The sequence below is a fragment of the Rhinolophus ferrumequinum genome, chromosome 22, assembly GCF_004115265.2.
Source record: "Rhinolophus ferrumequinum isolate MPI-CBG mRhiFer1 chromosome 22, mRhiFer1_v1.p, whole genome shotgun sequence".
In the NCBI taxonomy this organism is placed as follows: Eukaryota; Metazoa; Chordata; class Mammalia; order Chiroptera; family Rhinolophidae; genus Rhinolophus; species Rhinolophus ferrumequinum.
Genome location: NC_046305.1, coordinates 15860589 through 16437304, shown reverse-complemented (window position 1 = coordinate 16437304; position 576716 = coordinate 15860589). Strand labels below are relative to the sequence as shown.

General features: G+C 38.3%; 6 protein-coding genes, 1 long non-coding RNA gene, 1 other non-coding gene and 1 pseudogene across 22 annotated transcripts; 4 read left to right on the top strand and 5 right to left on the bottom strand.

The window, feature by feature from the left end:
• Nucleotides 1-143238: 143238 nt before the first annotated feature.
• On the top strand, nucleotides 143239-162865 carry IVNS1ABP (influenza virus NS1A binding protein). The gene is made up of 15 exons (XM_033092607.1): nucleotides 143239-143620; nucleotides 149001-149214; nucleotides 150014-150141; nucleotides 150356-150525; nucleotides 150652-150727; nucleotides 151898-152071; nucleotides 152404-152529; nucleotides 153873-153980; nucleotides 157720-157849; nucleotides 158087-158311; nucleotides 158751-158872; nucleotides 158955-159081; nucleotides 159168-159299; nucleotides 159425-159598; nucleotides 160997-162865. Exons 3-15 carry the CDS (start codon nucleotides 150031-150033, stop codon nucleotides 161248-161250), a joined length of 1929 nt encoding a protein of 642 aa, XP_032948498.1. The 5' UTR covers nucleotides 143239-143620; nucleotides 149001-149214; nucleotides 150014-150030; the 3' UTR covers nucleotides 161251-162865.
• A 5810-nt stretch (nucleotides 162866-168675) lies between these two features.
• SWT1 (SWT1 RNA endoribonuclease homolog) lies at nucleotides 168676-248191 on the bottom strand. Of its 7 annotated transcripts, none has more exons than XM_033092952.1 (19): nucleotides 247974-248191; nucleotides 244755-244844; nucleotides 241841-241924; nucleotides 240278-240336; nucleotides 233696-234422; nucleotides 230091-230150; nucleotides 228760-228904; nucleotides 227755-227856; nucleotides 227197-227385; nucleotides 223623-223716; nucleotides 215733-215878; nucleotides 214271-214434; nucleotides 212605-212743; nucleotides 209384-209532; nucleotides 203287-203471; nucleotides 200724-200855; nucleotides 183309-183375; nucleotides 179583-179647; nucleotides 168676-170324 (listed from the first exon to the last, which is right to left on the bottom strand). In XM_033092952.1, the coding sequence occupies exons 2-19, from the start codon at nucleotides 244833-244835 to the stop codon at nucleotides 170189-170191; spliced, it is 2724 nt and encodes a 907-aa protein (XP_032948843.1). In that variant the 5' UTR covers nucleotides 244836-244844; nucleotides 247974-248191; the 3' UTR covers nucleotides 168676-170188. The 7 variants fall into 7 exon arrangements, 4 of the variants coding, with proteins under 4 accessions (XP_032948843.1, XP_032948844.1, XP_032948845.1 ...); XM_033092953.1 differs by having other exon boundaries at nucleotides 228775-228904; XM_033092954.1 differs by lacking the exon at nucleotides 230091-230150.
• Nucleotides 248192-248305: 114 nt separating this feature from the next.
• TRMT1L (tRNA methyltransferase 1 like) lies at nucleotides 248306-277973 on the top strand. Of its 4 annotated transcripts, XM_033092958.1 has the most exons (16): nucleotides 248313-248760; nucleotides 252359-252469; nucleotides 254420-254533; nucleotides 257295-257359; nucleotides 258958-259087; nucleotides 260591-260714; nucleotides 261217-261296; nucleotides 264507-264756; nucleotides 265185-265397; nucleotides 266730-266920; nucleotides 272427-272505; nucleotides 274373-274539; nucleotides 275186-275245; nucleotides 276633-276759; nucleotides 276864-276906; nucleotides 276985-277973. In XM_033092958.1, exons 1-16 carry the CDS (start codon nucleotides 248538-248540, stop codon nucleotides 277114-277116), a joined length of 2109 nt encoding a protein of 702 aa, XP_032948849.1. In that variant the 5' UTR covers nucleotides 248313-248537; the 3' UTR covers nucleotides 277117-277973. The 4 variants fall into 4 exon arrangements, with proteins under 4 accessions (XP_032948847.1, XP_032948849.1, XP_032948848.1 ...); XM_033092956.1 differs by having other exon boundaries at nucleotides 248306-248760; nucleotides 276864-277240; XM_033092959.1 differs by lacking the exon at nucleotides 248313-248760 and adding an exon at nucleotides 250161-250309 and having other exon boundaries at nucleotides 276864-277964.
• Nucleotides 277974-285556: 7583 nt separating this feature from the next.
• RNF2 (ring finger protein 2) lies at nucleotides 285557-318367 on the bottom strand. Of its 2 annotated transcripts, none has more exons than XM_033094017.1 (7): nucleotides 317901-317921; nucleotides 298536-298624; nucleotides 294927-295087; nucleotides 293877-294092; nucleotides 289094-289366; nucleotides 288112-288283; nucleotides 285557-287822 (listed from the first exon to the last, which is right to left on the bottom strand). In XM_033094017.1, exons 2-7 carry the CDS (start codon nucleotides 298620-298622, stop codon nucleotides 287721-287723), a joined length of 1011 nt encoding a protein of 336 aa, XP_032949908.1. In that variant the 5' UTR covers nucleotides 298623-298624; nucleotides 317901-317921; the 3' UTR covers nucleotides 285557-287720. The 2 variants fall into 2 exon arrangements, with proteins under 2 accessions (XP_032949908.1, XP_032949907.1); XM_033094016.1 differs by lacking the exon at nucleotides 317901-317921 and adding an exon at nucleotides 318128-318367 and having other exon boundaries at nucleotides 286991-287822.
• Nucleotides 318368-318487: 120 nt separating this feature from the next.
• NIBAN1 (niban apoptosis regulator 1) lies at nucleotides 318488-483032 on the top strand. 2 transcript variants are annotated; one of them, XM_033092820.1, is made up of 14 exons: nucleotides 318488-318820; nucleotides 412337-412467; nucleotides 415728-415859; nucleotides 419081-419195; nucleotides 423995-424162; nucleotides 456714-456829; nucleotides 462418-462522; nucleotides 462862-463024; nucleotides 467811-467998; nucleotides 470549-470710; nucleotides 472590-472700; nucleotides 474584-474691; nucleotides 478544-478655; nucleotides 481165-483032. In XM_033092820.1, exons 1-14 carry the CDS (start codon nucleotides 318784-318786, stop codon nucleotides 482310-482312), a joined length of 2796 nt encoding a protein of 931 aa, XP_032948711.1. In that variant the 5' UTR covers nucleotides 318488-318783; the 3' UTR covers nucleotides 482313-483032. The 2 variants fall into 2 exon arrangements, with proteins under 2 accessions (XP_032948711.1, XP_032948710.1); XM_033092819.1 differs by lacking the exon at nucleotides 318488-318820 and adding an exon at nucleotides 356908-357129.
• Nucleotides 331677-331779, bottom strand: LOC117015497 (U6 spliceosomal RNA). The gene has a single exon (XR_004421732.1). It is a non-coding gene; the product is annotated as a U6 spliceosomal RNA (small nuclear RNA).
• LOC117014700 (uncharacterized) lies at nucleotides 349871-358706 on the bottom strand. The gene is made up of 5 exons (XR_004421587.1): nucleotides 357445-358706; nucleotides 355354-355433; nucleotides 354545-354639; nucleotides 351805-351880; nucleotides 349871-350812 (listed from the first exon to the last, which is right to left on the bottom strand). It is a non-coding gene; the product is annotated as an uncharacterized LOC117014700 (long non-coding RNA).
• LOC117015476 (uncharacterized) lies at nucleotides 388272-388418 on the bottom strand (annotated as a pseudogene).
• Nucleotides 483033-494485: 11453 nt separating the features above from the next.
• On the top strand, nucleotides 494486-548954 carry EDEM3 (ER degradation enhancing alpha-mannosidase like protein 3). 4 transcript variants are annotated; one of them, XM_033092887.1, is made up of 21 exons: nucleotides 494486-494866; nucleotides 498211-498256; nucleotides 508253-508353; nucleotides 509313-509352; nucleotides 513622-513734; nucleotides 514681-514834; nucleotides 515926-516060; nucleotides 518369-518474; nucleotides 521746-521843; nucleotides 523448-523573; nucleotides 523799-523882; nucleotides 525178-525261; nucleotides 525794-525918; nucleotides 529190-529355; nucleotides 529608-529762; nucleotides 530720-530873; nucleotides 532891-533082; nucleotides 534461-534626; nucleotides 537508-537693; nucleotides 538970-539017; nucleotides 544881-548954. In XM_033092887.1, the coding sequence occupies exons 1-21, from the start codon at nucleotides 494706-494708 to the stop codon at nucleotides 545291-545293; spliced, it is 2853 nt and encodes a 950-aa protein (XP_032948778.1). In that variant the 5' UTR covers nucleotides 494486-494705; the 3' UTR covers nucleotides 545294-548954. The 4 variants fall into 4 exon arrangements, with proteins under 4 accessions (XP_032948778.1, XP_032948777.1, XP_032948780.1 ...); XM_033092886.1 differs by having other exon boundaries at nucleotides 530717-530873; nucleotides 544881-546979; XM_033092889.1 differs by lacking the exon at nucleotides 538970-539017 and having other exon boundaries at nucleotides 544881-548803.
• Nucleotides 548955-576716: the final 27762 nt, after the last annotated feature.

Sequence of the window (576716 nt, the reverse complement as noted above, 5' to 3'; positions counted from 1 at the left end):
TTATTCACCATTGTGCCCACAGATTTGAGGAATGATGGAATTTGGCATATAGCAGGACTCAGTAAATATGTATTGACTGAATAAATTAATGTTAAGATTGTTTCTCTTTATTTCTTCGTATAAAAAATGCTGACTGAACATTTTTGTCACTAATCTTTACCAGAGTCTTACAGTAATAACTATTTCTTTAGGATACATTTCTCTAAGTATAAATACTGGTTCAAAGAGAAGGTAGATTTTTAAGGCATTAATATTTATTTCCAAAATGACTAAATGAAATCAATTTACATCCTCACTGGCCAATAAGCTTTCCATGAATGCTTATTTCAGTCGCCGTCAAAACTGAGTATTTTAATTTTAAAAAATCTTTGCATTTGCATATGTTGAAAAGGTTTTCTAATTTTAGTAGTTATTTGATTTCAGATTAGGTTGATCCTTTTCATATTTTTGTTTCCATCTGTAATCCTTGATGAAATCCTTCAGTCTATAACTCAAAAGTTTTGTGATTTATTAATCAAATAGGTTGTGGGAATTTTAGTCCCTCCTGTAACATTCATTCTATATTCAGTGCAACATCCAAAGCTTAGGGAGGTATTTATTTTTAATCATTGTTTTTCTACCATCATGCTTAAGTCAGCTGGAAACCAGAGAGCTCATTTGCTACTCCAAACAATGAACAATATATTCAAAGGATCCAGCAGTCTAGTAGAATCAAACAGCAAAAAAGACAAATAAATGAACAGTAATTGAAAGTACTTCTCACAGGTCAAAAACATAAGCCATTAATGTTTTACTGAACAGATGGCATTAGTGAGTAACCAAAGATGCGTGTTCATTATTATCGTGCCCCGCCATTATTCCTTTCATATAAATGGCTCAGGAGATGTAAGACACTTATCCAGATGGTGGACTCAATAATTAACATGGTACCTAGTCTCTCTTGCAACAAAAACACTCAATGTGGTCAAAAAAGAAACACTTGAAACCTATATGTAATTTAACTAACCCATGTCACCCCAATAAATTTAATAAGAAAAAGAAAAAAAACAGTTAAAGAAATTGAGATGGTGGTAAAAGTTGCACAATATGAATATATTTAATACCACTGAACTATAAACTTAAAAATGGTTAAGATGGTAAATTTTATTTTATATGTATTTTATCAGAATAAAAAATTAATTAAAAAAAGAAAGGTGCATACTAAAGAGAAAAAGAAACATTAAGAGATATAAAAAAGATAATTTACCTTGGCATTATTTATAACTGCAAAAACGTTGGAAATTTCCATTATAGCATATAGTTAGGAAATTTTGGGACTACATCTAACTAAAGAAATATGCTGCTGTTAAAAATGTTTCCAAAAAATTGTTAGTAATATGAGAAAATGTCCATGACATAATGTTAAATTTTTTAAAGACAGACAACCATATATGCACTAAAATTACAATTATGTAATAAATATACACATGGATAAAAGACTAGTAGAAAATACACTAAAGTATGTATCTCTGTGTAGTGAGATGAGTGGTTGATTTTTTTTTCTTCTTTTTGCTTTTATAATAACAATGTATTACTTTTCTAAACAGATAGAAACAACACCAGAGGCCATTTTTTAAAACAGAGATGCATACTAAACTGACAAGAGCAATCACTTCTATTCACTTCTATGAAGGGCAGTGAGACTAGGATGAGTAAATGGGGAGACTTGCTTTGCCTACATTGCCAGAATTCTTTATTTTTAAAAACATTTATACACACACACACACACACACACACACACACACACACACACATTTTTTTTTTTTTTTAGGACGGCACAGCTCACAGTGGTCCATCCAGGGATTGAACCGGCAATCTTGGTGTTATCAGCACCACGCTCTAAGCAACCGAACTAACCAGCCACCCCCTCAGAATTCTTTAAAACAAGAAATATACTCAGACCCTGGCTGGTATGTTAAAAAGCACTGTAAAGGGAGAAGGATATTATCTTAAATTTTACAGATGAGGAAACAAAGGCTTAGAGAGGTTGAGTAGTTTGTTCACATAGCTCATAAAACATTAAAGGCTTCTCTTTTTTCCCTTAATGCTCTTCACCATTAGGTTACACTTCCTCAATATGCAGGATTTCTATACTTACCCCTTTGCCTAGGGCGGTCCAGGATCACACATGTGGAGTTAGCATGATTTAATTGTGCTCTCCTTTCACCTCAGATATGCCCTGGTCTGGATCACAAAGTATATGAGATAGATAGATAGATAGATAGATAGATAGATAGATAGATAGATAGATAGACAGACAGATAGATAAGATAATAGGTTGGTGCAAAAGTAATTATGGTTTAAAAGGTTAAAAATAAATGCAAAAGCCACAATTACTTTTGCACCAACCTAATGGATGACAGATATATGAGGTCTAACAATTAAGTTCGCGAACTTGTTGCAGCGATGTTGCTAACTGTTTTTGATACCACAGGGATTATTCATTATGAATTGGAACCAACTGGACAAACAGTTAACCAAGTTTACTATTTGGAAGTACTGAAACGGCTGCGGGAAAAAGTTAGACCACTTGAACTTTTGGCCAACAATTCATGGTTCTTGCATCAGGACAATGCACCAGCTCACAGGGCACTGTCTGTGAGGGAGTTTTTAGCCAATATACAAATAACTGTATTGGACACCCTCCCTACTCACCTGATCTGGCCCCCAGTGACTTCTTTCTTTACTCGATGATAAAGGAAATATCGAAAGGAAGACATTTTGATGACATTCAGGACATCAAGGGTAAGAAAACAACTGCTCTGATGGCCATTCCAGAAAAAGAGTTCCAAAATTTCTTTGAAGTGTGGACTAGGTGCTGGCATCGGTGCAGTTTCCCAAGGGGAGTACTTGGAAGGTGACCATAGTGATATTCAGCAATGAAGTATGTAGCAGGTTTTCTAGGATGAGTTCGCGAACTTAATTGCATGACCTCGTGTCTGTGTGTGTGTGTGTGTGTGTGTGTTACAAGCATATTTTATCCTATCAATAAACAGGAGTGGGACCAAGTAGGTACTAATATAGGTCATCCCATTCACTGTCATTAACATCAAGTATTGAAAGAGTATTGGCTCAATAACTGTCGGCTCTCTTCAGCTGCGAAAGAATTAACTAAAGCAATTCCCCTGTGGAAAGAGTCAGTGGCTCTTGCTCAGTGACTTCTCACACCCTCCCCTTTCACTGATCAGGGCTAACAACTCTATCATTACCTCACTCTTAGCCCCTAATACTTCACTCATACTGCCTGATGGACATTTTGAATCAGATTTGCTGCCAACATCTTGACATGCCTACAATCAAATAACACCTTGTCCCCAAACCAGCTCTCCCTTCAGACTTCCTCAGTCCTATAAATGAAGCCATCTGTCACCCAGACTCAGACTGCACAGTCATCTTCAACCCCTTCTTCTGTTCTAACCTACCCCGTTCACCTCATCCAGCTACCCTGTTTTGTGGGTCACCAGTGGACTTTAGATCTGTCACTGGGGAACTGTAATAACCTCTGGCCCTGGTTCCTGCAGAAGTTTTATCTGAAAAATCTTCCACAAGTACAGCTATAATTAACAGTGCCCTCTTTTTCAAAGTATGCAGCCTCTCAAGCCCAACCCAACTCATATCTCCTCCCAAGAATGCTTCCTGCAGAAAGGCACTTCTTCCTCCTGTGGATATCCATCAAGCCTCTTATCTGTACCACTTGCTCAACACTCTGACTGCATGGTACTGTTATCTTTTCTCTTTAATTAGAGTATGGCATCCCTGAGGACCAGGGTCCTATCTCAAACATTTTAAAAATCTCCCCCAGGTCTAATACAGTGCTTGACGCCAAATGTGTTTCCTGTTTGGTGGCAGGAAATGGAAGGACAGAAACTGAAACTGAGAGACAGCCAAGTTAGATAAAGCGTACACTGAGAGAGCTTCAAGACAAAACTAGGATTGGAGGAGGCCTGTACGAACATCTTTCCAGTCTTCCTCAGAAAAGCCACAAAAATATTCTTTAGTCATGTACTCTAATACCATTTCATCAAACCCCTCTGAGGAAAGATTGCCTTTAATTAATATAGCTGGACAAATAGTATCAAAGATAAAAAGATATGATTCATTTGCCCTAGACAACACTGCTGGACTTTCTGATCTCTTTCAGTGTATTTTTCATTTACACATATCTTCATTCTGGAAGTATTATCTGAATTTTGATTTCTTCAAGGACAAATTGGGATAACTTGATCGAAAAAAAATTGTATTTTTGACATTCAATAGACTCCCAAATTACTGTCATTTAAGTCCTCTATTTCTTTGGAACAGTCATGTTTTGGTAAAGCAGAAAAAACTAAAAATGCGAAGACCTGGCCACTTAGTATAACGTATCCCAGTCTCTCTTTCTAACACTTACCACCATCTACTTTGTTCTTCAAGTATTTGTGTTTTGCTTCTTCCACGTTCCTTTCCAACTAAAATGTGAGCTCCACGAGAGCAGAGACGTTGTCCATCTGCTTCTGCAACCGCTACTTGGGTGGTGAAATTAAGCAAATCTTTTAGCTTCACTTAGTTTCCACATAGGTAAATTTTAAACATTGAACTAGATAACCGATAGCTTCTCTCTGACTGAAAAAATTTATTATTTACACAATATAATGAGAAAAGTATAAGAAGGTTAATTGGGATTTGTGGTGGCCTTTAATATGAAGGCATTTGCTCTAGCTAATTGGATATATTCTATAAAATCTTTACTTTTTCTACTTCAGTCACAAAGAAATAAAACCAGTAACTCTAGCCCTATAACATAGGTTGGTTATTTCTGATATTGCTACTAGATTTCTCAAGGCTAGGTCACATTCTCTTAATGCCTAAGATACTTTAAAAGTTGACTATCTCTTTAAGCCCATTGAGATCCCATTGACTAAAGCAAGATAATTTCATCAAATGATCTACACTGGTTTGAAATTTTGAATTATGGGTGTTTTTTTTTTTTTTTATCTTTCCCCACTCCATTTTTTCTAACAGTCTGCCCATTTTAAAGAGTAAAACATTAATATACATGTGATTTGGAAAATCAGATGTTTAGAAATTCAAGTTTAGACATAAATTAGTGAAGAACTATTTACATTGTAAAAGACTTATTAATTCCTATCCTCCAAAAAAAATTGTACTTAGTATACAGTATTAAAACGTTTTAAGGAAGGATTTAACTTATAAAAAAGAAAAATCAATTTAAACAGAACAGTTGAATGAATCAACTGAATGAAACATATTTTTGTTTCAAGTAAGAAGTTGTAAATACTGTCCTACATTTATAAAGTGGAAGATATGTCATTAGGAAAACAAAAGGATGATTTGTGATATCAGAGAGAGAGAGAATAAATGATCAATGGGGGCCATTCTAGATTCACAAAGAATACCAACTTAAACTTACTTTATTTTTTGATAGGAGTGACAAGTAGACTGATAGATCGGAAGAACATGATAGGTGTGAGAGGATCTAAATTTCAGTATTTCTAGATAACTTTACTGACAGCGTGGTGAAATGTGGGCTGATAAGCATACAGTTAGGCTAACATCATAATTGGGTGAATGGCCTATCCAAGGATGCCAATCAAAACATTGATCCCAACTTAGAGGGACTTGATACCATAGTCTGTTCACATCCCTATATTATGGGGACCTGGAGCATAAATGATATAAATGAAATGAGTGGGCAGCAAGAATCCCAGTAGAAGAGCAAATTCATGGGATAACGAAGTAGCCATCCAAAATGAATTCAATAGAGCTACATCATGCAATAAATGTTATAGGATAATTATATGGATAATCAGTGATCAGGAAAATGTAAATCAAAACAATAACACCATACACCTCTCTAAAATGGCCAAACTTAAAAGGACTAATAATAACTAATGCTAGAGAAGAGATGGAGAACTGGAATGCTATACATCACTTGTCAGAATATACTCATAAATGGATATAACCACTGTGGAAAATTCTTTGACAGCATGTACTAAGCAAAACATGTATACACTTTATAACCCATCAACTCCACTCCCGAGTATACAACCAACATATATGAGTACTTACATCTTCCAAAAGGCATGTACTAGAATTGTCATGGTAGCTTTATTTAAAGAGCAAAGCAACTAAATACATGAAAAATTGTGATATAATGCATGCTATGGAATGCCACAGAGCAACAAAAAAGAATAAGCTTCTGCCCCACTCAACAATATAAATGCATCTCACAGATACCAATTCGAAAACTGGAATTGCATAATTCCATTTATATTAAGTTCAAAGAGGCAAAATTAACCTGTGGCAACAGGCATAAGAATAATGGTTACATTTGGGGACCTGTTGACTATGAGGGGGCGTGAGGGCACCTGCTGGGTGCTGGAAAAATTCTATATGCTGATCTGGGTGGTGGTTATAGATGGACATTTACATGTGCAAAAATTCAGATTACTGTTTGTTAGGGTAAATTATTTCTCTCTCTCTCTCCACACACACACATACACACATGCATAAATGAAAAACCGCAGTTAGATTCAAATAAGCAATTCTACAGGATAGAGAAGAACCAAACAGCCACACAAATGAAAATACTAATGGGTTTTAGTTGTATACACACACAATATGGGCAAATGGCACAGATAATCGTCCGTGCCATAGTCATAAAATGTGCTGTCAAGGATGAACTATCCTACTAGCTCTTCTGTTCAATGTTGACTATACCCAGAGTATTACGCTCATTTTCTCCTGCAACATCAACAAATTGGTATGCCTCCAGAGAAAAGTAACCATATGTTGAACATCCGAGGAAAATCTGAAAGACCTAAGGCTTTTTGGCCTTCAGAGGGGAAAAAAAAAACAAAAAAAAAAAATAACAAGACTTAGAGGGAAACCATATTTATTCTACATGTCCTCAGAAGGCTGAAATGAAATTAATAGGTAGAAGTTGCAGGTAGGTTGATTTTGTTTTAACACGAGGAAGAATTTTCTAAATAATGGAGCTCCAGCAAATTGCCCCAGGAGGTAACGGTTTAATCAAGCAATGACAAGACGGCTGCCCATATACTTAGAGGAGATTCCGTCTCTGCCAGTGAGTGAAGTGAACTGTCCTCTAGGATCCCTGTTAATTCTGTATTCCATTATCTTTCAAATCAATAGTAGTGTATAAATTGGGGAAATGTGGTAGGAATAAAGGAAATCCACAGCAGCTTGTTCTGTGCAGAAAGTCACTGCCTGTCTCCTTCCACTTACACACAAGAGGCCTCTCTCCTCCGTAGGCTCATCCAGGATTCAAAGACTTCATTACTTCGAAGAGCTCTCCCTACGTGGATCAAATGCATTTCTGAGAATGATGAAACAGAAGGGCAGTCTCTTGACAACGATTTTCCTGATTACCCATACTTTAAAGTGAATCTGTATATCAATTGCTTCTTTTTCTTTATTATTTCCTCGAGCTACGTCCCATAATGTGGGTGATAACTGAGTCAAAGGCACCGAATCCGTTTTATTGCTCTTGTAATTGGACAAAGTGCACTCCAGAATCATTGGACTGATTTAAATGTCACTAGCAACATATACATGCATCTCTTTCCCCCACACCTCCATTAGCACTGGATTTTGCCTTTGTAATTAATTTTTTGCTAATTTAATAACCAGTATTAGGTTGGTGCAAAAGTAATTGCCGTTTTTGCAATTATTTTTAACCTTTTGAAACCGCAATTACTTTTGCACCCACCTAATAGTAGAGCTCAGAGTTGTTTCAATTAGTGTTTTTTTTTAATTATACAAGAGGCCAGACACTTAAAACAATTTCACAGACTTGTTAAAGAAAAAAAGCATTATGCAATCCCACAGTAATCCCATACCATTCACTTTGCATACTATTCACGCTGCAGTTCAAGCCTGAGCCAAAATGTTTAGTGCTGTGACAGGGACCTCCTCTGTCCTCACAAAGCCAAGTGGTTCCACAGGATGGGAAACATCCACTGGGTGCCATCTTTCCTTGGCACTAAATGCTCATTACACTGCAGTGTTACTGCTTTGTCATTATCCTGCTATACTCAGTCTCAGGAACAGTTCGTCTCTCCACGGTTCTAGTAATAGTACATTTTATACGTAGATCTAAGGTAGACAGCACGCCTAAGAAGATTTCTTAGAAACTGGTGGGCCAAAGCACCCCAGTGAGAACATTGCTAAAACCCTAACTGGTCACCGCCACACGGTAGAATTTCAGGTAACCTTCTTTCTTCTTTTACTATTCTGTCTTTTCTCATTTTTCCACAGTAAACATGGAGTGCTTGTATAAAGAAAGAAAATGGTCCTGATGGAAACAGTGACAGGTGGGAGGAATATGAACAGAGAGAAGGAAAAAAGATTACATCTCTCAATTGTATTCCCTTTGTTCTAATGTTTAAAGAGATAAGACTCCCATAATAGACTCCCATAAGGCATAAATTGCTAAAAGTCATAGATCAAAGTGAAGCAAAGATTACAAACATGGAATCCCACAAACACTCAAAAATCACTCTAAAGGCATCTGCTTTGCTAAGTCAGGAGTAGGGAAGAGAAGGAGGGAGATGTCCAGTGCGTATTGGGTTTTATGCAAACACTTTCCTGTTTGAGCTCTAAAAGGATCTGAACACGTATTCATTGCCGGTTACCCAGGAATACTAATGTGTAACCTAACAAAAGACAGGTGGGGAATCAATCCCCAGGTACTTTGACCTTGTTACAGGCTGCTTAATGGCCCTTCTACGTCTATACTTTGATATGTAATTAAGCCTCAAAAGAATGTATAACTGGGGGGCGGGGGGGGGGCAGGCAAGACCCAAGAATGGTCACGGAATTGCCCTTGCTAAATTCTGAGGTCATTACAGCTCCCAGAACTTGACCCAAGCAACATCCAAGGCAAATGTTGTTTCCGCCTTCCTCCTGCATCAATAAAACACTCAAGGTACAGACTCTTCCCCACGCCCCAAATTCTTCTTCCTGCACTGGGAACCAAGCCAGCGTGCTGGGCCAAGGGGCAATTCTTATGAACCTTTGTTCTATAATAAGAGAAATATCCATTTTTACTAATGCATACCGGAGCATAATTATTAGGGTGCACCTCTTTTAAAAATTAAAGCTAAAATTACTTTCACTGTAATTACTGAAGTAAGAGATCTGACACATCTCAACTTAAAGTTCAAAATGTACATTTAAAAATATTCTGAGGGTGGGGGCCGGCCCGGTGGCTCAGGCAGTCGGAGCTCCGTGCTCCTAACTCCAGAGGCTGCCGGTTCGATTCCCACATGGGCCAGTGGGCTCTCAACCACAAGGTTGCCCGTTCAACTCCTCGAGTCCCGCAAGGGATGGTGGGCTCCGCCCCCTGCAACTAAGATTGAACAGGGCACCACCTTGGGCTGAGCTGCCGCTGAGCTCCCGGATGGCTCAGTTGGTTGGAGTGCGTCCTCTTAACCACAAGGTTGCCGGTTCGACTCCCACAAGGGATGGTGGGCTGCACCCCCTGCAACTAGCAAAGGCAACTGGACCTGGAGCTGAGCTGCGCCCTCCACAACTAAGATTGAAAGGACAACTTGACTTGGGGAAAAAAAAAAAAGTCCTGGAAGTACACACTGTTCCCCAATAAAGTCCTGTTCCCCTTCCCCAATAAAATCTTTAAAAAAAAATATTCTGAGGGCTTTTTATAAAAACCATTGAACCTTGAATAAGGACAGCATGATATTCTCTAAGAAACAGCAGATGTTTAGAGAGATACATTAATAAAATTGGGGGGTCCAGACACTTTGAAAATTGTAAATACCAGGTGAAAATTTTAAAATAAAAAGAATAACTTGTAGAAAGACTTTAAAAGAAATCCAGTAATACTCTAGAGATGACCTTTCAAATAACTGGGTTGAACTTTCACACTCTAACAGAGTCATGAAATTTACTGCAGAGTCCTCCAGCATACGACATGAAAACAAGTTTGTTTCACATGTATCAGATCACAGTGTTCAAGATATAGAAGATGACAGGAGGGGACAGGCTAACCTGTGTCTGGAAGCTTAGGTGCTACCGGGACAGAGCCAGGAGTGCAATTTCCAGCTCTCGCCCTCACGTGGAAAGGTGCTCACTCCAGTAGTAAATGGCCATCAACTGTTATTGGATGGCCATCAGCTGTAACCAGTGAGCTATTGGCCACCAATATAACAGCCATGGCTACGCTAGCAGCAAATGGGGGCTAGCAAGAAGACAGACGGTGGCTGAGCTAGCAAGAGTGGATTGTGGACTGCGGATTGCAGAGAGGAGGATTGCAGTTCACAGGGCAGATTGCAGCTAGCAAGTGAGGTGGGTTGGCAGAGAAGCGGACGGTGGGTTGCTGATCGTGTGGCTCCTGCTTCCTGTGTCTACAACCTAACCACCAGCGAGACTATAGTGGTATGACTCCCCTATCTATGGCTCCATGGGTGTTTCTTTTTGGCCTCACCATGTCCTGTGTTCTTATGTGGGGAGCGGGACCAGAGACCTTGCATGACGCCCTTGCAAGACAGGTGCTGAAGTCTTGTGAAAGCAAAATGGAGGTTCGGCAGAGAAAGGCAGACCAGAAAGCCAAGGCTTCGCTAAAGATGAGATTGTGCAGGTGGAGAGAAGCGTCTCAAATGAGTGGAGTGGGCAGGCAGCCCAGTCCCAGAAGCAAAGAAAAAGGGAGTCTGGCAAGATCCAGGCACAAAATCCAGAGATGGCTGGCTGCTTGGGGGGTTCATGTGGCTTCAAGAAAAACCACCTCAGCCTGCAGCTAAAGAGATAAGTCTATGGCCACACCTAACTGGACCTTGCTTCTCCAGAAACCCCAGAAGCAGAGAGAGAGAGAAACAGGTCAGCTGAACCAGTCCAGTCCCGCTCTGGAGGGTGCGAGTCAGGATGAAGCAGAAAGGAAGAGTTCCACACTGCAGACGGATGCAAAGGGGTTTCCAGAGTGCACCCGGCTTCTTTCAGCTGAGGCAGATGGATAAAAGGAGGGCCTTCTTCATCGTTGTCTGACTCCAAACAAAGGAGGATAAGAAGCATTGCATGCGATCTATACCCGGAAATTTCCTCTCGGTAATAAAAGAACGTTTGTCCTAAAATCAGCTTACAGAGCGAAGCTGTCTTCTCTCCTCTTCATGGCACCCTGCAGGAGGGCAGAGGCCTGGCTAAGGGAAAACAGATGGTGATCCACTGGACAGGGACAGTGGCCCAGAGGTAGAGAAAGTCTGTCTCAGTGAGTGAAAGGCGAGGGCTTCGAATCCCAGCTGCTCTCCCTGGAGGCAGATCCCCTTCGACTCCTCTTTAGGGCGCGAGCAACAGGACTGAGAAACGTGCAAGGGAACCGGCCTTCTGTTCGGGGCCTGCTCTGGGGAGTCTGCTCAGCACACCTGATGTGGGCCAGCCCCGCTACGCATGACAAGCCCGACATTTATCATCACGCTCTCAAGTTTTTCAAGCCTGTTCCTAAGCATGGCTTCTCTTTAAACAAAACTTCAAAGAAGTCTTTTATATTCTATATTTCCTTTGATTCTGGCTGCCTTTGCAAGCCAGTGAGAAATGTGGGCAGTGCAAACTTGCTACAGAGCTGTCCTACTCCTTTCATGCCTCTGCGTTGTTTCCCTGTGTTGCCCCCGTCACGTGGAGCCCAGGCCTTTCACCAGCTACATGACCAGAATTAGAATGGGGACTGCAAGCTCCCTTTAGATCTAATATGGCAGCCAGAGTGAGCTTCCAAAAACACAAACCAGATCTTGTGGACACTCCCTTGTGTAAAACACTTCCATAGCTTCTTATAACTCTTGGAATAAAATCCAAACGGCTTGTCAGGACCTCCAAGCCCTGACTGATCCAGTTTTATGCAGCTTCCAACCTCCTCTAGCCCCTCTCCTTCCTCCCTCTCTCCCCATCCACAAAAGTCCTGAATGTACCGTCATCTAAGCGGATGGCTTACAATCAAAGATCTAACAGTATTTTTTTCTTAATTTACTATTTTTTTAAGTGCATTATTCTGGAATGATTTAACACAGCTCTTAATCATTGTTTAATCAACACGATCACTAACGTAGACACAGACTTATTTTGATAAGCCGAGATTAAAATTACACTTCCAGTCCCGGCTGGTGATGACTCAGTCCCATATATTTTACTCCTTATTATTCATGTTCCTCCTATTATTCTTAACTATGGATGATTATGAGGGAAGAGTACTGCCAGAGCTAAGACCGAAGGAGCAGACATTAACATTTCCACAAATGTCACGGAGCAAAACATCTGTCCCTGAAACCCAGGCCTACCCGCGCTGCAGAATAGCATCACATTATTTTAACACAGCCCAGCTTTTTTTGTTCTCTTGCTAAAAGGCATTTGGTCTGGGGGATGATTTTGTTTCATTTCGTTTGTCATTGCAGCATTTGCAGTCAGTGCCCAGCTCATGGCTGAGTCTTCGAACCGGCTTATTGCCCATCTTGCCAACTGCTGCATTCTCTCCCTGCCGCCATGAAAATCCTTCGCTATTTCAGCATTCCAGGTAAGAGGGTAGAAAACACTAACTCCGGGAGCTCATGAGTCAGAATTCTTCATGTGAGCTCAGCGTGGACACGGTAAGCTTTAAGTGAATCATGATGGGGTTCAAGCTTTAAAATTAGTGCTTGTCGACCCGACAGACCTAGTGATCTAGGAATTCCCTGCCTTCTCCTGGTGATGGGGAGAAGAAAGACTTCACTATCTGAAACACAAATATCAATTTCCATCACCACCATCTCTTTAAGATTTGCTGAGAGCAGCAGAAACCTTGCTGGCCAGATTCAAAGAGCATGGGGGGTAACGGTTGGAGCATGCTTCCCACCGTGCCCCCAAAAGTAAGCTTTCTCTCCAGCCTTAAAGTGTATATGGCCCTTAGAAGAATCAGCCCATTTTCCACGGCTTCTCTTCAGTCTCTTCAGTTCTCTTCAGTGGGTCACCTCCTCTGAAACCACCAGTGTGTAGACATATCAATGACATGACTGTTGTTTAAAATGGCTATTGTACCCTTGACCTTTACTTTAAACCTGGGTTACCCACGCGCTAGCAGGCAACTATAGAAAGCAGCTGTTCACCAATCACTCTTGACCTGCTGACTTTGATCCCCACTTCTTATTTCTGACCCCCGGCCCTCCCACTTCATTCCACCTTTCCCAGGCTTTCACCCTTTTGACTGAATCTTCCATTCTTTTTAATGTGGGCCCCAGGACATCATTGCTGAGTTTAATCTCCCTTTCATGACCTCTGGCCCTCTCGACGACCCTCCCAATCCATTTCCCCACTTACCCCACTCCCTCATCATTGTCTTCTCCAGCTCACCTAACAAGTGGCCCCAGAAAAGATGTTCAGACATTAGGAATTCAACAGAATATGTATGTCACTTGGCAGATCCATCAGCTCTGGAGGCTAAATGCCCAGTCCTTCCTCGTTCCTGTTTTCCTCTCCCACATTTCTGTCTTTTGAACCTGAAAGTTAACAGCTTAAAATCAAATGTAGCTTTCCTCTAAAACTAAATTTCTTCTGGTCTGGATTTCTAAAACTCGATCTCTCTCTTTCTGTTCTTAGTACTATCATTTTCCCCCTCACTCACAAATTTCAGCATACTGGCCTCTTTTTCACTCCTTTTTCTGCTCAGAGTGGTCACACAGGCTGTTCCCTTGGTCTGGCGTACTCCTTCATGCCTGGCTAACTCCAACTCATTCCTCAAGTCACACCGTTAGCATTTCCAAAGTCTTCCCAAGTGCAGATGAAGCAGAGTTTCCTCCGTCAGCATTGCACTTGTTACCATTACGATTTAAATATTTACTTGTGTGATTCTGTACAGGGTGCAGATACACCTTTACTGCCACAGTCCAGAAGCCACTAGCCATGTGAGGCTGTTGAGCTTTTAGCATGTGGCTAGTCCAAATTGAGAAGTGCTGTTAGTATAAAATACATAGCACCTTTTGAAGCCTTAGTACACAAACAAGTAAAATATCTCATTAATAATGTTTACGTTGGTTATATGTTGACATGATGCTATTTTAGATATATTGAGTGAAGTAAACTCTATTACTAAAATCAATTTTACTCACTTTTTACTGTTTCCAATGTAGCTACTAGAAAATTTGAAGTCGCGGCATGTGTGCACTTCATATTTCTATTGGGCACTGCTGCTTTAGACCTTAAGCTCCGTGAGGTCAAAGGCATGTTGTTCATGAGTGTATATCAGCTATATTAGCACAGTGCCTGGAACACAGCAACTAGCTTAGTAAATATATATTGAAAGAATAAATTTTTCCAGACAGTAGGGATTTAAGTCTAGGATTCCTTTTTTTTAGAAAAAGAGGAACCAAAGCTAAATGGCTAGAAATAAGGGAGGTTAGCAGCTCACTTCTCCAGCATGCCATTCTCTGTTCCGGCCATGGGCTTCAAAGCTTCTCTCAGCCTTACACATTTAGTTATGAGATAGGTCTAAATCGTCAGATTGGGACACTTTGTCACTGGCTCAAAGTGATACATTTCTAACTAAAACCACTGAACAAATAAATATATTTATCTTTCAATTATGGATAGACTGCCAAAACAGAAAATAATAGAGAAAAGAATCTACATAGTAAGAAAGGAATACCGTCAAGGGCTATTCATTGGATCTAAGCTACTTCCACAAACATGACGTCATGGGGAATAACTCATTTACTTACATCAATCCTTAGTATCAAAAGACTTCTTCCTAACTTAAACTGAATTCGTTATATGGCAAAACATTTAACACAAAGGTGGGAAAGGCTAGAGCGTCTAAAAAGTCTAGGAATGGCCTTGAAGGCTGTTTTACTTCCATGCCGCTCACTCACATCCGTGGGCATGGCCACGACTGTGGCATGACTCAGCGATTCCGACCGGACTGCATTACACCAAGTTCCCTGGGGTTGGCATTAACCCTGCTTTGCTTGAGGAAGGAAGAAGCCAAGCTGTCCTGTGATTCCTGAAGACTAATCCAGCAAGAGTACTGCTGGTTAGTCACGGGCAAGAGAACAGGCATTAGAAGCTATTCAGCCAGACGTATCAGGTGACAATTTGGAAGGAAGCAGCTGAGAGCCGGGATGCCAAGAAGAAAATCCAACACCAAGATTCTTAACACAGACACCCATTATTATCTGCAGCATCAAACATTCATTACTTGGCAGTATCACTGCCTCCCCCAATAAAAATAGGAATAGAAATTATCACTTTAATAAAGTTTACACACGCTGAGAAGCTAACACCTTCTCCGTCTTTGTTCATGTTTCAAAATCCTCAGAGCTGACAGACAACCAGATGGTGTATCGTCGGAAGTGCCACAGTCCACCTTAAGCTTTCTCAAAAACACAGAAATCGTATTGGACAGGAAACGAGAAACTGGAATTCCTATCTCTTCTCTCAGCTATTCATTTCAGAATCATCACAATGACATGTGTTAGGCCTACTGTTATCCACAACTGGAATCAAGGCAACACTTGGGACCTTGCTCACAGCAAATGACTTAAATAGTCACAACCATATGACTCAGGGCATTCAGCTTTCCTGTCTCCAAGGTGCCCTCCACTCCAAGGAAGTCTTGGAAGACCACAAGACCCAACAGGACATCATCTCTCCACACCTACCCAAAAGAAACAGACACATTTTGGAGTAAAACTGTAGGAAGGAAAAAAAAAAAGCTCAATTTTTATTTTTATTTTTTAAGGGTGGAGTAGAAAGAAGCCAATGTTACTGAGCTAGGACAGTCTGAGCAACAAAACAAAAAAAATAGTGCTGGATTATAACCCATAGAATAAAATAAATATGCACAAGTTCACACTGAAATGAATCAATAACTACATTGAGGAGAAGAGACAGCCCTTCCTTATAGAAGAACATCAGTTAATGAAAGTAGAAGAAACAAGGGAAACAGAAAATCACCACTAGAACATCACAATAATAATTACTGCGGGCAAGGTCCACAGACGGAAGCTAAAGTTGTGGGGAGGCAGTTAGAGAAGAAACAGGATAGTTACAAGTCCTCAAAATATCTCTCAAGGTATTTATTAATTACAGAGGGGAAAACAGTAACCTTGCAGAAGAGAAACCCAGCAGACATCACCTTAACCAAGCGATTCCAGTGACCATCACCAGTAATAAGACATATGAGGTTGGATAATTAAGTTCACGAACTCATCCTAGAAAAAGTGCTACATACCTCATTGCTGAATGTCACTATGGTCACCTTCGAAGTACTCCCCTTGGAAAGTTATGCACCAACGCCAGCGCCTAGTCCACCCTTCAAAGAAATTTTGGAACTCTTTTTCTGGAATGGCCATCAGAGCTGTTGTCGTCTTACCCTTGATGTCCTGAATGTCATCAAAATGTCTTCCTTTCAATATTTCCTTTATTTTCAGGTAAAGAAAGAAGTCATCGGGGGCCAGAGCAGGTGAGTACGGAGGGTGTTCCAATACAGTTATTTGTTTACTGGCTAAAAACTCCCTCACAGACAGTGCCGTGTGAGCTGGTGCATTGTCGTGATGCAAGAGCCATGAATTGTTAGCGAAAAGCTCAGGTTCTCTAACTTTTTCATGCAGCATTTTCAGTACTTCCAAATAGTAAACTTGGCTAGCTGTTTGTCCAGTTGGTACAAATTCATAATGAATGATCCCTCTGATATCAAAAAAGGTTAGCAAGATCGTTGCAACAAGTTCGCGAACTTAATTGTCAGGCCTCATACTGATCCCATCATGAATCTCATGTTCTGATGCAGAGTCGGGCACGGACATTACTTCTGTTGTATTCTTGCTAGAAATATATAACCTCAGTCTACTCATGAGAAAACAGAAAAACAATAAAGCGGGACATTCTACAAAATAACTAACCAGTTTTCCTCCAAAGTGTCAAAGTCATAAAAGACGAGGAAAGACTGAGGAACTGTTACAGATCAGAGGGGACCAAGCAGATGTGAGAACTGAGATGTCGGATCCTGATTGGATCCTGGAACAGAAACAGAACACTAGTGGAAAACTGGTGAAATACAAATAGAATCAATAGCTCAGTTAATAGTATTTCACCAAAGTTAAATTTTTTTGTTTTGACAATTCAATGACGATAGGGCAAGATAACATGTGGAGAACCTGGGTGAAGAGTGTATAAGAATTCTCTATTGTATATTTGCAACTTCTGTGTAAATCAAAAATCTTTTCAATGTCAAAAGACAAAAAATGAAAATTAAAAGTCTAAAGGAGGGTTGAATTCTAAACCCCAAAGTGACAGAAGATAATAAAATGTAAATTTTTATTATCTTAAAATGTAAATAAATTTATTATCTTAAAAATGTAAATAAAATTTCAAAACTTTGAATATGTAAACCTTAAGGATAAAAAAAAATAAATATCTGGTAGAAAAATATGTGCAGCAAATACAGAAACCTAAGGCTGTTTAATATTTTTATATATGGAAATTTTTTCCATAAATTAATATAAATTGTTAAAATATTAAAATACCAATCATGAAGTAAAGGAAAAATGAATACTTACGGTCCACAAAACATAAAAGAGCAAAAATATAGAACTAATACTCATTCTTATTTATAGAACCATTTCACCTATCAATTAGCAAAAATGGCAGTAATAATAACACCAAACAATGATGAGCACCCAGAAAAAAAACTGGTCCTCATACATTTCAGTGTCGGTGCTGCCTGCCTGACCAAGCCTTTGATTTGTAGGAGTCTTTTAACTGCCTTCCTGAACATCCCAAGTCCCATCCTAGCCTGCCCTAACAGGCCACACCCATGGTTCAAACACCACTACTTCTGGGAAATTTTTTTAAAGCTTTAAAAATATGGTCCCATAAAATAAACATAAATGTACCTTCTATCAAACTATTTAATTATTTCAAATGCATTCATTTATTCTCTACACATTTTTCAAGTGTTGACTATTTCCCAGCATTTTTCTAGATGCCAGGGATGAAACAGAAAAGAAGATATACCTAAAGCCCCTCGTTTCATGGAGTAAAACTTCCAAGGCAGCAAGACTGATTTAAAAATAAATAAGTAAATTCTATTAGCATTTTGAAAGGTGATAAGCGCTACACAGAAAAATAAAGCAGGATGTCAGGATAGGGAATGTCAGGGTAATCAGGGGAAACCTCACTAAAGAAGTGACATTTGAGTAAAGACCTGATAGTGGTGAGAGAATAAGTCTTAAACATCTGGGAGGAAAGCATTCCAGGTAGAGCCCGTGCAGAGGCCGGAGCATGGCTGGCGTGTTTGGAGAACAAGGAAGCCAGCATGACTGAAAACAGACAGAGAGATTGGAGAATGTGGGATGGGGCCAGAGAAAGGGCAGGATAAGCAGTGAGGAGTATGCATCATACTATAGATAAATGCACTACTTCCCTCATTGAGAAAGACTTGTGTGAACAAAATGTCGGGCAAATTAAACAGTGCTTGTAGTAACACAGTTGAATTACATTCTGGGACAAGCTCCTAATCGCTTCATGGACGAGTGGCAGTTTGCAGAAGACATAGGTCCACGTGCCACACTTAAGTATCAATTCAACAACAACAAAAAACAAACAATCTAATTTAAAAAATGGGCAGATGACCTGAAGAGACATTTCTCCAAAGAGGACATACAAATGGCAAATAGACATATGAAAGGACACTCAACATCACTAATCATCAGAGAAATGCAAATAAAAACCACAATGAGATATCACCTCACCCCAGTCAGAATGGCTATCATCAACAAGACAAATAGTAACAAGTGTTGGAGAGGCTGTGGAGAAAAAGGAACCCTCATACACTGTTGGTGGCAATGCAGACTGGTGCAGCCATTATGGAAGGCAGTGTGGAGGTTCCTCAAAATATTAAAAATAGAATTACCATATGATCCAGCAATCCCTCTCCTGGGTATATACCCAAAAAAATCTGAAAACATTTGCCCATAAAGATATATGTGCTCCGACATTCATTGCAGCTTTATTTACAGTGGCCAAGACGTGGAAACAACCAATGTCCTTCAATGGATGAATGGATAAAGAAGTTGTGGTATATACACACAATGGAATACTACTCTGCCATAAGAAAATATGAAATAGTACCACTTGGGACAAAATGGATGGATCTTGAGATTTTCATGCTAAGTGAAATAAGTCAGAAAAAGTCGAGAACCATATGATTTTACTGATATGTGGGATATAAAACTGAAAGTAATAAAGGAACAAGACAAACAAATAAAGAAACAAAAACTCACAGACATAGGCAATAGTTTAGTGGTTACCAGAGGGTAAGGGGGCGGGGGGTGATAGATGAGGGTAAAGGGGATCAAATATATGGTGATGGAAGGAGAACTGACTCTGGGTGGTGAACACACGATGTGATGTATAGATGATGTATTACAGAATTGTACCCTTGAAACGTATGTAACTTTACTAACCATTGTCACCCTAATAAATTCTAATTTAAAGAAAAGTAACATTGCTATAGGCCATTATAAGGTTTCTGGCTTTTAGTTAGTGATATAGGGAGCAATTTGGTGACTTTTGAGCCAAAGGATGATCTAGTCTGACATGTTTTAGCAGAATCACTCTGACTCTTGCACTGAAAAATGCTGATGACTTAGAACAAAGTCTGGGACAGTGGAGAAAATGTGAAGTGGTTGGATTTTAGACATATGAGGTGTGATTAAAAGAAAAAACACGGTGAATGTTTAAATTTTTTAAAAAATTGTTACAGTAAAAGACACATTGCCATTAATTTGCCTCAAAATACTCCCCTTCACTTAGGACACACGTATCCCATCATTCTTGCCACTGTCTGAAGCAGTTCTGGAGGTCCTCTTTGTGAGTGTCTTTAGTTGTGCTGTCCTGGCCGCCTCGATGCCCTGAAACATTTTGACTTTGGGGAAGAGCCAGAAGTTGCACGGTGCCAGATCCAGTGAATAAGGTGGATGAGGATTGAATGTCCGCTGCCAAACTCCTGCTCTCGAGAGTAGCTTGCTGTTCACATGCTGGATGATTTCCCCTGAAGAAGTGGTCACAGACACTGCTCCCCACGTGGGCAGTTTGCTGGGTGACACCAAATGACTGTGAGATGCTTCCCAGTGTTACAACTCCAGGTTTCTATAAAAGTTATTTTGCTATTGAAATGGCTTTGAGAATTTTTCATGTCTTTCCTCTGAAAAACCTCAGCAGGAAAGAACTAGTTTCCCATTCAGGAAGGGGATTAGGTCTTCAAAATGATGGGCAATAAATAGGTTCCCCTTCCCACCCCAGGTCAAATCCAAGGACCTTTAAAATGAATGCTGAAAAAAAAAAATGCAATGATATTATCACCACGACCCGTAGCCAATATACACAAACACCCACCAACCTTATCATAAAGCAAAACCCCAGAAAATAAAGACAGCTCCTATTTGAACAAAAATCACAAAATCACTACAGGCTTGTTCATTAATCCCGCGATTCCTTTATTGTTTTCCTTCTCCTCCCCCTCTCCCTGACCCCTCCCACCAAGTCGCCCTAATGACAGTTTTACTGTTCTGCCCACCAAAACGGCTTGGGAGTGCAGGAAAGTATCAGGAGGTCCCTGCCGAGCTGCCAGCTGGGGACGTGTCACAGGCCACTGAACTCTAAAATGAGCTGTCTCTGTAACAAAAGGTCCCTTTCCCTTGGCACACCTTCAAGGGGACTGCACGCTGCAGCCCCACTGCTCCTTTTGTCTTCCAGTTTGATTAAACTGGGAATTGCTCTGTGCTCGGGGCTGTGGTGAACAGCAGGTGGTGGCTTCTAGAGATAGCAGATTATATAGATCTTGGGTTAGAAACAGACGTCCCTATTGTGTGACTTAATAGTTAAGCACAAATGCTAGGTGTTTCCCAGGTCTCCTGACGAGGCCGCATGGGAGACAAGCCACATCCTAGCGCAGACTCTCTCATGGCAACAGTTGCTGCTGGTGGCTAAACAGAGTGTAGCCACTGGCTAAAAAGAAAAGAAATTAAAAAAAATAAAATGAGTATTTAGGATAAAAGAAGTGAACCAAAGCAAGGAAGGAAAAAAAGAAATGTGCACAAGACGCAACAACGGTTGAACTTGACGGAGCCTGGATGTCAGAAAAACTGAAGTGGCATATCCTCTTTACACAAACCCCTCGAAGGACAGCACCTTGTCTCATTCAATCTCGTTTCCTCAGTGTCTTGTGCAGTACGTCATTCATTGAAGATGTTTCATAATAAAGGTGACAATGACAACTAACATTTCTTAAGCACTTTTATGTAACAGTATTCGTTTTCTATTGCTGTGTTAGCAATTACCACAAGCTGAGTGGCTGAAAACAACATCCAGGTATTATCTCACCGTCCTGTACTTCAGAGGCCCAGACAAGCTTGACTGGGTTCTTGGCACAGGTCTCAAAATGTTGAAGTCAACATACCAGCCAGCTGGGTTCTTATTGGGAGGTTCTGGGAAGAATCCATTTTGAAGTGGATTCTTGTTGCTGGCCACAGTTACTTCCCTGTAGCTGTCGGACTAAGGTGACTTTGCAGCCCGTGACTTTGCTGGCTGTCAGCCAGGGAAAGGGACCTTAGCTCCTTAAGGCTGCCCACATCCTTTCTCACTTGGGCTGCTGCAAGGTCAAAGCTACCAATGGCTCATCAAGACCCTTTCACGCTTACAATCTCTGTGACGTCCTCTTCTGCCATCATCTGGAGAAACTGCTTTTGAAGGGGCCTGGGTGATTAGATTAGGCCCACAGATGACCCTCCTATCTAAGGTTAACTGTGCCAACATAACATGATCGTGGGATGGGAGTGATATCTTCTCACTGACACAGGTTCTGGGGTTGGGGCAGGACACGCTTGAGGGCCATTTGAGAAATCCTTCCTATAACAGGCAAACATGGTTCCAAGTGTTTTACATCAGTAACTCATCAATCTTCTCAGCAAACCTAGGAGGTAGGTTCTACTATCCTCATTTCATAGACTACGCACAGAGAGATCACTTGCCAAAGTCACCCAGCTAGTAAGTAGCAGGGCATGGATTTCAACTCAGGCAGCCTGACTTCAGTAGTCACTCTAATCCACTATTCTACATCGCTGCTCAATCTACTATTTCTGGAATTAATGGATCCACGAATAATCAATTGCATTAGGTATGGGACTAAGTGACAATTCTAAGGATGAGTCAATTCCTTGATTTGTATAGAAAATTTCTTGCATAAGTTCTCATGCTAATTATTCTGTGAAGAGGATTCATGGAGTCTCAAAGATATAAATCTTAGAGCGCTCCATGTCCCTGAAAATCTCCTACCGTAAAATTCCCCCTTTTCCAGATTTTAATTATAATATGTGAACTGTAAATATTGGAGGCCCGTATGGAAATGGTACAACTCTTTTTGACATTGAGGCAACACTGGAGATAGTACTTTGTCCTCAGTCACTTTCTTCCAAGCCCAGCGTGGCCGTGCCCCAGGGTGGATATTGACAGCCCTGCAGGACGATGGCACTAGGCTGATTTGGATTCTGGGAAAACATCTCTTAGAATAAAAGTCAACAGGGCCAAAAGCTAGAAATGAAACAGCACAAGGAAAGAGAATGACCAAAACCTAAAGTCATTCCTCATATCTGGTTTTCTTTATACATGTGGCGGGTCTTTATATACTTTTGTGTCCTCTTATCCCTTAGCTGAGGGGACGTAGCAATAGCCCTGGATTTGAAGTCAGAAACTCGAGTGCCAGTCCTGGCTCTGTTTCTTATGTGAACTTGAATAAGTCATTGAATCTTACACATCCCATCTGTAAAACAGAAGTAATAATAATATCCACCTCACAGAATTTTGGAATGAATCAAATAAGATACTGTCTTAGTCCATTTGGTCAGCTATAACAGAATACCATAGCCTGAGAGGCTTATATACAACAGACATTTATTTCTTATAGTTCTGGAGGCTGGGAAGTCCCAAGATCATGTCTCAGGCAGATTCGGTGTCTGGTGAGATCCCATTTCCTCATTGGTAGACACCTTCTCACTGTAACCTCACGTGGCAGAAGGGGAAGGAATCTCTCTGGGGTCTTTTTTATAAGGACACTAATCTCTTTCATGAGGGCTCTGCCTCATGACCTACTCACCTCCCTCAGACCCCTCCTCCTATATCATCATCTTGGGGGTTAGGATTTTAACACACAAATTTTGGGGGGAGAGGTCATAAGCATTCAGTTGCAGATACTCAGTGGGGCATGTTTCCTTTATGAACTGGAAAGTGTAATACAAATGGTACATGTTACTTCACCAGATAATCAAGGGATGGATGGAAGGAAGAGATGAGGCATGTACAGCCATCTTGCAAAGAGATTACTTCTGCCAGCATGAAAGTCTGAGATGAACACTGGCTTCAGAAGAAAGAACGTGAAAATTAACGGGCTCTATACCACCTACTGGATCTCTGCTCAGCATGTCTTCTGCAAAATGAAATATACTTAAGGAGTAAAAAGTAGTATCGATATCATCTTTAAAGGGAGAACTGGAGACAAAGAAAAATCATTTGTTCAAGTGGCAGAACTAAAAGCCCAATTCCTATAAACTGACTCTTGTTATAGTGCTTTAGTCAGGGAAAAGATGGTCCTCTGGGTGGTTGAGGAGAAATTATGTTGCTAGGATAAATACTGAAACTCAGTTGTATCAAATTACGTGGGATATCAAAATGTTTGCCCTCTCAAATCTCCATAGCTCAATTGTCTGGAGTGAGCATCAAGTCATATGGTACTCTCCTCAAAAATGTCATATAAACTAAGGAAGAGGCAAAACTATTTCTCATGCACAATCTCACCTTGATTTCAGCCTTGTGGGACCCTGAGTGCAGAATCCAGTCAAGCCTGCTCAGACTTCTGAACAACTGAACTGGGAGACAATGAATGGATATTGTTTTAAGCCACAAAATTTGTGGTCATTTTTTACACAGCCGTCTGTCTTGTCATTTTTGCTTCCCACATAGTCATCAAAAAGTTTAAAGAGAGTCATCTTTAGGGCACATTAATTTAAAAGTAATGACTACAATCCCTCAGTCTCTGGAAGCTGAACATTGCCAACCAGCGAGTTCTATAAACCCAATGGGTGAGCATCTGTGGCTTACAGGTGGACAGTCCTTTGTTACTAGAATTCTCTAGCAACATCTCATCACCAATGATAGGAACATGAATCCAATTACTGCCTTGCAATTAAGCTGACAAGTAATACAAACAAATAAAAAAAATTCAAGCCTATAGACTTTCTTAATTGTCTGACACAAACCCTTGAAAGATATTCCCAAATGATCTGGGACAGCAGGCAAAACAGCTTGACAGGGTGACTGCTTTGACCTAGAGAGGGTTCTGATAGTCATATTCCATGGAGAACTTCATGAGGAATTCTCTCTCTCGCTCTCTTTCTCTCTCTCTCTCGCTCTCTCTCTGTCTTCTCCCACCCAAATTGACCATCTCAAGGGAAGAAACTTTTAACATCTTATAATACTACAACTGTTACTGAGATGAACAAAGTTTAATGATACTTACTGACATCACATGGATGGCCCCTTGGAATGATAAGGTTAAATATTTTAACAAGCAGCCTTAATCCATTTAGCTCCTCCCACCTAATGTTAACATTATAAATGCTCAAATATTTGTTCATATGCTTCAAAGCAGTTTAAAAGAAAAGCTAAATCAGAAAAGTTGAAAAAAGAGGGGAAGAGGACTACCAAAAAATAAGTCACTGGTTTGAACTAATTCATGGCACGGAGTGCGTGGAAGCATAAAGGCTCGGGTGGATTCTAAGGACAGGATGGCGTGGTGAAAAGAGCATACTCTGGAATACTCTGGGGCCAGACAGACCTGGGTTCAAATCTGCCATCACAGCTCATGAGCAGTGTAACCTGAGGGCAAGTCTTTATCTTTCTGAAACTCAGTGTCTTACCCTGTAAAATGACAATAGTACTCAGTGTGCTCCTGAGAATTCCACGAATATGTAGAGGGCCTCACTTTCCAGTCATTTCCTTTGGCTTATTATTACTTATTTAGAATCCCTCTCCCTCCTTTTGTGTCCCACCCCCTTAGCACTGATAAGGAATTTGACCTACACATTTGAAGAATAGCATAAGGATATCATCATTCAGGAGAAGAAAAAAGAAGATACTTCCATGTACACACAAGAGCCAGGAGAATAGTATGTAAACCAAGTTTGAAAACCTAGCTTCGCTCTCTATTAGCTAGGTAACTTTAGACAAGTTATTTAACCTATTTGTGCCTCAGTTTCTTCATACATAAAATGAGGAAAATTTCATATTTATCTCATAGAGTTGGTACGAGAATTAAATGAGCTAATAGGAACTACTAACAGTGCTGGCACAAGGTTAACGCTCAGTAAATGTTAGCTGTTAAATGTTTGATACGTGCAATGTCTTCCGGAGAATGAAGAAAGAAGGTTGGTGTCTGGCATGAAGCAAAACTGTGCAGAAGAAGGCATGGCAGCAACAGCAGGCCAGACTGTCGGGGGTAAGAGCCAGTGAGAGACGGAAAAATGAGCTCTGAAAAGAATAATGAACACCTATATAATGTTCACTTCTTGCCAGGCACTGTGCCAAGTATTTTATTTATATTGAACTACTCAGTCCTCCTAATAATCCTTTACGTGATTGACTTCATTTAATCTGGTAAGCAAGCCTAGGAGGGAGATACAATAATGATTCTATTTTTAAGAGGAGGAAATGAGGAACAGAGAAGTAGCTGGAACTACAGGTCACACAGGAAGGTCACACAGGAAGTGACGTCATCAGGATACACTCCCGGGCAATCTGGCTCCAGAGTCTGGAGCAGTCGACATTACATCGTTCACATAGACCATCGCTGTAAGGCTGACTCACTCACATCCCCACCTTCTGTCCCCTCAAAGCTACGGCCAGTTCTGGAGTTCTTCCAGTGTATGAGATGAGACCTCAAGCCATTTTTAAAAAAGGAGTGGTCAAAGAAAGCTTGACGACATTTCAGCTAGAGACATTGTGGGAAAGAAAAATAGGTTGATATGGCGAGGTTAATGGAAAGGTTTTCTGAGGTATGTCTCTATATTGAAATCAAAAGAGAAATCAAATAAATGAAATCAGCTGCAAAAATGAGTATAAAAAATTGTACTCATAAAATTGTGTAAATTATCCTATAAAATTGTGTGTCATTTTCCCCTAAATTAGTAATAGAGCACATTTGAAACATAGCCTTCTAGACTCCCTGCCCAATTTTCTTCCTACTTGATGCGCCAGTTAGGGAGGAAATCTGGTTTGAAATGTTATCTCTCCCCCACCTCATACTTACATTGAAATTGGACTTAATCCTAAAATAAGAGACAAATCCACCATAATACAGGCATGGTGAAGAATTCCATACACTAAGAATTCCATTTCTTTTTCATCCCAAGAAAAGAGCCGGCTGACCCCAGGGACGACAACACCCTGGTCATCAGGCCAAGCTCTCAAGGCCCTCCCCAGGGACCCTGTGAGGGCACCAGCAGCTCTGGGGGTGGGGGGTTCACCTGCTGGGGAAGTACAGTCATGTTCTTCAAATACACCCCCTTTAGTTACACTTCAGATGGAAAAGGAAGCTTCACAGAAGAGCTTCTTCAAGCCTATGTGAACAAGCAGATTCAGTTTGCTTAAAGAAACGGGTTATGAAAAAGGGCCAAGATATCTCCCAAAGTGAGATTTCCCAATTCTGTTGATTTTTTTTTTTTAATTTAAAAAAGCCCTAATCTTTGTAATGCTGGAAGATAACTAACTGATCCTGGTAAGAAACCAGAGAAAGGCAATACCAGTGAAAACTTTCTTCCTACAAACCGTGAGGGGAAATGGGACCAAGAGAGAAGATGATGATTTTAGCCTTATTTCTGTCAACGGTTGCAACTTCCATTTACTCCAAACTCTTTGCTAGAAGCAGAGACTTAAGCCACCCACATTCAAATGAAGCTGGGATGGGAGTGGAAAACAGTGGACTCCTGCAACAGCCTAACCAGTCTGATGCCCGTCCACCATCCTCCTCCCACTAACTCCACTCAGATTTCTAAAAGACGAATCTGAGTCTCATCCTCCTCAGCTAAAATCCTCCAAAGATTTGCCATCACCTATAGGAAATGAGCCAAAATCTTCAGCCTGGGCTACGTACCCTTCATAAGCTACCCACCTGTGGGAGCTCATCTCCCATCTACTGAGTGGAGAACCGGAAAAGGAAAGGGGCGCTCGCTGCACTGGCAGAGTCCTCTCTGCAGATAAGGATGTCTCAGAACCAGCTTCCTAGTCTTAATCTAGAGAGGACCTGATCCAGGAAGTCAAAAAACTCAAATGGGGAAACACTGGATGGTGGGGCGGGGGTGGGGGTAGGGGCGGTGCAAAGAGCATGTTTAAATGATAAAATGCACATTCGTGAGAGTTCTCCTCCAGCTCTTCCTAGTCAGTATCTACAAATTCCCTTGCAAACAGGTATTGTAGACTAAGGAACACATCCTTTAATTTGTAAACATTTTAACTAAATTCTTTTTAAGTTCAGGCATTTTAAAATTTAATTTTAAGTATGTGCCTTTCCTAATTCTGGTGAGATTGGGGTAATTCATGTTCCGTGTTTCTCCGAAAATAAGACCTAGCCGAACCATCATTTCTAATGTGTCTTTTGGAGCAAAAATTAATATAAAACCCAGTCTTACATTAGATTAGATTAGATAAGACTGGGCCTTATATTAAAATAAGGCTGGGTGTTATATTAATTTTTGCTCCAAAAGACGCATTAGAGATGATGGTCCGGCTAGGTCTTATTTTCGGGGAAACAAGGTAGAAAGTCTGTCTTTTCCCTGACTAAGGCAATCAAAAAGAAAAAATCTGGATTAAAAACAAACTCTCTCAGACATATCCACCTTGTTGATGAGGCAAAAGATATTATAACTGACCAGCTACTCAGCTTTCTCTTTGTTATCAATGAAAACCAAGGTTAAAACAAAACAAAACATTGTTTAGCATTATGTCCAGGAAGGCTTCAGGTAGAAGCTGAATAATCTCTTCGGGGAATAAACAAGGAGATTTAATATACAAGAATCCAAATACATAGAAATGATTCATTGAAACTAACGATTTGTATTATTTGATAAGATATCTTGCTGGGCAAAAGGAATCAGTGCTGGTTGTTCTAAGTCACAAACTCCCTGAAAGCTCAGAGGATGCTAATCTCATTCACGGAGTATTAACTGACACAAACTTCTCGCAACCATATTTAGCACAGTGGTGAGACGACAGGCACTTTGCAATAAAGCACGTGAATTTTCCCTTCGGCTTCTCAGCTTTGGCAAGCTCAGTGTTGCAGTGGTGGAAAAAGGCTTCTCACTCCCCCTGAGGAATCTATCAAGACATTTTACCACAAACCTCAGAAGTGACACTTTGCTCCTTCTCCACGTGGCACAGAGCCATTTCACACCTGTTAGTGAAAATAGTGTGCTGTAAATCACATGTTTCAAGGGAAAATTAGAAATCGACACCAAAGCTACTGTAAGTAACACCCAACTACCACAATTCCTGTACTACCAACTGACACGCAGGTCTCAGGCACATAAAGGTAACAAAAATCAAGTTGAAAAGGAAAAGAGAAAGCAAAATGGGTTGTTATAATGAAGTCTCTCTAGACACTATTCTTATCATTAATCCTGCTGGAAAGTTCAATTTTTAGTTAATATATTCAAAGATTTTTTTTTAAGACATAGAGACAAAATAAACACTTTATTAACTATCTAGTTCTAGATACGTATTTCACTTATTCATGCATGCATTCATTGTAAGGGAATTCTAGGAAAATAGGAATTTGTGTCTGTTTTGTTCACTGCTGTACCTCCAGCTCCTAGAACAGTGTGTGGCACAGGGTAAGAGCTCCATAAATATTTGTTGAATAAATGCATTCATCACACACGTGCTGAGTGCCTACCATGTACCGTGACAAGGCCCAGAGGTAGAAAGATTTGCTCACAGTCTATAAAGAAAACGCCTCTCGGCTCCAAATTCATGGATCTGAATGCTTCCTTGAAATATCTAATAGGCTTCTCAAACTTGACATAGCCAAAATAGATCATTTTTCTTTCTACAACTGCTTCCCCCTCCCCTTGCCCCAAAATTATTCCCACCCTTGCCCTCCTGTCTCAGCTCATGATACTGCCATCCACTTGATTGTTCAAACCACAAAAACATAGTCAGCTTCTCCACATTCAGTCCCTTCAGCTCTAACCCATCCCTTCGCCTTCACCATTACCACTCTAGTCCAAGCTGCCATCATCTCTCCCCAAGACATAGCTTCCTACTGGTCTCCCTGCTGCCACTCTTGCCACCACTACAATCCAGACAGAGTCATCTCTTTGAAACATGAGTCAGATCAGTTCACTGCCCAACTTAATCCTTCTTCCATTGCACTGAGGTCCGTCAACCCCCTACCATGCACCACAAGCCCTAGGAGCCCTGCCTCTGGTTTACCGCCCCCATCTCACATCATGCCTCATTTCCGTCCTGCCCACGTGCTCTAGCCTCACTGCCATCCTGTGGTTTCTCATCATCTCCAAGTGTGTCCTCACATTAGGGCCTTGGTACACCCTCTTCCCTCCCTGGAATGGTCTTCCCCCAAATGATGAGATCTTTCTCATAATTCAGGTTTCTCTCCAAATGTCACTTCCCAAGAGAAGTTTTCCATGACCACCTATCCCAATTTCTGATTCTAAATTACCACCGATGCTTACTTAGTCATGGGTAAACAACGCAAAGTTCTCCAAGCAGAGCCAAGCCTGAGTCTCTCCTTCCATCCCCCACCTCCCCGAGGGAGAAGGAGATTCCTTCATCAGCATCTAACTGACACCCTTCCTCACTTCTTGATCAGCTGCTTTTCTCAACAACCAAGTGAGCCAGACAACTGTGACCCACGCGCACACGGGCCAGCCTGACTCTCCTGCTCTGAGACGGACTCAGTTGGGGATGTGACTTTATGGGTCTTGCTGAACATGCTCCACCTGGTTCTGTCACATTACTGGAAACAACTTCTCTTTCCAAATAAAAAATCACTTAGCCCAACAATTCCAGTCCTACGGACAAATCCACAGAGACTCATGCACGTGCCCTTAGGAGACAGATGATGGTATTCATATCAGTTTTAATCACAACAGCCCCACATTGGAAACTACCCAAATGTTCATCCAAAGTAGAACAGATTAATAAGTGTTGGCATATTCGTGCAACAGAATGCAAACAGCAATGAATACCATACATAACAATATGGATGGATTTTATAAATATTGAACAAAAGAAACCAAACTCACAGAAACACATTTCTGTATGGTTCTATATAGAAAAGGGTCAGAAATGGGCAAAACTCAACAATAGTCAGTATTCTTACAAATAATACAGAGGTGGTAGAACCTTAAGGAAATGTAAGGAAGTAACTACCATAAATATTAGGCGGGTGTTGATCTTTGGGGTGGAGAAAAGGGGTAGGGATTGGAATGGCGTGTATGGGACGTCCTGGGGAATATTGACAATGTTTTATTTCTTGACTTGGGTGATGGTTACACAGATGATTTTATAATTTAACGACCTGTATAGTTATATTTTATGCACATTTCTCCACATCCATTATATTTGGAGTGGGGAGAGTTTAAAAAATTAAAGCATGTTCTTGTTAGGTGGAAAGAAACTGCCCCTGGACTTCTTGTCACTTGATGCAAGTACATTCCAACTTATTAAGCACTGTTGTAAGGTTTTCTTTATGTACTGCCGAACATAATCGTAGCTGATACAGCATTCAAAGGGTAGATAGAACAGGGACAATAAAGGGAGCAATGTACAGAAAAGTGTTATTACAGTTAACAAGAGAACTAAGAAAGCAGATTAGATAGGAAAGTCCACTTGACAACAGATTAGATAGGATAGTCAACAAGGGACTATCACCAAGTGGTCAAATGAGATGACAACATAAAAAAAGGCCATCTTACTTGGCTAATAGATTGTTATTTCCAAAAGTAGTGAAAAAAAGAAAACTAGATTAATGTGTATTCATATTATATTTAGCGCAATAGTATATCTATGCTTTATCAACTTATGAAATCTGCACATTCTCAAAAACCTTTTTGTATAATATTTGTTAAATGGCCAGAGAATCATGTATTAACATATTTCAGCTATCATAGCAAAGAAAACTAGTGGAACCTGCATTAACCTCTAGAAAGAGTAGGAAAAATTAATTGGCATGACTGTTCTCACCAGTACTCCTCTAACCAGAAGCAGGCTAATATATTCTTCTCAACTTGATGAGAGATTCTCTCAGAGGAGAAAAGAAGGAGGTAGAAGAAGAAAAAAAAAGGAAGGAGGGAAGGAGAGAAGGAAGGAAGGAAGGAAGGAAGGAAGGAAGGAAGGAAGGAAGGAAGGAAGGAAGGAAGGAAGGAAGGAAGGAAGGAAAGAAGTCAGTCTGGAGGGAGTGATTCAATGGAATTAGCATTACAATAGATGTAAGCATAAGAAGCAGTGGACATTTATAGGAGAGAGTCAGGGAAGACTTCTCAGCAGAAGTTGTTCATAAACTGAGATCTAATGGCAGCAGAATTAGCCAGAAGGGAATGAGAGGGAGAGCTCCAGGGCCAGCTCAGGAAGGACCATGGGAATTCTATAAAGCAGGTCTTAATTATTTTCTTATTAGTTTCAGGTGTACAAAACAACATAGTGATTGGACATTTATACACCTCACAAAGTGATAACCCCAGTAAGTCTGTTACCTGACACTCTACATGGTTAAAATATTATTGACTATATTCCCTATGCTGTACTTTTATATCACTGTGACTATATTTTTAAATCATAGTTGACATTCACTATTATTTTATATTAGTTTCAGGTGTACAGCACAGTGAACTAAGTGAGACAAAGACAAATACCATACGATCTCACTTACACGTGGAATCCAAAGAACAGAATAAGTGAGCAAACAAAACAGAAACAGACTCAGAGACACAGACAACAAACTGATGGTTACTAGATGGGAGGAAAGTCTTAATCATTTTAAACATCTCTTTCAAGGTTTCTTCCCATCTCTGTGCTCATACTTAATAGGTAAACCACCATTTTGAATTATGACAATTTGTTTTGTCTGATCATTTGAAACACTGACTATCCGCCACTAGTCACTAACTGGATTTTGCCAGTGGCTTCCAAAGTCCCAGATGGTACCACACCGTTCCTAGAACAAGGTCTGTTACTGTTATAACATTTAGTGTCATTTATCGAGGCATACGGGTGAACGCCGGAAATAGTAAACTCTGACTCATCCCCGTCATTTATTTGGGTATGGACATATAGCATGATACATAACACCAACTCAGACCACCATGGCGTTTTATGGCAGCACCCACGCACTCACTGTGTGTCACTTAATGCTAAGAGAAGCATCTGAAATGGCCTAGATTTAAGAGTAAAAATCTTTGCTTGTCTCTATCTAACATAGAACTGGACTGGAGAGTGAGGATAAGGAAACATTCCTTTGCTACCTTGCCTTTATTCTTCCTGTTTAAAAATTGTTAGCGATTAGTGCAATGTGAAAGCAATCTTTAGTCCTTTGAGTTCTCAGACACATACTCCCTGGTAACACCTAAAGGAGGTTGGGGGAGGGGAGAATTTCATCAGGATAAAAATAAAATAAAAAAATAAAAAAAATCACCCTGTAACCTAGTATAGAAAACTTTAAAGGGCTTTACTCAAATTAACGTTACTAAATATTCAGCCAGGACTTTCCATCTCAGTCCTTATGCCCTGCTAATGCAACCAAAAGGATGAAATCAATTGCCTAGATTTAAATTGCAAAGAGAAAATTAAACATGTAAAATTTGAATCACTGTGCTGCACAAGACATATCCAGTTACTGAAATCTTTATGAACTTTGCGTAGAATAGGTCCTCAAACGTTTGTGAACTAACTTAACCAGTGAATGAAAACCAGTGGATGAAAGGGAGAATGGGAAGGAAATTCAACTGTAACCATCAGCAAAGCATAAATATGCTTCGAGAATTAGACACTAAATAAAATGTAAGTCAAAATCAGTGTCCAAATAAGCGATGGTTGGGAGATGACTGATATAAAATGAGCTGTCATCTCAATTAAAATATTAAGAGTGAGGAGAAGCCTCCTTCCTTATCCTCACACTCTTATCCTCTTAATCATTTTTCTCCCCTGTTCTCCCACCCCATGCTCCCCTAATCGCTGGCCTCCCAAATTTTTGTTAAATTTCCCCGAGAGTGAAAGGCCCATCATTCCCTTTATACTAGGAATATTTACACCTTAAGTCGGCCGAGTCTGTTCAATGGTTCATTCCTGCCTTAATTTACTCGGTAGCAAGTTACTGCACTCCAAGGGGATGTCAGATTCTGTGCTTAGTCTAGGACCAAAAACAATGAAGAAGGCCACTTGGTCCCACCCTCAGGCTGCTTAGGGTCTTTGGGGGGCTAGAGATGAGCAAACAGCGAATTACAATACAAAGAGACATATATTCGGGGCTTTGGGGACACATCTCCTAACACTAGAATTTACATCCAGTTGAGTAAAAAAGGACATTTGAAATTTAAAGGAAGTTATAGTGTTGGTTAAGAGTTCAAGATAACAGTTCAATAGAACCCCTAAATATACGTGGTTAGAGGATTACTGGTGAGAGGATGGAATCTGAATAGGAGAAAGCTTAGCCAGACGGCAAGGTTAGGGAGAGGAGGGCCCAAAAGTAGAGGTAATCACATGTGTGAAGGGCCCGAGATGACGGATTCATGTCCCGAGGACATCTTCCTGGATAGGACCTTTGCTGCATATAAAACAGGCACACTGACCACCTTTCTAAGCAGAATCACACTGTGCTTTTCTGTCTCCTCAGCCAGAGGCCATGTGATAATATCCTTCCCATCTTGTCCCTTCTCCTACCCTTCCTTCAAGGCACAACTTGGCAATTCATCATGTCTAGCCTTAAAGTCGTACATTTATATAGCTCTTTTCACTTGTCAGTCGTCACACATATGCCTTGTCAATGCTTATGATATTTGTACTGTTTCAAAATGTCCCTTCTCCTCAACTAGATTGTAAGTAGTTCCTTAAGAACAACGTCTGTTTGCGTCTTTCTCCCTAGCCCAGCATTTTGCCAGAGCAAAGGCTTACTGTTTATTTACTGGTGACATGGTTTACATCAGCAAAAAGGAACACAATCGCCACCCGAAACTACCCACTCATCAAGGTGGGTCTGCGTAGGGTGCCACTCTGAAGATAAATTACCCAGGTGGTTTCTGCTGTATAGACACAATAAATTCCAACTCAGGGGTTCAACTAGTTGGGTCAGGATGACACTAAAGCCATTTTTACTTTGAGAATAATTCAACCTTTGGATCAAACATTTGTCTTCTTTGCTGAGATGCTGCTGACACCAAAAGCCCCAGTACCTCTGAAATTCCCACAGAGGAAAGGAGGATTCTCTTCAGTCACCACCTGAAAAAAGAGACAAACCTGAGGCATGTGGCAGTACATTTTCAGAAAAATGATGGCCGGAAGTTAGAAGCAAAATTTCTAGTCATAATAGAAGAGTATATGTAGTTAACTCCCTTAGATAAGATTTTTGAGACAAAAAAAAAAAAAATCCAATTTGAATTTGGAGAAAGGTTAGTTTCCTAGAGGCAACATCAGAAGACTTTGTGCGTTTATTGAGTTCACTGGTTTACAAAGCTATAGATACACAGAGTTCAAAACAGCTCTGTTCCCTCCCTGTGTGAGATGCCCAGTGGCAAAAACTCTATGCCAAGGCTGATGAGTAGTCTTTCAGTAAACGGAAAATTCCACTAAAAATAAAAATAATAGTACCATGCCAGCATACTAGTACCAATTAAGTGATAAGCCTTAAACGCATTTCCACATTTGGGAACTATCTAACAGGATCACGGTCCTGCAGGTGGTGATTAGCATCTGCCTGATAAAGTATGTGTTTTCCACATAGGACTTAAAGTGGATTTAGTTATAGTGAAAGATTAGGTTGTTCTGCACTACTCACTATTATCATTAAACTGTCTCTGAAAGGTTGGCGATTTTTTTTTTATTAACTCAGCAAACACTGATTAAGCATCTACTATGCTACAAGATCTAGTCTGGAGCAGAGGTAATTCAATTCCTTGTCACCCAGGAATTGACAATTGAGTGGTGGAGACAAACATGCAACACTGATCATTTGGCTAAACTGAGACAAATGCTATATTACAAAGTAGGCAGAGAGTACAGTGGGTTCAAACGAAGCAAACAAGAATATTAATCATTGTGGCAAATGTTAGACTGCTAGAAGGGACGTCAGCAGCGCTAAAAGCAAAGTTAGTGAGGTTACTGCAACCATTCTCCCACTGCTTTCTTGAAAAACGTTTTAAAACCACTTCTTTTTCTACCAGAAATTTTACTTAGTGACTGATTCATCAATTGGCCATGAGACCCAAAAAGATTTAAAAAAAAAAAAAAAACAGTAGTACAAACGTCACCATCTCCAGGTAACACACCTACCTGCTTTCAAAATGTGGATCAACCCCAGTTGAGCTCAGAGAGTTCAAGCTCACCCAAAATAACCCAGAGGAGCTCATGTGACTGACTCCTGCTTGCTTTTGATCATTACAGCGGAGAAGAGCAAGTCAATTCCAAAAGCAATCTAGGACACAGCGGGGGGGGGTCTCTGCACGCCCAAGTCCCAAAGTTTACCTTCTCACCTGCGTTTCCAGGCCGGTTACCTCAACAGTCTCCCATCCTCTCAGCGATTGCCCTCTCGCCATATCGTCAACATCCCCCAAATACTCTCTACCTCACTAATCACTTCACTTTTATGTAGTGTCTTGCACACAAGAGCTGCCTGAGATTTGTGAATGGGTATTTCTACTTCTCCTCATTTTATCAAGTTGTTCCCTCTGGGTCAAAGGGCTGTTTCCATGTCTCCCTTTTCTTCCGCTCCCGCCACAAATCTCTGCCCACCCCCTCTCATCATATCCACCTGTTAAGGTAATATTTAAAGGGAGACACTGTAGAAGGAAGAACAGGGCTTCTGGAATGAGACATCTCTGACTCGAGCCCCAATAATATCACCCGATTAAGTCACTTGCTGTCTATGACCTCTAGTTTCTCCTTCTGTAAAATGAGAATGATTCCCTCTAATATATAGTGTCATTGAGATATGTATGAGGTCTGACAATTAGGTTCGCAAACTGGTTGCAATGATGTTGCTAAACTTTTTTGATACCACCGGGATTATGCATTATGAGTTTGTACCAATTGGACAGACAGTTAACCAAGTTCACTTGAAAAGGCTGCATGAAAAAGTTAAGATGAAAACGACCTGAACTTTTCGCCAACAATTCATGGCTCTTGCATCATGACAATGCACCAGCTCACACGGCACTGTCTGTGAGGGAGTTTGTAGCCAGTAAACAAATAACTGTATTGGAACACCCCCTACTCACCTGACCTGGCCCCCGATGACTTCTTTCTTTACCAGAAGATAAAGGAAATATCAAAAGGAAGACATTTTGATGACATTCAGGACATCAAGTGTAATATGACGACAGCTCTGATGGCCATTCCAGGAAAAGAGTTCCAAAATTGCTTTGAAGAGTGGACGAGGCACTGACATCGGTGCATAGCTTCCCAAGGGGAGTACTTCGAAGGTGACCATAGTGATATTCAGCAATGATGAGGTTTGTAGCACTTTTTCTAACATGAGTTCACGAACTTAATTGGCAGACCTTGTATAAAGTTCCTGCTATACTTTGGTGTCAGGTACCCAGTCAGTATGCAATAAACACTCATTTCTTTCCTTTCTTACGCCCCAGTTTACATCCCTGCCTTTCTGAGAAGCCTCTCCACTTACACACTGAGGATCCAGCCCTTCTATAGCACAGCCGGACTTCCCCCATTTCTGAAGGCTTCTGTAGTAAGAAAATCTACAGGAACTTTAGAAGTGAGGGGGAGAATAGGACTGGGGAATGGAAGGGCATTATTCAACCAGAACTGACTTGAATTCAGTAAAATAAAACTATAACCCGACTTGCTAAATAAAAACAGTGCTGATGACATTTAGACCTTTTAAGTTAGCAATTAAGACTACTGTATTAGTTTCCATGCACTACTCCCTGATCATTAGAAAACTTCTAAAGTGTTTTCTGCCATGGGATTTATAAACCTGCTTTTAAATTCATTTGGTTGTGAGGCAAATGATTCGTATGCTGCCAGAAGGTGTGTTTTATCTGCACCTAAGTGTTCAATACATATCTCGTTTTATGGCTCAGTGCTGTGGACGCCCTGGTATAAAATCCCAATGTGGTCTCCCAGGCACATAGCTGCTTGAGAAGAAAAAAGCGTTAAATAAGTTCTAACAAAGCACTGCGTGTTCCCAAGGAGGCATCCTACCATCCCACGCCCCAGCACTCAGGTCCACGTGGCTTTCCGGGGTCAACGACAACCTTATGCCGAAAGACTTATTCTTAACCCCCAACGGCCCAAGGCTGCAGTTCCATGGTCTGAACATGGACCTTTATGCAGCCTCCTCTGTTAGCTTCCTCTAGCTTCATGAACAGTAACTCTAGTCCTGTTCTGTTTTCCTCTTAACTCTCTTTCCGAGTAAACTTTTCTGTGCCATTGAACCCTTCATTTCTCCACCTCCCGTTCCTATTTCTTGGCTACTTCCATTTAAAAAACAAACAAAGCAAAAACCAACATGTATGTGACAGGCTACATTCCAGTCTAAGCACTTAACTCTTTGAACATTCTCGACAAAATTAGAAGGTAGCTACTATTATTATCCCCATTTTATAGGTGAGGAAACCGAGGCTCAGACAGGTTATAAGAGGCAGAGGCAGGATCCAAACTTGGGCAGTGTGTGACTCTGGCAGCCAATACTTGCTAAATTCCCTCAATTCCTTGCTCAAATGGAGACCTCAGGCCACACAGAGTATCTATTGTTGGTTTTGTAAAAAGCATATTTTCCGATGAAATGCACCCTTGTGAAATCACTGCCTGTTTTCTTCTCCGCTCCTCCCCCTTCCTCCTCCTTCTCTTCCTCCTTCTTTACACTGTCTGATGTCAAATAAATGTTGTTTGATCAGAGCCCCAAGGTGTCATAATTGAGTAAATTCCCAAATCGAAGAGAAATGCCTCCATGTCATATCTTAAAGTCTCTCCCTACCTTATCCCAGCTCCAGCTGAGAGAAATTCCCTCTTTGAGGTCATCAATAAAGACATGATATAGAAAAACAAATTAAAAAAACACATCATTCTGGACTGGACCAAACAACTCTGTAGAGTATTTTGCTTTCTAACAGGACACAGCAAAAGTCATTTTGTAAAAGACATGCACAGCTGCACACCACAATCCTTACTACCTTGTAATGAACTTCAGCGGATCTATCACTCACTGCTATTTCGTGCTCTTGGGAATCAATTAATGCTGTCAAGGTAGAAATTTCTATAGATTTTCTATATCTTTAAAGTACATGAAAACTAACTTTTAATGTCAAGCGGTATCCTCTGCTTCTGACATGATTCTGTGACTCACTGAATAAGCCATGTTTGCTCCTTTCAGTCATTTGACAAACATTTATTGAGCTCCGGGACACCACAGTGAGCAAGACAGACAATATTCCTTCTCTCATGGTAGCATGGGACATGGACAATGAATAAATAAGCACTTAATTGCAGGTAATGGTGATTGCACTGAAGAAAATCAGACAGGATGATGTGTGACAGAGAGTGAAGCGGGTAGAGGAGAAATGAGTTTAGATTAGGTTATCAAGGAAGGCCACTCTGGTGAGGTGACATTTAGCTCAGACCATTTAGCTGACTCCTGAAAAGCAAGCATGAACATTCCAGGGAGGGGAGATAGTGAATGCCAAGTCTTCAGGTGGAAACAAGACCAAGGAAACCCTGCCTTGGAGAGCTCACCATCCTGTATGCTTCTTCATGACTTCATACCTAAATCCTGTCAATCTTAATCTGTGGTCTAAAGAATGAAAAATCACATGTGTGAGATAAGTTTATCCCTCCTATCACTGCAGCTGCCAAATTCCCAGGAGTCTTGTGTCTTGGTTCCCTCTGGAGCACTCCTACCGGGGCCAGTAATACCTGTTGATGATTAACACCCACAGACTGTGGAAAACAAATTTTGCAAGTTGGTCAGCCAGAAAATTCTTACTAAATAAGGTTGCAGGAGATTTAGTCCAGTCCTTGGGGCGCTGGGTCATTCATTCCTGCGTAAGCACCACCTTGCCCAGCCCCTCACCCCATCTCATGCTGCCCCCAGGAGCCTCATAGCTGTTGAATAATAACTTTTCTTAATCTGTGGCATGCCAGTTGTCAACAACTGAGCACTGTCTCTCTCATTGCTTTGTGCTGAACTACCGCTGAGACTCTCGGGCTTGTACCTAGTACCCGATAAGTCAGTTAGTGAACGTTCTAAAACTTATTTTGATAAAGAGATAATTTACAAAAAGATAAGCTTTACAAGACATGCCTGATGAGCCTATAGCCTAGGCTTAAAAAGCATCACAAAGTGTAAAAGAGACCATATTCCATGTTAGTGACAATTCCATCCTCACGTGGGGAATGGATATACTTTCGTTGCATTCAGCCCATCCATTTTTCACACACATGAATTTATTGGGCCTGAACTGTACCACTGTCTTAGACCATTCTCCCCTAACCCAGTCTCAGTCTCCATGTTCCCAAGGTTTTGGGGAACAGCCTCACTGCTGTTACATTTGCTAACATCCGATTGTGATACTCTTTCTCATTCACATCTTCACTCATTGGTCCACACACCTTTGAGAATGGTATCTTCTGCTTGTAGGTTTGCAGAAAGCTGTCTGTCACAATCTCTTAATGAAGAATTTTTTTAAATACCCTAAACTTTTGTGCTTCCCTAAATTGATCTAATTTGCTTCTTTCTATGCTGTAGCTTAGGCTAGTTTTCAATTCTAGAGACCTCCATGATGATATAATAAGGAGTGCCAAACATAGTCAGAAGACCTAACTAAATTCCAGTCTTATATTTATTTATTCTTTAAAAAATACTTTTTACGTACCTATTATGTACCAGACCCTGAATCACTAATAGGTTTTTTCACCTTGGACAAGTAGCTAAATTGCTCTGTGCCCTAGTTTTCTTATCTATATATGTCTATGAAGAGGGCATTGTATCAGATAATCTCCAGTCCTTTGCAGTTCTAAATGTCTTTGTTTCTAATTCCAATTCTAACCTCCATATTGTTCTCAATCACACTTGTCCCTAACTGACCTTGTCATATAGAAATTTCCCATTAAAATAAAGGCCAGTACTGGTTATATTTCCTAAAGCATTGATATAATTCCATTGATTGAGAGGGGAAACAATTACCATAATCAATATTTCTGGAGTTTAGATGATTACTTGCAAGGATAATAATAAAGAAATTATTTTATATGTGTGTGTGTGTGTGTGTGTGTGTGTGTGTGTGTATTCATAAACAAGAGTCTGTAAACAGTAATATGTTATAAATGGCTCAGAACCCATTTCCTGAAGAAGAAAATACAAGTATATAACCAAGCACTGAAAGTACAAATAGAATATGCAAAATTCTAAGCTGAATAGACAATGTAAAAACATGTATACATAAATATTGTTGGTAACATTGTATATTCTTTCTAGAGAATAATATGACATGTATCAAAGACCATAAAACTGGTTGTGCAGATTAGTTAGTAATAGCCCTAATCTTCATTTTTCCATCTCTTGATTCTGGGCTCACCCACATAATTTGCTTTGACCAATGAGCATGCTCTCTTTCCAGTCATGCTACTGTGCCATAGCCACGAGAACATGCCCAGCTTAGCCTGATGGGTGGAGGTAAAGAGACACATGGAGAAGATCCAAGCCTTTCTAGCTGGAACTGGCAGTTTACCTGAGTTAAGGAAATGGAGCTGGGATTTGGGAAGGCTAAAGCAGCTAGCATGTGCAGGAAAATTCCAGAGAAGGGAGAGCTCTGGATATCTGCAAAGGATTACCTTTCAGTCTTTAGCTAAGTAATGATCAGCCCATTTGTGAGGAAACTACCCAAGATCTGAGAAACAATCACCCAAAGGATTATAAAGAGTAATGCACAGAACTCACACAGAGCCAGAAATAGTTCCTGTCGCCACCAGCTAGAGTAGAAAAACTCGTAATTAATGAGGCATCAGACTAAGTGATCAGAAGGATTTGTCCCATGTCGTAGGGCCATATCTGCCCTAGACAAATAGTGCTCTGCTCCCACTTAGCAAAACTTAAATGCAAGACTGAAAAGATCAAACTATTTCCAAGTAAATGGGTCCCAGAACAAGTTTCAAGAATATTTATAGAAATATGAAAATATCCAGTTCCCAAGAAGATTATAGTCACCATATCTGCATCCAATGAAAACTTACCAAATATATCAGTTTGCTAGGGCAGCTATAATACAGTACCACAAACTGGGGGACTTAAACAACAGAAATGTATCATCTCGCAGTTCTGGAGGCTGGAAGTCTGAGATCAAGGTGTTGGTTCCTTCTATGGTACGTAGGGAAGTGAGGGAAGGATCTGTCCCAGGTCTTCTTCCCTGGGTTGCAGAGGCCACCTTCTCCCTGTGTCTTTCACCTGGCTAAGTCTGTATGCGTGTCTGTTTCTAAATCTCCCCTTCTTATAAGAACACAAATCGTTGGATTAGGGCTTATCCTAATGACCTCATTTTAACTTGGTCAACTCTGTATTAACCTTGTTTCCAAATAAGGTCTGGGATAGTAAAGATTCGGACTTAAACATATGAGTTTGGGGCAGGGGGCGGGGAGGGGAGGAAGCGTGCGACACAATTCAACCTATAATAACAAGCATGAATATAAACAGGAAAATACACCCTATATTGACAAAAATCAATCAATTGAAACACAAAAATGATATGGATGATAGAATTAGAATTTGACAAAGACATTAGAACAGTTATTAAAACTGTATGTCGCTTGTTCAAGAAGTTAGAGAAAAGTGGTATGACTAATGTTACATACAGACTTGGGAGATATAAAAGGACTTGAATGAAACTTCTAGAGATATAAAAATGTAATGTGTGAGATGGAAAATACATTGAAAGGGATTAATAGCATATTAAACACTGCAGAAGTAATAATTACTGAACTTGAAAACATAGCAATAAAAATTATCAAAAATGACACTCAGAGAAAAAAGACTGGGGAATAAATGAGCAGAACATCAGTGAGCTGTGAGACAATTTCAAGCACCTAATATGTACGTAAATAAAATGCCAAAGGAAGGGCAAAGGACTGAAAAATTATTTGAAAAGCTGAAATTTTCTACATTTGATAAAAACTAAAACTATAGAAGCTCAACAAATTCTAAGTACAAGAAACATGAATAAAACTACACTGTCATGTTATCAAATTGCTTCAAACCAATGATAAAGAGAAAATTCTAAAAAGAAGCCAGCAGAAAAAGACTCATTCAGTACAGAGGAACAAAGAGAAGAATGACAGCAGACTTCTCATAAACAACAAAACCAAGAGACAACAGAGCAACACCTTTAAAGAACTAAAGGGGGAAAAAAATCTGTCAATCTAAAATTCTATACTCAGTAAAAATAGCTTTCAAAAATGAAGGTGAAATAAAGACTTTTCCAGACATTTGGTTGTTTCAATTGTCTTCATAATTCATTCACACAACACAATGATTAAATTAATAAAAGACCTCTTGCTATTTTTCATTATGTCAAATTTGTATCAAGCTGTTGTAATTAGGGTAGGAAGAAAGGGGGAATAATAAAGAAGCCATAGGACTGAAATAAGGTTCTTTTTTCTTTCTTTTTTTTTTCACAATTCATATCTTTTATGAAAGGATGTGAAAGAGCTCACCATAGACATACACAATAATGTCAATATTCAATAATTAAAATGGAAAAACGAAAGCCATAAATATCTAGAGGAAGCAAATATTCTTCTTCAAGTGCTAATTTAGTTACTATAATTATTCATAAACATGGCTTGGAGCTTCCTGGCCACCATAGTGAAAAGGAAAACACAGTTTGCAAGAAATTGTGTTTTGTGTTAGAGAGAAAAACATTATTAATGCACAAATATTCACTGCCTTATCCTTTTCCAAGATGTCTTTAAATATTACCTCTCCCAGCCAGGCTTTGACGGATGCCAGAGCTGGTAGGGGGAAAGAGAAAAAACCAAGAAAACACTGTGAGGAAACTTGGGTATCCAATTCCACTGTTTGAAAGAGGAATCATATATTTGGAAAACCAACAAAATCATGTATTTCGGAAACCAGCAACTTTTATGAAAATCATCCTCATACAGGAAGTAGGTTACTTCTTTGACATCATATGTAAACCTTACCCCTTCATTTTACTGCTTAAATGCTTCTTAAAATGCTACTGCTTAAAATGATTATCTTTGCCAATTAGCAGACAAGCAAGTGTTCTTCTGTAATAAATTGGGAACCCAAATGATGAAGTGCTGAAATCATCATCTTCAATTTAACAGTGGCTATTTTTACGTCAGGTTTTGATCTGAGGAGAAAGGGGGAAAAATATTCTAATCCACTTCCTAGAAACAGTTGTAATCAGCAGATGCCTTCAATGACAAAACTCAAATAATTATACTTCTTCATTTAAAAATCTGTTCGACAACAACAACAAAAAAAGGCATCGGTGGATTTTTATTTGTCAAACCTCTGGGAAATGGCTTATTCCTAAATGGACTACCATTGATTTTTATAACATATACAATTAGGCAAACAAACAAACAAAAAGAAAAAGGGAGAAAGAAAGAAAGATCATTACCTTGAAAAAGAATGGTTTATAGCCTACTTGTTTCTTTTATGGTATCAATATATAGAAAGAGACGTTACTATGGAAATATCAGTCTAGCTCATCTGGATTTTCTGTGTTATTGTCAAATCCCACAGACTGCACGATAGCGTTGGAATGCTTTACTAGTTCCCTCCGTTCCATCCTGTTTTGTTAAGTGCCCTAACCCATTGTTAGAATCTCATTCAGCTTCTTCCTGCATTCTCTTGTTGTCCCTTTTGGCAAATAGGTAAGTAAGTTACTAAAAGGTCCTCACTGGTCATTCATGGTTTGACTATTTCATGTCCCTCCAACAGGCCAAACAGGATTCTAGGCAGTGAAGAAAACAGGCTAAAGTCCCTGGCTTCATGGAGTTTACATCCTAGTGGAAAAGGGAAGACAATAAAACAAGTAGAGACTAAGTCATATGGTGATACGAACAGAGAAAAACAAATCAGGGAAAGGGAAGAGGGAGTGCTGCTGGAGATGGGCTGCAGTGTTGAAGGGAGTAAAAAGTCACAGAGCGACATTTGAGCAAAAACCCAAAAGGCGGTACAGGAAGGAGTCATATAAACATCTGTAGAAAGAGCATTCAGACAGAGGGAACAGACTTGGCAGCACTGAGACAGCAAAGAGGCCAGAGAAACTGGAGTAGGGAGGTGGAGTGGGACCAGTCCAGCCAGTGATGGAAGGAACAGACAGTGGGCAGATCATGGAGGGACTTGGAGGCCACTGTTAGGATTTTAGCTTTGATGTGGAGACAGATCAGAAGTCATGTGGGGTTTGAACTGAGGAGAACCATGATATGACACATAGATTTTAAATGATCACACTGGCTGTTGTGTTAATAAGCAAAGATTAGATACATAGGATCAAGGGAAGAGGTAGATTTTATAGAAAGCTATTGCAGTGGTCCAGGCGAGAGACGATGGAGGCTAGTGGTTTCCCTTCCTCACCCCGATGGCTACCCACCCAGTAGTTCTGGCCTAGATGCCAGGGGTTGACAGTCATATTTTCTTGGAAAAGCCTTTTTAAATATTTATTGTCTTTAATAAAAGTATCAGAAAGTTGTGAAAGCCGACAAGTCAACATTTACATATGGGAGACCAGTATAAGAAGCTTTTGTTCTGCTCGCTTAGGTAGCACATATAATAAAAGGCTATTGTTAGTGAAACTAAAAACACAGACAATACCTCCATTTTTAAGGGCTGAGGTTTACTCACCGAAGTTTCTTCTTAGATGACAATTAAATAGGAATTCGTCTTTGTTTCTATCCTGGCTATGGAAAAATGCTTTCTTAATATAATCAGCTCACTTCCTAGCCTTAACAAATGCTATATAGTGAACAAAATTTGCTCGATTTTCAATGATTGAAGATTTGCATTTCTTCAGGATCCTAATTCTTGCCCATAACGCATATTAAACAGATGTTTCGATATAGTTGTACGTGATACATGAGATTGGCCTGAATTTATACTGAACCCTAGGATATCCTCTCGAAATTTTAGTATTTTTTTTACAGCCTTACATGTTTATTTTTTGTTGTCACACATCTTTCTCCTGAAAGATTGTAGATGAACTCTGGTTAATAAATTATGGATAATTAAGTGTTTTTTTTCCTGTGATCCCAGCCTTTGAGAGCTACTCTAATCATTTGCTAACTCTCATACACACCAAATAATGACTGAAATTCATCTTCTTGTTTCTGAAATAAACATATTACTAACCTCAGCCATGTTATTCAAAATATAGATCAAAATACCCCTTTCCGTGATAAGCCTGTACTTTTACAGCCTTCCCTGATATTCTCTCTCTAGTAACATTTTTCTGGGCTGACAGAACTGTTAACCAGATTTTCAAACCAAGGGTTATTTACATCCTCCAGTACATTTCAGTGGAATTAATTTGAGTTGTCCTCCTTTTTCACCAGCTTCTCAATAAATCTTGCTGGCAGTTTAAATAGAAATATCATCAAGTCAGGCTGGCTTGTGGCAAAAATTACCACTGTTAAATGTTCTGCCCAGAACTGGAACGGTAAAAGAAAGAAATACAAAAAAAAAAAAACCCAGAAAAGTGAGGAGAGGACGTTTCAATAAATATGAATAAAACAAACAAGAAAATATGTGAAACTTCACAATATATAGATAAGAACAAAACTCCCCCCAAAATGTTGCAAGTACACTATATCAGTTTTCTAGGGCTGCCATAACAAAGTACCATAGACGGGGTGGCTTAAACAACACACCTTCATTTCTGACAGTTCTGGAGGCTAAAATTCTGAGACCACAGTGTCAGCAGGTTTGGTTTCTTCTGAGGCCTCTCTCCTTAGCTTGCAAGGGCCGTCTTCAAGTTCACATGGCATTCTCCCTCTATGTGTCTGTGTCCTAATCTTCTCTTCTTGTAAGGACACCAGTCTTATGGGATAGGGCCCACCCTAATTGCGTCATTTTAATTTAATTACTTCTTTAAAGACCATATCTCCAAATACAGTTCAAGTCTGAGGTAGTGACTGAATTGTGGGGGGACACAATTCAACCCATAACCTCCCCTATTGAAGAAAAGTACATGGTACAAATCTATTGTCACCTACTGGCTGTTTCATGAGCTCAGATCTTTGATACTTGGAACACTGACAACATGCTAAACATTTGACATCCTCACTCCACATATGAAGAATGACCACTAAACCTATATGACCCACCAAACTGACAGCAGAGACAGAAAGTGCTCAGACACACTGGAGTCTAGCCCACTTTCTGTTCAGCACCCAGCTCTGCATTCTGGGGACAGTCATGGGTCCCCAGACTCAGTATGTGTCTTATGAAGAGTCTTCCTTTGCCAGGTGTCCCCACATTTTGCACAATACTTGAAGCCAGATAAAAAGAGCTGCTTTCTGTTTTCTGAAAGACACTTACCACAGAAAAATACATCCCTTTGCTTATTTTTTCCAGCCACATTTGTAATACTGCAACTTCCTGCTTGGGCCTGAGATTTGGAGTCCAAATCCAAATCAGGGCTAGTATCGGGTAGATGTCCAAGGCGGCCATCACTTCTTGACGACCATGAACCTGGACCTGACTGCAGAAACTTTCTCAACACAGCCACTAGCACGGCTGGGATTGAGGTTGGGAACTCGAAATAAAACTTCTTCAGCCCTCCTAGCCCAAACAAAGTGGGATGCCAGAAGCTACTTGCCTCTTTCCACTAGGCAGCCCCTTCAGCCAGGGGTATCGGTGACCAATTCAGTCTTAATTCTTGACTGGCCAAGCCCAGATAAGTCTCTGTGTTAAAAAGAACCATTGTAAAAGGGCAGGAGTGAACCCAGGTTTTGTGAAGCCTGAAGTTTATACAATTTGGAGAAGGGGAATCCTCTTTAAGACAAAGAGTGTAAAATTATAGATAAAAATGGGCCTTGGAAGAGTCCCATGCAAGTGAGAGGCCTGGAGTTAAGAGTCACTAGCTTCCACTTGTATATTTGTCACTGTCACAAGGAAAAGCTGCCTCAAGATCCAAACTTTTCTGTAATAAAAATTCCCCACCCCACCCCCCACCATCCTCTACTCTTGCCCTCACCCCCACCTTCAGTTCCTATATGTCTACATCTTGTTCCAAATGGGCTTTCCTGCTATTTCCTTTCTTTATCCTCCAGTCAGCTTCGGTTCATGGATGGCAACAGGATGCGCAAGTTAGGAGATGCAAGACTGGGGCTGAGCTGGAGAAGCACCCAGGACCCAGAGAGTGCTGTCATCTTGTTTAGGAAGGAGCACTTGCTTAAGTGTATTTGGTTACTCTGGTTCTGAGATTGAACAAAGGCCATCCTTTGAGCAAACTAGAGACCAGGCTCCAGGATTTAGCAGATGAGGGCAAGCCACCCCTCTCTTATACCACTGAGAAGTGAGTGTGGAGGTTTCTTCAAATGGGGAGCACAGTTTACATGAAGGGCCCAAAGCCTTCTTCAGGAAAGGAAATAAGAATACTGTGTATTTCCCCAGATATCTGAAGTTATAAAAGCTGAAGGGATAGACTGAGTTGGTTTTGTCCAAGGCTGAATGAAAAAAAAAAAAAAAAAGGCAATGAGACTCTTGAGAGGAAAAGATACCACAACAGTCAAATGAGACTGAACCAGATGGCTGCTCCTGCCTCTCACGGTCAGAGGGGACACTGGTTGTGGACTCACAAAGTGATCAAACCATCCAGACTCCACAGCGACAGCACCGGTGCTTTCCCCAAAGTGGCTGTGAACAAGCAGGCAGGCTGAGGGACCAATGTTACAGAGTTGTAACTTGGGGCACACAGACTTTCTTTAGTACAGTGTTCATAGCTGAATGGAAAGCTGATGATAGAGGAACATCATTTTCACATGTACCTTCTGCTTCTCCCTAGCCTCCCTCCCTATACACAGCACTCAGTTTCCATGGCATTTCCTGGAGCACCCAGGAACCCTTGGGTCTAGCTCAACCCCCAAGGGGCAGTGGCAGTGTTTTTAGTGGAAGTGGCGTGTCTGAGATTATGCTGGACTCCCAGAATCTGGGAGTCCTTTGCAAGCCCTACGTTAAGGAAGCTTTTCGTTATGCATATGGATTTGGGAGTGAGAGAGACCTACGCTGGAATCCCAGCTCCATCATATACCAGTTGCATGATCTTAAGCAAGTGGACTTATCTCTGTAAACCTCAGATTCTTCATCTGCCAGCTGAAGTGACTGTGAGCAACAACTGAGTGGATTTGTCTAAAATACACAGCACAGTATCCAGCACATCATGTCCTCAGGAAATATTGGTTCTGTTCCTTTGATTTCCCTGGCACTGTCTAGCCAACGGGAAATTTTAATTTGGAGTACGGAACTAAATTGTGGGAAGAACAAGCCCTTTTATTATCACCATCACTTGTACATCACTAGCGTAATGCCACTGGAAGCTATGGTCACACCAGCGTAAGGATATGTGGAGGATTAAACGGCCAGGTCCACCACAAATTGGCCTTCGGTTTGAACGTTATATAAGTATTAGGAAATGAAATAAGAAAACTAGGCATCAGTCAACTTGGATTGGATGAAAAAACAACCCCCCATATACGTAGCTATGCCCATGGTGTGGGCAGAGAACAAAGTGCATATGGAATTAAATGAATAAGACCTGAAGGAACTTGCTTTGGAGCAAGCAGGAAAGAACATAAGCAAACTGGCTTCAAGTAACCTTCCTGGCATTTGCATTTCAAATGGATCCCTCACTGTGAATTCTCTCCACCCTTAAGTATATAGGTTGGGTTCCCTTCCCCTATGCTTACCTACATTCACACACCGTTTTAGGTTTCAAATCCCTACATTTATTGCCAATTCCACATAGGAAGAAGTCATAGTTTCTATTTCTTTTGCATACTCCCCTTGGGTAGGAACGCAAGAAGTAAAAAAGGAAAAGAACAAAGAAAGGCAGGCAGGAAGGAAGGAAGGAAGGAAGGAAGGAAGGAAGGAAGGAAGGAAGGAAGGAAGGAAGGAGGGAAGGAAGGAGGGAAGGAGGAGGGAAGGAAGTCCTGCTTCAAAAGGAAGTCTGAACTCTGTGGTGAATAATCCTGCAGCAAAATATCCCCATGCTAAAAACCTAGCCATCTGCAAACCACTTGCTCCTGGCTGTTCTATTGAACTTGATGCGTCCATCTTCCTGTAATAAATGCTTGTTGGAGAATTCAGCATATGGAACCATCTGCCATGCTTGACTTGAATCATCAACAATAAGCAAAGAATTCATTTATAGCCGTATTGGTCATTAGTGACTAATTAAATGTGGGAAGCAAATGCAATACTTTCCAAAACAGCTGTGAGAGCTAGGGAGAGGCAGCAGAAATAATTGCACAACTGGTTCCATAGAGAGCTCTGTCTCTGAATCTAAATCCAGAGGTTTTCTGAGGATAACAGTATCCAAAGCAAGGAATAAGTAACATGGCAGAGGAGCTTGAGAATGAGCAGGACTCAGGTCCCCTTAAACCCAACACCAGGATGATGGCGGAAGGGATCATTACACCTACCCATACATGCCACTTTCTAGAAGTGATCCCTCCAACCCTCTGAATTCCCTTAGCACTTCACACCACTTGTGAGGCTCTTATTACACCTGCACTGGATTATTATCCTTTAGACTCATGTCTTTTTTATTTCCACAACTTGTATATTCTTTAAGGCAAGAATTTGAACTTTGCCACATTCAACTTTGAACCTTACATAAGACCAAATTTACTGCTTTTTATTGAGACTACATTTGTTGTTGCATAAGTTACTAATAAATTATCATTGTCTTTTAGTCTGAAATATATTCTCTTATCTATTTCTCCATTTGAGCTTGAGTAGCCAAATCTAATAAATATTTATGGATTTTGTTAAACAAAAACAAGACATGTGCTCTAATAGCAGACACATGGGTAGGAGGTCAGGAGATAATCTGCTCCTGGTGTTTTTTCTAAATGTAAAAGTGTACCTTGGTAAGTCACAGAACTTCCCCATACCTTGATTACTTCATCAATAAAGGGAGGTAAATGAATACCCATGCTGCAAATAAACAAGGGATAGGAAGAGAGGAGACATTTATTGGGTGTCTATTACATGCCAGACACTGCGTTAGGTGCACACACATGAATCACCTTACACAAGTCTCAGAACAACTCTGCATGAGTTTCCCAGCTTTACAGATAAAGGAACTGAGACTTAAGTAAAATAACTAGCAAGAGTCACTCAGCTAATAATTGGCGAGGTGAAAACACACACTAGGAGACTCTAACTCCAAAGCAGTTCAGGTCAAACCATTTGACACCTTAGTGAGAGCCATTGAGCTGGCACCGTGATGGTTGCCAAGGTTACAGAGGTGAACTAAACAGAAAGCTCCGTGTCTACAAGTGGATGAAAACACATAAAGAAATCATTGCACCACAGTGTGCATAAAGGATTCCTTCCACCCCACCCTGCTGCTTTTAATGAGGCTGTGAAAAATAAACTGTAAAAATCAAAAGGTGTATTTTAAGTACCTGTGCCTACTACTGTACTGCGTATATTAGAAAATATGCTTTAAATAAAGAACTCTTGGTCCCCGTCCTCAAGAAGATTGCAAGCTTCTCAAAGAAAGCATCAGTGCTTGAAGTGGTGAACTTCACTTAGCGGAAAAATTCACTCTCACATGGAACAATATAGTTGATTAAAATAACAGATAAAATTAATATTGCTAATTTTGGTTTAGAGACAGCTTGATGACTCTTGCAGTGAAGACTGATGTCTTTGCAATATAATGAACACAATGCTGTCACACATCAGGGGTTACAACTTTCTGAACAGTATGTCCTCTAACCACAATTCATTAGTAATCCCCAGGTTTTGTATTATTATGGGTCTTTTACAAACAGAATTTTCTTGAAGTTCTTATGTTTTTGTTGAAATAGTGTTTAAAGGATGTATACATAACCCACAGGCTTCCATTCAGGAATTCATTGTCAATGGGGAATATCCTACCGTCCATATTCTGGCTTTGACTGTATATTCCTCTGTAATTAAAGGTTCTTTTTGATTAAGCAACATTTTAAAAGTTTAATAACACTCCTTCTTACTTGAAACAGTAATATTAACTTTTATTCATCAAAACTTCCTCCTTGTGTATCCAAGAATTGTGACTATGACACATGAAATCAAAACATCAAAATATGTAAATTTCAAAAGGAAGTCAAGCCAAAAATTATGGGTCATTAACTAATAATTATAAAGTAAATGAGTTGTGGAAGGACGTTTTATGTCATTATTCCTTCAGTACCCCTAATTTTTACATTATTATGGGTCTTTTACAAGCAGAATTTTCTTGACTTTCTAACTTTATTGTTGAAATATTGTTTAAAGCATGTACATATAACCCATAGGCTTAAATTCAGTGATTCATTGTTAGTATATATTCATTGTAACAAAACTAATATGCAATTTCAGAATGCTTCTCCCTATCACAAAGGATTGAATATTTTATCTTATTTAGTTACTTGCTATTATTTATTTGTTCAAATAAGCATTTGGAGAATAAAGCCCCCAAAACAATAGGTGGAAACACACATACCACCACTTTTTAAAAAAATTATTGAGACATATACCTCGCTCTTCTGAACAGACGCAATTCCTATTACTAGCATACTGAGCTCATATTTAATATTTTACAATTGTCCTGTAAAACATATATTCTCTCTAGGACTGCCTTGAAATCTCTTCAGATAGCAATAAACCGTTAAATTAAGAAAAAATTATTGTAAGATCAATACCCTCACATTTTGGTGATTATTTGGGAAAGTTCACTACTTATGGAAGGAATCACAAAAGAAGAGGGCTAGGATTTTCAGGCACTAAGTTAGGAAAGGTCAAATGTTAGAGGACGTGCAGAGTCTAAGGCTCTCCATTTCTCCCCACCAGAGGTATTTGCAATTGGAGCTCAAATGTTTCTATTTTGCTCTAAATTATTTAGGAATGAGAAGTCTCATGGGCGTAACAAGACCAGGGCCCAGATTCCCTCCATCTTGAGTCACAGAGTTTACCCCCAGTGATGCTAGGATATCCGAGTGAAGACAGGACAACAAACATTCCAAGTGGAAATTCACCATGTGCTGAGGGTTCCATGGTCAATGGGAGAAACACTGGCATGGGTACAGTACGCAGTGGGTTCCAGAATGTGTCAAAAGTTGTCCTACACCTGAGTGCCTTGGAAAAAAGTGACTATGAGTATAAACTAAAAGAGCTGCTCTATTAAAGGGCCCACTACCATCCTTTGGGGATTCTTCTGACTGAGCATGATGTTGAGAAGGAATATGACTCTTTTTCTCACCACAGACAGCTGGGCACAGTCTACATACACTAGAGTTAGAGGGAACCTGGAAGCAAATGAAGTCTCAAGACCTTGACTAGTTCAGGAAGAAACATTTGCTAACTTCCTGTCCCACCCCCACCAGCCAAGGCAGTAGCAAAAAAGTATTAAAAAGTACAAATGTGGTAACAACTATGCATAGTGCCAGGTAGGTACTAGACTAAGTGAGGGATTACTGAATATATTCTACAAATGTCTGATGACTATGCTGTACATCTGAAACTAATATGATACTAAATGTCAACTGTAACTGAAAAAAAATCTTTTTTAAAAAGCGTTAATTCATGCTCACAGTGTTCCATCGGAGTGAACCTTAGAAATACTCAGCACAGATAATCTCCGAAAAACGATGAGACACTCCTGTGAGCAAAGTGGATTGAGGCCATTGTAATATGTACAATAAACAACAGCTAAGAGTTATTGAGCCCTTTTCATAAAGCTAGTGTTGTGTTCTGCATATATCATTTACTCCTCAAACCAAGCCTCCGAAGTAGGTACATAATAATCCCCATCCGAAAGATGAGGACAATTAGCCTTAGATCAATTAAGGGACTTACCCAAGATCACACAGTTGGCAAGAATCGGATTCCAGAAACCATGCTTTCAACTTGTACTAATACAGTAACCACTCACGGCACATGACCATTTACATTTTAATTAAAATTAAATGAAGTTAAAAATTCAGTTTCTCGGTTGCACTGGCAACATTTCAAGTGTGCAACATCCACATATGGCTGGTGATTACTGTATCAGACAGTGCCAATTATATAACGCCTCCATCACTGCAGAAAGTTCTATTTGGCAGTGCTATTTTAACCACTACACAAATGTGAGGAAGATTAAAGACAAAAACTAGTTTAAAAATACACACACACACACACACACACACACACACACTCCTCAGTCTCTCCAGTGAGGGGAGCATCATCACATCCATGGAGATGATACAGGAGAGAAACAGAACAACGGTCAACAGTACCACCACTGGAGGGTCATGAACTTGGAGCGGTGGGAAATCCCACAAGGCACCAAAGAGAATTCTGTGTGGATAACTCAAGAGATGTACAAAAGCCTCCAACTTACTTGCACATGTTAAAGGAGGGCCCCTCTGCTGAAGAAAGGGATAGAGACCCATGTTACAAATATACATGTGACCCATTGTGCTGACAATCTGGGAAGACTGGCATCCCATCAGATGTACAAGGTCTGACAATTAAGTTTGTGAACTCATCCTAGAAAAAGTGCTACATACCTCATTGCTGAATATCACTACCATCACCTTCGAAATACTCCCTTTGGGAAACAATGCACCCTTCAAAGCAATTTTGGAACTCTTTTTTCTGAAATGGCCATCAGAGCTGTCATCATATGACCCTTGATGTCCTTAAAGTATCAAAACATCTTCCTTTCAATATTTCCTTTATGTTCAGGTAAAGAAAGAAGTCATTGGGGGCCAGATCAGGTGAGTAGGGAGGGTGTTCCAATACAGTTATTTGTTTACTGGCTAAAAACTCCCTCACAGACAGTGCCGTGTGCTGGTGCATTGTCCTGATGCAAGAGCCATGAATTGTTGGTGAAAAGTTCAGGTCGTCTAACTTTTTCATGCAGCCTTTTCAGCACTTTCACATAGTAAACTTGGATAACTGTCCAGTTGATACAAATTCATAATGAATTATCCCTCTGATATAAAAAAAAGGTTAGTAACATCATTGCAACAAATTTGCGAACTTAATTGCCCCACCTTCGTGCAAGTAGCATAGACATATCATATTTGACAAGTGGAGCTCACGAAGAGTCAGAGCTTCCAAAATATTCTGAATGGTTCCAAAACTTCTCTTAGAGTAATGTTTATCATAAGAAATCATAGTTATGTATGACCTGGAATTTTTAAGGAAAATATTTTTTTTCTTAGTTGTGAAAAGAAATACAATGGTTTCAAATAAAATTCTGCTATTTTCCATTTAACATGACGGGATTCCTCAACTCCACAAGATTATTTGCTTGAAGCAATCAAGTCTCTAACAATAGCTTTATTATGTCTATAATTGCTTCATGTTTTTAGCAAGAGCCATACAAACAACTCTTAGACCTAATGAAATGACATTTTCCATTTGCCTAAGTGTCCCACACAAATTTGATACATAATACAAGGTTTTTCTCATCTTTTCTAATAGTTTCAATTACTTCATTATTACTTTGTCCTCCAGAAGTGTGCGTTTCTGGTTCCTTCAAAAGTCACTTACTAAACATCTATTTGAGCAAAGATAATGTATCATATTTCCTATTGCCATGGAATTTTTGACAAGGATGAGAGATAAACACAAATAACTGCATGATTTGGAAGGCTGATAATTGCCTTCAGGGGACTTCAAAGTGTTACAGTGATTCCGAAAACAGAAAGGTCACAGCTGGTGGGAATGGGTGATTAAACTGAGAAAAATCTATGGGTAGAGATGGCTCTGAGACGATCCTTAAAGAATGGCTAGGATTCCTACAGGTGGACAAGGAGAGAGGGACCCTTTCAGAGAATGAAAACAACACGTGAGTAGCAGAAGTGACTCACTTTATACACGAGGAAGGTGAAAACCAGACAAGAATTTCCCCCAAGGATACGCAGTGAGTTAGTGGCAAGAAGAACCCAAAGAGTCCAGAACCTAAGGAAGCCCATACAGCACCTTCTGTCTGCAGTTCCCCATTCCTTCTAGTTGTATTACGAGACTGAGATCCGAACCTCTAGGCCTTCTATGAAGAGTCCATCAAGACTAACCTCTCATGGCTTACATCCCTTTGTACTGAACCCCTCTCAGAGCTCTGAGACCCTCTCTTCACCCATCCACCTTCCTCCCGTCTGGGTTCCGTAGTCCTATGGCCGTCCTTTCAATCCTTCTCTACTATGTTCTTTGTTGGGCCATATGGAACTCCCAGTCTGTCTTCACCTTCTCTGAGTGGTTCCTTCACCTTCCTTCCCTCATTGAAATCTTGTTCTGTGTAAGGACACCAACGAACTTTGCTTTTTTCTTTATAGACCATGAACTTTAGAGTCGGCGGGTGTCCTCCTAGTTCTCCATGCTACTCTCCAAGCTTTCATTTGCCCTTCCTTCTTTAAAACATTCAGCTCACTTGAAGCCCATATCATCAGACTATAAACTACTCACCTCCCCCGCCTTGTAGATCACACGTCTCAATGTCCTGGTCCCGTCCCTACTTACTGGTGACTTTTTCCTCAGGCTATTACCCTTCATGTCCTCACTGTCCTCCTTTTCCAGAAAATCAGACATGCAAACTCTTTTGATTACTTTCCTCCTCTCTCCTTCTTTCCTACGTCCCTAGAAAAATCTCCAAACCTGATTAAACTCAACTCTAGCCCTATTCTAGTAACTGAATTTTGATAAAGAAAACCACTTAATGTCCCTAACTAGTTCCACAACACATGCATGACTCAGAGTCACAAATAGATCTCTAATACTTCCTAACAACTCTGCTCACCTTTCCCCAGTACATTTGCTTTCTAACTCTCAAGCACAAATATTTCATACTTTCTCTTCTCTCCTCAAACATCCCTGTGTCACCTCAGCCCTTGATCTTACCTCATTTTTTCCTGAGAATTAGAAGCAATTTAAATGACGTTCCCTTACCTTTCTATATATCTACTTCTTTCTGTACCTATTCTTTCTAGCCTCTTTCCAGTACTTACTAAGGTAGATGTGTCGCTCCTTCTAAAAAACTCCATCTGCTCCTCTGGGATCTCTTGATCCATATCCTCTCACCACCTTGCAGTGTTGTCTTCTCTCACCTACATCATCTCTTTCTCTCACTCTTCTGAATCGGTCTCATCCGATGTAGGTCATCTGATGTTAAAAATCACCTTTCCTGGACCCAAGGTGCACTCTAGTTTTCACCCCATTTCTTTCCTTCTCTTTGCAGCAAAAAAACTCAAGAGAGTAACAATAATTCCTGTCTCTACTTTCTTACTTCCCACCTCACCTCAACTACACCTCCACTGCTGGGTAGGAAGGGGCTAAGTATCTTCCAGAAAGAAAACTAATAATAATGATAACTGTCCACCTATGTAATATGCCATAAAATACTAGCAGGCAGTGCATTGTGCCACAGAGTAGTTTATGTTTTCCAAACAACTAAAACAAAAGGCTTGCCTTAAAAATAATAAACACATTATACTCACACATATAAACAACATAAAAAAAAAACCCATATTTCTATTGTTTTGTTTTCCTTTGCAACAATTTATTACTATGTCAAATTTCAAAACAAAAGCTAGTTTCCATTGGAAGGGAAAACAGATTAAGTTGAACAATGAAGAAAGAAGTAATGTTTGCAAGATTTAGATTTGAAATCTTACATAGCTTTTCCAAAGACACTGATGTTTGGTGGCATTTTACTACTTTTATTCCTGAACATGAAATCAAACTTCTGTGATGACAAAACTGTATACCTATCAACAAAACAAATACCACATCGGTCTCTTCCACGTGTGAACTTTGGATAAATTGCTTTTGCAACTCTCCAATTGTGAGTAATGTATCATTTTCTCTAACTATTTTAAAATAGGTTAGACTTTAAACTGTCAGGAAGGATTCATGTAACAACTAAACTAAAATAAGGTATAAAGAAAGGTCTCATTTCATGTTTCTGAAAACATGTTCCACTGACAATGCATTGGGTAGTAATGATATTTATAATAAAGTCTATACTTTTGTTTGGGTTATGAACCATTTATTTATGGCCTTTAATAAGAACCAGACATTGCCTCATTACTGTCTCGTCCAAGAAGTATGTCTCACAATGAATACGGGTGAGGTCTATTATTTCCCCCCTTCGGGTGGTATGTGGATAGTATTAGATGATTTGTTCAGGTCAGTGGTTCTAGAACTATAAATCTGTGGCTCCTAAGTATGAATTCATTTTTATCAGAAATTCTGAGACTATGTAAGAAAGAAATACTGGAGCAGTCAGATTCCTGAGTCTTACTGACCATCATCAAACTAGGTACATAGGAAGGGACACCAAAACAACCGTGTCACTTTGGGCCCCTCAGGAGCTTTAGGGTGCAGACATCCAATACCACATTCATCTGCTACTTGATCTTGGCAATTAAGGGATTTTCTTGAGCCAAGAGTTCAACTGATTATCCAACTATTATTAGCGCAGGAATGACCCTGAGTAGCCTAAAAGTTTTGGAACCAGGCAGACCCATATTCCAATCTCAACTCTATCTTGTACCAGCTATGTGACTTTAGGCAAAATTGATTAATCTCTTAGCTTCAATTTCTTCTGAAAATCAGAGTGCTGATATGGAACCTCAGCAAAACTACAGTTTGGATTTAATGATGTGAGTGTATGTACTGTACCTGGTTCCTAAATAAATGTCAGTTCCTTTCCTTTACCCAATTTTACATAGGGAATGAGTGGCAGAGTCCATTATATCACAATTGCTTACTGATTTGCTTAGGAATTCACAGAGTATTAGCCTATATATTGCCTCGTTAGAGACAAAGATTTCTAGGGCTTTGGAGCTCAATGATAAAGCTATCTCCATCTGATGACCCATTTCACGGCTAGAACTCACAGCTTACCAAAGCTGTTGAGCTAAAATAATAAAAATATTAAAGCCTTTATAAACAAAAATAATGCCTGTGGACCTGGCTAGGTTGTTTTAAAACGAAATTTAGTCAGTTTGTAACACCCACTGAGCTCACTAAAGTATAAGCAAAGGGAAGGAAGTGGTTATCTCAACTGAAAAAAACAATGATGATGAGAATGCAGAAGAAAATAAGGTGAGGTCAAAGCAAACACAAATTCTATCAAAATGTCCCTCTGGCTTCACTGATAAGTACGTGGTAAATGCTACACTAGTCAAAACAATAGGATTTCCAACTCAGGCCCCTGCCCGGAGCATGGGCTCTCACTGACATGAATGGGAAAAGGACAGGGATAGAAACCCATCAAGTGAGATCCTGGACTGTGCCCTACACAAAAATCACTTCTAGGAGGTTGAACTATTAGATTACACAAAATTACCGGAAGACAACACCAAAGACAACAGTCTTATTTTTTCAAGTCATAGCTAGATTTGGCTACACACAATTTTAAATTGCATGTATAGCAACGAAATCAAAATTAAAGACAAACGGCAAACTGAAAACAAGTTTTCGTAATATTTATGACAGACAATGAGTCACTGACACTGAAATAGAAAGCATTTTTTATATAAATTAATAAGAAACCATGATCACCGTAATAGAAAAGTTGACAAAGGAATTAAATAGCAAATACACAAAAGAGAAATTAAAAGAGCCAATATTTATTTTTTAGAAGTTAAACCTCACTACTCAAATAAATGCAAATTAAAGCAATTAGATAACACTGTATCAAATTTGCTAAAATTTTTAAAAATATTAATATCAAGAAGAGACAATGGTAAAATATAAACAGCAACAATATTTCAGGGAGGGGATGAATATTTTGTTAAAAGAAAAAAATGTTGCATCTCTTGACTCAACAAATCTACTTTTAATAATATAGTTAATAAAATAATCATGATTGTGCACAAAATTTTATCCACATAAATGTTCAAAATGGCAATATTTATAATACAAAAAATTGAAAACAATCTCCCTAAAATAGATGATTGCTAATTAAATTATGCCACGTCTACACAACAAAACTGTATGCAACCATCAAAAATAATGCTGTGGAAGAATACTGAATAACACAGAAATATATCAGTAATTAAATGTTAAGTGAAAAAAGCTATGAAACAGCGTGGATAGCATTCTTACATAAATGGAGGGAGGGAGGAAGGAAGCAAGGAAAGAGAAAACACCAAAATACATGACCAGTAAATTTCTCTGGATAGTAGAAATCTAGGTGATTGTTTGTCAGCTTCATTGACATGTAACTGACATATAACACTGTGTAAGTTTAAGGTATACAACGTGACGATTTGATATACGTGTACATTATGAAATGATTACCACAAAAACACTAGTTATTTTTGTTCACACAGTTACTTTACTTCACACAGTTACCTTTGTTGGTTTGCTCAGAACATTTAAGATCTGCTCTCTTAGCAACTTTCAAGTACACAATACGGTAGTAACCATAGTCACCATGCTGTACAGTAGAACCCCAGAATTTATTCATTATAAAATGCAAGTTTGTACCCTTTGAATAACATCTCATTTGCCCGTCCCCCCCACCCCCTGGCAATCACCAAGCTTCTCTGTTTCTGTGAATTCAACATTTTTAGAATCCACATATAAGTGAGAAAGTATAGTATTTGTCTTTCTCTAACTATTTCATTTAGAATAATGTCCTCAAGTTTCACCCCGGTTGTTACAAATGGCAAGATTTACTGATTTCCTTCTTTTTTTATGGCTGGATAATACTTATATATTTCATACATATATTTTATATATAGTGATTGTAAAGTTTTTGTTTTGCTTCTTATTTTATTACAATGTATGTGCAAAATATAGTAATTTCAAAGCTATTTTAATAGAAAAAAATATATTGTCCAAAAATTTCAATCAATTAAAACATCATGGGAAAAAAAAAATAACTGGAGGTCAAAGATTAGAGCCTATAAAATAAAGCCCACTCCTGACAAATGTCTAGAAAAAAATCAAATGTCTAGAGAAACATGTTTTATGAAAAATGGGACTGTAATATAATAATAATTAATGGCAATTATTTCACTATGAATAAAGTGATTTCAAACTAACTTTGCTATGTTTATTGATAGAACTGTTAAGTTGGTGATCTGAAAAATGCCATAGAGACCATGTAAATAGATTTCTGCAAAGCATTTGGAGTTTCTCATAATATCCTTGTGGGGAAGATGGTGAAAGTAAAGCTGAGTGGATTAACAATTTGCTAAACAATCCAAACACTCAAGATTAGTTATGACACAAGTGTGCCAACATGGAAGGAAGTCCCTCATGCAGTGCAACAGAGTTTGGTGGTGGTCTGTCTTTAAATGTTCTTGCTTAAAAATAAGGTGATAATATACTTTTCAAGTTTCTGGATGAATCAAGCCAAGAGATAATGGGAAAAACAAAAGAATCAAGACTCAACGGTATCTTGACAAGTTGGAATGCAGAGTCAGAATCAACCCAGGAGACAGGGTTGGAAAAACAGTTCGTTTTTTGGGCATCTGCTTGGAATGACTTGTAAACGCTGTGGGAATACTGTGTTGAGAGGAGATCTAAAGGCACACAGGGCACAGGGAGCAGACTACTGAAATCAATCAACTGTCTCTGGTAGTTACATCCACACAACGCAGCGTACTGCTGTGATATCTTTAAAGCTAGGGGTTTATTTATTTATTTATTCATTAATCTATTCAATAACAGTTTACACAGGTTTCCTGTGTGCTCAGGGAGAAAGAGTACTAACACCATTCAACAATGTCTGGAGTTATGGAGCTGTGATGGCCTGAGGGTGAAGGAAAAGATTTATTTATGTATTCACTCGTTTATTGAACAACTCATCTAGAGTTTCCTATGTGCCAAGCACTGTTCTAAGGACTTCAAAACATTAAATCATTTGATTCTCATAATAATCATATAATAGAAGATACTACAGTATTTCCCCGAAAATAAGACCTAACGGGAAAATAAGCCCTAGCATGATTTTTCAGGATGACGTCCCCTGAACATAAGCCCTAATGCATCTTTTGGAGCAAACCTTAATATAAGACCCGGTCTTAGTTTCGGGGAAACACAGTATTGTTATTCTGTCTTTACAAAGAACAGGATAGGTAACTTGCCCAAGTCAAAGAGCTACAGAGTGGCCCAGCTGGGATTCAAGCCTAGGCAGCCTATTTGCAGAGTAGGTGCCCCCAACCAGCACACTAGCACACACGTCTTGCACAATATATAGACCATTATTACACGCATAATAATATTTAATTTATTTAAAGATAAATTTTAAATCCTAAATTTAGGACTAGAAAAATATAACATGTTATATAAATATAGAATGGGAAAGACAGATTCATACAAAAAATGAAAATTCGTTTGGGATTTATTTCAAGTCGAAGAATAATAATGTAGCAGCTAAGAAAAGTAATAAACTTCCAGATTTCATTAATAGAAAAGAAGTAAGGGAGAGAAATGGAAAAGAATTTATTGATTGTCTACTGGATGGTAGGTACTTTATGTATAATATTTACTCTTGATTAAATCTCTTGGAGATAGGTATTTGTGGGGTAGATTGGTTGCATTTTTCAAATATTATAAGATGAGAGTGAAACAAAAAACTAATGTTTTTTTAACTAAGTTCCTGTGGGGTCCTTGATGCTTTACTACCTTTAACTCATCAAAATCTTACATCAACCTAGTGAGAGATAAGTATTATCATCACCATTTAGATAGATATAAGCAATCTCAGGCTAAGAACGTATAAAACCTTGTTAGAGCCAGGATTCAAATTCAGATGCATCAGGCTCTTGGGAGGCGAGATAATGACCCTCCAAGATGTCTGTGTTCTGTTCCCTGGAACCTGGGAATCTTACCTTACATGGCAAAAGTGACTTTGCAGATGTAATTAAGGGTCCTGAGGGGGGGAGATTATCCTGGATTATCTGGGTGGGTCCTACGTGTAATCACAGAGCCCTAAGAGGAAGGCAGAAATAATTTGACTACAGTAGAGGAGGAGGCAGTGTGACCTTGAATGCAAAGACTAGAGTGATGCATCCAACGGCTGTCGGGTAGGTCCTCTAGAAGTAGAAGACATAAGAACAGATTCTCCCCTGGAGCCTCCAGAAAGAACCAGGCCTGCTGATACCTAGATGTTCGCCTCTTAAGACTTCTTCTGGACTTCTGACCTCCCAAACGCAAGAAAATAAATTTGTCTTGTTTTATCTCTGTGGAATTGGATGCAGCAGCAACAGGAAACTACGACAGGCCCCCAACTTAGAGAACATCGGTATAAATAAATTCAGTGCAACAAAGAGTGTGTTCTTAAGATGGCGTACTTAAACACATCTCCATCAGGAAAAGCCAACAACTGGAGCCATGTCAGACCAGACAGGGAAGTGCCAAATACGAACACCCTCCAAGAACACTTGAGCCATCATCACGACTATTCCAAAGTAAAATGTGGAAATCTTTAGCCAAGGACTCCAGCAGCTCTTCCCAGCTGGGAGAAAGGAATAGTGTGAGGGCCAGTCCCTCAAGTAGCCAAGCTGTAAAATCTTATAGAACGAAAGCAAAAGGTTGAACTGAATCCACAAGCCTGAGGTGGCCAACACAAACCTCAGTAGAACTCGTTGTACTTCCAGTAGCACAACACTTTTAAACAAGGGCCATATTACATTTCCAACTCTTGGGCATAGGTCCGACGGTAGTCCAAGACTGGAATTTACCAGAGAATGAGTAACTCGGGATTAAAACTTGCAAACTGTGCTTGGCCCAGATGGAAAAACAAGCTACTGGCTTTGATGCAGTACAAACCCCAGACCTCATGCCAGCAACAGCCTCCTCCAGGGTTACATTTGGCCTAAGAATGGGAATTATAGTAGTTTGAATTACACATACTTTCCAATGCAAAATAAGCACTACTGTGAACTGAAAGTTTGTTTATATCTTCTGTTGTTCATTCAGACAATTCTCACTGGCTCAGGAGGGCTGCTCAGGGGAAGTAGGAAACAACCGCCAAGACAAAATAGAATCTTCTGAATGAAATTAGCTTTTGTTTGCCTATCCCCCTTTGATCTTGACGGATATGTCTGCATGAAATATTTCAGTATTAGTCTTCTGAAATATTCAAAAAGGTAAAGCTCAGAGGAACAAACAACGGGGTTGTCTGGTGTAGGTGGACTGTCATCCGAGGACAAAACTTAATGAGAATGCTGATGGAAATCTAAAGGGATTGTAACAGTGAAGACGTAAACTAGTGAAAATATTGTATAGAAATCCTTAATGAAAAAGCTACTCTCAAATTTTAAAATTCCATTTACACCCTCATCAATTTTCCCAAATCTCTGACATTGTGGATGTCTGAATTGTCAGAAGTCCCATGGACCACAATTTAATGCCTTCGAATGATCTCGACTATGACTTTTATTTCAGATGAACTATATCAGAAGATGTCTCCCTATCACTCATTCAAATCAAATCGATAGGTAGTAACTGAGTATCAGTGATTCATAATATGCTGTGAGAGATACAAGCAAGTCAGTGCCCTCTCAGGGCTTATAATCTACTAAAGAGGAAGGACATAAATACATACAATGAAGTTTGAAATATGGATTAAAAATAGAAACCTATCACAAAGTAGTACATGGTCAGTCAACAAATGAGTCTACAGGTAATGGCCACTGTGGGGGTTTAAGGGAGAAGGAGACCATATTAAAGGTGCAAGGCTAGAAGGAGACGAGGGAATTCAGCTGTTTCTGTCACATCCTGTGTAGCTAAAGCACGGTAGGTAACTGGTGTGATGGAGACAGCTGCACACTGGAGTCATACAGACCAAGTGGCAAACCCCAGCCTGGCTACTTGGCAGACAGCGGATTTTGGCAGTTACTGAAACACTCTGAGCCTGCCTATCTTCTTCTGGAAAATGTGGATCAAATCTACCTCCCAAGATTGCACTGAGGTTAAAGTGAGAAATGTATACGAAGTTCTTGGCAGATAGTAGATGCTCAGTAAAACCTTTCCTTTGGCAAGAGTTATTTAGTATTCGATTTTTTTTTTCTGAGATTGTCATGATACCCTGTTATTCTCCACAAACCTAAACATACATTTTACTTCAGAGGTCATCTGCATAGGCAGCGTCCTGGTGGCTCCTGAGACTGCCCAGTAAGGCAAGGATTTCCAGCTTGGACACCACACAGAAACTGAGTCCACCCTCAAAAACATTTTTTTTTAAATCTCCGCCATTACCACACGGCACAGAGAAGCTACGTGTTTCCTCAATTCTGTGACGTGCACTTTCTACCTATTAATATTTCTGAAAGAGAAATGTGGCTTATAACTGACATCCAAAGAAACTTGCCAGGAATATCCTTTTTTTTCTAACAAATAATGGTTTGTTTTACAATTCACGGCATCTTGGCATGGAGGAAATATGGTCATGGCATTGGAGAGAATGGAACTTCCAGAGCAAACGTGAGGTGGGCTCAAGTTCAGAAGCAAAAAGCCACAGACTTAGTGCCACAGAACTGTACACTTAGAAATTATTAAAATGGCAAATTTTATGTTATATATACTTTACTACAATAAAAAATTTGAAACTACAGAATATGTGACCATGCCCTGGATTAACAAGACAATTGTGCGAGGCAACCGGCAGTGTGTAGGGCACACTAGGGAAAAGCAAAGCCTTCCATAGAAACCACTGGTTCTCCCCTCCAAGCCCGTCTTTAAGGAAGAGCATAGGCCCAGCCCAAGACAGCTCTACCATTAGTCACCCACGTTCTGTAGCAAGACAGGGTCGTTCCCACACAGGTGGACCTGAAAAATAGTAAACAGAAACCCATGAGATGATGGTGAACACTCATCTCTGTCCCACCAGTCAAGGGTCAGCACCCGTTCACTTAGAGCAGAAGACCTAGAAGATAATGTTGGAAGCCACCATGGATCCTTCAAAACGCTCTAGTAGTTTGTGGATGCCTCTGTGGAGCAGAATCAAGCAGGGCAACAGATAACTTCTTCTAGAAGGCCAAGCTGCCCCATCACTGAGCCCTGCTGCTGTTTCCAAAAAGTAATACAGGTCCCGGTGGCTCAGTATTCCACAATTGGTGCTGCTGGGGACCAAACACGTAGCTAATCCCTCCACGCCCCACTTGGCAGACAGTGCTATGGGAGGTGTTCCGAGTGGGCATTGCTTAGAAACACTTGGCACTCAGAGGGGCCAGTGACCAAGTCAGCCTCTGTAAGGGGTAATTTTGTGGTTGAACACATGCACAGGCTCCAGCCCCAATTCCTACACTGTTCACAAAACACTGGGCAAGCACTGGCATCGCTGGGGATGAGGCTGAGTGAGACCCCAGAGCAGCTCCCCACGTCCAGCCTTTTATGGAGACTCACCTTGGGAACGGGTGCTCTTTGGTCAGCACTCATGGGGGACACACCCGGGAGCCCAATCAAGAGTATCACCCACTGGGCTCTGCTAAACTGCTTGTCGTCACTTCAGCTCTTCTCTCCTTCCAGGCAAAGTAAACCACAAGGTGGACTTTTCAAAGCGATGCCCACTGGGAGGGCTTCTCCGCTCTCCCATCCTCCAGGACAGATGGCTCTGTGGGTACCTCAGCAGCCCATGTCCAACTGATGTCGGCAGAGCCAAGCTTTTCCTCTTTTACCTGAATGAACCAGACACCCCATGAATCCACAGGTGTGGGTGCTACAAGAACAATGGCAGAAAAAAAAAAGAAAGCAACTGTTGCAAGTGGTAAGATTTCATTCTTTTTTATGGCCCAGTAATATTCCATTGTATATAGATACTACCTCTTCTTTACCTACGCGGTGTTATAAGTAAAATAAGTGAAATAAGTCAGACAGAGAAAGACAAACACCATAGAATTTTACTTATATGTGGAAGCTAAAGAACAATATAAATGAACAAAACAGAAACAGACTCAGATACAGAGAACAAACTGATGGTTGCCAAATGTAAGTGAGGTTGGGAGGCTGGGTGAAAAAGGTGAAGGGATTAAGAAATACAAATAGGGATGTAAAGTACAGTATAGGGAATATAGTCAATAATATTGCAGTAACTAGTGACAGGTGGGTACTAGACTTATTGGGGGGATCACTTTGTAAATTATGTGAATGTCTAAACACTCTGCTGTACACATAAAACTAATATAAAATAACATTAAATATCAACTATAATTGAAAAACAATTTTTTTTAAGTGAAAGCAACTCTAATGTTCAGAAATGGGAGTTTGTTAAATAAAGTATAGTTTATAGAATGAAATAATACACCTCTATTTTAAATGATGCCATGAACATTCAATGAGATTTTTTTTGTTTTTTGTTTTTGCTAATAGGTACAGGGTTTCTTTCTTACTTTTTTTTTTTAATGAAAAATTTGGTTGCTATAAAATTAAGTGTGAACATATACTTTAGGAAACTGATTATCTCTGAAATGTAAAATTATGAGATTTTACTTTTCTTTTTTCTGCTTATTTGCATATTTTAAATTCTAAACGATGAGTATGTATTAGTTTTGTAATATACCTTTAAAAATAAAACCTTTTGGTAGGTAAAATACTGTCAACCTTCTTGACAACAAGTGTGTTTTGAATATCACTGAAAGGTAATGCTAAGGCCAGTGGAATGATTTAAATACTTTCGCTTGCTATGGAGAGTATGAATAAGCAGGACTTGGGGGAGTCATTTTTGCAGGAAATTGATTGGAGGTATTTTTTAAGAGATCCAAAGCATCCAAAGGGACTTTCTAAATTTCTAGATAAATTCAGTTCTTAATAAAATGTTTCATTCTAGTTAGCAAATAAATTTGATACAGTAAAAGTATATCTTTATATCATATCCTTTTCTGCAATCAATATCTACATTATACTTACATCTATTTTATTAAGATTTAGAATATACATTTACTTATTTGAATACTATGTGTTTGCTTGTATAACATACTACTGACCACATCAATGACTTATGTGTTCCAAAGTTCAATTTTAACATTGTTTTTCTATAGAGAAAATGTCACCTACTCCATTATGATAGTGTCCAGGGTGTGTTACAGAGCAAACTATCTCAATACAAATATGCAATGGACTTTCTTTGGCTAGATCCCCTGAAAGATAAGATTTGCCTTGTACTCCTGTATAAGGGTATTGTTTGCAATTCTCTCATTATGTCCAATTAGTCAGCCTCATCAAGTAGCTGACTGTCAATAATAGGCCCATATAAATGCATTTACAAAGTTCATCTTTGTCGTTTAGGCCAGAGACTAACAGGAGTGTGGTACAGAGTCTAAAAAGCCTTTCTTCCAAAGTGTTGTTTATGTGTTTGACCCACAGTCTTAATTATCCTTCACAGATATATATTCAATCTCTTTTGGGAAATGTTGAGGTTATTTATTGAAAGAAAATTGCAACATCACAAGGAATGACATGAAATGTCAAGATATCAGTTTTCCCCCACATTGTTAATTACTATTTCTCCCCCACCTATAAGCACACACACTGTGAAGCTGAGATAGGTTTTCACACCCTTCGTGTCACCACTCCCCATCATCGAGGGGCCATACATTGACATAAATTCTACTTTCACTTCTAGAGAGAGAGAGAGAAAAAAGACTATCATTCAAATAAAATGAAACTTTTACAACAAAATGGTATAAAAATAATACCTCTTCCCTATAATATGTAACATTGCATTTGACCCAGGATAAAGTGTGATGCATACATATTTCTTACTTTCCTAGAAGGCTATCTCTACTTCCATTCACCAATATGCAATCATTTTGATTCTCCCTCTCAGCGTCCTCTATTTCATTCACACAAAAAACTCTTATTGATTCTAGAAACTAACCTACTGGAAACTTTGGGAAGGTCTCCTGCTTCACAAAATCTGTCCTACTTGTCAGAAATTATATCCTTAGAAATTCATTTTTGGGGGTCTTAAGGGCTTTTTTCCAGTCTTGGACAATCTCATGAAAATTAGAGAGTAGATCTTGTTCCCTAAAAACTGCTAACATAGTGAGAGCTTGGGGATGAGCTGCAGAGCTGGGGGGAGGATTCCAGGGAGGGAAGAAGGGGGGCGGGTAGAAACAGAAGTCTTACTGGAGGACAAATTTAATCTGACTTCAAATACAAAAGCATTGCTACAGACTGTTCCGTTGACTCTGCTGCTGTTGGAGTCTTCTTTGTGTTCATGTTTAAGGCAAAATGATGACAAATAAAAATAACAAAGCTCTACACTGCACCCCACTAGAGTGAGGTGTACAAAAAAAAGGGGGAAATGTTAAACATTTTGGTGGAGGGCGGGGGCAGGGATGTATTCTGCGTTACTGAACTGCACCCAGGGTGTTTTGTGTTGACTGTTCTCTACACTTCCTTCCCCAATTGCACCACGTCCCTGACATTTAAAGCAGGTATTTCCAAATGTTACAGCACCTAAAAGGTCAAAAGAAGAGAAGAGTTTGGACCATGCTCTGCGCCCCCAGTGCAGGGGGTCTCACAGTCCAGGAAGGAGGCACTGAGGAAGAAGCAGAACCCCCCCTTTCTTCATGTAAGCCCAGTCAAAGGCTCTTCCACGCTTGCCCGTGGGGCCCAGCTGGGCGAGCAAGGACCTGCTGATCAGTGCCTTTCCATCCTTTCCTTCACTGTCCTTTTCCTGGAATCCTCCAAACTCCACCTCCCACATCCAGAGCATCCCAGTGGTCTAGTACATTCTCCTTTTATCATGAGATCATTGAGCACTGAAAAAAGGCTTCAAGACTTCCGTGTGAGTTGCTAATGATATCATTTCAGACCTGTGAAGAAAGACATTTAAGTCAGAAGACCCTCTGGAGAGCAAAAACACCAGTGCTCTGGTCCGTCCCTCCGCTGACCCTCACAGCCCTGAGGCCCTGAGTGACCTGGTGGTGAGAGTCGTGCCTGTGTCTCAGGTCTCGCCAGACAGTGCCTTGAGTGCAATGTCTCCTGCTCCCAGACCGTCGGAGGACCACTGCACCTGTGTTAGTCTGCTAAAGCTGCCATGAGCAAACACCGCAGACTGGGGGGCTTACACAACAGAAATTAATGTTCTCCCAGTTCTGGAGGCTGCAAGTCCAAGATCAAGGTGTTGGCAGGTTTTTTATCAAGGCCTCTCTCTTTGGCTTACAGATGGCTGCCTTCTTGCTGTGTCCTCACATGGTGGTGCCTCTGCTCTAACCTCCTCTTCTTATAAGGACACCAGTCATAGTACATCACGGCTCCCTCAGATGACCCCACGTTACCTGAGCTACCTCTTTAAAGGTCCTGTCTCCAAATCCAGTCACATTCTGAGGGGCTGGGGTTTAGGACTTCAACATGGGGATTTGGAAACATACAATCTAGCCCCATCACACTATCTTCCCAACTTTGGAAAGGAATTTCAAAAGTCACAGAAGGGTACAGCTATCATTCTTTGATGGTAGCTAGGAACATTAAGTCAGGCTTTCTTTGAATAAAAAAGGTCCTAGCACCTAAAGTGTGGAAGAGATGTTTCAAAAATGAGAAGCCTGTGGGAGATTTCCACGCTGGGGAACGTTCCATGAGGAGGACATGAATAAAACCATCTTGACCATGAACTTGCCGTGACGCTACCCAAAGGACGCTGAGGGGTGTCCTCATTGCCACCAGAAGGTGCAGGATGGGGAGCATCATCCAGCAGGATGCATTAGGGCCGGGGCCAGCAGGCCATGAGTGAGACAGCCTGGGATCACTCACGCTTGACAACTGCAAAGAGTAAGTAATGTGCTGTTCTCCCAGACTCAGCGAGAACATATGGCACTGCTCCAGCGTGCCATGTAAGGCGGCTACTGCATTCTTCTTCCTTTTGTTTCCTTTCGGTAACAATAATTATAAATAGCAATAACAATAACTATGCCACGTACTGAACTCTCACTGCGTAACAGGCACTGGGTTACTTACGTTGTATACGTTACCCCCCTTAACCCTCACGTTACTGCCTCTATTTTATGTAGGAAGAAACTATCCAAAGCCACACACCTAGTGAGAGGAAGAGCTGGTATCTGAACCAAGAACCCTGACTCCAGAGCCCTTAGCTACTTCTCTTTATCAGGCTCCTTTGGGAGGCAACATAGTTTGGCTGGAATAGCATCGTGGGGAAACATAAGCTTTCTCTCACAATAGGCTCCAGTTCAAATGACCATGGGCAAGTAACTTAATCTCTATATTCATTTGCCTCCTATACCAGTGGGATAATTTATGAAAAAGTCCAATCAAAGTAAGTCACAAGTAGCATCTGTCATTTTTATTATGACTAATATTATTTTCTCCCAGCTCTATTCTGTGATTAAACATGTAACAACATAAACCAATAAAATGGCACTGATACGTAAAATAAAGTAATGCCTTGCATTGCAAATGTACATTAATTATTCCTACTAATTGGAAGTTTTCCTGTTAGCTCTTTCTTCAGCAAAGGCAGAATGTAGACGAACTCTTCTTTTTCACTTCCTTTTAAAAAAATCACTGCTGATTGCTTATTAACACTGCATTTTCATAATCTCTACAGCATCTCAATCCTTAGGAAGACTCAATGAATAATTTAAAATTCATGTTTAATTTATTATACATGCTGATAGCAGTGATTTTTACGGACTGCTCCTTGTGAAAGTTCCCAAGGCCTGCAGGCACAGGTGGCTGGCTCCATTAAAAATGTATTTCTCAGTCTTCTTGAGGGATTCTTTCTAAAAGTGCTGGGATGAGCACATTCATAGTTAATTGACGGTAGATTACATGCTACTCTATTCACCACATTTAAAGAAACATTGCTTTTTTTTGTCCGGTAGTTAGTTGCGTGCCAATACTTTCCATTTACTACATTTTGGAATTGTGGATTATAATTAAAGCAGATGACATAAGATAACATGACTGATTCAACTATTTCCTGGGGAATAGTTGAAGGGAGAGTTATGGGATGAATCGGGAGTGGGACAAAGAGATGGGGATGTGGGAAATGTACACTTCCAAGTAGGGCCTTAGCAAGTTAGTCAATCGTGCGATATAGTAGGGAGGCCAGAATCACTTTTGTGCCTTGTGGAGATACTCCGAATGGAATAACCAGGAAGACACAGGGCATGTTTCCCTGGTAGTGACCTCGGTTTGGGGTCAAGATGCATCCTCAGTTAGGTACCACCCACCTCCTGGAACAGAAAGGAAACCAGAACATGGTGTATTTTTTCTGCTGCACCTAGTTCCATGATCTATCAAATGATTCAAGTTTCATTTACACTTCGCCTGAGTTTGAAGTCTCCTAAGACCTAAATTGGGCACCGTTATCTGTGATTATGATTCTTCCTATTTTTTGAGTTGATAGGGTTATTCATTTGTGGAGATGTGAAAAGCATGAATATAGAACAAAGATAAGTCACTTCCAAATACATGGCCTGAGAGGCATTAATTCTACTTGGATTAGTACAGAGTAATCTAAGTTGAGAATGGACCTGCCTGCGGTCAAAGGTCTCCCTTACCTGATGTGATGCTACCTAATCTATAAGGGGTCCAACCAGCCTTAGTAAAGAAAAACCTGTCTTTCCCTGGGTGAAGAACTCAAGAAAGTCCTATACTATTAGCCAATGCTGTTTCCACTCTACTTGCCAGACAGATGGACTTACGGTTGGCTCAAGAGTTTTCTGCCAAAATAACTGGTTTTTTGAAAGCAGATTAAATGTCTTCTATTCAGTTAATATGAACAACAGCCCAGGATTGAGGACAAAAAATTAAGCCATCTATTTGTCAATATTCCCTGGAGGAAAAAAAAAAAATTATATATATAATTTAGGTTTTATTTAATGCCGAGTATAAAAAGCAGCTGTTGAAAGCAATGATGTTGGTTTCACTCATCATTATGTCTCCAATATCTAGCAGAGGGCCTAAAACGCAATAGAAGGTTTAAAATACTTGTTAAATAGAGAAAAGATACGTGGTTAAAAGTGAGCAGGCTCCAGCAGGCTGTTTCATCTTATATAATACATTCAAATAGAGAATAAATGCATGTATCCTTCAAAGCATCAACTCTGTGTAAGATATGCTTGCCATGAGGTCTGTTTTCTCTCAGGGAAGAGAATTAATTAGCTCTGAAACAGACCTTCTTTGGATGCAGAGCACATGAAAGAACACTATCTCTGGGAATGGGCCTAGTCCTTTATGTTCACAGATCTCTCCACGCTCCATTTCATTAGCTATTTTAAGAATAAGACCCTGGAATTTCAGCAGTAGTACCTCATCTCATGGATAAACAATGAAAATCCAAAGGCCGCAATTATAGCTGATGTTAATTGAGCACTTACTTATCTATTCAATGCTTCAGACCCTAAGGTAAATCTGTAAGTGCATTATTCCTCACAAGTATCCTGTGAGGTAGGGACTATTGTAGGCCCGTGTGATGTTGGAGGTTCAAAATGGTTAAGTGACTAATCAAATGTCACATGACTTTTAAGTGGTAAAGGCAGGGTTTGAACCGAGGTCTGTCTGGCTCCAGAGCTCAGGTGCTCTGCCACTGTCCTTTATCATCTTGCTCTCCCGTCTTCTCAAAGTCCGTAAAGGCTTTGGTAAGGTCCATTCCTGGACATGGCACTTTCATGACACAGGGGCTTCTAAGATCTCAAAGCAAAAAGTCAAAAAGTGAAAACAGTAATGAAGGTGAATTAGAAGGAATCCTTTGAGGCAGTGGACGAGGCACACGCACTGAGGTTTGACAACCTCTCATCGAAGTCCTATTTCTAAGCTTACAGCCCGTGGGCTTCTCAGGCTGCCTACCTGGTGTCATCGTAAATAGTTGGCCAATAGGCTTCCTCTGTTTTAATCAGGCTGCACCCCTTAAAATTCCTACTACACTCTTTACATGTTCTCATTTCTCTTCCATTACAGAAGGTGTTCTCCCCATCTGAAACACCCTACCATGAGTTCAATATGGCCACAACTTCTTTACAACTCCCGTCCAAAGGTGGAATCTGTTTCCCCACTGCCTTAAATCTTGGCTGACGTTGAAACTTGCTTTGACCAATAGGATGTAGTAGAAGTAACATCCTATGACTTCCAAGCCTTGCCTTCCAGAAGCCCTGAAGCTCCCCCTTTCACCCTCTTTGAACAGTGTCGCCATGTAAACACACCCATCTGTGAGGGTGGACCACGCAGAGCAAGAGGCCTGGCAGTCCAGCCATTACAGGATCCTTGACCGAGGCCCAGACAGTGAGCTATGAATGAGGCCGTCCACGGCCAGCTGACCTACTATCTACATATGTAAACAGACGCAGAGTTAAGATGAGCCATCCAGACTGCCAAGCCAAAGAATAGTGACGATAAATGGTATTTTAAGCCCTTAAGTTTGGGGGTGGTTTGTCACACAACAGGACAGCACTAACACATAGCTTTTCATCCTTTTCTTTCTAATATGTCCACTGCTTCCTCGTAGACTGAGCTCCAAAGTTACTGCAAGAAATTCCCCCATGGGAACTCTCCCTGCAAAGCCGGCCTCACTCGGGTTTAAGCTGAGGTCCTGCTGTGATTCTAAGGGCACAGAGACCCAGCTGCCTCCCTGAAGACCTTCCCCACCCACTCGCTGATGCCTGAGATTTCACCATTAAAGTTTAATTACTTACATAAAAGCCTATTAAATTTTAAGAGTCCCTGGAAGGGATAACAAGTTTGTGCTTTTGATTTTGCTCTTATTATAAAAGTATACAGGAAAGGAAAGTAACCCTAACAAAGAGAAAAAGAAAATCTTAATGGTTTTGACCAACTTGAATATAAGCCTTGACGCATAGAGATGAAATATTTATGTATATTCAATGTTTAGTTTATTAACTTGATTAAGCATATATATTTAAAATCACATTCTATAAACCAACATTCAATTTAGAAATGTTTCTTCTACTCTTCCTTCCATGAAGGTATTTGATTCAAAGTTGCTGTATGTGTCCAATTAGCAAATGTTCTCTGTATCACTAGAGACACTTTTGTGACCTAAAGGTTTTCCAGACATCATCTTCTCTTCCATCTAGTTTGTTATTGTTTTTTCTAACTATGAGGCCACCATTGGAATTTTTATCCCCAGCCACAAACACCCATTCACAAAACACGAAGACAACTACTTGTTCCATTCATCCCTCAAGAGTATATTCATGATCTTCACAGTGTAACCACTTATAGTATTGCTTTGCAAAGGGCCCTTCAGAAAGCTGTCTTACAATAACATATAAGGCTTGCAATTTGGGGATCTTATTCCAAAGAAAGAATTTATTAAATTATGTGAAATTTCCTCTCTCTCTCTCGCTCTTTTAACTAGAACGTCACCATAATCATCTAAAAGTTTATAACTTCTTGAGGTCATTTCAAGCTTATGTGTTTTCCGCAAATGGTATTTTGTGGTTCAAAAGAAATCAGAGAAAACATCCCACAATGCAAAGGACTCTAAAAGCACTAAAATGTGAGTTAACTCCCTCTTTTCAGAGAAAGATTTTTTTTTGAAACACCAAATTTCTTTATCTGACATATATGAATATACATAATACAGAAAATTAGAGAGGTAGCAATAAAAATCATCAATAATGCTACCGATTAGAGATTGAGATTTCAACAGTTTGGTCCATTTCCTTCCAGCCCTTCCTTCTATGCATTGTTAAACTCCATCAGTTAAACTCCATCAGTTCGATTATGACTTAATATTGTAATATAAGCATTTCGCTTATTAGAAATTCTTTGTAAGAAAGATATGCCATCATTCTCTCAACCTCTTTCCTGTTGCTGTACCCTGACATTGCCTGGGGAAGGGGTAATATCTCAGGCTGACACCAGCCTCTTACACCTTAGCACAAAGCCTTCTTTTTTTCCTCTTTTTCCTTTATTCAATATCTATTCAAGTAAAATGTACCAAAAGTGAATAAAAGCCAGTCACTGCCCTCAATAGAGAGAGGCCTGTAAACTATTAATTGCATAAAATGTAATAGGACTTGAATAAAGGCATATGCAAAATGCTATGGCAACAAAAGGGAGGGAAGGTGGACCACGCAGGGGAGTGGTCAGAAGAGGTTCCAGAAAGGAGGCAACACTGAGGCTTTGGGGGCTTCTTTTGTTTTCTTGTTGATTGCTTTTTTTTTTTGAGATTAAGACTTAATTCTGAAAAGAGTCAAGACTCTTTCCTCAATTAGATTCCAGGAACAGAGCACCTCTGCTGTATGGAAACCAGGTGGAACACACCTTTATCATGCACCAGCTAAAGCTTTCCTGGAGGCCTGGAGAATCCCTGCCCTCCCAGAGCAGGTTTGAATAGGGAGGGGAAAAAAAGCAAGAGGGCACCTGGGCCTGAAGGGATGGGACAAGAAAGAAGCCAGGACAAGTGTATGCATGAAAGGCCAGAACAAGCTCTGCCACTCCCACACTCATCAACACCTCGCTTGGCATATTTCTGTGGTGTCCTGCAATGACACCCACTGTTGTGCGCTCTGGCTCTCTAGGACAAGCATGTCTCATCTTTCAGTACGTTCCTGCAGTTTAACGCAGACAGCAATTACGTAATTGCATGGAGCCCACAGCCTGGGTTTGAGGCCCAACTCTACTACTTACTGTGAGCTCTGTGTGACCCTGGCCAATGTCCAGCCTCCTCTGTGCTCACAGTTCTGCCCAATGTGACTCTTCTCAGTCTGCAGACATGGCCACAGACAAGTGACAGATGTGCCTCGCTGGCCACAAGGACCCTACAGATGCTTTGCCTCAGATTTGTTTCTAGCGTTTTAAAAACATTTTTTAAATTGAGATATCATTGTCTTACAATATTATATCAATTTCAGTTTCCAGACACCGGACTAGGCAAGGTAGCATCAGACATGTAGACTTACAGTGCTCCTCGAGCACCCCAACTAAAGTAGCCACCACACCCCACCCCACATAATTTAGTCTGCGCTTGTTTTCTTCATAGCATGGATCATTTCTGAAATTATCTTCTTTGCTTGTTTTCTTGTGTATTGTCTGTCTTCCTACTAAAACACATCATGAGAGCAGGAATTGTGTCCCAAAGTCTAACACAGTGTATGAAACTAATGATGGAACAGTATGAAAGAAGCAATGAACAGAGTAAATGTGACCCTGAAAGAGGAATAAATATGACACAGTACGAGGTGCTAGAGAAAGAAAGAAGGTTACATTCCTGACCTCCAAAGCTCAGTCTAATGAGAAAAGAGAAGAGAAAAAAATAGTTGCAATACCGTGTGAAAAGCAAAATCACAGATGTATAAATAGGTACACAAGTAGCATAGAGGAAAGGGCCTAACTATTTCCTGAAGGAAGTGATTTCTGAACTTGGTTTTAAAGAATTCATGGAAATTTGCCAGGTAGGTAATGAGGGAAATACGTTCAACAGGACCCCTTGGATCTTTCCTCGACCTGAACACTGACCTCATTTCCCTTCCCCATGAAATTCAGGGTTAAAAATACCCTTTAAGATCATCTGGTCCAGCAGTTCTTAAAGGGAACTACTGTGGTTTTAAAGTATGTCCACAAATTGTCTGATACTCATCCCTTCTGAGAAGCTTAATTCCCCTCCCCTAAGTGTGCACTGTGCTTAGGGACTCATTTCAACAGAATGTGGCAAAACAATGAAGCGTGACATGGGAGGCTAGGTCATAAAAGAGTGTGGCTTCCATTTCATTCTCTTTCTCTCTCGCGCTCTCTCTGTCTCTCTCTCTCTCTCTCTGTCTCTCTCTCTCTGTCTCTCTCTCTGTCTCTCTCTCTGTCTCTCTCTCTCTCTCTCTCTCTCTCTCTCTCTCTCTCTCTCTCTCTCTCTCTCTCTCTCTCTCTCTCTCTCTCTCTCTCTCTCTCTCGCCATGTTGTGAGGACACACACGGCAGGGCACAGGGCCTCTTGCCCACAGCCAGTGAGAAGCAGATTCTCCAGCCCCAGGGAAGCCTTCAAAAGAGGACACCTATGGTCAAGATCTTGACTACAACCTCATGACACCCAGAATCTCACAGCTTAACTGCTCCTGAATTCCAGACCAACAGAAACTGTGAGAGAATAAACGTCTGTTGTTTTAAGCCACTAAGTTTGGGTGTAATTGGTCACCTAGCAACAGACAACAAATAGGAGCATGTCAAAGAGTTTTTGTTTATGTGAATGACAACTATTTATATTTACCCTGTTAGAAATTGATAGGGAAGAGGAGCCTCTGAGATCTTGCTTCCTGGCAATGTCATCAGTTTGCCTCAAATAAACTCATAAAAACTCAAAAAAAAAAAAAAAGGAAAAGAAAGGAAATGAACAGGGAAGTGTTAAAAATGTTTATGTATTAATTCATTAAAAATAACCGCAGTAAACACAGTAGTACATAGATGTCATTTGTATGAAAAATAACAATTTCCCAAAACAAAAGAAGAATGGCATCGTTTTCATTTTTTACAAGTCTTTTTAATCTCCAGTTTAATGGAAGATAGCTGGATTCTTATATCTACTTCAACATTTAATCACTTGTGAAATCACAGATTATGTAGCTCGGAAAAACTCCACTATTTAGTCGTCAAACATGAAGAGTGAGAAAGGTCACTGATCTCATCAGGGTTCACATAAGTCACACTTCATCATGCCCAGTGTCAGAAAACTCACTAGTTCCCAAGAAAGCTTACTGCTCCCCCTTAAACACCTTTGATGATTAGAAAGGTCCTCCTTCTGCCAGGATAGCTTTGCTCTCCCATTAGTTTTACGCACTCTCCTTAAGAGTGCCCTCAGAATAGGTTAAATCATTTCTTTAAGTCTAAGACTCTCATGCCACTTATTTAAGGGTTATTTATAACTTTAGAGTTTATGGAATACTGAATGAACATCTCAAAAGAATTCATCATGAGTTATGCCCCCCTGCCAATTAGTTTCACAGACCTCCTGATCTTTTACCAGACACAAATATCCCTATAGCAACTGTTTTTAGATATCAGATTGGCATAACGTATAGACTTCATGTACCTGGGATGGTAAAATTAAAGGGACATTGAAAACAATCTAAAGCAATTTAGAACAGAGATTTACATTTTCTGCTTAAGGCACAGCCTTCTGATTGCATTACACATCCAAGTCTTAATGTTTTTAAGTTCTTCTTACAGCATCCTGAAAACTTCACACATGTTTCCACATGCCTCTCATAAATAACTTGAGCTTAGCTGTGCATCAAAATTATCTACCAGGTCCCTGTTTAGAGGTGGCCTCTGCTGTCTGCTGGTTTGTGAGGGTAGAAAGACATTTGTGGCTTGTTCCGAAACACGGAAACAGGTCCTAGAAACATCTTCCAAACACTATCCAGAGAATAGAGAAAAAAAGTTTCTCCTCATGTTGCCCCTAATCTCTGGAGATAAAGAGCTGTGCTCAGCCCAACTTAAAAACTGAGTTTGAAATCCTCTTAGATCCACATCAAAACACTTGGCACATACACAAAAAAGTACACTGTACGAATATGTGGAGACTGTTAATTGGTATAGCCATTATGGAAAACAGTATGGAAGTTTCTCAAAAAATTAAAAAGAAAACTTCCATATAATCCAGCAATCCCACTTCTGGGTATTTATCAAAAGGAAATGAAATCAGTAACTTGAAGAGTTATCTGCATTTCCTTGTTCACTGCATCATTGTTCACAATAGCCAAGATATGGAAACAACCTAATTATTCATTTGTAGATGAATGGCTAAAGAAAATGTGACGTGTGTGTATGCGTTATGGATTATTTTCATCCATAAGTAGGAAATCCTGCTATTTATGACAACATGGATCAACCTAGAGAACATTAGCTAAATAAAATAAGCCGGACAGAAAAGACAGATATAGTATGATCTCACTTACATGTGGAATCTAAATGAATGAATGAATGAATGAATGAACAAATAAACAAAGTTGAACTCATAGAAACAGTGAGCAGAATGGTGGTCACCACAGACCATGAGTGGGATAAATGGTGAGATGTTGGTCAAAGGGTACAAGTCTTCAGTTATAAGATGAATAAATTCTGGGGATGTAATGTACAGCAGGGTGACTAGAGTTAATAATGCTAGAGGAAATTTGAAGCCGGCATTCTCACCACATACACAAAAAAGGTAACTATGGATAGATATGTGAATTAACCGTATAGTGATAATCATTTCACAATATTTACACATATCAAATCATCATGACATATACTTTAAATACAATTGTCAATTATACCTCAATAAAGCTGAAAAACACAAAAAGTGAATATACAGTCATGAAAAATCACATATTACACTTTAAACATATACAGTTTTGTCAATTATATGTCAATAAAACTGGGGAAAATAAATAAAAAAGAAATAAGAGGAAAAACAAAATGAATTGAATCTATCTGAAAGCCATTTGCTGATAATTTCAATCTCCTAAATCATAAGAATCTGTTCAGAATACTTACTTCCTATTACAGCACAGGTTTTATAGAATATAATGTTGCCCCTAAAAAAATCTAAATTAATATCACACAATTCAGAGAATTCATTCAGCCATTTCTTGCCTTCTCTCACTGTATAACAGAGAAAAGTACTAGATTAGTATTTTACTCTTAATTTTAACAGCTAAGATTTATTGAGCACTTAATATGTTAAGGATTGTACTAAGAGATTTTCAATTTTAGCTCATTTAATACTAATAAACCTATTAATAATAAGTACTATTGTTATACCCATTTTATAGATAGGGAAACTGATATTTAGAAAACACATAGCCAAGATCACAGCACTAAAAATGGCAGACAGGAAATTGGCAATAACGGCCTATGAAATGCCAAAGCTCAAACTCGGAGTAACCGCACTGTAAAAATCTGGTAGCAGGACAAACCTTGAATGCATTTGGATTGGAATGACGATTTTTACAGTTTGAACTTGGAAAAGATGAACTGGGAACTGCCTGGCAACACCCATGACTTTGTAGAGAGCCGCTGACTTTGTCACCATGTACTTATTGTGTGTGAAATAAGATATGACCCTTTCAGTATTTAAGGAAAGTGTTCACTCCAACAGTAATTGGAGACATTTGGAAACCAACAAAATGAGGAAAGAAACAGTAAAAACAAAAAAGCTTTATCTGCATAAGAATGATACTAACCAGACTCATTTGTGTGTGTTTCCATTTACATTTATTGTGTAACATGATATCAAATTGCACAGATTTTATATGTTTATTGCATGTATTTTATTTTATAGGAACAAGTTCTTCTTCCTACCTGACCTCCCAGACCATAGTTTGAGTTGCTACAGCAGAGAAACAACCGAGTATGGGTTTGGGTGTCATCTGACCTGGGTGTGAAACCTGATGCATCATTTATTGGCTGTGTGGCCTTGGGCAAGCTGCATAAACTCTCTATCCTCAGTTTTCTTACCTATAAAATGGAGGTATAAAAAAATGGAAGGACATGTCTTAAACATTCCATAGGATTTAATACACGTAAAGCATTTGGTATTTACTATTATTTGTATCATGATGATAATGAATAAGCATAGCCATATGGTCAGTTTTGAAAACTTGAAGCAGTTTTGGTTTGTTTTTAATTAGAGGAAAGCATTGTCCTCACTTTCCTCCATTTTGCTGCTGTGTTTCCAATTTATAGTCCCCCGCCCCCCAACCCCACACACACACCCATCGTGGGACTTTTATAGCCTTCAGTAAATACAATGACTTGCTAAGAGAAGAAAAGAGAATGAGAAAAGCAGAGGGCTGGAGTAACAGAAGAATGATAATAAAAGGAGGGGGCTATTTTTAACTTTATAAAACAACCTCCATCTACATGCGACAGAAATAGATCCCGCATTGTGAACAGAGAAAGGAAATTTCTTTGTGAAACTTCCTGGAATGAAAGGGCAGCAAATTTACTGCAGTGAACCATCCAGAGATGGTTGGAGAGAAGGCCTGGTCCACTCCTTAGGCAACACTCCCATCTTGTCACACATAAATACCCAGCATCCAAATATAACCACACTGATTTCACCATCCTAACAGCCAAGACATCTAAACTAGGAACACATTAACTGAAAGGCTTATTCTACGGAATTTTAAAAGGTGGAACAGGGAGAATCAAGAGTTCCAGGGCTTGACACTGGCCTTAAATATATGGTGTTAAACATGTGTAAGCTGGAGATAACAGAGACCTTCAGTGAAGTGTGCAGGAAACAATTAAGTGCTCAGTGACGTTTGGCAAAGTCGAACATCAATACTTGTTTTATTAAAGGGAAGGAAAATGTAGGTTATAGGATCTCAGCTAAGAAGGGCATTTGGGCTGGAAAGCAGTTGGACAGAGCATCTGAGCCAGTTGAGAAAGAGAGGGTGCTTCAGGGGGCTAGAGGGCAGAGAAACAGGGAAACTTCCCAAGAGCCTGTATTGGAATCTTCAAAAACTTGTCATTTGTGTTTAGAAGAGTATGTGTTATGTTTATTTGAGATTTATTGTAGAAGGAGAACATTGTCAATGGACCAACTGCTAATGTGTCGATAGTTGGCAAAACATTTATCAATGAGTCATTGTTTGTTCCTGGGAGAGACAGTTAACCTCTATCACTTCAATTTATCTGTCAATAAAATGTGGGAAAGACTACGGCCTCACCCTGCATTTTAGGAACATAAGGACCACATGAGATGGCTGCTGTCCATCAGGAGAGCCGCCACTCAAACACTGATGAATTCTTCAGAGTCCATAATGAAAAAGCTCTGCTCTGCTACCACGACTGCCTGTGGAGGAGGCAGCAGGAGTGGGTGGGGAAACCATGCAGTAACTCAAACCCTAAAAAGTAAGAAGGGTGGATAAGAAAACTGAATGGCCTGAGCTAACAAAGAAATTTGAGACAGGTTATGAAAAATGAGAGAAAACCTAAGACGTAGATAGAAGTGGAGGACAATATCCAAATAATGAAAAAGAAAACATCCCAGTTGAGTTTTACAATCCAAAGGCATAAATAAAAATAACAGTCAATTAAAATTAAGAAGGAAGGTTCAAAAAGGAGGAGTTAAAGTAAAAAAGACAATGTTAAGAAAATCTTAAAAGTTTACCTCAAAAAATTTAAAAAACATGCAGATTAAATGAGGAACAAAAAGTAAAACAGTCATGAATATGGAGGATGTCCTTTTGGGGTCTTCCTCATTCATTAAATGTTAATTCCTTTTCCTTAAATAATTGACATCAAGTTACTACCTATTTCTTCTGACTGTAAAAAATTGCCTTACAGAGGCTTGAAGCCAGCATTTGGTTGTTTGAATGGTAAATGTAAATTGGCTGACTGAAGACGGTGGTTTGTATGGAGCGGAAGAAAATGATAGCCTAAGAATAGGAAAGTATCTGTGTTTGCCCAATGCTGTCCAGGGAGAGGGATGCTGGCACTCGTTTCTATCTGGACTTTAAATCATGGCCTCAAGAGTTCACCTTAAGGTGAATCAATGAAATGGATTATTGACATGTGTGTAAAACTGAGTACAAGATACTGGACCCACTGTCAGGGAACAAAAATGAAGTAACCCTTGCATCTCTCAATGCCATGTTGTAACTGTCCCTGCACAATTCTGCAAGAGCACCTGCCAGGAGTCATTGGGAAGCCATTCCTTGCCAGGCCCTACTACAGACCCCAGATGGATGAGGGATTTCTTTTATTCTTGAGTGGTGTTCTTCAGTTATGACTGTAGGAGAAACAAATCGCACCCTAGGCAAACTAAAAAACCAAATTTATTACACAGTTAGCTAGAATCATCTCAACTAATTATGGATATGCCATACAGGTGTCATTGTAGTTCTGACCACCAATCTCTCGGGCCACAGGTAGCTGTGTCAGCATTTCAGATCTAATCTGTCTACAGGGTCTTTATGTCTTTATCTGTTGTCTGATTCTGGGCTCTTTTCACATGTATGTGTATACTCATATGTATGGATATAGTTACACACAACACACACACAACTTTCCATCACAGACACTTTCCAGATGACCGCTGAGTTTACTTAAGAGCCAGTCGCTAAATTATAAGGCTTTACTACTCTAACTGAAAAAGTTTTTTAACTGTACCTACTATCCTCTATTTCCCAATGCTGGTCTGTAGAATACATAGAAAAAAAACAGTAGGGAACGAGTTAAAAATACAAATTCCTGGGACCCACCTCCAAAGATTCGGATTCAGTAGCTTTGAAGTAAGGCCCAGAAATCTGTATTTTTTAACGTATTTCCTGTTCAGGATACAAGGATGGACAAGAGGACATGCAAATACAGTGTAATTGTTACCAGTGCAAACTGCCTGAGTTCCGATGTCAACTCCCACTTTTAGTCTCTGTGTTGGGCAAGCTGCTCTCTCTCTCTGTGCCCTCTGTGCCACTTTGGGGGGAAGGAGGAAGTGGCATCTGTGGCATTGTCATGAGGATAAAATGAGTTCACACCGGTTAAATCCTTGAAACAGAGCATTAGTGAGTCCTCAAAAATCTTAACTATATCTTGCTGTGTGTACATTTATTTATTGTTTTAAAGGTTTGGGTTTTGTTTTGCTTTTTTTCAAATAAGCATGTAACTATTTTTGCAATTTTTTAAAAAACTCACCCTCCTCTCCCCAAGGGCCGGGGTTGGGGTGGTGGGTGAACGTCCAGTAGGTGGCATGGATGGCAGCAGTCCCTCCTCCCTGGGCACTGAGGTAGTAGTTGTGTTATGCTGACCTTGGCTTTCCCAGGGCTCCTTCTGGGGAGCTTCTCCTCTCCAAGGCCCTGCCTGTTGGACTCCTGCTCCTTTAGAGCAGGGGGCTCAGACCTCCTGGAAAACTGGGCAATGCCACCATAACTGATGGGCCCCAAGGCCACTTCCTGGCTCCCTTTCTCTTTCCTCTTGTATCCCAGACTATTCCCTAGGCTCCCACCCCGCCACACTCATTCTGCTCCATTAGTCAGACTCCTGTGCCTCTCTTTTAGAGTATTTAGTACAAGTCCGAATTATATATTAGTTTACTAAAGTAATGGAGGCAGGATCCAAGTCTACTTTGTTCATTCTTGTATTTTAGCTCCTACCACTATTCTTGGCACATAGATGGCACTGCATAACACATTTTAAATGGAGGGATGGATGAGCGAATAGCTATTGCCAGCTACCAGGCCATTCCATGTTGTCTGACCCCACTGACTGTCCCTGGTGACCCACCCATGGTCAGGTGCGGCCTGCACAGCAGGAGGGTTTACTCATTGCCCCCATGGCTTGGCATAGAGGAGACATCCCTGTATGCATTGAGTGCCACTAGAAGGGCTATTTGCCCAGGAAATGAAGCAGCCATGTCTTGAAGCTGGTTCCTGTGCTGCCACTCTGCAAGTGTCCCTCCCAAAGCAGCAGGAACAAAATCACTACCCTTCAAAAGGGACCCCCACTCTTCAACTACCCCCACTTTATCAGAAACACCTTTGAGCATTTTAAACCCTCCAACTCCTTCCTGCCACCCCCAGCCCAGACAGACCCCACCTGCGAGGCAGTGGACCCACCACCTTTCCTACTCCTCCCTGATGGTAGGTTCTCTTCACCAGATAACATGAAATGGCAATATGTTCGAATGAAATCTAAAAGGTTTCTGTGATTTGTAGGTTAGCCACATCTAATAAATTATTGTTTATTAGAAAAAAAACAATGCATTTTTTTTCTGATCAAAAGAATCCACATATATTATTTGGAGCTTCTTGGGTGAGATGTGTTAAAGCAAATATTTCCATCCATGCTAATGCAGCAGTGAAAGTGAAATGCTCCAAATTTCAGTCTATCAAAATATAGGTATTTTATCCAGCTCCTGCTCTAGGTCTTCAGCTTATTTATTTTCATCCTCAAGAAACATATTGATTCACATTACCTAGCAGAAGATAGAGAAGGTTGGCAGGCATTTGTCCTGACTTACTTTGCCAACTATGACAGGCTGATTCCTCACCTGCTAAATGTTGTTTCAACATATTGAGTTGATTTTTGAGTTTCCTAATTTGGGCCTCTGATATTGGCTTAATTGCTCAGCATGGAGAAAAAAATAACAATTAAAATATGCGCTTGCTCTACGAGAGCAACTAGGAGAAATGTAGTTGTTTCTCTTTAATCCTCCCTCCTTAGGACACCTCAAAGAAGCGACTCCGTGCATCTTGCAACACTCCACACCCTTTAAAGTGGAGGGCTCCACGGGGCGGAGACTAAAACCGGATGCTGCTTTGCATAAGCCTACCAGAGCCCTTAGATTAGAAGACAGGCATCCGCTGGTGCCTCTTACTCTATCTGTTCCTAAAGTCACAAAGCATGACCTGTACGTCTTAGGCTCTATCTAAAAGCAGGCAAAATCACTGCCACGCGATTTTCTACATGTGTTTCATGTCATTTTCCACTGTTGTAAGCTTTGCTTCTCTACTTGCAAAGAGGCGCGGCCCCATAGAGGAAGATGCCCAGGGCCCTAGGGCTCCACCACCTTACGCTCCACTGTTGTTTCTACACCTGCAGAGCTCGTCTTAGCACAGACTCTTCTGTGCGAAGTCCCCTTGTTCCCTTCTCATTATCCCTTTTCTCCAATATCAATCAGTCCTTTTGAATCTGAGAGAATTTTGTCTAGTCACACTTCAAAGTTTTGTACTGCAAAAAAAGCTGGCAGAACAAAGAGCTTAACCTGGATTAAGAATGTAGTCAAGCAAATGCAAGTAAAGCAATTTTTAATTGTTTCAATCCAACTTTTAGCCCTGAAAAACAGAGTAGATAAATGGTATGGGGAAGGACAAACAAAAGAATAAAAATTATAGTGAGTTGTTTGCCAGGACCCCACGATTTTTTTGTTTTTCCCCCTTAACACTGACCATTCCTTCTCAAATATCCTTTACTAGTTCTTCTTTATCTCTTGAACTCCCTTTTTTAATGTATTTTTTTAGCAGCTAAGGCTGTTAAATTCAGACATAATATACATAGTGTAAACTTCCCATTTTAAGTGTACAGTTCAATGATATTAATAGTTAATAAATTTACAGCCATACAACCACACTAGAATCTAGTTTTAGAACATTTCCATCATCCCAGTCCCTCGCATACATTTCTTTGACTTCTTAGCAAAGAGCTGAGTCTTTGGATCACTTCTTTTTATATTCACTTCCTAGATGATCTCATTGGTCTCCACATTTTAAATACCAGGTGTATACTGCTGACTCCCAAATGTATAGCTCCACCCTGAACGTCTTTCCTAAACTCCAGACTCATCTCCTCTTAGATGTCTAATAGGCATCGCAAGCTTAGCAAACTCCAAACCGAGTTTTGATCTTCCCCTAAAATTGGTCCTCCCACGGTCTTTCCTAACCAGTTAATAGCAGTTCTTTATTCCAGTTGCTCATGCCAAAACCCTTGGAGTCATCCTGAGTCCTTCCTCTCTTTCTTCACACCCAACACCCAATTCCTCAAGAAATCCTATGACTCTACCTGTAAATTACATCCAGAATCCAGCTGCGTCTCATACTAGCAATGCTACTACCTGGGTCCCAGCCACTACATCTCTCACTGGGAGTAATTGCAATAGCCCCATTGCTGGTCTCCTGCTCCTATACTCACTGCCTACTTTCTATTCTCAACACAGGAGCAGCCAGAGTGACTCCTATAAAACTTGTCAGACCATGTTACAAGCCTACTCAAAATCCTGCAATGATTCCCCATCTCTCGCAGAACAAAAGCCAGTATCCTGACAGTGGCTCACTGGTCCTCATAAACACTCTAACCTCAGCTCTCCCTCTCGTACACTCTGTTTCCGTCTCACTGGCCTCCTTGTTCCACCGCAAATGCATCTGGCTCAGGACCTTGGTTGGCACTGACTTGTTTCTTCTGCCTACAAAATACTTCCCCAGAAAACTGTTAGGCTAATGTCCTTATCTCCGATGAGTCTTTCCTCAAATCTTACTTCTCAATGAAGCCTATTTTCATCACCCTATTGAATACCATAAATTTCCCCCTGCAGTCTCAATCTCCCTTACCTTGTTCTACTTTTTCTTGTCGCATGAAATTTTCCACCCTTTCACTTAAGAAGTTGCTCCCAAATTTAGTAAGAAAAAGCAAAGAGCAAAGAAGAGCCATGATAATTTTGAAGGCGAAAGAAGAAAAATGTTCCGCTTACCAGATATGAAACTTATTATAAAGCTTCAGTCATTATAAGGGTATAGCAATAGTACAGAAATGGAAAAATGGGACCAAACAAAGAGAATAAAGGGCCCAGAAATGAATGCATGTCTACATAGGAACTTAGGATATGACATGTTAGTATCAAAAATCTTTGAGACAGAAAAGATTATTTAATAACTTGTGCCAGGACAATTGGCTTCCTAGTTGGAAAAATATAAAATTAAAATCTTGTTTTACACTCTACACAAAGTAGATTTCAGAGGGATTAAGGAACTAAACAAAAAAAAAGAAAAATTTTCAAACCTTAGAAGAAAATACATGTATGATATCCAGGTAGGAAAAGGTTTCATAAATAAGAACAAAAAACGTACAACCATAAAGGAACATATTAGAATATTTGACTATATTAACATTAAAAGGGACCTGTGTAACAGAAGACACAATAAACCAAGTTAAAAGATATGGCACAGTCTAAAAGATGATACATATAACTGAAAAAGGACTGGTTTACAGTATTTATATATTTTTAAGTGCCATTAATAAAAAACAATAAATAATTCAAATGGAACTTTTAATGTTTAAATTAAAATTTGTATGTTGAAATATATGAATAGTCAATTAATTCACAAAAGAGGAAACTTATCTCACCAGTATACAGATGAAATATGTTCCACCTTACTAAATGAATATACAATGAAAATGATGACACTCTCCAATTGGCTCCATAAAATATAAAAATAAATATTTTAATACAAAGTGTAATTTATAAAGATGGAGGGCAAATGACGCCATTATATATCCTGATGGGTGTGTGCACTGGTCTAACTACTTTGGAGAACAATTTGGCAATATCCAATAAAGCTGAAAATATATATACTACTGTACAACCTAATAGGTCTATTTTTAGAAATGTACCTACAGGAACTCTAATATATGCAAACAAAATTGTGTACAAGTATGTTCATTTCAGCTTTGCTTGTGATTGCAAAAAATAATGGGAAATAATTTAAATGTCCATCAACAACAGAAAGTATAGTAAGTCATATTATTTGCATTAAATTCATCATAACAGTAAATTTCAAAAGCATAACTGTAAATTGTTAAAAAAAACAATGTGCAAAGCTGTATATTGAATAGGATATTAATTATGCTAATTATTATAATATAAAATATTATTTATAAATATAAGAACATCTACTAAACATGTAAGACACATACAAGTACATGGCAAAAATACATATGCTTTGCAGTAGACCACAGAAATGGCCACAATTTTCCTCCCCTCCTAGAAATCTACTCCCTCTTACAATATGACATCACCACTCTTTCTGCCAAGAAGCAAAGTCTCTGTTCCCATCCCTTGAATCTAGTGTCTTTGTGACACTCGTTCTCACCAACAGAATGCACTGGAAGCCCTGTTTTGCCAGAGGCCCTACACACTTCCGTTCTACTCTCCCTCTTAGAACCTCACAGCTACTATGTAAATAAGCCCGGGCTAGCCTGTTGAGTGATGAACCACCCATGGCCCGGTCAACCCGACTGCCCCGGCCCACAATCAGCTAATCACCAGACAAATGATTCATCTCATACTAAGAAGAGCCAGTACCCAGTTGCCCTGCCAGTTGACCATAGACACATGAGCAAGCCCAGTTAAGATCAGCCTAGCCTACTTCATATCAGTAGAACTGTCCCGTGGACCTGTACACTCATGAATAATAATAAGTCTTTGGGGTGATTTTGCTACACATCAATAGATAAGTGATGCATACACCAGCTTCAAAACAATGATCATTTAAGGGGAGAGGGAAGGAAGGAGTATCAAGATGGGGGTGGCAACTTCACCTTTTACATTTAATTTTTTAAGGATTTAAAAGTCTTCAAATCCTGTATTGAATCTGGATAGTAGTAATCTAGAAGTCGTTTATCTAATTTTCAGAATTATCCTCAATAATTGAAATATTGCCTAATGTGTTTAAAGAAGCATGCCACCATTCTTTCCATTCTTGTCCTATTGATACAAATATGGTAAAAGTAGACATGACTGAAAGATTTCCTTCATCATTTGGTTCTCAGGTAGACTGGCTACACAGAAACTTAGAAATACTAGGCCATTTATGTAACTGACCTCTTGAGCCACAGTGACTCACAGTGACCAAATATTGTGGTCATACCTCATTCCGTGGTGGCATATAAACAAGAGTAAGAGAAAAATATCAAACCCTTAATTAATCAAAACTCAAGAAACACATTTTCTTTCGTAAACTATCTATTTTTAGGAGAGAACAAAAACACACTGTTATCAAACATATGCTTTGACTTACAGGTTAAGTCCTAGGGTCAGTGCTGTGTCAAGCCAGTCTTCTCATGTTCAATGTCAAGGTAGGAGAATGGATGTACACTTTGGAGAAATGTTTGCATCAAAGACTGAGATAAAATGGGTTTCTGGGTGATCTTCATTTTCATCAAAAAATTAATTTAACTGCACCCCATCCCAGCCACGCTGCTTTTATTGAAATAGACTTGTGTATTTCAATTTTGCTGCAATCGCATAGAGCATAGAGCATAATGACGTTTGGGTTGATGGAGTGCATATAGAACAGTGGTCCCTTAAGATTATAATGGAGCTGAAACATTCCTATTGCTCAGTGACACTGAGCAACACTACTCTCTTTTTAATATAAATTTAGTGTAGCCCAAGTGGACAGTGTTTATAAAGTCTACAGTACTGGACCGTCATGTCCTAGACCGTCACAGCCACTCACCACTCACCCACTCGCTTACCCAGAGAGAACTTGCAGTCCCGCAAGCTCCATTCATCGTAAGTGTCCTATCCAGGTGTACCATTATATTTTAGACTGTAGTTTTACTGTACCTTTTCTATGATTAGATATATTTAGATACACAAATACCATGTTTCCCCGAAAATAAGACCTAACCGGAAGATAAGCCCTAGCATGATTTTTCAGGATGACATCCCCTGAACATAAGCCCTGATGCGTCTTTTGGAGCAAAAATTAATATAAGACCCGGTCTTATTTTCAGGGAAACACGGTACTTACCATTGTATTGCAACTGCCTACGGTATTCAGTACAATAAGCTGCTGTACAGGCTTGCAGCCTAAGAGCAATAGGCTTTGCCATACAGCCTAGGTGTGTCGCAGGCTGTACCACCTACGTTTCCGTGAGTGCGCCTTACGATGTTGGCACAGTGATGAAATCGCCTAACAACACATTTCTCAGAATGTATCCCGTCATGAAGTGACATATGACTGTACCAAAAAAAAAGAAAAAAAAGGTAAAGGTGCCATACAAATAAAGTTTAGGCAGTATCACCTCAGTAGACAATACTTCCCTATTGCATAATGATCCGCTTTTATAATTAACCTGAAAATGAGACAATGAGGAAGGAGAGAAAAAAAAATCAGACTCAACACTTTATTCTACTTCTATAAACATGTTTTGTTGAAAGTATCTTTGTGGTAAACATTTGAGAGATTTGCTTTATTAATTTTCAAAAAAACTATGAGGCTTCTAAGGCTGCTTATCCAAAGATTTATAATTTTTTCAAAAGGTTACAAAGTAGAGTGCAAAATTATATGTTACTACTTTAAGCTTAGCTAGGAATGAAAAGAAAGCACCATTTATTCTCGCTAGCCATTGGATTGGAATTTACAACTTTGAGAAAAAATATCCCACTGGATTAGCCTAGTACCAGTTCTTCCAACCCCTAATGCGTACAAGCTTCCACAGCTCCTTTGGGTGTTTTTTAAATTTTTTTTTCAATTACCGAACAGATCTTAAGTTTATTCATTTGAAAATAATTATACAATCTTGTATAGAAAGAATTTTTGTTAAGAAATAAAATTTCTCAAAATGTACACGCCTCACTGTAATACTGTCACTATTTTATATATTCTCTGTGATCACTACGTTTCAATTTTAATTGCATTCAAGCATCTAAGACATAACAGCACACATTTAGATATTGTTAGCTACTCAAGCACTTCAGCGTTTATCCTTCAAATATTTATCCAACCCAAACCAGGTTCTCCAGGAACTGTGTGAGGTGCTGAAGACACTGATGAAAAAAAACCCAGGATTTTTGGAATATAAAGTCATGACTACAGATAAGCTCTTCCAAGATGGACATGTAAAACAGCAGTGGAAAAATTTCTTCTCATGTGCAACTTTTATCATTCGGTAGATTGCCTGAAGCATTTTTGAGAATTCTAGGATAGCATCGGGGATACGAGAAAACTGCCCAAATCAATCAGCAATGTCTATTATGGGCATGTGTGATTTGGTTCATACCGTATGTTCACGATTTCTTGTAGAATTGAAAGAAAAAGGACCAAGTACGGAATACTGGATGTCAATCTTTAAGGTATTGGTGAAGGAAGGGGAGAGCTGCAGAAAACTATTCACTGGCAATATCATGGAAGCTAAAAAGAAGAGTTTCCAGGAGGAAGTAAACAATAGCGTCAACTGTCATATTTCTTAAAGAAGGAAGCTTGGCAAATTTTATTTCATCAATAACTTTCCTGAAAGCAGTTTCAGTAGAGTGATGGAGTAGAAACTTAAGTACTGAGACTAAGGAAATAAGGAAGTGGCTACAATCTACAGTTCTAGAAATCTGAGATTCCTCACACTTCACACTGCTCCTCAATATATAATAATGAATATCTGGTTCTGGGATTATTTCTTTTCACAGTTATATACTCTGAAATAGTAACTCCTAGGCTGTGCTCTGCTGCTATAGCCAAATCTCCATTGTACCGTTTTTCCATATAAACACAGATGATTCTAGGAGCCTGTCTTACTATGCTGATGCTACCCTCATCTACCTACTTTGCCTTTTTTGCTAAAGTTTTTACTTTTATTTTTGCTAAATAACATCTTCTGTTTCAATAATATGAAATATACTATTACTATACAATATTTACAACTTCCAGGATCTAGATTAGCATTCAGAATGTCTCCCCTCGCGTTCAGTAATGAGTTTTAGGTTTCTAATCCCAATGTATTAATCAATATTTTGAGTTTTTAAAACTCCTTTTAGAATATATAAAATCCTGTATTTGGTGTGGGAACTCCAGTGTAATTAACTCAGTAAGCAATACTTCATCTCAGGCCCCTTGCCGTAGAAAAGGAGAAATGAACATGATTTCTCAAGAGAACATTCAGTAAAATTGGAGATAATTTTATAATCAATTTATAAGCGTCACATATTAAAGATATAATGGGATGGCTACAGCCAGATCCCATCGCACATTCAAGGCCAATTTGCCACACCTCACTGGTAAGAACCTGGAAAGACCAGTGTTTCCACTCACACATCAAGGCTTGTTCCAGGGAGAGGATTGAACACAATGCTTCCGAGTAATCTGATTTTACCACATGTTTGTACATCAGAACCAAAAAACTAAATCAGGAATCAGAGAAATATGATAGAAAGAAGCTGAATTGGGGAGAAATGAACCATGAACAGAGAGAGAGCTGACAGTTGTGACCTAGACTCGATCATCTACTCTGAAGCTGAAGAAAATGATTGACTTGCCGAGGTCATAGTTTTCACATTGGAAAAATGAGGGAGTAGAGTTGGGAGGTCTCGAAGGTTCTTTCCTGCTCGATGCCCTGTGCCACCGCAAGCCTAGAGTGATGGGGAAGCAGAATATGATAGCAAGAGAAATTAGAACACAGATCAGCTCCAAACTCGACCTGTCTTCAAGATTAGGTTTGTACTTAGGACATTTAAGGGAAACTGGCAAATAAATTTGCTCAGAAGCAAATTCTAGTCAGTCCTTTGGGCATTTTTTAAACTGAAGACCTATTCTGAAGGAAATTCTGATCAGTTGAAATGTGCCTGTATAATCAAATCATCCGTGTATAAGTAAGGAAGCAGGAAATGCCAGCCATGAGTCATTCTAGTGAGTGATTTAAGCTATGTCAATACCTTGTGTAATGAGAAAAAAACCTATTGTTATTAAATATTAGGGTAAGATTTGTGTAACATAATGTGAAAGTCAGGATCAAACCTTTGTTGTGCAACATAGAGTCAGCTCATTATTTCATGGTCACATCTTATTACATTAGCAATATTTTTTTCCTTTTATGTTTATGTCTAGAAAATACTAAGTCTCCATTTTGGGGGCAGTTCTTAAATTTAGACCAGTCTAAAACACAGTAAAAATTTCTATTCTGATCCAGCAATCCTGGGTGTCCATCCAAAAAAATCCGAAAACATTTATCCATAAAGACATATGTGCTCCAATGTTCGCTGCAGCTTTATTTATGGTCGCCAAGACATGGAAACAACCAAAGTGTCCTTCAAGAGATGAATGGATAAAGAAGTTGTGGTATATATACACAGTGGAATACTATTCTGCCATAAGAAAAGGTAAACTAGTACCATTTGTGACAACATGGATTGATCTTGAGATTATAATGCTAAGCGAAATAGGTCAGACAGAAAAAGTAGAGAACCATATGATTTCACTGATATGTGGTATATAAAACTGAAAACAACAAAAGAACGAGACAAACAAGTAAAAAAACAAAAACTCACAGACATGGGCAATAGTTTAGGGGTTAACAAAGGGTAAGGGGGGAGAGGGGCTTTAGAAGATGGTAAACGGGGTCTAATATATGGTGATGTAGATGATGTGATACAGAATCGTACACCTGAAATCTATGTAATTTTACTAACAATTGTCACCCCAATAAACTTTAGTTAAAAAGAAAGTTCTATCAAGATAGTCATTATTCATTCTCTGACTAAACATTAGAAGATAACTATCTTTTAATTTCATTTTCAATGACCAATATAGGGTTAATTATATAAAAGATGTAAGGTCACATCACTTGGTTTTTTTAGAATCACCAAGTGAAATCCAATTCTGAACAGACGTATCAGGTTGCCGTTTGCATTTACCAAAATGTTGAAAGAGTACCTCACCATACTGGCAATTTAATTTGAGTAATAATCACTTACTCGATTTTTACTATGTTCCAATTGTAATAAGCATTTAACATAAATTATTTCATTTTATCCTCATCATAATGTAGGGGATAAACATCATTATTCTCATTTTACAGGTGAGGGAATGAAGGCTTAAGAAAATGGGATGTCAAAATGGCAAAACCAGGCTTTGAAGTCACTTCTCTTAATCCCTGTGAGAGTGAAAGTGTGACAGATGAAAGCTGAGCAGTTGCTGAATTCAGGAGAATAAGAACATGCAAGTTTTAGTAAAATCAGGAAAAGTGAAATTCTACTTACCTGGTGACGCTTTGGTATATATATCAGGCACCCAGTGAGTACACATTGATTGACAGCTGATTAATCAAGCCAGGAATTCCACAGGATCACTATCAAAGATAAGAAGAGTTTGGTTGTGATAGCAATTGCATTAGGTAGGCAAAAAAAGATATTATCCTTGTTATACAAAGGAGCAAACAAAAGCTCAACAAGAGTAAACAATTTACTGAAGGTCATACAGCCAGTAAGGAAAGAAGCACATACACAATATAGGTCTTCCAATACCAAGTCCAGTGTTCTTTCCACAATGCCACACAATCTTCCCAGAGATGCTGCTCTGTTTAATTCAGTGAAGGCCATTTCTCTGTGTTAACTTCGTTGTTTAGAGTCTTACTAAGATTATCTGGGCCTTTCCTCCAATCTTAAATATTCTGTTAAGTTATGTACCTGTGACCTTGAATAACACCTTGAACAAGACGTAGCACTGCTCTAATGCCTGGAGGAGATGAACTGAACCCTCCTACCTGTAGAACCCGGAAACAACAAAGTATTTACACATGATGAGGTGAGAGTGTTATTAGTGCTTCGATATGACAGAAGGAGGTGTTTACTCAGAGTGAGTACTTGGAGTCTGGAATAGGTCTGGCATTTGGAAGGAACTCTGGAAATATGTGCATAATAACTGATTCAGTAAACACAACCATAGTTCCACTTCTGGTTTAGCCAGTAGTCTCCAGGTTAGGGAGTATGAGTCCCAAGGGTGTATCATATGAGCCACTGGGATATGGGGAGAAAATATTAAAACTTTTACATAAAATTTTTCTCTCATCTTTTTAAAATTTCTATTTCATTTTATAATTTATATATTAGCATAGCAGTACATGTAAATAATTTATAAATAAATGTGCAAACATAAACATACAAACACTAGGATCACATTATACAAAAGGTTTTATTGATGGAGATGTAGAATACAAAAATTATTTTGAAATTTCTGGTTAAGATCAGTTCAGCTGCCTTGCCCTCAGTGAGCTACTTAGGGTTCCAAAACACCTATGCAATGTTTCTCAGACTTTAGTGGGCATAAGAATCATTTGGGTAGCTTGTTAAAAATGCAGATTACAAGGTCACATCCCAGATGTACTGACTTGGTAGACGTGTGGCAGGATCCGAGAATCTGGTTCTTGACAATCGGGTAATTCTGCTGCAAGTGATCTCAGAAGAAATACAACCTCACAAGGCTACAGTGGCCTGAAGAATTTCCCCCTCCTCCCACCATCACCTTTCAGATACCTCAATCTAGTTCTGAGAACCAAAGAGACAAATGTCCTCTTAGGTAGGAATAAACGCATATTGATTACGAACTTATTGCCTTAAAGAAAAATATAATCGTAACAATAATGATAAAGTCAGCTACTATTTGTTGAGCACCCTCTTAGTATAGATTGTTTCTAATCATCAAAAAAATCCTATAAGGTTGCTACCATCAGCCTCGTTTGACAGAAGAGGAATGGATCTTAGTAAGCAAGGTTAATAAGCATGTTACCCGAGATTTTCCATTATACTCTTTTGAAAATCTTTGAAGCACAAAAGAAGAAACTTTCTTTATAATTTCCCAACAACTTCTTGTCCTATGTGTGGGAGAATTAGGCTTATGATCTTGATCCAATTTCTGCATTCAGATTCACGCGACTCAAAAGTTGCTGAGAAACAGAATTCTGGTTTCATCCTCGCCAGCCTCTATTTTGTCCTTGTTCCCAATGAGTTTGGAAAGTCTAGAGATGACTTACCTATACTCTATGGTAATAACCTACCCACACAAAGTTTAATTAAAGATGATAACTCTTTTTAAATACAAATATTCTGAAATATTTATGCAGAATTTCACTTCTCGTGCATTCAACTGCCATCTTTAAAAATGAAGGCTGAGGCTAAACACTTGCTCAAATCCTTCTATCCCAAAAGTTAAAAAGGATAATTTACCACTGCTTTCAGCGATGCATAACAGTCATTTACTTAAAAGGCATCTCCTGGCTTCAGTGCCAGAGCCATCTCCCACCTTCCACATCTCTTTAGCTCCCTGGCCCATGCTGGTATTATGAGCCTTGCGCTCCCCACGGCTGAGGCAGTGGGGCACCGGTCATCAGTCGGCCACTCACAGCAGCTCATGGCAGTTCTCACCAGCTGCCGGCCACTCACGATGGCTGTCGGCCACTCACGCTGTCTGCCGGCCAATCACGCTGGCCACCAGCCACTCCTGGCAGCACACACGCGGTAGCCCACGGTAGCACACAGCAGCTCACAGCAGCTCATGCCAACCTCCTGCTGCTCACCGCAGCCCAGCTCCAGGGAGAGCCATTGTTCACAATCTTAACTGTAGAGGGCGCAGCTCACTGGCCCACGTGGGAATCGAACCAGTGACCTTGGCGCTCCTGCAGCGCTCCAATCAGCTGAGCCACCAGGTCAGCTCCAAAAATCCAATTCTGAAAGCCACATTAATTACAGTCCTACCTTCTCCCTTGGATTGCCCACTTTGAAGGAAGCTAGATGACTTGTCGTGAAGACACCCAAGCAGGCCCACAGACAGGTTGAAGAGAAGGTTGAGGCCTCCAGCCAAGAGCTATGTGAGTGAGCCATTTTAAGCCAAGGATGCCCCATATTGAAAATGGACCTTTGAGCCCCAGTCAAACCTTGGGATGACTGCTGTCCTGGCTGACACTCCAACTGCAACCGCATGAGAGACCCTAGGCCAGAACCATCCAGCCAAGCCACTCCCAGATTCCTGACCCTCAGAAATGTGAGATAATAAATGTTTGTTGTTTTAAGCTTAAACACACACATACACAAGTACCACAGCAGTAACACTCTTAGGACTTGCCTCTGAAATAGAGTGCGCAAACGACCCCCTCCGAGATTTGTCCTGGAAGGGAGTCTGACCTGAACACCAAAACATGGTTTTATATTGTGTTTTGTTAACTCCTGCTCCTATATCATAAACCTCCAAAGGGTTATCAAGGATTCACATACCCCTTCCTTCTCACTGCCTTTCTGGATCTAATCAGGAGGGGAATGGGAAGTGCTGGGGCAGCTATGGGTCTAGTCGCTAAGCATAGACTCTGTTAAGTGTTGGCCTGTCGTATCAGATCATTCTGACCCTGAACTATTCACCGAGCTTATGTTTAAGTGGCCTACAGCTACATGCAATCCACCCACAAAAAAGACAGGGTGGCCATTGATCTCCAGCCTCTGGAAGCTTCTTAGAGTCTTCAAGGAACCTAGGTCGGCCTCTGTGGTCTGTTGGTGTGACAATCATGCTACTGAGTTACTGTCCCTATCCTGTCCTGTGGAGAGTCCTAGGAATGTATACAAACGTGAGGAGATGAAGCGTGTATTTCATTTCGGCCCAAAAGGAAACAAGGAGGATTCTAATTATTCAAACAAAGAATTTGTGAGTCTTTGGACCTTAATGATGTCTCTTTGTGACTATGAATCTGATCAGTAAGTTCTTTGGCTAGTGCAGCCTGCCAATAGGATAAGATAAAAACCAGCCATGTTTTTACTTGCTCCATATGTCCTGGGAACATACTCTCACCACAAAGTTCATTCTCTGACTTCAAAGAGAATTCTGTTGTGAAGAAATGATGCATTTAGAATTAAAGAATACAACTAAATATATGCCAGTATTAATGATGGTTGGAAAGACTTTTTTAAAATGTCCTCGTCTATGTTTTGCAAATCATAGGTCTCTAGTTTGAAATGTGTGCTGCCTACATGAAATAGCCCAGATAAAATCTAGTAGCCTTTTTGACAGAGGATGATCCTTTTTTCAGTTTCCCTGTCCTTCATTTCATGCATTTGCATTGAGTTTCAACAATATGAGCATTCAGTGATTCATTATAATTTAATTTCACAAACAAAGGCAGAGTGTGAAACAACTTCTGTTTTTAGATTTTTAATGGTTATTTTTCTTCGTGCCATAAAACTTTCTTAATTGCTGGTTACGCAGCTTAGAGGAGCTGAGTTGCCTTCCCTTATCATGCTATTGGTCATCCAGACCATTCCAAACAGGTCCAAGTTGAACCATTCTGCCACTAACTCGCTATGGGACAGTGGGCCTCAATTTCCCCAAGTTTATATTGAAAAACTTGGAATTTAGACTACATGATGTTTAAATTCCCTTCCCATGGTAATATTCTATGAACCCAAAATCTTTTTGTTGTTGTTGTTAAGAAAAAGCTTGTGAAAAATTAACCCTTATAGTTACAGGTACAAAACTTAAGTAGAATAAAAATAGCCTGGCCCAAGACACTTGCAGGGAACCTTCCAACATTTCCTTCAATCGTTCACATCCTTTCAGAGAACTGAGCCTCTTCCTTTCGCCTTCTGGATCTCCCACTGTCCAAGGAAGGGCTCTTTCCCCAGTGTGTTCCTTGGATGAACAAATTTCAGGATGCACAGCTGAAAAAGAGAACCCTATAGCACTCAACCAGTTTATTACAGCAGTTTCTAACCTGGCTGCAACCATCTAACAAGGATGTGAGGAGAGCAGAAGTGACAGTTGGACCAAATGCTCTGGTCTGTGTATACATAGTCCTTCTCCATGCATCAAATACCTTCCTCCTCCTTTGGATATGTGACTTCTCTAGTATTTTTGAAAATATGAACCCTATTCTAGTTTAATGTCCTATTCATCAGAGGTCACACACTGACCACCTATAGACTTTCTTCAGCTTATAGTTTTCTTCGTCCTCCACATTCTAGAAGGACCCACCATCCCAGTTTGCCTGGGTCTGTCCCTGTTTTAGCACCAAAAGACCCCTGTCCCAGGCAACTACTCAGGCCCAGACAAACCAGGATGATTGGTTCCCTTTTTAAAAGTGTTGCCCAAGAGTTTGTTCTGTTTTGTTTTTTATTTTAAATTAGTTGCCCAGATTTTAAAATCAGGTGATTTCACAGAAGAGGCCCGATTTCGGGCTTCTATTTAAAAAATGAAACCTCTGGCACCACTGGATGCTCTTTCATGGCAACAGTCGGCAGGAGCTAAGTAACTGCTGCCCCATTAGACAAGTCATGCTATTTCCAGGGTCCCACAGGCCCCGCTGCTCCAAACCATTTCCGCAGCGTGAGGCTGAACACCAGCCAGTGATCACTGCCCAGGGACTATTGTTTTTCTGTGGCTAAGTGGAACATGACATGTTCCCTATATCTATGTCTGTATCAAAAGAAACAAAAATAGAAGATCCACCAATAGGAGCAAACACATTTTAGTCTGTGGAAGTGAAGACTATCCTTGCCCGTTAGTCGACTTGGCGATACACAGCCTGCTGGCCCATGGAGGCACTGAAGTCCTGACACACATAATTGGTTCTGTCACTTGTAGTTGATGGTGGTGAGGTGACTACCTTTACTCAGGAATTTGGCAGTGTTAGCCAAGGTGCTCAGGCTGCTCGCCCCCCGGAAATACTAGTAAACCATGTCTCATATACTTGATCCTTCCTGACAGGAACTCAACTTCCACCATTGTTTCTGCTTCGTGTAAAGAGAAGATAAACCTTATTTTTCTCACCAGGGATTTCTTGAGCTTTAGCCTCTCTAATTAATTTCTGTGCTTCATTCATCTTGAAGTCACCCAAGACTCTAAGCAAACATGCATAACCTAGGGCTGCTAATCAATTTTAATATTTTTTCTCATGGGAATATTTATAAAATGGTCATCTCCTACAGTAAAAAAAAAAAAAAGGCTATCTTTACATTCTTGTCTGTGTTTTGGGGAAGTTAATCCTCATCTAAATCCTGAGTAAGCAACTAACCTGGAAAGAGGAGAGATTCTCAGTTTCATACAGGCAGAGACGGTGCCCTTCTTTCTTGCTCATCATTTAATCCCAGCAAACAGCACATACCTGGCCCATAGTAATCACTCGAGGAGCATTAGTTGAATAAATGAATGAACTCATAGACACAGACAATAGTTTAGTGGTTACCAGAGGGTAAGGGGGGAGGGGTGTGGCAGATGAGGGTAAAAGGGATCGAATATATGCTGATGGAAAGAGAACTGACTCTGGGTGGTGAACACACAATGTGATATATGGATGATGTATTACAGAATTGTACACCTGAAACCTATGTGACTTTACTAACCATTGTCACCCAATAAACTTTAATTAAAAAAAAAAAGAATACATGAATGAATGCATGAGTGAATAAATAAACGTTGCAGAAGAAGGAGTAAGCTTTGAAGTTGGACGGATATTACATGAGGTCAAATCCTAGTTTCTAATCCTAGGTCTGCCTCTTCCTGTTCAAAGTATCTTTGAACAAGCAAATTCTCTGAGCCTTGGTGTCCACAATGACGTAACAAACATAATATCTATGCCCCATAGAGAAGCTATGAGGATTAAACGAGAGAATGTTCAAGGCCTAGCACACAGAACGTACTCAGTAAAGAGTCACTATTTAACAAGTCTTTCACAAGCGAAACTGGGGAGAAAGAACGAAAGACATCCTTACGTTATCTTTAAGCGTGAAATACTTAAGAGGAAGAATTTAAAAGTTGTAGAGCGTTATAAGACTCCTAAACGTAATAAAAATCACATTCTGAAAAGCACATTCTAAAATTTTGCTTATGTTTTCTTTTTTACAGCTCTATATTTTTAGTTGAGCAGGGGCACCCCAATTATCATTTCAGATTGATTTTACTTAAAGTTAGATTTGAATGTGTGAAACAGATTAACCAACAATATCTATAACTGCAATGAGCTTTTTAAATATTCAAAAGCATGCAGGTATAAGGTTAAGAATAAAAATAACTTGTGTATTTTATCCTTCCAATAAAATGAATTAAATACACACACACACACACACACACACACAGCATTATGTGATCTCATCAAATGTATACAATATATTTTATGAAAACAGATTCAAATAAATACATTTTTATAGGTTTCAAATAATAAAAATGAAATCAAGAAAAGGATTTCTTTCTTAGCCAATAAAAAAATTCCCAATCTGAGATTCTGTGCAATTGAAGCCTTTCCTAAGACTTGAGTTTAATAACCACTGTCCTAAGTTGGATCAATGTACAAGGCAAGCTATGAAAAACAGTGCTTAAGCTGACCAATCTCACATTTTTCTTGTGGATCCATAAGGTATAAATAGCTCCACTCCCCAGGGGATCTCACATCACGGCTTTACTGAGACTTGGTTGGTCTGAAAATGATGCTTTAAGAATGGTGATGCTATTTAGTCACGAACATGCTATTGCATCGCTGAGGAAAAGTAATTACCCAGAAATTGTGTGAATGCTACCCATCAGGACTACGTACAAGAGATTCTTGACTATTTGACTTGTTTTTAGTGTGACCGTATTGCCAGGCAGATATGAACTTAAAGCTTCATTTTATCACTTGTCTCTCCATGCTGTCTTTCCCACCACACTGATGTCTGGTGGACTGGCCCTCCACATCCATTCTAATCTCCTTCCAATGTCCCCTCCTGTGCGGCAGAGACTGGACAGTGAAAAGCCACATCTCCGAGACCGCCTAGCAGCAGGGTTTTCGTTTTCATTTGTTCCACTAATCAGAAGTACTGGCATGACAGCTGGAAGATCCAGGAAGCTGGAGGACATGCTTCTCTGTTCGGCTCTTTCTGCTGGCTGGGACTGGGGTGGCAGTGTTCAGTTTTTCGGGGGACGTTTCCTGAGCTTGACAGTTCCTGACAGTGCTGACCTCTTTCTCAGGCTAGCTTTCTGATCCTGGCAGTGGTGGTTTAGTCTCAGAGCCAGCAAATGGCACCTCGACTTCCCAAATAAGCTAGAGGTCTCCCATCAAAAAGCAATCTCTCCCTTGGAGGTTCAGTGTGTGGTTTTCAAGGTTGTTCTTGAAAGCTCGGCCTTATCAACAAAAGTTCACTGCCACCAATCTAATGTCAACAGGAGTCTCCAATCTGGGGTACAGAAAAAGGAGAAACTTCATTTAGGTGAACAGTGTGCAAAACAGGAAAATACAATCTTCATCAGAAACCAAAAGTGTGCTCCACTGAGGCAAAAGTGTGCTCCACTGAGGCTGCTGTTTCATAGATAAAGTTGCTGCCATGGTTCCTGGTTGGTCCATTTTTACGCAAACAAGGAACCCAAATTTGCACAGTCTGATTGCCCCACATAGCCCTGTCCTGATTGGTCAGTTTCGCAAATTCTGATTGGTGGTTATGAAGCCACTCTGACTGGTCAGTATTGATGCAAATGAGGATATAGCTGCGAAGTTCCAACTGGACTGGCCAGGTCTCAGCCCATTGTTCAAAAGACAATACCAGGGACTCGTTTATAGAGGCTGACACAGAAAGCAGAGATGCACGCAGAAGGCTGAAGGCTCAGTCTGTGGCTTTTCCCTGAAATGCAGTGTGAATGAGAGGCCTCTGGCTGCTAGACTCTGGTTATGAATTTGGACCCAGTTAACCATGAGAAGGCCTTCTTGGCAGATCTATTCCTTCTCAAGTTTGACAACCTGGAAGCTGTTTATTCGGCCTTCTCAATGATTCTGTGAGCCGTATGCTGTAATTAATCCCTTTTGGTTTAAACTAGCTAAAGTAGATTCTCTTCTTTGCAGCTGAACCCCGACAGACATAACCCTTGACTCCAAATTGCTGAGAATCTCTTCCAGGCAGACGTTGGTTAGGAGATAGGCTTATTCCTATAATCAGTGCACAGACTATGGGCCTAAACCTGTTCTAGACTGTGGCGGTGCCATGATACACAAAGAAGATAAGAGAACAGTCATTTAAGGGGGAAAGACAGAGATTCCCCATGTAAACAAACAAGGTAATTCCAGAGACAAATGAAATGAAAAAACTAAATCAGAGTAACATGATAGTGAGTAACTCTGGCAGGCAGGGGGGCATGCTGGGCGGGGTGATCAGGGAAGGCTTCACTGAGCAAGTGTCATTTGAGTACAGATCTGAGTAGCAAACTGGTGTCCACCAGATGATGTAGACAGAGCTTCCCAGGAGCCAGAACTGAAAGAAAAAGGCAGGACGGTGAGAATGAGCTCAGGATATACAGGAGGCAGAAGAAAGGCCAGTGTGACTAGAGCTTCGTGAGCACAGAGGAACAAGGTAGGAGCCCATTTCATTTCTTCACTCATTCATTAAGTGTTTGTTGAGCTCTCTACTAGGCACTGGCCTCTATTCTGGGTCCTGCCATGAATAATAGAGACAAAAATTCCTGTTCTCATGAAGGTTATAGTCTAGTGGTGGGAAAGAGAAGAACAATAAACAAATAAATAGGTAAGACACGTACGAGTATTGTATGAGATCAGTGGTTCTCAGTTGGGGTTGATTTTACCCCCCAAGAGACATCTGGGAACGTCTGAGATATTTCTGGTTGTCACACTGGGAAGGAGAGAAGGGGTTGTTAGTATTTAGTGGATAGAAGCTAGGGATTCTGTTAAACATCCTAACCATGCACAGGGAACCTCCTCCCAAACAAAGAATTATCCCAGGGGCGGCCGGATGGCTCAGTTGGTTAGAGCACAGCTCTGAACAACAGGGTTGCTGGTTCGATTCCCACATGGGCTAGTGAGCTACGCCCTCCACAATTAGATTGAAGACAATGAGCTGTGGCTGAGCCCCAGAGGGGCAGCCGAATGGCTCAATTGGTTAGAGCACCAGCTCTCAACAAGGTTGCCGGTTCAATTCCTGCATGGGATGGTGGGCTGCGCCCCCTGCAACTAAAGATTGAAAATGGCGACTGGACTTGGAGCTGAGCTGCGCCCTCCACAATTAGATTAAAGGACATGACTTGGAGCTGATGGGCCCTGGAGAAACACACTGTTCCCCAACATTCCCCAATAAAATAAAATTTTAAAAAATCCCAAATTGTCAATAGTTCCATGATGGAGAAAACCTGTATTAGATAGTGACAAGAGTTATGGAGAAAAAAGCAGAGAAAGGTGACAGGGACTCCCAGGGGCAGGGCAGAGGGAGGCGGGGGAGCAGTTCAGGGAAGAATACAGTGGGAATATGACATTTGAACAAAAACCCGAGGAAGGAAAGTTAGCGAGCTGTGCGTGTGCAGATATATCCAGGAAGAACATCGTAGGACAGGGAACAGGAACCGCAAACACAAAGACCTCACAGGTGAGTGTGCTTGACACGTTTACAGGAGAGCAACGACCACGTACGCTGATATGGCAAGGGCCAAGTGAGAGAACAGGGAGAAGCAGAGATGAAACCGAAAAGGTGACAGGGCCCTGAGGTTCAGCCTGTGCGGAGTGGTCAGCAATCGATTACTAAGCCATCCGTTAAGGAGGTTTGGGCAGAGTGGGGACAAGATTTCTGACTTTGTGTTTTAAAGGGACGGCTCTGGCTGCTGTTTGGGAAATGGTTCACAAGAGAATGAGGGCCTAAAGTGGGGAGAGCAATTAGGTGGGATTAAGTGGATGGCGAGAGAGGAAGAGAGGCGGTAAGGATGACAACCTCATTTCTGGTGTGAGCAAGTGGAAGGTCTGAGTTGCTGTGCCCCGAGATGAGGCGAGAACTGTGGGGGAAGCAGCGGGGGAGGGAGGCAGTGGTGCTCAGGCATTCCGGGTCAGACATGCTGAGTTTGAGATAATTACTAGAAATCCAAACGGAGGTGCTGGGGCTGAGGAGAGCAGTCCGGGCCAGGTATGTTACTCTATTGGAATCAACAAATGGATGGTATCTAAAACCACAGGTGTAAACATCACTAAGGAAGGAAGAGTAGAGAGAAGTCTGAGGCCTGGAGAGCTGAGCAGGACCCAAACTGGACAGAATATTCATCAAACTGAGAGAAATATATGGTCAAATATTTTGCTGGAAAAGACAAGTTATAATTATAAATCAGAATCCTGCTTGTAAAAGGTCTGACTGCTGTTCAACCTTCATGTTCATCTTTCAAATTAAGTCTCAAAAGTGGATAACTAGTACTATATATTCCTTAAGAAAAGGCTACAAGCAAGATATTTAAACGTACAGTATCACGGATGACTGGACTTGTTTAAAGACTTCCGTAACTGGACCATAAAAGTCATCTAATCAGAATCCCAAATATTAGAGATGACAAAACTGAGGCCCCACATGGACAGGTCACAGGCTAGTGGGACGTTAGAGTAAGACTGGCCCAGTCACATGGTTAATTAGGGGCACAACCAATATAGGAAGCTTCATCTCTTATTTCTTATTCGGATGCTCTTCTTAGTTTATCATGCTGAGCAGTCAACGCAAAACAGAGAAGAAACTCTTCTGAGACAGTAACCCAACTGGGGGAGAAATTTGATTTGTTTACAAATATTTGATATTTGCAAAACTCATCCTATAGACAGTCTATCATAAACAACTCTGTGTCTGTAGAAGAATAAGAATCCATCCTGTGCCCTGAACTCAAGGATGAAACACCAACACCGCTTGGGGAAGGGAAAAAAAGGCCTCTGGCAATTGGCTCTGTTGCTCTAGCAGCTAGAAGGAAGGTAAGGAAGTGAGTCAACATGGGGATGTAAATTGCTTAGCCCAAGATTTTGTTCTTACCCTGCAATAAACAAGCCAACTCTGAGAAAGCTGCTATTTATCCCTGATGGAATATCCCACGGGTGTCGTTGGTGCCATAGTAATGGAAGGGAACGTGATTGTGTGCTTTGCCCGGAGAGGACAAGAATTGGTCTTTCCATCCTTGTCTCACAGCACACTCACAAATAGGCACGTTTATTTCCATAAAATGAAGAAAAGTGGTGAGGATTGCGAGGGCTCCACTACACACACGGGAACAGAAATATCAGAAGGGGAAGTGAGCCGGCCAAGTCATCTTGTGAGTCAGTGGTAGAAGGGGCAGCATTCTATCCTGTGGCTTAGCTGTTGACCAAATCCCTCCTCTGTGTCCAGTAAGCAAACCCAGACAGACAGCAGATCCCGGTTGGGACTAGCCCAGGAACGGGGGAGTGAACAAGAGAGCTTACATTCAGGCGGTGAGTAACCCAGACAGACAGCACATCCAGGGAATGCAAATCAAATAACCTCAGGCTTCAAACCTCTACCATTCAAGCCTGCCAAGGTTCTCCCTCTTAGACGGTTCTCCCTCTTAGACGGCATTTGGATACTATAGGACACAATCTGACCTGCTTGCCTCTTTGGTCATTCCCTCTAAAAAAAAAAAAAAAAATTCTGAATAAAAGTACCTTTAAAAATGTCTCCTGTGGGTAATTTTTCAAAATGGGTATGGTTTAAAGTTGCTTTCTGGAACTCTCTTTACTTCCTTTCTTCTATTCAATTTAAGATTGCTCTGGAGACAGAAAATATGGTTTAGGAGGAACATTCTGTTGAAAATGAGACTACTAACATCATCTTTGAAAAAAACCAAAGGGTACAGCAATCTGCATTCCCAAAGCAAGTCTTTTAAGTAGAAAGCTCCCCATGGTTGCCTTCTGGGAAATGAGGCAACTAGCATGAATCCTATTTAACTATTTTCCCAGGTGACAACTTTGCTTGTTTCCTAGGCCATTATTGGGAAAGTCTTTCCAAATTCCACTCACCCTTTAAGGCTAAGCTCACATACTATCCCTTTTGTGAAACATCCCTGATTATTCCTCCCAAAGTCTGTGTGTGTGTGTGTGTCTTGTGTCTAAATTCCTCCACTAGAATGAAATGTCCTTAAAGCCAGGACTCTATTCTATGTTACTCAATCCTATACTCTCCCGATATAACTTTTGTATTAAAATAGAGAAATCTCATATAATAACAGCTAGAAGGAAAATGTTAATTGGCTACCCCACTAAAGGGGATGCTCCTGGAAGATTACAGATGTGTGTGGGGCATAAGCTAATACGCCTAAAAAGGCTACTGCCTAAATGGGTATTTAAACGCATTCCATGTCATTCAAGGTGTCCAAGCAGAACGTGGATAACTCTTGAGAGATGCGGTAGAGGAGTTTATCCAGCAGCTGGGGAGGTAGATCGGATGATTTTGAAAGCACTTTCCAACTCTAAATTTCAAAAAGGTTTTCCTTAGCTGCACAACCTCACTTCACTATTGCCTCCACGGACGTGGCCACCCTGTCAGGCGATTCTAGAAGCTTTTCCAAACAGCCTGATTAAAACATCCCAGCTTCCAGCTTCTGAGAAATGCATCACAGAAAACTTCTACCTTCTGACGTAATCTCATCCTCACTTTCCTTGGTCATCACAGAAGCCCATGGTTCAGGAATTACACCTGGACTCTACAACTCTCAATCCCAGATTCAGAAGTTCAAGTTTAGGGGCCAATTTTGCATTTACTTGTTCTGTGTGCTTGATCTCTCCAAGCATAAGCAAATTAGAGAGTCTGAGAATAATTATCACTGTTGTCCTTTCTCCTAAATCTTACCAGTGGGGAATATTGCATGGACTTTTGGCTAGTTCCATTCTTTCCCAATAATTTTAAGGGCCAGATTAATGGGACAGAGGAAAAAAAAGTCAGAAAAGTTGAAAATATGCCCCTTGAACCAACTACACTTCCTGGTTGCTGATGTCGCTTAAGGTAAGCATCATCACTCTCTGAAACACACGCACAGAACACTACTTATTGAAGGGTACTAGGCCAGCGCTGAGGAGTAAGGCATTACTGGGGGGATTTCAGGCTCCAGTGGGATTGGGGGGCTGAATTAGGAGGGGTGTTTCACTGTTGTCTGTCTGTCTGTCTGTCTGTCTATCTATCTATCTATCTATCTATCTATGTATCTATCTATCTATCTATCTATCTATCTATCTATCTATCTGTCTATCTATCTTTTTATTACAGCATATCACAACCATCCTAGTCCCTTTGTGTTGTATACCCAGATTTATAGAGAGCAAACAGTTGATGCCCATTAATCAGGACCCCAGCAGCAATATGCTATAATGTGGTAAGCGGTTTCTTTATTTTAATTGTTTTACTACTTTGAAAAATAAAGACTGACAAAGCAAAAAATAACATGACAGACTTGTCACGTTTCTTTTTCACCAGTCGACTTCACAATGCAAGTCTTTTTGTGAGATTAATATAATTTTCCCCAGCTCGACACGGTTCTTATCAATATAAGGACAAACACATATGTATTAAATTCTAAACTATAATACTCACAAATCACTTAAAGTAATTCCAGCTAATTGAAAAACAAGTTCTCCATTTAAACATTTTCCGTGGTATTTTCAAGAGCTTCTTTGCCAACGTTGGGAAAATCTGATCTGTCTAGTCGCTGTGGAAGCAGTTACAGTGCAAAACAATCAGACCACGTCCTGTGGTAAACAACCCAACGAATGAGAGCAAAACCATCATGGCTCTCTTCTTCCAAACCCCTCCTGATTTCCTTGGAAATACCAAATTTAGGCATCTGTAGCCTAGCACATGTTGGTTATTTATTAAATAGTTGTTAGTTTGAATTACATCAAATATCCATCAAATCTGGTTAGTCAAACACTGTGAAGTCACTTTTATGTTGACCAGAAAGGAAAGAATTGAGGCATTGCACCTCAGTTGCTATAAATCTGGTGTGATTATATTTGGACAACTGTTCAGAATCAGGTGAGTTATGGGACCCTCAATAATTCGTTGCAAGGCTATAAAGGAAAAATCATATCCCTTTATTTTCCTGCTGAAAAATCACCAGGGCATGGAAAAATCCCAAACTCAGCACCTCTGCTTTCGCGAACCAGCCCAGCTGGCGTCCTGGCAGACCAACTGGGAAACCAGGATCGGTCCCCCTGGTAAACAGAAAATAGGCTCTGGAGCCATGAGAAGCCAAACTTGAGTCAGTCTCTGGAGACTCAACCCTTGGCCAACCCAATGCTACCTCCTCCTCCTCCAGGAGCTGGCTCACTTGCCTGGTGATTTTCAGCCACCAGAAAGGCCTTTCCATAGTTACAGAGGCACCCAATGAGCAGAGACTGAAATGTCACTGCAAGTTGACAAGCTGGTGTAACCCAGATATAGGCCAGGGCCTCGTGTCCTATGGTTCAACTGAAATTGGCTGGATCCCCATCCTACCTGAAATGGAAACCTCAACATCCTTCCCAATTTCTCCAGGGATTGGGGGAAGGAGAACATGTACCTAGATTTCTCTGTGTCACCTGTGGCCCCAACTGTGATCGTCTTGCGATTGCATGCGAGTTACCACTGCCGCTGCCCCATACTAAACATGGCCCTGCTTCCTTCCCATACACCCCTCACTTTATGTACTTCCCCAAAACACCACTGACTCAAGGCTTTGGAGGCAACTAACTTTTACGGAAAATTCAAGGCCATGGAGAAAATTTACGTAGAAGCACCAAAAATAATTTAAAAGTAAAAATGAAATATCCTTCTACTTAAAAGTCCTTCAGCCACCCTGGCCCCAGAAATTTTCTTACCAGTTGTCCGTTTGCCTAAGGCTCTGGCCTCCTTCTCTACTTCCTCCCCTGCCCTCTCCCAAATTCCAGTCACTTCATTATGTAAATGTTACTTTGATTTCCCTGTATCCTTGCAGTCTGTGTCCTCACCTTGCACTCTTAAAACATTTTCCTAAACAAAGACACCTCTTTTCCTAAGAGGAACTTTATGGCCAGGTATTCAAATACATTTCCACACACTTACACATGGTGAGCACACACACACACAAACTCATGACCCTCAGAAAACAAAGGAGCAGAGATGTTAGTTCCCAGGAGCCAAGACCACAGACCTAAAATAGGACAAATAGACAGAATAACAGGATTTTAAACCTTGTGTTTTAATTTTTACATATCAGTACTGCTCTTCCATTACTTGTTTAGGGTGCAGTATTCACCAGAAATATTAAAGATTCGCGGCTGCTGTGTAACTCTGAGGACAGTTGGGAACCAAGAAGCCTAGCTCCTATTACTCGTCACACATACACTGCTTCTGGCAGCTCAGGTTATCTTTCTCCTGGTATCACTTTCTCCTGGCCGCACATGTTGTTTCAGACTCTACACTTTTGCTGTTTCAGTCTCTACACTTTTGTTCATTCTCTCTCTCTCTCTCTCCTGCAATGCTTTTCCACCTTTCACCTCTCTGAATCAGATCCATTCTTCGAGGTTTTTCTGTGTGAAGTCTCCCAGATTGTGACATTTGATTTTATTCTTTCTTATTCGTTTCATTTACGTAGGCATTTCCTCCCTAATAGTGACGTAAATTCTGTGAAAGCAAGGACTGTATCCAGCCCTTTGTCTCTGTTCCCAACATTAACTAGCACAGTCCTAGACATGCAATAGATATTCAGCAAATGCCTGTTGGATTGAAGTAAACAGATCACAGGACCTCAGAACCAGAGTGTAATTAACCACAAACCTGAATGCATCTCACTGAGAGCAGCTAAGGAGAACTGGAACCCTGGAAACAGCGTCGTACAACAGATTTTGGTAGTTTCTCATCTCAAATATATTCTCTACTTTTTTTTTGGTAAGCTTGGGCCATTTAACTTTTCTGAGCATCCCTTTTTTAAATCTATAGGAAAGATAAAAGCACTTGCCTGTTCAGCTCACATCGTAGCTGCAAGGATTAAATGGGATTATATACACATATAATCTGAGAAGCACTATACACAAGACAAATTATTACAAGTATTAAGATGTTCCAGGTATCTTAAAAATAGCTTGAATATTTTATCAAGTGGCATAGATCATAGATAGTAAGTTTTCTCATATTTATTATGAAGTATTTTCCCACAAATAAATGCCACTATTATTTTCTAAGAACATTTACTATCCATAAAGGAGGATGTGTTACAGCTCTCTTACTTATGAATAAAATGTCTCTTCTCTTTTCTCTTCTATCTAACAGAATTTGTTCCATTTCCTGCATGATTAGTTATTATAGGAAAATCAAGGTTTATAAAGACCATATTTGATGCTGACATATGAATCAAAAATCCAGTTATATAAAAAGAATGATGTGGCTTATTGGCCTTGTGGCTTGCCTCTATATTGTCTAAAAAGTTAGACTCAATGACCTTGGTTTAACGTTATTTTTTATTTAATTTCATTGTCAACTTAATTTGTGTGATTCTATAGATTTCTTCAATGTCCTTGATATTCAGGGATATTATAAAGATAAAGTTTCAAATCATAAAAATTACCTCGACTTAAATTGCATTTGAAAATATGCAAACACCCCTTTTATAAATTCTAACTGTACTTATGTATTTATTACCTCTCTAAAATGATCTGTATACCACCAACTAAACAATAACTTTTACAGTGTTTAGTAAATACATTAAGTTGATTTTTATATCCATTTTAGAGGTAAGGAACATGAGGGGAAAGAAGCACTTAGGTTACTAACAAATTGATTATAGACTATAAGTCTTGCACAAGATACAGCCACCATACATATTCATATACACGCACGCCCCACACAGAAGGTCAGACAATTAAGTTCGTGAATTTTCCACCATGTAAGTTCGAGAACTTAATTGTCTGCCCTCTGTGTGTGTGTGTGTGTGTGTGTGTGTAAATAAACATATGTATTTATATATTTATATCCATATATACATTTCCAGCATCCATTTCTTTCCTAATAGCACCCAGATTTACTCGGGGGGTGGGGGAGGGAGGGAAGAAATTTCCTGAGCAAGTTCAGTCCTGTAAATCTAGATTCATGCCCAGTTGAAAAGCCCAAATCCTTCCTGGCCCCCAGCTCAACCCAGCCAAGGAGCAGGCATATGAGCTAGGTAGGGGCTCTCCCTTGGGCTGTTGAAACTTGAGAGAGATACAAGGAAACAAGCAATGGTTCTGACCACATGAGGTTTTCTGGAGTGCCTACTGCGCCAGCGCATCCCTTGTTCTCCATTATCCTATCACTTCTGAACACACCACCAGCACCACCAAATCCTTTGCACCAATGAATATTCTTTAGCTTCAGCTGGCCAGACTTTTTGTTAGTTGCAGTAAGGGGACTATCACCACCATGTAATCTTTCACCGTTATATGACCTAACCTCTCTTCATCTAGTGAATAATCTGTGTTAAAAAACCTAAATGAATGAAGAAAATACATATAAAATCATGTTTAGAAGTTTTATAGGGTATACACATTTTTAGGTTGTTGTTAGCTACAACACAAAAATTCGGTACATATATTTTAGGTTTCTCCCTTTTTGTTTTAAGATGAAAATATTTTTTACCTGAAACTTTAAACATATGCTTCAAAATATGTTTACTTCATATACTTAGAGAATTTTTTATATCCCTGAGTTGTTACATATTTTATGTGCCAATTTACATCTTGCGAATCAAATCTGTGTTCTTTAAACATAATTAATGAATATCGTGATACAGATTCTGTCTCATCTTTGTCTTTTCCACACAAGGACCCATAAACTAAGTTGGGAGCCAACTAAGTTGTTAAAACCAGTAACTGAGCATTACTAATGGACAGAATTACTTGCCTTTTACACATCAGCCAAGCAGCAGCCACTGGTTGCTAAGCAACAGCTTTCCTCTTGAGGACCAGAAATAGAATATACAGAGGCCAATCTTTAAAATAAAATATACATATATATGAAGTTAAAGAAAGACCCAGCCCCATAGTTTGGCTGTTCGCCCAGAATGCTTGTCACAAATATTGAATTCAAAATGACAGTGTATGAATTCCGAATACGTTTGACCCATGAATTCTTCAGTAACTCTATCACTTATTATTTTCTTCTAGTATCTTCCTCACTACTGAAAAACCATGAAGTAATATAGAAACCAGGCTTTTGAAGCAAATTTCCTAGAAAAACTATTTGTAAACTGTACACTTAGGTTTTGTTGAAGGAAGTCATTGCCACATTAACAGTCCTGTAGCAATACTGCTCTCTTGGTTCAAACCACACATTGGATGCCCTGGGAGGATAGATTCCCAGGAGTCAGTAGCGACTGCCATAGAGAAATGGCCATTTGCTTTTTTCTCTACATACTCCTTACAAGGAAAATAAGTATTGCTCGGCGTTTATGAAGCGCTGCATACTGTTGTAAGCTCATTATATGTATTAATTTGTGTTAGTATCCTCCATTTCACAAATGGAGAAAGAAGCTTCAAGAAGCTATGCATACTGAAAGCAACAGAGAGCCGGGATTCGAACTCAGGCAGCGAGGTTCGAGTTCTCCACCACTTCACGATTCTTTTTTTTATAAGGTGGTTCATGTATTGCCCGAATACCTTTTTTTTTTTTTCAAAAATTACACTGTCTCAGGACACACGAAACTATAATTATATCCAGGTGTTCAATTCATCAGCAGCTTTTCACAATTGGCTTTACTCAGTTTTACATCAGTAGGAGTTAAGAACACAACAGAAATCTAACAAGTGTATAAGGATCAACGTTGTGAGCTGATTTTAGTCAACAGAGAACTGAAATTGTGCCAATTCAACTGAACCTGTGGCCACATGCTGTGTTTACTCAAAATAGACCATGCAGTTACAGAAGTTTCTAAGGAATCGCTGTAAATAAATACCACTTCTGGGAACTGATATCCTTCTCAACTGTATATTTAGTGATTTAAAAAAAAACTGACTTAGTCTGCCAAAAAAAAAAAGTAAGAATAAAAGACAAATTATTTTCATATAGAGTACTTGATAACAAAAATCCTTTCAAAGTAATTTTGCCCTCTTGTTCAGTCATTTAAATTTCGAAAATGGTATATATTGACAAAAAGCTATGTTGTGGTGTATAAGTTTCTCCTGTTCCTCACTTTTGAGCTCAGTGTAGAAAAGGTGAGTGTTTACCAGCAATACTGGCAGAAAACATTTTCTCCTCAATTATTCCTACCCCAAGGAGGTACAAGGTATTCAAAGTGAAGAAAAATATAAATCACACCAGAAAAGGACCACTGAAAACTTTACTGAATAAAGTCAGGTTAGGAAAGAAAGAACACCCCTAGGCACTGGTTGATCTCTTTGCTGAAACTTTCTCTTATTCGTTCATTCATTCATTCATTCATTCACTCATTCAGTGTGAGGAAACGACACTGGATGTTAGAGATTCAGAAAGAAATGAAATATACACATCTGATGTTATTCAAGGAGATGAAGCAGATGCATAAACCTGAATTTTTAGTTTAATGTGAAAGTGCTGGAATGGAGATAGGAAGAGGGCCGTGGGGACTGATGGGATTGACCACCTCAGAATCGGGGGCAGGAAGGCTTTTCCAAAAGGTACAAAATGAGAGTGGGGTATTGAAGCACGAGTAGGAATTTGACATTTGAAAGAAAAGAAGTTGCAGTTCTAGTTAGAGTTCATAAAATGAGTAAAGTCCCAGCAAGAGAAAAGTCCATGGTACATACATATGAGGACAGCGAGCTAGTATAGGGCCACATGGTTCAGATTTTGTTCACTACAGTAGAGAACTTGGACTGGGGCAACCAAGAGTTCACAGATAATGCTAGAAGACAAGGAAGCATGTTATAAATGTGAATGTTATAAACCACGGCAATATAAAAATAAAACCATAACTAAGGAAAACAGGGAGGAAAAGAGTGGAACAATAAGTATCTGTGCTAATTTCCTCAACTTTCAAAGGAAGGAATCAATAAGAACATTTAAAAATCAGGCAGAAAATAGAGGCCATCTATTTATCCAGGCGTCAAAGACAGCCACGACAACTGAATATACTACAAGAGCTAAAAAATATCAGGAGGTAAAAAGACATCAATTTATGTAGGAGTTCTGATGACAATTCTTCCCATCCTTTACAGCAAAGAGTCATCACATATTGCCCACAATTGATAAATCAAGAATTAGAAATTAGCAGAACTGAAAATAGTTGCCTCTGCAAAAGGAGACTTGCTTAAAAAATACTTTTTGGTTTTGATATGTGAAATTTCCTGTATTTAGCACAGAAGGAGCATAGATGCACTTTCTTTCTCTTTCATCACTTTCTCCAATAGGGTATTTATTTCTGCATTACCTTTATGATGCATCCTCTTACCTCCTCTCTTAGGAGAAAGTCTCCAAAGGGATGTTTATTGCTCTTCTCGTTCATTCAGGCTTCATATATAATAAGAAAAATAGTCTGTAGCCCATGCACTAATGATAAAATATAGACACCGAAAGACTTCAGTGAACTTAATATAGTTAGCACTAGTGTTACTTTCCTACTTTAGACAAAGCAAATCTAAGGAACAAGAAATTTAAAGCCTTTAATCATAAATTGAGAGAAGACCATGAGTCATAACATAAGTGCTAAATTAACAACTTAATTGTTTTCTATTTCCTGTTTTTCATGCATATTAGGGAAAGTTCAAACCTTACTAAAACTGTCTTAATGACTTAGAATGGAAAGATGTCACAACAGTTTTAACTTTCCCTTAGAAATAACATCTTTGTGACAAAATTCAAACTATTTTTTTAAATGACATTTGAAAACAATCAACAATAATCTGCTAGAAGATTTTGCTAAAAAGAAAAGAGCCAGTACTCCTAAAAAACAAAAGGTTCATGTCATCACTCCTTAGACAAAAAGAATGGAATCAATGACACTATATGTAAAAACTATTTTTAAGTATTTCTCATCTACACAAAACAGAAAGGCATAACAAATAAGCCTTCTCATACAATGTGTATGTGGCCATATTATATAATACTCAAGAGTATTAGGGAGAGAGATCCAAGATGGTGGCGTAGATAAACACTGTGCCTACTTCCTTCCATGAACACATTAAAATTACAACAAAATTATAGAACAATCAACCTGGAGAACCATCTCAAATCTAACTGAACAGAAGTTTTGTTACTAAGAATATAAAAAAGAAGCCACATCAAGACTGGTAAGAGGGGTGGAGACGCGAAACTGGGCTGGTCCCAAACCTCCCTGTGACGGAAGAAAATTGGGAGGGATAGTGTGGCCACAGAGGTTCCTCCTAGAGGATCGAGTCTCCCCAGTTCGGAGTAATGGTGCCGGGAAGAGGCACCCCCACAAAATCTGGCTGTGAAAAACAGTGGACAACATCCCAACTTTCAGGTGGGATGGAAGGCTGTGGGAAGCCCAAACGTCCTCTTAAACAGCCCGCACACAGACTCACTTGCTCCAACATACTCACCCTGGACTCCGGCGGAGGGACAGTGACTTGGGCGGTGATGGAGACATACGGGGCAGACTGAGGTGTGTGGCTCCGGCTGAAGGCTGGAGGACAGTAGGCATTTTTCCTCTGTGGGGCCTTCCTTCCGTGAAGTAGGCAGGCCGGCGCCATCTTTCCTGTGTTTGGCCCTCCCCCCACAGGCTAAATCTGAATCTGATTGGCCTGGTGAGCTCCGTTGCTCCACTCTGCTGACTCACTGAGACCCCGCCCTACCCAACTCCCCCAACACTAAAGGCACTTTCTCAAGAGCAGTCAGCCCCATCCACATCGCACTCTTTCTTGGAAACCTATCGGAGTCTGTGGGCCCCAGGTGGGTGGCAACTGAACTCAGTATGCTCTGAGACTTTTGCTGAGTCACTCCAGGCTCAGCACTGGCACCAAACCAGAATCTACATTAACCTGGTGACCACAACTCTTCCCCCTCTAGGGATTCCCCGAGACCCTGCCTCACCCAGCTTGCATACTGCACAAGGCTTTATCAGTGGCTGAACCGTATGGGAGCCAGCAAGTGGCAGCAGGCTTTGGGGTGTCCTGGCTTTTTGTGGAGCTACACCAGACCCAGTACTTGTGGCAGATGTCCTTGGTTCACATCATGGCCTCTCCCAGGTTTAGCACAGGCAGCAAACAACTATGGATCGCTGTGGGGACAGAGCCCCAAAAAGCAGTTTCCAGGCTCTCGGCCTCACATAGAAAGGTGCTGGCTCAGGTAGTAAATGGCCATCGACTGTGATCAAATGGCCATCAGCTGTGGCTAGTTGGCCGTCAGCTGTAACCAGTGAGCAATTGGCCACTAATATAACTGCCGTGGCTATGCTAGCAAAAAAATGGGGGCTAGCAAGACGATGGTGGCTGAGTCTGCAAGCAGCACAGTGAGGGTTGAGAATTGTGTGGCTCCTGTTTCCTGTTTCTCCAACCCAGCCGCCAGTGAGAATATAGTGGTATGACTCCCCTACCTATGGCTCCGTGCGTGTTCCTTTTTGGCCTCACCATGTCCTGCGTTCTTATGTGGGGAGCGGGACCAGAGACCCTGCAGGCCGTCCCACATGACAATCGCTTTATAGCTCTTACCAGTTAGTCCCTGGCTGGTCATAGGTGGTGGGTGATCTGGGCCTGCACCAGAGCCCCTTCCAAGAGGTTCCAGAACCAACATACTTGGAGGTTGGCTTCAGACCACAGCAGAGCACCATCCAATTAGCCCCACAAATGGCACACCCAAAGGGCAGTATCAATAGGCACCAGAGCCCACAGTGGTGAATCCTACTCAGTGGGGTAAGCCCCCAGCACAACAGCCCCTAAACTGTGGAGGTGGTCAAACCCCACAGCCAGTCAGCCTGGGTCAATCCTACCCACTGACATGTCAATAACAATCAAGGCTCAACTACCACAGAAAGGCATACACAATCCATACACGATCCTGGAACACACGGAACAGGTGACCAGGGAGACTGTGCCGTAAGGCACCTACTACATCAGCCACCCGGCCAAGACTGGGAGACATAGCAGATATACCTAATACATAGAAATAAACACAGAGGGGCAGCCAAAATGAGGAAACAAAGAAATACATCCCAAATGAAAGAACAGGAGAAAACTCCAGAAAAAGAACTAAACGAAATGGAGGCAAACCACATACCAGAGACAGAGTTCAAAGCATGGTTATAAGGATGCTCAAGGAATTTAGTGAGAACTTCAACAAAGAGATAGCAAGCATAAAAAAAAACTCACAGAAACCATAAAGAAGAACAAGTAGTTAGTGAAGAATACAATAACTAAAATGAAGAATGCACTAGAAGGAATTACCAGTAGACTAGATGAAGCAGAGGATCAAATCAGTGATTTAGAAGACAAGGTAGCAGAAAACACCCAATCGGAACAGCAAAAAGAAAAAAGAATACAAAAGAAAATAATGAAGCTAGTTTGAGAGACCTCTGAGACAACATCAAGCGTAACAGCTTTTGCATCATAGGGGTACCAGAAGGAGAAAAGAGAAAACAGTGATTGAGAACCTATTTGAAGAAATAATGACTGAAAACTTTCCTAACTTGGCAAAGGAAATAGACATACAAGTCCAGGAAGCACAGAGACTCCCAAACAAGATGAACCCAAACAGGTCCACTACAAGACATATTATAATTAAAATGGCAAAGGTTAAATAAAGGCAAAGAGAAAATCCTAAAAGCAGCAAGAGAAAGGCAACTAGTAACTAATAAGGGAGCTCCCATAAGACTGTCAGGTGATTTCTCAACAGAAACTTTGCAGACCAGAAGGGATTGGCACAAAATATTCAATGTGATGAAAAGAAGAGGCCTACAGTCAAGACTACTCTACCCAGCAAGGCTATGATTTAAAATTGAAGGACAGATAAAGAGCTTCCCAGACAAGAAAAAGCCAAAGGAGTTCATCACCACCAAATCAGTGTTACAAAGAATGTTAGAGGGACTTGTTTAAGATGGAAGAAAAAAAAAAAGATCAAAATTATGAATAATAAAATGATAACAGCTACATATCTATCAACAATTACTTTAAATGTAAATGGATTGAATGCTCCACTCAAAAGACATAGGAGGGCTGAATGGATAAGAAAACAAGACCCTTAAATATACTGCCTACAAGAGAATCACTTCAGATAGAAAGACACACACAGATGGAGAGTAAAGGGACAGAAAAAGATATTTCATGAAACTAGAAACAAACAAAAAAGCTGAGATGGCAATACTCATATCACACAAAAATAGACTTTAAAACAAAGGCTATAACAAGAGACAAAGAAGGACCCAGTAATCCCACTTCTGAGTATTTAACCAAAGAAACCCAAAACATTCCTCCAAGGGAACATGTGTATCCATATGTTCATCGCAGCATTGTTTACAATGGTCAGATGTGGAGGCAACCTGGGTGTCTGTCGATTGAAGAATGGATAAAGAGGAGGTGGTACATATATACAACGGAATACTGCTCAGCCATGGAAGGGAATGCATTCTTGCCACCTGTGGCGGCATTGATGGACCTGGAAAGTACTGTGCTGAGTGGAGTGTCAGACAGAGAAAGACAGATACAAAGTGATTTCGCTTGTATATGGAATCTAAAGAACAAAATAAACAAACAAAACAGAAACAAACTCACAGATACAGAAAACATTTTGATGGTTGCCAGATGGGAGGGGTTTGGGGGTGTGGGTGAAAAAGGGGAAGGGATTAAGGAGTACAAATTGGTTGTTACAAAGTAGTCATGGGGATGTAGGGTGTAGTATAAGGATTATAGTCAATAACATTATAATAACTACATATGATGCCAGGTGGGTACAAGGTTTGTTGGGGTGATAAATGGGAGGGGGTTGGGGAGCTGGGTGAAACAGGTGAAGGGATTAAGAAGTACAAATTGGTAGTTACAAAATAGTCATGGGGATGTAAAGTAAACAATAGGGAATATAGTCAATGATATCGTAATAACTATGTATAGTGCTAGGTGGATACTAGTCTAGTCAGGGGAACACTTCTTAAATTATACAAATGTCAAACCACTGTGCTGTACACCTGAAATGAATATAAAATAATATTGGATGTCAATTGTAATTGAAAAATTTTTAAAGGGTGGAGAAAGGTGAAGGGAATAAGAGGTCCAAATATCCAGGTATAAAATAAGTCATGAGGATGTAACATACAGCATAGGGAATATAGGCAATAATATTGTGATAACATGGTACAGTGTCAAATGGTTGCTGGACTTATCATGGTGATCATTTCTTTAGGTATATAAATGTTGAATAACTATGGTGTACCCCTGAAACTAATATAATATTGTATGTTAGCTATATTTTTAATAAAAATCTTAAAAAAGAAAAAGAGTATTAGGATCTGACTCTGCCAGACTTGGCTTAGAAGCTCAGCGCTGACACTAACTGGGTGACCTTGGATAAGTCATTTGACCCACGTCTGGGTTTCCTAACAATACCTACTTCACAGGGCTGTTGGTGGGGACTACCCAGAAGAATGAACATAAAGTGCTTAGCACAGTAGATGGCATAATGTTAGCTATTATTCTAAGTAACACTTTACTTACTTATTTTAACAGAAAACAAACAAACAAAAACAGATTTTCATACAAATACCCAGGCAGGCAGTTAACTTTTAATAAGTGAAAACTCAGAATTTTGTCCAGTTAGATGCTATGGATCCAACAAAGGACGATCCAACAAACATCTAGAATCCACAAAGCAGGTTATGACGTCACCCCGTGACTCGCTGGTGGCATGATCTTCACAGGGAACGTCCCCTTCTGGAGGTGAACCTCTCCCAAAGAATGCCTTTTCAGTGAGAAGCTGTTTTCTCACCAGCAAGAAATGATGTTGCTATCATCTGTTGGGGGGAGAAGAGTGGTTATGTGATAAAGTTAACTTCTACAAAACACGGTATAAATCCAAACACCAACAGGCCTTTCCTTTGATGGCTTTATACTACTATGCTGACAATTCCAGGATCAGGGAGTCTTCTCTGGGACGGGCATGGAGGTGGTGGGGTGGAGGAGTACTGAAAATACATATGTACACATACAAAGAAGATATGTGACCCGCAAAGTCGAAAATATTTACTATCTGCCGTTTACAGAAAAGTTCATTGACCCCTGCTGTAGAATTTAAATGCTAAAGTTAGAACCTCTGCCTGAAGGATTTCAAACTCTATAATCAATTCAAAACACTGGTTTCTGCAGACGAATGATGTGATCATGTTCTAGTCATGGTTCTGGGATACCGAATAGAAAAGGACATTTTTTTTCTTGCTTCTATTTGCTTGACTTAAGATAGATAAAGTCATTTAAAAATAAATAATTGGTTTATTGGATGAACTGAGAGCAGGGACAGACATTTCCCTGAAACCAACAGCCCTCTGGGTCATCCAACGCCTATATGCCCATGCCAGAAAAACAACTCAAAAGCTCTGAAAAACCAAAGTTGTCCATGCTCTTGGCATCAAAACTCATTTTTGTGGAGAAAAACTGAATGGAACTGAGGCGGGCTACTTGTTATCTTTATCACAGCCAGTGTGACTATTGATACGTTTCCCTGTAAAGTGTTGAGATGATTGATTATGGGACACGGCCCAGGGTCTGTGAGTCTGTAATAAATGAATGAACACATTCAACCTTCTGAAACCTGGGGGGTAATCCTGAACCCAGTTTGTCCTAAAGGTTTTCAATAAGAAACTGTGGACCTCTATCCCATTTGATTATAATTATAGCAAAAGGGGGCTGTGCAAGAGCCACTACTTTGAAACCAGCAAAATTCTTTTCCAAAACACCTCCCAAATAATGCACTGCTCCAATTTTTTTAGCAAACAGAATAAGCCTAATATTTCTTCAAGTAAACAAGTGAATACATTGTCCTAATAGGTTTTTCTTTTAAGGATTCTGTACAGAGTGGTAACGTCCGGGTTTCAAACACTATAAATTACAAGCCTAAGTAGTCTTAAAGCAACACACACTATTCTCTCTCTATTGTTACCGCTCCCAATTTAAATGAATTTAACTCAAAAAATCATTTCTGATACTCTACTATGTGCCAGGCACTAAGGGGGGTACAGTGGTGAACAAAACAGGCATCTTATTCTGTAAGAAAATTATGATTTCAAAGTGGATATACAAGATTTATCTATTGACTCATTCATTTATTCAAATAAATTATTGAGCACCTATCATAAACCAAGCACTATCGTAGGTACTGGGAGTTCGGCAGACAAAAAAATTCTATCATCATAAACTTATATCCTAGAGGAGACATATAATAAGCAAAACAAATAAGTAAAATAAATAAATATAAAGGACAGAAGAAAATAGGGGGATGCAGTTTTAAATAGGGTTGGCAGAAAAAGCCTCACTGACAAGGTGACATTTGAGAAAACTCGTAGGACTGAGCGAGTGCCATGCACATATCAGGGGCTGGGAGGTGCTACAGGTAGAGAGAATAGCAAGTGCAAAGGTCCTGAGGTAGAAGGGTTCCTGGCCAACCTAGAGGAATAACAAGGAGACCAGCGTGGGTGGCTGGAGCAGAGTAAATAAGGAGAAAGGGTCACGGGAGATGAGGTCAAAGAGGTGGGGAGAGGGGTCATGCAGGGTGATTGTAAGTCACTGTAAGGGCTTTGCATTGTAGTCTGAATGAAATGGAGAGCCTCTGAGGATTCTGAGAAGTTGAGGGACTGACCGGTCTAGTAAAAGGTTCTTTCTGCTATGAAGTATGGAAGACCATTCAGTACAGGGATTTGCCTAGGCTGAGAGGTAAGTGAAAGCCTCGCTGAAGAAATGGCATTAGGCCTGAAGAACTTGTTTACTGTGGGGATTTAGCCCTAGGGAAAAGGGAGGTGCTTTTTCCAGATGAGAGGACTTGTTGATGGAGGGCTTTTAATGCCATAATGAGTATCCCATACTTAATCCTAAGGCTAATGAGGGGGAAATTATTGATAGGTTTTAAGGAAGGGACCGACAGGATCTGCTCAAGGTTTTATAATGATTGTCTGATTGGTTTTTTGTAAAATGGAATAGGCCGTGCTTTTCTAAACTGCAGGTCACGACTCATCAATTGGTGGGGTGGGGGAAGAGAGTCACAAAATAGCTTTTTTTAAAAAAAAATAAATAAATAGAAAATATCAATCAGCATTCCCACAGGTTATAAGTATAGTTGCAGGCAACTTCTGGTTCTCTATACACATATACTCATGATACTATGTGTGTATCATTGTCCAGAGCTTTAAAAAGTCCCCTTGATTAGAAGGAAGGACACATACAACGGGGAGAGCAGTAGAGGGAATGTGATGTACTCTTCTTCAAGACATCACTGGTTGCTGAGGCGAGAATAGGGAGAGAAACAAAAAGGCTGATGGGAAGTCTCAGAGACCCACCTAATGACGGTAGGGGCAAAGGAAGTGATCCAGGGCAGGTCAGAAACTGGATGGATGGTGGCAACATCAAATTTAAAGTGAGAACATGGGAGGGGGCATAGTTCAGATTTCAAGGTGTTGCCTGCAAGACATCGCAATGGTAATGGGGTAATCAGTTTAAGTGAGTACAGGAGGCTGGTTACTGAGAGGTAGGCGGGGTCTATAGTGTCCGTGAGAAAAATTTTTTAAAGATTTCATGACAAGTCATTTCATCATATGTTACAGTCATCCTATGTAATATTTGGGGGCAAAACTTACTAAATATTTTGGGACAGCCTAATACAAAAAACAAACAAAACATTTCCTTTGTTTATCTGGAATTCACGCTTACCAGGGCATTCAGTATTTTATCTGGTGATTCTAATCAGTGGTCAAGAGAACAGTCCCCTGAGAACAGAGGCAGATACACCAGTTAGGAGACAATGACAACAATCCAGGCGAGAGGGAAGGGAGCCCTAAAATTAATTAGTGTTTCTTTCACAAGGGATTTGTTGATTGGCTAGTACAAACACAAATTTTTTAATGTAATATCGAATTATTTATCTTTGAATTCATTTTCGGCAGAATGATGGCTTATATAGGAACACCTCCCTCAGGGTCAAGGTGTTAACTTGTGTGGTTCAGATTCATCACGATGGGCCCCTCTGTCTGGTGTGGCCCAACTGTGGGCTGCAGTAGCTCACAGAACACACCTGCGGAGAGGGAGCTGAGCGCTAACACCCAGCTGGGCCATCTGTCCTAAAGGGACTTATCTGTGAGAGGAAAGTTCTGTTTGCCTTTTCACTTCAACAGAACCTGTTGACAGTATTGAACTTGACAGGGAAACAAAAACTAAACAGCCCTATAATTGATATGTCCCTCAGGGAAAAAAAAAGATTAAAACACACACATTTTCTATTTAGACCCGTGATTTGAGTAACGTGGCTTGAAAAAGAAGCCAATGGAAAACAACGTAAAAAAAAAAATCCACCATATCAAAACTTTCAAAATACATAATATATATGTTTTTTTTTTCTTTCAGGGCAGCTGTGTTCCTAGCGCCCTGAAGTTTCTTCCACTGTAAACCGAGTTCCTTGGCTTTGATCTATCAGCAAACTCTGAAGACTCCACTGTCCCTGGGCTCTGACACCAGAGGGCTCCCAGGAAAGGAAAGTGCAATTGCAGACACACATACACGTTCTCAGAATGGCCTCTCAGACCCACACTGACAGCTGCTTGGTTTTGGGCAGGCCCAAGTTCCATGATCGGATATATCTATCATGATAAAGGCATTTTTAAAAACCTGTAAGGAGATGTGTAATGGAAATATGACTAAAGTAGCACGAGTGACATCTGCCAGTCACATGATGCTTTCAACACCCAGATTTAAATGTAACTTCAGTAAGGCGGTAAGGCTAGTCTGTGCTGTTTGCCAGTGTGATCTAGAAAAAGGAGGCAAAATGAAGAGTTTGCAACCACCAAACATTACGTTCAAGGGGATGCTGAAGAACAGGAAAAGCTTTTTCATTTTTAAAATTGTCATGAAAACTCAGTATCTGAAGGCAGACATTTCAATGCTTTCATTCATTCAAGAAAGACCAGTTGAAGACCAATCAATTGCCAGGCACTGTGCTAGGCTCCTGCTTCAAGAAAGGCAAAGGGCATTCATACATAAGCTGGAAGAACCGCACTACAGAAATCTACCCTTTAAAAAGGTGACCCTAAATGCTATCTTAAAAGGAAGTCAGTATATTAAAACCACTGAATTTTACACTGTAAAAGGGTTAAGCCAATGTGAGTTATAGCTCATTTTTTGAAAAGTGGAAAAAACAGTTAAAAGTTAAAACAAAAAAGTGGAAAGTTAAAGTATAATTTATCCAAGTGGATAGAGGCAGTAAAACTCATCACTTTTAATTAATAAAAAACTAGAAATTGTCAAGTTAGCCTAAGATAGTACCACAAAAAAAAAAATACAGTTTTAAAAATGGAAAGACAAAAAAAAAAAAGAATGTCTTTAATTTCAAAGTAAAAACTGATTTCTGCCTGCCTAGGATAAACAAATAAAATGACTGACATAAGAAGAAAGTAAAGCAAAAGGGAGGGAGATTCTCTAAAATGAAAATTTTTTTCTGGATTCTTGGCCAACTGCTTTTAAAGGAAAATGATTTTCCAAATACTGAAGAGTAATTTGGAGACAATTTTTTTTTTCCAATAAAGGCTATTTAAGAGCTGTTGAATCTTCTATTCCATGACTTAGTAAATTTCAAAAAAGGCAGTAGGAAATTGTTCTATGAATTAACAAGTCACTGTTTTATTAATTACCATATCTAAGGAATACAATGTTACGCAGATCTCGCTATGTAAATCAAAGTGCTTCACAAGGTTATCTAAAGCCTTACCAGGGTGTTAAAGAAACAATTACTCATGACACTTGTAAAGGCCGGAAGGAAGACTTTATTCAAGGGGAGGCTACTACAATGGGGTTTTGTAGTACCAGAAAGACATTGGGCTCCAGACACAGGAAAAGTGGGAATATATATATAGCCTAGGAGCAGAGTGTGTAAGACCAGGGGCTTGGGGTGGGTGGATGTTAGTATATGGAAAAGCACTAAGGGGAAGGAAGCATGAAGGGTAATGAGGGATCCTGGTTAAACGGACCTACTCGGTGAAGGACAGGGTTATCAGATAGTACCTGTGGGGGCTGGCAGAGGACAGGACTTGGGTCAGCAAATGGTCTACAAAGGCTGAGGTTTCTTTCCAAATCCTCCCCTAACTCACATGCTTAGCCAACCATGAATGTACAACAAATGCCCTTGTGGCAGGGATCAAGGCACCTCCGTCTGGTTCCTGAGTCCTCTGCTACATGACTTTGAGCGACACACTTCATTAGCTGTAACAATGTTTTCAGGAGGACAAACTTACGTAGCTAAGCTGCCGCTGCCAGTACATTGTAAATGGTCAACAAACTTCCAGGCCTAAGTTAAGAATAGCAATCAGACCTACCAGGGCATGTCGCAGACTCAACTGGGGGGCAAAAGCGGGTGCAAGGTGGCAGTGGTCTTTAAACCGGGGTACCAGTAATGCTGGGTATAAATCTGAAGGCTTTCCAGAGGGTCACAGGCATGGATTGTTTTAACAAAATCAAGGTGCAAATCTTTAACTCCCCCATGTCCTCTCATAACATTGTGTTACTGAACAGATCTCTGCAGTGGCCGGAGGTTCCCTTTCTCACATCCCCTTTCCCAAACAAAGCCGGGGCAAACACTTTACAAAAGAAAAGTAAAAGCAAAGACTCCTGGGGCCCTAACTTTTGTGTGCTTGCTCCAGGGGTAAACACCTCCAGGCCACCCAGCAGTGGGACCATGCAGATTTCCTGAGGAGATTTCTGGAGAGGGATTCAAAGCAAGGAAAGCCATCTCAAGGCTCCATTCTTTCTCTCTGTTTCAAGTCATGCTCATTTTCTCTCTCAAATTTGGAAGAGAGGTTGCACAGACGTGCATTAAACCACATTGATTTGCAAATAAACAAATAAAACAAACAAACAAACAAATAAATAAATAAGAAGTCCGCCTTCTCCTGACAAAAAGTCAGTCAGACATTTGGCCAGATATTTTGTTCTCTCACTTTATGAACAATGGTTGACCCGAATGAGGAAAACCTGCAACTCTGAGATTTTTGAGGAAAAGGTATTTAAAGCGTAAAGATGATATAAAACAGATTCTTTGTCTGTTGACTCGATAAAGTGTTTGACAAGTCTTTTAAATTTTTTGAGAGCAAAAAGTTTGAAGACCACTGGTCTGAGACACTTAACCCCAGGGAAGATAGGTTTTGCTGGCTTATGCACACAACTTAATGACAAGCACAGTCCTTCTGAAGGAAAAAGTGATTTTGAAGGCAGCTGGTTGTTTCCAGTCTGATCCTCAGGAACTTCTGTCCATGCCTAGGGAAAGAGACCTATCATGGTGCTGGTGAGTAACGGGGAGCCACATTACCCAGACACCTGGGGGAGACAGCTCAAAACAACACTGTTTTAAGGCGGACTATGACACACGTAGGGGTGAGGTACTATTTTCCTGATGGTGCCCATCTCAAGAGCAACACAGCCCTGGACATCTGTGAAACTGCAGGTAGCAAGAGACACCACAGAAATTCCAAATCACTGCGTGACAGACTTTGGGGACTTCCGGCTGTACTTGGAAGGGGCCAGGGGGGCTCCCTCTATTTCGTCCAGTCTGCAGGATCAGCACCTCATAGCTGTTCTGGTGAGTCCACGGGGCATGGTGTGGGGAAATCAGGGGACACTTTGGATAAAACACCTAGAACTCATTAAATATTAAATCCCTTTCTTCACTGTCTCCACCTCCAGCCTCCCTTTCTTCCCAATTAAACATATGAGGAAGATGAGGCCCAGGGAAGTTGAACTGTTCCCGGTTCTGAGGCAGGGCCTGTTCAAGCTGGAAAAGGAACACAGATCTTTCCACTGCTGTCTCTGTCTAATCTGTACTCAGCTCTCCTAATTTCAAGTCCAGAATTTTAGCCACAGGCCAGACACCACTGGAAATAGGCTGTCTCAGAACAGCATAATTTCCTTTCTATTTTCCTCATGTTTTCTTATGCCATTTGGCAAAGAAACAAAACTGGCTCGGACTTGGGCAGGAAGCTGGGTGTGAAGTTGTAACTGTCCCTGACTCACCAGGTGCGTCACTCCCCTTGGGCAGCAGTTCATCCCCTGACAGGACTATTCCCCTGGGAGACGTGGGCAGGGATTTGTCTGGATGCTATGTGGTCAGCAAGGACACGACGTTACTCTTTTCCTCTTTCATTCCCAGTGAAGTATCCTTCCCTCTAACAATATCACCCATTGCAGGGGCTTTGAAATCCCTGTGGGTAACAGAAGCCGCATTTGCCAAAGCAAAGACAATTATTCACTCTTTCTATTGAAAATTTCCTAAGAATTTACAGCCTGGCTTGGCAAAACACAGATAATAATGAACATTCGTTCAATGCACTCACAGGCAAAATCAACTATATCACCTTCAACAGAAATCCTCCTATAGACACTATACTAAATTTGAAGACTTATACTTCATGTTCTAAAAGAGATTTGTAGACTTCTTGGTCAAAGACCCCTTTCTATGGGGCCCAGTGTTGTACCCCATTTCTGCAAAGCTCACATTTCTAACCTAACTCAATGCACTATGCTTCCCTTGCACACCAGTTTCTTCCAGACCTAAAAGGGCTGTACACCCTCTGGGTGATTTGACAAGATCTTCTGGAACATTTTGTGATAACCTACATTTCTCAAATAGTTGTTTCTGACCCAATCCAGTTCCCAGCACTTTTTATGACCTAACATACCTCCAACTCTGACTTTAAAATGGGGATGGCAGCTACAAAGATGAGGAGCACCACTCTCTCTTCCTCCACACAAGGCACAGATACTGTTCAGCAATCGCTCCATTTGTTCCACTGCATCAAGACCCAGTCTCAACTCTTCACAACCTAGTACTCCAAGCAACGCTATCAACTAATTGACATCTAAATTGAAATGGATTTGCAATCCTCGGATTAGATTAAATCACTAGAAAATCTAATTATTCTCGAGAATTGTTTTGTTTGTTTGTTTGTTTTTAAAACATCTGATGCCTGGCGACCTAATGTCACATTAGCAATGGTAACATTCTTGAGATGACTCCAAATTTCCGTCTCGCTTTGTTTGAACGACACACTAGAATTCTAACTTCCATTATGAATTTTGACTTGTATCAGGGAATAGCTTCAGGTGGGGGATAGGATCAACGTATCTACTCCCTACTTTCTTTTAATTCTTTGCAATGAGCAGACTTGTGGTTTCCCAACGTAGGTACTACAGTAATTGCCCATTAGGCTTTTAGTTTGATTTGAATTTAAAGCTGACATATCTCTTCATATTTTATCTGATTAGCCCTCCTTAAAATAAGGACTCTAAGAAGCAGTTACTGCCTAGTTATTATTAAATATTGGCAAACTTGCTTGGGAATTGTGAGATCACTCACTTGCAATGGATAAACACTATGAAAAAGTAATTCCAAAATTAAAATGCTTGTTAGGATTTCAGAACCAACGGGAAAAATCTTAGAGTTGGTTAACAGAACCAAATATATCTGAGTCAGTATCTTACCAAGTAAAATATTTGCTCCTTAGAATAGAAGAACAAAACGCTCAATTAAGTTTGGAAGCCCTGAACCCCATGTTCCACTCAAAGATTCACAGGCAGGTTAGCATGTTAAAGGTTGTGCAATGGCCGGCAGTAAATAAATAGGCCTATTCAGTTGTGCCAAAGCCTGACACTTCGTTTTCTGTTCATGAAACATCTATTAACAATTCTTCTAAAGAACACACTTTAGGAAATTCGAGCATATCTAACCTCTTGCCTCAACCAAAAGCATAAGTTACAATGTGAAAATGACTCTCCTTCATAAAACATGTTCAGTTCTTTGCAGTCTCTGTCTGATCACTCACTGGGTCAAGTTCTTTGTTTTATCAAACTCTCGCAGCGAATCAATCCCTGCCTGTAAGTTTTTTCCCCTCTTAGTCTCTCTCTCGTGGATATGGGGAACTCATTTGCTTTCTCCTTATGAAAACCCTCTACAAAGGATTTTTGAAGAATGCAAATATGACACTGTTCCTCCCTAGATTAATATCCTTCAGCCACTCCCACTGCCTTGAAGACAATTCCAGATTCTAAAGAATCACAAGAAAGACAACTGCTTCCCTGACCATCTTCATTTCTGTTTTTCTTAGGAACCTCTCTCGAGTCTCCACATCCCTTTGAGAAGGAGGAACCCAAAAGTAGACTCCACGCAATGTTTTATGGTATCTGGAGCTCAAGGTTCTTTCTTTTGGCTCCATTTATGACAAATTCAATTTCAAGTCTCTCAAATTTTGGTATTTCTTCCCACAAACATTTTGGTTTAGAATAAAAACAGGAAATTGAAAGGTAGAACTTTGGTGGGTGTGTAAAATCACACTATTAGCAATATTTTCTTATTTCTTCCAATAAATTAATTCTCCCAACAGGAATATTGCTAAAAATTCTCAAAGATCTAAATCACTTTGACTGGTTTATATATTACTTTTAAAAAGATCTCTGTATTAGAAGACTATGTTCTAGACATTAGGGAGAATATATTCTTTTGAATGTTAAAGGATTTTAGGTCCCTTAAAGGATTTTATAACCTTTGGAGTTAGTTGTATACTCCTATTTGAACATAAAGATTAATAACCTAAAGATATTTGTATACTTTCTGTAAAAACTAACCAATGAAAATGATGACTAAAGAGACTACAAGTCTACCATGTTGGATTACTATAGAAACCAAATAAGAAAAGAAAATGTCTTCTTCAGCCATATGTTCAACAGTAAAATTCAGAATCACAAATACAACTATGCCTCCAAACATAACATTACTGAATTTGTCAAAACAATTATTAATAATATTTCTACCATTGAGCCCTGTGGCCAGAAGAATCCCATAATGGGACATTAATAAGTCCTTGTCAATTATCAGCACTCTCTGGAAAAAGCCCATCTTGACAAAATATTCCCGGAACATAGCAGCTCCCATGACAATCCACAGACAACAGTTGAAGTCAAGAAATGGCATCGTGACAGCCAGGACTATTAGGTTGCAAGTGATAAAAAGACAAGTTACCTGGCTTAAGAAAAAAGAAAATTAATTGACTCATAAAAAGTCTAGCCACTGACTTCAGGCATGGCTAGATCTAGTGACATATCTCTGCACCTTGGCCTCTGTTATCTCTCACGTCCACTTTCCTCTTGACTGCCTTCTGTCTAAGGCCCCAGCAGCAGCAGGCATATATCTTCCAGATTCCTGTCCGGGCAATGTCCAAATATTTGCTCTAATTAGACCAAAATTGGTCTCATGCCCATCCATGTACATTTACTGTGACCAAAGGGTACGAATCCAAGAAAGAGGAAGAGTGACTGTTAGATGGCCAGAACCAGTAGATTTCCACCACAGTGACTGCACAACCAATTTTAGATCGCTTTTGAGCTGTGTCCATGCCTAGGTGCCTATTTCCTAAAAAGTAGACATCCGGAACTCATGGATCATAATGGATACCTCAAACTTCAAATGTTCTCTTTGTGACAATTAAAGCATGTTAGTTTATGGGAAGGTCTTATTTAATAGCACGTTGAATGAAGTTTTACCTGTCGTCTCTATATTTTTAGCTGAAGTCCCAAAGCTGAGAAAGGTATGAGACAATTACCCCCACATTCTAAAGAGAGTGCCTGATACATCGATGGCAGATTTAAAAGAAAATAGACCAGTATCTATGAAACCCTCACCTCCAGCTTCGATATGACAAGACCAAATTGGGAAAGGTGACTGAAGAAAAGTCAAGGAGAACAGGGTTTCAAAGGAGTAGAGGGTGTTTGGGCTTTTTTTACTCCTCTCCTCAGACAGAGAGAAAGGTGTGCTACTTTCCAACCTCCCTCATAAAGATGGGAGGTATCTGCAGAAGGGGAGGCAGGGACCTCGTTTCCCAGCGGAAGCGTAATTTCGTAATTTATCAGATGGGGAGAGAAGAAAAATAAAGCAGAGTGAGGAAGTGATAGGTGTGGGTGTGTCACTTGAGACAAGAGGGGTCAGGGAAGGTCTCATGGATAAGAGGACATTTGAGCAGAGGCCTAACAGTAAGGGAGCAAGCCATCAGATAGCTGGGGAAGAGTGTTTTAAGCAGAGAGAACAGGAAACCCAAAGGCCCTTGGGGGGAACGTGCTTTACATGGTCTGGGATGGAAAGCAGGCCAATGGGACTAGAGAGCAGTAAGCAAGAGAACCTGGCAGAACAAAAGAACTGAGATTAGAATGGAGTTGCATTTACCTCAATGAGTAGAGAGTAAAGAGAGAGAGAAAGCTCACACCCCCATGCCCATTGTGGGTGCCTGAGTCTTGGATCAGGCTTGGGCTGGAAGGTGGGGGAGGCCAGGGGAAACTTTGAATTAGATGAGACTAAATGTAATTGAATTAGACAATTAGATGAAACGTTTTGATTTAGGCTGAACTGTGTCTTTTAATACCTGAAAGTGAGCCTTAAATACCCCAAAATGACTAAAAAGCAATAGGACAGGCACAAAAGAGTATATGGTTGAAGGTGAGAGAGAAATAAAGCTATTATGAGTTTCCCCCATTCAATAAACTGATTACTTTCTAAAAGAATCAAACCCTTCCCGACCCATCTGTGAACTCATTGTATATAGTGCAATGTTTTACATATGATTATATGTAAACTCAGTAATCATTTGCTGTTAACCATCAAGTAGGATAATATGCCACCTGGAAGAATAAAAATGATTTGGCACTAGATCAGTGGTCTGAGGTAGGGCCTTACCTTTGAAATTGTGTAATTCAAAACTTGAGATTATTTGTCGACTTTTACATGTTGTCTCCTGACTTTAAATCAGAGTCACCTACACAAAACTTACTAGGAACTTGTTAGATAGGATCAATAACCAAACAGTCTATGGCAGAGAAATGATGTTTGCTGCTTGCCAGTTTCAAACGTGCAATGTAAGTTCCAGGAAATACAAACAGCTGTAGTATCAGAAGATGAAATAAATTGAACAGAAATAGAAGAACACACTGAAGAGACACTTTTACCTGATGGACATCACTAAATGGGCTATTTCCTCCTCCATTTTGGGTTTAAACGAGATGAAAGTTTGTTACCCTTTCACACAGAGGAAGTCTGTTGGAAGTCTAGAGCAGGGATGGCAGGTTAGTCACCAGAAGTCACGTCCTTCCCCCCTACCCCCCATGGCACTGCTCTGGACATCCTTGGCCTGTCACCTCATGAACCGAAATGGCTACTTGACTTCAACCCATTGTATCTGTATCCCAGCCAGTGGGAAAAAGAAAGGCAGAAGGGTACACCCTTCCCTCTGAAGAACACTTTTATGAAGTCCCCACACAATACTTCAGTTTACCAAAACTAGCTGCAAGGGAGGCTAGGAACGGTGGCATTGTGTTTCTAAGGAGGAAAAGGAGCATGGGTGGGTGGATGATGCAGGCAACTAGCCATTTCTGCCTCACCTTGTTTCTCTTAAGAGACCTGTTCAGGGAGTTAGACTGATGCTGTTTATCAAGAAGAGTTACTCCATTTCTTACGTCTGCATGCCAAGTTGGTGTGTTTATTTATAGCTCTGTTTACTGATCATGGTGAGCTTCTGATTATCCTTAACACCTAATAGCTCCAAAGATAATAGTTCAGTTACATAACCTAACAATATCCTCCCTGTCCACCTCCCCGCCCAGATGAATTAGCTGTGCCTGCTGTTCATTTGTCTTCTATGGGAATTATTAATAAATCGGTTCAGTAAACGTGCACTGAAAGGCAGTGTGCCGGTGGGACAGGGGTGGGTTTCAGATCAGACTCTCCTGAACTGAACTCCTCGCTCCAACATTCAAGTAACATGATTTTGGGAAAGCGTCCCAACATCTCTAAATCCCCATTTCCTTATCCAGAAGATAAGAATGATAATAAATACCCTTTGAGGCTATTGTGAGTGAATAAAATAACACGAGAAGTGACCATATGCCCCTGTAACACTCAGAATTGTTATTCTACAATTCCCTCATGGCTCCTGAAGCACCGGCTGTGTGCCAGGCACCAGGCTTGGCTCTGTGGTCATTAAAACATGAAGAAGACATGCAGGAAGCTTGTGCTGTAATGGAGGAGTTTAAGAAACCCAAGTACAGGCTCTGCAGAGCAGGAGAGGTTTTATGTATCTACAACATTCGAATAACGATACTGATGGCAAAATGTAGATATATCATCTCCAAGAAAATGAAATGACTCGATCTGCACGAAATTCACATGCTCGATTTGCTGTTTGGTGACTAATATTGACACGTGGGCCACCACTTGTAGGTAAATAGGAGAAAGGCTTGCAATGGCCCCACTGATACATTTTTCTGGAAAGTGACAGAGAAGTGCCCCCATGGTACTTTTTGTCTACTACGTGAGCATCACATAGAGTACGTCCTCCCTTTACATCATCCATGGGTTCTTGGAAACTATGACTTTAAGCAAAATGGATAACGAAACCAATTTTACCATAGCCTAATTAATACAAACAAGAGTTAAGTTTCTACGGAATACTTCTGATCACAAACACATCACCCAACTTCTGAATAAAGACCCAAACACTCTTAATATTAAAGAGTGAAACAAAGTGAGCTATCCACACATTTAAGAAAGGTTAATAAAAACAAGTAAGATAATGATGTTCTAACCCACTCATTCCAGTTGAGTCCTGGGTGGCCAGAGTCTCTCTCAGCAGCTCAGGGCACAAGGTAGGACCTGACTCTGGACAGGACGCCCTTCCATCCTAAAGCCGCTCACACACACCCACACTCCCTCAGATTGGGACAATGCGGACATGTCAAGTCACATCAGGAGCACATCTTTGGGGTATGGAAGGAAGCCGGAGCACCAGAGAAAACCTACCCAAGTGCAAACTCCACACAGCCCCGGCAGGGAATCAATTTTTTTTTCTTCTCATCAACGTGAGAACGAAACAACATTGAACTAAACAGCGTTATTGCAGGACCTGCTGTATTACGTTAGGTTAGAATTTGAAAACTCAAACAAATTGATCACCACACTACAAAAATTCAGGGAAAAGTCACTTTCTCTTGATCTGTGTGTCTTCAAAGCTCAAAGTAGTAGTAATAATAATAGACTATCTAGTCCCTCTTTCATTCCTTGTAGTGATCTACTTGAGGATCTCTGCGTGCCTGGCTTAGGGTAGGCACTGGGGATGCGAAGAACAGGATGGCTTCTGTCCTCCCAGAGTGAAGCATCCAGAGGGGGTGCAGACAAGTGAAACTTTCATTACTGACTGCTACAACCAGGGGAGATGTCCCAAGGCGCTATGGGAATTCATGGGAGGGAGAGCCTGCACAGCCTTGGCTGGTCAGGGAAGGCTGCCTGGAGGAAGTGGGTTCTTCACTGAGGCCTGAGGGTGAGTAAAAATTAACCAGGTGAAGGGTGGTACAGGCAGTGCCAACGGCAGGTCCAAAGGGCATGGTGTATTAAGGCAGGGAGGGGTTCAGTGTGGCTGGAGAGGAACAGGAGGGAATGAGATCTGCTGGGGCCAGATCTTACATCACAGCATAGACACACACAGGTAAAAGCCTTGATTCCCTTAGTAACTCAGGTCAGAGGTTTCTCCTAATTTTCTAGGAAACGCAAAGGGAAAAAACAGGATTCATTTTGTTATGGCAAAAAATAATTCTATGTAAAAATCTGAGAAATGGATACATAATGACACGTCCACACAGTAAGCAGTATATTGTTTGCACACACACACGTTTTAAAAAAGCTTTTTAAGACCATGGTTCTGTGGTGTCTTTGAGGATTTTTAAAATCCATGTTGAACTTGCTTCTGTGATGCAGACCCTCAAAGTAGTTCAGGCTAATTACAAGCTATATCTATATTACTATCCCCTTGGGTGAGCACTCATCACAATTCATAAACTTAATGAGACCAATAAGAATGGGTGCAGCATTAAGAGATTTCCCAGAAATTTCTATATAGTGACACTGTACTCATAGTCAATTAACAAAACTAATTTCTCAGTAGGCAATCTGGTACCTTTAAAAAATGCATATAACTAAAATATTTTTCTCTTTCATTTAGATTTAACATGCAAACTGGATATCCATAAATTCATTCCAGATAAAGTAGAAACAATAAAAGTTTTATGATTCAGCAGACCTTAAGACACAAAATAAGTTCTTAAAGAAAGAAGTTAAGAAACTGACAGGGCCTCCTTAATAGCAACGAAACTGTTAGTACTACTTTGTGGAGAGAAGACAATTCTTTCCAAATTTCTTATTCAACCAACTGACTTAAAAGAAAATCATTTCCAGAAGTTCAATTAATTTATTTTTCAGAAGACTAAAATCATGCGTGAAAACACTAGGCTAGGTGCTATGATGAGACACACAACGAACCATAGTCCTTTTTCCCATAAAGCTAAGCACAAAGCAACATAGTTTACCCTCTCCCTTCTCCTCCGTAATAGTGTAGGTTTTCAGGCTCCCACCACTAATGGACTAGAACATTCCTTGAATCTGGATCACCAGGAACATAGGAGGAGGGTGAAGGTGAGAATCCTACATCCCATTCAACGTATTTGAGATTTCTTTGAGGGGAAGGAAATCGACAAGATCTGATGTCCTTGTTCTAAATCATCTGAGGCAGCTTCACCTCCCCACACTCTACCAGTACGTGACATGCCTCCATAACCACTTCCTTCCTTATTTCCTAGTCCTCTATCACTCCAGCTTCCTCCACCACTTATCTTCACTGTTTGGAAGCGTCAGTTTGACAGAAAGAGCCACAAGAGGCACATGTGATTTTGATGTTCATTCATCCAACACTTCTACATGTCTGAGGTCAAAGGGACAACCCACTTAAAAGCCTGGGTTACTGATATGTATTCAAAGATTCGAGTCACTCATCTCTTTAGTCTGCAAGTGTAAAAGTACACCATGGTGGATTAAGTGACAAACGAGTGTTATAAGGATGTTCCAGTGTTTGGGGAGATGGGAGAGAAGTTATGTATATGAGACTAATTGGGGGAAGCCTTAAAATGAATAAATGCTTACTCATAGCCTATTAATACCATGTTCCAAGTATATAATTCTGTGAGGCAAGTATTATTGTTCCCATTTAAAGATTAGAAAATAGAGCCACGAAGACAACAAGAGATTTTCCTTAAAGAGTTAAGTAACCAAGCCAAGACTTGGATGTAGACCTTCAAGTCCAGCACTCTTTCCATTATATTAGTCTACTTCTTGAAAGTGGCAAGGTGCTAAATGGATCTTGAAGGATAAGTAGGAGCAAGGTATTGAGAAGAGAGAAACACTGAAAAAGGAGAAGGCTGTTGCAGGCATGGTGACCCAGAAGGGCGTTGGTAGAATACGTTGCCACCAGTTTTTCTTCCACATTTTTCTCTCTAGTAAGACATTAGAGAAGAGATGATTGGGAAAGAAAACATTTCACTTGATAATTCTGTTCCTAAGCGTACCCACTTTGGAGAAGCGCAGCTGGGAGGTCTCACTGTCAGGGGAGGAACTGTTAGATAACTTTAGGACTTGTGTCTTCAGTAGTTTGGAAAGCCCCGGTCACTAGAATCTTGGAAAATTGCATCATTTTCTCATTGCACTTCACTCTGGTCTCCTCCAGACAGTAGGAAACATCATAGAAGAAGGGAGAACTGATGTTACATCCCCACTGCTCCATCCTTTCTGGTTTTTTCTTTAGGCAGTCTCTTGACTTCCTATGTGAAGTGATCAGTTTACACCAGCAGCAGTTGGCTGGCTAGCTAGTCCAGTTGAACTATACTGTGTAACTTTAATCCATCAAGTATCAAGTTTTGGATATGAACACAACAAAAGATCTCTTTTCTGAAATGAACTGTATAGATTGTGCTATATGTTACCACACTTTTGTTTATACGTTTGCTGTTAATATTTGCATTAAAAATTCAGCTTACTATAAAGGCTGCTTATTCCATGCCTTGCTACTCTCAGCGATCAACTTGATTTTTATAGAGGTGTTTTTGGTGAAGACTTTTGGAAAGTTTAGGGCATTCGTTTGAATTAAGGAGCTGAATATACAGTTGGCCACATAGTGCAAAGAAGTAGCAAGCTTGAAGGTCATATAATTTCACAGGAAGAATGTTTAAATGACATGAGAAGTTTTAATTCTTAAGAAATTGTTGAAGGAGAAACTATTAGGGGATTTTGGTTGTTGGAAGAGGAGGCTAAAGTTGTTCTCAAATTTTAGCTGTGGTGACTTTAGAAAACTAGCAAAAGGTCATTAATAATATAGTCAGCTTGGGTAATGTAATAGCCAGGAAGGATAATGCAGGAGAAAAAGCATTCTGATTTTATAATCTCTGGATTAAGAAAAAAAAAAGTAGCATATGAACAGTTTGGCTGTTCTGATGCAAAGTCTATATTCACGTCTTACCTGGAAAATGGAAGAGTCTCTCTAAATGGGAAATCATTTTTTAGAGAGGCATCCTGTTCTCAAAACTGTTACACATTGCAATATCTAACAATTTCTAATGACCTATTTTAAATGGAAGTTTTATGATTTTTCCCCTGGGTTCTCCTGCCTTTTACGACACTACCATTTTCTTATCTCTGCTCTTAAGATACCACTAATGTAACCTAAAAACATTTTCAAATGCCAGAAGAAAAAAATTGAGAAAACAGCAGCATTGGCTGCAAGGGATGAGAGAAATATATGAAATAGACAAATCACTCTCTCAGAGCACAGGAGAAACTAGTGAACTAGAGGCCATAGACAGGCAACAGTTTTCATTAGGCAAAGGACATCCAGAAAGGATAGTTTATCAAAACTAACATAATGTAGTATAATAGTTTTAAAATGCAAACAAGTTTCCACTTTAAAATTAATATTAGAGTAAGACTTGTAAATTGTGAAAATTGCTAAGCAGTAATAAGTCATTAGATTAACTTGTTATAATTAGTACGGCTAATAAATAAGAGAGGGGACTAATATCTAGAATGAAATGGAGCACGTTCCTATGCCTAGAAGAGGCTTTTGTATCTATGGTAGTTTTCTAATTTATTTTATCAAAGATTAAAAAAATGTTTTCAATTACAGTTGACATTCAAGGTTATATTAGTTTCAGGTGTACAGCATAGTGCTTAGGTATTTATATAACTTACAAAGTGATCCCCGTGATAAGTCTAGTACCCACCTGGCACCACACATAGTTATCACAGTGTTATTGACTACATTCCCTGTGCTGTACTTTACATTCCTGTGACTGTCTTGTAACTGCCAATTGGTCCTTTTTAATCCCTTTACCTTTTTTACGCAGCCGCTTAACTCCCCTTCCATCTGGCAACCATCAGTTTGTTCTCTGTATCTGTTTGTTTCTGTTTTGTTCGTTTGTTTTTTAAGGTTCCACATATAAGTGAAATCATAAATTTGTCGTTCTCTGACTTATTGCACTCAGCGTAATACCCTTAGGTCCATCAAAATTGTTGCAAATGACCATATTTCGTTCTTTTGCCAAGTCATAGTCCATTATATATACATACCACCTCTTCTTTATCCAAACATCTATTGATGGACACTTAGGTTGCTTCAGTACCTTGGCTATTGTATATGAAATGTCCTTCATTTCTTATAGCCTTTGTTTTAAGGTCTATTTTGTCTGATAAAAGTATTGCTATCCTAGCTGTTTGTTCATTTCCGTTTTCGCATCCCTTCACTTTCAGCGTGTGTGTCTTTTGATCTGAAGTGAGTCTCTTGTAGGCAGCATATGTAAGGGTCTTGTTTTCTTAGCCATTCAGCCACCTTATCTTTTGATTGGAGCATTTAATCCATTTACACTTAAAGTAATTGTTGATAGATATGTAGTTATTGCCATTTTATTATTCATATTTTCGATCTATTTTCTTCTTCTCCTTAAAAAATCCCTCTAACATTTCTTCTAATACTGGTTTGGTGTTCATGAACTCCTTTAGCTTTTTCTTATCTGGAAATGTAGTGCTTTTCAAACTTTAGTGTGGGTACAAGATGTTGGGATGTTGGCAAAATGTAGATTTCCAGGCCTCTTTCTCAGAGATTCTGATTTAGCAGTTCTAGGGTAGGGTTTCCCAATCTTGGTACTACTGCCATCTGGGGTGGGATCATGTTTTGTTGTGGCACTGTCCTGTGTATTGTAGGATGTTTCGCAAGCACTGCATGTCTTCTACATACCAGCGGCACCTCTGCCCCAGTCCTGTTTCCAAAAGTTGTGAAATGTTCCCTGGGGGGCAAAAAGCACTCTCCTTCTTTGAGCATCACTTGTCTAGGATGAAGTCTGGGGACTTGAATTTCTAATAAGGACATCCAAGTGATGCTGACAAATGTGGTCAGTGGAGCTACCTTGTGAAAGAAGCACTGAACTAAAGTTGAATTATGAGTTGAATTATGTCCCCACCAAAATTCATGCTAAGTCCTAACGCTCAGTACCTCAAAATGTGACTTTGGAAATAGAGTCACTGCAATATTAGTTAAGATGTGGTCATCCTGGGTCAGGGTGGGCCCCTAATCCAATATGATTGGTGTTCTTACAAAAAAGGAAAATTTGGACACAGACAGGCACACAGGGAAAACGCCATGCAATGATAGCAGTGATGCTGCCATAAGCCTAGGACGGATAACAAGCCAGGAGAAAGGCCTGGAACAGGTCCTTCCCTAGAGCCTACAGAGGGAACATTACCTTGCAAACACCTTGATGTGATACTTTTAGCCTCCAGAACTCCGAGGCAATAAATTTCTGTTGTTCAAACCACTCAGTATGTGGTACCTTGACCCCTAACAAACCAATATATAAACAATAAAATAGAAGTCAGAGTTTAGGGCTGGGACAACATCTGAAGCAGGATTAGAGAGGAAAATGGAAAGACTGCAAAATGGGCAGCAATTTCTAATGTATCTTTCTCAGTGCCTGACATAAAACAGTTGACAGTTTTTATTTTTATTAAGGATGCCCCAATTATATTTTGTCCAATTTAAATATTAAGAGTAAAATCTTATGACATGATTTGTTGCTTGATAAGGTTGAAATTACCCACCATGTTCCATTTTCAAGTTTTCATCTGGATTATGTAGTAATTGGATAGTCTTAAGTCTGGAGTTGTCTAGAAGGTAAATGGAATGCATAAATTATGCATTATCCATAGAGAAGGTAATATGTACATATGATATTCCATACAAGGCAAAGATGCACTGACTGATCCTACTGTAGCTTTAAGAAAAATGTTGAGTGTTTCAGGTCACAAAGGCACTATTTAGAGTTCAGCAAGTGGGACCCTGTGTCCAGCAGGCAACAGTCATGTGCCAAAGTAGGCAATTCACACTATCTCACCAGAAGGATGAAACCCAAGGTATTAAAATAATTTAAAAGGTATGTACTCCAGCAGTTGCATTTGCATTAAAAAGACAACGCTGTCAGTTATCAGAAGACAAAAAACAAGAGCCCAGTGGCAAGTGTCAGTCTTTTTCCCTTTAAGATACAACAATCATTCTAATAGATATTAATTCCTGTTTCCTCCCACAATTGGGAGAAAAAGAAAAAAAAAGAAAGAAAAGGAAACAAGTCTCATTGCCTCAAGAGTTTAGAATAAAACGCTGTAAAACGCTGTAAAGCTTCTATTGCAGATAAACACCCCAAATATTTGTTTTTTTCTGCTCTCCTGTGCATAAACTAAATAGTTAGTGATAAAGAATGGTAGGAAGCGTTGGCAAAGAATGTCTACAGATTAAGCTGAGTGATCAAACACGAACAAGGTTAGGCCTAGACTGCTTAAGAGCCCTTCCCCAAACACGGTAAGCGAACAGGACGTTAACCTGGAAGCCTTCGCGAAACTCGAAACAAGTTTACCTCACTGTATCCTCTCACCTTCAAGCTAGGAAACTTTCCAGCGTGCCCTTCAGTCACATCAAGCTGCTGTCAAGAGCTCAGTATACGTCATGCTTCCCTGAACAGGTTTGCCTCCTGGGGCAAGGTGGTGGGGGTGAAGAGTTAAGTTTGGCACCTGGTCTAAAAGGCCGCAGAAGGTTAGGATAGGCCTATCCATTCTCAAGACCATTTTCCATTCCCAAAGAGGGCAAGACCAGCGAAGAACTGACACAATGTCTCCGAGAGGAGAGCCGCACTTAGACAAAACAGAAACGCAAGGGGACGAAAAGGAGATGCAAACAAGTTTTTATAGTAACATCGACATAGGAAGCCTTCTCCGACCTTGTTCCAATAGTTTTTTTCCAAGTTACTGAATCCTCTCACGCCTTCTCTCGACGTGCCTCCGCCCCGCACACCGCCACCCTCCAACAAAGGTAGGGGCCTGGCCCACTGCAAATTCTAAGGTCCACTGCGGCCATCTCCAGTCACGGGCAGTTCCCTAGATGTAAGTTTGGCGTCTAGCGCTACAATCTCCTTGGTTTGATCTCTCTGGCCAGTGTGCCTCTAGGGAGAAGCAGAACAGGTGAAGGCGGCTGGAGGGAACCAGTTCCCGGACGGTCCGAAAGGGAAAAAGGAGGGTGCGGGGCGAGGGAAGGAGGAACGACAACAAGATAAGTAAAAGGAGGCGCACCCAGAGAATGGCCTCCCTCCCAGGGATCACCTTGCGTTGACCTAGTTGAGACGTGCAGGAAGGAACCAGAGAGGGAGAAGGAGAAGGGCGGGGCGGGGCTAAGGGGTGGGCGGGGCAGCGAGCCGCATCTCTTTCTGCTGCTCGGCTGTGATTCGCGGACAGATTCGAGCCGGAAGCGTCCGGGAGGCGTTGGCGGCGGCGGCGACGGCGCACGTGGTGACGTGCGAGGGGGTGAGGCGCGAGCGGGCGGCGGCGGCGGCAGTGTCTCCCCGACGCGCGTGGAGGTCGGTGTCTCCGAACTGCTGGGCGCAGTTTCTCCGCCTGGTGTTTCGGCGAGACTGTGCCACCGAGTGAGCGGGTCCCCGCGAACCCTCGGTGGCGCTGCCCGCTCTTCAGAGCCTCCGTGGACTGACCGCTCGTTTCTCCCGCTCGATCGGGTCCCCCCTCCGCGGCCTCGAGGCGCTTTCCGTTGGGCCTATTCCCGCCCGCTTCCTGCTGCTCCCCGTCGAAGCTCCAGAGATGAGTTTTTCCATCTCTTCAGAGATGAACCAGGTAATACGTGCTGGTCCCACCGACGGTGGAGGAGGAGGAGGGCGCGGCCGGAATCCGATGTGAGAGATGGCGCGGGCGGCCGCGGAGAGGGTGGGTGGAGTAGACCCGTGTCCTGGTCCCGGGGGAAGGCACCCCGAAGCCGCCGCGGCCCTCTGAGAGCGAGGAGCCAGCGCCGCGCGGGCCCTGCGCTCCGGGCACTGCCATGGTAGCTGGGTCGCGTTGGCGGCCGCGGGCGTGTGCCGACAGTCTCGGAGAGCGCTGGGGCAGAGGAAGCAGGGCGGGAGAAACGAGACGCTGTTGCTCGGGGGCCTGGGTCTGAGCCGAGCGGGGCGGGGATGACCTGCCGGAAGGAGGACGCGGGAATCTCTGTTCCCGCTGTCAGAAACCGACGCCTAGTGTATGGGGTTGCCCAGGTCTGGACTCCTCTGTGAGACCTCCCGGGACCCGGCGCGTGTGGACGGGGAGCCGGCCCCGGGCCGCCTCGGTACTCGGGGCCTGGAGTGGAATGGCACCGCATCCCTGATCGCCGTGGGCCGCGGGGTCCTTTGTTCCCGCTCCACGTTGCCCGCTTTTCTTGCCAAGCGCGCGGAGAAGGGGGCGGGAGGAGGGAGGGAGCGAGCTGCTGGCCTGACGTGTCGGCGCTGAATGACTGCAGGGTCGGCCAATCGCGGGCGGGGGTGTGCTGGCGCAGGGCGCTGAGCCACCCAGCCTGCGTCGTGGGCGCCAGCCCCGCGGCGCGCGGAGGAACGCCTGGGGCTGCGGGGCTCTCCAGACAGTCCCTCGGCAGCGCTCGCCGGTTTCTTTTTTACGAAAGAGAAAGAGATCCGCGGAGAGGTTTGCTCTTTTTTTCATCTTGCATAGGGGCCCTGGTTATAAGTTCTTAGGACGGTATCGGGCAGTATCAGATTGAGGGTTGAACGCAGGGAAACTTGAACCACAAATACTTTAGAAACAGATTTACTTTCCCCCAGTCTGTAGTAGCCAGATCTTTGAGACCGCTGACATTTAAAAACTAAAGCAAGTAGAAACCAGGCGCGTTTTTGTATCTGTTAGTGCTGGGTTAGAACACACTGGATTCAGGCTGTTCTTTGAAGACGTGTGTGTGGGTCTTCTGTCTGGTAATGAAGAACAACTCTGGAAGCCTAGTCGTCGAGCAGGTACAGCATGAACTAGACTGTGTTTTCTTTTAATAATTCTAGTTGGGGCTGTTGATTTATGGGTAACAAAATACTGATGAATAGTCTGTAGGCATAATCTTGCTGAAACTTCTTTCTTAAAGACACCAAGGAGCGGTTGTATTTTTACTGGCCTATTTATACTGGCCCCATCGGGAGATGAGGCAAACACTGACTATTTAGAATGGGATTAAGAAGAGTGTCCTTTAATGCCAGCTGGCAGGCTGCTTATCAGATGTCTATAATTTGGTAGCTGGAGGTAAAACCAGACCAGAGCCACTGACCAAGAGATGGTTTTCCTCTGTATCTTCCTAATAGAGGAAATCTGTATGGGTAATAGATATTAATTTCTTAATTTGTAGTTCTGTTTTTCTGACTTTTCCCCCAAAACAAAGCATTCCGTCTTTTGATTTACCTTGAAATTAGCCGTTTTCTGGCTACTTATTTTGGGGTGGGGTTTTGTTTTTCTTGCTTGAAAGACATTTGAGGGGGCATTTGACTGGTTTTGCAAATAAGTGTGTTTTAATTAATGTAAACGTTTTCTTGTTAGAGAAATGTGTTAATCATTGTTACTAAGATACTACTCCTAGAAATCATGTCATAGATTTTTCAACAGTATGATTGTATAGTCAAATCTACAAGAAGGAATTCTTAAAGGTTGGGGATCCTCCCACCTTGTTGTGCTAGAGTGTAAATGGAGGAATTATGAATAAGGTAGTGATTTCTGGGTTTTTGTTAGAACTAGAGAAAATACATGCTTATCTTCATTTACCACCCTGTAAATGATTTCTATACTTATATCTAGGTCAGTATTCTTACACTTGCAGTATCAACCTGGATATCCAACAGGTACCTCCGCTTTATAATGTCCCAAAGCAAATGCCTCCCTCCCTTCTTTTCAGCATGCAACAAACTAAAAATGATTGTTTTGCTTTTTTGAATTCTATTTCGTATTGATTTCGGTAATGATGCCACATATCCAGCCTAAAATATCCTCACTGCCTTAGGATAAGCATGGAGCCAAGTGAGTCTGCTGGGTATATAATATCTGTACTTAATTTTCCTGCTTCCATGTTTTACCCATTCCTGCAGACCACCCCCCACATTTCTGCTAGAGTATCCTATGGTTCTTGCTAAAATCCTTTTCTGCTCTCCAGTACTGTTTAAACCTAGCATTGAGGTCTCTCTTACTTCCTTTCCCACTATTTTCCAAATTTGTCCTGCAAATTATAATCTATTGAAACAGAAATGGCTGCAGTTTCTGGAATATGTGTGCTGTCATACCTTTTTCCCTTTTTATTTGTGCTGTTTTCACTGCATGGTTTTTGTCTGTCTGGTTTGGTCTATGTAGTGTTCAAGGCTGGGGAATGGAGTTAACTATTGTGTCATGAGCATCCCATTCCAGAGTGTGCCTGCCATATGTTCGGTGCCATAATGTTTGTGGGATGAAAGAATTACAGAACAGTGAGGTTAAAAGCATGTAGCCAAGTGAGTCTGCTGAGTTTTGATACAGGTGGAGGGTGATAGTTTCAGAGGTGACATTGGGAGTCTCTTCTGGTTTTAAAAAGATTCATTGATTTACTTTGTATTATTATAGTCCTTTAAAAATGGAGTTGTTTATTTTGTGTGTGTTGACTGCCCTCAAAAGATTACCTTGAAGTGTTAAGGATGCTTAAAAGTTTGATGATAAGGTGTTATCTTGCTCTTCTTACTGAAAGCCTGCGAAAAATATGGGCGCAAGCGATATTGTGCCTACCTTTTTCTTTTTTTAACAGCTCTTTGATAAGACCTGTTGAATTGTATGTATTTCAGTTAAACTAATCTATTTGGGGCAGTGATAACATATGAACTTTTGGGTGTTACTAAAGAAGTTTAGTTACTTATTTACGGGTCTTCTCCCTTTTCTTGCACTAGTCATATTAAAGAATTGAAGGATGTTTACCAGAAGATATTGTACTTGACCCCAGTTTTAATTTTAAAAGTGGATTAGTCAAGTGTATATTTTAAATATCAAACAAAATTCTAAGTTTTATACTTTTATATAACTCTGGGATATTGGATCTTTTGGTTTGGCTTTTCAAAGAAAAAAGGTATTTATCCCTTATTTCACCAGTTACTGAACTTGAGTTCCATAGACCAAAACTAAGACCTTCTATGAATTTTTGGAAAAGTTTAAAATTCTCAATTTGCCTAAGCTTGCTTAGTAAAAGTGAATATGAACTTTCAAAGACATGGTTTTTTTGTAGGCAGGCAGTTGATGTGCCCTGCCTCCAATTTGGGGTTAAGTAAGAATGGGGGCTTAAATGAGGACAGTAAGTGAATAAAGTAAGTTTGCTACATTAATTTAAATGTCAAGTGGACTTGGGCTAGCTTTTAAAATCAAATAGGGTTGGACTGATGAGCAGCCATTAAAGAGATGAGGTTCATATTAAGACCTTGATGGTACTAGAAAATTATCAAATACTAGATATAGTAGGACTTATTCCATTACAAAACTAATAATATTGGACAAATTTATATGCCAAAAGTTGCTCCAAAAATTCTCCCAAAGGACTGAGGTGATTTTAACCATCTGTTTTTGTTTTTAAAAATATATTTAAGATAGAACTTCCAATTTATCAAATATAAATAGATGCCATTTTAATTCTTAGTTGAATCAAGACTAGTTTATAAGTAAATACTGAATAAACTGGTCAAAGTTTAAACACATGCATAAATCTCCATATCATGTTTTTGATTTTTCAAAGGGCACATTTTAGTCATATCCTGGGGGTCCCCCTTCACCCTTGTTTTAAGAGTGCCATATGAAATTGACGTGAGGAGTTACCAGCTATGCCTGTGGATTGGCCACCCTAGTATATATACCACGTAGACAAAGATTTCCTTAATTGCGCTGGGTATTGGCGAAAAATGTTTGAAGGTTTCTTTAGGATAGTATGTTCTCTGTGTATAGAGAATTGTGTATTATTTGGAAAACATTTGTTTTGTTAGGACTGGTTTCTTAAAAAAAGCTGAATTAACTAATCTAGATGAAAGTGTAGAACAGAGGAAATCAATATCACATAATGGTATGATATAATTTTGTTACAGGGGTAAGTAAGCATTGACAATAATCCCAACCTGAGTCAGAATACTCAGGTTTCCTTGCAATAAAATCTAAGTTACACAGGTAGGGTGTATGAGATCCCACTCTTGCGGATTGTGCATGTGTTGAATTGAACACAATAGGTTTGTTGAATTAGAAGGTGACCAGCCATCACTGGGTCCTGGGTTAAGTGATTATTCCCCTTAACATAAATGTTAGATTTAGAATTGCAGGTTTGAGTGATGGATAAGGAAAATCTGGATAATTTAAAGATGTCCATTTTAAAAAGCCATGTACATCTTTCAAATAATTTCTTATTTAGTTCTGGTTTCCTGAATTAGTGGAATCGCAGTTCGGGTGAATCTTTGTATTCGTTTCTAGGCTAGTTGTTTTGGTAGGGGGTAGGTAGGATGGATACAAAGATGAACAAGACAGGCACTGCCTTCAGGGGACATTGAATCACAAAGATAAACAGGTATACAGAAGCACAACACAGAACAGTCCAAGGCCAGCTGGAAGATCACACATCCTTTTCAGAAAGGGTTCAGTATGTGGAGGATGGGAAGAAAGTACTCCTTACCTGGGGGGATTTGACAGGGGCTCTACGGAGGTAAAACTTCATCTGGCAGAAGTTGGATTAAGGGTATTCCAAGAAGTGCCAACAGCTTGAACAAAGGTTACAGAGGCTGGAAGTGCAGAGCACATTTTGGGGAACAGTGTATCTGGTTTGACTGTAACATTGTGTCATGTCTGGGAATAATGCCCAAAGGTTGCTTGCTGGCTAGTGAAAACAGACCTTTCTGTATTAATTGGGAATCTAAGAAAAAGAATATTAGAGTTAACCAGTATTTATATTTGTTCTCTAATCTTGTGCTTGTATCTCTCACTTAAATGAAAAATATTAGCTCCTGCCTTTCAGGGAAGGATTTGGTGGTGGTGGGGGGAATCACCTGAGTGGTTGCAGGTTAAATGAAAAACGTTTATAATCACGTTTGTGTTATTTTCTCTATTTGTGTCATTTACCTCAAAATCTCTTCAAGAACAGGACTTTGTGTGATCTGATCTACCCAGATCAATGACAGTCTTTGATCATTCTGAATATCTAAAATTTTTGTTACAGATTATGATGCATGATTATCACAGAAGAAATTCATGTCTATAGCTTTTAAGGACTTGATTACATCATTTTCAAGCCTGATAGTTTTGGAATCACCATTAGAGTTTACTTCAACCACTTGTCTTCATACCTCAACGAAGTGCTGAGTTTTAACACTCCTTTGTCCTTGGATTATATTTAAGACATCCCAGAAAAACATTTCTCACCAGTATAGGAGGTAAGTGAATATTCATTGCCCAGTGCAGCATTGACACGTAATTTTTCTGAAGACGAACAGACTTTCAAAATTTTTTAAAGGTGAAGTCAGTAATTTATAAAAAATTTTTTCTTTTTTTCCCTTTCTATTTTGAATTTGAATAAATAAGTTACTTCAAACTGAAATCTTACTTTTTTTTTTGCTGCTCAAGAATTTTAATTTTAAACATACAAATATTTTGGGTTTTTTTTTTATCTCTATTACTGCTTTTTAATGATGCATTTTGTGTAGCCATTAGTCAGTTGTTCATAAGAAAAGGAGAAATGGAAACTTTTTAGAAGAACATAAGTTTCTATCATGTATTCTTGTATTTAGAATATATGAAACCTGCAAAGGAAACAGAATTGAAGTTTGTCTTATGTATCAGTTTTCCTCACACGTGGGTAAAGGAATGCAGCCCAAATCCAAGAACAACCTACACACGATTATCAAGATCACGTCACAGCCTTCCAGGCTTTTAGGTTGCTTGTGAAATGGGTTTGGGCAGCGCTGAGTTTACATTTCCTTCCCTTCACAAAGAACAGGCATGGAAATCTGGGCAAATTGCTGTATGGATCCTTAAAAATATTTATGACCAAAGCATAGGGGTACAAAGACTTGAACATTTCAGTGCCAGTGTTGTTTCAGCAATGTTTTTGAGTGATAAAATTTTTGTGGTGTTGATAGTATGGAATTTGAAAATAAAGATACTGTATTACTCTTTAAAATATAAAAATCACTGTGCACAAGTAAAATAACTCAGGTTCTTTTTGCCCTTTAGCCAAATTTATAAGAAAAATGATTCCCAATGGCTATTTAATGTTTGAAGATGAAAATTTCATTGAGTCTTCTGTTGCCAAATTAAACGCCCTGAGGAAAAGTGGCCAGTTCTGTGATGTTCGACTTCAGGTATTTAAAACTTAATTGGAAACTTACAAAATTGATCTTTTATTACTAAAAAGATCTTGAATTTGCTTATTTTCTTCATAGGAGGCATTTAATGAAATGACTTTAAAAAATGAATGATTTACCTAGAAATGTAAAGGACCTGATGTAGTAATTATAATAACTAGAGAAATGCATAGTCCACAATATTTCTAATTTTAATTCCCCATAATTTCAGGTCTGCGGCCATGAGATGTTAGCACACAGAGCTGTCCTGGCATGCTGCAGTCCCTATTTATTTGAAATCTTTAATAGTGATAGTGATCCTCATAGAGTTTCTCATGTTAAATTTGATGATCTCAATCCAGAAGCTGTGGAAGTCTTGTTGAATTATGCCTACACTGCACAGTAAGTTCTTTGAAGTAATTCATATAACTTGGAGATGTCATGAGGAAATTCCAAATATCTCTAAATTTATTTAAATTAAGTGTCTACGGTCTTGGTCTCTTAAGTGATAACTTTTTTTTTTAATAGGTTGAAAGCTGATAAGGAATTAGTAAAAGATGTTTATTCTGCAGCCAAAAAGCTAAAGATGGACCGAGTAAAGCAGGTAGAGTACCATAAGACATATATAAGGAGTACTATTACTCGCGAGTCTTATTTTATCTCATTTAGAATGCATAATTTGTCATAAGACATTCGTTAGTCTCAAGAACTTGAAAGTCTCGGTTTTCCCCTAGAGAACTGAATATGCTTTTTTAGTTGTGTAGCTGTAGTAATGTAGCAAGGTCAAACTTTGTCTTAGATTATCGATACAGGCTAAATTCTTGCTCTTCCTATAGTCTTCTCTCGTAGGGTGGTTGTATCGGTCGGTGTCTGATGGCATGAATTAAAATATTTGTTTTTCTCAAGAGTCAAGTCACATAATTTATATCCTCAGTTCTCTGTTCTACTCTTCTGCGTTCTTCTTTAAACATATTCCTTCTAGAATTTAACGCCATTGAGCAGTGTTTAATAATTCACAGGAAAGAAAGCATTTAATCCTCCAATGTGGGGGTCAGTCAGTCAGCTGCAAGCCTCAGGTCAGCTGCCTGTTTTCGTCAAGTTTTAATGGAACAAACCTTTCATTTACATATGGTCTATGGCTGCTTTCCCCCTCCAGATGAATAGTTGTAACAGGTACAGTGTGGCCCATAAGCATAAAGTATTGATTATCTGGCCCTTTAAGAAAAGTTTCCTGGCCCCTCCTCTAACAGCATCTCCTCTGCTTAAAAATCCTTCTGTGGTTTACGGCACACAGCGCTCAGGTTAGCACCATATTCTCCCTAGTGTAGTTGCTGTTTTTCCAAAATTATTTCCTAATCGTCTTATCTTTTGCTCCAGCCAAACTAAAGTTTGCAACATCTTTCCTATTTCCTATCTGCGTTCAACACCATCGTCTCTCCTGTAGAGCCCAGTTGAGATAATTGTGTTTATGAAGCCTTATCTAATTCTAGTTGGAAACTACTTTTCTTAACATTACATATGCATTATCATAGCATTTCAGTTTATTGCTTTTTTTCCTTAAACAACTTACCTATTTGCGTGGCATTCTTAGTTGTTTATTGTTTGTATACATTGTGTCTTCCCACTGTTAAACTTATTCTATTAAGGCAGTGATGTTTGATTCGGTTGTTTTTTTTTTTTTTTTTTTTTGGTATCTTCTCATAATGCTTACACATTGAGTTAAATGTTAAGTAAAATTACATTTAAATCTTGGCACGCATATTTGTTTTCCAAGGTTTGTGGCGATTATTTACTATCTAGAATGGATGTTACCAGCTGCATCTCTTACCGAAATTTTGCAAGTTGTATGGGAGACTCCCGTTTGTTGAATAAGGTTGATGCTTATATTCAGGAGCATTTGTTACAAATTTCAGAAGAAGAAGAGTTTCTTAAACTTCCACGGCTAAAGGTAAGGAGTAAAATCTATAAAGATACATATACTACTTAGTTTCAGGCATGGAATCTGTGTGTTTCAAGCAAGTGACTAATGGCTATGAAAAAGACAATACACTGAAATGATAGTTATTTTTAGCTGTGTAATTGTTTTCTGCCTACCAGTTTGTTTACTTTGTTTTGTTTTGTTTGTTTATTTTTGGCTACTGGTTTCTTCACACATTAGAGTAAATGTATGGAATGGAATGCAGTTGGGCACCTGTGACAGCTTTATTATGAAATTGAGAATTGAACTGAAAATTAGAGACTCACCACTGATCCGCTGTTACTGATTTTTTCCAATTCTAGCTGGAGGTAATGCTTGAAGATAATGTTTGCTTGCCCAGCAATGGCAAATTGTATACAAAGGTAATCAACTGGGTGCAGCGTAGCATCTGGGAGAATGGAGACAGTCTGGAAGAGCTGATGGAAGAGGTTAGTTTTAAAGTAAATGGGATTTAACAATTCTTAAGAATTATTTTGCTATAACATGAAGGATTCCCTTTCACTTTTATTTTATAACCATGACCCTAAAGAATTTAAATTTTGCTATAGGTACCCCTAAGCTGAGAAACAGGGGGGGTGTCCAGGTGAGCTGAATGAACTGTTCAGTTTGGTCTTCTGCTTTTCTTTTTATTTCTTTGCTTATTATGTGCTATTAACTTTCTTTAAAGTAGCATGTAATTTGCTTTAGAAATGGGAGGTGGTACTGAAATTTTCTGTAGATTCTTAATTTTTCTTCACAGGTTTTTACTTTAAAGTTGACAAGTAGGTAAAAGCTTCTAATGGTTGTTCCTCCCCATTGATTTATCTCCCCATAGGTTTATTAACAAAGCTAGGATACCCAAGACTGAAGAAACAAGAAGAAACCTCAAGTGTATTGACACGTAAAGAAGCAGCAGTCCTGCCCCAGTTCTCCTAAGAAAAATCCGCTGTGGGCAGAGAACGATGATGATTTAATGGTGTTTACTCCTTTACAGGATTCTCCTCTTTAAAGCTCTGTGTTTTTCATTGGTGGTGTTCATACATGTAGTCACTCAACTTTGGCTACTTTTAAAAAACACACAAGAAAAAAATAATGAAGAAATGCTGGAAATTAAATATATGCCGATGAGCAGTGGAGCGACCTTGCATTTATCACTCCACTTAAAAGCCTTTCAGATTCACTAAAGGCTTACCAGATCTGTTAGGCCTTTAAAAATACTGTTATCATTATGTTTGAAAAAGGCCTGACACGAGATCTTTAAGCTCTCTGGTTTCTCACTTGAAAATCAGATGCATACACCACGTATTTGCATCTGTTAAGGGAAGTAGCTCTACAGCTTATTTGAATTTTTGAATTTGTGTTTCATCTGTTCTTGACATTGCCTACAGGACAGAAATATGTTCATGCGAATTAGACCACTTATCATGAAAGGTGTAAACCATATTCAGTATTTTATTGTACATATGTATATTCTTTAAGACCCTATATATTGTACTAGTGCCTTTTTTCTTAATGCTGTATAATAGAAGTGATGAACAAAATGAAGATTTCTTTCACATCAATCAAGCCAAGGACTCTTCAGCCAGTGTTAGAAGATTCTGTATTTTATTTTTGTTTTTTAAATTTTTACAACCATGACATGTATTTTCTTTACTTCGGGATCCTGCCAGAGTAAGATGTCAAGAAGCTCAAGAAGCACACTGGAGGTTACCTTGAGGCGTGTGTGATCTGCATACTAGCGGAGTAGCCATGGAGACAGTAGCCACATGGGTGTTCTGTTGCTGTTTTGCAGGTTCAAACCTTGTACTACTCAGCTGATCACAAGCTGCTTGATGGGAACCTACTAGATGGACAGGCTGAGGTGTTTGGCAGTGATGATGACCACATTCAGTTTGTGCAGGTACACATTGCACATCTGAGGTAACCTCAGGTTCCAATTTGATTAGAGCATTTTATAGTAGACGGAAATTTTCCTTTAATGAAGGAAAGTGGAAGAATTTCATTGGTATGACTGGACAGGAACATTTTTGGGAGAAAAGCATACCTTCTGAAGAGTTACGACCATTTTTACCACATAAAAAGAAATTAACTCAGCAAATCAGAAAACCCCATTCAGATTTTTTTCTCAGTAGGATTTACAAGTAGTAAGAAAAAGGAAATATAAGATGGAGCAGTATAGAAATTATTTGGTTAGAAAAATAGTGTGCAACAGGAATGACTATTAAACCCAATTTTTAAAAATCTCAGTGTAAACTTTTTGAATTTATGGACAGATAACACAGAAAAGTGTCACACAGAGAGCCTTAGTTTAAACACTACCCAGATCAAGAAGAAAGGATTTGTAGTCCCCTGGAAGCCTTCTTCTTGCCCCCTCGCAGTCACTGCCTTACACTACCTCCAAAGGAAACCATCCTCCTAACTTCGGAAACAATAGATTCATTTGCCTGTGTTTGAAATTTATATAAATGGCCACACAGTATTCATTCTGTTTTGGCCTTTAGCTCAATGTTGTATTTGTGAGGGTAAAATATAAAGTAGGCTAGTTGACCCAGTTTAAGGAGTGTTTTCCTTTAATAATTAGAAGATAAATGAAAAACTCAGAAGTAACCCGTATGGTGGTATTATCAAGTGTTCTGTGTTAACAGTGGCTGAGTATCTTTATTTTGAGAAAAAAATTTTTGGGTCTGAGTTAGTTGAGAACTGTTCATGTTTGTGCATTTTGAACATTTAGGATATTTTCCCTCTTAACTCTAAACACCTTAAGTTAACATTTTTAAAAAGTACTCTTTCAATAAGCAAAGATTGAATGCCTGATTAAGTGTCAGGTAATGATGTTAGATATGGGGACATAAACGTGTAAATGACAGTTTCTACTGGCAGGACCTTCGAAGAGTAGGTAAAACAATACGGATTTACAAGGTATCTACGAAGGGCATAAAAGGGAGAGGCTAGTGGAGTCAAGAGAAACTAGGGCAATTGCACAAAAAGAGGCAACATTTGAGCAGTCTTAGGAGTTAGAAGTTTGCATAGCAGATGGACGGAAGTGTGTCAGATAGCAAACAGTGTCTTCAGGATGGTACTCTTCCAATCACAGTGGGTCATGAGACAGGGAAGTAGGTAAATGCCACCTGAGTGGGGCTTACACTTTATCCTGTAAGTAGTGGGGACTTGCAGTCTAGACAAAGGAGTAGAGTGATAGAAACAGATACATTTCACAACAATAGGGGGATTGGTTAAATTACGGCATTCCTATACAGCAAAGGTCTGTATATTAATCCTATGTTAGACATTGTGCACTAGCAAATGGCAGTCTCTAGGTCATGGGATTCAGCTGATTTGTTTTCATTTTAGAAAATGATTGCATTACACCCTTCTATTTTTATATCCAGGTACAGAAGGTAGATTAGAACTTGTGAGACCAATTTGTAGACCGTTACAAGCGGTAGGTAGTTCAGGTGAAAAAAGGATGACTTGATCTATTTATCTGCTCAGGAAAGAGAAAGGATGGATTCTAGACATTTATAGTTAACAAAAGTTGAGTTAGTGCTCCTTGATTGTTTAGATTAGGAAAATTAAGGAAAAGGAAGCATGAGTGAGCAGGATTCTGACATGAGTAACTCCTTAGAAGGTGCTGCCATGAATAGAGATGAAGTAGAAAGGATGAGGGACACATTAAGCTTCAAGAACAGGAAAAGAGGTTAAGAAGCCATTAGAAAGGTAGGAGGACAGTTAAAATCAAATTGTATTGTGAAAGCTAGCTAACATGGGAGGAGCAAGTTTGAATGAGGACTAAATTGTCAGCTGTGTCAAATCATTCTCAGGGAAGTCATGTAAAAGACAGTTAGGGCTGTCTCTCCTGTACTGGTGCTAGGAAGGCATCTAGGAGTAACCTTGAGTGGATACAACTGCCAGAGAGTATTAAGGTTAAATCCTTAGCTGGAGCAACTGAAAAACCACCACCATAGACCATCCCTGGGGGAGCCAGAGGCAGAGAAAGAGTGGGACAGTGGGTGGGCTGGGTGGTAAAAGTTGATGTGGGCAAGTTTGGAGATAAGGGAGATTAAAGGATTATGTTTGAAAATGTTCCAGAAGGAATATGAAGGCATGAACCAGTATTCCTGTATAAGGCTTCTCAGAACACTAGTCTTCACTGTCAACGTACTTTTCTCTTTCACATTGATTTTTCTCTAAATTTAGTCCATATATTAGAACAGTTTTCTTAATAAAAGCTCTTAATGTAAGCATCATCAATTTGTGATACTTTGGATCCCCTTCTTCCCACAAATTGGGGTGGGGTTTTCTGTACCTCATAATTCTAGTAGCAGAAGACATAGTCTGTCATAGTATAAAGAGTGGCTTTATACTCAGAACGCCTCATCTTTTAATTGTACTGTCTTAGGCAATGCATATTTTTATCTATAAAATGGATAGGTAATATTGTCCTCACTGTATTAAAAGATGATGTGAATAAAGTACCTAGTAATACCTAGGTGCATAATAAATATCTAAATGGGCTTTAGTAACCTTTAACATTGTACATTCTCTGTCTTTTCTCAAAGTAGCCTATATGTGCTATAACCACCCCTGCTGAATGACCCAGACCACACCTTGAATAGTTTTTTCACAGCCTCAAGTAACTACCAAAATCTTTTTCTTCATTGTTACATGGCTTTTTGTTTCCACTAGAAACAAATTTCCATTAAAAGTGTTACCCACCCATGTGGCTATGGCCCTGGGAACCAAAATAAGTGGATGGGCAGACATGCCAGGTACTGAAGGTGGTAGGTAGTACCTGCTCATTTGGCAGATCCCGGCAGGATAGTGTTGACTCTTCCAATTCCATATGATCGTATCTTTTGGAAGAAAACCATCAAAGGGAACTCACACATGAGGACATTTGCAGAATTTGCAGCTTTGCCCATTTCTCCCCCTTTTAGTGTTCCTGTGTATTCTACTTTTGTGAATGTTTGGTTCTTTTTGTATTACTGTTTCATTTCTGATTACTATTTCCTTTTTATTTTTCTGTTTTGATGTAGTTTTACTTGTTTGGAAAACCACTCTTAATTACCTACAGGGTAGTCCTAAAGAAATATACTTTTGTTTCTCATAATTACTACACTTTTTCCCTGTAAAATACCTTGAGAGACTGGATGGACATTATGTCTGCTCACTTTTTGCTGGCATTGTGTGGATATCAGTACATATGATGTAGTTAGGTTCGACAGTTTCGTGGAAACAGTGGGTTCTCGGTTAATTCTAGAAGATTCTGTACTTAATATAAAGAGTATGTGAGCTTATGTGGATTATGGGGTAGGGAAGTTTTTTGTTTGTTTTCTCTGCATTAAGGAATTGATACTTGACCCACAACGTATATTTTTTTAATTGTTTAAATTGAGCTTTTTCTAGCCAGGCAATTTGTATAAGTGTAGTTGTTTCATTATTAAGTGGAGATAGAAGTATGCCAGTAATTTGTGTCAATTGGAAAGTGGTGGTTTGTATTAAATTTAGGTGTGCTATAAATGTCCTACATAGGTTAAGGATACCAAGTGTTTTTTCAGTGTTGTGGAATAGCTCAGGAACAGAGGTGCACCAGGTATGGTCTCCGGCTAGGTTTCTGTAGCTACCTTTTGATTTTGCAGAAAAAGCCACCACGTGAGAATGGCCATAAGCAGATAAATAGCAGTTCCACTGGATGTCTCTCTTCTCCAAATGCTACAGTACAAAGCCCTAAGCACGAGTGGAAAATCGTTGCTTCAGAAAAGACTTCAAGTAAGTGTGTTACACTTATCAGATTGTCTTCAATTTATTTACTTCTTAAGAATGAGTGTTAGTGGAACCACTGAATACTTTTAAATTGACTAGTTGAGGAAAAAACTCAAGCAACTAAGTTTGGAAAACAATAGCAGATCATTCCAGTCTGGAATCTGGAGTCCCAATTCAGAATTACACAGCAACCAAAAGTAGTAATAATTGCATCTTAAACACAGAACTCTTGTGCTTTTACAGATAACACTTACTTGTGCCTGGCTGTGCTGGATGGTACATTCTGTGTCATTTTCCTTCACGGGCGAAGCAGCCCACAGAGCTCACCAACAAGTACTCCAAAACTGACTAAAAGTTTAAGCTTTGAGATGCAACCAGATGAGCGAATAGAAAAGCCTATGTCTCCCATGCATTATGCACGGTCCGGTCTGGGGACAGCAGAGATGAACGGCAAACTCATAGCCGCAGGTAAGAGCAACGATGAGTGAGTGCTTGTAGGAAACCTTCAACTGGCTAAGCCTCTAAATGGACTTTTACACTTGCTTGTGACATGCAAACTTTGGAGACGGTTTAATATGCCTTCTTTACTCAGCATTCCACTTTACCACATTCTAAGAAGACAGAACAAGTAAATACGATAGTATTGCCTCATCTTTGAGTCAATGTGTTTCTGATTCTTAAAATACTATAAAGTGGGTAAATTGTTCTAATTTTCAAGCCAAGACTAAACAATTTACTCATACTGATAATGTTACAAGCACTTAGTTAAAAAGATCAACTAACAGGGCCTTAAGTTTGTGGATAAAAATTCTTTTTCTCATTGTATAGGCTACTTAAACCATTCTAGACCAGAAACTGTGGTCCAGTTTAATATTTTAAATGTAAATCTTCATGGTTCTTTTACCAGGTGGTTATAACAGAGAGGAATGTCTTCGAACAGTTGAATGCTACGACCCACATACAGATCATTGGTCCTTTCTTGCTCCCATGAGAACACCAAGAGCCCGGTTTCAAATGGCGGTGCTTATGGTAAGTGCAGGAAGCAGCAGCAGCCATATGTAGCTTCTCTGCTTCAGAACAGTGGAAGTCCTAACCTCTCGCTGTGGTACAGGGCCAGCTGTATGTGGTTGGTGGATCGAATGGCCACTCAGATGACCTGAGCTGTGGAGAGATGTACGATCCAAACGTAGATGACTGGATTCCTGTTCCAGAATTGAGAACTAACCGTTGTAATGCAGGTAATAATGTTTTTCTTCTGAGGTAATCGGTACTGAAATATGAGAATTGACGTATCGGTGTATAACCTTATTTTATACTCACCTAGGAGTGTGCGCTCTGAATGGGAAGTTATACGTCCTTGGTGGCTCTGATCCATATGGTCAGAAGGGACTGAAAAACTGTGATGTGTTTGATCCGGTAACAAAGTCATGGACAAGCTGCGCTCCTCTTAACATTCGTAAGTTGATTTCTTTTTCCCTTAAGAGTTGTTTTTTTCGAAAGACCTGAATCAACAGGATGTGTAGCACACACTTATAGTTTGGGGAGGTAGAGTAATAATTTTGGTTGGACTTGATTTTATAGGTAGACACCAGTCTGCAGTCTGTGAGCTTGATGGGTATTTGTACATAATCGGAGGTGCAGAGTCGTGGAATTGCCTGAACACAGTGGAACGTTACAATCCTGTAAATAACACCTGGACTCTCATTGCGCCCATGAATGTGGCCAGGCGAGGAGCTGGAGTAGCTGTTCTTGACGGTGAGTGTTGGGACTTGGAGGGAGGGAGGATGAGTAGGTCCGGAAACTCCAAGAGCACGTCAGTGGTAATTACATGCTTGCATAACTAAGAATTCAGAAGCAGCCATGTTTTCTGATGCCGTGGGGATTGGTGGTTTGTCTTTTAGAAATGTCTTCTCTAATCAGACTCAGAACTTGATACAACATATTAATTCACCAGTCTTTTGATGGGTTCACTGAATTAAGTCCTAAGTCATTTTCTTCTATAAACCACTCATAATGCATCATCTTGGAGTTTGAGTTTCTTTAGAGCAAGAATTTAAAGAATTTGATTTGTAACACAAAAGAAGTGCAAATCATCTAAATCCTTTATTCTAAGTGTCTACTTTCTACCTACTTGGAAGCAAAACTTTCAGACTATTCTTAGTTTTATATAGACACAGCTTTTCACATCCAATTTATTGGTTTATATAATGCTTAATTATATAATTATGATAATGAATTTAATTTGGAACAAAAGCAGAATTTTAGTAAGCTTCTGGCTCAGAGCATGTGTGTGTAGACAAACCAGCAAGTAGCCCCCTGGCCCGCGATCTTGAGCCTGTTGTGAGCCTTTGTCAGTCCTTTCACAAGTATAGCAGGTCCTTGAATAGCGTCGTTTCATTTGAAGATGCTGTAGGAGCTCAACTCTTGTTTATATCAATTAGCCTATGGCAAAATTGGTTTCGTTGTATGTCATTTTGCTTAAAGTTACAGAACCTACTGATGACATTAAGTGAGGACTTATCTATGGACGCAGGTAGGTTAAGTGACAGTCAGATGAGAAAAGGATGAATTTGAGAATCCATAATAAAAATTATTCTAAGCTACAGCATATTTAATGCTAACATTTTATCTGTTTGAAAATAACTATTAACTGCTCTGCATATATATTTAAAAAGTCATAATGCTCACTCTGTTTCCAAGAAGAAATTTCTTTTCCAAAACCATTTTATATAGTTGGAAAGCTCTTATAAAATGGTTATCCAAAATCTGCTCTTCTATAACTTCTTTTGAACCTTAGTTTTTATGTACTGGACTAATACAAAACTTCCAGTGCACAGAACTGTTCTGTTTTGCCACTTACTAGCTGCGCCTTTTGGCGAGTCGTCCAGCTTGTTTGTGCCTTGTTTCATCTGTAAAATGGCAATAAAGCGGTAACACACAGGACTGTTGTGAGAATGGCACTTTAGCTAGATGCTGCCCGCCTCCCGTTCAGTTGCCAGAGTTCCATGTGCGAATATGGGTTTTTATCAGTTTTCTTCCATTTGTACCCCAGCCTCTGGGGAGTGCTTGTCACATTTAATAAACACACGTGACAGAATGAAGAGGCATTTCTATGACATTCTCTAGATTTAGCGCATCTCATTTCTCTTTTAGGAAAACTGTTTGTAGGTGGTGGCTTTGATGGTTCTCACGCCATCAGCTGTGTGGAGATGTATGATCCAACTAAAAATGAATGGAAGATGATGGGAAACATGACTTCACCAAGAAGCAACGCCGGGATTGCAGCTGTCGGGAGCACCATTTATGCAGTGGGAGGATTTGATGGCAATGAATTTCTGAACACGGTGGAAGTCTATAACCTTGAGACAAATGAGTGGAGCCCCTATACAAAGATTTTCCAGTTTTAGCAAATTTAAGATTCTTTCAAACTAACAGGCTTAGTGATGTAATTGTGATTTAAGTAGAGGTACATTTGTGAATAAGGAGGGTGGGTGGGGATAGAGTTGCTAACAGCAACACAGAGCTTTTGCATATTGCATATTATTAAACGTGCTGTACATACTTTTTGTGTTATTGGGAAGGGACTGCAAAGATGAAGGTCTGTTTTCTGTATTTTTAGGACTACTTTCATTATTTTACTTTTTGGAAATTGATATTGTAAAAGAATAAAAAAACAAAATTGATTGGGCACATCATTTCAAGAAGTCCCCTCTCCTCTGCATTTGTTTTGCCAGTTTGCACAGTTGACGACTCTTCCCTCAAATGTGTTTTATGGGGCAAGAGGGGGAGCATTTTAAGACATTGGGCAGTTGGGTTTTCTAAGGGCCCCTTTTCAATAACTGGAACACTACAACAAAAGAGACTTATTTAAATAGATGACAAGGACTATTTCTGTTTTTATTAAAAGAAGTGACATGCCTACCAAGATTTAATCTTTTAATGATTGCCTTTTATAACTATATTCTCAGCAGAGTGCTTGACCTATGTTAGTAAGATATAGCAGATTCAGCTTACTGAAGTAGAGTGGTAGTCTTACAGGACGCTGTGGGAGGGGTTTCCTTTTCATGCCCAGAGTTCAAACTTCTAAGCTTTGGCCTCAGCTACAATGTTTTTTGAGAATGCAGTACCAGTGTTTATTTGAATGGAGCTGCTGAACAGGAATGTAGTTGTCATTTTTATTTGAAACACTGATTTTAAATATTTTGACTTCTTGAGGGTATATTTTAATATAGCAAGACACCTAATATATAACAGTACAGTGACATATTTTATCTTCTAAGTCCTGTTTTTATTATTGACAAAACAATCCCAAATGGCAGCCCTCAATTGTGAAAACAATTACTTAAACTGTATTGGGTTTATGAATGCAGCCTTTATCAGAACTATGTTTTTGTTCAGTTTTTCTATTCATGTGGGTAAATACTGGTTGGGGTCACTTGGTCTCCCATGGGTAGTGCTCCACATATAACTTATGGTGCTAAAACCAGCACATCCTAATGCCTGCTGCTCATGCAAACATATTAAAGGTACTTTGCAGGAAATCCTTGCACCATGGGATTAATATCCAAAGGTCTGTGTACTCCTTCATTACCAAAAGTTTGGGGGAAACATTTTTTCCAGTACTCGTGAGCTTCAGGTATTTGTGAAAAAGTATTCACCTGGCATCTTACATCTGAAATAAGGACTGATGTTTGGTTTTAAGAACACAAAGGCTTCTCAGAACACAAAGAAGCACCCAAGTCTAATGAGCCAACTGGGACAGAATGACTATCCAGTGGCTAACTTGGGTTAGGAAGAAAACGAGGTATTCTCCAAACGTTCCACAGGCACTTTGACACTTTATTTCCACAAAACACCTCCAAGAAAGGAAATCAGTTCACCTGATGACTGGCTCCTGACTTTCTCTATTGCTGGCTGGTTGCTCTGGACTAACGCTAGATTTGAATTTGCCTCTTACAACATTTTCAAATGGCTCTGTATATGCTCCATACAGCACAGGGAAATTAAGTTCCAGTTGGGGATGCAGCAGTAAAATCCTTGCAAAGTACCACGCAGTTCCTAAGTAACAATGTAAATAATATGTGAAATTACTTTGGGTCAAAGTGTTTCTGTATTACCAGTGACGCCAAACAGGTAATTTGGTGGCTAAAATAATATATTTTTTTAAGTATGTTTTAAATATAAGAAACTTCCATAAAGGAATAAAAACTGCTCAGCGACGAGTTGTTACTGTTTGTCCACATCTAAAAGGTACATGTTTTCTTGAGGGAAGGAGAAAATGTGGCATAGCATCAGCATAATTAAAAACATTTTTTTTCACCAGTGTGGGTTTTGGAGTAATTGAGAAACAACCACTCTTGCGATTGGTTGTAGTAATGCATAAAACATACTAGATTCCTAAAACACCAAAAGTATAAAATACCTATTTGAATTAATAAAACAATTGGTTATACCTCAGGCATGAATTTTCTTGTGACTTTCAAGGTAGGGCTTTGATTTGGCTTCTAGTATGTCATACACACTTTACCATTACTTAACATGTTTGAGAATCCTTATGTAATCATATTTTAAGAAAATACCTGGATTTGGGACTGATACAGTGCTAGAATCCTTGCTTAACTCCCTAGGTGTGTACCCTCTAATCTCAGAATTCCTAAAATTGAAGGCGGCAAAGGAGAAAGTGTCTGTAGAGGATAGTTTTGTCATTTATTTGTAACCTACTTTATTCCAAAAAAGGATTTGAAGAGTCTTTCATTGAGAGACTTCCTAACTCACATCAGACACAAGATAAATTAAGTAGGTGTAAAAGTGGAAGAAAAACAAGGAAACACCACTATATGAATCTTAAATTGTAAGGCCACGCCACAGATTTGGTCCTGTGAACAGACCTGTTAAATACATTAAATCAGTAAGAAAAGGATATCCTCCCATTTGCTATAACATGAATAGACCCTGAGCACATGCTAAATAAGACGAGTCAGACAAAGACAAGTACTGCATATCACTTGTAAGTGGAATCTAAAAAAGTCAAACCTGTAAAAACCGGAGTAAAATGGATGGGGGTGATGGTGGTGGTAAGAGTCAGAACTTAATACAAGTAGTAAGCCAGAGATCGAATGCACAGTATGATGAATATAGGCACTATTGTACTATAATTATGTAATGTGATAAATACCACCCAGCAATCATTACAATACATGTGTATGAAAGTAACATGGTACACCTAAATTTACGCAATGTTACATGTCAGATTTACTCAATTTTTTAAAAATCAAGAAAAACCAATTGTAGGTTAAAAAGGAATTACTATGACGCACCCATTTCCTTATATAATAAAACCAGGAGTCTCTCAAGAGTCTTAAAATGATACCTTGAGCAACAAGTCATTTATAAAGAGAGGGACATACTTGTGCGCACACCATGGGTTCTTCAACTTACTGGTACAATGGTCAACGAAATATTTAAGCTTCATTATTAATAGCTCCACTTTTTGGAGTTGAGTAAGAGTGAGAAGCTAAATTAAATGGATATAAATTATTTTTTAAAAAAGCAAAAGTTGTTACAAAGCTAAGTATGTACAGGGTTGATAGACTGGAAATACAAGAAGTACAAAGGACATAGATGGCTACACATTTGCTCGGACTGAGCAAAGGGAATAATACAATTTTAGCCTGGACAAAAGTACACAGGATACCAAACTTGAATGAGAACGAAACTTAAGAGATGAAGTGAAATATACCACAAGTGAAGAATAAGGGGTTGCTTTATTAGAAGCTGGAGAGAATCTACCAAACAGCGCCAGCTATCTGCTCAGTCATAAGATCTACCTTATACATTAAGCACGTGTTTTGTCTATCTTAACCAAAAGTGGTACCAGGTCTTTAAAGATACAAACTTGAAAGAAAACATTTGATAAAGGGTTTACATCCAGAACTCTCAAAACTCAAAACACTCCAATTTTAAAATGGGCAAAAGATTTGAACAAGACACTTCTCCAAAGAAGATAAATGGGTTCCAATAACATGAGAAGATGCTATCATAAATCATTAGGAAAACATAAAAAGCAAAATGACACATCTATTAAAACAATAATACCAAATTCTGGTTAGGATGCAAAGCAACTGAAACTCAAATTGCTAGAGGAATTACAAAATTTTAAGGTCACTTTGGAAAACTGGCCATTTCTTATAAACACCCTATATGACACAGCAATCCCATTCCTAAGTATTTATCCAAGTGTAAGAAAACATTTTCACACAGCAACCTGTGTGTGAATACAGCAGCTTCATAATCTCCAAAAACCTGAAATCTAATATCCTTCCAACTGGTGAATGAGTAAATTTCATCCATCCGATGGACTACTACTCAGGAATAAAAAGAATGAAGTACTGACAACACGGTGGCTCTCGGAAGCATGCTAAATGAAAGGCCAGCTCAAAAGGCTCCATTTATACAGCCTTCCAGAAAAGAAAACTACAGGGGTAGCAGACACACAATGGCTTCCTCAGGTGGGGATGGCAGTTGACTACAAAGGGGCACAAGGAAATTTGGGGAAGCAATGGAAGTCATACCTTGATTGTGTTGGTGACAGATTGTGTTTTTTGACAAAACTCAAAAAAACTACACTTGAAAAGTTAAAAAGTCTTCTCTTTCTAGCTTAACTCAAAAAGTATGAAACCTTGAAAGGAAAAGGCTTAAAAGGCTTAGGACATGTCCACATTTTACCTCACTATAAATCACATCAGGGAACCATTTATTCCCACTGGCCGTGCAAGGGTTATGTACACAGCTAATGTAGGTTAGCCCATAACCATTAGTCTATAAGAGTTGCCAAAGCTCAGAAAAGATTAGAACTTATAAAGAACAGGACGTTGAAACCGGTTTGTAGTTAGGAACACTGAGCCAAGCTAGTAACAGACTTGGGTGTCTGCCACCTCACCGTCCAGGTTCATAACCTGCAATTCTGCTCAAGCTCTCGGAGCTGAGTGATTTTCAAGAGTGGGTTTTATTGGCAAAATAGCCAAAGAGTCACCAACAGGGAGCAGGACTGGCCCATCAGTCCAATCTGAATCAGAAAAGGACTATGGGTGGCACCATTTCCGAAGGTAGAAGATGCATTTGATTATTCAACAGTTAGCTATATTCCCTCTAAGAAGAAAGGTGAATTCATCCCAGCTGACAATAGGGAGCTGAAAAGAGTTCCAACAGATGGGTGGATTGGGAGAACTGTCAAAAGTAGTCTGAGACATACAGCCTAGGCTCTGGACGGAGACCGAGAAACCATCTAATCAACCTGGATCAACCCTGAAAGGGGGAAAGAAAGGTTCCCGTAAGATGGCCAAAAGATCAAAATAGACCATTAGGTTTGTCTTGTGTCCCCTTTCATGTGACAGGCAAAGAACATAATAGGAAAGTGTAATTAACCTACCTGTGAAGTTCTAATCTGTGCATCCCAAATGCCTGCTGCAGGTCCTAACGAGGACACAATGGGGTAAATACCTCAATTCTTTAGCCAGTTTTTCTTTGGCCCAGAATGCTGGGAGAGCTGGGGCTGCTCCAAACCAGGGGATCCTCCCTGGTCCTCTCTTGAGGGAAATGGACTATCTTTTGTAAAATAAGTTGGAAAAGACTAGTTAGTGTGAAATGGTGTCAGGAACTTTGCTGGAATAATCCTCATGGATGCCTCTCCTGAAGTTATTGCCAGCTCCTCACTAAGGCAAAGCCAAGGGCATTACGTTGAGAGCCCTTCCCGGTGGTGACCCCATCAGTCCTGCTTCAGGGTATGCTTATTGAAGAATGGAGATTTTAAAACCTGAAGTTGCTCTTCTAAGGATCTGATGACTCGTATGCTTTCATCAAAACAAATATATGAAAGCAGTCTGCAGATTCAATGCAACTCCTATTAAAATATTAATGGCATTCTCAGAACTCGAACAAATATTCCTAATATTTATATGTCATCTCAAAAGACCACAAATAGCCAAAGCAAACTTGAGAAAGAACAAAATTGGAAGTATCACGCTCCTTCTGATTTCAGACTATACTACAAAGCTACAGCAATCAAAACAGCATGGTACTGGTACAAAAACAGATGCTTAGGTCCATGGAACAGAATAGAGAGCCCAGAAATAAACCCTTATGTATAACTTCAGGAGAGGCATCCATGAGGATTATTCCAGCAAAGTTCCTGGCACCCTTTTTATACTAACTAGCCTTATCCAACTTACTTATAAAAGATAGTCCATTTCCCTTGTGAGAGGACAAGGATTGGAGCAGCCCCAGCTCTTCTAGCATCCTGGGCCAAAGAAAAGCTATGACAAAGGAGTCAAGAATATATGATGAAGAAATGAAAGCCTCTTCAACAAGTGATGCTGAGAAAACTGGACAGATACATGCAAAAAAAAAAAGAAGAGAGAGAGAGAGAGAGAGAGAGAGAGAGAGAGAGAGAGAGAGAGAGAGAGAGAGAAAGAAAGAAACTAGACCACTCTTACACCATACACAAAAATAAAATCAAAATGGATTAAAGATTTAAAACCACAAAACTACTAGAAGAAAATATAGATAGTAAACTATTTGACATCAGCCTTAGTAATATCCTCAGGGGTATGTCCCCTTAAGGGAAATAAAACAAATGGGACTTCATCAAATTAAAAAGCTTTTGCACAGTGAAGGAAACCATTGAAAACAAAAAGACAAGCTACTGAATGAAAGAATATATTCGCAAATGATATATCTGATATGAGGTTGACATCCAAAATACGTAAGGAACTCATATAACTCAATAACAAAAAATAAACAATTTGATCAAAAAATGAGCAGAGGACATGGAGACATTTCTCCAAAGAAGACATACAAATGGCCAACAGACATATGAAAAGATGCTCAACATCACTAATCATCGGGGAAATTGCAAATCAAAATCACAATGAGATAACACCTCACACCAGTCAGAAGAGCTACTATCAAAACGTCAAAAAATAACGTGTAGGTGAGGATGTGGAGAAAAGGGAACCCTCCCATTGACCGGTGGGGTTGCAAATTGGTGCAGCTACTATGGAAAACAGATTCCTCAAAAAACTAAAAATAGATCTACAATACGATTCAGCAATTCTACTTCAGGATATTTATCTGAAGACACCGAAAACGCTATGTTCACTGCAGCGTTATTTACAATAGCTAAGATATGGAAGCAACCGAGAAGTCCATGGATAAGAGAATGGATAAAGAAGATATGCACACACACACAGTAGAGTATTACTCAGAAATAAAAAAGAATGAAATCTTGTCATTTGCGACAACATGGATGGACCCAGAGGGTATTATGCTTGCTAAGTGAAATAAGACAGAAAAAGACAAACACCATATGGATTCACTTGTATGTGGAACGTAAAAAAACAACAAAAAACAGACTCATGGAAACAGAGATTACACTGATGGTTGCCAGGGGAAGCAGGACCGGGGGATGAGTGAAAAATGTGAAGGGGAATGCAGTCACTAGTACTGTGGTAAGTATACATGGTGGCAGAGGGTTATTAGACTTTCTGTGATTATCACATTGTAAGGGATATAAACGTCAAATCACTCACTATATTATATACCTGAAACGAAATATAATTTTGTATACCAACTATACTTAAAAAAATTAAAACAAACAAAAAAACCCGTATGTTTTACAAGGTGGGGCTTAATGATCCCTTTTTAACTGAGTTATTCCAATCCAGAGGGGGGACCCAGAAAAGAAAGTGTATGGGGTGGGAGGAAAGGGGACCCTCAACTCCTGCAATGTACAATTAGGGGGAAAAAAAGTATAAAATTTAAGATCAGAAAAGAAGGCAATGAAGACGGGAGAGAGAAAAAAACAAAACAAAACAAAAAAACCCTGACATTTCAAAGAAACAGAGACTAAAAAAATGTTCAAAGAATGTTTCTAAATCAAAATAATAAGACTATAAAGTTAGAAGAAAACATCTTCACATACCAATGAAAGGTAAGAAATGTTGAAATAATTGATGAATGCACAAAATAAAAGACATACAGACTAAGACAAAATCAAAATCCACATGAATAAAGGTGAACTATGTGGAAGTACACAGGTGACAGGAGTGAAAATAAATTTTCTACAAAGCATAACCTATATTAAAAAGCTAAGAAGGAAAAAGCAAGGGAGGGAGGTAACAAAGCAGAGCCCAAACCGAATAGTAATGACCCCAAGCAGTTAAGAGAGAAAGACCTGAACAAAGTTCTTCTGGTGCGAAGGGGATGTTTTGGCTCCTGGGGAAGACAAGAGGCAGAGAGCAGAGACGCGGGAGAAGGTTCTCCTTCCCTGGTTAATATATGGCTTCCTACGCCAACATCTCAAGCTCATGGGTCGTACCCAGAGCGCTGGTGAACATCTGAAGTACGTTCTCTTTTATCGGAGAGGGTCACTTACAATCATACCTTGTACACAGTTCAGAAATACAATTTAGAAGTAAAATGAAAAGCAATCTCTTACTAAAAATAATTTATTGTTTTTAAAAAATAAATGAACATTTATAATAGACTACCAAATTCGATTTAACCTAATCTATTAACAAAAGCATAATATATTCTGGTAAACAAGGATTTCCAACTTGCTGTATAACTAAAGTCAATTAACCACTTGGTTTAACTAGGGGCAAACATCGGTCACTGCCACCTACTCCCATAAACTCATGCCGCTTCACATTTCAGGGGAAACTCCGCACAGGGGTCCTCCCTGCTTTTCCCGTTAGAAATGCATTGGAAAGTGACGAGCCTCAGGAAGAAAGGAGGCTGTTGTGGCAAGTTGGAGCTGAAGTCAAAATTCCACTTTCAATACCTTGGCGCCAGTGGAAGGGATGTGAATTATAGTTACCGGGTCTCTGTGGAAAACATTCTGATAGTAAGACAGCCCAGGGAAAGATGTCATTTGTGGAATGTGATGAGAGGGTCGGTCACGCCCTAGTCCTTTCTTGGAGTTTGGAAGTGTCTCCGGTCAGGTAACCATATTGACGGCTGAGAGGGAAGCTAACGCAGTGCCTTCCTCAGATGCCCCCGTGGCTCCTGTCCTGAGACGACTAAAGAGACGCCTCTCCTTTCCTTACACATCCTGGCTCAGTATCAGCAGCAGAGGTAGCAGGTGTTGTCAGCTTCAGAGGAGCTGAGCCCACAGCTTATCCCACAATGCACTAGGCTTTTTAGAGAACCTCACTGAGATCGGCAGTAACAGGCAATCACCTTTTTATACCTCTGAGACATTTCTCATGAGTCTCCTGGGTTTGGCTCAAAAGGTTGAAGCTATTCTGTGGTTCCTGAAAACAAATGCAACTCCTTTGAAGTTACAAATCAGCACTTAGGCCTATCGTAGAGCATGTCGTCACACCATCCCCTGTTTCTGGCCTCCATGTAGACAGATGCATTGCACTGCTGCATGGTGTATTCCATCTCCACCAGCTGGCGGCATCCAATGGTTAACTTTTCCCTAGGAGATAAAGAGCTGTTAAATCCTGCAAGGCCGCTAGCTGGTCAGACACAGGAAAACAATCATAATTCGACAGGGTAACAATGGCATCTGAAGTACATTCTTCGATATTCGAGAGAGAAAACACCAAGAGTTGTGGTTCCTTAGTACAGACAAAACAACATGGGATGATAAGCACTTAGAATCGTTCTCAGACAAGCAACATACAGAATCCTGATTCAATTCCTAGGATTCAGGAATGCAGGTTCTCAGGGCAGACCTGCTGCCAACAAGCAAAGTCGGGTGCTTGAAAACAGTCCCGTGTATGGTCTCCCTCTCCCAGCAGGAGATGGGCCGATGTTAAAATGTTCTAAGCCAAGGGGTTAGCAACGCTGGGGAGTAGATTGTATACTTTTTCCTCTTATTTAGCTTGGGAGTTAAAGAACAGGTAGACTAGAGGCTACTAAGAGAATGCACCTCCCGACAGGCACAGACACTGGACAGAGGAGAGGACGTTGACAGACCTTCGACTCTTAAAAATAATTGCTGAAATACTTCACCTAGCAGTTAACAAAATAACACTAATTACTCTAAACCAGAGGTGGGGAAGCAGGGAGTAAGGCGTAGTATATCCCACGGCTACACACAATTTTACCTGACATGATGCCTACCTGGGCTCTCAAGAGTCTAGAGTCCAAATATCACGGAAGGAAATCTACTTAAATGTACTGGGAGATGGTTTACATACGTTTATGAAGAAAACCCGGCATCTAGTACAGCGCCTGGCACAGTAGGTGCTCTAGAAATGACAGTTACTTGTATTACGTAAATTACACTGTTATTACTTCCTTGGCTTTTACGTTATGGTCGCTCCGAGCCATGGCCAGGGTGTTGGGAGGATCTCTAGCGACTGCTGCCCACTGCGCAACCCCCTCCCCGTGGATCCCTTGATGTAGGGGGCAAAGGAAAACATCAGGGAATAGGGTGAGAGGCAGTAGTGGCGGTAAAACTAAATACACCATATTTTGAGCATCCTCCATTCCTGAAGCTGTGTGGTTTCTGTGAGGCTGATTAAAACCTGACTTGGGGCTTTGTGTTACTCTAGTCCTATTTTCTATATTTAGATTGCTTAAAACTACTGTTATGTTGCTGGCAATTCTTCACAACTACTCAAAAATGATTTTCGGAAGACTCTTAAGAGATCCAAAATAGGAGAGGTACAAATGTTTTCTTCAAACTTAAAAATGCAACAAAAAGGGCAGGTCCTTATCCCTGTTCTTGGTTATTTATTCCACGTATAAATAAAACTCCTTTAGTAACTAGACTTTGAATCTATTTTTGTGTCTTTTCTTTTTATCCTTTTTTTTTTTTTTCTCCTCTCATAGTTCAGAGGTGAGCTCTCGCTCCCCTTTTCGTCCTACTGGCATCTGGTTTCTTTATTTATATGAGTTACCATTCTGACAATGGATTATCACCTACAGATTCTGTTTCCTGCAGCAAGTTGTCATTGCTGATTGGGGAAAGTACTGAGTGCTTTTCATTGTGTATGTTTGGTCTATACTAGATTATAATCATAGGAATTCTTGAGTTCCTTTTCCCTATGGCTTATAAGTAGAATGGCAGAGTATTAAATGTGGGAGTACCTAAACACCTTTGCCTGCCATTCTATAACATCTCCCGTGAGTCACCTCACCAGACACAAGTGTGAGAGGCCGCCCATTACATATTTTGATATCTCTTAATTGCTCAAAAGTTTTTCCTTTACGTTGTTCCTAAAAACCCCAATATATCTGACCAAGTCTGCCTAAATTAAAACAAAAAGTCATTATCCCGTTTTCCTCCAATAATACAAATGTTTTATGTCTCTTACAGTTATCCTGTTTCTTTTTTTCCCAAACTAAACAATCCCAACTCCAAATCCTCCCTGGAACAGAGCTAAAGACTGGAGGTTGCTTCTAGTCCTGTAATTCTATGTTGCTCATGAGATCTCTGCAAAACTGCTGCTGTTTTTCTAAATTGTCCTATTACGGGTATCAAATTGCTTGACCAAATCTTAGGTCAAAGTAACTGGAAATTTTATCAAATCAATTAAAAAAATAATTCCAGCAACTGTTTGATTCATTTCTATGGCTATTTTTGTCAAAATGGCATAGCAGTAGTGAATTTGATCTAATTCTAATTTTTGATGCAGTTTTTCCAAAATTCTTTCTAGGTACAATGAAGAAAGCCTACAATGGAAGCCTACAATGGATATTTATCTTACAACTTTCTGAACTTTTCTATACATTTGTAATGTGTATCTCAAAGAAAAATGGAATACAATGTAATCCTAATGTAAAAACAATATTTAATGCAACATAACTCAGTGACGAAAGACTGAAAGCTTTCCCCAAAAATTAGGAACAAGATAAGAACGCCCACATGCACATCTTCTACTCAACATTTAACTGGAAGTTCTACACAGTAATTATATGTGTGCGCACACACACACACAAATAGGCATAGAAATTGTAAACAAAGACATAAGATCATCTCTATAGATCCTAAAGAATCCACAAAAAAACTGTTAGCACAAATGAACTAATTCAGCAAAGTTGCAAAATAAAAGATCAACCAAATAATCAGTTGCATTTCTATACACTAACAAAGTTTGAAAAGGAAATAAAACAATTCCATTTACAATAGCATGAAAAAGATTAAAATACTTAGGAATAAATTTAACCAAAGATTTGTATACTAAAAACTACAAAACATTGCCAAAAGAAATCAAAGATCTAAATTAGTGGCATCCCGTGTTCATGGATTGGAAGACTCAACACAATAATACTCCCCAAAGCAATCTACAAACTCAATGTAATTCCTATCAAAATCCCCAAAATCTTTTTTGCAGAAAGGGAAAAATTGATCCTAAAATTCACACAGAATTTCAAGGGACCCCAAACAGCTAAATTTTGAAGAAGAAAAATAATGTTAGAGGACTCACAATTCCTAATTTTGAAAACTTACTAAGTAGCAACTTCAATCAAAACAGTATGGTACTGGCATAAAGACAGACACACAGACAGATGAAACAGAATTAAAAGTCCAGAAATAAATCCTCACATATAAGGTCAATTGATTTTCGACAAGGGTGCCAAGATCATTCAATGGGAAAAGAATAATCTCTTCAACAAATGCTGCTAGGACAACGTGATATCCATGTACAAACGAATGAAGGTAGACTCCTACCTCACATCATATACAAAAATTAACTTAAAATGGACTGGTGACCTGTTAGAGCTAAAACTATAAAATTCTTAGAAAAAAAATTGGGGTAAATCTTCATGACCTTAGCTTTAGCAATGGATTCTTAGATATGATGCAAAAAGCCCAATCAACACAAGAAAAACACATCAATTGGACTTCATCAAAATTGAAAATTTTTGTGCATCAAAGAATACTATCACGAAAGTGAGAATACAATTTACAGAATGAGAGAAAATGTATGCAAATTATGTACCTGAGAAGGGCTTAATATCCAGGACATAATAATACATCAGCTGCCAGGTGTCAAGGTGGTTGGTAAGGACAAGCCAAAAGGAACAAGTAACAGTTTATTCATTTACTGTGACACTGCAAGCAAGAGGCCAAATGAGAAGCGCCATCTCCCTAGCGCTCTGTTTTCCCCACTGAATGCGCCAGGCCAGGGTCAGATGACATGTGGTACAGATACAGGGGGCAGCATCGTCTCACTAAGACTCCTGCCTCTCCATGGACACAGGGGGCCAAGGGATGGAAGAAGGGTGTCTTAGTCCATTCAGGCTGCCATAACAAAATACCACAGACTAGGGGGCTTACAAACAACAGAAATTTATTTCTCACAGTTCTGAAGGCTGGGAAGCCCCGGATCAGGCACCACCAGCAGGGCACACTGTGGTGAGAGCCCTCTGTCATCACAGCACGAACCCCATTTATGAGGGCTCCACTCTCATGACCTAATCTTACCTCCCAACGGCTCCACTTTCTAAGACCATCACATTGGGCAACAGGATTTCAACATATGAATTTTGGGGGGACACAAACATTCAGACCACAGCAAAAAAGAGCTAGAAGCAGAAAGGCATTGAGTTGAAGTGGAAAAAAATGCCTTAGCCAAGGCCCCCAAAATGAGGTCTCAGCAGAGATGTCTCAGCCAAAGCCCCCAATAAGGAGGACTTCAAATGGAGTCGCCTGGGCTAGGAATGCAGGTATCCCTGTAAGCATGGCTGCCCGGGGGCCAGGGGCCTCAGCACTGCCTGCAACTCCAGCCAGACGACTGCAGTGCACGGGCTGTGTACCACATCTGGTATGGGGGAGGCAGCTTCTCCCAATGGAGCCTGCTACATAAAGCCTTGTAACTGCCTGTGGTCAGGCCTGAAAGCTGACACATAGCATTTTGGCCTGGAGCTGGATTCCTTGTAAAGGAGTCTTATAAAGAATCCTTGTAACTCAACAAGCCAATTAAAAATGGGCAAAGGATTTGAATAGACATTTCTGCAAAGATAAACAAATGGCCAACAAACACATGCAAAGATGCTTAACATCATTAGTCATTAGGGAAATACAAAACAAAATCACAATGAGATAAAACTTCGCACTCATTAGGATAGCTATTAATTAAAAAAAACAAAAGGAAAACAAATGCTGTCAAGGATGTGGAGAAATTAGAATCCTCATCATTGCTGCTGAGAAGGTAAAATAGTATAGCTGCTGCGGAAAACAGTTCCTCAAAAAGTTAAACACAGGGTGGCTAGATGGCTCAGTTGGTTAGAGTGTGAGCTCTGAACAACAGGGTTGCCGGTTAGATTTCCACATGGGCCAGTGAACTGCACCCTCTACAACTAGACTGAAGACAACGAGCTGCCACTGAGCTTCCGGAGGGGCGGCCAGATGGCTCAGTTGGTTAGAGCACGAGCTCTCAACAACAAGGTTGCCAGTTCAATTCCCACATGGGATGGTGGGCTGTGCCCCCTGCAACTAAGATTGAAAACAGCGACTGTACTTGGAGCTGAGCTGCGCCCTCCACAACTAGATTGAAGGACGACGACTTGAAGATGATGGGCCCTGGAGAAACGTACTATTCCCCAATAAAATTTATTTAAAAAAAATTAAAAACCAAAGTTAAACACAGAATTACCGTCTGACCCAGGAATTCCACTCTTAGGTATATTCCCCACCTCCAAGTTGGAGAAGAATTCAAATCCTTGTACACAAATAGCAACACTATTCACAATAGCCAAAAAGTGGAAACAACTCAAATGGCCATCAACAGATGAACAAAATGTGGTGCATCCATACGATGGAATATTATTCAGCCATGAAAAGGAATGAAGTGCCGATAGATGCTGCAATGGAGATGAGCCTCAAAAACGTCATACTAAGTGAACAAAACCTGACATAAAAAGTCGTATGTTGTATGATTCTATTTACAACATCCAGGATGGATAAATCCGTAGAGAGAGAAAGCAGATTAGTAGTTGTGGCGTCTGGGGGAGGGGAAAACAGAGAATCACTGCTCAGTGGGTATGGAATTTCCTATGGGGGAGGGGGATGATGGAAGTGTCTTGGAACTAGACAGAGGTGATGGTTACACAACAGCGTGAATGCACTCAAGGTCACTGAATTGTACACTTTAAAATGATTGTTAATCTTACGTAATGTGAATTTTACTTCAATTAATAAAAAAAAGAAAAAAGTACATTTATTTTGTGATATCTTCTAACTATCACAAATAATAAAGTCAAATTTACTGCCAAGTACGACCGCCTCTATAGACACAAGAAAAATGCAATTCTTTTGTAATTAAAGCAGAAACATCCAGGGTCTAGATTATTTTGCTTTAAGGCTTTTTCCTGTCTAAGGCTTCTTGGACAGAGCAGGTCATTAATTTATCACAGAGGTTCTCAAACTTCAGCGTGCCCTGGAGACACTGTGAAACAGATTGCTGGGGTCCACCCCCAGAGTTCCTGATTCAGGTCTTGGATGGAGCCTTAGCGTTTGCCTTTCGTGCAAGTTCCCAGGTGATTCAGAAACGCAGGTCCTGTAACCACAGCTCTGAGGTAGTCTAGAAGATACTACCCATGGAGCTGCTTCCTGAAAGCACTTGTCACAAGGGAAAGAGAGCTTCTGATATGATGCCCTCTTAGGCGGCATGTCATTTGGGCATGCCAGGGACTTTATGAGGCTGATGTCACAAGCCAGTTTGCATTTCAAGAAGGAAACAACTTTAGAGACTTGCCTGGCAAATATACCAGAACACTCTGTCAAGAACCTACAGTGCAAACAAAGTGAATCAAATAACGCTCCTAACTACTTTCTCATATATATAAAAGGTACCACAGAAGATATATGTTTGGTACTCTCTTTGATAATCTCATTAATCTTCCATCCTGAATTTCCTGAGTGAACTCCTCATGTACTCAGAACAAACAGTGCACACACCCCACTGGCAAGGCAAAGGTCTGTCGAACAGTCTACAAACTACAGAAGACAGAAAACTCGGCTTTTAGATCTGAACACCAAGGTTCTCCAGTGTCATGGAATTCAATTGGGGATCAAAGCTACATTCAATCTGAAACCTTATTTCCTTGCTTGATCAGAACCTATAACACAGTTTTATGTTCCTCGGCTACTTAATTGCCTCCCGAGTGCAAAAAGTATGGTCTTGGGCACATCCTCCTTCACAGATAACACTTTATAAATCAAAACCAAAAATCAGCAAATTCAGACAATTTAAGGAATTGTTTCTGCCAAGTTAAAACCTTCTTCTGTTCTCACCTCTGAGCCACAGGAAAATTGCCACCTTTTATCTATTGCATTTGGCTCTCTGTCTAGTATGAAGCACTGCCACCAAAAGAACCTCTCTCTTTTGGCAGCTTATTTGAAAGCTGTGGGCTGCGGAGTACACCAAGGCCAATATGGGACATAACATGCTCACTGTAAATATGGCAAATAATTTTAAAACAAACAACAGAGAAACAAATCTAAAAGCTATTAACCAAAAACCTGCTGAACAGCAATTTCTATTTTTCAAATGCATTCAAGATATTAGATATATTTGATTTCAAAATCTTCCTTTTGGATATAAGAGGGAATTTATTAATATCATAGTTCAAATTCTTGGCATTGTAAGGGAAAGAAAACAAAGAGAAACACAAATACAACTGCTTTAACTGCCAACATTCAACTTTGGCCCAAGCACCCGCCCCCCCCCCCCCCCCCCCCCCGCCTCCCCGCCTCCCTGTAACCTCCCAATGATTCTAACAGTAAGCTGAAGTCAAAATAATTTTCGACATCTGATTGGAACCATCCTGCAAGGGACTCTGCCCTCCAAGTTATCCACAGTGAACTTTCTCCACCTTCAAAAATATGGCTAAGGTTGATGGTTGATACAGATGATGTATTTTTGACACAAATCTCATGTACACAACCTTTAAATGTAAATTGGCTGTAAAGATCTATAAATAAGAGTCTAACTGATTGATAGTCTGAAGATTATGGCAAAAAAAAAAATCTCTCTCATGCCCAGCTACAATAGATTATGCATGTGCACGGGTTTCAGATTTTCTTGGAAAAATACTTGAATCTAGTGAGTGAACTTTCAGAGCTGTGTTGCTTAATAACGTGTGTATGATGATCAATCCTAGTCTTCATCAAATACATTTATCAATCTAGAGTTTTAACAGAAGCACCCGGATAGTTAACTTAGTCACAGCTCCTGCTCATAAAATTTTGTAGCCACACAGGTGTATCTGCACATTATAAATAGCAAATAAATAGTGAGTTAGGAATACGGTGGCATATTACATATTAGTGAAAATACAGTCAATTCTGCTGCAGCATTGTTTTGAACACACGGATTTGCTCCAACACCACTATATTACAGAACAATTTGAGCATAATGCAAATGTCACATTTTCTTAGACACAATTTCAGCAGTGAGAAATGCTGGATGAACACACAAAACTATACCCAGTGTACCCAAGCTTCGTAGGAATACACAAAATACACTCATGTACACTTTAATCATGTACCAGCGACCTCAGCTTTCTGTGTGTTATGAACCACATCCATTGACATTTATGTGACTTTACACCCAATTTCAGATAACCCTCCTTCCAGCGCCTCACACTAGCCCACAACCTGCAGCCCTTCCAGTGACCACTTCCATAAGCAAACTTCAGCTCTTTTGGAAGGTAAAGGGTCAAATTTACTACAGCATCGATGTATTTCCTAACCATTTAATGTGTGTAAAGCTGCGATTCCACTTTGATATTTTAATGCGTCCCTTAAGTTTTTGAGTGATATGCCCCAGCCCCATTTTTCCCATGAGCCCTGTGTTTTTAATTGCATGATTTTGCATAGCGCAGCAGTGACATTTAGGAACGCGTATGTCATGTTATAACAGAACTGACTGTAAACCAACTACGGCTCCATGCCCCAGCATGGATGAATCTCAGTGTTGAGCTAGAAAAAAACAGCATGGGGGGGTGGGGGGCGGCAGAGGGAATGGGAACGGATGGCAGCACTGAAAGGGTTAAACAGGTATTTGCTCTTCAGGAATTTGTCTGGGCCCAGGATTGAAGGATTTCAGACCTATAACTGTGTATACAGGAATCAGATTTACACTACCACTTTTTTGTTACAAGGAATGCTATAAACCAAATTATTTTTTTAAGGACTATATATAGTGTGACACCATCAAGTTCAAAAACAGGTGATATTAATGAACACATTTTTAATGATACACAATACCTAGTAAAACCATAAAGATAAGAATGAGAATTACAAACACAAAATCACTAGGGAGAGGATGGAAGAGGGAATATAAATAAGGATGGGTAAAGGTCTATTCTGTCAACTGAATGGTAAGCATGGGTATTCTTTATACAACTGTACTTCAAAACATGGTAGGGGGACGGGAAGCCTCTTTCCAAGGGTATATGAGCTCAAACAGGTCAAAGCTGTTTCCATAATAAGACCCTCTGTGGGTCTTATTTAAAATATAAGGGAGTCTTGAGGCCAAAAAATTTTGGAACCACTTTAAACCTTATACTGCTACACCTACACACACACACACACACACACACACACACACACACACACACGGCTCTTTTGCATGTATGAAATATTTCATAGTAATAAAGGTAAAAATAAATCACAGTGTAGTGAACACATAAGAAAGAACCACAACCACCACGTAGCGCTGTTATGTGTGAAAAGCTTGTTATAATGGTACACCTACATAAAGATACGACTTACCGATACTCCGTCTGCGAAACACAATCATAAAGTTCCTGGGCAGTAAATCTGACATTTTTATTTACCTGCAAAGAACCAAGACACACTTATTAAAAATGCACACTGAATCAAATGAGTGGTAAAAGCACCATTAGAGTGGCCTATATTCTGAGGGAGCAGGATGCCAAGTTTCTAGTTTTCGCATAAAAAGGACAAAGCAGTAGCAATCAGAAGTTCAGTGACCACGTGCTAACACTGAACTATGTGTAAAAATGCTAATCCTGTTGTTACAACCTAATTGGTTCATAGAACAAGAAGTGAGAGGAACCTGGGGTTAGTGGGAATCTTAAAGCAGACAATTACTTTGCAGATCCAATGGACAGAAAAAAAAAAGGACTCCATGAAACACTAAATTGTACTACTACTGGCTTTTACCAACATATTCATGCCTCCATTAGCCTAGCCTTTTAGAAGATTTCTATATTTAACATTTATTTTCTAAGAAAAGTAAATGAATTGTAAAAAAACCTTTTAAATAACTATACTTAAAGGGCTAGAGTAGATTTGGGGTCTAGTAGGTAGAATACTGTAAGCTGAAACAGTTTATATCCTGAACATTAGAAATAATTCAAGCTGAAAGAAAAAGTCAAGTATTCAATTTTAACAATATTTGAATACTATGGCTGACCCTTCTGAAAGTTATTACTGAATAACCTTCATTTTCATTTAAATACAAAGATGATAAATTGTGTGGAAACATTTGTCTTTAGGAAAAAGTATGATGTATAGACATTTTCTAAAGAAATATATTTTTCAGGCTATCGAGACCTACATATTTTAACTAAGATGTTTAAGTTCATAAATATCTATGATAATTCAGAGACATAATTTATAATAGTATAAATATAAAAGTCCATCATACAAAAACTAGTTGTGGCACACACGTGAGGGACACAGTGAGTCTCTGTATTTCTTGGAGCTTACTACTACTGAGGTAGGCTATATTCTACTTCTGTGCAGGGGAGAATCTGGAAACTGGTAGAGAAAATTTTTATCAGATAACAACAAATAGCACAGTGCCCAAATTTTCAGAAACTCTGAATTAATGAAAGGAAACTGAATGAGTCTATCTTTTATTCAATTTACTTCTTTTTTTAAATATTTAAAATATTATTAGCTGGTATGAAGTTTTTGGTGGGGAAAAAAATGTCTCCAATTTGATTTAATCAACACTAAAGATTTATATCACTAAAGTTTTCTATAGCGTTTAGGGTATCGCTTATTACCAAAAGTTCCATGAGCTTCTTCAGTATTTTCACAAGAAATTCACCGTATTTCTGGAGAAACTGTTTCATTCACTGAAGGTTAAAAATACAGTTTTAAAATATAACATTTTAAATGTATATAATCCTAAATTTGTGTTTAAAATTAGGATTATATATATTTAATGTTACTTATATATAATAGTTAATAGATTTAATAAATGTTATGAAATTGATATGTAATTTATCATAATTTTTTAGGTACTTGATGATTTTTATTAACAGAATCTTCTAAAAATATCCTAACATAACGTATATGTTATACATTTAGAGTTAAACTATCAACCGTTCCAATTCCTACTTCTTTACATGTTCTGCCCTGGTCTACACGCCAGGACCTATAACACTGCAGAAGTCTGATCAGAGGATGAAGGGAATAATCTTTTCCCCATCAACTGCTGAGAAGTCAGCTAAAGAACTGATCCTGAACTTGATATAATATGAATATAAACCAGTTCCTTTAGTTAGCAAAATGAATATCTAGATGACTCTTTAGTTTCAAAAGCAATCATCCACATAATTTAAACGCTTATCCAGAATACATCTCATCTGGGGTATAAGGATGATATGGCTCCAGGTCGTAGATGACTTACAAAGTAGGCAGCTGATTTATTACTAAAAAAAAGGAACACTGAAATACAAATTCATGACTTATATCACAGGGTCTAGCCTGAAATATTTTGTTTCACCATAGTCATTGATTTCGATTCACGACATTTTTAATTACTTATATTGCGAGATTTTAAATTAGACTGTTAAATATTATTTCTATGCTCAAGTGCATAATTTGAATCCCCAGGGAACAAATAGCTAAAAGATGCCTTTGTCAGTATACATTAGCACTATGACTATAATGTATATGGTGGAATTGGTGTTATTAATTCTTTACAATGAATGCCAAATATTAGAAATGGCTATGTTATTTTTAATTCTTAAAAATTAAAGAACAAAAGGGAAAGGTTAAATATAAAAACAGCCAAACATCTTAAAAAATTTAGGTGGTCCTATCACTGCTGAAATGAGACAAATATTTCCAATGTAGTAACTGATATAGGGAAGGAAGTTCTGCTAAGAGAAATGATTTTAAAAATATGGGAATTAATTCCATATATTCTTTTAATGTTAGGTATTTTCTCCTGATATTCTCAGTGATAGGAAACACTAAAAAGACCTATGTCCCAGATTTTTCTAGGGCATGTGATTTAAAACTTGTCCTGTCACTTCCACAACTATATTTTTTATTGTCAGAATGACTCAATTTGACATTCGGAAAGTATGAAGAAGTAATTATATGAATCATCTCAAAAGAGGAAATTCTCATGTGGTTTACAGTATTCAGGCTGATTTGTTTAAAAAGCACGCAAACATTATTGTTTCCTTAAATAAACTAGGTAACACTTGCTGAAAACTTACTCTGTGCCAAGTACTGTTTGGAGCATTTTGTATATGTTATTTAGTCTTTAAAGAATACTACAATTTAGCTACTGATGTCATTCCCATTTCCCAGATGAAGAAACTAAAAGAGAATTAAATAACTCTTCTAAGAGCATATAGTTAATAGGTGGCAGAACCAACATTTGAACACAGGTCGTTTGGCCTCAGAGGCTGTGTTCTCCGTCACAAGGTTCTTAATGTCAGATATGACAAACAAAAAGTTAAATAAAGAGCTAACAAGAAATAAAAGTGAAGAAATATATTTAAAGGCGTTTGACTCCGTAAGAAATGTGAGACCCGAATATACATTCCTTGACAGCATCTTAAAAATTACACACACACACTCACACACTTGAGGAGAAAGAATATACGGGAATATGGGCAAAGAGCTTTGGGCAAACAGAAACTGAGGCTCAACAGAATACTTTCCTTGGATCAGCAAGTATGAGGACAGCACGCAGGTTAAAATACACTGGAGCTTCACCATGGCTCTAATTCTAGGGTTGGTGCTGCTGCTACAGAGGAAACTGAACTATAGTTTCCTTTTCAGTACTCAGTGGTTCTCGTGGAGAGGTTGTTCGTCTCCCCAGGGGCCATTGGGGTACGTGAGTTGGGTTGGCTGGTAGGATGTGTTTGATTGTCACAATGACTAGAGGAGCTACTGGCATGTTGTATCTGAGGAGCAGGGATGTTAAATAACCTGCACTGTTCCCCACAATGAAGAAATAACTTGTTGAAAATGCCAACAGCACCCCGATGACAAACAATTCTGTGTTGTTGAAAGTGTCATATCATAAGACTCTATGTTTTTGCTTAGAGAACGAAAAAAAAAATTAAGTATGTCACTGGCAAACTTTTGTGGCATTCAAGAATTTAAAGCAAATATCAATTAAATAGCATTCCATTACATTTTAGAACTTTACCATGTTTATTTATATTGAAATTTGTTTATGGTGGAAATACGGTAAACATGTAAAAATATTTTTCATACCTCATACTTGATTAGGAAGTTATAAAGGGTCTCAACATCTTGGTAATTACTGTTGGGGGCCAAAATCCTAAAAAATAAAATATAATAAAAACAAAGGAGGGGGAATGAATGATTTAAGAAAAGAACAATACCTGAACTTTTCCTCAAAAATGTATCCATACTGTGAGAAATAATTTACTGTATAATAAGCTTATTAAAATCTTCGTAATTTTTTTGGTTTTTAAATCAATTAAAAATTATAAAACCAAGAGTTTAATTTAAAAGAGATCAACTTATTAAAATATTTTTGCTTATTTATACTAACAGTTATCAACAACGATATGCATTCTGTGAAATCATAGTTCTCGTTTTGAGTTACAATGATACAGATTTCTCAAAAGGTACATAGAAATGTGAAGTGCCTTTACACTTCATATCTTTTAAGCTGCATAAAAGCTTGAAGATTTCCCACAGAAATGTTCATCCAAGCCAGGCAGCTGATTTAACTATCAGACACATTAAAGAAATCCTAATAAAATATTTTGTGACTACATTCAAATAACACTGTTTGAACTATTAGCCTAGCATTCTGCAAAAAGGCATTAGCAATCAGACTATTACTAACACTGATTCATAAAAATAACATAAATTATAAATATATAAATAACACAAAAACAAAAATAACAAATGGATACAAGGAAGAAATCAAAATAAAGAAAATGAAAGAACGTATTTCTCCTTCTAGCAGTAAAGTAGTAATTCTCCTTTCCTTCTACTATTTCTTAATCCTTTCAGGATGAAGAATTGTTTTCTTCTGAAAAAAGGAAAGCAGTCCCTTTGTTATGATACAGTGATTGTTAGCAATGTCTGCCTGGGTTTGTTGAGCTGTGTGACCTTGGGTGAGTTGTGTGTGACTTACTTTCCTTGTCTGTTAAATAAATGGTAATAGTCTTAACTTCACAGAGTTATTGTGAGAATTAAATTAGCTACTGTAAGAAAAGCCTGTTTACCAGTGTCTGATATTCAGTCAGCACTATATGCTTACAGTTATAATGGTAACAACTATATCATCATCTAATAGTTTCAAGCCACAGAGCAAATGCATCAAGTTCTAACGAATGAGAAATCAAGCACCGCCTCAATTAATCCTTAAATTCCAAATGCCTTTTTCATTACTACAATGTCTCTAGGTCCTCACATCCTTACCAATGCTCGATATTGTCAGACTTTAGAGTTAACCGATCTCAATAACCTTATTCGATCTTTAAACGATTTGGCCTTTATCAGACTTATGGGAGAGCTTTCATAAAGATTTTTTTTAGGATACAGTCAAATTTTTAAAGGGGCCATATTCCCTTAGAGGAGAAACACACAGAATATCTTTAAGAATATATAAAACTCTACATAAGAATACCATTTCATGGAAAACTTTTCCTCCCAACAAGTAATTTTAAAATAGCAATCATCTCCTAACCCAAACAAACACAGACAGAGGATAATATACTACATAGGGAGGGTCCATAATTTACTTTAAAAAAAAAGAAAACAAAACCACTGAGATAAGTTAAATAATCTCTTACAAAAGCAACGGGAAAAAGAGCATGTTCTAACTTTGTATGTAACCTAGTATAAACAAACTATCAGCAATGTGGAATAATTACACCTATTCATTTTTGTAGCTTTGGAAATATCCAAACTGTGCATAATAGAGGGTAAGGAAATTAGATAAAACAGGTGTTTCATATTAAGAGCCTTATAAATTCCAAGCTGATTATCACAAAAGAAAGTACTTCACTAGAGAATAAAAGTAACATTTGTCTGTCCTGAAACACTTTGCAGAGAAACTGGTTTTAGGTAAATTAGTCATTTATCTATATAGTAAAAAGTTATAGCCAAAGTAAGAAATAAAGAAAGTAATTACAATATCCTAGTTTTCCCAGCAAAAAAGAAAAGGAAAAAATTTAAACTCCCAATCTGGTTTTATTTTTTTAAACAGTTTCACTGAGGTACAGTTTACATACCATAAAATTCACTCATTTCAACAATTCAATGACTCGTAAGAAATCTACAGAGCTGTAGAGAAATTACCACAATCTAATTTTAGAAGGCTTCCTTCACCCAAAAAAGATCCCTCTTGCCAATTTGCAGTCATTCTGTGTTGTCACCTCCATCCCCAGCTCCAGGCAACCACTAATCTACTTATCTTCTCTTTAGAGTTGCTGTTTTGGACTACACTGTTTCTGTCTATAAGTTCTTTCCTTCTTACCATCACAAAAGCACAGCTGTAACTATAAATAATACCATCTACAATACAGAGTCCAGTAGATGAGGCAAACTCTAGTGGATAATAGCTAAACCTCACAATATACTTGGTAAGTAAAAAGGCAAGATGAATAACAAAGATGCCCATATCAACACAAGAGACCCTTTATTTTCTCATTCAAGAAATATTTGAGACCTACTATGAGTCAAGCACACTGTTCCAGGCCCTTGGATACAACAGTGAACAAAAAGACAAAGATTCAGAGTAGACAAAAGCATCATAGTGCTAAAGAGCCTAGGAAAGAAAAAAAATCCCGACCAAGCACAGAAGATAATGAAGAAAAAATATCTCCTTCTTGTCCATTTGACAATCTCTTCTTCACATTTTCCAATTGCTACTTGTAAACAAACTAGGTTACTAGTTATTCCTGCGATGAACACAGAAATTTTAAGTTCCTGAGAAAGAAGTTATTTGCTCCAAATGTAAACACTTGATTATTTGACAAAATAGCACAGAATTATATTCTAATAAAGGTTTATCTGTATGTCAGTATCATTCACAGATATATTACTGCTATTATCAGAATAAAACTACATGTTATTTCTTAAAACTAGAATATATTATGCACTATAGGATTAAAAATTGTTATCCTCAAAGAATGTTTTGAGGTAAACTGAGCTACAAATAGACTAGAAAATCTTTATTAAAATACACTCAGTTGAATTTAGATCTCATTAGGTCCTATGAACTTTGAGTTTATGAAAATGGAATTTGATCTGGTATAAAAAAAGTTGCCAACTTTTACTAAGCATAAGTACAGCTTGCGGAAATACACAAAAAATAAAATGGAGAAAAACAGTTTTTGGACTTTCATGCCTTAGTAATTCCCCACTCAAAAATTCTTGAGAGGTCAGCCTTCCCTATGGCTTTCTTTTTTTTTTTTCCTTAGACAAGTATGAAGACAAAAGACTCTTTGAATGAAAGTCATAAAGTTATCCTTCAATGGCAACTTTTAAAAAGAAGAAAACAATAAAAGAATTAACTCTTAGAGGAAATGAAATAGTTTTTAGTAAATGGCCATTTTTTGTTTAATTTATAAATATATCCACATTTGTCCTTTCAAGAAAAATTCATAACAATAAGTATCAAATGCACACTATTTTCTCAAATGTAAATTATTCGACACACTAAGGACTATAAAAGAAAATTAAAAAACATGGTTGCCTGTCTTCACGTTGTTTATTATCTTGAAAGTTCACTTTTAGAATTTTGGAATCAGAATTGGGGAATAGACATCTGAAGTAGGATTTAATCTGTAGCTCACAGATTATTTGCAAACCAAGTCTGATCTGAATGTGCTTTGGTTTCTTTTATAAAAGCATCAACAATACTGAATGCATTATTGAACACTTACTAAAAGTCTGATAATGCTTACATATATTATCTCTAACGCTTTTAACACCCCAAATTTAGTTATGTGACCTTAATCAAGTTATCTACTTTTCTGTACCTCAGCTCCTCACCTGTGAAATGAGAAAGTAATATTTACCATATAAGATTATATGAACTAAATAAAATAATGTATCTAAACTTAGATACTTAGCACAACAAAGCTTAGCACAATGCCTAGCACTATCAAGAAATACTAGCTATTATGAAAACCAGTTTTCAGATGCAGAAACCACGGGTTAGAGTTGTTAAAACCTTGCCCAAGATTACAGGGAGTGGTGGTAGATATGCAAATCTTTTTTGGTTTGACTCTGGAGACTATGCTTTTTACTAATAAAAAGGATAACCACCACCATCTTCTTGCTTTTAAATGATTTTATGACATAAAGTTCTTTTATAATAAAGAATTTTGTTTGTAAGCAAAAAATACGCTGCCTTTTCTCAAATGCTCTGGAGAACTATTTTTGTTATGTATGTTTGCACACCAAATCTTGGTAGTTGTTTTGTTTTCTTTCTCAAAGCCACAAAGGAAGTCAGTAGCAGAACCAACACTACAAGTCCTAACTCTTAACCACATAAGCACTTTGAGTTTTCTATTTATATGAGCCATTAGCATTCGGTAGGCAACAGATTCATCAGAATTAAACAAGTTGCGTTATGATCTCACCCGACACCAGGTAAATATCAATGTATCTCTTTAAGAAAAAAAGACTATGCCACTCATTTAAAAAAGAGACCAACTTAATAATCTGACTAAAATTGAAAAGCAAATGATGCCTTAAATCGACTAACATTTAAATTAGGATTTTAAAAAGTCAAATAAAACTTGTTTCCTATTTAGCAAAAACAAAACCAGAGTCAGAGATGGAGAAAGAAGTCTAGAATGTTCAAGTTTAGTATCTAATTCTATAAATTCAAAAGAAGAGAGAGCATGTTCTTGGCTATTTATAGATTGTAACTTACATCCCACAGAACTGAATAAATTATGCTCCCTACTGGCAAGACAGTTTTACATTAATATAATATTTGAAATAGTTTTTGAGAGTGTGAAAAAAAATTAAACTTTAAAAAGAAATTACATGGCTTATTTCACTCAGCATAATGTCCTCAGGGTTCATCCATGTAGCAAGTGTCAGAATTTCCTTCCTTTTTATGACTAAATAATATTCCATCGCATACATAGACCACATTTTGCTTACCCATCCATCGATGGACATTTGGGTTGTTTCCACATTTTACCTATTGTGAATAATGCTGTTAGGAACATTGGTATGCAAGTATCTCTTTCAGACCCTGTTTTCAATTTTTCTGTGTATATACTTGGAGTCGTCAAAATGGTAGAGATTGACAGTAGAATGGTGGCTGCCAGGGACTGGGGGAAGGAGGAAATGAGGAGTTACTATTTAATGGAAATAGAGTTTCAGTAATACAAGATGAAAAGAGTTATAGAGATGGATGGCGGTGATGGCTGTACATTATGAATGCGTTTACTACCACACTAATATTAGGTTGGTGCAAAAGGAACTGTGGTTTTTGCAATTATTTCTAACCTTTTAAACCACAATTACTTTTGCACCAACCTAATACATTTTTAGGTACACTTAGAAATGGTAAAGATGGTAAATTATGTTTGTTATGTGTATTTTATCCCAATAAAAATATTGGGAAAAAGGCAATTACATGAAGTAAAAATGTTTGTTTACAGCTTTATTTTAAAAACCCATTTTACATTCTCTAAAGCTAAGAACTGATTCAAGACTTAAATATCATTATGAACCACTATTACGTCATTCTGCAGGATACAATAGTTTATTCAGCATCTACCCTGGTGCCAGGGGCTGCTGAACAAACACTATCTCCTTTAATCTGTAACTATTACAAATTCCATTTTACAGATTAGGAAACAAATACAAAAAGGTTAATTAACCCACTTAGGGGGCAGAGCATGGAGATGTTCTGTCCTACTTAGGATAAAGGCATGGAGATGGCAATCAACTCCAGATCATTCTGACCCTCCAAGCTCTGTTGTTCTCATTTTAATGCAGTGACATGCTTGGATAATACTATCAAACTGGAGTTTGCTGATGGGATTTAAGTTGTATTACTGATAAACTGGGTGAAAATTTATCAAATCAACCATGAGGAAACACTGATCAGGAAAAAAACAACCATCCTGGATCTTAAGAGTACCTTTTTTTGGTCATTTATTACAAATAAAAGTAAAACCATCTTTCTATAGTTAATTTGTTGAAGTCAGCTATGCAAATGAGAGCTATCTATCAGCACTAGATTTCTAAAGAACACCATATATAATTTAAAACGGTAAAAAGAAAAAAATCAAATTAAATCATTCGAACAAATTTAAACAAAAATAAATTATTTTATGTTCTGCTCTCCCTTCAGAGACAAATAACTTTGCAAGTTGATTATACTAATTAAATATAAGTATTAAACATAGGAACTTTAGAGTAGTGTGGACACAATAATTAAAATTTGATCTAGCCAGAATACTAGAAATCTTTTTTAAAAGCTGTTGGTAGTGGGCCTGCCTGGTGGCTCGGGCGGTTGGAGGGCTGAGCTCCTAACACCAAACAACGGCTCTCCGTGGAGCTGGGCTGCCGTGAACAGCCGGAGGTCGGCGTGGCCTGCAGAGGGCTGCTGTGTGCTGCCAACCGACTGATGACCGGTGACCGACTGCCTCTGCTGGGGGGAGCGCAAGGCTCATAATACTAGCCTGCCTCAGGGAGCGGTGTCCTACACAACTAGACTGAGAAACAACGGCTAGAACCGGAGTAGCGGGGGAGGCGGAAAAAAGAGGGGGGAAAAAAGTTGGTGGTGGGAAAAAGAAGGGTTTATCAGCAAATTTAATGACTGCACTTGAAATCTAATTATAAAAGCAATTCTGCAGAACGAAAATATTTTGATAAAGGAAAAAAATTATAGGCCATACATAAACATACACACAATTAAAATGTACTTACAAATACTACAGCTTTCTCTTAATTTTGCAGAAAGGTGAAAACACAATAAATACCCATATACTTTCACTAACCCTGTCTCCTTTCTGGGTCACCAGCCCCTTCTTCAGTGAATCTTCTACATTGGCCTTTAAGGATAATAATGGTTATGATCACAGTCTCTCTGCAGTCGGTCTGCTTGAGTTCAAATCACAGTCCTACCACTTTCCAGTTGAATGGCATCAAACATGTTACTTTACCTCTCTGTGCCTCAACTTCTCATTTGTCATAAGGACAACAATAATACTTATCTCACATGGCTGTTGCGAGAATTATATAAGTTAATATATATAACATACTTAGCTCAACAAAACGTTAGCTATTATGATTATTCTATCCCTCTTCTTAAAAAACACCACCAATTATCACTGTATTTTGTCAACTGAGAACTAAATGAAATTCAGTTCATACTGTTTGGGGACTTATTCTCTTCTTGTAAGGCCTGCCCACCAGTGAAATTTTATGTGATCTTTATCAATAGTAATGGTCTTCTCTCCTTAGCCCTGGATATCCATGTAAACATCAACAGAAGTGAAGAAAAATGTAAAGCATAAGATCTCCAACATGTACCTAAAACATTTTCAATCCCTCCTAATTATTTTACATAAGGTAAAAGTGGAGCCAAATTCTAACAAAACCATGATTATTATCAATACAGAACCCAACCTGTAAAATATGCTCTGAACATGGGGGAACATGTCCTATCCACTGGCTGCTAGCTGCCAACTAGAAGAGAGCAGACTCTTTCACATTGCCAGGGTCCAGGAGCACCCGTGGAAATCAAAGGTGTCATTCTGGTAATGGCAGCCATATTACTGAATTTGCTTAGCTGTGTTGGCCAGCCCAGGACACAGCCCTCATATCCTTCGTCTGTTTCATCTTCACGTGACTTCCTGTCAATCTATGGGAACTGAGGTCAATGCTACAATTGATTCCCAGTAAAGTCATGGGAAGTGGACTTAAAATATCTCGCGTCTCTGACTGATGAAAAGACAACCTGTGTTGTTCCCAAAAACCCATCTCACTAATTAGGTTTAGTGTTCAAAACCATCTTCAGAAAAATCTTAACTGTGCCCGCAAAGCAGCATATTCTTATGTTGGCTAACAAGTTTATGAAGGTAAGGTTGTTCTAACGGCAAATCCAAGCCTCTGTCACATCGTCTGTGAAACAATAGTCAAGTATTGGATGGATGGATCTTCACTTGTAACGGCAGAGACATTTTGGCAAAGAGGTCTGGAACGGGCTGGTGTAGCTAGGTGAGAAGCCCCTGGGATCCTGTACCACTATTCAGGAAATTCTGAAAAACTGCCAGCCATCACGTGCCCCAAGACTCCTATCACAACACTCCACTCCGAGTTTCCTCAAAGCCAGCACTTATTTTTGTTACTGGGCCTTGGCTACTGTTCTGGGCTGAATTGTGTTCCCCTGTCAAATTCATCTGTCAAAGCCTCAACCCCCACTATCTCAGAATGTGACTGTCTTTGGAGATGCCTACAAAGAAGCGATGAAGTTAAAGGAAGGCCATTAGGGTGAGAGCCCTAACCCAACCTCACCTGTGTCCCTAGAAAAAAGGAGGAACTTGGGACACACAGACACATGAGGAATGCACACGCACAGAAGAACTGTATGAGAGGCAGCAAGACGGTGGCTATCTGCAAGCCAAGGAGAGAGGCCTCAAAGGAAACCACCCCAGCCAGCAGCTTGATCGTGGACCTCAGCCTCCAGAACTGTGAGGAAATCATTTTTTCTGTTGTTTCAACCACCCTCTCTGTGGTATTTCATTATCGCAGCCCTAGCAAATGAATACAGCTGCCATCCCTAAATACTGGTGGTCCAGCTTTTGGGGAGCCATGACCTCATGGTTAGAAGCAAGACGGAATATCTCCCACAATACGATATAAAATTCACTGAGTAGTTAGTTGCCACATAACTACTTCATTTGCTTTGCTTTGCAGCATTACGCTTCCCGCTGAATGATAAGCTCACTATTTGAGATGGTGCTGCTGGACGCCAGTTCTCTGCATAGCACTAACAATGCACTGGAAGGGGCCAGAGGAGTCTGGCAAATTGGCTCATCTCTCTGCTACTTAGCCCCTTGTGGGGCTCAGTGAGGTTTTCAGTGAGTCCTATGCTCACTATAAGATCAGATACTGACAGCTAAATCTGCAAAACAATCACAGGTTCTAATACTTTATGGATGTTATTTCCTAACTGATGAATCCTACCTCACTACTGGGCACCTATGATCTTTCCGTTGTAACGTGGCAAATAGGATCACAAGGAAGTAATCCAGCAAAGATAAGAGCTCAGAGTGAAAAAAACAAAAAATTGAATTATCTTGTGCTCCCACCAGTTACTGCTGTAAGATCTCGATATACCCAACCAGGGCTGAGACACAATTCTTTTACTGCCTCATTACAAGCATGCCTCACTATATATAGAAATTGTTGATAACGTATCAAAAACATTAGAGAAATGTTCTCATCAGGAGAACCCCGAGGAAACAAATTGAAGAGTAAAAAATCCTTTGGTGACATGAGTACGTTTACCTGTAATTGATCAACATTGAAAGTACACTTTTGAAAATACATTAAACTTTTTATAAAGAAGGCAAACCAAATCACAAGATACCTTCGCACAGCCATTAGGATGGCTACATTTAGGGAAAAAAAAAACACCGAAAAACAGAAAATAACAGGTCTTGATGAAGATGTGGAGAAACTGGAACACTGGTGAATATAAAATGATATAATCACTATGGAAAACAGTACAGTGGTTCCTCAAAAACTTAAAAATAGAATTATCACGTGATACAGCAATTCAACTTCTGGGCATATAACCCCAAAAACTGAAAGCAGAGACTCAAAGAGATATCTGCACACCCATCTTCATGGCAGCAACCTGTCTCTCAACAGATGAATGAATGAACAAAATGTGATATAGACGTACAATGGAATATTATTCAACTTTAAAAAGGAATTCTGACACATGCTATAACATGGATGAACCTTGAAAATATTATATTAAGTAAAATAAGCCTGTCACAGAAGGACAAATACTACATGATTCCACTTACAAGAGGGCAGACGCTGTCCAGCAGAAAGGCCTTTTCGAGGAACCAGAAGTTTTAGAATTACTGAAGGGAAAAGGTTAGCAATAACTTCATGTGTCATTTTTTTAAACTTTATTTTTTTCTATAACTCTGACTTTATTTTGAATAGCTTTATCTTTCCATATATTATCTAAGAAACAGTTATGCTGATTTGACCCTTTGTTTCCTCAAGGAAACCAAAAACAGTCTCTTCCCTGACCTTGCGATGTCCTTCTGCGTTTCTGTTCCTTACCTCCAAGTCCCGCCTTTGGCCTACTGATAACTGACATCTGCCCCAACATTCTCGTGAAACTGCCACTGGCAAACTCACCAGTGACTTCTAAGTTACTCCATCTAAAGGACCTTTTAATCTTAATCTTATTTGGACTCCAGTAATAGTAACACGACACTTAAAGATTCCTTTTCTTTTAGAACACCTTCCTTGACATGTGTGATACGAGTCTCCTGAACTTTACATTCTGTCTTTCTGGTAATTCATCTTCAGTTGGCCTGTGTCGCCCCTGCTGCCAATAAAACAGAGGCACCAGCACTCCATCACTGTTCAAAGGAAAATGTCTTGGATCCTCTCATCCAGTTTCTGCCCTTGCTCTTTGTTCCCCACTGCTTTCCAGTGTCTTCTACACTTCTTTGTGTGTTTTTACCTCAAATTTCCAGCATCACACTTGCCCTTGGGGGACAATATAAGACACCATGTGTACTCATCCTCTCAAATAAATAACCAGTGTTTTCCTTTCTTTTCTCAATTTTAGAAATATTGTGTTCCATTCAACTATGCTGGGTAAATTTTAAGGCATTTCTAAAATAGTCACCCAATCCATTGCAAAGTAAGTTCAAACAAATGACATATTTTTAAAATGTGCCAAAACAACCAGTTTGCCTATTTTGTTTTTCTATGAATGCTATTTTGGTACACAGGTGCTAACTTAGTCCTCACCTAGTCTGGCTATGCCATAGGATGGAAATTTTTATTCCAGCTTTAAGACAGGTTTTAACCATTCTTTCAAATTACATGCTGTTGACAATCAGCAGTATCATCTCAGATATAGTTTTTTTTTTTTTTCTGCTTTTATTATCCCACTTGTTTCATTTGTTAACATCTGTCTCTTGAGACAAGACTATTTACCAGCGGAAACCTTTTTGGGATATTCATCTCAGCCAAGATAAGCGCACTCGTTCTCCTCTCAGAAAAGACAAATTTCGAAAAACAAATGAAGAAGGTGAATATCCTTCTAAGGCAAAGATATTTTCTATTTTTCCGTCAGACATATAATCTTTTAAATTAAATTTAGAAATTTTCTAAAGTTCTATGAGTCCAACTAAAAATTACCTATTGAATAAAACTAACGTCATTTATTCAGTGCGAAAGTTTAGTGTATTTAAAAGTGAGTTCTCTAGAATCAGACCAGTTTCAATAAGCCATTCTGCCACACATAAACTATGCGACTTTAGGTACACTCTCAATCATACGTCATGTAAATAAATAAATAAATAAATAAATATCCATACGATTGAAGATAAAGAAAAAAACACAAACAAAACAGGAGAAAAAAGCTCATCTAGCAGTATTAATTAACGTGACAGCATAAACTTGAAGGCAAAAAGTATTATCAGCAGCTGAGAGGATCAAGTCACCAGGAAGATATACCATAAACTCAAAATACATAAAGCACACGTTGACAGAGTTACAGTAAGAAACTGAAACGCTCACAATTACAGTTGGAATTTTAACATAAATCTCAAACTGCTCAAAAATCAGCAAGCCTATAATTAGTATAAACAACACAGAATGAATAAATTTGATCTAATGGACACACAAGAGAATCCTTAAAAAAACAAAAGAAAACAGAAAGTAGTCAGGTGATATCATTTTAAATGATGAGCTTAGTTTTAAACATTTAGAGTATGAGCTAAAAATCCACAATTGAACTACGAGAGGTAATAAAAAAAATAATGTTCACGAAAAGGTTGGAAGTAAATGAGATCACAAAAAGACAGCGTGTATGGCGGGTGCTGAGGATAAGACACATCTAGTGATAAGCCCAGAAAACATACTGCAAAAGCATTCAGTATATAAAAAAATTCCTGAAGTAACAACTAACTTGTTCTTAGGTTAGAAATTTAAGTGCTGTTCAATATCCACCTTTAACAAGTATGGCAGGAAGACATGGGTTCAAGATGAAGACAACAACAGCATTACTGTAACACCTTTTGTTGAGACCTCAGAAAGATCTAAGAAGAGGCCCTGGAGAATTTTTCAGACAGACAAAAGGCCCTTTAAGAGGGTGCCTCACAAATCCTATTAAACAATAGGACTTCCACAAATCTTAAGGGCACTGACCATAGCAGTTTCACCAGGAACCCAAGGTAGAGAAGGGTTTATTTCAAAGCAATGTGAGGTTGCTCTTTTTGTCCAATGGAGCAAACCCCAAAAAGATTCATAGAAACCAGTTTTTTAGAGGACTGCTCTGGTAGTGGTATCACCACTTGGAGTAAACAGGATAGAGGCAATAGAAGACGAAAAGAGGTCTTGGGGCTCCCTACCTTTCATGTGCAGGAAGCAGGCTGACCCTCGGTTGCAGCTTACGTTTCTTAGGGGAAAAGTTTCGGGGCCAAAATCAAGAACCAGAGAGCAGAGTCAAGAGCAGCTGTAAGTAATTCCCAGGCAGCACTGAGCCCTAATCAAGGAAATGGCAGCCATGTGCGCAGCCGGATTTTTGCCTTGCTAGCGATCCTGTGTGCCTCTTATTTTCCCGTTTTTGAATGTGAAGGTGTATAGTTATCCTATGCCTGTCCTGATGCTATATGTTGGGAGGTGGGGGGAACTAATTTTTCTCTTTAGTTCACAGTAAAGATAGAGAGGAAGCATACTCAAGGAGCTGTCCCTAAGGAACCACAACCAAGGAACCTATAGAGGGCTACCTTTGTGTCAACTGAAGGCCGACATTCTCTAAATGACCTTTTTAAAACTTTGAGAGGTCAGCTATCAAAACATACAGTATTAAGTTAATAAAATATTCTCTCCAGTGCAAACTTCACACTCTGTGAAGCAGCTAAATCATTAGTGGATCTGAGAAGCCACTGTGATTGTAGGATCCCTTTTCCCAGACATCATGTATGTACTAGTATATATTGTGTTCTTATATTAAAATGGGGTCAGAGAGTATCATGTTAGCAAAATATACGTAAATGACAAACACATAATATTCCAACTTCGTGGACTATAATCATGTTTTAGAAAAAAGGCTCTATAAAGTATTTCAAACCAAAGCCGAAGGAATTTAAGAGTTTACTAAAGTTTTGAAGATTATTAAAGTCTTTGAAGATGATAAAAATTAATCATCCTCCTTTCCCAAGTGCAAGCAGAAGTCTCCTTTTCCAAAATCATATTCCACAGTCGGGCACGAATGCCCAGGCCGAATACGACCATGTCCACCAAACCAGTTACCTCTACTTCTGACCAGGCAGTTCATCATCTACTTCACAGACACAAAAACACACTTAAAACACTTTCCTTGTTGTGTTGAGTGTAAGCTTTCAAGTTAAAGGTGCACATATTCATCGTATGCCTCAGAGTTGGATTATAAGACCGGTTTAGTTAACTTTGTTGAGATGCCAGTTTAAGCACAAAACACACACAGTCATTTAATAGTGGTTTTTGAACACTATTCTTATTTTTAGAATTTGCCAGATGACTCTTCAATTAATTTTCATTCTAAATGAAACTTTGTAATTTTTATGTGCTAAGCAAAAGGTTTTTGTGAGCTGGAGAAGGTTTTTGTGATCCATCTAAGCATAAGTTTACTAAAGCACAAAGTAAGTCTAGATAGTACTGACCTAAAAAAAAAAAAATCTTAAAATACTTTTGTTTACATGGAAAGAGTATTGACTCAGGTTCTCTAATGTTTGTAAGGAAGCCATTAACAAAAGGGCTCAAATTATACACATAAAAGGAAAGATGAGAAAGAGAGAAGCAATAACTAACCCAAGAGCAAATAAGTTAATTAAATTCCCTCTCCCACCCAAGAAGAAAGTGTGCAGAAAGTACAGGCATGAGCCACACACCCACTCCTTTTTCAACTTTTACAAAATCAGGTATTCTCTACTCCCAGATGTCTAACTATGGAGCGCTTCACCAATATTTTCAATCTTAACTTACCACAATCATGTTTAGCGCCTTATTTAAAACTGAAATACACATTTTATATATCTCAAATTTAACATACCAACTTCAAGGAGAAAACAAAGACTGAGACTTCTAAATATATTACAGTTTAAAAAGTATTTTCACATACGTCATCTCATTTATTACTCTGAAGAAGGATTCACATTTAATACGGAAAGAAACTGCCTTAGGGTAGATGACATGTCCGAAATTAGCTACAAAGGGATAAATTTGGAACTAGAAGCCCAAGCTCTTAGTTAACAAATACATTTTCATTCACTTTTTTAATTGAAGGCCCTGGTTAACAAGTCATCTTATTATTGATTTCCAATGTAACACCACACATGATTTTCTATGATAAAAAGAAATAGAGTTGATATATATTCACTGAAAGCCAAATAAAACTATTCCATTTTAAAAAGCATTGAAAAATGCTAATGACTTTGCAGTCACTACAAAATTGAATGCATTTTTCAATGTTTAAACATTTAAACATTTAAACATTGAAAAATCCATCCATAATTAGCCAAAAAGAAGTTTTAACAGAACTTATTTTGATTTAATGTAATTTTTTCTTTAAAAATTTTAAGATCACATATGCACTTGACAAAATAATGTAATTATTAACTTCCATTACTCTTGATTGAAATGCATATTTGTCTGAAAGGGGGGAAAACAGGCAATTTTAGTCGTTTCCTGTTAATTAACGAATTCTGAAATGAGCAAACTTTTTATCCATAATGCCCTCTACTGGTAGCTAAAGAGGTTCTGATACACTTACTACAGGAGGTTGGATGGTTTCTTGAAGTGTAGTCCCCATCCCCGCACCTGCACACGAATCCCCTGGAAAGCTTGTTAAAAACACAACTTCTCTCCTTCACAAAATATCTACAGATATTGTGATTTCAATAATTCTGGGGTAGGTCTAGAACTCTGCATTTCTAACAAGTTCCCCAACAAGTAAGCGGAGAATCACTGGTTTGGGTAAGTATACTGACACCTGACTTCCAAAGGACAATAACTTTCTGAAAAGCTCTGGGAAGACATCACTGTGCATGTTTTGTAGAGAAAAACTGAGGCTTAAGACCATTTACCCCAGGTCACAGGATCAAAAGTAGCAGAGCCACTAATATTTTCTTATTCCTGGAAGTGCTTGTCCTTAGAGGAAATATTAACAAAATTGTATCAGCCTTAAAATCCAAGTGTCAACTTCTTTACAGACAACTGTGTGAGCGGTACATATGCAGTACCTTCTCAACCCTGGTTCACAAGAGAATCCCCCAGGGCGTTTGGAAAAATGCTTATGCCCAGGTCCCAGTCCCAGAGATTCAGATTGATTAGGTTTAGGGTGGGACCTGGACATTGTTCTGGTTTTCAAAGCTCCCAGATGATTCGAATCAGCCGGCACGGCTGAGCACCACTTAGCCAGTGGTGCGCGGCCTGAGTGCATAGAACCACCTGGAGGACACGGTCTGCTGGGTCCCACACCCAGAGTTTCTGATTCAGCAGGTCTGGGAGGGTTGGAGAATTATATTTTTACAAGTTCCAGGAGGTGATGATGACGCTGGTTCTGTGACCACAGTCTGAGAACCAGTGGTTAAACATAGTTGGCTAAGGGTTCTCAACTTGCCTACATATTAGAATCGTCTGGACAAATTTTTAGAATCCTATTAGCAGGCGCACCCGCCAACCCATTACATCAGCGTCTCTCGGGTATGGGACCCAGGCATCAATATGTGTACAGCTCCTAAAATTAAAAAAGACTTCTCTAAAACCTATGTCACTTTACTAACATTGCCACCCCAATAACCTTTAATTTAAAAAAAAGTTTTTTAAAAGGCTTCTCTACAGCAAAGATTTATAAAACCCATTAATATATTAATGGGTATATGTATAGTGATTTTCCAAGAGGATAGTATAATATGCAATATTTCCAAAGCTCTTTGGACCAGAAACACTTATATCAAGGCATAAAGTTAAAAGCTCTGTATGTGTGAACTATTAAGCTATGTGATAAGTGCTTTGAGTGACCTACAAGACATTCCCCTCCAACCTCCATCCAGCCTCATCTTTTGCCAAACCCTTCCTCTCTCCACCGCATAGGTCCCTTAACATATCAATAACCCTCTATTGCAATTACCTGTTTTAATGTGACTGTTTGGCACTCTTTCTACAAGCTCTCTGGAGTCAGAGGCAGCATCTTATTTATCTTTGATTCCCCGGAGACTAGTATGATGCCTACCATAGCTGGTGCTCCATACACATCTGTTGAGTAACTGAATACAGACTGATATCCCCACCGTCTGTAGAAAAGGCAGTGTCAGGCATGGCTTTCATGTAACCAGAGTATGCAACAACTTTTACACAGCTAAAAATCAGAATTAAGTGTTTCTCCCTCATAGAGCTACTCTTATTTACTACTGCTTTAAATAAAAAAAGGACCACTTGCACTAAGAGATGATATGGAACTTGTCCTGGGGTCTGCTACATATTCAACTTGTTAGTAACTTCAGGGTGGCAAAAAGATTTGGTAATTTTTTTATTCTAAGAATCATTTAGCTAACTGTGATCCAAAAAAAAGGTGCAAATGCTTTATACATTAAAAAGGAGATGAAGAAAGTTGCCAAAAACCCTTAAAGAGAAAAGGAAACAAACAAAACAAAACCCCTAACTACTGTTTCCAAAATCCAAGGTTTTCAATCTTGGGCATAATAAAATCAAATCCGTTTTGTTTTTGTTTTTTTCATTTATAAAGAACAGCAGTCTTCTGTGAGCAAGCTACACATCTAATTCAAGCCAAGCAATTTTGATATATATCCAAAAATTGCAAGGTTAAGTTTAGTATTCTTCGTTAGTGTCACAAAAGAAAACATTTGACTTCATGCTATAAAGGTGCTATGGTACATTCTATAGCTTTCTGGCACTATGTTTTCTACATGCTTCACAAGTATTTAAAATAATCCCACATGTATAAGTCTCAAAACATCGCAAGACTATGTTGCTTCTCAAACTTTTTCAGTTTACAGTACTGTGAGACTGTATTGGAGGGAATCAACCATCATGTTAGCAAATATTAACATATATTTGTTTTTAAAGGGCAGTGATAATTACCTCAACATATATTTATTCAACAAGTAATTATCGAGTGACCATTATGTGCCGGGCACTGCTCTAGGAGCTACAGTTAATAAAGAAAATAAAGTGTCTTATGAAGTTTACAGTATGATATATTTTTTCCAGAAAGGAAAAAGTGGAACACTCTTGTGGTCCAAGCTAGAAACAGGATTCTTTGCAAGAGAGAGGAAGAGTTAAATCTAAAAGCCATTAGTTTATAAAACTTGCTGGAAGATTCCCAGCAATTCTGAAAAAGCTGATAAGACTAGAAGAAAAAGAAAAGTAAGAAATAAAACTTTAAAATTAATTTATGATTACCTCTGAATTCCTTCAAGAATATCCTTCACAGCGGCCATCAACTTTTGAAGATATATAAACGCTTCTTCAAATGATGCTATTTTTGAAGAAGTCAGAGCTGAATTCGAGCCCAATCTTTGAAACACATCTGTGCTGAGATAGAGAAAAAGATACTCATAGGTACACAAGCGCATTTACTGTAATTACAGCATTTTCATTTCGAATGTATAAAATAACTCTTATTTATAACTTAGCTCTCATAATGCTGATGTATTTAAATTAAATTGTTTTCTTCTAAGAGTTTTATAGGTTTAGCTCTTGTATTTAGGTCATCTATCCATTTTGAGTTACTTTCTGTATGTAGTATAAGGTCAGGTCCAACTTTATTCTTTTGCGACAACTCTACTGAGTTGTCCCAGCACTGTCTGTTAAAGAGACTCTTCTTTCCCTACTGAATGGTCTTGGCATCCTTGTCAAAATTAACTGACCGTAGATGTATGTGTTTGTTTCTGTACTTTGAATTCTAGTCCATTGACTTATATGTCTATATTTATGCCAGTAGCACAGTTTTGAATACTGTAGCATTGTAGTAAGTTTTGAAATCGGGAAGTGTGAGTCCTCCAACTTTCTTAAGTCTTCCTATCAATGAACACTGGATTTTTTCCATCTATTTAGGTCTTCTTTAATGTCTTTCAAAAGTGTTTCATAGTTTTCAGTGTATAAATTTTGCACCTTCTTGAATTACATTAATTCTTAAGTATTTTATTCCTTTAATAACATAAGTAGAATTATTTTCTTTACTTGCTTTTCAGATTGTTCATTGCTAGTGTACAGAAGAAATACCACTGGTTTTGGGCATTTATTATTTTTAAAATAAAAACCATAAACTTATTTTATCTAAAAATATTATTTTAAAAAAATTTTACACATTTAAAGCATAGGTCATCGTATGCAATTTGAAAAATACAGGAATGTTTCTAGAAAGAAGAAACTATGTAATGCACATAGTCCACCAACTAGAGACAAGCATTATTAAAATCCATGGAGGTATTAATCATTGATAGTATCTAACACTCAAATTCCTCACAAATAGAAAAGACACAAAAACCTGGTCTCATGTGCTGTAAGTTTACAACTAATTATTAAACCACAAGAACAGCACAGGACAAGAAGATGCCATTTACAATCGTGCGGAAGTTCTCGAGTAGTTTCACATAAGTAATGGTGCATAGGGCCTACCAGACCCTTCAAATGAACATCTCTACATGAAAGGCTCAAGCACAAACATGTTGAAAAGTTCTACAGTAACTCAGGTACTCAAATAGGCATGCAGACAGTGAAGTAGGCTTTAACCAACTAAATACTGATAAAGCAATATAAGCATTTTTCCCTTACTGAAATACTATAATGCAAAGTCTATTATCCAGAAATTACCCCAAATTCTATAACATCCCACATACATGTATGTACTATAAGTCAGCTCTAAGGTTCATCAAGTACTCAAATGTTTTCTAAATGAAAGGAAGATTAAAACGTCTTAGCTATGGTTTTAATCGATTTTATTTTGCCTGTTATGTAGGGGAACTTACGCTAACGAGAATATCTGATTAGCCAAAATATTAAACATATATTAAACATTTATTAAGTCTAGACAAAACCAACCAACAAAACCTATTCTTTATGTGAAAATACAAATTTTTAAATATTATTTTCTTTAGCTTACATCAGGTATAGATACTTCTTTAGTATGATGGATGATACATTTTTTGAAGAAAAAAAAAATTAACTACACCCAAGGACTAAAAATGGGCCCCAAATCTACAGTGTTGTAATAGATGACTGATTGAGAATAGATGTTTAAATGGAGTGCTAATATTACTTTGCTGCTCTTCTGAACATCTCGCTAGAACAGGTAGGTGATCTTAATCCAAAACAATAATCATACTGAGCCCTTTAACAAAAAAATCATAATATGAAGTATGCTTTAAATTATTTTTTAAGTTACACCAGCAGCATCCTATTTAAAGGACTACTCACAAATAATCTCTCTTTTCATTTTACCAAGACTATAGTATTTTATGTGTATGAAAGTAATAAAAGTGTTTCTTCCTTTTAAAGTATCTTCCTTTTTAAAAAATCTCACATGAATTTTCCCTAATCCAGACTGACCTTTTCTTAAATTATTTTAAATTTTATTAATCTCTGTCTCTTCTTAATTTGTTTAGCCAATCTAGGTAACTATTCTTTGGTTTTGATATATGGAGGCAATGCTTCTCCACCAAGATTTCACATCTGAATCACCTGCAGAGATTTTTTTTTTAACGTACTCTCTCAGCTTCGCCTCAGTCCTAGAGAACCAGAATTTCTACAGATATAGTACAGGCATATATATTTTTAAGACTCTTGAGATAATTGTGATGCATACCCCTATTTAAGCATCACTGTTTCTAAGGTACCCATTTGGCAAAAGACCTTCAATAAGATAATCTAGTACATTAATCTCAGAACCCAAGCACTAACTGTCCAATGAATAACAGTAATGATAGAAAACCCTAAAATTCAAAAATTCTTAGCAATTTAGTACCTGTTTTGATATATTGTAATCCAAACATTCTCTAGGATAGACCAGATTTCTTGATGCCTGTTGGGTTGGGAAAGTTGAGAACCTGAGAAAATGATTTCTTGGTTATTAGAATTCATTGGAGAAGTATCTTCTTGCTTTTTACCCATGGTATTTTCAGAAGGATTTCGATTAAGTTTTGCCTTGACCTGGAGAAATAAGAATTACATAAAATGCAGCACTAGTAAGTGAGAGAAAAAAAATTGCCAATGTTCTAGCTTTCTGGGAAGTGTTCACTATTTTTTTGGCCTTGATTATGTACAGAATATCCCCAGAAAAGTATCAGAGCTAAAAAAAATTTTCCTTTTCCATTTATATCAAATAAGATTTCCAATCTATTTATTATAGTGACCTTTCTTCGCTAACATGCTAATATCAATTTAAGAATACTCTTGTAGCTCTTGCACACATATAGTATTGAACTGCAGAGGCACCTAGGATACAAGGATAAATAAGTATAGTCAAGCCTCCAACAACCTTATAATCCTCTAAAAAGAATGAGATTCAAAAGGCTGTTAAAAAAAAATCAGTATAGAATGTGAACTTTATTCTCTGAACAGTGAACCACTGAAGGTTTCTTACTTAAGAAATGATATACACAAAACTGCACTCTAAGACAAACTGGAACAGAAAAAAGTAGAGGCAAGAAAGTGGCTAGAAGGCTACTGAAATAATCCAGGAAAAGAGTACTGAGAACTAGAATTAGGTTTAAAAAAACCACAGCAGAATAAAAAGAAAAATGTATGCAAGAAATATTTTAGAAGACTTGGCCAAAGATTAGATTCAGGGGCCCTAAGATTTTTTTTTAACCGAGTTGCCTACAAGAATAATGGTACACCATATGATCTCACTTATTTGCGGATTCTAAAGAAAAGAATAAGTGAATGAACTAATCAGAAACAGTTTGGGAGACAATGAGGAAAAACTGAGGGTTGCTAGATGGGCGGGAGGGGTGGGGGGTGGGGGGGAGGGTGAGGGGATTGGAGGGCAATCGGTGACCACAGGATGGCCACAGGCTTGAAAATTAATCTGGGGAACGTAAGTATGGCCAATGAAAAGTATTAATTTGGTGGTTACCAGAAGGTAAAAGGGTTGGGGGTGGGGGATGAGGATGAGGGGGATCAAATGTATGGTGATGGAAGGGGAGCTGACTCTGGGTGGTGAACACACAGTGTGATTTATGGATGATGTGATACAGAATTGCACACCTGAAATCTATGTAATTTTACTAACAATTGTCACCCCAATAAATTAAAAATAAATTTAAAAAAAAAAGAATAATGGTACAAATAATAAAAATTTAGGGTGTCCATCAAGTCTAGAAATATGTTTAAACAGCTCGAACCTCCTTGATGAACTTATGCAAAGGAATATAAAGACAGTTTTACTCAGTAAAAGTCGAGCTCATAAATACTTAGAAGCAACACATCTCCGAAACATGCGCAAGAACTGATGGAAATGCTTACTTTCATGTGCTACATTCACTGCAGTTTTAAATAGCACATTATACTATGCATTGCTCATGAAGGATAAAACATTGAACATATCATGTATTATCATATGTAGCAATAAACCACTGAGTGTATGTTTATCTATATTTCTGTATTTTACGGCAACCAGTAAAGCCAAGAATAAAGGCTGGTTGTAGAGAAGGACAAAGGAGACGAGCATAGAAGTACCATATTTCCCCGAAAATAAGACCTAGTCGGACTATCAGCTCTAATGTGTCTTTTGGAGCAAAAATTAATATAAGACTCAGTCTTATTTTACTATAAGACCGGGTCTTTATAATATAATATAATATAATATAATATAATATAATATAATATAATATAATATAATATAATATAATATAATACAATACAGTACAATACAATATAATATAATATAATACCAGGTCTTATATTAATTTTTGCTCCAAAAGACGTATTAGAGCTGATGGTCTGGCTAGGTCTTATTTTTGGGGAAACACGGTAGATGAGATTGTTAGGAGAGAACACAGAAAAAAAGAAGGTAAAGGCTAGACAAACTGAAGGAGGAAAGGTGGCAACTAGCAAAAGAGAAAAGAGACCAACAAGATAAGGGAAGAAGAATCAGAAGTATTTAATAACAATAGAAGCCAAGAGAGGTTTCAGGAAAGAAAGGATGGGCAACATCAAGTGCTGAAGAAAGGCTGAGAAAAATAGAAGAGTGAGAAAGAGTGAGAAAAGGGTGGATTTGATAATTAGAAAGCAAATGATAACCTAATTCTTTTAACAGAGTGTGGAGGTAGAATTCTATTTGTAAAGGATTAAAGAATAAGTGAGTGAAGAAATGGAAATAATGGTTACAGATTGCTCTTTTAAGAAGTTTGGTAGTTGATGGAAGGAAATAGTACAGTAAGTATGGCCAATGAAAAGTATTTAAGAATAGGTCTGAGCATGTTTTAAAGCAGAGGAAAAGAGTTATACTATTGATTCAATAATTTTTTTTTTAATATCATTTTGGGAGAGGATATCAACTTAGATGAAAGAAAAACTCTGATAAAATAGAAAACAACTTGGGTTTTTTTTTTTTTTTGTCTTGGTTCTATGGTAACTTCTTTGTGAACTTACACAAAATCATCCTATTTCTCTAGGTTTCCTTGTTGATAAAAGTATGATTTTCAAAGTTAGCTTCATGGGTTGTTAGTTTCACGCTTATCAGATAGAAAAAAAAGATAGTTCCAATACTATAAATAACAGTTAATATTTACTGAGCAATTTTTATGCACTGGAACTTTCTAAGAACTTTTTTAGTTCATTTACTCTCACAACTACCTTATGAAACAGATACTATGATAATCCATATTTCATAACTGAGGTATTTTCTGGGTAAGTAACTCATGCAAAGTCTCACATGATAAAAGGCATTAACAGGATTTGACCTCCAGCAATCTGACTGTGATTGGAGTTATGATTTCTCTCCAACTGTAAAAGTATGTATTACCTTTTTCTATCTTTTGGGGCAGGAAGAAAAAAAGAAAGAAATTACTCTTCGTGTTTCTGCCTGTTTACTTAAGTTAATAAATATACATGGATGGAAAGATATTTTGCTCTGAGATAAAATTTTTTAATCACCACATAATGCTTCTTTTCCTCAGCTCTCAAACAGTAGTGTTATAAGTATACAAATGGATTTCTTTATCACACACTTATGTAGCACTTACTATGTGCTTTACAAATATTAATTTATTAATACTCATGACAGTTCTGAGGCAAAGATGCTTACTACACTCATTTTACATAAGAAGGAATGAAGGCACAGAGAGGTTAGACAACAGATGTAAGAAACCCCACTTGTCAGGATGCGGAACCTGAGGCACCAAAGTTTTAAATAGCACATTATACTATGCAAAATTGATTTTAATTGTTCTATCATATCGGTAGAGCAAGTCTTATTTTTCTGGTGGTTGGAAGGCTTATAAAAGAAAAATGTATGTATTCCTTTCCTGTTTCCACCCCATTTATATTAAAAAATCTGGAAAATGATAATGTTAATAAACTTTCCATTTTTGGTTTCTCAGAAGCCTTTTCAGAAGCAAATAATGAATTTTCCTCTTTTCCTGATCTCCTACACTTGGTAAATTAAGATTAGGGGCATTTTTGTTTTTCACAGTTACTATATTTAGACACTTTATCCCTGGAGGTAACCTATTTCTTTTTGTTGCTCAAGTTACTGAAACATGATTGAGTATTTAGGTCATACATCAAATTTGATGCATTCTACAAAACAACTCTTGTTAAAAGTATATTTTAAAAGTCCAAGTTAAATCACAGTTCCTGGCTGACTTAGATAATGAATTGCTTCTAACATGAAAATAAAGGAGCAACTCTTCAGAGCTGTAATTGCGTAAACAACTCAGATTGTTTCAAGCAATCACACTAGAGCCAAGTGTTGAGGGAAAAGCACTAATGAGGACGTCAGATTGTTCACTTGCCTTCATAAATCTCTTGCGAATGTAGCAACTGGAAGATCAAGATCCAGGAGTAAATAACTTACTAAATAACAATTCAGTATTTTTCAATACTCACTGTGCAACATAAAATAGGTATACCACTATCTGATAAACACCACTAAATTTTAACATCATATTTTTACAGTACCTCCTATCTCTAGGTTTCCAACCGATGAAAAGATCTTAAAACTTGACATCATTACTTTTATCTCAATCAATCCTTTTTTTTTTTTTTTTTATAAATCTCAGTAATCTTAAAGACTGCTAAGCCTGTGGGTATCCTGAACTTTCTGTCTTGTTCACTGTTTGTTTCACTAAAGATGTGGTTTAGGGCTCAGTTCTGTGATGAGAAGTAATGTATTTTTCCCTACACAATTCAAGCTGCAACTTACTAACTTCCCAGGTCCATTCTTTCCTACTAATAATTCTGAAAGTCATACTTGTAGTAAAAAATACAACTACCAATGTTTTGGTCTTCTTAAACTGAAAGATCATTTCAACCCTTAAATCGGATCTTTCTTCCAGGATTATTGATATTTCCTATTAGTTCATTAAAAAAGATTCTTCTTTTACGACATGAGATGCTCTTAAGCAAGTCAGTTCTTTCCTTACCAACTATTACTAAGTTTAGTATCACCTAATCCTTTCATTACTTCCTAGGTAGTGGGACCTATGTGACAGTGAAAAATCACTGAGAAAAACCAGGCCAATTCAATAGCTCAGATAAAAAAGAGAACATGATATATACATATATATATATATATATATATATATATATATATGTGTGTGTGTGTATATATATATATATATACACACATATATATATATACACACACACACACATATATATATATATATCATTAATATCTTATCTAGTAATTTTGATACTGAGTTTTTTTAGCTGTTTCTGGCATATAAAACTCCCAGAATTTTCTAGGTTTGAAATTAGAAGGCTGTAGAAAAAGAGTATTACCAGGGACAAAACTGACAGTTAATTTAAAAGGGATAAAAAAGCATGAGTGCTAGGTTAACCACATAAGAATTACGTGAAGAGATTTGTTAAAAAGTTGGTAGGTCAACTGGCAAAATCTTCGTAAGGAATACAGTTTAGCTAATCATATTATATCAATATTAATTTCCTGATTAATTATACTAGTTACATAAGATATCCTCATTCTTTAGGAAATATATATGGATGTATTTAGGGGTAAAGGAGCAGTATATCTATAACAGACTCTCAAAGAGTTCAGAAAAAAAGTGAACAGATAAGTACATAGACAGGTACTCAGATGTAGACAGGGCAAACAATAAAGCAAATGTGACAGAATGTTAACATTGGGGAAGCTGGATAAAGAATATATATATGGGAATTCTTTATACTACTCTTGCAACTTTTTTGTAAGTTTATGATTATTTATTTCAAAGTAAAAAGTGAAACAAGAACAATATCAGAGGGCACCACTACCAGAAATTTGAGTCAGTAAAGTCTGAAAGAGGCTTGGCACCTGCATGTTTAAAAAAATTTCCAGGGGTGGCCGGTTAGCTCAGATGGTTAGAGCGTGATGCTCAGATGCTCGTAACACCAGAGTTGCCTGTTCGATCCCAACAGGGGCCACTGTGAGTGAGCTGCGCCCTCCACAACTACCTTGAAACAACTACTTGACTTGGAGTTAATGGGTCCTAGAAAAGCACACTTAAAATAAATAAAAGTTTTAAAAAAATGCATAAGAAAAAAACTTTCCAAAGTATTTTGATGCATGTGGTGGTCCACTGGTCTTGGGCACTGGAAAATGAGTATTCAAACAACAGTGCATAGCTCTCTTCTCTCCATTAAATGAAATATTAATAATATAAAATCCCAACATCTGATGCGGCACCGCTTCCATAGGAGGAGGTACGTTTTATCATTTGTAGTAAGAATTGCTTATTCCATATTCATTTCACTTAATATATTGCTTAATGCCTTTAGTATGTTAGAATAAGTTAGAATTAAAATATCCTTTACCTACGGTTGTCTGCTAACTATGTTTTAGGACGCGGGGGGCGTGATTAGCTCCTCTTAATGGCATTCCAAAGGCATCTTACCTCTGTAAATGTTTGCAGTAGTTTGTTTACTTGAGCAAAGGCTTGGGGAAGGATACCATCATAATTTGATCTTGTACTGAAAGCATGTAACAGACTTTGAGAATCCTGAAGCAAGAATCTCACCGTTGTAAAATCCACTGTTTTGTTAGCTGGTAACAGAAAATTAAGAAGGAGAAACTATGTTAAGAATGAGCATACCACACAAAAATGTCTTTGGAAAATCAATCTAATACTAATTATGAAATTTAAAAAGAGTACACATTTACACCTACATGCCACTTCTAATTTATCTCTCTGGTGTAAAAAGCAACAATTGAACAGACTTAGTTATAGACAAAGTTCTTGGAGTTGATTGTGGTATTGTGTATTCAGATTCCAGGAGTTCCCTCAACATGATCGACTCCAAAGTAAAAGTAAAGTGAAAGAACATTGTACTCTTCAGAAAAGAGAGATAGTCACCAAACAAATTTCAAAACTGAGGCTTCACAAAGAGATTACTGTGGAGGCATCAGAAGAGTCACATTTTGGTGGTAAGCACATAAATTCTACATGGTACCACTCAATCAACTCAGTTATTATGTAATGATTTACCTTCATAGTCCATTACATGAAATGCAATACAAGATTTATTGAAAACAATGTGTTCTCTCTCTATGCTCAGCACAACTGTAGCAAGAAATAAATAATTTGGGTAACAGTATGCTGTGGACAAAAGAAGCTAGCAGAATATTTTCCCCTATAAATTAGCAAAGTGACTTAATCTACAAGTAATCATCTAAGGGTATACCGATTTTCTCTAGAGAAACGAAAATTACTTACATTAAAATCTCAAACCAATTAGGAGAGGTGGTGACAGTAATTTCAACTATTTTAAAAGTTACGAACAATGAAGTTAAGTAACTTTCTAATGTCACCAAAACTCAGAAAAAATTCCTTCCATTATTAAGATAAAATGCTACATAACAATTTTCAAAGGCATTTAAAATAGCCATACTACAACATGTTTTACTTTCTTTTAATGTTCAGTTTCTCCGAAACACCAGTATGTTTTTTTCACTGGCACTCTGAGTTAAAAAAAAAAAAAAAAAAAAAACAAAGAGTTCCCTGTATCACTTATGCAACAAGCATTTGCTTGTGAAATACTGAAAGGTCGAATGAAAATAAAATATTTTAATAATTGACCACACAATATTCAGAAATTCTAATCTAATGTGATGGTTACAGCCGAGTTTTTGGCTTCCCCTTTATCAAGCAAATAGTATATTTCCTTACAAAACACTTTTAGTTATTTTTAAAGTCAATGACTAGTTTAAATTCCGGTGGGAAAGAGGTGAGAGAGATTCTACACACAGAATAGAATGGAGATTTGATGAACCTAGTAAATCTCCCGAGGCGGAGAAACTGGGCACAACTTTTTTATAAGGTGCTTCTCCAATGTAAGTCTATGCTCCGTAGGGCTCATATCCTTGAATTAATCATTTTATTTCTGTCTTACAAAAACCCTTTATGAAGATTATGGGCAAAAGGGAAATAACAGTGATAAATTCAGTACGCAGACACAATATAAAGAGAAATCTACATAATTGAAATAATTTAATGCTTACATAAGAACAATAATTATTTAGACTACAGTTAATATGGATAACAAAGTTAGAAAAAGCAACTAGTCATTTTCCACCGAATTTTCTGTGACTTGATCTAAGGACACGGGTGTGGTACAGTGAAGTTAAACACATATGTATAACTCAACAGCTGAGGGCAGTATTCAAGATAGTAACCAAAATCACAAACTGTGATCCTTCTGATTCAAGATTATTTTAGAGCAGAAAGCACTTTTATCATTCTTTCAATACTGTTCAAAGTCAGTAAACATTAGGCGTCAGATTCTTCTAGACCAAGGATCAATAAATGATGCACACAATGATTCCAAAACTGATTTTTTAGCAGAAGGAATGGTCACTGTCTCTTCACGTCTTTCCCTATTGCCAATTAGAGCTGCCTCTGCTACCTCTAAGCTGTAGGAGCAAAACACGGCCTACCCCAGGAAGAAACAGCCAAATGGAAGATGGCAACTAGATACCCCACTTTTGAAACTAAATCTTGTTCAAGTTCATACGTGGTTTATGGACTTTCTCTTTTTATAGAACCAACTAAATCATGCCTCTAGTAAAAGATATGAAAAATGTTTCTATATAGCTTGTGAAACTGCTTTGAAAACATGTACAACATGTGGTTCTACGACCCTGATATAATAATACCTCTAATAAATAACTTCTACAGTTAAAGACAATGCCTGGAAAATACCTTTATTTTAAAAATGGTAACTTTGAAAAATAGGTATTCATGACACATCATAAGGCACTGACTAGGCACTTTAGATCCCCTGCGGTTTTACTGTGCTTTTTAAAAGGTATATCAAGACAACTCTAGCTATCTGACTTTGGACAAATCACTTAGTCTCCCCGGGGTAGTTTCCTTGACCACAAAACAGGGGCTTTAATAATATTAGGTCAGTGCTTTTCACATCTTGTTCTTCTTAGCAGAGAAACTTTTTTTTTCCCCCTCAAATCCGACATAGAATCTCCATATATAAACAGGTCAAAGAAAGCTACTAGGCTATAAAGTTGGGGTTGAAGGCCAAAGGCCCACCAGGGCCCCGGGCTCCCAGCAGCCTCTCCACCTCCAAGTGCTGGCAGCTCCAGAGAAACTTCAGGAAGCCTGAGGTTCTGCTCAGCACACCAACTAAGTGGTTGATTACAGTCTTTTCTGGTTTGAAAATTCTCTATGCACCAAAGCCTAAGTCTCCTTATCCATATATTTTAGACAGAAACCTTGATACAGTATCTCTAAAATCAGTCCATGAAATGGGGTCAAAATTTGTGTTAAACACAGTGAGAAATGAAAAAGAAAAAAATCTAAATAACTTGATTTGCATACCTGAATAAACTAACAAATACGGTTTTAAAAGTTTGCAAACATTATTAAAAATCATATATGCACAATACCCAGGAACACCAACAATAAGACCATTAATAGTCATGAGCTCTATGACCTGCATCCATTCATCCAGCTGCCACAAATTCCCTTTATTAGTGAGAAGCATAAATGATTAAGAATCAACTGACACACTTTTCATTAATTTATCTTCACATTCTGTGGACTATTATCTGCTAGACTGACTTTAATACAAAACTGCTAGAAACAACATAAAAGATTCATACCTTTACAGAGGTTTTCATACAAGCTCTCAACGGTTAAAAGCAAGCTCTTTTCCATAATTAATCCAAATACAGCCAACCAATGTTTCCTAAAGCACTGTAATAAATGCATTAGCGTCCATGGTGGTTTCAAGTACAGCATCTAAAACGTATTTAGAAAAAATGAGCATTTCCTGATTTATTATTCCTATTATTAAAAAGTACAGTTGGCACTTGAACAACATAGGTTTGAACTGTGCAGGTCCAGCTATATGTGAATTTTTTTCAATATACTTACACAGTACTGTAAATGTATTTTCCTTATGATTTTCTTAATAACATTTTCTTTTTTCTAGCTTACTTTATTGCGAGAATACAGTATATAATACATGACTGTTGATGTTATCAGAAAGGCTTCTGGTCAACAGTAGGCTGTTAGTAGTTTAAGTTTTGGGGGAGTTATAAAACTTATATGTGGATTTTCAACTGTGTGGGTGGCTGGCACCCCAAACCCCCACGTTGTTCAAGGGTCACTGTACTTATTTAGGAATTTCTACATATATTTCTAGACAAAATATAGCTAGTTGAATTCTTTTTAAACTAAAAGATGTTTTATTAAAAGCCAATCATAATCTTAAAATGCTAATTCCATTGCAAATTGCTTCTGTAAAATTCATGTTAGTATTAATCCTTATATAGTTTCAGAAAACGATCTGTGCAAAAAGAATGAGAAGCACCGTTTTAATTAACAAAGATCATCAATCTACTTTACAACATGGTCATTTCTATGAGGAAATCAATCTAATTATTTCACATAACTGATGAAAAAAATGTATATGGAAAAATGTGGTCAATAATTGACACTTTCTACACTCTTACAAAGATGTTTATAAAGACTGATCATTTAATACAAGATATCAGCACATTCTTTTTTGTTTCATTCATATAGAGTTATTGTCCTAGACTCTATTATGAAATATCCAATTTAAGTCAACCCTCCTAGAATCTTTCACCTGATCCTTCTTCATCATCTTGGTTCAACACTCGATAATATAATCAAGCAGCAAACACACTGGATTGGCAAAAATAGAATCTCACTGAGTATCTGGAATATATACAATCTATAATTGATGGCAACTAATGTTTCTCCTAGCTATAAATGTAAACAGCGAATAAACATTAAACTAAAAAGGCGCCTCCTGCCAAATGTGGTGTTTTACTTATTGCAGATAAGATGTGAATCTAAACAAAACTCAAAATATCCTGCTAATGTGATCGAATTTATACTGACTCTTGTATTTACATACCATAAGCCAAAATATTCCTTTCTTTTCCTGAATATATATTGCTGGGGAAATTCCTTATAACAGACATTTTGACTCAAATAAACTAAATATCAGAGTTTTTCTGAATTCAGCTTAAGCTCCATGAGGACAAAGTGTCTGACACACAGTAGATGCATAATACATATTTGTTCACTGAAAAAAATGACTAATATAGCCCTAATCTTTAGGAAATGTCCATTATTTAATTTTCAAAATGTTATTTCAAAAACGGCAAGAAAAAATACGTGATATAGATTATTACAATGAAGCTTACACATTTTACACAAGTAAAATTTCTTAAAATAAGGTAACCGATCTTTAGCGATAAAGAATAAATTTTCAACTAATAGGGTTGAAATAATCACCTCCATCCAAAGGTTTCCAAAAGCAATTTTCATTTCTGTTTCTAATATTGAAGATAAAGCTGTTCCAAGAGATTTTTCAAGATCAGATATTATGGTTTCAAGTAGAATGGGCAGTCCAGAATTTGTAGATTCTTCCTCAAAGCTCTCTTCCAAAGATGTTGCTTCTTTAAAACAGTTACAAGCTTTACTTAGGACAGCAACAGTAAATCTTTTATATATAATTAGTATTTGGTCACAAATAATAAACATTTTATGTATATAATTAGTATTTGAATTACCTAAAAAACAAATACTTTATTTTAAAAATAGTACTTAGAAACACCTATCTCTAGTATAATTGTTTTAGATGTAATATAAACATATTACATTAGCAAACACTTTATCTGTTTGACAATATATCAATAATGTTTTGAATCTATCTGTAACAGAAAAACCAGGAATTACAGGTCAAAATGTGTTTTCTTCCAAAAATAGCATATGCGTCCAACTCACATCCATAAATTTTTTTGAATGGACCGAAATCTGTGACTTAACTATTTTTATCCCTCCCCCTTTAAAACGAGTTTTTTATTATTTTAACTGATATTATTTAATCAACATTACTATTTTGATACCTGAAAACGACTATAATTTCTTTACGGCAAAATTCAAAATAGTAAATGGCTTATCGGTACAAAAACAAACTAAGGATTTAAAATGACAGTAATATAATGGTTAAACTGAAAGCATGTTACCCCTAAAAACCTATATTAGAATATCCTGTTATTCCTTCTAAATGCCATTTTGAATATTATGACTAAAGAAATTTTATTATCAAAATGTCAAATAAGTATCACGTGTATATATGAATTTTTTTAGTTATACATAAAAGTACATACAATACTACAGACTTCAATAATTATTTTCCCCACAAAGGGAAAAGGTGGTATGTGTTTTTAAATTATGTCAGATTTAATATACTATTTCATCAAATATCAAACTATAGAACAGATTACTCTGGTGAAAGAAAGAGATTATTCTGGTGCATAAAAGCCTTTACCTTTCTTAACTACTAGTTTAAAATTAAAAAAAAACTACTACTAGAGTCAAGTTTTCCTATTATTGGGCTTTTATAGAATTAATAGAAAGTTATGAATCTGAAAATAATTTTAAAACGAAATTAAAAATTTATCTCCATTTCAAATGAATATTTCCTGTAGCCACTATGTAAAAATGTGAGCGTACAAACAAAAATTCAAATTAATTTGTAAGAGTGTATGTAGAAGGCAATACTGTTAATTATGTTTTCTTTTGAATTACCATTATAATTTTCATTTATTTGTACCATTTACATGCGAGCAAATATTTCAAACAATGTTATTTTAAATGTTCAAGATGAAAATCTGCTATTAATTCCAATTGCTATCCATAATCTTAGTATATAAAATAAGATATTTCTAATTATTTGCAGTAAGAATACTACCTGCTTTCAATTGTTGCTTAGATATACAAGGCTGATGACATACATCTGTGTTCAGAGATAAGTTTAAGAACTCTGCACTCAATTCTTCTTTACTGAGTGACTTCACACCACTTATTAGGCCTTTGTTTCTTAAATTTTTATCATCCCTAAGGTTGGGTTAGGAGGAAAAAATATTTTATTTTTGATAAGATAAATCACATGACAACTAAAAACACATGGGCTCTAATCAGAGATTTGGGATTTTCAGCATTTATATGAACAAAAGAACATTTTTTTTTAAATAGAGAAGATAAAGGAATTAACACATAATAGAGTCACATTACATGAGCTTTTGAGAATAACATCCAAAGAGAAATAAATAGACACGTAGTCACTGTAAGAGAAATCATTTATACAGGGCAGGCAATTACAAACTTACTCAAAGCGAGCATACGACAAATGATGTGAGTTTGCTGTTTGCAGAAAGAAGTCGGTATGATTAGAGTACAGTGCATGAGACCAGTTTATGTGGCTACAGAAAAAGGCAAGGCCATTAATAAGTGGAAAAACAAGTAAGGGCTTCAGTGGGGAAGTCACATGATCAGATCAGTGTTTGTGAAATTGTTCCGGAGTCTGGCAGGCTTCCAGCTTTTGTTAATGGACGAGCAGCATGTTCAGATTAACCCTCCCACATATGAGAATTGAAAGATCTGGACAAGCTATTTGAAGGCACCAGAGAGCAATAAAATGTAGGCAGAAGCTCGAGGGGAGTCTACCCTTAAGACCAGAAACTGCACTGGGGAGAGCCATAGGTTTCTGTCTTTTTGCCTACAGGCATTCCCCACTTCATCAATGTCTTCAGACAGAAAGCCACAGCCTTAGTGGCTTGAAATGTCAGAAGACAATGTTCAGGGCTGGCCAGAACAGGCAGAAAGTTCAGAGGGAAACTGAAGAAGGGAGGAAACAACAGAGCAGGTGAGCCCTAAAATATGCATATAAATTCTGCCCAGAAAAAACAACGCACTGCCAAGAGACAAAGCAATTGACAGAACCAGACTCACCTATGACATAGAGCTTGAAGCTATCTGATAGGGAATTTAAAATAATCTTGATTAATATGTTTGAAGGCTCTAATGGAAAAGGTGAATAGTATGCAAAATCAGATGGGCAGTATCAGCACAAATAAAAAAAACATAAGCTGGAAGTGCTAGAAATAAAAAACAGTAATAAAAATCAAGAATGCCTTCAACAGGCTCCTCACTAGACTAGACATGATGGAGGGAAAAAAAAAACACAACAAAACACTTGAAGACAGGTCAAAAGAAATTACCCAGATTGAAACAAAAAAAGAAGGTTAAAGAAAAAGTCCAAGAACTGCGGGACAGTAAGAGTCAGGAATCTGGGAGCAGCTGGATGGGATGGATCTGGTTCAGGGTCTCTCACAAGGTTGGACCACGCTGTTGCCTATGGTTACGGCCAACTCAAGGTTTAATTGGCACTCATCCACGTGGTCATTAGCTGGCCTTAGCCCCTCACTGGCTTTTGGCTGGAGGCTTTAGTTTCTCACCATGTGGGCTTCTCCATAGGGCTGCTCATGGCATGGCAGTTTGCTTCCCCAAAACAAGCGATCCAAGAGAGAGGAGGAAGTGAGAGAGTGTCCAAGAAGGAAGTTCTAGTCTTTTATAACCTAATCTTAGACATGACATACCATCACTTCTGATGCATGCTATTTGTCACATTGACAACCAACCCTGGTACAGTGTAGGAAGGGACGACACGAGGGCACTAATGCTAGGGGCAGGGATCATTGGGGTCATCTCAGAGGCTGGCTACTACAATGTAATTCTATAATACCAGAAGGAGAAAACGGAACCAGGCAGAAGAAATATCTGAAAAAATAATGGCTAAGAATTTTCCAAAACTAAAGACAGACACCAAACCATAGCTCCAAGAAGCCCAGAGAACAACAAGCACGATAATTCACTCCCCGCAACACACACATAAACAATGGGGCATATCTGTCAAAAACTGCTAAAACAAACAGCTAAAGAAGCAAAAGACAAATCTGGAAAGCAATGAAGGGGGAAAAGGCACACTGCATACAGAGGAACAAAGATAACATTTACAGCAGACCTCTCATCAGAAACCATACAAGCTACAAGAAAATGAAGTGACATCTTTAAAATACCAGGGAATTCTACCAAAAAACTATTAGAAAATAAATGAAATTAGTAAAGGAGCAGGATACAAAATTAATATTCAGAAATCAGTTGCATTTTTATACACCAATAACGAGCTATCAGAAAGAGAAATTAAGAAAACAATCCCAGGGGCCAGCCCGGTGGCTCAGGCAGTTGGAGCTCCATGCCCCTAACTCCGAAGGCTGCCGGTTCGATTCCCATATGGGCCAGTGGGCTCTCAACCACAAAGTTGCCGGTTCGATTCCTCGAGTCCCGCAAGGAATGGTGGGCTCCGTCCCCTGCAACTAAGATTGAACACGGCACCTTGAGCTGAGCTGCTGCTGAGTTCCCGGATGGCTCAGTTGGTTGGAGTGCATCCTCTCAACCACAAGGTTGCTAGTTCGATTCCTCGACTCCCGTAAGGGATGGTGGACTGCGCCCCCTACAACTAGCAACAGCAACTGAACCTAGAGCTGAGCTGTGCCCTCCACAACTAAGACTGAAAGGACAACCTGAAGCTGAACGACACCCTCCACAACTAAGACTGAAAGGACAACAACTTGACTTGGAAAAAAGTCCTGGAAGTACACACTGTTCCCCAATGAAGTCCTGTTCCCCTTCCCCAATAAAATCTTTAAAAAAAAAAAAAAAAAGAAAACAATTGCATTTACAGTTGCATCAAAAAAATAAAATAGAATGCCTGGGAATAAATTTAACCAAAAGACCTATATTCAGAAAATTATAAGACATTGAAGGGAGAAATTAAAGAAGATACAAATAAGTGGAAACATATACTATGCTCATGAATAGGAAGAATTACTAGTTAAAATGCCTATACTACCCAAAGCAATCTACAGATTCAATGCAATCCCTATCAAAATACCAATGGCATTTTTCACAGAACTAGAACAAATAATCCTACAATTTACATGGAACCATGAAAGACCCCGAATAGCCACAGCAATCTTGAGAAAGAAGAACAAAGCTGGAGGTATCACACTACCTGATATCAAATTATACTACATGGCCAATAGTAATCAAAACAACATGGTATTCGCATTAAAACAGACATATAGATCAATGGAATAGAACAGAGAACCCAGAAATAAATCCACGTCTATATGGTCATTTAATCTAAGACAAAGGAAGCAAGAATATACACTGGGGTAAAGACAGTTTATTCAACACAAGGTGCTGGGAAAACTGGACAGACAGATGCAAAAAAAAAAAATGAAACTGGATCACCTTCTTATCCATATACAAGAATAAACTCAAAATGGATTAAAGACTTAAATGTAAGACTCGAAACCATGAAACTCCTAGAAGAAAACTAGGTAGGAAACTGTCAGACATTACCCTTAGTAATATTTTTACTGATATATTTCCTCAGGCAAGGGAAATAAAAGAAAAAATGGGACTACATTAAACTAAATAGTTTCTGCACAGCAAAGAAAACCATCAACAAAATGAAAAGATATCCTACTGAATGGTAAAAGATATTCACCAACAATACATCTGATAAGGGGTTAATATCCAAAATCTATAAAAAACTCATACAACTCAACACCAAACATTACTAAACAATCCAATTAAATAAATGGGCAGACGACCTGAAGAGACATTTCTCCAAAGAGGACACACAGGTGACTAACAGACCTATGAAAAGATGCTCAATGTCACTCATCATCAGAGAAATGCAAATAAAAACCACACTAAGATATCACCTCACACCTGTCAGAATGGTCAATATCAATAAATCAACAAACAACAAGTGTTGGCGAGGATGTGGAGAAAAGGGAACATTTATGCACTGCTGGTGGGATTGCAAATTGGTGCAACCCCTATGGAAAAGAGTATGGAGGTTCCTCAAAAAATTAAAAATAGAACTATCTTATGACCCAGCAATTCCACTCCTGGGTATTTATCCGAAGAAATCCAAACACTAATTTGAAAAGATACACTTGTATGCAACCCTATGTTCTCTGCAGCACTATTTACAATAGCCAAGATATGCAAACAACCTAAATGTCCATCAACAGATGACTGAATAATGAAGTTGTGGTATATTTATACAATGGACTATTATTCTGCCATAAAAAAGAATGAAATCTTACCATCTGCAAAAACATGGATGGACCTAGAGGGTATTATGCCCCGTGAAATAAGTCAGATTGAGAAAGACCAATACCATATGATCTCACTTATATGTAGACTCTAAAGAAGAAAATAAATTGACAAATAAAACAGAAACAGACTCATGGAAACAGAGAACAAACTGATGGTTACCAGATGGGAAGGAGGCTCGGGGGCTGGGTGAGAAAGGTGAAGGGATTAACAAGTACAAATTGGTAGTTACAAAAGAGTCCCGGGGATGTGTGGGGGATATAGTCAATAATATTGTTACCCACAACATACTTCCTTTAATATAAAGACACAGGTTAAAAGTAAATGGATAGAAAAAGATATACCATATAACTACTACCCAAAACAAAACTGGCAAAATAATATTAATACTTCACAAAAAGACTTCAGAACAGGAATATTATCAGGGACAAAGAGAGACATTATATAACGAGAGAGGGGCTAATTCTCCAATAAGACAATCCTAAACAATCCTAAATGTGTGTGCATCTTGCTGTAGAACTTCCAACTACCTAAAGAAAAACAAAAAGAACTGAAAGAAATAGACAAATCCATACTTGTAGTCAGAGATTTCAATACTCCTCTCTCAGTAACACAGAATAAGCAGACAGGTAATCAGTAAGGTTACAGAAGACCTGAACAACACGATCAACCAACTTAACCTAATTGAAATATATAGAATACTCCATTCACAAGAGCAGAACATACATTCTTTTTAAGTGCACATAAAACATTCACCAAATAGACCATATTCTTGTCCACAAAACAAACTAACAAATGTAAAAATAAAAATCATATAAACTATGTTCTTAAGTTGCAACAGAATTAAACTTCACGAATCAAGTAACAAAAAGATAACTGAAAAAATATGCAAATGTTTGGAATTAAGGAACAAACATCTAAATAACCTATGGATCAAAAAGGAGGTCACAGGGAAATTATAAAGAACATTGAACTGAATGAAAATAAAAATACAGCATATCAAAAATTGTGGGATGCAATTAAAGCAGTGCTTAAAGGGAAATTTATAGCAGTCTCAAATAAATTATCTAAGTTTCCACCTTAAGAAACTCTAAAGAAAGCACAAAGGAACACAAGAGTATTTGTGGCTTAATAGTGTTCTTTATATCAAGAGAGAAGTGAGTTACACCAGTGTATCCATTGTCAGCACTGTAGAGTTAAGATGTGCGCTTTTCAGTATATGTACATTTTCCCTCAAAACACAAAGAACTTTATAAAATATAGGAGGAAGGGAGTGGATGGAGGTACAGATAACAGAAAAATGGCAGAATTTTGCTAATTGTTGTAGCTGGGTACTAGCAGTTTATTAACTCTTCTTCACTTTGAGTATTGTTGAAATTCTCCATAATGAAACTTTTTTAAAATGAAAAATGAAAAATAAACATTACAACTTTCTGAAGAAAAAATGAAGGAGAACAAGAGTGGAAATAAAGAGCACAGTAGTCTTAGAGTAGGAAAGGATGGAAAATGGAGGAAAAAAACATGGCTTGACATAGAATGGTGGCAGGAATGATTAAAAAAAAAAAGAAGAAGAAGAAGAAGAAGACTATACAGTATCCGCTAATTGACTAAATATATATTGAGGGAAATGAATGAAAGGCAGGTTATCAAAAATGACTCTGACGTTTCTAGCCTTAGCAAATGAGTGGAAGGTTGCACTTTTTGTTCAGACGGAGAATAATTTAGAAGGAAAATTCAAGAGTTCAGTTTTGGAGATGGGCATTTCAGATGTCCGAGATGTCCAAGTATAAATATCAAATAAGTAGATGAACATACGAGAGTTTAGAAGAGAGATATGGACTGGAGATATTAACTGGGGGTTGCTGGCCCATACTTATGACTGTTAACGTAGGTAAAGCATTTAAAATGATGTAAAGTATACAGTGCTCTAGGTTTGCCTATTATTATAATTACCAGTTAATATCATCATCATCCATTTAGGTAATATCAATGTAGCCTCACAGTAATTAAGTGTGACTCACACAGTAGTCATGATTATCGCCCTTATTAGGGAAAAAAAACAAAAAATAAAAAACAGGCTCACCTAGAAAACGATAATGCCAGAATTAAAAATAAGGTGTGACTAAAAATTTTCATTTCACTAAAAAATTTTACATCTGTTAATTGCAAAACAGTTGACTGCAGAAATAATAAAGAATTGGTCGAGGCTTACCAATTTAATTTTTATTCTACATTGAACTAAAAAAATAACAATTACGTAACATTCATTCCTCAAATTTGGCTTATCTTAAATTCAAAATGATTACTAATTCTATTAGCATATTACTAATTCTATTTCATCCTTCAACAAACTCCAAGATATGTTATAGATCAAAACCCAATTTAAAACCTAGAGATAGAAATTGTCGATGTTTCCTTTAATATCAAAAAGAATAACAATATCTTTGAAAACTGCTAAAGTAATAATTGACCAAGCTCCTTTACAGGAAAAAATCTTACAGCCATTCATTTTTATAATCACTCCATCCCACAGAGAATTTAGGCAGGATCATGAAACTGTAAAAATTCCACCTTGCAGTGATTAAAATTCAGACTAAAATTGCAAATTAAAACTGCTCTTCTTGGTTCCTTCAGAGCCTTCTCTCACACATGATAAATATAACCTCGCTTAGCATTATGGTAGTTTCACCTTTAGATTTAAGTTATGAAAATATTAGCTGGGAATGGAGGAAAGGAAGGAAGAAGAGGAGGAAAAACATCGTATTTATATCATACTATGTACCGGACACTAAGTCCTTCATATATATTACCTGATTGAATACAATATCCTCATGAGGTTACACGTAAGGAAACTAAGTTTATTTTACACATGAGGAAACAAAGTTAAGCAACTGTCTAAAAGTCACAAAGCTCGTAAGTGGTGGATCCAGGACTCCACTCCAGGCAGTCGAGCTCTTTAACAGACACCCAGGACACGACTACAACATAAAGACCCATTTCCCTCAGATTAATTGATTAATTAACCTTCTTGCCTCATGACCACAAAATGTCAGATTTACATCTCTGAACTATTTTATTGGGGTATTAAATTGATTTTTCCCTGCTGTTTTGCAAGTTTTCTGAATGTTATATACATTGAAATGATCTTCTTCTACTTGAGACTCAAATCTCATTCTCCTGCAACTTACGCATTATGAGAATGTGAGATAGTACAGCATGGCAACTACAGTTAATAATACTGCAATGCATATTTGAAAATTGCCGAGAATAGATCTTAAAAGTCCTCATCACATCCAAAAAAATTTTTGCAACTATGCATGGTGATAGATGTGTGAACTAGACCTATTGTGATCATTTCATAATATAAACAAATATAACATTCATTAGGTTATTACACCTGAAACTAATATAATGTTATATGTTAATTATGCCTCAATAAAAAAGGAAAAGAATGTGAGATATAATTTAATATGTTTACTGGCAGATTTAGAAAAGTGTGCATGTTTTTGATGCTTGGTATGGTAGATACAGTATGATTTTTAAAAAATTCTTTGGTGTAATTTGCTATTGTTTTCAAGAAAAAGAAGAAAATGACGATGAAACTCACGTGCACAGAATAACAAGAGAACAAGGGAATAATTCCTGATACTGAAGACAGCATTTCAATACTCGATCATCATTGTTCTCATCACTCAATCCATCTGCAAATTTAGCAAAAACAACTGTCAATAAACACTAGAAATCTGGGTACCATAAGAATAATCTAGACTGTACTTACATATCAGAACATCGTAAACAAAGACAACTTTTTAAATGAAAAGAGGAAAATAAGACAGCAAAACAATACCTTGAAAATTCTGGATCTAGAACACACATAGCATACTTAATACTTGACATAGCATACGTCATACTTAAAATTATCTCAACTTAAAAGAGATCGGTAAAGTGATAAGCAACTGTTCTACCAGCAACAGAACCACTTTCACGTGTCTGCTTTTCCTTACTTTCTAAAGCAATAACATGTAGAGATGTACAGGACTGGTTAATAAAAATATATAGGTTTAAAGTGTACAATTCTATTATATATCATCTATATATTGCATTGTGTGTTCACCACCCAGTCAATTTTCCATCTGTTACGATGTATTTTGACCCCCTTTTCCCTCTTCTACCACCTCCCCACCTTACCTTCCGGTAACCTCTAAATTGTTCTTTGTCTATGAGTCTTTGTTTACTCAGTCTCATACAAACTTTTATACATAAGAAATTAACACTATTAAAAACAATAAACAGACCGGAAAATATTTGCAGTGCACAAATGGCTGACTAGCCGTGTTTCTTCCTTTTGTGAATTACCTATTAATAATAATCTTTGTCCATTTAGGGGAAAGGGATATTTAATTTTTCTAATAAATCTCTATAAGCTTTTCATACAATGAAGACACAAGAGAATTACTGTCTATTCCAGGCCATAAGTGATTAAGTACTTTAATATACTAATTCAACCAATCTTCACAACCAGTTTTTGAGCTGGAGGTTGTTTCTCCCCATTTTATTTACTCAGTTTCCTAACCTTTAACTTTCCCAGGTCAGGTTATAAACCAGGTAAATTTAGATTTCAAATCCTATTCTCTTTTCACCATCAAAAATATTACAGCAAACAAATACAATTTTGAAATGAGTTAAGGACAAGGCTAAAATTATAGCCAACTGAGGCTATTTAACATGGACTACGTGCATTTAATTTGAGGTATTTTTCTTTTCTAAATGAAGAAACGCTTGTGTAAAAAAATGCATTGTTGTAATACTCAATGATTATGTAAAGAAAATAATACATGCAAAATGAGCATTACAGTTGGCTGTAACTGTACTTGACAGATGTAAAGTACATCTGTCATTTTTTCTTCATTTTTTCTTGCCTTCCTCCAAACAAGTACTTTAATTTTATTCAATGATCCTGAATTGAGTTTTTTCGTAAGAATTTCAGTTTATCATTAGAATATAAAATGTAATTTTATTATGATAAAAATGACTAAAGATATTTCACAGAAATATCATAAAATCATTATCAGATACTGTTGATAAGACATTATCAAGAAAATGTTATCAAGAAAATAACATTATCAAGAGATAATGTCAATAAAACATTATCAATGAAATAAATTTATTAAGCACATTGGATTTTACATAAAGAATGTTTTCAATGATCAGTTTGACAAGAAAACAGTGACACAGAGAACCACCTAAAGGACTTATCTGATATAGACAGTTACAGAAACAATCTATTATTATACCTACAACTTTACAATTAACAAAACTAAAATCAAATAATACCATTCAAACATTAAAGTGAAACACAGATTTCAAGGAAGACACCTAGAAATTGAAACAACACAGTAAAACAACACAGAAATTTGAGACCATTACTATGATTTCTCCTCCTCAGCCATCAAAGAAGCATAGACTGAAGAAGTCAAAGTATCAAAAAGGCACATGTAAATGGAAAAACAAACATAACAAGCATCTATAAATAATCAACGTGGCCAAAATATCTATTCTAAAATGAGCTCTTTTAAAATAATTTTCAAAGCCAATCTACTGAAGGAATTTCTATCTAGGACAAGTGCTTAACCTCTGTGCCTCAATTTCCTCAACATTAAAATGGGGCTAATAAGGGTATCTTCCACAGTATTATAAGGTTTGAATAAGATATTAGCTGAAAGGCACTTGGAAAAGGGTCTGGAGAATAATGGCCATATAAGTGTTATCTATTATTATCAATATTATTATGTAATAAGATATAATTAGTATCAACAAACTAAAAAAAAAAAAAGATTAAGAGTAAGCAAAATTCCCACCTCTTATTAAGGGCTGGGGTTTTACTGAAATGATGGTTTAGATCAGGGTTTAACTTGTTAATTGTGTGGTTGTTTAAAAAAAAAAAGTCTTACTTGTTAGCAACAAATACCAAAGTATTTATGGGTACAAATGATATGATATTATACCTAGGCTTTGTTTCAAACTACTGCAGGCGTTCCAGTGAGTTCCAGGAATAAAATGCTGACAACTACTGAAAATGAGTGACCGGTACATAAGGATTCAACATCATTCTATGTCTGCATTTGAAATTTTGCATAATGAAAGTAAAAAAATAAAAGGCTATCTAAGGTGTTTAACATAATGTGTTCAAACATTTTAACATTTTCTTAACTCTAATAAGTGATATTTATTTTTGGTTTTATTTTAAAAGCTTTAAACAAATCACATGAAGTTCCTACTTAAAATACATAAATACATAAGTATTGCTGGAATATACTAAGAGCTAATAAATATTTGTCAATGGAATGACTAAATGAATGGTGGAGGCCCTTTTTCTTCAAAGATTTAAGACTAAATAGCTGTCCCAAAAGCCTTCTCAACATTAATACCATGTTTAGATTCATCTCAGGATGAATTCTTTCATATATTATGGTAAATATGAGTACAGTAGACTATATCCATGATATTTAAAATAATGTAAAGTCTACGTATATTAATAATTCTAAGTTGGGAAGAAACAAATTTTTAAAGAATGAAATAAATTCTCTAAATGGATGTATGAACTCTGTTTAATCAACAGTGTTGATTTACACACAGGTTTGTTTTTTTCCAAAAAAACTTATATAAAACATAAAGAGCACACTCCAGTTCTAAGACTAGAGTGATTTAAAAATGACTTAAAAGAAACTAACATGGAAAAAAAAAAATAAAATCAGAAGATCTATAGACCTTTATTATAGAAACACCCCTTTATTACAAATTCCGACAAACTAGAGGAAAATAATGGCTGCCTCTGCATTATGCTAACTGCATGTAGTGATAGATTAGAAAACTAGATGACTTACGGGCCTCGTCACTCAACAATGGTATTTAAAAAAAAAGAATCTAAAGTACTGTATTATAGATTACTATGCATACAGGACTTCATGGTCACTATGTGAAACATAAACGTAATGTAAGAAGGTCTAGGAGAAGCAGAAAAATAAAAATTAAAGATCCCCCACCCCCAAAACCACCACTATGTTCTGCCATTCACATTCCAATGGTTATAAATTTTTTGAAAGTTTTGTACCGTTTCCCTCCAATGAGTCAGCACCCAAACAAACCTTATGCAGGAAGCACCCTGAGAGAGTAATACTTACAAAGTTTTTGAGATGCAAGTTGTATTGACTGACCCCATAGCTTTCTATCTTGATTTCTGAGACTGTCATTGATGAAATGAACCGCAAGTATAGCTTTGCTCTGGGCATATCTGAGTAGCTTTCCTGCCTTCATACGATCTAGCTCTTGCACAACAACCCAGGGAATTATTAACACAAGTCCGTCAAAGCCTAAAAAATAAAAAAGATGTCTTAGAAGTCAACAAATATTTATGGAGCTACTAAATTGAACTGCCGTAAAAGAACCGAAAGTTATAAAGGAATTCACAAACTAAATGAAGAAATAATACATAAAAAATGGAAATTAAAACCAGATGTGTCAAAAGAATGTTGGAGATACTGTAAGAGATCGAAGAGTAAGTTTAGATTGCTTAGGTTAACCCATGAAGGCTTATTTTTATTAAATTTAAGCTTAATATATATGCTTACTAGCATATCCAAATGGAAACGTGTTTGTGGGGAAAAAACCCCACATCCCCACTAACATAAAGTATCAATCAAATAAGAAAATCAGAATCAGTAAGGATGTTTTATAAATACCTGGGATTTCTGTTGTCTTCAAAAGTCTAACAAACTTGAGATGATTCATCAGAATATTTGTGTCAATGACAATTAGAAGATTTTTGTCTGAAGCAGTAGTTGCTAGAGAAAAAGAGCAAAGTTAGATTTCATGACACTTCATAAGACTTCTTTAATAACTGAAATTTTGATATCATAGAACTTTGATATCATTCTTAAGAGAAGCCAATCCTTTAGACAACAAAAACAAAAATGCATTTACTCCAATTCTTAAGAGAAAGAACAGTAATAACAAAGTAGTAGTTAATTATCTACCAATAGAATATTTTGAATTATTTAAATCATAAACTACTGACTTGCCCCAGTAGTAACTATGTTGCCACACACTGTCCTGTATCACTGGTAGCTCTGCACTTAGAAATTATAACCTAATCTTAATATACTCTGAGTGAAATATAATTGAAAGAATAAAAAATATATAAAAGAAAGAAAATATAATGCTAGCATTATTTCCTAGGGCCATTGTGAGGATCACATAAGTTAATGCACACAGAAACAGTAAATTGAAAAGTTCTATACGAATGTAACGTGCTATTTTTATAAACATAATTTAAAATAGTGTACTAATAGATTTTGGATAATATCTATCATTATTTTCTCCCAATAGTAAGAATAATCAAAATTTTACTATAAATAAGAAATTCATGAATACTTTTGAGAAATTTACATAGTTGAGACTGTTAAAAGTTATAATTAATACCAGGAATAAAAAGGAACTCATAACTCTGGTTACTGACCCTTGGCAAAAAGAAGAAGAGAAAATATGTGTAACTGCCTGATAATGTGAGATATATACAAACAAATGATGATAAGAAAAATATTAGACCTGATTCCTGTAGCTAAAAGAAACACACCACAGTTTACTTCAAATGATCACATTTTAACATTTTTCATCGAAACATTATAAAAGTTGAATTGGCACATTCATTTTTAAGAAAGCACAGGAGGTCATAAACATGATCATACACATATAGGGTATACCAGCAGAGGAATGTACATCATCTTCCACCAAATCAATCTCCATACTCGTTAACTCTCCAGAAGGTAGAACAACAGGTAAATCCACACTTTTTCCCACACGTGCAGCATGAAGCTCTTCTACTATCTGCATCTAAATTGTAAAAGACCCTCAGTAAAATATCTCGATTTACTCTGCAGATTAATAAGAAAGCAATTAATTCACTTGCGATGGCTTGTGCAAAGAGAAATATTTACAAAAATATGGTGGCAGCATGGTAAAATAATACAGATTTATAAACATACGCAGGGTTTTTAAAAAAGCCCTTATTACCTCTGTACCCGTAGGCAAGCAAATTATTTAACTACCTTGGGTCTCAGTTTGTTCATCTAGAAAATAGGAATGTTACCTATTTCCTTTTAGTATTTTTGTGAGGGCTAAATGAAATAATCTGAAGCTCCTCACACAGAACCTAGTACATAGTGGACCTTCAAAATAACTTAATTCTCATGCCTATTCTCACTTCAAAGTACTTTAGGAGCCAAATATGTTTTTACCTGCATGATGACCAGCACACTCCTTGAGATTCTAAGACTGTTTATGAACCATCAGAAATTGAAATCTAGATCTTAAGATCCTTCTCACTTCAGGGAAGTAGTTCCCTAATGTATTGTGACGCAAAGAAATGGAAATATAATCTAGTTTCAGAGCAGAGGTGAGAAATCTTTCTCCTGTCAAGGGGTACTTACCCACAAGACAGAAAAATACAACTCACTCTCAGTAATCAAAAGCAATTAATAAAGTCTTCCCTAAATAGAAAAATATGAAGTGTTCTATGAATCTAATTTTAATTTAGAACCAGGGAACATAAAATTCTAAGCAATAATTCCATGAGGATCAATCAGGAGATTCTAGCTGGGAAATGATGCAACAACAAGTAAAAAAAAAAATTAAAAAAAAAAATATGTATGTACTCTTGTTTTCACTGAACAACATTTTCATCTTATTGCTGATTAGAAAAATTGGGCAAAAAAATATTAGTAACATACTGCATTTTGATAACATTAAATCAAAATTCGCATAACTTGTGGGCCACGGGCTCCATGCTCTTTATTCAAAACAGATTAGAGTTTCTTAGAAACAAAGGCAAAAAAGGTGACCAAGTAAATGTAAATACTTTTCCAAATAGTTTTTGGTGGCTTCATAAAAACTTCCATATTGATTTAAGTACAGACAGCAGTATTACCAAGGTTTTTACAGTCATTATTTTTTACTAAAATAGGAACTGTTTGACTTAATTTCATTAAAAATATTGAAAGTAAATAAGTATATCAGTAACCTCTTGATCTGTATCTTGAATACTTTCAAGGGACACTGAAGAACTTGGTGCTTCAAAACTCTGAAACGAAAAGTAATTTTATTAGTTAAGAATGAAGCGTATACCTACGGTGGAGCTCAACCTTGGCACTACTGGCTTTTGGGGTGAGATGATTCTTTGTTGGGGGCTGTCCTGTACATTGTAGGATGTTTAGCAGTATCCCTGGTCTCACCTACTAGATACCAATAACACTAACATCTCACAATCTTGACAAGCAAAAATGTCTCCATCAAGTCAACCACCAAATGCCCCCAAAGGGATGGAATTGCCCCCAGAAGAGAATTTGCCCCTAAAAAGAATAGCCTCATTCTATTAAGTCATGAAACATGATAGAAATTCTTTAGGGTTTACTCATTCACATATACATTCCAAAAAACACTCATATTCTAACTAGATGCCACCCTAAGAAATAGAAAGAACCATGGCAAAGGTAAACAAGCTGGTCTCTGGTGGTGGGAAATTTTCATCCAAGAGTCACTGAGCCATTTCTAAAAGTGACATAACACAACAACAAAGGGTACTTGAAGATCATAATATGACTGAGAGGAAAGGCTAAACAATGCAAAGTTGTATTTATTATACATGGGTAGAGCACCAGAGGTTTGTGTTATTTCTTTGTCTTCTGGCAGAGATTGAAAACCTCCCTAATTCCAATTTTTTACTGGCGCTTTTGCTGAGACAGAGAGACCTACCTGACCCAATGTACAGGTAACAGAACTCAGCAAAAGCCACTACTGAACAAAACCATCTAAGAATTCTCCAAGATAGCATGTATTCTACAGGAAGCTATATATGGTATAAATTAGAAACCCTCTTTAAAGAAGTGTTGCTTTATTGGGAATTCGGCTTCTACCCTAATTTCCTGTCACCACTCTTCACATAACACTATATCTATCACACACGTAGGCCCATTAGAGCTTCACTATTCTATGATCCTGGATTTCACAGTCCCTTCTCCACCTCACATTAAATCTTCCTAGATCTTTAAGGTTCTCTTCAACTAAGAAGTGCCACATAAACTAAAGATTATTATCAGAACTTCTTGCAAGTCTTGACATTCTACGTCTTCCTTCTTTCACTTAGGTCACTACTGCCCTTTACTCTCTTAGACCACAGGCCACTTCCAGCGACTTCAATATATTTTCTTATCATCTGAAAATCCAGAAAAGTTCATGTCAATTGTTTCTGAGAACTTCCTATCAAAACAGAAAGTCTTGGTGGGCATTTAACTGTTTGCCTTCCCCTACCACGCTTTATTAAATACATGGATTGGGATAAAGGCTTTCCTGAGGATGACAAAAGGGAATTATCAATAATGAGGGTAAAAATGGTGTTATCTACTGGAGTGATTCTAAACTGAAAACCTGATTATACCACTTCCTTGATTACATTTCAATGGTTCTGTACCATCTACAGGATACAAGATAAAATCTTTCTCATGGGATGCAAAATCATCCATTGTCTGGACCCTGGCTTCCTCTCCTACTTCTTCTATAGATTCTCTACACATCTCAACTGAAGTGCCCAGGTCTGTCTGCTCTTGCCATGCAATTTCGCAACTCTGTGCCATGACACACACTAGCAGGACATCATTTCTGCTCCTTCCTCTACACACCCTTCAATACTAAGCTGCAGAATCTCCACCTTAGTGAGCCCTTCCTTAACTCCCCCGCAAACTTACACTAACACCAACCCAACTCTTGGGACTCTAACATTTACTTGACTGTATTGCAACCGTGTTTGTTTACTAAAAAGATCATCTTATTTATCTCTAAATCCCTAATACCTAGAAATGTACCTCATACATAATAGGTACTTTTAATTAATGTTTAACAAACTGATGAATTTCTACTCACAAACTTGTAAGGATTCAGTGGGATGCTGTTTATAAAAGTGGCCTATAAACTATAACTTTCTAGAACACTAATTTGCAATGTTGGGGGAAGGTGCAATCTATAGCAAAGGACTATAAAACATAGGAAACAAAATAAGTTATTTTCTCTCAGGAAAGTATAACAGGATTACTAAATCCAGAAAATACAATTATTTTCTTGTAAAGTACACTTATTATTTTAGGAAAAGAATGATCTACTGAGGAATTTGTGAGAAAAACAAAACAACAAACATAATATTGAAATGATTCTCTACTGTCAGTAATATATGGAAGATAATATATTCAAGGCAGGAACAATATTTACTTGCTTGCTGCTCCTGTGTCTCAATGACTTTTAATCAGATACGGCTGTTATCAAAGGAACAGTTTATAAAGAGCTTTAATTGCAATAACTGTAAAGTAATCACACAAAAATTTCTTCCCCTACAACTTAATATTCATGCAATGTCCCTTTTGGTTTGTGTAGCAATTTGATACAGAGACCAAAAGTAATGATAAGATGCACTCCAGGAAGGGAACACCAAGCAACGATACAAAGATGTTCACTGAATGTAATGGCAAATTCAAGTTCCTTTCTTCCATTTTATTCTAGAGAACTGGTTATAATGCAGGAAGAAAACTGGAGGTTGTTTTCCTTTAAGAAAGCAATAAAAAGAACAAATTCAATTTCTTTCCCACTTTGGAACCTTTCAAGTTCATAGAAAGAAAAATACTCTCCCTCAAGCTTTTCCGGCCTCCCTAGTTATACAATCCCTCCATTTTTCACAGGAAGTATCTTACTACTGCAATCTATAGTCTTGATACGTAAAAGCAGTTAGACTCAGCCACTCCTGGTTATAAGCAGTCTCTAAATTTCAGAATTTCCGAAGCTCTAAAGTTCTGAAGTTCCAAAGTTCTAAAAATTCTCTTAAAGGTAAGTAATTTCGCCATAGAAACAAAGCTATAGAGAATAGGTTCTCAAATGAGTCCACAAATACCAATTTATTCCATAATTTAGAAGCAAAATAGATGTACCAAGCTTGCCAGCCAGGATCTCTGCACATGCAGTTAGTTCCCTTTGCCTGGAACACCCCTGCTTCTCCCATCCTACCTCACCTCACCTCTGCCTATATAACTCCTATTCACTTTTTAGTTCTGTTTAAATGTTAGTGCCCCTGGTAAACCTTTTTTCACGAATCCCTCCACAGTGTACGGAGGTCATGTGGATCCCCTGCTGAGAACTCCCATCACCAGACTTAGGTGATTGCTGTGTCTCACCTGAATATGTTTCTGAAAGCAGAGAATGTGTGTCCCTTACAGTTTATTTTATTGTGTTGCCTGGTACACAGCAGCACTCAAAAAATAATCTGCTAAAGGAATAAACTATTCAGAATACTAACCCCTGGGTGTTCCATAGAACCTGGAGTTAAAGGAAATGCCTAGGAGACTGTCACAGAGCTTTTCTTACCTGTAACTGCTTCTCTCTAAATTTTTACACATTCTCTTCTATTATGGATCCTTGATACTTGCCAGAATTATCTTCCTAAGGAAGTTGGAATTAAGGGGTAAAATACAGGAGCCAGCACATACCTTGCGGACTAAATTCAAATCAGCCCTCTACAGGATTAAAACATCATCAGTTGTTTTATTACTCTTTGCTAAAACCTATTTTCTTTATTTTGCACTACTTTACCTGAGTTAGGGTTTCACCAGAACTTGAATCATTACTTTCTTGATGCTCATGATATTTTCCTTTCCACTCAGGAACAGTCTGTTTATATGTGGAATCTGAAAATAAATGTTTACTTTTGTGCCTCGTCAAATTTAATGAAACCTGAGAGCTTTCCAGGCATTCTTTTTTCTTCTGCTTAGCCTTTGATTTGTTAGAGTTTAGACTGAAGACATTTTCTTCTACAAGCTTCTGATGAGTATCATGGCATTTTACTGGGATTTTGAAACTGATTTTCCTTCTAGATTCGAGGGGCTCGAGTATCTTGTTGGAATTATAATCCTGAAAAAATTGGATTCTCTTGCATTTTTCCAAAACACATTTTTCAGAACTGTCTCTAGACTTACTGTACCTTCCTTTCTTGAGTTCTTTCATCTTCTCCCTCTGAGCAAGTGAATGAGGACTTTTTTTTTCACTTGCCTGGCCTTCAGCTTTAGATTTCATATCTTTGGGAGTCTTAGGACTACTAAGGTTCTTAATTCCATGGTCAAGTGTACGCCCAACATTTGTCAATTTAATATCTTTAAAATCTATACATTTACTTATGTCTTTTTTAGTTCCACTTGAAGAAGGACTCTGTGGAATGATTTGATTATCATTAGAATATGATGCTTCTTGGAGATTAACAGGTCCTTGAGATGAAGAATTGATTTTTGGTCTCTTTCTTGGAGTCTCAGTGTCTGCATTCAGTCTGTAAAGCAACACAGAAACCTAGGTTACATTCCAATTACACATGATTATACATAATTTTCACTGTGTCATTTTAGTGGGAAATGAAAGAACTAGTTTGACACAAACTTCATAAAAAGTAGAAATGACTACATTATGAATGAAGTGGAAAGGATTATTAAATAAATGATGTTGAAAGAACTGGCTTGCTGCTTGGGGAAAAAAACAAATTTACAGCTTTATAAAATACCAGACAGCATAAATGCCAAATAGATTAAACACTGAAGTGCAAAATAATTATTATTATCATAATTGCTATAATTCATATCAAACCCTTGAAAACTACAGGAGGAAAAAAGGAAATATCTACCTGATTCCTTAAGAGAGCTTCCTAAACTTAACAGCAATGGGAAAAATCACAAGGGGAATAGTAAATGTAAATGACTATTTACTTTAAAACTTTAGCATATTAAAAATGACAAACAAAATTCAAAGAACTGGGAAATGGCATTTGCTATATATGTGCCAGCTTATTAGCCTTCGTGGGTAAAAAGCTCATGAAAAAGTACTAAGGCAAGGATGCCCACTTTTATTCAACATAGTACTGGAAGTTTTAGTCACAGCAATCAAACAAAAGAAAATAAAAGGCATCCAAAATGGAAAGGAGGAGGTAAAATTGTCATTATTTGCAGATGACATGATACTCTTAGGTTGGTGCAAAAGTAATTGTGGTTTAAAAGGTTAGAAATAATTGCAAAAACTGCAATTACTTTTGCACCAACCGAGATTCCACCAAAGATTCCACCAAAAAACTATTAGAATTGATAAATGAATTTAGTAAAGTAGCAGGATACAAAATTAATATTCAGAAATCGGTTGCATTTTACATACCAATAATGAACTATCAGAAAGCTGAATTAAGAAAACAATCCCATTTACAATTCAATAAAAAAAAACACTTAGGAATAAATTTAACCAAGGAAGTAAAAGACCTGTACTTCAGAAAATTGTAAGACACTGAAGAGAGTAATTAAAGAAGACACAGATAAATGGAAACATATACCATGCTCATGAATAGGAAGAATTACTAATTAAAATGTCCATACTACCCAAAGCAATATAAAGATTCAAGGCAATCCCTATCAAAACACCAATGGCATTTTTCACAGAACTAGAACAAATAATCCTAAAATTTATATGGAACCATAAAAGACCCCGAATAGCCACAGCAATCTTGAGAAAGAAGAACAAAGTTGGAGGTATCATGCTACCTGATATCAAGTTATCCTACAAGGCTATAGTAATCAAAATAGCATGGTGTTAGCATTAAAACTCATAGATCAATGGAACAGAATGGACAACCCAGAAACAAATCTATGTCGACATGGTCATTTAATCTAAGACAAGGAAGCAAGAACATACACTGGGGTAAAGACAGTCTATTCAATAAATGATGCTGGGAAAACTGAACAGATGCATGCAAAAAGATGAAATTGGACCACCTTTTTATGCCATATACAAGAATAAACTCAAAATGGATTTAAGGCGTAAACCATAAAACTCCTAGAAGAAAATACAGGAAGTAAACTCGAAAATACAGGAAGTAAACCCTTAGTAATATTTTTACTGATAGATCCCCTCGGCAATTGAAGCAAAAGAAAAACTAAACATATGGGACTATATCAAACTAAAAAGTTTTTTCACAGCAAAGGAAACCATCAAGAAAACAAAAAGACATCCTATTGAATAGGAGAAGATATCTGCCAAAGACACATCTGATAAGGGGTTAATATCCAAATTTTATTTAAAAAGAAACCCATACGATTCTACACCAAAAAAACAAACAATCCAATTAACAAATGGGCAGAGGACATGAAGAGACATTTCTCCAAAGAGGGCATACACAGATGGCCAGTAGACATATGAAAAGATGCTCAAAGTCACTAATCATTAAAGAAATGCAAATAAAACCACAATGAGATACCACCTCACTCCTGTCAGAATGGCTATCATCAATAAATCAAAAGACAAGTGTTGGCAAGGATGTGGAGAAAAGAGAACCCTCGTGCACTGCTGGTAGGACTGCAGATTGCTGCAGCCACTAAGGAAAACAGTATGTAGGTTCCTCAAAAAAATAAAAAATAAAATACTTTATGACCCAGCAATTCTACTCCTGGCTATTTATCCAAAGAAATCCAAGATATAAAAATACATGCACCCCTATGTTCACTGCAACACTATTCACAATAGCCAAGATATGGAAACAACCAAAATGCCCATTGATATACGACTGGACAAAGAAATTGTGGTACATTTATATAATGGAGTATTACTCTACCATAAAAAAGAATGGAATCTTACCATTTGCAACAACATGGACGGACCTAGGGGATATTATGCTAAGTGAAATAAGTCAGACAGAGAAAGACAAATACCATATGATCTCACTTCTGTGTGGAATCTAAAGAACAGAATAAACGAGCAAACAAAACAGAAATAGACTCATAGATACAGAAAAAAAACTGATGGTTGCTAGATGGGAGGGGGGTTTGGGCGACGGGTGAGAAGGTGAAGGGATTAGAAAATACAGGTAGGTAGTTGCAGAATAGTCACAGGGATGAGAAATACAGTATGGGGAATATAGCCAATAATGTTGTGAAGACTATGTAGGGTGTCAGATGGGTGCTGGACTTCTCGGGGGGAATCAGTTCATAGACTATATAAATGCCTAACCATTGTGCTGTACACCTGAAATGAATATAAAATAATATCAAATGTCAACTATAATTTTATATTATATATATGTGTGTGTATATACATATATATATATATATATATATATATATATATATATATATATAGTCACAGGATGTAAAGTACAGCATAGGGAATCTAGTCAATGGTATATTGTAATAGCTATGTACGATGTCAGAGGGGTAGTAGACTTGCTGGGGTTATCACTTTGTGAGGGATGTAAATATCTAATCATTATGTTGTTTTGTACACCTGAAACTAATAACAAAATTCAATTAAATTTAAAAAATACTAAGGCTCTAGAACAGCACATAAACAAAAAAAATGAATAAAAGAGGAAAAGGGAAAAGCTAATAAACATTTGGGAAAATTTCACTTCTCTAATAATCATAGACATGCTAATTAGAACAATATACCATTTCCATCTAAATTAGCAAAGATTTTAAAATAACATTAAATACTGGCAAGGGGTTGTAAAATGGACCTTCTCTCATCGGTTGCTGGTGGCAATTCAAAATGATAAGTTCCACAAAGAAATTTGAAATACAATTAAGAATTCTTAAAATGTTCATATTCTTTGACTTTTCAGTAATTCCCATTTTACAATTCTATACCAAGGGCGGGGGTGGGAAATCAGAAATGAACTAGAAAGAAAAAAGGGAGAAAAAAGAGATTCAATTCAGGACTGTTATAATAGGAAAAGATCAGATTAAAGGTAAATGCTAAAATTTTGGAAATGACTGAGAAACATGTCATTTTATCAAATACGAGAGAATATCACAGTTATTTCAAATGATCTTAATGAAAAGTTTTCAATAACAAAACATACAGATACAACATTAAGCAAAAAACAACCAGGACACAAATCTGTGTATATAAGGTGGCCCTGACAATTTAAATAAACATAGTGAAAAGGACAGAAAGAAAAGTGCCAAAATGTTAGAAGTAGCAATAGCTAGAGGTAATAATATTTTCCCACTTAATAAAAGTAGAAAAAACAGGAAACATTTCCATGTAACACAATCCATTAATTTAATAAATCCCGAGCGCCTTCTGAGCGCCTGTCACTCTGCTAGGCACTGGAGGACACATCAGATGGAGTCTTTACCTTAAATTAGCTCACAGTCAACGGTAAAGATGCAAGTTTATTGAAAAAATCCCACACACTGAAAGTGCATTGATTGAAGAAATGCTTTCTGAATCTTTTTAAAAGCAGACTTAAGATTGATTGTTGCCCTTGCTTATATTCTCACTGCTAACAGATCTGTATGTACTTAAATCATGGGGCTGGAATTGTGGTAATGGTACATGTAATTGGCTTTCAGGATGACAAAATTCTCTGCTTTTCCATCTGCATCTCAGCTTTTACTGTTTGTACACCAATTTTGGGACCTCTCCTGTAGTTAAATAGGGAGATTTTTTACAGAAGATGCCATATATTATAAAGAAATACTTACAGCCTTAAGGCAAATAAGTTTGTTTATTTCTCCAATAAGTAAACAGCAAATGAACCACTTTCTCTGCAGGCAAACAATGGTTGCTAGAAATCCTGCACTGTTGGTATTGATATCTGCGAAGCATGGTATGACAGCTTTCTTTTGTCCAAGCAACATTTTAAATATACAATAGCTCCTATACCATACTGTTTAAATATATGCCAAGGCAATTCTAAAATATCGTGTATGCCAAATTTTCTGAAAATTTCACTACAAGTTACATCTAGAGTGCTCGCTCATATTTGAAAGTGAATATTCAATATTAACAATAAATCCAAATGCCATGCCTGTTCATTTTACTAATGTTGGTAGCTTGATTACACATAAGAATCACACAATGGCAAGGTCATTGATCACACGTGGGCTCAGGGATGTAGAAATGTTGTTGAAGTAGGCATTCAACTATTCAGCCTTGCAAGGGCTGAAGCCAAATAGCAGATTTTGAGTAAATGCTGAAGCCAAGTTGAACTTCACTGCATTCATAGAATAATTTGGATCTTATTCTCAAAATAAGTCACTATTATTTCTTCCACCTCCCAAAGACTATGTAGACAAATCAGAAGTCTCTTTAATGTGCTTACACATGGATATAAAATCAAGGGCTAAAAAATGTACCCTTAAGCAAAAGACAACTAGTGAAAAATCACAGTGTTTTATTTATTTTTATTTTTTTATTTGTCAAGCAATGTCTTAGAACTTAAAATAAAAATTTAAAAAGTACAATATAAAAGGCATTAAAAACAGTTTGAAAATTTAGAAAGTGACAGTTAACATAACATGAAATTTGTGACAGAATATACTTCAACAGATAGTAATATAGAAGGCAAGTATCACAAAAAATAGAAGGAAATGATTCAAAAGGAAAACTGAAGAAGAGTCAGAGGCAAGTTAGATTTTTTTATTTTTGTTTTTTGCTTTTAGCAAATATTAACTGAGCTTGTGAGCTTGTTTGGGAAGCAGAACTTTTATTTATATATTTAATACTATTTAAATTGTTTTCCCATAATTCTTTATCTTCAGAGAAACTTTGATCTTATCACCTTTTATCATGCATTATATTTTTATACTTATTTACTCAAGTTGGTGGCAAGAAATTCCTTCACAACAAAATTCTCTGAAATTTTTATCCGTAAACACAGAAATTAGAGAATGATTTCCATTATTCCAATCATTATTTGCCAAGTTCTCTAGTTGCAGCCACATCCTGTTTAATGAACATGGTTTTAGAGCCATATCAATTCAATAAGCTACATATTCTCAAGTAAGATAATTTATCCAAAATTCCAAATCAGCCTCATAACTTCTTCCATGACTATATGTAATGAAGTTACATACCTTATAAGGGTGTGTCAAAATCAAATCACTTAAGATAAAAATCTACGTTTTATTTGAAAGTGTCTTTTACATAGTATAGAATTCTGATAAGACTTTTTATTTCACTCAACTTTTTCTTAAATGTATACGAATATGAAGAAAATTCAAAAATCATAATCTGTGATATAGCTAGAAATATTTGCATGCAAAACAGTACTAACCAAAGTAAGCAAAGGATTTGGCAAGTCTAAATATTTAAGTCTCGCAATTCTAGGACAAAAAGTAAAAAGATATCAAGAAAAAGGGATTTTACCTTTTCAGTTCTTGTGTTCTTTTTATATTACAGTACAGAATGTCTGTATCATCTGATTTCTGAAAGAAAATAACGTGTCATTTAAGAAACATAAGTTGTGCACTGGAATTATAATTACAGGGGAGGAAATTGGGAGATAACTGTTTACCATACCTATGTGTTGAACTGTTTATTCTCTACCACCCTACCTTTCTACATACTCTGGGGATACAGGGCTAGGTACAAGAAAAATAAGACAGAAATAGGATAGCATCCCTGTCTTAAAGAGCTTAGTGTAAAGTCAAAGAATAAAGTAAAGAGAAGTAGAAGGATATGTAAAAATAACCTAATGTAAGGACATAATTAAGTATCAAAACAGAAGAATTGATAAAAAGTTGTAAAAGAGTTCAAACATCAACCACCAAAAGTTGGAACATACTTAGGATAGAAGGTGGACAAAATATATGTTAAAGATTGAATAAAAATTAATGGCAAGAAAAAAAAGGCATTCTCAGCTAAGAATGCTTAGGTAGCCTAAGAAGCTGGAGTTGACTGGTACAAGTTCAGCAGAAAGAAAATAAACCAGCCTAGCAGGAGCAGAAGTTCTGAGGAAGAAGAAAACAGAAAGCTGGATAGTTAAGGTATGACCAAACTTAAGAGAGTCCTGAATGACAAACTAAAAAGTGAGTGAAGGTTTTTCAACAGAGAAGAAATATGAAATCAATGTTTTAAGAAGGTTAATACAACAACAATAAGCTGAAACAGCAGTATCATTATATGAAAACAAATTCTTAAAAACATAATTCTGCTTTCACGGAACTTTCACACTACTTTTTCTTATTCCCCACAACTCTGTAGCTTTCCCAATAGAAACCTAACTTCAACTCGAATGTAGTAAGTACTTCACCAACCACCCATGCTTCATGTGTTCAGTCTGATGACGCTGTTTTCTTCAGAGAGTGTGAGAATAGAAAGAACTCTGGACTTAGCTCTTCTGCTGTATATAGCAGGTCCTCAAATAACATCATTTTGTTCATCATTTCATTATAACGTTAAGGAGATGCTATAGCAACTTAAGTCTTATTTATATCAATTAGTCTACAGTAAAATTGGTTTCCTTATACTTCATTTCGCTTAAAAACACAGAACCTATCAATGACATTAAGTGAGGATTTACTGTACAATTTTGTGTCTTTGGACAAGCCATTTAACCTTCTGGATCCCAATTTCTGAATCTGAAAAAATGCAAACACTGTATCTGCCTTGGCTACCTCAAAAGGACATTATAAAGATAGATGTAACGATATGTGGGAAAAGACATTAATAAAATGGCTAAATTTATATCCCCGATGTCTTAATCCCACATGATAGGGTCTACCAACCCACAGAAATGAATGTTTTTGGTGAGTAGAAGGAATAAAAACCCAAACTGGTTTTCCTTCCGTTGGCTATCAAAAAGTTAAGTATAATATAAAGAAAAAAACTGATGGAAAAGTGGCAGGGGAATTTGTATCATAAACCCTCTAATTGTACATTAAAACTTTAATGTAAATAAGTTTTTAGAGTTAGTATCGAAACACTCACCAGTTTCCTCTTCTTTGATGAAACGGGTCTTATAGAACAAGCGGAACTAGTAGAACTTGTTGAGGCTTTTTCCTCTTTCTTATCCTAAGATTGCCATTTGGAAAAAAGGACAGAAAACCACAAAAATAAAGCACAGCATAAAACAGCATTATTTCATCACTATTATAAATCAACATTCCTTGTACGTTAATAACAAACTTCAGAGGGGAACAATGTTCAAAGGTATACAAACTTTGGTAAGAGGAAGGGAAACTCAACTAGATGGGAGACTCAACTAGAAATCAAGATCCAGGTGCTTTTCAATGAGAGATGAGATAGGATACAGGTGTTACCGCAGAAGGCCAGCTGGCATGGCAGCTCAGATAAGGACACTGGGAGGTGGCACTGTCATGGTGGAATTCAGTCTTCTACAAAGCAAAACCATATTTCCAGTTATTTTTTAGGGGATCCTGAATTCAACAGAGCCAGGACAAACATATTCTGAGTACCTACTATGTACCAAAGGCATTCTAGACAGTAGGGACAGATAAATGAAAAAACTGTAAAAGTCCCTGCCCTCATGGAGGTTCAAATCTAGTGCAGGAATTTACAAATAAGCAAGCGAGACATTTAATGTGTCACATTATGGTATGGAAAAAAATTAAGCAAAGAGAAAGATCAGGAAGGGCTGGGAGGAGGAGGTAGACAGAGGCAGCTGCAATTTTAAACAGAGTAGTCAGTAAAGGCCCCACTGATAAGTTGCCATGTGAATGGAGACCTAAAGAAGTGATGGAACCATGTGAATATCTAGGGAAAGAGTTCTCAGTTCAAAGCGAATAGCAGCACATGCAAAGCTCCTGAGGCAGGAATGGGCCCAGCTTGTCGGAACAGCAGGGAAGCCATGGAGTGCAGAAAGTAAAGGGAGAACCAGACGGAGATGCGATGGAGAGAGCAGGTCACTCTGTCAGCCCCAGCAAGGACCTCAGCTTTCACTCTGGATGAAGTGGAAAACCACGAGAAAGCACTGAGTAGCAGTGATGTGATCTGACCTATATTTTTAATAGGATCACTCTAGCTGCTGTGTTGAGAAAAGAACACAAGGAGGAAAAGGTGAAAGCAAAGAGATTGATTTAGAAACTACTGGAATAATCTCAGAAAGCAAGTTGATTGCCGGATCATGGTGATAGCAGTGGAGAAGGGAGTGAGCCTCTGAGGATGTTATTAAAAGATAGCTGACAGAATTTGCTACTAGACGGGATGCAGGTAGAGAATGACAACCGGGGTTTTGGACCAACTCACTGAAAGAATGGAATCGCAATGTACCACATTGGGAAAACTGAGGCTGGGCACTTGAAAGCTTATAGTTTTAGATGAGGAGGTACTAGCAAAGGACACTGTGAAGAAGTTACCAGTGAGGAGGAAAATCAAAGTCTGGTGTCTCAAAAGCTAAGTGATGAAAGTGTTTCTAGGAGAAGGCGTAATCAGCTATGTCAAATATCGCTGATTGGTCAAGTCAGATGAGGTCTGAAAACTGGCCAACGGATTTAGCACATGGAAACCATTGCTGGCCTTGGTGAGAGCAAATCTGGAGAAGTGACAGCAAAAAAAAAGCCTAATTCAAGTAGTTGAAGACAGGATGGGAGGAGAATTGCAAACAACATGCCAATTATTCGTGTCAAATAGGGGACACATATGTCAAGGACAGCAGAGTACTCTAGGGCCACCCACCCAGGTCGTCTTTCCAACACCTGGGAAACCACATTAGTAATCAGAAAGGTAGTAAACAAGTACAAAACACCAAAAAGTGTAACAATCTCTAGCATGCTTCATTCAAATGATGAAAAAGCTTTGTGAACGAACCTGCTACCACAGAAATCACTTCTTCAGTGAACACTCACCTATGCCAGACTGTAGTCTCTCATCTTAAATGGTAACACAGCATAAACGCTATCTAATTCTGATGATGCACTATGCAGACTATTCAGAGTGTTTATGATAAAACTGATTGCAGGGTATTTTGTTTGCTTGTTTTGGTTATATCAATCACATGACAGTCTAGCTTCCTGGAGACAACACCCAGATCAATGATCTAGTTTTCCTACATTTCATCTACCAAAGCACTTCTTACGGCAGTGTGCTGACAGTCTCCGAAAAAGGTTCACGGTGAGACTGCTTCCCCTACCCTCGGCCTCCCCTGCACAGGGCAGCTCATTCTGACTGGTGAGCAAGTAATCCTATCCAATGCTGAGGAAACTCACGAGGGTGACGTGGAAAATGGCCTAATGGTGAGTTCTAGCTATGAAAAGAAGGATTTGGGGGAGGTTTAGAATTGAAGTCAGGAATGCCTAGGCAAATTACTTACCTCTCTAAGCCTCAGTTTCTTCATTTGTGTAATTGGGACAATAATAGCACCTAACTTATAGGATTGTAAGAAATAAATAAAATAATGCAAGTAAAAATGGGAAAATCAAATGACTTCTCCTGGGTCAGAAGAGCAGAACAAAATACTTAACCGTGTTTCCCTGAAAATAAGACTTAGCCGCACAATCAGCTCTAATGCGTCTTTTGGAGCAAAAATTAATATAAGACCCAGTCTTATTACACTATATATAAGACTCGGGTCTTATAAAATATAATATAAGACCCGGGTCTTATTTTATTATAATATAAGACCGGGTCTTTATAATATAATATACTATAATATAATAAATATAATATAATATAATATAATATAATATAATATAACATAATATAATACCGGGTCTTATATTAATTTTTGCTCCAAAAGACACATTAGAGCCGATTGTCCAACTAGGTCTTATTTTCAGGGAAACACGGTATGTATCTCATTTTAAAACAGAGGTGTAATTTTTGCATTACACAAAAATAAACTGTAAAAAGGGACATCTCTGGGTCAGTAAATAAAAATTCTTACTTCTTCATCAAAGTTGGGTAATGAGGTGGTGCCTTTTCTCTGAGACGTCTCTCTTTCTCCACAAGATTCTTTGTTGGACATTTTGAAAAGCTAAAATAAACATTAAAAATATATTATATGCTTTTTACCACCACCACAACAAAAAATACTTTAGAAATTATTCTTCTTTCAGTTTTATAAAGATTAGAATTTTACAAAATGATTTCCATTTTCTAACAATTCCCAAGATGACAGGATTCTCTCATTGTTCCGCTTTAGTTCACTTGTATTCTCCCTCATAATGATCTGTTCCCCTGCTTCAGTTTCATCGATCGTCTTTTTAGGAATGACTCTCAAAACTATGCCTTTATCCCTGACTTCTCTCTCAAGCATCAGATCACCATTTTCAACTGCCTGCAGGACTACTGTATTTTGCCCCACCTACACCTCAAAACTAATTAGTCACAAGTCTTCATTTTCTTGACACACCCTTTGTCACTCATTGAGTGAGACTTCAGGTGCATCACATACACTTTTTGAACTCATTTCATTATATGTAAAATGGAGATAACCCGTCCCAGAGGGTTTAAATAAGGTCTAAATAAAGACTGGCTTACACGGTAAGCTCCTTGAAGACTAGCTGTGTTGAAAACTTAGAAGGTGCTCATACGTGCCTGCTGAGTGAATGAATGAGTGGATTTTTCTTCCTCAGAGTATTCACTCTCTCATTCTGAACCATTATCAGTTCTTAACCATTGTAGTTCCTCCATCCTCTTCCCATCCCAGTCTCATTTTCTCAGGCCTGCTTTGGATTAACTCAATACTGTTAGCTGCTGACACCCTCCTCCCATCAAAAAAAAAAAAAAAAAAAAAGCATAAGACAAACATAGCCATTCCTTATGGTCATAAATACTCTCTGTCAAGTTAGTGTGTACCAAAAGCATCCTGTGCTAGAACACAGAGGCCAAAGGTTGGGAACATCACCAGGTCTGTTTCGATAGGAAAATATAAAAGGGGTCTGGAAGCAAAGCCCAAAGGAGAGTTTATTGCTGGTAGCGACACATACTGAGACTATGAACATAAGAAAGGCTAGAAACCAAGCAGTTGCAATTACTGCCGGTCAATCATGCTCACAGTAAGTGAAGTTTTATGAAAGAGTGATGAATTAGATGAAATCGAATTTTTAGAACGCTTTGATGAATGTGAAGAGAAGAAAAATGCTGATAGCTAACAGGAAATCTAATAATAAATATTAATAAAGAATATTCAACATAGGCTTCTCTAAGATTCTAAATTACCCAGAAATTTTGTGTTGTAAGATAATTTATGGCAATAATTGAATTCACAATTGAGCTTCCAGATTAATCATCTTTTCCCTCTCTTGTTCCCAGGATTCCATTCCACAGCGTTGGGGAAGAGATACAATAAAAAACAATAACTTCTATAAAACGAATTGCTTAGAGGCAATGGACAGGTTATGTTCTTTTTTATAATTTAAACTCGATCCATGTTCGTCCGATGTTGCTTTGAATACAAAATAATGCTAATTTAAACCTCTTATCCACAAGACAAACTGAAAAAAACACAGATAGTGGACTATCGAAGGAAAATGACCTATCTGTTTACAGTGACAAGTGATTTATATTTATATCAGTGTGAAATTCATATTGATTTTATGAAAACAAAAATATACACTAAAAGAGAGGAGACCTTTTGTCCTAGCCAGTCTCCTGATGATTTTTGCTGCCTGGTAATTACACTCTTATGTAGTCCCCACTCACAATAAATAGGGCTGACCTGTGTAACCAATAGGGTATTGCTACATGGCGGTATGTGGTCATATAAGATATTTTGGCTTCTGCCTTTCTCTGTGTTGAATTGTTCATTATAGAGAAAGCCAGCCACCATGTCATTCAAGTCGCCCCCAGGGAAACTGAAGCCTCTTGCCAAAAAAGAACCAACTGCTAGGCATATGAGTGAGCCACCTTTGAAGCTGACCCTGAAGCCCTAATCAAGCTTTCACATGGCAGCGTCCCTGGCAGGCATCTTCACTACAACCTCATGAGAGACCCAGAGCCAGACACACCCAGAAAGCCTTTTCTGAATTCCAGACCCATTGAATCTGTGGGGTAATACATGTTTATTGTTTTAAGCCACTAAGCTTTGGGATTAATTTAAACGGCAATAGATTAATGATACACTCACTTAACATAATTCTCCAAACTCTGAAGATTCCTTCTTTAGGATGTCTCAAGAGCCAGGAACCATGCTTAGAAATTCTTACTAAAATTCCCATAGAATGAACATTCTAAAATCTAACCTTTGTCATCTTCTGGTTTCCATTTGGTATTAAATGATAAGACTGACATAGTGAACCATCGAGTCTTTTAGGAATACAAAAAAAAAAATCAATGATTCTTGGATGGTGGACAAATATAGTTAGCCACTACTCATTTCTATAAGTTATAATGTGTTATTATTCCATTTTTAATGGACTGTCCTGCACCTGAGACTAAAAGGGGCTCCCCTCCTGCTGCTAATAACGATCGGACCCGTTCTAGGCAGAGCAGCCAAAACTTAAGTGTTTTCTTCTGCCTGCCCCCGTGGGCACAATGAGTGAGGCTTAAAATCAAGCAAGTCCTGAGAGTAAAGGGAAGAGAAGTACGGGGGACAGGGGACTCACTGGTATATGCCGCGGGGAATCTACACGGCATCAATCAAGTCTGGAAGCTCAGCAGACTCAGAGCTCTGGTTATTAAAAACCTAGATACGAGCGTGAGCACCAAAAGAAAGAAAGAAAGAAAAGCCCTATTCACTGGACGCTTACGACCACAGCGCAGCGCTGATGATACTGAGAATATGTGGATTAAAACAAAAATAAAGGAAAAGAGTGTTCGGGTCACGGTGTGGGTGAGGGTGCGAAATAATGAGCCGATCCCAACTCCAGTCAGCCGGACTGACAGGCAAGCTCATCAGCGGCTCGTAAACCGCCGGAGCCCACCGGCTCTGCGGGAACTGACCGGACTTTTACACTGACCGAGGGGCAGCCCCAGAGGCAGGGCCGGACCAGCACCACACCCTATACTGAACTGGCTCGACCTCAGGTCCGCCCACAGAGTCGCCAGCCTCAAGCTCGAGTGGCCCCCTGAGTCCTCAGTCCGGCCGGCCTCCAGGTGAGGCTCCCAGAATGAGAGGGGGAGCCTGCCCAGCAAAACGTCAACGAGCCCCGCAAGTCCCTACCTTAACAGCCCCGCGACGGTGGCGACTCCAGAGGCCCGGCCAAGGGAATGGGACCCCTGAACCCCGAGCCCGCTGGGAAATGTAGTTTTGCACTCGGATCCAGACTACCACTCGAACGCTTCGGAGCGTTTGTTTTGCTTTGCGTTTACTTTTTCCAAAGGCCTGGAACTAGGCTCCGCCCCCCGGCGACGCTGTGCACCCTGGGTATTGTAGTCTTGGTTCCGTTTAGTGGTTGACGGCTGAAACGGAGACACACCGTGGAAGCGGAACTCTGTCTCTCATTGGTCGCCGTCCCCAATATGCTTCTGCGCAGTCTGTGGTGGCGTCGTAATGCCTCCGGGAAAGGGAAACCGATGGGACCGCGAATCGCTGCCTCTGGCTTTTTATTTTTCTGCGGACAGGATTTGTTCACTGGTCCTTCATCTTTTGTCTGTTGCACGCATCCCGTTCCCCCATTTGCTTTCCCACTCCTTGGATCCAGCCCTCTGGGAATTCACGCCAGTTCTCTGACCCCGCCGTGAGCCCTCCTGGTCCTGGGGCGGGCCTGGCACGGAGGCGGTAACTATGGAGAATATGGCGGAGGAGGAGCTGCTACCCCAGGAGAAGGAGAAGGTGGAGGTGGTCCAGGTCCAGGTCCCGACCCCGGCCCCGGACTCAGCTCGGGTCCCAGCTCCGGCCCCGGATACGGCCCCGGCCCCGGACTCGGCTCCAACCCCAGCCCCTGCCCTGGCTCAGGCTCCGGCCCTGTCCCGGTCCCTAGCCTCTGCCCCTGACGAGGCTGAAAGCAGTAAGTGCAGGAGGCCCAGATCTTTCTGCTGCAGGAGAACCGAGAAAAGTGCGCCTTGTTGGGGAGGCCCTTCTTCACTGGGATGGCTTTTTATGGGGAAAGGCAGGTTTAGGGAAACGGGGGGAGGAAGGAGGGATCCGTGTAGCGCGGAAAACGGGTACAAAATGGAAGAAAGCGTCTCCACAAACCGAGGACATCACGATGAAGGTTATGGGGAGGCCAGGGGTGCTGCAAAATAAGGTTGAGAGCTTCTTCGTCAAAGGGGGTCTTTTTCCGGTACAAAAATAGGAAATTACACCTAATTTGGTAGTTTCCCACAGCCTCGTCTGCCATGGTTCCTTCAGTAGGTCCTTTAAAATGTGACACAGTAACCAAGGCAACGTGTTTACTGTAGTAGATCCTAGCTGTCAAGATTTAGAAACCATTGCTGGCAATTAGTTTTTATGCCTCGAAATATTCAGAGATGGGTTTTTCTCATTATTTCATTTTCTATAACGGCTTGCTTCCAACAAGAATTCGAGGCTGATCAGGAGTTAGAGTCAACTAAGTTATGGATGTCTTCCCTCAGACGTAATACCAATTGAGTTTTGTACTCCATTCCATCAGAAGTCAACTGTTGAAAAATTAATAGCCCATATTATTGTGCTTCTGAATGTGCTTGCATGTTTTCTAAGTGGTGATTTACGGGACCATAAAGGACTTTAAAAGATTAATGGAATATAAATGTTCTTAAGAATCTTCTGAACATTTTAAATGTAAGGTCTAAAAGGGTTTTTTTATTTCTAATTTTTTGATCGATAAATTGATCCTTACGTTCTTTCAAAATTATAACAAAATTATCTTAAATTAATTCATTGTCTTTCCTACTTCTAGGCCAGTTGTGAGTTTAATGTTGTAAAAGACTTGGATCGTTACTCTAATAGAATTACTTTGCAGTTTTAAAACAATACATGATTGTAGATTTAAGAGTAAGGCTGATCACAGAAAAGGCAAAGTTAGCATGCCTTACTTAGGTAGGCCCGTCTTCATCATGTAAGATCAAAGTAGGTACAAAATAAGGCCAGTTATTTCTTCACCCACAACTACTACAATGGCAGGTAGAGGGGGTATACTCATGGGTAAGTTATCCTCCCTACCTCACCTCTAGTTTGGATCTGTTTATATTAATCAGAAGTGGTTTAGCAGCTTTAGGGAATGCATGCTTTCTCCTTACCATCAAGAATATGTTAAACACAGTTTGGGAACATTTATTTGTATATTCTAAAATTTACAAGTATGTAATTTGGAGAATGTGCGATGTTTGGGAAACCTGAAAATGCATTACTAGGACAAATAATGTAATGATTGAGAAATCTGAAATGCATTGGAAATAATATATTAATCACATTTTAAAAATTATTTTTAGACGGTCTAGTTAATCCTTCGAAATCAGTCTGAACTAGGCAAGATGAAGATGTCATATCTGAAATAGAATTGAAAATTGAGGAAACAGTAATAGAAGAAATTGTAAAAGAACCTAGCATTTTGGACTCATCTGATTTAATAAGAGGTTTGCCTGTTGACTTATGGATTATTAATGTGTTACAAAAAGGTTGAGTGTTTTAAATACAGATTGTGTGCTATCAACTATCTTGAGCCAGAAAGTGATTTTGGAGGTGTACATAAGCATATCATGAATCTTTAGACAGATCTTTGGGAGTTGTATTCATAGTGGACCACAGGATTTTGTTGTTTTCTATTCTAACTTACAGGTTCCTTTCTCTTATTTCGTACTACTTAGTAGTTAGAATGATTTCAATAAGCATGTCTTTATATAATACTATATATCTTGTTTCACATACACATATACAGATCTTTGAACTATGGAAGCCAAAAGCTTTTGTGATTACAAATTAAATAGGTACACATAAATTCATTGCCTGAATCTTACTGTATGATCTTGCAAGTAAGATGGGAAAAAATTTGGCCAGTTTATAAGAATTATAGCTTGTTAGTCATTAGAGTAATACCCAAGTTAATGTGTTGCTCTTCATTTTTCTAAAAACTAAGGTAAAAATTGTATTTTCATAAATTTGAGCAGGAATGTCTGATAGTACTGAATTCAATTCCAAAATTCTTGACTCAGTGTGCTGCTCATCCAAAAAGACTAACGATTTTTCAAAATGATTTAACAAACTTTAGTGCCTGCTATGCGCAAGTTACTGTGATAGGCACTTAGCCATTACAAAGATGAATAAAGTCTAGCCCCTGCCTTTTTACTGCTTATTTCTGGGGGAGCCAAACAAGAACACAAATTATACACAAGGGTAAACAAAGGAAGGAACTGGGAGTGAACCGAGAAGGTAATAGTTGAGAAACCCGAAAATGTGTTACTGGGACTGGGTTTTGGCTTTTTACTTCTCTTTTTCACATTTTTTTCCTTAGGCTTTCTTCGTCATGCTCATAGTTTCACCTAACATATGTATTTATGATTGTGTCTATTCAGAATTCCTCCTGAGCTCTAAAAACAATTCAACTGCCTATTGGACTTTAGTACATGAATACCAGAACTACATCAAACATACTATGTCAAAAGCTAACTGCCTTTTTTTCCGATCTTCTTTCTTTCTGCCAAAAATGTTTTTCTCTTTCTTCATTGTTCCATTTCTCTTTCTTCATTGCTCTCTGTTCTATTATTCTCAACTCAAAATCTTGGACTCATTCTTGCATTTACTCTTCTCCCATACTTTACACCACATCCCAATTCTTTGCTTTTTTTTTTTTTAGACCTATTCTCCTTTTACCTTTCTATTACTAATTTCTCACCTCAATTATTGATCCTTGGTTCTACAGCCAGAAATAACCTCCAGAAACATTCAACTCATATTCACTTCCTCAAAAACCTGCAAAGACTTAGCATTGCCTAAAGAATAAAGGCCAAACTAACTTGCATAGAATTTATGCCTTCCATGATCTATACTACATTTTTGGCTGCATATTTTTCTACCAACTCCATCTATCCAACCAGGGGTGTTTCTTTATACCACATACCTTTGTTCATAAGGTTACACAAGTTTATAAGGCCAGCCACCAAATCTCTACGTACTGAAATTCTATTCATACCTTAAGTCTCAGTCAAGTGCCACTTCTTCAGCAGTAAAGACATCCCCAGAGGCACCTGATGGAATTAATTACCCCTCCCTTTGCATGCCAGCATTATATTACCTTTAATCCTAGTATTCATTTCACCCTGCTTTGTGTTAGTAGTTAATCTCTCCTACCTGATTGATAGTTCTTTGAAGATAGGAAACATGGCTTATGTTTCTTATTTCAATGTTTTGTACAGAGTAGAAACATTCTTTTTTGTAGAATTATATTGAATAATTAGGTAAATTTTAAAGTTGTCAAGTTCCACAATAGAGTTTTTTCTCCCAACGTTTTGCATTCTGAGCCACACTTGTCATTTTATATACTGAGTTATAGCAGTATTCTCCATCTAGGTACCAGAGCGTTATGCTACAGGCAATAAAACTGTAAAATTATGTGACATAGTCAAATAAAAATGGAACTGGATTACAGATTGTTAAAGCATAATCTAACTCTTAAAATTTCCTTTCAGAGAGACACATCTCAATTCAAAGGCAGCTTGCTGATCTAGAGAAGTTGGCTTTTGTAACTGAAGCGGACTTTGATTCGGCCAGTTCATTGAACTCAGATAATCTTGATGCAGGTATTTCCATGTTCGGAGGTTGTTTTGTTGTTGTTTGTTTTTTCTTCATTTCTAATGGTTTGTCGTGTTTCAACTCATGAAAAGTTTGCTAAGAATAGAGTTGTGTATTCCACGGAACTAGAGCAGTAGTAAAATAAATTTCTGTAGTCAGGAAATTGATAGTCTATATGCAAAGGTGCTGTGGGTACTAGTCATTTCACTCCTCCAGGAAATTACAATCTCATGGATATATAAGGGCTATGTATTTTGTAAGTTAGGAATTGCATTCGGCTATGAATAACAAAAATACCAAAAAGCAGTGTATTAAATATGATGGAGCCTTGTATACTCTCACATAAAATAAGTCCCAAGGCAGGCAAGCAATATAGGGCTGGCACAAGAGTTCCATGATACTGTCAGTGCCCCAAGCTCCTCTTTCTGCTCTGCCATCCGTGGTGCTTGGATTCCATCAAGATCACCTCGTGGTTTATTGAAGTAGGCAGAGTATATAAAAAATAAATTATGCCTATACTTGCAGTGTGCTATATATGAAAGATATTTGTTGGGTTAAAATTTATTAAATGAGTTATGGATTATTTCTGTATATTTTTATTACTTTAAACCTGAATTTGAGATTTTAATTGTTTTGTATACTATCAAAGTTTTTATTTGAAATACAGTACATTTCTAATTAAATTAGACTTTTATTTAGACGATCTATAAACTTTTGAGAACACGTTACTATAATAGGGAAGAATACGCAAATTCAGTAATAAGACATTGTGGTTATCTAACCATGCCCCCAGTCTCAGAATAACAATTTTATTAAATTCCTTCTATTGCTTTGAATGCCTTCTTCCATTTATCTAACTCCACGTATTAACTGTTTTTGTTGCAGCCATAGTAGAATACCATGGCAGATTCATATGCTCTCTGCCCAGCCCCTGTCCCTCTGTGAGTGACAACTGCTGCCTTTTCCCCTTTCCAAAGTACAGAGTTCTAGCAGCAAGGGGCTACGTGGCCACAGAATTTGGGTGTCGAATATGCATTCACCATGCACACTGAGACGGAGCTGAGGCAGCAAAACACTATTTAGTAAGTGAGGCAATAAGTAAGATAGACAGAATAAAGCAAGTAAGACAAAGAGCAACAGCGAGTTCTCACCACCCAAAGAGTGTTTCCAAGGCACTGGGGAACCGAGACAGCGTCTTGGCTTCAGGCGTGTCCAGCGAGCATCCCCGTGGGAGAGTTCCAACTAGGGCTCCCCTGGGTAAAAAACTAGGGTTTTTTTCCAATAGATTACCAGTCTGGAAAGAATGGTAGGCCATAACGATTACAATCAGCAAGCATGGGGACAATGAATCACAAGTTTCAGGGTAATTATCTAGGGTAGAAGGCAGGGGACATAATTTTGGCAGTGTCACAATGTACATAAGGTGACTGTGGCCACAGGGCAACCTACGTGATCCTATTCATGCGTTCCACCGGTGGGTCAGCTATTGTTCAACCAGGGGGGCTGGCGACGCCTTCCCGAGTTTACTCCTGCTGACCGGGTACCACCCGGACAGAGCGTTCCCCTGACGCAACTAGTGGAAGCCAAAAGGGGCACCTAACTCATATTATATTTACTTTACAAGAGTGACACTGTTTCTGCCAGACATTTTGGCTGGAGGGATATCATATAGTTCATCACTTACTCATCCTTTCTGTTCCCAGTGGCAACAAGATTATCAGCTAGCCACAGAGGGGGGAGTCTGTGGCTTAGGGTAAAAATTAATCAGTGACTGTGTGCTAAAACAATTATTATTAACTACCTACTGAGGAAGGAATGACTTCTCCCTAATGTTAAAGACGTTATCTAAGAAGGGAGGGTGGGGTTGGGGGGGGTCCCCTGTTACATCTTCTGTAGCTGAATCTAGGCATTAATAGCTAGTTTATTCTGTGCTTTATTGGTCCTTTTTTCTTTATCAGGAAACAAACAGTCTTGTCCATTGTGCCCTAAGGAAAAATTCAGAGCTTGTAATAGCCATAAGCTTCGTCGTCACCTTCAAAATTTACACTGGAAGGTCTCAGTTGAATTTGAAGGTTAGTATTTTTGTGCTTGCCTAAAATAAATGTAAATTAAATTCAAGATTTGATACCAGTTTGGAAATTTTATTGTGAACTTAATCAAGTATTTTCAGTTTAAAATGATGAGGGATTAATGTCCCTCTTTTAATGTGTTTGTTAATAAAAGATCACAAGCTTTCCAGGTAATAGCTATATATGACAGAAGTAGTTCAGTTAGGCAAACATTTATTAAGTATCTGTTCTGTACTGCCTACTCTGCTTGTCCTGGGGGTCCACATTACTTATTGAATGATATTTTAATGATCTACACTTTTTTTTTATATTAGAACTACCATTTTACACATATTTTTGAAGGTATAATAAGTGTAATAAAACATAAGATGTAGAAAGTAAATACAATAAATGTAGAAAGTAAAAAACAATCAGTATGAATATTGGAAAAGAGAAGATAACATCTCTTTTTTTCTCTTGATGGCTTAAAAAAACCTAGAGTTAGTAAGAGTATTCAGAACAGTTACAGGATATATGATAAATAATCAAAATCATAGCCTTCCTTCACTCTAGATAAACGGAAATTAGAAAAATATACCAATTATAATAATGACAAAAATGACACAATTTGGGGGAGTAAGCAAGAAGAGTCATACAAAAAATCATTAAAGTTGAGGGACAAAAACCAAGATCTTGCCAAATTAAAAGATTTCATATAGATAGTAAATGATTATTATATTCTGAGATAGTGAATTATGCGAATTATTATAGCATTTTTGGAAAGAGGACTGGCAACATTTAAAAATTGTAAGTACATAACACATATCTATCCACCAGGCACTTCTTCTGGGAGTAAAAGAATCAAAAGACGAGGATAGACACACAAGAATATTCATTGCAGCATGGTACTTAGTGACAAAAACATGGAACTAAAATAAAAGAAGGATGGTTGAATAGATTATGGTACACACTGTGAAATATTATGTAGCCATTAAAAAGAGTACATTAGATCTATGCCAATTTAGTTGGAAGGATTTCCATGGTAAACTACTAATGAAAACAGTAATATATAGGGAAGATTTTATAATATTCTATTTGGATTAAAACAAAAAGTACCCCCCAATAAAACCCTCAAGTCAATCTTAAATATGTGTATGCTTGTATTTGGATATGATTATGTGAGCATAGATATTGTTAAATGTAGTTACCTGGAGTTTCAACCAAACTGGATGAAATAGCCAGTATGAGACATCCAGAAAAAAAGCTAGAACTATTTTCTTAGTAGTACTGATACTAGTTACTTCAGAAAAAGGAAATTAGACTAACTCAGAAGTCATCCTCCCTCTTTGTATAGTATATTTAACCATATTGCCTTCTTATGAAAAAAGAAAGATTTCATCTTAATTAAGATGGTGTCTTTTGTAGTCTTTATTTAACCTTTAGGTTTTGTCTCTTTCCTCCAAGTTATTCTCTTCTCTTGATTCATGGTATCTCTACTTTCTCATGTACATTAGGTTGTTGAGTCCTTTCACATGGTAGTGATCTGGTAGATGGTGAATATCATAGGTTTTTTTAGTGAGAAGGCTTCAAAGAGTATTTGGCAAATATGTTGAAGAGAGAAACAACAAGATCTGAAGGAATACAGTGAGGTGTGAGCAAAAGAAAGGCAAGAAGCTTCCTGGGTTTGAGACTTTAGCAACTGAAAAAATAGTTGTCCTTTACTGAGCTGGAGAAGACTACATTAGGACCAGATAATGGGGAAGATGGCCGGGACCTCAGATTTAGGCATGGAAAGGTTCAGATGTATCTGATGGAGTTGTCAAGTAGCCTGTAGGTTGTATGAATCTGGAGTTTGGGGGAAAGGTTTGGGCTAGACATATACTTTTGGGAGTTGTCAGAATCTAGATGGCGTTTAAAGCCATAAGACTGGATGGGATAACCATAAGAAAAAAGAAGTCAGCCAAGGTCTGGTCCTGGGACACTTCAACATATACAAGTAAGAGAAATGATTGAATATAAGGTTTGAAAAGAAAGGATTGGAGATAATCTTACAGTTTTTGAGTTAGCAGCAACTGGAAAGCATTCTCATTCATTTTTAAAAAGTGGAAAAGAGACCTGGCTCAAAAGGAAATGATAAATTTATTCCTTGACAAGTAGACTTTGAAATGCTGACCCAATAACCAGTCATATATCCTCAATAGGCAATTAGGAAGAGAGATCTGGCCCTCAGGAACGAGTTGGTAACTAGAGTTATAATTTGGGATTTCTTCCACAGGGGAGATAGTGGCAATCATGAAACACATTAATGTTACCAAGAAAATGAGAAAAATCTCATGGAGCACATCAAGCTTACAGAAAACTGATATTTTAGAGGGTGAGAGAGGGAAGAGGATCTATAAAGAAGGTTCAGAAGGATGAGAAGAGAACTAAGGTAGTGCCATATCGTAAATGAAGAGGCTGTGTAGTGGCAAATGTAGCATAAGGCAAAGCTTAAGAAAAAAAAGTCAAGATGGCAGAGAATAGATGATCAAATTGAGTTCCAAAGGAGCTGAATAGCTAATCCAAGATAATACAGATAGTTTTGACAAAACCAGAATTCAAACCTGGATCCCCTATGTTTGTTTTTATGCTATATCATATATAACAAGTAAACTAAGGCAGTCTCATTCAAATAAATTAATTATGACACTACAAATATAAGAATAATCCTAGTTAGCAAATAAAATGTGCTAATAATTTTTAGTGATAATTGAATATTCAATGAACGAGCCATTCTTTTTTCTAGGTTACAGGATGTGCATCTGTCACCTACCTTGTCGACCAGTAAAACCAAACATTATTGGAGAACAGGTATCAAATGTTAGATTATTTTTAAATTTAGCCCTCCTTAGAGGAAATACTTGAAGACTAAAATGTGCATATTCGGCAATAAGGTTTACTTTAAGATTTTGTATGTGAGTGTTTTCAGATTATCATAGAAAAAATACGAAATATATGGAAAAAAGGCTTCCTGTATTGATTTTTCCGTTTTGTACTTTTTAATTTCAGTCACATAAATTGCTATCTTGGAAGGAAAATTAACTTATTTACCAATTTTAGAATGGAGAATTTAAATAGAAAGTAATTTTTTTTCTGTTAAGATAAATTTTGATCATGGAATAAGAGCCTTCAATTTCTGTGATTTAGTAAATACTTAGTATGTGTCGATTCAAACTCATCTTCTCATCTTTCCTATGCTCTTTTAATTTGTCAAAGGACTGACTCAAACTTTCTGAAATCTTTGGTAACTTTTTAAAAAATACATATGTTCATTTTTAGGATACATTTGATCTTTGGGGAATACAAATTATAAAATTCTTAGTGACACTATACTGAATACATATTAGTTTAATGAGTCCTCATTAAATATTTTTTTTTTCGGGTCACTAAAAAAGAGTAAAATGCTGGGGGGAAAAAAACATTTCTTAAACAATTGTCAGGACAGTGCTTAGTCTATCACCCCTTTCGAAGATATTTTAAATATGATAACCTCAGTACCATAAGGAACCCTGGATATTCTCTGCTTGCTGGAGGATCCCAAGTAAGTAGGAGGTAGAAGCACGAGGAATGAAAAGCATCAAAAGGAGGAAGAGCCATTGGAGTAGTGTTTTTGTTCTCAGCTAAATGAGAAATTAGAAAGTGAGAATTTTTTACTTCGTAAAACAGACTTTTCATTGTCTCTAGCATTCAGTGGTATAGTGGAACAAGCTCAAATTTCCAGAAATCTTGAAAACTGGTGGTTAAACGTGGCCATCATTAAAAATTAAATTATATAAACTTAAAAGTGAATAAATTATATTAAAAGGTAATGAATACTCAAAACTCACTACTTCCTAATTATTTTACTACGTGTTTATATTGTCTGTGCTCTTACAGTTATTTATATAAATCTACATGGAGGTAATGCTCTCTCATCTGATATTGAACATCTTTTCTCAGATTCATGTTCGGTGATGTCACATTGGTAGTTTGAAATGTGTCACAGTTGTAGCTTGAAATTACAGAGTATTTCTTTTCTAAATATATACTACAGAAAGCTGCAAACACTACAAATCAGGATTTTATTTTCCTGGAGAGCCAAATAAAACAACTACCAGCACACCGCTGCTAATATATACCATTTGTAAGTGCTGCTTATAGAAAATAGGATAGTTATTTGCTGATTAGAATGAATGGAAAAATCTAAGAAATTAAAGTTGTAGCCTATTGTAAAGTAAGATTAAATAGCATAAGTAAATATAGATAAGGAAGTAAAGATCCGTTCCAAGTCACATAGCAAAATTAATACTATCTTCTATACCTTTAAACCAGACACACTAACATACTTAAATTTGCAACCTTAAATAAACTTCTATTTTATTGTTGTAATCACTTATTTATGTATTTAAATTAAATACTCTGTTTGATAGATATCCAGTAAAATGGGCGCCCATTATCATTGTATCATTTGTTCAGCAACAATCACCAGAAGAACTGATATGCTAGGACATGTTAGGCGCCATGTGAATAAAGGAGAGACTAAATCAAGGTATATTGCTGGTAAGTTGAGCAATCTTATTAACATGTTAATAAGTAAATCTTTAAATGGTCCAGTTATTCTTTTCAGACATCAGAGAGATAAAAGATAGTGACTTAACCAAATTATTTAGTTAACTACGTACTAATCCATTACTTCAGATTTAGTTTCTTTCTATGAGGCTCCCAAGAACATGTAACAGCCGTCAATTAACACATAGTTAATAAATGGGCAGAAAAAAAGCAATTGATGCTCAAGTAAATATAGGTATCTTAATGAAAGATTATATATAGGATTGTATTACTAATGATGGCTCCTGCACCGATAACTGTTATATTTATTATTGCAAAACCCTGGAAAAAGGAGATAAAGTGACACAAAGACCATTTCTTTTCCTGAATGATAGATACTAAGTTATTAATAGTTTATTATTACTGAGGTAACCCTTCTCAAGAATTATGCCCTCATGCCCTAAAGCATCCATTGTATGTAATGAATTTCTTTCCTATACATCTAGAATGTACCTTTCTTTTAAGAAGTAAAAAAATATAGCCACTGAAATAATTTTCTATAGAGCTTAATTTTCTCACAGAATCTGATTTGAGAAAGGCTGATTTTACGAGATATGTGACATGCCACTCTGGTGGCTATAGAAGGATATATATAACACAACACTGGGAAAAGTTACTCTTGTTTGGCATTGTAAAAAGAGAAATATGCCATGTAGTTAACATTCTGATTGTAATATAAAACACAACACTGGGAAAGGTTACTATTATTTAGCATTGTAAAATGAGAAATATGTCATGTAGTTAACATTCTGATTGTAATACAGTCAAGAAATCCAAACATACTCTCAGTTATGTTTACCCACACATATTATGTATGTTTCATTTCTTAAATATATAAAACATACAAACACAAATACATCAGTATTTCATTTGGGTTTATCGCTAAATTATTCTAATAAATATTTAATGTAGAATCCTCTTTTTTCCATTACTTTATAGCCATTGGAATGTAATTTGTGATTTAAAATCATAATTATGAGAACGTGTTCTGAAATCTAGCATATTCAGGAAATAGAATAATTCTTAGTCATCCATATGACTAATGAAATGTAGCCATACAGAGATACTAATTTTCTAACAATTATACCACAATAACATATATTTAGCAGCCAACCTCTGTAAACACAGTGTCATGCTTGATAAGGAATAAAGGTATTTTAGGATTTTGTGTTATATTAGGTTGATTGTTTTTAACTAGGTAGGATATATCGATGTATTGATGTGTGCTAGGTAGTTACGATTTTAAGTTAATAAACTTTAATTCACTGCTTAACTGAGTGCTGCTCTTTTCCAGAGACATTGTGGAATATATCAGTTATGGTTTTCTTACATCTACCAAACTGATTACCATTAATATAAATTATTATAATGGAAAGTTATTTTTTTAATGTATATTGCTTTAGATATTTAGAATTATTTTGTATTTCACTGGAAATCTTTTTTTTTTCATCTTAGCTTCTGCTGCTAAACCATCTAATGAAATTTTGAAAGAGGCAGACACAGATGTACAAGTTTCTCCTAACTATTCTGTCCCTCAGAAAACAGATTCCTATTTTAATCCCAAAATGAAACTAAATCGGTAAGATAAATAGAGAAAAGGATTATGGGATGTTTCGAATCATTACAAATGTACCCTCTCTTAATGTTCTAATGTATTGAAGTTTAAAACTAGGACAAAATGAAATCACCTATTTTAGCATTTTCTTAGAATGATTGTTTTCTCTTTTTTCTACCAAACCAATTGCTTTCGCAGAGAGTAAAGTAGGCGTAACTTTATGTAATTAATGAACAGTGCTTTTGGAAGCAAGTTTTATTTACAAAACTTTTATTTATAAAATTTATTTATAAAATCATTATTCATAGTGCATGCTTGTTAACAGAACCCAATCAGATTCATAGTTTAATTTCACAAATTTTGGTTCTGATACTATAAAGTAGGGAATATGGTATTAGGCTTCTTTTCAAAATACTTTGTACAGTAAATAGGAACCCCAGTTCTCACTATTCTTAAATAAAATAAAATCTATAATGATAAAGCCATGGTAAGTAAAATTATTTCAGATCATTATATTTTCTTCTAGGCAGCTAATATTCTGTACGTTGGCTGCTTTGGCTGAGGAACGAAAACCTTTGGAATGTCTAGATGCCTTTGGAGCCACTGGTAAGTAAAGAAGCTTTTTTGGAATCCAGCTTTATTAGATTTGCACAGTAACTTTTCTTAGAAAATGTATATAAATATTATGTAGCAGAATGTTTTAATATTAAAAAATTAAAGATCCAAGGTAAATTATTTTGTGGAAAAATTTCTAATACTTTTAAAAGTAGAGAGGATGATAAATGAATCCCTTTGTATCCATCACTCACTTTAAAAATTATCAACTCATGCTCAGTCTTGTAACTCTCTCCATGCACTTTCTCTCGTACTTCATGCCCCCATCTCAGTCCTTATTATTATGAAACATATCACAGATAGGTAATTTCATCTGTAAATATTTCAGTCAGATCTCTAAAAGATAAGGACTTTTTAAAAATAAAATCATGATACATTATTACACTTAAAAAATTAATAATTTTTTAAAATCAAATGTACAGATATAATTAATTATCTCAGTTTTTAAAAAAAATCAAATCAGAATCTAGACAAAGACTATTTCAATTGCTTAGTATGTCTCCTAAGTCTTTTCAATCTGTATTTCTTTCTGTCGTGTGTGTGTGATAATTATCTGAGTGGGCATCCTTGTCTTGTTTCTGATCTCAGAGGAAAAGCTTTTAGCTTTTCACCGTTTAGTATGCTGGTAGTTGTTGGCTTTTCATGTATGGCCTTTATTATGTTGAGATACATTCCCTCTTTACTTACTTTGTTGAGAGTTTTGTCATAAATGAATGTTGAATTTTGTCAAATGCTTTTCTGCATCTATTAAGATGATCATATGATTTTTATCCTTCATTTGTTAATGTGGTGTATAACAGTGATTGATTTTCAGATGTTGAACCAGCCTTGCATCCCTGGAATAAATCCCAATTGATCATGGTGTATGATCCTTTTAATTTAGTATTAAATTCTCAACATCTTGTTCATCGGGAATATTGGCCTATAATTTTCTTTCTTGTGGCATCCATGTGTCTGGTTTTGCTATCAGAGTAATGCTGGCCTCATAAAATGAATTTATAAGAGTTCCCTCCTCTTCTGCTTTTTGAAAGAGTTTGAGAAAGATGAATAGTAATTATTCTTAGCACATGTGTTTGAATTCACCAGTGAAGCTGTCTGATCCTGGACTTTTACTTGATGGGAGTCTTTTGATTCAATCTCCTTACTAATAATTGACTGTTCGGATATTGTATTTCATCATGATTCAGTGTTGGTAGGTTGCATGTTTCTAGGCGTTTATCATTTCTTCTTGCTTGTCCAACTTGTTGGCATATACTTGTTCCTAGTGGTCTCTTATGAGCCTTTTGTATTTCTTTGGTATGAGTTGTAACTTCCCCTCTTTCATTTCTGATTTTATTTGGGTCCTATCTATTTTTTTCTTGGTGAGTCTAGCTAAAGGTTTATCAATTTTGTTTATCTTTTCAAAGAACCAGCTCCTATTTCATTGATCTTTTCTATGGTCCTTTTAGTCTCTGTTTGACTTATTTCTGCTCTAATGTTTATTTCCTCTCTACTACTAACTTTGGGTTTCGTTTGTTCTTTTTCTAGTTCCTTGAGGTGTAAAGTTAGGTTGATATTTTTCTTGTTTCTTGAGTTAGGCATCTATTGCTATGAACTTCCCTCTTGGAACTACGTTTACTGCATCCTACAAATTTTGGTATGTGACATTCTCATTTCATTTGTCTCAAGGTATTTTTTGATTTCTTCTTTGACCCATTGGTTTTTCAGTAGCATGTTGTTTAATCTCCACATAGTCGTGAATTTTCTAATTTTCTTCATGTAATTAATTTCTAGTTTCATCCCTTTGTGATCAGAAAAGATGCTTGATATGATTTCAATCCTCTTAAATTTATTAAGACTTGTTTTGTGGCCTAACCTATGATCTATGTTGGGAAAATGTTACACGTGCACTTAAGACGAATGTGTTCTTGCTTTTGAGTGGATTGTTCTGTAAATACCTAATAAGTACATCTTCTGTAACGTGTCATTTAAGACTTATGTTTCCCTGTTTATTTGTGTTTGGATGATCTGTCAATTGATGTAGGTGGGGTATTAAAGTTTCTTTCCTTTACTGTAATGCTGTTTCTCCCTTTAGATCTAGTAATATCTGCTTTATATATTTAGGTGCTCCTATGTTGTATTCATGAATATTTACAAATGTTCTATCTTCTTTCGGATTGACCCCTTCATCATTATGCAACACCCGCTATTTGTGTCTTATTACAGTCTTTGTTTTAAAGTCTATTTTGTCTGATACAAGTATAGCTATCCATCTTTCTTTTGGTTTCCATTTGCATGGAATATCTTTTCTCATCCCTTCACTTTCAGTCTGTGCATGTCTTTACATCTAAAGTTAGTCTTTTATATGGAGCATATAGATGGGTCTTGTTTTTCTGTTTGTTTTGGGTTTTTTTTGTTTTGGTTTGGTTTTTTATCCATTCAAACTCTACACCTTTTGGAGAATTTAATCCATTTACATTTAAAGTAGTTATTGATTGGCATGTGCGTATTGCCATTTTGTTGTTTTCTAGCTGTTTTTGTAGTTCCTCTTTGTTCCTTCGTATCTTACTCTCTTTGTGGTTTGATGACTTTCTTTAGTGGCATGCTTACATTCCTTTATCTTTTGTATATTTACAATAGATTTTTGCTTTGTGATTACCATGAAGCTTACGTATATCAACTTATATCTATAACAATCTATTTTAAGTTGATAGCAACTTAAGTTTGATCCCATTATAAAGCTCAACATCATTACTGTTCTCCCATTCCCACTTTTTGTTTCTGATATCACATTTTACATCTTTTTATCTTGTATAACCCTTAGCTATTGTAATCATAGTTATTTTTACTATTTTTGTCTTTTAACCTTCATATTAGCTTTATAAGTAATTAATCCACAATCTTTACTATATAATTATCTTTCCAGTGAGATTTAATCTTATCTTCCATGTGTGTTCTTGTTACTAATTAGAAAATTTTTTTGAACAGAGGTCATAGAAAAGTTTTATAAGAAGTACTAGTGAAAATGTATAGGACATTTTTTTGTGTTAACCTTTCTTCATAGGCTTTGTAGTGAGAAAGTAAAAAAACTTATTTATGAAAATATTAAGATTTTGAAATAATTCGTTTTTGTTATTTATAAAATTATGTTATTGTTATTATACTCTTTTCATTTTTTAATTATTACAATTAAAAATTTATTTTCTTACCGTTCCTCTTAAGGGATAATGGGATTACAATGGGCAAAACATCTCGGAAATGCAGTCAAGGTTACAATTAATGACTTGAATGAAAACTCGGTGACATTGATTCAGGAAAACTGCCATTTAAACAAATTGAAAGTGGTAGTGGACAGTAAGGAAAAGGAAGAGAGTGATGATATTCTTGAAGAAGGAGAGGAAACCCTTGGTAATATTAAGGTGACCAAAATGGATGCCAACGTGCTGATGCATTTGAGATCTTTTGATTTCATGTAAGTGAAATACATTTGCTGTGTGACTTTCTAAACTGACTTGGATTTTTTTGGGGGGAGGGCGTTAAAAATTAAGAGTTTGTTGTGGCTGTTTATTTCAGTTAATTGTTGCTGTTTATTTCAATTAATTGGTTTTTGTTGTTTTTGTTTTTGTTTTTAGCATTGGCCCAGAGAATGCAATAAGAACATTTTCCAGCATTTGAAATAAAATGCCTGGGCATGACCATTTTCCTCTAAGCCTCATTTATTTTTACATGTCTAACATATCATATGATCATTTTATTACTTGCTTTAAAAACAGAATTATGTATTTAAAATAGATAGGGAAAGTACTTTTGAACCCATGGAATTTTATCAGAAATAATGACAATCGTCTCATTTTGGTTATTGGTATGATTTTAAATATGTCTAATTCTTTTTGATTTTAGACACCTAGACCCCTTTGGAACATCAGTGAACTATCTAGATTCTGCGTTCAGAAATATAAGAAACCTTGGCATAGTATCAGTGACTTCTACAGATATCAGTTCTTTATATGCCAAGGCACAGCATGTTGCTCGGCGTCACTACGGATGTAACATTGTCCGAACTGAATATTACAAGGAACTAGCAGCCAGGATTGTTGTAGCTGCGGTGGCAAGGTACCAAATTGCCAACAGTGTACTTAGTATGTTTGTGTATATGATAAAAATAAATACAAGAAGAAATGCTTTTTTCATTTTTCAACATATGCGCAAAATAACAATTCTGTATGCCATGTCTATAATCTTGAATTGTTTGGTAATCTTATGTTGTATCGTTTAGAATTTGATTTAAAAGTTAAAAGCCTGTGTCTAAAATAGTCTATTTACTCTCTGATTAAAAATGTTACTAAAATAATTAAAGTAGTAAGATAAAAAATGTAAGTTAATTTTAAATCAGTTATTTCAATAACGTAGGGTAGATAGGGCAAAGATTGTTTTTAGATTTAGAAACAATCAGTTTTATGTCTATTTTATCTAATCTTTACGTTAACTAAATCATAAAAATGATGGCTTATTAACTTGATTCTGCAAAATGATTTTGCCTACAAAAAAAAGTTCTCTTTCTCATGAGGATTTGTAAACAGTTGGAGAAAGGAAGACTTTTTTTGAGCACCCATTTTATTCAGAATATTATGCTAGAAGAATAATATAATAATAAAATATAAATGGAAATTGAGAGTATAGATAATGATCGGCCAGCTCACTCACTAGCCTCAACATAGTTTCACAGCATTTAGATTGAAATTCCTACCTCAGCATAAATACAGATTATTATACTTCATAGACTAACATAACCTTAAGGGTCACTCCTAATTAATTGAAAACTTTGATGTTCACTTTATACACACCAAGGACCGACCTGTACATACTTAAAATGTTTACAAATTAACACCTACAAAGTCAAATTAGTACATACGAGCTAAGTTTAGTGTGTAACTGCAGAGGGAAATCTAAGTACATAAATGGTGTGTCAGGTAGAATTTAATCCAAGTCTGTAAAATTGATAGTGTCAATGACTTTGACTATTCATTTCACTGAATATTCAGCAGTAAGTATACTTACCTGCATGTAGTTGGTACTCAGTAAACATATATTGTTTGGAAGAAGCTTTTATAGATAAAAAGGAAGAAAAGTGGTGGCCATGACAAGAAAGACAGTGACATTGAAAACCAGAGAATATAGTCAATCCTATTGGGAGGATATCCTAAGGGAAAATGTCTAATAACTGAAGACCCTGCCAAGCATCCTTTATTTCCTGTGTTTCAATTTGTGTAAAAGTTATAGTAATGATCTTGTAAAAGCATTGCTACTAAGAATTGAATTTTCCTTACTTTCTCTTAACCCACCCTTCGTTTTTACTGTCGAGGTTAGTACTGTCAATATAACAACAAATAAAGGAAAATGATGAACACCCAAAATGACTGAAAAATGTGTTTATGTTTTTTCCAGAGCTGCAGCTCGGTGTAACAAAGGCATAGAAGTACTGTTTGCAGTGGCTCTGGAACATTTTGTATTGGTCGTTGTGCGAGTTTTGAGGGGACCTACTTCTGCAGATGAAACTGCCAAGAAGATTCAGTATCTGATCCATTGTCAGTGGTGTGAAGAGAGAATTTTTCAGAAGGACGGTAATATGGTAGAAGGTAAATTCAAGTTTCTTTTGACTGTATATTGTGTTTAATTTATGTATAAGCCTCCAATGAATAAGTCTTTATCACACCCCTAATTATACATATTGTCCTTTGATTTTAAAGATTACAGTGCTAACTTTATTTCCTATGCTGGATTTCCTTTCATCAACAGACAAGACATTCGTGTGAGTTTATTAAAGTTATTTACTCATGCTATACAATATATGCTCTCTAGCCCTGTCCCCCTTTATTGAAATATCTAGAAATAACTTAGTTTCCATGTCACTAATTTTAGGAACATAAGTCAGATTACCTCTTTATCAAGGCCATTTTAAATCATTAATTTTCCAAAAATAATTTTCATGTTTCTGGCTGAATATAAAATCCATCAGTTATAAAATTCATTAAACATTTAGTGAGCCTCTACTATCTGCCAGGCCTGGGGATCAAGAAAAAAGATGTGTCTTATGCCCTCGTTAGCTGTTTCTATTTTTCTTTTCTAGAATATAGAAACAGTTGCCCATTGTTTTCTGTTATGTTGTTGGCATTTTTTAATACGGATTTTTAAGAACTCTTTATATATTAGACTTTAACCCTTGTGATATGAGTTACAAATATTTCTTCTCATTTGTCACTTGTGTTTGCAAATCTGTTTTTTAACCTTGGATGCAGAAGGTTTTCATTGTTGCTGTTGTAAAGTTAATCAAACTTCGATTGTGTATTCTGGATTTTGTCTATAGTTAGAAAAGAGCTTTCCTATTCCTCAATTATTCAAGGTAGGTTACATTTTATTGAATAGTTCACCTCCACTGATTTGAGAATACCATCTCTTATTCTAAAGTCCCACATGTATTTGAGTTTGTTTCTGTTCTTATATTTTCTATTCTGTTCCAGTGGCTGGATGTCTATTTACATAACTCTACCACACTGTTTTGACTACAGAAAATTTTTGGTGTTGTTTAATATCTGTTAAGGCAATCCTTCCTTAAAGCTCAATTTTCAGAGTGTTCCTAATACTGGGTCTTTTTTTCTTAATAAAAAAGTAAATAGACCAGTTGGTAGTTTATTTTGATCACATTAAATGAAGGAGGATGATACTGTTGTGGTTTTGAAGCTTCCTAAGAATCTAGTATGCTTTTTATTTGTACAGGTACTTTTACCACAGTGTTAACCGATAGTGGGAATGGACGGCCTCCTGTCATGTTCCTTGTTATTTCCAACTGGCGCTGATTCAAGCATGAGTCTGAGATACCTGTCATTTCTCATGTTAAGAAAGTAGCCTTCATTTCCAATTTTATTGTATTTTATTAAGATGCTGAATTTTATGATGTTTTTTCAGCATATGTAGAGATGATTATATGGTATTTCTCCTTAGATCTATTAATTTGATTAATTGTAGTAAAATTTCCTAATATTGAACATTCTGACTTTTTAGAATAAACTGTTTTGTTAGGAAGTGTTCTCTTAATATGGATTCTATTTGCTAATGTTTTTAAAGATTTTTGTTTCAATATTCCTAAGTGAGATGGCATATGGTTTTCCTTCTTTTGGTTGGGTTTTGGAATCAGTTTAAACTCCCTTCAAAAAGAATTTAGAACTTTTCCTTTTTTTTCAATGCTGGGGAACAGTTTAACCAGCATCAGAATTATTTGTTTATTAAAGGTTTAGCAATATTCACTTAGCTTTTCTAATTTAAATAGTGAGCCAAGTCTAATGATTCCTTTTAATTTCCATGGTTTCTGTGGTTATACTCTCCATGTTTTTTTAATTTTTAATATTTGTTCTTTTGCTTTTTTTCTTGAATACATTAGATATTGGTTTATTCTGCTATTATCTTTCTTAATGTTTACTTTTGTAGTAGTATGTGTATATATGTATATATATGTATATATATATGTGTGTGTGTATATATATACACACACACACACTATATATTTCTGTAATTTAGATTTATGGGTTTTAATATACTTTGGATTTTCGGTATCATAAATGAGGTAATCGGCCTCCCATTTTCCATTTTCCCTAACTAATCTTTGATCATTAAACCATTTCTGTTACTATAATATATAACATTTATATTCTATTTTGCCAGTATAATCTGTACACTAAATATATTTATATTCAGTGCTCATCATCAGTCTTTGCCATAATTTCTCTAATCATCTCATAGGTGGCTAAATTTAACTTGATGAGTTTAGTCAAGAGGGTTCATGGGGAAAATACTCCTTGATTTCATGCATGTTTAGAGCTCACTGTTCATAGTCTTTATAACTGAAGTTTACAGAGTTTCTTCTAGTACTTTGTAGAAGTTCTGCTGTCTTCTATCACTGAATACTACTGTAAATTTTCCTTCTTTCACGTGACATGATCATTTTGAAATGATCAAAATGATTTTGTTTGCCCAAAGGAATATTTATTTTTGAAATCCAGTAACTTTATATCCTTTTAGGATTAGTGTTTCTAGATCATGGTGTACCCTTTCATCATGTAGTTTCAAATATTTTATTTCAAGAAAGTTTTCCTAAATGTGTATTTAATTCTGAGTTTTGTCTTATCTTTGTACTATTACGCCTGTGCTAGACCTTCTCAACCGGTCTTCATCATTTTATCTCTAAAAATGTCCATGTAGATTCCTAATTGTTGTATTTTCTTCATGTGTTGGTCCTTTCATCATTATGAAATGGCCATCTTTATCTCTGGTATTTGTCTGAAAGTATTATCTGATATTAGTACAAACACCACTCTTACAGTTACTATTTGCATAATATATTTTTCTCATCTTTTTACTTTCAATCTGAGTGTTTTATTGGATCTTGCTTTTTTTCCACTCTGATCATTTCTGCTTTTGATGAGTGTTTAGACCATCATATTTAATGTAATTATTAAAATAGTTGGCTTTATGTCAGCTCTTTGTTTTTTTGTTTCATGTCTGTTCCTCTGATCCTTTGTTGCCGTCTTTAGTGTTAAACCTATTTATAGTGTGTCATTTTAATTCCACTGTTGATTAGCTGTATATTTTCTTAGTGGTTTCTTTATGGATTACAATATATACCTTTAACTTATCTTGATCTATCTCAGGTTAATGTTGAGGTAAGACTGGCAAAATCTAGCAAGTTTGCTCTAATATAATTCTATTTTCCTCTTCCCTCCTGTGCTATTTTTGTCTTGCATTAATTACATTTATATAGACCTAATCCAAAAGTACATTTAATTTTTAAATACATAATCTTATGATTTTTCAAATAAATTAAGACAAAAAATAGATAACACATAAACACACGCACACATACACTTATAAGCCATCTTTTATAGTTACCCACATCATTGCCTTTTATTTTGTTCTGTCATGGTAGCTCTCAAATGTCATTGGTTGTCCACACTGAAAATTGTTTGAAACACTTGGAGCAGGACTTACAAACTGATGGATTTTATTGTAATGAGAAGGCATGAGTGTGCCTTTTCACTAGGAGACCCCCACCCTCACCATGCCAATAAATATATATAGGTCTTTTCTCTTGCATTACTAAGTTTTTCTAGAGAGGAATATTCCATTCTTCTGTCAGCTTTCCAGGAGCCGTATTGGGAAAGGAGACTGGAAGGTCTTACCATTTATACATTCTTTTACTTAACCCCTCTCTTTTTATCCATCTCCTCACCCTCAGCTGTGACTAATGCCCCTTGTTCCAGATGCTCGATGGTTCACCCTCACCCAAGATTAACTTCATCTTTTGGGATGGGGAAGACACAGAAGCCTGACTGTGGGTATTAGAGAAAATGAACCAGGAGTCTTACTTAATTGAACCCCTTAATTTCTAACAAGGCCTCTTTTTTGCAGTACCACCCTATATCCATCTTCAGAGACAACCAGTACCTTCAATTCTCAGGGTTTCTGGGGTCCCACGCCACCAGTGGGGAAATGCCCAGCATTTTTGTTGTTGCTGTTTTGTTGGTAACCTGTCTTACCTATTTCAGGTTTAGGCTTTAGGTTTCTCTCGCCTGAAAAATCAGTTATCCCCTTGTCCCGCTTCTTGTTAATTTTATTGACATCACTCATCATCTTCTGTTACCTCCTCTCCCTTTTTATTTATCCTGGGGTTTGATTTTAAGAGACAGCATTGATAAAATACGTACATGTTCAATTCATTGCATTTAAATAGAAGTCTCGATATATTTTTTAATTCCTCACCTGAAATTGCCTTCATAGCCTGTATCCTAATGACATGGAAATACTAGTTTTCTTTCTTTATCCCTTCATTTTTTGCTGCTGGTAACTTGAAATGATAGCCCTGACCCCTCAGAGAGGGAATTTACTGATGTTGATCTAGCACTGAGAAATTGTAGGCAAGGGACTTGGGAAAAGACATAGGTTTGCGTGATAGGAGCAGTTTGCCAAGTGCATCAAATTCATGTGTGTGCTGCCTGCCTCTGGTAAGTGGGTATAACTGACAGTCATAAATGTAAGTCACCCCCATTTGAGTAATACTGACTATAGTATTTGTAATTTGGTTATTCCAAGGAAGACTTCTTGAATATATTCATGCAATGTTTGAAGAACATAGTTCTCAACAAAGCTAATATAGACGATAACCCCATCTTCCTTTAGAGTTAAATAATACTGGAAAAGTAAACCTAGGAAAAACAGTGAAGGAAGCCTTTAAGTAAACCTAAAATGAGATCTCACAACTGCATTATGCCATTTAATTGCATTGAGTAACAGTGATTATCGGATAACAAGAAGCTATAGATGTATGTCCCTGCCACCATAATCCTGGGTTCTGCATGTATCAAGGACTCACTGATCAGATCAGGCCCTTTGAATAAAGTGAATGATTCACCCAGGAATAGCCTGGAGGAAGTTAGTTGGAGAGAGTCTGATTTAAAATGACTATTCTGGGCCTTAAGTGCACGTGGTAGAACATTGCCCCATTTTGGAAACTAAGAATAGTGCTAGTACCTCCCCAATTTCCTTGTGATCGTTATCAGGCCTTGCTCATTACTCTTTAAACAGAATTAGATTCTTCTAGCCTACATTCTGGGGCTGATTATGAATCAGGCCTAGGGAATAATTTATTTTCTTCCCAGTTACAGAAGTGTCTTTATTTTGGTGAGATGTTTGTTGTATTTGTCAAAATTCATTAACCTTTTCACATAAAATGTACACATTTTATTGCATGTAAATTGTACCCGAGTTGATTTTAAAATATGGATATCTAGAGGAGTTACTAGACTTTCTCCTACATAAATTATTTCATGTAGTGACTAAAAGTAAGTTATGCCTCTAATAAGCTGTTTGACATGGATTTCTAGTCTCTCTTGAACTTTAATCCTCTGATCTGTGTAATTGAGATTTTAACAGTACTTACTTCAGATTTACAAGGATTAAACTTTTAAAATGTATAAAAAAGCACAATACCTGGCATATAGTAGATCCTCAATATATAGTAGCTGCAAATTATTATTAATATAACAATTACTACTATTTACACTGTCATTTCTCCTTTAATTTATCTTTTCACAGAAAACCCATATAGACAGCTGCCTTGTAACTGTCATGGAAGCATGCCTGGAAAGACAGCAATAGAACTCGGACCCCTATGGTATGTGCCTAAGCATAATAAATATATTCAAAATTGATATATTGCTTTGCTTGCTGACTTTTGATGATGCATGGTAACAGACAAGAAATTTGTGTGTTTTTTTTTAAGTCTCGGCAAATAATTATGACTCTTCTATCACTATGAACCTGAGGCATTTTTAGATTTTTCTGTACTCTCAAGTTTGTGAGTATAGAACTCCCAAATCCTAAGAGGCAGTAAAATTAAAGAGAAGCCTAGTTGATTTGCATGAGGCATTTTTCAGTAGATAATTGTAGAACTAGGGTGTGATTGTAAAGTGATCATAACTTTTTATAGAAGAGTTAACTACTATAAAAGATCTTCGAGGAATTAGTTTTAAGTATGAAGGGCATATGAAAGTGTCTGCTTTAGTTTTAGGGAAAGTTTAGACAGGACTTAACTGAGTTTTTAATGTATATGTGCTTTTGCATCGTTAATAACTAGAGATTTATAACAGCATTGTGACAAGAATCACTGCAGTTTTCTGATTATTTTACAAGGTCAAAATTTAGCCATTTCTAACCTAAAAATTCACCCAAATGGTAAATATGTGCTGATGCCCGTTATTTTATCTTTATCCCATGTAAATACCCTTAGATTAAAAATGACCTAGCCAGACTTACCTTCTAGTACTCGCTTACCTGTGTCATCTGTTACATGTTGATACTACTCACTGATCTCAGAACTAAGGAAATTAATTATTCTTAACAGGTTGCTGGATCCAGAAGAAAGATCTAGCCCAACTCCCTCATTTTACAGATGAGAAAATTATGGCACCGTGTTTTTAAATGCTGGCTAAAACTGACCCATAAAATTTAGTTAGTAAGTCAGGCAGGGCAAGAACTCAGGTTTCCCAAGACTGAGTTCTAAACCATGGCTTATGATTTCCTCACTGAAAGCCATGGTCATTTCTTAACTGTAATCCAGAATCTCTCCCCCCTTGACCACCTCCAATTCAAATTCTACGTCCTCTTTGAAGTCTCCTTTGTGCTTCAACTCAGATTATTTCTAAATTTCCTTTTAGTAAATCTTTCATTGATCATTCGACACTTTAAAATCTTGTCTTTTCACATATATTTGCTAACACTAATAGCTACCATTTATTAAAGACATACTTTGTAGGAGGGATTTTCCGTGTGCTAATTCCAGTAACAACTCTGTGAGAGGTTTTATTTTCCATTTTATGATGAGAAGTTGAGACTCAAAAGCAGTAATTACTCAAAATCACATAGCTAGTAGTAAAATGGGGAGCCAGGATGGGAATCCAGGTTTATCTGACTCACAATTTCGTATTCTGTGCATTATACCTGTGATTCTCAAATTAAAAGGGAAGCATGTCAGACTCATCCCCGGGCCATTTCTTAACTACCTCACCACCACATGTAATTTTCATGTATCTCCCTCTGCCCCCCCTTACCCCACCATTTACACACTGAAATAATAATTTTCTATTACTGATAGGATGTGCATTGTGACATCCTCTGCATTATACTATGTCCCTGTCTGGATCCTGTCTAGGTTTATAGGCTTTTATAGGGTAAGCATCGTATTTTATACTTTGGTATATCCTCCACACCTGTGTATCTATCCCAGGGCTGTAACACCTTATGAAGGCTCAATAAATTCTTGTTGATTTACAGTGAATGAAATTTCCTTCACTAATCCCACTAGTGTAGAGAACTGACATGATAAAATAGAAAATAAACAATTTTAAATTAAATCCTAAATTCTTTTTAATTTCAGTATGTAATCCTGTAATTATCTTAGTTGTGATTAAATTATGGAGACTTTTTTTTTTAAGACTATTAATATTTCTCACACCCAGTTCCTTGTGTTTTCTTTTTTTCAGGTCAAGTTCCCTGTTCCATACTGGATTTCTCAAAAGAATGCTCTTTGAATCTCTTCACCATGGTTTAGACGACATTCAGACCCTAATAAAGACTTTAATCTTTGAGTCAGAGTGTACTCCTCAAAGTCAGTTTTCAGTTCATGCACCTTCAAATCTCAACAAGCAAGGTAACTAATTGAACACTAACTTACTAGGTTACAAATCAATCAAAAATATTCTTTAATTGATGTTATAATCAAAAGTAGTGTGCTTTAAGTAAATCCCCTCTGAGTCTAACCATAATATGGTTAACTTTTATTTTTAATTGGATACTTTCCTTCTGGTTGATATTCAGGGCCTAACATGAATAATGGTTTTATTAGATATAAGTACATATTTTTAAATTTTAGATTTAAAGTACTAAAAGTCTGTTATGATTTTATTACCCTATTTCTGCTTTCTAGAAAGAGAAACCTCAGGTAATTTTCAGAGTAGTGTAACCCAAATTTTTGGTAATACCCATTGAGACACAGAAGCTAGATTTATATTTACCACTCAGTAAAACTAAGTTTTTGTCTTTTTCTCTTGAGTGTAAATAGGCTTTTGTAGTTTCATCTGGCCATTGACCTAAGGGTGGGCTGCATTTCTCCTAAGTCATTAGAAGCAGCAGCTACTGCAGAGAGAAAAGTATAATTCTTGCCGTTTTTGCCACAGAATCTGTTATATATATTCAAAAACTGTGTGGCAATAATTTAGTAAGTTTTCATTGAAACTTTGAATTGTTACTTAATGTCATCCTGTAGACTATTTTGTGATTCCCATTTTGTATTTTAGAAGAATATGGTGTATTTACTAAAACTACAGATGACACACCAGATAATTACGTTGCACAAGGTATGTGTATATGTGTACCTATGTATGTATCAGTGCAAAAAGGCAGCAGAAGGGTAGGAAGAGACTGCTTCGGTAGCCTACTTCAAAATGCATTTTTATCATATTAAGCTAACAACATAACTGTAGGAAAACTTATCTGGCATTTGCACAGTTCAGAATTTCTATTAACATGTACGTTGTTCCCATCTTTAATATATGGTGATCCCTTTGAAAGACCTATAAGACCTTAAAAGAACCATGTGAACCAAAATCAGATCAAATTACGTTTGATAAAGTTATAGACTTGATTCAATTTTATTATTCTTTTATTAAACTTTCTCAGCCTGTGATGTATAGCAATTCCACTGATTAACCAGAAGACCTACTCTCGCCGTAAGAATTTATTATATGGCCTTTCTTATAATTTGGGATGTGTGCATATTTTAAAATCTAGCTGCATTTAGGCAATGAAAATTCGTAAAAGGGTGTTGAGATAGACGCATACGTCAGTGCCTTAATGTCTAAGGTTTTTTTGTTTTGCTTTTTAAAAGACAACTTTAAATTCTCAGTATATTTAAATACAGGTGAAAAATAGACAGTATTAAGGTTGAAAGAGGAGAGGATTATAAACTATAATCTTGTATTAGTTGGTCAACATTTTAGTGTTGCTCTTCAAAGAAAGAAAACTTCAACTGTTAATAGCATGCTGTTTAATAACGACTGCATGCGCTAACAGTCATGTTCCTTTGGCATCTTCAGCTAATTTGCTAACAAATAACTTAAAATGATTTATTCTACTTAATTTCTGTCAAAGGGAATAAAAAGGCACTATGGTATACTGTAAAGAGCATTAGAGATTTAAGAGCATCTTTCTACTTCTTTGGGTTGTATAACCTTGGCCAGGTTTTGTGTTCATTGAAAACATACAAATATTGGCATTCAGTAGAGTACAGGTATAAAAATAGAAGGACATTACCCCAGGAATTTAGAATATAATCTGGGAAGAAAGGATTTACAAACATAGAAAACCTCCATACATGAAACAATGAAAGAAAAAATGACAGAACTTAATCAAACTCTGAGTAGTGTAGTATTGACAGTAATGAAATCTGTGAGGTGATTGGCCCAGAATTCATAAATAGCTTTCTACAAGACATGGAAATGGAGTTGAGGGTTGTAGTTGAAGATGGTAGAAAGGGAGTTCTGACTCAGCAAACAGTTAAGAAAATTACATCAGTAAAGCATAGTAAAAATATCAAGAATATTCTTACAAGAGGAGTGCTCTTAGAATTAAGATTAAAATGGTGTATGTCAGTGGATTTTGACTTGATAGCAATATAGATATAAAAATGCTTAGTTCATAATTTTTCAGAGAATGCTAACTTTGTTTGTGTTGTGTATGTTTCAGGAAAAAGAAAAGGTAATGAAACCACCACAAATTTAGCAAAGAAGCAAAAGACTGATGTCAGTTCTGAACACCCTCCCTTCTATTACAACATCCACAGACACAGCATTAAAGGGATGAATATGCCCAAGTAAGTAACCGGTCAATGGCCAACGTGTATATTTTATATTTTAATGACATTGTGATTTAAAGAAAAATACCTCATTATTTTTCTTTTTCCTTTCCTTGCTGCAGGTTAAAGAAGTTTCTGTGCTATCTTTCTCAAGCAGGCTTTCGAGTAAGTCGAACTCATTTTGACCCAATGGGTGTTCGTACAGATGCACCTCTGATGCACTTTAAATCTATCCTTTTAAAGTACAGCACCCCCACCTACACTGGAGGACACCCAGAGGGCCATGTCCAGTCAGCATCCGAAGATACAGTAGCTGACAGGGTTGAAATGTCAGTGAATGACAAAGCAGAAGCAAGTGGTTGCAGAAGATGGTAAATGTAGCCAAGAGTTTATTCCCAGATGTCTGTATAGGTGGCCTGATAGTTCTCTATACCAACTGTAGTTCTTTTTCTATTCTTTCAATTCAGTGATGTAAAAATAAAAGTGCTGTTTTCATTCAGAAAATTAGCAGTTTCTAATTTAGTTGGTTTGGGAGCTGTGCTTTCCAGGTTTTTATTATTTTAAAGAAAACTTAAAATTTTAATGAAAACATTCACGTGAAGCCAAGTTTATGACTGAGATCACCCTACTTTTTAGTAACTCAGAAAATTTTCACATGTAAAGCATTTCGAATTTTATGTATGTTATAGAACCATTCTTTACTATTCCTAATCACTTTTCTGCTTCAACTGAGCCTGAATAGAATAGGAAGAACAATGTCCTTTCACGTCACTAACATATTTCACAATTACAAAGCTAAAATGTGTTCCCAATTTTAAGAAATCATACCTCTCCCCATGTAGATCTTTTAATTACCAGCTTTTGAGAAATACCTGATAGAAATATATTTTTATGTTTAAGGCCTAGATAACTAAACTTCAGAGTAAGATTTTGTCTAAGTAAATTGAGACCATTGTCCTAATTATAATTGTTCACAAGCATTGAAATTCTCGGAGATTTTGTTATAAATTAAACAAATTGGGTGATCTCAAGTGCCTCAGTTAATACACGTACAATATTCATTTGCTTGGTTGTGCTACCTCAGATATAAAACTTGTTACTGTCTGAGCTTATGAAGTGAGGAGTTTGTTTGGGGGATGTATTTTTGTTTTAGGTTGTTTTGTGGGTTTTTTCTTTTTGGTGTATGTGCTAATTTTTTGCATAAGTAGCCCAGGCTAATGTTAACAATGAAAATTAGCTGGGAAAAAAAAATCTTGTTTCCAGTAATAAATATTGTTCTTGCTTCATTTGAATATAAGAGTTTGGATGAAAGGATTTAGTATCAATTTTAGATTTCTGTCTCAAGGATTTAATCCATATTTACCCTAAAGTATTTACTAGAGGAAGTAACTTTTCACAAGCATTAAGCTTGGGGGATAATGAGGGAGTTATAACTGAGAGGTTATAAATACACAGAAGAAAAAAAGCACTCCTATTACATATACAAGAATCCAGGGAGTGAGGTTAGTACATCAACATAGATTATTAATTTAGCAGAAATAAGAGAAAATCTTTGTTATTACAGCAGTCCTAGAAGGATGTTTTTTTCTTTTCTCTAATTAATGAAATCATACATTTTAGTAAAATAAAGGAATAGGTGAAGTACAAGTTAAGTTTCTGTGATGACCACAAAAATATAATTCTTGCCAATTAAAATTATAACTCACAAATGAGTCCAGAAGAAATAAAAGTTGTTAACTTTTTTGTTTGCATAGTTAAAAAGAAAAATTACTATAAATCAAAGGCAAATCAGTACCTGGACCATGTGATTTAATATATATATTGTTCAATTGAATTATCAGTCTCAAATTTTGCTAAATGCTTATCAGCATGATACATTTTGATCAATGATGAAGCTGACTTTTATGCCAGGAACCTAATTTGATATACAAATATATAAATTACTGGTATTTAAAATGTTTATCTGCATTAATTTTGCATCTACAGGAAAACTTTCTGAAGAAACAGTACTGTATCAACCTAGAGAGGAAATACTTATAAAAGTCCATCTAATCTATATTTGCAGCTTGTTCCCTTAACAACAGTAGTACTTTGGGACATAAAGTAACATCAGATGTATCCCTCCATTAAACTGGAGTGAACACAAGAAACCAGTTCTTACTCCACAGTCAGGAAACCAGCGTGTGACTCAGCTGACTGCTTATGTTAATACTCTACCCATACACTTAGGAAATGGGAGAAGTATTAATAACTAAGAAAAGAGAAAGGTTTGAGGCCCACTGTGGTGGATTTGAGTTAAAACTCCATTTTGATCAACCAACTTCCAAAAGACTACACTAAATAAATGCATGTTCTGGTTTCCAGAAATTTATACACAACCAGTTCAGTAATCCCAAAAGGTCTAGGAATTTCTTTCCTCGTTGTGTAATTGCTCTGGTAATGGCCCCAAGTTGCTTTGGAGAAGACTAAGAGGAAGATACATAATACAAATTTCGGATGCTATGGCAGGGTCCTTTCTCAAAGGGCTCTGGGATGTGAATTAAATCAGGTCTGGGAAATGGATAAGGGATGGTGACTATTACAGTGGTTCAAGCCAGACCTGTAGTTTCAGTTATGTAAATCAAATAGAACCATTTTGGTCCTTTAGATCACACGATCAATTAGCCAAGGCCAAAAATCCATCAGACTATACCGTAAAGCTTTTCAGGGTGCTAGTTCTCTGCTCACCAGTGTATTTCTCAATGCCTTGGTAAAAAGAAATCAATCTGGCTCTTACAAAAGATACAGGGAGACAATGGGTGAGATCATAAAAAATCTCCAACATTGCCCCTTCTGTTTCCTTCCTGTGTTGTATCAAGGCATTTTTAACGTCACCTCCAGTTTAGATGAGCCACTGCTGAGTCAAAATTTCAACCAAATAACCACACCCAGCTGTTCAAGGTGACAAACTGAGACAGACTCTGGTATAAGTGTACCCATATTGATAATTTGACTGGATTTAAAATTATGTTCCCTCCTTCGCGATCTAACAAGCTATTTCCGTGGGTATTCACCACAAATCATCAGTATATATAGTCAAAAAGCCATTCTTTCAGGACGCACTGTCCCCCAGAATATGCTGGGATCTAACTCCATGTCCTGGACACAAAGGACTGTAGAGAATAGAGCACATGGGCTGATTCATCCAAATCTTTCCGAAACTCTTACTCCAATTCTCCTCTCACTTAAGAAACCCAGAAAGATAGCAAACTCAGCCAACTTACAAGATCACACTTTTCCAGCTATCTCAGCCTTAAAGCTACAGGGGAGGCTGGAAAAGTGAACATCTCACAATTTTAGTCTCCATGTGAAGATTGACTCTCCCTCATTAGGTAAGGGAATTCACAAAGACCAGGAATAGGTTAAAAAGGGGAACATCTATAAAAAAGGAAAAGCCAATGTCTACATTTGTCTACCATGCTTTATCATCCGTGCCTTTTTGATTCCTTTGTTGCCACCCTTTCCCTACTCTGCAAGGATCAACCCCTCTTCTAGCCCAAGGATCCTTTCCTAGTTCTCAGGAGGGGACGATAAGATTATTAACTTTAAAATGTGAGTAAATTATAAATGTGTTATCTCCAAACTGCAAGCTTCTTCAACCTATTTTATGCAATTGAAGTCACTGAGAATTTCAGATCGCGTAGGCCAGACAACAAAACTTGCCAAGGAAAAACATTTTCCTAGGAAGTGGCCTATTAATTTTAAGAGCTTATACTTATATGAGATTTAGCACTACAGTCTTGTCTCTACGTAGATTGTATCATAGAATCTATATAGCAAGGCTGAATGAGATGGACTCATTTATCCAATGCCATTCTAAACCTGGCAAGTGAAAGCCAGGATCCAGTTCTAGGCTGACTTCAGTGCTCAAGCTTTGTCACTTGGTGACCTACCTTTATTAAAGGAAATAAAGACGTGTAAAATACAAGTTCAATTATAAACTTTGGACCACAGGTAATGCCGTAAAAATTTCTGGAACAGAATTATTACAATATTGTTAATAACCACTGGCCTACTTTTACATTGTCCACATCTGAAGCCCTCTTAACCAGTATACTTTGTACTCAATAATCAATGCATATGCAGAAAGCACTAACTCAGCTTCATTCTCATCTTCTATGGCCAGGACTTTCCTGGGCCTTAAGTTTCTGATAGTAAAATCTTTGCAAACTAACCCTCTGAAGACAATAGATAAAAACCCACTAAACTCCCGATCTCAGTGATCAATTACAACTTGAAAATCTCAATACATCTGATAATACTCTACTATCTTAAGTGTCTCTAATCTGTAAAGATTTTATTACATACTTTCAAAAATAAAGTTCATGTTTTAGAGATGGAAAAGACTACAGACAATATCCACCCCTTCACCTTAGAGAAGACACTGCTACTGGGTTAAGGAAAACACTTGGCCAAGGTTACACCATATTCAGGCACAGTATGTCTCAAGGTCTATTTTTTGTGATTAGTATAGCTACTTTGGTTCTCTTCTGGTAACTGTTATGTTTTTCCATCCTTTTACTTCAGTCTGGATGAAGTAAACTTCTCATGGACAGTATATAACCGCATCATGTTTTTGGTCCATTCTGCCAATATTAGCCTTTCAGAGTGTAGTCCATCTAATGTAATTAATGGTTAACAGGATTTATATCTGCTAGTTTGCTATGTCTTCTGTTCCTCCATCACAGCCTTCTTTTGTGTTAAATGTTATTTTTTCGTATACCATTTTAATTTCCTTGTTTCTTTTACTATGTTTTTTGGAGTTATTTTCTTAGTGGTTGTGCTCGGGATGACAACACCTTAATTTACAATAATCCAGTTCAGACTGGTAACAGCCTAATTTCAACAGATTACAAAACATTTGCTCCAATACAGCTCCATTCCCTCCTTGATGCTATAGCCATACAAATTCCAACTTTATACATTATAAGCCATTCAACAGTTTTACATTTATTACTTCATGTGGTTTTCTTTTAAATCAGAATTATTACAAACAAAAGTACTGTCATGGACTGAATGCATCCCCACCAAATCCATTATGTTGTAGCCTCAATAACATAATGATGGTATTTGGAAGTTGAGGGTATGGAAAGGAGATAATTAGATTTAGATAGAGTCATGAAGGTGGGGGCCCCCATGAAGGTATCCTTATAAATGACGTCCTTATAAAAAGAGAAAGAAACCAGCTCTCCCCCCGTCTCTGCCACATGAGGAAACTGTGAGAAGGCTGCTGTCTGCAAGCCAGGAAGAAGGACCTCACCAGTAAGCAAACCTACCCTAACCTTGGTCTTCCCAACCTCCAGAACTATGAAAACTGAATGTCTGTTCAAGCCACCCTGTCTATAGCATTTTGTTATAGCAGCCCAAGCGAATACAAATACATTTATACCACCTTTGTATTTATGTTAACTTGACCGGTGCTACCTATTTCTTTGAATGGATTTGCATTATCTAATGTCCTTTCACTTCTGCCTAAAGGACTCCCTTTGGTATTTCTTGTAGGTCAGGTCTGCTACTAACAAATTCGTTCTGTTTTTATGTAGGAATGCCTTAATATCTTTCATTTTTGAGAAATACTTTGCTGGATATAGGAATTCTTGGTTCACTGCCTTTTCCTTTCAGCCCTTTGAATGGCATTATCTCCTGGCCTCCATGACTTCTCAAGAAAAGCGAGTCGTTAAATCTTACCAAAGATCCCTGTATGCTATGAATCACTTTTCTTTTGCTGTTTCCAAGAGTTTGTCTTATTTAGCATTTGTTGACTTCTTGGATATGCAGATTAGTTTTCACCAAATTTTGAAATTTTGGGCGATTATTTCTCCAGATACACTTTACTTCCCAAAAACACTTTACTTCCTCTCCTTCTGGGTCTTCCATTATGCAGGTTAATATACTTGATGGTGTCTCATAGGTTTCTGCAGTTCTTTTCCTTTCATTCCTTTTTTTTCCTGATAGGATGCTCTCCGCTGGCCTATACTAAAGTTTGCTGAATATTTCTAACAGTTCAATATGGTAGAAATTTCTAACAGTTCGAATCTGTTAGGCCCTGTATTTCATTTATTTCATTTATTGTATTTTTTTCCAATCCAAAATTTCTATTTGGTTCTTTTATCATAATTTCTATCTCTTGCTATTCTCTATTTTGTGAAAGATTGTTCTCGCATTTAGTTTTTGAGACATGGTTTTAGTTATTTGAATATATTTTTAAAAGCTGATTTAAAGTCTAAGTCCAGCATTTCAGCTTTCTCACACTTTCCTGTTTCTTTGCATGTCTAGTAACTTTTGTTGAAAACTAGACATTTAAAATACAATATAGCAAACTGAACAAAAGAATCCCTTTGCATCCTCCGGGTTTGTCGTGTTTGCTGTTTGAGTGACCTTCCTGGACTAATTCTTTGCTGTGTGTGACCACTATATTGTACTTTGTTAGCTCTAAAGGTCAGCTAGTGGTTTGACAGAAAATTCCTTAAATGCCCTGCAACAATAACTCTCCCAGCCTTGATGAAGTGCTCTGTGAATGTGTTGGGATATACTGTCAACACTCCAACATGAATTTCACAACTCTGCCTTAGCCTTCCCTTCCTGCTTACGGCCTTATGTTCTGCCAAGGTTAGATTAGTACCTTCTCCGTTTTGTTCTCAGATATGCATACAGCTTTGTACATGAATGTGGCCTTCTAGAGTCCCAGGAATATCTTAGAGCTTTTCCAAACCCTCTACAGACATGTCATTCCTCAGCTTTTCCTTTCGTTGTTTTTTTCTTTTGTCAGCCTCTTTTTAGCCCCAAGCGGTATCACTGCCTCAAGGCAGCTGCTGTACTGAACTGCAGCTGTTTTCAACAAACAGGCTGAAAACAGGGCTTTGCAGAGACTGAGCAGACTCAGGTCTAATCAAGACAAGCTCTGAGAACAGAGCTTTTTAGGGAGGCAACAAACACATCAAATCGTGACAATTCCCGGGATTGGGCTTTTTGAGGAGTCCCAAGCCCCTTCCAGAGGCTACTAGGCTGCGGTTTTCACAGCTATTTGTTTCAAGGCTATCCTGGAACTGGGAAATGGGGGGCAGGGCAATTTAAAATACTACAAAACTTGTTATAGTTTTCACTTCACTAAATGCTTTTTAGATTGTTGGAAGCCTTTAACTTTTAGAGTTCTGGAAAAATTGATTTTAACAAGTTTTAGCATGTTCTCATTGCTTTCATAAGAGAACAAGTTTTCAGTTAATTTCTTTAATCACATTCAGAAGAGTTCTTAAGAAGTCATTCTCATAGTTACCACAATTGCATACAAATATTTTCTTAAAATTATGTTTCTAAGATTTAAAAAAGCACATGTTTCTAAGTAGGTATGTAATGGGAACTTTAAAGAGACTTCTTTTCTCATCTGGCATTTCAATTATTTCATGATTATTTATCACAGACTCCTGAGTCTCAGTTTTCTCCAATGTACAAGGGAAACACTGTCTTCCTCATAGGGTTTAGAGGATTTGAATGATATGTAAAGTTATTACAAAGTGACAGTAATCAAAACAGTATGGTACTGGCAAAAGGACAGTCATATACAGAGCCCAGAAATAAACCCCCCTATATGGTCAATTAATTTTTGAATGAAGCTGCCAATACAATTCAGTGGAGAAAGGGCAGTCTTTTCAACAAATGTTGCTGGGGAAACAATGACCAAATGCAAATAAAGTTGAATCCTTACCTTTCACCATAAAATACTCAAAAATTGATCAAAGACCTAAATGTTAAGAGCTAAAATTATAAAACTCTTAACAAAGTGGAAAAAAATCATGACACTGGATTCAGCAATACCTTCTTGGCTATGACACCAAAAGCACAAGCAACAACAACAAAAAATAAGCAAACTGGACTTCATCAAAATTTAAAACTTTTGTGCATTAAAGGACACTATCAAGAGAGTGAAAAGGCAACCCATAGAATAAAAGAAAATATTTGCAAATCATACATCTGATAATGGATTAATATCCAGAACATATAAAGAACTCCTACAACAAAAAACACCATTAAAAATGGGCAAAAGACTTAAACAGGTATTTCTCACAGAAGATATACAATGGCCAATAAGCACATGAAAAGATGCTCAGCATCGCAAGCCATTAGGAAAATGCAATTCAAAACCACAACGAAATAACTTTATACCCATTACAATAGCTATTCAAAACGAAAACAACAACGCGTTGGTGAGGATGTAGAGAAACTGGAATCCTTGTACTTTGCTAGCGGGAATGAAGTACAGCCACTGTGGAAAATAGTTTGGGATTCCTCAAAAAATTAAACACAGAATATATGATCCAGCAACTTCACTCCTAAGTATATACCTAAGTATAAAAGAATTTAAAGCAGGGACTCAAACAGACACGTATACAAAAATGTCCATAGGAACATTATTCACATCAGCAAAAACTGTGCATCAATCTAAGTGTCCATCAACAAATGAATAAACAAAATGTGTATACACATACCAATGGAATATTCAGCCATTAAAAGGAATGAAATTCTGATACATGTTACAACACAGACGACATTTGAAAACATTAAGCTATGTGAAATAAGACAGACACAAAGAACAAATATTGTATGATTTCACTTACGTAAGGTGCCTAAAATAATCAAATTCAAGAAGAGAAAGTAGAATAGAGGTTACCAGAGTTGGGGTGGGGGTTGAGGAAATGAGGAGTTATTGTTTAATGGGTACAGAGAAAAGTCTGGGATGATAAAAAAAGTTCTGGAAATAGTGGTGATGGTGACACAATGTTGTGAATGTACTTAATGCCACTGAATTGTATACTTAAAAATAGTTAAAATGGTAAATTTGGACATGTATGTTTTTCCATAATGAATTTTAAAATAATGTATCCAAAAGCCCTCACCGCATTTGGTGAGCATTTTGTTCCTCAGTTGAGATGGTGGTTACAGAACTGACTTAGGTAATACTTTATGAAACCTGGGTGGTGGTGATGACAAACAGTACCCACCGCCACACACACACACACACACACACACACACACACACACACACACCACAATGCTCTATCAAATATCTATAATTATATTTTGCAAAGGATTACACATCCAATGAATTCAGTAATGATGCAAATACTTTACATCCTCCCATACTGACAGATAACACATACATTCTATAAACACAAAGCTTATATTCACAAATAACCTTTTGCTTAAAGACAAAATTTCAGTTAATAATCACAATGGAAATTTAGTTATTTAATGCAACCACTAATCTAATGTCACCAATAAAGTCTAAACAGTTATATCACAAAACCAGGGTTATATTGAGCGGACATGCATTAATAATCCATACAACTTAACATTATGCCAGAAAAGGAATTGAATACAAAATTTCCCTTGATTTTTGGTGGTTTTCAAATTTCATGGCACAGGTTACAAAAAAAACTGTAAAAACAGATTTTTCAATAAAATGGTAAAAAATTGAGTAAGCCTTTAAAAGTTTTCATATTGGGCTGAAAATTTAAAATATCAAGCTGGCCCCAATCAAAAATGACATATAAATAGTTACAATGATTAGACAGGCTTTAATTACAATGGTTCTGGAGGACTAGTCTCCCCTGGTGAAAACCCGTTAGGGTTAATTTCTCAATGCCAACACATCTTTGTAAATACTGTGGAAACATACCTGAAATCAGGACAGGGATGAAAAGTAACACACAAGTCCATCTTATTTCTGACCTGTCACCGTAAAACCCTCTGGGTCCAAATGCCAAACACTGTCCCTCAATATAAAACTAAATTAAAAAGAGTAGAATGACTTTTACCCAACTGGCTGACATTCTTCTATGGAATCACCTTTCACTACATATCAAGGTGGGGCTTAAGCACTATTAACTTGCTTCTCTAGAATATAACTAACAGAGCACCAAATTTATAAACTGATATATGGCAATCCAAAATGTTAAACACACTTTTCAAACAGAAACGAACTTTTTTTTCCCATTGTTAGTTCTATGTGCCATATTCTTCCTAACTTACGTAGTAGCTACCAACAAAAAAAGAATTAGGGAAGCTTTGAACATATCTTGTACTTTTCATCAAGGCTAAAGTGCAAAATATCTCCATATCTCTGGTATTTTTAATAGGAAAAAACATCAAACACATAATAAGGGAACTGAAGTGACAGAAGAACTAATACAAAAAAAGGCCTCTTTAAATATATACTTGAAGACAACATAAAATGAATATAGTATTTCTTTCTTCAGTGAAATCTGTAAATGAACCAAGTTCTCACAGAACTTGAGATTTTGTTTGATTCTCTTTCCCAGGATCAGAAATTCCAAAATTAGAGGGGGGAAAATGGAAGAAAAAATAACATTGCATGACAATGGACACTAAGTTCATAAAGAACCTTTTTTTAAAATGAGATATTATGGAAGAAAATACCATGAAAATAATAATCCTATGAGAATTTTTTTTTTAAGCACAGTAAATTTGAGCCTTGGTCTTCATGAAGATACTACAGCTTATATAGAAAACTATAAATATACAAGACTCCAGGAAAAAAAGTCAAAATACGTATTACTTAACATTCTGTAAGGCCTAAAATCTTGAGGGGAGGGAAAAGGATGGCCAACTGAATCTTAAGATTAGAGAACTATGAAAAATTCCTGGGTCACAGGGTGCTCCAAATGGAACCATACTTTGTGAAGACATACAACTTAGATATATTTTTAAAAGGAAAGAAAAAGTACTTAATAATTGCAGTCCCTTCCAAAAAAGAAATCTTAAATTAAGGGAAAAGATACTAATAGTGTAAACGAGTCTGGCTCAGGAAGAAAACTGAACAACATATCCAAGATTCTGTCCATAAAAGTAATGACGATACATCTTTAATAATAAAGAAATAGGCTATAAAAAAGTTCATTCTCAGAACTGATTTTAGTGAAAGCTTATTTGTGCTCCTTTGTGGGTGCATAATAAAGTTCCATGGGTTTGTTCACCTTCCAGTATTTCTCACTGACCAATTCCAAAGAAAAAGAGCCATTTAATACCTAAAACAAAAAAAAGAAAGAATTATGAAAAGTGTTCAAAGCACAATAACAGTGAGATGGAACAAACATAAAAGTCCACCTTTAAAAAAAAAAAACTTAGGATAAACTTCTTGTCACTTGTACTATTCATAAAAGAACACAAAAAAAGGTATCAAAAAATTAACTACCCTGTTCTTTTTCTCTCAGGGTCCTGCCCTGCACCATTTTATTAGGCCCCAACCCCACACTTGCCCCTCTCGGAGGATCAATGTGCTCCCACTTTCAACAGCCTATAATTTCCCATACTCACAGTGAACTGCCCGCTGGCTGTTGCTATGTAAATGGTATACTGCTTCTCACTGGCTGTATCAAGGTTCATCTGGTTTGATTCTCCTTTGCTTCGAAGTTCTTCCAAAGCTAATCTCACAGCCAGATACTTGGATAAGTGATCAACAGTGGCATTACCTGAAGTCTTTATGTATCTGGAAAAATAGATTTAAATTTTAATTTCTAGATTAATGATGAAAATGTAGTTAGGTTACAGAACTAATACATTTCTATAACATGTAAATGTTCTTCTCAATTACTAACAATATCAGAAACTGATCCCTCTTATCTAAAATTGCTTATTGAAAGGAACAGAAGAGGGGAAAAGTATACACTCACTATCAAAGAGCTCTATCTACAAAAGGTCTACCAACCTTACCATCCATGAAAAGATAACAAAAATCAAACAGAAAATACACCGTACTGAGAAAAAAAGAACGTTCCCATCAACCCCAATGATCCAAGTTCTGCTGTCTACAGCAAGAGGAAAGGTTAAGAATATGAGCAAATGTCTTCTTGTCTACGAATTTATCAATGTTTACGGTTTTTAAGACTTAGGATAGAAGTGCTAATCTTGGAATGTATACACATCAGTCACTCCCTGAACAATATCTAGTGCTTATCTGCACTCAGTGGCAGACAGTATGCGGAGATACAGTGGTAGTCAGGGCAGCCATCCTGGCCAGTGTGAATTTTAGAGCCTACCGATATCCTGGTATCACTGTCAAGACATTTAAAGGATCCTTTTCCCTCCTCTACCTACGAGGGTCATTCCTCTCAGACATGCAACTGTGGGTGGGAAGCACAAGAGGAAGAAAACAATCCAGGCAGCCAAAATATCCAAATGAACACTGGCAGTCAATGGGATGACAAATATTGCCTTTACTTCTTATGGAAAATTGCCTTTTAACTCCCAATTAAATTTTCTGAGTTCAGATCATCTAAAAACTAACCCACACACTTACCTCGTCTGCGCACTGTCGTCTTTTTCCATAAGTGTGGGATGAGGCCTGAACACTAACTCAATTTCACTGGCACCATCCATCACCGGATCAATAGCCACTGCTGCATTGTTGTTATCAAGCTCAAGCCCGGAATCATCAGACGTTTTGGTCCGTTTGTTACTAGGTCCCGCTTCCTGGTTGCTATGTGTGGACGCATTACTACAGTGAGAACTGTCACCATTGTCTTCTGCTCCACTACCATTTTCAATCTGTTGTTTCTTGCCTCGCTGTAATCTAGTTAATGGGGAAAAAAGGGGGGGGTGGTGCAGAAAATTTACATTTAGGCCTTTTCAATAAATCCGTTTTGAAGCACATTTACTGAATGTTAGAATTCTAAAAAAAAATGTTGATAAGTGAATTTACTCCAATTTGGATAATGGCATTTATTTCCCACAGAATCACTCTAAGTCCCAAAGAATCACTCACATACAGGCAACCATTTAAATGACTTAAACAAACATTTATATTCACTTAATAATTTCTTTATCGACTATAGGAATTATTGGCAATCCTTGGTTATATTTTGGTTATCTTTTTGTTTGAGATTTTTAAATCTAACGAAAGGCATACTACGGATATGAAAGTTTGAAAGTTCTAAGGGAAGATATTTAGACCTCTTTAATTAGAAATTCTTACAGAAACAAAATCGATTCCTCCCTAATGACTTCGCCCAAAGACTGCTAATGCAATGTAAAATTATTCTGAAGAGTCAAATGAAATGCTATCTAAATAAGGGCTTGGATAAAGCTCTCTAAAAAGTTAACTACTAAAACTAGTAACTGGACAAGGTGCGTTGCATATATATCTTACTAACTCAGCAAAACAACCATCAAGGTATTCTCATTTTATAGTTGAGAAAAACCAAAGAAACTGAGGTTAAGGACCAGGGTCATAAGCTAGTAAGTGCCAGAACTCGAACTAGGATGTGACATATACTCTTTTGTCCCTTTCTCTACTTCTATATGCAAGGAAAAAAGGAGGGATATATAATGAAAACTATGAAAGAAGGACATGCCCTTCTAAAAATACTATCATTATTACATGTTTATTGCCAGAACAAGAAAATAATAGCCCACAGCTTAGGAAAGATGCTCAAGAAATCTTGTTCAAAAAAACAAAAGTGCTGCTTATGAAATTTATGGATCATTTCAAAACTAAGAGATGACTAATATGTTAAATGACAAAACTATGATTCAAAATAATATGAACACATACAATTACTCAGTCTTAAAAAGGAAGGAAATCCATCACGTGCTACAATTTAGATGAACTTTGAAGACATTAAGCTAAGTAAAATAAGCCAGTCACAAAAAGATAAATACTGTTTGATTCCACTTATATGAGGTATTTAAAGTAGTCAAATTCATAGAAACAGAAAGCAGAATGATGGTTACCAAAAGCTGAGGGGAAGAGGAAATATGGAATTGTTGCTTAATGGGTACAGTTTCAGTTTTATAAGATGAAAAGCGTTCTAGAAATTGGTTGCATGACAATGTGAATGTACTTTACTGAACTCACATTTAAAAATAGTTAAGGTAAATTTTATATTTTTTTAATCACAATTAAAAAAATATGAACATGCCAAAATAATAAAACAAACAAAAACAGTGAATATATAAGGGTTGTACTTAAACATTCCCTAAAATCTACAACTAAAGCGAAAAGAAAGCTGTTTCAGTTGACTACAAAGTAATCTAACAGGGTTACCCTTCCTAATGTATCCCACACTTCTTCCCAAAAAAAGGTCTGAGATGACAGAGGTAGATTATTTCAGGTAGCTTTTATAGAATACTGTTCAGATAATGGAAATCAACATCCTATTATGTTCTGCATTTATCAAATATCTAAACTACTACATACTGTTCCAGATGTTAGCATTTCAAGAATTACACCACTGTTGTCACACAACAGTGTAGCCAATGCCCCCCCATGTCTTTCCTTGAGGAAAGAAAAGTCTGTGAGACTGTGGCTTTTCGGGACTTTATTTATCTTAATGTTTTACACCTCACATCTCTCTGTCTGGTCCCCAAAAGATGGTTTGCAGCCAATGACGAGTAAGATTCCCCAAGTGGGGGACAACTCAAGCCAGGCGGAACCCCATGGGGACCCCCAAAAAGAGCTGCCTTAAAAAGATCTAGAAAGGGGCCTCGCCCTCCCTTCTCCCTCCCTGGGAAAAGCCGCTGCTGGTTCTGGTTTTCCCCTCTCACTTAATTGTGAGAAGAGTCTTTAGAGCGGTAAGATTAAGCTCTCTCTGCTCAGCTCTGTAAAACAATTTCAACATGTGATATTTGTCCCTCAAGAGAATCACATATCTCACCTCAAGGACTTTCTGCTTCGGCTGTTTAAAGATCAACACAATTTGTTTGGGTTATTTCTAAAACGTGATAAATAAGTCTCACAGACCGTGTCAAAAACAGTAACATTCCCTTGTGTACTTACCAATGAAAACCACCAGTCGGCTCAAATCTGGGCTCCAGTCTTTCAAGACTGGAGGCCCCCTCGCCTTCTGAGATTTAACTGCATTAAGTCTCTGTTTGTTTCTTTCTTAAAAACTTAACCCAAAGCCGCCCCTTCTCGCACCCTCACTGCCCTTGTTGCGCTGGACGCGACACACCATGAGGAACAATAAATTAGGAATATAAATATTTAGCCCTTAGAGAAGCATATAATGTATGTCTATAGGAAATTATTTGAAGAACTGGTAGACAAAAGCACAATCTGAAGTAAGTGTAGAATCCAACTTAAGTATTTTGACAAAGATAAACTAAGACTGCTGCACACAAGAGACTAATTTTATTTCAATACAAAGGAAAAACTTTTTAAAAAAAAATTCATGCATTCAAAAGTATTTACTAAGCAGCTACTTGAAGCTAAACAAGGCTGCACGTCCTGGTGTTTATTGTAAGAATCAATAACACTGACACAGTCTCTACCTTCCTAAGGCTTGTACTATTACTACTGAAGCAGATAACACATACACGTCAGAGAACAGGGCCACTGTGGAGAAAAATGACGCAGGGAGGGTAACAAATTGTGGAGTTCTGAGGTGAAAGACAGAACTTAGCAGACACCAGAAGAAAGTGAGACAGTGGGCCATGTGGATTATGCATCTGGAAGAGGAGGGTTCCTGAAAGTGAGAACAGTAAGTACAAAGGCCCTGAGGCAGATGCATGCTTGAGTTTTAAGAACAATAAGGAAGCTGTAATAAAGTTGTCAGCAAATGAAAGGAGCTCCTACCACAGTCTCCCCCCACTAGAAACGTTCAAGCAAAACCAAAGGACTAGCTGTAAAAGATTTTGCAAAGGGCACTAATTCTCTCTCTTGGTAAAAGGCTAAGTTGAATAACCATCTAAAGTCCCTCCAACTCTTACAATTAGGTAATTCTTTTAAAATAAATACATTCAACATTTAGTACTTTTATTTTGCTAAATAGAACTGTATGTCAGTTTAATATAGTTACAGTGCAATCCATCTATTAACCTCTAAGCCAGTGGCTAAAGGTTGTATTTTGGAATCACTCCTGGAACTTCAAAAATACTGATGGACCCCAATCAAAGATTCTGACATATTTGGTCTGTCTGAGGTGTTAACCTGAAGCCCTGGGATTTAAAAGCTTCCCAAATGATTCTGATGTTCAGTCAACATGAGAACCACTAGATATGGATGGGGCTTTACTGGCCTCTCCTACTTTGGAAAAGGATGCCTCTTCCTGAGGCCTGAATATATTAAGAGATGTCAGAGAGGAAGACAATGGGGTGAGAAGGTGCCCGATTACATAGGGTCTTGGAAGCCATCATTAAGGTCTTTTAACTTGAATTTCACAAGCTATTAGAAACTTCAGAGCAAAGGAGAACCATGATATGACTTTTAATTTAAAAGAATCACTGGCTGCTGTGCTGAGAACAGACTATGTGACGGTAAGCATAGAAAGTAGGAAGACCAATTAGGAGGCTTTTCTAGTACTTCAAATGACAGATGGTGGTGGCCTAGATCAATCTGGATATATTATGGAGCAAGATAAAAATATATCTATTCACAGACTGGAATTCAGAATGTGAGAAACAAGAGAGATGTTAAGGGTGACTCCCAAGTGTTGGCTAAAGCAAGTGGAACGATGGAGCTGCCATCAACTGAAATGAGCAAGAATGAAGGGAGGGAAAGCTCAGTACTGGACATGGTAAGTTTGAGATAAGAAACAGCTAATGACATACAAAGGGAACCAGGTAAATACAGTCTCCTGAAGGCCGGGTGAAAAACTATTCAAAGAAGAAATAAATTTGTCAAATGCTGCTAATGAAGATGGGCGATGAGAATCAGCAACCAGGTTTTACAGTGTGGATATCACTGGTAACTTTAATAAGGGTGACATGAGGGGTGGGTGAGGATGAAAGCCTGACTACAGGGGGTTCAAAATGGAATGGGAGAAGGAGCGAGAGTGAGCAGACGGCTCTTTCAAGTTTTGCTATAAAAAGGAGAAACAGAATGGTAGGTAAGTGGAGGGAGAAGTAGGTATGAGAGAGGGTTTTTAAAGTGCTAGTAATTTAATGGAATACCCTATTATGCCTGGAGGCATATATTATACCTGGAAGCATATATTACACCGACATGAAAATGTAGCCATGCAGAATTCCTATTTTGTTACCACGTTTTTGTCTTTTTCCAAATAGAGGCTGATAAGTAAATTCAATATTTAATAAATTATTTAGAAAAACGGCCGCCCTCTCAGGCCGTCTTTGCCACGTACCTGTTCATGGCCTGTATCTTCAGCCCTTCCTCAATGCTGTGACTCAGGGCTTGCTGGTTATTATGCTTGTTGATCCTGGCTAATACTCTCTCCTGATGAGCTTCATACTCATCACGACTTGGATAAATCTTGCTTATGAGGGCATCAAAGTTTGGGTCTGGCCTTAGTGATCTTTTGGAAACTAGCTTTTTCCGACAGGTAGGACATTCTTTATTGCTAAATAAAAAGAGAGGGGACAATGTAAACAATGCCAGTATCTTTACGTTAAAAACAAATATCTAGCTTCTGGATAGTTTTCTCCTTTATTCTAATACCTTTACAAAGTCACAGAAATTTAAACTGATAAACCTAAACTTTCTTGAAAATATGACTAGTGGGTAAGCAAGACTTTTGGAAACCCCAGATACTCTATATTACTTGTAAATAGAGAAAAACTGGAATACTTCTCAGTGATAATTTACATATAACCAAATTAGAAATAGAAATCTATCCTTTCTTCATATAAATTTCCCCTTCCTGATATCCAGGCCATACAAGGAAAACCTACCCACTAACATAGTATATTACTATGTATGTTGTTAATTCTTTTATTTATTTATTTTTAAGTGTGTTTTTCCAGAACCCATCAGCTCCAAGTCAAGTAGTTGTTTCAATCTAGTTGTGGAGGGCGCAGCTCCCAGTGGCCCATGGGGGGATTGAACCAGCAACCTTGTTGTAAAGAGCACCGCGTTCTAACCAACTGAGCTAACCGGCCGCCTCGTCAATTCTTTTATTGAAACAGTATTCAGAAGGATATTATTTTATAATCTTAAAAAGTGGAAAAACCATGGCTTCATGCATTGTAATTTCCTCTAAACAAATATTCATCCTATAAAGCTTCTAAAATTGTATAAAATCAACTGTTTCAAAACAAAGATTCTCCAATAATTAAAACCTAGACTTCAGAAAAATTTCCAATTCTCAAATATATACTTAGAATGTATTTCGCAAAACTCACAGAGCACTGTCCTGGTACAATTTAAGTACCCAGTATAACTCATTCCAACGTACCCGCTTCTGAGGGCTGTGATAATGCAGTCTGCACAGAAACGATGTAAACATTCCTTTGTAGTCATGGTGTTCTTTAACATATCCAAACAAATTGGGCACATTAATTCACTGTGTAGACTTCGAGGTGAAACCACAATTTCCAAGCCATCCGTTATTGCCTCCTGTAAGTGAGTCACTTTAAAATTAAATGCTCCTTATTTGTTTTATTACGGGTAAGTTCAAATATACAAAAGTATTGTAAATGACAAGAATGAACATCTACGTACGCACAACCCAGCCATTACACCACTGTCAACTCACTGCCAGTCCTGTTTTAGCTCTAATTTCCCCCAACGGCCCTCAGTCCCACCACCGCATTATATAAATGCTCATATTTTAATCCTAAAAATAACATATTAATGTGTTTAAAAGATAAGTATCGACAAATTAGCCTGGTATAATAAAAAAGCATTGAATTTGGAAGCAGATGCCTTAGGTTCTAGTTCTAGCCATATTAACTAGTTATGAGACTCCAAATAAAATTATTTAACATTGCTTTTACCCTGCGAAATGAGAACATTAGAGCTAAATGAACCCTAAGAATTCTTCCATCTTCAAAAATCACACCATTTTGATAACACAGTAGTGCCCCCTTATCTGCACTTTCACTTTCTGAGGTTTCAGTTACGGGGGGGTCAACCTCGGGAAACTGCAGTCAACCCCGTCCGGAAATATTAAATGGAAAACTCCCAATTCACAAGTTTTAAACTGTGCGATCGCGTGCCCTCCTGCTCCGTCCCACTTGGGACGTGAATCCTCCCTTGGTCCAGTGTACGCGCTCTGTGTACACCATCCATTAGTCACTTAGTAGGCCTCTCTCGCAGTTATCAGATCAACTGTCTTGGTATTGCAGCACTTGTGTTCAAGCACCCCTCATTTTACTTCCTCATGTCCTCAAAGAACATGACTAGTGATGCTGCCCATTCAGATCTGCCAGAGAAGCCAAAAGGTACTTCCTTCAGAAAGCGAAAAGGTGAAAGTTCTTGACTTACTAAGACAAGGAAAAAAATACTGTATGCCGAGGTTGCTAAGATCTATAGTAAGAACGAATCTTCTATCCATGAAATTGCCGAATTTATAAATTAAATTTTGTCATAGGTATGTATGTATAGGAAAAAACATTGTATATACAGAATCCAGGACTATCTGCAGTTTCAGGCATCCACTGGGGGTCTGGAAATGTAACCTAGTTGTGGAGGGCGCTACTGTATAAGAGGGGACTACTGTAAATTATTACATTTCACGCCATCCATTAAAATATTTTAAGATTCCAATGCAAGTATCCTCTAATTGATATACAGCTTAACAGGATTTCATTTCAAAATCACTTTCTGAACCTTAAAAAAATTAAAAAGTCTTGGTCCACAGAAGCAAGTTTATACAAAGTGGTCAGGTTGTCGAGCTAACCTATAAACTGATTTAAAACCATACTACATCTGAAGTATAACAAATACTAGTGTTTCTACTTGTCATTTCTAAAGATGTTTGAGAAAATGCATTTGGAGTTCAATGCAGAATTCCAGGACGTATCTCCCAGCTGCAGAGAGATTAGTGACTGCTACTTCTTCCCCACCACTACCCACTCTTCCCACAAGGTGGCACTGAGAACAAATTAGCTCCAGAGCCACCAATCCTGCCTAGCTAGCTTCTGCAGATTGAGGAAAGAGGTCCGGTAGGTGACTACTGAAATGGAAGATGCAAGTAGAAATAAGGGCTTCCTGTATGTTAGTGACACTTCCTGTTTGTACTGCCTCTTCATCATACTTGTTTTCTCTATAGGGTCAAAGACTGATGACCCCACAAGGAAAGACATAGAAACTACAGATATGGTCCACAGAGGGCTATCACTATTATCAAGTGTCCATTATGTCTCAACCTCTCTATGTAAAGCACTTTCTGTATTTTATCATATTTAGTTTAATACATAAACTTCTGATTTAGAAATTATCACCTCCATTTTATAATGAGGAAACAATCAGTGAGCATGATGACGACTCAGCTAGTAAAAGTGTGTCTGTCCTCTTCTCCCTGATTACAAAGAATCTGCCTAGCAAAGTATCACCCCTGGATCAATTCCACCATTCGTGTTCTCCATGCCTGTAGCTGTGCAGATAAGTAGCACTGTGGGGAAAGGAAAACTCACCCAGACTGGTATCACTAAAATTTTCACCAACCTCAAAGGGGTGTTCAACACTGCTCGGCAACTGGTTTCTCGAACAAACTCATTTTTCCTTTCAGTACACTACTTTACACCTTTTCTTCTATCTACAAATCTCTTCCACCTGCATGTTCAACAGATTACCTTACCTCAAATTTCATTAAAAGAGAGCTCTCTCATTTTCTAAGAAACCTTTACAAATCATCTTTTCTTGCTACAAGGAAGAAGCATGCCTCTTCCTATCAAAGGTCCATTCCTTCCTACCAGCTCAAGTATATCATTTCTGACTATTCTGTTTGCTCTCAGACTGCAGCACTAAATCAGCCTAGATTAGTATCTCCAGAGATTTGTGAATGATGCCCCTTAGAGCTGGGGGAGGAGGGGATAAGGCGTGTGTGTTTCAGGTGTCGACAGGGATCTATCTCCCATCTTATAAACAAAATTTAAAACTTCCTGATTCTGTTCCCTTCCAGTTTGTGCTCCATTTCTCAGCTCCTCGGCACAGCCAAACTTCTCTGAAGAATTGCCTACACATTTTCACTTTTTTCCCCTTCAACATACAGTAGCGGCACCATCTATTCAAGTGAATCTCTGTCAAAGTCACCAAGTATATACTGTCAAATCCAATGCCCGCTTGAGTAATCCGCATCTGATTATTCATCTTCTCAGTGGTGTGAACACAATAACTGCATCCTTCTTCTTGAAACACTTCCTTAGATTTTGATCCCCTCTCTCCATCTCCCATTTTTCCTTCCTTTTCTCTGGCTGTTCCTTCTCTTTCTACTTGTCCATTACTTAATTTCTAAAAGTTGAAGCTGCTCTGGATGAAGGTCTGGGCTCTGCTCATCTCTCTCTAGGTGATCTTATCCATTCAGATTGCTTAAAATGTGCTGACAACACCTAGAATTTTATATTTAGTCCGGACCCCTCGTTAATATCTCTGCCTGCCTGTCTTATAGGCATCTCAAACTTAAAATGAGTTCAGTTTTAAGCATGCTTATGTCTCCTTCAAGCCTGATTCCTCCCCGTCTTTCCTATCTTTACCTTCTCAAAATAATCTTCCCTAGTTCCCCCCACTATTATTTATTACAGCACTGAGGGCTCTCTCTTTACTCAACCTCTCAAATGTATAATTTTATGGCTATTTACTCATGTAATGTCTATGAACTCTTAAGGGCTGATGCCACGTGCTTTATTCCCCATTGCACCTAGTCCCTGGCTTAGGACCTGGTATAGAATAGGCCCTCAAATTATTTGTTGAATCAATGAAGTATCAACCAAACGTACACAAGGACAGTTTATATGTACAGTTATTGTTACTGCTATGTTCTTACAAGTTTTTCATTTTCTAAAAATGTACCCCAGTTTACAGATATCTCCTATTTCCCCTAAGTTATCTTAGTTAACATTACCTGAGGTGTTCGTTGTAATTCATATAAACTGAGTTCCCATGTTTTGCTCAATGGTTGAGTTCCATTCGTCTGCACAGCCTGAGACATTGCTAGGAATAAAAAGGAGAGAAAAACAATTTTAGTATCAAAGTGAAGTAAATCTCAAAACTGATTTTTAGGAATTATAAATCCTGAGAATAATAAAAGTAGAAATTACATACTGGCTCCTCAAAAATTAAAAAGAGGAAAAGCTCAAGAATCTCTACATTTGTAGGTATGAGCTACTTGAGAGCAAGACTCACTGCCCAAAGGCTGCTACGCAGAAAGTACTTAATTATTATTACTGAATGTATAGAAAACTGTCTTAACTCAAAACAATTTTTGTTTGTTTGTTTGTTTAATTCATGGTCATGGGACATAGAGGAGAATTTCAAACTCATCAGCATGGCCATCTAGTCCAACTTTTGCCAGATACAAAATCTACTTTGCAGCCCTTTAAACCATCTACTTTGTTCTTCTTAACAAGCCCTGCCCTGAGGGAAACTAGTTAACTACTAGAACTTAACCTGCTTGGGTATTATCCAGAACCTATCTGACCTGGGGAATGGAAATACCCAACGCCAGCCCATTCTAGTCATCCTGCAACACGTAAAGGGGGGATTCCCCAATGAGGGGGACGGAGAACCACTGTAAAGGGCACACAGTCCAGGGAGACAGGCTCACTGAGACCTAATTATAGGGCTATAGAGCCCTTCCCACCCCCCACACCTCACATTACTAAAGACCTGTTTCCTTCACCTGGTACCTCATGTCCTATTATCTATAAAAAATTACAAGGCATACCAAAAGGTAAAAAACACAACGTGAAAAGACAAAGTGAGCATCAGAACCAGACATGGCAGGGATGCTGGAATCATCAGACCAGGAATTTAAAACAACTATGATTAATATGCTAAGGGCTCTAATGAATACAGTGAACAGCATAAAGAACAGATGGGCAATGTAAGCAGAGAAATGGAAATGCTAGAGATTAAAACCACTGTAACAGACATGAAGAATGCCTTTCGATGGTAGCCTGACTAAAGAAAGAAACTCTGAGCTAGAGGACATACCAAAAGCTTCCTCCAACACCAAAAAGCAAAAAGAACAAAGACAGAAAAAAACAGAATATCCAAGGACTGTGGGATAACTACAAAACATGTGACTTATGTCTAATTGGGAACACCAAGAGAAGAAAGAGAAAGGAACAGAGGGAATATCTGAAACCTTAATGACTGAGAATATCCCCCCAAATTAATGTCATATACCAAACCACAGGTCCAGAAAGCTCAGAGAACACAGAGCAGAATAAATGCCAAAAAAAAACTACACCTTAGCACATCATTTTCAAATGGCAGAAAATCAAAGATAAAGAAAAAAATCCTGAAAGAAGCAAGAGGGAAAAGGTTATACTTGCTTGAGTAGCAAAAAAGAGATGCAAAGTACAAAGTATGTCCCACGCTTGGGACCTACTTGTATCGCCTAACAGTTGCTTCCATGTCTACGTCAGCGACTTAAATAACTTAATACTTACTATTCTCACCCACACCCAGAAATGAGCCTGCTTTATAACGAGCCTGCTTTTCAATAAACTTCAAATAAATGAGGTAAGACATTTAGAAAGGAAAAAAATAAACCTTAAATGATACATAAAAGGAAAGAATTACTGCCGACCAATGCTACTCTTACATGATTTCACTAGGGATCTTCACAGTAGGGTATGTATGTATATGTGCTCCTAAGTTACACAAAAGCTTTCTAGGGCTATATACAGGACTTGGTCAGTTTTAAGAGAATTTAATTTCCAGATTATCAATTTTCCTGAAGCATTCTTACCAAAATTGATCTGCCTAAAAACAGGCATATTTATCCAGGTAGAGGTCCCTCTCCATACCCCAATCCTTTCATAAGATTACATACTTTCATTCACTTATTCAAATACTGATTATCTACTGCACCCCACGCACTGTACAAGGTACCAGGAATAAGCGCAACAAACAAAACAAGTATGCATAAAATAATTTAAATTTTCTTAAGTGCTGCATAAAAGATACAAAAAAGGGCTCTGGGTTAGACAATCAAGAGGAGGAAAGGAACTATTTATTTAAAGTAGAGGGATCAAGGAAGAACTTTCAAAAGAATAGACATGTTAGAAAGAAAGGTCAATGTACCTGGTAAGAGTAAATTGTAAGAGATGACAGCGCCAGAGAGAGGCCACAACAGTGATCTTCCCTAGAATCAAATGGGGTTCAGAAGGGGGCAAAACCCACAATAGAATGGGTAACAAGGAAATCAAAACTGAAATGGTAAGTTCCTTATAAATAAAATGAGAACACTACCTTATTGAAATACATGGGATGTGTAACGAAGAGAAATCTCTCTCACAAATATTTATAACCCTCAATTTTTAAACACTATAACCATAAAGACAGAAAAAATGAACCAAGCATTAGAAATCAGAATACGAACCTAAAGAAACTAAAACATGATCCTTACAAAACATACATCAAACAGAAACAACAGCTAAAACACAAAAATAAAAAAACAAATCAATTTGTTCACAAAGGCAAAATTTAGTTATTTGATCCAGCTAATGCTATAGTAAAATTTCTGACGAAACTAAAAGAAAAATGTTTTAAAAATGCATACATCTACATATAAAACATTTTTAAATTAGATTATCAGAGAATGCTATATGCAACTATACCAATAAATAAATTCAACTATCCCTAATTAAAACTCTTAGTAAGTTAGAACAGTTAGAAACAGATGGAAATATCTTTAATTTGATGAAGATATACCAGAAATCCCAATGTTAAAACTTTTGAAGATTTCTATTTAAAAAGTCAGGAGCAAAACAAGATTGCCCTATAACACTCTGCTGGAAGTCCTAAATAATGCCACAAAATAAGAGAGAAACATTGGAAAAGGAAGTGATAAAAGAACTACAGTCTAATATGAGGGAGCTATAAATTATAGCCCAAAAAAGGGAGAGTTTAGGCAAATGGGTTATTTAGAAATATCCATTTTACACTTTGAAGAATGATTACTGGCTGTATTAATTTCTTTAAGCTGCTGCAACAAATTGTCACAAGTTTGGTGATTTAAAACAGAAATTTCTCTCTCACAGTTCTGGAGTGCAGAAGTCTTAAATCAGCATCACTGGGCCCAAATCAAGGTGTTGGCAAGGCAGCGCTTCCCCCAGAGATTTTATGGGAGACTCTGCTCCTTGCCTCTACCAGTGTGGAATAACTGCTAGCATTCCTCGGCTTGTGGCCACATCACTCCATCATTGCCTCCACCATTGCCTCCTCCTCTTCTGCCTGTAATCTCCCTCTGCTTCTCTCTTATAAGGACACGTGTGATAACGTTTAGAGCTCGCCCAGATAATCCAGAATAATCTCTTTTTTATCAAAATCTCTAACTTAATGACATCTGCAAACCTCACTCCCCCCATAAAGTAACACTACAGATTCCAGAGATGAGAATATGAGTAACTTTTGAGGGCCTATTTTTCAGTCTATCACAGTTGCCAAAGGGTAGTAACAAACTCCTCACAGCCAACACTTTGTGTCCTTTTTTCTTCATTTGTTTGACATGTGCTTCCCTAAGTACAATGAAAAAAACTAAGTAGCTCTCTCTCTCTCTCTCTCTCTCTCTCTCTCTCAATTTCTCTCTCTGTAATAAAAAATGTATCTTTTTCTTTCATGGTTACTGTCCCATGAATATACCAGTAAATAAAGTTCACGTTAAATTAACCCTTCTAATCTTTAGCATTCTTTCTCTCTTGCATTATATTATACAACATATGAATGATCAAATGAGTTCTTCCCTAATTAAAACACTGCTTGCTTACAGGATGCAGGTGTTAGCTTTTAGAAATGTATTCAAGATTGGGCAAACCAGGGAGCAATCATAAATTCTGAGTAAGCAATCCAATTGCCATCGTAAGTATCACTTCATAAAAACTACTTGCAGCAGTTTAATCTAAAACTACAGCTGTAAGACAGACACTAATTTCTGTAAGTGTCTAAAGACACAAAGAAAGTGTTCTTTATTGAAAAAGTTGTCATTGTACTAAACATCTGGAATACTCATCTAAATTACTTTTGCTAACCTAATAGCTTCTTTATTTTAAACAGTAATATAATCAATTCTTAACTGGATTATATTTTTCCATATTGTGGAATACAGAGCAGAAACCTTTCAAAGGTGAATTACCTAATCTTCATTATCTAGTCTTAATCAAGTTTTTTGAGTAGTGGTAACAGATAATGTTTTCTAGTCTCTAGTTATTGTTACAGGGAAAATAAACGTTTTTAAGACTTTTTAAAGTACCACTTAAAATGCAGACCTAGATAATCTAGAGCTAGATCTGTGCCTTCCTACCGACCATACTTCTCATTACCTACCAATATTTCATCTACTCTAGCCATACCCCTTCACCCCCCAACACACATACTTTCTTAATGGCCCGATTCAGTCTTTCTCCAAGGCTTTAGGGTGTACCTATCAAGGTCTACTATTAGTCAACACCAGTTCTATGGGCAGCAGCCTTCTGTCCTGTTTTCCTTCTGTCCCTTTATCCACGTTAGAAGCTAAGAGACCCATATGAAAACCAGTTGAGTTCAACAGTTTAGGAAACATTTATTGAGAACTACTATGTGATAGGAAATGAGACCCTCCAAGAGTTTATTGGCTAGTGGACCCCAAACATGTTTTCTGTACAATTTGGTAAATGCTACAAAAGCACAAAGAAGCAGTCAAATGGAGGAGCAGAAATCAGAAACAGTTTCCTAGACAAAGGGACTCCTTGGAAGAGAAGTTGAGGGGTAAGGGGAAGTCAGCTCACTAAGGAAAGGAAAGCAGTCCGGAAGGAGCAGCATAATAAGCAAAGGCACAACTCAGCGTGGTATATTCCGGAAACTCCAAGTAGTTCACCATTAAATGAGTGCAATGTGAAAAACTAACGTAAGTGAAGTCATTTAAAAATGGAGCCAGAGCAGTCATTTCAAAGGAACTACCTTGCACATCTTGCTCCTTGAGCCTTTGGAATGTCTGAACTAAGCAAAATAACCTTTGGACTGGGTCAACCCAACTCTGTCTTACAACCTTTTGCAAAGCTAACAAGAACACAAAAAACTGGTGATTATGGACCCTCAGAGGACAAAATCAGTAACTAGCCATGTATTGCTAAAGCGTAACTCAACTTTCAGCACCAACAGAAATTTCTTTCTTCTATTCATGTAATTATTCCCTTCCTTTTCTCATAAAAACCCTTTGCCCTCACTCTGTAATCGGGACACGATTTGGGTCTCTGCCTGAATCTGTTTCCCAAATTGCAATTTTTTTTCTCTCTCTAATAAACACTTGTTGCTTCTCATTTTTCGGCTTTTTATTTTTAGGCTAACAGAAAAGAGGGAGGTTGGGAGTAGCACTGAATAAAGCTGAAGAATTAAATTGTGGAGCAGGTGAGGGAGACTAATATGCCATACAAAGGTGTCTGGAAAAATCCAATGGAATGACAAAGTCAGATTTGTATTTTAGACAAAAAGATCAACTCTGCCAACAGTGGAGGATAGACTTTAGCGAAGCAAAAATACTAGTGAAGGACTTGTGTGATGATTCAAATAATACATGCCTACAATAGAACTATTAATAAGGACGAATTAGGAGGAGCAGAGCTGAAAAATACTTAGGAAGTAAAATACCTGGGATAAAATAAAAGAGAAAGAAAGGAGAATAAAGACACAAGCTCCAAGCTTGTGGCTGTTTAGATGCCAATGCTAAAAAAGAGAGAGCCAAAGAAGAAATGGTATTTTTGCCACTTCTATTCAACATATTACTTTTGGAAGTTCTAGCCGATTAGGAAAGAAATAACAGGCATCCAAATTGGAAAGTGAAAAGCAAAAGTTTCTGTTTACAAGTGACACGATCTTGTATGTAGAAAATCCTAAAGACTGCACAAAAAAGATACTGAACTGATAAATGAATTCAGCAAAGTTGGGGTTTGGGGGATTCAACATACAAGTCACCTGCATTTCTGTACACTAACAATCACCAGCTTGAAAAGGAAATCAAGAAAACACTTCCATTTACAAAAGCGTCAAAAGAATAATACTTAGGAATAAATTTAACCAGCAGGCAAAAGACTTGTACACTGAAAATGACAAAACTGCTGAAATTAAAAACATAAATAAATGCAAAGACATCCCACCATCCCTTGTTCATGATCAGAAGACAATATTAAGACAACGATACTACCCAAAGCAATCTACAAACTCAATGCATTCCCTATCAAAATCCCAAGATTGTTTTTTTGCAGAAATAGAAAAACACATCCTAAAATTTATAAAGAATGTCCAGGGACCCCAAATAGCCAAAATAATCTTGAAAAAGAACAAGTTGTAGGACGCATACATCCCAATTTCAAAACATACTACGAAGCTAAGGTAATCAAAAAAGTTTGGTACTGGCATAAAGACAGACATATAGACCAATCAATGGAAGAAAATAGAAAGCCCAGAAATAAATCTTCATATATTTGGGCAATTATTTTGATCATCCACTAGGGAAAAGTACTAAGTCTTTTCAACAAAAGGTGCTGGGAAAACTGGAAATCCCTGTGCAGAACAATGAAGTTAGACCCTCACCTCATATCATATACAAACTCAAAATGGATCAAAGATCTAAATGTAAGAGCTAAAACTGTAAAACTCTTAGAAGAAAACACGGGGGAAATTCTTCCTGACACTGGACGTGGCAATGGTTTTTTTCGATATGACACCAAAAGCACAGGCAACAAAAGAAAAAATTTATAAACTGAACGTTATTAAAATTGAAAAGTTTTGTGTATCAAAGGACACTAGCAAGAAAGTGAAAACCCCCAGAATGGGAACAATATTTGAAAATAATAACATCTCATAAAGGATTAATATCCAGAATATGTAAAGAAATACTACAACTCAACAATAAAAAAAACTCAATTTAAAAATGGGCAAAAAATTGGAATAGACATTTCTCCAGAGAAGAAACACAAATAGCCAATGAGTGCATGAAAAATTTTTGAACTAATCATTAGGAAGATGCAAATCAAAACCACAATGAGATACCATACCCATCAGGACAGCTATATGGCTATTATCAAAAAACAGAAAATAACAAGTGTTGGCAAGAATGTGGCAAAATTGGAAACCTTGCACATTGCTGGTGGGAATGTAAAATGGTACAGCCATTTTTTAAATATAACATGGTGGGTCTCTCAAAAAAATTAAGAACAGAATTACCGTATGATCCAGCGATTCCAATTCTAGGTATAGATCCAAAAGAACTGAAAACAGAAATTCAAACAGATATTTGTACATCCACATTCGTAACATTATTCACAATAGCCAAAAGGTGTAAACAACCCAAATGTACATCAACAGATGAATGGATAAACAAAATGTAATATATACATACCATGATATATTAGTCTGCCTCAAAATGGGATGAAATTTTGATACATGCTAAACATGGATGAACTTTTAAAACATTATACTAAGTAAGATAAGCCAAACACAAAGGAATGATTTATGATTCCACTTACATGAAGTATAGAATAGTTAAATTCATAGAAAGTAGAATACTAGTTACCAGGGACTGTGGGGAGGAATTAATGAGGAATTAATGTCACTAAGTAGTTTCAGTTTGAGGTAACGAAAAAGTTCTAGAGATGATGGTGGTGATGGTTACACAACAATGTGAATGAACTTAATGTCACTTAATTGTACATTAACAATCATTAAAAACGATAAATTTTGTTATATTTTATCACAATAAAAAATTAAAATTAAAAAATGCTTTTAAACAGAAAATGGTATACATATTCTAAGAAGAGATGAGAAGCTGAATTCAGTTTTAGACTTGTTGCATATAAGGTATATGCAGATTATCCAGAAGAATAAACACATCTTAAGCATGAAAGGTTCTGATGGGAAATTTCAGGTTACAGAAATCAAACTATAAGAGAAAAGAACATGCAGTGTGAAAAGAAAAAGTGGAATAGGAGCAAAGGAAACTCGGGGCTTGCTAACTGAACTCACAAGTATAGGAAGAGTACTATTCAAAATTATCCCACCATATATCAATGTTATGGATTATCTGGTTCAAAAACAACTCATCAATGATATTACTGGACAGGAAGCAATCTACTTATGAACCTCAACTTTGCTATACAAACTACTCTTCGGAGACACTATAAAAAAAATCAAAGTATGAAATCCTGCCAGGACTGAAATAAAGTACCTATTATATAGGATTCTGTGAAGCATATATGATAGCTATTATTGTTACAATAAAAATGAGACAAGTCAGCTTATTCTATCCAACCTACATTTCTAACAAGGAAAAACTGACGTTTCTGAGGATTAATAAACATTAATCACAACTTACTATATAGAAGCTAATTTACTTTGGGAAACAATACATCAATTTAAGATACACTAAAATATTCCATCTGTAGAATTTTTGTGGCTTTCTGAAAGTGTCTACATCCTAATATCCAAAATTTGTGAGTATGTTACCTTACATGGCAAAAAGGACTTTGTCAGTATGATTAAGAATCTTGGGATGGGGAGATGGTCCTAGATTACCTGCGTTTGGGCCAATGTAATTACAAGGGACGCAATGAGAGAAGGTGATGTAGTCAAGAGAGAAATCTGAAGATGCTATGGTGCTGGCATGAAGATGGAGGAAGGACCCACGAGCTAAGACAGTGCCGGCAGCCCCTAGAAAAGGAAAGGACATGAATTCTCCCCTAGAGCCTCCAGAAGGAACACAGGCCTGCCAACACCTTGGTTTTACTCCCTTTAAACCTCTAATTTTGGACTTCTGACTGTCCAAACAGTAAAATAATAAGCATGTGTTGTTTTTAAGTCACTATGTTGTGGGTAATTTATTACAGCAGCAATAGGAAACTAATACACCAGCTGAACCAAAATTATCAAGAGAAAGCCAATGGCAGAATGGGAGAAGGTGAAAAAAAAATAATAATAAACTTCAGTTTATTTGCCCAATGGAGTCTTGTCTTCTGCCAAAAGAAAATTAAGTGCACCCACAGGAAAAAAATCTTCCTCTAAAGAAGTTCTCAAATTTGGCTGCATACAGGATCACCTGGAGAGCTTGGACACAATTCTGATAACAAAGTCCAATTTCAAACCAACCGAATCATTATTTCCAATATGGTTAGAAAGTCAGCCATATGGTATTTGTGTGCAGTAAGGGTTGAGAACCCGCTGTTCTACCTAAAGATCACTTTTTAGTGACTTAAGGAAACTCCTGGCATTTCCAAATACTATTAAGTTCATAAATTGTCCCCCAATAAATATTTGATTCACCATTCATTCATTCATTCATCCAGTCACTGATTTAGTGTATGTTTCGCTAACTTTAGCTTTGATAATAAGTTACCCTAGGTAAGAAGTTGACTAGGCCAAATCCTAAAAGCAAAATTACTGGATCAAAAAGTAGGTACTTTTTTTTTCATTCTGACAAATACTGCTAAAATTGCTATACTCACTTACCCTTCCACCAATTAATTTTTTTTAAATCCTACCCACTCTGATAGGTAGGAAATTATATTTCACTGCTGTTTTAATTTGCAAGGCTTCAATCATCTTTTCACATCTTTATTGGCCATTTTTAGGTCAATTACTTATTCATATTTATTTCTATTAGTTTTTTAAAAGTTAATTTGTAAGAAATTTTCCTGTTAAGGAAATTGACCTTTTGCCTGTCATGAGTATTAAACATTTTTCTCCAGTTTGTTGTCTTTTGCCTTTGACTTCTTTAAGCCACACATTTTATTTTTTACATATTTTTAATGTATCTACCTTTTCCTTTATGGTTTCTTTGGAAAGCTCATCCACACTCTAAAATCCATCACCCACCCATACTTTCTTTTAATACACTCAGAGTTTCACTTTTTACACTTAAGAGATTGGAATCTGCCCCCACCACCACCACCACCACCAACGTAACTGGTAATTGTCCTATCATCATCATCATTTATTGTTTAGTTCATCTCTTCTCCACTGATGAAGTTACCACACTATCTTCTAACTCATAAAAAGAGAAAGAAATTATACATGTGAATAAATACATATGTTTATGTAATATGTGTGTATATGAAAACTCTAAAATACAACCTTAACACACTAACTTCTTACACTCTCAACAATAGATATGCTGCATGACTCAGGTATAACTGTACAGTTTACAAATTCCTCAGTAAGGTTATGAAATACGTAAACAAGCATTAGGCACACTCTCATTCTTTCCCTTTGCAAAAGCAACACAACTGTCAGCAGGTTGTCTGTGCCTCAAAAGCAGTGATCAATCAAGTTCCCTCTATCAGTTTTTCCCCATGTTTGTACTCAGCCTTACAAAATACCTGTTGCCACTAGGTGGAGACAACTTGATAACAGGAATACTGGTTACTGAAATAGCCACAAATGTTCTACAAATATATTTGAATGCTAAACTCTGCTTCAAAATTTGTGGGTTAACTAAGGCTAATTAATCACTTTAGCTGAGGATCCAGTTTCTTTATTTGTAAATTTAAGAATTTATATTAAGTATACTAAAGAGTTATATTAAGTAAACATCCACTCTAATGATTTGTGGATGAAAAGCTTGCTTAAATATCCTTACCAGTACAATGCCTAAAGAACAGTCCTCTCCTCCTGAACTAAGAAGGTATTCTAGCTTTAGCAACTTCTTTCAACTTGAGTACTTCAACTAACCAGAACCAGTCATGTCCTCTGATCTTCTCAAAGCAGGTCAAAAGAGGCATGTTGTGTATTAAAGGTCGCACACCTCGCATTCCAAGTCACAGCCAAGGACTTCTGCCCTTTTTTCCTGTCTTCAAGAAAACGGCTGATGCCATACTTCTCCACGTCTGTTTGGCTTGTTTGCATGTATATTTTAAACAATCTGCTAGCTATAGAAGTTCCTCTGAGCTGGTGGTATCCTTGGTGCTACAGGCTGTGCATCTGGGGGTGTGTTTGTTCTCTGGTGTTATATTTTTTGCCCCATTTGGTCGAAACATTCCATTTCTTGTTGATTTCCTGAATTGTATGTAATTGCCTCTCTGACAAGACATTAACTTACACTGGTACTTTACTCCTGCTTCTCATCTGCCAGTCTAGATTTTGTAATTTCTAAGGATGTCTCAACCTCTGCTTGCCTAAGGGATTTCCAGTCTACTGCTTCATCTGATTATTTGAATCTAGTGACCCACTGTCAAATTACTGACTCACTAGTAGTGCAGACCTCAGACTTTGGCATAATCTAGGCTCTCAGCCCTGAAACACACACCAACTCTATACCACAAACTAACCACATTCTTCGAGAGGGACTCCTTTTTATTCTCCCAGTGACACCAAGAGACACAAAGACAATGATAATTTCCTGGGCAGAGCAGAAAAATTCTGAGTTCCTAAGTAGAGTGAGGGAGGCTACCAACTTCATTTCACATAACTACCCAGATTACAGGAAACTAAACAAGACAGCATACTGACGTGGTATCAGTAACCAGTTTTATTGGCTGTGGACTCTATGCCATCAGAACATATGATTGGCCCCCCCAAAAAAATCTACAGATTTAATGGCACAGACAGATCAGTATCTATCAAGATGTAAAATACAACATAACATAAAACTTAAAGATTTACAAAAGCGTATCATTAATTACAAAGCTGGAAAGAGAACTCTAGTGACTACTAACTTTCAGTCCAAAGCCCCAAATGCCAGGACAAAAGTTAACTTCTGGAAAGTGGTATACTAAGGTTGATGTCCTTTCCTGGGCAGAGAAATGCTCTTCAAATGCAGATTTCTGTCAGAAGCAGCAGAGGCGCTGATAAAACACGTTAGCGTTAGCAAGTAACGATGTCGGAAGTCACAGCAACATTCCCTCATGTCACTGAAAATACACCAACAGGGTCTACATTTCTGGCAAGGGTATAATCTTTTGAAAAATTAAATTTGTGGTGAGGTAATGACACAGAAAAGAAAATAATTAGATGAAAAAAATAAGAGACCACGGAAGGCTGATGTCTCCACATTGTCCTAGCAGAAACTGGAATAACCCTTTCAGAAAGCAGCCAGGCAATTCATTTCCAGGGATAAAAAAACATTCGTATTCTTTCACCCAGTTATCCCCAGTCCTAGGAAATAATGCTATTAATAACGGGTAACATTTACAGAGTATTTACCACTTAATATGAAATCTTGCTTAATCCTAATAAGCCTATGAAGTAGTATTATTGCCCTCCTTTTATAAAGAAGAAATTGAGTCAAAATATAAATAAACAAACTTGTTTCAAGGTCCCACAGTAAGGGTACGGGCTGTTTGACTAAGAAGGCATGCCCTTAACCACTGCACCAAACATACTATTATTACTACTACTACGATAATTATAATGACACCATCAGGGAGACATTCACTGCAACATCAACAGGAAACTTCTTCAATCGTTAAAAGTAATTACTAATGCCATATGCAATGACTAGTAATACTTGTAAGGCAAAGTGATGAGAAAAACCACTAATTTTCATCTGTACTATAATTACAGCCATGTAAAAGTTCTCTAGAAGGTAACAGAGTTGTTTACACTTTGTGGGGGATGGGGTGCCCTCCATTTTCCAACTCCCATTATTACTGTTGTTATTATTTTAATTACCATATTATAATAAGCACAGATTTTAACAACTTTAAGACAACAACAGATAAGAATAGAGAATTGAATATGCTTCTAGTGCCCCTTTGTTACCTAGGGTAGATTTTCTCTTGCAGAAAAAGAAAAACCACTACTATGGGAAATAGTAACAGCCAGACTGGGATTCAGGAGACCTCAATTCTCATGTTGGGTTCTTAGAACAATTCCAAAAGGCAAACTGATTTAATTTTTCTTCTTTTCAGGCCTTTCTTGTCTCATGGTTTCTGAAACTCACATAAAAAGTTTAAAACTGGAAAAGCGGCTCCTGCAGTTTCAAAGGCCAGGGTCTTAGAAGTGGCATGAAAAAAAAAATTTTAAGGATAGAAAGAAGTCTTATAGCTCTGATGAATCTAAAGATTAACATAAATTTTAGGTTCAAGAAAGCAGCAAAAACTTGGCATAGCTCATATATACTGGAAATCAACATGATTTTGAACAAGTCAATATATAGACCTAAACCTCTTTATCTATAAAATGAGCACGTTTTAGGTGATGTGAGATATATATATATATATATAATTTTTTCTAAATGTCCATTAGGGCAGAACTCCTTATAGCATTTAAAATACACACACTGAAATATATGTATATAAATATACATATTGCAAAAGCAAGAAAACAAAAATAAACAAGTGGGACTACATCAAACTAAAAAGCTTCTGTGCAGCAAAGGAAACCATCAACAAAATGAAAAGGCAACCCACTGAATGAGAGAAAATCATTGTAAATTATATGTATGATAAAGGGCTAATATCCAAAATATGTAAAGAACTTACAACTCAGTAACAAAAAACGAACAATCCAATTAAGAAATGGGCAGAAGATCTGAATGGACATTTTTCCAAAGGAAACACACAGATGGCCAAAAGGTACATGAAAAGATGCTGAAATCATTAATCATCAGGAAAATGCAAATCAAAACCACAATGAGATCTCACCCTACACCTGTTAGGGGGAAGGAATACTACACTATCACCAGACTTGGGAAAAATAGGGTTATCGACAACTTCTCCCACACCCCATTTCAAACTAACAACTTTCTTTTAAATATGGAAACCCAAAAACTTGAAAGTACACACAAAACTAGCCCAGGATCCATGCCATAAATCAATTGATGTCTCTTTCTCTCTTTCTTCACATACACCTCTTATATTTACAAGGTGCTTTGCTTTGTTTACAAACCCTCTTTATACCTATATTACCTCTCATGTCTTTACAAATAACTTATAAGGTCATCAAAGGATTTTTGTTTGTTTGTTTGTTTATTTTTTAATGGGAAAACAGAAAAGCCAACATTCTTGCTAGTAACAGAACCAGACCTAGAAACCAAGCTTCCTGCCTTCAATTCTGAAGCTCCTTCTACTATACCCAACACTACCGCTTCTGTAATATAGTAAAGCCTTCTATTAAACATTTGGCTGGATTCCAAGACAGCTGTCCCAGACTGAATTAGACTCTATATAGTAAACAGTATAAATAGTGAGGCTTTAATGCAATTACTGGCACGGAGGCATACATCTTTTTAAAAGTGAAAAATCAGTTGGTTTTAAGTTAAATCAACAGTGTGTGTATGGGAAAACAAGCAAAACGCTCTTCTAAAAAGAAGTCAAATTGAAGTACTGCAGATTTGCACTTTTTACAATAGCTAATAAGGGTAGTGGTAATACAGGGTGTAGGAAAAAAGGAGACAGTGGACAACTAAAAACAAAAATGTAAAAATAAACGGCAAGATATTTCTAATTTTAGGAAATAAAATGAGGGAACTTCTGTCTTTTCTCTCCTCTGACAAATAACTGAGATTTTAGAACTTAGGCTATAATAAAAGAGGTAGAAGAGGATTTTAGCCATCAAACGGAATCCCTGCCAAAATTCCTGTCTCTGGAATACTCGTATAGCACATCAGAAATCCAAAGTCCTATTTCTAGATCAGCTATTGGTACTATATAGTCTAAATTAACCAATTATTTTACTCTTTCAATTCTCACATCTGTAAAATCAAATAACTCTACCAAATTATTTTCTAATGACCCTGGAAGGAGTATATGTCTGCAAAGGTAATGATCAATATTTTAATTCTCATCAGCCACTGTGCAAATAAGTATTCCATAAACATCCGCACTTTTTAGGCTGGGCTAAAAGTGCAGAGAAAAGTGATGGTTTTTACAACCCAGATGAATAAAGCACAGAAAAATGCTTAACTAACAATTGTGATTACATGACAAAACTGAGGCATCTCAGAAATAGCTTTCATAGGAGTTGGGCTGAACATACAGGAGTGAGAGAGAATGATATTAGATTTGATCAAAATACAAAATAAAAAGAGCAGTCATTAAATTTAGCTAGGCAGAGAGGAGGCAAGTAGATTTCCATGTCCTTTGGGTTCCCAAAGCACACCATACATCTGCTACTGCATTTAACACATTGTACAACAGTTTGTCATCCCACTTAGACTGTAAATTCCTCAAGGACAGAAACCTTGTTCGATTCATTGTTCTATCCCTAATCCCTAGCATAGGGTCTCGCACACAGAAGATAACCAATGAATGCTTTTTAACAGGCAAGGCAAGGACAGAATTCCCTATTTAAATGATTGTATGTTAACCTAGACTATTTGTGCAGGTAATTTACTCATTGACTCTCAACGCCAAAACCACCACCATTCTAGACTCTGCTCTATGGAGACTGTGCAACTGTATTTAATGGACGCTGCTGCCAGCAGGTTCCTTGTTAGGCTTTGCCAGCCAATGGAGGTAGTCAATGGAGATGAGAAAAAAGGAAGAGGGGTGAAGGGGCTTCTTTCCAATTCCCGGCAGCAGCAACTGGTCCCAGCCTCCAGCTGCTTTCCATACTCCCAGAACAAGCCCTATCAGCCGCTGAACAACACCGACCCCCTCAACGGTTCAGAACCAGACCAATGGAACCTCTTCTCTGAGCTCTTAAATTGCTTACTGTAATGTTCTCTTTTCGCTCTTAACCCACCATCTAACCAACTCCCTCTGTTGCAATTCCTACTGAAGTCTCTGTTTCCTCTACATTACTAATGTACACTAATACATTATTAAACACAGTGATTCGAACTGCTCTCCTCTGAGATATCCTGCTGCTTCATTGAAGGGGAAAGTAAAGAAAGTTTGGAGCTATTCCTATAGACAAAAATCTATAAAGGATAGCTCAAAACCCTTGAAATTTCTGTCTGTTAAGTTACGGGAGAGAAAAACATTTAACTTTTATGATTTAAACTATTCAACTTGAAAAACAAGAGAAAATGAAAAATATTTAAATAATGCAGGCAATTCCAAGTACACACAGCCACCTCCTTTCACTACAGCGCATATCCTTGAGAAGTGTAACATGTTAGAGCTGATGTGCCATTCCTCAGGGGTCTGAGTTCCCACAAGTCTCTCCTAGTGTGAACATTATACCATGCTGAATGTGATTCCCATATTTAAAAACTTTTCTTTTCTGTTATTCAACACAGTCCCTAACTGCAAACTAACTGCTTCACCTAGTGTTCAACAACACAAAGAGCAATCTGTTCCAACACGAAAGCTGAGCTGAACTTACTGGTATGTTGCTCTCCCTTCCTAAGGAATTTTCAAGTATATTTTTTTTACTACATGTGATTTTCATTTTACACATTGACTGTAGAATCTAACCTCTTCATAAAATACAACTCCACAAAAACAAAAAGAAATCCCTCTTGCAGAAGAGCCCATAATCAACACATCTGTTGAAAACAAATAACCAAAATGTTTTGATATTTTTCATTTGGTCTGCTGCTTCACTTAATAAAATGACCTCATTAGACAATTTAATCTGAGGTTAATTTCAAAATTAATTTTTCATTATTGTACTTAATAAAATGATTTTTTAAAAATGATGACAAAATGGCAGATATGTAGAAGCAGTAAGCATGTTGTTCATCCATTCCCTAAATGAAATGGGAGAAGGCAAATTCAAGCAATAGGACTTTCTCAGAATTTTTAGTAATATATATAGGATGCTGAGCATCCAACAAGAAGTATCACGAGGCACAGACACACTACCACTTCAGCTGCCTAACATCTGTAAGACAAAACGAGAAGTGAAAAAAGAATTTTAAGCTTGAAAGTCTGTGGGCAGTTCCACTGGAGTTCCTCCAGAGAATAAAACCGGATAACGGACCTCCACCCCCTTAGCATCTATACCATCAGGGATTCATCACTTAGCTCCTGCCTGTGAACATAGTACTAACACAAGCTTCTACTTCAGTGCCAAGTATTTCCACAGTAAGTATATCCATGTAAAATCAACCAAACTATACTCCTTACAAAAGACACCAGAGGACCCATTTGACACATTGGGTAGAAAAAGTGAAAGACTGGAGGGGGCACGGGGGTAGGAGAAGGGGGAAAAACAGAAAGGCTATCTGGACCTTCAGGGAATAGATAGGGTAAATGTTATTGTACCTTTATATCCCAAATTATATGAGGGATCTACTCAGTTAAATTTAAGTAAACATTCAGTAAGTTACCACAACAAAGATTTCAAAGAAATTAACTGGTGTCTGATCACAATGTATGTCTCCCCCAGCATGTGTAATAAACAATACTAATTAAAAATAGAGTGTAGATCTGTAGGCGTGCAGAATAAACATAATCTCACAGTGCTTTTCTTTTTTAAAAAACTGCAAACTGTGATACATTGTTTGGTTTCTCCAGATTTAATAAATGAGTCGCTACAAAATTATGAGGTTCTTTATGTCATACTAGAAAGGCTGTCATAATTTTAATACAACGCATTTTAATGTTAACTCACTTCTCTTGCTGGAAGGAATTATGCTTCTCTGCTAATGTATAGAAATGAAACTGTCACTGAAATACTGGGTTATATATTTTTCACCAGACATCTATCTTTACTCCAACCACTGCATAATATAAACACAAATCATGAATAAATCAGATTAAAGAGAGAGACCTGACAGGACACACTGAAGGTCAGTAACAGACAAATGAAATTCCAAAGATGTTTACTGACCTGCTCAATCTTTCTATTCATACCAACCTGGCAGATAGCTGAGTGCTCCACACAAGCAGAGACAAATTTAAAAATCTCAATATTTTGAATGTCTACATTGTGTTAGTGGTTCCAATTTGAAATTTTTCTATGCAGCACATTTAAGGACCTAAGAATATTTTTCAAATATTCAAAGGGACTAGCCTACTCAGGCAGTTTTCCTTCATAAATTCTCCATTTCACTCCCACACCTACTATAATTAACCTAAAATGTAGACTCCACAAGGATATACCTGAAGAAAATAACTCAGATCCTTCGAAAAAGTGAGAGGCCATATTTGCTGTGCTATCCCTGGAAAATGGACTCATCTATAACTACTCATTATTTTACTAAAAAGGTACGTTCAATGTACAATCAAGATTGTTAAAGATACCTGTTGATTGCAGCAAGTAGAAATTGCAGGGGAGAAGAGGAATAACCAAAAGTCATATTGCTGCCATTTAAATTCTTTATAAATCAAAAGCTCAAATATCCATTTTTAAGAACCAAAATCTAACACCAATCTAAGATACTAAAATATTAAACAATACCCCAAGGCAAATTGGATAAGCACATTACCTACCAATTACAAGTATTCCAGCTAATCACCTTGGAACTCCCAAAAGATTATAAAATACAAATCACTCATACATCAGTTTTCAACATACTTCTCAGTCTGAAACACTAAAACCATGTCTCAACTTTTTTTTAATTTTTAAAATAAAGCATAGTACTAAAATAATGAATGCAAACCTATCCTCTTCACAGCAAATTTCTTCACACACCTCAAGGAAACTTGACAATTTCAAATCATTTGCCCAAGTAAAGGCACACATTCTCTAAAACTTGTGACAGCCACGCAGTCGAGACCCAAAAAGGCTTCAAGGAGATAAGCCAGTATGGCCTTTACGGACAAATAATCAGAATAAACCTCAAAGTTTGAGACCAGTTTTTACTAACAGTGTCTCCGGGAGCAGGGAAGCTACTTCGGTAGGAAGAAAAAGATCCTGACAACCAGAACGAGGGCTCCGCGGCGACAGCAGGTACCAAAGATCTCAGCGTAAACGAGAAGATCCAAAACGCGAAGCTTCCAGCAGAAACAAACCAAGACACCCCCTCCCCCCATCACTCCTCCGGGGCAACCTCGCGGTTTTGGAAACCTGCAACAGATACTTCCGAGCGGGCAGGCGGCACTCCAGGAATGTTTTAACCAGGAGGGGTCTCCCCCCAGCCTGCAAGGAACCCCGACGCCGAGGTGCGCCTCCACACGCGAACCCCGACTCCACCACCCCGGGGGGAAGGGGGCTGTTGGCACGAAACGCTCTACCCCACCCCCACGGTGCAGACACGCAGCGAGGGAGGGGGGAAAACACCCGCATTCCACGCCGTTCGCCTCCGGAAAGGGGCCGCGGAGAAGCTGGGGCCCCGGCCCGGGAGGCGAGGGGGCCGCACCGCAGCCCCGGCCTCCGCGCTGAAGAGCGCAGGGCTAGACGTTCGCTGCGAAGGAAGGAATCCCTGAGCTTTACCCACCGGGTCCTCCAACCCCCGACTCACCACCTCCGCCAAGACCCTCGAAGAAACGGGAACAATGAGAGCCGCCTCCCCCGCCATCCCCGCCCCGAGAGCGGCCGGGGGCGGCGACGCCATCTCCTCTCACACCCCCGCGGACACACACCCCTCCCCGGCCCCCGCCGCCTTCAGCCGCCCGCAGCCCGGCCCAAACGACGAGCGTCCCGGACCGCCGCTCCCGCGCCCTCCGCCTCCCCGCCCGCCTCGCTCACCGGCGCCTGCCCCAGCCCGGGACTCCGCTGGCCGCGGCTGGAGCGAGACTCAGGTACAAGCCGCCGCGGCCGCCGGCGCCGCCGCACAATATGGCGAGCCTCGGCTTCCGCAATGGAGTTCGGGAAATACAACAGGGGCCGCTCAATATTCATGAGAGACTGAGGGGAAGCCGGCTCGGCCGGCGCTGCGGGGAGGGCGGGAAGGAGCGAGCGCGCGCGAGGGCGGAGGCGCCGGACGGGGACGGGCTCGGCGTTAGAGCGCCGCCGCGCGCTGGCCTCGCAGGGGCCGAGCCACCGCCCCTCCCCGGCCGGCCGGCCCCGCCCCCCGCGCCCTCCGCGGGGCCGACGCAGCCCCCGGGCAACGCCCCGAGGACGGCGGCGGTACCTCGTCTGCGTCCTTCCCTCTGCCTGTGTGCTTCTGCCCCTGCCTGGCTCGCCCATCATGCTTCCCAGGCCGGCTGACGGGGCTTGGGTTCCGAGTGCTCCCCCGTGACTGTCTCCTGTGCTTTACACCCATCCCGCCCGGTAGAAATCCTCCTTACTCATTCGCCTCGAGAACTTCACCTGAACTTCGGCACCTTGCCACCCCCGTTCTACAAACACACACTTTGCATCCTTGCAGAGTGAACCTACAAGATCTAATACGTCCAGGGAAAATGACCTTCAATTCTAGAAATATAGTCGTAGACATCTGTAAGTATTCTGATTGTTCTCATCAGCTCTTAGGATCTATCTTGCTGCTGTTTTATTCCGACCTCGTTGGCCCTGTGGTATCATCTTCTGAACTTGAGACTGTAGGAATAGATTACATAGATGTAAACATTACCTAAAACACAACCAATTAGTCTCCAAAAAAATACGTAAAATGTGTATAAATTAAGCTGTAAACTGAAGAAGTACAAAGAAGTTAAAAGAGTTCCCGACCGTAGGATGTACTACTGGTGAGATGTTAATTTCTCTGATAAAAATAACCGACGGGAGAATCGCTCTGTAAATTATATAATTTTTATCTAACCACTATGTTGTGCACTTGGAACTAATATAAAATAATATTGAATGTCAACTCTAATTGAAAAATAGATAGCTAAGTTAATTAATTAATTAAAGATAACCAATAATATCAGGCAGGAAATGTAAAGGCAGTTGTGGTGTAAAGGAATGGACTACCCTAGGAATTGGGCAAACTGTGTTTATAGCCTCCAGGGTGTCTCTAACTATGGTACTTAAGTAAATTACAGAACTCCTCTGGATTTATTTTCCTTATTTGCAAAAGTGAGTAGATCGTGTTGAATGATTCTTCGGTCCTCTCCAGCTTTTGAACTCTCTAAAATTCTACAAGCAATGCGAAATAAGTGGTACAAAATTATTTAGGATTTTGGAAAAGAAAAGGATCAATTCCAGCTGGTGTGTTCAGGGATGATTCCTGAGAAGCTAGGATTTAAGTAGGACATTTAAGCTAGATGGGAAAAAAAGAGGACAAGAGTTAAAATATTAAAGACAACACATTATGTATCCTACCTAACAATCCATTACAGTAATCAAGAGCAAAGCATTATTCTTTTTCAGTGATTTGAAAACTTGCACCTACTATCTATAGCTTTAAATAAGAAATTATAATTCCGATTCTACAAGCCCTTCAAGGTTAAGCTCTTCCTCCAATGTGAAAAAAAAAAATCAAAATACCAGTAATGTTTCTAATTCTCCCTTCCTGTAAGGGTCCACTTTCTAGAGGTAGTGCAGTTGCAGAAGCATCTCCTGTCTTTATTTATGATGACTGCATGTGTAATTCAGTTAAGGATGTTCGTAATTCAGAACCTTTTGCTCTAGCTAAAATGCTGTGAAAATAATGATGTGTGGTTAGATTAAGAAATTCAATTGATGTTGAGAAAAGTGATCGTTTGTAGAAATCACAGGAACTTAACGGATGAAAGTTTAAATATAGTACTTAAAAAAGATTCACGGGAGAATTAGTTGCAAAATGGAAAACTTATGGGGCATCTGGATTAAATGTGATTAAAAAACTAGACCTCAGGCTAGTATCCTTAATATGAAAGACACTACTGACAAATGAATGGAACTGGTATTATCTATTTTATCTCTTACTCAAAAACTTGGCATTGAGAATACTGTGGGCCTTCCTTGACTGTACTAATCAGGAAAGGTTGGTTATGTTATGGTGTAGTAACAAATATCCCCCAAATCTCCATGTCTTAACACGATAAAAGTTATTGCTTGCTCATGTTTCATGCTTCATGTGGATCAGACTTACTCTATTCCAGTTACTCTGGGAACCAGATTGATAGAGGGTCCACCATCTTGGAGCTGTATCACCGGAACACAGCAACTGAGTCTAATCCACAAGAACTTTTCACAGCCTTCTCTTGGAAAGGAAACAAATCACTGATCACATTTCACTGACCAAAACTGGTTACATAACGCCCCCCCCCCCCCCCGCCCCGCCACCAATCTGCAAGGGGACTGACTCCTCCAACCCAGTCCTTAAACTAAATTCAGGAGAAGTGGGGATATTGGTGAACAATATTAATGTCAAAAACACAGACCCCACCAGTTATCTCCTAGATATTATGAAAATAGTCCAAGAAGTTTACTCCATAACACTAGCTCTCTTGAGTAGCTTAAAGAAAGTTATGCTTTCAAAAATAAACTGTACTTGTTATGAGTTGACTATAGTGATAATTGAATGGGCTTTCCATTTTCTTCCCCTTTGTTTTAATTGTATATTAAATCAAAGTCAAGTCCATAGTCTGTCTATCAATAATGATTTGACATATCCAGCCTACTTTCTTTTTGCTAATTTTTTGAACTGACATAAGGGACATACCTCCCTGAAAAACATTTTCTACCTACACTCTGCCCCCATGTGAAGTGTGCTAATTGAAAGTGATAATCGTATTTTAAGTAAAAAAACCATCACATTAACACTACATAATACAAGTATTGTATTACAGGTGGGTGATTAGATGAACTCTAGTTAAAAAGATTCTTTTCCCTCAAAACTTCAGAAGTAGTACTCTGTTAATCACACAGTGAAGTGGGCAGGCATCTCTGATCACAAAATCACCTCTACTGACTTTTTGCTATAGTAATGCTGCAAAATGAAAGATTATAGTTCAGCTTAACCAACTTTGGTTGAGCATTTATTATGTGCCTACACTTTACCCAATGCTTGGAATAAAAACACCAATGTAATTTATGTAATAGTTTCTTGAAAGCAGAAATCTTGCCCATTGGTGTAGACCTAGATAGAGACTAGCACAGTGTTTGGCACATATAGTAGATGCTCAAGAAATAGAGAATGAAAGACTGGGAATCTTTGATCCCAGTGTGTATATAAAATAGAATAGTATATATCAGCTTGGTTTGCCTCACTTTTACCACGTAAGAGCAGACATTTCTATCAAGGTTGTATTTAGTCCCTCCAGAGACTTTCTCTATTTAGGCACTCTGTCTTAAATGGAAATTCACACCTACCTATTCTATCTCCACCATATGGATTTCTTTTCAGCTGTGCTCCAAATATCTACTTGTTACCTGCTCATCTGAGATGCAGATTGCAGGCCACCAATAGATAGGCTAGGTATGTATCACAGTTTACAGAGCACTTTTATGTCCATTATTTCACCGAATCTTCAGAACAATCCTCAAAGGTATTATTCCTACTTTATAGACAAGGGAAATGTGTCTTCTGTCACATGAAGCTCAAACTGGCTGAGGCTCAAATCTAGGTCATCTGACTCCAAGTCCAGGATACTTTTCATTAAACCACATGTGCCTTCTGGCTCCGTGCTGCATACACAATTCCAGCATTTTTTTTCTTCTTTCTATTTGGTAAGCAGTTTATGACACAAATATCTCCAGAGCTTCCTCTCAGCACTAGTATTTATTCCAGTCTTTAGTGTGGTTTATTTTCAAGAAGCTAGAGGCGATGCTGAACATAACAGTATACTATGAACCTGATCCATTGACAGAAAACCAGCAGGTTTTGTTTTTGTTTTCTTAGAAAACTTGCTTTAAGAAACAAAACGGGCGGCCAGTTAGCTCAGTTGGTTAGAGCGTGGTGCTCTTAACAAGGTTGCTGGTTCGATCTCCACATGGGACATTGGGAGCTGCACCCTCCACAACTAGATTCAAACAACTATTTGACTTGGAGCTGATGGGTCCTGGAAAAACACAAATAAATAAAAGTTAAAAAAAATGAAAACAAAAAGTTAGGTTAGAACACTGGAATATGGGATTTAATCACCATCTATCTATATATGTATAGATATAGATATAGATATAGATATATAGATATAGACATAGATATATTATTGTCAAAATGTATCTTCTACCAAAACTTTTAGTTAGTATCTTTGAGATGTGTTGTGCTTTCTTTGAAAAGGTCAAGTTCAGTAGGGATGTTGTAGAAAAGCCCAAAAGGGAATTAGAATACAATGTGGCTTCAGGAAGCAGGCAACTCAAGATTTACAACCTCCTCTGCTAAAAATATATATATATATAGCTCTAGCCACAAGCTTTAGTGAAGTTCATTTGTTTCAGCATAGTGTGTTTCTTTTTGTGACTTTTCCTCTGATGTTTTAGTTCATTATTCCTTTTTATATTCCCGAGACAACCCAAATAACTGGTACTACTTTTAAGTGTTCAACTTAAAGGAGTTAAACAGATTAAATGAGATGGGCTAGTTAGACTTTTGGAGAGAACTAAACAATATTGCTATTTCCCTCCTATGGAGACTTGGAATGGTATTTTATATGTCCCAGATGTGGCCACATTCTGCCTAACATCTGTTAGCGCACTTTATTAAAATAATGAAGTAGCATGTGTTTGAAATGTCAAAAATGAATAAAAGTTTTCATTCTGATTCAGCACAACTAGCCAACTGTTTCTTTGCAGTAATAATGGAGTGCGTTAACGGGAGATACTGTTGTGATATCAAACTTCAAATATAAAATAAAGTGTGGTTGAATAATTCATGGCTTTAGTTTTCTAATATAAAGAAAATTTATTCGATTCACACAAACTTTGTAGGTTTTTTCCTTTCAAATGTTTACTGCAAGAGATGAGATTTGTGCCTTGGCATTGAGCTAGGAACATCATCCTAAAAACGAACAAGGAATAGATAATTAAGATCAAAACTCAGAACTGAAATGGAAACTTCCCTGGGAAAGAAGGCTGAATGATCCTTTGGGAAGTATACAGATGAAGAGTGCAAAACATTTACAGCGAGTTACAGCTCACTTAAACTGTCTTTGTGGACATTTAAATTCTTCCCCCTTAAAACAAGTGTGGTGCTAGAATGGTTTTTGTGGGGTGAGAAAGTAAAGTGTAAAGATATCACTTATCTAACACATTTCTTGGAAATGTTTTTTTAGTAAAGAATTTAAAAGAACTGCCAAATCCTACCCATACAAAGAAAGTTTTCTTTTATTTTAGACTACATCAAGATCCAGAAACTTCTAAAGTATTCATCTGCTGACTCATTAGCATTTTATACTCCACAAAAGCAAACTATTTAAATATACATTGAATAACATACCAAAGTAGGTTATAATTTAGGTAAATCTGAAAACCATTCTGGTCAACCTAGAAAACAAGTTTGACGTGTTACATCCAGGAAGAGATATTTTCTATGGATTTTAGTCTGTCTGTAAGAAATTGTTGTTTTATCATTTTTTTAAATAAACATGTTTCATTGATCATGCTTATAAGATCAGAATGGACTCTGCTTCCTTAAGAATTATAAAGCCTGCCACATATGGAGCAAGATAGGATAAAGGTAGCTACAAATGAACCTTCTTGTCATCATACCCTGTTAGGGACAAGTGGGTGGCCTAACTCACCTTGTTGTGTCCCTCTCCAACTCTCAATCCTATTCTGATTTAATTAGTTCTTAATTAGCTCTGGAACAGTATCAGTGTTCATAGTTAGTAGATTTCCAATTCCTTGACTTCTTCACATTTACACATCCTTAGCCTCCTGTCTTCACTCTTGGACTTCATCACATTAGTTGCCCAGGTTTGACCTTTTCCTAAAATTTGAAAGACAACTATGAGCCTGAACTCAACACAGCCATACCTTCTTCCACATGATCCAGTTTTCAGCTCTTTGCCAATCTATTCATTTCCTGACTTAGCTCTTTAACTAAGTGTGGCCATATTTTCACCCCAGCCTTTAGCTTGAGGCTTGACACATAGTTAAAACAAACTGGATTACAAAAAGACGTCACAAACATAACTCATAGATGCCATGTCATTCATGGTACAGAAAAAGAACCATCTCTATCAACAAACACAGCAAATACAGAGCTCTTTAGTGGACAAGAACAAAGAAGCAATGAGGTTGCTCGCTTTGGTATTGAATACTCCAGAAAGATCTTCAGTCAGGAGAAGCCACGTGTTAGGAAAGTCATGTGATATTGTTGTAGCTATCCAAAGAAATATAATGACCAACAGGAGAGTGTTATTGATGGACTTCCAAGAAGAACTGTACTTGGATGTTGATTTTTAAAGAATTCTGTCAAAACACACTAACATTTTATACTGAGAGTAAAAGTTTAAATGATATACATTAATCTAATATTCCAACTGGAACTTGAAATTTGACTAGTTCTCACCACGTTTAGCATCTTTCTCTCCTATTCATTTGTTTAGATTAGTAGTGTGCAAGTACCGCCCTCCACTCCACCAAAATGAAAGTAGCATGAGTTCACCACGTCATTATTCATCTTTCAATACCAGTCATTATTCATCTTTATGTGGGTCCTAGCACTTGACTCAATGTAATGTATATGTACTATATATATATAACATATATATATATAGTACATATATGCTATATGCCTTGTTCCTAAGATACATTTGGTATCCTTTTAAATTTAAATAATGATAATAATTGCAAATTTTAAAACATAGTCATTAAAAATACTTATATATTTGACAAAATATCTAAGTTAGTCATACAAGAACATTTAGGCAATGCAAATTTGAAAAGGTAGTTTTCTACCTACCATGTTCACACAATCATAATACTCATTGTTGGTCGCTATTTGTGAACACAGATATCACATACATTATTGATACGTGTGAAAAATGACACAACCTCTTAACAGGGAAATTTGGTACTTATCTCTCAAAATTCTAAGTGTGTGTTTCTTTTAGCCTATGAAATCCAATTCCAGGACTGTATCCTACAGAAGTAATCACACAAGTATGCGAAGAAAAATATACATGGATGTTATTTTTTACATTGCTTGTGTTTGTGAAAAATTGACTATAACCCACAATTTTAGCTAAATAAATTTTGGTATTTCATACAGTACTGCATCATATAGCTGTTAAAAATAATGAGAGCTACAAGTACTGATGTAGAAAGATATTAGAGATATCAAATAAAGAATCAAGTTTCTCAGCAATATGTACCATATATCCCATTTTTGTAATATAAAAATATTCAAAAGAGTAACCACCAAACTATCAAGCGGGATTCTATTTAAGGAAAGGAGGATTTTTGAGGACCTTTAGTCCTAAATTATTTCTTAATGTTTCACAATGGAATAAAATGTGTTTTATTATAAAAGCTGTAAAGATACAATTACATATAAAAAGTAAACTTATCTAATAAAAATGAGTGAAAATTTCAGCACATATCTACCTATCATTAAGTTAAGGGCAGGGGTAAAGAAAACATCTGTCCTAGATCAGGCATCATCAGCCAAAACAAACAGAAAAACTAGAACTTGGGAATCCTTGACTTTGTTTCTAGAGATCTAGTTGCATAGTGACCTTGAAAATCAGGGATTCAAATGGCTTATCGCTAGACCTCAATTGCCATTCCCCTAAACATTTCTAACCCTACTTATTAAGAATGTAGGCTAAACAGGAACCGACCAATGATTATAGATCCCCCAAATAACCCTTTAAAAGAGTCCTAGGACCTATATAATTATCTTAGGATTCTATCTCCTCCTACTAATTTATATCTCATAGTCTGTAGGGGAAATATCAGGTGTTATTTGCTAATTAGACTCCTTAGTACTCCCTCAAGAAATTCCTACTGATTTAGTGTGTGATTGCTAGAAGCAAGTACCGATTGTAGGTTGAGAATCAAATGTTTGCATTTTCTATCTCATACAACTCTATTCCTCTTTGAGATGACTATATGATAAAAAGTTTGGGTAATATATTTGGCTGGGTTCAGGAGACTTCACCTCCCTCCAAATATGGCTCAAATGACCCAAGGGGTCACAGCAAGGGCACTAGCCACATCATATGGGGTAGAGTGGATATGGGGTTGTGAGGAAGTAGACGGACTCAGGGACAGGCTGAAAAGGACAGGTTGTTTATCCAAAGTAGCCAAATGCCCAGAGCTGGAGCAAGAATAAAATCCACAAGCAGGGAGGAAGTCCAGAAAAACAGGGCCTCAGGATAAGTGTAAGGGGGTGAAAGTTGAATCAGAGGGTCTGAAGCCAAGAACACCAAGAGTAGCTATCTGTCCTTCTCCTCTAATGGAGAGGATGACAAGTAAGGTGAGGAATAAGGGCATGGTACTACATGGCTGATGTGAGAGAGGCTGGCATAGGAACACCCTGACCTTGACTCTAACTCCTCAAGTTTTAGGTGGGCCAAATCTGAAGACATATGCAACACAGAGAATTACTGAGTGAGGGTCGTGAGAAGCAGAAGGTCAGTTAGGAAAACTAGATTTTCCACATAGTGCACCGAAATTGGGAAAGTTCCTGAGATATGAGATGAAAAGAGCCAGGGACAATGAGAGCTGAACATAGATGACTGGCTTTTTCTTGGTCCTCCGAATTTCTCTGACTCTTTGACCTTCTCCAGCTCAGTCTCTTTTGTGGCTTCTCATCATTACCCCAAACTCTAAGTTTGGAATGTCCCAGGGTTTAATCTTAGCACCTGTTTTTTTTTTTTTTAACTTATAAGCTAAATTATAAATTAAGGTATAATTTATCATTTATAACCTTAATCAGTCACATGGCTCTAAGTTCTACCCACATGTTGACAACTCCCAATTTTCTCCAAACTTACGGACTTCTCTAAGTTTCTGGAAACTTCAGGACCTTTCCAAACTTCTGTTCGACTTCCTAATCAGCCTCTCCACTTGGATGTCTAATAGGTATCTCAACTATAAAATGCCTGAACTGGACCTCCTCTTTGAAATATAAACAAAGAACAATATATAATTGTTAAGTGTTCCTTTATTTGTATGTATAATACCTATATCGCTTTATGAGACCCAGTTAAAAGAAATTATTCTTTAGAAAATTACTGAAAACCACATAACACAAATTTAAAGTTGATGTTTCAAGTGTATTTGCCTACATGTTCATTTCCACATTCCCTTAGCAAGAGTCTACAATTCACCAGACTCAGTAATTAAGAGACATAAGACATAGGTTCTCTCTTCAAAGAACCCAGAATCTAGTAGGAGAGACAGACAAACACCAAGTGTGGTGAGGTGGATAAGAGCAAGGCAGTAGCAGTAACTCTCCCTTGAGAACCATTGTTCATTACACACTGTGGAACAGCATCACTCAGAGGGCTCCAGTCTTGGCAGTATTAGCGTTAATTCTGGAAATTAGAAGAGTCGTAAGTAAATTCACAACTGTACTAATAGCCAACAACCACACAAGCTCAGGTATGTGCTAAGTATTTTATAAGCATCATCTCATTTCATCTGTACAACAATCAAGGAGGAAGTCACCATCATTCTTTCCATTTTATTTGATTAGAAAATAGAGGTTTAAAGCATGTCAAAGTCACCTCAAGTAATACGGTGGGCAAATCCATATCTGTAACCACTATTCTAAATTGCCTTCCCATAATTGGTGGCTCTGTTTCAACTAATCAAAATAGTGCTCGGCTTTTTGCATATTTGTACTAAAACAAAAGAATCAGTGTATGAATAATCCAAATACTGAATATCCATTATACTTTAGTAACAATCCCCAATTACTAAACATAATTGTACAAAAAGGACCATAGTATAAGAAGCTGTGAAATGGTGGGTTCAGTTTTCAAAGCTCATAAAGACACAGCAGTATCAGAGATATTAGTTCAAGTTTCCTGCTGATGCCTTTGGAGATAAGCTCTTAGTTCTAAAGTATATTCTGTGTTTGGGGCTTCTCTTATTACTATACCATGGACAAGCTGAGATGGAAAAATCATCAGACTTGCAAAGGCTCAGAGACTACAAGTCACAACCAATAGGAATATATCTTCCAAACTTATTATCTGTTATGCATTGATTTATCACACATGGCGGGAATTCAAACCAGATGTATGCTTAATGCACGAGGCCATCCCATGACGGACAGGGGAGAGGAATGTGACCTCGGCTTGAAAGTAGAGAATGAGAACTTGTAGGTGGTTCAGAAGTTTCCTTTTATGTTAGTGATACACTAGAGTAAAAGGTCTCTGATCATCTTTTCAAATTAACCGGGACTTTACTTCCTAACCTGGAAGTTGTTGAAACTTCTGACTTTTGAAATGCAATTGTTTTCACTTTGAGAAAGATGTAAGATTTTCTGAGCAACTTTTACTAAATCTAAAGCAAAACGTTCTTGAAAAATATAGCTCTGATATGTAAATATTAACATTTACACATCCCCATTTGCTCATTCTCTCTGAAATTTAGATATCACATTTTAATAGCTAGAATTCAATAACACATCTTTGTTTGCCATCTGCCTTTTTTCACTGAAGCTTTAAACAATTCTATTCTTTCAAGTCACATTTAAGTATTGAAAGTAATTTCCTTTTAAGGATGTACATCTAAGAAAAACACATTATTTTTGCACATTAGCCTAACATGAATTATCAATCTATAGTTATATAATCTTTCTTTCAAAACTTTGAAATTATTAATGGAGAAAACATTTCTCATCATAATGCTTTAGATTGGAAATCATCTTGGAACAGAAAATATACACAATATGGAATAACTTTGCAGGCATTCTATTTTTGAGGGGAAATTGTCTTGAAAATCATTAATTGAGCAAAGGTGTCTTTCTCGAAAGTACTTGTGATTTACTTTTCAGTTTATTTTTACTACACATTTATGTGATAAGACAAATATTTTAAAAATAATTAGTCAATTTCGACAGTTTCTATCACAGGAGAACAACCCAAAACAATTGAGCATACCATGGAGATGCACACATGTGTACACATACATGTAGATTGACTGCCAAATAGAGTTAATTTGCTTAAAGCTAGAGCAATCATCGATAACCTAAGAAAAGCACAGAAGGAAGTTCCCTCTCTCTGTAAGGAATTTTCAGTAGGAAATTAACTGAATTTACCGTAGGAATTAACTGCCAAAACAATTTGTTCATTTGTTTAATTCCTACATGTATTGAGCTCTCACTGTGCTATGAACACTCTTTTAGGCATCAGGGGGAAAGAAAGTGAAAAAGATTCGTAAGTGATGTATTCGTATCTTGCTTAACCAGCTTAAGGTAATTGTATGGTTACATTTCTTCTTATGGATGTAAATTTATACGCAGTGAAATACAGTATCTATTACATGTATAATTGGATGAGTTTGAACAAGTGTCTATACTCATGTAACCAACACCTCAATCAAGATATAAGATACTTCCATCACCCCTAGAAAGTTCCTTCATGTCCTCTTTCAGTCAATCTCCCTTCTCAAAGAGGCAATTGTGTTCTAAACGCACCATGGGTGAGTTTGTCTGCTCTTGAATTACACAATGGAATTATACAATAAGTATTCTTTTCTGTCTGATTTGTTTACTCTGTGCAATGTTTTAGAGATTCATCCATATTGTTGAATTAGTTCATTCCATTTTATTACTGAGTAACACTCCTTTGTATAAATATGTAACATTTTTTAAAAATCCATACTCCTGTTGATGGACATTTGTATTTGTTTCCAGTTTTTGGTTGTTAGAAATAAAGGTGCTATCAATATTCTTGGTTAAATTTTTGTGGATGTATATTTTCATTCTCTTGGATGGATACCTAGGAGTGAAATTGCTCAGTCATTAGGTAGGTGTATAATTTTATAACAAGTTCCCAAACAGTTGTGCAAAGAGGCTGTATCATTTTATACACCCACCAGCAGTGTATGACAGTTCCACTTGTACAACACACTTGGCAACAATTGATGTTGTCAGTCTTTTTTGGTTTTAGCCATTTTAGTGGGTGTGAAATGGAATTTCAATGTGGTTTTAATTAATATTTCCCTGAAGACTAATGATGTTAAGTATCTTTTCATGTGCTCATTGGCTACTTGTATGTCTACTTGTGTGAAATGTCTGTTCAAGTCTTTTGCTTATTTTTTAATTGGTTTTTCACCCTTTTGTTTTTGATTTGTAAGAGTCCTTTATTTATTATGATGTAAGTTATTTGTAAGATATATGTATTAAGAATATTTTCTCTCAGTTTATGATTTGCATTTTTAAATAGACTTTTTTTTTAAAGAGCAGTTTTAGGTTAACAAAAAAATTGATCAGAAGAGATAAAGAATATACCCACCACCTCTGCGTACCGACAGCCTGCCCCACTATCAACATCCTGCACCAGAGTAGTACATTTGCTATAATCAATGAATGCATCATTACCAACTGACACACCATCATCCCCCAAAATCCATAGTTTACGTTAGGGTTCACTCTAGGTGTTATACGTTCAGTGGGTTGGACAAATGTAAAATGACATGGATCCACCGTTACAGTATCATACAGAGCAGTTTCAATGCCCTAAAAATGCCTTTGTGCTTTGCCTATTCATCCCTCCCCCTAACCCCGAACAACCAGTGATCTACTGTCTCTGTAGTGTTGCCTTTTCCAGAATGTCATATAGTTGGAATCATATAATATGTAGCCTTTGCAGATGGGCTTCTTTTACCTAGTAATATGCATTTAAGGTTCCTCCATGTCTTTTCATGGCTTGATTGCTCATTTCTTTTTAATGCTGAATAATATTTCATTGTGTGGATGGACCACAGTTTATCCATTCACCTACTGAAGGACGTCTTGGTTGCTTCCAAGTTTTGGCAGTTACGAACAAAGGTGCTGTAAACATCCATGTGCAGGTTTTTGTGTGGATATAATCTTTCAACTCATTTGGGTAAATATCAAGGAGCACAAATGCTGGATCATATGGTAGAATATGTTTAGTTTTGTAAGAAACTGCCAAACTGTCTTCCAAAGTGACTGTACCATTTTGCATGCCCACCAGTGATGAATGAGAGTTTCTGTAGCTCCATGTCCTCACCAGCATTTGTTGTGTGTGGTTTGGATTTTGCCATTCTAATAGGTGAATAATGATATCTCATTATTGTTTTAATTTGTAATTGCTTAATGACATATGATATTAATCATCTTTTCATATGCTTATTTGCCATCTGTATATCTTCTTGGGTAAGGTGTCTCTTCAGGTTTTTGCCCATTATTTATTTAGATTGTTCTAATTAAAGAATTTGATATACATGTACACAATAAACATATTAACACAATCAAGCTAATTAACATATGCATTGCCTCACATAGTTGCTATTCTTTGTATGGTGTGTACACTTGTGCAAAGACCATGCTAATCTTTTCTGTATCATCCCAATTTTAGAATATGTGCTGCTGAAGCAAGCACTCAAGGTTTTGTTTTTTTCTGTACATTTTCCAGTCATTCCAACACCATTTGTTTAAGAGACTTCCCTATCCCATTGAATTTACTTAGCGCCTTTGTAAATATTCAGTTGACTGTGTATGTGTGCGTCTATTTTTTATTTCATTATTCTTCTATATACACATAGTTCATTTTATGACTGTGCTGTATAATCCAGACTGGATTCATTATTACATTTCATTATCATTTACATATATTTATTATAATTATATGTTAAAAATTCTATTTAAAAAAAATTAAAATATTTTCATGGGTCCCTAAAAGTATTGTGTGCCTTAGGATAATTGGCCCTGGTAGGGGTAAAGCCAGCTTCTGCACATGTAGCCATATCAGAAACTCAGTACAGAGACCTGTGAATTTTCCCTAGGGGCTCGTAGACCCTGAGAGCAACAATTAGCTAGTAGCCTGTGACAGGTTACTTTTAGTGTTCTGTGACAGGTTACTTTTAGTGTTGTCTTTCATTGTATTATCCCTGAGCCTTCAGCAAAGTCTTGTTAAATATTATGATCCTGACTTAGTTGGTCTATGGGAAATTAAGGAAAATCTATCAGTCAGGGTTCTTGGTGGTAAGCAACAGAAACTGCCTGAGTAGGAAAGGAGTTTTATTAAAGGGTATGAGGTAGTTCGCAGGCAGTTGGGATGGTTAGAACATTAGGCTCAAAGCTAACCTCTTAGAAAGAATGACCAAAACCATGTCTCACAGGGAGATCTAATAAGGAAAGTGTTGCCACCATCAGGCGCTAGAACTTACAGTTTGCCCCACTGCAGTTCTGTGCCAGGAAAGCAGTTGTATTGTCATCACCACAGTCGTCGATCGCAATATATCATCTGTGCCAAGAGTTCAGTTTTGCAGCTTCCATACTGCTCATGCAGCGCTAGAGACTGAATGCTTCATTAATAATTAGATAAAAACACGTTGCTACCTGTAAGACCAACCAAAATGTCTGAAAAGCATCAAGTCGGGAGAATAAGGAATTCAAACAAAAGTACCACATAATATATATCCTCAAGGAGCTCACAGTTTTCTGAAGGAGATAAACATATGCATAGCTATGAGTAAAGCTATTCTCCTCCGTAATATAAATGAAATGTTATATAAATAGCATTTCTCCTGCATAATATAAATGAAATGCTACGGGAGGCAATTTCAAATAAGGAGCATTTAAGTCTGAGATCTTGAAGAATCAGGAGGATTTTGTAAGCAGAGGATGGAACATTCTAGGGTAGAGAGAACCAAGTGGGCAGATAAGCCACTTGTACAATAGTGTATTTGAGGAACTGTTACGTGGTCTACTGTGTCTGGTGGAGAAGCTTTGAGGAGATATGAGGCTGAAGAAGTAATCACTGTTATATTAATGAGCCTTACTTAAATATGAGGTCAGGGGTTCAAATTTTACTCTGGAAAACCCATGGGAGGTTTTGAAGAAAAGGAGTATTATGGTACTCAACTTCATCACTGTGCTTGAGATAGATTAATTATCCCAGCTTAGAGGAGCAGGAAGAGACACTGGAGAAGTGATACAAGAGTTAGATGGACTTTGGACTAGCTTACTTTATGGTCCTTTTGACCACAAGACTTGATCATTGGAGGGAGAAAGACCACTGGCAAAAAGATCAGCAGATATTAGCCAAAATACTTCAGGAATGAGGTAATAAGAAACTGGACCTCATGGTGATTGAAGGAGTGGAAAACAATACACACTTGGGAGACATATGAGAGAAAGAAAATCTGAGTTGGTGTCAGACTGAATATAAGAAGTGATGGAGAGAAAGGAATCAAAGAAAGCTCCAGGGTGCTTGAGTACAACAGAATCCTCAGAGTCACAGTTCAGGGAGCTGTGACCCTGAAGTCAGTGGATTAGCTTGGATGCTTCTAAAAAGAAAAACTCGAGCTCTGTTTTATTAATTAGTGGGAAAAGCTTTAGCCCAGCAGGAAGCTCCTTCTTCCCCTCCCCAACAAATACAGTTACAGACCTCTAATTTTGTTTGAGGCAACTCTGATCCATAGCAACCAAATTTAGCAGGACACATTGGAAATGCAACCCATAAGCACCGATATTTTGTTTTAGACCCTCTGAAAATTCTATTCTAGATATGTTAATTTTGTTTCTTCATCCCCACTAATCCTCTTGCCCCTAAAAATCCCAAATTCTCTCCTTTTTTAAGGCCACCACTTTTCTAGTCTAGGGCCTGGGAGAATGCTAGTACCAGTAAGGGAAGGTTAGAGGGGGTGTTAGTTTGTGGAAAGGATAGACATATTTATTTTAGATCAGCTGAATGTGAATTAAAGGCAAGAAATCTAAGTGCAAATTTCTAGCAGTAGAGAGAAAACACAGATCTGAGCTCAAAAAGGAAATTGGAAATAGAGAAACAGATTGGAAAGTCCTGGTCAAAAGCTGAGAGTTCAAGTTGAAGTTGCTGAAGATTCCAATGGAGAGAGAATGTAGAGAGAACTAGAAATCTCTGCCTCTGAACCTTGAGGACGGGTCACCTTTATGCCGTGCTGGGAGGAAGAAAGAGTTAAAGGATCAGGGAACAAAAAGGGCAGTGAAGACAGACGAAAGAAAATCCAGGAGACTAGCCTCATAAAGCAAGGAAACTGTTTCCAAAAAAGAGGACAGCCAATACTGGTTAAAGCTTTCTAAATTCAAGCAGTTTGCCAATAAAAGGGAGGCGGCCAAAAGAAACACAAGAAAATAATACAGAATCCAAACAGGGAGAAAAGAGATTCTTATAAAGTCACAATAGGCAATTAAAGTTGTAAAAAAAAAAAAAAAAAAAAAAGTTGCTTTAAAGAAAAGTTTCTTTAAAGGTTGTTTAAAAGAAAAAGGGTCTGAGGGCATATCCTCTCTCTACTGGGATCTTTAGCAACTTCAACTCTGTTTTGACAAGGAATTTCCAATCTGTAGCTCTACGTATTTCTAATTTCCTTTCTGAGCTCAGATCTGTGTTTTCTATCTACTTATTAGGCTGCAAGACAATTGGTAGGCGGGAGAATGCCCATTACTCTAAAAAAGGGCTCGGGAATTGCCCTCAGGTTCAGAATCTCATAGCCCCAAATTTTAAGCTGAGTAAGATGTAAAATCTGCTGCCTTTTAGTTGGATAAGTGATTCTGCAACCCTGGGAGTGTGCAGAAAATGATGATATTGCTCAAATATGTAGAATTCCTATTTTTGTTATTAGTTTCAGGATATGTTTTGCAATCATTGCGACAATCTGCATGTGTCTGTTGGTTATTTAAGTGTTTAGATAAATTATGCTTTTTAGGTTTCAAAGTCTATTCTGTCAGATATTTGAAGCATGTGAAGATTATGTAAAATTTAAAAACATAGTTTAAAATGTTTTAGGGGAATTTAATCTTTTTAATCTTAGAATTAATTGACTATTAATAACAAGTAAAACTGATCTTTTATATTTTAAATTATTGTAGAATAAGTAGAACTTAAGAATGAGGTTTTACTCTTAGAAGACATAGGGGAAATCATAACATTGGATTTGGCAATGATTTCTTGGATATGACACTAAAAGCACAGGCAACAAAAGACAAAATAGATAAAATGAACATCAAAAATTTTAAACTTTTTTGTATCAAAGGACATTATCAAGAGAGTGAAAAAACAATATACAGAATGGGAGAAAATATCTGCAACATACTGATAAGGGATTAATATTTAGACTATAAAAGAATTCCTACAACTCAACAAAAACAAACAAACAAAAAAACAATTAAAAAATGTAAAGATGTTTCAGGAGTAGAAAGGACTCGAATAGATATTTCTCCAAAGAAGATGCACCCATAGCCAACAAGCACATGAAAAGACACTCAACATCACTAGTTACAGGGAAATGCAAATTAAAAACACAATGAGATACCACTTCAACCCATTAGGATGGCATTTCTCAAAAAATGAGAAATATCAGGTGGTAGTGGAAATGTGGAGAAATTGGAACCCTTATGCATTGCTGGTGGAAATGTAAAATGGTACAACTCCTAGGGAAAACAGTTTGGTGGTTCCTCAAAAAGTTGAACATAGAATTACCATGTGATCAGCAATTCCACTCCTAGGCATATACCCTCCAAAGAATTGAAAGCAGGGATTCAGATACTGTACAACAATGTTCAAAGAAACATAATTCACAATAGCCAAAAGGTGGAAACAACCCAAATGTCCATTAACAGATGGATAAACAAAATGTGATACATACATCTGCTGGAATATTAGCCATAAAAAGGAATGAAATTGTGATATATGATAGAACATGGATGAACCTTGAAACTATTATGCTAAGAGAAATAAGCCAAACACAAAGGGCAAATACTTATATGAGGTTCCTAGAATAGTCAAATTCATAGAATCAGGAAGTAGAATGGAGGTTACGGGGTCTGAGGGACAGAAGATATTGCTTAATGGGTACAGAGATACTGTTTGACATGATGAAAAAGTTCTGGAAGTGCATAGTGGCCGTGGTTGCACAACATCATGAATGTACTTAATGACTTTGTACATTTAAAAATGGTTAAAATGGTAACTTTTATGTTTTTATTATATTTTACCACAATAATTTTTTTAAAAAATTATTTTTAAGATTTAAGTTTTAAGATTTACAACTTTAACAAATTGAAAACTGATTTTAATATAAATAGTTGAAGATTGATAATCATTTTCAAACCAATCTTCCCTGGAAAATGATAATTGTCAATTGACAGAGCTGTGGACAGGGTAAAGTTGCAATTTGATTTTGGAAGTCATGAGATCAATTTAAATTGTTTGCAGGAGGAAAAAGGCATAAATCAGAGACTAAAGACAATATCTGTAGTGAGGAAATTGAAGACATCTGATATAAAAGAAATAGCCTATAATGAGAAGAAACATTTAGGTTAAGTGACATGGTGTTTTTAATTTATCTGAAGATACAAAAGGGGAAGAGATTGTAGATGATGGAAAGAAGGGTAAGGACTGTCCTGGGGAAGAATATGAGAAAGCAGTAGCCCTTGGAAGGAGGAACACTCATTTACCTAAGATGTGAAGGAAAAGAGAAAATGTAAAGATGTTTCAGAAGTGGAAAGGAAGAAGGACCAAAGAGCTCATGTACCAGTAACTTTGATCTTTATAGAGCAGGCAGTTGGAGGTTAAATCACCTTTGGATGATGAGGAATTCCTAGAAGTTCAGCCTTTGTGTGGTCCGTTTCCTCTGTCCTCAGTGCTTTTCCCTATCACATGGCTCAGCCCTCATCTTGAAGTCACCTGCACAATGAGCCCAACGCTCACCTCGTATCTGAAATCTTCACTTGCTTCCTGCAGTCCTGAATTCCCTCACCCTCTCCTTTTTCTTTTTTTCCGTAGCTCTTAGCACCTTCAACTATACCATGTGATTTACTACTGTATTTGTTAATTAATATCTGTTGCCTCCCACTAGAATGCAAGACCACAAGGGTAGGGATTTTTGTCTCTTGTGTTTACTTAAAATGATGCCTGGTACTCAATAAATATTTGATAAATGAATAAATACAAAGGTTGATGTTGAATGGGGGCAAGAAAAAGGGTTTCTGGAAAAGTCATAGTTGAACTGATATTCAGTTGGTTCAAACCATACAACTGTACCAGTTGTTTCAGATATTGACATACTCTTGTATCAGTTGGTACATATCTGCTGCTCAGGCAACTTCAGCTTCTCTCCCAGGACCTTCAGTCAGCAATTAAAGGGTAAATACAGGGTGCAGCTGGAAGCCTCTCTCAGATCTTGCGGTATCGGTTCAAGGCTGGTGCCTCTGCTACACTAGTTAAGATTTTTTAATATTAACCTCATTGTAGATAGTGTTAAGGAACCAGTTAGCGATGACTAAATGGATTCCTGGGCAGCAGTATGGGGTCTGCTGAGGTGAAAAGTGTGAATTTAGAGAAAAGCATGTCAACAAAGTTCCACGACTTCCTCCAGCAACAATCATCAGCCTGGGAACCAGCACACAGAAAGTGACGAAAGAGATGATCTAGAAAGGTCAGATGTGGTCACAAGAGTACAGGGGTTAGAGAGTTACGGTGTTAGGAGGGAGCCTCTTTGGGATGTTGATGATAAAGGATTTAATGTATTAGGAGACTAAAGGGTTAGCCTACTTGGTAGGGCTCCAGTGATGACAGAATTCAAAAAGGTGGTCACCCTACCACCCAACTCATTTGGACTCAGGGGCTAAAAGGGCAGAGAGACAGTGTCAATGTCAATGATTCTTTTTCCTGCTGTATTATGGATCTGAGGACCTTGTCACGTCAACATTAAAGTACGGTAGTACCTCTTTATCACGGGCTGTCTTGAGCATTACAGGAAAGAGCAGAGTCATATAAGACATCCTGGAGATGGTCATCACCTACTGGGAGAGGCAACATTGGTATTCTTCAGACAACAAATGTCACCTGTACGATTGGGCATTCTAATTATAAATATGCTTTGACTTTAAATTAGAAGAAACCAAAGTAAAATCAGTGGGTAGTAAGTAAGCAGTGTATGGTAATCATCTATTGTTCTCTTCAGCTCCACCCCCATTATGTACTATGGTTGCAGCTTCTTCAGAGAATTCTGCCTGACAGTGAAAATGTTACCTTGAGAATGTTCTCAAATGTTCAAACCCATTTCAAACTGAATGCATTAATGCATGTTATCTTTGCTGTGATGAGATCCTGACCACACCACTCCCATTGCAAATTTCCTTTGGAACGGGATGCTCTGGTAATACTTATTATCCGTTGGCCAACTAACCATTCCTATACTTTTCCTTTCACTTGTAAAGAGGTTTTGTTTTGTTATTTGTTTGAATGTTATTAGCAAGCTGTAAAACACAGATTCTGCATTGATTTCTACTCTTAAACCCTGCAGTAATCTATGTGATTTTAATTTAACTTGTGCCTGCTTTCCAGTCCACACACGTCTGCCTTGCGGTAACAGGTGATATTATCTCTACGTAAGAATATGCTCTTATTAAACACTTCAGTGCTTGAAGGTACCCTATTTTTGTGAGAAACTATATAGCAATAGCTCTGCTTGTAGTGGGGGTGGATGGTGAGGGAGGAATGATATATTTCTTCCTTAGCTTATTATAATTAGATAGATTTGTATGAAAATAGAATCTCTGTTGCTTAAGTGTTGCTCAGCTCCTGCTGATCAGTTCTCACTCACAGGCATCGTCCTTTGTGATATAATAGTTGCTGTGGAGATGATTATCCTGTCATGGAGAAAAGAGACTTATGAATTTAAATGAAGAATGAGCAGCAGGAGCCAAAGAACTATGTCCAAAGCCAAGCATTTCATTTAATCTTCTCTTGCCTTTTTAATATATGTTATATCATAAAGTTGGATGCATCAACTTACGTACAGTGTCAGGGTTAATTATGAATAATGACAAAAGGAAAATTTAAAAGGCAAGATATAATGCTGACATTCTATACGGAGACAAGAATGGGTTCGCATTAAAGAATACTCAACAGTAATTAGCATACATTATTGGGCCACACTATACTATCGTTTAGATAAACAAGTTAAGCTATTTGGATAGTTCTATTGCAGCCTAAATTTTGATGACTTGTTGAAGTAATCTAGGCATCATTAAACAAATAGGAAACAGAGTGTCGAGATAGAAAGAGAGTGGGCTGTGTATCAAACAGAGCTGGGCTGAATATCACTTACAAGTAATTGATTTTAGGCAGGCTATTTGTCAGTCTTTGAATTTCAAATTCATCAGTGATAAAATCGGGATAAACTTGTAGAGTTGTTTTTGGGCTGTTCAACTGATATGAACGCATATGATCATATCAGTTGTTTATATTCAATGTCTGTTCTGATTGGTCATTTCACTCATTCTGGTAAGTCAGTGCCCATTCTGTACTAGTTATTAAATATTCTGAATATCATCTATGTTAGTCAGGACAAGCTAGGCTATGCTGCAGTAACAAATTGTGACATCTCCGTGGTTTAACACAATTAAATTATATTTTTTGCTTCCATAGATTCCAATGTGGGTCTCACAACTGTCCTCTCTCGTGACTAATAGCTTCCAATCCAACGTCATTATAGCAGAAGAGGAATAGAGATGGAGAAGGTACCAGCTTTTAATTTCCTCAGCCCAAAAGACACATACCTTATTTCTACTCAGTCCATTGGCCAGAGCTAGTCACATGGCCCCAACCTATCTGCAAGGGATGCTGGGAAATGTAGAGGAGGTCATGGGGTCATTGGTGAGTACTAACTGTGTTTGCTACAGCACCCCTTGTTTTGTGAGGATTAGATGAGATATTATATATAATTGTATCTGATGAGCTAGGTCAGACCACAAAGGCTGACCCAGGTTGAAGTCCTGGCGTGAAGGATGAGTTGGTGGAGATTATTTTCATTTTCACCTGAAATCAGCAAAGAAACAGAAAAAAGGGATACACAGGAAATTGACCAAGGATACAGGGCAGTACATGTTGAATGCTGCACCCCGGTGCCTCCACCTGCCTTGTCCCTAAAGGAAGTAGGTTTCAGGTTCAGCAGTCTCAGCAGCTCATGTGGGGGAGGAATTTTCCAGGTCAGAGGAACCCAGAACAGAAGGTTGCTGCCTTTCCCTTATTTTAGGTCGGGCTGGATAGTGGTAGCGTGAGGAGTGATGGGGAGAAGTCAACACGTAAGGGTCCACCCTATTAGCGTAAAATCATCTCTTGCTGAGTCAGAGTCATGATTTATTCCTTACTGCATCTTTGAGGCTGCATTAATAAGGATTTCCTGAGTTCATACGTTTTGTCTATGGTAGAATTATACTGGGCGCTGTAGGGGGATGCTAAAGAAAACAATCTGGATTCTTCTCCTAAGGAATTTATGATCTAATTAAAGAGATTAAGTCACTATCAGTGAACAAGTCAGTCACTACATGGCAAAACTCTACCTATGAAAGAAAGTTTAAAATTGGGTGGTATATAATAAGATGTTGATTCCGAAGCAAAAATGACAAAAAAAAAAAATTAATGAAAGGAGAGAAGAACTACTAGGAAAGTCACAAGTCAGGCAGCCTTCATTCTCTATGGACTGTTAAAGAATATTTTAGTTTAGGTTCAGGAGCCAAAGCCAAGAAGTACAGAAAATTTCAGATCACATTTAACAACAGGACTGGCTGTTAAAGAAATTTCAACCAGACAAGGTGGCACCAGGAGTAGGTTGGATGCTGTGGGAATGGAATGCACATGCGACAGAGCCTGGGGCTTCCCAGAAATGCCTGGGGAAGACTGGGGAGACAGAACAGAGGTCTTGCAGTGACCCAGCAAGGGGCTAATGAGAAAGAAAAGTTGGGCATTAATATATTCACACTAATATGTTAGAGGACTATTTGAATTATGCTGCAATTGCAATTGTTATCAATATATCGTTTAAATCTTAATATCGTGTCAGCATTTTCCCATATTCTGAATGATACTTAAAACATAATTTGTAATGGAATAAAATAATATTTCTCAAGAGTTAATGTGTCAGTGTTTAGAAACATACACAATTTCACTTAATTATTGTAGTATCTATGTGAGGTAGATACAATTATCACTATTTTACAGATGAAAAATCTGCCCCTCGGAGATATGAAAGTCATACAGCAAGTATCTGATTGAATTGGGATGAAACCTTAGTTTGCCTGATTTGAAAGCCGATCCTCTAGTATATTACCCTGCCGATTGTATGCCATCATGTTGATGTGCCACCTATGAATAAACAGATCCCCTGCTGTTTAATATTTGTTTCAAGCTTTTTTAAATATCAATAATCTACGGTAAACATCCTTGCACATAAATCTTGTGTACAAAAGCATTATGTACATCCTTACATGTGAATCTCTGTAACAGTGTGTATTTCTGTCGGATGAACCCCTTAACGAGAAAATACTGGTCATCAAAGAGTTTAATCATTTTAATGTTTTTGATATCACAATCAAATTTTCAAACTGAAAAGATATATTGACAATATGTTCACCTATAGTGTATAACAGTGACTGTTTCCCTGATACCTTCTGTGGCTCTAAAATTTTTTTGTCCATGTCAAAAGCTCAGAGTCCCCAACAATTGCCTAGATTTATAGTCTTCCAGCAGCCCTCAGTGGTCCTAATTTGGTATTAGTCTTTTTTTAAATTTGATTACATTTATTGGGGCAACATTAATAAAATTATATAGGTTTTAAGTGTATAATTCTATAATACATCATCTGTATACTGCATTATGTGTTCATCACCCGAAGTCAAATCTTCCATCACCATGTATTTGACCTCCTTCACCCTTTTCTACCTCTCCCCCACCCGTCTTTACCTCTGAAAATACCAAAATGTTGTCTGTGTCTATTTTTTGTTTGTTCATTTGTTGCTTTCAATTTTATATCCTACATATAAGTGAAATCATATGGTTCTTGACTTTTTCCATCTGACTGATTTTGCTTAGCATGATATTCTCAGGATCTATCCATGTTGTCACAAATGGCAGTATTTCATCTTTTTTGATGGCTGAGTAGTATTCCATTGTATATCTATGGACACTTTGGTTGTTTCCAGGTCTTGGCCACTGTGCAATGAACTGCACAGTGATGCTGCAATGAACACAGGGATACCTACATCTTTATGAATAAATGTTTTCAAATTTTTGGATAGATACCCAGAAGAGGGATTGCTGGCTCATATGGTCACTCTATTCTTAATATTTTGAGGAACCTCCATGTTGTTTTCATAGTGGCTGTACCAATTTACATTCCCACCAGTAGTGTATGAGGTCTCCTTTTTCTCTACAACCTGTCCAACACTTGTTATTTCTTGTCTTGTTGATAATAGCCATTTTAACCGGGGTGAGCTGGTTATCTCATTGTGGTTTTGATTTTCATTTCCCTAATAGCTAGTGAAGTTGAGCATCTTTTCATGTATCTGTTGGTCATTTATATGTCTTCTTGGGAGAAGTGTCTGCTCAGGTCCTCTGCCCATTATTTAATTGGATTGTTTGGGGGTTTTTTGTTTGAATTGTATGAGTTCTTTATATATTTCGGATATTAACCCCTTATTAGAGGTGTTGTTTGCAAATATCTTCTCTCATTCTTTGGTCGCCTTTTTGTTTTGTTGATGGTTCTTTTGCTCTGCAAAAGCTGTTTAGTTTGATATAGTTCCATTCATTTATTTTTGTTTTTATTTCCCTTGCTTTTGAGGTCAAATACATAAAATCCTCTCTAAGACCAAGGTCCATAAGTTTAGTACCTGTTTTCTTCTGTGGATTTTATTGCTTCAGGTTTTATATTTAAACAATATACACATTTAATGTCATCCCCATCAAATTCCCAATGGGATTTAAAAAAAAATAGAACAAAAAATAATCAGATTTGTACAGAACCACAAAAGATGTCAAATAGCCAAAGCAATACTGAGAAAAAAAAGAAAGAAGAAAGAAAGGAAGGAAGGAAGAAAAAGAAGGAAGGAAGGAAGAAAGAAAGGAAGGAAAGAAAACAAATCCAGGGTATCACACTTCCTGATTTCAAATTATATTAGTGCAATAATCAAAACATCAGGGTATTGGTAGAAAAATAGACACACAGACCAATGGAACAAAATTGAGAGCCCATTAATAAACCCACATGTATCTAGGCAACTAATTTTCAACAAAGGAGCCAAAAACATACAATGGAGAAAAGTCAGACTCTTCAATAATGGTGCTGGGAAAATTGGAAAGCCACAAGCAAAAGAATGAAACTAGACGGCTTTTTGTCACCATACACAAAAATTAACTCAAAATGGATCCAAGATCTAAATATAAGACCTGGTGTTAGTCTTTAATACAATAACTGATGCTGCATTAATTGTAATTCATTGCATACTTAGCATAGCCCCTCTTGAACCTTAAAAACAAATTCACATTAAAAATTTCATGTTAAGTCACTGAAATTTATTTAATTCAGGTCAGCAGCATTACTCAACCAACGACTGTAGGCCAGGAGGCTTTTGACGAACCCGTATCTGAAATTTCTTCTATAAAAGAGAGAGAGAGATAAAACACTATCTTTTAACTTCTTTGTAGACATGAAGTAATCAAGAATCCTGTGTTTGTGGTCCTGGGTATATGTTTATGTGTACATGGGCAGAAGCAAGAGACAGGAGCGCTACTGAAAGCATGGATGGGATTTAGGAAAACGAAGGAGTGACGATGAAATGTAACATTTTTCTTAATAATCCTTGTTAAGAAATGAGTTTTTAAAATTATTTTGTATATTTCTTTATGTTTTGGGAAAAATTTAAACCCGCCAGGATTCAATAAATAATGTCTGGAAAATTTGTATAAGACATTAACTAAAACACAAATATGGTTGCTATTTGAAAAATCATTTAAATGTTTCTTGGAAGTTTTAAAATTACTTAAAGAAGTGGCATGTTTTTGGTAGTGTCATGTTACTTTAATTGTATCTGTTCAGCTGACTGAGCCACAGTATGAATAAGGAAACTGTCTTAATTCCTAATTTCTGATAAAAACACCCAGAATGCAAATGTGTATGTTAAAGTGAAAAGCAGTAATGCATGACAAAAATCTCAGTGTATTAATAGCATATGCTTTAGAGTCAGAAAAAAAAAATTGAGTTTATATCAAGTTCTGTCACTTCTTATCTGTTTAATTTGGGCCCAAATGGTAGTTGCTTAACCTCCTAAATGACAAAATAAGGATGCCTATATACTCACCTGCAGCCAGGTTGTAAGGCTTAAAGAGAATATTGATCTGAAATGACTGCACATGATAGGTGGCTAATAAGTGTTATCTGTTTCATTATTCAGCATCTTCTTGGTGGATAACACTAGTGACCCTGATCTGTAATTATCCAGCCATTCTGGACTCATCATAATTTGACTTTATAGCAATTTAATTTGTTTAGTTATAACAAGTTGTCATTCTCCCTGAGGTTATTGTGAGATGTGAAATAAACAATCTGTAGTTCACTATTGTCAGCAAACAGTAATTCAAGCTGAGCCCCAGAATGTGAAAAACAGAAAATGGAGACAAAAGGTCCAAGGGCACTAAAATAAAAAAATAACTCTTGGACAATTTTGAGAAAATGGATTGATTCAAGGCTGACATTTATTTGAAAATGAGAAATAGCATTAGCTAGATGCAGTGAATTGTGTGTTTTGAGCAGACATGGTTTAGTGCTAAAGTCTTTCATATATTTAACAGCCTTTTAATCTGTCGAATAGCTGACTTCTAATGTATTTATGCAGCAAAACAAATAGCTATTTAAGTACTTTTTGATGTGTGAAGCAATGTACTTGTTAATTGCCACTAGTAAGTGTCCTTAATTTAGTGAAATCTCTCCCCTGTCTGTTGATGGTTTTGCCTCTCTGATAAAGCACAGACTATTTATTTGCTTTCCTCCTTGGACTGCAAGCAAATAATGTAAGGCAATTCTTTTGTTGAGGACTACTCAGACTAGGGAATCTAAGGATCTTTGCTGAGCCTGGATGGCTCTAGTGGCTCAGCGGGCTATTCTGTCAATGGTTCTGGTTAGATTTCACATTGTTATCTCTAATTGAGCGTGCCAAGACCAAACCATGAGCCTATGATTCTAAAAAAGCACCTGCCTTCATATCCTAAGAAACCTGCCAATAAGCCCCATCCAACAGAAAGACCACAGAAGTTATGTTTATATTCGGAAAGGTCCTCATCATGTATTACCAACAAGGCCCTCTTTTGTCTTAGGCAAGAGTTGGGAATAGCAACTGTAATCATTTTGAGAATAGTAAAACAAATCTTTTCTTTTTACAAAGGATGCTTCAAAGAATAACCTTGTACAAATGTCATTTTACAAGTGCACACATAATTCTATAGGATACATTCCTAAAGTGGAATTGCTACCTCAAGGAGTGTGTACCTTTGTAATGTTGATGGATACTGCAGATTATTCTTCAGTGTATCAATTTACAATCTTGCCAGCAAAGTATGAAGGGCCCGTTTCCCACACTTGACCCAACATATGAGATTCAAGAAATAGTACCACAGTATAGCTTAATGTGAGTTCTCTTTTTATGAGTAAATTGAGCGTCTTTTCCCATATTTATAGGTCATTTGTTTACCAACACACCCTATTAATATCCTTTTTTTTTTTTTTAAAGATTTTATTGGGGAAGGGGAACAGGACTTTATTGGGGAACAGTGTGTACTTCCAGGATTTTTTTCCAAGTTAAGCTGTTGTCCTTTCAGTCTTAGTTGTGCAGGGCGCAGTTCAGCTCCAGGTCCAGTTGCCCTTGTTAGTTGCAGGGGGCACAGCCCACCATCCTTTGCGGGAGTCAAGATAAACTGGCAACCTTGTGGTAGAGCCCGCGCTCCAACCTACTGGGCCATCCGGGAGCTCAGTGGCAGCTCAGCTCAAGGTGCCGTTTTCAATCTTAGTTGCAGGGGGCGGAGCCCACCATCCCTTGAGGGAGTCGAGGAATCCAACCGGCAATCTCGTGGTTGAGAGCCCACTGGCCCATGTGTGAATCAAACAGGCAGCCTTCGGCAATAGAAGCACGAAGCTCCAACCGCCCGAGCCACCGGGCCGGCCCCTATTAATATCCTTTATCATTTTCTGTTTTGGTGGTAGTACTTTTTAATAGACTTAAAGAAACTTTATTTGTTAGGGAAATTAGCCTTTCATCTCTGGTTCCGATTGCAAAATTTTCCAACTTTTTATTTGTTTTTTGATTTGTAATTTTTTTTAATGAAGAAGTTTTAATACTTATAGGGATTTATCAATCTTTCCTTATATGACCTCTAGGGTATTTTTTATGTTGTATTATATTGATAACAAAATTGACATCTTTAAAACAAATCAGAAATCTAAGAAATTTTATAGTAAAATGAAAAAGAACCCAATCAATGGACATAGAGCCATGCTCTTAGAGAAGGTATATATAGTGTGTACGTGTTGTATATCCTCTTTTTTTCCCCATATAAACATTACAACAAGTGTCATGGTTTATTCAACAATTACTTCATCTACCTGGGTCCTCTAGATTTTAGTCATACTTGCAAAAGCTTTCACTAATCCAAGATTGTAGAAGAATTCTCCCATAGTTTTGTCTAGTACTTTAAAAATTATATTTTGATCTATGTGGAATCTATTTTTGCATAAAATTTCAGCTTTATTTTTTTTCCAGATGGCTACCAGTTGTCTCAATAAAATACTATGTTAGTTAAAATGCTTTCAGCTATAAGTGACAATAACCAACAAAAAACAGCTTAAATAATCAGTATATTTATTCACTCATATTACAAGAAATCTGGGGTAGGATCCAAAATTGGTTAATTCAGCGGTTTAACCATGACTTCAAGGACCCATGTTCTCTCAATGTTTTCCATGTGTTGACTTTATTCCTTTATTCAGACTGAAAACTGAGGGCTGTGTGTCTTTTACATTGTATTCCGGATAAGCTTAGTGCTGTAAGAATCCCATTTAACTAGATAATGATATTTTTGTACCACTAGACTTAGATGATCAGGTTTGCAGATATTTTCACACTGCAAATTAATCACAGTAGGAACCAATTCTGTCAAAAGTTTCAGCTACTGTGTCCAATACAACAAATATAACTTTATCATCCTAATGGAGCCTAGGCAGTTATGCCCTAGGGGAAAATTGGGAACAACTCCGATGGAATGGCCATGAGCTGCCTCAGTGCCTCACCAGATCCTGCAGCCCACTTGCATCTGAACCTGGCCCGTCTTTTCCTTGAATTAACAATGGAAGAAGCCTTCCTGCTTTGTCCAAGGTCAAATGCCAATCCTTTCACGTGGCTATGTAGCTTCATTATTCCCTTGCTTTCCTTTATCATCCAATTCTTTGCCTCTACTGGATCGTTTCCACTAGCAGTCTAACATGTCTCTCTTGGCCCTCCATCTCCCTCCAACTACTATTCCATTTTTTTCCTCACACCAGCGGAAAATTTCTGAAAGCCATGTTTAACTTCCGACTTTTAGTCCTCACCTCCCATTCTCACCTCCTTAAACTTCAGTCAGGCTTTGATTCCCCCATTCTCTCATCCCCACATTGATAAACCGTCTTATTAAGATGGCCCGTGTAGGCATCCATGACGTCAGACCCTTCTGAGTTTCCTCTGACTTGCCTGGTAGCTCTTTCTCAGCCTGTCTGGCACCTATTCCACCAGCAGACCTCTTGTAGTGCTCCAGGCTCTGGCCTCAGTTCTCCTCTCTTTTCTACCTGCACTCTCTCCTAGTGTCATGGCTTTAAGTAGCATCAATTTACTGGTGACTTCCAAATCCACACCTCCTCTCCTGACCTCAATCCTGAGGTCTAGGTTTATTTGTCCAACTACCCTTTGGCATTTCCACTTGAGTGTCCAACTTAACGTGTTCAAAGCAGAACTAATCATTGCTCCTCTCCTCCCAATTCATTCTTCCCAACGTCTTCCCCATCACTAGGCATCTTCATTTGCCCAAATGCCCACATGCATTTACCAGGAAGTCCTATAGGTACCTTCAAAATATGTCTTGAGTCCAGTTACTGTTGCCCCTCTCCAGTGCTACACCCTCGTCCAAGTGACCACCAACCAGTCTGGATTACTAGGACAGTCTTCGAATCAGTCTTACAACCTCTTTCTCACCCTATTCTCCACACAGCTGTCTGAGTTTTGTCTAAAATGAAAATTGGGTAATGTGACATCTCTCCTCAAAACACTTTAAATGGTGTCTCATCACTCTCTTTGATAACTCCCAATTCCTTTTCCTGATACATAGGGCTCTACAGTGTGTGGTATCTGCCTATGTGACCTCATCTCTATCCATTTTCTCCCCTCTTCATTCCAGTTGAAGCACTGTGGCTGTTTTTCTTTCCATCAAGCTTGTTCCCATCTTAGGACCTTGGCACTTACACTGGAATACTCTTCCTCCATACATTTGCATGGATATGTCCTCATGACTCAGGGCTCAGCTTGCGTGAGAGTTCTTAGAGCTTAGAGAGTCCTGGGCTGAGTAATTTACTAATTCAGTTGTGTAATTCACACCCTCCACCATTCTCCACCGCAATATTCTATACTTGTATTTTCATAGCACCATTGATCAGGACCTGAAATTACCTATTTATTCACTGACATGTTAATCATCTCTCCTTACTGAAATATAAGCTCTTTTGAAGGCAGAGATTTGGGCGGTCGTATGCTCAGTTGTACCCCCGTTATCTGGAACAGTGCCAACCATTCATCCAGCAGTGGGTACTCTGTAAATGTTTGTTAACTGTTTTATTCCCTCATCTCTATTTTGAGCAGTTACTGTACCTCTTCAGTTCTCACTTTCTTCAATATTACGATAAGGAAGCTTGGAAAAAAAAAAAAAGAGGACACCTGAAATTCCTTTTGGCTCAGACTACACAATGAGTACATGTTATAACCTATAACAATTACAGGAAAAATCGTGCTGCACCAAAGATTTGTATCTCTTGTAGAACATGCATTCATTCAACAAGCCTTCCTTGAGTGCTGACCATAGCCCAGTACTATTCTAGACGATAGAGGCCAAGTCATAGCCATCAAGATTATAACCCACCAACAAACAAACAAACAAACAAACAAAAAACAGAAAACCCAGGAGGCCGATACTGTCCTTCTTCTCCAGTCACTTTTCTACTGATACTTCACTTTTACGACAGCTTTCTCAATATTACTTCGATTATCTTCACTAAGTTAGAGTCATTGCTTTTATGGTGATTAATGTCCAAGAATTGTAGGATTAAATGATTTGATTTATGTGCCTATAAATGTTAATAGCACCATGTAAAACTTAGCCATTAAGGCTGCAGAATTTCTGCCAATCTGATTTAGTTCTAATCCAAACTCTGCCATGCTTCCTAATTTCATTGCAGCATGACTAGAGCTAAAAATTTGAATTTTATGAATCTAATTTTTAAAAATGAATAAAGTGAGAGCAACAAGAGACTCTGTTTGTATAGATTCAGGTCATATGTGCAGAAAGATGGCTAATTCCCTGGCCAAAATTCGAGCCAGCTGATTTTAAATGTGAATTGCAATTAGTGTCTATGTAAAGCTAATAATTAATCAAATGTCTAGAACAAAAATAAATCACTTTCAAAACGGACTGCAGAGAATGAAAAATGACTAAGAAAATAACAGTGAATTGTTATATATTGTGCCAACTGCCAACTGTTACAATATGCTGCAAATCACTCATAAAAAGCAATGTCTACTTATATTTGCTTTAATCAGCTACATAAAGGGATATAGTATAGCTATAGAATGATTCAGTCTTGCATATAAATCCTATATTTAAAACTTTATATTGGTCAAAATTCTTTTGGTTGGGAAGGAAAACAAAACCAATTCAAATGTACTTAACAAAGATGGGGAGGATTGTTTCACGTACCTGGGCAAGCCGGGACTCTACTAATACAATGTCATCAGAGAATGATTTTCTTTCAGTCAGGGGCTCTCTTTCTGCTGGACAAAAGTCCACTAAGCAGCTCAGCATTAATATCCTACCGGCTTACAGCCCTGCAGTTTTTCTCAATAGCTACAACAGAGAAATCTTGGGCAAGAGTCTGACTGGCCCAGTTTTGAAATCGACTAACCAAACGTATTTAAAGGACCTCATGCTCCTAGATTACACTTTTCTCCTTCAAAACGGTTGTTCCTGCAGCGAGCTGGGTTAGCTAAATTTTAGGAGGCTGTAATCTGATTAAATGAATCGACCTTAAGGGATTTAATATGATAGTTTTATCATTTGTAACCTAAATGAACTGATAATTGGTACGAGGTCAAAATAAGAAAATGAATTTAAGGTAGAAGATGAAGAAATTTTAAGCAGGTACAATAAATCAATGTAAAAGAGGGCATATTCTTTCCATACACAAGGCATGTAAATCTTGACATCTCTGCCTTACTACCCACACCATTTGCGAGTACAGATATTTTGAGGTGCATTGAGAGGATGCTGTGGGAGTGGTCTCCCCTTGGTTCTGGCAATACGGGGTGCCCTGTCAGAAAAACAATGATAAAACTAAGCCAGCTTGGCTAATTTTTCTATCATAATGTACAGAAATTCTAAACAACGTCAGTGATATAATATCCCTCCCCAATTTGATGGATCGGTCCCACTCATCTGCATCTTCTTGGGGTTTCTTGCCAATATGTCTTCCCATCTCCTCATTCAAGCATAACAGAAGTCAGAGCCGTGGTATATTATTTTTCACAACTCTGATTAGGAGAATTAATGTGTTGGTGACTTGCCCTATAAAGAGTGAATTATGACTTCAAGAGGAAACACCAAAAAAAAACTTTATAAAATGGATTATAATTAATGTCAAAATGTGTGTTGTATGTAGTAAGTATAAGCTTGTGTTATAAAATAATAGAATTAGCCCCCAACATAAATTCAACAGCAAAAGTCTGTTCTGGAAGAGTAATCACTTGTCAGCTGAGCAAACGAAGCTTGTAACAAATAGCTGAGTAATGCTAAATGACTGTTACTCTAATTTAAGCGCAGGCATATGAATTTGATTTGGACCAGAGGTTGTGTCATTTCCCTCATTGCCATGTATTAGTAAGGCCTGCCCCCACATGGAGTATCACTGCTGGTCCAGCAGGTGGCACTCTTCCCTTTGTGCACTAGTACTAAATTAACTTGCCCAATACAAGACAGAGCATTGCCTTCGGAAGAACCCTTAGAATCTGTTTATGTATGGCGATAACGTGATTATAACTTTCACAAGAGCAACTGCATTAATCTGGTCTTTGTCAGACTTGAAGGTTGGTGTCTACAGATCTAAATGCCCCTTTGGTTCTAGAGTTTATCATTCTGAGTTCTATGCCTTTATTGGCTTTTGTTAAAATACTTGTCTAAAGTCTTATAGAATGCTAAAGATCTATATAAAATTGTGATGGTTCATATTTGAAAAGCACATTGAGCAAAAGCAATATTGCTCAATTAGAAAAAATCTCTATCTTTTTCGAATAAAAATTCACATACCCCTGGAGCTCCTGAAACTTCCCTTCCAGAATCATTGATGGAGCAGAAGTTGGATTCCATCTTTGACATACGCTCCCTAGAAAAGATTTTATCCAGCTTAGTTTTCTGTAGTTTGTATTATGGAAACAGCTTTTTATGTCTTTCAGATACACAATTAAAATATAATAGGTACATTTTTTCACTTTCAAAATGGGTCCTAGTGCCTTGCCTTCTGGAAAGTGTGATTTGCTGGTCAAAAACCATAGGTACTGTAGTAAGCATAAGAATAAAAAGAACAAACATTGATATGTTAGTAAAACACATTTTCCATTTATTACCTATTGTCATGACAGCTTCATTCAGAGAATGCTAAGTATGTGTTAGGCATAGTAATGTGTATTTGGTGTATTACATACATAATCTCCTTTAATTTTCACAGATACCCATTTTGAAGATAAGGAATATAAGACTTAGAAAATTTAATTTATTTCCCCAAATCACGAAGCAAGTTAGTATCAGGATGAGGAATGGAGCTCCTAAAACTTATACCCCTGAGAAAGACAGAACATACTAAATTATTATAACAACCTTGCTAGTTAAATGAAGGAGCTTCATTAAACATAAAAGTCGTAAAATGACGTTCAGTAGTTGACTACTTTGTACAACAACTTATAAAAGATACTGTTGATAAGGTTAGGCATTCCTTAGAAATTATACAAAGAAAAGAGGGGAAAAGAGTGTTAACAAAAGATGGAGGGTGCCAGAGATACATTTAATTGGTCTTACACTTTGCCCAAGGTTAGCACAATCTTCAAAGAAGAAGAGTCAATAAAGAACATAGGGAAATAGTTTTAATAAGCAAAATGTGTTTTATTTGCAGTGTGTCTCACAGTAAATGTGTCAATGTCTTTAATATATATGTAAAGCTCTTCCAAATCAATAAGAATAAGAAATCAATAGAAGAATGGAAAAGTACCAGAACAGCCAACACACAAAGGAACATGTATGGCCAGAAAGCCCACGTAAAAAATAATCAATCTTTCTCATTAGGAATTTCAAAAGTAAACAATAGAATGTGGTATCTGTCTTGATCCCCAAATTGCCAAATATTAAAAGGAATAATGAAAATAATAAGAAAATAATAAACGATATGAAAATTGCCAATGAGATTGAGGACTAGGGAAAGAGGCATGCATGCATTTCTGGTAGATAAATGAATTAAGTTACAGTTACATAATGAACTGTCATAGACCTACATCTAGATATTTAAGTGAAAAATTCCAAATGAAAAATTATGACACAAATTACAGAACATCATGATAAAGCATCATTTTGTTTTGGTAAATAAGTGATTAAAATTAGTTTATATATAATTATATAAATTATAATTGCACATATGTAATTGTACATATATAATTGCACATATGTAAATCTGTAGGAATCTATACGAAATTGGCAATTGGAGTTATCTAAAGATATTCATGCTGAGATTTGGGTTAATTTCTCCCCTTTTTTTCTTTTTGTGTCTCAACAGTTTCTAATTTTCTGTAGTAAAACTTAGATTACTTATGTGAATAAACAAAAGCAAGATTTAAGATAAAAGAAGTAGTATATTGGTTAAGAAGATAAACTCTGGAGTCAGACAAGCCCAGGTGACAGCTAACCTTAGATAAATTCCTTGAACTTCTTAACTTTGGTTTCCTCATTTGTAAAATGATGATAATATTGCCTACCTCAGTAGGTTTTGTGGAGATTAAATTAGATACTATGTAACCTACTGTGTGTACCTGTCAATCAATCAAGTAATTATAGAGTTCCTACTCCTGTATTACTGAGCAGTACAAGGTACTTGGGGAAATGCAGAGAAGTATGAGATTGTCCCACCTCTGGAAGCAGTTAAATAGACAATGTCACTAAGTGCCCAAATAGATGTCACTAACTCAAATGAGAACATGGCCACCAAGGGGTTCATAGTTCTGTGACATGCAAGAGAATCCCAAAAAACACGCACATTTTAAAGTTAGTAAAGGTCTATTTAACTAATTTTAAAAAAAGGTAACCTTTAAAAAAAGGTAATCTGAATTGGTGAATTTTGTGTTGTGTGAATTACATCTCAATTAAGATGTTAAAAACGGTAATTATTTTAGTATGTGATATTTACCTGAAATAAATGATCTTAAGAGTATTTTAATACAAAATACACTGATACAGTACAAAAAAATACCTAACATTACATAGGAAAATTTCTAAACTAGCTGATTTGAATCATATGAAGTTGAATCTGGTTCATAAAGTTATTGAATTGCTTGGAGACTCATTTTTAGTGTGTGATTAATAAAATGATGCCCACATAGGATTTGCAAGTATTAAATACTATGACTAAAATAATGAGTTCCTTAATTTTTCCTATAAACCGATTGGGGAAAAAAAAGTGCTTTATTTGTTTGGGTAAAAAAAAAAAGGGAACAGCAGTTCTTTCTTAAAATAATCTTAATGATTTTCAAGGGCCAATTAAAATTTCACTTTCTCTGGAAAAATTGCTTCCTTGATCACTCTTGGCCATATTGATAATAACAATTCTAGCTTCCATTTGCTGAACACTTACTATGTTCCTGGGAATATGATAAGTGCCTCACAGACTTGGTCAAATTTAATTTTGACACCAACCCATGAGGTGAGTGTTATTAAGTCCATTGAACAGTTAAGGAGACTGAGACAGGTAATTTATGCAACGTGCCAGGTCCAATGGCTACTTACTTACCAGATTAGGATTCGAAGCTAGAACTGTTGGGTTACGAAACTTGCTAGCATTACACCATACAAATCCTTCCTTGTATCTTGTTCTAACTGTGAATGCTACAAAAGAGCAAACAATGATAGATCAGAATAATTAATCTTTTCTCAGAGTGTTCCCAAACAAAAGATGACAAGCTAACACTATATTCTGGCAGAAGATCCAAACTAGTTTTCTTTAATTTAAACAATAATAATAATCTGAGGCACAACTATAGCAGTTTATATAATGAAAGGAATTACTACTCTGAGATGTGCTTAATTCTAATACCAATATTGAGAAAGGAATTGAACATAGAATAGTTTAAATCATTGTATACGTAGTTATCTGGAAATGCTCTTTATTCATTGAGATCACAGCTTTTATTGAGTCTATATTCTTACATTGTATACATCATTCACTCACTTATTCAGTAGTTATCGATTGAATACCTACTATGTGCCAGGTGCTGTTCTAGGCATTTGAGATACAACAGAGAACATAACAAATAAAATCCCTGACTTTAAATAATAATAATAATAATAATGAAAACAAATAATTAAAAACAAAAAACAAGAAACAGCATCAACAAAGAAAATCCCTGACCTTATGAGGTCCATCTCAGTGGGGAGAGACAGACAGAGAAATCTATGTCAGATGATGTTAAGTGATATGAATAGAAATAATGAAGGGTAAGGGGCAGAGAAAGGTGAGGCCGGTGTTAAATGGGAAGTCAAGAAAAGCCTCTCTGAGGTGTTAGCATTTAAGTAGAGATCTAAGTGAAGGGAGAGACTTACAGAGTGAACAATGTGGATATCCGAGGAAAGAGCTTCTGAGGTGAAAGAAGAGCACGTGCAAACCCCTTTGCTTGATGTGGCTGGAACAAAGAGAAAAAGAGGGGAGGCCTGGTCATAGATGAGGACAGAGAGGAATTCCGGCCTAGGGTCAGTGATAGACTGTGTAGCTTTTTCTCTGAAGAAGGGAGAACAGTTAGGAGGCTATTGCAATTATCCAGGTGAGAAATGATTGGATGGGGATGAGAAACAGTGGCGGGGATGAAAAACGGTTGGATATTGCATGTATTTTAAAAGTACAGTTGACCCTCGAACAGGCAGGTGGTTAGGGGTACCGATACTCAATCAAATATTCACGTCTGACTTTTGACTCCCCTCAAACTAAGTCGTCATCCCTCAGTATCTGCAGGGGGATTGGTTCCAGGATGCCCATGGATACTAAAATCCACGGATTCGAAACTCAGGGATACTGAGTTCTTACTGTACGTCTATTGTCTTACAATCCACATATAAGTGGACCTGTGAAGTTCAAACCCCTGTTGTTCAGGGATCACCTGTACAATTGAGAGGATTTCCAGATGGACTGGAATGTAGGGTGTGAGAGATTAGGTGTAAGGTGTGAGAAATCTTTGTGTTAAAATGCTAGTGAATTAACTGTGGAGGAAAAAGCCTTCAAAGTCTTCTTCAGGCCTGGCTCTTGCATGTACAGACCGTTTGACCTTGGAAGTTAAGTACACTTCTAAAAGTCTAACTACTAAGAATAGGGAGAAATGAGTGGGGACCCTTCTGCCCAGAGCTGCTGGTTCTTGTTTGGGAGATGCTGCCAAGCTAAATAGTGGCTGTGGGAAAAGAACAGATGCTCTTTCTGATGAACTATTTCCAACTTGTCAAGGAGAGGAACTGTACCCAAAGGTGGAAGAATAGAGTTTGATCGAGACGTTTCAGGGCTGGGAGCATTGTAGGACTCAGCCTTAGGTTTTCCCTAAGTTTTTCCATTTCTGTTTTTTTTTTTTTTTCCTCCCTTCATTTCCCATGCTCTCCTTGGCCCAACTTCTTGCTTTCAGGAAGGTACAATTTATCACTGACTCTCAAACTTCAGCAGGCATCTGATTTACTGGGAGTGCTTGTGAAAACATAGATTGCTGCCCACCCCCCGCCAGAGTCTCTCTCTCTCTGTCTCTCTCTGTAGAGGGGCAGAGAGGGAGCTGAAATTTTGCATTTCTAACAAGTGCTTAGGTGATGCTTGAGAACAACTCCTGCTGCTTGCACCAGAGGTCATGCAACCCAATGAGATCTAGAACTCTGTAGGATGTGAGTGGGGAAGGTTCCAGCTCACAGATGTTTTCAGTCACCGGAGAAATGATCCATTTACCCCAAGATGTTTCTTAGCTGCCCTAAACCGCTGAGAATAAGAAGGGGAAGCCGATGAAGAGAAGGAGCAGGAATTCCTTCCAAACTAGACATCCCCTCGGAGTTCAGCAGAGACACCAGGGCGGGAAGACGGCCCCTGGCCAACCCACAGTCCCTTAGAGGGCGCGGACCTGGAGGGAGGCGCCCCAGAAGGCGGCGCCTCTCGGAGGAAGTTGGCTCTTTAACTGCAGAGCACCGAAGCCTGTCGTATCAGCCTCCTAGAGCGAGCAGCTGTCGCCCACGGGAGCCGTCAGTGCCGCCCCGGGTGCGGGCCGGGCCGTCTCCCCCTGCCAGCACCCGCGCGCCCCGCCGCCATGGGCGCTTCATCCTCCAGCCAGCTGGACGAGGGCAAGTGCGCCTACATCCGAGGTACGCCTGCCCGCGGGACCCTTGGGCCACGCCCGCCTAGAGGGGGCGTCCCGAGTGGGTCCCCACAGTACGCCCCAGTCTCCCTGCCCACTCTCTACCTGCTGGCACGGGGGTCCCCAGGGCCGACCCAGTGCGGGTGTAGCTGGCCGGCGCGCCTCGGCTGGTGTGGGGCTGGGATGCTTCGGGAAGCGCCGCCGGATGGTTGAGAGAGTCAGGTGCAGGCTGCGGGGTGGGGCATGACCTCCTTTCCTCCGCTGCGCCCCCCTAGGGGTCTATCCCCGTCCTGCCCACCATCAACACCTCGCCCTCCTGTACCTGGAACTGAAGTTGCCGCAGAGAACCACGGGGATATCCCTCGTTTCTCGAGATTTCCCTGGGGATTCCCGGCCTATCGCGCAGAATTTCCCTCCTGGTCATACTGGCCTTCTTTTGTGAAACGCAGCGTGAGCCACAGCTTCACTTGAACTGCAGACTGTTACTTGGGGGATGATTTCATCAGAGGCAGAAAGGCCAATTTCATTGTGCTCCCAGGTTGTACGGTTCCCTTCCCTCCCCGGAGAAGGGAGAAAGCAAAAGAGGAACACTAGAATATTTTGTAACTGTTGCTTGCTAAAGTTGTCGGTGGGGAGAGACTCATTTTGGGAGACTTTCAGAGACAAGGTGACTCAGAAAAGAGTGGATGCAGAAGAAAAACACGAAGCTGAACTGAAACTGCAGGCAATCATGATTCCTATCTCCTGGGTGTACTTGGTCTCCCTGGTTTCCCTCCCCCTGTAACCTTGCCCACAACCGATACCTAACATTTGGTTTTCTTATAAATTTAGTGTTTTTCTGGCTTTAGAAATACCTTCTAAACTGGGTATGAAAGTTTTACCCTAATTCTATAAAGAAATGGTTAAGTTCTTCCTGATACCTCTATCTGGCCCCCGAACCTTTTCCTAAAAAAGGAAGCATTTATTTAGTATCTTTATTCAATATTTGTTTTCAGTCACCACAACATTTAAATTCATTTGAAAAGGATATCAAGTCAGGGCACTTGAGCACAGTGTAATTGATTTTCCAGATTCCTGCTCTGGTGTTTTTGGAGCTAGAAGGTCATCTGTCAGGGGATAAAAATTGGTTACTGTTTTATCCTTCACTGTTGTTTATTTAAAACAGGAAAAATATGGATGACTTGTTTCTATCAGTAAAAGAGCTAAACTCAGCCTGCCTTCGTCTTACACATTTGGCTATATGCTTGTTGTTTTCACCATTGTGTAGGGGACAACATAGGAGAACATAGGGAGAAGGGGCTTGCATTGATTGAGTTATGAGCAAGACATGTCTGTGGCATTTATTTTATAAGACTTCATTTCACTGAAAAGCTTAGAAACTCCTAAAGTTGAAGCACGGCCGTCTACAGTGGTCATTGGACGTCCAGCAATATGAGGGATTAACTTCCCTGAAGAAAACTTCATGACCAGGACAGTTGTGGCTGTCATACTCAGGCGAACATTGTACGCATGTGAAAGAAAATGTGTTACCTTTTTAATTCTGATATTAAATTATTAGATCTACAAAAGCATGCCATAGCTAGCACACAGGGAAGACTTGTACTGAATGCGCTCTGAATGAATAAACCTATAGCAGATTGTGTGACATCCTTTAGTCTTGTTCAATTTCATCTCCTTGTTCTTTGTTTGGGAGGGCACTTTCAAGGTATGTAGGGACAGAGGGAAGAGAAGAGTTAAAGTTAGAATACCTCCAGAGAAAATGAGACGTTGCCTCATTTGAGAATACAAGTCCTGGCAAAGGAGAAAAGAGCATTGGAAAAATGCTTGGTGTCGTGAATTGTTAGTGCATGAGCCAATGAAGGTCATGGGGCTGTGATTTCCTGATGGTTTTGAAGCCCCAGATCCCGGAAAAAGAAAAAAAAAACCCATAACTCTATCTTCCCCGATTTGCCCATCCTTTAGCTCATAAATAGTCTCAAGCTTTGATTTAATTGTAAGCAGAACGACTGAAGTATGACTGTAAAGTTTAGAAACAATTTTACAACCCATTTCTCACAAAGTAGCTGCCAGTGAAATATAGATTTGTAAGCTCCTGTAGCTGAGACAATAACTTTCTTTCAAACATGATAAACTTTGCTAACACATGGAGAATAATGAGTCTATTTGGAGCGAGTTTTCTTAATATTGTGTGTTAGAAGCAACCATCTGAGTCAGCATTTGCTTTTAGACAAATCAGTGAACAGCTGTTGTTTGGTTTGTGTGCCTCAAAACTTTGTGTTGATACTGATCTTTGTCACATGAATGTTTTGAATACATTATTTCATAGGCTTTAGGAAATCTCTAGGTAAACAGTTATCAGAAGTGTTAAGGAGTTACTTTATTTCTAAAGATATTGGTTTTGAAAATTACTACCATACCCATGTTTCTTACAACAGAATACATATTTGGGATGGTTTCTAGAAGACTTTCAGTAACTTCCCTTGATAAGATGTTTCTATTAATAAATAATACTGAGACCAACTTGGGATCACATGCGTAGTGTCATCTGTTAGCCTGTGGTGATGATTTTAGCACTGACCTAAAAAGGTCTTCCTGTAATGAAAAAGAAAGCTCATATAATCCAGGTATCGGTGGCCAAGTTAGAGCACTTTTCTCCTTTTATGCCTAGAAAATCAGTGCTGCAGCTGAGAACTATGGGATACACAGGTCCTGGGGTGGCGGCTGGTGGATACCTCTAAGCCTGGTAGCAGCAAATAACAGTTAAGGAAACTGTTGTTTTCCAGGGCCCTGATGCTTTAAAGTAAGAAATGAGTTTCAGCTTAAAAACATGTATTTCTCTCCGGAGAATTTTCTCATAGTCATACTGTAATGGTTCACTTAGGTGGCTGTATATGAAATTTATGCTGATAACAGTCTAGAGTAAAATCTCCATTGACAAGGCGAATGGAAGGTAGGAGAGTTGTATATGTTTGCAGTCTACTCAGTCTAGATGTGTAGTACTAGTTCACACATTTGCTTATTCTTCAGTCATGATTTGTTGGTAGGAGATGGGCGTATGAACTGGTCTGATTTATCTGGATCATTATGACTATGTCATCTTAGAGTTCAATGTATCTGGCTAGTAATGGCAGTAGGAAGTGGGTTAAGATTATATTATTAGTATTTGTCTCAGTTCCTACTTTGTAGAGATGAATGGATTTTCCTCAAAAATGAGGAATTGCAGCTCCCCAGATGGGAATCGCAAGGATGGGAGAAAAAAGGAGAGGGCCCAGTAGAAATAATGCACAAACATATATTGATCACATTATAATTTGATTGAAAAATGCCTTCAAGGATACCAAACTACCAATAAAGCTAGTAGGAGTTTTGAATTAAGAAAGCAGTTGCCAATTGGGAATCTCTAGTGCATAGTGCAAGAAATTACTTTCAACCACCTTCAGTTTTTATGAATGGAAACCAAGACTTTGGGAATTTAGTGTGAATTGAGAATTTCTTAGATTCATCACAAATAAGACACTAAACTGAGACAAATTGACATTTTCTCCTGTACTTGTGGAAGAAACAGTGACCTTCCTTCTTGGGTCCAAGTTCATGGTTCGATGAACTCATAGAATCAGATGCTAAATCAAAATCTCCTCTTGATGAAACACTTCTTTTTTTCCTATGGGCACTGGCTGCAAGAGGACCACACCATCAAGGGTGCTTTAGTAATAGTAACTCTTAAAATGACAATAGTGATTTTTTTTATTAGTTTCATGTGTACAAAACACTGTAATAGTTAGACATTTATCATTTATACCCCTCACAAAGTGATAATCTACTACCCCTCTGACATCGCACACAGCCATTACATTTCCACTGTCTCTATTCCTTATGCTGTACTCCACTTCTTATAAAAAAAAATATATATATATATATATATTTAAAAAATTATAGTTGACCTTCATTGTTATTCAGCTTCAGCTTCAGGTGTACAGCACAGTGATCAGGCATCTACAGCATCCCTGAAGTGGTCTCCCTAATAAAACAAGAGTCCATTGGATACCCTACAAAATCTTTACGACATTATTGATTATATTCCCCAAATTGACTTTCGTATCCCCGTGGCAATCTTGTGGTTACTGACTGTGCTTTCTAATCCCCTCACCTTCCCCTTTATCCCCATCCCCCCCTCCCATCTAGCAACCCTCAGTTTTTCTTCTATGTCTCTGAGACTGTTTCTGATTAGTTCGTTCATTTATTCTATTCTTTAGATTCCACATATAAATGAGATCATATGGTATTTGTCTTTCCCTGTCTGACTTATTTCACTTAGAGTAATGTTCTCTAGGTCCATCCATATCGTTGCAAATGGTAAGATTTCGTTCTTCTTTATGGCTGCATAATACTCCATTGTTTAAAGACTTAAAGACAATAGTGATTTTAAAGTTTTTTTTTTTATTTTTAGTTTATTTTTGCTGTGGACTCCTGAACTGATTGTAGTTTTACTCTATTTTAATCTTTGGGAAAGTCTGAACTGGGTCCCCAAGTAGAAAGTGCAACAGCAGGAGCTCATTTGTAATAGTAGTTTCTAATATAACTAAAATAAATGTACTGTGAAAGTTTTACAAAATATGCAGTGTGAATTAACGGTGGTGACTTTTAATTTCCTAATCATAAATTTTAATGTTTCTTTGGTCAGTGAAGCTAGGTAATATCATTTTAAGAAAAAAGGTGCATAAAACAATTTGCTTTGTGAAATTGGAAATCAAGTCAGAAGTAAGGACAGAAGAATAATGCAAAGGAAGACAAAAGAATAAAAGAGCACAATTCATCTGCTGCAGTCTGTTTAAAACACTTTAGTAAAATATAGGACATGAGGACTAAAATTCTAACTGTTCCAAGTTAAAACACACACACACACACACACACACACACACACACACACACCACACAGACACACCATCACCACCAACCACCACCACCATCACCAAACAAAACCCCAAATGTAATACAGATTTTCTCCTTTGAAACTGGAAAATTCATTTAAAAAAAGACACTAGCAAGTTGCTGCCAATAAGAAAATGCAAGCCAGCTTATAAAAGTGCTTTTTTTTTTTAGTACTGCATGTTTTTTTTCCTCATTTAGAGGGATGAAGGAAAGATTTAAAGATATGAAAGCAGTGAATTCCGTTTTGCAATTTGCAAGGTCTAGGACCCAAAGCAGTTTATATTTTTATGCTTGGTGGTATTTGGATGTTGCTCTCTGTAGGATTAGAATAAACTAATAGTTTTGACTGGGATCCCTATAGTGATTTTATAAAAGTCCATCGTCTGAAGGAAGTTTGAAAGAAGAGTAAATGTCTCTGTGCCAGACCATGTGATTTCTTTTTTCTTTTTAAAAAAACATTTTTATTTTAAAACAAAACATAGGTTCAGGGAAACCACACGAAAGGAATACAGAGCTTAATGAGTCATTATAAGGCATATATCCTTGCAGCCTTCACCCAGGTCCAGAAATGGAAAGACTATCACTAGCCATTCCTAGAAGCCTCCATGTTCTCCATCCTAATGCTAGACCTTTTTGTCTCTCCCAAAATAACCACTGCTTTCAGTTACCTATTGCTGCCCAACAAAGTCCCACCAAACATACTGGCTCTTAAAACAACTATTTATTTGTTCACAATTATGCTATCTGCCCTAGGTTCAGCTGGGCAATTCTACGTCTTATATTGCCTGGTGGTCATCCCTGGGGCTGCATTCCACGGACTGATTGGCTGGTGGATAGCCTCAGCTTGGAAGGCTTTCTGTCTCTCCAGGTGGCCTTTTAACCTGGTCTTTCCAGTAAGGTACAGGATTTTTAAAATGGTGACTCAAAGTTTGCAAGAGTACAAAAGCTTCTAGAAGCTGCCAGGGCTTCTTATGTCTTAGGCCTAGAATGGCACAGCATTACCTGCTACATTCTATTGGTTAAATTAAGTCTGGAGTCAGCCCCGATTCAAGAGGTGGGTACTCCATGAAGTCATGAATACTACAAATTATGATTCATTAGAGGTTACCACTGTAATAGACTACCATTCCACTCACTAATCCAAGATTTTATAGTCATGGCTTCCTTATACTTCCTTATGGTTTTATCACCCAACAATGGATTTTTAAACACTATGGTTTAGTCTTGCCTATTTAAATATTATCTGTTTTAAGTTTTTTTGAATCTGCTATTTTCCCCTACCTGTCTCTCTTTTACTTGCAAATTATCTGTTGAAAGAGCAGGGCTATTTGACATGCGGAGTTTTCCACAGTCTGGCATTTGCTAATGGTCCCCACATTTCTCCTGTATTTTCTACAAATTAGAAGAGTGACCGTGAGTCTTGATCAGACTCAGGATTAATACTTTTGTCAAGACTATAGGTGGTGTTGTGTTCTTCATTTGGAGGCACATAATGCGTGGTTGTCTCTTTTCGTGTTTTTAGCAACCATTAATAGTTATGACCAGGATCCATTAATTATCTGGGAGTACAACATATGGTGATATTCTAATTATTCCACTGTGTTTTTATTTATTAATTTTATAGAGTGCTACTTTCCTTATCTACTCTTTGGTTACCTCGTACTATAGTTCATACAGGAAAGGCAGGACCAAAAATTTATCCTTTCCTTTTATTTACCAGTTTTCAAGATAATGTGTTGGTTTCTGTCATTCCCCCAAAGGTGATCAATTAATTTAAAAAATATCGTTATGAATTCATGAATTCCATTGTAATTCTTATCCTTATTGAAGCTCAAATTTCCCATCATTGGCAATGAAAGCTTCTTCAGGTTGGCTCTTGAGTTACCCTAATAGTGTTTGACAGCTTCTTTGCCATTTGGTAGGTCAGGGTATTCTAGGCTTATCTTGTTTATTTCCTAGGCTATACTTGGAACAAGCAATATCTATAAGAAGCCCTGATTTCTCTTAGTGAGAACTGGTATTTCAAGATGACATTTTGGGCCTACGGAGGCTCGTTGCTATTACTAGGTTGACCATTGTTTCTGGACCATTTTAGTGGACAGAAGTAGGAAAAAGTGTATATTTTCTACATTATATTAATATTTCCCTTTTTCTCGGTTCCCAAAGCACAGGATGATAGAATTAAATATCCCCAAATTCTCATTTACTTTATCCCACTTAGTATATGCAACAGTGGAAGACAACAATACAGATGGCTACCATCGTCAGTTATGAGTGTAGAAAACTACTGAACGAACTGTTCTAAGAATCAGTAACAAAGATTTTGTATATGCTATTCCCGTCCTCCTCCAATTTTATTTTGTGACTTTACTGTCTCAAAGAATACCATTATGTTATATTCTCTTTTCTCCTTTACTTTTTTTCAGAAGTATTATTTAATGCATCAGTCCTTCTGTTGACGTCTCTCTGGTGTTTGAAGCTCATTATCTGGTAGATTCCTCAAGAAGAGCTCATGGGAACATAAAGAAGTATGAAGATAGACTAATTTAGTGGCTCGATGATATCACCAAAGATCAGCTTATTTTTATCTTTCTACTCTCTGTGGGCTAGCTCACCTTATGGTTGAAAGATGACTAGAGCAGCAAAAGGTATCACATTCTTAGGTGAAAAAATGTCTCAGAGGCTGAGAAGTAGACATTCTCTTCTTTGAGTCTCTTTATAAAGAGCAAACCTCTCCCAGACGCCTCCTTAGCAGACTCTCCCTTACATCCCAATTACATCCCATCAGACTTAGGTCAGACATTCCTTCCTAAACCATCACTGGCAAGAGCATGGGATTATCAAGATTTGGCTAGACTAATCCAGATTTACCCCTGGGGTAGGGATAAGGGCAATGTTTCCTAAAGGCTTGGGGAGATCATGGATACCTGCACAAGTCAGGTTCAGTTAGCAAGGAGAAACATGAGTGGAGGGAAGGGAATAAAAAATACATTGAGACAGAAAACTGATGGTAATGATAGGGCAAGAAGATGAGATCCCTGTAAGATGTGGTGCTCAAGAGGATAGTAAGTTATTCTTGTGAAAAACCAGGGAATTTTGAGTAGAGAGAACTACATATAGAAGGGGAAGGAGGAGATAGATCTTGCAGGAACTAAAGACAGGGTGGTATGGCTGGAGTATAGTGAGCAAGAGGGAGAGAGGTGGAATGGGAGAGGATCCCTCGTGGCACTTACTGCTAACAGACATATGTATTTATCTGTTAAGTTTTTTTTGCCTGCCTATCGCCACTAGAATGTAAGCTCCATGAAAGCAGGGTCTTAATTCATTGCCATAGTCTCAGCAAATAGTTCAGTGTCTGGTACATGGTTTGTTATCAATAAATATTTGATTAATAAATGAATGAAAGGAGAAAAAAAATTAAACTATAATGAATATCCTAAAATATAAGAGAAGTATTAGGTTTGCAAAACAAGTTCAGGATGCAATGAAGAAATGACAATAATAGAATAAGAAATGCCTCTTGGAAATTAACAATCTAGTGATCAAGATTTTAAAAAACTCAATTGTTGCTTTGGAAAATGAAGTTGAGGACATCTTGCAGAAAATAGAACAAAATGATCAAAAGATGGAAAATAGAAGAGGCAATATTAAAAACAATTAAAGGGTCAATCCAAAAATTTCAGTATGTGACTCACTGAAGTCCCAGAAAATAGAAAACAACAACAACAAAAATTATCGAAGAAATAATAGAAAACCTTTTCTAGAGCAGAAGATCATATGTCTTTGGATTTATAGAGCCAAACAATTCTTGGTGCTCATCCAAGAGCTCGATAATAGTTCATATTCTCATCGTCCAAAATCAGAAGACTTTGTAATGCATAGGGCATTGTATAGAGTCCTCCATAGTAGAAAGCAGAAATTAGCCCTAGACTTCAAGAGTGCTCTAAACCTGCGCAAATAAAAAATGTGAAAGCAAACCTCAAAAGGACCAAACTGATCCTAAGTAACTGAACTGCATGCCTGAACAAAGTCCAACATTTTTTATAGGAATACAACAAACGACACATTCAACAATGTAAAATTCACGATAGCCAGCATCCAATCCAAAATTACTAGGCAAATGAAGAAGCTGGAAAATATCCATAACTCTAAGAAAAAAAAAAATCCATCAATAGAAACAGCCTGAGGAATTACAGACTTGATGAAATTAGCAAACAAGGATGTCAAGACAGTTTTTATAAATGTGTTCCGTACGTGCAAGTAGAGGAAAACATAAGCATGATGAGGAGAGAAATGGAAGATACGACAAAATAATTCTTCTCTCCAGTCTTTGGGAAAGAACAATGTGACTACTGTGTTTTTGAAGTCTGTTGGAACATCTGTTGGAGAACGTCGCTGTACTACCTGCTACCAGCATTCTCAATAGATCAGGCAGAGGGACAGAGCAGATCTGCACGCAGAACTGCTGACATGTACTGGTCTGTGGCCAGGACCGCTGAGCAGGATCAACTCAGAAATGAAGGGAAACTGGATGTTCTTTTTTCAAAAAGGACATTGTTAGTCGTGGTCATGGGCCATTACCTTTGAGGCTCACACAGGACAAATGACAGTTTCTGTAATTAGCTCAAAAGAATTCAGAGGCTTTTCCCAATTTGGATTGAACACATTTGTTTTTAAAAATTATTTCCTGCGTAAGTCATATGGAATGAGTTAGATATGTCTGAATAATTGCCTAAACAACACAGACACAGGCTTGGAGCTAGATTAAGATCAATTTTATTAGCAGCAATAGAAAATGTGTAACATCTGGAGTACAAATATTTTAAATGGTTCCATTGGAGAGGATTAAATTAGTAACGTTAATTGAAATGTACTGTTTAAACTTAAAGTAAATAAGAATTTTAGAGCATGACTAAAACCTAAGAGCACGATTATTAACTGGGATGTCAATTCCTAGTCTGAGGAATGATAATAATAATAATTACAGCAAACACTGACATTTATTGAGTGCCTGCTGTGTGCCAGGCAAGTAAATGTTTCCGAGAAAAGGTGACAAGTGTTCTTGAAAATTCCAAGTCTTGCCCACATAACTTTTTCTTTAACGGAAAAGGAGTATCAACTTGATACGATTTGAACAGTGACTTATGTACTTTAAATGAGCCAAACCAGTAATTTTATCCTTTGATTCCATATCTTAATTCTAAATGATTTGACTATTTTTTGAAGTAAGTATTTTCAGTGGATGAGATTATAAATAGCGTAATCCAGAAATTAAAATTCATGTATTAGCAAAACATAATATGGAGTTTACCATATTATGCCCGTTTACCAGTAGGTGGAAGTGGGCACAGTAGGTCATTTAAAAACTTTAAGTAAAGTGGTAGTTTTACACACCTTCTTCATTATAGAAGAATATATTTATATTTGGGAAGCAAGGCACACAAGACTCAGAACTAGAGCTTTCAAATTGAAAAACAGGCTTGATACTCTGAGGACTGGCTAAATCTGAAGCTGGAGTCTCTGTAGAGTTTGGCCCTTTCAACGGGCGGCCTTCAGTTTCCCACATGTGAAATGAAGACAATCAGTAACACCCAGTGAGATAAAAGGAGCTCAGAAAGGAAGGTGGTATAATTATCTGATTTCCTCATCCTACTATTCTACTCAATTTGATTTTACTATCCGTAATGGCATCAGGCCTTCCTAGAGTAAATAATTGGCTTTCAGATACTGCCGAATAATACCTGTCTCACACATTTGCTCTGTAGACTAATTAATGTTTCAGAGTGTTTAAACACAATGCCTCCACAGAAACAATGGCATTATAATTTGTTGGGACACTCTAGGATTGTAATTAGTACTAATTAGATGCTTTTTCACAGCTTGTTGAATTTACAAATTACTGCATTCTAAGGTGTTTTGCTTTATTTATTCATTATGAAAGTGTTAGGCACAATGGTTTAAAGAGAGCCTTTAAACAATGATTGTCAAGATTCTACACATACCCCTTCCCTCACATCAGGGGAAGGCAGTAGGAAGACACCTTTCTAGGAACTTGTCATGGGGGAGACCAGCCCCGGTGATGTGCCAGAAGTTAGCTCACACCGGCTGGCAATGCGGATTCCGGGCACCCCTTTCTAACTGAGAATTTAGCGACATCAGATTGGTAGCTTGAAATCAGCCAGGGTGGGTCTTTTTTTTCTTTTGTTTTGAGACCTACTTTACCAGCACTTCACTGCCAGTGTCTTTTCTCTTCAGTTCATGGGGTCTGGTCACAGTCACAACCAACGGCCAGTGACCTGAAGCCAGATTTCAGCTGTATGTTAGTCAGAATAGGCTGACTGCTGAAATGAACACTCCCGGAATCTCAGTGGCTTGCTAAGATAATGATTTCTATCTCACTCATTATGCCATCCGATGTGATTCCATGTGGGATAGACAAGGGGGGCGGGGTCACTCAGGGACCCAGACTCTTCCCATGTAGTGTATTGTACCATGGTCCCCTTTGGCAGTCTGGTGAAAACCTGACAGACCTCTACTCAGCATAGCGTTTTTTAATTAAAAAAAAAAAATACACAGGATTACAAAAGAAACCAATTTTATTAAAATACAGTTATCAAAATATTTTTAGAATCTGCAATATAATGTGTATGCTTCTTTATTAATGCATTCAGAGACAAGGTCTCGTGATGGGTCTAATAACTGCTGTCATTTTGATGAAGTGTTATTCTAACATATGCAGCAAATGAAATGTGCTAAAAAAAATCTGTGATCTCTGTTGATAACAGAGTCACAAGTACTGCTAAATTCTACTGTGGTTTGTTCATAATTAAAGGAAATGCTGAATTTGAGCTGGGGGGGTTAATAAAAAAGTATGTGATTTCCCCCTATTCAACTTTGAACCCTCTGAATTTTATCTGCAGATCCCATAAGGGTCCTGATCAGGAACTCCTGATCTATTGGATCCATTATTCGTAGGTCCACAAAGACTTTAACTGGATACCCTACATACCGTGTTTCCTCGAAAATAAGACCTAGCCAGACAATCAGCTCTAATGCGTCTTTTGGAGCAAAAATTAATATAAGACCTGGTATCATATTATATTGTATTATTATATTGTGTTATATTATATTATATATTATACCCATTCTTATAGTAAAATAAGACCAGGTCTTATATTAATTTTTGCTCCAAAAGATGCATTAGAGCTGATTGTCCGGCTAGGTCTTATTTTCGGGGAAACACGGTATGTCTGCAGATAAGAGGAGGGACAGTGACGTTAGGTGCGAACATTTTATAGACCAGGTCTGGAGGTGGCAAACATCATTTCAGTTTCCACATGACACAGCTTCCTTCTGTATCTTTCTGCTTGGCAATTCCCATAAAAAATCCTATCCCTTTGTTGATCACCTCTTCCCTTAAATTACCTCAACTTGTTGACCCTAACATTTCAATGAATAGTTTTTCTACTTCAAGTATATTCCCGCTTTGAGAGTAAGCTGTGTCTTTATCTTTAGATAAGAAAATTTCAAGCCCTCTAATCTTGAGCTGTCCAATGTGGTAGGTATTAGACCTGTGTGACTACTGAGCCCTTGAAATGTGATGGTCCAGATTAAGATATGATGCAGGTGTGAAATACACACGGGGTGTTGAAGACTTGGTACAAAGAATATAAAACACCCGGTTAATATTACTGAACAGCAATTATGTGTTAAAGTGGTTCTATTTTTGGTTCTATTGGGTTACATAAAATATATTAAGATTAAGTTAATCTGTTAAAAAATTTTAATATGCTACTAGTGATAACGTGTTAAGATCTGGCTACGTCCTGCTTGAAAAAGTTAAAAATCGAGAGACAAGGTTGGTGGAAAGAAAAGCAGGTTTATTCAGAATGCCAGCATTCAGGGAGGATGGCGGACTCCCTGTCCAAAGGCCATTTCCCTGTTCTTAGACCAGTCAGAAGCTTTCACAGGTACCCAAGAAGAAAAACAAAGAAAAGGTGGAGTCTGTCAGGCAGGCCTGAGGGCTGACATTGCTTCCTGGGGATCTGGTCTATTTTAAGATAATGTTATCTCTGGATTGGGACTGGCCACCATGGCCTGGGGCTTTATGTGTCACCAGGAAAAACTGCAAGGGAGTTGCAAAACGGATTCCAGTGTCGGGGCGCCTGAGGATTAAGAAATTGCTCTTTTCAGGTTAGAATTCTGTTGATTAAATAGATTAACGAGATATGTGTAGACTTAGGAAAGGGAACAAGACAGAGTTTTAAGTTAGTGAGAGAAACCAAGAGAAAATCTCCGAATGTCAGGGTACATCTTACTGCAAACTAGGCTAAGTCTAACTACCAGTGTCTAGATAGCGAGCTCTGCGGGGGTGAGTCAAACTGCAAATGAGCTTACGTCTAATGACGCTATCGATTTGCCGAATTTGACCCTTCCACTGGAACTCTTAAAATTACATTTGAGGCCACATCTGTGGCTCACCTGATATGTCTTTTAGACTGTTTGTTGTTCTTGGATAACGCGTCATTAAAGGTGCGTTGAGCTGAAAGGTGCTGAGAGATAAGCATCTAACACAACCCCTTCCTTGTAATCTAGAGACTGAGTGAGCTCCCCCAACCACATAGCTGGGAATGGCAGACACAGGGCTGGAACTCCGGGTCTCCATACCCCTGGTACAGAACTCTTTTCATGGTCCGTGGTACTTTAACCAAACTAAACCAAACCCAAAAATCTCTCAGCTTTAAGTTTCCAGTCCAAACCAGAATATATTCTCATTCAGACATAGACATAAAAATACTGAAAATGGCAAGTATCTTTTTTAAAAATCTATGTATAATGCGCACGTTTGCCCAAATTTGTGAGGGGAAAATAAGGATGCGCATTATATATGGGTAGTACTAATTCTGTATCTATGTCAATATTTTTAGTTCTTTTATTTATGCTTATGACTTAAAAGTGCAATAATAAAGAAATAATGCTAAAATTCCTTTATAATACAAAAAAACAAGTACCTAAATATAAATAAATAAAAATTTTAATGAAAAAATTACAATGAAAGATTTTTTTTTCCCTGAAAGCTTCGGCCCAAAATGTGGGTGTGCGTTATACACGGGAGTGCCTTATACACGGCATAATACGGTATTATTAAGACCTAAATTTAAAAGTTAAGTATAGCTTCCTCTTGTTACTAAAGAATTGCATGCACAGGTGGGCAGACAGACTGGCTTGACTCCTTCCTGAACCCAGAAAAAAAGAAGCCCTGAGGTCATTCTCCTTGTCCCTGGTCTCCTGCATGTCCCTCTATCGAATGTTTAAGCTCATAAAGAAATGTTAAACTACTCTCTGGATTTTTTCTCAAAGGGATGGAAACATGTGGAACCCTAGTACGTAACATGACTACCCCTTTCTCCTAGCCAGGAGGTGGTAGAGTGGATAGCAATGAAAAGAAATAAATGATGGGCTTCATTTTCTTTTCTTCCATTTTCTTTTCTTGGCTCCCACTCTGGACTCAATAGCTAAATTTAAGAGGATGTCTGGAATTTTTAATGACTTTTTTGTTGCAGAATATTCTTTCCCACGGGTTTCTCCCCCTCCAACTCACTCTCTCTCTGTAACACTAATTTTCATAGGATTGCATTTGGCCCATTTATATTTAAATAGTATTTAAGGTAAGAGTTTAGATTACAAAAATCTCTTAAATGATGCACTGCCAATACATCATTTTTTTTCTCCCCTTAGGACTTTTAAATAAAGTAAGCGAATCATATAATTTGCTGTTGAAATTGAAATAACATAGTTACGGTACTCACACTCTTTGGAAAAGTTTTTCTGGCATGTCCCATTTTCTCTGTACTTGCATTTCTTTTCATTTTAAATGGTCTCTAGAATTTCTAAGGTCTGAGAAGAACCATAGGAATGCCTCCTGTCCAAAGAGAACTTGAGTAGTCCACTTGCCAACATGTTTCGTGTTTTGGAATTTCCTCTTTTCAATGTTGTTATTTGGCACCTTCATGAGAAAGTCATACCATAACTACTTTGCTTACTTCAGATTTTCACAGCTGTTGACATCCATGGATGTCTGAGAGAGCATAAACTCTTAGTGTCTCCATATGGTTTTTATGAAAATATATGATGCCTTGAGCTGTGTTGATAGCCAAACTCAGCATTTCTCCAGGGATATTTTTTAAATTTTGCATTGTTCATTGTTAAAAGGATAAATATATACATATGGTATGTTTTGCAAATGAGTGTAAGATATTGATTTGTAATAAAAACTTTCAAAATGATATTTACATTACATATGCGTATTTGTCCCATTTTTAGAAAAGTGGACAAAGTAAATTTGCAGAGCAGATAAATCCCATAAATGTTAACCGTGCAGCTTTCTTGATTCAACAGTATATTGGCTCTGTAGGCAGACTACGCAAGTTCAGGTACTGGCCCCCTCCCTAGCTGTGCAATCCTTTCTTTTGAAGTTATCTAACCTCCTCTAACCTTGGTTTTTTCCACTGTAAAATGGGGATCATAGTACTGCTCTGAACCAGAACTGAACTGATAGACATTTTCTATAATTTATGGAGCTGAGACTACAGAATGCTCCAGACTCAATAGGAAGCATGGACTTTAGGGACAAGTTCATGACACTTGGTGCAGAAGAGGTTCTGACTTACCATGGTTCTAACACTTACCATGGGACTTGGGGTTGTCTTTTAGGCCTCAGTTTTCTTATTAGTGAAAAGACCATTTAATTAATTCAGACTCTCCAAAGAATCTTATTTAGAATGAGCTTATAGAACTTCATGGAGCACATCTACTTCCTGTGGTGAGGCATTCATTTCATCCCTTCCATTCTAGGCATCCAATAGAATATGCCCTGTTCTGTGAACTGAGAGGAACAAAACAGACTAAACTGCTCTCAAGGGACTTCATCATGGAGGAGGTGGTGGGGAGAAACAAATAAACAAATAAGATGGCACGTGGTAATAAAATTATGAAGAAATGTAAGAACAGGGAAGGCAAAAGAGTACGAGGAGGGCTACCACTTCAGACGAGGAAAGGGTGAGGGAAGGCCTCTCTAATATTCGAGTGGGATACAGGAATTTCTGGGGGAGGTACATCCTGGGCAGAGGAGATAGCAAATGCAAAGCCTCTGCATTTAGAAAGGAGCTTGTCTTGTCTTAGGAACAGCAAGAACGCTAGTGTGATTAGACAGGCATGAACATTGGGAGGGCAGGGAGGTAAGGGGGCCATGTCACAGAGGGATTTATAGGCCATTGGAAAGACTTGGGCTTTTATTCTGAGATAAGAAACCATGGGGAGTTCTGAGCCCAGGAATGACATCATCTACTTTCTCTGTTATGGAGAGAACAGACTGTAAGAGAGACAAGGGCAGAAGGGAGAGGTTAGTTGGGAAGCTAGAGCTACAATCCAGGTCAGGCATGGCTTGGGCTAGAGGGTAGCTGGAGGTAGTGAGAAGTGGTTGGGTTATAAATATAGTTTGAAGGTAGAGCTGACAGGATTTGCTGTGGGATGGGAGGAAATATAATAGTGGCTTCAATATAGTAGGCGACTCCAAGGTTTCTGAGCTAAGCAACAGAAAGAAAGGAGTTGTTAAAACAGGGAAGCCTGGGAGTGCAAATGAAGAGTTCAGTTTTGGACATGCTTAGTTGGATATCCAAGTGGATATATCAGATAGGCAGATGGACTAATAATAATCACAATAACTGTTGTTTGTTAACGGAGGCCTTTAGTTACCTGCCAGGCGCTACGTTAAGAATTTATTACGCATTACCTCATTTAAATCCTCACAATAATCCTCTGAGGTAGATACTATTATCACGCTCATTTTGCAGATGGCAAGACAGGCCCAGGGAGAGTAAGTCTGTGGGGTCACACGTGTAATATTTAAAGGATAAAGTTCTCCCTGAAGTCAAAATCCTGCTCATATGTACAATGTCACTGTACAGCCACAAGAGGAGGAAGCGACTGGGCTTCCAAATAGCTGATCTGAGTTCCTCCTCCCAAAAGGAGTTTGCTGTACGGCTCCATGTCAGATTCCTCGACCTCTTTTTGTCTTCATTCTCACAGACACCTTGAAGGTGGTTGAATTCGGGTCAGAAACATCATTTATTATTTAAGAGCAGAAAAATGCTGAGGACACATATTTACAACATATTTTACTTCTGAGGATTACAAATAATTTTTAGTGCCAAAAATTATAACTTCAGGAGAGCAATAAGAACTGTCATCTGATCAAATTATTGTTTTCAAAGGAAATAAGCTTGGATGCTGATCTAGGTTCGTTATTGTGCTCTTGTATACCTGAATTAGGCATTTGGCCATGAATTTTCATTTCTGGCGTATCCTACTATGAAACCAGCTTCTTATTTGTGATGCTGCAAGCAAGCGAACATTTTCCCTCGATAGATCATGATAGCCTTTAGATGAACAAGCAGAAGTATAATCATGATGTTCTCATTTGCATAAGCATCTCCCTGACAGGTCATCAGATATCTTTATTGTTCCTGCGTACATTTCACAGGCTGCTGACCGCATGCATAATCATCCCTAGTAATTCATCTTCTTACCTAGTTTAATGGCCCCTATTACATATCAGGAGAATGATGGAGTGGAAAGGCAGTTTGTCCAGGGCCTGCCTGCTTAAGAATATGGAATCAATTACAGTGGAAAAATCAATTACATTAGCTCTTTCTCATTATTCAGTTACCTTTAGCCAATTTCACCTCACTAGGTTAAACAACCCTGGCTGGCCTCGGGGGAAAAAAATGTGCACCTTCTGACCGACAGGCTCAGATTCCTTGTTCGGCATTAAGCTAATAGATGGTCAGTCTTGAGACGATGCATTTGTAATTAAGCTAATAGATGGTCAGTCATGAGACGATGCATTTGTAAATTAATGAAGACTCCGCTGCTCTAGCGAATGGGACTAATACAGTCACTTGGGTTGGGAGTGGGTGGGCTCCTTACCTTTATAACCCTCGATTTAAAAAAAAGCTATTTTGGAGACACAGTAGATAAAAGATCATTATCTTGATTGAGTTGTTTTAAATAAGCACTCCACTGAAGTGTCTCTTTATTGCTTTTTTTTCTTGGCCTCCGCTCAATAATGATGGTAATGATGGTGATTGCTATCTGCCTGGTGGTACAAGAGCCTTATTTACAGCTGATCTGTGGCAGAGCAGCCACCCAAAGCCACTTTTACACAATTTTCTATAAGTATTATCATCCCCAATTTCCAGATGAGGAACTGAGACTTAAATTCCAGTTTGTGATTTTTACACTTGAATGTGTGCAATTAATGCCTCTTCGCATTACCCTAGCTCCATTTTGATAGTTACTCTAAAGGAAAGCATTATCACAAGATTAATAATTGCTTTGTTTTGAGAGGAAGTGCAGTGTGCTATCTCCACGGATCGTATTTTATATATAAATCTGTATACTGCTATTCCACGTTATATCACAGATAATTCCCTTATCACTAAATATTCTTCTAAAGCATAAGTTTTATTGGCTGTAGAGGACACTAGCTTCCATATATCCTATAATTTATTGAACCATTCTCATCTTGTTAGACTTGAAGGTCATTTTCAGGTTTTCATTATTGTAAATAATATTTCAGTGAGCATCCTAATGCATAAATATTTATGTACATCTCTGATTATTTGCTTAGAGGTACTTCTTAGATGTCAAACAGTGTGAACAATTTTAAAAATTATAGCTTTAAAACAAAAAGCATACTAGAAGCACAATGTATCATCCACATTGAATTTCTGAACCTCCTGGAATACAGTAACTAATCTCTTGGTAGCAGAAAATGTGTCATTTTCTTACCCTCTTTGTATTCCATGATCTGTCCTCAATACTTGTTTGTTAAATGAATAAATACATTAATAAATATTTGCTTTGAATTGAAGTTAACTGAATCTAGACCTATTTCAGACAGAAATGTATCTGAATTAGCCCTTTTTAAGTACCATGTATACCCAAGGATCTCTTGAAAAAAATTCCGTAAGAATATTTAATAATGATTATTGTATCTGACAATTCTTATTCCTAAGGAACTTTTCTTCTTGCTGCATATTCTTTCATATCTTGCTTGTGCTTATCTGGGACCAGCTTGAATAAACAAATAATCTGAGAATTTTTTTCCCACTCCCATTATTTTTCCATTTCACCACTCTTTGAGGGCATTATTGTATATGTCTCATAGTTTAAGATTATGTTAAAAGAATAAACATCACCTGCTTGCCCCTTTGGAAGAGTTTAAAGGTAATTAAAGGTCATTTTATGCTTGACTGCCCTTATTTAGCCCACGAGTGGTTTTTAACACCTCCAGTAACAGGTAGCTCATCTCCTAACGCCACTCAATCCATATTTGGGCAGTTATTTTGTTACTGAATTGAATTCTACCTAGTTTCCACCCTTGACGCTTGCCTCATATTAGCTCCTGGGCCAGGCCACCCCCTCTCACCCAGTCCCAGACAATTAATTCTCCCTGGTCTCCAGACCCTCCTCAGCACCTACCCCTGCGTTTATAGGAAGGGAGCTCAACCTATAAGAATCTGGGATTCAAACCCAGGTCTGTCTGGTCAAAGCCAGACTTCTTTTTTTTTTTTTCAATTGTGGTATAATAGACATAACATAGTATTTATCATTTTCACCATTTGTAAATTCAGTGGCATAACATATATTCACAATGTTGTGTAACCATCACCACTATCTATACGAAAAACTTTTTCGTTATCCCTAATGTAATGCTCTACCCATTAAATAATAACCTCATTTTCCTTTCTGTCTATGAATATGCCTATTCACTTCATGTATGTGGAATTATCCAATATTTGTCCTGGGTCTAAAGCCAGACCTCTTTTTACTACAGCACCCTACCTTCATGCATCACTAATGCATTTTCTATGTTTGACCTTCCTAAACTCATTTGCTTCCAAGGAACTGCCTGCCATACTTTCGCAATAACCTCAAAGGCTTTGACTGCATGGCAAGGCAGGAGACAGTGCATTTCTTTGTCTTGAACTCTAAACGCTTCTGTAGGCAATTTCTCCTTCTTGTTGTTCCAGATTCCCTTTTATGAAAATATGAAGAATGGAGAATAAGTACCCCCCGCCCCCACCTCCAATAGTAGTCAATCTGGTTTTGATCCTGCTTTTTAAAAGACATACAAGTACATTTGATAGCGGCTTTTGGTTTGAAACAGATACTATTTATGATCTATTTTTCAGTTTGAAATTTCAAGCTATCTTATTAATAGCAATTTTGTAATCTTGCCTGGTACTAAAATTAAGTTCAAAGGCCTGTAGATTGCAAAATCTGCATTCATTCCTCCTCTTTTCTTTTTTCTTTTTTCTTTTTTTTTTTTTTTTTTTGAGAATCACATCTGCATTTCTCCATTCAGCTCTTCCAGCACCTCTACTGGTTGGCAATAGCTTAGCAATCTTATTTGTGAATTTTTACAGCACCCTGGATTGTACTTGCAGTATCCCGCTGCTCACTTTAAATCTTGTTACCAATCTTGGGCTTGCTCTTTCTCGCTATATTTAGTCCATTATTTTAAGTCCAAAAATCATTCTTCTTGGAAGAGAAGACAAAGACGGAAGTAATAACGAAGCAGTTCTTCTTTCTCTTTGTTTTTCCAGCAACATTATGTCATTGGTGCTCATTATCTCTTCCTGGTATTCCTTTTGTTCCTGACATAACTAAAAGAACATTTTTGGTTGTTCTTGTAAATTATGGGTCTTAATCTGTCATTGTTAGTGGAGAGCCCCCCCACGCTATTACATTTCTTCTTGGGAAGCCCCCTTTACTAATTTTTTTGTACTAACCCTGTCGAAATTAAAGGTCATGATAGAACTATGTAGGCACCCCATCACTCTCCCTTGATGGAATCATAATCTGTGATATCGTGTAAACAGAATTACAGACTGTGTGAACAGATGGGTGCCACTCAACCTTCTTTCAGAGTCAATTGCCCCAGATGTTGGAATAGAGTTGGACAACTAATCAAAAAGACAGTTAAGGTAGCAAATCATAAAAAGATATATGTACCTTGAATATTTTATTTTAACTTAAAATATACTAATGAAACAAATATATTAATTCACCAATCTTTTGACATAGGTCAAAGTTCTTTTTAGAAAAATTGATTAGAGTTCCACATTGTCAATTTTTATATCATTTGTGCTTTTCAGTTTTGAGTTCCTTTAACTTGGGCAAGTCCTTGTAAAGAAATCTGATCACAGAATCCATCAGTTTTGAAATTTTCAGATGTTTACTATTGAATTGCCTACACCTAATTTAACAATTCTTTTTAGAATGCTTTATCAAAACTTTCCATCACATTCAACTTAGTAACAATTCTTTACTTTTTGCACTAATATTTAGTCAGTTTGGATGATATTTAATTTAAATTACTTATCCACAATATGCAGTACAACTAGCATGAACAGGTTTCGAAGGAAACACGACAGACATTTGATAAGTACACAGCGTGCAAGTGGAGCAGAGGTACTAGAGAGTAGTCTGTTGAACTTGAGCCCTGGGTCCCTGTGCATCAGCAAGTGTGTTTTTCAAAGGTAGTGAAAAGCCTTGGATGAGTGGAGGATGGTTAAAGCGGACTCTGTCCTATGCTAAAATGACATCATTGCTGTTGCCCAAGGTTCGTTATTTCACTTCATTAGATGACATCTTTGTTACTTGGAATTAGATACAAGTAGCAGTTCCCCTGGTTACTTCCTTTCTCTATAGAGAAACAAAGTTGCTATCCAGTCCAGGCAGTAACTTGTCAGACATCCTGCTTTTAGTTTATCATCTTCAGTTGAAGTTTTGGTTAGTTGAAGTTTCCCATCGCAACTGTTTGGTGCCTCTGTGCCAGCATTATAAACTAAATTAAGAACACATCATCCATTACTTCCATTGGGCCAGATAGTCTGTTAATTTCAGTTTCATCAATAGTCTGTTAATTTCAGTTTCATCAATGATATGATATCTTTTCTTCTCATTTAATCCTCATTTGAATGCCTCTTCATCATCTGTACTACCTAGGTTCATGGATTTTTCACACAGGTGATAAGTGATATTTCTTTACATCCCTTCTTTACAGGGTTTTATATATATATATATATATATATATATATATATATATATATATATATATATATATATGTATATATAATGTACTACCAACTCCCAGTAATTATTATGAGATTGTATTTACTATCTTATTGTCAAGTTACCATGCTCTGTATTGGTCCCATATAACTGTGAGACCCATGAGAGTTTCACTGTGAAAATTTTTCCCAGTTGTTTTCTTATAGGAGTCTTATGGCTTCTCTTGAACTATTCTTTTTCTCATGACATGACTACAGACCTTTTGGGTAACTGGGTTCATGGTTTTACACGAGCATTGCTTTCTTTTTTCTTTTATATTCAATTTAAAGACCACCTAATTGTCTCTAAGACTTTCTTCTCTGTCCTCATAAGATGTACTCCATCCCTACCCAAAGTCCACCATTGCAGTATATAAAAGCATCAAACAGAAAAGGCCATCCTATTCACTAGTCACCTCTTCATAGTAAGCTGTTCACTTTCCCAATATTCTCTTTTTTTAAAGTCCTACCTATTGAGAGGAAGAGGTATAAGAGCCCGTCTTGTGCCCACTTTTAGTCTCCAGCCTGTGACTTCTTAGGTGCTAATGAAGCTCCTTTTGTCTTCTAGCGATATGATCCACTCCCACAAAGATCCATGGAAATCATGGGTTAGTGGAGCTTAGTATGATTCAGTAGACTGTTATATTCCTGAGATCGTCACCAGGAAGTTCTGCACAAAGCCCTTAACACCTCTAACAAGAAGTGGTGACTTACTCACCCTCTTCCTCCCAGGGCTTTCCACTTGTTTGTAAGCAAGAGGACAGAGACCATATCTTGCCTGTGTTCCCAGCACCATGTGTGGCCGATAGTAGGTGCTCAATAAGCATTTGTTGAATGAATATTGAAAGTCATCAGAGAGACTCATTTGGCCTGCAGGAGTGAAATATAAAAAAATAATGGAGAATAACAGAATAGAGATGCCCATGTGGTCCCTGGCTTTCAGTGGAGCAAGGATCTTTGTACCTAATAAAAAGTTACATGGCTGTTCTGATAGGATTCTCTGGCCTCTTGACAATTACAAGTGAAATTCGGAAATAAATATTTTGATGTCTAGACGCAAAGCACTAATCATTTGAGCACAAGTGAGACTGACATGATGGGACTGCAGAAATAAGGCACTTGGCATCAGGTTGTAAGAATGCCGTTCAGTGGAACTTAGATGAGGCAGGGAAGTCAGAAGACCAGCTTCAGACACGAATCTTTCAGAGCAGTAGCAGGTCTCTTTATTCTAGTGGTGCTTGAATATCTATGACTCCTTGATGCTCCACAGACACAAACAGATATTGGCAGTGTCCATAGAGGTAACTGGGTAGCAGGTGCTATATAGTGGGGCAGGGATAAATGTAGTATGTGGTTTCCCCAGATTTCTTTTTGGAAAAATCATCCTACCCACCCGACCTCTATATTTGTGATAAGCTTCAAATTCTGAGCTTTCTTTTTTCCTTTTGGGTCATATTTTTCCACAGTGAACTATACTTCTTTGTGTCGCCCACTGTGTCTAATATACCGTGCTAGAAAATTGAGCAGCTAATGAAGATTTTTAAGGTTAATTCATCTAAGAGCCCATTAACTGTATGAGAAAAGATGTTGGAAGTTATTTTTGAACAGTAATTTGCAGTCGTTGAGTTATTGGTTTTGATTTGCTGCACTGCATTTCCTTAGCAAGCTACTACAGATATTCAAGCAGCAAGGTGTGTGATCAATTTCTAAACAGTATGGTTGGTTTGTGTGTGTGTGTCATTCAGCATTAACATTTGATAGCTTCATTAATAAACCCCATTTACAACCTGTCTGCTTCTATTAGGAAAATGGAAAATTCTCTCTAAGAAATGGCATTGATGCATCGGCATATTAAAGTTACGGTGATTGGAGGACTGTTAATTCCAGAGAATCACCATTTTAAAAGTTGAAGTCTGAACTAAAACATTAATAACATTGAGATATAATCTCTTTTCCTTTCCTTTTCCAGGACAAGCCCATTGTTTTTATATTTATTGGCTAATGCAGGCTTCCCACAGAATTCATTCTGATATAATTTTGTAACAGAGAGTACGTATTAGTAGTCTTGCTTGCTCAGAAGGATTCTTCACAGACATCTAAATCAAAATGTCTTGACCAGGGGTCAGAGAATATGAAGTGGCAGAATTTTGTGTCAATATTCCTTTTTCTGCTATCCAGAACTTTCAACATATTATTAAAGGGGCCCATGACTCAAAAAGCTGAACCATTTTCCTAGACATCTTAGATGACAAAAAAAAGACTATCACGTTGTCTCCAAAAGACGCAAAACACTTAGCTCATTTTCATTGATGTTCTTATGTTAGCATGTTTCTTTTTCCTGTTTTGGGTTGGAAGATTTTTCTGAAACAATACTGATTTTCAAGTCACCTGGAGGAAATTTTCTCATAATTGATGTGACAAGTGACAGGGGCTGGTTTTATTGTTAGCACACAGAGTTACAGAGTTTGAGTGTGAGAGACGGCTCTCACCAGCCATTACTTTGGTGCTAAATGTGGGCAGTTAGTCAGGCTTGAAAATAGACAGTGTCCAGGAGAAATGTGATTCTTTTAAAAATGGCAGCTCTTAGAGATGTTGAGTGAGGATACAGGGACCTACAAAGAAGGGAAAAGGAGCGTACCAGTGCATCTTTTGGGGATTAAAAACTAAGGAAATTAGGTTATTTTGGAAAGCAAAGTCAAAACCTCATTTAGCATGTGGAGCCTGTCCCAGGATTCCTGGCCCTGAGTGTTGCCCCAGACCTTGATCCTGGATTCTGAAAGTGACCGGAAACCAATAGCTCTAGAAACCAGTGGTCTTTCTAAAAGGGCTGTGTCATCTGAGGGCTGTGATGTCACTGTCAGAGTCCTGGCCCTGGGACACAGCACAACACAGCTGGTGGGAAATGATTTTCTTGATTGACATGTATTCTGTGTTGCCTAATGGATGGACAGAAATGTATTTTTAAGCTCAAAAAGCATTCTCCGGTAGGAATTCCATGAGCACCTGGCTCCCTGACTTCCTACAGCAGCGCTGTCTCTTGGTTCTCTCTCTCCTAGTGGCTTGTATCTACTTTGTGTGATCAGAATATGGGTGAAATGGGAAGGAATTTTCCTTAAGCAGCAACTGGGGTCAGAAAAGGTAGTGTTGAAGCAAATACTTAAATACAAGCAAATCATCCTCATTAAAAAGCTTTTCCTGTAGGCCGGATAGGATTTCTCAACAAAGGAATTAAACAGACATTGTCCTTACTTAAAAAAAAAAAAAAAAAAAGGCAACTCTTAGTATATTTTTATTGCACATATGTCTAAGATTAAAGTTTACCTACTAAATATTTTTGTAAAAATGTCTTTAAACAAGTGATGAAATTCAAGGCTTCTGTCTATTTCATTTGTGTTCTTCCTGCTGTGCCACAGATTTGCTCCAAAGCTCAGTGTTTTTATATTTTATTACCTGCAACATGCATCTTCTCTTTTAAACTGAAAACAACTAAATGGACTTTACAAAACTTAACTGTCATGCACACAGGAAGTGGAAAGGGAGAGTAATTACTCTGTTCTTTTTCTGATAGTTTATTACTGTATGTCTTGGCCTACACAGCTTTCATTATGAACTAGCGGCTCCCTGAAAAATTGTTCTATAGGTCAGTAATTTTGGTGTATTTGAGTCAGTGCTAACACAGGGGCCACAGGAAACTTTACGTTGTACCACTTAAATCGTTTTTATTTTCTAATGCTGGCTCTATGATGTACTATGTGTTATGTTGATATGGTTTCTGTTCTCGGGGTGTGAACTGTGGGAAGTTGAGTCAAGATCAGTCCTCTATTTTAACATCACCCACCTTTGAGCTGTCTCCGTATCCTTTCCTATGGTTAAAAACTTCCCTCTGTTCCTGAGAACTGTGAACATCCTTTTTATGGGAGACTCATCTGCTCTCTCCCCTTCCCCGTTGGAGCAACGGACTCCATCAACCAGGCTACAACTTCAAACACTCCAATTGCAAATTTGCCCATCATCACTTGTACTATTATGTATATTTCCATGAATTGTGGAGACCAGACCGTAATGAGGTGTGAAGAGGTCAGAGAGCTGCAGAATGAATGGTTGAAGAATTTGCTACAAATTAGGGCTAATATGGTCTCCTCCATCTCCCAGCAGCTGACCTGTTGCTTACGCTCAATTATAAATGCTTCTCTGAGAATGTTGCAGGAACATGACAACAGATATCAATCTGTGATATCAATAAGCATGGGACATAGGGACACTTCTAATTGGTTTTTAGAAACCAGAATAAAGTAGCTAGTATTGTCAGATATATGTTGTGTTCTGTCCCCGCCCCCCCAATCCAAATTCAGGAGGTCCTCCATGGAGTCTCCCCCAGATTCTTTAAATAAAAGTGTTGACACTTTAGATGTTCAACTTTCCCAATTTAGAACAAAACTTGTTTGAGTGGACAGGGAAAGGACTCCCAAAGAGCTTCAGTTGGCTTTAGTTTATTTGCCTGAATTTCTTCTCTTTCTTTAAACTCTCTCCTTTTGCCAAAGGAGAAAGTTTGCCAAATCCCTAAGTGGTTTGGGTATGGTTCTATGTGATGACCAGAATCAACAAAATGTCTATTGCATTATCCCAGAATGTGAACCAGAAAATAGTTGGGACATAAGAAAGGGCAGACGAAGTGAGTCCAGATGTCCTTTCTGTTGTATCTGTTTGCAGCACATTGTTCCTTTAACCAGCCGGGAGCTGTTAGGAAGTCAACCCATTCAACCCATATCAAGCTATGAGTGACAGAATGCTGATGATTTCACTATATCTTTTCTGTTCGGAAATAGAAAGGGCCTCCTCATACTTTTATAAAGATTATTTTTGTTTGTTTGTTTGTCTTGTTCCTTTGTTGCTTTCAGTTTTATATCCTACATATGAATAAAGTCATGGTTCTTGACTTTTTCTGTCTGACTTATTTTGGTTAGCATAATAATCTCAAGATCTATCCATGTTGTCGCAAAAACTCATAGACACAGACAACAGTTTAGTGGTTACCAGATGGTGAATGGGAGGGGGAGGTAGAAGAAGGAAAAGGGGGTCAAATACATGGTGATGGAAGGAGAGCTGACTCTGGGTGGTGAACACACAATGCAGCACATAGATGAAATGTTATAGAAAGGTACACTCGAAACCTATGTAATTGTAGTAACCAATGCCACCCCAATAAACGTAATTAATTAATTAATTTAAAAAGATTATTTTGTCTGTTAACTGAGAATGCAGAATGTACTTAAGCATTTTTACTCATGGAACTAATGAGAGCAAGTCTTCAAAAATGTTATTGTACAAGTGTTTTGCTTCACTTTCTTGCCAAATGCCTGCTTAATAGTAGGTTCATACAAATCATAATATTGTCACAGGTTTTAAGGCAATAGAAATCCTCTCCCCAGCCCCTGACTAAAATAGTGTATACTATTATACACTAATTAGGATCCTATATCTACCTGTCACTGTGCTTTCATCAGAAAAGCATTTAAAAGGAATACATCACGAATTGTTTCCCCCCCCCATATTGTTAAGCCTTTTGCTGCTGAGTGGTGTGTGTGTGGGACGGGAGGGGAGTCTGTGGTACTACATGCTTTGAGGAATTTCAAAAGTTCCAAGTCACTACCAGGCCTGCAAAAGTCATTTGGGGAAATGTCTTCACTATAATGCTCCCATGCTACCATTCGCAATCGCTGATTTCTCCAAAACTGGGTGTCTTGCCGCGGATGTGGAGATTCTTCTTTAGCCTCTGCATTCCAATTCTGTTGGTGCCACAGCAGGAGGAGCTGTTCTAGCAAGCCAGAGGCCTTGGTTGCTGGCCTCTCTGGCCCGAATGGTGTCTGGATGACCACACAGTCTTTCTCCGAGCCAAGGGGCGTCTCCTCATCACCCAGGTCAGCCCTCAACCTGACCTCCTCATCCCTTTCCTCTTACTCTCGATCCGGAGCCTTTGCTTCCTCATCTTGGAAACAGGCTGAAATCTTTTCTGTCTTAACGCACATCATCATCACCTTCTCCAGCGTCACTACTAAGACATCCTTCCTTTGACCTTTTCACGTGTTATTCCTTGGGCTGCCATCCCATCTCTCTCCTTTCCTTCACCACCACCGTTTTCACAGGAGTGAGGTTTTATATTCATTACCTTCTCTCACTCTCACTCCTTATCACCCTTTATTCCTGTCTGCACCTTCACTTGTCTGCTAAAACTACTAGAGTGGACCCTTGAACAACACGGGTTCGAACTGCACGGGTCCACTTATAGGCGGATTCTTTTTTTCATCTTGTAAACAGACAACATAAGTTTAAGGTATCAATGAATATAATACAGTACTGTAAATGTATTTTCTCTTCCTTATGATTTCCTTAATAACATGTTCTTTTCTCTAGCTTACTTTATCGTTAAGAATACAGTATATAATACATATAACACAGAATATGTGTTAACCGACTGTTTATGTTATCGGGAAGGCTCCCAGTCCACAGTAGGCTCTTAGTAGTTAAGTTTTGGGCAAACCAAAAGTTATATGTGGATTTCAACACAGTGCGGGGCCAGTGTCCTTAACCCCCATGTTGTTCAAGGGTTATCAGTAACCTCTATTTATGTAATCCATTTTTCTCAGTCTTCCTCTTCCTTTTCCTACTGTTGAGATAACCGCTTTCATTTGAATCTCTTTTTTGACCTTGGTTTCCATGAACAAGGCTGTCCTATGGTTTTCCTTTATCCCTAGCTAGTCTGCCTCTTGCCCCATCCCTGTTTTTCTTCTCCACGTTGGGAAATGTGAGATTATTCTAAACTCTATCTGCTCTCTTTTCTTCTGTTTCTGTATTCCAGTTCTGGATATCTCCTTTGTGACCTAACTCTCAAGTATACACATCAATGTAGATGATTTTCTTCTGAGTGCTAATTCTGAATCACCATCTGCTTATTGGATATTTTCTCCGGAAGATCTTCTCAGAGACACCCCAGAACTAGATATTGGCCATCGAAAACTTTAATTTATTCGGAATTTTCCAAGTGCTAGGTGAGAATCTGGAGATACAAAGATGAATCGGATGTATCTCTCCCACCAGGGGTTTACAATCTGGTTTGGGAGACAGAGGTCTAACTGTGCGATAATAAGAGTGGCCAGTGCATACTGAGCATTGACCTTGGGAGGTTTGGTGCAGATCCCTTGATGTGACTTACCCCATGTCTTCCCAACCAATCCTTTAGGTATCAGTATCTGCATTTCATAGATGAGGAAGTCAAAACACAGAAAAGTTAAGTAACTTGCCCAGCATTCTTTGGATGTCAAGTGGCAAAGTGGGGAGCTTAAAACCAGGCAGTCATTCCTAAATCGTATGTGATACATACATTTAAAATGTGTCTGGAGGGGCTTTGTGAGTTACAGACCGTGAGAAGGAGCAGGCTCCATTGGGGAGCTATAAGAATAGGAGAGAAGCCCTGGACTTACCACTTTTTGACTGTTTATGTCGTTCTCTCTGCCTGAGACTTTTTCTACCTTCCTGTCTGTCTTCAGTTATTTCCCCTGGAAGTGTAACTGTCCTCTGAACTCTGACAGCCTGATTTATGGCACTTATGTGGTACCCAGTGCATCCTGCCTTGTACGAAACATGCCATATCTCACCTCTGCCCAGCACCAGATTCTTTATAATTTCATCCTTATAATTCTGTGGCTTCTTGTACAGTTGCACATGATAGCAACTCAATGCACAGTTATTGACTCTTGAAGGAATGTTAGTCAGGGCCAGAGAAGTAAAATTATTGGAAAAGTAAGTCAAGATAACCCATAACCCTTGCCAGATGGAATCATAATCAATTTACTTGAAGAGTAAATTAGCAAATGGATATGTGATAATATAACCCACTCCAACTTGCTTGATTTAGCTGCTGCAGCCAGCTTTTAAAGATACAGTTTATCTACTGGCCATGACATGTTGGTCACCATTACTGTGGCAAACTGTAAAATTCTACCTTTAAAACTTTATATTTGGTATCTAAGGTCTCTCAGAACTCTCTAATTTTTTTGGCAAGAAGAATGTTTAAATGATCTCCATCAGAATCATTAAATTTTCTGAAGGGAAAGCTTCACAGGATTTAAAAATACATTTTTACTGTATTTTGTAGTGGCCACAAAATGTGTTTTTGACTTGAATGTATTTTTAATGTAGTGGCTTCATGCTGTCAAAACAACCACTTGAAAGCTGAAAATATGTTCAGCATACTTTTGTATTTATGTCTTAGTTCGAATTTCTTTTTTGATTCAAAAAAGAAAGGTTTCGTTTAATTTTATTAAAAAGAAAGAAAACAGAGAGAGATAGAGGGCTCTTGGAGCCATCCCCGTCTCCTCATTCTCTGTTTCCTGTCACAGACAGTCCTCCACAAAATAGCAAATTCTAACTCCAAAATGTCTCTAATATTCTCCTCTTTTATCCACTTCCATGTCACTGTCCAACTTCAAGCCTTTATGAAGTGTTGCCAGGATTATCACACCAGGTTTTAACTGACCTCACTAAGTCTTTTTTTTTTTTTTTTTGGTGTGTTCCCCACTCCATCCTTGATATGTTTGTACAAATTTGGACTGTCAAACCTGTCATGTTTCAGCTCTAGCCTTACCTATCCATCAAACTTCCCCAGGTCCCTCATACCACTTAGATGTGCCTGGTACCTGCAATGTGCCAGGTGCTTTACATACATTATACTATTTAGGTTTCACAATTGCTGTTTAAAGCGTGTTGTCTTTATCTCCATTTTATGGGAAAAACAAAAAACAGGCTCAGAGAATTTACGTAATTTGCCTGAAGTCGCACAGCAAGACAGTAAGTGTTAAACTGGGATTTGAACCCAGTTCTTTCTGTTTCAAGAACCTGAGCTCTCTCTACAACATTGTTGCTCCTGCCGCAGGCTCCCCTGGTGCCTGTCCTTCCTTTCATTCATCACATTTACAGTATTTGCAATTTGCTATTTCTGCTATACTCATTGAGGGCATCAGCCCACCTTTCATCTTTGTTTCTCCAAGGATTGCTCATGATAGGTAGTTGAGCAATATTTATTGAGTTCATTAATGAGCCAGACGATATGCAAACAACATAGAACCTCCAACCATCTCTGAGGGAATAATAGATACTACACTTGATCTTAGCCAAAAGGCCGAGAAGCGATCTGAGGGAATAATAGAACGTGGCCTTCTCTGTGTGGTGGAGTAGAGAAGCAGAAGCAGAAGGAGAGAACTAACGAGGGCTACTTCCTGAGTAGAATGGTTATAGGAGGACAATAAAAGTGTGGTGCAACCTCTAGAACCATCTTAGGAAGGATTTTAAAATCAGCTGCTGAATGAAGCCAGGAATGAATACCTAGATAATTTTATTAGATTTTTAAAAAAATGTTTGTACTGCCTAAGATTATTGCCTCCTTAGATGAATTTCTAATTAATCCTTATAAAAAAATGTACCTGGGTAAATAACAAAGGGACGTGGATGAGGATGAAGGAGAGTCTTGCAGTGTGGCTTCATACAAGACCCTACGTTTCTTTATTTGAAAATATTTTTATATTAACAGCAAGAGTGACTGTTGTTAACATGGTATAGTAAGCCAAAGAATATCCACCAAAGGTATCAGGTCCTAATCCCTGGAACCTGTAAATATTACCTTATTTGGAAAAAAGGTGTTTGCAGATGTGATTAAATTAAGATCTTGAGACACGGTGATTAAATGCCATCACATGTGTTTTCATAAGAGAGGCAGAGGGAGATTACACACACACACACACACACACCAGTCACAGGAAACTAATACACCCTGGGAGGCAGCAGTGGAATAATGATAAGTACGGTGCCCACAAACAGAGAAACAGGCTCTCTCCATCCCGCTTCCCCTGGAAAGTCTACTTTCCTTCGCCAGGTGATCAGAAACGGAGTCTGCCTCTCGATCTACATTCCTGGAATTTGTGAGCTCTCCGGTAGTAGTTCTTTTCTCTCTCAGGATCCTCTGATCCCAGCATCCATCACAGTTCAGGAAGGGCATATGCATTCCTTTCGAGTGTACATAGCTTTTACTGCCTGGTGATGGAATCTGGGAACAGCTATATTTGGATGCAATCAGTTATAAGTGGGCAGCTCATGTTACTTAATTAGTTTAGCATACATGTAAATCTTTAAATAGACTCAACTTTCCCCTGTTTTTGTGTCTATCACAAGGATAGGTTTGATTAGATCATAGCTATGGTTCCTTCCAACTGTGAACTTCTGTCAGTCTCTCACTAGTCTACAGTTGCTTTCAACTGTGAGCCTGCAGCTTTTTCTCACTGTGTAGCTTCTTCTTCTGCCACTAGACCCAAGCTGAGTTCTCTCTCAGCTACGTAAGTTCCTAGAGAAGGAGGATTGTTTTTCTTTCTGGATCCCAGGTCCTGGTCAAAGCTGAAAACATACTTAACGGTTGACTCAATTGGTGTTCCTGGATTCAGACCGTGGCATTTACCCAACTAGGCGTCCTTTGGGCCAAGTACCTACGTTTCACCCAGCGTCTGTGAACACAGCTCGATCAAGCCAGTCTGAATTCTTACCAACTTTTATTCTCTTTTTCACATTGTTTACTTTAGACCTTCCAGTCTCAATCAGGATGACATAGGTTATTTCCCCTTTCTTGAACCAGTGATCTTCCCATATACATTCTGAGATCCTTCCCAACTCTCATCCCCACTTGCGATAAGGGTTTGGTATTGTTTCCAATTCTCACAATGTCCGGGAGGTCACTTGGTTTTCAGATCCTCATCTCTGCATTACTATCGACCAGTATTGGTATTCACCAGAGTAGTTGGAATGCAGCTTTCTCTGTAAACACATTTTCAGCAGCTAATATAAGCCAGACATTTCATATGTGTCCAAATCATACGTTAGAATGAGCTGGGTTCTTGTTTTAAAGTTTCATTGCAATAGAGAAAGTAAATAACCACACAAATAATGAGATCAAGTGAGGGCGGCTGAAATATTGATGGAAATAATCCCAGGCACAAGTCAGTAAACCCAGGTTCTAGGTCCCTAGCTCGACACTGGCTAAGAATGTGGATTTGTGAGCATTCGTTTTCTCATATGCCCGGTGGGTCTGTGACCGTCTCCTTTAGTTAAGCTGTTGTGTGGATGAAAAGATGCAAATGTATGTGACTGCCCAGTATTATTCATCCCTGGTATACAGTAGGGGATCAGTAAGAGATTCTTAAATTAAAAGAATAAAAGAGTATTCAAAGGAAGGAGGGGTCACAGTTGAGTGGATCCAAAAGGGTTTTGTGGAAGATGTGGCGTTTAAGATAGGTCAGACTGGTGGCTCCTCAGGACGAGAACCGTCCATTTATTTATTTATTTATTTATTTATTTTAATAAATATTTATGTGTATTCCATACATTCACAGTACTTAATATACGTTGAATGAATGGACTTTGAAGGATGGAGAGGATTCTGACGGGTTGGATTGGACTTGGAAAAAGGGCATTCCAAGCAGAGAGTACAGCATGGACATGGGATGGAACAGTCATGCTGGCAGGACGAGAGTCCGGGCTGACAGGAGTATAGGGAAGTAGCAGAAGTGAGAGTAAATGTAAGCTGGGAATGTTGCGTGGGTATTGAAAGGGTTTCCAGTGGTAGATGTGGGGGAGGTTGTAATAAATTCAGTATAGTTCCTCTCTAATTTCTCTGTTTCCAGCCAATCTTTGGGGGAGGGACTTTTTTGTCTTGCTTTCCGGGTTATTGAGAGTGTATTGTTATAATTGTCATCTATTGTGTTTCTGCTTTTTGTTGGAAGGCTTGTAGGCAGTCCTTGATAGGGATAAAGTGTTTATTTTTCTATATGCTAAAGGAAGCAGATATAAAGAGGCAGGTACTGAGAAGGAAAAGAGAAGCAGATATGTTTTTCTTGTTCATGCCTGAGTCTTGCCTTTCTTAAATACTATGCTAAATATACTATATAGTATATTATATACTGTATAATTATATACTATATACTATATATATATTTATAATTTATATATGTATAAATTATAATTTAATTATATATAATTATATATTATATACTATATATATAGTATAGTATATATAAATTTAATATATATAAGAAAAAAATCATAAAATTCAGGTCAAAGAGCCAAATATACAAAGGGATTCATGATTTTTGGATGAATTGGCACTCTGTTTGTAGCCACCAATAAAGGAGTCAAATATATTTGAACCTATGATTTTCCATATGTTCTACAGTGTTTCAAGGGGTAATGCAAAATAGTTTGCAGTTGAACCAGCCTTTTCCATAACTCATTTCATAATTAGATGTTATGTTTCAAATGTTACTATCCCTGAGAGAGGTAATACGAATGTGCAGAAACAGCTGGGAGGTGTATTGAGTTACCTGAAGGAGAAGAGAACCATGGAGAGGCTACTAAAGACAAACTTGACTGGTATTTCACTGACTTGTATACGATCTCAAATGTTAAGTCCACTACTATTTCACGTACCATTAAAGAAAAAAAAAAGTGCTCCCAATTATGTGTAATGATCATCCAGCACTACCCATGAATTGTCTATACTGGCTTATCATTCATTGCTTTGGTAATTCTTGGATCTCTTCTGAGATATTTGGTACTTTTGCCTGCTTTCAGCTGTTTGGCTTGGCAGTGAGGTAGACCATCCTTTGCATGTATCTTTGTAGCAAAATGCAACTCAGTTTCTTCTAACTCTTGTTTAGACCCCATGAAACAATCGATTGTTGCTTTCGAATAAAATAAGGAATTGTGGTCATTTTTTCCTCAGATAAATATTTATGCTACTCAAATCAAATTTATCCTGCAACTCCATTTCCATGCCTTTTTATTTACACAGTCATTTTTTGTTTTGATATTGAATCAGTATAATCTTTTAAAGGCACATTAAAATGGCAGTTGAATTCAGCACTAACAATAAACAGAACCCAGTTCATGTGACAGCAGTATGAACAGCTGTGACCAAGTTTTGTGCACATGCAACGCCATCATGGTAGCAACTTCGTGGAAGACAGCTGTAAAACATGACTGATTGTAAGACACACTCCCAATTTAGAGATGTTAAAATGTGAAGAAATGATACATTTTAGGAGCAATGAAATACACTTACCTTTAAAACATGCCCAGGAACCAACCTACCTCTCACTGAAGACTAAATTGGTTGAGCCACCTCCGTTTGGGGTTTCTCGATGTTCGTTACTGGCATGTGTCCTAAAACTACAATGTACATGTGGTGACTACAGTCATTTTACCAGAGAGAGGGATCTGCCAGAAGGAGGCTGAAACACTGAACATCCAAACTGAAACTCTGTTTCCCAAGTTGGTGGTTATATGTTTACATGTAGAGGTATCATAGATGTATTTTCTCTTGCTCCCTTCCAACTATAATAACACGCACCACTTAGGTTTATTTATTTTTTAATTGGTTTATTTAACGGGTGATTTTGTGCATTTCTTGTCTGTTTTACTTCTTGATGGTCCTCATTTAGTAAAGCATACCTTTTCATGTACACACAGGAAACGTAGGTTGAAATCAAGTAATTTGCCCTCCTTGAGTCAGTTTCATTCTGATCACGTTGTTCCTGCTCATGGCAGGTATCCCTGTACTGCAAAGTGTACCCACAAGTTGAGATGTGTGAAACCTACCAAAGGAAATCAAACTTTCAGTCAGTCTCTTTATCTCCCATACTGAAGGTTGATAAACACACCTATTATGGCAGCCTTCACTCTGACTTGAGCAGATTTCAAACTTTTCTCAGACTCTACCTAGGTCTTAATCTCTGAAGACTTTCTTCATTTGCTGGTCATTTAAAAGATTTGAGTTTTACCCTCTCCTTTTTTCTCTAGTCACTTACTGGTAAAAGAAACACCGAGTAGGAAGTTGTGAAAGAGAATAAAGAAAAACCCAGCAAACTGGCTAGTCCAGAAAAGTCTGCAAGAGATGACATGTTAGGGAGACAGTGGTGGCTTTGGTTTTTGGCAGCCAAAGTCATTGGTGCACGACGAGGACAACTTCAGCTTGGAGCTGGATGTACTGATCCTTTGGGCATTCTCTTGGGGGGAAAGTGTTCTTGATTCCTGTTTTTGATCTTACTCCTATTACTGTCTCTGGAGGGTTGCTCTTGCTCTAATCTGCTCGGTGCAGACTCATGGCTGGTTAGGTGATAAAATGTGACCATGTTTAAAGCCCCAAGCACAATGTTCAGTAAGCATTTGACAAATCTTTCTATTAGCATTTCATGATAATCTAATCTGTCAGGTATCTTTAACATTTTCAACTGAGCTGACATAATTATCAAGCACTTTTTTATTGTTATATTAAGGGTAAAAGGGATCAAATATATGGTGGGGGAAGAAGAACTGACTCTAGGTGGTGAACACACAATGTGATATATAGATGATATATTACAGAATTATACACCAGAAACCTATGTAAATTTACTAACTATTGTCGCCCCAAAAAACTTTAATTAAAAAGAAAAAAAATGTTTAAGCGTACATCTATTTGGGGGAGAAAAAAAGACATACTTTTGGCAGAAAATTCCTACATAAGTGAGTTTTATTTCTTAAAAACTAAATGAGTGCCTTAAAACTTATATTTCTTCTTTTTTGGAGGTTAAAAAAAAAATCTTCCAGGAAGTTGCTATTTACAAAATATAAGTGGCACAGACCTTCCTTTCAAACTTTTAGAAAACAGACTTACTAAACCTCACTTAATAAGTCAAAGGACAACACTGTGTAGAAGCATTTTAAATATTATGATTTTAGGGTATTTGAATTGTTTTTTTTTTTTAAATTGGCTTTTTGGGAGTGATAAAAATGTTTTATGTCATGATCATGTAGTGGTTGTGCAATTATAAAGATTTGTCAAAACTCATTGAATTCTACTCTTAAAATTTGTGAATTTTATTAACTGTAAATTAAAGTTCAATAACACTGGCAAAAAAATGTATTTTGATATTTAGGAAAGGACTGGCTGGGATTCCAAGGAAAGGGGTTTCTATGAACAAACTATGACCAAGGTCATAGGTATAAAAAGAAATTATTATTTTAATCAGAAACCAAATGCAGTGAAACTATTAAGAAAAATGATTTAGGGTGATTGTAAGTTACGTGCTTATTACACTTCCCAGTACATTTGAGTTCTTTCGCCAGTGACATTATAATCATTTCTGTGTGTGGAGGTGGCGTGGGTTGGGGGTGAGGGTTTGGGGGTGGATGTGCGTCATGTAAACGTGAAAGGAAAGAAGAAGGTAATCTGTGAAGGTGTGGAGTGGGGAGAATTATTCCTTCCACTTCTACTGCTATCAATTCACTTACTATAATTATGTGCGTAGAATAAACATTTAATATATTGTGAAAGAATCATGTGTTAAAATTGTAATATAGAAGCAAAAATGAGAAAAGATACAGCTAAGCCAAATTTGCAATTATTACATAATTAAAGGTTCTTTAAAACTGGGACTATGTGCTTAAAATAACTAGAGCAAAGAATCATAGTTTAGCTAAATTTATTGCTTATTTCAACTGTATAAATATTCTTGAAAATCAGGGCAGAATTGATGCTGTTTGAGAAATTACTATTGATTATTTCTACTCTTAAAATGATTGGATTGATTTTGCCGTGCTTTGGAAGTTAATGGGACACCCATTTACCTTGATTTTTAAATACTAATTTAATTATATTTAATGGTTGTATTTGGGTAAATGTACGCTCACTAAGCAGGTTTTTTTAGACCTTCACTAAGCAGGTTATTACTTTGTCTGGACTGTTTCTCTGGCTAAAATTTCTTTCTTACTCATTTTAAAATAAAATATAAAACATACTCTTATAAAAATAGAAGGAAAAAAAATTCATCCATGGGCCTATTTCTCAGTGATAACCACTGTTATAGTTTTAGTTTAGTTCGTTTCAGTTTTTGTCTGCCCAGTGGATTTTGTTCTTTTACTTCTTTGTGATCTCTTTTCTGCAAAAATCTATGTTCACTTTAGTTGTTGTTGCTTACTGTTATGACATGCATTTTTACATGTTAGTTCCTTTTCACAAATATACCAGGGGTGCCAAAAAAATGTACAAGTGGACACTTTAGTCAACGTTGCTGAAGCAGTAGTTCCCTGTAATCAGAAGTGTCTAGACACTGATAGTAACCGCTTTGAGCATCTCTTGTAATTGCAGAAGTCAAACGTGACTTGTATTCATGTTTTGTTGTCAGAATATATTGAGTATTACAATTTTAATATAGTTTTCCTTTCTTAAAATGTGTACACATTTTTTTTGGCACCCTATATAATTTAAATGGTTGCATATCATAATTTACTTCCCTGACCTTACTATTTTTTTATACTTCATTATACATAATTAGATCAGAAAATACATTTCTTTTTTATGGAAAATTTTTTATTTGCTTCAACTTTTACATTCTAACTTTAAAGTGGCTGATAAACTACCAAATTTTATAATAATTAAGATATCTAAGGTCAAACGACTGAATTTTAAGTAATTTCAGATGTTTATGTAATAAAAAAGAAGTATGGTTTACATATATTTTGATGGCAAATTTGGAAGGTTTTATGTATAATACACCTTCTACGTTCTTGGTCTCTCTTGATTATCTTCTTCTTCTTCTTTTTTTTTTTTTTTTAATAAAAACTTATTTGAGCCAAACAGAGGATATACCTGGAAGCAAGATCTCAACAACCTGAGATAAATACTTCTTGATTATATTCTTATAGTCTCTTCAAATAGCCATAAAGAACTATTTGGTTGTATTGTGAATCTTTGTGATAATTTAATTGTGGGTTCTGAATTTCTTTTTGAAGATGAGGCCCCTGATTTTCCATTTTTACACATCTTGTGGGTTTCCTACTCCTCAATCTTCCCTTGTTGCTGACTCAAAACCACTTCCTCTTTAAAGTTTGCCTTATTTCCCATCATTCATTTCCCTGGCTTTGATTGGCAGGTCTTATTTACTTAAAACCATAACTACGATACACATACATATGTATGTGTGTGTGTGTATATGTGTGTGTATATATATATATATATATATATATGCAGTTTTTCTTTCTTTCTTTCTAGCTGGGGTATCTGAATGAGACTAGACTTTTCATCTCTTTCCCTCCTAAGGGAAATTCCTTCAATCTGGAGAGATTGAGTATTTATTTTTGGTTATATTTAGTGTTTGTTTGTTTATTTATCTGGAGATTATTAAAGAGCTTGTGACTCAAAGAAGGCCTTGTGTATTGGGATGTATTTTACACTCATTACCTAGATGTTTCCAGAATTTCCTCCTCTCCCCAGGGAGCTAATAAGCAGCTGCTTTTCATTCCTCACCTGTTGTCATTACCCAAATATTGACAAGTCCAAAACACCATAGAAACTCTGTGTGGAAAATAGCAAAACAGATAACAAACTAGCTCACTTCTTTTTAAGGGTCTCTCTTTTAAAATTCTTCCCTGCATAAATGTGGGTCTCTTTTGTTTTTCTAATAAGTAGCAAATTTCTAATATTCAGACTGTTTAAACTTGATTTCTTTTCTCCTTCTTACTACATTGGATTAATCAACTCAGGATTTTTGTGCCACATAAGCATGGTCTTAATCTAAACTTTCACCTCATAACTTTGTTTGTAAATGTGTAGTTGTGATGATTTTCTCCCAATGGAACAGTAAACTTCAGATCAGATTTGGAGAAAAAGAATAAAATGTTCCTTCTGGGAGCTCCTCTCCTGGAAACCCAGGGTACTGGGAGCTGGTCTCCACAGGTCAAGAGATCCAGTTGGTACCAGATATCTAAACACTTAAGATTATTGTTTGTTTTTTGTTTTGTTTTGTTTCTTCCGATTTGTCTCATACTGAATGACTACATAGCTAAACATATTGCTTTAGGACAAAACCTTCTGACTAATTATTATTTATTTGAAGCCTTTCTGGTTCTCTAATGAAGGGAAAATAAACTCACGGTATGTAAGAAACAGAACAGTTTTGGAAGGGAGTTTTCTAAACACTAATGGAGTTTCTTACAAGTTTAAATATTGGTGCAAATGTTCCATTGTGTGGCAGATTAATTTTCCATTTGCTTTTCCTTTAGTCTTACGGTGGTGGACGCTGGGGAGATGGGCAGGGAAAATGCACTCAATGTAGAGGTAGTATTCACAATATCAATTCAACAGATATTGTATCGAGACATATTGTGTGCCTGGTACAGACCTCTATAGATAGACTCTCAGGAGTCAAGGAGAGAAATGTGCGTCCAATGAACAGCTGTATGGCTGGGAGAGAGGGTGTCAGCAAAGCACTACACTATGGTATGGAAAGGAACGAACTGGGGGTTCAAGGAAAGGGCTGTCAATATACAAAAGAGAGCAATTAACCCTGACTGAGGTGGTGGGTGAAGGGAAGTCAAGAGAAGCTTCAGGGTAGATTTTCAATTTGACTTTGAAGATGGATAGACAGTTGGGTCGGTGGGTCCTGGGAAGAGTGAATGGTAGAGAGGCAAAGGATCAGAGATGTGCTGTGCTCGACACCTGCGGGGAATGTGGTGTAGCCAGAGCACTCCATCCTCTGTGGATAGGGGAGAGGCTAGAGAGGTGGGTTAGGGACAACCTGAGAAGGACCTGGAGAGCCCAAGATGGTTTTTGTCAGGGGAAGAAGCTGACCAGTTGTGCACTTCACAACATTACCTTTGCTGGTGCTGTGAGCAAGAGAGGTGAAAAGGGAGAGGTCAGAGGCAAGAGACAAGTTAGGAGCTCATTCCAGTCACTGCTCTTGCAAGAGATGAGGGTCTGAACAATCCTTAGTAGCACAGCGGCATTTGAGAGAGGTCAAATGGGCAGGATGGCGCCGAAAGGAAGAAGAGAGTAAAGGAGGACTCTGAGATTTCTCTTGCAGGCATCCAGGTGATGGTGAATCTGTTAACTGAGATGGGGGAGGGGGCGAGTTTGAAGTGCCTCGAAGCACTTCAATGTAAAGTTCTGTAGGAGGGGACAGTTGAAAACACACGAAAGGTTGGGACAACACACACATGTGGGAATCATCAGGGTGTATAGCCTGTGCCGTGGGGTTGTGTTTCTAAGGGTGAGAGTGGCTACAAGAAGTAAGAGGAGGTGATGGATCCAGGAACCATAGATTTGGGATACTGTTCCGAGAGATTTGATGGTGAAGGGAGAAAAAGAGGGTAGTTGCCTGAGATGAGTTTTTATTTGTCTGTTTGTTTCAGGATTTGAGCACATTTGTGGGCTTAGAGGTAAAAACCAGTGAAAAGGAAGCTAATGACCATCCAAGAAAAAGGACATAATTGATGAGGTAATAATTTGCTTAAGGAAAGTAGATGAGCAGATGGCTTCCACATCTGCAAAAATGGGGCTGTTCATGGATTTCTGGAATGATATTGAAATCTCAGAATTCCCTGTGGTGGTTAAATAATATGCTCCTTGAAACAGGGACAAATTCAGGAATGGACTAGAATGCAGACCATTTGCCAAAAAGCCATTTTTAAATCCTATTGAGATCATTCTTTATTTTATAAAGTTAACAACTTTATCATTAATGAAGACTTTGCTATGCATAATTTTTCTTTCAACCTTTCTCTCTCTCTCTCTCTCTCTCTCTCTCTCTCTCTCTCTCTCACACACACACACACACACACACACACACACACTTCTGTTTTTCAAATTACCTTGATGACATAGTTACATGTCAATAGTTTTCTCTTACCTCCCAGATTTCCAAGTTTCTTCATGAGATTTTCCATATAATTTATCCCATCAAATAAAGTCGAGATCATCCAGCCTTCAAGCTACCCACCATCAGATTCATACCTTATATTGTTCTGTTTATTCCCATTACAAAGGAACAAAGGAAAACTGGTGGAAACCAGCCCCCCCCCCCCCCCCCCACACACCCAGAAGTTTTAAAACTAGACTGTCTTACCTTACATCAGAGAGCTTTGAATTGGGTTTGGTAGGGGAGGATACTAAAAGTTCCCTCTAACCTTTTAAATTCAGCGCCTGGGGCCTGTGATTTGAACTGAACAAAGAATAACAGGGTAAAAACACACATGTATTTATGCATATACATACATGTACATGTGGGAGTGGTGAGTATCTCAACGGAGTATTGGGGCTTATATACCATCTTAACAAAGGGTGATAAATTTGTGGAGAAATGACAAGACAAAAGAAAAGGGATTTGGGCTTTCAGGGGCAGTAAATTGTAGAAAGGTAAATATATGGGGGAGACTAATAGCCGTTAAGGGTTATTTTAGTAAGATTTGTTTGTGCAGACCTATCTAGGTGCCAACTTTCTGTCTGTCGCAATAATGGTTGTTTTCTTCCTCCTGCTGTGGGAGAAGGGAAGGGGAACATGTTCGTAACTGGAAATGTATGCCCTGCTTTTAGGCAGTGGCCGGGGGGAGGGCAAAGAGCTCTGTTGATTCTGAATGCCTGCAGCTCAAAATTATCTTTATGTCAAAGTGGCTTATTTTGGGGTTGAATCTTCTGACCACTTCAGTACTTTCAACACTGGCAGGCACCTGTGTCAGCACAAAAACTAACTCCTCCAGAGCATATGGCTTCTCTCTCGGGGGGTGTATGCTGTGCCAGGATTGTTGCTCTTGCTTAGAAATATCAGTATCTATTCTTCGTTACTGTTATTAAATATCGTAACTATCATAAGAATCAACCAGAAGAACATATTGGCAAGACAGGATCTCTAGTCTTTTAGGTACATTCTGATTCAGTGGGTGTGGGGTAGGGCATGGAATTTCGTATATATATATATTTTTTATCAGGCAGCTTAAGAGAATCTTACAACCAGTGAGATTAAGGAAAACACTGAGATGGTGATTTTTAATCCGCATTTTAAGATGAAGACATGAGACTTTTCTAGAGCCGCACTACTCAGCATGGTAGCCATTGGCCACATGTGGCTATTATAATTAAAGTTAACTAAAACTGACTAAAATATGAATTCAGTTTCTCAGTCACAGTAGCCACATTTCAAGTGCTCAGTTGCCATACTACACAGAACAGGTGTAGAATCTCTTCATCATGACAGACATTTCTATTAAACAACCCTGTCCTAGAGATAAAGTAACTTGCCTAAGGTCATACATTAATAAATAGTGGAACCAACTTAATGGACTTACACCTCTCTGAAATGGAATCTTTGTCACTGTAAGTCCTGCTTTGTTCAGCAGAGGATGGATCTGACCAAGGGAAAGGCTTGAGAATTTGCTCTGTGCTGGGACTAAACCAACCTTCTCCAGATGTATCTGAAACCCCAAAAGCCTCCCATTTGGGGGTGATGGTTCTGAAACCTAATGGGCCCTCTGAGAGTGCTCGGTGGAAACCTCAAATGGTGACGTACTTGAGGGGATGCAGACAGATGGCCACCACTAATCTGATGGCCCAATAAATCAGATTTGCATCCTTGAAAGCACCCGACCTCTGATTCACAGTCAGCCAACCACAGGAAGTCCACCGGCCCAAGAGAGCATCTACTATTAAAATGTTTCCTTTTTGCAACTTAGAAATAACAGTTTCTCTTCTCATATCTACACAGTCCTTCATGTAGTCCAAATGTTTCAATTATGTCAGTGGTTTGGATTTTGGAATGCCTTGTCCTGTAGAGACAATATTGTAACGGTTGGTTTCCAGGCTGGCCTACAAAAATAGCAATGTTCATAAGAGAAATTATCAGTTAAATTATAATATGGAACTGCAAATACAGTATTAGTTATACCTACCTGCCATTTTGCACACTTCTTTTGCGAGACTATACAATGTACATTCCAACTCTCTATACTGGGAATAGTTCTTCCCATTATCTATCACCTCTTAACAGTTTTCCTGGAGAACATAGCTCAGGTAGGTGGGATGATATATCTTGGTGTTTAATAACTATATCTGCACAAAAGAGCTACCTCTCGTTAGCAAAAGTAGAAAAGTTTTGAGAATAGGCTTCTGGTGAGTCTGTGCGTAAATGACAATCTCATATGATACTGGTGGCAGTGCAAAATGGTCTAACTTCTCTGGAGGGCAGTTTGCCCATTTTAATTAAATTCATGGCACAAGGCTCCTAACTAAGGAGAGGCAAGAAGAAGGGACTAAACTCTAGCCTGTGCTGCATTCTGCGCTCATGTAGATTGTCTGCCGGGAGGATGGGTACCTTCACCTGGTTTGCACCTAAGCGCCGTATGGGCTAGCAGCAGTCTTTGTTGGGGAGATTCTGTCATAAAGCCATCAGGTAGCCTCAGAACAATCACAAATTCATTGTTGTTCCAACCAAAACACCAACAATGTCCCAAGAGCAAAAAAGAGAGGAAACAAGTGAGAGGTCCATCAACAAGGAAGCCGATTGTAGTATATGTTAGAAGTATAGGTAGCAGTTAAAAAGAATAAACTAGAACACACAATGTGATATATAGATGTTGTATTACAGAATTGTACACTTGAAACCTATGTACCTTTACTAACTATTGTCACCCCAATAAACTTTAATTACAAGAAGAATAAACTAGAATTAAATATCCCATCTATGTGATATCTATCTATGTATCTGTAATAATATGGGTTAAAAAAAAAAGGAAGCTGCAGACTGACAGGTAGAGTCAAGTTTGAAAATATCCATAACGATGCTGTTCATTATTTATGGATACATATGTATGTTGTAAGAGTCTAAAATGACTTACAGGAATAAACATGACTTTGAGCATAGTGGTACCTAGTAGTGATGTAGAGCAGGGGAGATGGGGCTACAAATGTAGCTACAGTGTTTTGTTAATTTTTTTTTTTTGAGGCAAATATGGCATAATGTTAAGATTTTATTTAACTGGCTAGTGGAAATATATGTTACTCACTTTGCTGTTCTGTATGTTTGAAATAGTTCACAATTAAAGGAAACACACACATACACAAAACCGTTGTTATTAATGGTCTATAATTCAACATATCTCATCTTTTGGCTCCTGTAAAGTAGGATACAGAGAAGAGACCAGAGAAACTTTGTTCAAAAGACATTTCAAATATCATGTGGATGACTGGGCTGGTCCATAGCAATATCTTTTAACCTTAATTTGGTGCAAAGCAGATTCTTAATCAGTAGGTAAGAAAATCTACTTAGTGCACTTCCCAGGGAAATGTTATTAGCCAACAAAGACTGCAGCTCTAATTGAGACGGTGATGCCACTTAATTGGAACACATGAACAAGATTAAGGGGTACTCAGATAAGGTCAACTTGTTTCCCTCATGCTCAGAGCTTTGCTGGGTCTCTGCCTTCTTGCTGGCAACTTCTGCCAATGGGGATGAACCTGAGCCAAATGCTTTTATTGTCCTTCATAAATCACTTAATGGAATGTTTTAAATACAGATTCCATGTATTTCAGAGTGTATTCTGAAACTCATCGGCCTGCTGATTATACTGATAAATTGAGAACTCATTACATTGGAGCACTAGGCATTTGCATTGCTTTTAACTGGTTATTGATCCAATAGTTTAATACACATTAAACAAGTTGATAATTGTGTTGGGACTCAATCATGTATTTCAACTGATTATATCTGTATTACTTAGGGTTCTCCTGAGAAACAGAATTAATGGGGGCAGGCGGGAAGGCGTGGGGAGAAGAGAAAGAGAAAGACAGAGAGAAAGAGAGAGAAGGAGAGATTCTTTTTAATAAGGAATTGGCTCCTGCCAGTTATGGAGGTTGACAGGTCCCAAGATCTGAGGTCAGCAAGCTGGAGACACAGAAGAGTCGATGGCATGGCTCCAGCCTAAAAGTTGGCAGGCTAGAGACTCAGGAAGAGCCAATATTTTAGTCCAAGTCGGAAGGCCAGAAAAGGCCAATGTCCCAGCTCAAGGCAGGCAGATAGGAGGAAATTCCCTCTTACTCAGCCTTCTTGTTCTGTTCAGGCTTTCAGCTGATTGGCTGAGGTCCATTGAGGGAGACAATCTTTTCTCAGTTTACCTATTCAAATACTAACCTCATTTAGATACACCCACACAGACACATCCAGAATGATGTTTGACTAAATATTTGCCCACTGCCCCTCATGGCCCAGGAAAGTCGACACAGAGTTAACCATAACATCATCTTTTTACCCAAATTTAAGATCATTTCACAAGGCTTCTTGACAATGTGGTTTTTATTACCAAAGAGTACTTACATTCCTCCATTAATAGAAAGAACTGCTTGGATTCCTCCATAAAAATCAATGTAGTGTTAGTAGAGAGAAAAACTATTAAAAAACACTGACTTTTTTTTTTCATAAATTTTCCATTACTAACGAGTTTTGTGATCAGGGGCCAATTAATTTCTTGATGTGAAAATAGGAGGGGGTTGGAAATAACCAGTACGATCCTATCCAGCTTGAGAAGTCTATAATCTTTGGTCTTTTCATCAAAGTTGGAACGTGTTTGACCTTGGCACGTCTGTGCTACCATCCAGATGAACTCACGCTGCTTTCTTAGGTGTATTGTGGGAGGTAGTCTCAGTTATTTAAGTTCTACTTTATATTTAACCCCCTTGATGCATATAATGACTAGTTTCGAGTAAGTGAATCTCATTTGTGAGGCTTGGACTCTAAGCAGAGCTGGTCTTATGAGGTCCCAGCACATTTATTAAGTACCGTATGAACTCACTTTATAGAAGAGCAATTTCCATAGGAAAAAAAAGGGGGGGGGGTGATTTTTAAAGAACTTGGGACTATCTAAATAGTGTTATTGAGGTTTTGGGTGGGTTGTGTTTTTTTTTTTTTTCCTATCTCTTTTTAGAGCATCACATACAATAACTTTTGGATAACTTTTCATTAATGTACATTACTCAAGAATTTTTAAATTTTAAATGTAGTGCTGAATAGATCCACTAACTGGCAAACTAACTGGCATTTCAATTGTCAAAAATGCAAAATTTGTCTATGTAATTAGCTATCGTTCGTACTGTGCTAGGTCAGACTTGATTATTGGAGATATTTGGGTTGTTATCAAGAAAACTGTATTCAGAGGCCTGAGTGCCTGGCCGAATCAAGTGGACAGAAGTCAGAATCATTTTGGCAGTTCCTAAGTTCTTGTGAGGATAAGTTAGAACATGCTAAGAGAATTCTCACTAATGAGTACTTTATCTGCCTTGTAAGTAGTTTCAAAACGTCAGCTGGCCTGCAGAAATGGTGACTAGTTGACAGAGTTTTTCCTGGGCCTCCCCAAGTCCAGCAATACCACAACCTTTCACTTTCCTAGCCAAGGCCATTTATTTCCTATTGTTATTACCCATAGCCCTAGATTAACACAACATAAGCATATCCAGGCCCCCCTAGAAATGCTTTTTTTTTTTTTTAACATTAATGGCATAGATTCTTGAGCACGAAGAAGAAAGTATAGTAGAAATCATTTCAAACAAATACACTTCCATGTGGAGAGAAGAAAAGCGGAAAAATAGAATGAAGGAAAAAGAAACGATATAGTTAGGAAAAATAAAAGAGAAACCTGGAGGAGACACCAGATTTATTGTGTTGGAAGGAGAATCACTTAGTAAAATTCCTAGACTTGATGCCTGGTTTATTTTAAGTCTGGCCTGATTTCTTTTCATGTGCCTGTTGTGTTCATTTGCATGGTAGCAAGCTCAAAGTAAAGAATATTTTCAGGATTTTGGAAAAATCTGAGCACCTCGGATAAGATATGTGCAGAAGAAAAATTACTAACTCTAATTAGGCTCAAAAAGAGCAAAGGGAATCTCATGATTTCAGTTTCTGAGTTTGAGTTGTGTTTTTTCTTCAAAACCAGAAATGGTTGTCCAATGAGCAACTATATTATTATTCCTCCTGAATTCATGGTTCCTGTGATGCTTTCTGAAAAAGTAGCTGTGTCAGATTGGTTTAATTTTCCTTTTCACATTCTTCCCTCTCGTTTTTGTAAAGAAAAAGACAGCCAATCTGCAGCTTCCTTAGGGGACATTAGACAGCTTAGAGAAGTGGCAAAATAAACAAGATTTATTCTCATCAGATGTGTCAGGAGAAAATTGAAGGCATGCTGTGAGGTAATGACTACATAATCTTGAAAATTTCCAAGCACTTGTTTTCCAAATGAAATGGAAGACAATTTCAAGTCAGCTTCAACCTAATTATGGCTAAAGAAAGATGTGTGCGTAAAAGTACGGGCATATATATTTTTCTAACAATACTCTCGGTTTCTTGCTCTAAAAAAGAGGAGACCAGAGATAAGGTCTTAGAGTTCTAGAAAGTTGTTATGGCATCGCTGATCACAGGGAGGTTTTTATTTTTTTCATGGAATAAGGTAATAGTAATTGTAACTTACAAAATGGTGGTGTATTTTTCCTCCCTTAATTTCTCCTCCCGTTTCTCTTACCTATATTAACCTGTGAAGGTATTGTTCTTCTAAATATGTAGTGCAGATGGGAACCTTAATTTATTTCGGTGGCTGTGATCATTTGTAGAAAACTGTTTTAGCGTCTGCCTCACCCATTGCAGCTGGTGTACCTGGTCCCTTTTAGACTATCTATAACTACATGTGGATTTATTGAATGCCCTTAATGAGTTAAATTTCAAGGTCAAATTAAAGATGCTGGCCTACTTTTAGAACAGGGACTGGGGAAAATTGAGTTTCTAACAGTCCAAGGTCAGGTATACTGCAAGCCTAACTCAAGAGTTTTGGATCTCCACGAATGTGAGTTTTGGAAACCAGGAAACTATTCTGTTGTTTGTACCTAAGCACGTCTGCTTTCTATCCAGATGCTTTCTGAATCTGGAGAGGGTCTTAGAATGACTTTGATATATTTAATATAAGCTTTGGGAACATAAGTGTTTGTATGTTTCTCTTCCGTGGATTAACATCTGAAGTAAATCACAGAGAACATAAATTGGTTTACATTCGTATGTCTCTTATTTTCAGCTCAAAGTGGAGTTTCTGTTGGGTAGAATGTAGGGACTTGCTGGCATCAAGGTTGCCCCAGGAAGATTTTTTTTGACTTTTCTTAGTACAGTCTGTTCCAAAACTTGTCACTCAAACACTAACAATAAGTGTGCTTAAAAAAATCAACACACAACTTAGATCAATTATAGAGAATCCAATTTATCCCCATTCTCTAAGGTATTTACTAGAAGAAAGAGAGAGTCCTTGGGCATTATTCTGTGTAATTAGATTTTTGCCCCTTTGTATTGTGAATTGGGATTTCTGATTTTTCCACCCTAAGGTGCAAAGTGATGGTGCTTAGAAATCTGAGACTAAAGCTGATGTTATAATTCATCAGGACTTTTAAACTTTTATAATTGGAGAAACTCCAGGAAAGATAAACAATAGTGGATATTATACTCGATTTTATAAATATTAAAAATGGTTTATTTTTAGAGCCACTTCTCTTGTTCCTCCAAATTAATATTCACCTAAAACCTCAACAGGTCTTAAGAAACTGTGCCAACGGTCTGGTTAACCCTCTCTTCCTATGTGGATTTACCTCAGTTCCAGGGAAACAGCCACTTTGTTAAAATAAATGTATTTTTTAAAAATTCTGTATTTTTCTCCTTCACAGTAACAATAAAAATGTAACATCTGAAAATTGTGATTTTTTTTTTTTTTGGTAATGTCATAGGAAAAACTAAAAGTGAAATGTTAAGTAAATAAAAGTGAATACAAAATACAATAATCTCAATTATTTAAAAAAATTGTAAAATAGATTAGAAGGAAATATCGCAAAAATAGTGTTTGGGTTTTTTATGTCTTTCTGTACTTATGAGCTGATTTTCTAAACAGGAAGGAATCTGTGTATTTCAGAGAAATCATAGTTGCCTTGACACTGGGAATGATGGAGAAACTAAGAGTAATCCACTATAAACAGTATCTTTCAAAAAGAAAACTAATGATAAAAATTAGAATTCAACTGCTACAGAACTGCAAGGTTAACAAAGAACCTTCTAGAAGGAGAAACTATACAAACCTTTTAGGCTCTTCAGACTTCACATAAGTTTTACCCTAGACCCTTTATACTTCCCATGTTTACAGACTGGTCAAGAAAAACAACAAAAAGGCTTTTGTGTGTAAATAATTCCCCACGTATAATTTCAAGGACAAAATTCACTTAAAAGCCTAAAAGGAATTAATCAGATTAAGAGTCTGATTTTTTTTTTAAAAAAAAAAAAACAAATCAGTTGAGCTTTGAGAGTATATATTTTGAACAATAAATATTCGAGCTGAGAACTGTGTCCTTTCTTGGGGTATTGACATGGGTTTCATGATTGTGATGCATTGTACTTTGCTTTAACTCTTAAATATGTACACAGCCATTCTTTCCTTCACTCAACAAATATCCACTGAGTACATAGTTACAGTATATCCTTGGAGGAGGGATAAGCTGTATTTAAACAGCTGTAGCAAAAGCGGTGCACAGTTCGGGGAGAATGCAAAAGAAGATAAGATGGTTTTCAGCTGGGGAGAGCCAAAAAGGCTTCTCCTTGGGTTGGGATTGCCATCTGGGCTTGAAGGGTCTGAGAGTGGCTGGCAGGGCATTTAGGGGGAGAAGGAGGCGTGAGGGCCTGGGCATGTACAGAAGACAAGGAGGCAGTTTGAGGAGGTGGGAAGTAAGGATGCTTGGGGCCAGATCCCAGGGCTTTGGTGTCAGGCTAAGTGGTTAGTACTTCAGGCAGTAGGGAACTCTTGAAGGTTTTTATGAAGGTCGTGACATGGTCTTGAAGCAACATGTCAAATGAAGCTTGTCCGGCCAGGACACAGAGGATTGATTGTGCCTCTACGACTTGAGGTGTACCTCTTAGGGCTTTCCAAAGAGTTCCCTATGAGCATTAATGGTTCTGGAGGACGGTTCCCCACTCTAACATCTGGGCCTTGATAACTTGTGCCAGCTTTCTCTTGAGTGGGACCAAGGTGGCCGGCTTGGATTCAGCCTCTCCTGCTCTGCTCCATCAGCTCTGAACTTACTCTGTCCACTTCCCAGAATCTGCCTCTGCCACACAGTCCAAGCTTTGGCTACGTCCCATAACCCTGCAGGATCCGGGTATTAGCACTGGCACACCACCCTCCCCCTCGGGCGTTGACTTTTTTGTCCCTCTTTTAGAGCTGAGAGCTAGTAAGGATTTCTTTGGGCTCTGTTGTGATGCTGAGATAGGGCAGATGAAGAGACGTTTACAATATTATTAAAGAGATAATAAAGACCTGATTTAAGGTATGGTGGTTGGGATAGGGGAAAGGGGGTGAATTCAAGAAATGTTGTGCAAAAGAGAACTGACTCTGGGTGGTGAACACACAATGTGATATATAGATGATATATTACAGAATTGTACACCTGAAGTCTATGTAACTTGACTAACCACTGTCACCCCAATAAACTTTAATTTAAAAAAAAGTATTGTGCAAATAGAAGTCACAAGATCTGGTAATTGAATAAAAACGTGAGGGAGAAGGAATCAAATACCAGTGCTGAGTTTTTGAACCTATATGAATTCAAATGGTTTTGAAAGGGCCAGAAGACATAATACTTTTCTTAACTCTTACAAATTTGAACTGAAGCTAAGTGTTGTGAACAGAGTGTCAAAGAAGCTTCTTTTAGCTTCAGTGATGATGTCCCTGAAGGGTGTTTTGTGCAGCCTGGTCAAAAAAAATTGTGCCAACAGTATCCCAATGCAGGCGGCAATAATTGAGTAGGATTAGAAGAAATATGTGCCAGAAATGCTGGGGTAACAAAATGTGTAAGAAGCCCTTCCATTGGTTCTAGTCTTTGTATTGTTGAGTAACTTACTTTTAGTGAAAGTCCTGGCACTATGTTTTACAAACAATGTAGGAAAGGGAAGATGATACGAAACTGGAGGGTTCAGTTTGGAATGAAGGCAATTCAGTACTGAAGAGTCTGGAACACTGTGGAAACAAGCTGGTTTCAGTGGAAGTTATTTTATGGTTGCACCCCTGGGGCTGATCCACTTTATTCGAATGATTTCTTGGTAGAATATTAAATCATAGTCAAAATTTATTGAGCAATCAGTGTATCAGGTATTGCTCTAGATGTTTTTCTACCTGCAGACTATCTCATTTAATCCAGAGAATACCCTGTGGAATGGGTGTCTATTATCCCCATTTTACAGGTGAGAAAATTGAGGCTCGAAGAGAGGCTCAATCTGACAGCTATGAACTCATGCATTTGCTTTGGCTCATTAATGCCAAAGTTTCATTTAGTTGGTTTAAATTCAGGGATGCACTCAGGGCCTCTTATGTGCTGATAAGTGTTCCTGAAACATCTGTGAAAATGTCGGTTATATTTGTTGTGAATCTGCCATGCGTGGGACCTCCGTTCTGTATGGGCACGATGGCCCCAGTTAAAGAATTACAACAGACAGCCTGCTTTTGGCTTCTCCTTGATTCCTTAGTTCAGCTGCAGGACATTCCCTTGGTAGTTGGCTTGGATGCCCCATCATCTCCATTATCGTCATCGATTTAATTACTATGGATTGTTGAAAACTTTCTGTGTGCCAGCTGCAGTGCTAAGCACTGTACTGCATTATTTCTCGTAATTATAATAACACTATGAGATTGCTTCTCTTGTCTTCATTTTAAACACGAGGAACTAACTGGCATGAGGTGCCACAGCTGCTAAGTAGCAGAGATGGGACTCAAACCCATGTCTGTCTGACTCCAGTGTCCATCTTCCTAACCACAGTGGTGTTTTGTCCTGGCACCAGGCTTTTCTCAAAGTGTCAAGATCCCTACATTGGGTTTTCTTTCCTTTACTTGGGTTTAGATAGGCTTAATCTAAAAGCTTCATCCATTTTGGGATTTGCTTTAGGTTCTCTTTCCCCGAGAACGTGTGACATTGTTAGCTATTTTATTCACATTTTGAACCAGTCATTAGGTTAATCACCCAAAGGAGCTTTAATCCCCTTTTTATGTGTTGCCTGGTGGATGATGCGTTGATGGTGCCATATGTAATATTCAAATCACAGAAGCATTTTTCTCATACGTTGGGAGGGAGTGGTGGCATCGTAGCACCTCAGCAGAAGCTGGGCGTCCTTGAGGGAAGCTTAATGATGTGGCAGGAAATCTGGTTTCAAGCTTTGTAGAGCTCATCATAAAATGACATCCACCTCCTTTCATTGAAACCCAAGTTCCTGCAAGAGGGCAAAACTTAGCATCAGAAATTAACAGGCTGCTTTTCTGCTGGGCCAAAGAGTGGTTACTTAGACCTAAAGGGCAAATTTTGTTGATCGTTTTATGTTTCACTAAGGTGAGGTTCACTGTCATTGTGAGAATTCTCAAAGACATCCCACTCCTATGTAAGAAAATTATAGACCAGGATATAGAATTTTCTTGTTTATGCACTACATAAAAGCTAATAAAGATAATAGCCAATTAGACAGTTATAAAGCCAGAGAGTATTAAAGTATTATGCAAATATTGATTAATAGTGATCCCATAAACTCACAGATCAAGCAAAAGCATGCCTGATTCAAATCATGGGAACTTTCATTTGCATTTCCACAGAAGTTATTATTAGTGGGTCTCAAAGCACCTTACAAGTATTAATTATTAAAGCCCATAAATCTGACCCGAAAATGTCATTGTTTTGAGGAAATAAGCAAGAATTCCCCTTTGCCTCATACATGAGACCGAAATGCCTGAGCTAAAGTAGGCTTCTCCATTAAAAGACGATCCATGCACTGTGGATGTTTGGGGCTGTGATTCTGTAGGGTAGAAGCTGGCAGCCATGGAGTCAAGATTCTTGTATTGAGTATCTCGATCTATGTGGTTAGAACTTATTTTTGAAGTTTTGCATGCATAATAGCTCTAAACACATCTTGCCAGTGTGTTGTATTTTAATATTTCTTTGATGACTTCCCCTTCTTTGTAATATCAAATTTGAAAACAAAAATTATGGCAAGTTCACACAAAAGTATTTATAAATAGTTTGGAATGTTGTATCGCGTTTATTTTTTCTCAAGCTAAATGTCTTACTCCAAGAACTAAGAGCTTGTAAGCACAGTCCGTGGGACCTGTATTTATTTCTGTATCCTGTAGCAACCCCTCAGAAGGTTCTGACAGTTTCCAATCTGCTTCAGAATACTCCTTTTCTCTTTCTCCTCTATTTCTCATTCTCCTTTCACTTCTTTGCAACCACCCTACTCTCTAAAGCTAAGTAGTGGTTGCAAAAGCTCAAGAATATTCCCAGGGCCTGACTCCTCCCTCTTCCTCCATCTCAAGTCCTTGAGCTGTCCCCACATGGTTGAGTCTCAGCTTTATTTTCTTCTGGTGCGGAGACAGTATATTGCAATTTTTGGTCACTCTTGTGAGGCAGCAGTACTTCCATGGTTATGCTTCAATGTCACATAGATTCCAAGGGAAGTGTGGACTTTCCTTTGTGAGCACCTTCCTTTACAGTTAGGCGCCCTGGAGCCTGGAGAGAAAGAATGGCAAGAATTGGGACCAGAACTCAGGTCTTTAGATTCTTAAAACAAAGCTTTCCCCTCTACCTCCTGGCAATTCCAAAATGGTTTGAATGACAACGAATTTTAAACCCAAAACATATGGGTAGAACTAGAAGAAGTAGTTTCTTGAGTTTTTATCCAGGGCTGTGGATGAGCAAGACAAGAGCAAGAGCCTTAGCGATCTGCAGACAAAGGGGGTGATGTGTATACAGAGCTGAAATGGTGGACGCTGGATTATTGCTGTGTAGGAGTTGAATGAAAGGAGATAGAATGAAGAGCAAGTGGAAGTGGAAAACCGGGTGAGGTAGAACGGTGGTTGTGGAAGGATTAGAAGGATGGCTGAGTTTATGGCCGTGGCAATGGCTTGTTGGTGTCAAATGACATAAAATTCTGGTGGTTACTGGATGGTTGGCCCTTAGGGACAGCAGAGTCTCTCAGGATGAGGTCAGAAGGGGAGAGAGAGGTAAAGGCACGTGTAGCATGTTCTCAGGACAGGTGGGCTCATATATTTGTGGGAAAACGGTGTTAGGGAGACGGGGAGGGGTGTTTACACAATTATGTAGATGTGTGTCGATTCTGCAAGAATGCTCCTTTTCTAAATTCCAATTTCCATTTTTTTTCCCCCCAGGGAAAACTGAGGCTGCTGTCAAAAACTTCAGCCCCTTTTACAGTCGCCAGTACTCTGTGGCTTTCTGCAACCACGTGCGCAGTGAAGTAGAACAGCAAAGAGACTTAACGTCACAGTTTTTGAAGACCAAGGTAACTCATGGACATTTGGTTTATTTACATGTTTTGTTCACTGAGGAATGCTTTACAACTCCTAGTATATCTGAAATAAACAATCATTTGAATGGGTGCTTTTGAAAAATGTGTTCTCAAATCATTTCTTGCTCAAAAAACTCTATTTACCTATAAGTTAGACGCATTTCTTATTGATGGTGTAATCCATAGTAGAAAAACAGAACTAGCATGATCCAATTTGATTATGTTTTCCCCACACTGATGCTTTGGTATGAGAAAATTTGACTTGCTGTCGTAAAGCTCAATTTAAAAAAAAGTCATGATTTTAGTACCTTGTGCTACGAGCATTTTTATTTGGGTCATCGATCAAATGTGATTTTCTCTTCTAATCTCCTAACTTATTCTTTCTCCTTTGCTCTATTATAATAATTTTACACAACCTTAACAAATAATTATTGATATCTTATATGTGCCAGGCCCTATTCCAAGAACTGGGGAAAAAGACTAATTTTCTCTGCCTTCCTACTTATATTCAAATGTAGGACACAGACAATAAACAAATAAATGAGCATAGGTGATAATAAATGCTACGAAGAAAAATAAAGCAGGAGTCTCATTTTAGAGAAGATAGAGAAGTCCTCTGTGGAGATGACATCTGAGCAGAAACTGGAGTGAAATAAGAGTATAGGCTGTGTGAATATCTGAGGGAAGAGTGTTTCAGGCAGACGGAAGGGCAAATGCAGAGATCTTGCCACATTCTTAAGCACATCAGGAAGGCTGGTGTGCTGAGAGCAGTGTGAGCAAGAGAGAAGGGACAAGAATTGACTGCAGAGTGACAGGTAGTGACAAGACCAGGTGGGACCCGTAGACCACAAAAAGGATTTTTAATTTTGTTTTGAGTGTAATGGGAAGTTTTGGGAGGGTATTGAACACAGAGTGACTTAAATTTTAAGTGATCTTTCTAGCCTCTCTATAGCGAATGAACTATGGAGAGAGACAGGAGGGGAAATTGGAGACTGATGAGGAGGACATTGGAGTAGTCAAAGAGAAGGACAGTGGCAAATTGGACTAGGATAGCGATGGTAGGGATTCTGAGGAAAGGTCCCAGTCAAAATATATTTGAGATAGAGCTGATACAACTTGTTAATGGATTGGGTGTTGACATACCATGTTTCCCTGAAAATAAGACCTAGCCAGACCATCAGCTCTAATGCCTCTTTTGGAGCAAAAATTAATATAAGACCTGGTATTATATTATATAAGACCCGGTATTCTATTCTATTCTATTCTATTCTATTCTATTCTATTCTATTCTATTCTACCCGGTATTATATTATATTATATTATACCCTGTCTTATAGTAAAATAAGACCGGGTCTTATACTAATTTTTGCTCCAAACGATGCATTAGAGCTGATAGTCTGGCCAGGTCTTATTTTTGGGGTAAGATAACACAGTAATAGAAGAAGAGAGAAGTCAGTGATGACTTCTTGGTTTTTAGCCTAAGCAAATGAGTGTGTGGAGTTGCCTTTTGGATAGAAGAGTCAGAGGTGGATGGGAATCATGAGTTCATTTTTGGCCATGTTAAATTTAAGAAACTCATTTGGCATGCACCCGTGGAAATAATGAGTAGACAGTTGAATGCTCCAAACTGGAGCTCAGTGGAAAGGTTGAAGCTAGGGAATGGGCTAGGGATTTCTTAGCTTATAACTGGTAGTAAAGCCATGGGTCATAGCGGAGGGAGAGCATAGACAGAGAAAAGAAGAGGTTTCATGACCACGCCCTGGATCCTCCAACATTTGGAGATCAGAAAAAGGAGAAGGAGCCAGCAAGATGGATGGAGAAGAAATAGCCTGTGGAGTAGGAGAAAAATCAGGAAAAGTTCAGAGTGCCAGAAAGCAAATGAAAGAGTGGTTTCCAAAAGGAGGGTGTATTAAATGGGTCAACTACTGCTGAGAGGTTGAGTAAGGTGATCGATAGATTTAGCTTCATGTGTAGGGATCACTCAATGTTGTCTCCATGGACCAGTGATTCTCAAAATTTAGAAAGCTTGTTAACAATGCAAATTCTAGCCCACATCCTCAGGGATTCTGATATAGTAAGTCTAGGGTGAGGCCACATCTTAAAGAAGCATATCAATTGGGCCATTTAAGTGGCCCAAGTTTAAGAAATGCTACCCATAAGAACGATAAATAGTTCAGCTTATATATGGTTTCAATCTCATTTGAAGAGAACGGTGAGATCCTCTCTTACCTGTTAATAAGGTAAGATAGGAAGGAGACTGCCTCATTGTCTGTCAGGATGGAATATTAAGCCCTGGGATTCAGAAGTGAATTAATTTCATCCCTCAGACGATTCTTAAAAAGATTAGCATATCTATCTTCTCTGTACGGTTCATGTAAATCTTGCCTGGAAGTGGAGGGATGAGTTTCTAAAGGCACTATGGTTTTTTTTAATAACGGGAAAATAGATGTAAATTCACGTGAAAGACAAGAGGCCCAGTCCTACATTTCGAGACAATACAGGAATTGCACCATGAGGCAGGATGGGAATTATCCCTTACACAGTTAGCCCATTGAAAGACCTAACCAGGAATCACACAAGAGACTCTCCTACAGCACATATGTCACCAGGGTTAATGACAAATCCTCAGACTTTTAAGTAGAAGAGGTAGAACTGAGGTTTGCTGGCTTGCCTGCTTGTGTGTTCATTGGAGAGTCAACATGGGCTCCTTGGGAAGCCTGGGGATGGGTTAAGTGTTTGGGCTTTTGGGTCTGAGAAAACCATTGAGCACTGCCTCTTGAGGCTGCCTGAAGGTGTGGTGAATAGGCGAATAGCCTGTTAAGCCTCCCGCGTTTCAGGACATAACCCTAAGGCGTATTCAGGGTTATGGTGTCTACTCCCTGGGGATAGGCGTCTACAGCTTATACTTCACTGCTTCACTCCCTCTCTTCCACAGTTTATCAAGGATTTATTAAGTTCCATGTGTATCCCAGCCATAACCTTCTATTATAACCCCTTCTACCATATGCTTCTGTTCCTGTAGCATAATGGAGTGAAATGGAAATCCCAGAAATGTCAATAAGACAAACGTTTGTATTTTGTCAAGAGGAGTAGGAAAGGGAAGTATAGAAGGAGGGAAAGAAGCAACAATTTCTCTAGGATCTCAGCACAAGACGGTTTCCTAAAATATCCCTTGAAATGCCATGGACAGACTTAGTGGTAGCCTGGTATGTTATGTTTTGTTGTGCTAATTAATTGTGTTCCTCTTCTTTAAGCCACCATTGGAGCCTGGAACTGTTTTGTATGAAGCAGAACTAACACAGTTTGCTGAAGATATAAAGAAATGGAAGGAGAGATATGTCGTGGTTAAAAATGATTTTGCTGTGGAGAGCTATGAGAACAAAGAGGTAAGACATTTTCTCGTTACTGTTAGTTCTGGCAGTTCTCTTAAACATTGGCTGGGTCAATGGCCACGGCCTCTCCTTCAAGACTGATTCTTTCAATAAGCACTCACCTTTATGCAGCTACTCCTTTCAGTCAAAAGATGTTTATTGAGTGCCTATTATATGCCACGTGTTGTAAAGCGTCCTGGGCATTTCACAGGAGATGAGACAGATGCTCGTCATCTAGTGGACAAGATAGATTTTGAACAAGTAACTGCAAGTGAGTGTGCAAATCGAAGCTTACAATGAGTGGCCCGTGCAGGAGCCTTTCCTAGCATCATTTAGCTGTCCTGACATCTCTCCCTCTCTGCTCTGTGCCTCCATGTCTTGCCAGTCTTAAGCCTTCTATATGACAGGTGGCTGCGGAGTTATTTAATACGATTATGATTGAATTTGCACGAGTTCCTAGGAATTCAGAACATGTCACATACTTATTCCTCTTATTCTTACAGGTTCTTTTTTTCATTTGATTTTTTCCTGGTTATCTTATGATTTTTCTTGCCTGTAAAATGTGGAGAAAATGAGATAACGTATGTCAAGTACCTAGCAGGGGAGGACTTCGGTTTTTATTGGTTCCCATTTCTTTCCCCAGGGGAAGGATAGTGGTATAGAGGAAAGAACACTGGGCATTTAGAAAACTAAAGTTTAGGTCAGGCTTCAGTTAAACTAGAGATTCCCAACGGTTCCTTTCAGATCTCATACTGTACACATTTTTAATCTACTTAGATGCTCAAGCTGCCTTTGAAATGAAAAGTTACTATGTATCAGTTAAAGGTGATAACATTTAAAACTCTGCTTTCTTGCCTCTAAGTTCAAGAGCAGCCAGGTAACCTCCACTGATACTCTGAGCGATACCCTTGATGCTAAACCTTTAGGAAGAGACTTCAGACGGACAGACCAATGTGTTCCCTTCCCATTTCTGACGGGAAATAGAAATACAGTATACACTTATTCCGTTGGCAACCAGGCAATGCCGTCTTGGGTGGTCTTATTCTTTTCAACACTCATTACGCTAATATTTTCTCTGCTTATCTATATTAGGATTTTATTCAACACTCGATTTGCTGTCTGAAGCAAATCATCAATACACCAGAGATAATAATGATAATAATTACAAATCACCTTAATTTTGTATGGCATGTTACAATGTCCTCTCAAGGAAGCTTGAGGAGAGGCAGTATTGCGCAATGGTTATACTGTGGGCTTTGCGTCACCTTCTCCAGTGACTAGATGTGTCCTTCCGTAAGTCATGAATCTCCTTGAGCCTCAGTTTTCTCATCTTTAAAGTGGTGAGCATGATGCCTTCCTCACCATGTTATTGTGCAGATTAAACAAATGAATGCGTTGAAGCAGTCAGCATATGGCCACGCACTGGCCCTGCCCAATACAGAGCAGTTGTTTGTATGATTACTGCGAACTAACGGGGAGGAGACAGTCATCGAGCTTGCTCTTGGGTTTATTAAGGTTTTCACTATACTTGGCACTAACTGAAGTTTCATTTTGAATCAAATTTGGTGTTTTTCCTCTTTTCATTTTTTAAGCTGTCTCCCTCAACTTTCAATTTATTTGCTCACCATTTTCAAATGAACCTGTTTGGATTTTTAAGATACAGTTACACAATTTTATAATAACCAAGTATTTAAAAAAACAAACAAACAAAAAAAAAAACTTGGGAAATTAAAAAAATGCCATGCAGTTTGCCATAATTTCTAAAAGTTTTAATAATATCCTGTTTTTAATTTATAAAAGTGTTTTTTATATCATACCTAAAAGTTATATGTCAAGAGCCTACATTGCCTGTTATTTTATTGAGAGTTTAGTCTCAGCTGGTAATTAAGCAGGAGAAATGAAGCATTCTTAGTTGATAATCACTTCCTACTTCCTGTACACTTGCATCGGGCTGGACAGACCCAGGTATGAATCCTGGATTTGTCACCTACTCACCAATGGGACATTGACAAGTTATCTTTGAGCCTTGAGCTTCATTTTCCTTATTTACAAAATGAGGATAATAACTAATTCATAGTACTGTTTTGAGGATTAAGTAATAGAACGTTTATAAGAGCCCAGATTTGGAGTCTTGTAACAAAAACGCATTTTAGCTTTGAAACCAGTCTGAATCAAACTGCCTCTAAACTTGATCAAAATGACCCAACTTTAGACTCTTCTGTTATGCTCTGGGTCCCTGGTGTACTTAAGCAGTTGATTACTGGTTTTTACAAGTATGAAAACAACCTTCTTAGATATATAAGAGTTTGTCTTCTTTGGGCCTCTTCAGTCACTATCTTATTGATGTTGAATGTGTTATTCTGATTTTGTTGCCCTGATCAGCATTACTGGAGTTATTCCCAAGAGTACATGGCTAGATTTGGGGCTCCACAGTTTGCTTAGCTTCAATTCTCAATTTGCGTTTTAGCTTGTTATTCTCAAAATTTGCCTTGACACAAGCCCGGCCATCAGAGGCACATATGTCAGTTTTATCTTATCTGTTTGTCCTTGTGGGTATATCTGCTTAACAAACTGCTTTGTGCTTGAGCAATGCTCTGTACCTCTTTTACATTTCCTGAATGGCAAAGCTTTTTGTCTGCTGGCCAGAATTTGTTCTGATGTCACGATATTGCACTTCCATCCCAGATCATTTTACTGCAAAACAGTCTCACTTCTGAGGGCAGCGTGGTGGCATATTTTGTCATGGCAACATTTTTATGTTGTTGCTGAAAATCCATGGCAACCATGATCACAGCTACCTGTCCCACAATCTCATTAGTCATCAGTCTGCAAGCATTTTGTTCAGCAAATGTCTGTATGTATCTTCACCCTTGTGGTTATTGGAATGATTCAGGTGCCAGCGTCTCAACTGGTAAGCGTGATGCAGGATTTCTAGAAGTTACCAAGATTATGGTGTCCTCATTTGAGAAACGTGCTTCAGTGAATCTCCCTGAGGTTAGGGATTCTGACTTACCATGCTGTGACCATCGCACAAAAGTGCTAAAGTGATACCTTGCACGTAGCAGTTCGACACAACATAGTTTTTGAATAAATGGCTTTTACTCAATGACGTAGTGTGGGAGTTGTTTATCTCTGAGTGTCTGGGTCTGGGTCTGTCTATTTCTAATATTCTTGACATTTTTCAAAAAATCCCCGGAGGGAAAATAAATCACTCATTTATGCTTTTCCTTTCCCAGGCCTATCAGAGAGGAACTGCTCCTAAAAGCCGAATTCTTCCCGCTGGTGGCAAGGTGTTAACGTCAGAAGATGAATACAATTTATTATCCGATCGGCATTTCCCAGACCCTCTTGGTGAGTTGTTGAGCATTCTTTCCCAGGGCAAAATTCCTCAACTTGCTTTCTTTAGCTAGGCAAGTGGTTCTCAACGGGGAAGGCAGATTTCGCTCTCCAGGGACATTTGGCAGTGTCTGGAGACATTTTTTGGTATTCACAACTTGGAAAGATGGTGCTACAGGCATTTAGTGGGTAGAGGCCAGTGACACTGTTAATCATCCTACAATGCAGAAGACAGCCCCTGACAATAAGAATTATCTGGCATAAAATATCAATAGTTGCCGAAGTTGAGAAACTCTGGGTTAGACACATATTCTTCATAGATCAATGGAAGATGTAATTTCCCTAATTTAGGTAAACATTGTACCACTTCTATTATTTTAAATCACACTCAGTGATACATAAGTCAGTTGCTGTGTTTCTAGTGCATGGAAAATGTGCCATTGGTTGGACATCTTGAGGCTTTTAGAATATATTGGAAGCTGTATAGCACTACATGGGACGGCAGAAATAAAAAGAAAGGGCCCACTCTGTGAAATGTACAATCTCATCTTTCAGTAAGCAAGCCAGGACCTGTTAGAGCATATTATTTTTCTAATTTTAGGAAGATATGCAATAGAATATCCTAAATTGACAAAAAGCTTTTTACAAGTGTTACAGTAACTCATAGCTACAGTGCAAAAAAGCATTGCATTAATTAGCGTGTTTATAAATAATAGCTGAATGCTGCCATGGAAAGAACGTTGAACTGAGAATTGGGAGACTGGATTTTTATCTAGTTCTAACTTATCAAGTGCTTTCCCTAATGTTATTAAATTTCTCTGATTTCTGTTTCTCCAATTCTAGGGCCTTGAACTTGAAAATCTGGAAGGATCTTTCCATCACTAGCATACTTTGATTCTCATTCATTTCACTTTTTCCATGTAGAGAAAGTGATGGATAATATATATATATAAACCAAATAGTGCCTTTCATGGAGCTCCATGAGCTGTGGATAATGTAATAACTCCATCTGGCTTTGTGTAAATCATACCACACAGTAATTGTTATGTTTCTTGAAGAGAGCGCTGGTTCTTATTAATGAGTATAATCATTTCATTAGAATTTATGGAGAAAATCTAATCATTTTTTCAATTGCTATTTTGGTGCAGAATGCTTAGCGTAGTGTTTTTAATAACACTATTAAAAGATTAGCACATGGACCATAAGTCTAGAGTAACAAACTATTATTAAGTAATTCAGGCTAACATAACATTTTATGTACATTATACATATTATTATATTTTCTTTCAACATCTATTTATTTGTTATCTTGGCTCTAAAGCTGCTGCTAGAAATGGGAATGCCAGCATGTTGACTCTTCAGAATCTCTCCAAAGGAACTTTCCAATGAAATGAATCAGAACAATGTATTAATTGACTTATTGATGAAATCATATCAGAAGGAATGAACTGGAATAAGAAACACAAATCCTGTGTGACTAACGCCGTTTGGCTCAGGGCTTCCGCATGGGGGCCTTTATTTCAATGACATTTTTTATTATATGGTATGGCCTTCTGAGATTTAAAAATAGAATATTCTACAGTAGATCATTTGTGATACCCTTGTGACTTAACTCAGAAAAAAATGCAGATTGATGGCATCTGGAAAACTGTTGTAAAAGATTAAGTGAGAGATAGTTATTTAAAAGGCTAATAGGGGTGAATTTTATGGGGCTTTCTGAAGCTTTTAGTCACTATTGCTTTTAGTAGTTGGCACAAAATTGTGACGTCTTTGAAAGGGCAAAGAGGATTGTTTCACAAAACCATATTAATCAGGAAGATGCCCTGTGTGATACTAATCCGACTGGAAAACATAAAGGCACAATCAAGGTGGGAGGAATTAACCTCGCTTGAGAAAAAGCACTAGAGGTTTATCAATAAATGTCTTTTTTACACAGTATTCTGCTGAGGTGATATATCAAAAGTGCTCCATGTCTTGTCAAAGTGATTCATTTAGCTGGCATCTAATTTGCTGCAAATCAACAAGATTTTATTATCTTGTTGAAAATCTTTGGATATTAGCCATCCAGTGCTGGGGTGACAGTTCCATAAATGTCAGAGACTCTTTCTAGCTTTCTCTCCCTTTATTTCTAGGTGGTAGCCCTTACTGACGTAGTCCAAGATGGCTGCTGGAGAGCCAGCCATGGCTTTTTTATTCCAGACAGCAGGAGGGAGAAAAGCAAAGGAGTGGGGCACATTCAGTCTCTTTAAGGATATTTCCAGGAAATTTCATGGCCATTTCAGTTTACATTCCATTGGTTGGGACATAGTGCCTGTGGCACACCAAGGTGCCATAGAGGCTAGAAATACAGTCTTTAATTTATGCAGCACTTGCTCAATGAAAAATCAAGGGCCTTGTTACTAAGAAAGAAGGGAGAATAGGTAATATGTTACAACTAGGGGGTCTCTGCTACAGTTCAACGATTCATTCATTTATTCATTCATATGTTGATTCATTTTTAGGTTATTATGTGCCAGGTATTTTGCTAGTGGGACGAAGTTTATACTCCCAGTGCTTTCTGTATTACCTTCAGATTTCAGGACACTGGAAGCAGGGTACCCATATAAGCCCCAAGAAATCTTTTCTTTATCTAAGCCAATCTTGGTTTATTAATATGCCAGTAGCAAGACTCGGTTCTAGAGTGTCCTTTACGGTTATGACCCATTTCTTGGTGCCCAGTGCTTCCAATGCCTACTGAAAGGGTCCTTCTTCCCGCTCTTTCCCTGAGATTGATGCCCATGATGTAGGCAGGGAATACAGAACTAATTTTTTCTTTTGTTTGTTCTCCATGACTCTGGAAATAAGCTGGGATTCATTCAAACAAGTGCAATATCATATAATTAGAACACATGGAAGGGAAAGTTTAGGTAGGGGATCTGAATAGCAGTACAAAGTTCTGACAATTAAGTTTGAAAACTCATCCTAGAAAAAGCGCTACATACCTCGCTGCTGAATATCACTACGGTCACCTTCGAAGTACTCCCCTTGGGAAGCTATGCACTGACTCCATTGCCTAGTCCACCTTCAAAGCAATTTTGGAACTCTTTTTCTGGAATGGCCATCAGAGCTGCCGTCATATTACCCATGATGTCCTGAATGTCATCAAAATGTCTTCCTTTCAATATTTCCTTTATCTTCGGGTAAAAAAAGAAGTCATTTAGGGCCAGATCAGCTGAGCAGGGAGGGTGTTCCAATACAGTTATTTGTTTACTGGCTAAAAACTCCCTCATAGACAGTGCCGTATGAGCTGGCGCATTGTCGTGATGCAAGAGCCATGAATTGTTGGCAAAAAGTTCAGGTCGTCTAACTTCTTCACTCAGCCTTTGCAGCACTTCCAAATAGTAAACTTGGTTAACTGTTTGTCCAATTGGTACAAATTCATAATGAATAATTCCTCTGATATCAAAAAAATGTTAGCAACATGGTTGCAACAAGTTGGCGAACTTAATTGTTAGACCTCCTATGGCTCCACATGAGTTTCTTGGAATTGCTTTTGAGGAAAGAGGTAAAAGTCCCCATTGCTTAAGGTTTTTAAAATTTCCTAGGACGATGTAACACATTTATCCATTCAAGAAACTGTAGTTCAACACCTACTAGTTTCCATGACTGACATGTACTCAGGATACAAAAATAAGTAAGATGCAGTCTCCATCCTCTTGGAACTCTGGGAGAGTGGTTCTGATATTTGGGGAAAATCAATAGGGCAGCTTATCTCACTCTGCACCTCTTACTCTGAGTGTGGGTGCCAGCCATGGAAACAAATCATCACAATATTTTGGGAGAACAACTCTGTCTCTGGCAGTAAAGGGAGGTGCCAACAAAGGCACCCAGCGGAGGTGACTTTTGAACTGATTTTTGAAGGATGAATGAGAATTTTCTATGCAAAACTATGATGCAAGGGAAGGAGGAAGCAGGAATATGAACTATAAAAACAAGATGTGGTCATGGAGTGGATGACTACACCCAGGGATAGTGGAAGCTGAGAGTAGAGCAGAAACTAGTACAGAACAGGGAACGAGCCCCAACACTTAACAGGGAGACGGGCAGAAGGGACAGAAGAACCAATAAAGGGGACAAAGAAGAAACAGTTTTTAAAAAGCATCAAGGACTCCAGGAGAGAGGTGTTCCTGGAAATCACAGGAAGAGCATGTTTTCAAAAAAAGGGGGTGTTAACAGCAACAGATGTTTCAGATCGGTTTTAAAAGATAGATAACAAAGAAGGAGCCCTAGGTTGGTAGTCAGAGTGACACTAGTGACCTCAGCTATGGTTTCGGGATTGGTGGGGCAGGACCAACACTAAGGTGAAAATAGGGGGTGGAGGCATGAAGACAGCAAATGCTTGTTCAGCAGTGACAGGGAGGAGGGAGGAAGTCCAGGGACAGAGCTAACCTCGTGGAATTGGAGACTGCAGGGGGAGCAGGCTGAGTGTCTGCACAGGTGGACATGTTGGCCTGCGGTGGGTGAGTTGAGAAGAGCAAGCGCTGTCTGCATGTTATTTCAATGTGAGGAAGTGGGGAAAGATTGGGTCTGGTGGCCATGGTTGTCCCTGTGGGGTAGGAGGTGAGGCCACCTGCTGGAGTGACACAGGTGAAGCTGGTGGAGGGAGTCAAGGGAAGCCCGAACTCTCCTTTCCCCCACCCTGTGAAGATACCTCACACCACCTTTCCATTCCATGCGTGGCTTGCCACAGAGCGTTACCTTCACAGCCTGCAGTAAGTATTTTAAATACAAGATACACATTTTAAATGGTCTTTGTGTTTTCAATATTTCTTTAGCATCGAATGAGAAGGAGAACACTCAGCCCTTCGTGGTCCTGCCGAAGGAATACCCAGTGTACCTGTGGCAGCCATTCCTCAGACACGCCTACTTCTGCTTCCACGAGGCCCTTGACCAGAAGAAGTTCAGTGGTCTCCTGAGTGACTGCATCAGACATCTAAACCATGGTATGGCACGGCAGCCCTCTTGTCCCCAGCGGGGCTGCTTTTTCTCAGTTGACCTGGTCAGTCATCTGTTAGAATGATTCCTAGAAAGAGCCACACAGGGTGCTGCCTCCAGGACAGAGAGGGAAACCAAGTTAAGTGAGAGTTTTGTATGCTGGGATTGTGGGCCGCACGCTGGTTGTTTAGTCAGGTCGGGGCAGCCTCAGGGAGACAGAATGTGGAACAGGTATCTGATGGCATATGTAGGCACCCAGTCAAAGCTCCATCTTCACACATGTCATTTTGCATATAATTCATCCTCCTCCTTTTTCCTGATTTTTTTTAAAAATCTGAACGACAGCAGGAATTATATGTCAATTGTCCCTGGCAAAATCCTAGTCCTCATGACATTTCTTGCTCATTCCCATCTTTATTTCTGAATAAAAGATACTCAAAACTTTGCAGTATGTACGAATCATCTAGAGAACTTCTACACAGATTTTGGGGCTCCACCCTCAGCTGTTCAGATTCACTGAGTCGACAGTGGGTCCCCATTTTGCTTTTCAAACAAGCTGCTAAGGCCGCTGATACCATTGATCCCTGGGCCACACTTGCAGCCGGTGCTGCTTCGGACCCCAGCGCTTCGAGGTATGGATTAAAGTAACATTATGTCTCTAATCAAGACTGTTCAGTCCAATATATGATGTTTTTGATGAATTGTAAATGCTGACTTTTTCTGGACTCCATAAAGCCATCAGGTACAGATACTTCACAAGGTAACTTGATAGTCAACAAAGTGAATGGGTTACAGAGCAACTAGAAGTGATCACATGGTAATGAAGAGAACTCAGTCCTGGAGGCTGGTCGGGGAAGGCCGCTCTGGACAGGTCATATTGGAGCTGTGGCCTCATCTCTCTGTGCCTTTAGTTTCTAATAAAGCTAATTTCATTGTGCACTTCCTTTAAAGTTCTGGGGTTTCCCTGAGCGTGTCAGTCCCACAGAGCAAAGGTCACTAGCGGTATATGTCAGGTGTATGCTCTTGGTTTTAGCTTGTGTATTGTTGGGAGACTCATGGAAAAGGATAATCACGCTAGTTTGCTCTAGCAAGTCTGAGTAACCCTGGTCGTACCGTTGTTTCCTAAGTAGTTGGGGACTTCATCAAAATGATACCTTTATTCATATCTTGCCTTGTGGTTTTGATGTCTTAGAGACAAAGAATTGCCCCGCACTGGCTGATCCGTCTGGCTCCCTTTTCAGTACACTTACCCCGCTGTGTCTAGGGCCTTGGCTTAGCACAAACATGCAGTTGGCACTCAACCCAGGAACCACGAAGTTTCACTAAGCCGAGGCTAGTCTCTGCCCAGCCAGATGGGACTTGCTTCGTTCCCCCTTCCATGTACATAATAGGAATTTCTCTGGGGAGTTTTTGGATGTTATGCAGCCTGCTTTTAGACTCCATTTATGGAAGATTTCAGTCGCTTCAAAACCCAGCTCTGCTCTCCAGTTTGTTAGAGGCCCTGAGATCACGAGATACAGTCACATTGCTGGTTCTGTGTCACATTCCTCTGTCCAGAAACCACGTTTCCTCACTGAGGCTTTACGCAGACTTATTTAATGTGATTTGGCATTGTGTCCAGGAGGTCCAGTCAGAGCCAGAGACCATCAAACTCTCGGAGGGAACAGCCCTTGACTGTCGTGGGCCTCTGAGCTCATGGGGTTTTCCCTTCTCTCTTCTGTTTATGTGTCTCTGACAGCACAAGGTACCTCTCATCTTTACTGAATCACTTGTTTTGTTTCAGTCTCTACCTGTTAGTCATTGTAGGATCTTGAGTAAACCCGTAAGAGGTTTCACAGACTCCCAGGTAACCATTATTTGTTTCCCATAATTACCAGAAGAGTTTAGAAAATAGATGTGAAATTCGGGCTGTGAGACAGGCCAGAAGAGCTGAGGGTGCTTGAGGAGGATGCTGGTTTCTACCCCCAGGCAACCAGAGCAAGGGCTGGCAGCCGGCGACGTTGGCTCGCAGGCCACCGAGCACCTCGGAAATATACTAGCAGCTGACGCTGGGCCACTAGTAATCCCTTCCACTCCCGAGTCCTCAGGGAACCCCCCCTCCAGTTTTACTGAGATATAATTGACATATAATATTGTATTCGTTTAAATTGGGCCACATAATGATTTCACATACGTATATACTGAAAAGTGATTGCCATAGGAAGTTTACTGAACATCTGTCACCTGACATAGTTACAAATTTCTTTTCTTGTGATGAGAACTTTTTAGATCTCTTTTAACAACTTTTCATATACAACACAGTATCGTTAACTAGAGTCACCATGTTTTACATTGCCTCCCCAGAATCTATGTGTCTTATAACCAGAAGTTGTGCTTTTTGACCACCTTCACCCATTTCCCCAATCCCCCACCCTCTGCTTCTGGCAACCACCAATCTGTTCTCTATTTCTCTGAGTTCAGTTTTTTTTTTTAGATTCCACATATAAGTGAGATCATAAAGTATTGTCTTTCTCTGTCTGACTTATTTCACTTAGCGTAATACTCTCAAGGGATCTTTGTGGGAAGATAATTTCATTGCCTTTCTGATAAGGTCCACCAACGATGTGTGTCACTTGGGGTTCCCAGGACACCTCCCTTAGTGCTCAACCCAACCCCCTTGCCCCCGGAGTTATGGGTTCTAGTTGGTCGAGGTATCCATGTCCATTCGTTCTGAACCCGGAACTTCTTCTCCTGTTCCTCTTCATGGGTGGGTTTGTTTCCTATTTAACAATGGCAGAGGACCTGATTACACCTTATTCTTAGACAATACAGCTATGTCCTCAGGTAGGTGAGGGCAAGTAGAGGGCTCTCTACTCCTCCTTCTTCGAGAAAGGAAGCTGCCTGCCTCCAATATTATTCACACTTCTAAGGAGCACAGAGGGGTGTGTGTGTGTGTTTGGGGCACCTCTTCATTGAGCAGCCCTAAGAAAACTCCATGATGACTCTTCAGCACAACATGCCCCTCCAACACACTGGACTAAATATCAAACCCATTGCATGACACGTGCCTAGAGCAGCAGTCCTCTGTGCTTCTGGAATTTCCCCTGCAACCCCTGTTCCCGATGAGGGAAGGCCAGGGGTCTAAATGTCCACTGCCACAAAATGGGACTATTGTAAAGCCAAGATATTTCAACATGGTCCTGTGGTCCAAAATTCAGTCCCATTCTTCAGAATTTTAGTTTTCGAAATATGGTATGTAGACTACATCGTAGTTGCAGGGATATAGTTAAAACCAACGGAGAGGGCTGTACACATGCAATGGGGACTAATGATCTTTATTAATGTGAGTCTATCCTGGCAGCTCAGGGTAATCATTTCTTGGCACGGGAATTTGCAGGAAAGGAGAAAAGTGTTTCTGGTGGGAAGAATAGGCTATGTGGGGGCCACGAAGTGAGTCACAGCACGGAACATTAGAGAAACCGAAAGAACTTTGTGTGGCTGGTGCTTGAGAGGATGTAGGAGCCAAGTGAGAATGGGCAGATGGGCAGGATCCAGGCTCTAAAGGGCTTTGCAGGGCGTAGTAAGGGATTTGCACTTTATTCTAACCGCAATAGGAAGCCATTAAAGGGTATGAAGCAGATAAGTGACTCAGCCATATAGTCATTTTAGAAAGGTCACGCTCGCTGGTTGCTACGTGGGCAGTGGATGGGAAGGTTGCAGGCTGGGATGCCAGGAGACCACTTAAGATGTTTGAGCAGGCAACAGATGGCGGTAGCTTGCACCCCAGAGGTGACGGTAGAGACGACGCGAGGTGGCTGGATAAGAGATATCCAGGAAGTTGAATCAATAGAATTTAAGGATAGATAATGTGGGGAGTGAGGCAGCAGTGGGCCAACCCAAGGAAGAGCCCCCAGGATTCTGCCCTTCTCCGAGACGGGGACCTTGTGTAAGGAGGAGCAGGTTCTAGGGAAAGGAGCGGGTGTCTAGTGTTGCAGATGTTGAGAAGGAGACATCTGTGGACAGCCAGGGGAGGCAGTCTCTTAGACAGGTGCATGGATAAGACTGGACAGCAGGAGCAGCCTCTGGTGTGGAGACAGGTGGGAAGTGAGCAGCCGGGGTGTGGTCACTGACTTTGTGGGAAGGATGCAGCTTGCAAACCCCTCAAAGGCACAGGCTGTTATCTCTGTATCCCCAGCAATGGGCCAAGGGCCCGGCACCTGGTATAGGCGCTGCAAGTATGTCCACCCTCCATCCTTACGTCGACTTGCACATATGCCCATGTGGGAAAAAGCATGGGGCATGTGCACGGGCACAGCTTAAAGATATTTGTGCTCAGACTCTGTAAACATTAAAGTAAAATAGATGGGTGCTTTTGTGTTAAGCACGAACTTATTCACTCGCTACATGGATCGATGATTTTACTGTTGACACTTTAAGCAGCATCTTTATTAGGAAGATAAAACCTTTGTGAAGTTCGGTGACTCAGTTAGGCTTGCTGACTCACCCTCTTCCTACGGATACCTACTCAATTGCCAGTGTCTCTCCTGCATTTTATTTCAAGTTCATTGCTACCAACCTGCTGTGGGACTCATATAAAAAGCATTCCCAAAGGCTTTTCGTTGATCTCCTTTTTCCAATTACTGCCACCTCCTTCATCGTATGACAGTCAGATAAATCATCCTTAAACAGAATTTTTGATTAAAATTCTTCAGTGGCACTGACGTTGTTGAAAAGATGAAATACTCCGTGCCGGAGAGATTGGCTGTGTCTGATTTCCTACAATTCTCAAGCACAAGCCTCCTTCCCCAACCTTGCTGTCCTACCCCTCCCGCCTTCCTCAGATGGAAGTTTTACTTACACTTCTTTGGCCTTTCAATATGCCTGGAACACCCACTTCTTATTTATTTAAATTCTCTCCTGCTTCTTTGAGAACAAGCTTCAGTCTGAGCTCTGCCATGAAAACCACAGGGATAACTTCAGTATTACCTATTACCTGTCTCACTGATCGAATACCACCACATTCTGCCTTCCATTATTCACTGTCATGTCTAGTTGTCCTGCTTCTCTAACTCCATCTCAAGTTCCTCCAGGGAAATCTCGTGTCATCCTTGGAACCCTCCTGTAGTGCCCAGACGAATGCCTTGTGTTTCATAACATGATTTGAAGACACTAATGAGTTGGTAACTTAATACTAAAGCTGGTTTCAGAATCTAGGTGTGATTTTAGAGATGACAGTTGTAAATGGGGTTTGGCCTAACTGATAAACACATTGGTGTGAGCAAATGAAGGAATTGGTCAATATGTCACTATAAAGCCACCATTCACTGGATGAATGGTGATTCTGGAAAGGAGAAGGAATGCTGGCTAAGTTTTGTTCAATAGTGCTGTCCTAGCTTGAAGGACAATGAGGAGTGCCACTAAACAAATGCCAGTGTTCCTGTCATCATGAACGCTAAGGAAGAGGGGTCAGTAGAATATCTGGGAAGCACGAAGGCACATGGTTTGGAAAAAAAAGTAGTATAAAAAGAGAGCCCAGCGGAATCTGATGAAAAGAACACAATCATGAAGTGACACTCTGCAAACCTCTGCTTCAAGTTGGACCGACCAATCATCGATGACAATTACGACACCCAAGGGTACTTGTGATGGAGGGAGTCAGGCTGAATGTGGAGCCGTAACAGTGATTAAACTTTGGAATCCGTTGCTGTCAGGGTTGTGTGCCTTGAACTCTTATCCCAGAAATGCCATGTGAACTCAAACGCCTTTCTTACATTTGATTTTGACACTTGCACATTTTAGATGTTCGATAAGTGTTGCTGAATCAAATTGAATTTTAAAACAGGAAAGGATCTCACCACTCAAATTAGAGCAAATCCTTTTTGGTGTGTTTATTTGAAAGTGATGTTTTGTGCTCTCCAGTACTCAACCGCAGGTCTCAATTCTATTTTCACTAACTTAATTTCTACTTGGAGCAGTAGCTTCTCAGCTCATTATCATCTATGAAACAAGTTCATTACTTGAGGAACCAAGTGTCTGATGTGGGCACCAACTGATTTTAACTGAAAATACACAATGAATTTTATTTTGTTATATGTGTAAACGTACATGTGAATTTGTGGCACATGATTATATTTATAGACACATTTGAGTTAGAAAATTCTAACTAGGTTGGGCTTTTATACTACAAATGAATAATGTTCGGACCTACTAGATAAATAAAAGTACAAATTTTGTAAACATCTCTTTGTATGCTCTTACTTATAATGGGTATTCTATAGTATACTTTTGTTGCAATGCCTAACAACCTCTATGCATTGTAAGCAAAAATGCTTGCTAAATTACTGTTTAATAAATAACTACATGTCCATTTCCAATTTTCATGGGACTGTCCGTAGCAAAGTTCTTTTAAAGGATTCTGTTTGGAGATTACATTCTCTTCTTGAGTTTAGTCTGTGCTCTTTGCTTCACACAGTTAATACTTTACAAATTATAAATATTTCTCTTTGTCCCTTTGTGACTATGTCATTTTCTCTTAAGAAGTTATCACTTCCCCTCTCAGACCCTTGCCTACTGTTTATAAAACTCTAAATTTGGAAGGGAACTTACTGGCTAACTTATTCCAACCCCTCAGAGTTGATTTATGATAAGGTTCAAATAGTGACTTACTTGCCCAAGGTCCTGGCTAGTTAGAGGTATAGGACCAGTTGTCCTGACACCTACTTCTTGACTAATGTTTCAATTACACATATCATATTGTCTTTTCAGCATTACTTTTTAAAGACGTTTTCATCTCTTGGTCGTTTAAAACACATTACTATTAAATCGAACTATTCTTATGATACATTTGCATGATCCAAAATGAAGCAAACCCAGAGTTGGGATATGTCTGGTTTTCTGATAAGTAGTACTATCTGAGTTTGGCTTGGTATTTTGTCCACCAGCTCAACATGACTATATCCTTTAGTTTAGCTATGCTCTTACGATAAATTATGTTGCGATGTAGCTTGTTTACTGGTTAAATTTTGTGTAGTGTAAAATGCAAACCATAAACGGTTTTATACAACTTAAATAAAACCTGATTTGTTTTTAGGAAGATTATGCTACTTGCGAATACATGGGTTGGAATACTTTAAAAATAATGGATCTAAAATAAGTCAGACACAGAAAAATGAATACTGCATGGTATCTCTTATATGCGGAATCTGAAAAAAAAAGTCATAGAAACAGAGTAGAAAGTTGTTGTTGGGGTTGGGGAGTAGGAGAAATAGGGAGATATTGGGAATAGAGTACAAAGTTTCAGTTATGAGATGAATAAGGTCTGAGGATCTGATGTAACACATGGTGACTAGTTGATAACACTGTACTATATAATTGAAATTTGCTAAGAGAATAGAGCTCAGATGTTCTCATAACCCCCAAAAAAGATAAATATGTGAGGTGATGGATGAGTTAGTTAACTAGATGGGGGGAATCCTTTCACAATGTATGCAAATATTTAATCACCTCAACATATATTTTAAATATAATTTTATATGTCAAGTATACTTCAACAAAGCTAAAATAAGAGATCCAAACAAGTTTTATTCATATTATTTCTACTTACGGATTTACTTAAAGTACTTGAAAATCTGAAAACAATCTAAGAGTTGGAACTGAAAGAACAGGTCTCCTCAGAAACTGGAATAAATAGAACTGCTTTCTGTCAGCCATTTAGCATTTATCACCAGCAGGACATATATAGTCTTAGGTTCATTTGTTGCCTACAGCTACGTTGTCATGGAACTACTTCTAAATACTTCTTATGGGCTGTCAGACACATGTTATCACTTCAGTGAAACCACTGATCCCTGCCCACCTCTCCGCTCTACTTCCAATGAACCAAGAGTTATTTTGGTCTGAGGGTCTAAAAGTTGTATTATTATGATTATGGTAGTTAAGGTCACAAATTGGAACAATAATAAAAAAGATTAAACAGAGAGTTAAAGTGAATTCAAATAATATATATAATTTTTGTCTGTGTATTTGGATTGGGTAAATTCCAAAATCTTTGGACAGTTTTTGATGTTGTGATGACTGACTTTGGCAAAGTTTAAATAGCTTTCAAGTTTTTTTCCTTGTGGATGAATACTGAAACATAATTAGTAAAAAGACAGAGCAAATGAGATGGCTGTTTTAGTACGTGGCTAGATAATCAACATAATGAAGGAATTCTGTTTGGCATCTATTTCTAGATTTCTTTTAAAAATCAACATTCAGGACTTGGAGAGGATTCTCATCTATTGTTATATAATGGTTAGCCACAGCTCTTCTTTCCACACTATGCAAAAATTTAGAGAATGAGAGATGGGAGAGAACCATGCTACGAGCTTGTTCATTCTACTAGGTGTTTTAAGTTTCTTAAGTTAAATATTGAGTAACTATAAAAGAATGCTTATGAAAAACACAGAACCTCACTGCTATCGCTGTTATTTCTTATGTGCCCTTCCCTGATCCTATTATTTTCTTTTCCTTTAGAGAGCACCATCTTGGATTTTGTATTTTGCTTTTCTTTATAACTTGATTATGTAGGTTTAATAATTTTTCATGTTTTTAGAGTTTATCCTGTAGAATTTTATTACGTCTTCTTTTTGTGACTTCCTCTTTCAACATTATACTCCAGTGATTCACTCGTGTTGTTCCTTGTAGCTGTACTTCATGGATTTTCATTGCGGAATATAATCCGTTATGTTAATATGCCATAATTTCCAATATGCATTTGACTGTTGATAGGCCTTTGGGTTGTTTCCATTATTTATTACTAACAGTGCTCCTAGGAACACTGTCTGTTGCTGTTTTATAAAAATTTAATTTTGATTTTGCTTGCTAATATGCTGTTAAGGAAGGTTTACATCTGTGAGTGTATTTTGTGTATAATTTTCATATTTTGCAATGACATTTTTAAGTGTTGCTGTCGAAGTTATTCTTGTTTCATAGAGAGTATTCCCCTTTTCTGTAATCTGGAATAGAGTGTGTGGAACTGGAATTACTTGTATTTTTGATATTTGGTGGACTTGCCTGTAAAACCAACTTAGCTTGGTGTACGTTTTGAGGGAAGATTTCAAACTACTGACTTAGATTTTTAAACTCTTATATAGGGTTATTCAGTTTATCAGGATAAGTCAGTTTTCTAGAAATGTATCCGTTTTTGTTTGTTGTAAAATTTAATGGCACAGTTATGCATAATATCCTCTTAATTTTTAAGAATATATTCATGATGCCCCCTTTATGCTCTGTAGCATTGTAGTTGTTCCCTCTTTATTTCTAATATCATTTATTTCTACCTCCTCTCTTTTTTCCTTAGTCAGTCTTACTAGAAATTTGTCAACTTTTCCAAAAACCTAAATTTGAACTTCACATATAATTGCCTATTTGTTTTCTATTATGCTAATTTCGGATGTCATCTTTTTTAATTGACTGTCTTCTATTTCCTTGGGATTTATTTTGCTGTTTTGTTTTGTGTTTTTTTTCTCACCTCTTCAGGTAGGTGCTTAGCTCATTGTGGTTGTTTTAAAATGCCTGCACATTCTTTGGCACTGTTTCCTTCAGAGAAATGGAGCCTAATTTTTCTCCGCTGAAATGTGGGCCAGATTCAGTGACTCACGCCTCACAAATGTAATGTGGCACAAGTGATGATATGTGATTTTCAAGATTAGGTCACAAAAAGAATAGTTTCTGCTTGGCTTTTTCTCTTTGGGTGTCACTCACTTGGGAGAATCTCGCCACCATTTAGTGAAACTACACAAACAGTCCTCTATGGAGGACCACGTGGAGAGAAACAGGACTTTTGCCAGCAGCCAGCACCAACGTGTCAGGCACGTGAGTAAATTACCTTGGCATTGGAAAGCCTCTGTCCCAGGCAAGCCTTCATATGATTGCTGTTTTGACCAACATGTGACTGCAACCTCTTGAAATACCTGAGGCCAGAACCACCCAGCCACGTGGCTTTAGAATCCTGACCCACAGTAACTATGAGAGAGGATAAAATATTTATTGTAGTTTTAAGATATTAGCTTTTGGGGTAATTTGTTCTGTAGCCAAAGAAAACGAATATGCTCACTATTCATCAGCCCTTTGGGGGTAGCATGTTCTGAACCCCAGTGCTGTCTACTACCTTTAACGTACAGATGGCTATACAATCCCAGAGGTAAATAATCCCGCCACAAGTTATTTAGTCTATTCCTCTTGGCAGTCAGTTATCTTGGAAGCTGTGCGTAAGGACGGCAGGAGCCTTGTGTTTTACAAATTTGAGTTAACGTAGCTGTTGCCTGTGTTATATAGATCAGTAATAACAGGAATAACAGTTAACTGCCAGGGAGAGCTCCCTGAGAGCTGCCCTGTGCGAGGGCAAAAAAGGAACTGTGCTATTTGCTCTACAGGAATTAACTCAGTGACTCTCCAACTTCCGTGGGCCTCAGAAGCCCCTGACGGGCGGTTAAAACAGGTCCCCATCCCCATCGTTTTGAGTCAGCAGGTGTGGGTCTGATCCTAAAAATGTGCTTGTCTGGCATGTTCTCAGGTGCTGCTGGTGCTAATAGCCCTGGTCTGGTGGTCATGCTTAGGAAACCACTGTATTAACTGCTTTAGTCCTCATAGCCGTCCTGTGAGGTAGGCACTGTGATTTCTATCGTCCCCATTTTATAGACGAGGACGCTTAGGCAGCTGGGAAGACATCTGGTGATTAGTATAAGATCATAAACACCAGGGTAGGGTGGGATGGAGGGTCAGACTCCAAGCCCATGCTCTTTCTAACCCACTGTACCATCTGGCTTTTCACTCAGCAAGTGCTTACTAAGCACCTACTAAGTAGCCATTATTTGACTAGCTGCTATAAAACAAAGAAAAATTCAATCCAATCCCTTGTTCAGGGCCAGATGATTTGAGGTTAGTTACTGCTTACTGAACTTCACACCAGCATGGTTAGTTTCGTAATAGCTCCCTGAAAGGGAAGTCAGCTGCTGTACATTTGTTGAAATTCAGGTGGCAATTGAGATACAGAAGTTAAGTTTTTTTCTCATGTTTCGCACAACTTTTAAACATGAAGTTGTGCCTTAACCCAGATGGGTGTTCCAATGGTAAATCATGAACTATAAAAATGCTCTCCAAATTCAGAATTTTTTTTGGCTGTGCAACTATACAGCTGAAAATAGTCTTGTGGGGTATATTGCAAGGGTGGGATTGAAAATTCATGGTACTTATGTATTACCATCTCCTTATGTGTTAAGTACATAGCCTTTATTTATTTATTTTTTCTCTCGGCATTTTTGTATGCTCACTAGATTCCTATATTGGCTGTTGCTGAGGGGAAGTTCTAATTTGACCTATTTTTTTTTTTTAGTGTGTTTTGTGGAGACCACAAATTATGCTTAAGGCGACCACCATCCAGCTGTTGGTAGGACATCCCTATTTTAAGGGACTTAGAAATGGAGGGGAAAGAGAAGGAAGTTGGAGAGGAACCATGACTTCATAACATCCACTTTCAGACCAAGTTACTCCCTACCTAGTTCCCTTTCCTGTGGGAGATCAGGGCATGGTCTATGTGTGAAAAAGAAAGCTAAGAAAAGAACCAAGACTTCTCCTCATTAGTACTTCTCTGTTCCTTCCCCAGCTTTCCATACAAAGTAGAGGACTGGCCAGACTGCCCAAGTGCCTAGGTTGATGGTAATCATTTTTCTTCTGGTTTCATATGTATATGTCAGGGGTAAATCACACCTGAAGTGACAAGGTCAGCAAAAGTTGGGACAAAAGAACCTTTATGAAGTATCTTGTGTATCCAGAACATTGTCTTCGATTCTCGGGAAAGGGGAAACAAACTAAAAACATACAGCCACCGCTTGTAAACAAGACTCCGTTGTATGGGGAGCCGATGCAATTGATAGTGGAGAGCTTTGGGAAATAGTTTCTCCTGGCTTTCAAGGAGAGGTGGAATTTAAAAAAAAAAAATTGGAAAGTAGACCAGAACATCATCTCATCTCATTCCATCTCACTTCAAGTCAACTCTTGCCCAGCCTGAAATGGTTCTGTTCCAGAGAACATGACTAGTCAGGCCAGATGCCCTCTTGTTACACATGTTAACTAACCATCGTCTTTTCCTTCTCCAATCCCTTGTGAGAAGGACAATAAGGTCCCCCCTCTTTGTTTCTTCTCTATGGTTTAAGACATCAGATTAGATGTTTTCAAATTTTGAGAACCAAAAGTCTTTCTACAACGTTGTAGACTCCTTTGGTAATCGTCATGAGTCATTCTTGCCGAGAACATAGGTAGTTTGCATCAATCTAGAGCTTTTTGTCAGAAGAAGCTTATATACAGAGCAAGCTATACTTCCTGGCACTGTGTGCCTTAGTCACAAACCACAAAATTTTGCAACAAGGCCGTTCATTAAGGGCATTCAGTATTACAGCTGAGACACTTTTGATATGTGTATTGTGTATGCGTGTGTATGTATGTGTTGTGTGGTGTGTCATGGGGGCTACCCCCCATTTTTCTGGCTGGCCTTGTTGATAATGCTGCATAAATTTTGGTGCTGTACTTCATATCTTTTGTGCAGGTCATTATACTTTGTATTGGACTTTAAAATGAACCAATTTGCCCACATGTGTGCTGACGAATGAGCCACAATAAAATGGAAAAGAACTATTGAATTCTGATTGGCTGAAACAAGTGTAAAACTTCCATTATTTCTTCTCTAAATAACTTGGAAACAAAAGCTTCTTAGGGTTGCCAGAAAGTTCTAAGTATCATTAATATGATTAATTTTGAGATAGGTTGATTTACATTTATGGTTGGGTTTGGTTGTGATGAGGTACAAGAGAAATTTCCAGCACAGATGAGTGAGTCGCCATTGAACAGAAAAGGTAGCCTAAAATTTTTCCATCTCTGGTTTCTCTTCTGATTTCCGGTTTCACATTTGGTGGTTTTAAATGAACCTGCTACCACTCTATCCATACCATTTATCCATTTACCTGGTCAGGAATCTGAGTCACTTATGGTCTAATTAAGATGTTCCTAGAAATATGAATTTAATAACTAAAGAGAAAGAAACAGATTTGAAATTGAAATATTATAGAGGGAGCTAACAATTTGGGCTAAATGAACTGTTATGCATTATCATCATGAAATGATATTTCTTGTCTTAATTTTCCTCCAAGGAACATATCTTAGAATTACAACACTATTTTCACTGCCTTTTGCTTCTTTCTGCCTTAGAAATAAATCCTGGGCCAGTAACTCACTTGGGCCTCCTTAGTTTGATTTTTCTGTCATTTCCCTGGGAAAGCCTCCTTTAATCTAGTAGAAGTTTTTCATCCAGGGCTAGATAAAAGTGCCTCTGATTTTCTTCTATCTGTCTGATCATCTGTCCTTCCTTTTTTCCTCCCTGTTCTTACTTTCATCACAGTACTAACCACATTATATTGTCACTGATTGCTTGCTTGTCTGACTCTAAAAAGCTAGAAACTCCTAGAGGCTGGGCCAGTGCCCACCTACTATTGCATTTCAGCCCTTTTACCAGGCCTGGGGTATAATAAGCATACACATTTTCCTTTCTTTTCTTTTCTTTTTTTGTAACTAAATGAATCTCATAGGGAGAAGGTCATTATTTGAAGAAGTGTCTGGAAATGATGTAGATAGTTAATAAAGCTAGCTATCTGGAGTGTTTGGAAGAAGGGTCCATTTTACTTGTATTAACACCAAAGGCAATTTCCTTGGAAGACTCAACTTTCTTCCTTAACTATCCATACAGTCATTTGCGTTATTTCCCATTTTTCCAAAGGTGCATCAGTTTTGCAAATTTTTCTCATGCTCCTCATCACTTCCCATCATTTCTGTGTAGTCTTTCTCCTTCATATAAATCAGTACTTTGGCTTATTTTTCGGCTAATTTGTGAAAACCAATCTTGCTGGTCCGATTTCTGACTGGCTAGCCAAAGAGAAATTTGTTGCAATATGCCTTTATTTAAATTAATTGTTTTGCTGGCTGTGCCCCATCATTAAATGTCCCTTTGTTTTGTTTAAAAATATTTTTTATAAATCTGTTTTTAGTTTACACCTACTTCTTTGTAGTCTCATTGGTAACTTTACTGTCACTCCTGAATAAGTAATTTAACAAAAGAAGAATGCAAACAATATTTCTTCATCTCAGCAGACATTTCCGCTCATGTTGAAATGGCTTCTGAAATCTTATCCCCCTCCATGAAGCTTTACTGGAATAATGCCAGGGAAGATAATACCTCCAATCCTACCCTCTTTAACTGTGCAACGCACATTTATTCACTAAAATAATACATGGATTAAGTGTTTATTATTATATAGCTCGTGGAGGAAGAAAATGGAAAGTAAATGTTTTGTATATTATAGCTTGTCAGAGATAAGATTCTCAATGGTAATGGTAAAATATTGGCTAATATTGATTGAGCACTGAAGTTCCGGCTTTAATGTCAATGTCCTATAACCTGATGTGCAGGAGCATGTGGGTGCTGAATGAATATCATCTGCAAAGCTGTGAGGCGAATAGGTGGCAAAGGTGAGAGCTGACTGCTCCGCTGTCCCCTTTCCCGTTTCAGGTCTCAGTTTCCCTGCTGAGTAATGGAGGTCTCACCATGCTGTTCATGAAACTGGCACCCAGGCCTTCCCTTAAAAGGACGATTTAGTGGCCAGCAGTCACCCAACAGACATGTAGTGAGCACTGCAGAGCACATCAGCCACGCACGGCAAGTGAGTGTGTTCACACACCGTGGCAATGGCTTCATAGCGTCCTGAAAAATAAGAATTGATCTGGTTGCCCGGTCTAGAAAAACAAAACGAAACCAAGAATAGGTAAAACAGAAATCAGGTAGTGGGATGTACTCTGCTTCTACGTTCTGACCCCTTTTTGGTTTGTTTCTATAAACTACGTGGTTACTAGGGAAATACAAATTTAGACTTGTGTTCTCTGAGCCCAGTGACGGGGGAAGCAGAAGCATCAAATGATGATGTCAGAGCTGGAAAGAACCTTAGAGATCAGGTGCTCTCCTGCCATTCTTGACAGATAAGACAGAGGTAGAGCACCTTACTTCGGATCACATGGATGAAGAGAGGCGTTGATCGGTGTGGGTGGGCTGAGAACAAATTTGCAGGCAGCAGAGACAGTTTTAATGAGCCAAATGATTATTTTGAGGCAAGTGTTGTTTTCCCCTTTTTTGTTGTATTTTATTTTAAAATTCTGTTTTCTGTCTATCTATCTATCTATCTAATCTATCTGTCCATCCATCCATCTATCCATTGATCGATATATATATAAAAAGCATAATTTTGTACAAATGCATAAATTGGATTATATCATAAATGCTAGGCTTTTTTTCTTACCCTCTCCTCCCATTCTCTTTATTCCTCCATAACCAACATTATAAATCCTGTGTCTTTCCATATTTTTCTCCATATACATGCATACATTGCAGGTTTAGTGTTTTGTGGGGGTTTTTTGGTCACTTTTTTTTTAATAGGACTATTTGATACACACTTTTCTGCTTTTTGTTTTTCTTGCTCAGTCGGGCCTCATGGAAATCTATCCAAGTCAACTGGCATAGTTATGAATTATATACTAGTGCCTATTTAATATTCTGCCTTTCGTACCCTACATTATTTAACCATTCTCTTATCTATGGCCTCGACTTCGTGTCCAGCTTTGCCACTATACCCCAGGAAAACATGAATATCCTGTGCGTATAGCCTCATGCTTTTCTTTCTATGAGGCAGTGTCCAGGAAGTGGGGATTGCTAGGTTTAGAGGTAAGTGTATTTTTAATTTAGTGGATGTTGCCAGATTAGTTTTCAGCTGGACTGTAAATGTTCACATTTCCACAGTGTATGAAAGCACTCCTTTTCCTGCATCCCTGTCACCAATAGGCCTTGCTGCTCAACTGCTTTGACAAGCTGTTAGGGGAGGAGGCACTCTCCTTGTTACTTGGAATGCCCTCTCCCTGACTACCAGTGAGACCGAGCATCTTACCCAGGATTTAGCATCATTGGGATTTACCTTCATGTGAATTGTCCATCTTTGTCCATTTTCATTCATTCATTCGTTGCTCCTTCCTTCTTTCCTTCCTTCTTTTCCTCCTTCCTTCTTTCTTTCCTTCCTTCCTTCCTTCCTTTCTTTTGTTCTTGTAAGACTTCTATGAAAATTTAGATATTAACTCCTTTCTATATCTTCATTAAAAATATTTTTCTCAAATTCATCGTTTGTGTGTTATCACTGACTAATTACAGTGTCATGAGCCTTTAATTATGACATATTTTGCCATACAAAGATATCTCGTTTTTATGCAGCCAAATGTGGTCATCTTTTTATTTACGGCTTTTGGATGTCCTGCCTTTGTTAAGATTTCCCATGCTCCTACATCATTTTTGTAATTTCCTTGAAGCTTTTATATTGTTTTGTTTTTAACATTTATGTCTTTAGTCTGCCTGGAAGTCATGCCAATATATATATGTCAGTGGTCTAAAATTTTCTGTTTTAATAGATAATTGTGCCAGTGCCATTTATTAATTATAACCTTCTCCATTGAATGAAGCTACTATCTTTGCCATATAAATACATATAGAATATGTAATATATATATAAAATATGTAATATATATTTAGTATATATAATATTATATTTTAATCTTTAGGTTCTCTTAAGTATCTTCTTTTCCATTGATCTATTTATTCCCACATTAAGGCAAGTTTGATTCTATTATAGTAAGTTTTTGTTGTATGTTCTCATATCTGAAAGAGAAGTTTCCCCTTACAATTCATTCGTATTATACTTTTCTTGCCTATTTTAGGGCGTATATTCTTATTTGTGAATTTATATTTGTTGTAGCTAACTATTCCCTAATGACTGCTGAGATTCTAATATGCAATCACATTAATTTATAAATTATTTTAGAAAATATTATTATCATATTACATGTTCTATTCAGTGGAGGATCTGAAAAATTCATTTTAAAGACCAGACACACACTGATGGGGGTAGTCTAAATGTAAATGTGTGCTTTCCCTGCCAGTACGAAGTGCAAGGCTGCAGTTTAGGACACTGAGTGAAGGAGAGGAAGGAATTGAGCTAAGAGCTATTGAGAACCCACCGAGTGCCAGGCTCTGCCCCGAGTCCTTCGCTCATGGTGTCTCACGTTATACAGCAGCATCTTGGTCACAGAGAGGCAGCCCCTCGGCCTCTTGGACTCCAGAGCCCACCACCTTGCTTCCTGCCTGTTGGAAGCCTTTATAAGCACGTCATTTTATATCCGCACCTACTATAAATTAAACACTCGTTCTGCAGGCTGGCTTGCAGATTTCACAGCTCAGGTGTTTAAAAATAAGAAATGCTGTTGGATGAGGACAGGTCGGGTGTGCTCTGTGTGGTTTGCCTCTGTGCTCTGGGTCATGCTCTCCTCTCTTCCTTGGACACCTGCCACCTGCCACAATCTAACTCAGCCTTGTTGACTTAGCTCCATGTTCCAGGGACATGTCTCCATCCCAAACTAGAGAGACCCTCTCCTTCTCCGAACTTCCATGGGCCTTTGCTTTCTCGGATAGCATTTGTCATGCTCTTTATTGCGTTGTGGATCATTATGCATTCTTTCTACCAAACTTGTACTAAATCGAGCATCTACCTTATGGTTGTTTGGGGGTGCTGGGGATACAATGGTGAACAGATGGTGGAATGATCATTGTTTCCCACAATGACCTTCAGGCCCGTGAATGAAAGCTGGTTGCCTTATATTCAGAGAATTCCTCATGGTGACTGATGCATAGAATATGTTCAGCCAGTGTTTGGTGAGCAAGTGAATATATGATAGAGATTCGGCTATGGGAGCAGTAATTCTGCTTGAAATATGATTTTCTCAGTTCTACATCAATCAATGATCACTTTTCCCCTAGCTTTTACATTTTTATTCCAGTTTTGAGTATACTGCATTCGTTGGTTGCTTTTTCTCTTAAATGTCCTTGGTCAGATTTTTCCAAATTTGCCAGAATTAATTTTTCATCAAATAAATAGATATTTTTAGAGCCCTGCTATATTTCAGTCACCATCATAAGCACTGGAGATCAAAAATAAACCCACGTCAATAGGATTGCCGTTTTAAAGAATGAAGGTTGCTTCAGTTTTCTACAGATGGCATGTAGGCACAATATTTTGTAATTTAACATCATGAGGTCTTATAAAACAGGTAAAGATGCCAGTCAGGACCCTAAAATACATTTAATATTTGGTACCTACATTGAAATTGAGAATGAGTGAGCATAACTCTGAACATTATAGATTTGTGGGCTCAGTATTTATAATTAGCAAAATGTGAGAATAAGTCAGAAATAATCAGTACTCCCAATTCTTCATAGCAAGAATAACAAACTTTTTAAAGATTGAATACTACCGGTATAACCCAGGTTTTTCTGTATTATGATAAAATAAATGTTTATTTTTAATTTAGGCATTTAATTTTGTTTTGCCCTGTATATTCATGTAAACTATTCATGGGTCTACATGAATAATTATACAATAATGTAATTAGAAACGGTGTGGATTTACAGTGATCAGCTCTATATTCATTTATTCAACAAGTATTTATTGAGCATATACTATGTTCCATGCAGTGTTCTAGGCACTCAGCGTAGAGCAATGAGCAAAAAGCAAAGATCCCTGCTTTAGTGACACTTATTTCTAGTTAGGGACCAATGGTAGAGACATAAAATAAATCATAAACATAATCAATAAGCAAGTTTTGTACTATGATAGAAAATAATAAATGTTATGGAAAAATAATAGACTAAGGAGGTTCAAGAGTGTTGGAGGTGAAGAGGTGAGGGCAGGTTTCAGTATAAAGTTCTTTTAAACATGTACAGAATTAAACAGGGAGAACTATGTCCCCTCCTAAAACTTACAAAGTGTGGAGCTATGGAGTGCTATCAGAGGAGATCCAATAATGAAAGTATGGGGTTGAAAAATAAAAACTGTAAGGAATATTAGGGATACATGTGTTACTCAGCTTGAAATAAAAGCTCTGGGAAGATACAATAATAACTTTGCAATGGTATTTCTCACTCCATTGAAGATGCTACTTGCAAAAATGTTCTTAATTGTACCATGAGGGATAGAGGTTATCCATGAGAAAGACCTGCCCGATAATGAGAACTCTTGTATTCTAAAATGACATCTATGGAAAGATTAGGGACTGTCTTCTGAATGATTAATTTAAATTTGTAAACCCACATGGACTGCACTGCTTAATAAATATTTGCTTTTACAGCTACTAATAATGATCAGAGATCTGGAATAATTGATATGCTGTTTCAGTTATTTAATAAATAAATGCTACCCTATTGGTAGAGAAATGAACTAGACATTAAAAGCCCATTCAAATTCTATTGTTCCATCGCGTCTTCCTTAATGGTAAAACTACCATTAAGAACTGTACACACTCAAAAGGCACTTACTTATAACCAACACCTCCTCATAGGAGATGGACACATACACACATTGTACACATACAACAGGAACAGGAGGCACCTAAATCCATCAGGCGTTTTAGGTGTTGTTTCTTTTCAGCAGAGGGTACTAGAGGGGTGAACAATTTGTTGCAGTAAACATAGCAGATTGTTGTAAGTCCGTATCCTGTTTGGAAATGATCTCATCTAATATGTCTGTTGGTGGTTAGCAGTGTTCTACCACACTGAGCGGACAATTGTGATATGCTGTTAGGGTGCCCTCAAAGTTAAAACCACAAGGATTTCTCATTGCCCAAGGCAGGGGTTATATGTAATTGTCAAGACTCTAAACCAGGGGTGTCCAAACTGCAGCCCGCGGGCCAACTGCAGCCCGCAATCCATTTTTTATCGGCCCGCAGCAAATTCCAAAAATATATTTAGTTTACTTAAATAAACCAGGTGAGGCAATACGTACTTCACCTCGAGTGAGTGGCCCGGCTGTTTGTGTATTTTACCGCACATGGCCCTTGGTGAGAAACGTTGAAAAAAGTTTGGACACCCCTGCTCTAAACTCTCATCTTCATCCATATGGAGACTTGTTACAAGTCATCTTCTTTCTTATTTTTGTGCGTTATCTTGATCCTGGGATTGTTCTGTTAGATCAACTGTGCCGTGTGTATAATGATAAATTTGAGAGAAAGTCAGATTTCTTCCTTTTGTGTTTAGAATAGAAGCACATCTGAACAGATCCACTTTATAATGATGCTATTTGAATATGGTTCAGGTGTGCAGTGGCCTGTCCGCTTTTATTGCCTCCCTCCTCTGTCCCCACCCAGATAAACAATATAACTCTTAAAACCATGAGCATTTAGAGCTGTGCTAATGTGCTGGCCACTAGCCATATGTGCCTACTGATCACTTGAAATGTGCGTAGTCTGAAATGAAAAGTGCCGAACGTGTAAAATGCACACCAGGTTTTGAAAACTTGGTAGCAAAAAAAAACAAAACAAAAAACGTAAGATATCTCATTAATAATTTTATAGTGCTTACATATTTGGGATGTACTGGTTTAAGAAATAAATTACTTAAATTCATCTTAACTGTTTCTTTTTACTTTTATGATGTGGCTACTTTAAAATTGAAAATTGCATATGTGTCTTTCATTATATATCTAGTGGATGGTGCTGGTCTGGAGTCCCTTTGCTCCCTCTCCTCCCCATTCATTACCCTGGAGGAGGAGGCCTTTAAAACCCATATTGAGTACTTTCTGCAGCCCAGGGGAAGACTTGTTTCCCTGTGTGTGTGCGCACGCGCACACCTGGTTGTGTGAGGGCCGGAGTGGGGACGTGAGAATGTTCAGTGGGGAAAAGAAGGAACAAAGGAAATGAAGAGAAATGAGCAGTTTCGATCAGCATCAATCTGAGATGCCATCAACTCTCACTTAAAGACGGGAAGGAAGACTAGCTGAGTAAAAGCACTTCCCTCACAAGGCAGCTTTGCTCTTTGTGTTGAAATAGAGTGAATCACTGGAACATCACACTCGTCTGAACTCAAACGTAGACACGCGCAAAGGTTCCCTAACTTCAGCTTGGAAGCAAACATCACGTTTTAAGAATCATCATGGTCACCGCTTTGTTAACAAAGATAATCAAGAACTAACCTGTATCCCAACTGGTAGTTCTGATTTGGACAAGGTATAATGGGTTTTGTTCAGCAGCATTTCACGAAAGAGAAATTTCTGGCTGAGATAGAATCTTTTAGTGGCCTTACAGTTTAGACTCAAATAAACACCCAAACTAACATGATGGTTTTTCTGGAGAACTGGAAGATTTTTGTAGATCACAGTGCTTTTGCTAAATGTTAAATTAAGAGATAGCAGTCTGATTCTACTTTTTCAAGGGGTGAAAAAAGGTATTTTAGAGACCAAGCCCATATGACCATCTAAGTTAATGATTTAGTGTTTTATGTGAGACAAACCAGTTTTACAACACCGTTGTGGTAGACTATGAAAGGGCAAGTTTGTATATGTTCACAATTTTATTAGCTTAATTAATTAAATAGCCCATGGTGAACCCAGTGGAAATAAACACAAAGGGAAAAGGGGAGGATGACGAATCTTAAATCAGCGCTGTCCAATAGAAATACCATGAAAGCCACATATGTAATTTCACATTGTCTAGTAGCCACATTGATTACTTTCTGCAGCCGAGAGAAAAATGCATATTTGAGCATGTGAGAAGGTTGAGTGGAAAGAAAAGGATAAATGGTGTTACAACTGGAGCTTTATATCCCTAAGTGGGAACATGGTCACGGAAAGCATACCCAAATGTTGATAAACTAACTGTGCTTGCAGCTTATCATAGAATTACACTATTTCATGGTTGGAAAAGGAGACCTGACAGGCAATGTCTCATTTCTAATGTGATAAATTAGCCCCAGAGAAGCAAAGTGACTCTCTTCAAGTCCCACAGCTGAAGTGGCAGAAGTAGAAATAGCACCTAGTTTTGGTGTCCACTAGACAGCTGTCCCCACTATTATGTTACTATATTATTGAATCATTTGTCTCTTTGTTGTTCACTGGTCTATTCAAAAGAACATTTTGGTGTCAGGCACTGTACTTGGCCTTGAGGTGCCGTGATGAATACGACAGTCCTTGTTCTCAAGGACATTAGGGCATAGGGCATACAAGGTCATCATCCAGCTGTGTCACAGGTGAACCTCCAGCTTCTGATGTGTGTCACACTTGTGTCACCCCTGACCTTGCTCTGTTTTTATGGCAAGCAAGGGACAGTAGTAATACTTTAAAGGACATTTGTGACAAGCCCAAAGGTACTCAAAGATGTAAGGGTTTTCCCTTCTTTCCTGAAAAGTAAACACTGGCAGGAGGCAGCGGAGCCCAATTCTGAGTAAAGCACACTACACAGTATCTTTAAAGAGAGGAAAAGAAAGAATGACCTCTTCAGTTGAGATCGCGCTGGAAACGGCTTGGTGGACTGAGTGAGGCGCCAGGCTTGAATTTCACCCGTCCTGAGGGAGAGAAAGGCTGTCAGTTAATTTAGTTTACAGACACCTCAGTAGGCGCCCTGGAACAGGCCAGGGTTTGGCAGCTGCAGGTGCTCTCAGGAGCTTTCTAAGGCGAATTGCCACAGCACTATTTCTGGAGAGGCAGCTATTGTTCATGGTCTTGAGAGGATTGGTTAAAGAAAAATAAAAATCGTTAGATCCGCATGGATTTTCCTAAAAATAATAGTATAGCATTTCATAAAGGGTGAGCCACAGATACAAATTCCGCCGTAACTCGCTTTTTAGTTCTTATGCGTTCCCTTTCAGTCGTTGCTCGTATGGATGAGTATTTTACATTGCTGAACTCAGGATGTATGTATACTTTTATCGTCTGGTTTTCGCAATGAAAATGATCTCCAGACTACTTTTCTGTGATGCGTCTAAGTCATTAGAATTGTTATTTTTGTGATTCGGTAATATCCCATTCAGTAATCCTATCATGGTTTGTTGTCTGTCACTCGCTATTTAGCCAAGTTATTGAACAAGATGCTCCTTGGGCTTTACTGAAAATAATTGTGCATGCTTAGAGTTGTCTCGGTAAAATTGCGTCTTTACACTACGTGTGAAGCCACTTTCGGTGGATCCCTCAGTGAGACAACATTTATTGATGCACAGTCATGGGCGTCCACCACCCAGACGGCAAGATGCTTTGCAAGTGTCTTTCGGCGGAAAGCACTTATGCAAACTTGGTACATATGCGTTGTGGACTCAGCTAACCCAGAAATTAGAAAGAACTCCGTTGGCAGCAATGCCCCTTCTGTAATAGGTCAAGAATATAGACACTGTTTTTATTGGCCCATGACTGCTGAAGTTCTCAGTTTTTCAAACATGATCAGGTCCCTGAGAACCTGAGGGCTAAGTTGTCTGCTGCCCTCCAAGCCTAAGGAGGAGGCCGCGAAATTAGCCAGTGTCACCTGCCTATTCAGGGTGGGATAATGGGTGTCCAGGTGTCTGTCGCTGCCATCTCTACCTTTTAGGAAGGGAATGGAGCATAGGTCTTTGGGGAAAGGTTACAGATAAGGAAACTGAGCTATTTTATCCTAGCCAAAAGGAGCTACAATTTCTGCTGCAGTTGGACATTTTAAGTAAGGTTAAGGGCTATTCAAAGCTGACTCTGTATGGGACTAGAAACTTATTTTCTGTCTATTGTTTTTACTCTTGTTTGATAACCCGGTAACAATGAGTTATGTATTCATTTGACGATGGACAGTGATTTCAGTTTCTTTGAATTTCAGGTGTGTGTGTGTGTGTGTGTGTGTGTGTGTGTGTGTGTGTGTGTTTACCATTTATCTACCTGGGGATGATCACTTCTAGCTTACGTGTCTCATGAGATTACTGTGAAAATCAAATCAGATGTGAACTGTGGAATCTTCTGACCCGTGCAAGGTGGATGCTGTTATTAATCATGGATAATGATGATGGAAAATCCCGCCCCCCCCATAGCATCATCAGACAGTGCTACGCTCTGTGGATGTGTCAGGCTAGAATATGATGAAGTCATGCCGGTTATCACCAGTGATTTGTTCTGTAATGTCCACATGGCCGAGCCATTCCACTGTCTGCCTTCACTTGGAGAAAGCGTGTTCTCATGGATGTGGGAAAGGCTAGGCAAGGTGTTGTGAGCTCACAGGATGAAGGTGATCCATAGACGAGTAAGGAAGAATGTCCCTGATATTTTGTTTGCTGCAGTGATAAAGTATACCAAGACCCATATAGAAATAGTCATTTCCAGGAAGAAGAGAAAGTGTCGTCAAAAACGAAGGACACATCTGTGACTAGAGAAGCATTTTCTCTATTTATTTGAGAACTCAGTCTTGCTATAAATTGTGTCCAGGTTGTGTGGTAAATTTTCGCCTGCCAGGACTCAGCCACACAGCTCCCCACAATGTCACCGCGAGGCACATGACCGAGCTCCTGTGGTCTGAGCCGAAACATTACCCGAGTGTGTGCACAGCCTCAACTGCCTGCAAAATTACATAGTGAACTCGTTGCAAAATTCACATTTTACAGAGGAAATCAGATCGTTTTCACTTGTTTTGCTTTAGTTTTTGGGTGTAACTCTTTTCCTTCTGAGATCATTTCAGCAGCATCTCCACAAATAGTTATTAGGGGATTGGGAGATCTTTCTGCACTCCCTGTCTTAGAAGGCAAAGCTCACCCATGTAAAGCCATATATATATATTTGTCCTGGGCAGATAGGAAATGATTGATTGTGTCCTTGTTCTCTTAGTCTGCCTCTGCCTGGGGACCTAAGGCACATAGGGTGATAAATGAACTCTCTCAGGCCGATGGAAGGCAGACTCAATGAACCCAGCTTCAGGGCACAGAGTACCCACATGGTATTGGGGAAGAAGCAAACGTTCTCTCCTTCCTTATCAGTAGTCTGATAACACCATGCTTATTTGTTGGAAGAGATGGGAGCATGAATCATTTTTATTTTTTTAAGGCTTTGGAAAAAACTTTGGGTAAAGGAAACTGCTAGAGAAAAGAGGGCTGCCACAGAGAAAATACACAGTCCACATATCCACTGAGCACCAAAAAAGGAAAAATGAGATTCAAACAGGGTTACATCTGAGGACTTATGTCCAGACAATGATAACTGCTTCTGAATTGGGGGGGCGGGGATTCCCCTGGACAGAGTTCTAGTTGTTTGGGGTGATGTCCATGTGAACCTGCCTGAAGTGTGTTGTCTCCTTATCCACATACCTTCTGACAAAGCTTCATCCCTGTACTATCTTTATATACCACTTTGAGCAATTACAGGGTTTATTTGTTTTAAATGGGTGAGCAGTCGACAGAGGGGATGGTCCTTAACCTGAGGATTAGGGAATGAGGTTATCAGGCTCTAAGCATTCAAGAGCCATGGTCTTCTACTGTATCTCTTTTATGTATATATATATTGTTTCTCTCAAAACGTGGTCTGTAAATCACCTGCAACAGAATCACCTGAAGAATTTGTTTAAATTAGGTTCCTGGGTCCAATCCCAGACCTGCTGAATCGAATGTCTGGAGCAAGGTGAAGAATTACATTTTCAACAAGCACCACGGCCCTGATGAAGCACTTCCTCTTGAGGGGAACTTTTGACATCCTATTGAAGCCTAGTGCACGCTAAGATAAATTTAAATGGTAGAGATTTGTTCCCTATATTGAGTCAAAATCCACCACTCTCTACTTTTTTTTTTCCTTTTTCACCATTGTTTATGATACCTCATATATTTTATTTTTTTCCTGTTTCTCCCCTTTACTTTTTTATTTAATTTTTTTGTCTTGCAATTACAGTTGACATTCAATATTAAATTAGTTTCAGGTGTACACCACAGTGATCAGACCTTTATATAACTTACGAAGTGATTTCCCCCCAATCGATCTAATACCTACCTGACATTATACATAGTTATTCCAGTATTATTGACCATATTCCCTATTCTGTACTTTACATCCCCATGACTACTTTGTTACTACCAATTTGTACTTCTTAATCCCTTCCCCTTTTTTATACAATCCTGACTTTAATGTCTAGTCCTATTTTGCCCTGCAGATCTTTACAGCGATGAAGATCTCTTCCCTCTAGGTTTTTTATGTTTATTTCCATTTTCAACTAATCTAAATTTTTTCAGTGTGTCAGTCAAAATCATGCAAGTCTTTAATAATTGTCTTGCTAATATCTAGGTACAGGATGTCTCCAGCCGTCTTGTAGTCTACCAATCTGGTATGTCTATCTAAAGGAAATGAGATTACTGTGTCTTCCTTCAGTTACCCTAGTCTTCACCACTTCCTTTTCTGTGTTGACAAATAGTCTTTTAATGTTTATTGACAAGTCAAGAATTCATGAGATGCACTGCTCTTAGCTGGATGAGGCATGTGACATTTTTCTGTGTGGTTAAAAATTTCTATCAAAACAATATGTTCACTAGAAACTTCTTCCATTTATTTGAGAATTCTTTTATATAGTCTCTGCATGAGTTCTTGTTTCTTTGTATTTTCACCTAGAGCAGCACATTATAACTCATCCTAGGATCCCTGCATCTCCATGAAGTATATGTATACTTTTTTTTCTTGGTTTATTTCTTTTCTCTTCCTGGTAGGTTTGTGTCCACTAACACAGATATGATTTGGTCAGTAGATTAATATTTTCGTCTAGTAGTTGACAAAATACAATTCAGGGACTCCTAAGAAATCCTGAGGCTAGTTCTCATAAGAGTTATCATTTACAAATGCCATGGCAATAAATATTTGCTTAGGATGGTCGCGAATAAATAAGATTTTTCAATAAAAAGAGAACTTGCATTACCATTTTATTAGAATGGATGGCCATTCATTTTTAATTCCAAGGGAGGGAGGTTGTTTTGTTTTGTTTTTAATAATATCACGTCACATTTTGTCTGGTCTTCAATCTGCTTGCTCATTAAATGAATGGTTTAAGTTAGGTGATCCATATGGTATACTCAAACTCTAGAATTATGTGATTGTAAACTTTGAAAAGGAAAGGAAATTTAAAGTAATTTTAAAATTAAACCACAATACATACACATATGCACACACATGCGCGTGTGCATGTGTGTAAAACTGATGAAATCTGAATAAGCGTGTTTAGATTGTAACAATGTCAATTTCCTGATTGTGCTATTGTATTACAGTTTTGCAAGATATTCCCATTAGAGGAAACTGGGTGAAAGCTATATTGAATATCTCTGTATTATTTCTTACAAAACTGTACAAATCTGCAGTAATCTCAAAATAAAACGTTTTAAAAAATTAAACCAGAGAGTGTTATAACAGGACTTTGGAAGGAAGCAGGCCTTACGTGACCACATACTAGCTTAAACAAGTTATTTAATCTTTCTACACTCAGTGTCTTTCTCAGCCTTAAGGTGAGAATACTGATTCCTACCTAATGGGATTGTTGGAAGGATTATATGAGACAGTGTGTGTAAACATCTCATATGGTTCGTACTCCATGATAATGGTCAATAAATGTTCTTTCCTCTGTGCTCCTTCTTCTTTGTTCTAGTGAGGAAACTAGGAAAAACCACCTTGCTGCAGCGCTCCTAGAAAAAAACGGCATATGACTTGACGCTAAAGGCAGTTTGGAAGTACACATTAGTGAGATGGGCCCCATAGCACTGCAGTGAGTAATACTGTTACATAACGTTCACAAATCACCAGGCAGATCAGCTAACATGGCTTGGCGCAGTTGACCGATAAAATAACAAGGCAGCTTCCAAACCCAGCCCAAGTCAGGGAGTCCCGACACAGCAGCCGGAGTCAAAATCCAGAATGACTACATAGGCCTTGGAGCTTTGGCATTTCATTTGACTCAGACATGCTGTAAATCTGTTTAAGTGGAAAAAAACAAAAGCAATTTCTCTCTGGCTGGTCCCCTGAATAACTGTCCCCAAGGGGCGTAGAGCAGCTTTCCTTCCCTCGCAAAATCCTTAATCATGTCTCCTGAATATGAGTTTTCCATGCAGCTGCACTGATGAGAAATAGGGAGACGCTAAAGAGAATTGACATGTCTTGGTCCTGAGGATGTGATTGTTGAATGAAGAGCCAAGATGTGTCTCCCACATGTCTCCTTAAATGTTTAGAGTTTCCCAGGGTTCTGTCCTTCCCCCTGATCTGATGGATGTTTTTATCAGTGAGTTGGCTAGAAACACAGAAGGCAAACCCACCAAATTTTCAAATGATACCAAGGTCAAAGGGAGTTTGAAGGACAGAATTACAGTTTTTAAATGATTTTGGCAGGTTCTGAGGCACTGAGCTTATCACAGTAAATTGTAATTTAATAGGGATAACGTTAAAACCTGTGCTTCAAAATCAAAAGCAAAGTACGGGTTACGAAATGCTTAGATTGACAAGGGTTTTATACAAAAAAAGGTAAAGGGATTTCATTTGACTACAGAAAGGTATGAGTCAACAGTATGATGTGGTTGTATTAAGAAAGAGGTTAGGGAGCTGAAAAAGGAAAGTAATCTTTCTACCTTACATAGTTCACACTAGTTAGACAATGCTTGGTGTGTTGTATTCGAGTCTAGGGACGAAATTTAAGAAAGATATTGATAAATTGTAATTGATCACTAGAGGAAGGAAGGAAAAAGATGGGCCAAAAAAAAAAACAAAAAACCCCAAAACAAAAGCTATATTCTTTAAAGAATGTTTGAAGAAAAATAAGGCTATTCAGCTATCTTTTACAGTTACCAGATGGAAGAGGAATAAACTTGTCTATTTTGCTCTGAAAGTCAGAAACCGGATTAATGAGAGAGTTAGTTCATGGAAACAGATTTTGGCTCAATCAAAGGAAAAATTTTTAAATAATTAGAGCAGTTCAGTGACGAAAAGGACTATTTCATTAAATGGTGAGCTTCCTGTCACTGAAAGTATTCAAGCTAAGGCCAGATAAGTGTCTGTCTGGGATTCTGAAGGCTCCCAGCATCAAACAAGAGTTTAGAGTAGGTGACTTTTAATTTAAGATCACTTCGAACTCCCATAGTCTGTGATTTCAGTAAGCATGAATGCCAAGGCCGCTTATGACATGCCAGAGCCCCTTTTCCAACTCTTGGCTCTGCTTTGGACCAGCTGTGTGACCTTCAGCTAAGAAATTAACCATTTCTTCTTCCTGTTTCCTCATCCATAAAATGAGGAAGCTGGGTTTGATGCTGTCTAAGTTCTCCCCAGCACATCTGTCTCTTTAAGCATCCTCATAACTATAGCATGTAGGAAAAGTAAAGTTTGGGCTGGTAGCTGCCATTTTTCCAAGTCGGCTTACAGGGAGGCTTTTAAAGTCTGAAAACCATTGTTGATTCTGGGGGCCATTGAACTACTCTCAATGCTTGTTGGCCGGAGCATGGGTGATTGTGATCCTAGACTTTGTTCCCATGAGATTTGTGGCAGGAAGTAGATCGAATAACTGATAATCTGGTTCCTCTCAAACACCTGTACATACATTCTGGCTAAGTTCAGCAATGCCTCTGCAAACAACTTAGAAGAAATGAAGATCATATTACCATTGCAATGTAGTTCTATTTTTTGCAAAGCAAACCTTTGTTATTTCCTTAATGACCTGGCCGTTGCTGTCGAGCTTTGTTTATAATCATAAGAACCAGTGTCCACGAAGCAACTTACCATGTGACAGATAGTGTTCTTAAAGGTTCATATAACTTTAATCAGTTTATAAGCTGAAAAATCGAAGCATGAATCAGTTGATTAGATCCTTTGTCCCCTATGGAAAAGTAGTGGTTAAAATCCATTGAAATCTATCTTAGTGGTAGAATCCAGAATTCAGATCCACACCCTCCTTTTCGGCTTCACCGCTGATGTTCAATTACTAGAATTTCCTCTGTGGTTCATTTGATTACTAATACTTTTCTTCTCTGCCTGTTTTAAGGTGCCTCATCCTCCACCCCTACAACATGTTAACTCTTCTTCTTTGACTTCTCTCTGACTCACACAACATTGTCTCAAATCCCATTTCTTCAGTTATTCTTTTCCAAAGATCTTTGAAAATGCAATCATCAGTGGGAGTATTGTTTGCTTTGATATAGATATAGATATAGAAAATATGGACAGGATTTCAAATTCCTCCAGTTACTGAGGTCAGCGAGGGGAAGAAATAAGTAACTTTGTGCTTTGTGTAAGGACAGGAAGAATTTAAAACTTCATTCCCAGGCTCGCGGGTCTGGCAATACTCACTCCATCCAAGTACCACATTTTCTTCCATCTCTTTGTTTCCTTAGATTGGAAATTAAAACAGCTGTTCAAAATAAGAGCACATGATTCAATCTTGAATCTCAACATAATAATTACAGTTTCCATTTCAGTCGGTCAAGTCCCCTCCCGTTGTACGGAGCCCCACATATCACAGCCCCCTGTTGTCAGTTTTATACCAGACCTTAATTTTTTTTTCCAAACCTCTAAGACTAAACACTAAATCAATTGCCAGACCAGAAAAAAATAACAAGGAAGAAAATACTTCAATTTAAAAACTTCATTCTTAGGACATGCCCTTTTTTTCTGATTTACATTTTGATCCAATCTCTATGTTGATACTAGAAATGTCAGTTACTGTTCCACGTTTTTGAAGATGGGGCTTCTGGGCTTCATGGTATCCTCACTGTGAAGAACTTTGCTTGAACCCTTATCGAGGCTGTGCCTTGAATTGTATTTTCTCTTTTCCAGCTTCCTGAGGCTTGTGACCTAATAAGCCAATCTCAAAAGAGTCATTTGCAACCTATTAATTGATTGTCACCTTTCAGAACAGACTGATACTCTTTCAGTCCTCCGTAGCAACCATTCGGTCCTTGACTTGAGCCATCCCACTGCCTAAAGCTCTGAAGGCCCCCCAGCGAATCAGCGGACCAATCTAAGATTGCCCTATAAATGCAGATCACATGCTATTGGCAGGAGAATTTTGTGTCCTATTAGGGAAGAAGCAGGAGGCAAGCAACTAGGCCCTTTCAATCATCATTTCCCTTTGCTCACTTAAGTTCCCCTCTCTGCAATTTGATTTCTTTATTGTTAGATGGTAGTATTTCTAACATTCCTTTCCCTGCTAAGATATCTATAACTCTAGTATCATTGAATCCTCCAAGAGCTACTTTTATGTGTTGACAATTGTCTTGGTCAGTTTGGGCTGCTGTAACAAAAATGCCATAGTCTTGGAAGTCTGAGATCAAGGCACTAGCAGATCCATTGTTTGGGAGGGGATGGGGCAAATGGGGGGGCGGGGAGAGAGAGAGAGAGAAGAGAAAGACAGGGAACGTTCATGTGTCTTCTTTTTTGGGGGTGGGGGGAAAGTAGTCCTGGAAAAATCCATCTTTATTTTCTGAGGACAGTTCCCCAAAAAAAAAGGAGAATAGAAGTGAAAATACAGGAAGAAAATGTGGACCCAACAGTCTCTAGGAAGACCAGCGCCAGGAGGGTAGAAACTGGGTGAGAGTTTCTCATGTTTCTCATGTTTCTCCTTAGAAAGCCGCTAATCCCATCATGAGGGCTCTACCTTCACGACCTCATTACCTCCCAAAGGTCCCATCTCCAAATAGGATCACATTGAGGATTAAGGTTTCCACATATGAATTTTGGGGGACACAAACACTCAATCCATAACACAAATGAAGATATTTGCATATGTGGTGTGATCTGTGGCCTTCTGAAAAGGCCATTCAGCCCGTTTCCTCAGCCACACTTAGGAAATAAATATCGTACCGTCAGATATTAATTTCTTTGTGACAGGATGTTACCTTTCAGATAGGACACCTTTTAAAATCCAATGTGCTTGGAAGGGCAAACCCATAAAGCTAGAATGTGAGGTCGTGTAGTGTAGTGGTTAGAAGTGGGCTCTGGAGTCAGACTGCCTGAGTTGACATCCTTACTACCTGTATGATCTTAGGCAATCAATTCATTTTTCCGTGGTTTCAGTCTCCTCATCTGTAAAACAGCGATGATAATAATATTCATCTCAGAGATTTCCGTGAGGTTTCAATGAAATATGTAACGAGCTTGGAACAATATCCTGCTATATAGATGTTAGCAATTATCACCCTTCATTTGTATAAATCAGCATATAATAGTGATGCCCTTTTGACAGAAAGTTGGTATCAGGTCACAAAGAAATTGGAGTTTCGTTCAGGAAATTGGGAAGGGATGGAGACCATGGATGCATGAGGCACCATTAAAGAATGGTCTGCCTTAGTGTGAGGCGTTATAGTTGGTAGTATAAGACCACCAGTACCTGGATACCTGAAAGAGGGAAACAGCAAGAGAGAGAGAGGATGGATCTGCTTCTAGTCCTGACCAGTATGCCCAGTAACTGATAGAATTAATCAGCTGGTATGGTGTGCAAGAAACAGTCAGCTGGTATGGTGTGCAAGAAACATTTGGTACACCTGCAAATGAACTTCACTTTTCTATGTTTGTTTCATAATTCTGTTCCTTATAATATTCAGGTAATGCTGGGTGTCTGAACCATTACATTTGAAGAACCATAAACAAATGGAATCTAAAGTATTTTGCTTTGCTAAATGCCCTTGCCTCTTTCTTTTAGATTACATGAAGCAGACAACATTTGAAGCCCAAGCCTTTTTAGAAGCCGTGCAATTCTTCCGACAGGAAAAGGGTCACTATGGCTCATGGGAAATGATCACTGGGGATGAAATCCAGGTAACATGGGGCTCAGCATTCTGGATTCTCTTCTCTGTCTGGGTGGTAGGAGGTCAGGGTCATAATAAACAATCAAACAAATGAAAAAGTGGCCAGGCTGGAAGATGCAGTTCCAGGGACCACTTCTCTCATTGTCTAAAAGCATTTGGTCAGCAAGCTCACTATTGGGCACCCACTCCAAAGACCACTAGACCAGGCACTAAATAGGGCAGCCCAAATACTGCTAGTGCAATGGGAGGAGCTACTTCTGCTTTTTTCTATAGAAAAAAAAGTTTTATTCATTTTTTCAGATGACCTCATGGTTTCAGAGCAGAAGCAAATGTGAACAGTGTGGTTTGGTGCTAAGTGTGTGGTGGGGCTTTCGGTCAGCAGACTTGGATTAAATGTTGCCAAGATATTTAACCTCGTTTAGTCTCAGGTTACTCCCCTTGAAGAAATAGGAATGATGTTTGCCTTGCAGCTTTGTGAGAATTCAGTGAGAAGTTGGAAAAGTATTTGGCATACAGTTGTCTTTATCTATTGAATGATTTATAAATGATGGACTTAAAGGAGACACATTTTAAAAGCATTAGACAGTTTTCTATACATTTCATTCACCTTTACCAGTTGTCCATCCTCTGTGGTCCAGTATAATTTCCAATGACCTTAATTAAATGCTAGTCATGGGCTAAGCACCTCGGTGGCTTTGGTCCCAGGGACATTGTTACAAATCTCCAAGGAAATTGTGTTTCATGAGAGGAGCGCATCCTCCATGAGGATACCAATCATACAGTTGATTTAGCCAGAAAGAGAAGGCTGGGCAGGGTCATTATTTAATTAGAGGCACACACGGTCCAAGAATGGTATTCTTTAATTTTCCCTCACCTCCCAGAGTGCCTCTTTAGGGAGCCAATGAAATTTGTTATTAGGGAACAATCTTTGGAAGATATCAGATGGTGCCTTGCCTTTGTTTGACCATTAAACATCCAAAACTGAAAACGTTTTCACATGATGATGGGACTATTCTTGATCGTTTTACCATATGACTCGGAATCTTATTATTATTTTTTGGTGGATTCTATACTCATTTATTTCCCATCCTGAGACTTATGCAAGAAGTTTAACCAATTCTTGGTTTCTGATATTTTGGGGAAGTACATCCGTTTGTAACTCTGAGCTGATTAAGTACTAAGCATACTTATGCCAAAAAGAAGAAAAGCAAAAGCATAAGGGAAGGCTGAAGTGTTTGAGCCTGGTAGGCCTGTCACATAAACAAACATATTTAATAGATAAACCAGTATTAGCATGCCTCTGTGTGATACATTTTAATGTTTGAATCCTATCTGTTCATCTTACCAATCTAATGAGGTGGGTAGAGCAGTTATTACTATTTCCATTTTGTAAATGAGAAAACTGAGGGAGGCAAATAACAGTTAAGTGACTTGCCCAGTTTTATTCATTCAACAACTATTTATTGAGTCACCCAGATAAATGCCAGACACTATGCTGGGTGATAGTCATCAGAGATTGGCAAGGAAGAATTCCGGTCCCTGCCCTGTTTCAAGGTCACATGCTAAGTGGAAAATGGCAAGGGAAGCAATAGCTTATGACTCCCAGTCCAATGAAAGATCAACACCAGCCATGGAGTAGACTGAGTTACACAACTATTTAGCTCCTTGAATTTAGCTTTGCCACGTGCTTAATTTTTGTCTTTTTTTTGAAATCTCATGTCCTCTCACATTCCTTCACAATGCCATTGAAAGCAGGTACTTAAGAAATCCTTTCTGGGGGTTGAGTATTGAGTTTGTTGTGTTTGCTTTTGTTGGTTTTCTGCTTTTTGCTTTGGGCTGACATGTGTGAAGTGCTCTAAGGTGCAAGAAAATGAAATGACTCATCCTCTGCCATCTCAGTGAGGCAAGACCTACCTAGAAACCTCTAGAGAACAAGGCAGCATTAGAAGTGTGTGTGGGTACCTGTGTGGTTTTCTACATATATGGATATCATATAGCATTAACACGAAGCAGTCATAGAAAGGTGGTAACATGGCAGTATAAAAATACCATAATGGGAAGACTAAATAAAACACAAACCAGAAAAGAGATCAGTAAAAGCCGGAGTTAGCAAGTGACCCCATAAGAAATTTTGCTCCCTCAGGAACCTGAGTATTTTTGGTGAAATCACAGACTCATAAAATGTGATTGCTAGAAGGGTATGTCAGAATCATTTGTCCAGCACCCTCTGGTGACAGAACATTTAGAGGAGTTGGCTGAAGTCACAAAGCCAGTCGGTGACAGAAATGTTATTTTGAGCCATCATGGTAAACTTCACTGTAACCTCTTATAAACCCGAGCTGAAGCAGCATCTGTCCTAAGGCTCACAGAAAAAAGAAGTCAGGAGCCCAAAGGAGCTACCAAGTAGTTAAAGAAAATGGCGTGGCATTACTGAGTTTGAGAATATGACATCTTTTGTTTAAAGCATTGGGTTTATTTGCGTTGTGTCTTCATGTCTGCTAAGAACTTAATCATAACATTGTTCTAACCCCTGCAACCCTAGGAGCCTGTATTCAGATTTTCATCATTGTTACATTATTACCTCCATAGTCATGACTCACACAGCAAGTATGGCAGGCCCTCGTGGCAATAGTTGGTTATTTTAGGCAAGTGTCCAGGCAAAGCAAATATCTTAGACTAACTCGCCTGACAGACAATTAATACAGTATTAATACAGACGAAAATACAGTTGTCCCCGCTTATCTGCTGTTTCATTTTCCACAGTTTCAGTTACCCTTGGTCAACCACAGTCCGAAAATCTTAAATGGAAAATTCCAGAAATAAACAATGAATAAGTTTTCAATTGTGTGCCGTTCTGAGTTATGTGATGAAATCTCTCCCAGTCCTGCTCCATCCTACCCAGGGATGTGACTCATCCCTTTGTCCAACATACAAGTATCCACACTGTATGTGCTACCCACCTGTCAATCACTTAGTACCACCTCAATGATCAGATCGGTTATCAGGGAGAGCGAGAGACCATATTCACATAACTTTTATTATAATTTATTATTATAATTGTTATATTTTTAAATTATTGTTGTTACTCTTTTACTATGCCTAATTTATAAATTAGACTCTATCATAGGGATATACGTATTGGGAAAAACTTAATATATATAGGGTTTGGTACTACCTGTGGTTTCAGGAATCCACTGGGAGTCTTGGAACGTGTCCCCCATAGATAAGGGAGGATGATTGTGTTTGTATACCAGTAAATATATGTTCTACTTGTCAATATAAATGTACCAAATGTGGGAAACCACTTTGCAAAATGTAAAGTATTTATAGTTATTGGATATTTGTATTACTTGCCTTTAAATTAACCAGATGAGCCGAGAGAGCCACAGTCCCACAGAACAGAGTATCGTGTTTCCCCGAAAATAAGACCTAATCGGAACATAAGCCCTAGCATGATTTTTCAGGAGGACATCCCCTGTACATAAACCCTAATGCGTCTTTTGGAGCACAACTTAATATAAGACCCGGTCTTATTTTCGGGGAAACGTGGTAGCTTCAAGACAAGAAAACTACCCACAATTTTAGGCCTTGTCCACATGTTTCGGAGTTAGAGGAAGAGAGTGACAGTGTTGGGATGAGACACAGGTGGCCTTCAGCACCCAGAGGCCCTGCCTGCCCTGTGGCTGCCCCCTAAGCCTCCTGCCTTTGCAGCCCACCCCATTCCCTGCCTTCCGCCCCTCCCCCCCCAGATATATTTCCTTTTCAATTCCCTAAGGTATAAAATAGCACCAAATTTCTTGGAACGTGCTATGGGAAAGACTAAAAGAAAACTATAAGCCCACCTATTTGGAGCACTCCATTTCTTTGGCCTTGGTAATATTTTCATCTTTTCAAACCTTTTTCGTGCTTATGCTCAAATTCAAACCAATCTCTGCAGAAGGATGAATTAGAGCAATTGTTATTATTAGGGTAATTACTTAGAATTTAACACATGTCAGCTGAGATAACATTTCCCATTGATTTCAGGTTCTGGCTTCAGTCTCCTTATGCTCTTAGCTCACTCTGCCAATGCCACACTTTCCTTACTCCTGTGTTCTCATGTGGGCAGATGTGTTCCAAACAAGAACTCCCTCCACTGAGCAGGATGGGAGTCCATGGATTATTAATTACCTACTTGAAACTCATTGTTGGACTTTCTGATTTCCATGGAGTTTGTGCATGTCAGGTTCTTAAGTTCTCAAAGATGCTGGTTCACCTCTTGACTGCCCCAAGAAAATGGTTAAAAAAACATAAAAACATCCCCACCAATGAATTAACCAGGACTAGTGGAAATCCTATCCGCGTTATAATCTTTGTCACACCACGAAGTTCCAGATCGCAGATGATGGCCTCCCCGCCTCCCACCGCTGGCTGCGTTAACTCGAGCAGCCTTCTCTCCCAGGAATCCACAGGCATGGGGGCACTGGATGGCTTGCTCACCTCCACGCTGGGAGTGTTCCTGTTTAGTTCCGTTAAAGAGTTACACCCTGCTGAAATAGAGCCCTGGTGAAAAGCAGCATCTAATGAATTCATGAGTATTTCCGCTAGCATGCGGCTAACTGATGAACTCAGAGAAAAATCTTTCTTAATTCCCAAAGCTTAATTTGAGTTTCAATTATTTTGGACAAATACTATTTTAAATTCATAGAGCAGATGTCACATGATTCTTTATTTTTATGCCTTCCTCCATTCCCAAAATGTGTCTTGTTCTTTTGTAAATCCTGGTCTGCAGCCTGAGATTGAAAACTGAGCTCTGAGCCCCAAAGACTCACAGTGAAAGTAAAGCTGAACAATAAAGCTTCTCCAATAGGCAGGGGGTAGGGGGGTGGGGTGTAAAGAAGGAGAGGCTAGTGTTACATGGAATATCATGTGGGGATGTGAAGAGCTCTGCTCAGATTCAGAAGAAACATTTTCATTGAATCGAGCAAAATTTTAGGAGAGATTTGGGAACAATTGAAAAAAACAAAAGCACCCTGAAAACTTTAGACCTCCCCTTCGTATATCCTGCTCATCCCACAAATGTCTAGTTGTTCCAAAGTATTTATTACTCTCTTCTTTTTCTAAACTTTAAAGAGGATGGAGATGGGGTTCAGGGGACAGGAAAGACAAAGACATTTAGGTCCCAAGGGAGTTTGAGGAGAATGATTGTCTCAGGGGATTCAAACAAGGTGTCCAGCCACCATAACCAAGCCTGACCCCTTCACAGTTTTGCTAAGAATGCCCTTATCCACCATTAAAGTTTTCCCTCTTATCCTGAAGGCACTCGATTCCTCTAGTTTGAATATGGGAAGTTTGAGGAAGTTGTCTTTTCTGATGGGAAAACATTAGCCGACCGTTATTGTTCCTTACAGATGTTTGAGAACATTGATCCTCTCAATTGTCTTAGTTGAGATTTCCATGGCCTTGGACCCAACTATTAACCTAACAGATTTCAGGTAGCCTAGGGCCATTTTATGTAGCTAGGATAGGGACAGTCAGGCAGGCCATCTTCAGTTGGCTTGATGCGCAGGTTTGGCCATCACCAGCTAACCAACCCTGGGGTTCTCTTCTGCTCGGCAGGTCCTGAGTAACCTGGTGATGGAGGAGCTCCTGCCAACCCTTCAGACAGACCTTCTACCTAAAATGAAGGGGAAGAAGAACGACCGAAAGAGGGCCTGGTTCAGTGTAAGCAATGATCTGGCTCTGCAACTGTGCTACTCAAAATAAGCATTCCCACCCCTTCTCTTTTCAGGGCAGGTTTTTTTCTTTTCTTTTTTTTTTTTTTTTTGTTTTTTTTTGAAATAATTCTTTCCTGAGGTGGAGAACTGCCTACCTTGAGTCTGCTCAATCTCACTTACATGAGGACTAATCCAAACAGACTCAGACTTTGAGAGAAAAATGAGAACGCCTGTGCAGTTTTGTTGACGTTACGGTAGTCTGTGATTCATCCTCCTCCCTCTCCTTGACTCCGTGAGGTGGCCCCCCACAACAGAACCCCGATTTATGTGCCGCTCTCTGTTGCAGCTCCTCGAGGAGGCGTACAACCTGGTTCAGCATCAAGTTTCAGAAGGATTAAGTGCCTTGAAGGAGGAATGCAGAGCTCTGACGAAAGGCCTGGAAGGAACCATCCGTTCGGACATGGATCAGATTGTGAACTCAAAGAACTTTTTAACTGGAAAGATCAAAGGTCGGTAGAGATAATCCATGCTCCTACCAACGAAATAAGCTGTGCATTTCGGGCTCCATTACACGGTCAGAATTCATGGTTGTAGAGGAGAATTAAACTGAGGGGATTGGGAAGAGGTGATAATGATTGAAATGGGGACCGTGTTTAGTTACTATTAAAGGCCTGCACCTCCCCATGGAAACTCCAGTGACACAAGGCGGAGGACACTTTGCTTCTTGCCTTGTGGTGTTTTCCAATACCACCTGCACAATCCCTGTTGTGACACTTCTTACACTGAAGTCATGGCTTCTGCCCCTTCCCCTCTCTGTTGTAAGGCTCTAAGAGCAAGGCTATGTTGACCTGGGTCACTCAGGTATACCCAGTGCCTGGGACCACACCTCGTATAGGCAGACTCACAGTGAATATTTGAATCGATAAATAAAGGCCTTTCCTTTGAGAAGAAGAAAAGTTTTTGACTTAGAGTCGGTAAATCTGGATTCTAGTCCCAACTCCAACATTAGCCAGGCATGTGTATTCAGGGACGTCGCTTGACGTCCATGTGCACCTGTGTTCTCTGAAATCACGGGCACCCATGACAATGGGATCAGCCAGTGGTAGCCCTCGGGTCAAATCTGGTCTGCCGCCTAGTTTTGTAAATAATGTTAAACTGGAACACAGCACCCCCGTTCACTTACACATTGTCTGTGGCTGCTTTCATGCTACATGGGCAGAGTTGAGTAGTTGGAACTGAGACCTTATGGTCCCTCAAGTCCCAGAGGGTCACTGTCTGGCCTGTGACCAAAAAAAGTTTGCCTAATCTCTCACAAGAGGCCTTAGATAGCCTCGGAGGGCTCTGCAGGATACAATCTTATTGTTCCCCATTTCTACATCTCAACAGACACATCACACTAAGTGCCATTTCAGAGGAAAAGCATGCTGCCTTATTTGTGTTTATCAGCGATCTCCTTATATCATCAGTTCTCAGATTATTCACTCACTCATTCATTCATTCATTCATTCATTCATTCAAAAATATTTACTAAGTCTTCTGAGCAAAGCGATGGAGCTTTAGCAGTGAACAGGAAGACCAGTTCCTGTACTCAGACAACTTGGAATCTAATAGGGGTGCGTGGCTGGTGGGTTATCCTCTGCGCTTCAGGCCCTGTTCATACTGAAGCCCAGCTTGCCTCAGGGCTCTTCTAACAGGTCCTACCTATTATGGGAGATTGGAGGAGCCATAACTACAGCGAAGGTGTGTGTCTGACTCTGTGTGTCTGTTCACGCGATGCCTTCCAAAGCCAGGTACAACTTCACTTCAGAGTGTTTTCTGTTCATTATTATCCATGTCTCTTATTCCTCCAGTAGCAGAACTGATCTAGAGTTGACTGTAGAATTGATCTAGAACTGATCTAGAGAAATACTTTGTACAACTTAGAAGTGCCAACACCCAACTCCCATGCCCGTATTCCCGTTATCTGGGCCACGCTGGGCTGTATGTGGCCATTCCTACGGCCTGAATTAAACCAGTCTCTCTCTTTCTCTCTTGCCTAAATCTCTGTAGTTCCAGTATATTCCACATAAGATGGAAAAAGATTCTGCCTGGGCTACTGTTTGTTTCCTGTAAGAAGCCTTGAAAGGGAGTCACGATCAAGTCTTTTAAAAACGGGACATCAGAAACACATTTTAAATGTGTTTAAAAGGCTCTCCACCTTTAAAACAAGAAAGTATACTTCGGCCTGCGTCGATAAAGGGCTTCGGGTTTTGAAAAATCTTTGTGAATATTAAGTAGTGATTGCTCCATTCCCTCCCATGTGACTCTGGAGCAGCCTTTTGCTCTGCTCCGAAATCATTTATCCATTCATTAAGCTTTTATTCTGCTCCTGCTGAATACAAGGGCTATGAGAATTCAAAAAAGACAGCATGATTTTACAAGTAGAGAGGATATGAGGCATGTCACAGATACTGAAACGGAAGGAAAAAGACGATAAATGCCGTTAGTGAGGCAGGAACAGAGAGCACAGTGGTTCCCAGCCAGGAACCATTTCAACTTCAGAAAACCACGTGGGCCCCTCACAATGAGAGTACTGCTGTAGTACTGGTTGATTGGAACAAAATGATAATGCCAACAGGTGCAGTAAGAGCTAACGGGGACTGAGTACTTCCAGCGTGCCACATACCGTTCTAATCACTCTGACCATCGGAAGCTCATTTTGTCCTCACCATAACCCTATGCAGAATTACTCTTATGAGCTCCAATGTATAGATAAGAAAACTGAGGCAGAGAGTAAGTAACTTGCCCCTGATTCCAAAGCTGGAGTGTGGCAGAGTCAGGCTCCAAACCCCTCCAAGTCCAGCTCTTTCACTCTTCACCTCTCAATGGAACCGTCTCCACAGCTGCCTTCATGACTCATGAATGAACGTGTCACAGCGCAGTAGTCATCACAACAACATCTCTACGTTTTTGAAAAATAGCCGAGCATCCCTCTGTGGGGTGTCAAATGTATTCATTCCATAAAGGAACACAGTTCAGGAAGCTGTGTGGTTATTCCGGGAAAACAGGCTGTCCCACGTGGGTGCAATTTGAACCCGGTCTTGAAGATGTGACTAGGATGTTTATAAGCAGAGGTGGAGGAAGGAAGGCACAGGTAAAAGGAACACTGAATAAAGGTGCAGAGACGGGGCTGGAGCACACGGGGTGGGGTACGTAGGCATCAGTGTGGTCAAGCAGTGAGGACCCTGCCCTCCCCCGGCCTCTTCCTGTGCCCATCTCCGCCCCGACCCAGCAGGGGAAATCGGCCAGCTGCAGATGAATGTTTACTATATATTACCCGTGTTCATGATTATTCTGAAATTTCAATTAGATGCTTTTCAAAGAGTTCTTCTCTCAAAGTTAATGGATAAATAATTCATTTAATCTTCTGGCAAACAACTTTGCATTATGGGATCAAGCAAGTGATTTTTAGAAGTCAGAGAGTGTTTCATATTTGAATCACACAATCAAAAGGTATTTTTCCCCTAGTAAGTCTATGACCTGTTTAATATTTCATCTCCTAAATATCTGTGAGTGATTAGTATTAATAGTATTAATAGAGTTAGTCGTCTCAGATTTTCAGAATAAGAGGCAGTATCATGTTCCATCACTCTGTGAAATGTTTCTGCAAATTCAGGTAAGAATGTGGCCACTCATCTCACTGTGAGCAGGTTATTTGCCAGTAAAAACTTAAGAAATACCCTTGAATTATAGTCTGTTTCTGCAAATTAGACCGTCAAGCCATCGCTGGTCTCCAGACCTCTATTTTTCCATCTGTGAAATGGAGGACTTGGAGCCCCCAGATGAGTTTGTACTTCCTTCTCAGTTGTCATGCTATGATAAGGCTATGTCATACCTAGCTTCACAAAGCTAACCTCCCATGGAGCAAGTAGGGTTTCCAGGTGGGAATTCCCGCCTGTTCTCAGGAATTTTTTCGCTTTCCTGTTTCCAAATCCCGAGATATAAACTGCTTTCTATTCTCCAAGATGAATCGTTTCCACAAAGTGATGGCCGATACTACGATCCACCTGGGTTCAAAGAGCTAGCTGATTTTCCTGATTTCCCGACCAACTTTTCTCGGGATTTGGGCACGGAAAAGCGAAAAAACTTCTCGAGAACAGGCAGGAATTCCCGCCCGGAAACCCTAGCGATACATAGGGAAAATGTCTAAGAGATAAGTAGTATGTTTATTTCCCTTTGTGGGTATTACTGGGTTCAAAGAGCCGATTTTCCCAATTTCCTGACCAACTTTTCTCAGTATTCGGGAATGGGAAAGGGAAAAAAATTCCTGAGAGCGGCTGGGAATTCCTGCCTGGAAACTCTAGGAGCAAGCCCAGGCTTCTTCCTGCTCAGGCTGCCTTCACTAGACCACTGCTTCCAAACCTAGCTGATAGTATGAGAATCACCTTAGCACTGAAAAAAGGCAGATTTCCATGTCCTACCCAGACTTACTGAGTCAGAATCTTTACTATGTTCTTCCTCTTCTAAACCAAAGGGCAATATTTGCCTCTGAGAAGTGGGAGTATGCTTACATTTTTCTCATCCCTCTATGATCTTCTCTGTACTCTGTACATTTTTGTCACTGCGCATGTTGTCCTTGATTATCAAAAAAAAAAGTTTTTTAAAAATTGGGGGTGAGAATGGGAGGTGGGGTGGCACACTGAAAGGAATTTGTTTCCATTTGCCCCAAAAAAGACTGTATTTGAGTTTTTAAAAAGTCTCTTGAGGAGGAGAGATAGGAATTGAATTAGACTGACTGACTGACTCCCAAAGCAATGAATTAAAACTTAATACATTGTTACCTATTGATACAAATATCGAATCATTATGTTGTACACCTGAAACTAATATAATGTTATATGTCAATGACACCTCAATTTTAAAAAAATGTAATGAATTGTGTTTGTAGAAGACAGACTATGCATACATAATGATGAGGATTGGTGGTAAATAGGTGGGTCACCAGCATTTTCCTTTTTGTATTAGACATTGCATGTTTACAGGGACCAAGCAGAAAAATGCGTTTAATCCCAGGGCAGAGGGACGCTTGGGGAAGGGAGAGATTCTGTTCGTTCCGTTTCCTAAAGCATCTAATGGTTTTCCATTCTGGGGAATGCTAGCAGAAGACTCACTGCACTGGTCTGTCTTACCATTTGAGCTTTCTTTGGCTGTTAAATGGCTCTGTGCGACACTCACGGTCCAGCCCTGGCCTGGCTCCACTGCCTTTGAATCCAATTTTGCCTAACGTCATGCTTTTCTGGCTGTTTCCTACCTCAGCGATGGTGGCCGAACCAGTAGAGAAAAGCTGTGCGGAGAACGTGCAACCATTCCTGGCGTCCATTCTGGAGGAGCTTATGGGACCAGTGAGCTCAGGATTCAGTGAAGTGCGCTCACTCTTTGAAAAAGAAGTGGATGAACTGAACCAGAACTTTCAGACCACTAAAGACAGTGCCCAGCTAAAGGAGGTAGGATAAGAAGCCAAAGAGTTGAGTGTGAATGGTCTGCTTGGGGCTGCCTTTTCTGCGGGCTTTATCTGTGTGTATCCATTGTTTCTTTCCTTCCTTCCTCCCACTCCTCTTCCCTCCCTTCCATCCGTTCATTTGACCACCCCATTCCTCTATCCATCCACCTGATTTCCTTTAGTAATGGTTTTCAAGATGCAAAAATAATGACATGCATATACCAGTGAAACAATATGCTCAAGTATACATGTGGACAACGTTGATCACCCATACCCACCCAATCCTTGCCAATTCCTAGGCCAACTGTGTTAGTTAACTAATATAAGGAGTTTAGTATGTGTTTTCACACGCTTTTTCCTTGTTCATGCAAATATATAAGCATATATCCTCACTTGCATAAATTTCGTTTGTTGGTGTGTTTGTTTGCAAAAATGTAGACTCGTGATAAAACAGTCTCTGGACCAGCAGCCTCATCATTACTTGGCTGTTAATAACGCAAATTCCCAGGTACCCACCAACAATCTGCTGAATCAGAACCTCTGGGGTAGGCCCAACAGTGTGTTTTCACAAGACCTCCAGGGGATTGGATGCATCCAAATGTGTGAGAATCATTGACAGACATAACTTGCCGACTTGGTTTTATACTTGGCATATCGTGGTGGACATCCCTACAAGTCAGTGGATAGAACCAGATACCTCTGTTCCTTTTCCTGTCTTATTTCTTTATGCATACATATGTACACATTCCATTGTACATCAGCAAGATCATTTTGTGAATATTTTGAGGTATCTTATTGCAGCCTTTTTTTAAACTTGCCTTTACTCTGCCTCCTCCCCCCACACCACCCATCTCCCCTCAAGTAACTAGTGTTCACACCTTAGCATATGCCTTTCTGTTTTTTGCCCCATACTTATATAGAATATAAAACACATCTATAGGCTATTTTTTAGATAGTTTGCTCTTCGAAAAATGAGATTATGGTATATAGACTACTTTGCTTATCAGCATTCTTGTTCAAAAATACCTCATGGAACTGTTTCCAAGTTAACTATTGTAGCTCTAAATCGTTTCTTTGTAATGGCTGCATAATGTTTCATGTATGATTTAGTCATCTATCCAAACGTTGCTGGCACCAAATAAAGCTGTCATGAATAATTTTGTTACATGTGCTCTTATGCTTTCATTTCTATGGGGTAGATTCCTAGGACAGGGTTTCTAAGTTGAAAAGTAGATTCATTTCTCATGGTAACAGGTATTTCCATTTGCATTCCAAAGAAAGGATTTAAATTTTACACTTCCACCAAGCAGAGGACTTTCTTCCCGTATTCCAGTCAGAGATTGATGTTACCACTTGTTTAAACTTACACCAGTCTGATAGGAGCAAAGTGGTAACCAATGTTTCCTCTCTTGTCTGCTTAACCGATGTTTCTTTAAAGCAGACACGTTACATATTGTGTGACGAGTGGGACAGCATATTTTTGATCACAAATTCCACTTTAGTGGAGCTCTCCATAACTCACTTCTTAAAGGGAGTAATGTTTACCCATTACAAACACAGTGAAGATGGGACCTTTTAAAATTCCTGTTTACAGAAATCTAGAAATCTAGATTGATCTCTTTTCTGTGACCTGAAAAATCAGACAGCACATCCTGTATTATTCATACTCACTCTGTATATTCCCCAATTCACCTTAGGCCTCCATTTTCAGCACCTTTCTTTCTGTCTTCTCTTTCTCCACCCACTCTCGTGTTTATTCTACATCTCCAATACTCAATTTTAAAAATTATATTTAAATAAGCTCAGAAAATGCAACGCATTCTGTTGGCAGTGATGCACGTCATGTAAGATTATGTTGATAACACTTGGGGTCTTTAGTAGATGAGGTTTGTCACTGTCCTCTTGTTAGAAGCCATGTGGCCTCATTGATCAAGTGGTCACTTGTGCACATTAGAAGAGGAGGGACCCCAAGTTTTTAAAACTGCATACATCTCCTAGGCCAGGCCTTTTTCTATCTCCCCCCGCCCCATCCCCTAACACTATAGAGAACCTACAGCAGAGGGAAGCCCAGTGGGCAGGGACAGCCTCAGAGTACTGTGGGGACTCTGGCTTCACTCCTAGCGTCCAGGAGTCCAGGAGGGCATCCTGGGGTTTTCTGAGAAGAATTTTACTCATTACAGCAGGCTGTGGGGGCTTGTGGGCACAGCAGCAATTCCATGTACCAAAGAGCCTGCCTCCCTAGTTCTGAAGTTCTGGAAGTGGGAGCTGAGGTCCATGAAGAGCTTTGGAGACTGGAGTCCCCTGAATGCATCCCAGGGTCCTCACATTGGTTCTCACAGCTGGTTCTTCTCCCAGCCTCTGCCCTAGCCATAGAGCTGTCCCAGCGACCCATGGAAAGAGGGGAATAAGACAATTGAAGATGTCACAGCTGCAGTGATCCAATACATGAGTCAATCTAATAACATACATTAGATTGTTTGGAATCTATGTAATATGTATGTAACATTGCTCCTCATTCTGAAGGTGTTTAATTGTTCCCTTCACCAAAACGCAGCATCTGGACCGGCTTATGAATCTTCCACTGGATTCTGTGAAGATGGAACCTTGTTATGTTAAAGTCAGCCCGCTGCAGGAGCGCTTGCAGGACCTCAAGAACCGCTTCAGGTTCCCCCATGTCAATCTGGTGGTTCAGAGGACACAGAACTACATGCAAGAGGTGGGAATGGTGGGGGCGTGCATGGGGACATGGATGGAGCCAGCAGGGAAGTGAGTGCTGGCAAACAGGACTGGTGTGCGTGTGTGCAGCTCAGGAAGCGTGGCCCAGCGCGTTAGTCATTGTGCCAAGTGGGGACATGTTCTGTCCTTCCGGCCGGCTTCATCTTTCTTCCATGGTGATGAACATCATCGAGAAGAAATATCTCAGGAAAATAAAGTGACATTAATTAATAATGACTTGATTTGTCAAGTCAGTGTACTTAACCTTGGCTGCACATTCGAATCATCTGGGGAGCTTTTAAGAAATGCTGATGTGTAGGCCCCACCTCCAGTGATTCTGATCATGAATCTATACCGGGGGTGCCCAAAAAATGTATACAAGTGGACACTTTGGTCAACGTGGCTCAAGCAGTAGTTCGCTGTAATCATAAGTGTCTGGACACTGATGGTAACCACTTTGAGCTCCTCTTGTAATTGCAGCAGTCGAACGTTCCTTGTAGTCATCTTTTGTTATCGGAATGTATTGAGTATTACAATATTAATAGTATTTTCCTTTCTTAAAATGTGTATACATTTTTTGGCACCCTCTGTATATACATATGTTTAATAATGTTTAAAATTTTTATTATTTAAAATATTTTTTAAAATTTAATCATTTAAAATAATTTTCAAAAATTACTATATGTTCAATAATTTTTTTAAAAAAAAGCTTCCCCTACTCTCATTCCCATTGCTTCTAATACGCACCTGGGATTGAGATCCACTGGCTTACATGAATTATTTACCCTAGTTAAGAAACAGTCAGTCACAGCATCGTGTTTGGATTTTTTGAGTTTATTTCATAGGTTCCTTTTTCCCCCACAGAGAACAGAAGTAAATAGCACAAACTCTTTCCATATTGTAGTGATTTATAAATGAAGAAAGGGTATGGGTGTGATCATTGAAGCTATAAGAGCACAATTCTATTTCACAGATTTTCCACGGAAGCGTACTGTGGGGCTGGACATTGTGCCAGATCCCACTTCAGGGAGCTGGTAGGGAGACAAATTCGTAGATAAATTCACTGTAGTGTTAAGAATGCTGTGAGAAAGGTATGTGTTGGATGCCGTGGGATCACAGACTTGGAAAAGAAAGGAACATTTATTTTTTCTTGGAACTTATAGGCAGAATAAAATGATACATCTTATTTTCTAACCTCTGAGTTGGAAGGGATTAAAGATGCACAAGGAACCAAATTAGGCAATAGTTGAACAGAAGTCCTGATAATACTCAACCCTGATGAAACTGATACAGGCCCAGGTTCAGAGAATAAGAAATCTGAATTGCTTCTGTTTCCTGACCATGTACATGTCAGCCACTGTCTCCACCAAGCCCTGACCCCGCCTCCCTTCCCATCCTGGCAGAGATGAGAGGTGGTAGGATGGAAAGTGGAAAGAGATGCTGAGGTGGTTCACATCCACCTAAAAGTGGAGGTGCAGAATTAATTGGAGACGGCTCCCACCTCATCTTGCTAAGCTCTGGCTGCTGGTACCGGAGAATGGAGGAAGCAGGTGACCTCAGGAGATCACGATATTCTCAATCCTATGGTCTTGGGTTTTCCAGTTCCAGGTGGAAGGAGAAGAGATGAGAAGAAAAGATACATACATGTGCGTGTGCGTGTGTATTTCCCAGCCTCTTACTGATCCCAGGTGGCCATGTGCCTATTTATTTCACAGTCTGGGTAGTGGGATAAGGACCTGTTGCCCATGGTCACCCTCAGAGTAGTGCCCGAGGGGATTCATGGTCATCCCCTCCCTTCTTTCCAGCCTACTCAGACAGACCTGGGGGTAGTGATCCCAGCCTCTGACTGTGCTCTGCTTCTGTGTCGCTTTGGCTTCTAGCTCATGGAGAATGCAGTATTTACTTTTGAGCAGTTGCTTTCCCCGCATCTCCAAGGAGAGGCCTCCAAAATTACAGTCGCCATCGAGAAGGTTAAGCTCCGAGTCTTAAAGGTAAAACTGTTCTCTCATTTGTGGGAAGCATGAAACAACAACGTGACCCCTGTTTCCTTTGTTAGGTGGAAAATACCAAGTTCTCTCTTTCACTCTCCCCCTTTTCTTTTTTATCTTCCCCATCTTTCCTCCCTGAGATACGAGTGACTGTCTTATAGCAGCAGCTCCCAGGGTGCAACTTTCATGCCCCTTCTGCCATCTAGTGGCTGTTTTAGGGACCATACGTCCTCAGCATCGTTGCCCATCAGCTAAAGTGACACGTCCCAGCTTGCTTTCAAAGCAATTGGACTTGATATTTATTATTGGCTCCCATTATAAGTAAAGCATTGTGGTCGGTATTGCATGGAATATAAAAATAAGCAAGGCACAGGATCTTTCTTCAAATAGTTTACAGTATAATAAAACCCGTTTAAATTAGCCAACCTTGTTAAGAAAAATAAAAATCTCATGCGAAGGAAATACTCCAAGGAAAAGAGAGCCTGCGTATGAAGTTGTTTTTAGTGTGCTCAGTATTTATGTATATGTCAAATGGTTTTAATAGTAGGAGCTTGCCCACATATGCTATATTTTTAAAGGTTTTTTTAAAACGTATCCTGTTTCACTTGATCCTCACAAGAACTTGTGAGATAATTAGGATATGTCCCCATTGTAGAGATGAGGAAACTGACTCTCTAAGAGCTAACATGACTTACGTAAGGTCAACAGTCTAGTCAACGGTAAACCTAGAACTTAAACTATCCCTAAAGCTAGTGCATTCATTATTTTGCTACCTACTTCTCCTAAACAGTGCTCAGAGGAGAATATCAAAATTCCATAGAGCAAGGGAAGTGGTCCTTGAATTTCAGACCTTATCTTGAGGCCTCACGGGTAGTAGGAAGCTCTGGCAACCAAATCATTGAGATTAAAAGCAATATTTATCATGGTAACACAAATAATAATGAACTTGACATTGAGAAAGAAAAAAATAGTGTCAATGTCAATATCCCCTCCAGTGTCAGGACACTTTGTACCTCTCAGAATAGTCTATTTCTTCTCTGGGTACGTTTAATAGCAAGAACATGCTTCTTAATGTTAAGCCAAAGTTCTCACCAGTTATAATTCTAGTTCTACCCTCTTTGTTCACGTCTTTCTTCCACATTGCAGCCTTTTGTTATTTGGATAGAGTTATAATTTGGCCCCAAGTTACTATCTCCAGTGTAAATGCCTTCATCTCTTTAACCATTCTTTATTTGGCCTGACCCTTCTGCTCATGTACCTGTGACTATGCTACAATTTGTCAGTGACCCCCTTAAAGTGACATCTAAAATCAAACCCTGGTCTCTAGGTTTGGATGGCCCATGCAAAACAGAGTGAATCATCATCTTTCTTGTTCTAGATGCTGAATATTTTGGGTTAACGTGCCACAGTGGTAATGTAGCTAGCTATGAGCCAGATCCTCTCTTCCCTTGCGGAAATCATTATAACCCACTAATCCTGCTTTCAGGATGTAGAGTGAAAGAAGTAGATGGAGCTATAATTTGGTCCGAAATTATAACCATGGCTCCCAGAGCTCCACCCAGGAGAGGGGTAACAAAGTACAAATTCACCCCCCCCCCAGTTCTATCCCCAACTTCTTAATAATGCAGAAGTTGCTATTTTGGTCTTGCCTCTGTTTCCATATCTATAAGTGAAGAGGGTGAGATGGGTCTTTATCAGTCATAACCTCCACCTAGAGTGTGAGAGAATTACATAGAAAGATCTCTGAGACCTTGGAAACACCACAAGGGTCCTCAGAAATTAGAGAAGAAAAGGAAGACGAATTGGGTGGCTGAGATTTTTGTTTAAGCGCGAGTTAGCAGATTGCAATGCTGCTATTTAGCCTGTTTCCATCTCTGTGTTGACAGCAATATGATTATGACAGCAGCACCATCCGGAAGAGGATATTTCAAGAGGCACTGGTTCAAATCACACTTCCCACCGTGCAGAAGGCACTGGCGTCCACGTGCAAACCGGTAAGGAGATGGGTTACTCCAGAGACGCTCCTCTTATTGCCTGTGAAGTTCAAGCAAGTTTTTTTGGTTTTTTTCCTTTTTGCCATGATGTGCTTGCAAACAGTAGAAGGAGTCGACAAACTTTTTCTGTCACTGGTCCAGTAGTAAATTTTTTAGGCTTCATGGGCCATGCTCTTTCTGTTGCAGCTACTCAGCTCTGCTGTTGTAGCCCAAAAGCAGCCATAGCCAATATATAAACAAATGGGTACATCTGTGTTCCAGTATATCTTTATTTACAAAAAAAAAAAAAAAAAAAAAAGCAGTTGCCAGATTTGCCGACCCCTGGACCAGACAAAACCTCAAAGGATATGATCTGAGTTTGAGCCAAGCTAAGGGTTGTCACAGAATACCTGAGAATACCAGATGTTCCTTATCATAGCATGACTCCAAAGTCCAGCATGTCCTCTGAAACTTGACCTCTACCTCCAGGAAAAATTCTTAAACAACCTGATGACAGAAGGATATTTGTTCTATTAAATCCAGTTACGTTTGTACAGTGAACTCAATAAAACTGAAACCATTTAAAGTTGAACACCAGGCAACCAGTGACAGCCATGATTGTGAGGGTGTGATTTAGTCTACGGAGCAGAGTAATGAGTAAGCTGACCCTGGAGGCTGGGTCAAGACCTGGGTTCAAGTTCTGACTCCTCCAGGTATCAACTCCGGTGCCTTGGGCAAATCACTTTCCCTCTCTCTTGGCCTAGATTTCATCTTTTAGAAACTGGAGATGGTAATACATTGCAATATCTTTCTTAAGACTGAGAAAACTAGAGTGATACAATGAACATTTGAGTGCTTACCTTGTGCCAGACACTATGTTAAACACTTTGTATGGATTATCTTAGTGATTCTCACAACTTTTTGACGAAGTACTATTTACATCCTCATTTTGCCAATGAGGGAACTTGAGGGATTAAGTAAGGGACTCAAAGTCACAGAACTGCTGAGCAGCAGGGTTTGAACCCAGCTCACACTCACTGAGAGCATGGTATACACTCAGTAAATGGTAAATACTACTGCTGTCACTACGTCTCCATGTCAGAGATGATCTAGGAGCCTGGACATTTGCAAGGCCTGCTCCCTCTTGGAGCAAATGATAAACAGCTCTTTAGAATTTAAAAAGAGCTTTTTGGCAGCTTGGAGAGTCTTGAAGCATTGCAACATTAAGATCCTTTACATGAATTCTTTTACTGTGGAAATTTCTTCAGTCATTTTTATGTTCCGTAAATGCTATTTTTCTTCAAAGAGTCATCAGCATCTCTAGTACCCGGCATTTTTTTTTACAATCTGGGCTGTATTTCTTTCATAGAAAAGGATTTGATGAAGCCAGAGGAGTAAAGAATCTGTCCATATGGTTGTCCCTTGGCCTACGTGGACGGAAAAGTTTAGATGCCCAGAGGATGACTCAGTCCACCTCCGGACGTGTCAGCACACAGACCTTCTGCTTAGGGTGTTTTCCTTTGCCAGCCTCAAAGATAGTTTGGAGGCCTTAGAGCCTTCTCCCGCTAGAAGAGGAGAAGGGTAAGGAAAGGCTCCCTTCCATCTGCTTTCCTCTTTCCTCGCGTCAGCAGAATTGTACCCAATCTGTAAGCAGTTCTGGTGACTTTTAATCAAGAGAGACTGGTTTCAAAAGAAACTGTGACCCAGAGTTTTCAGTAATGAAGGATATGGTATCCATGTCGAGAGATTTTTAAACATCTGGAATTACAGAATAGATAAATGAAGAGAGTATCTGCTTCCGAGAAGGAGTCTTCATTTTACTCAAGTGTGTTTCCCTTGGTTCTGTAAGTTGCGTCTTCCTCGACCTGTGGTACGGAACACAAAATGCACGTTAGAATTGCCTGGGGAGCTTTCATACAATTCTTATTCCTCAAGACATGCCCTCAGAGATTTCAGTTTACTTGGTCCAGGGAATTAAACATATGTTTCAGTTCAATCTACTATTTAATGTAGAGGATCTGGTTTGTAAAGCTAGACACGTCACAATAGTATAAATGTCCCTAGCAATGATTCCTTGCCACAGAATGATGTAGCTGGTTGAACATTTAAAGGTCAACTCAACAAACACGTATTAAATATGTATCAGATACGATCCAGGCACTGGGCCAGGCAAACATCCCTGCTGTCCTGAGGTTGGCAGCCCGGAAGCAAGCCGTAGGCACACAATATGCCAAGCGACGAGCACAGTAGTAGCCTTAAGGGAAGAGCCATGGCCGGAGTTCCCAAAAGCATGCCCAGAGTCATGCGTTTGCCCAGTCCTGAGGGATTAATAACAATCAGAGGAGTAAGGAATAGGAGACCATGTTAGAAGATGAGAGGGTGTTACAGGCATGAGCCTTTGCCCCTCATTTCACAGAGGAAGAGAGAGGCCCAGAGTGGTGATGATGCTTACCCAGGGTCCCACAGCTGGTCCATGGCAGTGTCCAGTCTCCCGGGCAGTGCTGTCTATACAGTGCTCCTCCGTGTGTCAGTGCTGAGTCACAGACCCTCTTGGGGTCATGGAAGCTCATGCCTCTCAATCCTTTGGTTTTCCTCCAGGGTATATATAAAGGGACCCGTGATTGCCCCCTGTGGTCTGGTCCTGGGCTACTACAGACCCCCAAGTCCTAGTACTGAAAGAGTTCTCTGGATGTGGCGGCTTCTGATCACCTGTTGTAAATCCTATCCCTCCAGGCAAAAGATATCGAATCCCACTGCTAAGTCCCTGGCTCTCTAAGAGCCATATGTCAGGAGCCCTTTTCGAGCACCATCAGGAGCAAGGATTATGGAGTTAATCACTGGGATATGATTTGGTGCTTTTTGATCCCTGCCCTGTCCTCACGCTGATAACAGGCAAGCCACTTGGGAACCCTTGGAAAGGAAGAAGGGTTAAGACAGCCTGGGCTGTCTTAGAGGAATCAGTGAGTGCCAGGGCCTGTTGGAGGGAAAGAAGGGAATGATCCCGAAGGGTCCTTGACTAGAGATTCTCCACACCTGAAAAGGGGCCTCATTCTAATAAAGTTAAACAAACATCTACCGCATGACCCAGCAATCTCACTACTAGGTATCTACTCAAGATAAAAAGGTCCTTAAATCTACAAAAATCATACACAAGAATGTTCATAGCAGTTATATTCATCACAGTCAAAAAGTGGGGGGGGAACCTCAATATCCATCAACAGGAGGCTAGATGAACAATTTTAGTTTATCCATATGATGAATGTCTTTTATCCACGAAAAGAAACGAGTTATTGATACATGCAGCAACATGGATGAATCTCAAAAACAAGCACAAAAGAATATATGATTCCATTTATTTAAAGTTCAAGAACAAGAAAAACTAATCTATTGTGATGGATATCAGATCAGTGCTGGTTTCTCGGGGGACGTAGACTGGAAAATGGCATGTGAGGGCTGGAAATGAAATGTCCTCTGTCTTGATTTGGGTTATGGTGTCATAGGTTTATTCATATATTTGAAATCATTGAGCTGTACTTTTATAATGTGTGCATTTTACTGTGTGTTATATATACCATGATAAAGTGCTGTTGACATTTAAAAAAAAAAAGAAACACTTTGGTTATGAAGGGGAAAAAAGAAAAAAAGAGGGCCCCAGACTCACTGACAAGGCCTTAAGATAATCAAAATCTTTGGATTCCCACCCTTGGGGTGCTTAGAGTGTGCCCCAGTATATAAGGAATGGTGCGTGGGGAAAGAAAAGGGGGCCGAGTGCAACACGCTCTAAGAAGGAGTCAGGAGTGGGACTCATCCTTTCCGTATCTCCTCCATGAACTGGCATCTCATGCCGTGTCCTCTTTATCTCTCGCTCTCCAGGAACTTCAGAAATATGAGCAGTTCATCTTCGCAGATCACACCAATATGATCCATGTTGAAAATGTCTATGAGGAGATTTTATATCAGATCCTCCTTGATGAAACTCTGAAAGGTAAGGAAGGTTTACCTGGGGCTGGAAGGAACTCTAGAGAGAGGGGAGCACCCCTGAAATGGGCCCGGTAAGGCCAGCTAGGTTTTCTCGAAAGGTAGGAAAACAAAATCAGCATTGGCAGGCTGGGAAGACAGAGAGGGAAGGGAAGGAGAGAGGGAGGGATACCAGCCTTGACCGAGAAGTCATGATTTGGCACACGTTATGCTGGCCCATTAGATATTCTTTCTATTTCAATACAAATAAGAACTGTGAGATGAGAATTTCCAGCTTCCTTTTTCAGATGAGAAAACTGAGGTATAGAGAGGTTAGGTTAGGGTATCTCATGAACAGCTGTCTTCTCCAGCTGTTCCAGACGGAACAAAGAAAAAAAGTTTTTCTTAGCCACCAGCTCACAACCCAGCCTGGAGCCCAGAGGAGGTGATTTCAGCAGCAGGGCTCAGCAGCTGCTGTCTCAGGAAACAGGCACACAGTATTCTTTATCTCCTCTTAACTGGACAGAAAAAGACACCAGGCGATGACCCAGTACTCTGTGAGGCTTTCGAGGACTCTAGCACCCCAAGGACCTTACTTGGGATAGGAGTATAGACAGAAAGCTTCGATAGAAATATGCTAGAGAAGACCATCCACAAAGCTGTTGGCCTGAAACATAGCTGGTCTCCACGGGAGAGGTATTGAGCATCACAAAACCCCTCCACAATGAAAGCTGGCCAAGCGCAAGCCCCAGGTCCCAGGAGCTCATCACAAGGGATCCAGTGAGATAAAGAATGTAAAGATGTCAGCGCAGTGTCTGCACAAAGGAAGAGCTCAGTCAAGACCACTGCCAGTCCACCACAGTACGTTTGGGCAAACCAGAAAAAGGCTCCTTTTCTCCAGATCCTTGATTGTTCTCTGTCCACAAAATGCCACAATATACTGATTTTATTAGAGCAGGACTCTGTACTGCTAGTTGCTGGAAAATTTTTACACTGAATACACAAATCTATTCTGTCTCTGATGTGAATGGCACTCCCTTGAGTATAATATAGTATAGTATAATACAACACAATACGATGCAATACAATACAGTACAGGTGGGCACTCACTGTACAACCTGCACAGCCATAAACAGATGCCTGTGGTTGAAAATGTCAGCTGCTGTCGTTTTTATTATTGTTTTTACTCTTTTCAAGGCCTCTAAGACTGAGATGGTTGTACACAGGTCTTTATTTTGGGATGTGTTCAGTATTTTTGCTGTAGATATCTTATCTTTGCACAAACATTGTTGCCACATTACTAATTGGCCACAGGCAATTTTGCCATAAAAAGATAACATTATGACAAATAAAAGAGGGACGTTAAAAATGAATAACAAATTTAAAAAGACTTTTAAAAAATACAAAGTGTTTGAATGCATTTAAAATGTGTGTAGATTCATGGCAATACGGTGCAAACAACTGACTTTATTTTGTGGGTTGTACCTAAGCACTTGTCTTCGTTGTATGGGAAATGTGGGTTAACTCTGCGCCCTCAAAGAGGCCCTTTTGTGCCTCTCTTTCTCCTCTCAATGTAGTGTGTTTTAAAATAAAACACCAACTAACTGTTGAGGCAAAAAGCATCATCCTCTGGAAGAAATGCTAACTCTTTTAAGACCATGACGATTTATTTTCTCCACCACTTCGTCAATGGAGAAATGAAATCAAACTGACAAAAACAAACAAACAAACAAACAAAAACAAAACTGTCAACCAGTTATTTTGTTATCTGTTATGGTAGTTGATTCATCAATGAAGAAATGAAACCAAACAGACAAAAAAAAAAGAAAAAAGAACTGTCAACCAGTTCTTCAACCAGTTCTTTTATCTTTTTTATGGCAAAATTGCCCTACTGCTGATTAGTTATGTAGCAAAAATAGTTGTGGCAAAAGGCTTGTGGCAAAGATATCTGTGAGAAAGATGCTATGGCGAAAGTACCAAGGATCCTTTTTGAGTCAACAGGGTTCTCTCTGCATGTTCCGTCCTGAGAACCCATTACACATTCAGGATTGTGCTGTGAGAAAAAGCAGAGAATGTAAGTCCTGCCCCTGCCCTAGAGGACTTTCAGTTAAGGTGGACGAACCGGAACCATATATACTAACAGCTAATAAAATGCGATGGGGGCCTCTATGAGTGACACATGTGATACCATTAGGGACTGTGAACTCCTAGAAAAGGCCATGTTTTATTCATCTTTGGATTCCCAGAGGCTGTCGCATCTTCAATGCCCAGTAAGTGTTTGCGGTTTGACTAAAAGAATGAGTGAAGGAATGAATGAATGAGCACTACAGAGGTCCAGAGTGTGGGAGGAGTTTGCAGGCTTTGGCCATCAGGGAATGCTGCCTGGAAGAGGGTAGATCTAAGCTGGAACTTGAACTTGAGAAATTTGAATAGCCAGAAAAGCTGAGAGGGGACTTTGGCTTCTGGATCAAATTAGAAAATCCAGATCATCCCGGGCAGAGTGTTAATGTCGTGTTTTGTTTTCTGGTATCTCTCAGTGATAAAGGAAGCTGCTATCCTGAAGAAACATAACTTATTTGAAGACAACATGGCCTTGCCCAGTGAGAGCGTGTCCAGCTTAACCGATCTCAAAACCCCCGCAGGGTCAAACCAGGCCAGCCCTGCCAGGAGAGCCTCGGCTATACTGCCAGGAGTTGCAGATAATGAGACCCTGAGTAACGAAGTGTTCCAGGAGTCAGAGGAAAAGAAGCAATCTGGGGTCCCTAGTCTGTTGGCCAAAGAAGAAAGCCTTGCTTACCCAGGGGGGGATGGGCAGGTGATTATTTCCAGCATGAATGACCCAGTTGTGAATCCTGCAGCTGCAGAAGACACAGCAGGAGCCCTGAGCACACAAAAATCTGAGTTGGCGTGTGGAGGGACCCCTGAGGATGAAGAACCCACCCATGAAAAGCCAGAATCCATCCCTGTCTCAGGCTCCCTAAAGGAGCTCAGAAATTTGTTGACGGTGACCATTGAAGTACCAGTGGAGCCTGCCACCCTCGCAATTGAAAAAGATACAAATGAGGAGACCCTTACTCCCCAAGAAATTGAAAAAGAAGAGGAAACCACCCAAATCTACACAGAGGCCAAACAAGTAGCTGCCTCCAGTCGGGACAACTGTGAAGAAAGTGAAATCAAGGAGGGGGAGGCCCGTTCTCCCCCTGTGGAGGCCCAGGCTGGTGGGGTGGAGCTGGGGGGATTTGCAGAGGTTCATCCAGCCTGCGGAGGGCCCAGCGAGGGTGCTAGAGGCCCAGACCCCACAGAGGAGCAAGCAGAGGCCAGGGAGCCCCCTGAGAGGGAGCTCCCAGAGAGCAATTCCAGACTGGATGCCCAGGAAGGGGGCGGGGCCGCGTGCGCGTGCGCTGTGGAGGGTGAGGCCGTGCAGCAAGGCGGCTGCATGTTAATTTCTGACCCTGTTGGCCCCAGTGAGAGCCAGGTCTCTGTGGAAGAAGTGGTAGGAGGGGAAAGCCAACCAACCGATGCTGCTGCCAGTGTGGGTGCAGCGAAGAGTAAGGGTGCCCGTGTTCATGAGTGTCAGTGGGTGGTCGAGAATGTTCCCAACACCACCGACATCCTCTGTCCACAGAAAGAGGATGAGAGGGCGAGTCCCCCAGAGCAGCTCTCGATAAGTGAAAGTGACAATTAGGCAAAAGTATTTCTTTGAACAATGGCAGCCAATGGATTAGTTATGGGTACACTTAGGGGGTGCATGGTGATTGTTACCAAAAATAAGTTCATTAAGTACGTTGTTAATTTGTAGAATGAAATCAGAGGCAATGCACACAGGGCGTGAGCACTGAGGCAAACCCGTTGTGGCATTGAACTGTTCTACAATGAATTATTGCTTTAGCATTTTAATAGGAATTACAAAGGTAATGGATTGTTTGGGGAGAGAGGCAGCTGAGGGTGTTGCATTGAGAATGGAGAAAAACAGTAGGAGCATGGTTTTCAATACACTCTGCACCTTTTCTTCTAATGCATTTTAAGGCTTTTTAATTCTCCATAAGAATGCAAGTGTATACTGTAAATCCAGTTTCACCATCTACTCTACCCACTTCCTTGTCTCTTAGGGACACAGCATTGGTCCAGTCAGGCTACCAGACAGTACATAAAGGTGGTGACACTGGTCACCCCTGCTTCAAGGAGCCCCACAGGGTCTGAAAGATCTCAGGGGAAGCTGAACAGAAATGGAGGAAGGTTATGGTCTGTGGGACTGTCTGGGCCTGTTACTAATTCTGCTATCAATTTCTCATTAGTTAATCTTGTTGATTCTTATTAATTAATCGCCTTTTGGGAAAATTCATATGAGGCAAGAAAATTTCCCTGGCATTCCAAATTAGCTCTAGACAGTACAGAGAAAGAGCTTCGCTAAAGTATCGGGTGTAAAGCCTACCAATTAAACACATGTTATTTGAACAGCTATTCTAGGCCATGAGCTATTTATTGGGCATAGTACAAAAAAAAAAAGATAGGTAGGTGCTTTGTTAGGTATAAATTAAAAGGCCCAAGGGAATTTAATCTAAAAGAAAAAATATGCCATTTTTCAAATGATAACACTTTCTGACATGAAAGCTTTCTGTCTTTCCATTGAAACAGTCCTGGTTCATTCTCAGAAGGGAATACAGTGAATAAGTGAATAAAATGAATAATAAAGAAGAAAAGAAAGGATGGATAAAAGGAAGGAAGGAAGGGGAAAAAAAGGGAGAGATGAAGAACAAGCAAGAAAGAAAAAGGTCAAGATATATACCATTAAGTTCCAAAGATATTACCCAAAATAGAAATCATTTCTTCAGTCATGTAGCAATTTAATTGAGTCCCTGTTATGTCCCAGGAGCTGGAGATCAGTGGTTAACAAGATCTGTTCGATTCTCCCAGAACTTACAATGTAATGGAAATAGACACAAATACATCTTCTGAGTGGATCGTGACCTATAACTATTAATGTTAAAGGTGGCATGGACTTATTTCCAAAGATTAAATAAAGAAGTATTCTATTGTCCTTCAGAAAATGCCAGATTATTTCCTAAAAGCTTCAGTCCCAGTACTACATCTTGAAATTTCTTTCCATCAATTTTAATATTAGATTCCCAACAAATTTTCCTAAGAGCTTGTTTTGATCATTCTCAGCAAGTAAATTTATATCTTTAAGAGAAGTTCTTTAGTTCTTTAGAGAATTTATCCCACAAGTGAACCATTTAACCAGGAATTAAAATAGCTCCCTCTCCACCTCCCCATAAATAATGTCTTGGCTTTCTAGGTCTTAGAGGATGAAAAACAATCAGTATCATTATACTCTCCAATTGAACTGTAGCAACTTTTCTTAAAGTGTTTAGATCCTCACGTCTATGAAGGAATTCCTTATAGGTAAAAAAGATAGAGCCCACACCTCTCTGGTCCCTACAGTACCTAGTGCTTGCTCATATCCTTGCATTTAGCACGGAATAGGAAAATTGTTTACTTCCTGTCTCTTTCAGGGGTTCCTCTCTTTAAGGACAGAAACTACATTTTAGTCATCAGATGTGCTTCCTTCTAGAAACACACAGCCTTTGAATAATGGTTCCCTGCCTCCTCAAGTCACTTGACTGTCCCCAATGCCTAGCAAGGAACTGGCCTGTGTCAGGCTGCTCTGGAAATGTGAGAACCAAACACCTGCGACTCTGCTGTGCTGAGGCTCCTTGGAGCTTGCTATCGTCAGGGAGACATTTTATTAATAATTGGTCTTTCTGCCCTTGGGGATCTTCCCTTAAATCAAGTCTGAAGTCCAAGGAACAGTGGCCAGATGGTCAGATGCACTACCCAGGAAGGCCAGCAGCCAAAACAAACAGTGCCCAGCCCTGCCAAGGACTGCCCTTCTCTCCAGGAGAATTGTGGTGAGAAAGAGGGTCCCAGCCCAGGCTGTCCTCACACAAGGAGCTTCGCAGCTTTCTCCCTTCAAGAACCTCAGGGTTCTTGAACCCATGGAAAGCTGAAAGATTTTTCCAACCCGAAAGGAGTACATGTCAATGCACTCGAGGGAGGAACATCAATGCCCACCCTTACCCATCTGTAGGCCAGACGGGACTGGGAACTAAGTGGAAGGACGTACTTGAGAACACATCGAGAAATTTTTCTGTACATACTTCACAAAAGACAAGTTCACTAGACTAAGCAGGATGATTGTTCCATTTGTAGATGGAGCAGGAAACTCAAGTGCATTAAAAATATTCCTTATTCATGTTAGCATGTTGAGTGGAATGACTTCATAGTACCATGAGTTCGTCTTGCTTTGAATACAGACTTGTATGTGTTGCTTCTTCGGTGCCTTCCAGATTGGAGCCAGGTTCTTGTGATTTTAATGACTATCCTGGAAAGCCTCTGTCTGCTGCTGTGGGGATCTCTCCTATGGGCAAATCCGTGAGAAATGCATCAAACCTCAAGACACGGTTTTTGCCAAAAAAACAAACAAACAGAAAAACCCACTGTAACTTTAAACGAGTGATGTTCCTATTGACCTTTCACAAAGAAAGAATATTTTCCTTAAAGAAAATTAGCTTGTCATTTTCTCTTTTGCAGCTTGGAGCTGAGATAGTAGCCCCTTGCATTATGCAGAGGAAACTCTTTTTAAAAAAAAGTATTTCGGAGACCACAAGGGTAAGACTCCAGTTTGTCCAAATGCTTTATAAGGAGGCTGAGTGTGAAAAACTGCAGTTTGTGAGGCCCCATCTTCTACAGTTTATTAAAAAGATTGTCAAGTCTGGTTTTATAACCTCCAGGTTGGAGCCAATGATTTCAAAGGGTGTCACAATTCTCTCAGACAAGTGGTTTTATTCCTTTATAAAAAGTGCTGAATGATATATGGCACCTAGCAACATTTTTATGGGGAAGGGAAGGACATCAACAATAATACAGTTTCACTAGGTAAAAATGTTGGCTACATGTGCCTTCTTTTACCATAAACAAATGGGCTTGGGGATTTGCTTTCTGAAGACTGCAACTTCAAGAAAAAAATCTACATTGTGATTGATTTTTTTGGTCACTATGTAAAGCAAATAAACTTAAAACACTTTGTAACCATGTATTTACTCTGCCAAGTGCCTATATTCCAATAAAATGTTCATCCTTGAAGAAGCATCCAGGTGTCATATTTATTTGGAATGAGATTGGTTTCATCTTTTAAGCAAATGTCATTCTTGAGCTGGGAGGAAAAGCCCTCAGAAATGAAAAGGTGAGTCACTGTTACTGTATTATGGAACTTTTCATCTTCTGTCATCAGGAAGGAATCCGCAGGGAAGTCACTTAATGTCAAATGTAATTATGCTTTGAAAACGCAAATGCTTATTTCTCTAGGAATTGGATTATGTCTGTAATACAGCAATGGGCAATTACTCTTGATGTAATTGAACTACTGTTCAAACAAGTCTATTTTCAATGGGTAACACTGAGTGAAACATTCATTCTTTTATGTAATTATAAATCAAATGATATTTCCTCACCGGTACCCACAGTTGTTCATTCATCTGTGAATTCTTTCATCGAAAAAATAATGATTGTGTATCCATTATGTGCAGGCGTTCTAGTGGGTTCTGGAGAAACAAAAGTGAACATGGCGGATATGATCCCTACATCAGGAAACTCAAATCTGCAGGGTGGACACGGCCACCGAGAGCCCATAGGGGTATTTGCTTCCTTGGTATAAGCCTTGTTTACAATCTCAGGTTTAACTCATTTGTATCAACACCTTCAGACAAGAGAGGAAGAAATATTGGAGAAACCAAGTCTAGCAGTGATGGGACACTTAGTGTGGCATCAACTTCACCAGTTCTTCTCCTCCTTTCATACCAAACTTCCAATATGCAAGAATCCTTCCCAGAGGGACATCTTCAGTACTTCTGTGTAGGGCCAATAATCAGATTGGAATTGGAGGTGAGCGGGTTGATTTGAAACTACTTCTGCGTAGTTTTTTCTTAGATTATATGTCCATTTGGTGTGGCTTGGATGGGATTGATGAAGGTCTTGGGAGGAGTCAACTAAACCTGTATGTCAATGTCTATAATTGCTGTATTAATAATTGTTAAAAACTAGAAAAGAACCCAAATGTTCTTCAGTCGGTGAAGGGACAAACTGTAGTACATCCATGTAATAGACCATTACTCAACAATAAAAAGGAATGCTCTACTAACATATGCAACAACATGGAAGAGTCTCAAAATAATTAGGCAGAGTGGACAAAGCCAGACCAAAAAAAAAAAGATCCATAGTATATGCCTCCTTTGATATGGCATTCTGGGAAAGGAAAAACTAGAGGGATAACAATAGATTATTGGTTGTCTGTAGTTGGGTGTAGTGGGAGGGATTGATTGTGAAGTGGCATATAAGGGAATTTGGGGGTGAACTGTTCTGTATCTTAATTATGGTAGTTGCTCCTTGACTATATGCGTTTGTCAATATTCATATAACTGTATACTGAAAAAGGTGAATTTTAGTCATGTGTCAATTACACCTCAATAAACATGACTGAAAAAAAATATATTTTCTTAAATGGCCCAAAATTTCAACAATAAGGAAATTCTTGAATATATTATGGAACATTTATATAATACAGTCTTGCAGAGTTGTTTTGGACTTTGTTATACTTTATCTCTGCCTAGCAGGTTATGAAAAGCCTTCATATATGTGCAAAATTTCTCTGTTTCTAAATTAGGAGTCAGCAACTTTTTTCCCACTTTCCCTTGCAGCTAGGGCATGGGTACATGATGTATGCTCTTCCAGTCAGACTCCTTTAAAATTTTGATTCAATAGAGTGGTAAAGAGAAGACAATGTCTATGAAAAATCTATTCTGCTGAGGCTGATGGATTGTGGCAGAAAGAGATCCAGCTCTCAGAGGGTCAGTGACAGAGGGCCTGGCAGCAAATGTCCCATTTCCAAAGTCTATGGTGTAGTTAACTTTCTGAAGCATTCTGGTCCTATAATTTGGGATGTATATTCCTCAAGCCTGGTTCTTGGGCCCTCCAAGATTTTAACATACTTACATTTAGATTTTAAATTAATTACCTGGAGTCTTATTTGCAACCAAGAACCTGGACTGATAGAACAATCATAAAAGTTGTGTTTATGACCAGATCCTTTCCAACATGCGCTAAGATTACATCATAAATGTGGTGGTTCACACCATCCTTGATAAACTTGACTTGTGCCTGGCAATGACTTCCATACTACGAGCACATAGGGAAGGTGAATGCCAATATGCCCGGCAAGAAACCCCAAAACAAGGTGCAGCCTATGTCACTCATCAAATAAAGTGGATTCGGAGTCTCCATTTAAAATGCAGAAAGAAGAGAAAGGAGAAAGAACTGCCTTCTCCACCTGCAGGTGTCCCAACTCATAGCTGCATTGAACTTCAAAACAAGAAGAGCCATTTAAAACTTTCTCCTGAGCTATTTTATTTTCAATAAATCTGGGTGTACCAGACTGGAAAAGAATTGTTTGCAAATAGTTTGCAATAATGTGGGAAAGTCTTAGCCATGGCTTTGAGTTTTTAAAAAATCACAAGAAGATTAAATATATATACTCGTATGCATAAGTAAAAAGCCTAGAAGAAAATTTGCTGAAATGGAAGCAGTGGTTTTGTTATGATTGCCTTTTGTATCCTCTGCCCTGCCCCCATGTTCCGCAATGAAGATGTGTTACTGTCAAATCATGTTTCAAAATATCTTAAATTTGAATTTAAATTTGGAAAAAACGTCCTGTGTTTTCCTACAATCCCATAAGTTAAGGGACTCTTTGGGTGCATTTACTCCTATCCTTAGACCCATTTACAACTGTATAATTGGGAGTGATATATAAGGCAAAAGGGAAAAAGCCTCTAGAAGCCTTTGCCAAGCTAATTTGGCTCCAAAAATAACCTTTTGATGAGGATTGTTCTGAAGGGCTCTGCTTCTTCTTTGTAATTCTATCTCGACTCAAACCTTCTTCCCCAGAATTCCTACGGTATGTGCCCGACCACTATGCCAGCACTGTCTTCCCATCCTGGACAGCCAAGGCACCTGGGCATGGCAAGATCTAATAGATTGCCCAGTGGGAAGATAGGAACTCCTAGCTTCTATTTTCAGCCGTGTATTACTGAGGAATTCCCGAGAGCCCTAACATGAAAGACAATTTAAGCCCATTACCACTTGCTTGATATGCCTTAAGAAATCACAAATAGGAAAGAGATCACACTCATTAAAACACAGCATGACGTGCTGTGAAAAGCACAGCATAGGGTTATTTGAAGTCTGAAAAGCCTACCGAGTTGTACATTTTTCTTCCGAATATCCTTTGATGTACAAATCTTTTATTTTTTGACTCTTTGAAAAATAGTGGTTTCTAGCTCAAAACCACAGATGGAAACTTTCTGTGGGTGGCTAAAAATCACCTGAAGATAAAGTTGCTAGACTCCGTTAAGGGGAATGAAATTATACACATGGACACAAAGCATTTTAAACACAGCTCCATGAACAAGACAATCTCGTAATTACTCTTCAAAATTTAGCAAACCCATAAAAATTAGAGAGACACTCCTTTAAATGAAATATTTTTTCCAATCGCAGTTACATAACAGTTATCATGGAAGCAGTAACTTTGTTCCACTCAATTAAAACTTGTGACCCTTTATAAATTATACCCAACTGCCATCATCAGGAATCATTTTGAAAGATATTAGTTCGGAATCAGCAGTGTTATAGTGAAATCCTTGAGAATAGGGATTATGCATTAAATCTTATACTTAAGACCTCTTGTACTACAACTGATGCTAACAGGTAAGTGATGAAATTAATTTTGAAGTATATAAAAGTTTCTTTCTTCTCTATTATTCACCTGGACTTAACTCCCATCCGTAGGCCTTTAGCTAGGATTTGTTTCCCAGTATTCTATTCTCTGTAATATTTTAGATGCACTAATGAGATGTTAGTTATCTTCCTGTCTCAGTCGATGCCATTTTGGATGCACGTAACAATCAAAAAGAAAAGAGAGTTTATTTCATGGCTGTAGAAGTATCTCATGGAAACTGAAGAACCCAAAATCCATCAGGAGATAATTCCTCCATCTTTCTCTATGTCTGAGGCTACCTAGTCTTCCATATTTTGCTTCTCTCTGCACAATGCTCCATTCTCATCTATTTACAGTATACCTTTCTCTACTTTTCTATATGTGGGGAGGACTAGGACTAACTCATATTTATCCCCGTTTCTAGGAACCAACAAAGATTTAATTTCTGAATCTCAATTCCAAATTCCTGGGAGAGAGACTATGAAGCCCAATTTGAGTCAGGTGTGTACCTCTGGTCCAAATCAGCTATAGTCAGGGGGTCCAGTGACATTAAACAAGTGAAAAGAAACCGGTGAAATTAGTTCATAATATATTTTATTTAACCAAATATGTCTAAAATATTGTCACTTAAACATGTAATCAATGTTGAAAATCATCACATATTCTACATTACTTTTCCATAACAAATCGGGAATCCAGTATACAATGACGAACTAACCACATTTCAAGGAACTAGTAGCTACCAGTTCTAGAATATGCCATTGATAAAATAATGAATCATCTAAGCACAGTTCTAGAATATGCCCTTGATAAAATAATGAATCATATGTTTGGCAGTAAAAAAAGACTTCATAAATGCTCAAAAAAATGGTTTCTAAAATTCATCTTCCTTGGCATACTGGACAAATGGAGGTGATGGGAAAATACTTCTGTTTAAGTGGTGTACATTCACGCTTCCTTGGGTTACCTCTCATAATTTCTCTGCTTCCTCACCAAAACCTAATATTAAGGAACTTAAATAACTTTGCAAACCACTAAGTTTTCTTATCAACTTCTGATAGACTCCACCTGTCCAAAAGTGGCATAGTAAATAACAACCCTCTAGTACTTTTATGTTAATCCTATTATATTTAATTCTTTTATTCTTTTATTCCAGGAGCAACTGCAATTACTAATATTGCAGCTTTTACTGTTAACTCTTACCACCAGGAGAGTTAAGTACTCTCAGGGAACTAACTACCTTGCAGTATTTCCAGTAATGCATTACCTCTGTGCATCTTATACAAAGGGGAAAGGAAAAAGGAAAGTCATAAAGATAAGCTGGCCTACCTCTACAATTGTAAAATTTACCCAAGGCTCAGACAAAATAAGGATGTTTTTTAACACCTCTCCAAGGAAATCCTATTATTTGTTTGTAGTATTCAGGGATTTGATAGATAAACTATATGTAATAAGCAAAATTAAAACTACAATGGGAAAGGTTTTTCACGGTTAACCCATTGTAGGAAGCCATGAACATATGAAAAACTCATATTTGCATCTTCGCTCTAAGTATGTTTGCAAGATTGGGTTCTCAAGAAGAAAAGTGTTCTGTAAATTCCACACACTGATGAAGAATAGGAAAAGCGATTTGAAGAATGACAAAATCACCACTCCCAAATTCCACACCAGAGTTTTAGGAGTAATTAGATCGGTCATATTAAAGAACTCAAATCATTTAAGGGCAACTGCTGTTTACGGTCACTGTCATAGCCTCCTGGGACTATTTCTGAGCAATAATATCAAAGTAGATACTTGCCCTTATGTTTGTGAATCTATATGATTTTAACCAGGGCTCCTCCTCTGTCCTAACTCCTGATCCATGCAGGCAAGTAAATAAAGAAAACATCAGGTGAGCATGCATATTTACATAAGCCACAAGGCTGTGCAAACAAACTCTTAACTGGTTAAAGGGCATTTTACAAATGGCTCTTATTTCTTATCATTTTTAATGGGCTTTGCACATCTAAAATCTCTTCCATATTCTTTGAAAGTCCTTATTCTCCTTAATGCTTTCCACCAGTGTTTCTCCCCCTATATAATACATCTAGGTCTCTATTGTTTAATTCCTATATCCTTTTTAGCACTAAGTGTATAGGTTTTAAAATAATGTGTGTAGGTTTTAAAATAATGAATGTAAATTTTTCCCAGTGTCCATAAACTGCCAATTAACTAACAATTTCTACTATTTCCATTAAGGGGTTAAAACGGATCCTCTTTTGAAATGTACTTTGTGAATATATTTTTCTTTCACTTCGAGGGCTCCACCGTAGATATGATAAGCTGCAATGTTTTTTAGGCCACATAAGCTTTTCTACTTACAGTTTTGCAGAGATTAATGAAACAGGGACTCAATCATTGACTAGAAATTGAATTTCAGTAAGGGAGAAAAAGGTGCTTATTATTTAGCAAGTTAATAAAGAACATCCTCTAGATTCTCATTATACACTTTTAAAATGCAGTGTTAGCTTGAAAACAAATAAGCCAAGGAAGAAAAACAAACAGAAAATGCTAAACATTAAAAACCAGTACATCTCCTTCTTGAGAATGTTGTTTCTTAATGATAGTTACTAGTCAATTTTGACTTCTTATAAAGGCATGGAACTTCAGGAAGGTAGAGAAAACAGTTATTGCCAATAATCCACTGCAAAAAAATTGACTACATTCAATATACCTGAAGGTCACTGACTATTTTTCTATTTTCTTTGTTCCTAGTTTTCAAATACTGGATGATTGGTGTTGACCTTTAGCTCCTCATGTTCTCTATGTCAGGGCCAAGAACAATTCACAGGTATTATTTATTTAGCTAACTTCATCATGAAAGCTGCCAAAGAGGATCCAGGACGGAACCCCAATATAGGGTTGCAGGTCCATAAAAAGGATAAAGTTAAATATTGTACAGAAATGACCTCATGTGTTTTCACAGCCTCCATGTAAGTAAATAAAAGGACTATATTAGTCCCACTTTTTAGATAAGGAAACTGAAGGAATAAGGAAACAAATACGTATATTCAATATTTATTGAGCATGGGTAACAGGGCAGGCACAACGCTGAGTTTCTGAACATTTATATAATTAATGTCAGTTCCCTGCAAGTGTTCACAATCTAGTGGACATGGCTGACTGTGAAAAAAGCAATAAAGACACATAATACAATGGAAGAATAAAGGAGAGGATGACTGCTAAGGACTGGAAGGGTTTTTTTGGAGATGGAACCCGAGAGAATGGGTAGTGTGTGTTCTACAGACAAAGACGGTAGGATAGCTGAGAGGATGGTAAGAGCAAAGGCATAGAAAGAATGTAACATGAAAACCTGCTATTGCATAGGATCTGAGGGCAGGGTAGGGATAGAAGGGGCATGATGTGTTCAGAGGGTTTGTAGATATCCTTGAAGGTCAACTCTGGTAGCAATGTAGAGAAAAGTACAATGGCAGGGAATTAATTTAGGAGGCTATTGCAATGGTTCGGGAAATAGGTAATGGAGGCTGGAACTGAGCAGAAGTAGGAATGGAAAGAAAGGTAGTGATAGCAGTAGACTCTATATAATTTGGAAACTGATTGGGCATGCACCATAAAGGAGGAGGATGAGTTAAAGATGATTCTGGCCCATTAATTTGAACCATTGAACATAGGACATTTGAGCTACCCTTGGGCCAGATAGAAGGGAATTTCTACTAGGGAGGTGGAAATGTGTGTCTAGAGATCAGGACAGATATTGATTTAGAAATCAACCAGAGGGAAATGATGGTTGGATCCATATGAGTGGAAGAAATCACCAAGGAATAGACTATAAAGAGAAAAAAGACAAAAAGAAAACCTTAAAATGCAGGGAAGTGGAGGAATCCTTGGTGTCAACTGAACGGTCAGTCTGAAAGGGCAGTGCATGATGCAAGGTGATAGAAATCAAGAAAGCTAAGTTTCCAGAAAGAGAGCTGGTGCTGCTGAGGGGATGAGTAAGCAATTCCCTGTGGTCACAGAGGTCACATCCAAGCTTCTAAATTCAGCAGCTACCTACTGAACTATCAGACAAGAAAAACAATGTGGTTTTTCAAGAGGAACCCACACCTCATTTTACCAGTGGTTAACCTGGGACTCAGTCATCATAACAAATTGCAAGTTCCAATCTCCTTCAAGATTAAACTTTCTCTGCAACTCACACCACTCTCCTTACAGTGAGCATTTTAGATCACTATTATTAATCAAGTACGAGGCCTCAGGCTCCTTCCTTCATCCTCCTAGTACTACTATGCGGTGGTTACATGCAAGGGCTTTCGAGTCACAGAGACCGATTGGATTCTAATCCAGCAGCTTGGCAAGGACTTTGTTAGCTAACTTCTCTTAGCTTCACTTTCCTCGTTTGCAAAAACGGGGGCGGTGATACTTATCTATCAGGGTTGGGAGAATGCAACTAAAACTCTCAGCACACTGCCGTCAAAGGCTCAATTCATGTTTGCTGTTGTTGTTTTGTAATCTCCCTGAGGGCAGAGGATTACTCCGACCCTATTCTCTAGGGCGTGTGGCACCAACCCGGGGACGTGTCAGCCTCATCCTGCCTGCTTTCAGCGAAACGTCATTCGCGGCAGGAGGGCTAAATAGCCGACCCACGGAGGCAGGGCTGGCTGTGGGCGGGGCGCGGAAAGCGGGATCCCAGGAACCGCCCCTGACCCTCGCAAGACCACACGTCCCAGCGAGCAGCGCTGGACGTTCAGCCAGGCGGAGTCGGCTTGCGGGACCACCGGGGAGGAAGCGGTGCACCTTGGGACTCGTAGTCTTCAGGTCGCAAGTTCCCGGGTCGGAGTGGGGCCGAAGAGAGAAGTCCCTCCCGAGTCCCGCCTGTTGTCCACGTCTCACTTCTCCCGGCCAATGCTCTCTGCTGTCTCCGGAGCCTGCCCCTCTCCGTTTCGGTCCCCATTGGTCTTGAGGCCCGCGTCCTGCGCCCTACCCGGAAGTAGCGTTGGGGGCGGTGGTTTCCTAGACTACGACACCGGAAAGCCGGGGGAGGCGCTCCCGGCTGCTGAGGGCGGAGGGCGGTGGCAGCACTGGCGCTGGGGACCGGCTCCGTGGCTTCGGGAAACAGTTGGGCGACGGCGGCCGCTCGCTTTGCTCCGTCTCCCGCCCTGGGCACGGCTCGCAGCCCTCTTGCCACCGGCGTCCGGCAATGTGTTCCACAGGCCGGGCGTAGCAGCTGCGCGTGCGCGGAACCGCGGGGCCATGAGCAAAGCCGGCGGCGGCCGGGGCTGCGGGTCCTTGGTCCCCCAGCGAGCGCCATGGAGCCTGGTGGCAGCGACGGCCGCACTCTGCCTGGTGTCGGCCACGTCCGTGGGGACGGCGGGGGCGGCGCCCATGAGTAGGGAGGAGAAACAGAAGCTTGGGTAAGGGTGCTTGGCAGTCCAGGGTGGGTTTCCTCGTGAGGCTGACCGCCGGCAAGGTGCCTGTCATCGCGACCTAGGCGTGCACTGGCCTCTCGTCGCGATGGGACGGCTGTCGCGACGAGCCTGGCGGGGTGGACAGAATCTGGGAAGGTGGGGGCCGCCGCCCGCGTCGCGATCTCGGGGGACTGTCGGGGTGTCGCCCGGCTGTCGGTGACATGTGCAGGCTCCTTGAGGCCAACCGGGGTGTGTCAACACGGCTGCCATGTCAGTGGCCCGTGAAGGGGGCGACAGTCCGTGTCGCTGCGCGGGAGAGCCCTGTGGTTGTCTTTCCTCAGAGATATGGTTAGATTTCTGACACTCGCGAGCTCCCGGCTGGGAAAATGTTACTGATCTTACAGTAGTTAAGGAAATAATGTTTACACCTGTTTCGGAAAAGGGGGTCGTCCATTGGAACTTAAACTTGAAGCATTTTACCACTTCCTTGCAGCATTTTCTTGCACTGCATTTTCGTAACAGAACAGTATTTGATGGTGTTTTTTAATGTCTCAATTAAGTATCCACTTTACTCCAAGCCGTTTTATCAGTCCTGAAAGTGTCATAAAATTATCAGTTGTATTTGCAACATTTAATTCAGAGTCAATATTCCTATACACTAGGTCCCACAAATGAGTAAGAAAAAAGAACGAGTAGAAAATTGGCAAAGGGCATGAAGAGTTAATTCACACAAGAGGAAATGCAAATAGGCAGTAAACATGAAAAGTAGCTAAACCTCATAAATGTGAGAGATGCAGATTAAAGCAATGAGGCAGCTGTTTTTTGTTTTGTTTTTTTTGCCATCAGATTAATAAATACAAAACATGGATAGAGCACTGACTAGTTGAGGTGTGAGAAAAAACTCTGGTGGGAGTAACACTTGCTGTAACTGCTAAAATTGAAATTGTATGTACTCTTTGATTCATCAGTCCCATCTCCAGGAATCTACAGAAATAAAAGCACTATTAATGTAGAGATGGGTGGATAAAGAAATGCATTTTGAAAGAATGAAACCGATCCTTGGAGCATCCATATTATGGAATGATATCCAGACATTAAGGAGGATGTAGGTCATTGCAAGGCTATCCAGGATATAGTCTTAAGACAAAAACAAAAATGCAAGTTGTAGAATGTATAGTACTATCCCATGGTTTTGCTTTTTAAGAAACAAAACAGAAAAATTGTCTAAGCTCAGGAAAACGTAGACAGATGATTACCTCCTGGGGTTAGGATGGAAGTGAGGTGGAACCATCAGGTTTTATTTTATGTGCTTCCTTATTGCTTAAATTGTTGGCAAGAGTCTTGTATTCGTTTTTTAAATAAAATAGCAATAAATGACGCTTGATGGAAAAAAGATAAGTTATCAGCTATCAAAACAAAATTACCAGTAAACTCGAGTAAGTGTCTTCAATTTTTGTGAATTGAATGTATCACTGGTAACAGTTTTACTGAACAACCTACTCTGTGCCAGACATTTTACATATGTTATCTCTGTAATGCTCCCTGTTTCTTATTGAGGTGGATGTGATCCCCGTTTTGCAGATGAGGAAATTGAGACTCAAGGTTGACTTGTTCAGAGTCACAGAGTTGGTAAATGGTGGAGCCAGTATTCAAACCCAGGTCTGTATGGCCTCAGAGCCCATGCTCTCTCCACTCTCTTGCCACTTCCCTTAAGACTTGGAAAGAGAAGCTTCAAGTCTGTTAAGGATAGCAAGTATCTTATTTGACTACCACTCCCCTTTTTCCCTTCCTTATTAAAAATTTTTATTTGAAGAAAAGTCATTGGATAACTCATTTGGGACCAAAGTTAAGTTTTAACTGGAAAAGTCCAACCAATTCCAATGAAATTTTGAGATCACTTACGAAAGCGAGTTTACAGTTATTTAGGCTTGTTTATTTAGATTGCCTTATTCTAGTATAAATGTAGAATGAGAGTCTGCAGCTATAAACTACAAATACACAATCGCCTCATGGCTTTTGCCTCTGGGAATTTTCAGGAAACTGAACTCTTGATTCATTAGGTTTACCTGTATGACTAAAAAAATAAATAAATAAGTACTCATTTATGATTAAAAGAAAATGCCCCACCCTTTTTCTAACCCCCTCCCCCAAAATCAAACTGATAATACAGGCTGGAATTGCCACGAATACTAAGCAGTTACTGAGTTGCTTACAATTTATAGTTTATGGATTTATTTAACAGGTCATATGTAGTCTTATCCTTCCCGGAGTATGTTTGTGTGTGTGTGTGTTTTTAAATGTTACAGCAGTTAATGTTATCTTTTCATTAAAAAAAAAGTGTAAAACAATTCAATTTCCATAGCACATTGGCAGACAATGTAACTTTAGGACAGCTGACTTAGAGAAATTAGTTTAAAATGAAGAAAGAGATACATAATAGTAAAAGCTAATAAAAAATCATTAAAATATTTTTTCCCTTGCCAATTATTGAGAGATTTGGCCTTATCTAGCAATACCATTAACTTTTGTAGTTTTTCCTATGGCCCTCAAGCTCCCAAATTTGAGTGTTTAATTGAAAGACTCATTACTTGTTCACAACCTTATAGATTTTGACTTAGTAAGTCTGGTGTGGGGATCAGAAATCTCCATTTTAAACAGTTGTCTTGGGGATTTTTGAGAAACAAAGTTAGCTAAAACACACAAATCTCTTTCTGAGGATTAGTTTTCTCATTTTAGAGGTGAATATTATTTATTTGACGTTAGACAGTTTTTGAAAGGAGTTGAAAGCACATCATAAAATCATCAAATGTATCCTCTGAAAATGTGACAATAAATATATTAAACTAGACATTAGTGATTTTCAGTTTAAGGGGAAAGGCAGAGGCTTGGTAGAGTATTGTTATTTCATATCAGTATACACACCCACCTTCTCTTTTGGTAGAATATATAATATAAGCAATAAATGGTAACAATAGTTATGTCTTTTGGGGCTCTCCAGCAATTATTTCTTCCAAGACAGATATGTTAAATTTTGTTAAGAGGTCATTGTTTTTTAGCATCAGATTTCCTTCTCTGCGTGGCATGCATCATTCATTAGTTTTCTTAGGAAAAATTATAAGATGAATTTTACATGAGTTGCTAGGAATAGTAAAAGTTTGGCTCAGCTCTGTGTGGTTCATGAAAGCTTCTCTACTAGCACTGGTGTATTTCCTGAATATGTTTATGTCCCTTTCTAACTAAATTTCGTATTGTTTTTTATTGGTGCATGTTTGTGAAAGAGCATTACATTTTTGAAAGACAATAAATAGCATATACTTAACTTTTTTCCATTTCTGCTCTTTTAAAATTAGGAATCAAGTACTGGAAATGTTTGATCATGCTTATGGTAACTATATGGTAAGTAGAAAGCTTATCTTTATATACCATTTATGTATGTGAACTGATTATTAGGTGAGCATACTCAACTGGGAATTTTGAATCCTGAGTTAATAGCACTTTTTTTTTTAAAGAACTTTTTAAAAAACAGTGCAAACATAGTCTACAGAGTATTCCTGGTAGTGCCTAGAGAACCAATTTATTAAATAGGTGAGAATAAGTTGAATTAGGTTATGAAGCTTTGTATTTAAACAATTTCCTTTGATGTTATCAACCATGTTTAGTGAGTGCATTATATAGCTTGTTATTGTGGATATAACATGAATAAGATGTTATCTCTGGCAGTAAGGGACATTGTTTTCTTAAGTAATAAAGAAAACAAAAAGAAACTATTTACAATAATACTTTATATACCCTATGAAGAAAACCATTGCTGAAAAGAGACAAACTGTCACCTAGTGTCTCGCAAAATTATGCCTCACACAGTGGGCTTTGATTTGAATATATTTTGCTTTCGGATATGCCAACCCTTACTGTTTTAAAATGTCTTAGTGCTCACTTGCGGTGAAATAGCAGTTAACACTTTTTCAAGATGAAAAAGTCCTGGAGCTCTGTTGCACAACATTGAATATACTTAACACTGCTGAACTTAACACTTAAAAATGGTAAATTTTGTGTGAGGTGTTTTTTTTTACCACAATTACTAAAATCTGATCCCCTCATAGCACAGGTAGCCTCTTGGGAGGTGGAGGTGGAGAGGAAGGTCTGTTTCCCGTGGGGGATTGGGGAGGCTGTAGGTGCCCCCATCTCTCCCTGCTGCTTTTCCTTCAATAAAATGATCTTAAACTGCCAAAAAAAAATTTTAATTAAAAAAAAAATGAACTAGCAGACAAATTTTAGAGTGCAAAAGAAAAATTCATGTAATTTTGTAGAGTTTATAATCAAATCATCCTGATAATTAATTCTTAGGACCTTATTTCTACATTTTAAGATGTCAGTGGATTTTCTTTATGATTAATGTCTGTAAATATAGTTGGAAAAAGTTTGACAGAGAACTAACTTTAGTTGATTCTGCTTTAAATATATTTCAGCTGATTCTATGAATCCATTTTTCATTATATATTACCCAAATATCTTCATATGTTACCATTATCTTTATAACATAGAAGTATATATACTTTATGCATTTTTGTATTTTTAAATGTGTTTTATATTTGATAATCCTTGTTCCCGTGTATGTTGTACGTTTTTAAAGAATACATATTGAATTCTTAATAAATGCTTTTAGAATATGATGATGATAAAGTTTTGGGTATTTTTAACCATATTGAAAGCACAGTTTTAAACTCATTTCTTAAGGCCTTAGCCATTCCTTTAATATTTCTTTCAAAATCATTTACCCCTGGTTATTCAGTTTGGGCAAAGTATAATATAACAAATCTAGGCTAATGGTTTTGAGGTGACCAAGTGGATCCAAGCTACACCCTCAGACCTTAGCCATCTCATAAGCGAATGCTTTTGGATCCAAAGTTGAATAAAATGGTGTATAGCTGCATTAGTTCAATACATGTCACTGTGGAGAGGATCTTCTCTCTGTAAAGCGCAGTATCTTTAATACCTTGTCCCTTATTAGGCAAACAGCAGAAAGTTTTATCAATACTTTTCCTATTATAGAATGCACATAATAAATGGGTTTGTGACAGAGCAGGTATTGAGGGCAGCCCTCAAAGGACTCCCAATTCCAGTTGCTACATATTGGACCCTAACTGGGTAACTTTCTGTTACAGCTACCCACTTACAAGTCTAAAGGAGAGGGATTTCAGCTCCAAAAACTCGGGGACTCCTGGAATTAACACCCCCTTCTCTTTGTTCAGTGGAGCCACACCGATCTGCAGTCTGTGCAATGCAGATTTTAAAATGCTCAACTGTTTTAAAACATGAGTGACTCTTACAGTGTACTGGTGCTGTGCTCATTTTCTGTGAGGTTTGTAACCCAAGATTTAGTCTAGAATTTACACTTCCCCTTTTCAAGTTCTCCACTAACATGAAACAGCTCTAAAATATTAAACAGAAACCAGGTAGGTGCCCTGTATTTGATATTTGAAGTCAGTTGAAATTTTTTTCTAGTTATTATACTCAGAAGTACTATTAGCTTGCTATAGAGTAAAAGTGTTTGGATTTTGGAGTTAGATAACTTTGAGTTCAAATCCCATCTCAGCTATTTAATAGCTTGGACCCTACACAGATCATTTAACCTCTCTAAGTGGTGTCTTCCTATGTAAAATGGGGATGATTGCAGAGTGTTTATTATATATTATAGAGTATAAGATTTTTGAGAACAGGGACCATTTTCTTTAATTTTTAATAAATTCACCTTTTATATGTCCTGGGCTTAACATCATGTATGTAGTATGTAAATGATTATTATTTTTTAATTTAGAACTTAATTGAATTTTTGTGAAAATATAATAGTGCTTAATTTTTTTGCATTTGATTATTGTGATGCATCTTTGCCTTTTAAATGCAAAGAAATTATTTAGTAACCATTAAAAATACAAGTTAATGGTGAAGTTTGGGATATATCACTCTTTACTTTGTTGTCGCCAGTCACCTGCTATGCTAAAATGTAAAATGCCTGGCACATGGTGGACTTTAATGTTGAAAGCTTTTCATTTTTCACTAGTTCTTTTTAATATTACTCTGCAGTCTAGTCTACAATTAGAGCAGTTCCTTTGAACCTTGGTTCTCTGGAAAACAATGGTATTTTCCAAAGACAGGCAATAGAATATGATGAAGAACAAGAACTCTGGAAATGGAGCAGGACGCCCTGAATTGGTTCTGCCACCTACTAGCTGGGTTACAATGGGAAAGTTACCCGATCTTCCCGAGGCAGTTTGCTCACCTCTCTGAAATGGTTTACTTCCCTCACAATGTTCTCTTAAGGATTAAACAAGGTAACATAAGTGGTTAGAACTTGTGTCCAGCAAATAGGAAACACTGTAGGAGTTTACCAACACTGCTACCGACTGCTGTTGCAACCGTCATGACTACTGTTAATATCATCATTCTTTCTGGGCCTGGGATTGAAATTGCCCTCCTAAAATTCATCACAGCTCGTTCCCCAGATTGTACATGGAACTTCCTTAAAACATACACGTTCCTTCCTGTTCTAGGCACGTACCTTTTCAGAGTATTTTGTTCCTTTTTTTATTCTCCAGATTGTTAATACTGTTCTTCAGAAACAAAGCTCTGCCAGTTTTAGGTAGATTATTGCATCTCTGCCATCCCTTGGTGGTAAATCCAGGAATTTTCTGATTTTATCAGTTATGGTCACAAATATTAACATTGTAACTATGTTTGACAGATGTCTAACCCTAATCAGACTGCAGTTTCTCCATAGTGAATTGCACAGATGGCTTTCTCTGTTCCCTAAATAACATGACATTTGATTGTTTTGACAGTTTTGGGGTGACTTTATTTAACCCTAGACTGTAGCCACTTTAGGGCTTCTATTAGCATGTTTTTAGTATTTGTGCTGAAGTCAGTTTGCAGATTAATTTAGATGACAAAATGACATGTATTTAGGCCACCAGATGCAGAACCTTTTTGAATCTGAGCTCTGATCCATGTCTTCCAGTGTTTTTCCTGTCGACTGTTACAAACGAAAGTTTTACTTTGGTAGAGCCCTAAACATTACAAATAAACTGGAAAAGAGTTGGTAAGCACAATTTCCTTAAAACTAGTAGAATCATACCTAGTAACCTTAACTTCTAAGCTTGATTTTGTGAGAGCACAGTTCAAAGAGAAACAGATTAATCTTCATCATTCAAACCAAAGGAACTGTTTTAAAGTGTAACTTCCTTGTGGATTTTGAGATTTATGTAAGTTTCCTTAGCATTTTCTCCTGTTTCTTTTTTAAACATTTTTTTGTTGTAAAATACACATAAACCAAATTTATCATTTTAACCATTTTTAAGTATACAGTTTTGTAACATTGAGTACATTTACATTGTTGTGCAACAACCATCTATCTCCAGAACTTTTTCATATTCCCTGTTTGAAACTCTGTGCTTAATGTTTTGATAGTTTTTTTCATCAAAAAGAATAATTCTGTAAATAAAGTAGTTTAGAAGTGGTACTATTCGCTGAGAGGAAGGAAGATGTAAATTTATATGTCTTTTTTTGTGTAGACAATGTGGGACCACCTTTTGTTAACCATTTTTCCATGGCCTTTACTTTTAGAACATCGTAAAACTGCCAAAATGACATAAGAAATTCTATAGTATTTGTTCATAATGTTTTATCATCACACTCTGATACTGTATATAGGATTTTAACTCAGTAGAATCAGGTCTTTCTGTTTAATTAGATAATTTACAGACAAAAATTTTCCAATTTTAAGTGCTCAATTCTGAGTTTTGACAATTGTAAACAGTTTAACTACCCTGCAGTTATGATATAGAACATTTTCCTTCCCCCACAAAGCTTCCTCATCCTCCTTTGCAGTCAGTTCCTTTTCCCCATCTCTGACCTATAGCAACCATTGTGATCTGCTTTTTGTCATTGTAGTTTTCCCTTTTCTAGGATTTCATGTAATTGGCATCATACAGTATGTAGTTTTTTGATTCGGGTTCTTTCATTTAGCATGATGCTTTTGAGATTTATCCATGTTTTGGATATATTGTAGTTTATATTTATTGCTCATTAGTATTCAGTTGATTTAATAGAATACAATTTGTTTATCCATTCAACAGTTGATAAATATTTGACTTGTTTCTGGTCTTTGGCTGTTATTAAAAAGATTGCTATGAACCTGTCAAAGCAAATTTTTATGATGACATATATTTTCACATATTTCCTACCTAGGAATGGGATTGCTGGGTCGTATGGGAAGGGTAAATTTATAAGAAATTGCGAAACTTTTCTGAAGTGGCTGTAACATTTTGCATTTCCCAGCAGCAGCGTATAAGAGTTTTAGTTACTTCACATCCTTTCCAACATTTGGTATTTTCAGTCTTTTTAATTTTAGCCTTTCTAGGGGATGTGTGGTGGTATTTTATTGTGATTTTAATTTGATTTTTCCTGATGACCAATCATGTTGAAAATCTTTTCCGTGTGTGCGTGCGCGCGTGTGTGCATGTGCGCATACTATATATGTACTATGTATATACTATATATATATATACATATATATATAATACAATATATATACAATATATATAATATACATATATGGGTGAAGAGTCTGTTTAAATCTCTGGCCCATTTTAAAATCAGGTCATTTGTTCTGTTATTACTGAGTTGTAAGAGATATATTCCGGATATCAGTCCTTATTACATATATGTTTTGCAGATATTTTCTTTCAGTCTGTGGTTTGCCTTTTAATTTTCTTAACAATGTCATTTGCAGTGCAAATGTTTTAAATTGTCACTAAATCCAATTTACCCTTTTTTCTTTTATGATTCATGTCTTTTATATCCTACCTAAAAAATATTTGCCTAGTCCAGGGTCACAAAGATTTTCTTCTTTTCTTCTAGGTGTTTTATAACTTTAGCTTGTTCATTTCGATCTAGCACCCATTTTATGTAAGTTAATGTTTGTGTGTGGTGTGAGATAAAGATTGATTTATATTTTTTTCTATGTGGATATCCAGTTGTTCAGCACTATTTGTTGAAAAGAATTTCCTTTCCCCACTGAATTACTTTGGCACCTGTGTAAACTCAGTTAACCATACATGCGTGTATCTGTTTCTAGAGTCTGTATGTTTTTCCGATTGATTGGAATATTTATTTGTACTCCAATATCACAGTGTCTTGATTAATTGTGATACTAAATCCTGAAATAAGACAATGTAAGTCTTTCAGCTTTGTTCTTTTTCATAATTGTTTTGGATATTTTAGGGTCTATCATTTCCCTGTAAATTTTATAATCATCTTGTAAATTTCTACAAAAAAGCCTTTTGAGCTCTTATTTGGGATTATATTGAATCTATAGATCAGTTTGGGGAAATTGACTTAGCAACATTGAGCCTGTTGAGCCTTCCAGTCCAACATGGGGTCTCTGTCCATTTATTTAGAGCATATAGTTTTCAGCATACAGGTGTTACACATCTTTTGTTAAATTTATTCATATATCATATTTTTGATGCTGTTGTAAATTGTAGTTTTTCAAATTTTAATTTCCAATTATCCATTGATGTTATACAGAAATACAAAATTCTTTTTGTCTATTGACCTTATATCCTGCAACCTTACTAAACTCACTTATTATTTCTAGTAGCTTTTTGAGATAGATTCCTTAGGATTTTCCACGTGGTCATTTATGTCATCTGCAAACAAAGAGACTTTTCCTTTTCAACCTGTAGGCCTTTTATTTGTTCTCATTGAGTGGCTAGGACTTCTAGTATTATGTTGAAAAGACGTTGTGGGATCTTTGCCTTGCTCCTAATCTTAGAGAAAAAGCAGTCGCCTTTCACTTTAAGTGTGATGTTAGCTGTCAGTTTCATAGATGGCCCATTATTGGGTTAAGTTCCTTTCTATTTCTGGTTTGCTGAGAACTTTAATTGTTATAGGGTATTGAATTTTGTCAAATGCTTTTTCTGTATCTCTAAAAAAAAATCTGTTAATAGCAGGACTTTATTTCATTATAACATTATTATTTCATATAACATTTCATAATTTTGATTTATTGTATCATTGATCAAATCCAAATAAATGCAGTCCTAAATATCTGAAAAATGGTTTACTAAGTGAATATAAATAGTGAACAAAAGGGAATAGGAAAATCTGACCTGGAATGAAAAGAGAACTGATAAATTGTGCAAGTTCAATCATTAATTAGTATATGCTATATCAGTATGTGATCAATGGTTTATTAAATAATATTTACTTTTTATTTTAGGAAGGAATATTTTATCTGTCTTGAGGAAGGTGCTTAACAATAAGATCTGGAATAAAACATTTAAAAATGTACATAATTTTATTGGAAATTAAATAAATTTGATATTTTCAGGAGCTCACTTTTATAAATATTGCTTTTGTTTTATTACTGCCTTTAGTAGAATAAAGTCTTTTCCCTTTGCCTAATTTTGGGGATTGGTTTTCTAAAAAGTCAGTTTCTGATACTGCTTTGACTTGAGTGTTTTCAGACAGTTATATCACTTCAGAGCTCTAGTAAATTTAGAATCTGATGTGGAGAGTCTGTTGTGTTGTGTTTTGGTGTTTTTTTTTAAAGATTTTATTGGGGAAGGGGAACAGGAATGTAGTGGGGAACAGTGTGTACTTCCAGGACTTTTTTCCAAGTCAAGTTGTTGTCCTTTCAGTCTTAGTTGTGGAGGGCGCTGCTCAGCTCCTGGTCCAGTTGCCGTTGCTAGTTGCAGGGGGCGCAGCCCACCATCCCTTGCGGGAGTCGAAACCAGCTTGTGGTTGAGAGGACGCGCTCCAACCAACTGAGCCATCCGGGAGCTCAGCGGCAGCTCAGCCCAAGGTGCCGTGTTCAATCTTAGTTGTAGGAGGCTCTGCCCACCATCATCCCTTGCGGGAGTCGAGGAAGCGAACTGGCAACCTTGTGGTTGAGAGCATGTGTTCCAACCAACTGAGCCATCCAGGAGGCAGCTCAGCTCAAGGTGCCATGTTCAATCTTAGTTGCAGGGGGTGCTGCCCACCATCCCTTGCGGGAGTCCAGGAATCGAACTGGCAGCATTGTGGTTGAGAGCTCACTGGCCCATGTGGGAATCGAACCGGCAGCCTTCGGAGTTAGGATCTCGGAGCTCCAACCGCCTGAGCCACCTGGCCGGCTCCTGTTGTGTTTTGTTTTACTTTATGTTTTTGCTCTTCCTTTGAGAATCTGTAGATCAATTTTTTGATGTTCTATTTAATTCATGTTGTTTTTAATGCGTATGTTCTACTTAATTCATATTGAACTCTTCTATCACCTGAGTTTTATTTCTGAGTGATAATTATTAAATGTTTTTCATGACTCTGAGTCACAGCAATATGAATTACTCATCCCTAGTCCTGGCAATACATTGTAAACAGAAAGTATTACTGTACCTCAAACAGCCAGGATGTTTGCAGCGTAATACGGCTCTTTGCCATGTATGCATTATTCTGGATTTATGCAAACCAACTGTAGTTCGCTTTGTGGTTAAACCAAAGAAACTGTGGTTTTGTTTTTATCCTTAATCTTGAAACAGGGGCACAAAGTATTTTTACACCTGGTTCCAAACTCCTTTATTTCATTATTCTGGTTTGCAGTTGCTATTAATATTTTTCTTATCTGGATAAGCTTAGGGTTTGAGTTTCATATTTAATTTCAGACAACAGTGTTTATGTATATATATGTATGTGTGCTGCAAAACCCTAAAAATATTATGAAGGTTTTTAAGCTGTGGTTTAAATACCTCTTGATTTTAAAGGAACTCTTTAAATCAAATTAACATTTGAATGATCTCTTACAAAGTATCTCTCAAAATACATCGGCAAATGTAAAAAATACAATTTCATGAATTCTAATTGTTTCTTATATGTGTTAAATATGAAACTGTAAAGCAATAAAAATAGTGTGCATTCTGGGAAATCACAGTTCCGTTGGAAATAACACTGAAAAAGGAGTTAGAAACTTGACGTGTAAAAGACAAATGTAAAATAATTAGGAATGTATACTAAAATTATATGTAATATTAAAATTGTAAAATGTTGAATTCAGAATTTGGTAGCTGCACGTGGATTCTAATTACATCAAAACATTTGTTGCGTGAAATCCTTTCCTTGGGACATGAATCATTACAGAGCATGAACTTTTTTTAATAGCTGAAGGGTTGCAGTCTTCAATGCTTTTTGTATTTTTTAGCCTACTTTAGTTTTTAGGGGGAGGGTCTTTCCCTTTCTGTTGACCGCATGTTTAGTGTTCCTGGCCTCTATTCTATTTTTCTGCTGCTAATGTGCTATTAGTTTGGAATCTAGATAATTGAGTTGTATAGAGTTGGACATAGAATCGGGAATATTTTGGCTGAACTTCAAAAATTAAGAATCATGGGCATACAAGTATAGGAGGAACAAGTAAGAGTGTCTTCAATGTGATAGTAGCTATCACATTTTAAATATCCATGTCTTTGACCCATTGGGTCTGTTTCTAGGGATTTAATCAATAGCAATACAAGCATATGTACAAAAGATATATGCATATAGATGTTTATTGCAGCATTGCTGATGTAGTGAAAGATTGAATTCAACCTACATGTTCATCAATAGAATAAAAAAATAAATTTTAGCGTATCTGTACTTTGGAATACTTTGAGGAAAAGGTACTATGAAGTGTATAGGCTCTGGAGTCAGGCAGCCAGGTTTGAATTTTGGATCTGTCATTTACTAGTTGCATTACGTTGGTTTACTTAGTTACTTTTGATCTCAATTTTTTCATCTCTAAAATAGAGATAACTGAATCTGTGTCAGATTAATTATATTAATTATAGAGAGCCATTGACATGTCAGTGTAACAGTTAAATGAACTAAAATGTATAGAACATAGGTACTCAAATAACACTAGCTAATATTAAAGTATCACATTGCAGTTACTAACAGTAAAATACATCTATAAAATTCTAGCATGGAAAAATCCTACCATGATTTAAGTAAACAAATTTTAGAGCAATGAGCACCTGTTTGTATGTAAAATTTTAAAATGATATATGTGCATATATTTTAATGTATGTGGCTAAATCTGGAAGGGTAAATGCCAATCTTAACTAGTTACCTCTGGAGAGTGAGGTTGGGTGGAGGGGAAGCAGAGTACAGATTTCTAAAGAAATATTTTCTTACTTTTTTCCCCAAGCATGTATAACATTTATAACGAAAAATGTTTTTTTTTTTTTTTTAAATAGACTGTAAGGAAAGTAGAACTTTTTGACTAACCTTTATTTTCCTTTATTTAAAAATAGCCGTGAAAAGGTTATGTTTTCTAAATGATGTGTGCTTTCTCTTACTTTCCGCAGTGACTCACTAAGATTTTCCTTGCAGGAACATGCTTACCCAGCTGATGAACTCATGCCTTTAACCTGCAGAGGTCGTGTCAGAGGCCAGGAGCCAAGTCGGGGCGATGTTGACGATGCCTTGGGAAAGTGAGTGTTAGCACTGGGATGGCAGGACTTCTCCAAGTTCCCGAGTCTAGGCTGATGGAGGCAATGTACAGTCGTAGTTCTGGGGATTGGTTCAATTTCTTTCTTTCTTTTTTAAATTAAATTTTATTGGGGTGACAATTGTTAGTAAAGTTACATAGGTTTCAAGTGTACAATTCTGTAATACATCATCTATATATCACATTGTGTGTTCACCACCCAGAGTCAGTTCTCCTTCCATCACCTTCCATATATTTGATCCCCCTTTACCCTCCTCTACCACCCCTCCCTCCCCATACCCTCTGGTAACCACTAAACTATTGTCTGTGTCTATGCGTTTTTGTTTCTTCATTTGTTTGTCTTGTTCTTTTGTTGTTCTCAGTCTCGTATACCACATATCAGTGAAGTCATATGGTTCTTGACTTTTTCTGTCTGACTTACTTCGCTTAGCATGATGCCATAAGAAAAGATGAAATAGTACCATTTGCGACAACATAGATGGATCTTGAGATTATTGTGGTTAAATTTCAAAGATTGCTATAAGTATTACATTAAGTTCCTGTATTCCCTCTGTTAACTTTTGTAAAAATTAATCAGTTTACCTTTTAAAATCAGTGAAAAGTTGAGTTGTTTATTAAGATGGATGTAACTTTTAAAATATATAGAGAGCCATTGACATGTTATAAGGTGTTGATGCTTTAATATTTGCATGTGCTTTAGAAAGCTAATGAATATTTCTGTTCATTTTGAAGGATGTGGAAGTAGGCTGAAATAAATATAATGTTAAGGCTTTCAGGTTCTTTCAGTCTTTTATAGCTTACATTGTACTAGAGATGCTTTGAGTACTATTAATAGTTAATAGAAACTGCCCATCAATAGGATATAGATATGTCTGCTAATATATTCGTGGATAAAATATTCAAAATTCTAATGTTTTATTTCTCGTTATATTTGTTTCTTAGATTTTCCCTGACTCTGATTGATTCTTTGGACACTCTTGTGGTAGGTTTGATTCTTCTTCAATTTACTTATTTTATAAATTTCATAATATGGACACTCAAGGATCATGAATATAATCATTACATGGTAAGGCTGGAACAGAAGCCTTCAGAATTTAAAATGTTCTGATCTTTGCTTCTGCATGAATCTTCCAGACTTTTGAGTTAATCTATGTCACATGAACGTCAAGTGAAATTTTGTAGAATCGTGGAGATACTCAAATAATTTTTAAGTATGTCTGCTTATGTGGTGGCACCTTAGTGCAGAAGGGTGTTTCCCTTTGGACAAGAAGGTTAAAGCTATTGGAAGAAAGCAATTCTAGAAAATACCATTGATAGTCTTGTTCTAGGATGACATGCCACAATGAGACTGAAATTGTTAAATTAAAATTTTTATATGTTGTGTTATTTAAAAAAATTTATTTTTTCCCCAGCAGTGAGTTTTAGCACCAGGTAATCACTTCTTGATACTCCTTTTCCCAACCTCACGGGATACAAAATCGTTTTACTTCATTCTGGTTGGGGATGATTTGTGATGGCAGAGGGAAAAGATTGAGTTCCAGATATCATGATTTCTACATACAGTATCTTTCTATAATAGTTTTTACTCTTATATCGTTTATGGTATAAAAGTAGGCATGTTTCAGGATTTTCCTTAAGGCATATTTCTCAACTTTTGAGTTGATGTCTTTTGAGTTAATGTCTCAAGTACAGGTTAATATATTTTTTAAAAAACGTAAAACAAATATCTTTGGGGTGGCCGAAGTTTTTCAGAACAAGGCTTTTCTTCCCAATATATTCTTCTTTCAGTGAGCTCTTAAATTTTTTTCTCTTTTCCTTTCTTCCTTCCTCTTTTCCTTCCTTCCTTCCTTCCTCCCTCTTTTTTCTCTCTCCTTCTCCCTCTTTCTCTTTTTCCTCTTCCCTCTCCCTCCTTCTGTCTGTCCCTCCCTCCCTCTTTCCCTCTTTTCTTCCCTGTTTCCCTCCCTCCCTCCCTCTGTCCTTCCCTCTTCCTTTTCCTGCTTCCCTTCCTCCCTGTTTCCTTCCCTCCCTTCCCTTTCTTTTTTCTCTCCCTTCCTCCCTCCCTCCTTCCTTCTCTTTCTGTCACTCACCCTCCCCCTTCTTTCTTAGTGAGAGATTCTCAACTATACCAGCACCTTAGGAGGATTGCCTATGAAGTTTTGCAAAAAAGTCCTCCTCTCCCTAGTTATTTAATTGTCTGGAGTTGGACTGGACATTATTATTTATTCCTCTAAAGCTTCTGTTTATAAAATGCAGCCATGATTGAGAAGACCTTTTTGTTGAAAAAAACCATGATTGTTTAGACCTTTTTAGCTGAGTGAGGGTTTCAAAAGTTGAGACTTAATTTGCATAGATTAAAGGAATGTGTGAACTATATTATAATGACTATGAGAATGAGAAAGAATATTGTATGCCTTATTTTTGGTTTAATGGTCCTAGGGGATCTGCTATAATAGGGGAAGAGAAAAAGATAAACATAATATCCTGAGAGGCACTAATTACCTGGGAGAACTAAATGGTGTTACTTACTTTTAGCTGTAGGTGAGTTACGCACAGGAAGTCTGTCTTGATATGGAGGGAGTGAGGAACAGTGCTGGATAGTAGGAAAGACCAGAGATGGACCTAAGTCTGTTTTTCATTCTGTCATCTTGGCTTTATCCTTCCATATAGCAAGTTCCCATTATCTCTCTGTAAGCTCTTGGTTGAACATGGACGTCAGGTATCATATGTGTTTTAAAAACCTGTTACCAGAAATGAATGAGAAAATGTGGTTCCCAGCTGCATCACTTTCCTATATTTAGAAATCTGTTGGTCTCCAAATGAGAAGCCATTAGTTATCATAAAGGTCACATCCTTGAAGTTATACGGATTATACACTTTGCCATTGGTTCTCAAACTATGATGGATCCCAGGCCAGCAGCATCAGCATCACCTGACAACTTTTTTGAAATGTAAATTGTAGGGCCTGATCCCAGATGCACTGAATCAGAAAGTGGGACTGAGGCCCAAGTAGCCTGTTTTTAACAAGATTCGAGATGATTCTGATGTATGCTAAAGTTTTAGAAGCACTGTATAATGATGCAATACTTTTTAAACTTCAGTGTGTAAGTCACCTAGAGATCTTGCTAAAATGTGGACTCTGATCCAGTGGACTGCAGGAGGGGCTCAAGGATCTGTGTTTCCAATAAGCTGCCACTGGGTGGTGCTGGTGGTGATGCTCAGCGGATGTGAAGTGGAGCCTGAGTTCTGGCTTCTTGTGGCTGGAGTAACAAAAAAGAAACACGTAATACTGACGGGTGTGACCTTGGCCAAATTATTTAACTTCTCTGGGCCCCTGTTTTCACCTCAAAAGGGCCTAGACTAGATATCAGAGGTCCATGTTAACTATATTATTTCTTACTGATCTTTGGTTCAGATAAGTAACCCCTATTTGTTGAAGCTGTCCTCAAGAAGAGTCAGAAAAAAAGATTGAAAACGTCTTACAAACATTTAAAAAACGAGACTTTATAAACTCTTCAGACTTTGGTCTTTCGAAGTGGGAAAAACCTAAGTAACTTATTACATATCATCATAATTTTGAAATATACAAATTCATTTTGAATTTTTATTATCTTAAATATTTACTTTTTAATTTAAATAGAAGAACCAAAAGAAAAGAAATTAATAGTTTGAAAGTTTTTTCCTACATTTAGAAGGAATGCTGTCTTGTACATTTTATCAATACAACTATTAATATTTCTAATTTACTTTGCCTTTGTGATTGTTTTTTCACTTTATGATGTATTTATTTGAAAACATTAATAGGACATATTACTTGTACACACAACCATAAATTTTTATTTTGGTCTTACCGTAAAATGTTATGTAGAATTTCTATTGTCATAGATTGATCTTTAAATTTAAACTGTTGTTCCTAACTCTAGCTACCTAGTTTCTGTTTTTTATAATGAAGTCAGTCACCGAAACTTTAAATTTACCTTTAAATTTATCATTACCATGAAATCGGTAGAAAGATATTGAAATAAATTAAAGGTAATGGGGAAAAGGAAGAGACCTGAATTCATTCTTTGTTATCAGCTAGGAGCTTAAGAAACTCATTAATTAATGGAGCTGTTAGATTGAATTTTCTAGCTAATTATGGTCAAAGAGAACTGTCTTCCCATTTTTAGTTTCCTTTGTAACAAACAGCATTGGTACTATTCTTTGGAGTAATTCTTAGGCGATAGACCTAAAAAGAAGACTGAGATTAACAACATGGTATTAAAAAGTCAGGTACTCTTACCTAACCTAAATTAGAATTTTTAGCGAAAGTATCAAATCAAGTGAAAAAGCACTAAAAATATTATCAAACAAAAATATTAAACAGTCAAGTAAAGATAATTACTTTTAATGGATTTAGGATCTAAATCTGATTGTGTGGTCTTGATTTAGACCGAAAAATCAAAGCAACCTATGTAGTGACAGTGACCCCTTCATGGAGTTATTACAAGAATCTCCAGAGTTCTTAGCTTAGATTCTAGACCCTCGTGGTAATAGCGACAATAATAGTAATGTATTAAGTACTTATTAAGTCAGGCACTCCACTAAATGTATTTTACGTACATTATCCTATTTAAACAACCCTATGAGAACAGTTATTTCCTCTTTGTGATGATGAAGGAACAGGGTCGGAGTTGGAATTAACTTGACTGGGATTAGACAGGTGGTGAGTGAAGGAACCAAAATTCCAATCAGGCCTTGTTCTTGACCACACGTTGTACGGCCTTCTTAGTCAGGGCCGGGCATCCATGGAGTGAAGATGGCAGGTGGCATAGGGTTTAGGGTTAGTCAGTCGTCCCCTGAAGGATGTGGTTTCTTCTGAGAGGAAGCAACTTTTAAAATGAAGTTTGGTGAGTAGGATGTTTTTTTGTTTTGTTTTGACTTAGAAACCAAATCCCAGTAGTGCTCACCTCACGTAGCCCTAGGTCATGGGTTATAAAGAAACCAGTTAACAGTTCTGATAATGACTGTTTAAAATCCTTGTGACATGTCAGTGTGTCTAAAACTGAAGTATATAGAAATTCCCTATATTATAATTAGGTACTTTTTTTTTTTCAGTTTTAGGTATCATATTTTTATTATATGTCTAAGGGAAATATTTTGTTTATGTGTCACTTTAGAATCTTAAGATGTTAACTTGCTTTTAGCAGCACATTCTGGGGATATTTTTCTTTGACTTTGTATAAATAGCTTTATTTTCATAATTTTCTTCTAGGTATTAAATAAAACTAAAGAATTTGAAGATGCGGTGAGAAAAGTTTTAAGAGATGTTAATTTAGATAATGATGTAGTTGTATCAGTCTTTGAAACAAACATCAGAGTTCTTGGGTAAGTATGTAAGACAGGATTGTGCTGTATAACTTTAATGATAGACAAGCTTTGGGTATACTGTTTATTTCTTGATGATAGCAAAGCAAGACATTTCCTGTGTTAAAAGATAAAAGTTAGGATATTATGAAACACAGAGGCTATGGAATGACCTTGCATTATGTCAGGCATACACAGCAGCAGGCTTTGGAAATAGTTGCAGACTCAACTATTGTTAAAAAAGGACTCTAGGTTGAACATTTGCGTTTTAGCTTCATCACAAGTTTTTCACTAGCAGCATCGTTGGCTAACCTTAGCCAGCACCTCTTCAAGCCAAATGAAACAGAATTCGTAAGATTATCTCTCAACCACACAGTTTGAAATGCTCTTGGAACATTTAAACATACGGAATTACGGGCTTTATTAATTCAACTTTCAGCATTATTAAATTTTTATATTTAATGGCTACTGTTGTGTTACTGTAACTCATTTTCTTTTGTCAGACAAAATGAGTCTATTCACTTGAATTTAAGAAACAGTTATGTAGCTTTTAACGGAGTTTATTAATCTATTACATTTAGTGCAGAGTAGGGAGTTGGTTTTTATTTTTTAGTGTTGTACTAAGAGTTAAAGATTTCATGATATAATTAAATTTAAATTTTGTTACATAGTAAGTTTGTCAAATTTGTGAAAATAAGTGGCTTCTACGATGTTCTTTAAGAAAATTTAAGGCATTTAAGAATTCCAGACACTTTACAACACAGAACATCTGATTTTTTTCTTATACTGGCTATGTGATCATAATGGTTTGTCATAAAATGAGTAGGCCATAGTTAAATAAATAAGTTCTTCTGTGGTCTTTCCTTATGTGTGCTAAGTTGCTGATAACAAGGTACTGACATGTTTTTAGGTGGCAACCTTTAAGTATCTGTAAAATGTGGATAATGTTTCATTTCTGTGATTGCAGAGGTCTTTTGGGTGGACACTCATTGGCAATCATGCTCAAAGAAAAAGGGGAGTACATGCAGTGGTACAATGATGAACTTCTTCAAATGGCAAAGCAATTGGGTTACAAACTTTTACCAGCATTCAATACTACCAGTGGCCTTCCTTATCCAAGAGTAAGTCATTCTGAAAAATATGACAGTCTTTGTATACTTCCTTTGCTAAAAACAAACTAACAACAACAACGAAAACAGTGAATTTTTGTGATGTTTCTCACCTGCTTGAGGCTGGAGAAAAGTGCTTGGTAGCTGTATAACAAATTTATATTGACATTTCAGTTAATTTGCATTTAGTAGTGTGAGAATTTAGATTAGGTTAAGCCTTTTATGTGTCACTGCATAACAGATTAAATTATGCTGCAGAAGGAAGAAACAGATGCCAGACTCAAATTTGGGCACAGAATTATTTGTGCAGAAGATACATTTGAAGCAGTGAGAATAGGTGTTGACTCTAGAGGAGAGATTATGGCGAGAACACAGGTCATAGGGGATCGAGGAGGAAGTGGGGTGGTGCAAAGGAGAATGTTCAGAGACCACAAAGTAGTGGAGGTTATTAGAAAATCTTAAAAAGAAACGCTTCAAAAGGAGATGTTCTAAAAACATGAGAATTAGGTGCAAAGAGAGCCTTGAAGGATATAATGTGGTAGAATAAAGGGGAAAGAAGGATTCCAAATTGATGAAAGTACAGAACCATTCATTTTGAGATTTCTTCTATGTTGGTAAAGAAGCTTGGCCGCAGAGTCATTTGAAGGAGTTTTGTGGGTTTTTTTACCCCCAAGGAATAAATGTTATATTTAAAGCAGAGGGAAAGAAACCATTGACGATACAAAGAACTCTCTGCTGATTTATTTCATTCATTATTAACACTATTATTCTCTTCCTCTTATCCAAGTCAGACACCTCAGCCATTACCAAGCTCTGTTAACTTTTTTATTTTCTTACTGCTGCTCTGCTAGTTGACACCAGTACAATTTAATTCCTAGACTATTGTCAATGCCTATCTTACTCTTTTCTCTCTGGTTTATCCTTCAGATACTTCAAAAATTAATCTTACTAAAACATAACTTTTATCAAATTACTGCACCCTCAGAAGTTGAAATCTCCCTGTTGTACTAAATGTCTTTTAACTTTCAGAATTCCTTATAGTTTGACAGTTGGAGTCATTATCTCTTGATAATTGCTAATTGTAATCTTCTGGCTTTATTTAGATTAATTTAAAGTTCGGTATCAGAAAACCAGAAGCTCGGACAGGCACTGAGACCGATACCTGTACAGCGTGTGCAGGTACCTTGATCCTTGAGTTTGCTGCTTTAAGTCGATTCACAGGAGCAACAATATTTGAGGTTTGCTTTCCACAGTCTTTGATCTCCTGGGTATTGGGCATAACGAAGTTTGTATCTTTCCTTCATTCGTCAAGTATTAGGATTATCAATTGGAGAATTACTGCTGTTTCAGTCAACTTTTGTCTAAATCCCATCACAGTTTTTTTCAGAAACATGGAAGTCATCATGAGGTAGATATATTAAATACAACTTTGCACTTTTTCACAAACTATAAATGTCTAGGTTTATTTTTAGAAGACTTTTTAGCTATGTTACTTACATGAACTTGATATCACAAATGTCTTATATGAAACACCATGTCTCTGTGTTTTATTTGTTGCACTTATACATGGTCTATGGCATTACTGAAAATTTCCCTAATCTGAAACACAGGGAAATTTTTGCACTCAAGTTTGACTGAGAGACTTTTCTGTAAGTTTGTTTACTCCAAGGGAAGTTTTATTCATTATGCAAGAGACTTACTGTTCCCCAAGTATTTTGTTGTGGACTAGCTATGTCTCACACTTTTTATTTTATCTAATTGTTTAAGCTTCTCATTGGAGTGCAATAGTAACACAAAATACCCCCTATTTAAACATACGACTTAGGAGATTTTTTTTAAATGCATCAAATGGCGCACATAGAGCAAGCAGAAATAGGGAATATAAACCAACATTAGCGACATTGGATCTGAGGGTAAATAAAACAAGTCAAATGGTGTTGGTGTGTATCTGTGTTCAGAGTGTCGTCAGGACAGATTTATCATGTTTGGTTTAATTTTTATTCTATACCTTGTTGACTAACATTTTCCCTTTATTAAAAAGTGTAGTCACTTTTGCAGGTAGTCTGATTGGAACTACAAACTCTGAGAGATACTGATGCGTTTGCAGATGAGGAAAGTGAGGCTCAAAGAGGATGAGATGCGCAGCTAGTGGGTGAATGAGTGGAAGTGGAATTAGAATCCATGCCTTTTTGAAGTCAAAACCCGTATTCTTTCCCATGGGCTATTTTGTATCTATGAGTAAATCTGTTGAAAATCATGATTTTTTAAAACTTCTGAATGTACAGTAATTGACTATGAGAGAAGCAACCTGATGCATTTGATAGAGCATCAGTCTAAGACAGGGTTGGTAAAACCACAGTCTCCGGGCCAGATCCAGCCACTGCCTGTTTTTATTGAACAGCCATGAAGCTCATGTATTTATTTTGTCTATGGCTGCATTTGTGCTACAGTTGAATAATTGTGACAGTGACTGTGTGACCCATTAATGCCTGAAATATTTGCTGTCTGCCTCTTGTCAGAAAAAGTTTGCTGACTATATAAAGAGATCTGAATTCTCATACTAATTGTTTTATAACTCAGTTTTAAACTTTGGTTGACTCTTTGATTTCACTGGCCCTGTTTTCTTACCTTAAGATAGGAGAAATATTATCTTTATGCAAGTTTCCAGCTTTGAAAATATAGCATGTGATTAAAGTTGTAATCTGCTTTGTTTTAAAAAATCAGCATAAATAGTTTAAATCAAGAATTAAAACGATTTTACATTCTGTTTTTAAATCTGCAAAGTGACAAATTGATTTGATAATTTTTTTCTTTTGTAGAAGTACTTCTGCAATGCTAAATAGGCTCATACTCTGAAATTAATTTTTGACTTAGAAACTCTCCTGTGCATGTCCTTTGCTTTTATGTTCTGTAACATCTTTTTCATCCAAAGCCAAGAATTTGATCAGAATTTATTTTAATTTAGAATCCAGTGGACAAAAATAAATGAAAAAAAGAAAGAAAAGAAAATGTTACCATAAGATTAAAAATTTGGTTGGCAAATAAATACTAGTTGTTTTACTTACTCTTCTCTAACAAAGTTGCATGCTTTTTAAAAAGGGGGATCTGAAATGCCTGTTGGTGTTTCAAGGACAGTACCAGCTTTGAAATTCTCTTCCAATTTTCTAAATAAGATTATCTAAGGAAATTTTCACTTTGCATTTAAATGATAAAAATTATTTTAACAAGTGCATTTATGTCAGCAATTAATATAATGTAATGTTACGTGTGTGAATGTGAATCTGTACTACAAAAGTAGATGAACATGGATGGTTTCAAAGTGAGAGCACTGCCACTAAGTAGCATTTTAGTCATTATTTTTAACTAGACTTGATTGGCTGAAAAAGAGCCAAGACAAGGAAATTTAATATATATTATTAATGGTTACCTAATGAATTTTAATTAACCCTTCAAATATGTTATGGGCGTTTGATTTTTGTTTCTTTGTTTCCTGTTGGCCAGAAACATGATATTCTTCAAGTATGCTTTTCCTTTTTTTAATTATAGGAATATGCAAGAAAAGCTCTTGATTTTCTCTGGGAAAAAAGACAGCGAAGTAGTAATTTAGTGGGTGTGACTATAAATATTCATACTGGCGATTGGGTACGAAAAGGTATGTAAGTTGGGCATTTTTAAGTGAAGCCTTCACATCCTCTGAATGGTTGGGAAATAAAGCATTTTCATTTGTTAATCTATGGGACAGTATAAAGCATGGTTTCTTCTTCAATGTGCCAGATAATTGCACATTATTTCTAGATGATTTAGTGTTCTGTTTCATACCTTAGCTTGGGTTATAGCATCATAGATAGAGAATATAGATGAAACACTAGAATTAATTTCTTTGAGAACTAAGGAATCAGAATACCTTAGCCATCTCACATCAAGTTTTAGTTAAGTGGAAACCTATATTTAACAATGTTACCACCCATTCTTATTAAAATTGAGACAAAGCATGTAACAATCTTATATGAATGTTATATGAACCAACAGCATGTAGGATTGTATAAAGAATATGATTTTATCTTTATAAGATACTCCTGTAAAACAAGCATAGATGAATGGAAATATACTAGAATATTCCTAATGAGATGATCTTGTTTGCATCTTTTTCTATTTTCCAAAAGGCTTATGATGTTATATATAAAATATAAAAAATAACTGCATATATTTAAATAAATTAAGATAATTATTAATTTGAACATGTTAAAGTGAAATTATTGCCTCTTTTCAGTATTGTATAAAATTTTTCTAAGTTTTATCTAAATGGTTCCTGAAACTAATCTGAATACTGGGTTCAGAATTCTGCAATTTCTTTTTCTTTTTTTAATCTGCTTTGGAACTCGTGCAATAATTCATTATAATTAGTTTTAAATCAGTTATAATCTTTGGCTTATGACACTCATCATTGGTCCATGCATGACCCATTTGACTTAGTCATTTTTAATATTCGTAACAAGCACCCACAAGTGGACCATCCATTACAAAAGTAACTTACTTGACAACCTGTTACTTCTGCATATGATCCTTGACTCTCCCTACTTCTGCAGTATATGTGGACATATTTGTACTGTCTGATTATTTCAGTTTGTCCTACCTTTTCTGTTTCTTTTTAATCCTTTTGTTTTTAATTGAACCCTATATTTGCCTTCTAGTAAGACATGAACTTTATTTAGCATACTCTCCTATCCCTTTGATTCCCCCACCCCTGCTCCAAACCTCATCCCCCCGTTTATGTTGATATCATGTAGATATTTAGTTCTTATTCATTATGAACATGTTTTCTCTTTTTTCTTTTGGTCTTATCCCCTCTCTTTTTAAAGATAACAAACTTTATCAAGGTATTGGGTCACTTGTATTTTGTATGTTGCTCACACCATCTCTTAGATTTGTCTCTTATTTAAGTATTTATCCCAAACTGTTTTCAGTAATTTTTAATAGCTTCTGAGGCCTTCAATGCCTAACACTAATTTTACTATGTTTTCATATTTGAGTGACAGTTTGGCTGTATATAATTTTCTGTTTGAGTTCTTTTCTTTCATGTCTTTGAAAATACAACTCTATTGTCTTCTTACGTCCGGTTAAAAATCTGATGTTATACTGATTTTTATGCCCTTGTATATGATCTACTCTTTCTCTCTGAAAGATTAAGACTATCAAAGACAAAGAGAAATTTCTAAAAATGTTGTTATAATTTTAGGTGTAGAATTTTCTTTATCTCCTTTTGGTATTCTGTGGGGGCACTTTCTATTTAAAATCTCCATGTTTTTAATTGCTGAAAAATTGATCTTCATTTTTTAGACATTTTATCCTTTTCATTTTTATTTATGCCCATTTTGAAGTTCCTATTATCTAAATCACTTCTGTTTCTATCCTCCATATGTCTTAACTTTTATGTTTTCTTTTTTTCTTCTAGAAAATTACTACCGTGTTTCCCGGAAAATAAGACTGGGTCTTATATTAATTTTTGCTCCAAAAGATGCATTAGGCCTTATGTTCAGAGGATATCATCCTGAAAAATCATGCGAGGGCTTATTTTCCTGTTAGGTCTTATTTTCGGGGAAACACTACATATAGTCTTCTAGTTTGCTAATCTGTTCTTCAGCTATATCATTACTGCTTTATGTTCCATCTATTATGTTACTTTCACTGTTATATTTTTTTGATTCCATATATTTCTGCTTAATTTAAAACATTTTTTCATATTTTATTTGTTAATCTCTTCCCTATCTCTTTAGTATGTTTATTAGGCTAATATAAAATTTTGGGTTTGCCTGTTCTAATATTTCTTCTTCTGATAAACTCTTATTCTAATATTTTCTCTTTTTAAAAAGTCATGCTTCTTAAGTGTTTTCGACCTATAAGTTCATGTTCCCTTGTCACCTACTTTTTGTGAAAGTCAGATCCCAATTCCTATCAACACAGTGACCTTAGGAATGAGTTCTAAGAAGTTTTTAAAAATACGAATGCCTGGACCCCTAGAGATTCTGATTTAATTGCCCTGGAGTTTTCCCTGGGTATAGGGATTTCTGATATTGTAACTATAATTTAGATTGTAATTCACCAGCCTTAGGAGTTTGGAGGGGAAAAGGTAGGGAAGAGACTGTCCGAAGTTATTTCCCACCTCATTTGTTCAGTTCCTTAATATAGGGCTTCTGTGCCGCCCTGCTTTTATGCCTGAGGACTCCTGGAGCATAGATCTGAGTTGTAGCAGGTGTGGGCGGAGACATTGTGTCTTAAGGAAGTGATAGGAGAGAAGCAAGAGCAAAGGTTCAGTAGTTTCCTTTTTATTTGATGCTTCCACAGCCATGCCTGGCTGCCTTCCGCTCCAGGCCAAAATCTCCCTCTTTTTTCTCCCTCACTCCCTCCCCCTGCCATCAGGTATCTTAGTTTTCTTATGGTTATTTTGTCCCTTTGGTCCTCTATGATGAGCTTGGAGGAAGAAGCCAACAATTGTTGCCATTTTTAGCAATTAGAACAGGCACCTCCAAACAGCAACAGTCTTGTTTTCATACCTATTATAACTTTAAAGATTGAGTTCTCATCAAAAAAATACATAATTGTACTCTCTAGTACTTCCTCTGGAGTTCCTCACCGAGAAAACGAGCTTTAAAAAAATTCTTAAAACTAGTATTTCCTGCTGTTAAATAAGACCTCTGTAACCAATTTTGCAATGTAAGATTTTTTTTTAACTATAAACTATTAGCAAAGGAACTATTATTCATGTAGTAGGGGTAATATTTCTGTAAATGTGTAATTTTTTACTTTAATCAGTTTCATGTTTAGACTGATTTTTCATTCTTACTGCACTAGTACCTTCACTTACACTCTATAAAGAAGTTTTGACTTATTTAATAAAGAATCACATTTATATGTATTTTCCACAGATAGTGGAGTTGGAGCAGGCATTGATTCCTATTATGAATATCTATTGAAAGCCTATGTCTTGCTTGGAGATGACAGTTTTCTGGAAAGATTTAATACAGTAAGTTGATCCAATTTTGTATTAACTTCAGAACCAATTTAATTTGAGTGCCAGATTTTGATAGAAACTCAATTATCTGAGTGACATTCTGTAAAATAGTTATTTCTAAATGTGTAGTAGGGTTTTTTTGGTTAGTATTTTCTGATGATGTTGGAAAGGGACAGGGTAAAAGCTACCTACATTCCAAAAATTAGTTTACAGAGTAGTTTTATTTTCATCTCTCATCAGAAGTTTTCAGTATCTACCGGCAAGTAAGAAAATATATAGATACGAGTTTTACTTAATCTTCTCTTATACAAGGAAGTTAATTTATTGGAATAAAATAGCTTTCTCCTTTGGATTCCTTTTTTTTTTAAATCTTGGAAGTTTGGCCTCGTCCATGATCACACTAAGTATGCGAGGCTTTGGAGACTTGGAAAAAGCAGTGAGTATTCATTTTAGTAGCATTTCTGCAAGTCTTAAGTCTGGATCAGAACCACAGGCAATGTTTTAGGGGCGCAGGGGAGAATTATTGAACCTAGCTACATCACCTTTGTACAATTGAATTGTGATGCAATTTCAATTGAAGGAAACTGAAATTAATACATAAACATAGCAGCTGTGTCCTTGTATTCTTTTTGAAATAGTTTACCATTTTTTTTGCCCATCCATTAGTTCACCCACATTACTATAAGACAGTACAAGGTAGTAAAGTCCTGCCAGGGTTTACATCCTGGTTGTACCACTGGTTTCATGACTTTGGGCAAATAACTTGACGCTATTTGCCTCTGTTCTTCATCCGCAAAATGGGTGTACTAGTACTATTTATAGAGATTTTAAGAGGATTGAATGAGCTAATGTATATGGAGTGATTAGAATAGTTCCTTAACATGTAGCAGGTACTCATTAATAGTTATTAAGTAATAGATGAGTTAGGAAGAAAAACTAGTTAAGAGTCCTAGTAAGTTATCAGTTGGATTATAACAAGATTTTCTTGAGCTGAATGCGGATGGATATTATTTTTGTTGGCTCCTTATCATTCATTGTCTCCAACAGCTCAAACTGTTGTTGTCATAGCAGAGAAATACCTAGAAGAAGAAGATAAAAGAAGGGGAAAAAGAGTTTATAAGAGTGTGAAAGACAGACATAGCAGACCATAACAGTGGCAACAGATTAGATGTATTAGTTTGGGTGGTGGTGAGCAGAATATTATGTTAGCTGAGAAGGGATCAAACTTCCTAGCCACAGAGAAAATGAAACTAATTTTATAATTTAGAAGCCCATAACTGTATTTCAAGAGGACATAAGAGCATCATTGGGCCATGAGAGTGTGTTAGCCATGGGCTAGTCACACAGGATAGCCAGGTTTGGATCTCCTCCCCTCCGAAGGTCCCATATTAACTGTAATCTTTAATATTCTGCATCAGACTTAAATAACCCAGGGTTGTATATGTAATGTATTTTAGAAAGATTTCCATCTAAAATCATTGGAAAATGAACATAGTTCATCAAAAATTACTTTATAAATATATATGTAAATTTAGGATTAATTTCTCCACAGCGCTGTTTAATAAAATACTTTGTTTAATGAAATCCTTTCCTGAATACATACTGTGATCTTTTAGCACTATGATGCCATCATGCGGTACATCAGCCAGCCACCTCTCCTACTCGATGTGCATATCCACAAGCCGATGCTGAATGCGCGCACGTGGATGGATGCTTTGCTTGCCTTTTTTCCAGGTTTGCAGGTAAAAAAAACAAAAGTGAAAAAACACTACCGCTATTTTCCTAATATTAAAATAAAATGGTTATAATTAAGTGCATTTGTGATCTCTAAAATTTCATTACCAAAACAGAGTCACATTTCAGAATTGTGGTTATCTACATTTTACTGTTTATATAACGATTGCAGATAAAAAAAAATCAGCTTATATTTTATTTTAGGTAATTTTGTTGTTGTTTTTGACTTCTAGGTCTTAAAGGGGGATATTAGGCCTGCTATTGAAACTCATGAAATGTTGTATCAGGTGATTAAAAAACACAATTTTCTACCAGAGGTAAGCAAACAATCTTTGGAATTCTAATGTACGTATACTGTAAATTGCTGATTTAGAGATAGAAATGTTACCTTCAAGGTTGTTTTGTTCTTTATTTACTTTTTCCTGGTTAAATCGTTTACTTAATTTTTTGGTTTATGTAGTATTGTATATGTTTTTTCTTTCATGTATTCAGAGAAATCCATGATAATGATGACATTTATTTTATGTAAAAAAAAGTCCCAAATTAGTATTTCTCAACCTTTCTAATCCATGACATTCCATATTGCTTTATTCTAACTTTTACATGTACCTACCAGCTAGGGAGACCTTTTTACTTTTTGTTTTCTAAAGTTTATTTTATGAAAGAGTATATTCAATGTATATACTCTTGCTGATCACACATGCTCTCTGGAAATTTGGGGAATGCCTCAGGCAGACTGAGAATTAGTCTCCTAGTTTTTGTACATTATATCAAAAACAATATTCTTGCTAGCTTTTTATGGAAAGATTTTAATAGCATACCTTTGGCTTTCCAGAAATGTACCATTAACATTTTCCTAATTCATATATGGCCTTGTTCTGTCCCTACTTATTCACTACTCTCTGTGAGATATCTAAGTATTCCCCCAACTTAGAATGTTTCCTAAAGTGTTTGTTTTAGAAAGTATAGTTTTATTAGTCTTCAGGTGCATAGGACTGTGCATTGTAGAAAGTTCGTATTCACTCAGAGTAAATTGAGGTTCAGGTGAATACATCTTATCACAAATGGAGTTTTATTTAATTCCCATAAAAGCTTTTTTATTTTAATTAAAATGACAGTTGGCTGCGTTATTGAATATATTTCAAATGTGACTAGTTTTATTTTTAAATAATGCCTGCCTCATTCCACAGAGGATTTCAGGTTGTTATAACAAATTTTTTTAAAAAACACACTAAAATAGACTTATCAGAACTTAGGGACTTAATAATTAGAGGAAAAAAACATGGAGATAGGGAAAAAGAAGAAAACACAATTATGTAGAACTATCAGGACCCATACTCAGTTTCATAGTTTCTTCCTAAGCTTCCTAATAGCCAAAATGATAAATTAAAAAAATAATTCCATTTAATTGATAAAAATAGGAGCCTTAGCAAAAATGAATAGTGATGTCAAGCAATGAAAATTTTCGTTTTATAGATGAAAATTGTTATTGATATTTTAATTATTTTTGCTGTTTTATGATCCAATTTATATAACACTATATATTCTAGAACTACTTGTTTATTTTTTTTAATCACATTTTTATGCCTATTTGAATGTTTTTTTTGTCCAGGCATTTACCACAGATTTCAGGGTACATTGGGCTCAACATCCTTTAAGGCCAGAATTTGCAGAAAGTACCTACTTCTTATATAAAGTAAGCTAATTTACCATTCTTTTTGCTGTTTAGCCCCCATTCTCTGTTGGATATCTACCTTAAAATAGTAATTGTGTTTTCAGTGTCCTTGTTTAATGTTATAATAGTTTGGCATATCACAGTTCTTATTAATCTAGTCCATAAAGTAATTGAAAAATGCCAGAATTCATACCTAAGTTTTATGGCTTTTCAAAATATTTATGAAAACATTTCTTTAAGGAGAAATTTTATATTCTAGAGCTGCTTTCAAAGCATGTTTCTTGCCTTCCTTCAATCAGGCTACCTTTTTGGCATTAGAAATTTAATCTGAAGGCTAAGATATTCAATTGGATGGCTTTCTAATTGTGTGTTTAAGTAATTCCATAAAGCAGATCCATGGCTTATTTTCAGAGCTAGGTTCTATATAATTTGTGGTGCCTGTTACAGTGCCTGGCACCTAGTAGCTGCTCAATAAATATTTGATAAATGAATAGGCATATGGTGATATGTGTTTTTATATATATATATATATATACATTCTCCTTTTTAATAGGCTACAGGAGACCCTTACTACCTTGAAGTAGGGAAAACACTTATTGAAAATTTAAATAAATATGCTAGAGTGCCTTGCGGATTTGCTGCCATGAAGGATGTTCGTACTGGAAGTCACGAGGACAGGTAAACGATTCCTAATCCCTTTACTCAGGGGAACAATTAAACAACCCAAAATGTGACTATGAGTTCGGATTCACATACACTTAATGCTTTTTTTACAAAGGGTATTTGAAAATGCAAACTTAGTTCATTGTGTTTATTTTTAAAACTCTCTTTAATAGGTTCGTTTTAAATTGTTTGAAGTGTGTATTTTTATCATAGTGTCTGGCACATAGTAGGTTCTCAGATGATTTTTAAATAAATGAATGAATGATTGTTCAATATCAGAACTTTGATATGAGAAGTATTAGGAATGTTGAGGGTTTTTTTTCTTTGTTAATAGTTTTTTTTGTATTATGTAAAATGTTAGAAATTATCAAGATGATGATGAGTAATCTGGATTATAATTTGTGTCCAGTCAAGAATTCCTCAAAGACGATATTGTGGTTAATGTGTGTATTCTTATTCTGTTGCTACTTTGGAGGGCTGGGGAAGACCGATGGCAGTTTCTGTTTCTTTGGATACGCGATAGATGTACATGGCACGAATACTCACGATATAAAAAGCCCTCTTTGGTTAATGCGATATTCACTAACATTCACTAGCATTCCACTTCTTCTGAGCTCACTTATCTGTGATTATTTTAATTGTCCAGAACATAGCAAGAAACCTCTAAATAAACACTAAAGCTTTGTTTGTTTATTTCGTTAGCAAATGTTCATTCCATAAATATTTACCAAGGCATCTTATGTTCCAGAGTTATGCTGGTTTTGGGGGATTAAAGATATAAAAACATGTCTTTTCTATCATTGACTTGCTGAGGACAGGCAGATAAACAGGTTTTAAAACATTGTGTGTTTTTAAAGGGCCAGGAAATGCCAATTGGGATGTGATAGTCACTGAAAGGTTTCTGGAGGATCCTGTGTCCTGAAGGATGAGCAAGAACTAGAAAGAACAAAGTGGTAAAAGGAGTTTCAGGCAGAAGAACTAGAGGCACTCGTCTTCTCAGAGTTATCCCTTAGTCCTTCTCTCAGTATTTAGATAATAGCTTATTAGACTTGAAACTTTCTTCCCTGATCACAGCTGATGAGAAATGAGTAGGTTTCTGAAAACAGGCACAGAGATAACAGCCAGTAATGAAAGCAGATAGCCTGTGTATTTATCTGTAACCTTTATTGACTGCTTCTCACATTCTAAGCACTCTTCTAATTAAGCACTTTCAGTGTTTAACTCATTTAATCTTTACAACAATCTTGTGAAATGTAACTTCTATTATAGTCTTCATTTTATAGAGAAACCAAGGCACAGAAAGGTTAGGGAACTTGCCCACGGTGACATAATTAGTAAGGCTAAGTCAGAATTCTAATCAAGGCAGATTGGCTTTTGACCACAATGCTATACTGGCAACTCATTCAAGGTACAGTAATTAATCACTCACTGTATGCCAGGCACTCACTACACTTAGCTGTGAGGATGGAAAGGTAAATTAGAATCACTGTAGTCAGTGAAGAAAATTAGTGTGTAAGCAAATACTCACCAGCCATGTGATATATGCTGTAGTGGCAAGAAGGGGAGGAATTATAGAGGAAGACGTGATTTACTCTGTTTAGAGTCCCAGTTTTCTAAATTTAACATCTTTTCCCCTCACTGAATATTCTTCATATGATGTTCTTTCTGGACCTCTTACCGCTGTCTTTGCCCCATTCTAATTGTATGCTAGTATATAGAATGTCTCCTAAAATATCGTGTCCAGATTAGCCAACTCAAAATGTGCCTGGCACAGCGGCCCTGTTACCGTCTAGATTCAGGCAGAGATCGCTCACTTGCTGTGGGGCCGATGGGCTCGTACTCTAGCCAGGTGAGGATCTCTGCTTCTCCGACTCAGCCGTGGCAGCGCTGTGCCTCTCAGTTGCATTTACCCAACAGAAGGCTGAGAACCAACCTTCATCGTACTGTTATTAGATGTGCTTCAGATTTTTTAGCAGCTTTATTATGTTCAACTCACAGTGAACTTGTGGCCAGTTGACCTCAGATACTTAACTATGGCCTGGTGACAAATGGGTGTGCTCCACCCTGCTCTTGAGCAACTGATTTTTACGCTTTCAGTGTAAACTTTATACTTAGTGTAGAACTTTATACTTACCCCAAAATAAAACATTTGTGTGTAGGAAAAATAATGACAGCTCTGTTTTTGAGTTCACGTGTATGCCAGGTGCTATGCTAAATAATTGACACTTGGTATCTCAATTAGTTTTTACACCAAGTTAGGCATGTAATTGTTATGTCTTTACACAAGAATAAATTGAAGCTCACACTCCTTGTACAGTATCCCCATGGTCACATAGTATCCCCCGCTAGTCAGCGGAAGGTCTTTTCTATTTCCAAAGCCCATGTGCTTTACCACTATGTTCTATTAGCTCTCCAGTTCATTTTTCAGTAATGCTGTTTCAACTTACATTCAATTTAGTAAATGCTTATTGAGTGCCTACTGTGTGCCAGGAATTGGGCGTGGCCAGAGGTATGAAACTGTGCAACCCATCCAGTAAATTACAAGTTACTTATTACTGCCAAAAACTGGAATACTTTGGGAGATAATAATTTAATTTTGTTACTATTACTCCATCTAACAGCTCTGCTCTTTTTCTGCCATTTTTAATTAAAGCTTTTTAAAAAATGTTTACTGAAACATTATAACATTAAATCATTTGTAAAGTCGCATACATTTTTATCCCCTTCATTTCTCCATATTCCCTTCTTGATAGGTATTTAAATATTTACAAAGTTATCGTTGTCCATCTGATTTTATGTCATACTTTTTTCATGCAACTTTTTGTAAATGATTTCCTTTACCTTGAAAGCCTTCTTACTCATCACTTAAATGGCCACATAATAAATGCCATCAAAATTGCATTACTTCATCCAGTTCAGTTAACATTAATCGAAGATTATATGGTTCTCAGTACTAAAATTTATCTGCATTACATCCCTGCTGTTGATTCTCTATATAAGAAATGGAAAACTCTCCCTCATTGGAAGACCAATAGGAAAATCTTGTCTGCAGTACTGATAAGATTTAGTGTACCTGTGTGGTAGGCAGCCCCTCTGGTCTTTTTCATTTCTTTGGAAAATATTTGGAGTCAAGGCTGTTAACCACCGGGGGATAGATATAGACTATAGTTCTGTGGACGTCTAAATTAAAGTCGATAGGTCTATTGACCTTGACTCTGTGGCTTTCAGATAGTTGGCATTTGGACTTTTTTATGTTCTTAGATTTATTTGTGACCTTTTATTTTAGAATGGATTCCTTCTTCTTGGCTGAAATGTTTAAATATCTTTACCTGTTATTTGCGGATAAAGAAGACATTATTTTTGACATAGAAGATTACATCTTCACAACCGAAGCTCACCTGTTACCTCTTTGGCTCTCTACTACAAATCAAAGCGTCTCTAGGAAGAACACAGTAGGTTATGTTTTTGAATGAAATATCTTACTCTCTTTTTTAATTCTCTGTGTTTGTTTTACTTTTCCAGGTGAAAAGTAATCCATGACTAGAATTCCATAAATGTAGTGTGGTAGCAGGAAAAGTACACTTGATGTTTTCTTTTAATGCATTCTATATACACTTACATTTTATTTAATGTTTTCTTTGAGCAAACTATAATGTTAAGTAAAATAATTGTTTTTATTCACATGACATTCTTTTATATTGTAGACTTCAGAATACACAGAACTGGATGACAGTAATTTTGATTGGACTTGTCCAAATACTCAGATTCTCTTCCCTAATGACCCATTGTATGCGCAGAGCATTCGTGAACCCTTGAAAAATGTGGTGGATAAGAGCTGTCCTAGAGGGATTATCAGAGTGTAAGATGTCTTATTTTATATTTGTTAATATCGAAGTAATATTATATCAAAGTTAATATTAGTAAATGACAGAGACCGTAAGGAGCATAACAGTCAAGAAGACATTCACTTAAGACCAAAATTACTGACATATATAGTTATCACTGATTGAAATAAAAATTATTAGTAAAGTTAGATAGCAAAGTTTATTTTGCAATAGTGTCTTTTTCATTATGGACATTTTCTATTTGTCTTTTGTTTAATAAGCTAAGTAATAATAGTGAGTGAGAGGACAGCATATAATAGTTTTCAACTTGTGTAGCTTATTTTTATACAGAATAGTTTCATCAAATGCTTCCACATGTCTTGCCATATGTAGGAAATATTTTTTCTCAGACCTATAGTTTCTGTGTAGTACAAACATAGTTTCTCTTTTGTTTGATTTTTATTTTTTGACGAAGTACTTAGTCTTCGTTGTTAAATAAAATTTTTGCATTAATGAATTCATGTCTTCCAAATAGTTACATTAGAAAGGCCACTACTAGAAAATAAAAATAATTTTATTTCAAAACAATTTTCAAAAACAATTTTAAGTTAATGTTACCATTCACTGATATAACTATTGTTTTACTTTTAAAATACTGGGAGAAAACCCTGTTTTTTGAGAAAGAAAACAGTAATAACAGATTCCAAAACCAAGCAACCTATTCTGTTCTTTCAAATGGTTATAATTCTGCTGTAATGGTACCTTCTATATAATATACATGCTTTTATAACTGTAAAATATATTTGAAAGCTATACCACTTATTAATAACCTAAGTTTCCTGTAGGCAAATACTTGTTTCCAGTTATTCCATTTTCACTAGTTCTAAAACTAGCAATTTTGCAAATATCTATCATTATTTTTATTTGCTTTATGTTTTTCCCCAGTTCAGATTTGTAGTTTTTTAAGCCTTGCCTATAATTACTTTTAGCAGAGAGGAGAGTTTCAGGAGTGGAGCTAAACCCCCTCTGAGAGCCAGAGATTTCATGGCCACTAACCCTGAGCATTTAGAAATCTTGAAGAAGATGGGGGTGAGTTTGATTCACCTCAAAGATGGGAGAGTCCAGTTGGTTCAACATGCAATCCAAGTAAGACATTGCTGTACTCATTAGATACCACCTCTACCCTTTTTGGTCTCATTAGCTTTAGTAAGATAATGGCATTTGGCTTTTAAGAAACTTTGCATGGTTTAAAGTTAGAGAATCAGAATTTTAGGGCTTGGAAATATCTTGTAAAGCCATCTAATGCAACCTCTTTATAATATAAAGTAATGAAATCACAAATAGGTTAGGTTGGATGATTTGCTTAAGGTATAATAAAGTCAAATGTAAGACTCAGATCTTAGTTTTTTGTTTCTCAATCAGTTGTCTTTCTACTATTTTTATTTAGAGCCTAATCTTAAAAGCTGATAATTAGTTTTAATATTTCTATCTCTATATTTTACGTTATTTTAGAGCTATAGAATCCAAGTATTTTATTCTCTATAGAAATCAAAATTTGCACTTATTTGTCTATGCCTAGGAAAGATAACATGCCTCTTGGGGAAATTTTTATTAATTTTTGCTTTAAAAAGTTTTCATAACGTGAGGTCTTTACATTATTCACCTTAGTAATACATTAAGTCTGAGAAGACTACGTAGTTTGCTAAATAATTTCACCCTAGAACCGTAATCGGTATCCCCAAATCTCAAATGGAACCTTCACACAACCTCACCTTCCCCTCAGATTTCTGTCTCATCTCTGTCCTTGCCATATCCGTCCTTACGCAAAGAGTATTCGACGTGCTTTCTTACGTTTCAATTGCCCTCACTCCTCAGTAGTGGGAGTGGCATCTGCAATGACTTTGCTTTCACTTAGGCCACCAATGACATAATTACCATCCGGTGGCCTCTTACTCCTTATATGATCAAACTTTTCTGTAACGGGTTGACTGACCCTTTTAAAAACATACTGCTTTTTTGGCTTCCAGGGCATTCCAGCAGCATGTATTTTCCCGCCTGTCTGTTCATTGCTTTGTAAATGCCTTTGTAGTTCTCCTTTCTTGGCACAAACCCTCAATGTAGGCACTGCCAAAGAATCTGATCTTTCTCTTGTCTCACTATCCTCTTCTTCAGCAGTCTCATCTGTTTCTACAAGCAGCTGTCATCTTGGGACACCTGATTTCTTAGAGATGCATGTGTAACCCTGATTCCTAACTTGACTCTTAAACCCAACTTTGATCTATCTGTCATACGTTTCTGCATCTCAGTCTCAAGTCTGTCCAAACCTGAATTATCTCTTCCTGCCCCCACCTCTGTGCCTCTTTCCTTCTTTTTGTTCCCCCTTTCAGTAAACCCTGTTGTTCTGTAAGTCACCAAAACTAGAAATCTTAGGATAGGCTTGAATATCTGTCTCATAACTCCTTTCTGTCCTCCTCTACCTTCTAACTCTTATCAAGTCCCCTTGACTTTTCCTGTAAAGTGTCAGGAATCCATCTTTTTTCTACTAGTCAGTCAGGCATTCTTCAGCTTTTCCTCTGTTAAGACTCAATTCAGATGTCATTCTAAATATTTCCCAGACCCACCCTGGCAAAATTGGTCATTCCCCTGTCCACTTTCCCACTTGAAAAATTTTACTTATAGCTAGTTTTACATGTCTCTTTCCTTTAGATACAAACTATAAAAGTAAAAGACTATCTCCTCAGTGCCTAGTCAAGTGCTGGGATATAATACGTGCCTAATAAATATGTTTTGAACTTAATCTGGTTGTTGGTTCATAATTTCAAAAAAGGGAAGTACGGATCAGATATGAGGTTTTTTCTTAAAAGGGGAGACAGTGGAGAAAACAAGCAAAGACTATTTGATCATTGGGTGGCGGTCAAATTATCAATTTGTATCAGGAATGGTTTGTAGAACAATGAAAGAGATATTGATAAGAATTGTAATTTTCAGAAAATATTTCCAGAAGTAATATTTTTTAGAACAAATCAGGCCATAAATGTTTGGTAGGGACCAAAACTGAATGAAGAAAATTTAGAGTAAAAGACTAGAGTGCAGTAGTATTTAAGAAATGAAAAAGTTGAATGTTGCCAGAAAAGAAGGATAAAATGATCTGTTTATTTCCTAGGCTGCTAGTTCAATTGACGCTGAAGATGGGTTGAGGTTCATGCAGGAGATGATTGAATTGTCGAGTCAGCAACAAAAAGAACAGCAGCTCCCTCCACGAGCTGTACAGATTGTGTCCCACCCGTTTTTTGGCAGGGTCGTACTGACAGCTGGGCCAGCTCAGTTTGGGCTAGATCTGTCTAAGCATAAAGAGGTGAGTACACTTATAATATACTTATGGAAATTGAATTACAAATACTGGTTAAGTATTGTCTAATTTCTAAGTCTCTGCTAATTTAGTAGTTTTAATTTTATTTTTAAAAACCTAAATATTCAGTGTTCCAGAATAAAATAAAGTTAAAAGCATGTCTTGAAAATTTTGAGTCATAATTAATATATATATATATGTATATGTATGTGTATATATATGTATGTGTATATATATGCTTACAGAATTTTACTTAAAATATTGTTCAGGTACTGTCCAATTCTTGGTCTGTTCTCTAATTTAGTATGTTTAATTTATCTAAAAATAGTTTTCAGAATTTTTAAGAACTACTAGAACCTTTCTTTGAACAAGAATCTAACTCAGAGGTTTAATGTAGAGAAGAACTAAAAGCAGAGGTGCTCAGGTGGCTGTGGAGAGTATCAGATGCTGAGGGTCCACTGAGCAAGCTCCGAAGACCACTAAGTTAGTTCATTGTCTTCGTTTTAATACAGGAAACAAAGAGCTACATAGCTGAACGGTTCACAAGTTCATCTAAATTATTGGTTGCAGAGCTGGGACCAGAACCCAAGTATCCTGATAATTAGAAGGCAAAGCTCTTTGAACTCTATTACCCCTAATTTAGACGTTTTCTAGTGTGTATTATAAAGCTATGTCAGTCTATAGATTGATTCATCCATTCAGCAACTCTTTATTGAGTCCCTGCTATGTTCTAGGCACTGTTTTAGGTGTTTGTTGTATGTCAAGTTTACAAAACCCATGAAGATCCACACCCTCATGAAGTTTACATTCTAGAGGAATATTAAAAAAATCTTTACACTAAATCTTTCAAATCAATTCTCTGGTGGATTTAATTTTTCTAGGAAGAAGAACTACTTGCAGATTCATGTAGACTAAACTTAGTTTTTCCACTCTTTCAAAAGCGTTTCTGGTTACCAATGATGGTTTTAAAATGGTTCCCAGCTGTTGTAAGTGTGGGTGTGGGTGTGTAGTGAATCTGCCTTTCCAACTTCACCTCTTACTACCATTGTGTCTTTGAGCAAGTTATGTAACCTGAGTCCCAGTTTCCCCCTCCGTAAAATGGAAATATTATCTGTATTGTTTCATTCAGGGTCATTATAAAGATCAGGTTTAGTAATTTACATAAAAATATTTCATAAACTGCAAAGTACGATAGAAATGTTGGTTGTGTACTGTGATATGCAAAATGTTCAAAACAAAAGTTTATGCTAAATATATATGGGATATGTTGTCATTAGCAAAGAAATGAGGTCTACCTAAAGCTCCAGGTACTGAATTTTACTTAATGACTAGATAGTGATTTGAGAAGATAAAAGAATATTTAAGTTACTTTTATTTCTGACAGACAAGAGGATTTGTTGCAAGCAGTAGACCATACAATGGTTGTTCAGAGCTTACCAACCCCGAGGCAGTGATGGGAAAAATTGCTTTGATACAAAGAGGACAGTGCATGTTTGCAGAAAAGGCACGCAACATCCAGAATGCTGGAGCCATCGGGGGCATTGTCATCGGTAAGGCATTCTCCACCTCGTTCTGTTGACTCAGAGGAGATAATTTTTAGGATTTTTTCCTTTTATTTTCTGAAATTGTAGCAAAGAGTGTGGTATTTTTTTCTTCACTAGATGGCATAATGGACAGGTAATCTAATGACTCTTAATTTCTATGTATCTCCTGTCTTTTTTGAAAGGCTAGATTTGGGTTTCTGTATATTAATGCCAGTAAAAGTTCTTGGGTCAGGTGTGAAGGTGGGGTAAGGGTGAGTGGTAAAAACACCCAACATTATGGATAAGACAATGTTTTCGTAAAATCCAAAGCCTTGCTAAGGGCAAGAATTACATCCTGCCACCTGCAGTGGGAGCCATTGAAAATATCCATTCTGCCACAAAGCTGCAGGTTTTGGAGTCAGACACAGGAAAGAGGGTTCCTGGCTCTGCCACAAAAGTGTGGTGTAAACTTGGCCCAGCTTCACTTTCTTTATCTGTTTATTCAGTAGAATAGTTTTTGAGCTCCAGTGAAAATGTTAATATCTTTTAGATGGTTAGAAAGTTTGAAGCTAATATATGTAAAATTTCTTAGCTGACATATCATAGGTATAAGTACTAGTTGCTAGCAAATATTTTCTCTTTAGGTCTTTCCCCCCGAAATTATGAACTTCAAATCATTTCCCCCAGGTATTTTAAGCTGTGTATTTTGCTTTTGTGTTTTTCATAGAAAAACAGGCCATAACTATCAAGAAAAAGAATAAGCTTTTCTATGCTTTAAGTAAATAGGCGTTTACGTTCAAAAAGAACTGGGAATGCTGAGGTCACATCCTAGTTGTGAAGTTAGTTCTTCTGCATAATTTCTCTCACAGGGGAAATCCATTTTGAATTTTTTATTTCTAATTTAGGATAGATTTCCTTTTTGAATTCAGGGTAAATAAAAGTTAAGACATTTAAAATACTATAATTTACTTCAGTGAAAAATTACTATTCCTTTAGCTTATCTCCCATATGGGCACTCCAGTGTTGATTTAATGAATGCATAAATTTCATTAGTTAAGTAAGTATCAGGAAAATTTCTGCTTAATAACTTAAATGAGTTATTGGCCTGCAGACCAAGTCCAGCTCACTGCCTGGTTTTGTAAAAGTTTATTGTAACACAGCCTTGCCACCGTGTTTACGTATTATCTGTCACTGCTTTCAAGCTACAAGGGTGAAGTTGAGGGATTTCAGCAGAGAATTGGAAAGCCCAAAATATTCACTATCTGGCCAATTACAGGAAAGTATGCTAATGCCTGACTTAAGTCATTTCTCTATCCTTGGCTATTTTGCATCCTGAGATTATTTTTATTAAAAAATTTAATAGCTTAATATCAGTATCATTTTGAACATGTCTTACTAAGACTTTAAAAATATAAAATATTAAAAATAAAGTCTGGAACATATGTGGAATATTTTAGAGTTTCCCTAATTTTTGGTGAAGTCTAATGCTCTTAGTATTCTATATTCTGCAAGGCTTGTCAAGTCACATGTTTTCTATTTGTTACAGAATCCTATACTGAATTCTGTGGGTAAATAAATTAAGAGGCAATGATCCTTATTCTCAGAAAATTCAATTTTTAAGGGGAATCTTTCTTGTGTTGTAACTTCTTCCCCCTAAGTTATTTCATATCTGATGAGGCATTTTGTTTGATTTTAATTGTATATAATTGAGCAAATTGGGACTTAGTTGTTTTTTATTGCAAGTACTAGAAGACAAATTATCTTAGAAATCATTTGGCTTCAAAAGACAATTTATGTAAGCTGGTTTAAGAAGGCAAGTTTGTGTACTACATGGCAATGGAATTATTTTCATTGAACCTAAGAGTAAGAAATACAACTGAGCATTCTAAGGAAGTAGAAGTGGGAACTAAGAGTCATCAGGAACCATGATAGCTAGTGTTTTTCACATCTCTGTGTCTACCTCTGGAACCTCCTGGAGATACAGAGAACAGAACTCTGCATGTCTCTGCAGTTGTGCTTCATTCTCCAGCTTCCTGCCAGCCTGCTCCCTCTTTGCTCATCAGTTCCAAAATGGCCATTCCCACTGCTACCTGAAATAGTCTTTCTGTGTGCAACTTCCAGGTCCCCCAGAGAGACTGGGGGTCAGGTAGTCCTCTTTTGTCTAGTCAGTTACGCCAAGGGGGTGAGTCCTACGTGGTATTCTCTACTTAGCAGGGCCTATCGGAGCAAGCTCTCTGAGAAGGGACAGGCAGATTCTCCAGGGAGACTGGCATGTGAGACTAGGGGTGGACGTAATTGGGGTCGCCAATAAAACTGTAGTTATTAACCAGTATAAAATAGCAATAGTGCTTCATTCACCTTATAGAGGAAAAACCACTGTAGTCATAACTATTCTTTGTGAATAGTATATAAAACAGAACTATCAGTTTGTAGTTTTGTAAGAGAATATAATGCCATTAGAGGAAGTCTTAAACAATAAAATTTCATTCATAGTTCTCTTTATCATCCAAGTCTGAATTTTTTCCATTTCTAGGCTTTTTCATAGCACATGAAATTTTTAGTCACAATCATAGAATTTTCTCTTCTATTTCTTCATGTAATAATATTTTGTTTTTTCTGTGTGTTTCATCAGGTAGTACATTATAATCATAATAGTTTACGGTTGTTCACAATTATAAATATTACTCCCGTAAACCGCTTTGGACATAGATCATTTTGCTTCTTTTGAATTATTTCCTCAGGGTAAATTTCTAGGAGTGGAATCAGTGGGCCCAAAAAGTATCTTTGTTCTTATGGTTCTTTATGCATAAAATTAATGCTGCCACAGGTAAAAAACAGTAAAGATGGGTAGGTAGACCTTCTTAAAAGACGCCTGTTTTTATGTTTCCCCTATTCATTTTCCGGCCAGATGACAATGAGGGGAGCAGCAGTGATACTGCCCCTCTGTTCCAGATGGCAGGTGATGGGAAGGACACAGATGACATCAAGATCCCAATGCTTTTCTTATTCAGCAAAGAAGGAAGTATCATACTGGATGCTATCCGGGAATATGAGGAGGTAGAAGTGCTCCTTTCTGACAAAGCGAAAGATCGAGGTAAGGGTAAAAATCATCTGGTTTTTTTATGCAGGTTAGCATTCATTTTGCTAGTTTGATAACAAAAGTGATTTATAAAAAAACTGATGTTTGGTTTACTGGTAAAATCAGTAGAATTTTTAGAAGATGGTTTCAAAATAGACTTTTCGTTTGGAAATAAGAGCAGCGAAACATTTATTTGGCTGTGCCGAGTTAAGATGGTTTTAGAATTACATTTCAATGTGTAAGTTATGATTTTTGCTATAATTCTGCCCAGTGATAAAAATGCAAGAGATTACATCTAGAGAGTCATTTTAACATCCACAAATGTTCACCATTCAGTTTCACTGAATCTGCGTCTTACATTTCTTTCTTAAGGAGTAAAATGAGATGGTATAGAATGGTATTTGTGTACAACGTAATAGTAGTTGGGTTTCACCAGGCCACCTGTAATCAAGTGATCACTGTCATGAAGGCAATAGAAACCTAGCAGCTTCTCTCCACTAAGATCTATTTATAAGTTAACAAGAGTTGCAAATGGCTGGTGTCTGAAGAACAAGGTAGCATGCCTTATTAATTCATGAGAGTGTAGTGTATAGTTCTCTCTAGGCCAAAATGTTTGTTAGTAATTTGGAAGCACTTTGAAACCCCAATTACTGTATAAATGCAAGGTCTTACTAGTATTCTTTTATAATTTCACACCCAGGAAGAGGGGAGGAAAGAGGGAAAGTGAACCATCAGACATAGGCTGTGATCTCACTTACGGTAACGATCTTTCTTATCCCCTGGAGACACCTAGAGAGCTATACTCCTCCCATCCTTCTTAAATGGATCAAGTTGTATAATTTGTATAGGGTTGTTGAATCCCCTGGGACGTTTGTTTGACAGCTATGTAGGAAACTGACTCAATTCACTATAACTTCCAAATGGAGCAGTAAAAAAAAAAAGTTTAGCAATTATCTAGTGCTAGCCAGATCAGTATTTTGTCTTGTCTTCTTGTATTGCGTTTTTCTTATTTGAGGTTCTTTCTCACATGTCAGCTATTTAAGAGCAATGAGGTGAGTAGGTTATATGTATGAAAGGATGTTATAGATGGAAACAGAATAAAAAGGATTTCTAGTCCTCTTTAATCCTCCTATGGACCTGACGTTTCTTCTGAGCCCTTTTTCTAAACTCAGATCTTCTTTCCTTCATATATGCATTTAGGCACATCAAATGCAGGCAAATTATTATTCCATGTAACTCGTTAATGCCTTTGCTTTTTCCCCCCTATTTTGTGCTACCATTGGAATTTCAGCAGCAATATTAAAAGGTAAAATGATTCCAAGCTACATTATTAATAGTAGTAAGTATCTTGCATAATACATAAATTATATGTATGTGTGTATACATATACACATACATAACACATACGCACACATGTGTACACATGTATATAATTTTTTTCAGTGGATACCACAATAATATCTGATTTAATGTAATTAGATTATTTTCATGTCTAGTCAGCTGTCCCATAATAATTCTTTATTGATCCTGTCATAACAAATCCTATAAATTAAATATCCCATATATTATAATATGAATTCACTAGTCTGTGTCCATGCAAGTCACTAACAGACATTATTGTTTTGGCATGTATTACTTTTGGTCACTTTTTATTTGAATACAATGTAAAATATTTATAATACTGACTTGTTTTAAAAACTCATGTTTGTATGGGGTTAGATCTGTGAAATTATGTTAAAGCACGCCATCCCAGAGATAGGATATAAGAAAAGATAAATTATAGCACTACAAAAAAATTACGTAAACGTTATTCCCTTAAGAATCTTGCAGTAAAGGGGCCTTATTTAAACTATGTACATTTTAAAATTTGCATAGTCTATAAATTTATTGAACTGATTCTGTTACAGAGTGATCTTTTGACAAAAAGTTTTTTAAAAACTCCCGTTTTTGTGTAGTTCTTTCAAGAACTGTACAGCTTTATTAACTAAATCAGCAACAAGTTATAATTAATATTTATCAATGTAACAAAAATAAATGATAATGGTTTTATTAAATCAGCTGTTTTATTCACTTAAGAAAATATCCTAAGAAGTTAATGGTAATGGTTATCATTAATTTATCTTGTGCCCTTACTGCATTCATTCGTGTTTCTCTTCTGCATCAGAATCAGTTGATGTACTTGTTAAAAGTGTAGATTCCTGAGTCCTACTACAGAATCTTGAATCAGACTCTAAAGGTGAGGGAATCAATATGAAATTTTAAACAAGCATCTCAGGTTATTGTACTCAGCTACGCTTTGAGGAACACTGAAAAAGACCAAGAAGGCACCCCTTTTTTTATCTCCCACCTACCATGTTTCCCTGAAAATAAGACCTAACCGGGAAAATAGGCCCTAGCATGATTTTTCAGGATGACTTCCCTAAACATAAGCCCTAATGCGTCTTTTAGAGCAAAAATTAATATGAGACCTGGTCTTATTTTTGGGAAACACGGTATGTATCTGGACATACTGTACCAGCAGGGTACTAGGATTATGTAAGTACACCAAATAATAGCATCATTAAAATCTAAGCATGCCAGTGTCCACCAGATTGCCCTTTCTAAAATGTCATTCCATAAATACATATTTCCCTTATAAAATCACATGGTTTTGCTTGAGCAGTTCTTCCCACATGTTAGTACAGAACACGGACACCCCAAAACAAGCCCCCACTGCCACCTTCTTATTCTGATAAGTCACCGTCATTAATATAGAAATACCAGCAGTAGTCCTATCTGCTAGCAAAAGTGTTCAGGTATCTTATTACAATAGCCCCTCCTTTATCTGAAATTTCACTTTCCACAGTTTCAGTCACCCATGGTCAAGCACGGTCCAAAAATATTAAATGGAAAATTCCAGAAATAATTCGTGTTTTAAATTGCATGCCTTTCTGAATGTGAATTATCCGGCATATCCACACTATGTACACTACTGCCCATTAGTCACTTAGTACATAGCCAGATCAGTTACCAGGTATTTTGAGAGAGAGAGACCACATTCACATAAGTTTTATTACAGTATATTGTTATAATTGTTCTGTTATTAGTTATTGTTGTTAATATCTTACTGTGCCTAATTTATAAATTAAACTTTATCATAGGTCTGTATGTTTGGGAACAACATGGTGTATGTATATATATACAGGGTTCAGTACTATCTGCGGTTTCAGGCATCCACTAGGGGTCTTGGAACACATCCCCACAGATAGGGGGGACTACTGTACACATTCTTCTTCAAAAGTACCGTATTTCCCTGAAAATAAGACCTCGCTGGACAATCAGCTGTAATGTGTCTTTTGGAGCAAAAATTAATATAAAACCTGGTCTATTTTGCTATAAGACTGGGTCTTATATAATATCATATATGATATGTAATATATAATAATATAATATATCATATATAACAGATATATGATATATTGTATAATATAAGACCCAGTCTTATATTAATTTTTGCTCTAAAAGACGCAGTAGAGCTGATTGGCTAGGTCTTATTTTTGGGGAAGCACGGTAAAGAATTAGTAATTTATCAACTGGAAATGGTGCTTCTTCCAGTCGTACCAGTCACACTTCTAAAAGTTAAGTAAAATTTTTCTTACCATGTTTCTTATGTGTCCCGTCTTTCTAAAATGTCAAGTTTAAAATACTCAATAATTCCAACTCTGTTCCCACAAACGAAAAGATACTGTGTCATTACCTTTAGATCCAAATTGAAATAGTTTATAAATAAGAATCAATTTCCTCCTCTCAATATTATTTCTGAAGGGAAAAAAAATCAGCCTTTTAAAGTTTCAGTACGTTATCATGCTTGCCGTTTGCAGTGTATGTCTACAGTGCCGTAAGAGCATAGATGGCTGTTTTCAGGGCTACTCTATTTGTGTCTGTCCAATAAAGAGGCAGACTGAGAAGATGGGGGAAAGAAAAGAAAGGTCCCCTGGTTTGAACTGGTCAAGATTTAAGCCTGGCAGTGTTAGTTATTTTTCCTAAGATTATCCCCCACTGAAGTTGATTGGGGTAAATGTGTCCTAAAGTGGAACTTTAAAACTTAGATTGCTTTTGGAAAGGATTTGATTCTGAGGAGAAAAATCTAGTATGTGTGCAGACAGCCTCTTTGCTGGGAAAGGAACACCCGAATCATTCTTGTTGGCAGAATTGATACTTACCCACCCTCCCTTCTCCAACCTTGGCATGTTTTCTGGTGCAATTTTGCATTTGCAAAATCACTTCCCTCTTTCTGGGAATGCTTTCTCCATCCCTATCCCCACAGCCATGGCCTTTTTCTTCTTTGAGGACATTTAGCCTCAGAGTTGAAATGCCATCTTCTTCATGAAATTTTTCTTATTCTCAGGTAAAATTGAAGGGCGTCTATTTAATATAGTTCTACTTTGACATTTGTATTACCTTGTACTTTACCTGTTTCTCATCTCTGTATTCCTCACTTTGAGTAAATGCTCGTTGTAGAGATGAATGAATAATAATAGAGCATCCAGTCTTTAAGTCTTTGAGCAAGTTTCCCTTGTCCTTTTATTATTAAAACTTAATAATTTCCTTTTTTTTTGTATTTTGAGATTTTCTGTATGCTTTTTTGCTCCCTGTGTTTCTGATACACCGTTCCTGAATTTAACGATGTAGTCAGTGGTTTTGCTTTTAGAACTATGATGCTCTATACCAGGGGTGTCCAAACTGCGGCCTGCGATCCATTTTTTTATCGGCCTGCAGCAAATTCCAAAAATATACTTAACTTACTTAAATAAACCAGGTGAGGCAACACGTACTTCACCTCGAGTGAGTGGCCCCAGCTGTTTGTGTATTTTACCGCACATGGCCCTTGGTGAAAAACGTTGAAAAAAGTTTGGACACCCCTGCTCTATACTGATGACAGCAGGCACCTTGGAATGAAGGTTTGTATTACAGCAGAGTGGCAGACACGCCTTCCTTCCTTTGTGTATTTCTCCAGCTGCCATTTTTAGTTTACTGATTGCTGCTGCTTTGGCTATCTATCAGATAGTCTTATATATTTGATCTGTTTCTGAACTTGCTCTTCTTTTGCACTAATCTCTTTATTCCTGTACCAACAATAAAAGTTTGCTGTTTTGAATAGATTTTAATATATGAGAAGGCAACTCTCCCTAATTCTTTTCAGAATTTCTTGATTTCTCTTTGATGTATATTCTTCCATAGGAATTTAAAAATCTGTTCCCAAAAGTAAACAGAGAATTAGAAATGGGATTTATTTCGGAATTGTATAATTGTATGCTTTACATATAAAATGGGAAAATTTTAAATGTTAAGACTTTCCCTCCAGGAATATACAGTTGTGAATTTAATCAGATCTTGTTTTATGTTTTCATTAAGATTTTATAGTATTAAGCAATACAGGTCTTGGATCTTTCATAATACATTTAATTCTGTGTTTCGTAGCTTTTATTTTGATTATGAAAAGGGTGCTTAATTTTATTTCTAACCAGTTACTGCTACTATAGAGGGGTTATTGCTGTTTGCTTATTTATCTTATTTTTATTCCTTATAAAATTCTTTTAATAGTGTTTTTAAAAATTAAAGAGTTGCTTTGAGTTTAAGTATATAATACAACCTGAAAATACAATTTGTTCTTTCCTTTTCCTGTATTTACACTGACTGTTATCCTATTGTGTTACCTAGATTTCCAAAACAATATTGTATAATATGTAACCCTAGGGTAATTTTTTGCCAAAAGCACAATCTTTATTACTAGGTGAAATAGCCCTACACCTTTTCCTATCTAATACAACGTGGAAAGAAACTTGAAGGGTTTTTCTTTGGTTTCTGTTTGTTTTGGTTCTCCCTTGAATTTAGGGTAGCCTAGCATAAATGAACTCTAAGCCAGCCAGCTCCCTTTTTCTTCTTTGGGCGGTTCCCTAATTGTCTCATTAAAATGTCCCTTTTTCACAGCTTAGAGAATGTGTGGGCACTCCTCACCTTCGTCCCTCCTCCCCCCAACACACACACCCTAGGAACTTGAACTTCCCGAGTCAGGTTATCCTACCTAATCGGGGTATATATATACACACCCACCAATACCTTCCTGCATGCCTGTTATTTCCTTCAGTTTTTCTCGTTTTAGAATAGTTCCATCTTCCCTTCTTTGACTAACAAATTCTACTTATCTTTTAAGTCTCAGCCCAAGTATCACTTTCTGAAGGAAACCCTCAAATCTCCTTAACGTGTCACAGAGGTCTCCATTTATTTTGTGTAATTCTTTGTAAATGTCATTTTCCCTTAAGGGCTATAAGATCCATAAGGGCGTGTCTGGTGTGTATATCTGCCTAGTTTTCTCCCTAGCACATTACACAGTGCCTGCGCCACAGGGGACACTCAGGAGATATTTGCAGATGGACTGCAGAGACCCAGGACCATGCAGCACGTGCGCGTCAATGCTATTTAGGCACTTTCTTGTAGGAGCCCTAAATAAAATACCTCTCGTGGTTTCATTGTATATTCATTATAAGAGGTTTAACGTGCTGTTCAGCCTTCCAGTGGATTTTGGAATGATTATAGTTTATAATTCATAGACCAACAATAATGAAATTTTTGTAAATAATCTTAGTTCTTGGCTTTATGAAAATATTTTACTTAATCACATTAATAGCCTTAAATCATCCAAAATTTTGTGTTACCTGCATTTTCATGGCTTACTGAGTGGGAATTTTACTTTCCTAAAGAATGTTATCTTAAGATATAGCAATGATACGAGTCTGTGCTATTTAAAATTTATTCTGTTTAATGTGGTCTTATGTGCAAGGTCTCCTAAATTTAGATATTTAATAAATTTTTGATATATGATGTGAATTTATATGTAGTTTCATAGTATTGTTTAGTATATTTCTTGGCATTTACTAATATCCATTGAAGGCAGTCTTATCAGTTATTAGTCATTCTTTTCAATTTGGAAGAACATTTATTTTCTAATGTCCCATTTTGCAAAATGAATATACAGAAAAATGTGATTGCGTTATTATAAGGCAATCTTTTACCCTTCAATGTTAATGTTCACTGTTCTGCATTAACATGATTTTCTTTAACTTCTACTTCTTCATTTTATTGCAAAAACCAGTATGCTTTTGAAAGTAGGATCAAGTTTTTAAAGGGAAAAGGAGCATGAAATTTGTCTCTTTCATACACAGATCCTGAGATGGAAAATGAAGAACAGCCATCCTCTGAAAATGACTCTCAGAATCAGAGTGTGGACCCGGTTGTATCAGGTTCTCAGGAGGTGGAGTTAGTTGATCAAGAGTCTTCTGAGGAACGCTCGCTAAACTCTCCGCCGGAAGAATCATTATCTCCCACAGACACGGACGGTGCTGCAAGCGTCTCTCCTTCCGAACAGAATTCTGATCCCGTGGAAAACCATGAGCCTCCCAGCCTTGATGGTGAATGCACAGATTTAGATAACCAAGTTCAAGAACAGTCAGAAACTGAGGACGAGCCCACTCCCAACGTGAGCTGGGGCAAAAAGGTACAGCCCATAGACTCCATATTAGCAGACTGGAATGAAGATATAGAAGCATTTGAAATGATGGAGAAGGATGAACTATGACTCACTGAAGCATCTCCTGGTAGGTATTTAAAAAGAAGAGGTAAACTGTGGTTAATGGACTCCCTCATACCAAGCAGACTCGCCGGTGGGAGGCGGTAAGCGTGGTGATGAGCGACCACGTTCTGACGGGGATGGTTGGCTGGCGTAGGGATCCAGAGCGTGCCGGGCAGGATTGACCTTGTTTCAGACCGTCCCACCCAACAGGGAAACGCACAGTTGCCCCCTCAGATGAGTACATCACACCACCCGGCAGCGCCTCAGGCCAGGAAAAGCTTGCTGCACGTGCCTAGGAAGCAGATTTCTGCAGTCTCTGGATAGACAAGAAACAAATTCAGTTAATAGTGGGGTGGGAAATAGGCATTTGTATTGCTTTCTAATTAAAGGAAGCTCGGCTGTCTTGGTTTTGGGGTTAGAGGCCCTTTTGGGAAACACGAGTGTTGTGGGCATTCTGGTTGTGCTGCCTTCACAGAAACACTCGAAGTGACCTGAGTGGTTATGGAGCAAACGCGTTCATGGGGAAAACTGTCTTTGCTCATCACTTTCCCTTGCTTTGTTGTGTAACAAATGATCAAGATGGCCTGACTCTTTTCCCCTTAACAATATCCTTTTCATTTAAACCAAAGCTGAAGCCAATGTACTTTTCTCAGTGAGTTCTCTATATAAATACTAATCATTGGGACCAAGTAAAAAGGTCAGAAAATATAGTGGAAATTGGTTACTTAATATTTTTGGAAAATGGAGTAAGGGAGAAACTAGAATATAGTTGCAATATGAACTTGCCATTGGGCCTTCCATAGGGAAAGCTGTGACTACTCTGAAATGGAACGTAATGTTATATCCTTGTAGGGTAAATTATCGTTTTTTTCCAGTTCATTTTTCTTAGAGGTGATTACCTCTAGCCATCAGCCTTACTCCATGCCATGTTTAGTATGCAGTTTGAGCCACAAGGCCCATATCGCCAATAACTGAATACATTCTCTTCCATTTTTCTATCTTAGGGAGCCTTGATAAAACTGTGGTAGTGATCTAAAAATCCTGGGGTAACTATTTTTTTTTCTCCTTTAAAACTATGGTTTCTAAAGTTGTACTTCAGGAGTCTGTCACATTTTCTGTCAAAGCATGGTTTTTAAGTTTGCTTTTGCTTTTTTTTTTTTTTAAACAAATATTCCTTCTGATACGCACTTGAAAATTAGTCTATGGTAACCTGTGTAAAAAACTTACACAGTAGCAACTAACATATAGCCATATAGATGGATGAGAATTTTTTTCATTTTTTTTTTCTTTTTTGTGGCAGGCTGGTGCTGGCCACACTTAAGTTTTAAAAAAACTTTGTTGTTGACATTTGTAGATAGCCCTGTAGTTAAAATCATGGCTTAACTCATTTTATTTATTTTTGAAAACCTGAATCAGTCTAAAGGAATATTTGTGAGACTTAATTTCCTTTCTCTTTACTATGACATTATATAATAACCTTCTCGTAAAACAGTTTTGAAGTACTGATGAACTTAAACTGTATATGGAGCTGTTAAAAGAACAGCAGTGCTGTATTGTAGTTATGTATATTCATGTACAGTATGTCTTAGATCCCAGGTAAACATATTTTATAAGGGGATTAATAGCTGCTTTAAAAAAATTCCAGCTAAACTTAATTGGGTCAGTAAGTAATAAATCTAATAGAGAAGTCACTTTGGGGGGGTGGGAGGGAAAAATCTTTATTGGCTCTTAATTAAACCTGACACCCAAATGGATATTTTTAGTCACTGCATGTGAAATTTGGTGTAAGAAGATAGAACTGTAATACACAGAGTATACGAAAGGATAGATAGACATAGTGCTTTGTTCACCTTAATTGCAAAGCTGCCAAAATAGCTGAAGCTTAATTACTTGACTTGCCTTGATTTATAGGACTGGGGCTTGGAGAAAGGAGCAGATGTTCCTCTAAGATTTTGATTACAGAAGCCTTATATTCAGTGATTTGATTTTGTATTTGTAGCTCAGAGCCATTGTAGTCTAAATCTAACTTTTCTAAGTTATCAAAACAACATAATTTTTTTCCACCAAAGATCTTGTGGCATACAGTGAAAAGCCAGCTTACTGTCACTCTCCCTTCCTTTGGCCGTTAGGGGGAGTTGTTGCCATTCATTGAGGTCTAGAAGCAAATGATTCACTGGTTTAGAAAGTGAATCCTCAAAAAAAATTATACTTAACACCCAGTAGGAATGAAACTTGATTTTTCCCATTTAAGGAAAGAAGGTGTAACATTCAGCTTCAGAACTCCAACATTGCAATTGACTCTACGTATTTCTTATTTGACATACTGCCATGAAGTTGTTTTTGAGTTCATTAAAAAATTCCAACAGCATTAGGTTTTTTTATGTTTTGTTTTTTTAATTCCCTTTTATTATACATTTGATTTACTTCCTAAAGATTCAGGGGATCCTATGAGACCCTGAATTTTAGAAACATCTGGTCTACCTCAGTAAAATGTTGACTGCATAGAAACAGAGCTGAAGTGGTCACCACAGCCATAAAATTGTTTGAATAAGAAGGATTTATACAATGTTTACAAATCTGGAATCAAGTAAGGATTTTATCTGAAAGTTAAAAGTTAAATGTTAGAGCAAATATTTAATTCAGGTATTTTCAAGTTTTGAAACTTAACTTGTTTACCTACTAAAAATAGCTGTAGTTTTTCTGCTTATGAAAGTTCATTGAAATGATATACCCTAATTTGCAATACTTTTACCATAAAGTTTTAGATGTGAAAGAATTGTAATTTACTAGATATGTTAGGGATGGGATATTTTCTTGGGTAGGTTTTTTTGTGTGTTTTTTGTTTCTCTGTTTAACCTTAATAGGCTTCCAACAAGAATAGTTGTTTCAGAACAAATAATTTTTTGATATTATACTTTTCCCTTTCTTCACAGTATTAGAGAGTAAAATGAAAAATTGTGCACGCTCTGACTTTAATTTCTCTAATATAATTACTCTCTAAAGAATTATTTTTAATTCTAATTCCATCGCACAACGCTTTTTATAGTAAAACCAGCATTTGTTCTCTCACCAAACCCCATGCCAAATTCATCATAATGAAAGCTCAGCATCAGTAATTCAAATAGTGCTTATAATTTTTGGTGGTGGGGGGGATGTTAGCAACTATTCCAACCAGTCATTTTATGCACAAGGCTTCAGTCAGAACATAGGAAAAAAAACATTCTGTGAATGAAATATTGCATGTTCAGATTTTATAAAAGACATTTTTAAAAGCCCAATTTACAGCCGTATATTTTCTTATGATGTAATTTATGAAAAAGATGTCTGTACTAACAGGTGCTGTAACACTACTGTTGTTGGATTTTATTGTTTGGTGATAAATGTATACAATATTTCTAAGGGAAACTATGTACTGTGATGTAAAAGTCTGGGCAAAATGTATATAATCCTTGTATATAATTGTGTATTTGATTATAATTACTGATTGTAAAGATTTAATAAAACATGTAAATATTCTGGTCTAGTTTTAATTTGAAATTTTAGCATTAGTTTGCATATCTTTATACTTTGATATCCTTTAAAATTTTTTCACCTCTCTGTCTTCCCTTTAATTTTCATTTTACCCCAATTTACTTGGGAGAACATCTTAGGGTATAGAAACACAAACATACATTCAACAGTTCCACACTCAGCTAGTGTCAGCGACGCTCTGAGTGGAGTCAGAGTTAGTGATTCCCAGTGTCAGTATTGGTAACATGTTTGTGTTTTGAGTTTACTTGTATTTAATAAAATCAGTTGTCCTTCTGATATTATCAAAAGAAATACTAACTTCTGTTAGTTCCAGTGAGGCCGTTATCTCTTAGCAGCCACTTGCAGACACTGTGATACTATGCTTTTCATTTCTACTGTTCCAGGGTTTCAGAGTTCAGCTATCTTGAAACATCTAATAATAATCACTGTTGTTCATTGATAATTGCTTCCTTTAAAGATGAGCAAACTGAGATTTGGACACATTGTAAGCATCTTACACAAAGACCCACCTTTGGTGACTGGGCAATGGAATGGAAACCCTGTTCTATTTCCAGAGCCCTTGCTGCTTCCATTGTGCCACCCTGGCCCTTCCTGTCTCAGTCCTTCTCACCTCTCCTCCCACCCCCACTTCAGTTTCCTCTAACCTTTGGCTCAGCCACTACCTTCCCACCTGGGATTGACATTTAGAGATGGTAGTATCCATCAGATTCTCTGAGCATTAATTCCAGTCAGGAACAATGCACCACCATTTCAGGAAGAGTGAAAGGACCCAGTAGTATCTCTTGGAAGATTTCAAAAGGAAGCTTGCTTTTCTGAGTAAAGCAAACTTAAGGGGTCTGTCTACTAAGAAAAGTAATTGAAGGGCAAATTGAGAGTAGTAGGCCTCAGCATCTGCCTACTTTAGTCTTGTCCTTTCCAAAGCCTTGCTCGTGATTTACCCTCAATAAGCCTGGAGGTCTGTCATTTTTATCTGTCCACTTCAATGAAGTAGTAAATGGGAGGCCACTGATGGACCGACCATTGGGGATTGTCGTAAGCCATAGAAGAATGCACTCGACCTCCCAGATGACAGTGGGAGAAATACAGTGGTACCTCGGTTTTCGAACGTAATCCGTTCTGGAAGACCAAGTTCTGAAACGTTCGAGAACAGCTGAAAGCTGGGCCTCAGGATCTTGCACTCAGTGGAAGCCTCGTGACATGTTCAACTTCTGAGGTGTGTTCGAAAACTGAAGCATTTACTTCCGGGTTTAGGGTGTTCGTAAACCGAAATGTTTGTGAACAGAGACGTTCAAAAACCGAGGTACTACTGTACTGAAATTTAAAAGTCCTGTGGTGTGTGACAGAACTCATTGCTACCCTCGGTTCAGTCTCGGTGATGCTGTCTAAGACGCAGCAGCAGCAGGTAATGTTGAAAAATTACTCTGGATATAATAGGATGGGATTTCATAAAATGATTGAAAAGCTCCCTCACATGGTTGAGAGAACCGAAGTCCCTAAATAGAGTCAAAAACAGGAATTTAATACCAAGGAACTGGCTGCCACCCTCCCCGCCACCATCATGACCCTGGTCCTGGAACCGGCAACATGAGGTTCATCTTCCATAGGAGCCCCACCTTTACCTTTTCTGAACTGCTAAGAAAAGCCATTGGCCTTCGGGCCCAAGAAGCAATCTGACAAACACTGCGAGCTAGCATGCCTTGCAATCCCTTTCCCCATTCTCCCGTCCACTTCTTCCATTTGCAGAATAAATCAAGGTCTCAAATCAGTCCCTGACAGCTGCTGCCTTCAGAAGGGCTAATCTATTCATTGAGCCACTTTCCTGCCTCTCCTGTACCAAGCTAATTGAATTCCAGCCCCAGCCATCTTCTTGCGTCGTTAAAAAATGTTTTTAAAGCCCTGTGATCTCAGTCTCTAATCATTCCTATCCTTTCAATGCAACCTCATCCACTCCTAATTCTTCAGGCACCTCCAACCCACTGATCCTTGGATGCATGGATTGCAGTTTCTCAATTCATTGGCCTCCACGTGGCCTCACTCCCCAGCTTGCCCACCGCTAACCTCTCTTCTGCTCCAACTTAGCAAAACGCTAGAATCGTAATTAAACCCACTGCTCACTGATTCTGCACCCAAACGTAAGTTATCTGTTGGCACTGGATGAAATCACGCCCCCACGGTGACTGACTGCACTTTGAATCATGACCACAGATCTCAAGTGACATTTAGTGCTCCCCCAAATTCCAACCACGTTTCTCTCGCTAATTTATTTTCCCACTTTGAGACAACAATTTCACACCACCTTTTTCAAATATCCCATGCTCCTCGCCTGTCACTCACCTGATGACCTCACCTCATATTTCATTGAAAAAATAGAGGCAGATGAGGAGAACCACAAGTTCTGCCAAGCTATCTGCCTGCTGAGTCCATATGACTCGTACTTAGTACTATGATACTCCCTGCATGTATCTGAGATAATCCTCCACTTTTTGTACCTTGATATTGGAGAGCTGGAACCCCCGGACTCAAACCAGATGGATTGAAAAATGGAGAATCAGGCTGCTACACTCAACATTCCCCCCACCCCGCCAACAATTTCTTCCTATATGCATATTCTAACTCTGGAGGGAGCATCCGATTATCTCCATCCCTGCAAGTTGTAAAAATAAATGTTGGGTACCCTGCATACACAGGGATGCTTCATCCAAGATCCAATAACATAGATCTCCCCAAACCTACAAGACACGCTGACTTACACTCTTTTCCTTTCAGAGAAATTGGGTACTAAAATACTCACCAAAATTCTATGTAAAAAGATCTTTCATCTTACACTTTTTATCTGTTTATTTTGTTTCTACTGCTAGTGGAAGTATAAGTTGGTCCAATCTTTCTAGAAATCTATTCGACACAACTGAAAATCTTAAAATTATTTATTTCCTTTTAATTTATCTACTTCCAGGAATCTAAGGAAATAGAGGGACAGACACAGGTTTCCATCCTAATATCATGAATAAAAGTAAAACCTTGGATATAATCTAAATATCTGTGGGGTAATGGTTAAGACAAATATGGCACATCAGTAAAAAATAATTGCATGCGTTAAAGTGATGTTTATAAAAAAGTGTTAATATCTAAGAGCATGCTCTCTAATTCAGATTAATTGAGCAAAGATTTACTGCCCTCCTATGCACTGAACTAAGCTCTGGGAATAGAGTGATGTTCAACACAGTTCCAGATCTTGTTCTCATGGATTTTACAGTCAAATCCAGACAACAAACATTAAAAATGTCATTTATCCGGAAAGAGCTAGGATTTGTAATCACTGAGAAATGTCAAAGAAAAGTATGTACTAGCTTTAAAGACAGTTGTATGTGGATAATCCTAAAATATTTTTTGTTGGAAGTGGACACTGATGAGAACACAACTCAAGTAGTGGTCTCAGAGTTTTAGAGCCAAAAGGTTTTCATGGTCATCACTTCACCGATTCTCCTCATTGGACAGAAAACAGAAGCCAGAGATGGGAAGTGACTTGACCAAGGTCACATATTTCCAGGATTGATTTTGCCTTCAGGAAGTGTGAAAGTCTGATTCATCTGTTTCAAAGTCATTCCCCATGCTTTGTAGCTTCAGTACATCTATTCCTTTCAAGTTCACATTCAGCCAGTGGGATAATTACTAACTTCAGAGCTGCCGCTAAGGTGTCTTTGCAAAACACCAGGGCTCCACTGAACACAGTTTAAAAACTACTGCGATAATTTTTTGTTCATTATTTAAACTTTTGGTACGTTCAAGCAAAAATGTCTTTTAATTCTCTGAAAACTGGCTATTCTCATTGGCAGCATTTATTCTTCTTTTCCTTTCCAGATGAATAACCCCATTAATGAAAGAATACACTGTGTACTTTTCTTTTGTGCTGTTATTCGTCTGAATTAACGTGTGGGGGCAGAGCTCAAGTGGTGAGACCAAAATACAGATCCTTTGCTGGGTGGGCACTCAGTGGGTCTAAAGCCCAAGGATTCCCTAGCTTTCTTTGTGCTGATGGTAGAAATGGTTCTCTGTAGACCCAAATCGCTGGATCTGAAGTTTCTACATTTGAAATTCTAAGATAGAGGGCTACAATGATCAACCACCTGTCTATCTATTGCTAAGGCAAAAATGGAGAATTCTGGACTAAGGGGGCTAGAGCATCTCATTTTAAGACAGTTTTTTTTAAACCTCTGTAAAATTCTCTCATAGCTTCATAGTAATCATCACTAATTGCATGTTTACCGTGTACTTAGAACTTACAGAACCATTTGAGACAGGTACTATTACTACTCCAATTTTACCCATGAGAAAAATGAGGTTGGGGTTCCTAACTCAAAGACACACACTCTGGCTAAATAAAGCAGGGTTGGGGAGAAGATACGAGAGAGAGAGAGAGAGAGAGAGAGAAGTCTCTTGAAGGGTTTTAGTGGTGGCACAAAGTGGGGGGGGTCTAAGGGAGAAACAATCTTTTTCAATCTTTTTCAATCTTTTTCTTTATTATGTATGTTTTCAATCTTTTTCTTTATTATGTATAATGTGGAAGTTAAGTGTGTAGACTCTGGGCCAGACTGATGAGGTTAGAATCCTGGCTTCACTCCTTACTCTGTGTGACCTTGAGCTGGGTCTCTCAGTTTCCTTATCTGTACGGTGGGGACACTAACAGAACCTATCTCAGAGGATGGCTGTATTCAAAGCAGTGAACCCAGGGCCACACTCATCATGGGAACTCAACGCAATCGTTAGCTATTGTGTGAAGTGCTACGTAAATGTGCTTTCAGGTCCCCTCCTCCTGTGCCTCCCTCCCTACCAGATTGCTGTCCTTGAGCTTCACCTATGAATTCTAACTGTATTCATCAGTTTGGAGTATCAATAGTGGCTGTTTGACCAAGTGATACATCCTTCAACTTCTTGTTGACCGAGGTGGAGATGCAGGGAGAGGATCTCACCAGCAGAAACAGACCTCCTTGCACAAACTCCAAAGCCAGAGAAAGAGCTCAAAATTGTCAGAGTCATATGAGAACAGAGGTGGAAGGGACTTTCAAAAAGGCAATTATTCTGATAAAGCACAGGCTTTGCAAGGAAAAAGAAAAAGGCCTTTTCCGGGGAATTCTAATCTCACTGTCAGAAAAGAACACTGAACAACTCATCTCTCTGGAAAAAGGAGGGGACAGCATCTCCCAGGTGTAGCCTTGGACCACACAGAGCCTTATAGATTCAGACCGGAGCACTGTTTTCCCTTGTTTCTTGAAGGCTATGTCTCTTTTGTTTGTTGGTTTTTCTTCCCCCACAAATTTTCTCTCTCACATATAAGAATCAGAATTCCTTCTAGTTCTCAGAACTTGCTGAGATACTATTTAATCTTGTCAGTGCAGAACCATTTGCTTGCTGTGTGACCCTGGCAGGTTACCTAACTTCTCTGAGACTTGGTTTTCTCCACTATAGAGTACTGGTTTTGTCTGGCCAACCGGCTTTCTTCCATTTTCTCTGCTAAGTGGGCTCCACCTCACTGACCATGGGATGACCACTAAAGAGATCAAAGTTAATCTTGCTTTGGCAGCCTCCCTTGCAGCCATGGCTTAAATTCTGTGAGCTGGGGCTTTGAATTCAAGGTAGGATCGTCTGGAATCTGTTCACGTGACAGTGATGGCAGCCACTACATTCAGAGACTCAGTGACAACATCTGAGTCTAGGGATATTGGGGGAAGTGGTGATGCTGGGAGGTCTGTGCCAGCAGGTGTGTGTATGTCTGTGGTGGGGGTGGAACTTATTTCCTACTCCTTGTGTTTCCATGGGGAGAGTCCTCCCTCAGGTAACACCCTGGCTTGCCTCTCCATATCTGTTAGTTGTCAGACCGGTGAGCTGGGAGCCAACCCGACAGTGGAGAACTCGCTTCCCCGTCTACTGTCTACTGTGGAGTAAAAGCAGTCGGAGCCTGTGAGCGGAAGGATAGAGGGGATAGTGTGGATAGAGGGAAGCCCAGGTTTTCCAACTTTGCCAAGTGTCTGGCTGCGTAAGTCTGCCTAATTCCAGAATGAGGTGTTAGAATTTTCTTATTAATCCCTAAATCCATCTGCTTTTCTAAAACTTCAGTTTACGGCAGAAGGATACTTTAGATGATCATCTTTTATGCAAAAGGGTGTTTGTAACTTTAAGCACAGATAATCTTTAAATACACAATTATTAAAAAGCAACATATTTGTCCATGTACCACTTAAAATCATATTCAGATTAGTGGTATATGAGTTTTACGTTGGAAAATACTGTATTATGCTATACTGCCTCTCTTTTTACAGAGATAACCCATTCTTATTCTGAGGTAAGGAAGATCAACTACACTGAAATGAGCCTTAAACTTTATTTATTTAATCACATCAAATTAGTAGGTTCTCAAGGCAACTATGCGAATTCTACCTGTTGCTTTCTAGTAAGTGTTAAAATCAGGAAGTGCGAGTATTCCAATTTGTTGTTTTTAAGATTGTTTCGGTTATTCTAGGTCCTTCGCATTTTCACATAAATTTTAGAATGACATGTCAACTACTTCAAAAAAGTCTGATGAGATTTTGATTGGGATTGCATTGAATCTGGAGATCAAATTTGGGAAGAATGCACATTTTTAACAATACTGAGTCACCATTCTATGAACATGGTATATCTGCCCATTTAATTAGGTCTTCTTTAATTTCTCTCAGCAATATTTGATAGCTTTTAGTGTAGAGATTTTTGCATGTCTTTTGTTAAGTTTATTCTTAAGTATTCTGTATTTATGATGATAGGATCTTGTTTTATATTTTTAACTTTTTATTTTAAATTTTATTTATTGGTGCTAATGTATAGACATATATTTGTATAGTGTCTTTATATCCTACAACTTTGTTAGATTCACTTATTTGTTCTAGTAACTTTTCTGTAGATTCTATAGGATTTGTAGTGTAAATAATCATGCTGTCTGTGAAGAAATAACAGTTTTACTTTTTCCTTTTCAATCTTGATGCCTTTATTTCACTTTTGGCCACATAAAACTGGCTAGGACCTCCAGTACAATGTTGGATAGAGGAGGTTAGAGTTCACATTCTTGCCTTATTCATGAAATTAGAAAGTATTCAATATTTCATTATTATAGGTAATGTTAAATTTATGTTTTTAAAAGATGCCCCTTTTCAGTTTAGGTGCCCTTCTATTCCTAATTTGCTGACAATTTTATTGTGAAAACTGTTGACTTTTGTCAAATGCTTTTAATGCATCTATTGAAATGACCATGTGTTTTTTTTTCTCCTTTATATTGTTAATGGTAAATTACATTGATTGCTTTTCAAATTAAGCTAACTGTATTTTCCTGGGATAAATCCTCCCAATAACGATGTATTACCTCTTTCATATATTGCTGAATTTGACTCACTAATATTTTGGTAAGAATTTTTGCGTCACTATTCATGAAAGATACGGTTTTTTTTTCCCCTCTTTTCTTGTAACGTCTTCATCAAGCCTTGTTATTAGTGTTATGCTGGCCTCAAACAAGCTAGGAAAATTCTCTTCCTCTTTTTCTTTTTTGGAAATAATTTAAAATTCTTTCTTCCTTAAATGTTTGATATAATTTACTAGTGAAACGATTTGGACTTGGCATTCTTTTTGTGTGAAGGTTTTGATAACAAATTCAATCTAAAAAATAGATATATGGGCACTCAGATTTTCCATTTCTTTTTTTGTTAGTTTTGGTAAGGTGTTCTTCAAGGAATTTGTGCATTTCACTTAAGTTGTTGTTTTTATTGACATAAAATTGTTCACAGTAATCCCTTATTATTCTTTTACTATATGTAAAATCTGTAAGGATACTCCCTCTTTCATTCTCAATATTGGGAAATTGTGTCTTGCCTGTTTTTTCTTATCAGTGTAGCTAGGGGCTTAGCAATTTTATTATTTTTTTTCAATGAACAAATTTAGGGCTTTGTTAAATCTTTTTATAGAGCTTGTTTTCTATTTCACTGATTTATGTTCTTGTTTTCATTATAATCTCTCTTCTATAACCTTTTGAGTTTAATTTGTTTATATTTTTCTAGTTGTTTATGGTGGAAACTTTGATTATTGGTTTTAAACATTTCCCGTCCCATTTCCACCTGCTTTTGGTTGTACTCTTTCGTCTTTCAAACAGTTAGGTAAAATATTTTGTCCATAGTTTATAAGTGTTATCTGCAAGATATTCTAATAGCCCTTCCACAATTACTGGACCTGGAATTCTGTTTTAAGCTTTATAATCTTGGGTAAGTATTCTAACCCAAGTGCCAAATTCCTCATCTGTAAACTGGGGATAATATGACAACATATACCTTGGAAGATTGTTTGTCATGCAAAGCAAATGAGATAGTGTACATGGAAACATTTTGAAAGAATAACATGATATACAAATTATACTTATTATCATCAATGCAATAAAAAGAATTACTCCCATGGCATGCACTTGTATTTTCACTAAAAGTTAAGACAAAATACCAAGTCATTTAATATTGATATGGCAGATGAGGAAGATAGTCCTTTCTCTTCTTCCAAGATACTCTAAACTTGTAATTATATGCAGCTTCATATTCAACTAATATTGATTAAATGTCTATCATGTATCTATTAGGTATGTTTACGTGCACTATCTTATTCAATTTATTTCTCACATGAAAATAGTGCCCTCCAATTTATCAACACGTAACAATATCTCAAAAAAATTTTCACACCTTGATTCCACTCTTAAAAATTAAAAATGTATCCTGAGGAAATCATCAGAGATGGTAACCAGATTGATGTGCAAAATGTGTATTGTAGTCTTATTCATAATAATAATAATAAATAGTTTGGAACAACCAAAATAAATATGTGTAAAGGAATCATCAAATAAATTGTGATGCATACATATAATGCAGTACTATTCAGCTGTTAAAAACATATTTTCAAGGATTCTTTCATCACATGGGAAAAATGTACATAGTAGAATATTAAGTGTAAAGAATAAGATTACTGTGTAAACATCATGATTATAATTTATAAGAAAATATGAATTAGAAAAAAATAGCAGGAAGGAAATATACCAAAATGCTAGTAATGATTATCTCGGGAGTAAAACAGTGAGGGATGACTCTTTATGTACTTTGCTGGGGTTCTAAATTGTTCACAATGAATGTATAATTTTTGCTTTCAGTTTTCCCTTCGGCCCCCAGACACATTCTGAAGTGGATTAATCATAATCCTCAGTTCAGTAAATACTCTCTTCATTGGTCCATGCATAGCCATTATTTATTAATTTGTTTGTTTATTATAATGTAATAAGTACTCATAAAACCAATGCTCAGTATAAAAGGTAGGACTTGAACAAAAAATATACATGTAGGTATGAATCCTCTCCTATTGACACTCATCACTTTTCTCTAACCTCGATAACCACTGTCTGAAATCTCATAATTCCCTTGTTTCATAGTGTTGTATCTAATTTGATATATAGCCCTAAAAAGGATATATTTTTTTACTTTGGTGGCTTTAATTTTTTTAAAGAAAGTAGCATGCTACGTATGATCTTTGAAGACTCTTTGTACTTAATATTGTGTTGCTAAAATTCATCCATATTGATGTCTGCCACTAGACCTCATTTATTTTAATGACGATATAATATTCCATTGTGTGACTATATTACTGCTATTTTGTATTTAGGCTATTTCCAGACTTTTCCATAGTGCTACTATGAACATTCTTATACTTCCCAGTGCCCCTGTATTAATCATTTTTCTTTGCTATAAACCTGGGAGTGGAAGTGCTCATCACAAGGTATGTGAAAGTTTCACTTTAAAAGATAGTGTCAAACTGTTGTTCGTAAGTGGCTGCATCAGTCAATGTATATTCCCACCCACGCTGATCCTATGGATCTGTATTCTTGCCAGCATTTGGTCTTATCAGATGTATAACTTTCATATTCAGGAGAAGAAGAAGTTTTCTAAAAACAAATAAGAACGGAAACAAAAAGACCGTGCCTCTCTTTCCCCCAAATTCTGGGAAATATTTGGGGCACAGGAGATAGTGTATAAAACTATCCTTCCACCAACAGCTTTTCAAAACCTTCTAGGTCTAGAAATCCTCTCCTACCAATGAAGTGGAAACAGTGTGGGGGTGTGAGAAGGTAGGGAAACTGCAGAGTTTTGTGTCATGGGGACTCTTTCTAGCAGATGGTAAAATTATGCTGCAGGTCTAAATTAGAAACCTCTCTCATATTCTCATTCTCTCTCCTCTCTCTCTCTCTACTGAAATACAAACACTGGACCAGACACATCCTTTTTATTCTCTGCAATATGTTCCCAAGATACACTCTTTGCAAATATCAAAGAACTAACTTGCTTATCTAGTGTTTTTTTCTTGACTACAGAGTAAGAACCTACCAATTACACTACTAAGTGGGTTACGAGGTTCCCTGCACAAGCACTGCAAAGAATAAGAAATCCGAACCAGAAGAATCGAAAAGCCCATTTCAATAGTGGCACTCTGCTTGCTTCTCCTTTCAAAATTGAATCCCAGTTTCTGTCACTTTGCAGGAGCCTGGGATGTGATACAGAGCACCAGATGGACGTGAGGATGTGTGATTTTTGCCCACCGATTCTGAGAGAGGTAGGCAGCCCACTCCAACATACTATACAGAAAAACAACGAGGATAAAGTTGAGGGCCAAATGCTTCTCAGCCTGGGATTATCATTCAGGCTAGAAGACACAAAGGATAACCCCCAGAGGTGGTCCTCCAGGGCAGTTTTACAAGCTCCATCAGCCTACGTAGTTACCAGGGTCCTGTCAGGGCTCTGGAGAAAGTAGGAGAGTCAGGGAGGCAGTTAACATCCCACCTTATTTTAGATAGAAATAGAGTGGCTTCCAAATAGTCTATTTAGCATATTTGGTTTCAAAATCAACTTTCTTATGAAAAAAGTCTTCTATTTTAAAGAAAGTTGAGGAGCCACTGATAGTATTTCGACTGTAAGGTCTCAGGGTAACAGATCTGAAATACTCTTTGGGACCTCAGAGCTGTATGGAATGAGGTTAACTGTGGATTCTATGTCGTGGAAGGCAGGTCCATGTCTTTTCAAAACCAACCATGTAGGAAATAAGGCTTGAATGTTTTGAAGGAGAGAAACCCAATCTTGAATCTTTTGAAGGAGAGAAACCCAAGACTCTTACTCTAATATCAGTAAGATTAATGAGGGGAAGAAAACAGTTTTGTTCACTCTTGCATTCTTGTGCCTAACACAGTTCCTTGTACATAATGGGTGTTGAAATTATTTGATAAAGGAAGAAAGAAAAAGAAAGGTGGAGGGAGGCATACCATGTGGGCAGGGCCAAGAGTGTCTACAAAATAGTTCTAAAACTTTTCCAGAAAGGAAACACAAAGAGACACACACACACACACACACACACAAAAAAAAAGAATTCAAGTTTTTCACCCGAGAGCACAATGAAGAAAAATTCAAAATAATAGTTAGCAAAAATTTACTTCATCTACAGAAACATCTTCACAACATACTTATGACAAGTCTCATTTTAAAGAGTATCAGTTCCTTTGAACCCTCCAGTAAAGCTTGGCTGTGAAATAAACCTCTAAGAAATTGAATGAGCTCACCTGCTATCTAGAGTTGTAAATAGATGCGTTACATTTTTAAGAACATAAGCCCAAAGGCATTTGGGCTTAGTAGTAATTGAGTCGAAGCCCCTCTATTTGCAGGTAGAGAGGTAGAAGCACCATACTTGGTCCCTGACCTTCACCTGAAATCACCACTGTACAGGACACACTCTCCTTTTTGTTCTCAGCAGGAGGAGGTGGGAATACACACCCTCTTTGTAAATATCCAAAAGGGGCCGGGAATTAGCCCGGATTTTAAACAAAGGGCATAAAACAGTGCGCCATTTGGCACTACTCTTTGACTAACAAAAAAGAAAATTGTGTGTGTTTTTGAGAAGCCACACTTCACTGGCTCCAACTCTGGAGGCAGTATAAAATGCTTGTTCATTGTAAGGATCAGTTAATGGGTTTCTATTTTGAGTATAAGCAGCGAAATCCAAAAACTGGTTTCAATCCACAGAATAAAAAGTTGAGGAAATCTTAACATAGCGACAATAGACAATCTTACCTGTAGTTCAAGAGAGATTCCTGCAGAAATGGATGAAGAAGTTTTCCATGTTCTGTGGACCCAGAATCAGGCAAAGTAACCCTGGAATTTTCAGGCTGGATCTTACCAGGAAGGAAATAAACACAGCATTCAGGAAGTATCTTTAATAAACTGACAGGGCATTAATTTCAAGGGAGTAAATTATATTTATTGTACTTTCCACTGGGTTCAAATTTGGTAAGTTGCATTGGACCCTACCAGTCAGAGCAGACCACAAATAATCCTTCAGGGAAAAAGTCTTTATTAGATTATTAAATTTTTAGAGGTTTTAAAATAAACTAAACTCTATGAGACGACATAACCAAAATCCAATCAGAGAGGAGCCTGTGATCTCTGAATTTTAAGACGTTAGCGCTGAGGTTGAAGAGCAAAAAAAAGGGAAAGTGTTAGTCTGGATTTGAGCTTCGGTGTTCACTCAGCCAGTTCATGCCTGGCTGATTATGTCCTGAAATCTTACCTCATTCATGGTTGTGACTGCCAAACTGTGGGCCTCCCACAAAGCTTTAAGTCTTTTGAATGAGTAATAAGTTTATGTAAGATTTGAAGCCAATAAATCCTAAAGTGACCTCTTCCAAATTCTATTAATCCGTGGTCTCAGTGGTTTAGCCTAAGTTTTTGTTGCTGTCGCTTCCCCAGCCTCAACAAAGCAGGTCCATGTGGGTACAACCAACATCCACCCAAACAGGAAATAGACAGAGCCCCTCACTACTCCCCCCCGGTTATGGGACCCTTGCTGTGCCAGGCACTTTTCTAGGTCCTGGGGAAACAGCAATGAATGAAGCCAAGTCCAGACCCCAGGGAGACCCCTTCTAGTTTGAGTCAACAATCCACTAATGGAGCCTAGAACGAAGCAGAGCATCTCTTAAGGAACTGGAGATGGTGTTTTAAAAGACCTTCATTTGAAACAAAAACCCATAAACATAGACAATAGTTTAGGGGTTACCAGAGGGTAAGAGGGGAGGAGGGCTCTAGAAAAGGGTTAATGGGGTCAAATAGATGGTAATGGAAGGAGAACTGACTCTGGGGGGTGAACACATAATATGAGATATAGATGATGTATTACAGAATTGTACACCTGAAATCTATGTAACTTTACTAACAATTGTCACCCCAATAGACTTTAATTAAAAAAAAAAAAGACCTTCACTTGGCAAAATGTCACCCAGAGGTTAGACATTCTCTTTCCACATTTTCTTCTTCTTCACCACTCCATCCACTAGTGTACTTGTGGGCACAATTAGGCCCCAGCACAGCTATACCAAGGGCAAAGGGGAGGTGGACATTATTTATCTGGCCCCAATATTTGTCTTTAAGATCCATAAGTAGAAATGGATTCATTATAATACTACGCGGATACTAACTGTAGTGCTGAAATCTCCCTCAGTTGGTCCCCAGATTCTCTGTATCAATAGATTTTTTATGGAGGAGAGGCCAGCTATAGAAGTTGCAAATAAGCAAGACATTCCCCAGGGAGCATTCCAGATGAGAACTGGGCTAAAGATGCGCCTTAAGAACACAGGACTTACTGATGGGCAGGTCATGAAAAGCCTGAATTAAAGCAGCAACCTCCAGACAAGTAGAAGACGAGACAGCAAGAGGTTGTGCTTCAGAGGAAAAGTCGCCAGTCAGAATTAGTGGCTAACCATACAAGTGGAACAGAGGGATAAGCTAAAACGTAGTGTTTGGGAGTTTGGGCCAGTAGAAGTTCATTCATGACACAGGAAAGTATAGTTTCAGAAAGTATAGTTTCAAGAGGTGGAGGAAAAGCCTAGATGCCAAGGCGGGAGGAAGCCATTGATGATGAGGCAGCCAGGGCAGTGAGAGTCGACTCCGTGAAGAACGATTGCACTGACCTCCTAAACGGCTTCCTTGCTCCTGCTTCATTCTGCACATCACTCGCGTCTAGAATACCCACTCCCAGGCTCAAAATTCTTTCATAGCGCCATTATCATCTGCACAATAAATGTCAAATTTCTTAGTGCAGATACCCCAGCCCAGCTCAAATCTGGGATGCAGTTATTTGCATCACTGCCACTGGATTGTTCCCTAACAGACCCTGACCCTTCAAGGAATGTACCATTTCTTATTTGGCTTTTTATGTCACCCTAACTCTACTCATTACGATGTGGCACTCAACTCATGGGGTTGAAAGAATGGAAAAATAAGTGAGAGATGGACTGGAAGAATGAGTGCATGATACCAACCCTGACTGTCTTTGTGACAATGGATTCCTGAGTCCTACAATATGGAAGTTGAAGACAATCTATAATTTTCCTTTCTGTAATGTCTGTCACGTTGAACGAAATCCAACATCCTGTTGTTGCTTCGTCATTGTCAAAGTGCTGGATTTTAGTAGTTTGCATTACCTTGATGTTTTCTTATTATCACGAGACAAGTTCAATTGACATGAAGATCTCTGATTGGAATAGGATTCCCCAGTGATATGACAAGTGTGACTCGAAGCACTACCGTTTAGCATGACATTAAGACATAACACATGCTCGGTTCTGTCAGGCCTCTGACTTGTGCGGACGGAATCACCAGGCTGCTAATTGACTTTGCTTTGTGATTCCCTTGTCGGCACATTTATTTTAGCTCCTCTGGCAGAGCTGGAGGCTTGCTCTACTAATTCACGACGACGTTGTTTTCTAATTAGGTGTCTTGACGCAGCAGGTATTCCGGTCTTGAACATTTCTTTTGTTTCCTTCATGTGCCAGCAAGCTGTCTCACTTTTAACTGCCTGATTGTTCAGAAACATTATCTGCCATGTAAAATGAGATAACACGTGGGAGGTACCTGGCCCAGTGAGTGGCACTTGGGAGGTCTTTCAGAAATGGTCATTACGTTGCCTGGGACACCTTTGCCTTCTGACCTCCTGGTGTTCTAGTTAACCTCAGAAATACGATATCACCATCATAAAACTTACAGCTTTTTTTTTTCATCCCAGAAGAGTGTTCAGTAATTCTGTGGATTCTGTAAATAATAATGGCCATAATGTGTACTGAGTGCTTCAGTATGCCAGGGTCTTTCCTTTCATCCTCACAAGAAGTCTGTGAGGTAGAAAAATTTTCACTCCCTGCATTTTAGAGGAAGGAACCCTAACCGAGAAGTCCAGTAGCTGAGGGTACAGAGTGGGTGAGTAAGAAAGGTGGGACAAGAACCCACGTCTACCTCTCTCCAAAAGTCTTCATCCCCAGCGGGGACCGGGACTTGTGCACCATCTTGCCCTCACCAAGCATGCTTTGAGTGGCCAGCTCTGTGCTGGGGACTACACAAGACACAGAGATGGACGCACCCCAGCCCTGCCCTGAAGGCATTCTTCCCGCCGAACAGTACTGTGAGTGACCCCAGGTGTAAGTACCGACACTCCCTGGGCCTGGAGAGAGGCCAGTCCCAGAGCTGGGCCCTTCCTCTGGGCTGTGCCACCTGGGATGTGGAGGAAGGACGAACTTCCTGTAGCAGGTGCACAGCTTGGCCCCCCCCCCCACAAACCCTCGCCTCCAACTCCACCCCCAATTTCAGCCCAGAGGGGGGGAACAGCAGGTGTTCCTGCCCCCTCAGTGTTCTGGGAGCCCATTGTCTAATTTTGCTTAGGCCTGGCCTGCTGCCCTGGGCATGTGGGCAGAGCACAAGCTAATTGGCAGGGCTTTTCCAAACACAAAAGGACTCAAAGCTGCCTGCTCACCAGCAGGAGGGCCATGTTCCCAGCTTGTGCTCTGACATTTTCTGGGGCCTGAGGAAGGTGTAACAGGGAAAGGGTAAACAGGGAAAATCAGATCCTGACAGCTTGGCAGAGATAAGCCCCAGAGGAAGGGACGCAGGGGAAATCCAGCTGGTCCAAAATGCTGGGTCAGCAAGCATCTGGGGAGAGGGAAGAGTCCTTGTAGGGACAGAGCAAAGCTCACCCTGTCCTTCTGCCACCTGCCAGGCCCAGGGAGCCTGAGCCCCCAGGTTCCTGGTAAACAACAGGGCTGATGAACCCGAGGCGGCTCCCAGCTCCCTGCTCCTAGCTCCCCACTCCCAGCTCCCAGCAAGAGCACTTACCTCAGGAAGACACAAATGGCAAAGTTCCTTGACCCGCACAAAGAAAAGCCTCACTGAGACTTTGTTGCCAGATATATTTATCTTCAAATCTCATCTCCATGGCTGACTGTAGCTCACCTTTATTGGGCCTTGTGCTATGTGAGGTCTTTTGAACACTATGTAATTTAATGTTCTCAACCACCCTTCAAGGGAAATTGTCTTTTACGCTTTATTTTATAAGAAATGGAAACTTAGTTCAACGCCTTTCCCGTGAAGATATACCCGGAGAGTCCCAGTGCGGAGCCTAGAACTTGCTTCTGGCTGACGGGAGTCCAGGTTTCCTGTGAGAACATCATGATGGATGAGAACCTGACCTCATAGAGAATGAGTTTCTTAGTCTCGTCATCTCTAACATGGAATTAATATGATGCATTTTGCAGGGTTTTTGTGAAAATGAGAGATAATAAGGCCCATGGGAGAGGTCCTTGAGGGTTAGGGTGCAGGGGGAGTCCCCGATCCCTCCCCGGAGAAGGAACTGCAAGGCCCACTCCTACTACTGCTATTTCTCTTAAATTCCCTTTCAAAAGCATTACAGGAGATTAGAATGGAGCAACTGTTGAGTCTGGAGGGGGAGGCCATGGGTTTTGTTTTCGTTTCCCTGTTTTCCAAATAAAAATCATGTGTCATAGTTTTCTCACTGTAATTGTAATACATGTTGACACATAATTATGGAAAATACAGAAACTGTAAAATAGAAAGTAAGAAAAATCTTTACTTCCCACTGTTCAGCGATGACTACTGTGACGACATTTTTTCTTTATTTCCAGTGTTTCATTAATATATTTGTTTTGTTTTGTTTTGTTTTTACAGAATTGGTATCATATTGTATGCTCCTGTACTATATCTCACTTTTAAAGTGCAATGTATCCTGAACATTTCACCCTGATATCAAATAATTCTTAAGACATGTGAGAACTAATGGTTGCTTTCCAATTTTCTTGGCAAAGTGGTTTATTACTTTTGTAATGGAAAAAAATATATGCTTAAAGGAACTCCACTGAGTTAAACATACATTTTTGGAGGGGGGGTGCACTGCTTTGCCCCACAGGCGTAGTGTCCTATGTTTTATATCCCACTCAGGCCACGTGGAGGGTGGTAGTCCCCAAAAGAGATAGTTGGACTTTGTTCAATGCGATCAGGTCTGCGACGTTCCCGCGAGAGTGTGGGCCCTGGTGAGTGTTCAGTGATGACAAAACTGTGTTAGTCAATGACAATGCCAAGAGTACAGATGGTTGTTGTTTGGGGGTGCCCTGCAGAACTGGGGGCTAGCCCTGCTAGGGTTGTGAGACAGCCAGCGCCTACGGACTCCCAAAAGCCAATTGTTAAATCCTTAGGGACTTTGCAAGCTAGTTGTTGAAGGTTGTGAATCCATTGGTAGTTTGACATCTGTCATGGTGGGAGTATTGACACCAGAGAAATTGGAAATCAGCGAATGCTACAATCAGGGCTATTTGTTTGCATATATGTACACACACACACACACACACACACATTTTTACCAGTGCACCACTCGGTAGGGACAATCCAAAGACAGGCTTTGCTGCTTCTCAAACTGCCTACAGAAATGCTTCTGAGGGCTTGTGTAGCACTACTAAATTTTGTAAAGATGTGTGAGCATGAGCTAAAATCCTGGTCTGATTGCTCCTGCTTGAATGGGAAAGAGGAATAAGGAAGCATAAGCATCGGTGAATTTAAAAGAGCAAAGCAGAGGAGTTTTTGTTTATGCTCCTAAAACATGAATTACTGGATTAGAGGATGAGACTGCAAGAAAAGGGGAGACTTGTCACCTGGACTGACATGGACCCACGCACGTAAGTGAGTAGTAAGCTAAGGGTTGCAGAGACATCCTTGTTCATGAGAAGGCCGTGGGAAGGAGTTGAAGAATGGATGCACGCAGAAGGTTCTCTCCCAACGTGCCACAAGGAGCCAGGTGGCAAGGATCAGAAGCATGGGGTCTGTGTACTAGAAGAGTTCACAGATCACTGATCCCATTCTTCATCTGCTCGGTAAGGAGGTGGGGCCCGGAGAAGGTAAGAAATGTTACCCAAATCTAGAATGAAGGGTGTTAGACTCCCAGCTCAAGGCTCTTTCCTGGGCTGCCTACTGCCCGATTTGTTGTGGATACTATACCTGTAGTCACAGAAATACGAGGTCTGACAATTAAGTTTGCGAACTTTCCACCGTGTGCTTATGGCTGGAGTTTACCGGACTTCAAGCAGAAAAGCAAAAGCGTAAAGCTTCTGTGTGTCTGAGTCTGTTTGGGCTGCTATATCAGAATACCGTAGACTGAGTGGCTTATAAACAACAGAAATTTATTTCCCTCAGGTCTGGAGGCTGGGAAGTCCAAGATCAAGGCGCCAGCAGATTTGGTGTCTGGGGAAATCTGAGTTCTGGTTCCCAGATGCTGTCATTTTGCTGAGTCTTCACATGGTAGAAGGGGTGAGGGGTTTCTCTAGGGTCTCTTTTTAAGGGCACTAATTCCATTCATGAGGGTCCACCCTCGTGACATAATCACCTCCCAAAGGCCCCACCTCCTAATACCATCACCCTGGGGGTTAGGATTTCAACATATGAATTTGGGGGCAGGGGACTACACATGCACTATGGGACTGTGGAAATGGAGAAGACGGAGGAATTGGTGAAAGGCATATCATGGAAAGAAGGAAGAAACCAGTGAAGGAAAAAGAAGGAAAATTTGGTTTTCAGGTATTAATGAGAAATCAATTTGTGGCTGGAAATGGAAATTGGGTGCAGGTTTATCAAAGAATGTCTTATTTAGATTAATACTCAGATTAAGAAGACCTCCAGCACCACCCTGCCTCATTGCAGAAACTTTGCTCCGGCAATTATTTCCAAGACTCCCCACCCCCAGGTGCTTAGAGACAGGTTCTACTCTTTCTCTCCCCCTTCTTTGCTCTGCTAGCTCACCACTGCCCTTGCAATCTGGCTTCTTTGGTGGAAGCGAGGACAGAGTTTAGGCTTCAAGATATTTATTAGAGAGCAGCAACACCTGTGAAAGGAAGGAAAGAATGAGCGTAGGGCACAGAAGGAATTTCAGTACACGCCCAGTAAGGGCTCTGCCAAAGTGGAGAATCTCTGCAGAGAGTTTTGCTGTCCAAGTATCCTGTGTCACTTGGGCAGGGTTTTTCTAAGCTGCTTCACTCAGGCCCCAGATGAGAGCTGCCCAGGAAGGGAAGGAGCAGGCAAAGAGGCTCTCTGCAGCCAGGCTAATGCTGCAGCAGCTGACCCCTGGAGGCTGAGGCTAACTGCATTCCTACAGCTGCATGGGGGATGTGGAAAAGGCTCAGCTCTCTCCTTTCCTGCTCTGTCCCCTTCAGGGAGCAGCTTCCTTAATTTCCCCTCAGTGGTGATGCAGTGATCCTCTTAGAAGGAACTTTCTGAAGGGCTGGGGACATCCAAAGGGACGTAAGACCCAGACGAGACTGTGTCATAATCCGTGTTAGACATGATCATTCTCACAGCACACAGGTCCAGACTACCTCATACTGGCTCTGAATGTAATCACACCAAACCTTTATGTATTGAAACACATACAGTAGGGAAGGGAAAACTTCGCATCATAAAACATGTCATTTTCCTCAATAGTGACATGTATAATTAATAGAATTCTGAATGGAATCTAAGTAGAGTTTTTACTTATTTGGATACATAATCTTAAAATTCCTGTAGAAGGTTAAATGTCCAAGAATAGCCATAGAATAATGAGGTTATTCCTACCATAAAATAAACCATTCGCTAATGCTACTGTAATACAAACAGTACATTGTGTCATAGGAATTTTTAAAAATCCATAACATCCTTTGAACAACATAAAGAGCCCAGAAATGATCTCAATATATATAGTGATATAATACACTATATGAGAAAGGTAACATTTTAATCTAATAGGGAATACACTATAATAGTTGATACACTATAATAAATGGTGTGGCCACCATGTGCTATCTATCGGGAAGGAAGTTGGATCCCTATCTCACACCATCTGAAAAATAAAGTTCTGATTGTTTAAAGCCCTGAAATAATCAAAAGAAAGTTTAAAGAAATTTAGGCCGTGTATATTATTACCTGCATGTTGGGGAGAGTATTTTTATTAAGACAAGAAAACCAAGTGCTATACAGTATTTTTTAATAAACAAAAATTAAAGTAATGGACTCTGTATCATTTTCAAAGGGCTGCTTTGTCATCTTAAGGTGAAACAGTTTAAAAATAGAATAGAAATTCATTGGGGGAAAATCAGCAAGTGATGAAACAGAGGAATAACCTTTACAGATTTTTCAGAGAGTGCATTTCTGAACAGTTTACTAATGGAACTTTTCTATTTTGGAGAGACTTGTCCAAATCTACTCCAACAGGTGCTGCTGAAGAAAACCTTCCTGAGTTTCAGCAAAATCAAGAGAGGTTACATTTTCTCTCCTTTGCTAATGCATCACATTTTGGAAGGAAAAAAAAAGCTGTGAGCAGAATGTCATCAACCGGGACATTTTAGAAATACAGAACCTGAGCTTTTGATTTTATACCATAAATCAAATAAAATGCAGGAAACCATCTTTTCCAAGTCATGCTGCCATCATTTTGTACCTGAAGGGCCACATCTGCTTCATTTCTTAACAATTATAATGCTTTCTCTGAGGAATCCCAGTTAAACAGCTGAGCACCAGCCTTCACACTGAATATTCTTCAATGTTAAGTCAGTGATTCAAACAGAATCTGAATATTCTTATTAAAAAAAATCAATTAGAAAGTCACATCATGCAGACTCTATATTGGACCTTCAGCTTCATTGTATCATTAAAGATAAAATTCTTTAAAAACTGCACAACAGAAGGTGTTATTTTGAACTGGTTGAGTGTTATGGTTTGGGCAAAGACCAAGGAGAAACATATATAAACAAGGTGGAAGAATTTCGGATGTGATTTTTTTTTTTCCCCACGGCATAACATTATTTATTTATTATGTGCAGAAGACAAGAAAGTGTTATCTGGACCAGGGTAACTTTGTCTCACTATGTACCAGTGTGAGGTGTGAAAAAGCAACATTCTTTCTCCCTGGAAAGAGAGCTGCTCTAGACACGTCAGGACAATTTTTTTCCCTCTAAAGAATCCTGTCTCTCGACTGTCTGTATTGGAGTTGCAGTAGTGGGATGTGTCTCTCTCCTATGAATTTCTTTTAAGAGTCTCCCTTTGTCTTATGCTCTATTTTTAATTTGACCACCAGCCTCTGGCGTTGAATGAAAAGCCCCAAACCCATGCAACCAGAGGTTGTTTGTGCAGAACAAATCATTTGTTTGTTTTTATTTCCCTTCCTGACCCAAATACTAAATTGAAACAGCACTGAAAGTATCACTCTACAAAAAAAAAGATAGAATTCAAGGGATTTGCTCCATTTAAAAACTGTGTGTCATTACTCTGAAGTCTTAAAAGCAGGCAAAGCTGTGGAAAACAGTCTCCGGCAGATGCCCAGATGATGAAATTGTTCAGGTTTGACTCCTAGTTTTGTTTTGCTTCATTTTTAATTTCTAACAGTAATAGCTAATAGAAGGATGCTGTGTCCAGTTTATAAATTGCTTTTTAACATGCATTAATTACCTAATGAGATCCTCACAGCTGCTTCCTGGTGAGATAGCATCACTATCTCCATTTTACAGATAAGAAAATCAAGGTTCTAAGAAATCCCTTTACCCAGGATTCCCCATTAACAAGAAGCTCAGCTTGAATCAGGCCTAGGGATTCGGACTTCAAATTCCTTGTTCCTACAGTTACCTATTTAAAGAAGCCCCGAAACCGTGGAATCCGTGAGCTGAATGGGACCTTTGAGATCTGCCGGGCCCAGCATTTGTCTCCACCTGCAGGATGTGAACACGTTTCAACAAAACAAAGTTTGGGAAATGCCAGGTTAAAGGACATTAAATGGGTTTCGTGACCACAGGATGTCCCGGAGCTAATGGATCTTGATGCCTTTTCTGATCTTATTTGGTGATGGATTTACTCCAGAGGTGCATCTACCTAAGAGCCACATCCTTGACCCCCAGGCTATTGAGACTCCTTTGTAATGTTTTGTGTGAGTCCCAAAGCTAACAGAACTGGGGCAAAACTATAGTTTTAGATGACACTGAAGGGTGGTGGAGCTCCTCCCTGGTTAACCCTGCCTGCCACCCTAAGGCCCCTCAATCATCGCTGCAGGAGCCAGTGCCCACAGGCCATCTGGTGGTAGTTCCTGCTGGAGAGCCTCACCCCGCCTTCCAGGCTTCCTTCCCCATGTCCCCTCTCATCTCAGTCCCCACTGCTGCATGCTCCGTCCTGAGGTGTTTGAAGGGCAGGCTCCGGATGGTTCAGTTTTGTGTCCTGACTCTCCTGTTCACTATCTGAGTTATCTAGTGTCTCTGGGCGTCAGTTTCCCCATCTGCAAAATGGGGCTAAGAGTAGTATCTATTTCCTAGGGCCTTGTGAAGATTAACCTAGCTCATACATGTACAGCACTCAGCCTATTGCCTGAGCCCCAGTAAGTGTACAAAAAAAATCACATTACGGTTTTTATCATCTTAATTTGGACAGGAGGTATGGAGGCCCTCTTCTGTTAATTCCTCCAGATGTACCGAGCAATTTCAGCCCCTGTAGAATTGCCATTATTGATGGTGCTTTGAGGTCATGCCCCCTGTGTTTGTGGGATGCTAAGAGCTTTATAAAGTAGTTCTGTACATTCCACAGGGACGGCTTTCCAATCCCGTGTGCTCTATCGTGACATCCTCAGGAGACATTCCTTTCAGAATCAACTCCTAGGGAAAGGGTTTTGTCCCTCCTTATGACTCTGATCATGGTTTTTTCTCGTTCTGGCTTACAGACAAATTTTGCCTCAAATGATTCTTATTTCCTCCCCATTCATTTTAGCCTTTTTCCTCTTTTGACTTGTTGCATATTCCTAGGTTTCCTCTTGTTTCTTTTTGTGTTTTTAAAATTTTGTTTTTAATGTCTTTATTTTCTAATTGATATTTTGTACGCCATTTGAAAGTCTTTGGAGAATTAGGCAAGGAATACACACACACACACACACACACCCCAGAAGGACAAGGTGAATATCAGACCAAAATCACTGTACTGGATAAACGTTTATTAGAGTTTATATGGTGCATCTTAAGTAATCGTCTTTAAGCAGTCTAATCACTTTTCCACACTGTACAGTATACCAATTTATAAATCTTCAAAACTTAGGGATTGCCAGAAGTGTCTTAGCATAATTTAATGATACCTGCCATTTCTTGAGTACTTACTGTGTGCTCAGAAGACAAATGAACATTTTCTCTCTTTTCTCACAGCATGTCAGCAGGTTGTAATAATGTCTCCATTTCAAACAAGGGAAAATTGAAGCCCAGAGAAGTTCAATATCATCCTCAAATTAATCCAGCTGGTAAGTGATGGGTTTGAGATTTTGGGTCCTGGGGTGTCTAATTTTTCAGTCCATGATTTTTTTCAGCACGTGGTGCCATCTTTCATACAATCAAGAACTTCTCTTGTTGGTAATGGCTGGTGTCCACATTTCTCCTGCTGGGGCCATTTTCTTCACAAAAGATGGTGTGGTGGTTTTAAAATTTGTCTATAAACTCTTTGATTCTCCTCCCTTGAAGAGGTGGAGCTTAACTCCCCCTCACTTGAATATGGCCTGGACTTAGTGATTCATTTCCAACAAATAGAATTGATTAAATAACAGTGGATCACTTGCTGGGGAATCCAGCTACTGTGTCCAAAAGACCCTCACGCCGCCCTCTGGAGACACCTGCTGGTGAAGAACTGAAGCCTCTGCCAGTCACAAGTGAGGAACTGTCAACAGCCACGTGAGTGACCCCCCTTCTGCCTATGGAATGTCTGCACTAACTTCCGCATCAGTATGGTGATCTCCCAGGGGTGGTAGACGACCAGGTTGCCTAAGGAGGGGTGAAACAGCCCCTGTCAGAAAAGGAGCAGTTCAAACCTCTCATGCTGGTCTGTAAGTAACCACCACACTCCAGTCTGGGCAACATAGCAAGACTGCGAGAACCTTGACTGTAAAATACAGAGGGTGCCAAAAAAAGTACACACATTTTTAAAAAGAAAAACTGTATTCAAATTGTAATACTCAATATATACCGATACCAAAAGATGAATTCAAGTCACGTTTGACTTCTGCAACTACAAGAGGTGCTCAAAGTGGTTACCATCAGTGTCCAGACACTTCTGATTATGGCGAACTATTGCTTGAGCAACGTTGAGCAAAGTGTCTGCTTGTATACAATTTTTTGGCACCCCTGGTGTATATATATACATATATATGAAAACCAGACTGACCCTGAGTGAAGATTTGTCAAAGCTTACTTAGGGCTCTGATGTTCGAGACAGATGACAGACCCAGGAACTCAGTAATGTAATCCATTTACAGATCCTCCCTGTCCTATCCCTGAATGAAATTGTGTTATAAGAAAGCAAAGTATCCAGAACATGTTATCTCATAGTCCTCAGAGGGATTCCATACTTAGAGGAGTCTCCTTTTAAAACAGTTTCTGTGCTTTCCCCAAATCCTGGTTGAGAATATGTCCTTGATTCACAATTCAGCTAATATGTATTTAATGCCTGCTAGGTACCAAGTGCTCTTCTAGGGCCTGGCGATACAGCAATGAACAAAACAGACAAAATCCTGGCCCCATGAAGTTCATAATCTAGGGAGGGAGACAGATAACATGGCAAGCACATGAGATGAGTCACGTGGGGCAGGTGGTGCCGGGAGGGGGCTGGCCAGGCGAGAAGTGACAGGAGTGGCTGCTGTGATGGGGACACTTGAGCAGAGAGGTGCATGTTGAGAAGCTCTGTGGAACATTCCAGGCAGAGGGACAAGTTCTGTGGCAGGAATTAGTGTGGTCTGTTTGAGGAACAGCAAAATGACACTTTGGGATTTCTATGTAAGGATTCACAGAACAAATCCCCCTTGAAGTGCAGTGGTTTGGGAAAAGTTTGTCTTTGCAGACCAATTGGTGTTCATTTTGGTGAGCAAATAAAAGCCGTGTGAATGACAATGTCTCCCTTTTGGCCTGGGCTTCTAGAAAGCTCAGAAGCAAATTCCATACCTAACTGATGGTGGTGCAATCAGTTCATCTCACGGGTCTGGGAGTAGTAGCTGCCCACTCTGTTTCTTGATAGAAATAAATTCTCATTTGTCCTGGACTTTCTCAGGGTATGCTTTATTGTCACTGTGGGGACAGAGCCCCAAAAAGCAGTTTCCAGGCTCTCGGCCTCACATAGAAAGGTGCTGGCTCAGGTAGTAAATGGCCATAGACTGTGATCAAATGGCCATCAGCTGTGGCTAGTTGGCCATCAGCTGTAACCAGTGAGCCATTGGGCACTAATATAACTGCCGTGGCTAGGCTAGCAGAAAATGGGGGCTAGCAAGAAGATGGTGGCTGAGCCTGCAAGCGGCACAGTGAGGGTTGAGAATTGTGTTGCTCCTGGTCCCTGTGTCTCCAACCCAGCCGCCAGTGAGAGTATAGTGGTGTGACTCCCCTACCTATGGCTCCGTGGGTGTTCCTTTTTGGCCTCACCATGTCCTGCGTTCTTATGTGGGGAGCGGGACCAGAGACCCTGCAGGCCATCCTGCATGACACTTGGCGTAGTTGGCAGGATGCCCCGCACGACAAATGGCGCAGCGAGCAGGGTCTCCTGCATGACAGTCACCCATATGCCACCTCAAGTTGACTTGGAAGAGGGTAGAAGAATTACGTTTTTAATTATCATTCAATAGATTTACTGTGGGAAACAAGGAAGTACAACACGTGGAAGCTTCCTTGCCCTATTGATTCATGGCTCCAACGTTATGAGTCGCCCATCAGCTTCCGGGCCTGGGGCCCCACCTGCGTGGAAAGATGAAGAGGATAGTTCCTGCCCTTAATGCATTCCCTCCCATTCTAGGATGCAGTGCAAACAAGCAAACAAGCAAAAAAAAGGCAAAGAATTACAAAGCATCTGATGAAAGCAGCACAGAATGGGAGCCCAAAGAGGGTGGCAGCTCATCCTGAAGAAGACTGATGGAGAAGGGTCTGTGTCAGCCCATGTCCTCATGGTAGGAGAAAGGCCACAAGAGCCCCTGCACCTGCCTCCATCCCAGGAGGGGGGTGACCAGCTACCTAGCCAGCAGGTGTGCATGTCTTCCAGGATCAATCCCGGCCTCAGGGAACTGGGGTCTGAGCGACAGGGCGAGAGCTTTCCTGACAGAAAGAAAAATAGATTGAAAATGTTTCAGCTCCACATGTCCTATTTTTAATTGATTAGCCCACAGACTCTTCAATCACGGTATTAATATTTAATTGTCCTGTCAGGTCAGATCCTTGCCAGTTAAAAATGGCTTGAGACAGAGGAGGAAATGAGGTGGTTGGACAGTATGACATGAGGAACGTGAGGCGTTTGCTCAGTGAGGAGCAGACCCTGGCCCTAGGGTCCTGACAGGAAAAACAGTTTCCCTCTCTGTCCCTTAATGGCACACAGTAAGCACAGCAGCACTTGTCCAAAGGCCATTTACGAAACCATCTAAGAATTTAGACAACACCAAGGCCTGTGGCACAAATGGAGGGTTTCTTCAATGGGGAGAGGCCAGGAGGCTGGACTCAGGGGAGAGTTCAGAAAAGGAAGGCTTTATGCCCTTTGGCTTTCTAAGGGTGTGAGGGGCCGGTTGGTGTTTGGACTGTGGGCTGCATTCTGGCCCAGGTGACACTTGATTTACAGGCCTGTTTCTGTGAGAAATGGTGTTCGTCTTGGCTGTCCAGCATCACAGCAGCGAAGAAAAATGACTCAAGAACTATTTTAGGTTCATGCACTCGTAGAGGCAGTAAATAAATGTCTCAATGTGACTCATTTCACGAGGCTATTCAAAGGCAGATGAGAGGGATGGGAGACCCTGGATTTCATTCATTGTCAGCCACTTGCTTTATTTATACCTCCTTTTTAAAACCAGAAATCAACAGGTAAAGCTTGTCTTGCCTGGAGTGGGGAAGAGAAGGCCGCCCACCTCCTCTTCTTCTCCCGGAGTCGAAGGGGAAAAGCAAGCACACTCACCTTGCAGCCCCACCACGGTCTTTTTCGTTGCTGAACAAAAGCCTAACAAGTCCAGGTAGTCACAGAAAATCAAGTTGAGGTGACACCTCATTTTCAGCAAGCGACCAAGGAAAACTTAGAGTTGTGTTCAGAACAAGCTTCAATATCACCTCCTGTCTCTGTGTGTCTTCTTGCTTTGAGGTGGCAGTTCTCAGTGGGAGAGCATCTGCTGGAAGGGGGCCTTAGGAAAGTGTGGATGTGTTTGGTTGTCTTAACGGTTGAGTCAGGATTGTCTTGACAGCCGGAAACGCCTGGGAGGATGTCCCCAATCAAGGACGACAGCCCCATGACGGCTGGGTGCCCACATTGCATTCCTGAGTGAAGAACGTGTTTGAAATGACCTGAGTCTCAACTCCATTTTACTTTTACAAAGTATTTGGGGCATGTTTTCAAACGCATGAAGTTTTATAGAAATGCTGCCGTTGTGAGAATCAAGGGAAGACTGAATTTTGTTTAGTTCGGCACTTTACCAAGAGTGGTTCACCTTTTGGACA

Bases quoted from the DNA above. Each gene is read 5' to 3' on its own strand.
- IVNS1ABP (XM_033092607.1), top strand. From the start codon at position 150,031: ATGATTCCCAATGGCTATTTAATGTTTGAAGATGAAAATTTCATTGAG. The intron at 158,873-158,954 runs GTAAGTGCAGGA...GCTGTGGTACAG, and splicing joins TTCAAATGGCGGTGCTTATG to GGCCAGCTGTATGTGGTTGG. The intron at 159,300-159,424 runs GTAAGTTGATTT...TTGATTTTATAG, and splicing joins CTGCGCTCCTCTTAACATTC to GTAGACACCAGTCTGCAGTC.
- SWT1 (XM_033092952.1), bottom strand. From the start codon at position 244,835: ATGTCCAACAAAGAATCTTGTGGAGAAAGAGAGACGTCTCAGAGAAAA. The intron at 212,744-214,270 runs GTGATTATTTCA...AATACGTTTTAG, and splicing joins TTGGAAACCTTTGGATGGAG to ATGCTGTACTTGAAACCACC. The intron at 183,376-200,723 runs GTAATCATAAAT...TTTATTTTTTAG, and splicing joins ATTCTTGAAGGAATTCAGAG to GATTTTGGCCCCCAACAGTA.
- TRMT1L (XM_033092956.1), top strand. From the start codon at position 248,538: ATGGAGAATATGGCGGAGGAGGAGCTGCTACCCCAGGAGAAGGAGAAG. The intron at 257,360-258,957 runs GTATCAAATGTT...TCTGTTTGATAG, and splicing joins CAAACATTATTGGAGAACAG to ATATCCAGTAAAATGGGCGC. The intron at 260,715-261,216 runs GTAAGATAAATA...ATTTTCTTCTAG, and splicing joins CCCAAAATGAAACTAAATCG to GCAGCTAATATTCTGTACGT.
- RNF2 (XM_033094016.1), bottom strand. From the start codon at position 298,622: ATGTCTCAGGCTGTGCAGACGAATGGAACTCAACCATTGAGCAAAACA. The intron at 295,088-298,535 runs GTAATGTTAACT...ACTCACTTACAG, and splicing joins AATTACAACGAACACCTCAG to GAGGCAATAACGGATGGCTT. The intron at 287,823-288,111 runs GTGAGTATGGGA...TTTTTGTTTTAG, and splicing joins CAGCCAGCGGGCAGTTCACT to GTATTAAATGGCTCTTTTTC.
- NIBAN1 (XM_033092819.1), top strand. From the start codon at position 357,075: ATGGGCGCTTCATCCTCCAGCCAGCTGGACGAGGGCAAGTGCGCCTAC. The intron at 412,468-415,727 runs GTAACTCATGGA...CTCTTCTTTAAG, and splicing joins CACAGTTTTTGAAGACCAAG to CCACCATTGGAGCCTGGAAC. The intron at 472,701-474,583 runs GTAAAACTGTTC...CTGTGTTGACAG, and splicing joins TTAAGCTCCGAGTCTTAAAG to CAATATGATTATGACAGCAG.
- EDEM3 (XM_033092886.1), top strand. From the start codon at position 494,706: ATGAGCAAAGCCGGCGGCGGCCGGGGCTGCGGGTCCTTGGTCCCCCAG. The intron at 533,083-534,460 runs GTGAGTACACTT...TATTTCTGACAG, and splicing joins ATCTGTCTAAGCATAAAGAG to ACAAGAGGATTTGTTGCAAG. The intron at 534,627-537,507 runs GTAAGGCATTCT...TTTTCCGGCCAG, and splicing joins CATCGGGGGCATTGTCATCG to ATGACAATGAGGGGAGCAGC.